The following is a 532,717-nucleotide window of genomic DNA, read 5'->3' as shown; positions in this document are numbered from 1 at the left end:
CTAGCACTGGGCAGAGCAGGGGGGATAGCACTGGGCAGAGCAGGGGGGGATAGCACTGGGCAGAGCAGGGGGGGGATAGCACTGGGCAGGGCGGTGGGGGGATAGCACTACACAGAGCAGGAAGGGGGGGGATAGCACTAGGTGGGGCTGGGGGAGACAGCCCTAGGGGGGGCGGGACGCGACAGCCCTAGGAGGGGCGGAGGGGGGCAACAGCCCTAGGCGGGGCCGGGGGGGGTGGCAGCCATAGGTGGGGCGGGGAGGCGGCAGCCCTAGGGGCGGGGAGGCGACAGCCCCATGCAGGATGGAGGAGTGACAGCACTAGGCGGAGTGGCGGAATAACACTAGACGGAGTGGGAGGATAACACTAGAAGGAGGGGGGGCGGTGACAGCCCTAGGCCGGGCGGGAGGCCGACAGCTCTAGGCGGGGCGAGGGGATTGCACTAGACAGAGCAGTGGGATAGCAGTGGACAGAGTGGGGGGATAGCAGTAGACGGAGCGGGGGGAGGGGGGCGACAGCCCTAGGCGGGGTGGGGGGCAACAGCCCAAGTTGGGGCGGGAGGATAGCAGTAGACAGAGCAGGGGGATAGCACTAGGCTGGGCAGGGGGATAGCACTAGGGATAGTGGAGGGGATAGCACTAGGAAGATCAGGGGGGCAACAGCCCTAGGCAGGGCGGGGGGCGACAGCACTAGGCGGAGCGGGGGGCGACAGCACTAGGCGGAGTGGGGGGTGACAGCACTAGGCGGAGCGGGGGGATAACACTACATGGAGTGGGGGGATAGCACTAGGTGGAGAGGAGGATAGCACTAGGCAGAGCAGGGGTGGGTAGCACTAGGCAGAGCGGGGGTGGATAGCACTAGGCAGAGCGGGGGATAGCACTAGACGAAGCAGGGGGGCGACAGCCCTAGGCGGGGGGGGGGCGACAGCACTAGGCGGAGCGGGGGGGAGACAGCAGTAGGCGGGGCAAGGGGTGCGACAGCACTAGGCGTTTTGGGGGGCCGACAGCACTAGGCCAGGCAGGGGGCCACAGCACGAGGCCAGGCGGGGGGGCGACAGCACTAGGCAGGCTGGGGGGGAAACAGCACTATGTGGGGGGCATAGCACTAGGCGGGGGGGGGCATATTCCTAGGTGGAGCCGGGGGGGAATAGCACTAGAGCGGGGAGATAGCACTAGGCAGAGCAGGGGGGTGGTAGCCCTAGGCGGGGTGGAGGTGCAGTGTTAGGTGGGGCGGGGGGTGGCAGCGTTAGGCGGGGCGGGGGGGGGGGGCAGAACCAGGCAGAGCAGGGGGATAGCACTAGGCAGAGCAGGGGAATAGCACTCGGCAGAGCGGAGGGGCGACAGCCCTAGGCGGAGATGGGGGATAGCACTAGGTGGAGCGGGGGAACAGCACTAGGCGGGGCAGGGGGCGGAAGCCTTGGGCGGGGCGGGGGGTGCAGCACCAGGCAGAGCGGGGAGATAACACTAGACGGAGTGGGGGGATAGCACTAGGTGGGGCAGCGGGTGACAGCACCAGGTGGGGCGGGGGGTGACAACACTAGGCAGAGAGGGGGGGGATAGCACTAGGCTGGGGGGGGGGGAATAGCACTAGCAGAGCAGGGGAGGGATAGCACTAGGCGGAGCCAGGGGATAGCGCGGGTGGGACAGCCCAAGGCGGTGCGTGGGGATAGCATTAGGCGGGACAGGGGGATAGCACTAGACGGGGGCGGGGGGGGGGGATAGCACTAGGCTGGGCTGGGGGATAGCACTAGACTGAGCTGGGGGATAGCACTAGGCGGAGCGGGGGATTATCACTAGGTGGGGCGGGGGGATAGCACTAGGTGGGGCGGGGTGGGGGGGAAATAGCACTAGGCAGAGAAGGGGGAAATAGCACTAGGAGAAGCCAGGGGATAGCATTAGACGGAGCAGGGGGATAGCACTAGATGGAGGGGGAGGGACAGCCCTAGGCGGGGCGGGGGGCAACAGCACTAGGCGGGGTGGAGGGCGACAGCCCTAGGCGGAGCAGGGGGATAACACTTGATCGAGCGGGGGCGGGGGGGGATAGCACTAGACGGAGCTGGGAGGTGACAGCCCTAGGCAGGGCCGTGGGGCGAAAGCATAGGGTGGGGCGGCGGGGAGGACAGCCCTAGCAGGGCGGGGGGTGTGTGACAGCCCTAGGCGGGGGGGGGAGGACAGCCCTAGGTGGGGCGAGGGGGCGACAGCCCAGGCGGGGCGGGGGGGCGACAGCCATAGGCGGGGTAGAGGGGGCGACAGCCCTAGGCGGGGCGGGGGGGGCGACAGCCCTAGGCGGGGTGGGGGGGGTGACAGCCCTAGGTGGGGCGGTTTGGGGGGCGACAGCCCTAGGCGGGCTGGGGGTAATACACTAGGTGGAGCAGGGAATAGCACTAGACAGAGTGGGGGGGGGGGACAGCACTAGGCGGGGGGCATAGCACCAGGCAGAGCAGGGAGGGATAGCCCTAGGCAGAGTGGGGAGGCGACAATCCTAGTCGGGGTGGGGGGCGACAGCCCTAGGAGGAGCAAGGGGATAGCACACGATGGGGCAGGGGGATAGCACTAGGTGGAGCAGGGGGATAGTATTAGGTGGAGGAGGGGGATAACACTAGGTGGAGCTGGGGGGATAGCACTAGGCAGAGCGGGGGAGATAGCACTAGGCGGAGCGGGGGTGCGACAGCCCTAGGCAGGGCGGGGGGCGACAGCACTAGGTGGGGTGGGGGGCGACAGCACTAGGCGGGGCGGGGGGCAACAGCACTAGGTGGGGTGGGGGCAACAGCACTAGGAGGGGTGGGGGGATAGCACTACGCAGAGCAGGGGGCAATAGCTTAGGTGGAGCGGGGGGAATAGCACTAGGAGGAGCGGGGGGGAATAGCACTAGGCGGAGCCGGGGGGATAGCACTAGGCGGAGCCGGGGGGATAGCACTAGGCGGAGCAGGGGCGGGGGATAGCACTAGGCAGGACGGGGGGGGGTCGACAGCCCTAGGTCTGGATGGGGGAGACAGCCCTAGGCGGGGCGGGGGGGAATAGCATTAGGCAGAGCGGGGGTGATAGCACTAGGCGGAGCAGGGGGATAGCACCAGGTGGGGCGTGGGGGCCACTGCCCTAGGCTGGGCGGGGGGGCCACAGCCCTAGGCGGGGGCTGGGGGATAGCACTAGAGGGAGCAGGGGGGATAGCACTAGGCGGAGCGGGGGCGATAGCACTAGGCAGGGCGGGGGCGATAGCACTAGGCAGGGCAGGGGCGATAGCACTAGGCAGGGCGGGGGGCGACAGCCCTAGGCGGGACAGAGGGATAGCACTAGACGGAGCGGGGGGGACAGCACTAGGCGGGGGTCAACAGCCCTAGGCTGGGTGGGGGGCGATAGCACTAGACAGGGCAGGGGGGCGACAGCCCCATGCAGGATGGGGGAGTGACAGCACTAGGCGGAGCGGGGGGGATAACACTAGATGGAGTGGGAGGATAACACTAGAAGGAGGTGGGGGTGACAGTCCTAGGCCGGGCGGGGGGCCGACAGCTCTAGGCAGGGCAAGGGGATTGCACTAGACAGAGCAGTGGGATAGCAGTGGACAGAGTGGGGGGATAGCAGTAGACGGAGCGGGGGGAGGGGGTGACAGCCCTAGGCGGGGCGGGGGGGCAACAGCCCAAGTTGGGGCAGGAGGATAGCAGTAGGCAGAGCGTGGGGATAGCACTAGGCTGGGCAGGGGGGATAGCACTAGGGATAGTGGAGGGGATAGCACTAGGAAGATCAGGGGGGCAACAGCCCTAGGCAGGGCGGGGGGCGACAGCACTAGGCGGAGCGGGGGGCGACAGCACTAGGCGGAGCGGGGGGTGACAGCACTAGGCGGAGCGGGGGGATAACATTAGATGGAGTGGGGGGATAGCACTAGGTGGAGAGGAGGATAGCACTAGGTGGAGCTGGGGGGCGACAGCCCTAGGCAGTGTCGGGGGGGACAGACCTAGGCGGGGGGGGGGCAATAGCACTAGGCGGAAAGGGGGGATAGCACTGGGCAGAGCGGGGGGTATAGCACTAGGCGAGGGGGGGTGGGGGGCGACAGCACTAGGAGAAGCGGGGGGCAACAGCCCTAGGCAGGGTGGAGGACAACAGGCCCAGACAGAGCGGGGGATAGCACTAGGCGGAGCGGGTGGATAGAACTAGGCGGAGCAGGGGGAAAGCACTAGGCAGAGCTGGGGGGCTAGCACTAGGCAAAGCCGGGGTGGTGACAGCACTAGGAGAAGCAGGGGGGGCAACAGCCCTAGGCGGGGTGGAGGACAACAGCCCCAAAGCAGAGCGGGGGGGATAACACTAGATGGAGCGGGGGGATAGCACTAGGAGGGCGGGGGGGATAGCACTAGGCCGAGCGGTGGGATAGCCCTATGTGGAGCGGGAGGATAGCCCTAGGCGGAGCGGGGGGGATAGCCCTAGGCGGAGTGGGGGGATAGCCCTAGGCGGAGCGGGGGGATAGCCCTAGGCGGAGCGGGGCGGGGGTGGGGGAGACAGACCTAGGCGGGGCGGGGGATGACAGCCCTAGGCGGGGCAGGGGGGATAGTACTAGGCGGAGCAGGGGGATAGCACTAGGCAGAGCAGGGGGATAGCACTAGGTGGGGCGGGGGGACGACAGCACTAGGCGGGGCGGGTGACGACAACCCTAGTCGGGGCGGAGGGCAACAGCCCTAGGTGGGGAGGGGGGATAGCATTAGACGGAGCAGGGGCATAGCACTAGACGGAGCGGAGGGATAGCACTAGGCAGAGCGGAGGGGGATAACACTAGTTTGGGCGGGGGGGTGAGAGCCCTAGGCAGGGCGGCGGGTGACAACGCTAGGCGGGGTGGTGGGCGATCGCCCTATGTGGGGCAGGGGGCATCATCCCTAGGCGGAGCGGGGGGGATAGCACTAGGCGGAGCAGGGGGATAGCACTAGGAAGAGCGGGGGGATAGCACTAGGCAGAGCCGGGGGTTAGCACTAGGCTGGGCAGGGGGGATAGCACTAGACCGAGCAGGGGGATAACACTAGACCAAGCCGGGGGATAATACTAGACCAAGCGGGGGGATAACACTAGACCAAGCCGGGGGATAACACTAGACCGAGCGGGGGGAATAACACTAGACCGAGCAGGGGGGACAACACTAGGCAGGGGGGATAGCACTAGGCAGAGCGGGGGGGAAAGCCCTAGGTGGAGCGGGGGGATAGCAATAGGCGGAGTGGGGGGATATCACTAGGCGGAGCGGGGGGATAGCACTAGATGGAGCAGGGGCGACAGCACTAGACAGAGGAGATAGCACTAGGCGGAGCCGGGGGGCGCGACAACCGTAGTCGGGGCGGAGCGTGACAGCCCTAGGCAGAGTGGGGGGATAGCACTAGACGGAGCGGGGGGGATAGCCCTAGGCGGGGCAGGGGGGTGACAACCCTAGGCGGGGCGGGGGGAGACAGCCCACGGTGGGGCAGGGGGTGATAGCCCTAGGCGGGGATGGGGACGACAGCCCTAGGCGGGGAGGGGGACGACAGCCCTAGGCGGGGAGGGGGGCGACAGCCCTAGGCGGGGAGGGGGGGCGACAGCCCTAGGCGGGGAGGGGGGCGACAGCACTAGGCAGAGCCAGGGGGGATAGCAATTGGTGGGGCAGTGGGAACAACTTGATCCCATTGTATCCCCCCAGCTCTTAGAACAGTGCTTTGCACATAGTAAGCGCTTAACAAATGCCATCATTATTATTCCTTTTAGACTGTGAGCCCACTGTTGGGTAGGGACTGTCTCTATATGTTGCCAACTTGTACTTCCCAAGCGCTTAGTACAGTGCTCTGCACACAGTAAGCGCTCAATAAATACAATTGATGATGATGATGATGATGACAGCCCTAGGCTGGGAGGGGGGCGACAGCCCTAGGCGGGGCGGGGGGGCGACAGCCCTAGGCGGGGCGGGGGGGCGACAGCCCTAGGCAGAGTGGGGGGATAACACTAGACGGAGTGGGGGGATAGCACTAGGCGGAGAAGAGGGACAACAGCCTTAGGTGGGGCGTCAGCACTAGGCAGAGATGAGGGGAATAGCACTAGGCGGAGCGGGGGGGATAGCACTAGGCGGGGGGATAGCACTAGGCAGAGTGGGGGGATAGCACTAGGCAGAGCGGGGGGATAGCACTAGGCGGAGCGGGGGGGATGGCACTAGGCGGAGCGGGGGGATAGCACTAGACGGAGCGGGGGGATAGCACTAGGCAGAGCGGGGGGATAGCACTAGGCGGAGCGGGGGGATGGCACTAGGCGGAGCGGGGGGATAGCACTAGGCGGAGCGGGGGGGATAGCACTAAGCGGAGCGGGGGATAGCACTAGGCGGAGCAGGGGGGGTTAGCACAAGGCGGAGCAGGGGGGATAGCATTAGGCGGGGGCGGGGGGGGATAGCACTAGGTGGGGCGGCGACAGCCCTAGGCGGGGCGGGGGGGGCGACAGCCCTAGGTGGAGCGGGGGATAGCACTAGACGGAGCAGGGGCGACAGCACTAGGCAGAGGAGATAGCACTAGGCGGAGCCGGGCGGTGACAACCGTAGTCGGGGCAGGGCGTGACAGCTCTAGTCAGAGTCGGGGGATAGCACTAGACAGAGCGGGGTGGATAGCACTAGGTGGAGAGGGGGGATAGCAACAGGTGGAGCGGGAGATAGCACTAGGCGGGGCAGGAGACAACAGCACACTAGGCGGGGCGGGGGGTGACAGCACTAGGCGGGGCGAGGGGCGACAGCCCTAGGCGGGGCGGGGGGGCGACAGCCCTAGGCGGGGCGGGGGGCGACAGCCCTAGGCGGGGGGGGGGATAGCAATAGGTGGAGCAGTGGGGACAGTCCTAGGCGGGGCGGGAGTCGACAGCCCTAGGCGGGGTGGGGGGCGACAGCTCTAGGTGGGGCGGGGGGCAACATCCCTAGGCAGGGAGGGGGGCGACAGCCCTAGGCGGAGCAGGGGGATAACACTAGATGGAGCGGGGCGATAGCACTAGGCGGAGAAGGGGGTGACAGCCCTAGGTGGGGCGGGGCGGACAACCCTAGCCGTGGGGGGGGCGCGACAACCCTAGGCTGGGCGGGGGGGGGGCGACAGCACTAGGCAGAGATGGGGGGAATAGCACTAGGCGGAGCGGGATGGCACTAGGCGAGGGGGATAGCACTAGGCAGAGCAGGGGGGGATAGCACTAGACGGAGAGGGGGCAACAACCCTAGTCGGGGCAGGGGGTGACAGCCCTAGGCGGAGCAGGGGGGATAGCACTAGACGGAGCAGGGGATAGCACTAGGCAGAGCGGGGGGGATAGCACTAGGCATGGCGGGGGGGATAGCACTAGGCAGGGCGGGGGGGATAGCACTAGACGGAGTGGGGGGATAGCACTAGACGGAGTGGGGGGATAGCACTAGACGGAGTGCGGGGATAGCACTAGGCGGAGTGGGGGGGGCAACAATATTAGTCGAGGCGGGGGGGGCGACAGCCCGAGGCGTAGCGGGGGGATAGCACTAGGCATAGCGGGGAATAGCACTAGGCGGAGAAGGTGGATAGCACTAGGCGGAGAAGGTGGATAGCATTAGGCGGAGAAGAGGGATAGCACTAGGCGGAGCAGGGGGATAGCACGAGGCGGAGCAGGGGGATAGCACGAGGCGGAGTAGGGGGGATAGCACTAGATGGAGAGGGGGGCAACAACCATAGTCGGGGCAGGGGGCGACAGCCCTAGGCGGGGCAGGGGGATAGCACTAGGTGGAGCGGGGGGATAGCACTAGGTGGAGAAGGGGGGCGACAGCCCTAGCCTGGACGGGAGGGGCGACAGCACTAGGCAGAGCTGGGGTCAATAGCACTACGCGGAGCGGGATGGCATTAGGCGGGGGGGATAGCACTAGGCAGAGCAGGGGGGGGATAGCACTAGACGGAGAGGGGGCAACAATCCTAGTCGGGGCAGGGGGGCGACGGCCCTAGGTGGAGCAGGGGGATAGCACTAGACGGAGCAAGGGGATAGCACTAGGCGGAGCGGGGGGGGATAGCACTAGAGGAAGCGAGGGGATAACACTAGGCAGAACTGGGGGGATAGCACTAGACGGAGTGGGGGGCGAAAATACTAGTCGAGGCGGGCGGGCGACAGCCCGAGGCATAGTGGGTGGATAGCACTAGGTGGAGCGGGGAATAGCACTAGGCGGAGAAGGGGGATAGCACTAGGCGAAGAAGGGGGATAGCATTAGGTGGAGAAGAGGGATAACACTAGGCGGAGCGGGGAGATAGCACTAGGCAGAGCGGGGGGATAGCACTAGGCGGAGCGGGGGGATAGCACTAGGTGGAGCAGGGGGAGATAAGGCGGAGCAGGGGGATAGCACTAGATGGAGAGGGGGGTGGGGATAGCACTAGGCGGAGCGGGGGGATAGCACTAGGCGGAGCAAGGGGGGATAGCAAAAGGCGGAGCAGGGGGATAGCACTAGACGGAGAGGGGGGCAACAACCCTAGTCGGGGCAGGGGGGCGACAGCCCTAGGCGGAGCGGGGGGATAGCCCTAGGCGGAGCGGGGGGATAGCAGTAGGCAGAGCGGGGGGATAGCAGTAGGCGGAGCGGGGGGATAGCAGTAGGCGGAGCAGGGGGGTAGCATTAAACGGAGTGAGGGGATAGCACTGGACCGAGCGGCGGGATAACACTAGATGGAGTTGGGGGGACAGTACTAGGCAGGGGGGATAGCACTAGGCAGAGCGGGGTGGGGGGGATAGCACTACACAGAGCAGGGGGATAGCACTAGACAGAGCCGGGGGGATAGCACTAGATGGAGCAGGGGGCAACAACTCAAGTCGGGGCTGGGGATGCCAGCCTTAGGCAGAGCGGGGGGATAGCACTAGGCAGAACGGGGGGATAGCACTAGGTGGAGCGGGGGGATAGCACTAGGCAGAACGGGGGGATAGCACTAGGTGGAGCGGGGGGATAGCACTAGACGGAGTGAGGGGTGACAATACTAGTCGAGGCGGGGGGGCGACAGCCCGAGGCGGAGCGGGGGGATAGCACTAGGAGGAGCGGGGAATAGCACTAGGCGGAGAAGGGGGATAGCACTAGGCGGAGAAGCGGGGCGACAGCCCTAGGCGGAGCGGGGGGATAACACCAGACAGAGCGGTGGGGCGACAGCCCTAGGAGGGCCCGGGGGGCGACAGCCCTAGGCGGGGCTGGGGGGCAACAGCCCTAGGCAGGGCTGGGGGGCAACAGCCTTAGGCGGGGTGGGGGGGGCTACAGCCCTAGGTGGGGCGGGGGGGGGCGACAGCCCTAGGTAGAGCTGGGGGGCATAGCACTAGGCGGAGCTGGGGGATGGCACTAGGTGGGGGGGATAGCACTAGGCAGAGCAGGGGGGGATAGCGCTAGGTGGAGCAGGGGCATAGCACTAGACGGAGAGGTGGGCAACAACCCTAGTCGGGGCAGGGGGCGACAGTCCTAGGCGGAGCAGGGGGATAGCACTAGACGAGGCGGGGGGATAGCACTAGGCGAGGCGGGGGGACAGCACTAGGTGGGGAAGATTGCACTAGGCGGAGTGGGGAGGATAGCACTAGGAGGAGCAGGGGGATAGCACTAGGCGGAGTGGGGAACAGCACTAGGTGGAGGAGGGGGATAGCACTAGGCGGAGAAGGGGGGCAACAGCCCTAGGCGGAGCGGGGTAATAAAACCAGATGGAGCGGTGGGATAGCACTAGGCGGAGCGGGGGGGACAGCCCTAGGCAGGGCGGTGGGGCAACAGCTGTTGGCGGGGTGGGGGGTGACAGCCGTAGGCGTGGCGGGGGGGCAATAGCACCAGGCACAGCTGGGGGGAATAGCACTAGGCCGAGCGGGGAGATAGCACTAGGCAGAGAGGGGGGTGGACAGCATTAGGCGAAGGGGGATAGCATTAGGCAGAGCGGGGGTGGGGGGATAGCACTAGGCAGAACGGGGGGGGCGACAACCCTAGTCGGGGCAGGGGGCTACAGCCCTAGGCGGAACGGGGGGATAGCACTAGACGGAGCAGGGGGATAGCGCTAGGTGGGGAGGGGGGATAGCACTAGGTGGAGCGGGGGAGATAACACTAGGCAGAGTGGGGGGATAGCACTAGGCAGAGCGGGGGGGATAGCACTAGGCAGGGCGGTGGGGGAAAGCCCTAGGCGGAGCTTCGGGGGAAAGCTCTAGGCGGGGCGGCAGGGGAAAGCCCTAGGCGGGGCGGCGGGGAAAAGCCCTAGGCGGGGCAGTTGGGGATAGCACTAGGCGGGGCATTTGGGGATAGCACTAGGCGGGGCAGTCAGGGATAGCACTAGGCGGAGTGAGGGGATAGCAATAGACGGAGTGGGGAGATAGCACCTGGCGGAGTCGGGGCGATTGCCATAGGCAGGGCTGGGGGTGACAGCCCTAGGCGGGGCGGGGGGGCGACAGCCCTAGGCGGGGCGGGGGGGCGACAGCCCTAGGCGGGGCAGGGGGACGACAGCACTAGGCAGGGCGGGGGGGCGACAGCCTGAGGCGGGGTGGGGGGCGACAGCACTAGGCGGGGCGGGGGGGAGACAGCACTAGGAAGAGTGGAGGGGGGATAGCATCAGGTGGGATGGGGGGACAGAACTAGGCGGGGCAGAGGGATATCACTAGACAGAACAGGGTGATAGTACTAAGCAGAACAGGGGGATAGCACTGGACAGAGGGGTGGGGGATAGCATTAGGTGGGGCGGTGGGGCAACAACACTAGGCAGGGCGGGGGGCGACGGCACTAGGCGGGGCGGAGGGGGGATAGCACTAGGTGGGGCGGGGGGACAGAACTAGAGGGGGCAGGGGGTTAGTACTAGACAGAACGGGGGATAGTACTAAGCAGAACAGGGGGATAGCACTGGGAAGAGGGGTGGGGGATAGCATTAGGTGGGGCAGGGGGGTGACAGCACTAGGCCGGGCGGGGGGCAACAGCACTAGGCAGAGCAGAGGGGGAATAGCACTAGGTGGGGCAGGGGGAGACAGCCCTAGGTGGGGGAGGGGGATAGCACTAGACGGAGAGCTGGGGGATAGCACTCGGCAGAGCAGGGGGCCAACAACCCTAGTAGAGGCAGGGGGTGACAGCCCTAGGCGGAGCGGGGGGATAGCACTAGACGTAGAAGGGGGATAGCACTAGACGGAGCGGGGGGATAGCGACAGACAGAGCATGGGGGACATCACTAGGCAGAGCGGGGGGGATAGCACTAGGCGGAATGGGGGGGCAACAACCATAGTCGGGGCGGGGGGTGACAGCCCTGGGCGGAGCGGGGAGATAGCACTAAGTGCAGCAGGGGGATAGCACTAGGCGCAGCGGGGGGATAGCACTAGGTGGAGCGGGGGGATAGCACTAGGCGGAGCGGGGGGATAGCACTAGGCGGAGTGGGGGGATAGCGCTAGGCGGGGCAGAGGGGCAACAGTCCTAGGTGGGGCAGGTGACGACAGCACTAGGCAGGGCGGGGGGTGACAACCCTAGGAGGGGCGGGGGGCAATAGCCCTAGGAGGAGCGGGGGGAGAGCACTGGACGGAGCCGGGGGATGGCACTAGATGGAGCAGGGGGTTAGCACTAGACGGAGCGGGGGGATAGCACTAGACGGAGCGGGGGGATAGCACTAGACGGAGCGGGGGGATAGCACTAGACGGAGCGGGGGGATAGCACTAGACGGAGCGGGGGGGGGAAAGCACTAGGCGGGAGGGATAGCATTAGGCAAAGCAGTGGGGGATAGCACTAGGCAGAGCAGGGGGATAGCACTAGATGGAGCATGGGGGCAACAACCCTAGTCGGGGAACGGGGGTGACAGCCCTAGGTGGAGTGGGGGTATAGCACTAGACGGAACGGGGGGATAGCACTAGACAGAGAGGGGGGATACCACTAGACGGAGCGGGGGGATACCACTAGACGGAGCGGGGGGTTACCACTAGACGGAGCGGGGGGATACCACTAGACGGAGCGGGGGGATACCACTAGACGGAGCGGGGGGATACCACTAGATGGAGCGTGGGGGACAGCACTAGGCGGGAGGGTTAGCACTAGGCAGAGCAGGGGGGGGATAGTACTAGGCGGAGTGGGGGGGAAGCACTAGGTGGGGGTATAGCACTAGGCAGAGCGGAGGGGATAGCACTAGGCGAGGCGGGGGGAGTGACAGCCCTAGGCGGGGTGTTGGGCGACAGCCCTAGGCGGAGTGGGGGGATAACACTAGATGGAGCGGGGGGATAGCACTAGGCAAAGCGGGGTGATAGCAGTAGGCGGAGCCGGGGGTGACAGCCCTAGGCGGGGCAGGTGGGGGTCGACAGCCCTAGGCGGGGGGCGACAGCCCTAGGCTGGGCGGGGGGCGACAGCCCTAGGCGGGGCGGGGGGGACGACAGCCCTAGGCGGGGCGGGGGGGACGACAGCCCTAGGCGGGGCGGGGGGACGACAGACCTAGGCGGGGCGGGGGGACGACAGCCCTAGGCGGGGCGGGGGGACGACAGTACTAGGCAGAGCTGGGGGGAATAGCACTAGGCGGAGTGGAGGGGAATAGCACTAGAAAGCCTGGGGGGACAGCACTAAGCGGGGGGGATAGTACTAGGCAGAACGGGGGGGATAGCACTAGGTGGAGCAGCGGAATAGCACTAGACGGAGAGCGGGGGCAACAATCCTAGTCGGGGCAGGAGGCGACAGGCCTAGGTGGAGCAAGGGAGAAGCACTAGACGGAACGGGAGGATAGCACTAGACAGACTGGGGAGGACAGCACTAAGAAGGGGGGATAGCACTAGGCAGAGCAGGGGGGGATAGCACTAGGTGGAGCAAGGGAATAGCACTAGACGGAGAGGGGGGAAACAACCCTAGTCGAAGTAGGGGGCGACAGCCCTAGGTGGAGCGGGGGGTAGCACTAGGCAGAGCAGGGGGATAGCACTAGATGGAGTTGGGGGGACAGCACTAGGCAGAGGAAGGGATGATAGCACTAGGAGGAGCGGGTGGTCGACAACCGTAGTCGGGGTGGGGGGGGGGTGACAGCCCTAGGCAGGGTGGGGGGATAGCACTAGGCGGAGCGGGGGGATAGCACTAGGTGGAGCGGGGGGATAGCACTTGGCAGAGCGGGGGGATAGCACTTGGCAGAGCGGGGGGATAGCACTTGGCAGAGCGGGGGGATAGCACTTGGCAGAGCGGTGGGATAGCACTTGGCAGAGCGGGGGGGATAGCACTAGATGGAGCAAGAGGATAGCAGTAGACGGAGTGGGGGGATAGAACTAGGCGGAGCTGCGGGGACAGCACTAGGCAGAGCGTGGGGATAGCACTAGACGGAGCGTGGGGGCAACAAACATAGCCGGGGCGGGGGGTGACAGCACTATGCAGAGTGGGGGGATAGCACTAGATGGAATGGGGGGAAAGCACTAGGCGGAGCGGGGGGATAGCACTAGGCGGAGCGTGGGGGCAACAAACACAGCCGGGGCGGGGGGTGACAGCACTATGCAGAGTGGGGGGATAGCACTAGATGGAATGGGGAGAAAGCACTAGGCGGAGCGGGGGGATAGCACTAGGCAGAGCCGGGGGGCTAGCCCTAGGCGCGGCAGGGGGGCGACAGCCCTAGGCAGGGCAGGGAGGCGACAGCCCTAGGCAGGGCAGAGGGGAGACAGCCCTAGGAGGGGCAGGGGGGCAACAGCCCTAGGAGGGGCAGGGAGAGACAGCACTAGGCGGGGCGGAAGGCAACAGCCCTAGGAGGAATGGGGGGTTAGCACTAGACGGAGCAGGGGGATAGCACTAGACAGAGCAGGGGGATAGCACTAGATGAAGCGGGGTGATAACACTAGACAGAGTGGGGTGATAGCACTAGACGGAGTGGGGCAATAGCACTAGACGGAGGTGGGGGACAGCACTAGGCGGGGGGGATAGCAGTAGGTGGAGCAGGGGGATAGCAGTAGACGGAGCATGGGGATAGCAGTAGACGGAGCAGGGGGATAGCAGTAGGCGGAGCGTGGGGGGCAACAACCCTAGTCGGGGCAGGGGGCGACAACCCTAGGCGGATCGGGGAGATAGCATTAGAAAGAGTGGGGGGATAGCACTAGAGGGAGCGGGGGGACAGCACTAGGAGGGGTGGATAGCACTAGGCAGAGCAGGGGGATAGTACTAGAAGAACAAGGGGGAAAGCACTAGGCGGGGGGGATAGCACTAGGCAGAGCAGGGGGATAGTACTAGACAGAACAAGGGGGAAAGCACTAGGCGGGGGGGATAGCACTAGGCGGAGCAGGGGGATAGTACTAGACGGAGCGGTGGGGCAACAACCCTCGTCGGGGCAGGGGGTGACAGCCCTAGGCGGAGCGGGGGAATATCACTAAACGGAACCGAGGGATAGCACTAGACGGAGCGGGGGGACAGCACTAGATCGGGGGGATAGAACTAGGCAGAGCGGGGGGGATAGCACTAGGTGGAGCGGGGGGTGAAAACCGTTGTCGGGGCAGGGGGTGACAGCCCTGGGCGGAGTGGAGGGATAGCACTAGGTAGAGCGGGGGATAGCACTAGGCAGAGCGGGGGATAGCACTAGGCAGAGGGGGGGGATAGCCCTAGGCGGGGCAGGGGAGCAACAGCCCTAGGCGGGGCAGGGGAGCAACAGCAGTAGGCAGGGCCGGGGACAACAGCACTAGGCAAGGGGGTGGGGGGCGACAGCCCTAGGAGGAGCGGGGGGATAGCACTAGACGGAGCAGGGGGATAGCACTAGACGGAGCAGGGGGGCAACAACCCTAGTCGGGGCAGGGGGCCACAGCCCCAGGCGGAGTGGGGGGATAGCACTAGACAGAGCCGAGGGATAGCACTAGCCGGAGCTGGGGGGACAGCACTAGGTGGTGGGGATAGCACTAGGCGGAGCGGGGGGGGATAGCACTAGGCGGAGCGGGGGGGTGACAACCGTTGTCGGGGCGGGTCTGACAGCCCTAGGCGGAATTGGGGGATAGCACTAGACAGAGCGGTGGGATAGCACTAGGCAGAGCGGGGGCTAGCACTAGGCAGAGCGGGTGGGATAGCCCTAGGCGGGGGAGGGGAGCAACAGCCCTAGGCGTGGCAGGGGATGACAGCAGTAGACAGGGCAGGGGGCGACAGCCCTAGGAGGAGCGGGAGGATAGCACTAGATGGAGCAGGGGAATAACACTAGATGGAGTGGGGGTGACAGCACTAGGAGGCGGGGATAGCACTAGCCAGAACGGTGGGGGGATAGCACTAGGAGGAGCAGGGGGATAGCACTAGGCGGATCGGGGGGCCAACAACCCTAGTCGGGGTAGGGGGGTGACAGCCCTAGGGGGAGTGGGGGGATAGCACGAAACGCAGCAGGGGGGATAGCACTAGACGCAGTAGGGGGATAGCACCAGGCAGAGTGGGGGGTTAGCACCAGGCGGGGGGTGGGGGATAGCACTAGGCAGAACTGGGGGGGATAGCACTAGGCAGAGCAAGGGGATAGCACTAGGCAGAGCGGGGGGATAGCAGTAGGCGGAGCAGGGGGATGGCACTAGACGGAACAGGGGATAGCACTAGACGGAGCGGAGAAATAGCACTAGACAGAGCGGGGGGTAACACTAGACGGAGCAGGGGGAACAGCACTAGGTGGAGAGCATAGCACTAGGCGGAGCAAGGGCATAGCACTAGATGGAGCAGGGGGGCAACAACCCTAGTCGGGGCACAGGGCTACAGCCCTAGGCGGAGCGGGGGGATAGCACTAGATGAAGTTGGGGGGACAGCACTAGGCAGAGCAGGTGGATAGCACTAGGTGGAACGGGGGGTGACAGCCCTAGGCGGGGCGGGCGGGGCAGCCCTATGCTGGCCAGGGGGGCAACTGCCCTATGCGTGGCGGTGGGGCGACAGCCCTATGCGGGGCAGGGGGCGACAGCACTAGGCAGAGCAGGGGGATAGCACTAGACAAAGCAGGGGGGACAGCGCTAAGCGGGGGGGGGGGACAGCACTAAGGAGAGCAGGGGGGACAGCACTAGGCAGAGCAGGGGAATAGCATTAGACGAAGGGGGAGGGCAACAACCCTAGTCGGGGCAGGGGGCGACAGCCCTAGGCAGAGCAGGGGGATAGCACTAGGCGGAACGGGGGGATAACACTAGACGGAGTCGGGGGATAGCACTAGATGGAACTGGGGGGGACAACACTAGGTGGGAGGAATAGCACAAGGCAGAGCAGGAGGGATAGCACTAGGCAGAGTGGGGGGATAGCACTAAGAGGAGCGGGGGGATAGCACTAGGCAGAGCGGGGGCGACAGCTCTAGGCGGAGTGGGGGAGCGACAGCCCTAGGCGGGGTGGGGGGTGACAGCCCTAGGCGGGGCGCGGGGCGACAACCCTAGGCGGGGCGGGGGGCGACAACCCTAGGCGCGGCACGGGGCGACAACCCTAGGCGCGGCACGGGGCGACAACCCTAGGCGGGGCGGGGGGAGCGACAGCCCTAGGCGGGGCGGGGGGAGCGACAGCCCTAGGCGGGGCGGGGGGGCAACATCCACTTGCAGGGGCGGGGGGTGACAGCACTAGGCGGAGCAGAGGAATAACACTAGACGGAGCGGGAGCATAACACTAGAAGGAGCGGGGGGCGACAGCCCTAGGCGGGGTGGGAGGCAACAGCCCTAGGCAGGGCGGGGGGAGCGACAGCCCTAGGCCGGGCAGGGGACGACATCCACTTGCAGGGTGGGGGGGTGACAGCACTAGGCGGAGCAGGGGAATAATACTAGACGGAGCGGGAGCATAACACTAGATGGAGCGGGAGCATAACACTAGAAGGAGGGGGGGGGCGACAGCCCTAGGTGGGGTGGGGGTCGACAGCCCTAGGCGGGGCGGGGGTCGACAGCCCTAGGCGGGGCGGGGGGAGCGACAGCCCTAGGCGGGGCGGGGGGAGCGACAGCCCTAGGCGGGGCGGGGGGAGCGACAGCCCTAGGCGGGGCGGGGGGGCGACATCCACTTGCAGGGTTGGGGGGTGACAGCACTGGGCGGAGCAGGGGAATAACACTAGATGGAGTGGGAGCATAACACTAGAAGGAGCGGGAGGCGACAGCCCTATGACAGGCAGGGGGTCGACAGCCCTAGGTTGGGCGAGGTGACAGCACTAGACAGAGCGGGGGGGGGGGGGTAGCAGTAGACGGAGCGGGCGGGGCGACAGCCCTAGGCGGGGCGGGGGGCGACAGGCCAAGGCGGGACGGGGGGATAGCTGTAGACGGAGCGGGGGGATAGCACCAGGCGGGGCGGGTGGGGATAGCACTAGGCAGGGTGGGGGGCCACAGCCCTAGGCGGGGCAGGGGGATAGCACTTGAGGGAGCAGGGACGATAGCGCTAGGTAGGGCGGGGGGGCGACAGCCCTAGGCAGGGCGGGGGATGACAGCCCTAGGTAGGGCCGGGGATGGCAGCCCTAGGCGGGTCAGAGTGACAGCACTAGATGGAGCGGGGGGACAGCACTAGGCCGGGGGGCGACAGCCCTAGGCCGGGCGGGGTGCAACAGCCCTAGGTGGGGAGGGGGGGACAGCACTAGATGGGGCGGGTGGCGACAGCATTAGACGGAGCGGGGGGCACAACACTAGACGGAGCGGGGGGCGACAGCACTAGACGGAATGGGGGTAGACAGCCCTAGGCTGGGCGGGGGGGCGACAGCACTAGGCGGGGGGGCGACAGCCCTAGGCGGGGCCATGGGGAACAGCCCTAGGCGGAGCGGGGGGGCGACAGCCCTAGGCTGGGCGTGGGGGCGACAGCACTAGGTGGAGCGGGGGGATAACACTAGATGGAGTGGGGGGATAGCACTAGGTGGAGAGGAGGATAGCACTAGGCGGAGCAGGGGGGCGACAGCCCTAGGCGGGGTGGGGGGGGAACAGCCCTAGGCGGGGTGGGGGGGGCAGACCTAGGCGGGGCGGGGGGATAGCACTAAGCGGAGCAGGGAGATAGCATTAGGCGGAGTGGGGGGATAGCACTAGGCAGAGTGGGAGGGATAGCACTAGGCGAGGCGGGGGGGGGGCGACAGCACTAAGAGAAGCGGGGGGCAACAGCCCTAGGCGGGGTGGAGGACAACAGGCCCAGGTAGAGTGGGGGGATAACACTAGATGGAGTGGGGGGATAGCACTAGGTGGAGCGGGTGGATAGCACTAGGTGAAGCGGGGGGATAGCACTAGGCAGAGCGGGGGGATAGCACTAGGCGAGGCCGGGGGGTGACAGCACTAGGAGAGGTGGGGAGCGACAGCCCTAGGCGGGGTGGAGGACAACAGGCCCAGGTAGAGTGGGGGGATAACACTAGATGGAGCGGGGGGATAGCACTAGGCAGAGCAGGTGGATAGCACTAGGCAGAGTAGGGGGATAGCACTAGGCGGAGCGGGGGGGATAGCCCTAGGCGGGGCGGGGGGTGACAGCCCTAGGCGGGGCGGGGGATAGCACTAGGCGGAGCAGGGGGATAGCACTAGGTGGAGCGGGGGCAATAGCACTAGGCGGGGTGGGGTGCAACAGCACTAGGGGCGGGGGGATAGCACTAGGTGGGGCGGGGGGATAGCACTAGGCAGAACGGGGGGATAGCACTAGGCGTGGCGGGGGGGTGACAGCACTAGGCGGGCGGGGGGGTAACAGCACTAGGCGGGGCGGGTGGCGACAACCCTAGTCGGGGCGGAGGGCAACAGCCCTAGGCGGGGCGGGGGGATAGCACTAGATGGAGCAGGGGGATAGCACTAGACGGAGTGTGGGGATAGCACTAGGCGGAGTGGGGGGGAAAGCCCTAGGCTGGGCGGGTGGGGATAGCCCTAGGCGGGGCGGGGGGGGGACAGCCCTAGGCGGGGTGGGGGGGACAGCCCTAGGCGGGGCAGGGGGATAGCACTAGGTGGAGCGGGGGCAATAGCACTAGGCGGGGTGGGGTGCAACAGCCCATGGCAGTGTGGGGGGATAGCACTAGGTGGGGCAGGGGGATAGCCCTAGGCAGAACGGGGGGATAGCACTAGGCGTGGCGGGGGAGTGACAGTACTAGGCGGGGCGGGGGGGTGACAGCCCTAGGCGGGGCGGGTGGCAACAACTATAGTCAGGGCGGGGGGCAACAGCCCTAGGCGGGGCAGGGGGATAGCACTAGAGGGAGCGGGGGGTAGCACTAGGTGGAGCAGGGGGATAGCGCTAGGCGGAGCGGGGGCGATAGCACTAGGCAGGGTGGGGGGCGACAGCCCTAGGCAGGGCGGGGGATGACAGCCGTAGGCAGGGCGGGGGATGACAGCCGTAGGCAGGGTGGGGGATGACAGCCCTAGGCAGGGCGGGGGATGACAGCCCTAGGCGGGTCAGAATGATAGCACTAGATGGAGCGGGGGGACAGCACGGGGCGGGGGGGGCGACAGCCCTAGGCCGGGCGAGGTGCAACAGCCCTAGGTGGGGCGGGGGTGATAGCACTAGACGGAGCGGGGGGCGACAGCCCTAGGCTGGGTGGAGTGCGACAGCACTAGGCAGGGGGCGACAGCCCTCGGCGGGGCCGTGGGGAACAGCCCTAGGCGGAGCGGGGGGCGACAGCCCTAGGCTGGGCGGGGGGACGACAGCACTAGGTGGAGTGGGGGGATAACACTAGATGGAGTGGGGGGGATAGCACTAGGTGGAGAGGGGGATAGCACTAGGTGGAGCGGGGGGGGGGCGACAGCCCTAGGCGGGGTGGGGGGGAACAGACCTAGGCGGGGCGGGGGGAAACAGACCTAGGCGGAGCGGGGGGATAGCATTAGGCGGAGCGTGGATATAGCATTAGGCGGAGTGGGGGGATAGCACTAGGCAGAGTGGGAGGGATAGCACTAGGCGAGGCGGGGGGGGGCGACAGCACTAAGAGAAGCGGGGGGCAACAGCCCTAGGCGGGGTGGAGGACAACAGGCCCAGGTAGAGTGGGGGGATAACACTAGATGGAGCGGGGGGATAGCACTAGGTGGAGCGGGTGGATAGCACTAGGTGAAGAGGGGGGATAGCACTAGGCGAGGCACGGGGGGGTGACAGCACTAGGAGAGGTGGGGGGCGACAGCCCAAGGCGGGGTGGAAGACAACAGCCCCAGAGTGGGGGGATAACACTAGATGGAGCGGAGGGATAGCACTAGGCGGAGCAGGTGGATAGCACTAGGCGGAGTGGGAGGATAGCACTAGGCAGAGTAGGGGGAGAGCACTAGGCGGAGCGGGGGGGATAGCCCTAGGCGGGGCGGATAGCCCTAGGCAGGGCGGGGGGGGACAGCCCTAGGCGGGGCGGGGGGGGACAGCCCTAGGCGGACCAGGGGGATAGCACTAGGCGGAGCAGCGGGAAAGCACTAGGTGGAGAGGGGGAAATAGCACTAGGCGGGGTGGGGTGCAACAGCCCTAGGCATTGCGGGGGGATAGCACTAGGTGGGGCGGGGGGATAGCACTAGGCAGAACAGGGGGATAGCACTAGGCGTGGCGGGGGAGTGACAGCACTAGGCGGGCGGGGGATGACAGCACTAGGAGGGGCGGGGGGTGGTGACAGCCTTAGGCGGGGCAGGTGGCGACAACCTTGTCGGGGAGGAGGGCAACAGCTCTAGGCAGGGCGGGGGGGATAGCACTAGACGGAGCGGGGGGATAGCACTAAGCGGAGCAGTGGGATAGCACTAGGCAGAACTCGGGGGGATAGCACTAGGCAGAGCAAGGGGATAGCACTAGGCAGAGCGGGGGGATAGCACTAGACGGAGCAGGGGGATAGCACTAGACGGAGCAGGGGGATAGCACTAGACGGAGTGGGGGGATATCACTAGACGGAGCGGGGGGGCGACAGCACTAGGAGGGGTGGGGGGCGACAGCCCTAGGCAGGGTGGGGGGATAGCACTAGGCAGGGCGAGGGGGCGACAGTACTGGGCGACATCACTAGGCAGACCGGGGGTGGGGGATAGCACTAGGTGGAGCAGGGGGGACAGCACTAGGCTGGGGGGGGGGGATAGCACTAGGTGGCGGGGGAATAGCACAAGGCAGAGCAGGGGTGGGAAAGCACTAGGTGGAGCAGGGCGATAGCACTAGGTGGAGCTGGGGGATAGCACAAGGAGCGGGGGGAGGAATAGCATTAGGCAGAACAGGGGGCATAGCGCTAGGCAGAGCAGGGGGATAGCACTAGTTGGAGTGGGGCGGGGCAACAACTCTAGGTGGGGCAGGGGGCGACAGCCCTAGACGGAGCTGGGGGATAACACTAGGCAAAGCGGGGGGATAGTACTAGGCGGAGTGGGAGGGATAGCAGTAGGCGGGGCGGGGGGGCAACAGCCCTAGGCAGGTCAAGTGGCGACAGCTCTAGCCAGAGCTGGGGGGATAGCACTAGAACTAGATAGCACTAGGGATAGCACTAGATAGCACTAGGAACGGGGGGTGGGGGCGACAACCCTAGGTGGGGCGAGGGGCAACAGCCCTAGGTGGAGCCGGGGGATAGCACTAGGTGAAGTTGGGGGATAGCACTAGGCGGGGCGGGGAGGGAGGCGACAGCCATAGGCTGGGGGGGGGGGGCACAGCCCTAGGCAGGGTGGGGGGATACCACTAGATGGAGCCGGGGGATAGCACTAGGCGGAGCTGGGAGATAGCACTAGGAGGAGCTGGGGTGATAGCACTAGGAGGAGCTGAGGGGATATCACTAGGCGGGGCGGGGGGGGTGACAGCCCTAGGCGGGGCAGAGGGGCGACAGCCCTATGGGGGGGGACGACAGCCCTATGCAGGGGGGGCACAGCCCTAGGCGGGGGGGGCGAGAGCCCTAGGCGGGGGGGGGGGGGGCGAGAGCCCTAGGCGGGGCTGAGGGCGACAACACTAGGTGGAGCCAGGGGGATAGCACTAGGCGGGGTGGTGGGGATAGCACTATGTGGGGGCATAGCACTAGACTGGGGGGCATAGCACTAGGTGGGGCGCAGGGGGAATAGCACTAGACAGAGCGGGGGCATAGCACAAGGCAGATCGGGGGGATAGCACTAGGCGGAGTAGGATGGTAGCACTAGGGGGAGCGGGAGTGATAACACTAGGCAGAGCGACAACACTAGGCAGAGCGACAGCACTAGGCGGAGCGGGGAGCGACAGCACTAGGCGGAGCTGGGGGGGGACAGCACCAGGCAGAGCTGGGGGTTATAGCACTAGGCGGAGCTGGGGGGGACAGCACTAGGCAGAGCTGGGGGTTATAGCACTAGGCGGAGCTGGGGGGGACAGCACTAGGCAGAGTTGGGGGTTATAGCACTAGGCAGAGCAGGGACTGATAGCACTCGTCAGAGCAGGGACTGATAGCACTAGGCAGAGCAGGGGCAGATAGCACTAGACAGAGCCGGGAGATGGAACTAGACGAAGCAAACCTAGGCATGGTGGGGGCCGACAGCTCTAGGCCTGGTGGGGGTCCACAGGACTAGGCGGGGCTCCGACAGCACTAGGTGGGGCGGGGGGCCGACAGCACTAGGCGGGGCAGGGGGCCTACAGCACTAGGCGGGGAGGGGGGCCGACAGCACAAGGCGGGGCGGGGGGGGGTCACAGCACGAGGCTGGGTGGGGGGGCGACAGCACTAGGCCGGGCGGGAGGCGACAGCACTAAGCGGGGCAGGGGGGCGACAGAACTAGGCAGGGCAGGGGGGCGACAGAACTAGGCGGGGCGGGGGGGGCCACAGTGCTGCACTTAGCTTACCCTCAGGAAGAATTACTGATGACAACACTAGACGGATTGGGGGGATAGCACTAGATGGAGCGGGGGCATAGCACTAGACGGAAGGGGTGATAGCACTAGACGGAGCGGGTGGATAGCACTAGGCGGAGCGGGGGGATAACACTAGATGGAGCGAGGGGGACAGCACTAGGAGTGGGGAATAGCACTAGGGAGAGCGGGGGGGGTTAGCACTAGGCGGAGGAGGGGGATAGCACTAGACGGAGCGGGGGGGGGCAACAACCCTAGTCGGGGTAGGGGGCGACAGCCCTAGGAGGAGCAGGGGGATAGCACTAGACAGAGCAGGGGGATAGCACTAGACCGAGTGGAGGGGGACAGCACTAGATGGAGCGGAGGGGGACAGCACTGGGCAGAGTGGAGGGAGACAGCACTAGGTGGGGGGGACAGCACTAGGCTGGGGGGGATAGCACTAGGCAGAGCAGGGGGGGATAGCACTAGGCGGAGCCGGGGGATAGCACTAGGGGGAGCGGGGGGGATAGCACTAGGAGGAGTGGGGGGATAGCACTAGGCACGGCAGGGGGAAAGCGCTAGGCAGGGTGGGGGGGATAGCAATCAATCAATCAATAGCACTAGGCGGGGCGGGGGGGGGGGCGACAGCCCTAGGCGGGGTGGGGGACAACAGCTCTAGGTGGGGCAGGGGGGAATAGCACTAGGCAGAGTGGGGAGGGGATAGCACTAGGCAGAGCAGGGGGATAGCACTAGGCGGAGCAGGGGGGATAGCAGTAGAAGGAGCAGGGGGGGACAGCACTAGGTGGGGGAATAGCACTAGGCAGAGCGGGGGGGATAGCACTAGCTGGAGCTGGGGGGAGACAACTGTAGTCGGGGCGGGGGGTGACAGCAATAGGCAGAGTGGGGGGATAGCACTAGACAGAGCTGGGAGATAGCACTAAGTAGAGCGGGGGGATAGCACTAGGCAGATTGGGGGGATAGCACTGGACGGAGCCGGGGGGTAGCTCTAGACGGAGCTGGGGGGGACAGCACTAGGTGGGGGGGATAGCACTAGGCAGAGCAGGAGGGGACAGCACTAGCTCGAGCAGGGGGATAGCACTAGACGGAGTGGGGGGGGGCGACAACACTAGTCGAGGCGGGGGGGGTGACAGACCTAGGCGGAGAGGGGGGATAGCACTAGATGGAGTGGGGGGTTAGCACTAGACGGAGTGGGGGTGACAGCACTAGGCGGAGGTGATAGCACTAGGCAGAGCAGGGGGGATAGCACTAGGCGGAGCGGGGGGGATAACACTAGATGGAGCGGGGGGATAGCACTAGGCGGAGAGGGGGGACTAGCACTAGGCGGAGCAGGGGAATAGCACCAGGCGGAGTGGGGGAATAGCACCAGGAGGAGCGGGGGAATAGCACTAGACGGAGCGGGGGGATAGCACTTGACGGAGCGGGGGGATAGCACTAGACGGAGCGGAGGGGTAGCACTAGACGGAGCGGAGGGATAGCACTAGACGGAGCGGGGGGATAGCACTTGACGGAGCGGGGGGATAGCACTAGACGGAGCGGGGGGATAACACTAGACGGAGCGGGGGGATAACACTAGACGGAGCGGGGGGATAACACTAGACGGAGCGGGGGGATAACACTAGACGGAGCGGGGGGATAACACTAGACGGAGCGGGGGGGATAACACTAGACGGAGCGGGGGGATAACACTAGACGGAGCGGGGGGGACAGCACTAGGAGTGGGGGATAGCACTAGGCAGAGCAAGGGGGGATAGCACTGGGCGGAGGAGGGGGATAGCACTAGACGGGGCGGGGGGGTGGGCACCAACCCAAGTCGGGGTAGGGGGCGACAGCCCTAGAAGGAGCAGGGGGATCGCAATAGACGGAGCAGGGGGATAGCACTAGACGGAGCAGGGGGATAGCACTAGACGGAGCAGGGGGATAGCACTAGACGGAGCGGAGGGGGACAGCACTAGATGGAGCAGAGGGGGACAGCACTAGACGGAGTGGAGGGGGACAGCACTAGGCAGGGGTGACAGCACTAGGCTGGGGGGATAGCACTACGCAGAGCAGGGGGGGATAGCACTAGGCGGAGCCGGGGGATAGCACTAAGATGAGTGGGGGGATAGCACTAGGAGGAGTGGGGGGATAGCACTAAGTAGGGCGGGGGGGGATAGCAATCAATCAATCAATAGCACTAGGCAGAGTGGGGGGGGGGTCGACAGCCCTAGGCGGGGTGGGGGACAACAGCTCTAGGTGGGGCAGGGGGAATAGCACTAGGCAGAGTGGGAGGGATAGCACTAGGAGGAGCGGGGGGATAGCAATAGACGGAGCAGGGGGGATAGCACTAGACGGAGCAGGGGGATAGCACTAGACGGAGCGGAGGGGGACAGCACTAGACGGAGCGGAGGGGGACAGCACTAGGCGGGGGGATAGCACTAGGAAGAGCAGGGAGGGATAGCACTAAGTGGAGCACGGGGGCGACAACCGTAGTCGGGGTGGGGGATGACAGTCCTAGTCAAAGTGGGGGGATAAAACTAGATAGAGCAGGGGGATTGCACTAGGCGGAGCGGGGGGATAGCACTAGGCGGAGCGGGAGAATAGCACTAGGCAGAGTGGGGGGATAGCACTAGACAGAGCAGGGGAGTATAGCACTAGGCAGAGCGGAGAGGGATAGTACTAGGCAGAGCAGGGAGGGATAGCACTAGGCAGAGTTGGGGGGATAGCACTAGGCAGAGCCGGGGGGATAGCACTAGGCAGAGCAGGGGGGATGGCACTAGGCAGAGCAGGGAGGGATAGCACTAGGCAGAGCAGGGGGGCATAGCACTACGCAGAGCAGGGGGATAGCACTAGGCAGAGTAGTGGGGGGATAGCACTAGGCAGAGTGGGGGGGATAGCACTAGGCAGAGCGGTGGGGGGGGAATAGTACTAGGCAGAGCCGGGGGGGATAGCACTAGGCAGAGCAGGGGGGGATAGCACTAGGCAGAGTTGGGAGGGATAGCACTAGGAAGAGCAGGGGGGGGAAAGCACTAGGCGGAGCGGGAGGGATAGCACTAGGCGGAGCTGGGGGGGGTAGCACTAGGCGGAGCAGGGGGGTAGCACTAGGCGGAGCGGGGGGGGATAGCACTAGGCGGAGCGGGGTGGATAGCACTAGACAGAGCGGGGAGATAGCACTAGACGGAGCGGGGGGATAGCACTAGACGGAGCGGGGGGATAGCACTAGACGGAGCGGGGGGATAACACTAGACAGCGGAGGGATAGCACTAGACGGAGCGGGGGATAACACTAGACGGAGCGGGGGATAACACTAGACGGAGCGGGGGGATAACACTAGACGGAGCGGGGGGATATCACTAGACGGAGCGGGGGGATATCACTAGACGGAGCGGGGGGATATCACTAGACGGAGCGGGGGGGACAGCACTAGAAGTGGGGGATAGCACTAGGCAGAGGAGGGGGATTGCACTAGACGGAGCGGGGGGGGGGGCAACAACCCAAGTCGGGGTAGGGGGCGACAGCCCTAGGAGGAGCAGGGGGATAGCACTAGACGGAGCAGGGGGATAGCACTAGACGGAGTGGAGGGGGACAGCACTAGATGGAGTGCAGGGGGACAGCACTAGATGGAGCGGAGGGGGACAGCACTAGATGGAGCGGAGGGGGACAGCACTAGGCTGGGGGGATAGCACTAGGCAGAGCAGTCGGGGAATAGCAGTAGGTGGAGCCGGGGGATAGCACTAAGATGAGTTGGGGGATAGCACTAGGAGGAGGGGGGGGGTAGCACTATGCAGGGCGGGGGGTTAGCAATCAATCAATCAATAGCACTAGGCAGAGCGGGGGGGGGGGGGCGACAGCCCTAGGCGGGGTGGGGGACAACAGCTCTAGGTGGGGCAGGGGGAATAGCACTAGGCAGAGTAGGAGGGATAGCACTAGGCGGAGCGGGGGGGATAGCAATAGACGGAGCAGGGGATAGCAGTAGAAGGAGCACGGGGGACAGCACTAGGCGAGGGATAGCACTAGGCAGAGCAGGGAGGGATAGCACTAAGCGGAGCAGGGGGGCGACAACCGTAGTCGGGGTGGGGGGTGACAGTCCTAGGCAGAATTGGGGGATAAAACTAGATGGAGCGGGGGATAGCACTAGGCGGAGCGGGGGGATAGCACTAGGCGGAGCGGGGGGATAGCAGTAGGCAGAGTGAGGGAATAGCACTAGGCGGAGCGGGGGAATAGCACTAGGCGGAGCAGGGGGGATAGCACTAGGCAGAGCGTGGGGGGGATAGCACTAGGCAGAGCCGGGGGGGGAAATAGCACTAGGCAGAGCCGGGCGGGGGGGAATAGCACTAGGCAGAGCCGGGCGGGGGGAAATAGCACTAGGCAGAGCCGGAGGGAGGGGGATAGCACTAAGCAGAGCAGGGAGGGATAGCACTATGCAGAGCCGGGGGGATAGCACTAGGCAGAGCGGGGGGGGGGGATAGCACTAGGCAGAGCGGGGGGATAGCACTAGGCAGAGCCGGGGGGATAGCACTAGGCAGAACCGGGGGGGAATAGCACTAGGCAGAGTGGGGGGGGGATAGCACTAGACAGAGCAGGGGGGTATAGCACTAGGCAGAGCGGGGAGGGATAGCACCTGGCAGAGCGGGGCGGGGGGACTAGCACTAGGCAGAGCGGGGGGATAGCACTAGGCAGAGCCGGGGGGATAGCACTAGGCAGAGCAGGGCCTGATAGCATTAGGCAGAGCAGGGAGGGATAGCACTAGGCAGAGCAGGGGGGCATAGCACTACGCAGAGCAGGGGGATAGCACTAGCCAGAGTGGGGGGGGGGGGGGATAGCACTAGGCAGAGCAGGGGGGATAGCACTAGGCAGAGCAGGGGGTGATAGCATTAGGCAGAGCAGGGAGGGATAGCACTAGGCAGAGCAGGGGGGGCATAGCACTACGCAGAGCAGGGGGGCATAGCACTACGCAGAGCAGGGGGGATAGCACTAGGCAGAGTGGGGGGATAGCACTAGGCAGAGTGGGGGGGATAGCACTAGGCAGAGCGTGGGGGGATAGCACTAGGCAGAGCGGGGGGGCGGATAGCACTAGGCAGAGCCGGGGGAGATAGCACTAGGCAGAGCAGGGGGGGATAGCACTAGGCAGAGTTGGGAGGGATAGCACCAGGCAGAGTGGGGGGGGGGGATAGCACTAGGCAGAGCGGGGGGGGATAGCACTAGGCAGAGCGGGGGGGGGATAGAACTAGGCGGAGCTGGAGGGGGATAGCACTAGGCGGAGAGGTAGGGGGATAGCACTAAGTGGAGCGGGGTGGATAGCACTGGGCAGAGCAGGGGGGATAGCACTGGGCAGAGCAGGGGGGGGATAGCACTAGTGGGAGCAGGGGGATAGCACTAGGCAGAGCGGGGAGATAGCACTGGGCAGAGCGGGGAGATAGCACTAGGCAGAGCGGGGAGATAGCACTAGGCAGAGCGGGGAGATAGCACTGGGCAGAGCGGGGAGATAGCACTAGGCAGAGCGGGGAGATAGCACTAGGCAGAGCGGGGAGATAGCACTAGGCAGAGCGGGGAGATAGCACTAGGCAGAGTGGGGAGATAGCACTAGGCAGAGCGGGGCGATGGCACTAGGCAGAGCGGGGCAATGGCACTAGGCAGAGCGGGGGGATAGCAGTAGACGGAGCGTGGGGGCAACAACCCTAATCGGGGCAGGGGGGACTGCCCGCTAGGCAGAGCGGGGGAGGATAGCGGCAGATCCGCCGACTGCCCTAGGCGGAGTGGGGGTATAGCAGTAGGCGGAGCGGGGGGATAGCAGTAGGCGGAGCGGGGGGATAGCAGTAAGCGGAGCGGGGGGATAGCAGTAAGCGGAGCGGGGGGATAGCAGTAGGCGGAGCGGGGAGACAGCACTAGACAGAGCGGGAGGATAGCCCTTGACGGAGCGGGGGAATAGCACTAGACGGAGCATGGGGGCAACAACCCTAATCAGGGCAGGGGGCAACAGCCCTAGGCGGAGTGGGGGGATAGCAGTAGGCGGAGCTGGGGGATAGCTGTAGGCGGAGCGGGGGGATAGCAGTAGGCGGAGCGGGGGGATAGCAGTAGGCGGAGCGGGGGGGACAGCACTAGGCAGCGGGGATAGCACTAGGCGGAGCTGGGGGGATAGCACTAGGCGGAGAGGGGGGAATAGCACCAGGCGGAGCAGGGGAATAGCACCAGGCGGAGTCGGGGAATAGCACCAGGAGGAGCGGGGGAATAGCACTAGACGAAGCGGGGGGATAGCACTAGACGGAGCGGGGGGATAACACGACGGAGCAGGGGGATAGCACTAGACAGAGCGGGGGGATAGCACTAGACAGAGCGGAGAGATAACACTAGACGGAGCGGGGGGATAACACTAGACAGAGCGGGGGGATAACATTAGATGGAGCGGGGGGACAGCACTAGGAGTGGGGGATAGCACTAGGCGGAGGAGGGGGATAGCACTAGACGGAGCGGGGGGGGCCAACAACCCAAGTCGGGGTAGGGGTCGACAGCCCTAGGAGGAGCAGGGGGATAGCAATAGACGGAGCAGGGGGATAGCACTAGACGGAGCGGAGGGGGACAGCACTAGATGGAGTGGAGGGGGACAGCACTAGATGGAGCGGAGGGGGACAGCACTAGGCAGGAGGGACAGCACTAGGCTGGGGGGACAGCACTAGGCTGGGGGGATAGCACTAGGCAGAGCAGGGGGCATAGCACTAGGCGGAACCGGGGGAAAGCACTAAGATGAGTGGGGGGATAGCACTAGGAGGAGTGGGGGGATAGCACTAGGAGGAGTGGGGGGATAGCACTAAGCAGGGCGGGGGGGATAGCAAGCAATCAATCAATGGCACTAGGCAGAGCGGGGGGGGGGCGACAGCCCTAGGCGGGGTGGGGGACAACAGCTCTAGTTGGGGCAGGGGGAATAGCACTAGGCAGAGTGGGAGGGATAGCACTAGGAGGAGCGGGGGGATAGAAATAGACGGAGCAGGGGGATAGCAGTAGAAGGAGCACGGGAGACAGCACTAGGCGGGGGGATAGCACTCGGCAGAGCAGGGAGGGATAGCACTAAGCGGAGCAGGGGGGCGACAACCGTAGTCGGGGCGGGGGGTGACAGTCCTAGGCAGAGTGGGGGGGATAAAACTAGATGGAGCGGGGGATAGCACTAGGCAGAGCGGGGGGATGGCACTAGGCGGAGTGGGGGAATAGCACTAGGCGGAGCGGGGGAATAGCACTAGGCGGGGTGGGGGAATAGCACTAGGCGGAGCGGGGGAATAGCACTAGGCGGAGCGGGGGAATAGCACTAGGCGGAGTGGGGGAATAGCACTAGGTGGAGCGGGGGGGGGATAGCACTAGGTGGATCGGGGGGATAGCACTAGGCAGAGCGAGGGGGGATAGCACTAGGTAGAGCTGGGGGGGGGTAGCACTAGGCAGAGCCGGGGGGGGTGGAATAGCACTAGGAAGAGCCGGGCGGGGGGGGGGGAATAGCACTAGGCAGAGCCGGGCGGGGGGGAATAGCACTAGGCAGAGCCGGGGGGGGGATAGCACTAAGCAGAGCAGGGAGGGATAGCACTATGCAGAGCAGGGAGGGATAGCACTATGCAGAGCCGGGGGGATAGCACTAGGCAGAGCGGGGGGGATAGCACTAGGCAGAGCGGGGTTGGGGGGGATAGCACTAGGCAGAGCGGCGGGGGATAGCACTAGGCAGAGCCGGGGTGCGGGGGGAATAGCACTAGGCAGAGCCGGCGGGGAATAGCACTAGGCAAAGTTGGGGGGGAGGGATATTACTAGACAGAGCAGGGGGGTATAGCACTAGGCAGAGCGGGGAGGGATAGCACTAGGCAGAGCGGGGAGGGATAGCACTAGGCAGAGCGGGGGGGGATAGCACTAGGCAGACCGGGGGGGGATAGCACTAGGCAGAGCGGGGGAGTTAGCACTAGGCAGAGCCACGGGGATAGCACTAAGCAGAGCAGGCGGGGATAGCACTAGGCAGAGCAGGGAGGGATAGCACTAGGCAGAGCAGGGGGGCATAGCACTACACAGAGCAGGGGGATAGCACTAGGCAGAGTAGGGGGGGATAGCACTAGGCAGAGAGTGGGGGGATAGCACTAGGCAGAGCGGGGGGGATAGCACTAGGCAGAGCGGGGGGGGGGATAGCACTAGGCGGAGCGGGGGGGGGATAGCACTAGGCGGAGCGGGGGGGGATAGCACTAGGTGGAGCGGGGGGGATAGCACTAGGCGGAGCGGGGGGGATAGCACTAGGCGGAGCGGGGGGGGATAGCACTGGGCAGAGCAGGGGGGATAGCACTGGGCAGAGCAGGGGGGGATAGCACTAGTGGGAGCAGGGGGATAGCACTAGGCAGCGTGGGGAGATAGCACTAGGCAGCGTGGGGAGATAGCACTAGGCAGAGCGGGGAGATAGCACTAGGCAGAGCGGGGAGATAGCACTAGGCAGAGCGGGGAGATAGCACTAGGCAGAGCGGGGAGATAGCACTAGGCAGAGCGGGGAGATAGCACTAGGCAGAGCGGGGAGATAGCACTAGGCAGAGCGGGGAGATAGCACTAGGCAGAGCGGGGGAGATAGCACTAGGCAGAGCGGGGAGATAGCACTAGGCAGAGCGGGGAGATAGCACTAGGCAGAGCGGGGAGATAGCACTAGACAGAGCGGGGAGATAACACTAGGCAGAGCGGGGAGATAGCACTAATCAATCAATCAATCAATCGTATTTATTGAGCGCTTACTATGTGCAGAGCACTGTACTAAGCGCTTGGGAAGTACAAATTGGCAACACATAGAGACAGTCCCTACCCAACAGTGGGCTCACAGTCTAAAAGGGGGAGACAGAGAACAGAACCAAACATACCAACAAAATAAAATAAATAGGATAGAAATGTACAAGTAAAATAAATAAATAAATAGAGTAATAAATATGTACAACCATATATACATATATACAGGTGCTGTGGGGAAGGGAAGGAGGTAAGATGGGGGGATGGAGAGGGGGACGAGGGGGGGAGAGGAAGGAAGGGGCTCAGTCTGGGAAGGCCTCCTGGAGGAGGTGAGCTCTCAGCAGGGCCTTGAAGGGAGGAAGAGAGCTAGCTTGGCGGAGGGGCAGAGGGAGGGCATTCCAGGCCCGGGGGATGACGTGGGCCGGGGGTCGACGGCGGGACAGGCAAGAACGAGGTACAGTGAGGAGATTAGCGGCAGAGGAGCGGAGGGTGTGGGCTGGGCAGTAGAAGGAGAGAAGGGAGGTGAGGTAGGAGGGGGCGAGGTGATGGAGAGCCTTGAAGCCCAGGGTGAGGAGTTTCTGCCTGATGCGCAGATTGATTGGTAGCCACTGGAGATTTTTGAGGAGGGGAGTGATATGCCCAGAGCGTTTCTGGACAAAGATAATCCGGGCAGCAGCATGAAGTATGGATTGAAGTGGAGAGAGACACGAGGATGGGAGATCAGAGAGAAGGCTGGTGCAGTAGTCCAGACGGGATAGGATGAGAGCTTGAATGAGCAGGGTAGCAGTTTGGATGGAGAGGAAAGGGAGGATCTTGGCAATGTTGCGGAGCTGAGACCGGCAGGTTTTGGTGACGGCTTGGATGTGAGGGGTGAATGAGAGAGCGGAGTCGAGGATGACTCCAAGGTTGCGGGCTTGTGAGACGGGAAGGATGGTAGTGCCGTCAACAGAGATGGGAAAGTCAGGGAGAGGACAAGGTTTGGGAGGGAAGACAAGGAGCTCAGTCTTCGACATGTTGAGCTTTAGGTGGCGGGCGGACATCCAGATGGAGATGTCCTGAAGGCAGGAGGAGATGCGAGCCTGGAGGGAGGGGGAGAGAGCAGGGTCAGAGATGTAGATCTGGCTGATATCAGCGTAGAGATGATAGTTGAAGCCGTGGGAGCGAATGAGGTCACCAAGGGAGTGAGTGTAGATTGAGAACAGAAGGGGACCAAGCACTGAACCTTGGGGAACCCCCACAGTAAGAGGATGGGAGGGGGAGGAGGAGCCTGCAAAAGAGACTGAGAAAGAACGACCGGAGAGATAAGAGGAGAACCAGGAGAGGACGGAGTCTGTGAAGCCAAGGTCAGATAGCGTGTTGAGGAGAAGGGGGTGGTCGACAGTGTCAAAGGCAGCTGAGAGGTCGAGGAGGATTAGGACAGAATATGAGCCGTTGGATTTGGCAAGTAGGAGGTCATTGGTGACCTTTGAGAGGGCAGTTTCCGTGGAATGAAGGGGACGGAAGCCAGACTGGAGGGGGTCGAGGAGAGAGTTGTTGTTGAGGAATTCTAGGCAGCGCATGTAGACAACTAGCACTAGGCAGAGCGGGGCGATGGCACTAGGCAGAGCGGGGCGATGGCACTAGGCAGAGCGGGGGGATAGCAGTAGACGGAGCATGGGGGCAACAACCCTAATCGGGGCAGGGGGCGACAGCCCTAGGCGGAGTGGGGGTATAGCAGTAGGTGGAGTGGGGGTATAGCAGTAGGCGGAGCGGGGGGATAGCCGTAGGCGGAGCGGGGAGATAGCACTAGACAGAGCAGGAGGATAGCCCTTGACGGAGCGGGGGGATAGCCCTAGACGGAGCGGGGTGGGGGACACAGCACTAGGCGGCGGGGATAGCACTAGGCAGAGCGGGAGGGGATAGCACTAGGTGGAGCGGGGGAATAGCACTAGACGGAGCGTGGGGGCAACAACCCTAATCAGGGCAGGGGGCAACAGCCCTAGGCGGAGTGGGGGGATAGCAGTAGGCGGCGCTGAGGGATAGCCCTAGACAGAGCGGGAGGATAGCCCTTGACGGAGCGGGGGAGGGGGGGGGGCAGCACTAGGCGGCGGGGATAGCACTAGGCAGAGCAGTGGGGGATAGCACTAGGTGGAGCAGGGGATAGCACTAGACGGAGCGTGGGGGCAACAACCCTAATCAGGGCAGGGGGCAACAGCCCTAGGCGGAGGGGGGGGATAGCAGTAGGCGGAGCGGGGGATAGCAGTAGGCGGAGCGGGGGGATAGCAGTAAGCGGAGCTGGGGGAACAGCACTAGGCGGCAGGGATAGCACTAGGCGGAGCTGGGGGATAGCACTAGGTGGAGCAGGGGGTAGCACTAGGCGGAGCAGGGGGGTATCACTAGGCGGAGCAGGGGGGTAGCACTAGGCGGAGCAGGGGGGTAGCACTAGATGGAGAAGGGGGGCAACAACCTTAGTCGGGGCAGGGAGCGACTGCCCTAGGCTGAGCGGGGGATGGCACTAGACTGTGCGAGGGGATAGCACTAGACGGAGCATAGGGATAGCACTAGATGGAGCTGGGGGGACAGCACTAGGTGGAGGGAATAGCACTAGGCAGAGCAGAGGGGATAGCACTAGGCGGAGCGGGGGGAGAGACAACTGTAGTCGGAGCGGGAGGTGACAGCACTAGGCGGAGTGGGGGGAATAGCACTAAATGGAGCGGGGAGATAGCACTAGACGGAGCGGGGGGATAGCATTAGGCGTAGCAGGGTGATAGCACTAGGCAGAGGCGGGAGATAGCACTAGAAGGAGCGTGGGGGATAGCCCTAGGCGGGGCAGGGGGGCAACAGCCCTAGGCGGGGCGGGGGACGACAGCCAAGGAGGAGTGGGGGGATAGCACTAGACGGAGCGGGGGGGATAGCACTAGATGGAGCTGGGGGATAGCACTAGACGGAGCGGGGGGATAGCACTAAGCGGAGCAGGGGGATAGCACTAGGGCAGAGTGGGGGGGGGGACAGCCCTAGGCGGGGCGGGGTGGGACAGCCCTAGGCGGGGCGGGGCGGGGCAGCCCTAGGCGGGGTGGGGCGGGACAGCCCTAGGCGGGGCGGGGAGGTGACAGCCCTAGGTGGGGCGGGGGGGCGATAGCCCAAGGCAGGGCGGGGTGCGACAGCACTAGGCAGGGGTGGGGCGCGACAGCATTAGGTGAGGCCGGGGGCGACAGCCCTAGGCGGGGTGGGGGGGCGACAGCCCTAGGCAGAGCGGGGGGATCACACTAGATGGAGTTGGGGGATAGGACTAGGTGGAGCGGGGGGGGGAGACAGGCCAAGGCAGGGCGGGAGGATACCCCTACATGGAGCTGGGGGGATAGCACTAGGCGGAGCGGGGGGGGATAGCACTAAGCCAGGCAGGGGGGATAGCACTAGGGCCTGGCAGAGTGGGGGGATAACACTAGTTGGAGCGGGGAGTGGGGGGATAGTACTAGGTGGAGCGGGGGAATAGCACTAGATGGAGCGGGGGGATAGCACTAGATGGAGCGGGGGAATAGTACTAGGTGGAGCAGGGGGATAGCAATAGTTGGAGGGGGGATAGCATTAGGTGGAGCGGGGGGATAGCACTAGGCAGAGCGGGGGGATAACACTAGGCGGAGCGGGGGGGGGGACAGCCCTAGGCGGAGCGAGGGGGGACAGCCCTAGGCGGAGCGGGGGGGCAACAGCATTAGGCGGGGCGGGGGGGTGACAGCAATAGGCAGAGCTGGGGGGAATAGCACTAGGCAGAGCGGGAGGATCGCACTAGGCAGAGCCGGGGGGACAGCACTAGGCGGGGGGGATAGCACTAGGCACAGCAGGGGAGGATAGCACTACACAGAGCAGGGGAGGATAGCACTAGACGGAGGAGTGGTGGCAACAACCCTAGTCGGGGCAGGTGGTGACAGCCCTAGGCAGAGCGGGGGGGATAGCACTGGCAGAGTGGGGGGATAGCACTAGGCAGAGCGGGGGGATAGCACTAGGCGGAGTCGGGGGCGGTGACAGCCCTATGCAGAACAGCGGGTGACAACCCTAGGCGAGGTGGTGGGCGATTGCCCTAGGCGGGGTGGGGGGCAACAGCCCTAGGCAGAGCGTGGGGGGAGGATAGCACTACGTAGAGCCTGGGGGGGGACAGCACTAGGAGGGGGGGGATAGCACTAGGCAGAGAAGGGGGAGATTAGCACTAGGCAGAGCCAGGGGATAGCATTAGACAGAGCAGGGGGCTGGCACTAGATGGAGCGCAAGGGTGATAATCCTAGGTGGGGGGGGGGGCGACATCCCTAGGCGGGGCGGGGGGGGGGGGGGGGCGATAGCCCTAGCCGGATCAGGGGGATAACACTAAATGGAGCGGGGGGATAGCACAAGGTGAAGTGGGGGGATAGCACTAGGCGGAGCTGGGAGGCAACAGCCGTGGGCTGGGCCGTGGGCAACAGCCCTAGGCGGGGCGGGGGGAGGACAGCCCTAGGCGGGGCGGGGGGGCGGGAGCCCTAGGCGGGGGGGGTGCGACAGCCCTAGGCGGGGGGGGGGGGGTGCGACAGCCCTAGGCGGGGGGGGGGGGGTGCGACAGCCCTAGGTGGGGCGGGGGGGCGGACAGCCCTAGGCGGGGGGCGGGGGGGCGACAGCCCTTGGCGGGGCGGGGAGCGTGACAGCCCTAGGTGGGGTGGGAAGGCGACAGCCCTTGGCGGGGCGGGGGGCGTGACAGCCCTAGGCAGCGCAGGGGGATAGCACTAGAGGGAGCAGGGGGATAGCACTAGGCGGACCGGGGGCAATAACGCTAGGTGGGGCGGAGGAGTGACAGCCCTTTGCGGGGCGTAAGGTGACAATCCTAGGCGGGGTGGTGGGCGATCGCCCTGGGCGGGGCGGGGGGCAACAGCCCTAGACAGAGGGGGTGGGGGGGGATAACACTACGTAGAGCGTGGGGGGGACAGCACTAGGCAGGGGGGATAGCACTCGGCGGGGGCGGGGGAATGGGAATAGCACTAGGCGGAGCCAGGGGACAGCATTAGGTGGAGCAAGGGGATAGCACTAGATGGAGCGTGAGGGTGAGAACCCTACGCGGGTGGGGGGAGGGCGACAGCCCTAGGCGGGGTGGAGGGCAACAGTCCTATGCGGAGCAGGGGGATAATACTAGATGGAGCGGGGGGATAGCACTAGGTGGAGCGGGGGGATAGCCTAGACGGAGCTGGGAGGCAAAAGCCCTGGGCGGGGCCATGGGTGACAGCCCTAGGCGGGGCGGGGGGGGCGACAGTCCTAGGTGGGGCGGGGAGCGACAGCAATAGGCAGAGCTGGGGGTGATAGCACTAGGCGGAGCGGGGGATAGCATTAGACAGAGCGAGGGGGACAGCACTAGGAGGGGGGGGACAGCACTAGGCAGAGCAGGAGGGGATAGCACTAGGCAGAGTGGGGGAGCGACAATCCAAGTCGGGGCGGGGGGCGACAGCCCTAGGCGGAGCGGGGGGATAACACTAGATGGAGCAGGGGGATAGTATTAGGTGGAGGAGGGGGATAACACTAGGTGGAGCCGGGGGGATAGCACTAGGCAGAGAGGGGGAGATAGCACTAGGCGCAGCGGGGGGGGGGGTGGCAGCCCTAGGCGGGGCGGGGGGCGACAGCACTAGGCGGGATGGGGGGCAACAGCACTAGGCGGAGTGGGGGATAGCACTAGGCGGAGTGGGAGGATAGCACTAGATGGAGCCGGGGGATAGCACTAGGCGGAGCAGGGGGATGGCACTAGGAGGAGACGGGGGATAGCACAAGGAGGAGCGGGGGGATAGCACTAGGATGAGTGGGGGGATAGCACTAGGCGGAGCAGGGGGATAGCACTAGGAGGAGCCGGGGGATAGCACAAGGAGGAGCGGGGGGATAGCACAAGGAGGAGCGGGGGGATAGCACAAGGAGGAGCGGGGGGATAGCACAAGGAGGAGCGGAGGGATAGCACTAAGAGGAGCGGGAGGATAGCACTAGGCGGAGCGGGGGGGGTAGCACTAGACGGAGCGGGGGGATAGCCCTAGGCAGAGCGGGGGGATAGCCCTAGGCAGAGCGGGGGGGCAACAGCCGTAGGCCGGGAGAGGGGCGACAGCTCTAGGCGGGGCGGGGTGGAATAGCACTAGGCGGAGCAGGGGGATAGCAGCAGGTGGGGCAGGGAGATTGGCACTAGGCGGGGCGGGGGGATAGCACTAGATGGGGCGGGGAGGCCACAGCCCTAGGCGGGGCAGGGGGATAGCACTAGAGGGAGCAGGGGGATAGCACTAGGTGGAGCGGGGGCGATAGCACTAGGCAGGGCGGGGGGGCGATAGCCCTAGGCAGGGCAGGGGGTGAAATCCCTAGGCAGGGTGGGGGGTGACAGCCCTAGGCAGGTCAGACTGATAGCACTAGACGGAGTGGGGGGAACAGCACTAGGCGGGGGGCGACAGCCCTAGGTGGGGCGGGGGGTGACAGCACTAGATGGGGCGGGGGGCGACAGCACTAGATGGAGCGGGGGGGACAGCACTAGAAGGAGCGGGGGGGACAGCCCTAGGCGGGGCGGGGGGGGCGACAGCCCTAGGCGGGGCGGGGGGTGACAGCACTAGGCGGGGGGCGACAGACCTAGGCGGAGCGGGGGGTGACAGCCCTAGGCTGGGCGGGGGGATAGCACTAGACAGAGCAGGGGGACAGCACTAGGCACTAGGCAGGCGACAACCCTAGGCCGGGTGGTCGGCAATCGCCCTAGGCGGGATCGGGGCCAACAGACCTAGGCGGGACGGAGGGCGACAGCCCTAGGCAGAGTGGGAGGGGGGGATAGCACTACGTAGAGCGTGGCTGGGACAGCACTAGGCAGGGGGGCTAGCACTAGGTGGAACCAGGGGATAGCATTAGATGGAGCAGGGGGATAGCACTAGATGGAGCGGGAGGGTGACAACCCTAGGCGGGGCGGGGAGGGTAACAGCACTAGGCGAGGCGGGGGCTGAAAGCCCTAGGAGGGGTGGAGGGCAACAGCCCTAGGCGGTGCAGGGGGATAACACTAGATGGAGCGGGGGGATAGCACTAGACAGAGCTGGGGGGCGACAGCCCTAGGCGGGGCAGGGGGGGCGACAGCCCTAGGTGGGGCAGGGGGGCGACAGCCCTAAGCGGGGCAGTGGGGCGACAGCCCTAGGTGGGGCGGGGGGCGACAGCACTAGGCAGAGCTGGGGGGAATAGCACTAGTTGGAATGGGGGGTTCGCACTAGGCAGAGCAGGGTGGACAGCACTAGGCGGGGGGATAGCACTAGGCAGAGCAGGGGGAGATAGCACTAGACGGAGAGGGGGCAACAACCGTAGTCGGGCCAGGGGGCGACAGCCCTAGGCGGAGCGGGGCGATAGCATTAGACGGAGCGGGGGGATAGCACTAGGCGGAGCCAGGGGATAGCACTAGATGGAGCGGGGGGGTAGCACTAGACGGAGCTGGGGGTTAGCACTAGATGGAGCAGGGGGGGTAGCACTAGACGGAGCGGCGGGGGTATCACTAGACGGAGCAGAGGGTAGCACTAGACAGAGCGGGGGGGACAGCACTAGACGGGGGGATAGCACTAGGTGGACCGGGGGGATAGCACTAGACGGAGTGGGGCGGGCGACAACACTAGTCGAGGCGGGGGGCGACAGTCCTGGGCGGGGGGGGGGGCAAGAGCCCTAGGCAGGGCGGGGGGCGACAACAGTAGGCAGAGCGGGGGAGCGGGGGAAGCATTAGGTGAGGGGGGGAATAGCACTAGGCAGAGCAGGGAGGGATACCACTAGGCGGAGCGGGGGGTCGACAACCCTAGTCGGAGCAGGGGGTGACAGCCCTGGACAGAGTGGGGGGATAGCCCTAGATGGAGCTGGGGGATAGCACTGGGCAGAGCATGGGGTTAGCATTAGGCAGAGCGGTGCGGATAGGACTAGGTGGGGAGGGGGGGCGACAGCCCTAGGCAGAGTGGAGGGCAACAGCCCTAGGCAGGGAGGGGGGGGCAACAGCACTAGTGTGTGGGGGGCAACAGCACTAGTGGGGGGGCGACAGCACTTGTGGGAGGGGGTGACAGCACTAGGCGGGGCAGCGGGGCAGCGGACACCAGGCGGGGCGGGGGGCGACAGCACTAGGCAGAGTGTGGGGGATAGCACTAGGCCGGGGGGGGATAGCACTAGGCTGGGGGGGAATATCACTAGGCCGAGCAGGGAGGGATAGCACTAGGCGGAGCCGGGGGATAGCACTAGATGGAGCACGGGGGCGACAGCCCTAGGCGGTGCGGGGGGATAGCACTAGGCAGGGCGGGAGGGGGGTGACAGTACTAGGCGGGGCGGGGGGATAGCACTAGATGGAGCAGGGGGATAGCACTTGGCGGAGCAGTGGGATAGCACTAGGCAGAGTGGGGCGGATAGCACTAGTCGGGGCGGGGGGTTGACAGCCCTAGGCAGAGCGGTGGGGGGGATAGCACTACGCAGATCGTGGGGGGACAGCACTGGACAGGGGGGATAGCACTAGGTGGGGGGGCGGAATATCACTAGGCAGAGAAGGGGGGATAGCACTAGGCGGAGCCAGGGGATAGCATTAGACGGAGCAGGAGGATAGCACTAGATGGAGCGGGAGGGTGACAACCCTAGGCTGGGTGGGGTGCGACAGCCCTAGGAGGGGCGGGGGGGGGCTACAGCACTAGGCGAGACGGGAGGTGACAGCCCTAGGCAGGGTGGAGGGTGACAGCCCTAGGCAGAGCAGGGGGATAACACTAGGTGGAGCGGGGGAATAGCACTAGGTGGAGCGGGGGGATAGCACTAGACGGAGCTGGGGGGCGACAGCCCTAGGCGGGGCTGTGGGCGACTGCCGTAGGCGGGGCGGGGGAAGGACAGCCCTAGGCAGGGCCGGGTGGTGGACAGCCCTAGGCGGGGCGGGCGGGCGACAGCCCTAGGTGGGGAGGACTGGCGACAGCACTAGGCGGCGCGGGGGGGGCGACAGCCCCAGGCAGGGCTGGGGGGAATAGCACTAGGCGGAGTGTGGGGATAGCACTAGACAAAGCGGGGGGGGACAGCACTAGACAGAGCGGGGGGACAGCACTAGGCGGGGGGGATAGCACTAGGCAGAGCGGAGGGGATAGCACTAGACGGGGGGGGGTAGCACTAGACAGAGAGGGGGGCAACAACCCTATTTGGGTCAGGGGGTGGCAGCCCTAGGAGAAGCGGGGCGATAGCACTAGACAGAGCGGGGGGGACAGCACTAGGCGAGGGGGATAGCACTAGGCAGAGCTGGGGGGGATAGCAGTAGGCGGAGTGGGGGGATAGCACTAGACGAAGTGGGGGGGCAACAACACTATTCGAGGCGTGGGGGCGACAGCCCTAGGCAGGGAGGGGGGCAAGAGCCCTAAGCGGGGCGGGGTGCGACAACACTAGGCAGAGCTGGGGGGAATAGCACTAGGCGAAGTGGGGGGATAGCACTAGGTGGAGCAGGGGGGGCGACAGCCCTAGGTGGGGCCATGGGCGACAGCCCTAAGCGGAGCGGGGGGATAACACCAGGTGGAGCAGGGGGATAGCACTAGACGGAGTGGGGGGATAGCACTAGGCGGAGCGGATGAGCAACAGCCCTAGGCGGGGGACAGCCCTAGGTGGGGCAGGGGGGTGGAACAGCCCTAGGCGGGGTGGGGGGGACAGCCCTAGGTGGGGCACAGGGTGATAGCACTTGGCACCGCCGGGGGAATAGCACTAGGCAGAGCGGGGGGGATCACACTAGGTGGAGAGGGGGGATAGCACTAGACATAGCAGGGAGATAGCACTAGACGGAGAGGGGGACAGCACTAGGCGGGGGGATAGTACTAGGCAGAGCAGGGGGGAATAGCACTAGGCAGAGCAGGGGGGATAGTACTAGCCTGAGCCGGGGGATGGCACTAGACGGAGCGGGAGGGACAGCACTAGGCGGGGGGGATAGCACTAGGCAGAGCAGGGGGGGATAGCACTTGGCGGAGCAGGGGGGGATAGCACTAGCGGAGCGGGCCGGGCAACAATCCTAGTCTGGGCAGGGGGCGACAGCCCTAGGTGGAGCAGGGGGATACCACAAGACGGAGTGGGGGGATAGCACTAGATGGAGCAGGGGGATAGCACTAGACGGATCGGGGGGATAGCAGTAGACGGATCGGGGGAATAGTAGACGGATCGGGGGGATAGCAGTAGACGGATCGGAGGGATAGCACTAGACAGAGAGAGGGGATAGCACTAGATGGAGCAGGGGAATAGCACTAGACGGAGCCGGGGGGACAGTACTAGGCTGGGGGATAGCACTAGGCGGAACAGTGGGATAGCAATAGACGGAGCGGGGGTGGGGGGCAACAACTCAAGTCGGGGCTGGGGGTGCCAGCCCTAGGCAGAGTGGGGGGATAGCACTAGGCAGAGAGGGGGGATAGCACTAGGCAGAGAGGGGGGTTAGCACTTGGCGGAGAGGGGGGATAGCACTAGGCGGAGAGGGGGGATAGCACTAGGCGGAGAGGGGGAATAGCACTAGGCGGAGAGGGGGGATAGCACTAGGCGGAGTAGGGGGATAGCACTAGGCGGAGCGGGGAGATAGCACTAGGCGGAGCGGGGAGATAGCACTAGACAGAGTGGAACGGAGCGGGGGGATAGCACTAGACGGAGCGGGGGTTAGCACTAGATGGAGCAGAGGGGTAGCCCTGGACCGAGCGGGGTGAACAGCACTAGGCAGGGGATAGCACTAGGCGGAGTGGGGGGATAGCAATAGATGGAGCAGGGGGGGCAACAACACTAATCGGGGCAGGGGGCGACAGCCCTAGGCGGAGCGGGGGGGGGGGGTTAGCACTAGATGGAGCAGGGGGATAGCACTAGGGGGAGTGGGGGGATAGCACTTGGCAGAGCAGGGTGGGCTAGCACTGGGTGGAGCAGGGGGCAACAACCCTAGTCGGGGCCAGGGGTGACAGCCCAAGGCTGAGAGGGGGGGGATAGCACTAGGCGGAGAGGGGGGATAGCACTAGGCGGAGAGGGGAGATAGCACTAGGCAAGGCGGGGGGGATAGCACTAGGCAGGGCGGGGGGGGGCAACAGCCATAGGCGGGGCGGGGGGGGCAACAGCCCTAGGCGGGGCGGAGGAGCAACAGCCCTAGGTGGGGCGGGGGGCAACAGCCCTAGGCGGGGCAGAAGGTGACTGCCCTAGGCGGGGTAGAAGGTGACTGCCCTAGGCGGGGTTGGGGGGCAACAGCACTATGCAGGTTGGGGGGTGACAGCACTAGGCGGGATGGGAGGGCAGGAGCACTAGGCAGGGTGGAATGTGACTGCCCTAGGTGGGGCAGGGGTGACAGCCCTAGGCCGGGTGGGGGGGCAACAGCACTATGCAGGGTCGGGGGTGACAGCACTAGGCAGGATGTGGGGGCAGCAGCACTAGGTGGGACGGGGGCAACAGCACTACGTGGGGCGGGGGCGACAGCACTAGGAGAGAGGAGGGGGGGATAGCACTAGTTGGGCAGGAGGGACAGTACTCGACGGGGCGGGCAGTGACAGCCCTAGGTGGGGCAGGGGGATAGCACTAGAGGGAGCGGGGGAATAGCACTAGGAGGAGCAGGGGGCTAGCACTAGGCAGAACGGGGAGGACAGCACTAGGCGGGACGAGGGGCGACAGCCCTAGGCAGGGCGGGGGCTGACAGCCCTAGGTGGGTCAGAAGGACAGCACTAGACGGAGCGGGGGGGACAGCACTAGGCAGGGGGCAACAGCCCTAGGTGGGGGGCAACAGCCCCAAGCGGGGTGGGGGGCGACAGCCCTAGGTGGGGTGGGGGGGGCGACAGCCCTAGGCTGGGCAGGGGGGCGACAGCCCTAGGCTGGGCAGGGGGGGCGACAGCCTAGGCTGGGCAGGGGGTGACAGCACTAGGCTGGGCGGGTGGTGACAGCACTAGGCTGGGCGGGTGGTGACAGCACTAGGTGGAGGCAGGGGGGCGACAGAATTGGCGAGGTGGGGGGGTGTGACAGCCCTAGGCGGAGCGAGGGGATAACACTAGATGGAGTGGGGGGATAGCACTAGGTGGAGAGGAGGATAGCACTAGGCGGAGCAGGGGGGCAACAGCCCTAGGCGGGGTGGGGTGGGGACAGCCCTAGGCGGGGCAGGGGATAGCACTAGGCGGAGTGGATGGATAGCACTAGGCAGAGCGGGGGCGGATAGCACTAGGCGGGGGGTTGGCGACAGCACTAGGAGAGGCGGGGGGCGACAGCCCTAGGTGGGGTGGGGGACGACGGCCCCAGGAGGAGCGGGGGGATAACACTAGATGGAGTGGGGGGATAGCACTAGGTGGAGAGGAGGATAGCACTAGGCGGAGCAGGGGGGCAACAGCCCTAGGCGGGGTGGGGTGGGGACAGCCCTAGGCGGGGCAGGGGATAGCACTAGGTGGAGTGGATGGATAGCACTAGGCAGAGCGGGGGCGGATAGCACTAGGCGGGGGGTTGGCGACAGCACTAGGAGAGGCGGGGGGCGACAGCCCTAGGTGGGGTGGGGGACGACAGCCCCAGGAGGAGCGGGGGGATAACACTAGATGGAGTGGGGGGCAACAGCCCTAGGCAGGGCAGCGGGGGACGACAGCCCTAGGCGGGATGGGGGGTGACAGCAGTAGGCAGAGCTGGGGGGAATAGCACTAGTTGGAATGGGAGGATAGCACTAGACAGAGCCGGGGGGACAGCACTAGGCTGGGGGGATAGCACTAGGCGGAGCAGGGGGATAGCACTAGATGGAGAGAAGGGGCAACAACCCTAGTCGGGGCAGGGGGAGGCAGCCCCATGCAGAGCGGGGGGATAGCAGTAGACGCAGCCAGGGAATAGCACTAGGTGGAGCGAGGGGATAGCATTAGACGGAGTTGGGGGGCGATAGCCCTAAGCGGAGCGGGGGGATAGCACTAGGCGGAGCTGGGTGATAACACTAGGTGGAGTTGGGGGGGGCGACAGCCCTAGGCGGGGCCGTGGGCAACAGCCCTAGGCGAAGGGGGGGATAACACCAGATGGTGCGGGGGGGATAGCACTAGGCAGAGTGGGGGGATAGCACTAGGCGGGGGGGGGACAGCCCTAGGCGGGGGGGGCGACAGCCCTAGGGGGAGCAGGTGGATAGCACTAGGCGGAACGGGGGCATAACACGAGAAGGAGCGGGGGGGGACAGCCCTAGGCGGGGCGGGGGGGGCCAGCCCGAGGTGGGGCGGGGGAGGCGACAGCCCTAGGCGGGGTTGGGGGGGCGACAGCCCTAGGTGGGGCATGGGGGGGCGACAGCAGTAGGAAAAGCTGGGGGAATAGCACTAGGTCGGGGGGGATAGCACTAGGCAGAGCAGGGTGGAGACCGCCCTAGGCGGGGGGCGGGGGTCAGCCCTAGGAGGGGCGAGGGTGATAGCACTTGGCACTGCTGGGGGGAATAGCACTAGGCAGAGCAGTGGGGGAATCGCACTAGACGGAGGGGGGGGACAGCACTAGGCGGGGGGGGGGACAGCACTAGGCGGGGAGGGGGGAATAACACTAGGCAGAGCGTGGGGGTGACAACCGTAGTCGGGGTAGGGGGTGTCAGCCCTAGGCGGAGTCGGGGAATAGCACTAGACAGGGCAGGGGGATAGCACTAGGTGGAGTGGTGGGGGGGGATAGCCCTAGGCAGAGCAGGGGGATAGCACGAGGCAGATGGGGGGATGGCCTTAGGAGGGGCAGGGGGACAACAGCCATAGGCAGGGCTGGGGGGATAGCACTAGGCGTGGGGGGAGGGGTCGACAGTACTAGGCGGGGCAGTGGTCGACAGCCCTAGGCGGGGCGGGGGGAATAGCACTAGACTGAGTGGGGGGGGGGATATCACTAGGCGGAGTGGGGGGATAGCACTAGAAATAGCCGGGGGGACAGCACTAGACGGGGGTATAGCACTAGGCAGAGCAGGGGCAGATAGCACTAGGTGGAGCAGGGGGATAGTACTAGACGGAGCGGGGGTGCAACAACCCTAGTCAGGGCAGGGGGCAACAGCCCGGGGCAGAGTGGGGGGATAGCACTAGATGAAGCTGGGGGATAGCACTAGATGGAGTGGGGGGACAGGACTAGGCAGGGGGGGATAGCACTAGGCAGAGCGGGGGGGACAGCGCTAGGCAGAGCAGGGGGTGACAGCACTAGACAGGGTGAGGGGGGTGAAAGCTCTAGACGGGGAGGGGGGCAACAGCCCTAAGTGGGGCAGGGGTCGACAGCACTAGGCAGGGCTGGGGGGCAACAGCACTAGGTGGGGCGGGGGGCGACAGCCCTAGGCAGAGCGGGAGGATAACACTAGATGGAGTGGGGGGATAGCACTAGGCGGAGCGGGGGAGTGACAACCCTAGCTGGGGGGGGGGGAGGGTGGCGACAGCCCTAGGCGGGCTGCCGGGGCAACAGCCCTAGGCGGGGTGGGGGGCAACAGCCCTAGGCGGGGCAGGGGGCAACAGCCCTAGGCGGGGCGGAGTGTGTGTGACAGCACTAGGTGGAACAGAGGGATAACACTAGACAGAGTGGGAGGATAACCCTAGAAGGAGTGGGGGGGAGGGGGGGCGACAGCCCTAGGCGGGTCAGGGGGATAGCACTAGATGGAGCCGGGGGATAGCACTAGGCGGGGCGGGGGTAGAGAGTCCTAGGCGGGGCAGGGGGTGACAGCCCCATGCAGGGTGGGTGGGTGACAGCACTAGGCGGAGCAGGGGGATAACACTAGACAGAGTGGAAGGATAACACTAGATGGAGCAGGGGGTGACAGCCCTAGGCGGGGCGGGGGGCGACAGCCCTAGGTGGAGTGAGGGAATAACACTAGACGGAGCGGGGGGATAGCAGTAGACAGAGAGGATGGGCGACAGTGCTAGGTGGGGAGGGGGGTGACAGCCCAAGGCGGGGCGGTAGGATAGCAGTAGACAGAATGGTGGGAAAGCACTAGGCAGTGCGGGGGGATAGCACTAAACGGAGCGGGTGGGATAGCACTAGGCGGGAGGGGGGAGACCCTAGGTGTGGTGGGGGGCCGACAGCCCAAGGCGGGATGGGGGGGGGACAGACCTCGGCGGGGTGGGGGGCAGCAATCCTAGGTGGGGCGGGGGGATAGCACTACACAGAGCCGATGGAAAACACTAGGTGGGGCGTGGGGGTGACAGCCCTATGCGGGACGGGGGGGCTTACAGTCCTAGGCAGGATGGGGGGGCGACAGCCCCAGGCGGGGCGGGGGTGGCGATAGCCCCAGGCGGGGCGGGTGGGGAGACAGCCCCAGGCGGGGCGGGTGGGGCGACAGCTCTAGGTAGGGAAGTGGTTGACAGCCCTAGGCGGGGTAGGGGGCAAAAGCCCTAGGCAGGGTGGGGGGCGACAACAATAGGCAGGATGGGGGGCAACAGCACTAGGCAGAGCATGGGGGGATAGCACTAGATGGAGCTGGGGAACAGCACTGGCAGAGGTGGGGGGACAGCACTAGGCAGAGCAGTGGGGGATAGCACTAGGCAGAGCATGCGGGGGTAGCACTAGGCATAGCAGGGGGATAGCACTAGATGGAGCGGGGGGATAGCACTAGGCGAAACAGGGGGACAGCACTAGGCAGAATGAGGGGTATAGCACTAGGTGGGGGGAGATAGCACTAGGCGGCGAGCATAGCACTCGGCAGAGCAGGAGGGATAGCACTAGGCGGAGTAGGGGGAATAGCACTAGGCAGAGCCGGGGGGATAGCACTAGGCAGAGCAGGGGGGATAGCACTAGGCAGAGCAGGGGGGATAGCACTAGGCAGAGCGGGGGGGGATAGCACTAGGCAGAGCGGGGGGGGATAGCACTAGGCAGAGCTGGGGGGGATAGCACTAGGCAGAGCTGGGGGGGATAGCACTAGGCAGAGCTGGGGGGGATAGCACTAGGCAGAGCTGGGGGGGATAGCATTAGGCAGAGCCGAGGGGGGATAACACTAGGCAGAGCCGGGGGGGGGGACAGCACTAGGCAGAGCCGGGGTGGGGGGGATAGCATTAGGCAGAGCCGGGGGGGGGGGAAATAGCACTAGGCAGAGCCGGGGGGGATAGCACTAGGCAGAGCCGGGGGTGGGGGATAGCACTAGGCAGAGCCGAGGGGGGATAGCACTAGGCAGAGCCGCGGGTGGGGGGAGGATAGCACTAGGAAGAGACGGGGGGATAGCACTAGGCAGAGCGGGGGGGATAGCACTGGGCAGAGCAGGGGGGCATAGCACTGGGCAGAGCAGGGGGGCATAGCACTGGGCAGATCAGGGGGGCATAGCTCTGGGCAGAGCAGGGGGGCATAGCACTGGGCAGAGCATGGGGGGGGGTAGCACTGGGCAGAACAGGGGGTATAGCACTAGACGGGGGAGATAGCACTAGGCGGGGAGCATAGCAGTAGACAGAGCAGGGGGCGGTTAGCACTAGGCACAGCAGGGGGGATAGCACTAGGCACAGCAGGGGTGATAGCACTAGGCAGAGCAGGGGGGATAGCACTAGGCAGAGCGGGGGGGGATAGCACTAGGCAGAGCGGGGGGGGGGGATAGCACTAGGCAGAGCTAGGGGGATAGCACTGGGCAGAGCGGGGGGGGAATAGCATTGGGCAGAACGGGGGGAATAGCACTAGGCAGAGCAGGGGGGATTAGCACTAGGCGGGTCTGGGGGAGACAGGCCTAGGCGGGGCAGGGCAAGACAGCCCTAGGCGGGGCGGGGGGATGGTGACAGCCCTAGGCGGGGCAGGGGGGCTTACAGTCCTAGGTGGGACGGGGGGGACAGCCCCAGGCGGGGCGGGGGGCGACAGCCCCAGGCGGGGCGGGGGGCGACAGCCCCAGGTAGGGAAGTGGGCTCGACAGCCCTAGGCGGGCTAGGGGGAGAAAGCCCTAGGGGGGCGGGGGGCAACAACAATATGCGGGATGGGGTGCAACCCTAGTCGGGGCAGGGGGCGACAGCCCCAGGTGGAGCAGGGGACAACAGCCCTAGGCGGGGCAGGGGGCGACAGCCCTAGGTGGAGCGAGGGAATATCACTAGATGGAGCAGGGGGGATAGCAGTAGACGGAGAGGAGGGGTGACAGCCCTAGACAAGGAGGGGGGCAACAGCCCAAGGTGGGGCGGAGGGATAGCAGACGGAGCAGTAGGAAAGCACTAGGAGGAGCGGGGGGATAGGACTAGGCGGAGTGGGTGGGATAGCACTAGGTAGGATGGGGGGGACAGCTCTACGCGGGGCGGGGGTCCGACAGCCGTAGGCGGGGTGGGGGGCTGACAGCTCTTGGTGGGGCGGGGGGCCGACAGCCATTGGCAGGGTGGGGGGTGACAGCCCTAGGCGGGGTGGGGGGATAGCACTACACAGAGCTGGAGGAAAACACTGGGCGGGGGGGCGACAGCCATTGGCGGAGCAGTGGGGGGGGGGCGACAGCCCCAGGCGTGGCAGCAGGGAGGGGGCGGGGGGTTGTGTGTGACAGTACTAGGCAGGGCAGTGGGCGACAGCCCTAGGCGTGACGGGGGGCAAAAGCCCTAGGTGGGGCGGGGGGGGGGGGGCGACAACACGAGGCGGGGCGGGGGGGCGACAACACTAGGCAGAGCAGGGGGGGATAGCACTAGGCAGAGCAGTGGGGATAGCACTAGGCAGAGCAGTGGGGATAGCACTAGGCAGAGCAGTGGGGATAGCACTAGGCAGAGCAGGGGGGATAGCACTAGGCAGAGCAGCGGGGATAGCACTAGGCAGAGCAGGGGGATAGCACTAGGCAGAGCAAGGGGATAGCACTAGGCGGAGCAGGGGGATAGCACTAGGCGGAGCAGCAGGATAACACTAGGCGGAATGGGGGGACAGCACGAGGCGGAGCGGGGGGACAGCACGAGGCGGAGCGGGGGGGACAGCACGAGGCGGAGCGGGGGGACAGCACGAGGCGGAGCGGGGGGACAGCACGAGGCGGAGCGGGGGGACAGCACAAGGCAGAGCGGGGGGACAGCACTAGGCAGAGCAGGGGGTATAGCATTGGTGGGGAGATAGAACTAGGCGGGGAGCAAAGCACTCGGCAGAGCAGGGAGGATTGTACTAGGTAGAGTGGGGGGGATAGCACTGGGCAGAGCAGGGGGTGATAGCACTGGGCAGAGCAGGGGGGATAGCACTGGGCAGAGCAGGGGGGATAGTACTGGGCAGAGCGGGGGGGATAGCACTGGGCCGAGCGGGGGGGGATAGCACTGGGCCGAGCAGGGGGGGATAGCACTGGGCAGAGCAGGGGGGGGGGGAGGACAGCACTATGCAGAGCAGGGGGGGATAGCACTATGCAGAGCAGTGGGGGGATAGCACTAGGCTGGACTGGAGGAGAGAGCTCTGGGGGAGCGAGGGGCGATAGCCCAGGGCGGGTGGGGCAACAGCCCTAGGTGGGGCAGGGGGGGGCGACAGCCCAAGTTGGGGCAGGAGGATAGCAGTAGACAGAGCAGGGGGATAGCACTAGGCGGAGAGGTGGGATAGCACTAGGCAGAGTGGGGAGGATAGCACTAGGCTGGGCAAGGGGGATAGTACTAGTGAGAGTGGAGGGGATAGCACTAGGAAGAGCGCGGGGTGGGGGATGACAGCCTTAGGCAGAGCGGGGGGAGACAGCACTAGGCGGAGCGGGGGGGCGACAGCACTAGACTGGGCGGAGGGGGAAAGCACTAGGCAGAGCTGAGGGGGACAGCACTAGGCAGAGCAGGGATGGGATAGCACTAGGCAGAGCAGGGGAGAATAGCACTAGGCAGAGCAGGGGAGGATAGCACTAGGCAGAGCAGGGGAGGATAGCACTAGGCAGAGCAGGGGAGGATAGCACTAGGCAGAGCAGGGGAGGATAGCACTAGGCAGAGCGGGGGGATTGCAATTGACTGAGCAGGGGGATAGCACTAGAGGAAGCAGCAGGGGCGACAGTCCCAGGCGGGGCGGGGGGCCGACAGCCCGAGGCCGGGCGGGGGGGCCGGCAGCCCGAGGCCGGGAGGGGGGCCGACAGCGCGAGGCCGGGCGCGGGGCCGGGCGCGGGGCCGACAGCGCGAGGCCGGGCGGGACAGCACTAAGCAGGTCATGGGGAGACAGCACTAGGCCGAGCGGGGGGCGACAGCACTAGGCGGGGCGGGGGGCCGACAGTACTAGGCGGGGCGGGGGGCCGACAGCACTAGGCAGAATAATAATAATAATAATAACAATAATTGGCATTTGTTAGGCGCTTACTATGTGCAAAGCACTGTTCTAAGCGCTGGGGAGGATACAGGGTGCTCAGGTGGTCCCACGTGGGGCTCACAGTCTTAATCCCCATTTTACAGATGAGGTAACTGAGGACCCGAGAAGTTGAGTGACTTATCCAAGATCACACAGCAGACATGTGGCGGAGTCGGGATTCGAACCCATGACCTCTGACTCCAAAGCCCGTGCTCTTTCCACTGAGCCACGCTACTTCTCTGAACTAGGGGGGTATAGCACTAAGCAGAGCTGGGACTGATAGCACTAGGAAGAGTGGGGGGATCGCAATAGACGGAGCCGGGGGATAGCACTAGATGAAGCAGGGGGGCGACAGCACTAGGCCGGGTGGGGGGCGACAGCACTAGGCCGGGCGGGGGGCAACAGCACTAGGCCGGGCGGGGGGTGACAGCACTAGGCCGGGCGGCAAGGGACAACACTAGGCAGAGCTTGGGGTGACAGCACTAGGCAGAGCTGGGGGGTATAGCAGTAGGCAGAGCTGGGACGGATAGCACTAGGAAGAGTGGGGGGATCGCAATAGACGGACCCGGGGGATAGCACTAGATGAAGCAGGGGGGCGACAGCACTAGGTGGGGCGGGGGGGGGTCACAGCACGAGGCCAGTCGGGGGGCGACAGCACTAGGCGGGGCGGGAGGCAAAAACACTAGGCAGAGCGGGGGCAAAAGCACTAGGCGGGGTCGGGGCATCGCACTAGGCGGGGTGGCATATTACTAGGTGGTGCGGGGGGGAATAGCACTAGGTGGAGAAGGATGGTAGCACTAGGGGGAGCAGGGGCCACAGCACGAGGCCGGGCGGGGGGCCACAGCACGAGGCCGGGCGGGGGGGCCACAGCACGAGGCCGGGCGGGGGGGCCACAGCACGAGGGCCGGGCGGGGGGCCACAGCACGAGGCCGGCCGGGGGGCCACAGCACGAGGCCGGCCGGGGGGCCACAGCACGAGGCCGGCCGGGGGGCCACAGCTCGAGGCCGGCCGGGGGGCCACAGCTCGAGGCCGGCCGGGGGGCCACAGCTCGAGGCCGGGTGGGGGATGACAGCTCTAGGCTGGGCAGCGGGGACAACACTAGGCCGGGCGGGGGTGGACAGCATTAGGCAGAGCTTGGGGGGACAGCACTAGGCAGAGCTGGTGGGGACAACACTAGGCAGAGCAGGGACTGATAGCACTAGGAAGAGCAAGGGGGGATAGCACTAGACGAAGCAGGGGGGTGACAGCCCTGGGCAGGGCGGGGGCCGACAGCACTAGGCGGGGCGGGGGGCGACAGCACTTGGCAGAGCTTGGGGGGACAGCACTAGGCAGAGCTGGTGGGCACGAGGCGGGAGCGGGGGGGGGGGCGACAGCACGAGGCGGAGCGGGGGGGGGCGACAGCACGGGAGACCTAGCAGGGGGGCGACAGCACGGGAGACCTAGCGGCGGGGGGGCGACAGCACGGGAGACCTAGCGGGGGTGGGGGGGGGCGACAGCACGGGAGACCTAGCGGGGGGGCGACAGCACGGGAGACCTGGTGGGGGGGGTGACAGCACGGGAGAGGGGAGGCGACAGAACGGGAGACCTAGCGGGGGGGGGGGGGGCGACAGCACGAGACCTGGTGGGGAGCGACAGCACGAGACCTGGTGGGGGGGGCAACAGCACGAGACCTGGTGGGGGGCGACAGCACGGGAGACCTAGCAGGGGGGCGACAGCACGGGAGACCGAGCGGGGGCGGGGGGGGGGCGACAGCACGGGAGACCTATCGGGGGGGCGACAGCACGGGAGACCTGGGGGGGGGGGGCGACAGCACGGGAGAGGGGGGGCGACAGAACGGGAGACCTAGCGGGGGGGGGGGGGCGACAGCACGAGACCTGGTGGGGAGCGACAGCACGAGACCTGGTGGGGGAGCGACAGCACGAGACCTGGTGGGGGGGCGACAGCACGGGAGACCTAGCGGGGGGGCGACAGCACAGGAGACCTGGGGGGGGGCGACAGCACGAGACCTGGGGGGGGCGACAGCACGAGACCTAACGGGGGGCGACAGCATGAGAGTGGGGTGGGGTGGGGGGCATAGGACCAGATGGATCGCATGGGGGGGGATAGGAACAGTTTGATAGTGAAAGTATTGATTATGCAGAGTAAATTATGAAGCACTGGAAGTTGCCTCCTCTAAATCTAGAACAGACGGTCATGGAAATAGGCATTGGAGTCAGTGAAAGAAGGGAATTATTGTTGCGGAGCAGATGGCAGACCAAGTTAAATTACTTCTCACCAGCTATGATATCGTTGAGGTGGTCCTATTTCCAAGATTTCCCCCAGCGCACTGCGTGGAGTGATTGGTCTGACGGTGCTCCTGCAAGTTGAGAAGGAAACTCAAAATAATGCCGGTTCTCCAACATAGAGACATTTCTCCAACATCCCGCAAATCAGCCTGGTTTTCAATAGGCATAAGAGAACGGCCACAGAAGCCTGGATTCTCCACTCTTCCCTACCCCTGCCATTGGATCTCCACACTCCCACATTGGGAGAGGCCTGGACTTGAACAGCAACAAGTCTCCAGTACAAAGGCAGACTAAACAAGAGGAGTGGTAAGACTTGCAGTACTCCATACCAAACCCTTCTATGCTCCCTACAAAGATACAAGTTGGAGGCTACAGAACTCCACAGGAGAATAGGATGGGTGGACACACACGCACACACACATTATTTTCCCTTCCAACTCACCCATGCATTTAGTCCCACCCGCCAAGCAATGAAGCATTCACCCCACAGAAATTAGGTACATATACTCAGATCTTTCTCTCACTTGTATTGTCAGCTGGGACTTTTCAGTAAAGTGATGCTGGACCTAGAATATTGAAAAGAAATTATGTTACAATATGTAAGACATCCCTAACAAAGTCTCAGGAAAGGAAACACCATAATGAGGACAAGTGTGCTGTGGTGGTGAGTCAGGGCTACAGAGAACACATCTGCTAATTCCCCTGCACTGTACTATCCCCAAGCACTTAGGTTAGTGCTCTGCATGTAGGACACATTCCAGTATCATTCATTCAATCGTATTTATTGAGCGCTTACTGTGTGCAGAACACTGTACTAAGCGCTTGGGAAGTACAAGTTGGCAACATATAGAGAAGGTCCCTACCCAACAGTGGACTCACATCAATTGACTGCAGGAGCGCAGTGTCTATTAGAACTAACGTAGCCACAGCAAGAAGCTGAAGAACTGAGAGGGGGCCAGGAAGCCTTCCGATATGGAGTGCTAGGCCCTTCACCCCTCTACCCACCCCTGACCAACAGAGGCATGAATGAGATCAGTATAGGTGAGGGATGATATCCCCCATAAACAGCCTCGGGGAAAATTGGGGAAATTTCCTGGCCTAGAAGAGCTCACAGCTAGCAAGCCAGAAAACACCTAGCCAGCTACATTCTTAAACACTAGACTCTCCCCTCCTCCCATCCATCCCCCCACCCCACACCCAACATCCCCCCAACTCCCTCAGAGGCATTCACTGTCATGCACAGAGGGGTTCCAACTCTGGAAGGACTGAGGATGTGGAAGGGTGACCCTGTGGACAGGGCTGTGGGTTCAGGTAGGATTGACTGATCCACCTAAAGAATTAAGGACACTGGGTCTCCTCAGGTCCACCATCACCTTCCCTTAGAGATGGAAGCTCAGCTCATTCTTCCTCACCATGGAAGTCAGCTCATCTGGATCCTCACTGAAGAGGGACACTTGGACCACATCCATCCACAATCCACAACTGCCCCCTGGAACTCCCACCCCCTACCCACACAGTGGACATATCAGCAGTCTCCCAAATCTTTACAAGCCCTACTGAAATTGTTTCTTCTCCAAGAAGCCTTCCTTGACTAAAGCTCTCATCTCTCCACACCCCAGACACACAAACATACACTTGATTTTCCCTTCCAGCTCACCCATGCACTTACACTCACCCACTAAACCCTGAAGCATAAACTCCCCCCCACCCCCATTAAGTACATATCCTTTTACTCAAATCCCTCCCTTACCTGTATTGTATCGTCTGGAAACACCCCCCTTCTTCCCCCAGTGGACCTATAAGATTGAAAGGGAACACTCTTAGAATTGCAGACAAGTGGGGACAGGTGTGCTGAGGTGGGTGAGGGAGGGTGGCAGGCAACAGGTGTGATTGTTCTGTTGCATTGTATTCCCCCAAACACTTAGTACAGTGCTCTGCATATACTTAGCACTCACACACCTTGATGGATTGCAGGAGCCAAGTGTCCTTTAGAAATTCCCCAGCCACAGCGAGAAGCTGGAGAACAAAGAAAGAGCAAGTTTTAGTGGACAGGAAGCTTTCTGAGGGGGAGCCTTAGACCCTTCAACCTACTACCCGTCCTCCATCCCCAGCAAGGGAATAAGCAAGGTCAACATCCTTGAGAATGAAACCCCCACATAATAGTCCTGCAGGGAGGGCCTTGGGGACGTTTTTGAGCCTGGAAGAGCTCACATCTAGCAAGCCAAAAAACACCTGGTCAGATTCACTGTTAACACTAGGCTTTCCCCCCACTCCCCCATTTTCCCCACACCCTCCTAACTCCCTCAGAGGCAGTCACTGTCAAGCACAAAGGGGTTCCACCTCTAGAGGAGCTGAGGATTTGCAGGGTGACCCTGTAGACAGGACTGTGGGTTCAGGGAGAAATGACCCTTCTATAGAATTAAGGACCCTGGGTTTTCTCAGTCCCACAGTCAAGTCACAGAACCAGTTCCCTATGCAGAGCCTTAGCCCCAGTGGGTAGAACCAGCCACAGTACTGAGAGTAACACACCCCTCTCTACACCTTGCCCTCCCCCTGCAGTAACCCCTAGTCATGCCCCCATTGCCTTCCCTTAGGGATGGAAGCTCAGCTCTTGATTCCTCATCTCCATGGGGATCAGCTGCTCTGGGTCCTCACTGAAGGGGCAACAGTCCTCATGACCAGGAAGCGTGGTGAGGAGCTTCTGGGAGGAGAAATAAGTTGGTCCTTCTCTTCTGCTCATCAGGACTCCTTCGACATCCACCTTTGAATGGCACTCACCTGGGATTAGGAAAAGCCTGAGAGCTCCAGCCTGCTCCTTATGCCTCTCTTGGACCACATCCACCCTCAACCTATCCCACACATCTCCCCCTCCCCCCCAGATCTCCCACATCTTTAAAAGCCCTACTGAAATTGTTCCTTCTCTAACAAGCCTTCCCCGATTTAAGCTCTCATCACCACCACCCCAACCCCCCGGCCCCCAATGCCCCCACCACTCCAAACACACACTTTAATTTCTCTTCCAACTCACCCATGCACTTAATCCCACCCTCTAAGCACTGAAGCCTTCGCCACACATCATGTACATATCTTTTTACTCATATCCTTCACTTACCTATGTTGTATCATCTGGGACTCCCCAACAAACAGATGCTGGACCTATAAGATTGAAAGGGAACTCTATTAGAATTGCAGTCAAGTGGGGACAGGTGTTCTGAGGTGATGAGTCAGGGTGGCAGGCAACAGGTGTGCTAGTTCTGTTGCTTTTTTCCCCCCTCTCCAACACTTAATACAGTGCTCTGTATATACTAAGCACTCACATACTACTGATGGATCGTAGGAGCCAAGTGTCCTTTGTAACTTCGACAGCCACAGTGGGAACCTGGAGTACAAAAAGGCAGTTTGAGTGGACAGGAAGCCTTCTGAGAGGGAGCCTTAAGCCCTTCAACCCAGTACCGACCCCTAACCTTGAACCCGGGCATTAATGAGGTCAACATCCCTGTGGATGATACCCCCACACAACAGCTCTGCAGGGAGGACCTTGGGGAAATTTCCCAGGCTACAAAGCCTTATGTCTACCAAGCCAGAGAACACTTAGCTTCAGTCCTAACACTAGGCTCTTCCCCCCCCTCCCCTCCCACCTTCCCAACTCCTTCAGAGGCAGTCACTGTCAAGCACAGAGGGATTCCACCTCTAAAGGAGCTGAAGATTTGCAGAGTGACCCTGTGGACAGGACTGAGTCCTCCTGCAGCAACCCCTAGTCATGCCCCCATCACCTTCCCTTATAGATGGAAGCTCCACTCGATTCCTCATCTCCATGGGGATCAGCTGCTCTGGGTCCTCACTGAAAGGGTAGTAGTCCTCATGGTCAGGAAGGTTGGTGAGAAGGTTCTGGGAAGGGAAATCCACTGGTCCATCTCTTCCGGTCGTCAGAACTCCAACATCCACCTTTGAACGGCACTCACCCGGGGTTAGGAAAAACCTGAAAGCTCCAACCTGTTTCTTATGCCTCACTCGGACCACATCCACCCACAACCTATCCCACACAACCTCCCACCCCCCACCCACCCATTGGATCTACCAGCCTTCTCCCACATCTTTAAAAGTCCTGCTGAAATGGTTTCTTCTCTAACAAGCCTTGCCTGACTTCAGTTCTCATCCCTCCCAGCCCCCAATGCCCCCACCCCTCCAAACAAACTTTATTTTCCCTTCCAACTCACCCATGCACTTACTCACCCACTAAACCCTGAAGCATTAACCCTCCCCCCCCCCCCCGCCCATTAAGTACATATCTTTTTACACAGATTCTTCCCTTACCTGTATCATATCATCTGGGTCCCCTTCATCATATTGATGCTGGACCTATACAATTGGAAGAGAATTCTATTAGAATTGCTGAAAAATGGGGACAGGTGTGCTGAGGTGGGTAGGCAACAGGTGTACTACATCTGTTGCATTCTACCTCCCCAAGCACTTAGTACAGTGCTTTGCATACACTAAGCCCTCACTTACCATTGACGAATTGCAGGAGCCAAGTGCCCTTTAGAACTTCCACAGCCACAGCAAGAAACTGGAGAACAAAGAGGCAGTTTGAGTGACCAGGAAGCCTGGCAGGAGTGGTAGGCCCTTCACCCCAGTACCCAACCCTGACCCCGAACCCAAGCATTAAGGAGGTCTATTACATCTGTGAGGTTGATACCCCCATAGAAGAACCCTGCATTGAGGGCCTTGGGCAAGTTTCCTAGCCCAGAAGAGCTCACATCTAGCAAGCCACAGAACACTTTAGTCAGCTTCACTCTTAACACTAGGCTCTTCTCCACTCCCCCTACACCCTCCCAGCCCCCTAGGAGGGAGTCACTGTCAAGTACAGAGGGGTTCCACCTCTAGAGGAGCTGAGGATTTGCAGGGTGACCCTGTAGACAGGACTGTGGGTTCAGGGAGAAATGACCCTTCTATAGAATTAAGGACCCTGGGTTTTCTCAGTCCCACAGTCAAGTCACAGAACCAGTTCCCCATGCAGAGCCTTAGCCCCAGTGGGTAGAACCAGCCACAGTACTGAGAGTAACACACCCCTCTGTACACCTTGCCCTCCTCCTGCAGTAACCCCTAGTCATGCCCCCATCACCTTCCCTTAGGGATGGAAGCTCAGCTCTTGATTCCTCATCTCCATGGGGATCAGCTGCTCTGGGTCCTCACTGAAGGGGCAACGGTCCTCATGACCAGGAAGGGTGGTGAGAAGCTTCTGGGAGGAGGAATAAATTGGTTCTTCTCCTCTGCTCATCAGGACTTCTTCGACATGTTATCGACAAGTAGGGTGCAAAATAGGCAACTTCCACAGCCACAGAGAGAAGTGGGAGAACAAAGAGGCAGTTTGAGTGATCAGGAAGCCTGCTAAGATGGAGTAATAACATCTTTAGCCCACTAACCACCCCTGCCCCCCAACGCAGGAATGAATGAGGTAAGGATAGAGTAAAAATACCCTCTCAGTCCAGCCCTACAGACAGGATCTTGGGGTAATTAAGTAACTTCGAAAAACTCCCAGCTACTAAGCCAGTAAGCAGATCAAAGCCTTCTTCCACAAACCCCCCTTATTCTCCCAAACCCAGCCACTACCATGATTCAAAGACGACCAGCCTTGAAGGATAGGGGGCCCTGCAGGCTTATATAGGGCAGGGAGAGTGCAGGGGCGGGGCGTGCGTGCCTTAGTCACTAATTCCCCTGATTGGAAGCAGCTGGGGTAGAGATCAGCTGTTCCTGAGGGAAGGCCCAGCTGCATCATTGGATAGGGTATGGCTGCCAAAAAGATAGAGTAGGATAGGTAGGCCTTTCCAGACTGAACCCCCCTTTTCCTCTGTTCCTCCTCTTCTCCCCATCGCCCCTACTCCCTCCTTCTGTGCTATCCACTTCCCTGCCCCACAGCTCTTGTGTATATCTGTACATAGTTATTATTCTATTTATTTTATTAATGATGTGTATATATCGATAATTCTATTTATCTATTCTGATGCTAGTGATGCCTGTCTACTTGTTTTGTTTTGTTGTCTGTCTCCCCTTCTAGACTGTGAGCCTGTTGTTGGGTAGGGATTGTCTCTATCTGTTGCCAAATTGTACTTTCCAAGTGCTTAGTACAGTGCTCTGCACATAGTAAGTGCTCCATAAATACAATTGAATGAATGATTAGGATAGGATGAAAGGGTCTGTTCAGAGAAACACTAATTCCAAACACCTCTCCAGCCAGTCTCATTTCCGGCCTGACCCCCACCCCCCTTTCCTGTCCCATCTCAGTTCCCTCCTCACAACCCCCATGTCCAGGCCGCTGACACTGGACCCGAGGAATGGCCAGAAAAGCCTGGCCCTTCAAATCAAACAGCCCACCGCTCTCCCCACCTTTGGAGCCCTCTTAAAATCACATCTACGCAGCACGGATTAGTGGAGAAAGCACTGGCTTGGGAGTCCGAGGATGTGGGTTCTAATCCCAGCTCCTCCACTTGTCTGCTGTGTGACCTTGGGGAAGCCACTTAACTTCTCTGTGCATCAGTTACCTCATCAATAAAGTGGGGATTGAGGTTAAGATTGTGAGCCCCATGTGGGACAACCCTAGTACCTTGTATCTACCTGTTGTCCACTAGCAGACTTGACATGACTGACTCCATTTTGTGTTTGCTGACAGTAACCCTCCATTTGTGCAGGCTGAGAGAACAACTCCTTTTTGTATTGTCTGCAACAGATGCCTTCAAGGCCATTAACAAGTAACACCTATCGGAAGATACATACAGAATTTACATACCTATCTATGCAAGGCCATAGGGCAGATAACAACATCCTGCACAAGGCAGTGAGAACAGAGAACAATGAGAATTTGTAACATCCTGTCGGTCCTAATTGAATTCCTGAAATTTCCAAATGCCCCACTCCCATGTTGCTGTAACTCAATAAAAGACACAGTGAGCATGGGATTGGGGCTGCTTGTCACTCCTACCTCTCCCGGGAGGTGAACGGAGAGGTAGCCTCTTTCCTTCTTTGCTGCTCTATCTGAACTCATGTCTCCATCTGCATCACCATCCTGGATACAAGAATCCTGCAGCCATTTACACCAATTAACCTATTTTTGCACCCTACTTGTCGATAACACTACCCCAGCACTTAGAACAGTGACTGACACATAGTAAGCACTTAACAAATGCCAGAATTATTATCATTATTATTATATCCTCCAAAAGGTCCTCCACAACTAAGTTCTCATTTCCCCTAATTGTTCTCTCTTCTACGTGGCCTGTGCACTTAGATGGTATCCCTCTAAGCACTTGCCAGTCCCACATGGTCGTTTCCTCTCTCTCTAATTTATTTCAGTGTCTGTCTTCTCCTGTGGACTGCAAGCTCCTTAAGGATCGGGATTATGTCCATCAACTCCATTGCAGTGTACTTTCCCAAGCACTCAGTACAGTGCTCTGCACAGAGTAAACGCTCAATAGATACAATCGACCGATAACCGATCGACGGTGGCTCGGGCTGCGGGAGGCCAGCGGGCAACCCCATTATTGCGACAGGCTCCGGTGGCTCGGTCTAGGGTGTGGCAGGGGGTTAGCAAAGGAAACCCAAGGCCTGTGGTGTAGACCCAGGCTTCCTGCTCCTGCCTGCCTCCCCTCCTTTCTGGCCTCGAATCGGGGGAGTGTCATCGTCACACTCCTGTGACAATGAAATGTTTTTCCATGAAAAAACAATGTTTTTCCATGAAAAATACAGACCTGGGTCTGGGAATCAGAAGGTCATGGGTTCTTATCGCAGCTCTGCCACTTGTCTTCTGTGTGACCTTGGGTAAGTCACTTCACTTCCCTGGGCCTCAGTTCCCTCATCCATAAAATGGGGATCAAGACTGTGGGCCCTAAGTGGGACAGGGACTATGTCCAATGTGATCAGCTAGTTTCTGCCCGGGTAATTAGTACAGGGCCTGGTGCATAATGAGGACAAAAAATTCCTACGAGTCACAGTGTCTGACCAGGTGCACCAGAATCCCGGCTAGGTGGGCCGAACACAGTTTGACACAGTTCTCATCTGCCCATCGACCGTCTCGGAGACTTTACGTGGCAAGGCCTAGTGGATAGAGCCCAGGCCTACGAGGCAGAAGGACCTGTGTTCTAATCCTAGTTCTGCTACTTGTCAGCTATGTGTCCTCGGGCAAGTCACTTCACTGCTCTGGGCCTCGGTGACCTCGTTTGTAAAATGGGGATTAAGACTGTGAGCCCCATGGGGGACAGGGATTCTGTCCGACCCAACTTTCTCGTATCAACCCCAGTACTTAGAACAGTGCTTCACACATAGTAAGTGCTTAACAAATACCATTCAAAAAACAAAGTCAAGAAAAAGTCTTTCACCAGTTCCTCTTCTCCCTCCATCCCTTAACTTGTGTGGATCGCTTGAGGTTCTCTTCTGAGTCCCTTTCTGTCTGACTTTACACTCACTCCCTCGGGGAGCTCATTCACTTCCATGGTTTGAACTATTGTTGTTCCAGGTGAGATTTTTGGAAAATACCCTGAGCGATAGAGAGACCGGAGGCAGAGGGACCAGCGAGGAGACCAATACAGTAGTCAAGATGGGACGGGACAATATTCACCGGACTCTGTGGGCCATCAGGAGATGACATTTGCAAAATGTTTTGAGCTTCTCGTCAGAGAGCCACAAAATACAGCCAGAGCTTGAATACCCATATTAATGGTGAGAAGCGAGTAGCCAAGAGGATAGAGCCCGGGCCTGAGAGTCAGAAGGACATGGGTTCTAATCCCAGCTAGCTCTGTCACCTATCTGCTGTGGGTCCTTGGGCAAGTCACTTCCTTCTCTGGGCTTAGGTTCCATCTTCTGGAAAATGGGGATTAAGGCCATTAGCCCCATGTGGGACATGGACTGCATCCAACTGGATTAGCTTCTATCTACCCCAGCACTTAGTACAGTGCCTGGCACAGAAGCGCTTAACAAACACCATAACAAAAACAAAAAAAAGACAAGGCTATCCAGAATTTTGTAAGCTCATTGTTGAGAGCGAATGTGTCTGTTTGTCATTGTTTTGTACTGTCCCTAGTGCTTAGTGCAGTGCTCTACACACAGTAAGCACTCAATAAATTCGATTGAATAAATGACTGAATAAATGAACATGAATCAATAATCCCATTAGGCTCCATTCCTTCTCCCTCTGCCTCCTAAAATATTTCTAACCAATGGAAACATGGACTAATTTGATTTTCCCCACCTCTACCTACCCCAGGGCACTTTATAAATCAATCAATCAATCAATCAATCGTATTTATTGAGCACTTACTGTGTGCAGAGCACTGTACTAAGTGCTTGGGAAGTACAAGTTGGCAACATATAGAGACAGTCCCTACCCAACAGTGGGTTCACGGTCTAAAAGGGGGGAGACAGAGAACAAAACCAAACATGCTAACAAAATAAAATAAATAGAATATATATGTACAAGTAAAATAAATAAATAGAATAATAAATATGTACAAACATATATACATATATACAGGTGCTGTGGGGAAGGGAAGGAGGTAAGATGGGTGGATGGAGGGGGGACGAGGGGGAGAGGAAGGAAGGGGCTCAGTCAGGGAAGGCCTCCTGGAGGAGGTGAGCTCTCAGTAGGGCCTTGAAGGGAGGAAGAGGGGGATGACGTGGGCCGGGGGTCGATGGCGGGACAGGCAAGAACGAGGCATGATGAGGAGATTAGCAGCAGAGGAGCGGAGGGTGCGGGCTGGGCTGTAGAAGGAGAGAAGGGAGGTGAGGTAGGAGGGGGCGAGGTAATGGAGAGCCTTGAAGCCCAGGGTGAGGAGTTTCTGCCTGATGCGCAGATTGGTTGGTAGCCACTGGAGATTTTTGAGGAGGGGAGTAACATGCCCAGAGCGTTTCTGGACAAAGACAATCCGGGCAGCGGCGTGAAGTATGGATTGAAGTGGGGAGAGACACAAGGATGGGAGATCAGAGAGAAGGCTGATGCAGTAGTCCAGACAGGATAGGATGAGAGCTTGAATGAGCAGGGTAGCGGTATGGATGGAGAGGAAGGGGCGGATCTTGGCAATGTTGCAGAGCTGAGACCGGCAGGTTTTGGTGACGGTTTGGATGTGAGGGGTAAATGAGAGAGCGGAGTCGAGGATGACACCAAGGTTGCGGGCTTGTGAGACGGGAAGGATGGTAGTGCCGTCAACAGAGATGGGAAAGTCAGGGAGAGGGCAGGGTTTGGGACGGAAGACAAGGAGTTCAGTCTTGGACATGTTGAGTTTTAGGTGGTGGGCAGACATCCAGATGGAGATGTCCTGAAGGCAGGAGGAGATACAAGCCTGGAGAGACGGGGAGAGAGCAGAGGCAGAGATGTAGATCTGGGTGTCGTCAGCGTAGAGATGATAGTTGAAGCCGTGGGAGCGAATGAGGTCACCAAGGGAGTGCGTGTAGATCGAGAACAGAAGGGGATCCTTCTAGAGATCCTGCATCGTTAGGCCATAAGCTCCTAAAAGACCAGAAGGTGTCAGGTCTTATCAGTTTTTAATGCTCCCAGCCATCTAGTAGAGTGCTCTTGCAAAAAGCAGGCATTTAATAAATGCTGCTGAGGATGATGATGGATAAGCCTCAGTTTTCTTCATCTCCCACTCTCTTCTGCATCGCCCTAACTTGCTCCCTTTGCTCTTCCCTGCCCGCCCCCTCGCCCACAGCAGTTATGTATATATCTGCAATTTTACCTATTTATATTGATGCCCATCTCCCCTCTACCCCACACCAGACTTTGAGCTCACTGTGGGCGGGGATTGTCACTGTTGACCGTTGTATTGTTCCTACCCAAGCACTTAGTACAAGTGTTCTGCACACAGTAAGCGCTTAATAAATACGATTGAATGAATGAATTGCTCAATCGAAGGCATTTAATGAGTGCTTACTGTGCGTGCTGGGCACTGGGACTAAAAACCTGGGAAAGTACAGTAAAGCAGAGTTGGCAGACATGTTCCCTGTCCACAAGGAGTGTACAGTCTACAGGTAAAAGAACAACAAACTCTGCAATATTTACTAGTGAGTACTTGGCACTATTTTCAGTATTTCAAGCAGGAGAAGCAGCATGTGGTATGTCTAGTGGGTATGGCAGGGGCCTGGGAGGCAGAAAGGCTTGAGTTCTAATCCTGTCTCTACAACTTGTCTGCTGTGTGACCTTGAGCAATTCACTTCACTTCTCTGGGCCTTAGTGACCTTATCTGTAAAACGGGGATTAAGACTGTGAGCCCCATGTGGGACAGGGACTGTGTCCAATCTGACTTGCATCTACCCCAGTGCTTAGTACAGTTTCTGGCACATAGTAGGTGCTTAACGAATTCCATTTAAAAAAAAAGGAAGAAAATGGTTTGAATGCAGGCAGCCAGGAGGAAACTGATGAGCTCCCAGGTGACAGGGATAAAAATGGAGGTAAAACAATCCTCTTTCCACAGTTCTTATCTTACAGCATAATTACTATGGTATACCATTTGATTCACAGTGTTGTGAACACCACAAGCATTGATAACAAATAGGCGCAGATAGGGTCATCAGTCTCATATTCTGGCTAAAAGGAAACAAATCAAGTTTTTTATTATTTTTTTTTAATGGGACAGAAACAGAACTTTGGCTCAAGACAAACACTTAAAACACATGAAAAATGAATACAAAATTCCCTCCCTGGTATCTCCAGGGAGCTGTAATTAAGGGAATACATCTATACTGAGGTGGGTATACCCCTACCCAAATTTGCCGTATGGTCCAATCAGAGGTCTGGAGGGAACTTTGAGAGTTGTCTAGAATATTCCCCTGCCTCCTGGCAAGGTTATTTTTAAACCATCCCGGACAAACAACATTGAACCTTTCTTTAAAAGCTCTCCAAAGGCTCCTCCACTGGGTTCTTTGCTGATGCTTCAATAATTGTTGTGGCATTTGTTAAGCCCTTACTATGTGCCAGGTGTTGTACTAAATGCTGGGGTAGATACAAGCTAATCTGGTCGGACAGAGTCCCTGTACCCACATGGGACACACAATCTTAATCCCCATTTTCAGTTGAGGTCACAGAGGTACAGGGAAGTGAAGTGACCTGCCCAAGGTCAGGGAATCAGAAATCATGGGTTCTAATCCTTGCTCCACCACTTGTCAGCTATGTGACTTTGGGCAAGTCACTTAACTTCTCTGGGCCTCAGTTACCTCATCTGGAAAATGGGGATTAAGACTGTGAGCACCATGTGGGAAAACCCGATTACCTTGTATCTACCCCAGTGCTTAGAACAGTGCTTGACACATAGTAAGCGCTTAACAAAAAACGAAAAAAAGGTCACACAGTGGACAAGCGGCCGAGCCGGGATCGGAACACAGGTACTCTGATTCCTAAGCCCGTATACTTTCTGCTATGTCATGCGCTTCACTGTATCTCTACCCAGCTCAGAATCTTCCTAATGGCTTCAATTTTGAACAGCTTTTGACACATAAGTGCTGAACAAATACCACAATTATTAATTTTTCACTTTCAATCAAATACTGACTATGAAATGCTCCCGATCATTGTTGCGGTTTTTTGGTTCATTTTTCTTTTTTTAAAAAAATAGCATTTGTTAAGCACTTATTATGTGTTCTAAGCATTGAGAGTTATCAGGTTGGACACAATCCTCATCCCACATGGGGCTCAAAGTCTAAGTTGGAGGGAGTAGGGTTCAATTCCCATTTTACAGCTGAGGAAACTGAGGCCCAAAGAAGTGAAGTGTGACTTGCACAAAGTCACACAGCAGGCAATGGACAGAGCAACTGACAGATGAAACCAGAGGAAGCGGTTATCAGTTGTCTAGAACAACGGCTTACCATCACTCATATGATATCCATTCATTCCATCATATTTATTGAGCACTTACTGTGTGCAGAGCACTGCACCAAGTGCTTGGGAAGTACAATTCAGCAACAGATAGAGACAGTCCCTACCCAACAACGGGCTCACAGTCTAGAAGATATCTAGAAGATATGCTATGCCTTCACACCCTTGGGTTCTGTGATTAGGGCCTCTCACGTTCTCCAAGCAGGGAAACCCGTTTTTAATCTTGCTTCTAATCTTTCTTTCATTTAACCTTACAGTGCTATTTTAAACATTTCTATCATTCTCTTTTGGTTCCTCCAAATAGTCCATATCGCACTTCAGCTTTGGGGTTCCTCAGAGAACTACATTCCCAGATAGAGGCGTGATCGATGCCGATTATAAAGGGGGAAGGAAGATTAGCAGGAGAAGCAATGTGGCTATTCAATAGAGTGCGGGTCTGGGAGTCTGAAGGACCTGGGTTCTAAACCGGGCTCCGCTGCTTGTCTGCTGGATGACCTTAGGCAAATCACTTCAAATCTCTGGGTCTCAGTGACCTCATCTGTAAACTGGGGATTAAAACTGTGAGCTGTGGAAGCACAGTGGTCAAGGTAATGCACAATGCATTAATGCACAGTCCACCCTTCTCTCTGACCTTTCCCTCTGCCTAGACCAGCTTCACCACGCCGGGTGTGGCTGATGGGTTGATTGACTTGAGGCTTGGTTAATTGACTCAAGCCAATCAAGCCCAGTAGTTTGATTAAGTCATACTACCTGGTGACTTGATTTACTCAAAGCCAAGCCCAATCATTTGATTGACTCAAATAACTTGGCCATTTGATTAACTCAAGTAACTTGGCTATTTGATTGACTCAAATACCTTGGTTTCATGATTTACTCAAATTGAGGAGCCAAGCTTGATCTGAGTCAAGCACATTACATTACTAGGTAAGGGAACTGAGGCAGGTTGGCCTAGTGGATAGACTAGCACAAGCCTGGGCATCAGAAGGGCCTGGGTTCCAATCCCAACTTTGCCACTTGTCTGCTGCGTGAGCTTGGGTGAGTCACTTCACTTCTCTGGGCTTCAGTTCCCTCATCTGGAAAGTGGGGATGAAGACTGAGTGCCCCATGTAGGATGAGGAACTGTGTCCAACCTAACAGTGCATCTACTCCAGCATAAGCTCTTAACAAATACTATTATTATTGTTATTATTATTATTACAGTTCCTGGCACATAAGTGCTTTAACAAATACCATTTAAAAAAAGGAAGTGACTTGCCCAATTTCCCCTAAGAGTTGGTATTATAATCCAGCTCTTTCCGACTCCCAGGCCCGGGCTCTAACTGCTAGGCCATGCTGACTCCTCCAACTCTCTCCAAGCACTCCTTGAATGGAAGTGAGAGGATCAGCTGCACCCAGTTCATTCCCACCTCTCCCCGACACCTCCTCCACACTCAGGAAAATGCCCTCTCCCCTCACTGCCACCAGGGAGCCAGGGACTGCCAGTGGCTTGAGGGCACATCCATTACTGCAGGCAGAGGAGGAGAGATATAATTTTGGTCACCCTAAGACTCCCACAGGCTTTCGATCTGGAGCAAGGAGCAAGGGAAGTGGCCACAGCCCTGGAATATTCTTTTTTTCTGGTATTTGTTAATCACTTAGTATGTGTTAAACATTATTCTAAGCACTGGGTTGGCACAGGTCAATTAGGTCGGACACAGTCCCTGTCCCTCATGGGTCTCAAGGTCTAAGTAAGAGGGAGACGAGTTATCAAATCCCTGTTTTGCTATTTAAGAAACTGAGGTCCAGAGAAGTCAAGCCAATACCCAAGGTCACACAGCAAGCGAGTGGTGGAACCGGAATGAGAACCCAGGCCCTCTGACTCCATGGCCCGTGTTCTTTCCACTGATTTTTTTGAGATCGCTGAAAATTTCACAGTGCTTGAAGAGCAGTCTGCCAATATTTGGGGAATCCGTGTGAGTTGACCTCAGTGTGGCCAGCCGAGGAAGGGTCTAACCACCTGGTCTTCCGTGGTCTGGCCTGAACTTATAGGTAGGACCCAACCCAGCCCAAATGTTCTCACTCTGGCCAGATTCCTCATCATCTAGGAAGATTTGTGGGCTCGGGTTTTGATGACGCTTGTCTCATTGTCTCCCCCTTTAGTTTCAGGCCCTTAATGTATGAGCCCTTCTCTGGGGATTGTCTCCCCTTTCAATTCAAGTGCTCAAGGTAGGACCCTGTCAAAGGGGAATCGTCTCCCCTTCAGTCTGAGGCACTCAGAAACAAGTTCAAAAGTGAAACTGAGCCACCACAATATGCAGCAGAACAGTGTATCCCACACTTGGCCTAATTAAAAGTGGGGTAGGTGCCTACAGACACTCACACATTCACAATTATGGCAAAAAAATAGCTACCAATCTGACTGGCTTTCCCAAGGTTTTTGAAGATAGTCCCATGTCAGAGGAGTTTCAAGGAAGCCGGAGGTAGGATGTGAGGGATACGTCGGCGGTGAGATAGATGCGATCGAGGTACAGTGAGAAGGTGAGCACCAGAGGAGCCAAGCGTGTGGACTGGGTTACAGTAGGAGAAAAGCGAGGTGAGGTAGGAGGGGGCAAGGCAGTTAAGTGGTTTAAAGCGAATGGCGAAGAGTTTTTGCTATAGTCACAGGGAAGCTTGACCTATCTATCTAATTAAGGGCCCTGGGGCTTCTCAGTCCCAATCAAATCAGCTTCCTGCACAGAGCCCCAGCCCCTGTTCTGCTATGAGTGGCAACCACCTCAACACTCTTCCTCCCCACTATTATTCACAAACACACACACACGCACGCGCGCGCACACACACACTCTTCCACTCAGTAATGGGGTAAATCTGGGAGTTGAATGTGCCCACAGTGTAAGAGGCCAAGGAGAAGTACTGAACAGTAGCTTTGGAGAAGATTCCTCTGGCCCCTGGAACCAGAACCAGCCTCTGTTCTGAAAGCAGCAGCCTGCCCCCTGGTGGCACCCAATCGTTATTCTGGGAGGCCGTGCCTCTCTATTAACCCTGGTGACACCAGGCTTGTTCAGAGAGGCTGTGCCTGGTGACAGTGTAGTATGGAATAGTACGATACAGCGGGAGGCTTGTTCTGGGAGGCTGCTTCTCTCTACCACCCTATGGTTGTTCTCTATCTACACTCCCTCGCTTGGTGAACTCACGGCTTCAACTATCCTTTCTACGCTGATGACACCCAAATCTACATCTCTGCGCCTGCTCTCTCTCCCTCCCTTCAGGCTCGGGTCTCCTCCTGCCTTCAGGACATCTCCATCTGGATGCCTGCACGCCATCTAAAACTCAATATGTCCAAGACTGAACTCCTTATCTTCCCTCCCAAACCCTGCCCTCTCCCTGACTTTCCCGTCATTGTAGACGGCACTATCAACCTTCCCGTCTCACAAGCCCACAACCTTGGCGTCATCCTCGACTCCACTCTCTCGTTCACCCCTCACATCCAGTCCGTCACCAAAACCTGTCAGTCTCAACCTCCGCAACATCGCCAAGATCTGCCCTTTCCTCTCCATCCAAACCGCTACCTTGCCAGTTCAATCTCTCATCCTATCGCGACTGGATTACAGCATTGGCCTCCTCTCTGATCTCCCATCCTCCTGTCTCTCCCAACTTCAATCTATACTTCACGCCGCTGCTCGGGTCGTCTTTGTGCAGAAACGCTCTGGGCATGTTACTCCCCTCCTCAAAAATCTCCAGTGGCTACCAGTCAACCTACACATCAGGCAAAAACTCCTCACTCTCAGTTTAAATGCTCTCCATCCCCTCGTCCCCTCCTACCTCACCTCCCTTCTCTCCCTCTCCAGCCCGACCCGCTCCCTCCACTCCTCTGCCACTAACCTCCTCCCTGTACCTCATTCTCACCTGTCCCACCATCGACCCCTGGTCCACATCCTCCCCCGTCCCGGGATGCCCTCCTTCCACACATCCACCAAGCTAGCTCTCTTCCTCCCTTCAAAGCCCTACTGAGAGCTCATCTCCTTCAGGAGGCCTTCCCAGACTGAGCCCCCTTTTTCCTCTCCTCCTCCCCATCCCCCACACCCTACCTCCTTCCCCTCCCCACAGCACCTGTATATATGTTTGTAAAGATTTATTACGCTATTTTTTTTACTTGTACATATTTACTATTCTATTTATTTTGTTAATGACATGCATCTAGCCTTATTTCTATTTATTCTGATGACTTGACACATGTCCACATGTTTTGTTTTGTTGTCTGTCTCCCCCTTCTAGACTGTGAGCCCGTTGTTGGGTAGGGACCGTCTCTTTATTTTGCCAACTTGTACTTCCCAAGAGCTTAGTACAGTGCTCTGGGAAGTGCTCAATAAATATGATTGAATGATTGAATGAATGAATGAATGGGAGGCTGCCCTCCTCTATCACCCCAAGGAGACAGTAGGGCATGGTTCGGTGAGGCAGTGACTTTCTATCACCCTCCAGTGGCATGATCTTTTTTTTCTCCTCTGTATTTGTCAAGCACTTACTATGTACCAGGTACTGAACTAAGTGCTGGGATAGAGATAATAATAATAATAATGATGGCATTTGTTAAGCGCTTACTATGTGCAAAGCACTGTTCTAAGCACTGGGGAGGTTACAAGGTTGTCCCATGGGGGGCTCACAATCTTCATCCCCATTTTACAGATGAGGTAACTGAGGCACAGAGAAGTTAAGTGACTTGCCCAAAGTCACACAGCTGACAGTTGGTGGAGCCGGGATTTGAACCCATGACCTCTGACTTCAAATCCCGGGCTCTTGCCACTGAGCCACTGCTGCTTCTCTAATTAGCTCATCAGGATGGACACAGTCCAGATCCCACAAGGGGCTCACAATCTTAATCTCCATTGTAAAATTAAAGGGGAGTTGTAGCATGGCCGAGTGGAAAGAGCAAGGACCTGGAAGTCAGAGGATGTGGGTTTCAATTCCAGCTCCGCCACATCACTTCACTTCCCTGCGTCTCAGTTACTTCATCTGTAAAATGAGGATTAAGACTGTGAGCCCCATGATGGACAGGGACTGTGTCTGACCTGATTACCAGGTTTCTACCCCAGTGATTAGAACAGTGACTGGCACATAGTAAGCACTTAACAAATACCTCAATTATCATCATCATCATCATCATCATCATTAGTATTCTGAATTTAAAGACCAGAACAGACTGAGTCTGCGGGACGTCACGGAAGAGGGAAGCCGCTGCCATGGTGATGGCCCCACACCGCCGAGAACCGCCACTGTTGCCAAGAACCGCCGCCGTCGCTGAGCCCGCCGGGTCCCTACCTGCACACCTGGAGGAGGCGCTCACCAAAGCAGCATGGCTTAGTGGAAAGAGCCCGGGCCTAGGAGTCAGAAGGTTCATGGGTTCTAATCTCAACTCCACCACTTGTCTGCTGTGTGACCTTGGGCAAGTCACTTCATTTCTCTGTGCTTCAGTTCCCTCATCTGTAAAATGGGGATTGAGACTCGGAGCCCCACGTGGCACAGTGCCTGGATCCAACCCAATTTGTTTGTACCCACCCCACATAGTAAGCACTTAACAAATGCCATCGTTATTATTATTATTATTACCACCGTAAACAGCGGCACACTTTATCCCATGCTTAGTCTAATTAAAACAGGGGTAGATGTGGACACACTCACACACCCACACACAGTTATGACCAAAGAGAGCTACCAATCCTACTGGCTTCCCCAAATTTCCTAAGGATAGTCTCACATCAGAGGAGTTTCAAGGAGTCTGGCCGTCTGCCACATACCATCCTGGTAAAGTCTTTGGTGCTTTGGCCTCGGCCCCAATAAGGTGTCTCAGCGCAGGTCTTAGATATTTGTTTTCTTTGTTCTGTGGCCCCAGAGGGGCCAGTTCTTTCCCCCTTTTATCGGCTGTGGGTTTTTTTTTGGGGGGAGGGTGGTCAGGAAGGGGGAGTTGTGGCAGAAGTTCCTTTTGCTGCTCCGATTCCCCGCTGCCTGCAGCTCAGGTGGTTTATTACCAGGAGAAGCCAGGGAGGACCACGACCCTCACTTCCCCATGCTTACTTACCCCTTGGGCTCAAACCCATCCTTCAGCCTTTATAGTAAGCACTTGACAAATACTATCATCGTTATTATTATCATTATTATCTTGTATCTACCTAAGCACTTAGTATAGTAGTATCAAGTAAGCACTTCACAAATATCAAAATTATTATTATTAGATAGAGCATGGGCCTGGGAGTCAGCAGGACCCGGGTTCTTATCCCAGCTCCAGTACTTGTCTGACGCTTGACTTCGGGTAAGTCACCTACCTTCTTCGTGCCACAGTCACCTCAAGTAAAATGGGTATTAAGACAGTGAGCCTCATGTGGGACAGGGACTGTGTCCATCCCAATTTGCTTTTATCTATCCCAATGCTTTTAGTACAGTGCCTGCCACACTGTACTGAGAAGTAGTGTGGCATAGTGGAAAGAACACGGGCTTGGGAGTCAGAGGTCGTGGGTTCTAATCCCGGCTCCGCCCCTTGTCGGCTGTCTGACTTTGGGCAAGTGGTGTAAATTCTCTGTGCCTCAGTTAGCTCACCTGTAAAATGGGGATGAAGACTGTGAGCGCTTAACAAGTACCATCATTATTGTTATCCTAGTATGCGCTTAACAAACACCACTAAGATGATGATGATGATGATGCTTACCCACAATGCTTTCTCACTCTGGTGCCCCCAGTAGCTCTGGGCTTTCAAAACAGGTACGTTTGAATCTCGGCCCTTCCGGATCCCGTGTTTGGCCTTACCCTGCCTGACCGGTCACCCCAGTTACTTCCCCGGGGAGTGGTTTCTGCCAATTTCACGATATTCCAAAAGCACCTTGCCCCTGCTGCTCGCTGTTAAACAATAGGTGAAACAGCAAGATGTAAATGTAGATTCTTTCCTTCCAGAAAGAAGGAGTTCCTTCTTCAACTAGTTGCTCCCACATGTGCACAAACACGGAACTCAGTCCTATATACAAGATGATGATTGTGGAATTTTAAGTTCGTACCGTGGGCTAAACACTGAACTAAGCAATGGGAATTAGACCTAGCTGAGCACCCTGACTGAGGCCCAGAGAAGCAAAGTGACTTGCCCAATTCATTTTATTCATGATGAGTATCTATCTATAATTCTATTTATTTATATTAATGCTATTGATGCCTGTCTACTTGTTTAGTTTTGTTGTCTCCACCCTTCTAGACTGTGAACCCATTGTTGGGTAGGGATTGGGATTGTCTCTGTTGACAAATTGTACTTTCCAAGTGCTTAGTACAGTGCTTTGCACACAGTAAGCCTGCAATAAATACGATTGAATGAATGAATGAACGGTCACAGAACTGACATGCGGTGGAGGTAGGATTAGAACCCAGGTCCTTCTGACTCCCAGGCTCGGGCTCTGTCCGCTAGGGCCATGCTGCTTCTACCCCTCCCTCCGCTCCTCAGAATGCCAGGTGCTGGCTACACAGATGGCCACATGCCACGCTATGTGACTTGCCACCCTCTGGTGGCATGGCCACCCCTGTTGGGATCAACCATTAATCGATGGTACTTATTGAGCAAGCGCTCAATAAGATGGTACTCTGAGCAGAACCCTCTAGTAAGTGTTTGGGAGAGGACAATAGAACAATAGAGCACAGGCCTGGGAGTCAGAAGCAACTGTATATATATATGTATGTTTGTACGTATTTATTACTCTATTTATTTATTTATTTTGTACATATTTATTCTATTTATTTTATTTTGTTAATATGTTTTGTTTTGTTCTCTGTCTCCCCCTTCTAGACTGTGAGCCCACTGTTGGGTAGGGACCGTCTCTATATGTTGCCAACTTGTACTTCCCAAGCGCTTAGTACAGTGCTCTGCACACAATAAGCGCTCAATACATACGATTGAATGAATGAATGAAGGGGCTCTAATTCTGGCTCTGGCACTTACCTGCTGTGTGATTTCCCTTCTCTGGGCCTCAGTTCCCTCATCTGTAAAATGGGGATTCAACACATGGACTTGTATCCAACCTGATCTACACTAGCGTTAAGAACAGTGCCTGATACAGTGCTTATAAATACTAGTTAAAAACTCATATTATCAAAAAGAGAGAAACTGCTGCCACCTCTAGACTTCTTTTCTCCTCAGAGTCTCCCTCATTTCACCCAAATGACAGAAATGGAGGAGGACAGGGTCTCTGACAACATGACTTCCCTCGGCATGGCATCCAAAAGCCCTCAGGGGCAGGTGGCTGGGAAGATCCCCACCGACCCCCAGATCTCACCATCCATGCAGGGGCATTTTGGGCAAGAGGAAGAGGAGGAGAGAGCAGAGACACACCTGAGCGTGGTGTGGCAGGCGGGACACCTGGGCATCGCCTACTACGACACGGGTGACCCCATCATCTACTTTATGCCAGATGCTCCAGACCATGAAAATCTCCGACTCCTCCAGCGAGTCGTGGGTGAGATCGGGCCTTGGTCCATTGTGACCAGCATGAAGGGGGATGAGAACATGACTCGGTTCCTGGAAGGATTGGCCTCCACAGGTTCTGGCAACAACGAAGTGATGGGAAGACCTGAAGTAGTCCTGTTTCCCAGCGTGGATTTCGGCCTGGAGATCAGCAAGCAGTGCCTGCTCTCTGGCTCCTTCTCCTTCATCACGGAGTCCATGAGCCCCACAGAGAAGATTCTCTTCCTCTCGTCCATCATGCCGTTCGACTGTCCCCTGACAGTCCGTGCTCTTGGGGGATCGTTAAAGTCCCTGGACCAGAAGAGAATAGGGCTGGAGCTGGAAGAAAGCAGTGGGGTCGTCCCCATCCTCGGCTTCAAGAAGCAGTTTGTCCTGACAAATCTAGTGAGCGTGGATCGGGACACCTACTGTGTGCTGCAGATATTCAAGAGTGAGGCCCATCCATCAGTATACAAGCTGGCCCCAGGCCTGAAGGAGGGACTCAGTCTGTTTGGACTCCTGAACAGGTGCCGCTGCTAGTGGGGAGAAAAGCAACTCAGGCTGTGGCCGATGCCCCCAACCCAGGACCTGAGTGAGCTGAATGCCCAGCTGGATGGCATCCAGTTCTTTCTGCAGCCCCAGAAACTGGAGGTGGCCCAGACGCTCCACGGCCTACTGGGAAACATCAAGAACGTGCCCCTGATCCTCAGATGGATGACACTGACTCACACCAAGGCCAGAGACTGGCAGGTCCTATACAACCCAGCCCGCACCCTCCACTTCTCTGCCACTAATCTCCTCACTGTGCCTCGTTCTCGCCCGTCCCGCCGTCGACCCCCGGCCCACATCCTCCCCCTGGCCTGGAATGCCCTCCCTCCGCACATCTGCCAAGCTAGCTCTCTTCCTCCCTTCAAAGCCCTACTGAGCACTCACCTCCTCCAGGAGGCCTTCCCAGACTGAACCCCCTCCTTCCTCTTCCCCCTACTCCCCCTCCCCAGCCCCCCTGCCTTACCTCCTTACCCTCCCCACAGCACCTGTATATATGTATATATGTTTGTACATATTTATTACTCTATTTATTTATTCATTTTACTTGTACGTATTTATTCTATTTATTTTATTTGGTTTATATGTTTTGTTTTGTTGTCTGTCTCCCCCTTCTAGACTGTGAGCCCGCCGTTGGGTAGGGAGCGTCTGTATATGTTGCTAACTTGTACTTCCCAAGCGCTTAGTACAGTGCTCTGCACACAGTAAGCGCTCAATAAATACGATTGAATGAATGAATGATGATGATGATGATGGAATGTGTTAAACGCTTACTACGTGCCAGGCACAGAACTAACTGCTGGGATGGATACAAGCAAACCCAGTTGGACACAGTCACCGTCCCATGTGGGGCTCCCAGTCTCAATCCCCATTTTACAGATGAGGTGAGGCACAGAAATGTGAAGTGACTTGCCCAGGGTCACATGGCAGATAAGCGGTAGAGCTGGGATAAAAACCCATGACCTTCCGACTCCTAGGCCCATTGCTCTATCCACTATGTCATGCTGCTTCCCCACCATGCTGGACCTCTAATCCCAGTCACTGGCCTGCTCTGTGTGACTTTGAACAACTCTTCTCATTGCCTTAGTTTCTTCCTCTGTAAAATGGTGATTAAATACCTTTTCTTCTTCCCTATTAATTAATGAATGTGGCTTTAATTATGGTGCTTGTTAAGCACTTACTATGTGCCAAGCACTATTCTAAGCGTTGTGGTAGGTATGAGGTCATAATAATAATAATAAGAATAGTATTTTTTAAGCACATACCATGTGCCAAGCACTGTTCTAAGCACTGGGGGTGGGGGGATACAAGGTAATCAGGTTGTCCCATATGGGGCTCACAGTCTTCATCCCCATTTTACAGATGAGGTAACAGGCCCAGATAAGTTAAGTGACTTGCCCAAAGTCACACAGCTGACAAGTGGCGGAGCCAGGATGAGAACTCATGACCTCTGACTCCCAAGCCCGTGCTCTTTCCATTCATTCATTCAACCGTATTTACTGAGCGCTTATTGTGTGCAGAGACTAAGAGCTTGGGAAGTACAAGTCGGCAACATACAGAGATGGTCCCAAACCAACAACGGGCTCACAGTCTAGAAGGGGGAGATGTATCAAGCTCTGTTCTAAGCCCTGGGGGAGAGACAAGTTAATCAGTGCAGCTACAGTCTCAGTCCCACACGGGGTTCACAGTCAAGTAGGAGGGAGAACAAGTATTGAATCCCCATTTTGCAGCATGGACTAGGGAATAGAGCACGGGCCTGGGACTCAGAAGGTCTGGATTCCAATCCTAGCTCCGCCACTTTCATTCATTCATTCAATCATATTTATTCAGCACTTGCTGTGTGCAGAGCCCCGTGCTAAGCACTTGGGAAGTACAAGTCGGCAACATATAGAGACGGTCCCTACCCAACAACGGGCTCACGGTCTAGAAGGGGGAGAAAGGCAACAAAACAAAACATGTAGACAGGTGTCAAAACCGTCAGAATAAATAGAATTACAGCTACATGCACATCATGAATTAGAGTAGTAAATATGTACAAGTAAAATAAATAGAGTAATAAATATGTACAAATATATAGAAATGCTGTGGGGAGGGGAAGGAGGTAGGGCAGAGGGAGGGGAGGAGAAGAGGAAAAAGGGGGCTCAGTCTGGGAAAGCCTCCCGGAAGAGGTGAGCTCTCAGTAGGGCTTTGAAGGGAGGAAGAGAGCTAGTTTGGCGGATGTGTGGAGGGTGGGCATTCCAGGCCAGGGGAAGGATGTGGGCCAAGGGTCGATGGCGGGACAGGCGAGAACGAGACACAGTGAGGAGGTTAGTGGCAGAAGAGTGGAGGGTGTGGGCTGGGCTGTAGAAAGAGGGTAGGAGGGGGCGAGGTGATGGAGAGCCTTGAAGCCGAGAATGAGGAGTTTTTGCTTGATGTCACCCAGCCCCTTGTCTGCTGGATGACCCCGGGCAAGTCACTTGACTTCTCTTGGCCTCAGTTCCCTCATCCGTAAAATGGGGATTAAGATCGTGAGCCCCACGAGAGGGACACGGACTGTGTCCAACACTATTTGCCTGAAGCAGATGCAGGGACATTTGCTCCAGCGCTTAGGTACAGGGCCTGGCACATAGTAGGCACTTCACAAATGCCACAATTATTGTGGTTATTATTATTATTATTTCGCAGTTGAGGAAACAAGGTCACACAGCAGGCTAATGGTGAAACTGGGATTAGAACCCAGGCCCGTGCTCTATCCACCGGGTCACATTGGGAAGCAGCATGGCCTAGGGGCTAGAGCCCAGGCCTGGGAATCAGAAGGACCTGGGTTCCACTTGCCTGCTGGGTGACCTTGGGCAAGTCACATCACGTATCTGGGCCTCAGTGACCTCATCTGTAAAATGGGAATTGAGACTGTGAGTCACATGTGGGACAGGGACTGTGTCCAGCCCCCAGTTAGTTTGCACCTACCCCAGTGCTTAGTACAGTGCCTGGCACATGGGAAGCACCGAACAAATATCACAGTCATCATTAGTATTATCACCAAGGCTTGGCACCCTCCAGACGACGCTGCCTGTCCTGCTGCCCTCCCCCAAGGGGACCTCATCTATTTCCACTGACCCCATCTCCCAGGAAAATCGAGAGGTCAGAAGTGCTCCGCCCCTGCCCAGTTAACACATAGTAAGCGCTAAATAAATGCCATCATTACTATTATTATCTCCTTCTCACCTTCGAAGGTTGGACATGGTCCCCATCCCACATGGGGCTCACAGTCTTGATCCCCATAACAATAATAATAATAATAACAATAATAATAATAATAGCATTTATTAAGCGCTTACTATGTGCAATGCACTGTTCTAAGCGCTGGGGAAGCGACAAGATCATCAGATTGTCCCACGGGGGGCTCACAGTCTTCATCCCCATTTTACAGATGAGGGAACTGAGGCACAGAGAAGTTAAGTGACTTGCCCAAAGTCACACAGCTGGCAATTGGGGGAGCCAGGATTCGAACCCATGACCTCCGACTCCAAAGCCCGGGTTCTTTCCACTGAGCCACGCTGCTTCTCAATAATAATGATGATGGTGCTATTTGCTAAGCACTTACAATGAGCCAGGCACCGCACTGAGCGCTGGGTGGATACAGGCAAATCAGGTTGGACATGGTCCCTGTCCCACGTGGGGCTCCCGATCTTAATTCCCATTTTACAGATGAGGGTATTGAGGCCCAGAGTAGTGAAGTGACTTGCCCAAGGTAAAACAGCCAACAAGTGGCCGAGCTGGGATTAGAACACAGGTTCTTCTGACTCCCAGGCGTGTGAGCTATCCGCTTTCCAGCTGTGTGACCTTGGGCAAGTCACTACATTTCTCTGCCTCGGTTCCCTCACCTATCAAATGGGGATGACCTGAGATGAGGAGGAGGCAGGAGGGGGCAGGATGAAGGGCGGGTGTGCCCATGATGGAGTGAGGGGCTGCATGGGTCACAGCAACATGGAGGTTTTTGTGAGGAGGGCATCGGACAGCTGGGAGACAGGTCAGCTTGGCAGGCAGCAATCGGAAAGTGGGTAACTGTATTTGGGCAGCGACTTGGGGAAGATAGGTTGGCCAAGAAGGAGGAGAGAGAACAACCCGCCTCTCTATGGGCAAAAAATGCCCCAAGGTCACATGAGATGAGATCTCTATAGTCTCACTCATGCGTACTGCTCTTTTTAGCTGGGCTCCTGAGCACCAGTAAAATCTCTCCATCAGTAGCAGCATGGCCTATGAGGAAGAGAAGCAGTGTAGTCTAGTGGATAGAGCACACACCTGGGAGTTGGAAGGACCTGGCACTGGGGTAGATTCAAACTACCAGGTTGGTCACGGTACATGTCCCACATGGGGTTCACAGTCCCCAAATTACAGGTGAGGTAACTGAGGCTCAGAGAAGGTAAGTGATTTCCCCAAGGTCCCGCAGCAGAGCAGTGGCAGAGCTGGGACTAGAACCCAGGTCCTTCTGACTCCCAGGCCCGTGTTCCATCCACTAGGCCAGGCAGCTGCTTAGAACAGTGCTTGGGCACATATTAAGAGCTTAACATATACCATCAGTATTATTACTAATTGAGCAGATAATATTAGTTACTATTAATGCCACCTCTGATTTTAGATTGTAAGCTCATACACTAGACTGTGAGCTCGTTATGGGCAGAGAATGCGTCTGCTGATTCTGTTGGGATTGTACTTTCCCAAGTGGTTAGTACAGTGCTCTGCCCATAGAAAGTGCTCAATACATTCCATTGACTGACTGATCGACAGTATGATTTAAACACCTCCCCCACGACCTCGGAGAGTAGGATTCTGCACAGAATAACCTTTTGCCAGGCAACCCCTGACTTGGGTAAGGCTTGGGTCGACCCCCGGCCCACGTCATCCCCCTGGCCTGGAATGCCCTCCCTCTGCCCATTCACCAAGCTAGCTCTCTTCCTCCCTTCAAGGCCCTACTGAGAGCTCACCTCCTCCAGGAGGCCTTCCCAGACTGAGCCCTCGCCTTCCTCTCCCCCTCCTTCCCCTCTCCATCCCCCCGTCTTACCTCCTTCCCTTCCCCACAGCACCTGTATATATGTATATATGTTTGTACATATTTATTATTCTATTTATTTATTTATTTATTTATTTATTTTACTTGTACATACCTATTCCATTTACTTTATTTTGTTAATGTGTTTGGTTTTGTTCTCTGTCTCCCCCTTCTAGACTGTGAGCCCACTGTTGGGTAGGGTCTGTCTCTATATGTTGCCAACTTGTACTTCCCAAGCGCTTAGTACAGTGCTCTGCACACAGTAAGCGCTCAATAAATACGATTGATTGATTGATTGATTGATTGTCCTCGGGCGCCGGCTGGAGATTCACGTGGTAGAACCAAGACCTACCGGCAGGTGGCGCCCGAGGCTCGGGAAAGGCCGGCAAGGCTCAATCTCAGCCAATTCCTCCAGAATCCAACAAGGATCGATCAACCGATCCATCCATCAATCGTATTCATTGAACGTTTCCAGTGTGCACAGCAGTGTGCTAAGCGCTTGGGAGAGTACACTACAACAGAGTTGGTCAATACGTTCCCTGCCCATAACCACCTTACAGTCAGCCCGTCAGTCAATGGTATTTACTGAGAACTTACTGAGTGCTGAGCACTGTCAATCAATCAATCAATCAATCAATCAATCGTATTTATTGATCGTTTACTGTGTGCAGAGCACTGGACTAAGCGCTTGGGAAGTACAAGTTGGCAACATATAGAGACAGTCCCTACCCAACAGTGGGCTCACAGTCTAAAAGGGGGAGACAGAGAACAAAACCAAATCAATCAATCAATCAATCAATCGTATTTATTGAGCGTTTACTGTGTGCAGAGCACTGTACTAAGCGCTTGGGAAGTACAAGTTGGCAACATATAGAGACAGTCCCTACCCTACAGTGATAAAAGGGGGAGACAGAGAACAAAACCAAACATACTAACAAAATAAAATAAATAGAATAGATATGTACAAGTAAAATAAATAAATAAATAAATAGAGTAATAAATATGTACAGACATATATACATATATACAGGTGCTGCGGGGAAGGGAAGGAGGTAAGATGGGGGGATGGAGAGAGGGACGAGGGGGAGAGGAAGGAAGGGGCTCAGTCTGGGAAGGCCTCCTGGAGGAGGTGAGCTCTCAGTAGGGCCTTGAAGGGAGGAAGAGAGCTAGCTTGGCAGATGAGCAGAGGGAGGGCATTCCAGGCCCAGGGGATGACGTGGGCCGGGGGTCGACGGCGGGACAGGCGAGAACGAGGCACGGTGAGGAGATTAGCGGCAGAGGAGCGGAGGGTGTGGGTTGGGCTGGAGAAGGAGAGAAGGGAGGTGAGGTAGGAGGGGGCGAGGGGATGGAAAGCCTTGAAGCCGGGGGTGAGGAGTTTCTGCCTGATGCGCAGATTGATTGTCTGTCCTAAGCGCTTGGGAGAGTACACGATAACAGAATTGGTAGACATGTTCCCTGCCCACAGTGAGCTTGCAGTCTAAAGAGGGAGTCAGTCAGTCAACTGTATTTATTGAGTGCTTACTGTGCAGAACATTGAACTAAGCTCTAGGGAGAGGACGAGTTAGTGGACACATTCCCTGCCCACAGGGAGCTTACAGTCTAGAGGGGGAGACAGACATTAAAGTAAATTACAGATATACACATAATCAATCCATCAATGGAATTCATTGAGTGCTAACCCTGTGCTGAGCACCATACTAAGCCCTCGGGAGCGGACCATACGACAGAATCAGTGGACACATTCCCCGCCCAAGGCACCTCCAGTCTAGAGGGGGAGATGGAAATCAATGTAAATAAATAATTACTAATATTCAATTTTTAGAAGTGCAGTGGGGCTGAGGGTGGGGGGAGCGCAAATAATGTCCTCTAGACTGTAAGCTGGATCTTGAATTTCTGAATCGTGGTTTTGCCCAAATTTCAACTTGCTACTCCAAATCGATGAGTCAAAGCTTGAGAAGCCAGAGACAGGGGGATGGCGAATGAGTCTCTCTCCTTCCTCCTCCCCGCTGGGGTTTTGGGAATCAAAAAGTCTGGCTTGTCAGGACGATGCTGGTTTAGAAATGACCAGATGCGGAGAGTGTCATTCCAAATGGAGTCGCCAAGGGCCTGAGAGTCAAAAGGACCTGGGTTCTAATCCTAGCACTGCCACTTGTCTGCTGCCGTTTGACATTGGGCAAGTCACTTCACTTCTCTGGCCCTCACTTCCCTCAACTGGAAAATGGGGATGAAGACTGTGAGCCCCATGGGGGACGGGGACTGTGTACAACCTGATTAGCTTGGATCTACCCCAGAGCTTAGTAGTAGTGCCTGGCACAGTAAGCGACCAGCTTTGGATCTACCTCAGTGTCTAGTACAGTGCCTGGGCTCAGAGCAAGTTGGTGCCATCCTCAACTCCGCTCTCTCGTTCACCCCTCACATCCAATCCGTCACCAAAAGCTGCCGGTCTCACCTCCGCAACATCGCCAAGATCCGCCCTTCCCTCTCCATCCAAACCGCTACCTTGCCGGTTCAATCTCTCATTTTATCCCGACTGGATTACTGCATCAGCCTCCTCTCTGATCTCCCATCCTCCTGTCTCTCCCCACTTCAGTCTGTAATTCATGCTGCTGCCCAGATCATCTCTGTAGTAAGCGCTTAACAGGTACCATCATGATGACTGCATGTAGGGCTCTGTACTAAGCATTTGGGAGGGGACAATAGAACAAAATTGGTAGAGATGTTCCCGGGCCCCAGATCGTATGGCTCCAGGGGTCCCTGTCCCCCAGGCCATCCCACCATTCCAAGAAACTGGGACTCTGAGCAGCCACTGCTGTGTGGGGAAAAGCTTCTGCCCTTGATGCTCTCTCTTCCCCACTCTTTGCTCCAGATCAAAAGTCCATGGGAGTCTCAGGGCGGACAGAATTGTGCCACCCCATTGTGCTGGGGAAGCAGCGTGGCTCAGTGGAAAGAGCCTGGGCTTTGGAGTCAGAGGTCATGGGTTTGAATCCCAACTCAGCCACATGTCTGCTGTGTGACCTTGGGCAAGTCACTTCACTTCTCTGAGCCTCAGTTACCTCATCTGTAAAATGGGGATTAAGATTGTGAGCCCCACGTGGGACAGCCTGATCAACTTTTATCCCCCCCAGCGCTTAGAACAGTGCTCTGCACATAGTAAGCGCTTAATAAATGCCATTATCATCATCATCATCACCCCTGCTCTGCCTGCAGGAATGGACGTGCCCTCAAGTCACTGGCACTCCCCGGCTCCAGCGTGTCCCCGGCCCCTGCCTCTCCATCAATCAATCAACCAATCGATCGTATTTATTGAGTGCTTACTGTGTGCAGAGCACTGTACTAAGCATTTGGGAAGTACAAGTTGGCAACATATACTGGTAGGGCTGAGAGAAGAGGGCGTTTTCCTTTGGGGGGAGGGGTTGGGGGGAACAGAGCGGGTGGAGCTGATCCACTCACTCTTGCTCAAGGAGGGCTTGGAGAGAGTTGGAGGAGGCAGCACAGCCTAGCAGATACAGCCTGGGCCTGGGAGTTGGAAAGAGCTGGATTCTAATGCCAACGTTGCCACTTAGGGGACCTTGGCCAAGTCACTTCCATTTTTTGGATGGTATTTGTTAAAGCGCTTATCATGTACCAGGCACTATACTAAGTGCTGGGGTAGATGCACCATTGTCAGGTTGGACACAGACCCCCGTCCCACATGGGGCTCCCAGTCTTCATCCTCATTTTCCAGATGAGGGAACTAAAGCCCTGAGAAGTAAACTGACCCACCCAAGCTCACGGAGCGGACAAGTGGCAAATTTAGGATTGGAATCCAGGTCCTTCTGACTCCCAGGCTCTTGCTCTATTCACTAAGCCAAACTACTTCACTTCCTTTGTCTAGAAAATGGGGATTAAGACTGTGAAACCCATGTGGGACAGGGACTGTGTCCAACCCGATTTGCTTGTACCCACCCGAATGCTTAGTACACTGCCTGGCACATAGGAAGGACTTAACAAATGCCATTATTATTATTATTTTTATTATTAATGGAGAACCCAAACAGCCCCAGACAGATACATCCTCATGAGGTACTGGAGCGTGAGAGCACGAGGGCCTGGAATCCCCTCCCTTTTGATAACTGAAAGACTATTACTCTCCCCACCTTCTCAGCCTTATTGATGGCACATCTCCATATCCAATAGGCCTTCCCTCACTAAGCCCTCATTTCCTCCTCTCCCACTCCCTGCTGGGGCACCTGATTTGTTCCCTTTATTCACCCCCCCCACCCCCAGTCCCACAGTGCTTATGTACATAGCTCTAATTTTATTTATTTCTATGAATGTCCGTCTCCTTCTCCAGACTGTCAGCGCACTGTGGGAAGGGAACGTGTCTGTTATATTGTTATATTGTACTCTCCCAAGCACTTAGTACCGTGCCCTGCACATAGTAAGGACTCAATAGATAGGATTGATCGATCGATTATCACAATGAAGAAATGTGACCACTAATGCATCTGAGGCTTAAGCCCAAAAGCCTTTCAATCACAAAATTTTGCTATTTTGCTATTAGTGTTATTTGGCCTTAGGTCCCAAAGCCTTCCGAATGCAAAATCTTGAAATTGCGTTATTAGGGTTAGTTAGTTCTTAGGTCCCAAAGCCTTCTCAACACAATATCTTGTTATTAGTCAAAGGAGGACGGGCCTGGGAGTCAGAGGACCTGGGTTCTGACCCCGGCTCCTCCACTTGTCTTCTGTGGGACCTTGGGCGAGCCACCTCACTTCTCGGGGCCTCAGTTCCCTCATCACCAAAATGGGGATTCAAAACCCGTTCTCCCTCAATCAATCGATCGGTCATATTTATTGAGCGCCGACTGCATGTAGAGCACTGTACTAAGTGCTTGGGAGAGTACATATACAAACACATTCACCGCCCACGACGCCTACATAGAAGGTGAGCTCCATGTGGATCCTGATGATCTTGGTTCTACCCCATTGCTTAGTACAGGTAGGCGCTAGGTGACCTTGGGCAAGTCACTTCACTTCTCTGGGCCTCAGTTCCCTCATCCGTGAAATGGCAATGAAGACAGTGGGCCCCAGATGGGACAGGGGCTGAGTCCAACGTGATTAGCTGGTTTCTACCCCAGCGATTAGTACAGTGCCTGGCACAGGGTAAGCACAAAAAATTCCTACAGGTAACAGTGCCTGACCGGGTGTGCTGAAATCCCGGACAGGTGGGCCGAACACATTCGACACAGTTCTCGGCTGCCTGTCAACGGTCTATACGTGGCGAGGCCTAGTAGATAGAGCCCGGGCTTCGGAGTCAGAAGGAAATTTATTCTCTTCAGAATAAGCTCCTTGTCTTCCCTCCCAAACCTTGTCCTCTCCCTGACTTTCCCATCTCGGTTGACGGCACTACCATCCTTCCCGTCTCACAAGCCCGCAACCTTGGTGTCATCCTCGACTCCGCTCTCTCATTCACCCCTCACATCCAAGCCGTCACCAAAACCTGCCAGTTTCAGCTCCGCAACATTGCCAAGATCCGCCCTTTCCTCTCCATCCAAACTGCTACCCTGCTCATTCAAGCTCTCATCCTATCCCGTCTGGACTACTGCACCAGCCTTCTCTCTGATCTCCCATCCTCGTGTCTCTCTCCACTTCAATCCATACTTCATGCTGCTGCCTGGATTATCTTTGTCCAGAAATGCTCTGAGCATATTACTCCCCTCCTCAAAAATCTCCAGTGGCTACCAATCAATCTGCGCATCAGGCAGAAACTCCTCACCCTGGGCTTCAAGGCTCTCCATCACCTCACCCCCTCCTACTTCACCTCCCTTCTCTCCTTCTACTGCCCAGCCCGCACCCTCCGCTCCTCTGCCGCTAATCTCCTCACTGTACCTCGCTCTCGCCTGTCCCGCCGTCAACCCCCGGCCCACGTCATCCCCCGGGCCTGGAATGCCCTCCCTCTGCCCCTCCGCCAAGCTAGCTCTCTTCCTCCCTTCAAGGCCCTGCTGAGAGCTCACCTCCTCCAGGAGGCCTTCCCAGACTGAGCCCCTTCCTTCCTCTCCCCCTCGCCCCTCTCCATCCCCCCATCTTACCTCCTTCCCTTCCCCACAGCACCTGTATATATGTATATATGGTTGTACATATTTATTACTCTATTTATTTATTTATTTATTTATTTTACTTGTACATTTCTATCTTATTTATTTTATTTTGTTGGTATGTTTGGTTCTGTTCTCTGTCTCCCCCTTTTAGACTGTGAGCCCACTGTTGGGTAGGGACTGTCTCTATGTGTTGCCAATTTGTACTTCCCAAGCGCCTAGTACAGTGCTCTGCACATAGTAAGCGCTCAATAAATACGATTGATTGATTGATTGATTGATTCAGAACCGGCTCGGTTCTGCCACTTGTCAGCTGTGTGTCCTTGGGCAAGTCGCTTCACTTCTCAGAGACCTCATCTGTAAAATGAGGATTAAGATTGTGAGCCCCATGTGGGAAAGGGACTGTGTCAAGCCTGATTATCCTGTATCGACCCCAGAGCGCAGAACACTACCTCGCACAAAGTAAGCACTTAACAAATACTATTTTTTTAAAAAGCCAATGAAAAAGTCTCTCAGCAGTTCCTCTTCTCCCTCCATCCCTTAACTTGTGTGGGTCCCTTGAGGTTCTCTTTTGAAACCCTTTCTATCTTACTGTACACACTCCCTCGGGGAGCTCATTCAATTCCATGGCTTTAATTATTGCTGTTCTGGGTGAGATTTTTGGAAAATACCCTGGGCGGTAGAGAGACCAGAGGCAGAGAGGCCAGTGAGGAGACAGATAGGGCAGTCAAGCTGGGAAGGGACAATATTCGCAGGACTAGGTGGGCTGTCAGGAGATGGATTTTGTAAAATGCCTCGGGCTTCTTGGTAGAGAGCCACAGAATGCAGCCAAACGTTGAATGCCCATATTGTTGGCCAGAAGCAGCATGGCTCGGTGGATAGAACCCGGGTCTGAGAGTCAGAAGGACCTGGATTCTAATCCCTGCTCTGCCACTTGCCTGCTGGGGAACCTTGGGCAAATCACTTCACTTCTCTAGGTTTTAATTCCATCTCCTGGAAAATGGGGCTTAAGGCTGTGTGGGACGTGGCCTGTGTCCAACCTGATTAGCTTGTATCTACCCCAGCGCTTAGTACAGTGCCTGGCACATGAGCACTTAACAAATGCCATAAAAAAAAGACAAGGGTATCCACAGTTTTGTAAGGTCACTGTTGATGGGAAATATATCCATTTGTTGTTGTTTTGTAGTGTCCCAAGTGTTTAGTGCAGTACTGTGCACCCAGTTAGTGCCCAATAAATACAATTGAATGAATGACTTAATGAACATCAATGGATAAGCCCATTTGGTCCTATTCCTTCTCCTGTGCCTCCTAAAATCTTTCTAGTCAATGGAAACATGGACTAATTTGAATATCCCCACCTCTCCCTGCCTGAGTGCATGTCCCGAGGTGACCCTGGGGTACCGGCCATCTCAAGGTCAAAAGCTATCTCGTGACCACCTGAGCCAGCAGGCGGAACTTGGAAGTGAGGGGGGGATACGGCCCCCAGGACCAAATCTGCTAGATTGACAGCCCAAGCCGGGAACACAGAAGGTGTCCCTCGCCCCCGTACCAATCAAATTAGGTATGGAGGAGGGGGGAGGGCAGAGATTGGATCGACTGAGGCTGCAAGCTGGAATGGCCCAGGGGCACAGGAAATAGATACCTGTCACCTCTGACCTTCGGGGTCAGAAAACCAGGACACGCAGGAGCAGCAGCCCACGTGTCTCTCCCTGCCCAGAAAGCCAGATGCCCGCTCTACAACCAGAACCAACACACTGAGGCTAGGGCCGCAAGACGGGTGAGTGTCTTGTGGGTGGGACCCAGGTATCCCACTGCTGATGGGAATCATGACTGGATTCCTCCCATGTAGGGAGAGCACATGGTGAGAGCGAGCCACCCGCCACGTGCGCGGAGAATGGAATGAATTCTTCCCATGTGGGAAAGCAAGTGGATTCTTCCCGAGTGGGAAGTGCACATGGGTGAGAGCCAGCCGCCTCACCCACGCGCGATTAACGTATGATTGTGTTCCTCCCGTGTAGGGAAGCTCTAATATTGCTAATTGATTATATTCAATCAGGCAGAAACTTCTCACCCTCAGCTTCAAGGCTGTCCATCCCCTCGCCTCCCTTCTCTCCTTCTCCAGCCCAGCCCGCACCCTCCGCTCCTCTGCCGCTAATCTCCTCACCGTGCCTCGTTCTCGCCTGTCCTGCGGTCGACCCCCGGCCCACGTCATCCCCCGGGCCTGGAATGCCCTCCCTCTGCCCATCCGCCAAGCTAGCTCTCTTCCTCCCTTCAAGGCCCAACTGAGAGCTCACCTCCTCCAGGAGGCCTTCCCAGACTGAGACCCTTCCTTCCTCTCCCCCTCGTCCCCCTCTACATCCCCGCCGTCTTACCTCCTTCCCTTCCCCACAGCACCTGTATATATGTATATATGTTTGTACGTATTTATTACTCTATTTATTTATTTTACTTGTACATATCTATTCTATTTACTTTATTTTGTTAATATGTTTGGTTCTGTTCTCTGTCTCCCCCTTCTAGACTGTGAGCCCACTGTTGGGTAGGGACTGTCTCTATGTATTGCCAACTTGTACTTCCCAAGCGCTTAGTACAGTGCTCTGCACACAGTAAGCGCTCAATAAATACGATTGATTGATTGATTATATTCCTCCCGAAAGGGAAGTTCAATCCATTGCGCCTAAACAATTACATAAATTCAATTCGCCTCGCGGAATAAATTTTATGTAAAACTCAGGCTTTCCGTCCCCTTCCTCTCTCTCTCTCTCTCGCTGATCACTGAACGAACCCGTTCCCGAACGACGGGTGACAGTGCACTTTATCATAATAATAATGGCATTTATTAAGCGCATACTATGTGTAAAGCACTGTTCTAAGCACTGGGGGGATACAAGGTGATCAGGTTGCCCCACGGGGGGCTCACAGTCAATCCCCATTTTACAGATGAGGTAACTGAGGCACAGAGATGTTAAGTGACTTGCCCAAGGTCACACAGCTGGCAATTGGTGGAGACAAGATATGAACCCATGACCACTGACTCCAAAGCCCGTGCTCTTTCCATTGAGTCACGCTGCTTCTCGTATCTTTCCAGAGATCCTGCCTCCTTAGTCCAAAAGCTCCTCAAAGACCAAGAGGTGTCTTTAAAAAAAGAGATCAGTTTTTTTATGTTCCCAGCCACCTAGTAGAATGCTCTCTCTGCATAAAGCAGGCATTCAATCAATGCTGCTGGGGATGATGATGGGATAAACCCCGATTTTCTTAATCTCTAGCTCCCTCCTGCATGGCTCTAACTTGCTTCCTTTACTCTTCCCTGCCCCCCACCCACTCCTACAGTAGTTATGCAGATATTTGAATTGTTGTCTGCCTCCCACCCTCTAGACTTTGTGCTCATTGTGGGCAGAAATTGCCACACTGCTTATTGCTGTATTGTTTCTTCCCAAGCACTTAGTACCAGTGCTCCTTACTTTCCCTCCCAAACCCTGGGGAGTCAGAGATCAAGGGTTCGAATCCCGCCTCTGCCACTTGCCAGCTGTGTGACTTTGGGCAAGTCACTTCACTTCTCCCTGCCTCAGTTACCTCATCTATAAAATGGGGAAAAAGGCTGTGAGCCCCACCTGGGACAGCCTGATAACCTTATCTCTCCCCCAGCTCTTAGAACAATCAATCAATCAATCAATTGTATTTATTGAGCGCTTACTGTGTGCAGAGCACTGTATTAAGCGCTTGGGAAGTACAAGCTGGCAACATATAGAGACAGTCCCTACCCAACAGTGGGCTCACAGTCTAGAAGGAACAGTGCTAGGCACATAGTAAGTGCTTAATAGAAACAATGATTAGTATTATAATTATTATAAGCTAATCAGGTTGGACACAGTTCAGTGTAGACAGCCAATCCTGATTATTCTGGATCAGGGGAAGATTTGGCCATTGCCAAATCCATGTGACTGATGTAATAATAATAATAATAATAATAATAATAATAATTATAATAATAATGGTACTTGTTAAGCGCTTAGTAGGTGCTAAGCTCTCTTCTAAGCACTGGGATAGATAGAAGCTAGTCAGGTTTTTTTAAAATGGCATTTATTAAGCGCTTATTATGTGCAAAGCACTGTTCTAAGCGCTGGTGGACACAGTCCACTGTAGACAGCCAATCCGGATTATTCTAGATCAAGGGAAGATTCGGCCGTTGCCAAATCCATGTCACCGATATAATAATAGTAATAATAATAATGGTACTTGTTAAGTGCTTAGTAGGTGCTAAGCTCTGTTCTAAGCGCTGGTGTAGATAGGAGCTAATCACGTTTTTTTAATGGCATTTATTTAGCGTTTATTATGTGCAAAGCACTGTTCTAAGCGCTGTTGGACACAGTCCACTGTAGACAGCCAATCCGGATTATTTTGAATCAAGGGAAGATTTGGCCATTGCCAAATCCATGTCACCGATGTAATAATAATAATAATACTTGTTAAGCGCTTAGTAGGTGCTAAGCTCTGTTCTAAACGCTGGGGTAGGTAGAAGCTAAACAGGTTTTTTGTTTTAATGGCATTTATTAAGCGCTAAACCTCCTCCCCCTCCCCCTCCTCCCCCTCTCCATCCCCCCACCTTACCTCCTTCCCTTTCCCGCAGCACCTGTATATATGTATATATGTTTGTATGTATTTATTACTCTATTTATTTATTTATTTTACTTGTACATATGTATTCTATTTATTTGATTTTGTTAATATGTTTTGTTTTGTTCTCTGTCTCCCCCTTCTAGACTGTGAGCCCACTGTTGGGTAGGGACCGTCTCTATATGTTGCCAACTTGTACTTCCCAAGCGCTTAGTACACTGCTCTGCACACAGTAAGCGCTCAATAAATACGATTGATTGATTGATTGATGTGCAAAGCACTGTTCTAATTGCTGGTGGACACAGTCCACTGTAGACAGCCAATGCGGATTATTCTGTATCAAGGGAAGATTTGGCCATGGCCAAATCCATCTCACCGATTTAATAATAATAATAATGGTACTTGTTAAGTGCTTACTAAGTGCTAAACTTTGTTCTAAGCGCTGGGGTAGACAGAAGCTTAATCAGGTTGGCCACAGTCCAGTGGAGACAGCCAATCCGGAGTATTCTGAGAGCAATGGGAGTTTCGAGGCCCCAAATGACCCGGTTTGGCTGTAGTAGACGCCCTAAATGAAGGAGACAAGTGTGGAATCCCTCCCGTCAGCTACACGCCCCCCCTCAGAACGCCTCTCTTAATAATAATAATAATAATAATACTAATGATGGCATTTGTTAAGCACTTACTGTGTGCCAAGCACTGTTCTAAGCACCGAGGTAGATACAAGGTAATCAGGTTGTCCCACGGGGGGCTCCCAGTCTTCATCCCCATTTTCCAGATGAGGTCACTGAGGCCCAGAGAAGTGAAGTGACTTGCCCAAGGTCACCCAGCTGACAAGTGGTGGAGGCGGAATTTGAACCCATGACCTCCGACTCCCAAGCCCGGGCTCTTTCCACTAGACTGTGAGCCCGCTGTTGGGTAAGGACCGTCTCTATATGTGGCCAACTTGTACTTCCCAAGCGCTTAGTCCAGTGCTCTGCACACAGTAAGTGCTCAATAAATACGATTGAATGAATGAATGAATGAATGAATGAATGAATGAATGAATGAGCCACGCTGCTGTTCCAGCCGCCCCATCCAGCCTGAGATGACGTCATCCCCGGTGGATGGGCGTGTCCGGGGCGGAATCGGAGCCTCTGATTGGCCCTCGAGCCGTGGTGGGCGGGTCCGGGGGCGGAGCCAGGGAGTGCCCTGATCCTGGGGGCGTGGCCTGGTCTTTCTGGGCGGGGCCGGATCGTAGCCGGAGCCTGTGATTGGTCCCGGGTCGCTGTGGAGGGGTCCGGGGGGGGCGGAGCCAGGGCTTGCCCTGATCTCGGGGGCGTGACCTGATCTTGGTGGGCGGAGCCGGAGTCTGTGATTGGTCCCGGGATCGGGGTGGGCGTGTCCTGGGCGGAATCGGAGCCTCTGATTGGTCCCGGAGCCGCGGTGGGCGTGCCAGGGGCGGACCCAGGGAGTGGCCATCCCGGGGTCGGGATGGGCGTGTCCGGGGTCGGAGCCGGAACCGTTCATTGGCCCCGGCCCTGGTGGGCGTGTTCGGGGCGGAGCCGGAGCCTGTGATTGGACAGGGGCCTGGTGGGCGCTGTACTTCCCAAGCGCTTAGTACAGTGCTCTGCACATAGTAAGCGCTCAATAAATACGATTGATTGATTGATTGATTGGGCGTGTCCAGGGCGGAGCGAATCCTGACCAAGGGGCGTGGCCGGGGGGCGGGAGGGATGGAGCCGGAGCACGAGATTGGTCGAAGCCATGGTGGGCGTGTCCGGGGCGAGCATGGGCTGGCCCTTCCCCGGGGGTCGTGGCCCCGCCCCAGATGGGCGGATACGGGGCCGGTGATTGGTCGCGGGGCCGTGGTGGGCGTGTCCGGGAGCGGAGCCGGAGCCTGCGATTGGTCGCGGCCTTGGTGGGCGTGCCCGAGGGTCCGAGCACGGGCGTATCCCGCTCCAGGGGGGCGTGTCCCGGCCCCCGATGGGCGGAACCGGGGCCGGTGATTGGTCGCGGGGCCGTGGTGGGCGTGTTCGGGGGCGGATCCGGGTCCTGTGATTGGTCCCGGCCCCGGTGGGCGTGTCCGGGGGCGAAACACGGGCGTGCCCCGCTCCAGGGAAGCTGTGGCCCGGCCCCCGTGGGCGTGCCCGGGGGTCCGAGCACGGGCGTGCCCCGTTCCAGGGGGGCGTGGCCGCCCCCCGTGGGCGCAACCGAGGCCGGTGATTGGTCGCGGGGCCGCGGTGGGCGTGTCCGGGGGCGGATCCGGGGCCTCTGATTGGTCTAGGTCTTGGTGGGCGTGTCCGAGGGTCCGAGTACGGGCGTGCCCCGCTGCTGGTGGGCGTGTCGCGGGTCGGATCCGGAGCCTGTGATTGGTCGCGGCCCCGGTGGGCGTGTCAGGGGATAAACACGGGCGTGCCCCGTTCCAGGGAGGGCGTGGCCCGGCCTCCGCGGGCGGAGCCGAGGCCGGCGATTGGTCTCGGGGCCGCGGTGGGCGAGTCCTTGGGCGGCTCCTGGGCCTGCGATTGGTCGCGGCCCCGGTGGGCGTGTCCGGGGGCGAAACACGGGCGCCCCCCGATCCACGGGGGGCGTGGCCCGGCCCCCGCGGGCGGAGCCGAGGCCGGCGATTGGTGGCGGGGCCTCGGTGGGCGTGTCCCGGGGTGGGATCCGGGGCCTGTGATTGGCGGCGGGGCGGGGCGGGGCGGGCCCGGTCCGTCCCGGTCCGTGTAACCTTGCCGAAGGACGCGTCCGTATTTATTGACGTATGCTAATGGTGGCGGGGGAGCCGCGGGGAGGCCGGCGCGCTCCGCCGGGCCCGCCATGCAGGATGAGCTCCTGATGGAGCGGGCCAACGCCGACGACGGGGCCCGGGGGACGCCCGACCCGCCAACGCCGCCAACGCCGCCAGCGCCCCCTCCCCCGCCGCCAGCGCCCGCTCCGCCGCCTCCGCCCCCGCCGGGCCTGGGCTCGGCGCCTTCCCCGGAGCCGGCCTTCGGCGGCGGCGGCGGCGGCGGCGGCGGCGCCGGGGCCCCGTGGTCCGGGCCCGGCGAGGACGGCTTCTTCCCCGGCGGGGCCCCCGTCAACGGCGCCCTGCTGTTCCAGAACTTCCCGCCGCACGGCCCGCTGGCCCCGGGCTTCGGGCCGGCCTTCGGCCCGGCGTCCCGGCGTCCCGGCCCCACGCCCTTCGCGCCCCGGCCCTTGGGCGGCCCGGCCCCCAAGCCAACGCCGCCGCCGCCGCCGCCGCCTCCGCCGCCTCCGCCGCCTCCGCCGCCCTGCTCCTCCTCCGCCGCCTGCTCCTCCTCCCCCTCCGGCTGGGTCTGGGGCGGCGGGGCCCGCGCGGTGGGCTCGGGCCCGCTGCCGGCGCTGAGCCCCCTGTCCCCGCCGAAGAAGGGCTTCTGCCCCGGCAGCGTCATCGGGCCGCCCAAGGGCCCCCGCCCGCAAGCCCCCAAGCCCTGGCCCGACGACGGCCCCCTCCGACACGACAACGCCAACGCCCCCAACGCCGGACTCCTCGCCTTCCAGGTACCCAGACCCGAACCGCCACCCACACTTGGGGACAGCCCCCCCCCCCCCATATTTATTACCATCAGCCCCCCCCCATACTTTATTAGCATTTGGGGACCCCCCCACAGAAAGCTGCATGCCCCCTTTCCCCCCTACTTATCATTACTATCATCCCCCCATACTTTAGTAGCATTTGGGGACACCCCCCCAGAAAGCGGCATGCCCCTTTTCCCCCCTACTTATCATTATTATCATCCCCCCATACTTTATTAGCATTGGGGACCCCCCCCCCGAAAGCTGCATGCCCCCTTTCCCCCCTACTTATTATTATCATCCCCCCAGACTTTATTAGCATTGGGGACCCCCCCCCACAGAAAGCTGCATGCCCCCTTTCCCCCCTACTTATCATTATTATCATCCCACCATACTTTATTAGCATTTGGGGACCCCACCCCCCCAGAAAGCTGCATGCCCCCTTTCTCCCCTACTTATCATTATTATCATCCCCTATACTTTATTAGCATTGGGGACCCCCCCCCACAGAAAGCTGCATGCCCCCTTTCTCCCCTACTTATTATTATCATCCCCCCAGACTTTATTAGCATTGGGGACCCCCCCCCAGAAAGCTGCATGCTCCCTTTCCCCCCTACTTATCATTATTATTATCTCCCCGTACTTTATTAGCATTTGGGGACCCCCCCCAGAAAGCTGCATGCCCCCTTTCTCCCCTACTTATCATTATTATCATCCCCCCGTACTTTATTAGCATTTGGGGACCCCTCCCCCACAGAAAGCTGCATGCATCCTTTCCCCCTACTTATCATTATTATCATCCCCCCCATACTTTATTAGCATTTGGGGTCCCCCCCCAGAAAGCTTCATGTCCCATTCCCCCCTACTTATCATTATTATCATCCCTCCCATGGTTTATTAGCATTTGGGGACCCCCCCCCAGAAAGCTGCATGCCCCCTTTCCCCCCTACTTATCATTATTATCATCCCCCATACTTTATTAGCATTGGGGTCCCACCCACAGAAAGCTGCATGCCCCCTTTCCCCCCTACTTATCATTATTATCATCCCCCCATACTTTATTAGCATTACTATTAGCATTTGGGGACCCCCCCCCCCCAAGAAAGCTGCATGCTCCTCTTCCCCCCCATACTTGTTATTATCATCCCCCCATACTTTATTATTGTTACTATTAGCATTTGGGGACCCCCCCCCCAGAAAGCTGCATGCCCCCTTTCCCCCCCATACGTATCATGATTATCATCCCCCCAGACTTTATTAGCATTACTATTAGCAAGAAAGCTGCCTGCCTCCCTTCCCCCATACTTATTATCATCCCCCCACACTTCATTAGCATTACTGTTAGCATTTGGGGACCCCCCCTCAAGATAGCTGCATGCCCCCTTTCCCCCCCCTACTTATCATTATTATCATCCCCCCATACTTTATTAGCATTACTATTAGCATTTGGGGAGCCCCCCCCAAGATAGCTGCATGCCCCCTTTCCCCCCCTACTTATCATTATTATCACCCCCCCATACCTTATTAGCATTACTATTAGCATTTGGGGACCCCCCCCCAAGAAAGCTACATGCCCCCCTTCCCCCCATGCTTATCATTATTATCTTCCCCCCAGACTTTATTAGCATTACTATTAGCATTTGGGGACCCCCCCCCCAAGAAAGCTACATGCCCCCCTTCCCCCCATACTTATCATTATCATCCCCCCAGACTTTATTAGGATTACTATTAGTATTCGGGGACCCCCTCCAAAGAAGGCTGCATGTCCCCTTTCCCCCCGTACTTATCACCCCCCATACATTATTAGCATTTGGGGACCCCCCCAGGAAAGCTGCATGCCCCCTTTCCCCCCATACTTATCATTATTATCATCCCCCCAGACTTTATTAGCATTACTGTTAGCATTCGGGGACCCCCCAAAAGAAAGCTGCATGTCCCCTTTCCCCCGCCCACTTATCATTATTATCATCCCCCCGTACATTATTAACATTACTATTAGCATTTGGGGACCCCCCCCCCAAAGAAAGCTGCATGTCCCCTTCCCCCCGCTACGTATCACTGTTATACGTTAACAGCATTACTATTAGCATTTGGGGGACCCCCCAAAAGAAAGCTGCATGTCCCCTTTCCCCCCCCCACTTATCATTATTATCATCCCCCCGTACGTTATTAACATTACTATTAGCATTTGGGGACCCCCCCCCCAAAGAAAGCTGCATGTCCCCTTCCCCCCCCCACGTATTACTGTTATACGTTAACAGCATTACTATTAGCATTTGGGGGACCCCCCCCCCCAAGATAGCTGCATGCCCCCTTTCCCCCCCATACTTATCATTATTATCATCCCCCCATACTTTATTAGCATTTGGGGACCCCCCTCCAAGAAAGCTGCATGCCCATGCCCCCTTTCCCCCCATACTTATCATTATTATCATCCCCCCAGACTTTATTAGCATTCTGGGACCCCCCCCCCCAAAGAAAGCTGCATGCCCCCCTTCCCCTCATACTTATCATTATTATCATCCCCCCATACTTTATTAGCATTTGGGGACCCCCCCCCCAAGATAGCTGCATGCCTCCTTCTCCCCCATACTTATCATTATCATCCCCCCCATACTTTATTAGCATTACTATTAGCATTTGGGGACCCCCTCCCCCAAGAAAGCTACATGTCCCCCTTCACCCCATACTTATCATTATTATTATCCCCCCCATACTTTATTAACATTTGGGGACCTCCCCCAAGATAGCTGCATGCCCCCTTTCCCCCCCTACTTATCATTATCATCCCCCCCGTACTTCATTAGCATTACCGTTAGCATTCGGGGACCCCCCCCCCCCCCAAGAAAGCTGCATGCCCCCCCTTCCCCCCCATACTTATTATTATCATACCCCCCAGACTTTATTAACATTACTATTAGCATTTGGGGACCCCCCCCCCCCAAGATAGCTGCATGCCCCCCTTCCCCCCCATACTTATTATCATTCCCCCATACTTTATTAGCATTACTGTTAGCATTCGGGGACCCCCCCAAGTAAAGCTGCATGCCTCCCTCCCCCCCATACTTTATTATCATTACCATCAACATTTGGGGACCCTCCCTTCCAAGAAAGCTGCATGCCTCCCTTTCCCCCCATACTTATTATTATCATCCCCCCATACTTTATTAGCATTACTATAAGCATTTCGGGACCCCCCAAGAAAGCTGCATGCCCCTCCTTCCCACCATACTTATCATTATTATCATCCCCCCTTATCGTCCCCCCTACTTTATTACTATTACTATTAACATTTGGGGACCCCCCCAAGATAGCTGCATGGCCCCCTTTCCCCCCGTACTTATCATTATTATCCCCCCATACTTTATTAGCTTTTGGGCCCCCCCCCCCCCAAGAAAGCTGCATGCTCCCTTTCCCCCCCATACTTATCATCCCCCCCACACTTTATTAGTGTTTGGGAACCCCCCCCCCCCCAAGAAAGCTGCATGCCCCCTTTCCCCCCCATACTTATTATTATCATCACCCCCATACTTTATCAGCATTTGGGGACCCCCCCCAAGAAAGCTACATGTCCCCCTTCCCCCCATACTTATTATTATTATTACCATCCCCCCATACTTTATTATTATTACTGTTAGCATTTGGGAACCCCCCCCCCAAGAAGGCTGCATGCCTCGTTTCTCCCCCATACTTATCATTATTATCACCCCCCCCATACTTTATTAGCACTTGGGGACCCCCCCCAAAGAAAGCTGCATGCCCCCTTTCCCCCCCATACTTATTATTATTATCATTCTCCCATACTTTATTATTACTATTAGCATTTGGGGACCCCCCCCCCCAAGAAAGCTGGATGGCCCCCTTTCCCCCCCATACTTATCATTATTATTATTATTATCACCCCCCCATATTTTAGTATTATTACTGTTAGCATTTGGGACCCCCCCCCACCAAGAAGGCTGCATGCCCTCTTCCCCCCCCCCCCCATACTTATTATTGTTATTATCATCCTGCCCCCATACTTTAGTATTATTACTACTTTAGTATTATTACTCTTAGCATTTGGGGACACCCCCAAGAAAGCTGCATGCCCCCTATCCCTCCCCCATACTTATTATTGGTATCATCCCCCCCATACTTATTATTAGCGTTTGGGGACCCCCCCCCCCCAGAAAGCTGCATGCCCCCCTTTCCCACCCATACTTATTACTATTATCATCATTTTCCTATTCTTTATTATTAAGTATTATTAGCATTTGAGGCCCCCCCCCAGAAAGCTGCAAGTCCCCCTTTCTCCCCCCCTTTTTATTATTATTATTATCATCCTCCCATGCTTTATTATTATTAGCATTTGGGGATCCCTCCCAAGAAAGCTGCATGCCCCCCTCCCCCCCCATACTTATTATTATTACACCCCCCCATACTTTATTAGCATTACTATTAGCATTTATAGACTCCTCCCCCCCAAGAAAGCTGCATGGCCCTCTTCCCCCCCATACTCGTTATTATATCATTCCCCCCATACTTTATTATTATTATTATTATTATTACTACTAGCACTTGGGGACACCCCCCCCCCCATACGTATCAATATCATTATCACCCCCCCCAAATACTTATCATAGTATTGATGGTATTATCATGGTGTAATAATGAGGGTATTTGTAAAGCGCTTACTCCGTGCCAGGCACTGCCGTAAGCACCGGAGGAGATACAAGGTCGTCAGGGGGTCCCAAGCGGGGCTCGCAGTCTTCATCCCCATTTGACAGCCGAGGGAACTGAGGCCCAGAGAGGCGGAGCGACCGGCTCAAGGTCACACAGCTGACAAGTGGCAGAGCCGGGATCATAATAATGATGGTGTGTGTTCAGCACTTACTGTGTGCCAAGCACTGCTTTAAGCGCCCCCGGGGGCGGGTTGGAGATACAAGGTCATCGGGGCGTCCCACGCGGGGCTCGCGGTCTTCCTCCCCGTTTTCCAGGTGAGGGGGACCGAGGCCCAGAGAAGGGAAGCCACTGGCCCAAGGTCACCCAGCTGAGGAGGGGAGGAGCCGGGATTCGAACCCACGACCTCTGACTCCCAAGCCCGGGCTCTGGCCACGGAGCCAGGCCCGTCCTCCGAAATCCCTCCAGAAGCAGTGACGAGTCCCTGCCTAGCAGAGTCCGGGCTTCTGGGATGTGATTTCCAACCTCCCACTCCCCACAGACCTGGATTATTTTCCTTGCCGCATGCTGAGAGAGAAAATGTCCTTTGGAAACCCGAGGTTAAAAAACCGTCCGGGTGGGCCTGATGGCCCACAGCCCGCTTCATACCCAGGAGGACGGAATTGCCACCCCCTTGCCCGATTCCCCCTGGGCGGTACTAGCCTGGGGGGGACCCCCACCCCTCCAAAATGTAGACCCCCGACATGCCGAACGCAAAACGGCAGGTAAGATGCTGAAGAAAGTGCAGGTTGCCGTTGGGGCAGAATTGGGCCTGCGTGGTTCTAAAAAAACTGGAGCCACGGGGTCGCGGGGGGAGAGATGGAGGGCAAATTCTGGTGGCGGGGGTGGCGGGGAGAGCCATCTGTTATTATCTAAAACAAAGCCCGTAAGCCGTCCGATAGATTTGCAGAGAAAAGAGACAATAGGACGCGACCTTCAGAGCCATATTGCAATGGAGTCTATCTGCTAGCGAGTGCTGAAATATTTAAAGCTGCAGTGTCCTTCACCGGTTTTGTTATTTAAGACGACGAGCCGGGGGGCAGATCGATTACAACATTCGAAACCGGAGGAAAATTCCAGCCCTCCAACTCTAATGGAAAATGAGGCGTCGGGCCTCGGTGTCCGGGTACGGCAAGGGGCCGATGGGACCCGAATTCGGTCGGCGGATGAACGAGAGCATCCTTGGCGGTTTTCTTGGCAACCCGATCGTTTCCACGGCTTCGTCCCGTGACTCAGAAGGGGGTGGGGAGAGGGCCCTTGGTGAGGGTGAATTTTTTTTTTTACCCGCAACCCGCAGCCGACGTAGGCCTGTGTTTCTAAACTCGTCTACAGAAAGGAGAGGGGAGAAAACAGAACCAAACCAAAAGCAAACCGTTTCAAGATGGTGAGCAAGAGCGGGGTTGCTCTGAGCAGGGAGGACCACCCTGGCTCGAGCTCTTTGAGGTTTCAGAGGCCCCGGAGGGCTCGCTCTACCGTTACCGAGGGACTTTGGACGTTTTGGAATCCGGATGGGCGTTGGGTGGGAGGATTTTGAGGTGACTGAGCCATCCAGGTCACGGTGTCTGTTCGAGAGGTGTGAGGGAAGGAGAGAACTTGATTATTGTCTTGGGCCCGTTTGGAGTTTCAGCCATCAGAGAAGGGTTCCTCTCCACAGGGGAGGTGGAGGAGGAAGAGGAGCAAGAGCTATCTGAAGCACTTGAATGGTTTCTCAACTATTCCTGCTCGGACTGTCACTTTTTTCCCTCCTCTCCGGCCCCCCAACCCAACTGTGGGACCTGATAGGAGGAGCTCACAGTGACTGAGAAAAAGCCTTGACCCCGGTGCCGTCCTTTCCGAATCATTTGGGCTTAGGGGGCTTCTGGCCCCGCTCTGGGCTCCCCTAGATCTTCTAGACTGTGAGCCCACTGTTGGGTAGGGACCGTCTCTATATGTTGCCAACTTGGACATCCCAAACGCTTAGTACAGTGCTCTGCACACAGTAAGCGCTCAATAAATACTATTGAATGAATGAATAGATCTTGCTGCTGTCCAGACGCCGTCCCGGTCTCACATCAACTGACCCTCCGGACCCTGGCACACGGAGGCTCCGGTCTCACGACGCCTTGTCAGGATGGTGGCGTGGAGCGCTGTGCTAAGCGCCGGGAGAGATACCAGATCAGCAGGTCCCACGGTGGGGCGGGGGACTCGCAGTCTGAGTAGGAGGGGCAAACAGGTCGTCTTCCAGGGGAGGGAATAATAATAATAATGGCATTTATTAAGCTCTTACTACGTGCAAAGCACTGTTCTAAGTGCCGGGGAGGTTACAAGGTGATCAGGTTGTCCCACGGGGGTGCTCACAGTCTTAGCCCCCATTTTACAGATGAGGGAACTGAGGCCCGGAGAAGTGAAGTGACTTGCCCAAAGTCACCCAGCTGACAATTGGCGGAGCCAGGATTTGAACCCATGACCTCTGATTCCAAAGCACGGGCTCTTTCCACTGAGCCACGCTGCTTCTCTGAGAGAACTGAGGCACAGAAAATAATAACAGTAATGAGGATGGTATTGGTGAAGCTCTCCCGGGGTGCCAAGCCCTGGGGTAGATGCAGTGTCATCAGGTGGTCTTCAGCCCCACTTTCCAGATGAGGGAACTGCGGCCCAGAGAAGTGAAATGGCTTGCCCAAAGTCACAGAGCTGGTAAGCGGAGGAGCCGGGATTAGAACCCACGACCTCCGACTGCCCAGTCCGGGCTCTTGCCACGAAGCGACTTGCCCGACGTCACACGGGTTATCCCCCTTCTAGACTGTGAGCCCACCGTTGGGTAGGGACCGTCTCTAGATGTTGCCTACTTAGACTTCCCAAACGCTTAGTACAGTGCTCTGCACACAGTAAGCGCTCAATGCATACGATTGAATGACGCCTGGGCCCGGGGTCTTTTCCCCCGCCCTAGGCCACGCTGCTTCCGGGGGCTTTTTGCACTGTTTTTTCAGGACCCGGGGCATCTGCTTCATCTCGGGACCTCCCTGGAAGCCCCCTTTGGGTCACCAGGAGCCAGGTTTACCTCTCCATTGTCTTCGAACCTAGGATTAATCCAAGAACGGGACCGTCGTTCTAGTCTCAGCCCCAAGCCAAGATGTCCAGGCCAAACGGGACCGTTCCTTAGGATAACGGAGTGGGGCGGGGGGCACGCTAGGCCCAAACGAAGCCACCCTTGTCCCAGGAAAATGTCAAATCTCCAACAGCCTCGAGGTCCATTCTAGCAAGGAGGTGGGTAACCACGACTCTGCTTCCATCAGACCTTTCCTCGGAGTTGTTAACCTCTAGCCACCCTAACTGGGTTCAGAGACCCAAATTTCCCTTCCCCTCCCCTTCTCCCCCTTCCTCAGGGGGCAGGTACCAGGAGGTAGTGAAGAAGTCAAAAGCTAGAAAGGGGAAAGGGCACAAGCCAGAGACCCGGACGACGCATCAGCTGGCTACCCAAGAGTTTGATTAGTACGGTGCTCCGCACACAGTAAGCGCTCAATAAATACGATTGAATGAATGAAAAGCCGAGCGGCGCCTTTTCTGACGGCTGGAAGACTCGAGTCTTTCGTCCGAGCTCATCACCTTTAGGGCCTTTTTTACGTGGAACGTGTTTGTTACTCGGTTTCCGTGATGAAAACCGGTCCGAGCTGGTGTGTGAGTTGGCAGTTAGTGCTGTTAATTGGATCCGGGAAAAGTACGTGAAGCCAAAGATGGGGAAGCTAGGTATTGCACTCGCCCAGGTGCAATTGCGAAGCTAGGTATTGTACTCTCCCAGGCGTTTAGTACAGTGCTCTCCACCCACAAAGTGCTCACTCAATAGCCCTGATGGTTTCCTCAGAAGAGATAATAATGGCATTTTTTAAGTGCTTACTATGTGCAAAGCACTGTTCTGAGCTCTGGGGAGGTTTCAAGGTGATCAGCTTGTCCCATGGGGGGGTTCATAGTCTTAATCCCCATTTTACAGATGAGGTAACTGAGGCCCAGAGAAGTGAAGTGACTTGCCCAAAGTCATACAACTGACAATTGGCGGAGTGGGATTTGAACCCACGACCTCCGACTCCAAAGCCCGGGCTCTTTCCACTGAGCCACGCTGCTTCTTGTATATAATATAAAGTGCAGTCATGCAGTCTCAAGATCCAAAAAATCGACCCCAACAATAGAAATAGAATTAAGTGTTTGACCAACAAGAAATTATGGCTTACCCTGTGGGGACCGGGAGCCAGGTCCTTGAAACTAGAAGCCCACAGATTTTAACATTAATTCGTCCACATCATTGTCATCCCTATTGGGCCCTCCTCCCCACCACCCCTGCCCCCATATCAAAGGCTTTATGGTTGTCTACTGCTTTCCTGAGTCCAGGGCACTGGAGCCAACCTAATTTCATGGTCAGATAATAATAATAATAATAATGATTGCATTTATTAAGCGCTTACTACGTGCAAAGCACTGTTCTAAGATGCAAGCTCTTAGGGTGATTCTTCTTTTCCCTGGCAGCAGTAGCTTTGACGATCTGCTTGGAGGTTAAATATATTTTGAGGTGTAACTTGGCTGCGAAATTACGGTGGCAGCGTGTATACACGCACATTGCCGTTGTGTGGTCAGGGCCTGTGTCTTCCAACTCTTTTGTACTCTCCCAAGCCCTGAGTACCATGCTCTGCCCACAGTAGATGCTCAATAAATATCATGGATTGATTGGAAGACTCACGTCTACTCGGCACCCAGCTGGGCAGAGCACACACGGACAAACCTGGAGAGTTGGGGGGAAGCGGAGAAATGCTGGAGTTAAAATTCACTCGCGCGATGACAAAAATGGCTCAAAGAGCAGCATTGGAGCAGGAGATTTCTATGTCTGTTTGAGAGTGATGCCTGGTTACGAGAATTGCCAAAATTCAGGTTGTTGCGTAGTCGTAGTAGTAATAGTTGTAGTAGTAGTAGTATCGAGGTAAAAGCATTCGTGAAAAATGGTGCCAAAGATAATATTTTAAAGAAAACATAGGTGGGCTGGACATCCCCACCGCTATTGGCTAGAACTAAAATTCAATTAGCTCAAGTCCCTTCTCTTGGCCCTGCCTCCCGCGGGGAGCTGAAGTATTTTAATACTTAAAAGAGATTGGGAAGTTTGAAGAATTCATCACCAAGTGCCTAAGGTTCAGATTGCACGCCAAACGTGCCACTCCGATTCTTCCGTCGTTCCAAAGGTTAGGAAGGGAGCGATGGTCTCTCCGAGCTTCCCCCATCCTCGTCTCTGGGACCGAACCCGCAGCATCCAAACTGAGGATCGTGCCCAAGGAGAGAGAGCCGTCAAGCCTTCTACGTGGAGAATTTCTGTCGTGCCTGCACTGGATACCTCCTTTGATCTGCTGTGCTTGGAGACCTTGGTGAAATAGCTGCGTGGATGATTTTATAACTTAGGTCCCCTGTCATAATGGTTGCTTGAGTCCACACTCTGCTATCGCTGAGTTATTCGTGCGTGGCTCTTTATCGCGCCTTTTCCGTTGAAATCGCCCTGTCATGTCCACCCTTGGCTTGTTCGTTCCTTCTTTGCCCGGTTCCTTTTTTACATTCAATCAATCAATCAATCAATCGTATTTATTGAGCACTTACTATGTGCAGAGCACTGTACTAAGCGCTTGGGAAGTACAAATTGGCAACACATAGAGACAGTCCCTACCCAACAGTGGGCTCACAGTCTAAAAGACTAAGGATGTTAAATAGCCTGTTTTAAATCTACAGGCACGCAAAATGCCCGCTTCAGTTTTGGCAACTGTAGAGAAGACCATGTCCCTTATGTTAATTTAGAAGGTCATAAAGCTTATTTTACACCCGGATCGGGAAGTCGATGTCGCCGTGGCCTTTTTTCGGTGGCCGGCGGTGGGGGGATCAAACACAGTATATAATAATAATGATTGTATTTGTTAAGCGCTTACTATGTGACAAACGCTGTTCTAAGCGCTGGGGAGGATACAAGGTGATCAGGTTGTCCCACTTGGGGCTCACAGTCTTACTCCCCATTTTACAGATGGGGTAACTGAGGCCCAGAGAAGTGAAGTGACTTGCCCAGAGTCCCACAGCTGACAAGTGGCGGAGCCGGGATTTGAACCCATGACCTTTGACTCCCAGCCCGTGCTCTTTCCACTGGGCCACGCTGCGTCTCTGATTTTCGTGGTGCAGAATTGGTGTATCGTCAGGAAAATCTCATTTTCCTCCTCCTCCGCCCTCATCCCCGTTCTCTACGCCACAACACTCCGTAAAAGCTACTTTTCCCTAAGGCCCGAGACCTGGCTTCTGCGCTTTGGGAAGTGTTCGGAACCCAAGGAGTTGAATCCTTTAGTGCGAGCAAGTGCCGGTGGATTCAGGCCCCAGCGAGGCGCCGGATTCATTTTGAATAAAAGTCGGTGCTTTCCACTGAGGATTAAATTCCGCCAACATCTAAGGATTAATCAACCCATCGATTGCATCTGAGTGTTTACTGTGTGTGGAGCGCTGGACTGAGTGCGATATCACAGAGTCGACAGACGCATTCCCCGCCCACGAGGAGCTTACGGTCTAAAGCGGGAGAGATGGACGTAAAAAATTATGGCTATGTTTGTAAGGGCTGGGGGATTGAGTGAATACAGGGTCCAAACCCAAATGCCAATTTAATAACACTTATCGTCACGGCTAAAGCGAAACACTGGCCAGCGCTTCTGAGCAGAAATCTTCCCCAGCCTTTGCTAATCATGGCCTAGAGTGAGTGGGCTTTGTTCCTTACCTATTGGATGGACTGCAAGGTCTCCACTAAGTGGTCTTTCCCCTCACCTCATCCCAGAGATGCATGAAACTAAATTCTTCTAGACCGGAGTGGCGACTGTAAAATGGTCTCATCTGGTGCAAGAGGGCTTAGAAATGGCGACGACGATTTAAAATACCCTAGGAGTAAAGAGACTTGATTCATTCTGCCACTGTTCTGAGGTCATTGGTTTTGTTTTGTATTTCAGGACAAATGTACCGGTTATTCAGCTGTCTAAACTCTGAATTTGTAGGGGAGGGGGGGAATAAAAGTTACATTGTTTACAGATTTATCTTAAAAGGTTCCCGGGGTAAAACATTACGTTGTTCTTCCTGGGCAAACTCGGCTCGCCCTGAGTCTGGGTTTGTGCTGGGAAGCTGGCTTTGTTAAACCACTACCCTGAAACAGCTTGCTAGAATCTTAATCAGCTCCATTCTAGGGAGAAATGACATTCCCTACAGATGCTTTTGTCTAGATTAGATTAGAGACCCCTGCTTGCGGATTTCAAATCTGAAATTTTACAAGCCAGCCCTCTGGCTTGTATGGGCCCTCTGAAGAAGCGGGACGGATGAAAGTAAATCTGCTGGTTTGTTTTATAGTTCGCTTCCTCTGAGGCCCATCTTAAACGGTGAAAGAGGTCTTGTGTTTTTTCGTGTGTAAATTTGTTTTTCACCCACTTGGGTTTGAGTTCCTGATGACACTGGCTGCAGATTTTGCGGCGGGGAAATTAGGAAAACAAGATTTGGCAAGTTACTAGTTATGAGTGTCTTACAAATGCTTAATAGCTAATTGTAATGGAGGGAATTAGCAGTCTCACTTTTCTCTCCTAATGGCTAGCGGTGTGAGTTTTGGTAGAGTAAGATCTTTTATTCGACAGGTACGGGTTCATAGGCAATGGGAAAAATACGTCTTTTAAAACTTTTCTGTTTCCTGTCTTCATTGATTAAACTGAGGTCTTGTTATAATTTGCCCACTCCCCCCAAAACCCGAAGCAGTGTGGCTAAGTGGAAAGAGCACAGGTTTGGGAGTCGGAGGTCGTGGGTTCTAATCCTGCCTCCGCTACTTGTCTGCTGTGTGACCTTGGGTAAGTCACTTACCTTCTCTGTGCCTCAGTTACCTCATCTGTAAAATGGGGATTAAAAGTGTGAGCCCCACGTGAGATAACCTGATTACCCTGTATCTACTCCAGCGCTTAGAACAGTGCTTAGCATATAGTAAGCGCTTAACAAATGCTATAATTAGCATTATTATTACTCTCTTACTGATACCATGGAAAGAAAAGCATGATTCCTTCCCCGTTTTTTATGGCTCTAAGCAGCGGAATTCATGGGTGTGGGAAGGGAAGACCACCTCTCCCAATTCCATTAGAAATTATAGTTTTGGAACAGTGTCATCGTTCTCCTTACTGATCATCTGCAGTTTAATAACTGTTTAACCTTTTTAAAAGCAAATCCAGGCGCACCATCAGAGAGTGAGGACTTGAAGGATGATTGAATAATAATGACTGTGGTATTTGTTAAATTCTGTACTAGACTGTAAGTTAATTGTGGACAGGGATCATTTCTACAAACTCTGAACCCTCTGTACCCTCCCAGCACTTGGTACAGTGCTGTGCACACAGAAAATACTCAGTATATACCATTGATTACTAAGTGCCAAATTAAGTACAAGATAATGAAGTCCAAAGCATTCCTTATCTAGAACACTCCTTCCTTAAGGAGGAAGCGTTTCTTATCCTATCTTATCTTGTCTCAGAAGGAGGGAGGCTAGGTATTAAACCTCCATTTTACAGTGAGGAAGCTGAGGCACAGAGTAGTGAAGTGACTTGCCCACGGTCACACAACGGGGAAATGGCGGAGCTGGGATTAGAACCCAGGTTCTCTGACTTCCAGGCCTGTGCTCTTTATAATAATAATAATAATAATAATAATAATAATAATGGCATTTATTAAGCGCTTACTATGTGCAAAGCCCTGTTCTGAGCACTGGGGGGATTACAGTGTGATCAGGTTGTCCCCTGGGGGGCTCACGGTCTTAATCCCTATTTTACAGGTGAGGTAACTGAGGCCCAGAGAAGTGAAGTGACTTGCCCAAAGTCACACAGCTGATAGTTTGCGGAGGCAGGATTTGAACCCATGACCTCTGACCCCAAAGCCCACGCTCTTTCCCCTGAGCCACACTGCTTCTCACACTGCTTCTTGAGTTTTTGTAGCAGAGCTTGCTTTGCTGACAGGGGTACTGATTTTTTCAGCTTTAATGTAGAATTTGTCCAATAACCTTCCCATCTTCATAAAACCTCTTGTAGCAGGCTGACTCCTTTTGAACATCTCCAAACGTTTGAAATCCTCCGCATTAGGGTCATCTTTTAGAGAGGGTCATCCTCTTCGAGAGAAGCAGCGTGGCTGCTTGGGAGTCAGAGGTCATGGGTTCAAATTCCGGCTCCGCCACTTGTCAGCTGGGTGACTTTGGGCAAGTCACTTCACTTCTCTGGGCCTCAGTTCCCTCATCTGTAAAATGGGGGTTAAGACTGTGAGCCCCACATGGGACAACTTGATCACCTTGTATCCCCCCCCCAGCGCTTAGAACAGTGTTTTGCACATAGTAAGTTCTTAACAAATACCATCCTCATCATTATTACTCAAGATGTCAAAAACTGAATTCCCCATCTTCCATCCCAAATTCTGTCCTCCACTTCTGGGTCACACTTGAGAATACCACCTGTTTCTGAAATCTGCCATTTTGCTACTATTAGTAATTGTGATACTTAAGCACTTACTATGTACCAAGCACTAAATGTTGGGGTAGGTGCAAGTACAGTCCGATGAAACACATTTTTTAAAATGGGATTTATTAAGCGCTTACTATGTGCTACGCACTGGGGAGGTTACAAAGTGATTAGGCTGTCCCACGGGGGGCTCACAGTCTTAATCCCCATTTTACAGATGAGGGAACTAAGGCCCAGAGAAGTGAAGTGACTTGCCCAAAGTCACACAGCTGACAATTGGCGGAGCTGGGATTTGAACCCGTGACCTCTGACGCCCAAGCCCGGGCTCTTTCCACTGAGCCACGCAGCATGCCCTGTGTCTTTACCTGGGGCTCACAAGGCCTTGATTCCTTGCTCTCTCAACGCTCAAATTCAGTCTGTTGCTAAGGTCCTGTCGGTTGGTACACAGCATGTGCAGGATTTACCCCTTTCTCTCCGTCCCAGTGGTCGTCACCCAGGTCCAAGTTCATTCATTCATTCATTGTTGTATTTATTGAACGCTTACTGTGTGCAGAGTATGGTACTAAGCGCTTGGGAACTACAAGCTGGCAACATATAGAGATGGTCCCTACCCAACAGTGGGCTCACAGTCTAGAAGGGGGAGACAGAGAACAAAACAAAACATTTTAACAAAATAAAATAAATAGAATAAATATGTACAAATAAAATAAATAAATAGAGTAATAAATACGTACAAACATATATACATATATACAAGTGCTGTGGGCTCAATATATAATAGTGATGGTATTTGTTAAGCACTTACTATGTGCAAAGCACTGTTCTAAGCGCCGGAGTATATCCCAGTCTGGCTGCCGACCTCTCTCCTACATCCTGCATTCGCCCGGCCTGGGACACCCTCCTTTTTCATATCTGCCAGACAATGACTCTCCCCATCTTCAAAGCCTTATTGAAGGCACCTCTCCTCCAAGAGGCCTTCCCTGACTTAGCCCTCTCTCCCCGCTCCTTTCTGGGTCGCCGTAACTTGCTCCCTTAATTCACCACCCTGACCCTAAAGCACTTATGTACATATCCGTAATTTCTTTGTTCACGTTAATGCCTGTCTCACCCTCTACACTGTAATAATAATGATGATGGTTTCTGTTAAGCGCTTACTATGTGCCAAGCACTGTTCTAAGCGCTGGGGGAGATACAAGGTAATCAGGTTGTCCCACATGGGGCTCACAGTCTCAATCCCCATTTTACAGATGAGGTGACTGAAGCACAGAGAAGTGAAGTGACTTGCCCGAGGTCACACAGCTGACAAGTGACGGAGCCAGGATTAGAACCCGCGACCTCTGGCTCCCAAGCCTGTGCTCTTTCCACTAAGCCATGCCGCTTCTCATGCTGCTTCTGTAAGCTCATTGTGGGCAGGGAATGAGTCTGCTGTTGTGTTATCCTCTCCCAAGTGCTTAGTACAGTGCTCGGCACACAGTAAGCGCTCAGCAAATACGATTGACTCCTGCACGAGCATTTTTGCTTGCCTTTCCGCCTCCAGCCTCTCGCCTTTCTTGTCCAGACTTTACTGTGTTGCTTTTTCTAAAATATCATTCTCCACATGCTGCCCCACTCCTCAAAAATGGTTGGCCATTAATACTACTACTGCTACTAATAATGGTATTTGTTAAGCGCTTACTATGTGCCAAACACTGTTCTAAGCACTGCGGTTGATACAAGATCACCAGGTTGTCATTCATTCATTCAATCGCATTTATTGAGCGTTTACTGTGTGCAGAGCACTGTACTAAGTGCTTGGGAAGTACAAGTTGGCAACATAGAGAGACGGTCCCTACCCAACAGCGGGCTTACAGTCTAGAAGGGGGAGACAGACAACAAAACATATTAACAAAATAAAATAAGTAGAATAGTAAATATGTACAAGTAAAATAGAGTAATAAATCTGTACAAACATGTACAGGTGCTATGGGGAGGGGAAGGATGTAGGGCGGGGGGGGATGGGGAGAGGAATGGGGGACGCAGTCTGGGGCCCCACGTGGGGCTCACAGTCTTGGTCCCCATTTTACAGATGAGGGAACTGAGGCACAGAGAAGTGAAGTGCCTGTGAAGTGAAGTCACACAGTTGACAAGTGGTGGAGCCGGGATTAGAACCTACGACCTCTGACTCCCAAGCCTGTGCATTCCTCTCCACATCAAGCAGAAAATCTTGCCATCAGCCTCGTGACACTCCCATCAGCTAGTGTTAGCATTTAGAATAGTGCTTGGCACATAGTAAGCGCCTAACAAATACCATTGTTATTATTACTATTATTATTACTCTCTCTAAACTCTCCACTCTTCTCCTACTGCACCCCAGCTTGCAATCTCCATTCCTTCCAAGGTCTCCTCACATTCCTCGTTTGTGATACTCCCATCCCTGGCTCTTGCCCTTCCTCCTGCTTCAAATCCAGCAGATCATAGCTCTTCCCATCTTCCAAGCCTTTCTCCAACCAGATCTCTCCTCCTATAGGAGAATTTGCCCTCAAATTATTATTTTTCCCCAGATCCTATCCTTCCTGCTGTCATCTCAGGGCAGCTGAGCCACCATAGCATTTTTGCACACACAATTACTTACCGTATTTTTGTTCATTTTGATCGGTATACTGTATTCGAGCACTTCTTCCCCTTATTTTGTAATTATTTTGCCTGTCTCTCCCATTTGATTGTTAGCCACTGTGGACAGGAATTGTCTTCTACCCCCTCTGTTGTACTCAAGTGCTTAGACAGTTAATCTGCTTACACTTGGCACTCAATAAAGCAGTATTGATTGAATAATAATAATAATGGCATTTATTAAGCGTGTACTATGTGCAAAGCACTGTTCTAAGTGCTGGCGAGATTACAAGGTGATCAGGTTGTCCCACAGGGGGCTCACAGTCAATTCCCATTTTACAGATGAGGGAACTGAGGCACAGAGAAGTGAAGTGACTTGCCCAAATTCACACAGCTGACAAGTGGCGGAGCCGGGATTTGAACCCATGACCTCTGACTCCCAAGCCTGGGCTCTTTCCACTGAGCCTTTTTATAAGTTCATCTGCTGCTTTGAAAATCAATTAGTTGGTGATGGAGAACCATAATTTCTCTTCCACCCATTGTGGTGTCAAGCAGTGATACAGTAGATGGTCACAATTCAACGACGACCTCAGTGGACGGTGATTCCTTGGTGCAAAATGCAGTTCAGTCAGCAATGTCCGACATTCATCTATTTCTCAGTTAAGTTGCCTCCCAAGTTTTGACAACAATTTAGTTATCCGCTCCAGAGTCTCTTCTGCTCCCTGAAAATCTGCCGCAAGAACGTCTGCCAGAATCCACTTCTTGTTAGTTGTTTACTCTCAGCCCACGTTTGGAGTGATTTGATCACCTCTCGTGCAGAGCAGGCCACGTCCACAGGCAGATGGTATTGTGAGGTGGCTCTGACCTGAGGTGTCAATCTATCAGCGGTATTTACTGAGCACTTACTTTGTGTAGAACCCTGTGTAGACACCTGAGAGAGTACAGCAGAATTGGTAGACACATTCGTTCCCTACCCGCAACGGGCTTGCAGTCAGGAGGAGGAGGTAAACATTAATATAAATAAATCATGGATGTGTTCCTCAGTGCTGTGGGGCTGAGGATGGGGTGAATATCAAGTACTTAAAGAGAACAGATCCAGGTGTGTAAAAAAAAAAAAAACAAAAAACCAAAAGGGAGAGAGAGTCAGGGAGAAGAGAACTTAAGCAGGGGAGGTCTCCTGGGGGAGATGGGATGTTGTTAAGACTTTGAAGGTGGGAAGAATGGTGGTCTGGTCATATCTGGATGGGGAGAGAGTTCCAGGCCAGAGGGAGGATGCGGGAAAGGGATCGGCAGCGAGATACATTCATTCAGTTGTATTTATTGAGCACTTACTGTGTGCAGAGCACCATACTAAGCGCTTGGAAAGTACAATTCGGCAATAGAGACAGTCCGAGCAAGCTGACACTAGAGAAACCAGGTGTGCGTGCTGGGTTGTAGTAAATCAGTGAGGTAAGGTAGGATGGGGTGAGGTGATTGATTGCTTTAAAGCCAATGGTAAAGAGTTTTTGTTGAATGCGGAGGTGGATGGGCAGCTACTGGAGGTTCTTGAGGAGTGGGGAGGTGTGGACTGATCTTTTTTTTTTTTTTAGAAAAATGATTTGGGCAGCATTATGAAGAATGGACTGAATTGGGAAGAGACAGAAGGCAAAGAGGTTAATAAGAAATCAGATGCAGTAGTCAAGGCTAGCTAGGATAAGAGCTTGGGTCATCGTCATAGCGGTTGGGATGGAGAGGAAGGGGCGGATTTTAGCGGTGTTGCGAAGATTAGAACTGACAGGATTTGGGGACAGATTTAAGAGGTGGGTTGAATGAGAGAATGAAGTCAAGGATAATGCCAAGGTTAGGGGTTTGTGAGATAGGGAGGACAGTGGCATTGTCTACAGTGATGGGAGAATCAATCAATCGTATTTATTGAGCGCTTACTGTGTGCAGAGCACTGTACTAAGCGCTTGGGAAGTACAAGTTGGCAACATATAGAGACAGTCCCTACCCAACAGTGGGCTCACAGTGTAGAAGACCAGGTTTGGATGGGATGATAAGGAGCTCTGTTTTAGTCGTGTTTATTTTGAGGTGTCGATGAGACATCCAGATAGAGATATCCTGAAAGCAGGAGGAAATGTGAGACTGCAGAGGTCAGGCCTGGAGATGTAGATTTGGAAGTCATCCACATAAAGATGGTAGTTGAAGTCTGGGGAGCGAATAAATTCTCCAAGGAAGTGGTTGTAAATAGAGAATAGAAGGGGACCTAGAAATGAGCCTTGAGAAACCCCCACTGTTGGAGCGTGGGAGACAGAGGAGCAGCCCACTAAAGAGCCCAAGAATGAGCGGTCAGAGAGATAGGAGGACAACAGTGTAAGTTGAAGCCAAAGCTTGTTAATGTTTTAAGAAGAGGTGGGTGATCTGTTGTTTCAAAGGCAGCTGAGAGGTCTGGGAGGTGTGCCCGTAATTGGCTAACAAAAGGGCACCTTGGGAGTTAAGGAGAATAGGCCTTAATGTTTCTGCTATTTAGAACATATGTCACCAACTTGTACTTCCCAAGCGCTTAGTACAGTGCTCTGCACACAGTAAGTGCTCAATAAATACGATTGAATGAATGAATGAATAAATAATATAACTGCTGCCTCCAAGACACTTTCCCAATAGGGGATCGTTTACTGGCAATAACAGGCCAACCAGAACAGGGAGCGTAGGCTTCTTGGGAGAGAGGAATCCAGTGGAGGCATGGATGTTTCTCCTCTAGATAAGGGAGCCCCGGCCTTGCAATGGAGAAAGTTCTGGGTTCTCCAGGTGGACGGATGGCGGAGTTCAGTATCCCTGACCTGCGTCCTTCACACTTAGGGTGAAGTTGGAAAAACAGAAAGAAGACACCCTCCAGCTTGCCCAAAGTTTCTAACGTGGCGGCACTGCTGCGCCGTCGTTATCCGTGTGCCCACAGAGTACAGGCCTGTCAGTCAGTCAGTGGTATTTACTGAGCACTTACTGGGAGCAGCACACTGTACGAAACCCTCAAGGCCAGAGAGTTAGTCTTTCAAGAATAGACCCAGTTTCTGTCTTCAAGAAGTTTTCAATCCATCTGGGCTTGGTTGAGAGAAGTGTGGCTTCTTGCCCTAGTTAAATTTCCTGGTGGGACTAGTGTTCTCTGAGCGTTTATTGTGTGCAAAGTACTGTTCTAAGCACTTGGGAGAGTACAATACAACAACAAACAGACACATTCTCTGTCCACAAGGAGCTCACGGTCTAGAGGAATCACTCATTCAAGATACCTGTGTCAACAAGTCCGTTGTATTTATTGACCATCAGTTGTATTTATTTGATCACCTAATGTGTGTGCTCAGCACTGTACTAAGCACTTGGGAGAGGACAGTTGGGTAAGAGACATGGGCCCTGCCCTTACAAGTGTACAGTCTATCGAGGGGGACTTGGTTCATCCAGGCGTATTTATTGAGCACTTACTGTGTGCAAAGCACTGTACTAAGTGCTTTTTTGGAAGAATGCACTATAACAATAAACAGACACATTCCTACCCACAGTGAGCTTACAGTTTAGAGGGGAAGACAGACATCATAAATAGATTACAGACATGGACATAAGTGCTGTGACAAAATGGGAACCAAGTCATTCTCAAATGCTACCACTGTCGATAGCTGAAATGTGAAAGGATAAATTTTTATGCCCAAGTGCAAAGGCGTATAAACCTCTGAGCTCAGGATAGCTGTTGGGATGGGTGAGATTTAGAGATTTAGAAGTTCAATCAGTGACTCCTTCTTGGAGGTGGTCGGTTTTCAGGAGGCCTTTGAAGACAGGGAGAGCTGTGGTCCGGCGGATTTGAAAGGCTGGAGGAAGGAGCGAGCCAGGGAGGAGAGTTGACAACAAGGCACAGTAAGTTAGTTTTAAGAGGAGTGAAGTATGCGGGCTGCTGTGTAGTGAGAGAAGAGAGCCGTTAAGAGGGAAAGTTGATCGAGTGCCTCATATCCAATGGTCAGGAATTTGTGCCTGTTGTGGAGAGGAATGGGGAACCATTGGAGACTTTTGAGGAGCGGGTGGGAAAAGCGATCTGGGATGCAGAGTGAAAGATCGGTACAGTCTGATCAGGATAGCTTGTTGGAGTTTGGCAAACGGCCTTATTTGCTGTTCGCTAATTTCTATTTTAAGAAGCAAACACATTCTCGTTCCCGAGCAACGTAGAAAAGCAGGTAGGCTGGGAGTAGGGCAATATTTCCGTTTTATTCAGAGGCAACAGGGAATGGATCGGGCAGGAGACTGGTAACTGGGAAGCCACTTCTTCCTCCCAGGGTCATGCTGGGTTATAAGTGGTAGGTCACGTGCAATGATGATAGCAGTGACTCCTGACCAGTGGGCTTGCTTCAGGACTCGTCAGACCCTGAGCTTCTTAGGTTGACGTTGTGCCGATTTGCTTGACACAGCGGGGCCCAGTGGAGTCCGATGACCTGCGTTCTAATCCTGGCTCTGCCGCTTGTCTGCCGTGTGACCTTGGGCAAGACACTTAACTTCTCTGCCTCAGTTGCCTCATCAGTAAAATGGGGATTCAGACTGTGAGCTCCGTGTGGGTATGAATCGTGTCAAGCGTTCTGCCCCCACACCAACTACTGTGTCTGGCACATAATAATCATAATAATGGCATTTATGAAATGCTTACTATGTGCGAAGCACTGTTCTAAGCGCTGGGGAGGTTACAAGGTGATCAGGTTGTCCCACGGGGGGCTCACAGTCTTAATCCCCATTTTCCAGAGGAGGTAACTCATTCACAGAGAGGTTAAGTGACTTGCCCAAAGTCACACAGCTGACAATTGGCAGAGCTGGGATTTGAACCCATGACCTCTGACTCCAAAGCCCAGGCTCTTTCCACTGAGCCATGCTGCTTCTCATAGAAGCACTTTCACATAGAAAGCGCTTAACAAATACCGTTGAAACTATGTCACTTCACTTCTCGGTGCCTCGATTTTTCTCCCCAGTGTAAAATGGGGATTCAAACGTGCTCTCTCTCATACTGTAAGCCCCGTGAAGGCAGGGACCTTGTCCTATCTGAATATCGTGTATCCCAGCGCTTAGAACAGTGCTTTGCACATAGTGAGCGCCTAACAAATGCCATCATTATTATTATTAGTATACCATCGCTTAAAACAGTGCTTATTGTATATTAAGTGCTTAACAAGTACCATATGATTTGAGAATACTAGTTTTCAAAATACATTCTGGCCATTGTACAAAAGATAGCATTATATTGAAAGGATCTTGGCTCAACAAATATACTCTGTTAGATAACATGTGAATAATCAAGGTGGACAAGTGGGTTGCCCCCTTAATCCTATGTATAATTAGCAAACAGCAGCAGGAGGCCGAGAGGAAATGAAAAGGGACATCAAACTAAAAAAAACAAACAGGTGAGCCAGACCTAGGCAGAGAGAGAGTTTCTGACAATGGCAATTTTGTTTGACTGATGAATGCAGCCTAAGTTTGAGTCCTGGGCACAATCAACAATGTGATTTAGCATTTTGGAGTCAACGCTGCCTTTCTGTTCCTATTATGTGACGATCAGAAAGGATGCCTCCTTGCGTGTCCTTAAAGGCCGTAATCGGACTTGTGTGCAGGGCACTTTTCTAAGTGCTTGGGAAGTACAAGTCGGCAACATATAGAGACGGTCCCTACCCAACAACGGGCTCACAGTCTAGAGGGGAGAGACAGACAACAAAACAAAGCATGTAGATAGGGGTCAAAATCGTCAGAACAAATAGAATTAAAGCTATATGCACATCATTAACAAAATAAATAGAATAGTAAGTATGTACAAGTAAAATAGAGTAATAAATCTGTACAAATAAATATACAAGAGCAGTGGGGAAGGGAAGGAGATAGGGTCGGGGGATGGGGAGGAGGAGAGAAAAAAGGGGGCTCAGTGCAGGTTTGTGGGTTGATACAAAGAAACCTAACCTGGCACTCTAGAAATACTGCAGATTTTGCCCGTGACAAACCTGATGTTGTTTGGAAACTGCTGGCTAGTGGAATATATAAATCGTGGCCAGTAAATGGGGATTTTTTTTAATGGTACTTGTTAAGTGCTTACCATGTGCTAGGCACTGTACTAAGCGCTGGGGTGGATGTGAGATAATCAGGTTGGACACAGACCCTGTCCCACATCGGGCTCACATCCCGGGTCAGAGGGAAGAGGATTTAACGCTATTTTTCAGGTGAGGTAACTGAGGTGAAGAGAAGTTAAGTGACTCACCCAAGGTCCCACAGCAGAAAAGTGGGTTTAGAAACATCCCAGGCCTGTGCTCTTTTCACTAGGCCACATTGCTTCCCAAGAGTGAAAGCGTATGAATATCCTGCGGCCCGAATGGAAGAAGTAAAAAGTTCTGGGCAAAGTTCATCCAGACCAAGTGTTTTTGGTCCTACGGTTCAGTGGAAAGAGCCCGGGCTTTGGAGTCAGAGGTCATGGGTTCAAATCCCAGCTCTGCCAATTGTCAGCTGTGAGACTTTGGGCAAGTCACTGTGCCTCAGTTACCTCATCTGTAAAATGGGGATTAAAACTATGAGCTCCCTTTGGGACAACCTGATCTCCTTGTAACTGTGCATTAGGTTAGTGACCTCCCTTTTCCGATTCAGGCCGGGACCGCTTCCGATGGAAATAGCGATTGGTTGGGGTGTGCCGTACCCGAATTTCCCTCCGTAGGCTGAGCCTGAGACCTTTCGGTTCAGGGGTCCTGCTAACTGGATTGTCCTCCTGACTGACAGCCTCAGTTGTCTCCTATCTCACAGGCGTTGCCCCCACCCATTCACCATCCCGCTTGGACTTTGGCATGGCCAGAGCCATCTCTGAGAGGCAGCAAAGTCGGGGGACACGGGGAGGTGGCATAACCGGGATTGCCGGCTTTAAATCAGGCAGTTGTGCCGATGGCACTGGTTGGGCTTAGGAGGAGACAAGACGGGTGATACGTGGCTCCAAAAATCAGACAGTGGCATTTATTAAAAGAAGCAGCGTGGCCTAAAGGAAGGAGCACAGGCTTGGGAGTCAGACGCCCTGGGTTCTAATCCTGACAATGCCACGTTCCTGCTGTGTGACCTTGGGCAGGTCACGTATCGTTTCTGTGCCTAGCTTCCCTCATCTGTAAACCAGGGATTCCACACCTGTTCTCCCTCCTGCTTAGACTACGAGCCCCAAGTGAGGCCTGATTATCTTGCAGCTACTCCAGCGCTTAGTACAATACTTGGCACATAGTAAGTGCTTAACAAATACCACAAGAATTATTATGACGCACAGCTGGGGAGCGAAGCGAGGAAGATGAGCCAGTAAATGAGACGGAAAAGGACCGGTCAGAGAGGTGTGAGGAGAATCAGGTGAGTCGTGGCATATCCATTCTCTCAATGAACCTGTTGGCCCTTCCTCCTCAACGTTTCCAGGATCCTCCCCTTCCTCTCCGTCCATACAACCACTACGTAGGCCCGGGCTCTCGTCCTGCCAACTCGACTATTGCATCAGCCTCCGCACTGGTCTCTGCCTCCAGTCAATACTTGTCTCCTCTGCCTGGATCGTTTTTCTAAAACATCATTCGCATGTTAAACCTCATTCCTCACTGCGTCACCTAGACCCTCCCGACCACTGATTTTAAGGCCCTCCATTAGCTCTCCCCCTCCTACTTATCCACTCTCTTCTCTCTCTATACCCCAGCTCTCCTCCTCAGTTCCTCACAAGCTAATTTCCGCACTCTGCTCACTCTTTCCAATTTATCCTAGTGTCTGTATCCCTTGCTAGTCGGTAAGCTCTCTGAGGGCAGGGATCACTACTGATTCTATTTGTATCCCTCCGAGTTCTTAGTAAAGTCCTCTGCGTACAGTAGACACTGTAAAAATACCATTGATTGTGTCCTAAAAGTAAGGTAAGAGATGGTTTCCTGGAATGAGGAGTGATTCACAGTGTCAAAGGTAGAGAGGTCAAGGAAGATGAGGCCGGGCAGAACCATTGGACATGGCTTTAAGGAAGTCATTGATTTCTTAAAGCCACGTCCAAGAAAGTCATTGATTTCTTGGAGACTGCTGTATCAGTGGAGTGAAAGGAATGAAAATCCCTTCGAGGCTGGTCAGGAATGAAGTCAGTGGAGGGGAATCGAAGGCAGTGAGAGGATTTTCATCCCTTTCACTCCACTGATACAAGCCCAGCTCTGCCACTTGCCTGCTGTGTAACTTGAAGCAAGTCATCTAACTTCTCTGAGCCTCAGCTTCTCCATCTGAAAAACAGAGATTCATTACCGTTCTCCCTCCTATTTAGTTAGCTCCATGCTGTGTCCAACCTGATGAGCTTATCTCTCTCTATCCCAGGGCTTAGTACACTGTTTGGCACATATAGTAAGTGCTTAAATACCACAGCTATTAATATTTTTATTATTATTCATTAATTCATTCAGTCATATTTATTTAGCGCTGACTGTGTGCAGACTCCATAGTAAGCACGTGAGAGAGTACAGTTTAAACAACAGACACATTCCCTGCACAAAATGAGCTTGCAGTCTACAGGAGGAGACAGACATTAATGTAAATAAATTAGAAATATTTATGTAATTGCTGTGGGGGTGAGGGTGAGGTGAAAGGGAGAAAATCGATGACGCAGAAGGGAGTGAGAGAAAAGGAAATGAGGGCCTAGTCAGGGAAGGCCTCTTGGAGGAGATGTGCCTTTAATAAGGCTTTGAAGGTGGGGAGAGTCATTGTCTGTTGCATATGCAGAGGAACCAGAGGCAGGATGTTGGTGAATGGTGGTGGTGGGGCCTATTTGGCAAAAAGTAGTTTGGAAGGTCATCTGGGTTTAGAGAGGGTACGATGGCAGCTTCAGGAGCCTTCAGGAGGAGTTAATCAGTGACATTTATTGAGCACTTACTGTGCAGAGCACTGTACTAAGTGCTTGGGAGAGTGTAGTGTAGCAGAGTTGCTAAGTTCCCCATCCACAAACAAGCTTACAGTCTAGTGGTTTGCTGTTGGGGATGGTGATTGGGGGAAAGATTTTCCTGGTCAGAAAATGACCAAGCTAGGTTTGAGTGACAGTAATAATAATAGTAATAATTTTGGTTTTAAGCGCTTACTATGCTCCAGGAGTTGTTCTAAGTGCTGGAGTACATACAAGATATTAAGGTTGGATACTGCCCCGCGTAGGGCTCACACTCTTAATCCCCATTTTCCAGATGAGGGAAGTGAGGCTCAGAGAAGTGAAGTGACTCACCCAAGGTCACACAGCAGGTGAGTGGCGGAGCCGGGATTAGAATCCATGGCCTTCTGACTCCCGGGCCTGGGCTCTAGCTACTAGGCCAAGCTGCCTCCCACATAGTTGGGCTAGATTTCGGATGTCGGCCGGCAGGCCCAAGTGCAGGAAGCAGAGGAAACGGACAGGAGGTTGATGGGGCGAGGCTAACGGAGGTGAGAAGCAGCGTGGCTCAGTGGAAAGAGCACGGGCTTTGGAGTCAGAGGTCATGGGATCAAATCCCGGCTCCGCCAATTGTCAGCTGTGTGACTTCGGGCAAGTCACTTCACTTCTCTGTGCCTCAGTTCCCTCATCTGTAAAATGGGGATTAAGATTGTGAGCCCCACGTGGGACAACCTGATCACCTTGTATCCCCCCAGCACTTAGAACAGTGCTTTGTAAGTAGTAAGCGCTTAACAAATACCATCAAAAAAAAAAAGGGAGTCTGGTAGAGAGCGGGGTGGTGGTGTTGTTGAAGACGTGGAATTTAGTGTCAGGGATAGACTATTAGGGAGTCTGGGTCTGCCATGATGGTGTGGGAGAGGTGGGGAGGGCCTAGGGTTTAGAGGTCTTTGTGAGGGGTGGGGTGAGTCAGGGGCCAGAGAACAGATGTGGAGAGTGAGGTGGCAAAGCCTGGTTGGGGGACAGTTGGCACTTAACGTTAGTTTCCCTGTGTTGCTTTGGGCCCAAAATGACATTTTCTCTAGGAGAACTCTCGGCAGACTATAACCCGACTCACGCAGACACAGCCATTTTGTGCTGTAGGATTTTCACTCGCAGACTTCAGAGGAACAGTAAAGCCTGGCAGCGACGTGCCCACAGTCTGCAGTGACTTTGGGCTCAAATTAGAAGGGCAAGGAGGGGAAGCTCTGTTCTCATCCTGGCTGTGCTCTGTCAAGGTTTTCCTTCGCTCGGTCACCAGTAACGTTATTTCAGAGGCGGCTAGAAGTCAGATGAGAGAAGAATCTCGCTCTTTCTTTGGAGAAACGTGATGGTTTGCCTTGCAGCCACCCTGCAGCGCTTATTACGTGTTCTCGTCGGTTGACATCAGCTCAGGGGCGGAGGCAGGGAGAAGGGGGTGTCTACCCATCTGAATCATCCAGGCCCATTATGAGGGGAGAACATCTCTGGCTATGAGGAAGTTATAGTGGTCCCAGTTATTACAGAGCCCGGAATAAGAGTTTTGGTAGCAGGGAGAGATAAGGGACACATCCCACTTGAGGTGCCGGAGGAAGGCGATGAGGAATTTGATGATTGATTGATCTGTTCCAGAGAGAAACTGGGAATAAGAATAATATTATAATTATGCCATTTATTAAGCACTTACCATGTGCCAGACACTTTTCTAACCGCTGGGGATAATCGGGTTGGACACAGTCTGTGTCCCACATAGGGCTCACAGTCTTAATCCCATTTTATGGATGAGAGAACTGAGGCCTGGAGAAGTAGTTATTATTCTTATAATAATAACATTATTATAGTATATATTAATAACTATATCAATTATAACAGCTATATTATTATAATATAATAATGATAATGATGGTATTTGTTAAACACTATGTGCCAAGCACTGTTCTAAGCACTGGAGTAGATGCAAGGTAATCAGGTTGCCCCATGTGGGGTGCTCAGTCTTAATCCCCATTTTACAGATGAGGTAACTGAGGGCCAGAGAAGTTAAGTGACCTACCCAAAGTCACACAGCTGACAAGTGGCGGAGCCGGAATTAGAACCCAGGACCTTCAGACTCGCAGGTGCGGGCTCTATCCGCCAGGCCATGCTTCTTCTCAGTGCCGTCACAGACTGAAGTGACCATTTGAGATCTTCAAGTAGCTTCCGCTCTCTCCGCTTGCCCCTACTGTTGCCCTGTCACTCTCTCCTTGTTGTCCAGAAAAAAGGTCATCTGATTGTATGGTGCACCAGTTAATTGCCTCTAAATTGTCTTCCCCAAAGTCGGACAGAGGGAAATTTTCTCATCCCTCTTGGGTCCCCTGACCTTCGCCTAGATGTGAAATACAAAGGTGGTGAGGGAGTCGAAGGAGATTCTGGATTGCGTTAGTGTGGAAAACCGGATATTTTCCCCGTCAGAAAGGGAGATTGGGCAGAGGAAAGGGTTTGTATATCTTATAATTGGTTCCAGAAAAGTGGCTATAATTCGGATAGCAGATTGTAGGAAGGCAATTCCTGAGAGAAATAACATCAGAATGGAGAGAATTGCTAATCAGCTGAGAACAGTGATTAAAAAGAGCTGAGGTGTTACACACACCTACCTGACGTATTCAGTTTTCATTAAAAGCAATGGGACAAACTTTGAAAATAACTCATGTTAAACAGTTGGAACACAAAGTAAGTTTTGACAGGCCTTAGTGTTTAGCAAACGGCCAATGTGTACAATATGCCATTTTTAATTCCAAGAAGGCAACCTAAACTTAGAGATACAGGTAAACCAGCTGGCCTGTTGTGGGCGAAAGAAACTCAGTAGTTAATGCTAATTAACTCTGTGCTTGGGCTTTGCTTGCTGAGGACCTGACAAGCATGTTTTTACCTGATTATAGGATATTTTGATCGTTGAGTCGAAGGGGATTCTGGATTGTGTTAGTGTGGTATTTTTCCCATTAGACAGGGAGATTGGCCAGAGGAAAGGGTTTGTAATTCCTATAATTGGTTCTTGGTGTACAAGTGTCCTCGTTTTGCAGAGAAGAGTGAATAGAATGAGGGCTACTTGTAGCGTTGCGAGGTGCTGAGAAGCAAACTTGGGGTGTTTGAATTAATTATGAAAATGTAGCATTCTGAGTTTTTTGCAAATATTAAACCTCATCTTGCTCTGACTCAGGCATCTGGGCAGTGAATCTGGTCCTGGTGCTACAATTAAGTTTTCCTGACTGCCAATCAACCTGATTATCTTGTATCCACCCCAAAGGTTAGTACAGTGCTTGGCATATAGTGAGTGCCTAATAAGTAACAGAAAAAAACCCCAAACCAACATTCCGGCTCTTTCCAATGATAATTGGGAAGCAGTGTGACCTAGTGGAAAGAGTATAAACCTAGAAGTCAGAGGACCTGGGTTTTAATCCTGGCTCTGGCACTTATCTGCTGTATGACCTTGGGCAAGTCACTTCACTTCTCTGGGTCTCAGTTACCGCATCTATAAAATGGGGATTAAGACTGTGAGCCACTTATAGGATGTGGACTGTGTCCAACCTGATGAGCTTGTATCTACCCCAGCACTTAGTACAGTGTCTGGCACATAGTAAGCACTTAACAAATGCTATTTTTTTTAAAGTCTTCAGAAAGGATGTTTGGGCAGGAGAAGGGCCCACATACAGGGAAGGAGAGAGGCCACGTAAGATTCTGCATTCCGACCAACAGCCAGCTTCAACAACCCATGTTCTTGAAACTCCGTTGATCCTAATTTAATCATAAAACCGTGAAACACTCTTCTTTTCCACAACACTGTCATGTAAATGCACTCATTTGTTCTCACCCCAGGACTGTGAGTTAGGGAGGTCAGAATGATTAATCTCGTTTCCCGGTTGGGGGAAGTCGGGGAGAAATGAAGATGTAGGGAGAGGTTAAGAGAACAGATGCCGGCCTACGAGTTGTAGTTGCAAAGCTGGGACTAGAAGCCAGGTCTTCTGATATCTAGCCCTCCACTCTTTCCGCAATTCCGGCTCCGACCACCTTGGCTGGCACCATGCGTGTGTAGATATGGTCCTGATCCCAAGCGGATATGGTGAAATCCAAGATGGCAGAACCTGGAAAATACCGAGACACCTTTGCGCCCCCAAAGATAGATGACTGCTTGGCTGTCATATGCATTGACCTACCTATCTTAAAAACGTTCTTTGCTATGGAAGCTCAAAACAAGTATAAATGCTACCTACAGCTAAAATCAAGCAGCATCTCCTTTGTAACATCTAAAAATCTTTCCCATAGTTAATTGTGCCATTTCTTTATCCAGGATTTGCATGATCTGATTCCCCTGGGTAGTCAATCTTGCAGTAAGGCAGTCTGCGGGAATCTAGCCAGAGGCCCGGACATAGTCTTCCCCTCCTTTCCTTTCTACTCTCTCTCCTTCTTCACATTTCCTCTCCTCCACTCCTCCCGCTTTAATGCTGAGTGTTCCCACTTACCGAAAACCCAAGGATGGCTAGAGGAGCGAAGGCATTTTGGCTTGAAAATAGAATGACAGGATCTGCAGTAGGTGGTGTGAATGATTGTCTCCATCTCTCAGTGGAAAATGTTTGGAATCATGTTCAAGAAAAAAAGATCTTGAATCCGTGCCTTTCTTAAGTCAAAATGTCAGGAGTTAATGTTTTTCCAATGGCTGTTAGGAGGTAGGAATCAGCTGCTGCTGTGTGCATGATGCTTGGTTCATTCATTCATTCAGTCGTATTTATTGAGCACTTACTGTGCGCGGAGCACTGTACTAAGTGCTTGGAAAGTACAGTTCGGCAACAGATAGAGACAATCCCTACCCAACAACGGGCTCACTGTCTTAGCGGCTCAGATCGGACCATGGCATTTAGTAAGCCCTTGGTATGTGCCTAGCATTGGGCAAAGCACTGAGGACTGTGAGCCCAACTTCTAGACTGTGAGCCCATTCTGGGCAGGGATTGTCTCTATTTGTTGCTGAATTGTACTTTCCAAGTGCTTAATACAGTGCTGTGCACACAGTAAGCGCTCAATAAATTTATTACTCTATTTTATTAATGATGTGTATGTAACTATAATTCTATTTATTCTAATGGTCTACTTGTTTTGTTTTGTTCTCTGTCTCCCCCTTCTAGACTGTGAGCCCATTGTCGGGTAGGGACTGTCTTTATATGTTGCGATTTGTACTTCCCAAGCGCTTAGTACAGTGCTCTGCACACAGTCAGCGCTCAATAAATACAATTGAATGAATGAATAAATACGATCGAATGAATATACGATAATCGGATTGGACACAGTCCCTGCCTCACCTGGGGCTCACAGTCGGAGGGAAGGAGAATAGGTATTTTAACCCCTTTTTGCAAAGAGGGAACTGAAGGCCAGAGATGTTAGGTGACTCACCTAAGGTCACTCGGCAGGCGAGCTGGGACTAGAATATGGATCTCCTCACTCCCAATCCCGTGCTCTTTCCACACATAGTCTCCTTGATGAAGTTAGAAGGGATTTTATCAAATCCATCATCAACACCAGTGCACATCGAACAGCCCTGGCTCAACATCAAAAATCAGTGAGTTGAAAATGACCCCTTTTCATCTTCTACAAAGTCTTATCCTCTTCCTCATCAGCTCCAACAGAGACACCACCCTCACCTATCTCCTATGTTGAAGCTACATCCCAGATCTAGGGGTCACTTGAAGGACTTCATCATAATCGATTGTATTCACTGAGCATCCATTTTGTGCCTAGCATAATGCTCTTTGCTTGAAAGAGTACAATAAAATTAAAGACAATCCCTGTCTTTTAAGGAACTTACCACCTAAAGCAGGAGACAGGCAGCTGCATTATTTCCAAATGGTGGGAGCAGGAGAAATCACAGTTACAGCTAGGAACAGTGGTAGCATAGTAAGATGAGTAGATAAAGAAGTGAAAAGACAAGTAGCAACATAAGTAAGCCGGTATTTTCATAAATGCTACATGTCGCTTTTTTAAAAAAAGTGGTATTTGTTAAGCACTATGTGCCAGGCACTATACTGAGCACTAGCGTAGATACAAGATGATCAGGTTGGACACAATCCATGTTCCCCATGGGGCTCAGGGTGTTAATCCCCATTTTACAGAGGAGGGAACTGAGGCACAGAGAAGTTAAATGACTTCCCCAAGGTAACACATCAGACAAGTGGTGGAGCTGTGATTAGAACCCAAGTCCTCTGACACCCGGGCCTGTGCTGTTTCCTCTAGGCCACACTGCTTTTTCAACTATTGGGATGCCATGATGTGGCAAGGTGGAAATTAATTGGGAAAAGTTCCCGAAGAAACTGGGTTTTCAGGAGGGTTTTGAAGATGGGGAGCATTGCGGTCTGGCGGACTAGATTTGGGAAGGAGTTCACTACCATTGCCATTATCATCATTATTATTATTATTAATAAAAGTTGAGGAACAGAGAGGGTTTTGGTAGGAAGATAAGGAATTCTGTTTTGGACATGTTGAAGCACCAGGGGGACCTCCATGCAGAGTTCATTTATTCAGTCGTATTTATTGTGTGCAGAGCACTGGACTAAGCGCCTGGGAAGTCCAGATCGGCAACATATAGAGACAGTCCCTACCCAAAAATGGATTTACAGTCTAGAAAGCTCGCAGAGTTGTCCTGGAGGTAGGGGGGAGATGCAGCGTGGCAGAGAAGGAGAGTGGTCGGGGCTGTTGAGGTAAATTTGGAAGATATTGGCAAAGAGATGGTATTTGAAGCCATGGGAATAAACGGATTTTCCAAGGGAGTGGATGTAAATGGAGATTAGTGGAAGACCCAGAACTGAGCGTTGAGGAGCCCCCACATTTAAGGGAAGCAGAAGAGCTGGCAGAAGACACCGAGAAGAAGCAGCCATGGTGGTAGGAGGAGAGTCAGGAGAGGACAGTGTTGGAGAAACTGCTTGGTTAGAAAGTGTTTCCAGGAGAAGTGTCAAAGACTGCTGAGTGATCGAGGAGAATTAGGATGGCAAAAATTTTATTGGATTTGGTAAGATGGGGAATCATTGGTGACCTTGAAGAGAACAGTTTGGAGGAGGGGGATGGAAGCCAGATTGCTCGGGGTTGAAGAAAAGGATATTTGAGGAAATTTGGAAAGGAGAGGGGAGGTAGGAGGGAGATGGGGTGATAACTGGTGTGTGGGTTCAAGGAAGGGTTATTTTGGGATTGGGGATACACGATCATGTTGGAAAGCAGAGGGGTAGGAGCCATTGGAAGTGAGCATTTGACGGTGGTGGTCAGGGAGGGAACCACGGTTAATAGAGCGTGAAGGGATGAGTTTGGAAGTGCAAGTGGAGGGCTAAATTTCAAAAGAAGGCAGGAGACTTGAAAGATGGCTGGGAAAGATGAGAGTGAGGTGGGGCAGGAGAGGGCTGGAATTGAGGAAGTGCAGGGGATATCTTAGGGGTTTCATTTTTGTCAAAGAAATAGATGGCAGGGTCGTCAGCCACAAGAGATAGGGGAGATGGGAGACTTTGGAGTTTAATAAAGGAGTTACGTTAGAGTCAGTGAGAGCCGATAAGGGAGGGGAAACATTGTTTCCCGGAAGAGTTATAGCAGGAGGAGATGAGTTTGAGATGGATGAGGTAGGCCTGATGTCTCGATTTCCACCAGCATCACTCCACAGCTCGGACACAAGAGCAGAGGAAGCGTCCCGGGCAAGGGAGTAGACTTCAGCTGAGAGGTCGAAGTTGAGGGTGTGGATTTATGGGTTGAGAGAGGAGGTAGGGTAGGGTGACCAAATGGGGTGTGATAGCTTGGGTTAACTGGAGGGGCTCAAGATGATCAGAGGTCTCTTGGGTGGGGCGGGTAAAGAGGTTGGGGTCTGTGAGTTGGATTTCAGAGTTGGTCGGGTCAGGACCAAGATCAAACGCGTGTCCGAGTTGATGAGAAGCAGCGTGGCTCAGTGGAAAGAGCCCGGGCTTTGGAGTCAGAGGTCATAGGTTCAAATCCCGGCTCTGCCGATTGTCAGCCGTGTGACTTTGGGCAAGTCACTTCACTTCTCTGGGCCTCAGTTCCCTCATCTGGAAAATGGGGATGAAGACTGTGAGCCCCCCGTGGGACAACCTGATCACCTTGTAACCTCCCCAGCACTTAGAACAATGCTTTGCACATAATAAGCGCTTAATAAATACCATCATCATGAGCGGGTTAGGTGTTCAGAGCTGTACTTTGAATCAGCTGAGTGGACTCTATCCCTTTCCCTATAGTGTTTCTACAGCTAAACTACACTGTAAGGAACTGTGTGGGGAACTCCAGGACCTTTGGATCATCAGCCCTACCCTGGATGACTCTGTGACTTATTATTAAAGCTTCAGTGGGATGTGCAGGGCCTTCCCATCTCTTAAGCCACCTGCTCCTGACCTCAGGGTTTGAGGAACCAACCTCAGTTTCACCTGGTTAGGGTCAGGTGCCAAGGACTCCGAATGCTGGACCGTAGAAATGAACCGGACTCCTAGGTTTTCAGAGCTACAGACGTGGCTTGTAAACTCATGCCCATCTCACGGCAGAGAGGGCAGGAGGGATACAGAAAACATTTGTAAACTCCCTCTGGACTGTAAACTCGCTGCGGACAGGGAGTGTGTCTATAATGTCATACTCTCCTAACCGCTTAGTACAGTGCTCTGCCGTAAGAGCTCAGTAAATACGATTGACTAATAGACTAAGCTGTTTTCAACAGTCTGTTTTTCCAAGCAGAGACCAAATGTTCAGGTGGTCTCAGGATCACCCCCTGGCCCCGTCTGTTCCTCATCACATCTGGTCAGGTCCCAGCCATGCTCTTCAACCCTCGGCCTGAATTTTTACCTCAGCTTAACCTTCCACACCCAGATAAATTACAGGTTTTACAGCCTCGCTCTCATTCTAAAATGAATTTTTGTGGCCTCGCCAACGTAGCGTCGGGGTTAGCCTTTTAATTCCCTCTCCTAATTATAGTAGTACCCGTGTTACTGTAATTTCCAAACATCCCTACAGCTCCCCCATTCTGTGGGATCCACAGGGAATTTTATTTTAAGGGAAGCTTTGCGTTCAGCAATAATTGAAGCTTCAGAGTAGAAGATGTCAATGAATAGAGCGTGGTCCTCTTCTGAAGGCGGCTTTCTACTTTCTGGCAGCCCCCAGGGTTACCCCTTCTGAACTACACACGTCTTGGTGACCCACCAAGTTGTGTGGCCAAGGTTATTTAACACTAAATAACCTCTTTATATCAAGCAGAACCCACAGTTACCCAAGGGAAATAGTTGGCCCTCTCTTAGAAAACACCAGTGGGGGTTTTTTGTTTGTTTTTCGCTTTTATGCTATTTAAGCACTTACTATGTGTCAAGCACTGTTCTAAGTACCGGGGTAGATACAAGTTAATCTGGATGAACGGAGTCCCCATTCCATATAATCAAAGTAAGAGGGAGAAGAGGCCTTGAGTACCCGTTTTTCGGTTGAGGAAACTGAGGCACAGAGAAGTTAAACTACTTGCCCAAGGTCACCCAGCAGGCAGTTGGTGGGGCTGATTTTAGAGCCCAGGCCCTCTGACATCTAGGCCCAGGCTCTTTCCGAGGGACTTGGGCCGAATTGTGTCATTCCATCAAAGGCCCTGTTTCAGTCATTCAGAAGTGTCCAAGTAGTAATAGTAGGATGACTTTAGTGCAGTGCTCTGCACGCAGTAAGCACTCAATAAATACGATTGAATGAATGAGTCTTGGAGTCACCACCGCACGTCCAGAGTTTAATCTTTTCTCCCCCACACTGCACATGTGGTTTATAAAAAAGTGAATTGGGCAAAGAGGAGCCAAAATTGCCTGTCCACTTGTTTTGTTTTGTCATCTGTCTCCCCCCTTCTAGACTGTGAGCCCATTGTTGGGTAGGGATTGTCTCTGTTGCTGAATTGTACTTTCCAAGTGCTCTGCACTCAGTAAGCTCTCAATAAATGTGATTGAATGAATGAATGAGGGAGAAGATTAGAGGCTTGGATAGCCTTTAGACCTGATAATCAATCAGTGATATTTATTGAGCACTTACTATGTTCAGAGCTATTTTACAGTACAACAGAATTAGCAGAATTAGCAGACACAGTCCCTGTTCATAATGAGTTTATGATCTAGAGAGGGAGACTGACATTAATATGAATAAATAATTTATACAATTTAATTTAAAGATATGTACATAAGTGCTGTGGAATTGGGGTTGGGAGGGGGGAATATGAAATATTGGGCAAGGGGTGAGTATAAATGATTTATACTATATAATTTAAAAATATGTACATAAGTGCTATGGAATTGTGACTGGGATGTCCAAACATCCACCCGCAAAGGAATGGAGAAATTATTGTATTTTTTTAATCCTCTGTCGTCTGCCTGTTTTTCTTTAAAATTTTACCTCACAAGTTTTGTTTTTTTTTGAAGACTCCTTAAATAATCATCTGTTGATTTGATTTGGAGGTTAAAGGTAGAATATCTGACAAGAATGAATTGGGATTCTTGTATCTGGTTTTCAGAGATAAGACATTTGAAGATGCTGTGAAGCTCCTCAGAGAGGAAAGAATAGCTTAAAAAAGAGCCAACCCAAAGACAGATTTCAGTGATCTAAGGCATTGGGGCTGGAAAAAGTTCCTTCCACTCTCCCTGCCCTTGCCTCTTCCCCACAGCTGAGAGCCAGAACAATCGATGGTATTTATTGAGCGCTTCCTGTGTGCTCAGCATTGTAGTAAGCACTTGGGAGAGCTCAGCAGAACAGAGTTGGTAGACACGTTCCTTGCCCACAGTGAGCTTACAGTCTAAAGGTATACGGGGAACTGATCAGGATGGGGAATAATAGCCTTCAAGGTGGGGCTACTATCAGATTTCTGTGAACCTACAAAACCCGCTGTACATTTAAAACCCATCAACTCAAATTCCCTGTATCGAAATGAATATTTTCAAATGAACAAACCAGTGGTGGGTTCAGCAGGGACTCTTCTTCAGGGTCGGAACTGGCAGACATTTCCACAAACACTGGAAGGCTTTACAGATGTGCTGCACCAACTAAATATTGTCGAAGGTTTAGTCTTCCAGAGGCAAAAAAAGATTAGAAGAGTAGCGTGGAGTGGAAAGAGTACGGGCCCAGAAATCAGAGGACCTGGGTTCTAATCAATCAATCAATCGTATTTATTGAGCGCTTACTATGTGCAGAGCACTGTACTAAGCGCTTGGGAAGTACAAATTGGCAACACATAGAGACAGTCCCTACCCAACAGTGGGCTCACAGTCTAAAAGGGGGAGACAGAGAACAGAACCAAACATACCAACAAAATAAAATAAATAGGATAGAAAGGTACAAGTAAAATAAATAAATAAATAAATAAATAGAGTAATAAATATGTACAACCATATATACATATATACAGGTGCTGTGGGGAAGGGAAGGAGGTAAGATGGGGGGATGGAGAGGGGGACGAGGGGGAGAGGAGGGAAGGGGCTCAGTCTGGGAAGGCCTCCTAATCCCAGCTCTGCCTGTTGCCTGCTGTATAAATCACTTTACTTCTCTGTGGTTCAGTTTCCTCATCTGGAAGATGAGGGCTAAATTCCTGTTTTCCCTCCTATTTAGGCTGTGAGCCCCATATGGAACAGAAACTATGCCTGACCTGATTAACACAGCCTGACACATAGTAAGCACTTAACAAGCGCCATAATAATTATAGATAATAATAATAATTGTGATAGTTGTCAAGCGCTCCATCCCATGCACCGAACTAAGTGCTGGGGTAGATACAAGGTGATTGGATCGGACACGGTTGCTGTCCCACATGGGGCTCACAGTCTTAATCCCCATTTTACAGATGAGGGAACGGAGGCACAGAGGAGTGAAGTGACTTACCCAAGGTCACCCAGCAGACGGGGGGCAGAGTCCGCATTAGAACCCAGCTCCTTCTGACTCCCAGTTCCTGGGCTCTGTCCACTAGGCCAAACTGCTTCCCCTAAAGAAATAAAGATAAAAAGGAGAGCAGGATTCTGAGGGTGGGATTAAACCTTCGAAAGGCAACATGAAATCAAAGCTTTCTGTCCATACACAGGAAAATGAATGTAAGCTTTAACCGATAACACGGCTAAATAATGATTCCAAACATCTGTGGGGTGACCCCCAACAGGGAAATAATTTGCATTTACAGGCTCAGACCACTTAGATTGTCAAAATACGTATTATATATGGCCCTTTGACTTTAAAAGCAGCAGTGATTGAGGTTGCTGCAAGAGTCATGAGTAGCAAATCTGTGGAGATGTGGATTGGTACCTCAAAATTACAGTCCTTAGTTCTTTAATTCCTCCTAGTAGAGAGGAAATATAATCCAGAATTTATCATTCTGGAAAGCAGTGGAGAAGATTGGGGGGAAGATGTGTTAGATACCACCATATATAGAACATGGACATATTGTAGTCAATATCTTGTTTTATGCCAGTGTTAAAAAACTGTGGATGCTTCACTTGTAAGAAATACCCCAGAGAGACTTCAAGATCCTGACAAACAGTCAAATAGTTCTCTAGACTGTAAGCTTCTATGCATTCATATTGATGCCTGTTTACTTGTTTTGATGTCTGTCTCCCCCCTTCTAGACTCTAAGTCCACCGTGGGCAGGGATTGTCTGTATTGCTGAATTGTACTTTCCAAGCGCTTAATACAGTGCTCTGCTCACAGTAAGTGCTCAACAAATAACGATTGAATGAATGCATAAGCTCCTTGTGGGCAGGGAATTGTGTTTACCAACTCTGTCATTTTGTACTGTCCCAAGGGCTCAGTACAGTGCTCTGCACACAGTAAGACCTCGATAAATATGATTGGTACTTTTTGAGCACTTACTCTTTGTGGAGCACTGTAGGAGAAGGAGCATGGCTCAGTGGAAAGAGCCCGGGCTTTGGAGTCAGAGGTCATGGGTTCGAATCCCGGCTCCTCCACGTTTGCTCTGTGACCTTGGGCAAGTCACTTCACTTCTCTGAGCCTCAGTTACCTCATCTGGAAAATGGGGATTAAACTGTGAGCCCCACATGGGACAACTTGATCACCTTGTATTTCCCCCAGCGCTTAGAACAGTGCTCTGCACATAGTAAGTGCTTAACAAATGCCATTATTATTATTATTATTATTATATGTTCAGTAGAGTACAGTTGCGAAGAGCGTGGGCCTGGGAATCGGGAGACCTGGTTTCTAGTCCCGATCCTGTCATTTGCCTGCCGTGACTATGCCTCAGTTTCCTCATCTGTTGACTTGCCCTCCCTCCCACTTATCCCTTAAAAGCTATTATTATTATGTCAACCCTTTCTGATGATGCCTTTTGTTGTCCTTCTCGGCTGCCAGTGTACCGTCGTAAAAGAACAAAGTAATGACCGCGTATTTTTATGAGCCAAGACTCATAGTTTAGAGCCCATCATTATGTCGCTGGAATTTGGAATTGTCTTTCATTAGGTGCATTACCACGCATTTGCTCATTCAGAAGTCCACCTGGCTTTTTTCGGGCCGAACCTTCCCCGATGGCTGCCTGTCACGCTGGTTTTTGTTCTTGTCGTCTCCCAGAATCCTCTGCTCTATTTTTTTGTGGTGGCTGTGCTTCACTGTCTCTTTAAAAATGCTTGTTCCGTCTTCCCTGTTGACATTCACCCAGTTCTGCCGTACTGGGATTTTTTTTCAATATGTGTTTTGACTAGATTGTGATTAGGGAATTAAGGAATGTTCTTCCAACAATGCGAGCCTGTTTGGCTCCAGCCTGATGCTTTATCAAAGAAACCGCTTATGCAAGCGATGTTGGAATGGGGAATAAGAGAGATATTTGTTAAGTGCCAAACACTGTACTAAGTGCTGGAATTGATACAAGATAATCAGGTTGAGTGCTTCCTCAGACATTTTCCTTAAGAGGATTGCATACCAGCAAAAACCTGTGTTGTCATGGGAGAACCTGGTGTGTGTCTCCATTTCAGTTCACTATACAGCAGGAGTTTAGGGTTTTTTTGCCACCATGCCTATCTTATTCACCCTTCCCAACCCATCGGATTACCAAGCTGGTGAACTGACTTTGGTCTCGCCCCTCATTATTTTTAATTATGTCATGTCTTTCGCTGTTCAATGTGGAACTTAGAGGTGTTGGTCTTAACTGCTGTAGGAGTTGCATGTGGCATGTGATAAATTTCGATCTCACAATTGCTCTTAAGACTGTCAGTTTGGTTGGAATTTTTGCCATTGGTTGCCACCCTGTCAGACCCCCAAAAGACACCCAAGCTTCTTTAGTTTGTTAATCTAATCCCTTTGTCTATCCGTACAGCTGTGGGAAGTATGCCGCCCAGCTTTAGTGTTAGTTGACGGTGTTAATGATGAAGATTATTGGATGTGTGATGTCTGATTCCACCGTGGTCACCCCTTTCCCACGCCCTCCAAATTCATTCAATCATATTTATTGAGTGCTTACTGTGTGCAGAGCACCATACTAAGCCCTTGGGAGAGTACAATAGACCACCCTAGCCTGAAACTCCCTCCCTCCTCCAAATGTTGCTCCTCTAGACTTTGAGCTTGTTTTGGACAGAGTATGTTCCTGTTTATTGTTGTAATGTACTCTCCCAAGTGCTTAGGTCTGTGCTCTGCACACAGTAAGCTCTCAGTGAATGAATATATGCCACCCTGCCACTCCTCCACCTTCAGAGCCTTATAGTTATCATCCCCTCCATACTTTATTATTATTATTACTATTAGCATTTGGGGACCCCCTCCCCAAGAAAGCTGCATGCCACCCTTTCCCCCCATACTTATTGGGTAGGGACCGTCTTTATATGTTGCCAACCTGTACTTCCCAAAGGCTTAGTACAGTGCTCTGCACACAGTAAGTGCTCAATAAATATGATTGAATGAATGAATGAATCTCCTCCAAGAGGGAGGAAAGCCCCCCCACTGGCTTTCCCTTCTGTGTTGTCTATGCACTTGGGTCTGTGACCTTTGGACACCTGATATTCGCCCCCACCCCAGCCCCACAGTACTTATATTCCTATTTTCTACATTATATATTATAAATTATTTATTTAGATTAAGGTATGTCTCCCCCTGTGAACTGGAAGCTCATTATGGTCAGGGAATGTGTCTGCTAAGGCTGTTGTACTTAGCAATCAGTCAATCAATCGTGTTTATTGAGCGCTTACTGTGTGCAGAGCACTGTACTAAGCGCTTGGGAAGTACAAGTTGGCAGCACATAGAGACAGTCCCTACCCAACAGTGGGCTCACAGTCTAGAGAAGGTTAGCAGTAAACCTTACTCCCTCCTAAGCTCTTAGGACAGTGTTCTGTCCATAGTAAGTGCTCAGTAAATACCATTCATTCATTAATTCAGTTGTATTTACTGATAGATTGATGTGTGAACATTTTCTGGGTTTAAGCTAATTGATCGGTGGTACTTTTTGAGTCCTTACCGTGTTCAGAGCACTGTCTCAGCATCATCATTATCAATGGTATTTGAGTGCTTACGGTGTGCAGAGCACTGAACTAAGTGCTTGGGACAGTAATAACAATAATAATGATGGTATTTGTTAAGCACTTACTATGTGCCAAGCACTGTTCTAAGCGCTGGGGGAGATACAAGGTAATCAAGTTGTCCCGGGTGGGGCTCACAGTCTTCATCCCCATTTTCCAGGTGAGAGAACTGAGGCACGGAGAAGTGAAGTGATTTGCTCCAAGTCACACAGCTGACAAGTGGTGGAGCCAGGATTAGAACCCATGACCTCTGACTCCCAAGCCTGGGGTCTTTCCCCTGAGCCAAGCTGCTTCTCAGTACAAGACGCTGCTAAATACAACAGACTTAGCAGTTGAATTCCCTGGCCATAATGAGCTTATAATCATCTGCAAGGCTTCCCTTATGCTTTGGAGTGTCTGTAACACCGTGTTCAGAATGTACGAGCTTCTGACTGACTGATTCAGGGACTTTTGATGCCACCCACAGTAGGGTAAATGGGAGGATTCAAATGAATGCTGGACAACAGCTATCAAACCCCTTGTGTTCTTGAACCTGGCTGTGTCATTTCCCTTTTGTCTGTAAATTATTTTGTTTGGTCCAACCCACCTAACTGTAAGCTCCCTGTAGGGCAGGGACTGTGTCTTCTAACTTTATTGGCGATGAAGGGGGGGGGGGGGAATCAGACAAGGCCCCCCACCTCATCCAATTCTGACCTGGATAATAATAATGACAATGATGGTATTTGCTAAGAGTTTACTATGTGCCAAGCACTGTTGTAAGCACTGGGGTAGATACAAGGTTATCAAGTTGTCCCATGTGGGGCTCACAGTCTTAACCCCGATTTTACAGATGACGTAACTGAGGCACAGAGAAGTGAAGTGCCAACTTGTACTTCCCACGTGCTTAGTACAGTGCTCTGCACACAGTAAGCACTCGATAAATACGATTGAATGAATGAATGAATGAAAGTGACCTGCCCAAAGTCACCCAGCAGACAAATGGCGGAGCTGGGATTCGAACCCATGACATCTGACTCCCAAGCCCGGGCTCTTTTGATTAAGCTTACACTGCTTCTCTGCAGTGTAAGGATAAGCATATTGTTGTAGGGTAATTTTTGGATCTTGTAAAATTTTTCTGGTCTGCCAAAGTTTTTTGAATGTTTACAAAAGCGTAGACCTGCTGATGGTGTCAAGTGTCTCTGTAAAGCATCATGTCAAGGGAATAATAATAAGGAAATAACTGTGGTGTTTGTTAAGCACTTACTAAGTGGTTTGGGTAGGTGCAAGATAATTAGGGCAGACACAGTCCCTGACCCACATGGGGTTCACAGTGTAAGCAGGAGGGAGAACAGGTATTTAATCCCCATTTGATAGATGAGGTAGCTGAGTCAGAGAAGTTAAGTGACTTGTCCAAGGTCACACTGCCAGCAAGTGTTGGAAATGGGAGTAGAACCTACTAGGCCACGCCGCTCCTTGTGACAGAGTGTTCCTTGTATTTTTCCTATATTTTACATGTGGCAAAGATCATATCCACTCTGTCCTAATAGGGCATGAAGCCTCATTGAGGTTCTGTGAGTGCAGGGTTGATGATTTCCTTCAGGCAAGGCTTAGAGTGACTCAGAAGTCTCTACTGAGATTGGAAGGGGAAGGGATTTGCCCCTCTTTTTCCATCTCCTACTCACAAGTTTGGAAATGGAGGGGCTGGAGTCTCTCACCTGCGTTGAGGAAGCAAATTGCCCCTCAGACGCGGATTCAGTCCAGAATGGCCCTGAGATGTTTCCTTGTGGGTGAACATGTATCCCCACTTTTGTTTTGAACTCTCCCAAGCGATCAGTGCAGCGCTGTGCCCACTTTAAGCACCTAATAAATACCACTGATGGATTGACTAATTCCAAGTGGCCCAATGACCACCCAGTCCTTCTTTATAAGCTAGTCCAAGAGGATTTTGGTGAAAAGCCTGCTACAGTAGAGAGGAATGATGTCCACTAGTTCTGTCTTAAAGATGGTAATAATAGCGGCACTCTTGAAAGCCGATGACATTTCTGCAGCGTTCCGTGTGTCGAAGAGCAATTGCTGGAAGCGTCTGAGCAGAATCCTGCCCTCCTCTCAATCAGTGATCAGTGGTATTTATTGAGCACATACTAAGTGCTTGGGACAGTAAAATTACCAGAGTTAGCAGACACATCCCCTGCCCACCTCGAGCATTCAATCTAGAGGAGGTGACAGACATTAATATAAATAATTTAGAATATATAATTCAAGGATATGTATATAAATGCTGTGAGGTGGGGCCCTCAAATGCCCAGAAGTCACTGTACTAAGCACTTAGTATAGTGCTTTGCACACAGTAAGCGCTCAATGAATACGATTGAGATGACACAGAAGGGAGAGGGAGGCGGGGAAAAGAGGGCATAATCAGGAAGGCCTCCTCTCTCCACCCTTACAGATTTCAATAGATGTATTTTCAGAATCGGGAGAAGCATCGTCTTCTCGGTGAATTCCGTAATGGTCGGTTTGGAGGCCAGGCAGTTTAGCTCTCCGGTTCCACATTGAGTAGGTAATATTCAGTACACAGGCCAGCGTTACATGGACAAAATATCGGTACCCAGAGTCATCCTTGCTGAGATGGTAGGATGGTGGTAAGAATTGTTCCACAAAGAAAGGCAACTTGAATGGAAAAAATGATTGAAGACATGAATGACTCACATAGAGGGAAGCAACAAGTGACCATTTGCAAACTGAACAGTAGCACAAAGAAAACGCAATGACATTACAGCGGCATGGCCACATCAGCACATCATCTTCCGCTCAACAGGAAAAGCTTGAATAAGCAATCTAAATTACTAATCCAACCGCAGATAGATTTTAGCCTTTCAAGGCCCTTTACACAATAGATGCACTTAACTCCAGAAAGAGAAACTGAAGAATGGTACAGCAGGTATTTGAAGCAAATCAGAAACCCTTTTTCAGTTGATTCCCCTTTCTAATAATTGTCAGCCAACTCTCAGAATCCCTGAGCTAGGGCTATGAAGCTGTGTAGGAATTTACAGTGAAACAAAGGGAGGACGTGTCTGAACCAAATAATTTTAAGCTAGTATGTCTCCTACCTATTCCGAGTTGAATTCTTGATTCCTTTTCTCCATCGAATAAGCCAGATTTGGACTAGGCAGATCAGCATGACCTAGGGGAAAGAACACGGGCCTGAGAGCACGAAGACCTGGGTTATATTCCCAGCTCTGCCGTTTGTCTGCTGTGTGGCCTTGGGCAATTCGCTTAACTTCCCTGTGCCTCAGTTTCCTCATCTGTAAAATGGTGGGAATAAATCGTACCACCCTACTGAGATTGTGAGTCCCACATGGGACACGGACTGAGTCCAACCTGATTATCTTGTAGCTATCCCAGAGCTTAATACAGAGTTTGGCACATAGTAAGCATTTAACAAGCACCATTTAACCCCACCCCCCCCGCCCCGCCACAAAAAAACAGCCTATAGAAGATAGAGTTGAGTGATGAGGAGAAATGCTATTTTACTGTGAATTAAATTTAGAGCGGTAGCGTATCCAAGTAGTAGTAAGAGTATTAAGTACCTCCTACGTGCAGAGCACTGAACTAAGTTCTTGGAGCCAATACAATGGTGGGAATTAGATGTGATTCTTTTCCCTTGGGGCCCTCACAATTTGAGTGTAAACCTAGTGGCTAGAACATAGGGCTGGGAGTCTGAGGTTCCGGGTTTTAATTCCAGCCTTGCAACTTCTCTGCCCTGCAACCTTGGGCAAATCCCAGAGTCTCATTTCTCTGTGCCCTCGTTTTCTCATCTGTAAATGGGGATTCAAATCCTGTTCTCCCTCCCATTTAGACCGAGTCAATTGCATATGGGTCAGGGACCGTGTCAGACCTGGTTATCTTGTATAATAATGATGGTATTTGTTAAGCTCTTACTATGTGCCAAGCACTGTTCTAAGCACTGGGGTAGGTACAAGGTAATCAGGTTGTCCCACGTGGGGCTCACAGTCTTAATGCCCATTTTACAGATGAGGTAACTGAGGCACCGATAAATCACAAAGTCACACAGCTGACAAGTGGCGGAGCTGGGATTCGAACTCACGATCTCTAACTCCCAAGCCCATGCTCTTTCCACCAAGCCACGCTGCTTCCCTTATCCTGTATCAGGGAAGCAGCATGGCGGAATGGATAGAGCATGGGCTTGGGAGTTGGAAGATCATGGGTTCTAATCCCAGCTCCACCGCTTGTCTCCTCTGTGACCTTGGGCAAGTCACTTCACTTCTCTGGGCCTCCGTTACCTCATCTAAAAAATAGGAATTAAGAACATGAACCCACTGTGGGACAGGGACTGTGTGCAACCTGATTTGCTTGTATCCCCCTCCACACTTAGTACAGTACCTGGCACGTAGTAAGCACTTAACAAACACCATAATTATTGTTCTTATTACCCCAGCGCTAAGTATGGTGCTAGACACCTAGTAAGCGCTTAACAAGTACCATAATTATTAATTACTGCTAGAATGCTCAGTCCGCCATCGAAACCTCCAGGAAGATCAACAGCTTCCATTTTAGGAGAGCTGATCTTATTTCTCCTGGAGATCGGGTGGTTTTAAAGAGCTGTAAAGAAAATGAATCACTCCTGGGAAAGGTGCCTCCGGCCTTCAGTGCCATCCGCGGCCCCCACCGGGCTGGAGCAAGCCATGGTGGGAGAAGCCGTTGGGTAGGACCGTCTTTATATGTTGCCAACTTGTACTTCCCAAGCGCTTCGTACAGTGTTCTGCACAGTGTAAATGCTCAATAAATGCGATTGAATGAATGAATGGCCCTGGCTGCTGCTCTGACGTGGGAACGCTGGTTCAAGCGACTAGGGAGAGGTGCTGGCTACCCTCATGCCATCCAGCGTTACTGGTCTTCTTGTACCAGTGCGACGGGGAGAAACCGGGGTAGCATCCTTTGACCCCGGGCACTTCTTTGACTTTGGAGTGCCAAGGTCGGCTGCCCCGGGGAGACAGCAAGCACCCCTCCCACAGTGGCATGCCATAGCAGGCCGCACGGTGAGAGATGCTGCCCATTCCCATGCCAACCGAGCTCACTGCGGGCAGGGAACATGTCTACCATCACTGTCATATTGTACTCTCCCAAGCGCTGCAGCGTGGCTCCACCACTTGTCAGCTGTATGACTTTGGGCAAGTCACTTAACTTCTCTGTGCCTCAGTTACCTCATCTGTAAAATGGGGATGAAGACTGAGAGCCCCCCGTGGGACAACCTGATCGCCTTGTTCTAAGCTCCCCAGCACTTAGAACAGTGCTTTGCACACAGTAAGAGCTTAATAAATGCTATCATAATTATTATTATTAGTAGTAGAAGCGTCATGGCCTAGTGGATAGAGCATGGGCTTGGAAGTCAGAAGGACCTCGGTTCCAATACCGGTTCTGCCGCGCTTGTCTGTTCTGTGACCTTGGGCAAGTCGCTGCACTTCTCTGTGCGTCAGTTACCGTATCTGCAAAATGAGGATTAGGCTTGTGAGTTCCATGCTGGGCAGGGACTGTCTGACCGGATTTGTTCGTATCCACCCTAGCGCTTAATACCCTGCGTGGCCCATAGTAAGCACTTAACAAATACCATTATTTGAGAAGCAGCATGGCTTAGTGGAAAGAGCCTGGGCTTGGGAGTCAGAGGATGTGGGTTCTAATCCTGCCTCCGCCACTTGTCTGCTGTGTGACCCTGGGCAAGTCACTTAACTTTTCTCGGTTACCTCATCTGTAATATGGGGATAAAACATGTGAGCCCCACGTGGGACAACCTAATTACCCTGTATCCACCCCAGTGTTTAGAACAGTGCTTGGCACATTGTAAGCGCTTAACAAATCCCATAATTATTATTATGTCTCAAGAAATATGATTCCTTGATGTGAGGCCCCTGTCCTGCCTTACTCCAGCTGGATAGGGAAATGAAGTTTTGACGGCAGGTGGCCTTTCCAGTTCTACACCCATTGGAATGTTGTGGATGTGATGGTGATGATTGCAAATATTGGGCTTGGTTGATGAAAAGTCTGAAACCCTTACCTTGAAGTATTCTACAGTTTTTACCCTGTGTATTGTAGTCCTTTCTGACTTTTTTATTATTTCCATTTTTCCTTAGGGTCTGTCACCAATATTACCTCCCTCCCCTCTAATTTTTTGATTTTTGAACTCCTTAGGGGCCAGGGACTGTGTCTTATTCACACCCTTGTATTTTTTTTTTCCAACGTGTATTTGGAAATACTATTGAATGAATGAAACGGATGATTTAGGAGCCAATTAAATGGCCTTCCGAAGGACCGTGCTTTTGCAACAACTGTCAATTTTCTAAGGCATATCAATTCAAAGTCCATCTGTAGACTTCTCCCTCTGATTCCTGTCTATTGCCATGGAGTGTGCTATCTATTCTTTCTGCCTCCGCTTGCTTACTTGGACATTTTTTTACAACATACAGTGTTATGGACATTTTTTTTACAACATACAGGGTTATGTACTAAGTGCTTACTAAGGGCTGGCCCGGCCAGATCGCAACTGATGCATAGACTGTTCTGTGAATGGGTAGCTGCAGAATAGATGCAATTCAAAGCTCGCTGCGCGGTCCTCCGGGCTTTTGGAGCTGACCCGATTCCCCCAATTTTTGGCTGGAGGGATAGGCCATTTGCATGCCCGTCCCTCCGAGAATTGCTCACCTGATGACATCGGCTGAATCTCAGCCAGTGAAAAGAGAGGAAATGGGGCAAGGGGGAATGAGAACAAGGGAGGTTTTAATAACCCACAGGGGATGATAAGCAAGCTCTCTCGCTCTCTGTATCAGTAAAACTGGGACTCCAGCTCCCAAAATTAAAGGCAAGGCGATCATGTGATCACCTGAAGCACACGGGAAGCAGCCAAGTGATTTTTTTGATGTATTCTGGGAGAACTGGGGCCCCCAGGTTCAATTCAGGAACCAGTGGCAATATGAAAAGCATTTGGACTGAGGGTTTGATTCTCAGTCCTGCTCCTGATGCAGTTTTGTACACCTCATCTAACTAATATGCTTCTAATTGGTGCTAAGCTTCCGGATGGATCATGTAACTACCTTTCTGTAGTCAAATTCTCTTTAATTATATGTAAAAAAAGAGGGAGTCCCTGGATTTTCGTGCTACAACGCATGCTCAGGTGATTGAAACTGTGCTATGCTAACTTAGGGAGCAGTCAGGATTTAGGAAACCCCTTCAAACTTCAGCTATTGCTCTCCAGAGGCCCTTGGAGCCTGGCTAGATATTGGAACCCTGAAAGATTCCCGCACCCATGGAAGGTTTAATCTTAAAGATGAGATAAGGTGACAACCTATCGGGGTGCTTTAGCTTGAAATGTTCCTGATGGAGTATAGAAAGCCTGTTTTGCCTTAAGGTTGTCTTTTGAAGTCAGGAAGCAGGCTACAGCTGCTGGAGTGTATAATAAGCCTGGCACACTGCAGGTTTGGCTTTGCTGGGGGCTGGGCGGGTGGGTGTCACTCAGTCAGTCTGCGGAGCACCTTTACTAAGCACTTGGGAGAGTACAATAAAACACATTCCCTACGCAGAAGGAGCTCACAGTCTAGAAGGGGAGACAGACATTAATATATACAAATAAATGATGGATATTTTAGACTGTGAGCCCACTGTTGAGTAGGGACTGTCTCTATATGTTGCCAATTTGTACTTCCCAAGTGCTTAGTACAGTGCTCTGCACATAGTAAGTGCTCAATAAATGAGTGATGATGATGATGATGTACAGAAGCAGAGGGGGATGAACATCAAGTGCTGAAAGGGAACAGATCTGAATGCATAGTGACACAGAAAGGAGAGGAAGTTGGGGAAAATAGGACTTTGTCAGGGAAGTTCTCTTGGAGGAAGTGTGATTTTAATAATGATGATGATGATGGTATTTGTTAAGTGCTTACTATGTGCCAAGCACTGTTCTTGGAGGAAGTAGTGGTCTGTCATATGGAGGAGGAGGGAGTTTTGAACCAGATGGAGAATGTGGCAAGGGATTAGACAGTAGGATGGATGAGATCGGGGTACAGAGAGCACATTGGTGTTAGAGCAGCAAAGTGCGAGGGCTGGATTGTTAGGAGGAAATTGGCAGGTAAGATACGAGGGACCGAGCTAATGAAATGTTTTGAAGCTAATGGTTAAGTGTTTCTGTTTGATGATGGGGTGGGCAACTATTGGAGGTTCTTGAGAAGTGGGGAGATGTGGACTGAATGTTTTCCGAGAAAAATGATCCGGGCAGAAGAGTGAAGTATGGACTAGGGTGGGGAGAGCCAGGAAGCAAGGAGGCCGGTAGGATAATCTGAGGTGGTTAAGGATAAGAGCTTGGTTCAGTTTTTCGAATGAGAGGAAAAGGTGGATTTTAGCAGTGTTGTGAAGGTAGAACCAACAGGATTTGGTGACACTTGTCCAAGGTCACCCAGCAGACAAGTGGCGGAGCAGAGATTAGAATCCAGCTCCTTCTGATTCCCAGGCCGTGCTCTGTCCACTAAGCCACACTGCTTCTGTTCCTTCACCGTCTTCAGGGGTCACCTGTTCCTTCACTGTCCTCAGAATATGCTACTTCCGTAGAACAATAATAATAATAATAATGGTATTTAAGTGCTTACTATGTACTGAGCACTGAAGCCCGCAACCTTGGTGTCATCCTCGACTCCGCTCTCTCATTCACCCCTCACATCCAAGCCGTCACCAAAACCTGCCGGTCTCAGCTCCGCAACATTGCCAAGATCCGCCCTTTCCTCTCCATCCAAACCGCTACCCTGCTAATTCAAGCGCTCATCCTATCCCGTCTGGACTACTGCACTAGCCTTCTCTCTGATCTCCCATCCTCGTGTCTCTCTCCACTTCAATCCATACTTCATGCTGCTGCCCGGATTATCTTTGTCCAGAAACACTCTGGACATATTACTCCCCTCCTCAAAAACCTCCAATGGCTACCGATCAATCTGCGCATCAGGCAGAAACTCCTCACCCTGGGCTTCAAGGCTCTCCATCACCTCGCCCCCTCCTACCTCACCTCCCTTCTCTCCTTCTACTGCCCAGCCCGCACCCTCCGCTCCTCCACCACTAATCTCCTCACTGTACCTCGCTCTCGCCTGTCCCGCCATCGACCCCCGGCCCGTTCTAAGTGCTGGGATAGATACAAGGTTATCAGGTTGCCCCACGTGGGGCTCAAATTCTTAATCCCCCTTTTACAGATTTAATCCCCCTTTTTAGAGAAGCAGCATGGCTCAGTGGAAAGAGCACGGGCTTTGGAGTCGGAGATCATGGGTTCAAATCCCAGCTCTGCCAACTGTCAGCTGTGTGACTTTGGACAAGTCACTTAACTTCTCTGGGCCTCAGTTCCCTCATCTGTAAAAATGGGGATTAAGACTGTGAGCCCCCCCGTGGGCCAACCTTGTAACCTCCCCAGCACTTAGAACAGTGCTTTGCACATAGTAAACGCTTAACAAATACTATCATTATTATTACAGATGAGGTGACTGAGGCCCAGAGAACTTAAGTGACTTGCCCAAAGTCGCACAGCTGACAAGTGGCAGAGCTGGGATTTGAACCCACGAGCTCTGACTCACAAGCCCGTGCTCTTTCCACTCAGCCACGCTGCTTCTATTGCCTGATGAGAATTCATTACCCACAAAATTTGGGGTCACTGGTACCATGTGCCCCAGTACACGGGGCAAGGCTGTACACAGCTCAGGGAGATGGGATCTGGATGTACAACTTTTGGAGTGGTCTTTCGTCACTGAGGCAGTAACTGACAGGTAGCAGCAGGGTGAGGGGACAGCCCAGGGGGGAGCGTGATCCTTTAGTCAGACAATTGCAGAGATCAGGCCTTCTAATCTGTCCTGAGGCCGAAGCCTGCTGACGCCACGCTGTCCTCTGAAACAACTGCTCTTGCTTGCCTGTACCCTATTGTGATTCTCCTGCTGTTTCCAGGCTCCACTCTGTCTAGCTGTGCAGAGGAGGACAACTGCTTTTCTTTTGTGGGTTTTTTTGTTTTTGTTTTTTTGCTTTTCCCTTGATTTTTTTCATGAGGACGTATCCTATCCTGCCTTGATTAGTGCCTCAACCTCCCTGCTGACCTTCCCAATTCCCGGCTTTCCCTACTCCAGTGCATATTTCACTCTGTTGTCTGGATCTTTTTCTTTTACAAAACCGTTCAGCCCGTGTTTCCCCACTCCTCAAGAGCCTCCAGTGGTTCTTCTTCCACAACAAACAGAAACTCCGTACCATTGGCTTTAAAATCACTGTCACCTTGCCCCCTCCTACCTTACCTCACTGATTTTCTACTATAACTCAGCATTCCTCTAACGCTCACCTACTCACTGAACCTTGACCTCATCTTTCTCACCACCGACCCCTCATCCACATCCTGCTTCTGGCTTGGAACTCCCTCCCTCTTTATGTCCAGCAGACCACTATCCTCCCCACCTTCAAAGCCTTATTAAAATCACATCTTCTAGACTGTGAGCCCACTGTTGGGTAGGGACCATCTCTATATGTTGCCAACTTGTACTTCTCAAGTGCTTAGTACAGTGCTCTGCACACAGTAATCGCTCAATATACAATTGAATGGAATGAATGAATGAATCTCCTCCCAGAGGCCTTCCCTGATTAAGCCTCATTTCCTTTCTTCCCCCTCCCTCCTTGGAGTTGTACCCTTAATAATAATAATGATGATGATGATGGTATTTTGTTAACTACTTACTATGTGCCGAGCACTGTTCTAAGAGTCGGGGTAGATACAAGGTTAACAGGTTGTCCCAGTTGGGGCTCACAGTCTTCATCCCCATTTTACAGATGAGGGAACTGAGGCCCAGAGAAGTGAAATGACTTGCCCAAAGTCACACAGCTGAAAGTGGTGGAGCTGGGATTCGAACCAAGATCTCTGACTCCCAAGCCAGTGCTCTTTCCACTGAGCCACGCTGCTTCTCTGTGCCAAAGAAGTGCTTCTTTATTCCCTCAGCACTTAAGTACATATCTGCAATTCATTTTAATGTCTGCCTTACCCTCTGTTATAGTATTTTATTATGGTATTTAACAGCTTACTTTGTGTCAAGCCACTGTTCTAAGCACTGAGGTAGGTAGAGGTAGGTCAGGCTGGCTGCAGTCCTTATCCCATATGGGGCTCACAATCAAATAGGAGGGAGAACAGGAACTGAATCCCATTTTGAGGTTGAGGAAACCGAGGTACGGAGAAGTAAAGCGACGTGTCCACACAGCAGGCAATCCTGGATGTCATAAGGCAGGAAATCCTGGCAGAGCTAGAATCTGAGCCCAGATCCTCTGGCTCTCAGGCCCTTCTTCATTCCTTAGGCCACTCTACTTCCCCTCTAGAACTGTAAGCTCTTTTGAGGACAGAGAACACGTCTACCCAGTCCGTTACAATTGGACTTCCACGAGCATTTGGTCCAGTGCTCTGCACGCAGTAAGCACTATAAACACGATTGTTTGAGGAATTGGAAACAAAGTCAACGATGGCTTACCCAGTGGATGAGGTCCAGCAGCCTATCACCATTGGAGTCTCAGAGAGACTCTGATCGCTGACTTCCAACTGCACCCATTCTCCCTACCAACAACTTGTACCCCTGGGAACAGGGAGATCGGGTGAGATCATTACGGGTGGCTCAGAGGAAGCCTTCGCCACTATTGGAAAAACAACTCAAGTGTGTGTCCCGCTGGCAGTAGCAAGTAGGGGGTTGAGTAAATGATTGTTCGGTCACCAAAGAGGTGGTGGGGGGTGCTTGGCAACATCCATGATGCCTCAGTGGTTGTTTTTAGGAATGTACTGTTTATCTGAAATAGGGTGGGGATCAGAAGCGTGCCCTGATATTTCCTACTAAACCAGGCCCATCCCCGGCAGAGGAGGAGACTTAGCATAAACCTTTATCTTGCAGCACCGTATCAAGGAGAAAATCAATGACTTCCCTTAATAACCCTAGACCTTAAGTTCGTTGTGGGCAGGGAACTTGTCTCCAAACTCTGTTGTACTGTACTCTGCTCATAGTAAGGTGCTCTGCACACAGTAAGGGCTAAATAAACGCCATTGATAATAATAATGATTGTGCTATTTGTTAAGCACTTACTTTGTGTCAAGCACCGGGGTATGTACAGTATAAAGAGATCAGAAAAAATTCTGTCCTGCATAGGGCTCACAGACTTAAGTGGGAGGGAGAACAGGTGTCTTATCTCCATTTTTACAGATAAGAAAACTGAGGCAGAGAGAAGGTCACCTAACAAGCAAGTGGCAGAGATGAGATTAGAACCCAGGTTTCCCACTCCCAGGCCCAAGATCTTTGCATTAGGGCAGAAAATGTGTTAGGGTGCATTGTTGGCCCCTTAGCCCTTTCAGCCACAGTGGCAGTCCTCCACAGAAAGTTGCTGTCAGGGCCGTCTTCAAAATCCATTCATTCATTCAATAGTATTTATTGAGTGCTTACTGTGTGCAGAGCACTGTACTAAGTGCTTGGTAAGTACAAGTTGGCAACATATATAGATGGTCCCTACCCAACAACGGGCTCACAATCTAGAAGGGGGAGAAACAGGGTTTCCACCCAAACCCTGTCCTCTCCTGGACTTTCCCATCACTGTAGACGACACTACCATCCTTCCCACAATAATTTTTGGGGGGATTTTTTTGCTTTTAGGAGAATGATCTAGACAACAGATTGAGGAACGGACTATAATGAGGAGAGACAGGAGGCAAAGAGAAGCAGCGTGGCCTAGTGGAAAGACCTCGGGTCTGAGAGTCAGAGGACCTGGGTTCTAATTCTGGCTCCTCTGCTTATTTGCTGGGTGACCTTGGGCAAGTCACTTCACTTCTGTGCCTCTAAGCAAAATTTGGGTTCAATAGCTGTTCTCCCCCCTCCTTCGACTGTGAGCCCCATGTGAGACCTGATTGCCTTGTATCTTCCCTAGTGTTTAGTACAGTGCTTGGCCTATAGTAAGCACTCTACTACTACAGTACTATTATTATTATTATTACTATTATTAGGTCAGCAAGTAGGATATACTTAGTTCTTGGATCAGCATAGTAGCAGGTTTGAATGTAGAGGAAAGAGTGGATTTTAGCAATGTTGTGAAGCTTAAAACTGACAGGATTTGGTAATATTGAATAAGTGGGTTGAATGAGAGGAATAAGTTGAGGATAACTCCAAGGTTACGGGATTGAGACAGTGAGGCTGGTGGTGTTCTCTACATGATAATTGCGGTATTTAAGCGGTGGAACGGGTACAAGAAAATTGGGTTTGACACAGTCCCTGTCCCATGTGGGGCTCAGAGCCTCAACCCCCATTTTACAGATGAGGTAACTGAGGCACAGAGGAGTGAAGTGACTTGACCCAGGTCACACAGCAGACGAGTGTCAGAGCTGGGATTAGAACCCATGACCTTCTGACTCTCAGGCTTGTGATAGGAAAGTTAGGGCAGCAGGATATGGGTGGGAAGACAAGGAGTTCTGTTTTGGACTTGTTAAATTGGAGGTGTGGGTGGAACATCCATAAAGAGCTGTCCTTAAGTCAGGAGGAAATATGAGACAGCAAAGGAGGCGAGAGATCAGGGCTGGAGAGGTGGATTTGGGAATCATCCATGTAGAGAAGCAGCATGGCTCAGTGCCAAGAGCCTGGGCTTGGGAGTCAGAGGTCATGGGCTCTAATCCCGGCTCCACCACTTGTCAGCTGTGTGACTTTGGGCAAGTCACTTAGCTTCTCTGTGCCTCTGTTCCCTCGTCTGTAAAATGGGGATTAAGACTGTGAGCCCCACATGGGACAACCTTGATTACCTTCTATCCCCCCCGCCCCAGCGCTTCAAACAGTGCTGGGCACGTAGTAAGCGCTTAACAAATACCAACATTAGAGATAGTTGAAGTCATGGGAGTGAATGTGTTCTGCAGTAGAGCGGGTGTGGATGGAGACTAGCAGGGGGCTCAGAACTTCTAGACTGTGAGCTCGCTGTTGGGTAGGGACCGTCTCTATATGTTGCCAACTTGTACTTCCCAAGCGCTTAGTACAGTGCTCTGCACACAGTAAGCGCTCAATAAATACGATTGAATGAATGAATAAACTGAGCTTTGAGGGAACGCCCAGTTAGAGGTGGACGGCGGGCGATTTCAGGAAGCAACAACTGTGCCCTGTGCATTTTTAGCTCTCTTCTTTCAGCGGCTATCACAGGTATATGAGGTACCATATCCAATTGCAGAGAAGCAGCGTGGCTCAGTGGAAAGAGCCCGGGCTTTGGAGTCAGTGGTCATGGGTTCAAATCCAGGCTCTGCCACTTGTCACCTGTGTGACTTTGGGCAAGTCACTTAATTTCTCTGTGCCTCAGTTACCTCATCTGTAAAGTGCGGATGAAGACTGTGAGCCCCCCATGGGACAACCTGATCACCTTGTATCCCCCCCAGTGCTTAAAACAGTGCTTTGCACATAGTAAGCATTTAATAAATTCCATTATTATTATTATTATTATTATTATTATTATTATTATTCGCTGACGTCGTTGACAGAGTTTGTCATTTTCCCCACCACGTCTTACCTTGGTAAAACCTTTGGTGTGACTATTTTAAAAATCACAGAACCATGGCCAGTATGAACCTCTAGTCTAATCTTCTAGGTCCTGACCCAAAGAGACCGGGGGCATGATCCAGGCCCACGCCGACCTGCGTTCAGCTACCTACTGGAGGAGCTGAGTCCAACTTTTTAGCATCTTCTGCCCTGGTGTGCTGAGCCTCTTTATTGGAGGAGGCTACTCTGATTGCCATGGTCTGTGGCCCTCCTCCAGCCCCCAAAATGGAAAAACGTAACGTGTGGTGTAGCTGGGATTAGAACCCAGATCCTTCTGGTTCCCAGGCTATTGATAGATATAAATGATATGTTACAAATTTATTGATAAGAAGTAATACCTCCCCCTCTAAACTGTAAGCTTGTTTTGGGCAGGGAATGTTTGTACCAACTCTGTTGCATTGTACTCTCCCAAGCACTTAGTTCAGGGCTCTGCACACGCTAGGCGGTCAAATACCACTGACTGATTGATTGAGCGTGCAGCGTGCTGTGGCATTTGCCTTGGGGCACTTCTCTGGGACCAATCAGTGGTTTTTTATTGAGCATTTAACATGTGCAGAGCCCTGAAATAAGTGCTGGGGAGAATATAATTCAGCAGAGTTGGCAGACAGGTTCCCTGTACACCAAGAGTTTTTAGTCTAAAGAGGGAGACAGATGAAAATAAATTAAGGATAGGTACATAGGGGTTTGGGGGCTGAGGGTGGCCTGAGTATCTAGTGCTTAAAGAGGACAGAGACAAGTGTGTAGGCAAAGTAGAGATTGTGAGCCCCACATGGGACAGGGACTGTGTCCAACTGGATCTGCTTGTATCCACCTCAGCGTTTAGTACAGTGCCTGGCACATGGATAGCTCTTAACAAATACCACAGTTATTATAAAGGGAGAGGCAGTAGGGAAAATGAGGACTTTAGTCAGGGAGGCAACTTGGAGGAGATGTGTAGGACTTTTGAAAACAGAGGCTGTCATTTTCCTTACTCACAATGGAAGCATAATAATACTGGGCTGGGGGGCGGGTGGGTTTGTTTAGCCAAAGCAGATTTCAGTGGTTGAGTACAAGTATGCAAATGCCTAATTACCTTTTTAATTGACTTCTTTGGTAGGTAATTAAAGTCAGCGTACTTAGTGAAAGCATTCGTAGTGAGATACTTTCCATTTCTCTGGGCCTGTTTGTGTCTTTCAAGTCATTCAATTGTGGCAGAAATATTACTACTTAGAAACCAAAGGAATCAACAGTGTGTGGCAAATTGAATTGAAGGGGGAATAAGTATAATGAATTTTAATGAAAATTTAACTGGGTTCAATTATATACCCAGCACAAATTCCACACTAAGCCTTTTGTTTTGCTTCAGTCCTGTTGGTTGGCTGTCTCTTGCGAGCTTCAGGAGATTCTTTTCTGTCATATTTGGGCTGAGTATGCTTCACAAAGGTTACATCCTCCTCGGTATGTTCTCAGAAACCTATCTGGTTTCTCCAACCCTTAGATGGTTTGGGGTCCATCGTAACTTCAATCTCCACCCCTCTCTACTTTGTTCCAAGGAGCATTCTGCGTCTTTTGTATTTGAAGAAAACACCACTGATGGTGAAATTCCACGTGGCTGGAAAGGCGAATTCAGGATCCACAGTCTGGCCACATTGAGCACTCAATGAGTGGTGTTTATTGAGTACTTTTAAAAAGAGTTGTCTCCTGTGGTGGTGTGCTTAATGTGGCCAGTATGAACCTTGTTTCTCTCTCCACGTGGAGCTCTGGCTCAGAAATGGCAACCCAGAAGGATCTGGGTTCTAATCCCAACTCCACTTGTCTGCCGTGTGATGTTGGGCAGGTCATTTAACTTCTCTGTGCCTCAAGTTACCTCATGTGTAAAATGGGGATTAAGATTGAGAGCCCTGTGTGGGATAGGGACTGTGTCAAACCCGATTTGCTTGTATCCACCCCAGCTCTTAGAATAGTGCCCGGCCTAGAGTAAGAATTTAGCAAGAACCACAATTATTATTATTATTGTTATTTCAGGGGGTCCTGCAGGTATGCACTCAGCAATTTGCAGTTTGCAGCAATGTCTGAGCTTTATTTGACAAGTGTCCTTAAAACGCTTTCTCTGTCGTCCTTGCTTTTTCCCCCCCCCAATTTAATTCATTCAGTCATATTTATTGAGCGCTTACTGTGTGCAGAGCACTGTACTAAGCACTTGGGAAGTACAAGCCGGCAACATATAGAGAAGGTTCCTACCCAACAACGGGCTCACAGTCTCCATTCAGTAGCTGTTTGGCTATCCTGCCGTCCCGCATTCTCCACCCGGCTTTTGTTTTGCCTAGTTCATCTCTCCACTCAGCAGCCGTTTGGATATCCTGCCTTGGCTCATTCTCCTCACCTGCTCCACTCAGTGTAGTAATAATAATAATAACAATAATAATAATAATAATAATAATAATGATGGCATTTATTAAGTGCTTACTATGTGCAAAGCACTGTTCTAAGCACTGGGGAAGTTACAAGATGATCAAGTTGTCCCACGGGGGCTCACAGTCTTAATCCCCATTTTAGAAATGAGACAACTGAGGCACAGAGTAAGTGCTCAATAAATCTGACCGATCGATCTCCTGGCTTAGAGAAACTGGGGCTTTTGTGGAGTCCGTCCGACAGACCAGCCCCTCCTCTTTCTCTCTCATGCTTCCTCACTGCCATTTGGCGATGTTCTCAGGAACATAAAGTACTCTAATTGGTGTCTTTATTAGCTTGTTAGAGGCTCCCAATTTTCTCTTGAATCAGATGAAAACTCCTGATCTGGAGTTTCAAAGCCCCAGCTCTTACCTAGTGGCCTTCATCTTCTCTTCTTGGGAAGCAGCGTGGCCTAGTGGAAAAAGTGTGGCCCTGGGATGCAGAGAAACTGGGTTAAAAATAATAATAATTATGGTATTTGTTAGCGTTTACTATGTGTAAAGCACTGTTGTGAACTCAGGTACATCACACAGCAAGTGCTCAATAAATACGATTGAATGAATAGAGATAATCAGTTCCTGTCCCACATAGGGCTTAGAGTCTCAGTCCGAAGGAGAGGGATTTAACCCCCATTTTGCAGTTGAGGGAACGGAGGCACAGAGAAGGGAAATTACTGGCCCGAGGTCACACAGCAGGCAAGTGAGAAGCAGCATGGCCTAGCAGATAGTACATGGTCCTGGAAGTCGGAAGGCCCTGGTTTCTCATCCTGGCTCCACCAATAGTCTGCCGGCCGTGTGACCTTGGGCAAGTTACTTCACTTCTCTGGGCCTCAGTTGCCTCATCTGTACAATGGAGATTGACAGTGAGCCCCAAGTGGGAAAGGGACTGTGTCCCACCTGATCAGCTTCTATCACAGTGTCCGGCATGTTGAAAGTGCTATACAGAGACGCAACATGGAATATGGACTGGGAGTCCGAGGTCATGGGTTCTAATTCCAGTTCCACCACTTTTCTACTATGTGACCTTGAGCGGGTCACTTTACTGCTCTGGGCCCCAGTTACCTCATCTGCAAAATGGGGATTGAGATTGTGAGCCCGATGTAGGATGGGGACTGTGTCCACACCGATTTGCTCGTATCCACCCCAGCATGTAGAACAGTGCCTGGCTCATAGTATGTGCTTAACAAATGCCATAATTATCATCATTATTATGTGTTTAACAAATAAGCGTGGCTCAGTGGCAAGAGCCCGGGCTTTGGAGTCAGAGGTCATGGGTTCAAATCCCGGCTCCGCCAATTGTCAGCTGTGTGACTTTGGGCAAGTCACTTAATTTCTCTGGGCCTCAGTTACCTCATCTGTAAAATGGGGATTAGGACTGTGAACACCCCGTGGGACAACCTGATCACCTTGTAACCTTCCCAGTGCTTAGAACAGTGCTTTGCACATAGTAAGTGCTTAATAAATGCCATTATTATTATTATTATTTAAAAAAACGTGGTGGAGCCAGGGTTAGAAACTAGGTCCTCTGACTCCCAAGACTCTGACTGGGCCTCACCGCTTCCCTGGGTCTAATTTTGGGTTCCATTCCCAGCTCCATTCATCACCTCCTGTAACACCTTGGGGAAGTCACTTAATCACTTTGTGCTTCGGTTTCCTCATCTTTAAATTAACATCACTAAATACCTTGTCTCCCTCCTACTTAGACTGGGAGCCTCAGTCTTGCACTCTCCCAAGCGCTTAGTACAGTGTTCTGCACAAAGTAAGCGCTCAGTAAATACAGTTGAATGAATGTGGAACAGGGACTGTGCCCAGCCTGATTAACTCCCAGGACAAAGAATTAAATTTGACACAGAATGAGGGCTTAACAAATACCGTAATTATGATGATTAATTATTATTCACATGGTTTCTTGCCACCAAGCAGGAAGGCAGGAGTCAGGGGCCCCAAGGGATACAGTCCTGGACCGGTTAGAAACTAGACGTGTCCTGGCAATTTATTTTGGGGCTCTGGGATAGAGTTTCACGAGCTCAGTGGTACCATGGGAGCTACGAGCCAGAATAGCTAGGGCTGTTGACCTTTTCTCCTAGCTCAGATCTGGAGGTGTTCAGTCAATATTTGAGCTGTTTACTCACCTGAGCCCTATACTGCCCTATCCACCAGCTAAACCCTGCAGCTGCGTGTTAGAGGTACGCACTCTAGACTGTAAGCTACTTGTGGGCAAGGAATATGTCTGCCAACTCTGTTACATTGTATTCTCCCAAGCGCTTAGAGAAGCAGCCTGGCCTAATGAATCATGCTCGGGCTTGGGAAGCCAGAGACCTATTCTCTGCCTTCAGAGAGCTGGCAGTTCAGTGGCTTGGATCTGACCAGTTTTCTCTTGAGGTCAAAGCATTGCCAGAAGCTTTATTTCACTCTGTCTTGGAAGTTTCTCTGTCCTCTGATTCATCTAAGCAGTGTAAGATCGTTTGCATCAGAAGCAGCCTGGCCTAGTGGATAAATAATAATAATAATAATGATGACATTTGTTAAGCACTTACTATTTGCAAAGCACTGTTCTAAGCGCTGAGGGGATATAAGGTGATCAGGTTGTCCCACGTGGGGCTCACAGACTTAATCCCCACTTTACAGATGAAGTAACTGAGGCCCAGATTAGTGAAGTGACTTGCCCAAAGTCACACAGCAAACAAGTGGCGGAGCTGGTTTTTGAACCCATGACCTCTGACTCCCAAGCCCTGGCTCTTTCCACTGAGCCACGTTGACTTTCCTGGAGTCATACAGCTGACAAGTGGCAGAGTCAGGATTAGAACCCACGTCCTCTGGCTCCCAAGTCCGGGCTCTTTCCACTGAGCACAGGCCTAATCCCAGGCTTGCTACTTTTCTGCCTGGTGACCTTGGGCAAGTCACTTAACTTCCCTGTGCCTGTTACCTCATCTGTAAAATGAGGATTAAGACTGAGACCCCCATGTGGGACCTGGACTGTGTCCAGCCTATTTCGTATCTACCTCAGCACTTAGTACAGTCCCTGGCACATAGTAGGCGCTTGACAAATACCATTTAAAAAGACAAATCACTTAGTACAGTGCTCTGAAAATAGTAAATGCTCAATTAATTTGATTGACCGATTGAGGTTTGCCGGTTTGTATTTTTCTTGCGAAGGACGCTTTTAGTTGCTTTATTGGCTTCTGTAGCAGTAAATCAGCATCATCACCTCCTCTAAGAAATCCTTGAAGCCAGGCTCCAATCCAAACCAAACACCAGGCTCTTGGTGTCCAGGAACGAGTGAACTCTCCATCTCTCTTCTGGGGTTCTCCTAGACCTCGGTGGTCTCCAGCATACCCTGGAATTAGTATTCACTTTGTTATGGCCTCTGTGGCCCAAAAAGACTCATAAAAGGCCTCTGGTGGGCCTGTTCTGCCTTTTTACTCCCCTTCCCACAAACCACGTCCCTGTCCCACCCTGAACTCCAGAAAAAAAGATCATTTTAGAGAAGAAGAAGGAGAAGCTTTGAGCCAAACAAATTTTTATGGAATTTTTGAAAGCCAAATAGTAAGGGAGAAATGGAATGGGCCTATACCCGTGAACCTAGAACCTGTACCCCTCCCAAACACAGATTCTGTTTTCTGGAAAGATTCCAGCTCGAGCTGGCTTTCTGTTGGGTGTTGGTCTCATTACCTTTACTGGCAGCTCACTCCCTATCTAGGGAAGAGCTGGAAGTTGGATTGTCATTTTGAATGTGTATGTCAGAAAATGATTTGGTCATTTGTGTGCATGAGAACAAGTGCAGTGGAGGAGAAGCAGTGTGGCCTACTGGAAAGAGCCTGGGCCTGGGAATCAGAGGATCTGGGCTCTAATCCTGGCTCTGCCACTTGTCCATTGTGTGAGCTTGTGCAAGTCATTTCACTTCTCGGCACCTCAGTTCCCCCCTTCCCTCCTTTTTTTTTCCGTAATGGTATTTGTTAAATGCTTAATCCCCATTTTACAGATGAGGTAACTGAGGCACAGAGAAGTTAAGTGATTTGCCCAACGCTACACAGCAGACAAGTGTCGGAGCCAGGATTAGAACCCATGACCTTCTGACTTCCGGGCCCGTGCTGTACCTGCTGCGTCTTGCTGGTTGTTATGTACTCTGCCCACAGGGAGCTTACAGGGAAGACAGACATAAAATAAATTACAGATAAGGGAAATAGTAGAGTATAAGGATATTTATACAAGTGCTGTGCGGCTGGGGTGCGTGTCAAGCTCAATATTCCAAAACTAAACTCCTCATGTTCCCTTCCAAATCTTTTTCTCCACCTAGCTTTACCATCACAGGAGCACCACCTCATCCTCCTTGTCCTTGGAATTATCCCTTCTTTTTCCTCCCTGATATTCAGTCTGTTACCATGTCCCGTCAGTTCTCCTTCACAGCATTTCCACCTCTTCCTCTCCGTTCAAACTGGTACTGAGGCTTGACAGGCTTCACTCAGCCGCTCAGACTGTCTTTCTAAAATGTTGTTCTGCCCAAATCTCACGCCTCAGAAACCTCCAGTGTTTATCCATTCCTCTCTGCATCACGCAGAAAGTCCTAACCGTTGGTGGTAAGGCTGACATTCCACTGTCATCTCCCCTACATATCTTCTCTCCATTCTACCCTGGCTCACATCCTTTGTTCCTCTCAAGCCAACCCACTCACACTCTGCCTCATTTTTTTTTTTATGGTATTAATCGCTTACTAAATTCCAGGCACTCTGCTAAGCAATGGGGTAAATAGAAGCTAATCAGGTTGGACACAATCTCTGTCACACATGGGGCTCTCAGTCTTAATCCCCAGTTTATAAATGAGGTAACTGAGGCACAGCGAAGTGAAGTGACTCACCCACGGTCACACAGCAGATAAGTGGTAGAGCTGGGATTAGAACCCAGATCCTTCTGACTCTCAGGCCCTCTGATCCTTCTCAATTGCTTCAGCTGGCTCTTTTTCAACTTCCTGGTCCCTAACTAGGCCACACTGCTTCTTCTTTTCCTCCCTTAAACTTCTGCCTGTGCTCTCCTTTTTGCCCAGGACTCCCTCTCCGTTCATAAGTGCTTAGTACAGTGGTCTGCACACAGTAAGCGCTCAATAAATACGATTGAATGAATGTCCGACTGACCACTACTCTCCCATCTTCAAATCCTTTCTGAAATCACATCTCCAAGTGACCTTCCTTGATTTATTTCTAACGTTCCCCCTCCTAGCTCTTGCTATTTCAGCTTTTAGGTGCCACCTAAGCACTTTATACATATCCTTACATTCTTTTACTTTCTCCTATCCGAAGCTTATTTTGGTGTTTGTCTCCTCCACTAGATTGGAACCTCCTTCAGGACAGTAACCGTGTCTATTAATCGTACTGTCCTCTTCCAAGCAACTAGTACAGTGCTTCGCACCCAGAACGTGCTGCATAAATTCTATTGATTGGTTGAGTGATGAGGAAAAACAAGGGAGGAGTGAGTTTGAAGGGCTTGTCTCTGGACGGCAGGCATATGAACACTAGAAATGTAGAAGCTGCCACAAATAGTAGTCTGGCTCAGTGGAAAGAGCCTGGGCTTTGGGGTCAGAGGTCCTGGGTTCAAATCCCAGCTCCGCCAACTGTCAGCTGTGTGACTTGGGGCAGGTCACTTAACTTCTCTGGGCCTCAGTTCCCTCATCTGTAAAATGGGGATTAAGACTGTGAACCCCTCCGTGGGACAACCTGATCACCTTGTAACCTCCCCAGTGCTTAGAACAGTGCTTTGCACATAGTAAGCTCTTAATAAATGCCATCATTATTATTAAATAGTAGTACATAGGATTTCACAATTTGTGTGCAAAAAATTCTACTTGTTCCCTACTTAAAGCTTGAAACTCTAGGACTGTAAGTATAAATCAAGTTCGTCTCTCTTAGTTTTCCTCAGTGAGACTCAAAAACTGTCTTTTAACTAGATTTTCCTATAGCTGTAATTTATCTTAATGTTTGTCTCCCCGCCTAGATGGTAAGCTCCTTGTGTGCAGGTAATCATATCTTAGAGGAGCAGCGTGGGTCAGTGGAAAGAGCCCGGGCTTGGGAGTCAGAGGTCATGGGTTCTAGCCCCGGCTCAGTCACTTATCAGCTGTGTGACTTCGGGCAAGTCACTTCACTTCTCTGAGCCTCAGTTACCTCATCTGTAAAATGGGGATTAAGACTGTGAGCCCCACGTGGGACAACCTTTATCACCTTGTATCCCCCCCCAGCACTTAGAACAGTGCTTTGCACATAGTAAGCGCTTAACAAATGCCATTATTATTATTATTCCCAAGTGCTTAGTACAGTGTCCTGCACACGAGCGCTCAAATACCACTGACCGATTTCTTCACAGCCTTCTGACAGGATAGTGCCCACCGGCCTTCCACATCACTGATGCCCCCACCCCTTCTCTCCTTTTTATCCATCAGGGCCCCTTTCTCACGAGGCGGGGGCACTTATGGGGGCTCTAGAACCAAAGCGAGTTCCATCAATCCCATCGCCTCAGCTGCTGCAGCCATTTTGGATCTGTCTTGCTGCCTTAGTTTCAGCTTTTCGAGACAGGCTTTTTTTTTAGCACTCAAAGCCAGGTGGCCCAGGCTTATTAGCCTGGCACCTTTATGGAACTGGCTTGGCTACTGGGTTTAAGTGGTAAAAACCATTCCTTTTTGCCAGTGTTTCCTTTGCTTTAATCTCTCTGATTCCTCAGCCCCACAACACTTACACTCTACTATATCCCCTATCAATAATTTATTTTAAGGACTGTCTCCCCCTGCAGACTGTAAGCTCCTTGCGGGCAGGGATCACATCGACAGACTCCGTTGTACTTTCCCAAGTGCTTAGCACACTGTTATGCACAGAGTAAGTGCTCAATAAATGCCATTGATTGACAGAATTTCCTGTTTGAAGAGTCAGGGGAAAATGGGTCCCCTGGTTTGGGGTTGAAAATGGGCTAAATAATAATTATGGATGGGAAAGAGTGCGGTCTAGTGGAAGTAGAAGAGCCTTGGTTCTAATACTGGCTCTGCCATTTGCCTGCTTTGTGACCTTGGGTAAGTCACTTACCTTCTCTTGACTATGGTTTCATCAGCTGTAAAATGGGGATGAAATACCTGTTCTCCCTGCTATTTAGACTGTGAGCCTCGCTTCGGACAGGGACAGCCACTGACCCGATTAACTTGTATCCGCCCCAGCACTTAGAGCAGTGCTTGACACATAGTCAGTGCTTAGCCGACACTGTAAAAATAATAATTGATATTATTATGTGCCAAGCACTCTTCTATTCATTCATTCATTCATTCATTCATTCAATCGTATTTATTGAGCACTTGCTGTGTGCAGAGCACTGTACTAAGCGCTTGGGAAGTACAAGTTAGCAACATGTCGAGATGGTCCCTACCCAACAACAGACTTCCCAAGCACTTAGTACGGTGCTCTGCACACAGTAAGCGCTCACTAAATACGATTGAATAAATGAATGAATGAACAGGCTCAGCCCTGGGGTAGATAGAAGATAATCGGACACAGTCTCTGGCCCCTGGTCTAAGCTGGGAGAGAGAGGGATATCAAATCCACATTTTACAGATAAGAAACCTGAGATGCAGAGAATTCAAGTGACTTTCCTGAGGCCACACAGCAGTCTCTGAGCAAAGCCATGATTAAAACCCAGCTCCTCTGACCACCAGGCCTGTGCTCTTTCTACTTAGACATGCAGCTTCTTAAAGTAGCTCTGCTCCGTTCTTGGAAACAATGACTGCCCAGGGGAGTGAGAGGACCTCTAAGGGGCAGGTGAAAACAGGGACCACTTGAGGGTTGAAAATGTGTCCTGTGCGCACCCAGAAGTCTGTGACCTTTCTAGCACAGCAGCTCCGAATCCTGATGGCTTCAGCTGGGTCTGCGATAAAAGGCTGGGTCTGGCATGTAGAAAGGGGGGTACTTTGTGGAGTGTGAGCAGAATGCAAGGAGCTCTGCGGATTCCGCCGTTCCTCCTTCGTTCCGTTTCCCTGCTGAGCCTCATGAGGTGGCAGGAAGCACCGTCCTTTCTGGGAGAAAGGTTAAAACAAGCCTAAATTAAGGTCGAAAAATCACGAAAATGAGATTTGGGTTTTGTCTGGGCTTTCATTTATCCACACGCCCTCTGATCCCTGGCCGAGGAAAATGAGAGTTGGCTGTCAGAACAAAAATAGAGCCGCTCTGTTCTCCCTGCACGGCGTCTCCATGTAGTCTGGAGTTGGTGCCCTTGCCCAGCATTTAGTGTTTCTTGGGCTGGGAAAATGGCCCTCTCGAAAGCTGAATGGCTGCTTAAGATTTAAGGGTTTTGCAGACAGTCGTCCCCTTCTGCGACAATGACAGCTTCAGGGACTCGAGGCGAAAACTTTCCAGGGATGACTGCAGCGTTCCTCTCTGTGGCTGTTTGCAAAACAGCACTTTCGCTTCCGTCATGGGCCGCGTTGCAAAGAGGAGGGGTGCTTTTACAGCTGTTTTGCACTCGGAAAATTAGTTCGGCATAGCACATATGAGTTTATGCATCATTGACAAGTACCTTTCAGTTAGATTTCTTGATTCTGGGGAAAGGGTTTGTTTATGTGATAACAGAAACACCTTCGCCCCCTCCAGCTTTACCCAGGTCTTATTAAAAAAAACCTCCAAGCTTAGTAAAAATGACCACTGGAGAAAAATCGAATTTATTCAGAAGGATGTATTTAGCTTCATTTGTTTTTTCATACCACTTATAATTTTACTTAGCTCTCCCAGCTCCTATTTCCATCTCATGTACTTGGAAATGCTTGAAAACATCCTGCCTAAACTGGAAAGAAGGCTGTGGGCAGGGGTAATATTTTCTTTTTTTTTTTTCTTTTCAGAAAATGAATTGTTACAAATATTTCTGGGAGTGAGAGGAAATTTTATTTCAGATAGCTTCGGCACATTTAGAATTTAAGTATAAGCATAACACAGTGATGAGTAATGCTTACTCTGGACAAGAAAACAAAGTGTACTGAATGTAAGTTAAATCACTCACTATATTCTGTTCCATTTTGTTTTTATTCTAGGACCGGAATAGGCCCTATGACACTTTTAACTTGCACTCTTTGGAGAATTCCTTAATGGATATGATCAGAACTGATCATGAGCCTCTGAAAGGTAAACACTACCCGCCCAGTGGCCCAGTGAGTTTCGCTGATATTATGTGGAGGAATCATTTTGCAGGTTCGGATTATTCCTTTGTCCATTCCTTGCTTGGTGTTGAAAATCCACTGTTTTATATTTGCTGTGCATTGGGCTGTCTGTAAATGAAATGTCATGAAACCTATTTAAAAGTTAACTTTTTTCCCTTAAAAGCTTGCATGAGCAATATCTGATGTCAGAAGGACCTTTAATTGTATATTGAGTGTTTATTGTGTGTACAGCACTGTACCAAGGTCTTGGGAGAGTTCAACGCAGTAGGATTGGCAGACACAAACCCTGCCCACAGGAGCTGACAATCCAGAAAGGAATGTAGGCCTTAAAATAAATTATAGGCGGGAGAAGTGGGAGAGCATAATGGCAACAGCACGTCACCCATTTCTGCGTAGCAGACAGCCAGAGATCAGAGGCCCAACGTCCCCGATTGGGGTCTTTGACCACCTGGTCAGGGCTGGGAAATCACTGAAAGTGAGTAGATGATCACTGCTAGTTACAGTGACAGTCATTCCTATACAAGATGGTGAAAATTAGTTCATTATTTAAAAACGGTCTAGGAAAGCCTTTGTTTTAACAGAAACGGTTACACTGAGGGCCAGCTATTAGACATTTTGAGAGGGCAAAGGTGGCAGGGGGAAAGGAACTGTTTGAGGAACTCAAAGGAACTCAATGCTGTTTCAGGGATTTGGGTTAACTAAAAGGAAGCATTTCTAGACTGAAGTCATCAGTCGTCTCCGGGAACATGTAAGCAGTATGGAATCTGACTCGTCAGGGTCGATAGCAGAGTTCTTTATGTTTGTCTGAAGTATGTCACCCATTCAGAAGTTTTAAATCTTTTTGTTCAAATTGTTTTTGTTGTATAAAAGATGACGCCTTAAAATTATGATCTCAGGTGGTTAAAGTTGAGGACAAGTGAAAGTGGTGTGAAAAAATCCTCCATTACCCCGTAGCCAGGTTTCTTTATCCTGTCAGGCCTTTACCCTTTTTCTTTCTCCCTGAGAAGTGTTTCCCAGCTTTGATTCTTCATCCTTCCAAATGCTCAGCACCCCCAGTCCCCTCCCTCCTCCTCCGCCCTCAGCCTTCTCTCTGGCAAGAGATTTTGGCCATGAGAAAGCCACACATGAACTCAATTAGGAAGCTTCTGTTCATTTGTTCTGCACTCTCTAAGCCCACAAAAGCAAAAACTGCAGCAGTTGTGCAAATAGGCATGTCAGCACAACAGGCGACAGCCTTTTTTGTGTGCACACAGTCTGGTCAGGGCTGTTAATCCTTTTCAGCCGTTCATCAGCGAGAAGATTCACGGGCAGGGGGTCATCTGTGCAAATGAAGGAGGAAAATCGAGGGGGAAAAGAGGAGAGGGAACACGGGCACCCGCCGTCGGGGGTAGCCGAGGAAAGGATTGAATACGGTGGAAATGTGCTCGTGACTCAATCGATAGTATTTATGGAGCGCTTACTATGTGCCGAGCCCTGTACTGAGCACTTGGGAGAGTACAGTACGACAATATAGCAGACACATTCCCTGCCCAGAGAGTCTGCCCTTTTGTTAAATATTATGGGTCGTCTTTCCTGAGACAGGCTCATTCTCTCTAGGGCACTGGTAAAGATTCATTCCCTTCTTTGGCTGATGAGATGCCTGCCTTGTAGGTCAAAAGCTATGCCCTAAGTGTCAAAAGCTGTGAAGTGTGAAGGTGGGCAGGGGATTTAGTCTTGGCTGCCTTGGCCAAGATGAAAAAAAAAATCATGAATCATCTCCGAGTCCTATGTGGACTGGATTTTTCTGGGCCAGTGAGTTCATGTGTTTACAGGAGCCGTCCCCACGGACTAGTGATCGCCCTCCGACAAATTCACTGCATCAGAGCCATAGCCACGAGGCATTTCATTCCTTCATTTCTTCAATCATATTTATTGAGCACTTACTGTGTGCAGAGTACTGTACTAAGCACTTGGAAAGTACAATTTGGCAACAGGCAGAGACAGTCCTTACCCAACAATGGGCTCATTCATTCAGTGGTATTTATTGAGCGCTTACTGTGTGCAGAGCACTGTACTAAGCGCTTGGAAAGTACAGTTCGGCAACAGGCAGAGACAGTCCTTACCCAACAATGGGCTCATTCATTCAGTGATATTTATTGAACGCTTACTGTGTGCAGAGCACTGTACTAAGCACTTGGAAAGTACAATTCGGCAACAGGTAGAGACGATCCTTACCCAACAATGGGCTCATTCATTCAGTGGTATTTATTGACCACTTACTGTGTGCAGAGCACTGTATAAGCGCTTGGAAAGTACAATTCGGCAACAGGCAGAGGCAGTCCTTACCCAACAATGGGCTCAGTCATTCAGTGGTATTTATTGAGCACTTACTGAGTGCAGAGCACTGTACTAAGCACATGGAAAGTACAATTTGGCAACAGGCAGGAGCGATCCTTACCCAACAACGGGCTCATTCATTCAGTGGTATTTATTGAGCACTTACTGAGTGCAGAGCACTGTACTAAGCACATGGAAAGTACAATTCGGCAACAGGCAGAGACGATCCTTACCCAACAACGGGCTCATTCATTCAGTGGTATTTATTGAGTGCTTACTGTGTGCAGAGCACTCTACTCAGTGCTTGGGAAAGTACAATACAACAATAAATAGCGACATTCCCTACCCACAATGACTTTACAGTCTAAAGGGGAGGAAGAGAGACAGCGATACAAATAAATGAAATGACAGGTATGCATAAGCGCTGTGGGGCTGGGAGTGGGGAAGAGCAGAGGGAGCAAGTCAGGATGACGCAGAGTCATTCTGAGTGAGGTGAACTAGACTGTGAGCCCACTGTTGAGTAGGGACCGTCTCTATATGTGGCCAACTTGTACTTCCCAAGCGCTTAGTACAGTGCTCTGCACACAGTAAGCACTCAGTAAATACGACTGAATGAATGAATTCTCCGTTCTGAAGTGGAGCTGGGGATAGGAGAGACTGTGCCCCTCTTCAGACCTGGTGGGATTTGGGAGGGGGCCCGGCCCAGTAGCAGGTTGGACTTTGTCCTGGCCCGGGGACTGAGCTCTACTTCCTTAGTCAATCCTCACTCTTGATGTTTTCTCATCTTCACACTCCAAATGGTCACAGTGTCTTTCAGAAACACGCAACCGTTGTCCATTTTTTTTCCCCTCAGAATGTCCACAGCTAATAGTATTTTTTGAATGCTTACTGTGTGCGGAACACTGTACTGAACACTTGGGAGAGTGTTCCCAATATAATAATAGAGTATAATATATATATATACTCAGTATAATAGAGTTGGTAAATACATAAATGATGGTATTTGTTAAGCACTTACTGTGTGCCAAGCACTGTTCTAAACGCTGGGGCAGATACAAGGTAATCAGGTTGTCCCCTGTAGGGCTCACGGTCTTCATCCCCGTGTTACAGATGAGGTCACTGAGGCACAGAGAAGTTAAGTGACTTGCCCAAAGTCACACAGATGACAAGTGGCAGAGCCGGGATTAGAACCCACGACCTCTGACTCCCAAGCCCGGGCTCTTTCCACTGAGCCAGACTGCTTCTCATAGACATGACCCTGCCCAAAAGGAGCGTATTTGAGGTAGTCTTCCCTGAGTGGGTTTTATTCTCCGGTGTATTAGGTGAGTCAAGGTTTTGGAGGAGGAACTTTAATGGCAAGAAAAAAATTTGGGTGCCATTCCTGATTTTTGTTTTTTTTAATGGAATTTTGAAGTGCCTAATACGTGCCAGGCACTGTACTAAGTGCTGGGGTAGATACAATCCAATCGGATTGGACACAGTTCATGTCCCACATGGGGCCCACAGTCTTAATGTCCATTTTATAGATGGGGTAACGGAGGCCCAGAGAAGAGAAGTGACTTGCTCAAGGTCACAGAGCAGATAAATGGCGGGGCAGGGATTAGAACCCAGGTCCTTTTGACTTTCAGGCCCGTGCTCTATCTCTTAAGGCCGTGGTGCTTCTTTCATTCATTCAGTCGTATTTATTGAGCGCTTACTGTGTGCAGAGCACTGTACTAAGCGCTTGGGAAGTACAAGTTGGCAACATATAGAGACGGTCCCTACCCAACAGCGGGCTCACAGTCTAGAAGAGCGGGCTTCTCTGGCCTGCCTTTATTTTAGTGTTATCTCCTCTCCACGTTCAGGCCTCCCACTCCTTTGAAGGCAGAGTCTGTTCCAGAGAGTTCTTGGGGCTCCAAACACATCATGGACCGGAAACGGTAACGTTGACCAGCTTGGAAAAGTGATTTGGAGACATCAGGAATTTTGCGTATCGTTGCCCTTCCTGTAATCCACCCAAATGGTCATCATTATCAATATTTTCCAAGCGCCTATTCTGGATCACCTCCACAGTCCACTTTCTCCGCTCCCGTGAACGAGCTGCACATGGCTGTTGGTGGAAATCCAGACTCCAGGCTGATCCTGTCCATCTCAAATTCATTCTCCCCAGCTTTAGCTCTGCCCTCTCCTCTGCCCGGCAACATTATTTCCCCATCATCATCGACTCCCATGGCCATTGTCGGTGCCAGCTGCTTCAGACTTTTACCTCTCTCCTCAAACTTCCCGTTTTCCCTACTCCTGCCCCTACCTCCATGTCTTGACTTTGTACTTTATCGGTTAAATTGAAGCCACTAGGTGTGGTCTCCCTAAAATCGCCACTGTTCCCTCCTCCTTCCCCTTCTTTGAACTCTCCTGTCTTTCCCAGCAGTATCTCAGAGATCTCCTGCCCCCCTCTCAAAATCTACCCCCTCCACCTGTGTACCTTATCAAAAAACCCCTCCCATCTTCCTCTTCTGACCACCATCTTCAGTGGTCACTTTCCATTGGCTTCTTCTCTACTACTTGCAAACATACTCAAGTTTCCCCTATCCTAAAAATACCCTCCCTTGACCCTGTGGTACCCTCCAGTTACCACCCCATCTCCATCCTACTATTCCTCTCCAGACTCTTTGAGCGAGTCGTCTACATCCACTCTCTCTCTCTCTCATACTGAAACCATCACCTAATCCTGTGGGTTCTACCTTCCCAACACTGATACTACTTGTATGATAGGTTCTCTCTATCTCTGCTTCCCCTGCCCATCTCTCCCCCATTCCCCCACCCCTAGATAACAGAGTAGGACACAGAGTTGTCAAGCAGGGGTCTTACCAAATTTCCCTACTCCCATCCCAACATCCTCTACTGGCCCTAAACACCGGGGAGTTTCGGAGAGCTGGCAGAGGCTCAAGAAGGAGTGGCATCTGGGGTGTGAAGAGCAGAGTGTGTCAGAGAGGAAAGCGGCAGGGGCTGTTTTTTTCCATGCTATAATAATAATAACTGTGGTATCTGTTACATGCTATGTGCCAAGCACTGTTCTAAGCTCTTGGGTAGATACAAGATACTGAGGTCCCACATGGGCCTCACAGTCTAAGTAATAATAATAATAATAGTAATTATAAATGTGGTATTCGTTAAGCGCTTACTATGTGCCAGGCAGTGTACTAAGTGTTGGGATGGATACGAGGCAATCCAGGGTGGACCCTATCCCACATAGGGCTCACAGTCTTAATTCCTGTTTTACAGATGAGTTAACTGAGGCATAGAGAAGTTAATTGACTTACCCACGGTCACACAGGAGACATGTGGTAGAGCTGGGATTAGAACCCAGGTCCTCCTGGCTCCTAGGCTCCACTAGGCCACAGGAGAACAGGTTTTTTGAAGGTTTTCCCCCATTTTGAAGATGAGGAAACAGGCCCAGAGAGATTAAATGACTTGCCTAAGGTTCCACAGCAGAGTAGTGGTGGAGCTGGGATCAGAACCCGGATCAGAACTTCTTTCCATTAGGCCATTGCTGCTTCCCAAATTCTAGATCCATCCTCTCAGACCATGGGATCACCTTGAGATATATACACACACACACACACACACACACACACACACACACACACACACACACACACACACACACACACACACACACATATATTTTTATATACACATATATAAACACAATCTATGCCCACAAGATGCTTTAAAATAATAATTATGGTCCTTTTCAGTGCTTATTATATGTCAAGCACTGTTCTAAGTGCTGGGGTAGATAGAAGTTAATCAGGTTGGCCACAGTCTATTACTCTATTTATTTTACTTGTACATATTTACTACTCTATTTACTTTGTTAATGATGTGTATCTAGCTTTATTTTTATTTATTTATTTTATTATTTATTTATTATTTATTTATTTATTTTTATTTATTCTGGTGACTTGACACCTGTCCACATGTTTTTATTTTGTTTGTCTCCCCCTTCTAGACTGTGAGCCCGTTGTTGGGTAGGGACCGTCTCTATATGTTGGCGACTTGTACTTCCCAAGCGCTTAGTACAGTGCTCTGCACATAGTAAGCGCTCAATAAATACGACTGAATGAATGAATGAACAGTCCCTGGCCCATATGGGGCTCACACTCAACCCCCATTTTACAGATGAGGTAACTGAGGCGCAGAGAAGCAAAGTGACTTGCCCAAGGTCACACAGCAGACAAGTGGCAGAGCCACGATAAGAACACGGGTCCTTCCGACTCTCAGGCCGGTGCTGTGTCCACTAAGCCACGCTGTTTACAATCTGACGGCGGAAACAGACGCACATGATCTAAAAATAGGGGGATCTGGAAGATGAAAAAGGACACACCTGGCAGAAACACGAGAAATTATCTTTGCATATACTGCCTTCGTGCTCTCTCAAACTGTTGTTGCAGTACATTGCCAACTTCTTCCTTCCCTTTTGCGGCGGGACTCTCCTGAGGAGTTTAATGTTAGATTTTTCTCCAATTAAACGCCTTTGTCTTTGGTAGACGTGGCGTAAAGATGTCCTCCCCAGCCACAAACTGACATAGAGACACTGGAGCAGGGCACAGCCAATCCCACCCAAAGACAAACAACTAGATTTTAAGTAAACCCATGGGCGTGTTCAATCAGACTAAACACAAACTGACACGAGGCACTGTGGAAAGAGCACGCACTTGGGATCTAGAGGGCCTGGGTTCTAATCTGGGCTCTGCCACTTGTCTGCTGCGTGACCTTGGGCTAGTCATTTCACTTCTCTGTGCCTCAGTTACCTCACCTGCAAAATGGGGGTGACGTCTGTGAGCCCCTGTGGTACATGGATATGTGTGTGCAACTTGCTAAACAAATACCTCAAAAAAGAGGCACGAATGGACATTACAGTTATGATTTTTATTAAATGATTCCTCTGTGCCCACCCCATGGCTACACCCTGTATCAGTCCATCCCCTCACCTGCCCAGTTTCCCCATTTGCCAATGCGTGCATCACACCCGTTTGGTCTCCCCCCGCAGCAGGGTGTTGAGAGAGAGAATAGATATTTCCTTAATGGAAGCAGATTGAACAGCAGGAAGGAAAGAGAATGGCCATATTGTTTAAATCTGGCTGACTTCATCTTTTTATCATTATGACACTAATCCCCATCTGGCTGAGTAAGTCCTTCTATCAGCATTTCTGGGTATTTTGTTTTATTTCACTTGTTCAATTTTGCTACCTTATATTCATTCATTCAATCATATTGAGCGCTTACTGTGTGCAGAGCACTGTACTAAGCGCTTGGGAAGTACAAGTTGGCAACATATAGAGACGGTCCCTACCCAACAGTGGGCTCACAGTCTAGAAGTGGGAGACAGACAACAAAACAAAACATATTAACAAAATAAAATAAATAGAATAAATATGTACAAATAAAGCTTATAGCTAATGGGTGGCTTTTTTGTTTGGCTTTTTTTTTGGTATTAAGCGCTTAACTCTGCAACAGGCACTGTACAAAGCACTGGGGTAGAAACAGGCTAATAAGGTTGGACACAGTCCCTGTCCCGCATGAAGCTGTGAGTCTTAGTCTCCATTTTAACAGATGAGGGAACTGCAGTGTAGTGAAGTGACTTGTCCAAGGTCACACAAGTGTCAGAGCCAGGATTAGAACCTTCTGACAAGCAGGACTGTGGTCTATCCAATAAGCCAAACTCTTATTTACTTCTTTTTGTTTCCATTAAATGAATAGGTTCTATGACTGCCTATCTTCCTTTTGTATTATAAGTACCTCTAATTTATAATAATAGTAATAATTATTATTATTATTATTGTGGTATTTGTTAAGTGCTTACTATGTGCCGAGCACTGTTCTAAGCGCTGGGGTAGATACAAGGTAATCAGGTTGTCCCACATGGGGCTCATAGTCTTAATCCCCATTTTACAGATGAAGTAGCTGAAACCCAGAGAAGTCAAGTGACTTCCCCAGAGTCACACAGCAGACAAGTAGCGGAGCTGGGATTAGAACCCATGTCTTCTGACTCCCAAGCCCAGGCTCTTTCCACTAAGACATGCTCCCAAGCATCTGGTACAGTGCGCTGCAAACAATCACTAGTATTTATTGAGTACTTACTGTATGCAGAGCACTGTACTAAGTGCGTGGGAGGAGGCATGATACAATAGAGTTGGTAGACCTATTCTCTGCCCACAAGGTACTTGTAGTCTAGAGGAGGAGACAGACATTAAAATAAAGTATGGCTATGTGCATAAGTTCACATAGATCATGTGCAGAGTACAGATTCAAGCACATAGGCAGTGGAGAAGGAGACATTCATCCATTCAATCATATTTATTAAGCACTTACTGTGGGAGAATCAAGAGTGAGGTACCTTTAAAGGAATGAGTTTGGGAGGAATGAAAGTGGTAAAAGTGTTGGGAGTGTTGGGTTGAGAGTACCATTCTGTAATATCGGGAGAGAGTTGGTGGAGAGCTCTGAAGCTCTGGGCAGTAGTGTATAGTTTTGATGATGATGATGATGATGATGGCATTTATTAAGCGTTTACTATATGCAAAGCACTGTTCTAAGCCCTAGGGAGGTTACAAGGTGATCAGGTTGTCCCACGGGAGGCTCACAGTCTTAATCCCCATTTTCCAGATGAGGTAACTGAGGCACAGAGAAGTTAAGTGACTTGCCCAAAGTCACACGGCTGACAATTGGCAGAGCCGGGATTTGAACCCCAGACCTCCGACTCCAAAGCCCGTGCTCTTTCCTCTGAGCCACGCTGCTTCTCAAAGCTGGAGTTGAGGAGGTTGGATCTGACAAGAGGTTGGACTGGGAAATGTGACGGAGGAGAAACCAACAGGATTTAACAGTTGATTAAATGTAAGAGTGGAAAGACAGAGAGCAGGTGAGGAGGACAACGAAATTACAGGACAGGAAGATTTTGCAGAAAAGGAAAAATGACAGTGATAACAACCACGATGGGGAAGTTAGGAGGGAATCAATCAGTGGTATTTGTTGAGCACTTACTGTGTGCAGAGGGCTTGGGAAACTATAGTACAATTGAGTAGTTTGACTCGATCCCTGGCCACAAGGAGCTTACAGAGTAGTTGGGGTGGGGGACAAATGTTAAATTATAGATGGGTATGCTTTGAGGGTGGGGTGATTATCAAAGTACTTAAGGGTTACAGAACTTATTGCATAATGCAGAAGGAAGGGCTAAGAGGGGAAGGGAGGCAGAAGGGAGAGGGAGTAGGAGAAATGAGCATCTAATCAGGGAAGACCTCTTGGAGGAGATGTGATTTTAATCAGGCTTTTAAGATGGGGAGCGTGGTGGTCTGTAAGGTGGGAATGGGGAAGGAGTTCCAAGCCATAAGGAGGATGTGGGCAAGAAATGAAGTCCAGCTACAGTGAGTAGGTGGAGGTTTGGTTATGGAAGATCAACAGGGACAGAGAGAGTCTATTAAGTGCTTTAAAGCCGTTAATAAGGAGTTTTTGTGTGTGTGTGGAGTTGGATGGGCAACCATTGAATGTTTTCGAGGAGAAGGGAGATATGAACCGAGCAATGTTTTCGATAAACGATTTAGGCAGCAGAGTGAAGTGTGGACTGGAGTTGGGAGAGACAGGAGACCAGCGAGGAGGCTGATGCAGTAGTCAAAGCAGGAAATTATTGCTTGGATCAGTGTGGTAGCAGAAAGGGACCGCTTCTAAAGATGTTTTGACAAAATATGGTAACAGCCTGACTATATGTCGAATGAGAGAAATAAGTTGAGGATAATGCCGAAGTTCTGGGCTTGTGAGACAGAGGGTGGTGGTGATTTCTACAGTGATGGGAAAGGCCCGGGGAGGACAGGGTTTGTGTGGGAAGATGAGAAGTTCTGTTTTGAACATGTTTTAGTTTGAGATGTAGGCAGGACATCTAGGTGGAGATGTCCTGAAGGCAAGAAAAACTGTCAGCTTGGAAAGGAGATTAGATGTCTGGGCTGGAGAGGTAGATTTGAGAATCATCTGCATAGAGATGGTAGTTGAGGCTGTGGGAACAGGTGAGTTCTCCAAGGCAGTGGGTTTAGATGGAGAATAGAAGGGGATGCAGAACTGAGCCTTAAAGGACTCCCACAGTCAGAGAATGGGAGGAAGAGGAAGAGCCCTTAAAAGAGACCGAGGAGGACAACCAGAGTGATGAGGAAAACCAAGAGAAGACAGTGTAAACGAAGCCCAGGTTGGATAGGGTTTCCAGAAGTAGGTCGTCGACAGTATCAAAGGTAGCTGAAAGTGTGAAGAGAATTAAGATGAAGTAGAGGCCATTAGATTTGGCAAGTAAGTAGTCATTGGTGACCTTGGAGAAGGCAATTTCTATGCAATGATTGGGGTGGAACTTAGACTGAAGAGGAGCAAGGAGAGAATTGGAAGAGAGGAAGTGGAAGCTAGAAATGTAAACAACTCGCTCTAGGAGTTTGACGAGGAATGGTAGGAGGGATGGAAGGTGATAATTGAAGAGTGCTGAGGTTTTATTTAGGCTAGGGGATGCGTGAGTAGGTTTGAAAGCAGTGAGGAAAGAGCCATTGGAAAATGAGGGCTTGGAAATAATGGTCAGGTAGGGAAGAACAGAGGGGGGAAAAGTGTTTTTAATGAAGTGTGAAGGGATGGGGTTGGAAGCACTGTTGAAGGGTAGATTTGGAGAGCAGGTGGGAGATATCCTCTTGTGTTACTGCTGGGAAAGATGGGCATGTCAAGGAGGGGTAGGAGAAGGGGGAGATGGAGAAGAAGGTGAATTGAAACTGGTGAGCTTTCTAAGTGTAGGTATCGTGGAGGCCAAATAATTAATAATTGTGGTATTCGTTAAGTGCTTACTATGTGCCAGGAACTGTACTAAGTGCTGGGGTAGATACAAGTTTGGACACAGCCTCAGGTTGGACACAGTCCCTGCCCCATGTGGGGCTCACAGTCTTAATCCTCATTTTACAAATGAGGTAACTGAGGCACAGAGAAGTGAAGTGACTTGTCCACGGTTGCACAGCAGACAAGTGATAGAGCTGGGATTTTGAACCCCAGGCCTGTGCTCTATCCACCAGGCCACACTGCTTTTCTGCAAAATGTGGGTTAACATATTGAACTTTCCAAAGCGCTTAGTACAACACTGTGCACAGTAAGCACTCAAAAGATGCCATTGATTGATAGTAGATTAGGTGGGAAGTTGGGTATATGTTGCCAACTTTTACTTCCCAAGCGCTTAGTACAGTGCTCTGAACACAGTAAGCGCTCAATAAATATTGCATGAATGATGAGAAAGGAAAATTTGGGGGATATCGTATAGAAATTGTAAAGGAGGGCATGCTGTTGAGCTCCTCAAGAGAATGAGCTAGAAAAAGCTGAGGTCAGAAAGCCTTTCAGGGAGGAAGAAATGGTGAAGGAAGGTTAGGATTCTGAGGTCATTTGATTTAGTTATAAGGAGATCCTTGCAGGCTCTGAAGAGTGCAGTATCATCATCATCAGTGGTATTTATTGAGTACTTACTCTGCAGAGCACTGTACTTAGCGCTTGGAAGAGAGTGCAATAAAACAGAATTCATAGACATATTCTCTGCCTGCAACCAGCTGACACTATAGAGGGGAAGACAGACATATAATGTATAGATTTGTACATAAGTGCTTCACTCTCAGTGGAGGGAAGGGGGCAGAAACCCGATTACAGTGGGTCAAGAAGAGAGTGAATGGAGAATAGCACGAATCTATATAATAAGTCAGAGTAATGGAGCATAATCAAACAAAATAACATTTCCCATGCGAGAAAGGGAGCAATTGAAAATGTGTCCACAGACTAGTAACATAGCCAGGGTTAAGTATGTGAAGATAAGAAAGGGATGATGTAAATGAAAAGGCAAAAATGGGGGAAAATTTACAATTAAGAAGAGTCACATTTTCAAGGCAACTGTCCCCATAGGTTTTTGAGGTAATCTCTTAGCTATGGGTCCTCCTTGGTCTCTCTCAAGGTCTGAGAGTTTCCGGTCAGCCCTGAAATGACTCAAAATGATCCTCCTGGCTGGTTAGCTCTTTGTAGCCCAACCCTCATTTCCCCACCTCCCCTCCTGTCCACCCCGCAAAAATGCTCCCAACTTGTCCACGCACTTAAAATAGGCTGAACTCTAGCAAAAAAATACTAGAAGGGAGCAAATGAACACTACCTAGGGAGAACTATTAGAAATGGGGAAAGTAAAGGGCAAAGAAAGAAGATGAGACCAGAAGACCTAGAGGTCAAAGTGAAAGAGTAGAAATTAAAGAAGAGGAAATAAAAAGAGGAAAATATCTCAAAAGAGAGGAAGTGATTTGAAGAGCTTGAAGTATGCGCAAATAGATTAAAAATGCTTGGTAAAAAGGATATTTCTCTGACTTAAGACCTACAAAGCAATAAGACACAGAAACACATTTAGGAAACTCCAGAAGAGAAATTGCTGGTCAGTAGGGTAGTGAGCAAGGTGTGATTAAATTGAATTGATTAAACTGAAAAAAGAAATCAAGAGGAGACCACCTAGGTATCTCAGTAATCGTGGATATGGTCTTGCAAACTCTCAGAGAAGAGTGATGTGGATAAAAGTAGAAAATGGAATAAGAGGATAAAAGGTATGATGCCATGGTATTACTATTAAATCCAAGGAAGAAATGATGGGAACAGTGACAGATTGTACTGCAAGTCTCCAAAAGATGGAAATAAATGTCCTTAGAAGCTGAATTACAGGAATATTGAAAAGGAAACAAATCAATGCATATATATATATATATGTATATATGGACAAGCCCCTTAATTTCTCTGTACCTCAGTTATATATATATATATATATATATATATATAGTGTATGTGTGTTTGTATATATATATATATATTCAGTCATATTTATTGAGTGCTTACTGTGCACAGAGCACTGTACTAAGCACTTATATGTATATATATATATACATATATACATATATATATATATATAAATGTGAGCCCGCTGTTGGGTAGGGACTGTCTCTATATGTTGCCAGCTTGTACCTCCCAAGCACTTAGTACAGTGCTCTGCACACAGTAAGCACTCAATAAATACGATTGAATGAATGAATGAATATGTATGGACCTCTATAAGAATATCGTGGAACAATTTTTGGTGGATTGAAAGATCTAGATTGCCATATAGTACAGAAAACAGAAAGCTGTGAAGTTGTACTAGCTGATAGACAGTTGTCGGTAAGAGAAACTGGGAAACAGAAATTGAAATGGAAAGCAACCATCCGTTCAACTTCAAATTATCGTAGCAAAGTGCAGCAGTAGCTTACAGGGGGAGGGAGTTCTAGCAGGGGAAGTAATTTTAGCAAGAGACCAGAGGTAGAAGGACAAGAAAAGGCTTAGGTAGAAATTCAGCGGGGGAGAGTTGAGAATTGCTGGGTTATGTTGAGGGGGAAGTGTGAACAAGTAGAATGGAAAGCTCTAGAACCAACTTGATGCTAACTTGTACTTCCCAAGTGCTTAGTACAGTGCTCTGCACACAGTAAGTGCTCAATAAATCCGATTGAATGAATGAACCAAATAAATGTCAGGAATTGTTTCTGCTTGATACAGAGGAGGAGTGGGGTCCAATCGCAGCTCTGCCATTTATCTGCTGTGTAACCTTGGACAAGCCCCTTAATTTCTCTGTACCTCAGTTACCTCATCAGTAAAATAGTCGAAGAGGGAGGGAGAATGGGTATTGAATCCCTTCAAGGCCCACGTGGGACAGGGACTGTGTCCAACCTGATTTTCTTGTATCTGTTCCAGCGCTTGGAATGGAATTTGGCACTTTGCTCTTTCCATTAGGCCATTCTGCTTCCTCAGAAGAAAGAAGAAAACAAGGAGAGAACTGAGTCAGAGAAATGTTTCCAGTGTCAAAAGCAGCCAAGAGGTCAAGGAAGATTAGAGTCCATTAGATTTGGCAAGGAGGAGGGCATTGGTGATCTTGGAGAAAGTGGTATCAGTTAGTGAAAACCCAATTGCAGATGATGAAGGCAGTTGGAGGAGAGGAAATGGAAACAGCAAGTATACACAATCCAGTAGAGGAATTTGGACAAGAATGGGTGATGGGGTGATAGCCAAAGAGAGCAGTGAGTTCAAGAGAGGACGGTGTTAGAATGAGGAAGCAGAGCATATTTTAAGGCTGAGAGAAGGAGCGTGGCTTAGTGGAAAGAGCCCGGGCTCTTAGTCACTCCACTAAGAGCTCCTTATAGCAAAGTTCTTCTCTACCATTCAGCCATCTTTGATACTGTAGACCGCTCCCAGTATTTTGAAACACTGTCTGTTTGTGAATTGCTGACACAAAGCAATAACTGGTTCTCCTCCAATCTCTCTGACTGTTCCTGTTTAATTCTCTCACACCTCCTCTGACTCTCATTCTGCTGCTGTGGGCGTTTCACCAAGCTTTATTCTGGGTGCCCCTCTCTTTTTGCCTATTCACAAATAGATTCAACTGCCGCCACCTCTTTCCTGGTGACCCCCTCTCTAGCTAATTTATCTTCCTAAATCTGCTCTCCTATCCAACCTGCAATCTATCTCCTCATGTCTCTAGGATGTATCTACTTGGATTTCCTCCTGGCACTTCAGGCGCAATATATTTAAAATTGTATCCCTCATCTTTCTCCCTAAACCCAGTCCTCCTCCAAACTTCCCCATTTCAGGTGCTAATACCCCAGCATTCTTGCCCCAAAAGCCTGAAACCTCAGTGTCATCCTTGACGATTTTCAACTCTCAACTCTCCAGTTCAATCCTGCCAAAATGGTCTTCCAGATCTACCCCTTCCTCTCCACACACACAACTACCATCTTACATGCTCTGGTCCAATTATGGTTAGACTATTATGTCAGCTTCCTGATTGTTCTCTCTATCATCAGCCTCCTCTCTCAAATCTCTAGCAGATGCTGATACCCGGATCATCTTCCTGTGTCCTTCCACATCAAACAAAAACTCCTCACAAAGCACTCCAAGAACTTGTGTGCCTTCTATTTTTGCTCTCTTTGTAGTTCCTAAGATAATCTTTCAACTGTACCTTCCTTTTGATTCTTCCTCTTCCCTCCCTTTGCTCACACTGTTTTTTAAAGGCTTTTTTAAATATTTCTTAAGCTCTTTCTATATGCCGGTCTCTGCACTAAGCACTGAGATAGATAAATCTAATAAGGTTGGACCCAGTCCATGACGCACTTGGGGCTCACAGTCTTAATCCCCAGTTTTCAGATGAGGTAACTGAGGCCCAGAGAACTTAAGTGATTTGCCCAAGATCACACAGCAGAGAAGCGGCGGAGCCAGAATTAGAACCCAGGTCCTTCAGGCTTACAGGCCGATGCTTTATCCACTTCATTATGCTATTTCGCACTGTGCTGTGCTATGCTCCTGGCTTGGAACTCCTTTAGCCATCTCTAGCATTTGCCCACTCATTTATGCCCATTCTCAACACTTTTGTATTCACTTGTACGCTCCATTATTTATTTTGCCTGATCTATTTGTAAATATTTTCATTTGTGTCTCTACCATTAGAATATAAGTTCCTTGTAGTCAGGCGAGGTCTCACTTTATCTTCTCCACTGCTTAGTACAGTTTATTGGCCCATGTGGGCTTCTAATACATGCTCCTCCTACTTCAAGTTTCCCTAGTGCTTCTTGACTTATCAATTTGCCCTACTACTTATAATAATAATAATAATAATAATAATAATGGCATTTATTAAGCGCCTACTATGTGCAAAGCCCTGTTCTAAGCGCTTCTCTTTCTCCATCCTATTTGTAAATGATCTGCCTGCCCCACTAGATTCTCAAAGGCCAGGGTCATATCTGTTAACTCTCCTGTTCTCTTCCAAGCATTTAGTAGTGTTCCGCGTAGAATGGCATTCATTAAATACTATTGATTGATTTTTGTGGGGAGAGCACAGATGTGAACAGTTTATAAGAGGAGTCCGAGGACCAGTAGTCCTCGAGAAGCAGCACTGTCTAGTGGGTAGAGCACAGATTTGAGAGTCAGAAGGGCCTGGGTTCTAATCATGGCTCCTCCACCTGTCTGCTGAGTGACCTTGGGCAAGATACTTAATGCCTCTGTCCCTCAGTTCCCTCGTCATTAAGATGGGGATTAAGACTATGGGACATGAACTATGTCCAATCTACTCCTGTGCTTAGTACAGTGCCTGGCATAGAGTAAGCGCTTAATAAATACCATTTAAAAAAAAGTTGTCAGATGTCATCTGACAGTGATGGCAGTACCCATCCTACCATTGCTGGAGTCTAGATTGGTGCCTGGACAAGGGGCAAGACTTGCTGCCTTTCCGTGAGCCCACTGTTGGGTAGGGACCATCTCTATATGTTTCCAACTTGTACTTCCCAAGCGCTTAGTACAGTGCTCGGCACACAGTAAGCGCTCAATAAATACTACTGAATGAATGAATGAATGTGAAGTCCAGCTCAGTCTCCGTTTGGCATTGGCCAGGATTTCCGCCTGCGGTCAACTTAAACGGGCGTGAAAACTGCTTATGAAGACCATCGAGTCCTCCCCGCCAGTGGAATCTTTGAGGACTGGTGTCGGCTCATGGATTAGCTGGTTGTCTGTCAGAGCGGGAGGCTTCAGGTGCTCCTTTTGATAGGTGGCCAAGAGTGGAGAGGGGAGGCAGCTAGGAGAGTGGAGGGAAAGAAGTCCAGCAGCAGCAGAAGTTCAGGGACCGCACAGCAGTAGTGGAATTTAGGGGGCTGGGGTGGATAACTGGCAGATTCAACTCCTACCCCCTCTCCACACTCTCCCCCTATTGATAATAATATTAATAGTAGGGTATTTGTCAAGTGCTTACTATGTGTTCATCACTCTTCCCACCTTCAAAGCCTTATTACAGTCACTTCTCCAAAAGGCCTCCCCCAACTAAACCCTCAGTTTCCCTACTCCCTCCCCTTTCTGTGTCATCCCTGTACTTGGATTTGTACCCTTCATTCACCGCCAGCACTTTTGTACATAACTGTAATGTATTTTCACGTTTATCTCCCCTTCTATTCATTCACTGTCGTATTGAGTGCTTACTGTGTGCAGAGCACTGTACTAAATGCTTGGAAAGTACATTTGGCAACAGATAGAGACAATCCCTACCCAACAACGGGCTCACAGTCTTGAAGGGGGAGACAGACAACAAAACAAGAACAAAACAAAAGTAGACAGGAGACTCCTTATGTGCAGGGATCATGTCTACCAAATCTGTTACATTGTGCTCTCCCAAGCATTTAGTACAGTAAGCATTCAATAAATGCAGTCGATTGATTGTCAAACACTGTTTTAAGCACTGGGGTAAATACTAGTTAACAGGTCAAATGCAATCACTGTCCCACGTGGGGCTTACGGTCCAAGTTGGAGGGAGAATTTCACTCTGCTGCTTCTCTCATCGTACTCAAATGTTGCTCTGCACACATCTCTCCTCTCCTTACGCGTTCCTCTCTGCATCAACAGAAACTCCTGGACCGTTTGCTCTAAGACGCTCCCTCTTAAATTCTTAAGCCCCTTAAGGAAGCTTCCTCCCTCTTAAGCTATCCACTCTCTTCCCCTACTATTCCCCAGCTTGTGCTCTTCGTTTCTTCCATCCTCACTTTTCCCTGTGCCTCATTCCTGACTCTTTTGTTCCTGATATCTGACTCAGGCTCTTCCTCCTGCCAGAACTCTTCCTCCTTTTTTAAATCTGCCAGAACTGAGTTCTCCCCATCTTCAGAGTCCCTCTGAAATTCCAGCAAATAACTGTGGTATGTGTGAAGTGCTTCTAATAAGTCAAGCAGTGTAGTAAGCCTTGGGGTAGAAACACGGTAAATCAGGTTGAATACAGCCCCTGTCCCACCCACCTAGAGTTTGCAGTCTAAATAGGAGGGAGAACAAGTGTTTCACCCTCATTTTGCAGATGAAGGAACCGAGGCACAGAGAAGCTACGTGACTTGCCCGAGGTTACCCAGCAGGCATGTGACAGAGCGAATGTTAGAACCCACATCCTCTGACTCCTAGGCCATTGCTCTTTCCACAAGGCCATGCTGCTTCTCTTCATGAAAATTTCCCCCTTTCATATTGTGTAGCACCTCAGCGCTTTTCCACTCACATTCTCCAGTTGCACTCTTGTCCATTTTTACTTATGTTACTGTTTTCCCTCCAATCGTGATGTGCCCATCTCTCCTGCTAGACTGGAAGCCCTTAGTGGGCTGGGATCTTGTCTTCCACGTCTACTGTATCCAGCATGGCCCAGTGGAAAGCGCCCAGGCTTTGGAGTCAGAGGTCATGTTTTCAAATCCCTGCTCCGCCAACTGTCAGCTGTGTGACTTCGGGCAAGTCGCTTAACTTCTCTGGGCCTCAGTGGCCTCATCTGTAAAATGGGGATTAAAACTGTGAGCCCTCTGTGGGACACCCTGATCACCTTGTAACCTCCCCAGTGTGTAGAACAGCGCTTAACAAATACCATCATTGTTATTATTATTATTATTACTTCGTAAAGTGCTGGGCACAAAGTAAGCACGGATAAAAACGGTTGATTAATTTGACCCCTACACTGTCACCAGATTGTTTAGGCTGGGGCTGGAGGTAAGGGATACAGGGTCCATTCAGGGTTGACCAGATCCACCTCTCAGTGGCCTGCCAATTCATTCATTCAGTTGTATTTATTGAGTGCTTACTGTGTGCAGGGCAGTATACTAAGCGCTTGCAAAGTACAATTCAGCCAAGACAGGTCCCTTTTCCAGGGCCTGAGGGTGTCGAGGTTGACCCTTCAGACAGGACTGTGCATGCAGGGAGGTTTAACCCAGCTAGAGAATTAAGGGCCCTGGGTCTTCTCAGTCCCACAGTCAAGTGAGACAGAACCAGTTCCCTGCACAGATTCCCAGGTCCTGTTTCCAGAACCAGCCTCCATACCTCGAGTGGCAGCTTTGTCTTAACTATCCTTCCCCAAAAGCTTAACCCCTTCACACTCCCGCACATACACACAGATCCTTCCCTTTGTGGTGGCAACATGGTCCACAGTTCAATCTCTCACTGCAGGGGCAAGTCTAGGGATTGACTTGACTGTGCCCACCCTACAGGGGGATGGTCCTCAAGGCGAGGGAGACGCATCCGACAGCATCACAAAGACCTCCTCCCCCGGCTCTGCCACTTGTCAGCTGTGTGACTTTAGGCAAGTCACTTCACTTCTCTGGGCCTCAATTACCTCATCTGTAAAATGGGGATGAAGACTGTGAGCCCCCCCGTAGGATGATCTGATAACCTTGTATCCACCTCCCAGCACTTAGAACAGTGCTTGGCACATAGTAAGCGCTTAACAAATATTATTATTAATATTCTGTTGTGAACTACTCTCCTAAGCGCTTAGTACAGTGCTCTGCACATAGTAAGCACTTGGTAAATGCCATTGATTGATTGATTGGAGCTGAATGCCCGCAAACATGCCATCATGACTGAGGAGTAGAGGTTTTCAGCTCTTTTTTCAGAAACTGACCAGTTTGCCTTTTATACTGTATCATGAACCTGCTCTGCACAAACCCTCTGTTTCCTTTAACGCTTTAGAAATTCAAAAACTGAGTCTAGTACTAGTAGTAGTAGCTTGGAAACAAGATTGATCTTGCTGGTTCCATCAGTTACGTGTGTGCAGAGCAGAATAATAATACTAATAACAACTGTGATATTTATTAAGCACTTACTCTAATGACAATGGCATTTAAGGGCTTCCTATGTATCAGGCACTGTTCTAAGTGCTGGGTTAGATATAAGGTAATCAGGTTGGACATAATCCCTGCCCCACATGGGGTTCACAGCCTTAATTAGGAGGTGGAAAAGGCACCAAGCACTGTACTAAATGCTGGGGAAGATAGATTCAAGGTAATCAGATCAGCAGTCCGTCCCAAATGGGGAAAGTGGAAGGGAGAAGGGGAACAGGTATTTTATTCCCGTTATACAGATGAAGAAACTGAGGCAGGATGGGCTTACAGTTTAGAGGGGGATGTAGTCATTAATATGAATAAATAATTTATTTATTTAGTCTGAATGAGGACATGTGACTGGGCTTGAGAAGCAGCTTGGCTCGGTGGAAAGAGCACAGGCTTTGGAGTCAGAGGTCAGGGGTTCAAATCCCAGCTGTGTGACTTTGGGCAAGTCACTTAACTTCTCTGTGCCTCAGTTCCCTCATCTGTAAAATGGGGATTAAGACTGTGAGCCCCACATGGGACAACCTGACCGTCTTGTATCCCCCCAGCGCTTAGAACAGTACTTTGCGCATAAGCACTTAACAAATACCATCATTATTATTATTATTATTATTGATGGTAGGAGGCCCAGTGGCCCATCAGAGCCAGTGTGATGGTGGAGAAGCCTGGGTTAGGTAGGAGTCACTGAAACTTTAGATGGTGAAGCCAGCTCTCTGTAACCAAGCTCTTATCCTATCCCACCTTGATTACTTCCTCAGTCTCCTTGCTGACCTTCCTGCCTCCTGTCTCTGCTCACTCCATTCCATAATTCATTCTATAGCCCAGAAAATTTTCCTGCAAAAACGTTCAGCCCATGTTTCCCCACTCCTTAAGAACCTCCGGTGGTTGCCCATCCACCTCCACATCAAGCAGAAACTGTTTACCATCGGCTTTAATGCATTCAAGCACCTTGCCCCCTCCAAATTTACCCACCAATCTCCTACTACAACCTAACCCACGTACTTACCTCCTCAGGTGCCAACCTCCGAATTGTTCCTTGACCTTGTCTATCTGGCAGCTGACCCCCCTCATCCACATCCTGCCTCTGTCCTGGAACTCCCTCCCCTTTCATAGCCAACAGACAATCACTCTTCCCGTCTTCGAAGCCTTATTGAAGGCACATCTCCTCCAGAAGGCCTTCCTTGATTGAGCTCTCATTTCCTCTTCTCCCACTCCCTTCTACGTCGTCACTCTTGCATGTGGATTTATGTACACCACAGCATGTATGGCCATATCCATAATTTATTTATATCAAAGTCTGCCTCCCCCTCTAGACTGTAAGCTTGCTGTGGGCAGGGAACGTGTCAGCCCACCCTGTTGTACCATACTCTCCCAAGGATTTAGAACAGTGCTCTGCACACAGTAAGCGCTCAATAGATATGATTGGTTGATGGGTAGGTATTCAGTGTAGCTGAATTTGCTTCAGCTCCTGCATTTGGAATTAAGCATGACTTTTCACACTGACCCAATGCTTTCTCTGCAGTCTTTTGAATGTGGAGTGGAAACTTTTTCTGCAAATTGTTGTCTCTTGGTATTCAAAGCACCATACTTGGAGGAAATCATTTTGCTGTTGCTGGCTTATTGCATGCTTCCCTGATTTCCACCCCATCAGTTTTTAACTTTCCAGCAAGCCACAGAAGTCACAAAGAAATGACAGATCTCTTCATTTATCTTCACCAATAATAATGATGACATTTGTTAAGCACTTACTGTGTGCAAAGCACTGTTCTAAGCGCTGAATGAAGGGGCCTAGGGCTTGGTTTTGGTATCTCCCCTCCTGGTGGCACATTTTCATTTTGGTAAGCTCATGAGTGATATTTCTCCCAATTACAGCACTGGGCCTTCCAACCAGAATTTACAGCTACTTGTTTTAATGTCCCAGGGGCCGTGTCCGTCAGAAGCCAGTTTGCAAAACAGTTTGCAGTCGACAGTATTTTCCAGGCATACATGTCAGGCGAAACTGTGCCTGGAGACTTTCAAAAAGTTTACAAAACACAAAATGATCTGGGTGCATTTCTTTTCAAAGCTACCCCTGCCCCCCTGTGTCCTTCCTCCCCTTTTCCCACCAATTTAAGGTGGATTTCTGTTAAACAGTTTGCCCATCCTTGGGTTCAATAAGGCACCTTTAATTTTTGTTTCTGAGGGGTTCTGAGCCGTTTCAATAGTGCCTTTCTCCCCTCACACCCTTTCCCAAATCTTAATGGTAGAAATACTGCTTTATTGAGGCAGTGGAGCATTCTTCTGACTTTTGGGTATTCATTCTATGAGTTTTTTATCCCTAAAACTTTGAAACATGTGGAAAAGCTTGTTTCCTGTAAAATAACGAAGTGTTAAGTTTACCTGTTTTGAGTCCTTGTGCTTCTCTGTTGGGGTTAAGGATGAGGGTGTAGATTTGAATGTTATATTTTCCTCTTTGCTTCTAAAAATACTCATTTTATTTTTCAGGGCGCATGGGAATAAATTTCCATCACCCAGGAACGGATAACATCATGGCACTTAACAGTAAGTTTGTACCTGTGATTACCTTCTAAAAATAGACTCCTTGTTTGTGCATCCAAATTTTCCAAACGTTCTGCTTCACCTCAACTCTTTCAGCTCATTGGGATTGCAAGGTTCTCTCAGTGCACACCTTAAGTGTGTGTGGTGTTCCTGAGCAAACCCTCCTGTTTGCTCTTTTGCATTGCATTTTGGCTGAATTGGGGTCATGTGATGTCCACTGGACGTGGCAACATTTAATTTTGAGCGTAGGGACTGAAGTAGGGAAGAGGTTTAGAAGGGGGCAGGTTTCGAGGACCTAACAGGACTGAAAGCCAATAGTTTGTGCCTTTTCACCCGTGATTGAAACTCTCAGGTCTTGCAGAGTCCTGGGATGAGCCCAGATGGTTGAGGGTGGGTGTGAAGTTCGTCTTTGCCCAACTATGACTTCCACCGTAAGTCGAGACTTTTTTTTTTTGAGAATAAGGGCGACGTGAACACATTTGAAAGCAGTGGGGAAGAACAGAATGAACAGTTGAAGATGGTGGTCAGGGAGAAAAGAAGGGATGAGACAATAATAATAATAATAATGATGGCATTTGTTAAGCGCTTACTATGTGCAAAGCACTGTTCTGAGCACTGGGGAGGATACAGGGGGATCGGGTTGTCCCACGTGGGGCTCACAATCCTAATCCCCATTTTACGGATGAGGTAACTGAGGCCCAGAGAAGTGAAGAGACTTGCCCAAAGTCACACAGCAGACAAGTGGCAGAACTGGGATTAGAACCCATGACCTCTGATTCCCAAGCCCGGGCTCTTCCCACTTAGTCATGCTGTATTTTGATAATTTGCCAAGGGATGGGGTTGAGGCACAGATTCTGGGAGAAGGCGGGAGATCTCCTCTTGAGATACTGCTGAGAAGTCAATCAATCAATCAGTGACATTTACTGAGCACTTAATTTGTGCAGAGCACTTTTCTAAGATCTTGGGAGAGTACAATACCAGAGAATTAGCAGACACCTTCCCTGCCCATAATGAGCTTACAGTTTAGAGGGGGAGATAGTCATTAATATGAAGGAATAATTTATAATAAATCATTTAAAGATATGCTGAAGGGGAAGAAAAACCCTAACTTTAACAGAAAGCCAGTCTTCTAAGATGTCCTGTCAGCTGCAGCTTCTTGAATGGAAAAAAACCTCCCCCAAGCTTCTCATTTGTTTCTTTCAAGTAAAACAAAATAAAAATACTTTCCCTTATGTCCACTTGTTGACCACAAATAGCTTCTACATGTTTAAAATAAAAGAAATCCTCTGTATAAACTTCCCACTGTGTTTTACCCCTACTGTCCTACTCCAGCAGTGCCAAAACCAGAATAGAGAGAGCAAGGAGTGCTGTTCAAAACTACTAGCGCTACAACCGATTGCGCTTCTCACAGGTCCTCAGTCCTGAATCAGTTCCGATGGGAAAGTTAGGGAGTTGGGTCTTGAGTTGGAAGAGTAAAGAGAAAATGTAGATAACAAATGGCCAAATGAAGAACATGTCCACTCAAAGCCATCTGGTTTGATGGCATGATTGCTGAGGCGATCACAAGGTCATTTAGGGGTTGGTCATTCACATCAGCACAGACCTGGGGTGTGGTCATCTTGTGTTAAAGAGATGTGTGCTAAATCTACACTGCTCCAGACCCATTAATTGGGCATTCTTTTTTCACACGCCTTTTTTTCCCCTTCTGATGCCCTGTTAGAAAATGGCAAAATAATAGCAGTAGAGGGAAGGAAAATCACTTTGGCTTTGGGCATTGTCATTCAATTCCTGAACCCTTCCTGACTTATAGAGTCCGATTCATTCATTCATTCAATCATATTTATTGAGCACTTACTATGTGCAAAGCACTGTACTGTTTGGGAGAGTACAACAGACACACTCCTGAGTTCACAGTCTAGTGGGGGACACAGGCATTGATATAAATAAATAGATAAATTACAGATCTATACATATGAGCTGTGGACTTACATTTTGTAAAATAGAGTAACATGGGGTTGAGCCAATCAGTTCCTCCTGAGCAACTTCACCTTGCTACTTAAATTATTATCAGTTCGAGTTGTCAGCATAACCTCTGAGATTGCTCTAGGAGCCAGTGGGAGCCAGTCAAGCCCCATGAACCCATCAGACATTTGAGGCAGTACCAACGCCTCAAAGAAATGCTTCTGCAATGTATCTGCTTGCCCTTAGCGTTCGTCACATTTATAAATCAAGATTTGTCATTTTCAGAAACTGAGCAGTTTCAGAGTACCTCAGCTCAGCAAGGCCTTGCTGAGAGTAGCAGCGGGGACATGTCCATTTGCAGTCTCTCTGGTTTCTGACTTTTTCACCTCTCTTCCTACTTTGCCGTCCCTCACTCTGGCCTCTGACATCCGAGCCCAGGGACAGAGTGGATATTCTCCAGTCTTCCCTCCTCCTCCTCCTCCTCCTCTTCTTCTTCCCTGTGGTCCATTGAGGCGGGTGGCCCAGATCTTCCTCAAAATAAGTGACATTCACTTGAGGGCCCACGTGGGACATGCCCCTGCATTAGCTATGAGCAGAGGAAAGCACTTAAAAACTATTAAGAAAATAGTTGGCCAATATTCTTTTGGCCACGTCAGTCGGTTTACTAAGATCCTTGCCAAAATATCAATGTGTCTCCCTTCTCTATTGTAAATCTGATCTTTTCAAACAAAGTACATACATCTTTTTAAATTTGCCTACATATGATAATAATTGTGGTATTTGTTAAGCGCTTACTATGTGCTAGGCAATGTACTACGTGCTGGGTAAATACAAGATAATTGGGCCTGTCCCCCTTGGGGCTCAGAGTCTTACAGTGAGGCACAGAGAAGTTAAGTGACTTGCCCAAGGTCTTACAGAAGGTAAGTGGCAGAGCTGGTATTAGAACCCAGGTCCTCTGACTCCCAAACCCGTGCTCTTTCCACCACGTCACACTACTTCCCTATTCCAAGAAACTTTCTGATTGACTGTAATAATTGTGGTATTTGTCAAGTGCTTAACCGTGTGCCAAGTGCTGTACTCAGTGCTGGGGTGGAAACAAGCAGATTGGATTGGCAGAGTTGAGTAGTTCTGTTTTGAAATGTTAACTTTTGGAGCTTTAGAAACATCAGCAACAATTGATTAACTGCTTGGAGTGGAATGTTGATTCTACTGATTGAGTGTTTTGTGTGTGCGATGCCATGCACCATGGGAGTGCTACCCAGTTGAGGAAAAGGAATGGTCCTTGTTCCCTGGCACTGTTGCTGAAAAGAAACCAAATTCAGGTAAAAGCTCAATCTACTGGGGACAAGCTGTTGCAAAAACCTCATGCTAGCTAAGAGGAGACAAAGGCACCTTCAGCCTGGCTGTGCCAAAGATGGAAACAAGCAGGGTTACTGCAAGAGCAGTCTCCACGACAACTGCACTTAGAAGGAGCTTGTAAAAGTAACTTTTGTGGTTTCCAATCTTCAATCCAATCCTCGGCCTTTCAGGCCCACAGATCTGGTTAGAGCATGGGCTTTGGATTCAGAAGGACCTGCGTTCTAATTCTGGCTCTGGCACTAATATGCTAGGTGACCTTGGGCAAGTTATTTCACTTTTCTGGGCCTCGGTGACGTCATCTACAAAATGGGGAATAAGACTGTGAGCCCCGTGTGGGACACGGACTTAATCCAACCTGTTTAATTTGTATCTACCCCAGCGCTTCATAAGGTGCTTGACACATAGTAAGCGCTTAACAAATGCCATCATTACTACTATCTGAGTTACCCTGGATTCTGTGTGCCTTGGTCTGGGAAGGAGAGGGAGGTTGTCCCTGCTTTCCTGCCAGGAGCCAGAGAAGTGTGGGTGAGTCCTGGCAGGGGGCTTATTGCCTCCTTGCCTCCTGTAAAATGCCGGGTGAGACGTTCAGTGGTAGCAGAAAGGTCACTCAGTCTGTAGCTTCGCTTCCGGGTTCAAATTGATACCGTCTCTAACAGAGGGGCTTTTGACCAGTCAATCAGTGGCATTAATTGAGCACCGACTGTGCAGAGCACTATACTAAACACTTGGACGAGTACAATAATAATGATGGTATTTGTTCAGCGCTTACTATGTGCAAAGCACTGTTCTAAGCACTGGGGAGGTTACAAGGAGATCAGGTTGTCTCACGGGGGGCCTCACAGTTTTAATCCGAATTTTACAGTTGAGGGAAGTGAGGCACAGAGAAGTTAAGTGACTTGCCTAAAGTCACACAACTGACAGTTGGCGGAGTCGGGATTTGATCCCATGACCTCTGACTCCAAAGCCCGGGCTCTTTCCACTGAGCCACGCTAGAATAAGTGGATATCTTCCCTGCCCATAACGCGCTCCTTCAACTCCCCCTTCTCCCACAGGCTGAGACTGAGTCCACTCTGGAACTCTTGTTCTGGACAATTGGCCCCAACTCCTGCCTCCCGAGAATTGGGGGTCTCAGGCCTCCGTACAGCAGGCAAGGCTGTTGGTTTTTCCTACCTTCCAGGAGGGGCAACTCTGATTTGAACCCATCACTTTCCAGTTGGCTGGAGGGGGCTTCCATCCCCTGAAGATCTTTTGGTCTTCCTCTACCTTTTCATCTTCGCTTCCCTGAGCCAAATACCCAAGTTGCTCAGCGGCCAGTAAGTCATATCTACTAGAGGAGCTGAGAGGTGATGACCAGGGAATGGGTGTGTAGCTTTGTGCTTTATTGCGCTTAAATTAGGGACAACATTTTCCACGTTTCTTTTATTACTTAAGACCCCGCTCCAACTTGTGAGTCTGGATTCGGTGAGCTGCGGGGACCGCTACCAGCTGTACCTTAACCTCCCTGAAGCGGGTGTCATGGAAGAAGCAGAATTTAAGAAGGCTTCTATTGTAGAAGCGGGGCAAGTTTGGAGGAAATAGAGAGCAAATGGTGAAAGGCTGACCACTGCATCTGTGGAACCCAGTGACTTGCCCCACCCTTCTGAGATTCCCTCTGATCCTTTTTATGTCAGCCAGGCCTGTGTGGATTTTCTGGTCCCCAATCAAAGTAGGTAATTAAGAGTCTAGTCCTCTTCTTCCCTCCCAAATCCTCTCCTCCATTGAGCTTTCCCACTATTGTTGACATCACTACCATCCTACCCATCTCTCAAGCCCACCTCCGTGGCATTATCCTCAATTTCTCTTTAAATATATTTTAATCTCCATATTCAGTCAGTCACCAAATCTTGCTGGTCCTTTCTTCACAGCATCTCCGGAATCCACCCCTTCTTCTCCACTGCAGCTACTACTATGCTGGCCAAAGAACCTGCCATGATTTGTCATATCCTTACTCAACGACTTCAACTCTTCACATAGTTCCCTGCCTCCGTTTTTTCCCCCTCTCTCCAGACAGTACATCAGTCTGCCACCTGGATCATTTTTCTAAGACGGAGTTTTACATACATCTCCCCGCTCCACAAAATCCTCCACTTGCTGCTCGTTCTTTTCTGTTTCGAACTGAAAACTTTGTGACCTTTGGCTTGCAGGTACTCGATCAGTTCTCTCCTTACTCTACTGATTCTCTCATTCTTCTCCCGTTATACCTCAGCTTGTACGCTTCACTCCTCTCACTGTACCTCATTCCGATTTTCCCGACAATATCCTTTCGCTCCAGTCCTCCCTCCTGCCTGGAACTCTGCGTCTTCACATTTGGCAGGACGTTGCTCTCCCTTTCTTCAAAGTCCTTTTGAAATCACATCTCCTCCTTGATTAATCTCTCATCTCACCACCATATTTTGCCCATTACTGATACTTTAGAACTTTCACATCACCTAGGTCCTCTTACCCCTTTCCTTTGTGGTTGCATTTGGGTAAAAATCTTTGCTTCCCACTACCTGTATTTTTAATGCCCATCTTCCCCCTACATAGTAAACTCCTTGAGGGTTGGAATTGTGTATTCCAATTCTTTTGTACTCTCCTAAGCACTTAGTACAGTGCTCTGCACACAGTAAGCACTCAGTAAGTACCATTGATGATACTGGTTAACATTTTTTTTGGTATCTGTTAAACTTATTATATGCCATACACAGTACTAAATGCTGTGTTATATACAAGATAATTAGATTAGACACAGTCCATGTCCCATGTGGGGCTCACAGCCTTAATCCCATCATACAGCTGAGGTAACTGAGGCAAAGAGAAGTTGTGACTTGCCCAAGGCCACCCAGCAGATAAGTGGCAGAGATGGGCTTAGAAGCCCGGGCCTGTGCTCTAGTTATTAAGGCAATCAAATTTATTAAATGCTTACTGTGTGCAGAGCACTGTACTAAGTACTTGGGAGAGTTCAGTACAACAGTAAACAGACACATTCCCTGCCCCACTGGGCCACACCATGTAATTGTAGTTTACCATTTCTTAGCATGCCCCTTCTAAAGTTCTGTTTCTGGTTTCTGCGCTACTTCTTGACAATCAACAAGAAGTTCCATTTTCCTCCCTGGGACATTCCAGATTTTCGTCAGTTGAAAGTCATATCTTTGGGGTCAGGTAGCTGGCATTTTGACCCTCAAGGATGTCTGGCGTTTCCCAGACTTTGGGCTGCTTTGCCAACTCATAACTGAGCATCTGTGACTGACCTTGGAAGAGAAACCTTTCTTAATGCAAATGCTGTTGAAAACCCTGAATTTTTCATAAGCTTCTGCTCTTTTCTCCACACTGGGTTGTGGCCATTCCCGTTATCTTACCCATAGGGGCCTGTCTTTTTCAGATATTCCCTCTTGCTATTTTTCTCTCTCTACTGCTGGTATTTATTGAGCACCCATTTTTGCAAAGACCATCAAAGACAGAAACATGAGGCACTTCCTTGCCTTCAGTGATCTTACACTGTGATGGAGGGAGAGAGAAAAATATTTACAAATTAAGTAGGTTTTTTTCCTGTTTTTTTCACATGGTATTTAAGTGCTTACTATGTGCCAGAGAGTGTACTAAGCATTGGGTAGGTACAAATTAATCAGGTTGGACGCAGTCCCAGTCCCACAGGGGTCTCACAGTCTTTATCCCCATTTCTCAGATGAGGTAACTGAGGCACAGAGAATGTAAGCGATTTGCCCCAGGTCACACAGCAGATAAATGGAGCTGGGATTAGAACCCAGGTCCCTCTGACTCTCAGGCCCATGCAGTATCCACTAGGCCCTGCTGCTTCCCTAAAGTTCCCAGAATAAATAATTGATGGTACCTATATACCCAAGTACCGAGTGAAGGACAAAAGAAATACTTAGGCCAAATGGCTGCTGTAACTTTGGAGTTGGGAGTTAGAGGGAGCCTTTTTAAGGAAAAATTGCATTCAAGAGCTTACTGTCTGCCAGGCACTGTACTAAACGCCGAGTTAGATACAAGCTAATCAGGTTGGACACAGTCTTTGTATTATATGGGCCTCACAGTCTAAATCGGAAGGAGGAGGATTTCATCCCATTTTACAGATGAAGAAACGGGCCCAGAGAAGTGATCTGTCCAAGGTCACATAGCAGACAGGTGACTGAGGTAGGATTAGAACCCAGGTTCTCCAACTAGGCCACCCTGCTTGCCGTGTTGGAGGATGAGGGCCTTGAACATGAGGACAGATTAGGGTCGGAGAGGGAGTACCTGGCTGAGGGAAGAACCTAGGTGAGGAGTCAGAGGCAAGAGAGTCAAGAGTGTGGTTTGGTTAGTGCCTCCAGGAGCAGTGGAGAGTTTGTTTATTGTGGTATTGTGCCCTCCCAAGTGGTTAGTACAGTGCTCTGCACAGAGTAAGTACTCAATCAGTGCGATTGAGATGGGTGGTAGTCTATGAAGAGAAGTTTTTGCTTGATTTTTTTTTTTTTTAAATGTTAATACAGACAGTGAATTAGGCTCCAGTCAAAATAAATGGGGACATTATTTTAGGGAAAGTCTCTACTGTCTAAAATGTCATATATTAGAGGTGCTAGGCATAGGAAGCAGTGTGGCTCAGTGGAAAGAGCCCGGGCTTTGGAGTCAGAGGTCATGAGTTCAAATCCCAGCTCCGCCAGTTGTCAGCTGTGTGACTTTGCAAGTCACTTCACTTCTCTGGGCCTCAGTGATCTCATCTGTAAAATGGGGATTAAGACTGTGAGCCCCCCCCGTACGACAACCTGATCACCTTGTAATAATAATAATAATAATAATAATAATGGCATTTATTAAGCGCTTACTATGTGCAAAGCACTGTTCTAAGCACTGGGAAGGTTACAAGGTGATCAGGTTGTCCCACAGGGGGCTCACAGTCTTCATCCCCGTTTTACAGATGAGGTAACTGAGGCACAGAGAAGTGAAGTGAATTGCCCAAAGTCACACAGCTGATAACATCCCCAGCGCTTAGAACAGTTCTCTGCACATAGTAAGCGCTTAATAAATGCCGTTAAAAAAAAATGTCGATATCATGGGACCCAGATGGAGTGCTTAGCTGTCAGGGCTGGCTCTGATCGAACGCAAGTTCTGCCCACACTAACTGTGGGCTTTTTATCCTGTAGCACTGCCTGCCCTCTTGGGCTCAGGGAATTGCAAATGTCCAGGCCAAAGTCCTGGGAGAATTAGATGGAAAATGCTGCATCGCCCCCTCACTGCTTTTCCCGGATCCAGGCAGGCCTGAAAATCTTTCAGGGGGTGACATTCCATCGTGGCCTAAAGCTGCGAGGATGCAGCCCAGCCGACAGAGCTCCGAAGGGGCCGCGGCTCTGGGGTATTGCGAGGGTCTGGGAAGCAGAGAGAGCAGCAGAGGGGTGAAGAGCAGGCCAGGTTGGTCAGGCAGTTGAGTTTATTGAGCACTTACTGCGTGCAGAGCACTGTACTAGTCGTTTGGGCCAGCGTGGGGAAGCAGCGTGACTTAGCGGGAAGAGCACGGGCTTGGGAGTCAGAGGACGTGGGTTCTAATTCCGGCTCCGCCACTTGTCTGCTGGGTGACCTTGGGCAAACCACTTAACTTCTCTGGGCCTGCAGTTACTGCAGTTAATAATAATGATGGCATTTATTAAGCACTTACTACGTGCCAAGCACTGTTCTAATTGCTGGGGAGGCTACAAGGTGAACTGTACTGTACTACCACTGTACTGTACTAAGTGCTTGGGAGAGCACAATACAACAATAAACCAACTGTGCCTCAGTTACTGCATCTGTGAAATGGGGGTTAAGACTGAGCACCATGTGGGACAGCCTCATTACCTTGTATTTACCCCAGTGCTTAGCACATAGTAAGCACTTAGCAAATACCATAGTTATTATTATAGGAGAAGCAGAATGGAGTAGTGGATAGAGCATGGGCCTGGGAATCAGAAGGTCATGGGTTCTAATCCCGGCTCCTCTACTTCTCTGTGCCTCAGTTACCTCATCTGTAAAATGGGGATTAAGACTGTGAGCCCCACGTTGGACAACCTGATCACCTTGTATCCCTCTCCAGCGCTTAGAACAGTGCTTTGCACATAGTAAGCGCTTAACAAATGCCATTATTATTATTATTATTATTACTTCTTGTCTGCTGTGTGACCTTGGGCAAGTCACTTTGCTTCTCTGGGCCTCAGTTCCCTCATCTGGAAAATGGGGATGAAGACTGTGAGCCCCACGTGGGACAACCTGACTACCTTGTATCTTCCCCAGCACTTAGAACAGTGCTTGGCACATAGTAAGTGCTTAATGAATGCCATGATTATTATTAGTATTAGCTGCCCATCATTGAGTTTACAACTCATTTTGAATGCTCACTCTCAAACACAAAGCTCTTTTGAATACTTCAGATAGACTGTGAGCCCGCTGTTGGGTAGGGACCATCTGTGAGCCCGCTGTTGGGTAGGGACATGTTGCCAACTTGTACTTCCCAAGCACTTAGTACAGTGCTGTGCACACAGTAAGTGCTCAATAATATGATTGAATGAATGAATAGTACCACAGCCCTCGGTTTAATTTAGATAATACAGATCCTCAGTGTAGTTTAACAAATGCTCATTCTTGGACTGAGGAAGGATCCTTCCAAGAAATATGTGCTTTGGGAAACCATCACGCCAGTTGTTCTGAAGGAAAAACTCACCCGCTAATGTATCGAGTTCATAAATACAGAAAAATATTTGTTTCGAAATGGCTGAGGGGTTAAAAACATTTGGCTCTGCTTAGGATTTTTGGATGATGCTTAATAGTGGCTGAGCAGTCAGATCTTAGAGCACCAGGAGGAGAGGGGTAGGAACAGTGGAGAGGCTTTGATATCATTTTAAATTGGCTAACGTGCCTCTTTCTCATCCAATTTGCATCATCCGAGTATTTGTCCAGCTAATGGAAGGATAAATTATGAATGTTTTTCAGTGTTGATTTTTAATATCAAAATTGAAAGGGGTCTTTCTCCCCATTAAATTTACAACTAATGGGGCCGTTAATACTCCTAAATAGGACTGGGGACATGAGTAGACCATGTCAACAGTAGTAGTTCTGGTGACATCCAGAAGTTTGAAACCTAGCACATAGAGACTCGGGGATTAGAAGGATCTGGGTTCTAACCCTGGCTCAGCCATTTGTCTGCTGTGTGACCTTGGACAAGTCACTTCTCATTGCCTCTGTTATCCCTTCTGTAAAATGGGGATTAAGACTGGGAGCCCATGTGGAACAGGGACTGTGTCCAACCTGATAAGCTTGTTTCTACCCTGCCCTTATTACAGTGTCTAGCACATAGTAAGCACTTAACAAATAATTTTTTTAAAAAAAAAGCCTTCTAAGAAGGGTAGGGAGTTACAGGCAGGGTGGTGGCCAGTGACCCAGAGAGAGAGCTCATTCAACCAGTTTTTTTAATCAGACATTTCAGATCTCAGCTGGGTAGTTTCCTTGTCCAGGTATGGATAGAGCCCTGGTTACCTTTGATGTCCATTATTTTTATTTCAGACACCCATTTGCCTCAGCTCCTGCCCCCCAGGGTGAGTCTTCTAGACTGTGAGCCCGTTGTTGGGTAGGGACCGTCTCTATATGGTGCCGATCTGTACTTCCCAATCGCTTAATACAGTGCTCTGCACACAGTAAGCACTCAATAAATACGAATGAATGAATGAATGGTTCAGAAGAGGTGCCCATTTTCACAGGGACCTGGGGGAGGTGGCACGATGACTTGGGACAAAATTTAGGGATCCTGCAGGGAGAAATGCGCTACGCTCAGACACGTTCCCACAGAGTGTTCTGTATCACAGACTACCACTCTCCGCACCTTCAAAGCCTTACTGAAATCACATCTGCTCCAGCAGGCTTTCCCCCAGTAAGTCCTTGTCTCCCTTTCTCCCTCTCCCTTCTGCTTTGTCCTTGCCCACATGGGCAGGGAATGTATTTCATTCATTCAGTTGTATTTATTGAGCGCTTACTGTGTGCAGAGCACTGTACTAAGCGCTTGGGAAGTACAAGTTGGAATGTATTTGTTCCATTGTACCCTCCCAAGCATTTAGTACAGTGTTCTGCACCCAGTAAGCACTCAATAAGTACAATTGGCTAACTGACTGACTTTGATTCCTAATGAATGATGGCATTTATTAAGCACTTACTATGTGCAAAGCACTGTTTTAAGCACTGGGGAGGTTACAAGGTGATCAGGTTGTCCCACGGGGGACTCACAGTCTTCATCCCCATTTTACAGATGAGGTAACTGAGACCCAGAGAAGTTGTGACTTGCCCAAAGTCACACAGCTGTCAGTTGGCAGAGCTGGGATTTGAACCCATGACCTTTGACTCCAAAGCCCGGGCTCTTTCCACTGAGCCACGCTGCTTCTAATTCCTACCCTTTAAGCACTTGGTATTCGATTCACCCCACTCTCATCCCCACAGCACTTACGTATGTATGCCTAATTTATTTTAATGTCTGTCTTCCCGTCTAAACTGTAAGCCCTTTGTGGGCAGAGAATGTGTCTTCCAACTCTGTTGCATTGTATTATCCTAAGCACTTAGTACAGTGCTCCGCCCGCAGTAAGTGCTTAACAAATATCACTGATTGATTGATTAGTAAGACCAGTCTTCTGTTGGAAGATTGGGCCAAGGCTCGGCCTTTTTCATACCTACCCTTCATTCGCTCTGATTCCTGTCTCTCCTTGGCCTCTCTCATTCATTCATTCATTCATTCATTCAATCGTATTTGTTGAGCGCTTACTGTGTGCAGAGCACTGTACTAAGTGCTTGGGAAGTACAAGTTGGCAACATATAGAGACGGTCCCTACCCAACAGTGGGCTCACAGTCTCTCCTTACTCAGTAAGTCGCAGTGATCCGCCTACTGTGTCGGAGCACTATATTAATTGCTGGGAAAAATAAAATAAACGTAGGCAACATAATCCTGGTTCCAAACGACCTTGCACTCTCCTCAGAGAGATTGCCAATAAGCATTCTTCCCCTCCTATTCGGCATTAGGAAAAAACAAGCCAAACTATATTTATTGTTTTTCCAAGCACTTTGTTGACCACTTGTGCAATGAAGTCTTTTCTTTTTCCTTTTTCCAGCAGGGACCTGTGTAGGACAGAGGTCACTGGAACAACTCTGAGTGTCCAGTTTTTCCAACTGTCCCCTCAGGAAAGCGGGGACTGATTTCCTGCCCTCCCACACTCATTTTGGTGTTGGCACTATTTTAAGCCCTTTGACTCTGACATGTCAAAGCCCTATGACATGTTGCCAACTTGTACTTCCCAAGCACTTAGTACGGTGCTCTGCACACAGTAAGCGCTCAGTAAATACGATTGATGATGATGATGACTCTGGATCAGTGAAGCTCTTTCCAGCCTCTCCAACCAATGGTCATGCCAGAAAATAATCCAACATCTAGTCCTCCTTCTAACCCATTGCTCTCCAAAGCAGAATGATGAACCTTCATTTCCTCTCTCCAGTTTTTCCATTAGATGCTTTTTCCCGGGCGACTTGGGAAGGGGTGTGGATTTCTGTATCATTTATCTCAAGGACTGTTTTTGTATCTTTTATCTATCAGTGGTATGTACTGAACACTTACCATGTGCAGAGCACTGTACTAAGCACTTATCTTCAGTTTCACAGTCCCTTTTCTTCTCTCTCTGAATTTTCATCCTGTTTCCTCCCTCCTCTTGCCCCCCTACCTCCAAGATATGTATTTCTCAAGGGTGCTTGTTTTCCTATGCATGTGTGTACATGTATATAGTCATTCATTCTCTCACTCTCTCTTTCCCTCCCTCTTTCTCTCTCTCTCTCTCTCTTTCTCTCTCTCTCCCTCTCTCTCCTGCCCTTGGTCTTTGTAGAGTACAGAACCAGGCATTTAGAGAGGAGTAGCCTAGGCCCTAATCCCTAAGGGAGCTGACTCTTGGAAGCAGTTAGGTTCTTGGACATGTCTGTCACTTGAATTTCTGGTGGAATTAGGTAACACAGGCAAGGTGGGTAGCATGGCTGATGCCCTCAGCCCCTTCCTATTCCCCAGGGCAATATTTCTGTACAGTCGCACCTCCTATCCTTTCATTATCCCCTCCCCTCCAACCCTGGAACACCCAGCCCTGAATCTCAAGACCCTACAGATACAGGGGAAATCCGCAGATGCACAGAATTGGACCCTTGGAAGGTGCTGGGAAATGATTTTGGCCCACAGGTTAGGAATAGCCTTCTCCCTGCCGATGGTAAGGTCTGTGGTACTGGATTTCTGTTGCTGTGGGTGTCAGAGAGACTCGATTATGAACGGAGATGAAACATTTCCATTGTTTTCTCCCTAAACCGTAAGCTCATCGTGGGCAAGGAACACGTTTTCCCACTGGTATCGCACTCTTCCAAGCGCTTAGTACAGTGCTGTGCCCAGTACTCTGCACCCAGCAAGCACTTCTTAAATATTCTTGATTGATTTTCTTGATAAGGAAGATTTGGGATATTATCTGAGAGAAAATATAAAGCGATTTCTTTAAAAAGGAAGCGATTACTCAGAGTCATATGGTGTAGTACATTTCTGGACAGAATGCTGCCAAGGTCTTTGGACTAAGCCAAAATGATGCATTTTTCCCTACTGTCAAGTAAATCAACTCACAATCAAGTGGTAGTATTGATTGAGTGCCTTCTGCATGCAGAACCGTGAACTAAGGATAATAAGTAAATAATGATGGCATTTACTAAGTGCTTACTATGTGCACAGCACTGTTCTAAGCGCTGGGATCACAGCCCACAGTGGAGGCTTACTGCACTGATTCTTGAATGGTCTTTTCAGAGGAAACCATTAGTGGAACATGTGCTGGATTATAGAAAATTGTGTGGAAAATATAGGCCATCTTGTAATTATTATTTTTTTTTTAGTACAAAGAACTCTGGAAACTAAAACGGTTTTAAACTTTCAAACATTTTTGTACTGTAAAATGGTTTAGTCTTACATATCATGTTCCCTTCTGCAGTGCTTTTTATAGAAACCACCTTTTCAATTAAACATATTGATGGGAATCTTAATTTTTCCTAAAACAATTTCCAATAATGGAAGGCTACTAACATTCCTGATTTTTTTAGATGAGGGAATCCTGTTATAGATTGCTCTATTTTTATCTAGGTTTTTTTTTATATATTGTCTTACTAATCTACTTGAAACGTTTGGGGTAGATGAGAGAGAAGAGTCTACATTTGTCATGGCATTGTATGCATTTGCCTTCTGAATTTGAAATGAAATCCTCGCTGGAAAGAGGAGAAGCCACAAGAAAAATTGGACCTTAAGAAAACGGGCACTGCTGCGTGGCTCCAAGAGAGTTCTCAGATCAATCAATCAATCAATCAATCGTATTTATTGAGCGCTTACTATGTGCAGAGCACTGTACTAAGCGCTTGGGAAGTACAAATTGGCATCACATAGAGACAGTCCCTACCCAACAGTGGGCTCACAGTCTAAAAGGGGGAGACAGAGAACAGAACCAAACATACCAACAAAATAAAATAAGTAGGATAGAAATGTACAAGTAAAATAAATAAATAAATAAATAAATAGAGTAATAAATATGTACAACCATATATACATATATACAGGTGCTGTGGGGAAGGGAAGGAGGTAAGACGGGGGGATGGAGAGGGGGACGAGGGGAGAGGAAAGAAGGGGCTCAGTCTGGGAAGGCCTCCTGGAGGAGGTGAGCTCTCAGCAGGGCCTTGAAGGGAGGAAGAGAGCTAGCTTGGCGGATGGGCAGAGGGAGGGCATTCCAGGCCCGGGGGAATGTGAGATGGCTGGGAGGGGAGGAGCAGGAACTAGGCGGAGGAGGAAAAGTCTTCCAACCCTGGCCTTTTTGTCTTCCCTCCTCTTCTCCTTCCCTCCTCTTTAGCACTGTGCTTGAATTCTGGATCCAACGTCAGTGCCTGGCATTCAGCCCGTCAGTTGTACTTATTGAGCGCTTACTGTGTGCAGAGCACTGTGTTAAGCCCTTGAGAGAGTATGCTATACCAGACACATTCCCTGCCCACAGCGAGCTTACGGTGTAGAAGTTGTCTGGACCTTAACCATCTGGGCCACTCTGGGCAAGGATTCAGCCCGAGTCGTTCAAAAGCAGACCGAAACAAGCTTTAGGGAAACTGCTACCAGATAGATTTCCAGTTTCTCGCTCCTTTGTTCCTCTTCCTCGTGAAGGCCTCAGTGACCTTCTGCGGTGGCTTAGCTCCAATGTTTCTGCCTCTCCCCATCCTGTCTCCTCTGCATCTCCCCACTCCTACAACTCCACCCAGATTGCCCGACCCCACAATGACTTGACCATCTGGGGGCTCAGATTCATTCATTCAATCGTATTTATTGAGTGCCTACTGTGTGCAGAGCACTGTACTAAGCGCTTGGGAAGTACAAGTTGGCAACATAAAGAGACGGTCCCTACCCAACAGTGGGCTCACAGTCTAGAAGAAATGGGCCCTTGTGGCCCTCCCTACAGATGTCAAAAATTGCCGGGTTCCTGAAATCTCATGTAGTAGTTTGTGTCTGCCTTTAAGGGCCCCTGGATCTTTTCACACTTAGATGTTTACCCTTTCTTCACCTCACTTTCAGCCCCTCAGTAGTTATGTACATATCCATAACTTTAAAGTTGGTTTTCCCCCTCTAGGATGTAAGCTCTCTGTGGACAGGGAATGTGCCTACCAACCCTGTTGTACTCTCCTAAGTGGTTAGTACAGTGCTCTGCACATAAGTGCTCAGTGCATACTGTTTGATTGACTATCTGGGAAACTTTAATTGGGAAGGCTCTTCTAGACTGTGAGCCTGCTGTTGGGTAGGGACCGTCTCTATATGTTGCCAACTTGTACTTCCCAAGCACTTAGTACAGTGCTCTGCACACAGTAAGCGCTCAATAAATACGATTGAATGAATGAATGAAAGGCTGAAAATGCTGTCTAGCCTTGAAAAACTCCCTCTAGTATGTTCTGATCCTTGCCGATTGGTTTATTTTTACTGAATAGGTTTATTCAGGAGAAGGTGTCCAAATGAGGAGGAATCATCCTAATGTCCAGGATTGTGATGAACAGTTTTGGACTGCTTCCCTTTCTAAGATTTATGGAACGCTGAATATATTATTCACTAAAAAAACATACTTTATGTTCTCGCTGTGCATTTTGGATTGTTCATTCATTCATTCAGTCACATTTATTGAGCGCTTACTGTGTGCAGAGCACTGTACTAAGCGCTTGCAAAGTACAAGTTGGCAACATATAGAGACGGTCCTTACCCAACAACAGGCTCACAAGTCTAGAAGGGGGAGACAGACAGCAAAACAAAACATGTGGACAGGTGTCAGGTCATCAGAATAAATAGGAATAAAGCTAGGTGCACATCATTAACAAAATAAATAGAATAGTAAATATGTACAAGTAAAATAGAGTAATAAATCTGTACAAACATATATACAGGTACTGTGGGGAGGGAAGGAGGTAGGGCGGGGGGATGGGGAGGAGGAGAGGAAAAAGGGGGCTCAGTCTGGGGGCTTGTTCACTGTTTGGAAATTGGGCAGGTGTTCTGATGTATCTTGGTAGTGCACAATGTGGCATTAGAAGAAATGGTTGTGTGCAGTTAAAATGCATCAGTTAATCAAGCAATCGTATTTGTTGAGAGCCTGCTATGTGCAGAGCAGTATACTAAGCACTTGGGAGAGTACTGTAGACTAGAATTAGCAGACCCGGTAGGAGTGAGTGCCATACGCCCGTTTTACTTAATGCTTGATTTGTTGAGAACGTAACCTCCGCCATGACGAGAGAGCTGAGTTTGCTGTGAGTGGCACTCCCTGCTTTCTCATCGTCGTGTGGGATTTTTGTAGCTCTGTGAGAGAGTCTCAAATGCCAAGAAAAGTACCCCAGAAACTGTTTGATCAAGTTGGATAATTCCAAAGTTAGGTTGCCCTTGGTAAAGACAACCCAGCTGTGTGATTGAACATCATCTTTACAGCATTTTATTCTGGGAAGACTTGAAAAATGTTTCTGTTTAGCTTTTTTATCATTTTTGGAGCTAAAGTTTTGTAAAAAGAAAAATACCCACGGTTTTTTTCTGTGTTTACATGCAGCCAGGAGCTATGGGCGGAGACGAGGTAAAGACTTTTTTTTTCTTTAAATTCAATCTTTTTGCTTGTCAGATGGGTGCAGATGAGAGAAGAATCACTATTTGCTATTCTCAAGAAGAGTTTGATGCTCATGTTTAATCAATCTGGGAACTGATTTATCTATCTCTAAATACTCAGTTGTTTTCCTGTGGAATCAACCTCTTTTTGGTTTTACTAATGACTTGTGGCAACTCATTGGGTTCAACCAGGTGCTTTTGGTGTGCTGCTTCTTATAAATGACATAGAAAGACGACCTTCCAAGTGTCATTTGTGGGTATTCTCCTCTACGTGATCTGCCCTACCTCTTCTATAAGTAATCAAAGCCCTCGGATAATACTCTTCCGTAGTTGAGGAGGGAAAGATTTGTCATCTTAGTATGTTGGGGGTCACAGGTCACAATCTGTGAGTTCATTTCGCTGTTGTGTCTGAGCCCTTGGGGCCTGCTGTTCTACACAAAAAGGACAAGCAGTACAGGCCGTTTGGTCCCTGCAGTTATTTTTAACAGTCTTGAAGTCGTCTTTCTTATTCAGAATATGAAACCAATTTTGTATAACGTGTCATTGTTTGAAAACTGTTTTTTTTAATGCTGCTTAAGTGTTAACTATGTGCCGGGCACTGTATTAAGCACTGGGGTAGATACAGACTAATCAGGGTGAACACAGTCTACCTCACATCTGGAGCTCACAGTCACAGTTGACAAATGGTGGAGCCAGGATTAGAACACAAGGCCTCTGACTCTTAGGCCTGGGCTCTTCCCATTAGGCCACACTGCTCCTCTGCAGCTGTTCTTGATAGTTTCTCCATTTTCAAGGCAGCAAACACTCAGTAAAACTTAGATTTCTCATGGAGCCAGGGGTCCATTTCATTACGAAGATGTATCAGTAGCTACAGTGATTTCCTTTAAAGACAATGTCTGCACGCGTGACATGATCAATATGAAGGGAATGGCAGAAATTTAATAATAATGATAATAATGATGGCATTTGTTAAGCACTTACTATGTGCAAAGCACGGTTCTAAGCACTGGGGAGGATACAAGGTGATCAGGTTGTCCCACGTGGGGCTCACAGTCTTAATCCCCATTTTTCAGATGAGGTAACTGAGGCCCAGAGAAGTTAAGTGACTTTCCCAAGGTCTCACAGCTAATTGGTGAAGCTGGGATTTGAACCCAGGACCTCTGACTCCCAAGCCCTTGCTCTTTCCATTGAGCCACGCTGCTTCTCTAAAAACAAAGGGGTGCCGAAACCCGGGATCGAACCGGGAACCTTTAGATCTTCAGTCTAGATGTAGAGGCAAGATGGCAGCCCTACTCTTTTTTTTTTGTGGTATTTAAGTGCTTACTATGTGCCAGGCACTATTCTAAGTGCTGCAGTAGATAAAAAGTAATAAGGTTGGACACAGTCCATTTCCCATAGAGCAGTTAAGTGACTTGTCCAAGGTCCCATAGCAGACAAGTGGCACGGCTGGGATTAGAACCCAGATCCTCCTGAGTTCCAGGCCCAGTCTCTATCTACTTAGGCCTTCTGCTGGCAGGTCACAGCCCCAGGCCATCCGGGTGACATTCCTCTCTTCCCGTAGTCCTCCCCGGGCTGCATGAAGAGCTGGTGCTGCTGTCATCCCCTGTCCCAGGGCCCATCGGGGGGGCCACCTCTCCCCAACCAGCCCGTGGCCACCAAAGCAGGGGCGAGGCCAGCTGGAGTCACCGTGGGAGGGTGGCACACCGGCAGGAAACGGGGCACCAGTGAAACGGCGGCTTCCAGTCTGCCCTAGCGAGGCAAAGCCACCCACGTGCAAGAGGAAATCCTCACTGCCGCCACTTTTTTGATTCTTGCCATGGTCGGTTGTGGCCTTTCACTTCAGTGCCACCCTCCCTGCCCATCACGAGGAGGGCCCTTCCACCTGTCTCTCCCACGCCCAGGCGGTCCAGCTGGTGGAACTTGTTTACAGTTGGTCATGGGAGGCAGGTGGGCTTTCTTGCTTTCACCTCTTCCCTCCCACCCCCACTCCCTTCCCACTGTGGTGGTGGAAAACTGGGGTTTGGCCTGTCTACGGCTTTAATGTTCTGGAAAGCCCCTGGCCCACTCCTACAGGTGTGGGCTGGGCAGGGGGAGGGGGTGGGGGATTGTGTGTTTGTGTGTGTGTTTGGTTTTTTGGGGGAGGGGGAACCTTACTTTGAAACCTCCCTGCCTCCAGAACAGAACACCTAAGAATCCCAGTTCCAGGGATCAGGAGTGGGCATGGAGAAGAGGAATGAGAGAAAAAGCACCTAATGTCCTCCCTCCTTCCTCTTCTGCTGGGCCTTGCTTTCCTCCCTGGCCTATTTTCGTCCTCCTCTCAGGTGTGCAGTCTTTCACTGGGCAGGCTCTCTCTGCCTCAGGGCTGCTCAGACTGATAGAGGGTGAGGGCAGAGGTCCTTTTTGGAGACACTTCTTGGATTTCTGCCTTCTCTTCTTCCTTTGAGTTCCTCTAGTGAGCAAATATCTCTTTGCACTGGTTTCTTTCTCTCCCTCCCTCCTTTTCTCGCTCTTGTTTTTTGGCCCAAGCCCATGCCTGTCTTCTGCTCCCCTTCCTGTTGTCATCAATCTAGCCCTCTGTCTCCTTGATAAACTCCCATGCCCCTTTCCCCCCATCTCCCATCCCCTTCCCCATCAGGCCCAAACCAACTCCGACAATACCACTAAGATCCTCCTTCCCAATCTCACTATTTTTTTTCAGTGGTATTTGTTAAGCAGTTACCCTGTGCCAGGCACTGCTCTAAGCGCTAGGGTAGATACTAGCTATTTTGATTAGACACAGACATGTCTCACAGGGCCTCACAGTCTTAATCCCCATTTTACAGATGAGGTAATGAGCCCCAGAGAAGTGAAGTGACTGGCCCAAGGCCACCCAGCGCAGAAGTGGCGGAGCCGGGATTAGAACCCAGGTCCTTCGGACTCCCAGTAGGCCACGTTGCTGCCCAGGCGCATGCTGTTTCCACAGAGTTTTTTGTCCCGTACACGCCAGCCAAGGGGCAGACAAAGTGGCATTTATTAAAACGACCAATGGATTGGGCTAGTTTCCGAAGTGGAAAATTGGCTGGCCTCATAGTGAAAGAGAAATTGCCACCGTCATTTCAGTGAAAGAATTGGTTTCTGAAAGCCAGAACTGCTATTTTGGGAAAACATAGTAAGAGTACAGAGGTTAGTTTGCAAGGCATTCGACTAACCTGCTTCAGAGGTCCCTCACGTTGACTTGTGTGGTTCTAATTTTGAAGTCCGTCTCCCATTAAGAAGTAAGCCCTGGCCCTTTAGCCGCCATCCAAGACTAATTGATATATTTTCCATTGACCTGGTTGTTACGGTGGAACAAGTGAAGGTTACAACCCGATGCTGGGTAACGCAGTTCTTGGTGGTGGGGGCTGTGAAGATTTTTGCTAGGCCTACGAACCAAAGTTACACGAAACGCTTGAGCTCTAAGCGTTTTTGTTCATTTGGACCATCGCTTTTTTATGGCATTTGTTGAGTGCTTACTATGTGCCAGGCACTGGACTAGCCTATCAGGTTGGACACAGTCCATGTCCCTCATGGGGTTCATAGTCTTAAACCCCATTTTACAGATGAGCTAACTGAGGCGCAGAGAAGTGAAATGGTCACGCGGCAGACAAGTGATGGAATTGGGATTAAAATCTAGGTCCTTTTGATTCCCGGGCCCATGCTCTAGCCATGACGCCACACTGCCCCTCACCATAGTTTGAATATATATTGAATTTTGTGCATCTTTTGACTATTCCTTTATCTTTGCACTTTGCTCGCTTCCAGTGGGTCAAGGCTGTCTTCTCCCGGCCTTCAGTCGTGCCCAGTGGGGATCCTCCAGAAGAGAGTGGGTGAGGGATTGTAGCTTGGGGTTTGCGTGCTTAACGCGTGGAGGTTCGAGCCGGTTAAAAATGAGCACCACCAGTCCTCTGTATCAGAGCTAAAAGAAATGTGAACATTAAAGGAACCTCATTTAGTCCAGATGTTCTTTGTTTTCCCGCCCCTGCCTCCTCTCTCTCCTTGTTCGCTTTCCTCCTGCTTCATCCCACTTCCTCATCCCAAATTGGCAACTCAAGGGTCCTGCCAGAGGACTTTCAGGTGGGATGGAATCCGCTTAAAAGGGAGCAGCTTTGCCACTCATTCACAGAATTATTTGGAGATACGATCAGGTCTCTCCTTCACCTTTATCGAGGGCTCGAAACCCTTGATAACCAGGCAGCAGTTTGGTCGCCTGTGGCAGGGGCCTTCTGGGGTGGGGCTAGAGCTCAGGCCGGAACGAGGGGCTGGCATCCCTTATCACAGCCAGGCCAAGCCTTCCAATGTTCCTTGGCTGCGGGGCGAAGATCATTCCGTTCGGGAGCTCTTTAGGTGAGTCAGATGGGCAGAACCTAGCCGGGAGCAGTGGAAACCTGGCATGCTTTGACGCCCAGCCTGTTTTCTTCCTATTCCCACCTCTCCCAGAAAAGAAGCCTTAGCACAGCTTAAATCCAGATTGGGCACGCTCACTGCCATGGCCCTGTCACCCTCCTAGCAACATCCTGGTATCCTGACTCCAAATTATTCATCATATAGATAACCCACACCCGGTATCTGTTGCTCAACTTCATTAGTAATTCCTAGTGCCGTGCTCTCTGAGTGCTCTCATCTTATCCCGTCTGGACTACTGCATCAGCCTTCTCTCTGATCTCCCATTCTCGTGTCTCTCTCCACTTCAATCCATACTTCATGCTTCATACTGCTGCCCGGATTATCTTTGTCCAGAAACGCTCTGGGCATATCACTCCCCTCCTCAAAAATCTCCAGTGGCTACCAATCAATCTGCGCATCAGGCAGAAACTCCTCACCCTGGGCTTCAAGGCTGTCCATCACCTCGCCCCCTCCTACCTCACCTCCCTTCTCTCCTTCTACAGCCCAGTCCGCACCCTCCGCTCCTCCACCGCTGATCTCCTCACCGTACCTCGCTCTCGCCTGTCCCGCCATCGACCCCCGGCCCACATCATCCCCCGGGGCTGGAATGCCCTCCCTCTGCCCATCCGCCAAGCTAGCTCTCTTCCTCCCTTCAAGGCCCTGCTGAGAGCTTACCTCCTCCAGGAGGCCTTCCCAGACTGAGCCCCTTCCTTCCTCTCCCCCTCGTCCCCCTCTCCATCCCCCCATCTTACCTCCTTCCCTTCCCCACAGCACCTGTATATATGTATATATGTTTGTACATATTTATTACTCTATTTATTTATTTATTTTATTTGTACATATCTATTCTATTTATTTTATTTTGTTAGTATGTTTGGTTTTGTTCTCTGTCTCCCCCTTTTAGACTGTGAGCCCACTGTTGGGTAGGGACTGTCTCTATATGTTGCCAATTTGTACTTCCCAAGCGCTTAGTACAGTGCTCTGCACATAGTAAGCGCTCAATAAATACGACTGATGATGATGATGAGTACCAGCCAGCCACCATCAAAAGGGAATCAGGGGACCTCTCCCATTTCACTTTGGGGAGTCCAGTAATAACAACAGTGGTATTTTAAGGGCTTACCTTGTGCCGAGCTCTGTACTGCGGTTGGTTTTTTTTTTAGTGGTATTTAAGTGCTTACTATGTGTCAAGCACTGCTCGGAGTGCTGGGGTGGATGCAGGTTAGGTTGGAGACAGTCCCAGTCCCACACGGGGCTCACAGTCTAAAGTAGAAGGGAGGGTTCTCCCTTCAGCGGCCGGCAAACCCCAGGTCAGTCTCCTGGATCATGTATTTCTGGGGTACGGTGGGAGCCATAGCCCCGGTTCTGTCTCTTAATTGCTGTATTGTACTTTCCAAGTGCCTAGTACAGTGCTCTGCACACAGTAAGCGCTCAATAAATACTATTGAATGAATGAATGAGTGATCCTGAGACATCTGCCCCCTCCATAAGGAGTTAATAAAACGCCCGTTGTTATGCGGAGTTCGTCTGAACTGTCCTGTCCCAGAAGGGAGTGAAACCATTTCCTGAAAATCGGTATTCGTTCCCCAAGAACTTATAAAGAGGCTTGGGGGGGCCTCAAACATGGGACTGTAGCATAATTTCCTCCCAGTCAAAAGTTTTAGAGAAAGTTGCATCACCAATTTGTTTTCCTCAGAGCTCATAAAATCACCATCCTCAGTGGTATTTATTGAGCATTTACTAAGTGCAGAGCACTGTATTACGTGCTTGGGGAATACAACGCGAGTTGGTAGACACGTTCCCTGCCCACAGTAAGCTTATGATATAGAGAGGGAGATAGCAGGGACACGTACAAAAAACCTAGGGTAAATATTTTCGTCTTCCCTTTTTAGATTAAAGATTTTTAGTGTCATAAAATACTAGAAGGCAGTTTTCTCATATTACATTTGGTAGCAAGCTGGAATATCACCATTAGATTGTGTATTCTACTACAGAAAAGTAGATGGTTGTAGAGGTGGAAAAACTTAATGCGATGTCAGTACTAAACTTTGCCGGAGTGTTGCATCAAAATGAGGCACTGAACTGGGTGGTATGAAATGCTTCAGAGGCAGTAGTTCCACGTAACTCAGAAATGTAGCTAGAATTCATCTAATTACATTTGCATAAACCTTTGTTAACATTAATATGTGCTGTCATTGTAATGCAAAAATGTCATGTTAAAGCAGATGTGGTTGGGAATAGTAGAGTCAAAATATCACCTAGCTATTTGGATGTTTTGTTTAGGATGCTGAATAACGTAGCCAGTCAGATATTTTTTTCTCCCCGTTTGGCCTTTGGAAAGGAGCCCATTGCTGTCCCATATAAATAATGTTTTTTGCTGCCAAAGACTTGGTGGTCTACGTTAATAAAGTCCTACCACTGTTGGCTCCAGTTGCACTGAAGAGATTAGACTCCAGAATCAACTTCTTATTGTTTAATAGTGTGGTTTGGGCCCCTAAGTAAGCATCCACTTTCCTGGAAAAAGTATTTTAACTGTAGAAACTCCAAAATTTGTTTCAGGTCGGTCTTCTCTCTTTCCCTTTGAAGATGGCTTCCTAGACGACAGTCATGGTGATCAGTCTTTATCGTCGGGTCTGAGCTCTCCAACTCGCTGTCAAAATGGTGAACGAGTGGAACGCTATTCTAGAAAGGTGTTTGTTGGAGGCCTGCCTCCTGACATTGATGAAGGTACTGTTTGTGTGTGTGCGTGTGTGTGATGTGTGTGTTGCGTGCTTGTGTTAGCACCCGGCAACTGACATTTAACTGGAAAGAATTTTGTCGGCTGACTCACTGAGGAAGCTGACCTGCCCTTTCCCCCTCTTAACAGTGGCTAATAATTATTTTGGGGTGGCAACTGGAGAGCGGGAATTTACCCAAAGCTTTGGTGTCGGGTGGCAGTGGTGAGTGAGGGAATGAAGGAGTGAGAGAAGAACGGATGGATGGACATGGGCCTCGAAGAAGCACCGAGTGGGCTAAGACCGAGTGTGGAACTTTGCTGCAAATTCTTGTTATTAAAGGGAACCGGGCAAGTCAGAGCCTTCACAAGCTCTGAGCTGGTTTCCCTTGTCAAAAAGGAAGTTCGAGGCCCAGCAACAAGCGCCCTATCCATCACTCCATCTTTGGGTTTCCATTATGGCCGTGCCCAAATCTTCCATCACAATCTAAGGTAATGGATGTTGGCGCTTTCTAGGTCTTTAAGTCCTTTAAGCATGAGGCCCTTAGAGTTTGAAATCACGTCACTAGCAGTTTACAGTGTCATTCAATTCGTTTGCAATGTTTAAAGACCAAACCATGACCCACATGGATACGGATTTCCACCCAAACCAAAAGGCCTCTCTGGGAGCAGACTCGAATCGGTTGTCCTGTGGGAAAGGGGAAATTTCTTCCTTTGAAACCATCACACTTCTTATAGGTCATGGACTAACGGCCCAGCAGTTTCCCTAACTTGGGAAGGTAGGTGGGAGGAGAGGGGAGGAAGAGACTTGATTTTTTTCAGGATTATCATTTTCAGTTAGGGATGCAGAGCAGGAAAAAACCTGGTGATGTCACACATAGGAGAGTAAGAGGAGAGGGAATGTGGGGAAGAGGAGAGATGCTTGGGGCCCATGTGTGGGGGCCAACTCACATTTCCCATGCCTGTGCTCTAGGGCTAGGGGTCTGTGGGTGGGTGTAACTGGGTTAGGGTCACTGGGAGTCTGAAGACACAGGACACTGCTTCACTTGTCCCTATGGTAATCCAGCCCCCTGAGGTGGGAAAATAGCTCAAAACAGGAAGATAGAGTTTGCTTACTTTAAATGAACCCCTAGAGATTTCGACTTTCTCACGAGGGGCTAATTTTGCGATGATTTTGAGTCGTGATCATGTTTCCAGCTGTTTCACAGAAGTGACTAGAAACCAGATTAAAATTTTCCACCACGGATTGCAAGCAGAAGGTAAAATTACACGGGGTGGTGGGGCTCACTTTAATTCTTGCTGGAGGGAGAGAGAGAGAATGAGAGAGAACGCACCCAACCCACTTTCGTAGGAGTTGTTGCGGGGGTAAGGAAAACTGAAGGACTCTCATAACTGGAAAACGGTCTCAGAGTCAGGCCTAAACCTTGGTGGGAAATCAAGAAAAATGACAAGTAAGTTTGATATTTTGAGCCACTTCTGTACTGTTCCAAGAATAGAAACCTTTCCTATTGTGGGGGGCTTATCTCTGTGACTCAGAAATCACTTTTCTTAGTAACCTGAATTTTTTCTAGTTAATCCAGTACAGCTTCTCCATTGAAGAGGGAAAATTAGTAGGTATCTTTAGCAGCCAAGTTTGCACAGTTACAAATGAATTAAATGTAAACTGGCTAGTGACATTTCTTATAACATCACTTTTTCCCATTAAAAATACATTTTTTTTTTTTCAAAACAGCACCTTCGGTTTTCTCGCGTAGGAATGTCTATTTTGCCACTTTTGATCAAAGGATTTTTTTCCTAAGCTTCCTCGTTTGTTTTTGTAGATGAAATCACTGCCAGCTTTCGGAGGTTTGGACCTCTGGTGGTGGATTGGCCTCACAAAGCTGAAAGCAAGTCATATTTTCCACCTAAAGGTAATTAGCTTAAAATATGTCTCCACAGTCTGTTCTAGAATAAGCATTCACTCTCCTGCATGAGTGCCACAGGGCAAAAAAAAGCCTGGGTTTTTTCACTCTGGAAGTGACCGCGATCCTTTTTTTTTTTTTCAGTTAATAAACTTCTGAAGCCAATTATGTTTCAGTTATTGTTACATAATAATAATAATAATCTTGGAATTTGTTGAGCGCTTACTATGTGCAAAGCACTGTTCTAAGCGCTGGGGAGGATACAAAGTGATCATGTTGTCCCATGTGGGGCTCACAATCTTAATCCCCATTTTATAGATGAGGGAACCGAGGCACAGAGAAGTTAAGTGACTTGCCCAAGGTCACACAGCTGACAAGCGGCGGAGGCGGGATTTTTCTTTTTCAGTTAATAAACTTCTGATGCCAATTATGTTTCAGTTATTGTTACATATTTTTTCAGCAGCCTTGCATCAGAACCTTAATGTGCCAAAAATGTCCTCCGAAGCTAGCAGTGTGAAAAGAGGGGCTCTTCATCAAGGTGGCACCATTTTGCTGAGGTAGCAGGAGGGAGACCCTGGACTTCTTTCCCCTTTGATCGGACTGGTCGTCCAGTTGGGTCAGCCCCTATCCAAGGGAAAGGGAGGCTCAATATGAGCACGGGCACGGTGAATAAGGAGAGAGTTGAGAGGGAAAGGTTTGCTTTGAACGGAAATGGACGTGCAGCTTCAACCCAGGATTTTAATCCCAACTGAAAACCATAGAACCAGGATGACTGACGACTTCCTTCCCTTGTCCCCTCAACACTCGCCCTCGCCGGAATGGGAATCTCTGGGACCAGCATGTTTTCCGACTGGCCCTCAAGTCACCAGGTCCTTGGCTTGTCGGAGCATAAACAGGGCTTAGGTACCAGCAAAAATTCTGCTCTCATCTGGCTTAGCCCTTCAAGAAACTCCAGTGGTTGCACATCCACTTCAAACAAAAAGTCCTCACCATGGGCTTTAAAGCAGTCAATCCCCTTGCCCCCTCCTACCTCACCTCACTACTCTCTTACTGCAACCTAGCCCGCACAATTTATTCCTCTAATGCTCACCTTCTCACTTTACCTTGATCTCATCTTTCTCACCACTGACCTCTCACCCACATTTTACCTCTTCCCTGGAACGTGCTCCCTCCTCATATCGGACAGATAATTGCTCTCCCCCACTTCAAAGCCTTATTGAAGGCACATCTCCTCCAAGAAGCCTTCCCTAAGACCTCCTCTCTTCTTCTCCCACTCCCTTCTGCGTCACCCCGACTTGCTCCTTCATTTATCTTTCCTCCCATCCCCACAGCATATATGTATATATCTGTAATGGATTTATTTATGTATATTAATGTCTGTCTCCCCCTCTAGGCAGGGAATGTGTTTGTTTGTTGGTATATTGTACTTTTCTAAGTGCTTAATACAGTGTCTTGCACACAATAAGTGCTCAGTAAATATGAATCAATGTTGGGGGAAAAAGGAGGTCTATCTCTTTACTCTGCCTAGACATTCATTCACTCAATCATATTTATTTTTTTTATGGCATTTATTAAGCGCTTGCTATGTGCAAAGCACTGTTCTAAGCGCTGGTTGTTTACTGTGCACAGAGTTCTGTACTAAGCACTTGATGGTTTCCCCAGGCAGCTCCAAGTACTTAGCACTTGTGAACATGTCTAAAAGTTATTCATATTAATGTCTGCTTCCCCCTCTAGACTGTAAGCTTGGTGTAGGTAGGAAATGTGCCTACCAACTGTGTTGTATTGTACGCTCCCTAGCACTTAGTGCTTTGCACACAGTAAGAACTCAGTAAGTACCAATAATGATGATGATTCATTCAGAGGGTGTGGGCCTTGGATATTTCTTTTGGGAGGGAAAGTTGTCTTGCGAGCCACACTGCAAATGCGATTTAAGAGGCTTTTCTTCTGTACTGTTCCCTGACACACAAAATGGAGGAAGTCGGTCTAAGTTCCGAATTGCATTGTGTCCTTTAGTGCCCTGCCTAGGAAATGTGTGCCTTCTGTTACGCCTTTAATCTAACTGAATCCTAAACCGTGAGAAGAAAGCAGCTTCATTTCGATCTGATGGTTCAATGTTGCCAACTTGTATTTCCCAAGCGCTTAGTACAGTGCTCTGCATACAGTAAGTGCTCCATAAATACGATTGAATGAATGAATGACAATCATTACTTATTATTATTCTTGTTATTGGTATTATTATTATTGTTGTATTTCTTTAGCACTTACCGTAAGTCAAGCAGTATTCAAAGCACTGGAGCAAATGCAAGTTATTGAGGTCAGAGACAATTCCTGTCCCATATGGGTCTCACAGTCTCGGGTAGAGGCGGAGAACAGGCGTGGAATCCCCATTAGAGATGAGGAAACCGAGGCACAACACCAGTGGTCCACCTAACAGTATCCAGAGTCTGCAGGGAAGGCTTCGTGCTGCCCAACAGAAATGTGGGTGGCTTAGGAAGGGAAACGGGCAAGGTGGTGGTCTGTCTCCATAGTCCCCTTGGCATTCCCTGCTCTCCCTCTTTCTTTGACCCAATCAAACATTGCTAGGGGGGTCGAGGACCTGCTGGGGACCTTCTAACTTGCCCCCAGATAGCTGGATCAGGCCACGTAAGTCCACATTTTGGTAAGTATTGCCTGTTTCACAGAACTTTTCCATAACTCTGCTTCCCCTGAATATTCCTCCACGGCCTTAATATGAGCATTTCGTTGAAAAATGTGAACTTTCTTGGGAACAATCCAGTTTGTGGCTTATTACGCTGTCAGGTTGTAAAAATGACTTTGAGGCTTATTTGCATTTGCGATTAGAAGTCAGGAAATGCCATCTAGGGCTCTTGTACCCAAAAGGTACAATCTGCTGTGTTTTTTTTGAGTGCCTGCTTCAGAACACGATATTGAGATGTGGATGTGGATTGAGATTTGGATTCTTGGGTGAATCCAAAGTGAGCGGGAGACATGGTCCCTGCCTTTGAGGAGCTTAGAGTTGATTGGGGACGATTAAGAAACACAAGCTATTCACCAGTAGTTGGTGGAGAGGTAGCAGTGTGGTTATTGATACCAGAAGCGTGAATAGATATGTCACGAATATCCGGAAGTGCTAAGAGTATGTATTTAAACATATGCCCTTAAATCAGGCCTTCCTTGACTAAGCCCTCTTCTCGTTTTCTCCCTCTCCCTTCTGTGTTGCTCTGATTTGCTCCCTTTATTCACCCTCCCTCATCCCCACAACACCTATGAACATATCCGTAATTTATTTATATTAATGTCTGTCTCCCCCTCTAGACCGTAAGCTCGTTGTGGGTAGGGAATGCATCTGCCAACTCTGTTACTGTACTAAGCGCTTGGGGTGTACAATATAAGTGCTTAATACATAATATAATATAATAATAATTATATAATAATATATATATAATAATAAATGATAAGGGCAGCCGTTGGGTGGATTTGACTTGAGAAGGTTGAGTTTTCAAAGACTGGGGCATTCCCCTCTCCATGTGTTGGAACCAATCAGCGGTATTTATTGAGCACTTGCTTTGTGCAGAGCAATGTACAGAGCACTGTGTTCACAGTGCTTGGGAGGCTATAAAAAATGGAGTCAGAAATCTCCTCTCAGGTGACAGGGTGACTGGGCAAGAGAAGGAAATAGAAATGCAACCGGTCTGGGTGGAATGATTTTGGGGAGTGGAGAACCACTGTTTTCTCGCTCTAATTCCATCCTGTGAGCTGTTGGATGCACATGGAAGAGAAGAATGCAAGAAAGATTTCAGGCCTTAACACCCTTCTATATGGGAAAAGACTGAAAGTCTCACAGCTGAGAACTTGTGGATATGAAACATTAAGGATAAATGCAGGACTTGACATGGTGAGGAGAATCATGGGAGATTAGATCCCTTTGGCCCCAACATCACGTTTCCTCAATTAGCATCTTTTCCCTCATTAATTTCATATGCGATGCTACGGAGAACAAAGGAAATGAACTCCCTGTACATGATGGACTTTCATGCTACTCTGGATTGAACTACCAATGAGGCTCAGGTCTGGTATGGAAACTCAATTTGTTGTCGAACTAGTGAAAGTGGGATACAGCTGGAGGCTATTTGTGTTGTTTTCCCTTGTGGTGGCGGTCTTTGGCTTCTTACATTGTGATCACAGGAAATCACTTATTTTCCTTGTTGGTTTATTTGAAAATGGGCGGGTTGGGGGGAAGCTCTCATTCATCTTTGGTAGTGAGTTAAACTAATGTTCTGTCCACATTGTGGGTTAATAGAAGCTAGGTGGGTCATACTGACAGGTAACAACTAATGCAGCCTTTTCTCTTTGTCCTTTCCATTGACGCAAGTTTACTTGAGGGAGAGGACTCTTTTCTTGGGCCTAATCGGCATCCTCCTTTCCTCTCCTCTCCCCAGGGATTGCTCCAGAACTTAGAGCAGGATTTTCAGGTTTAAAAGGAATGCTAATTACTTCTAGGATGGTTCTGAGTTATACTTATGTACTGCTGTATTGTTAATAATTATGGTGTTTAGTGCTTACTGTGTGCCAAGCACTGGGGTATATACAAGGTAGATTGGACACAGTCCCTGCCCAACACGGCCTCCCAGTCTCAGTCCCCATTTTACAGGTAAGGGAACTGAGGCCCAGAGAAGTGAAGTGACTTGCCCAAAGTCACACAGCTGACAAGTGGCGGAGCCGGAATTAGAACCCATGACCTCTGACTCCCAAGAGCCCAGGCTGTTTCCATTAAGCCATGCTGCTTCTCAGTACGAGACACTGCTAAATACAACAGACTTAGCCCGTGGAGATGCCAGTTCATGAGGACTTTGAAGTGAGGAGAGCGGCCATCTGCTAAGGAAGAGGGAATTCCAGACAGGAGTCAGTCAGTAAGTCCTATTTATTGAGAATTTACTGTGTGCAGAGCACTGTGTTAAGCACTTGGGAGAGCACAATATAACAGGAAGGAGAACATAAGCAAAGCATCAGTGATGGAGGAGAAGAGGGAAGGTACAGTGAGTAGGTTGGCTTGAGGGGAGGGAAGCGTGCAAACTGGTTGTGGTGGGAAAAGAGAGAGGATACGTAGGAGGGAGAAGTCTTTTTGAGTGCCTTAATGCAGTGTCACGAGTTTCTGCTCGAGATGGAGAGGAAGGGGGTGAGCACTGGAGCTTTTTCAGTAGTGGCATGCCCAGCATGCTGTTTTGGCAGGAAAGCGGAGCGTAGGCTGGAGAGGGGAGAGATTGGAAGCAGAAAAAAAGAGAGGGGATGTGGAGACTGTAGTCAAGTTGGGATCAATCAGTGGCATTTATGAAGTGCTTGCTGTGTGCAAAGCACTGTACTGGGCACTTGGGAGAGTAGAATACAACAGAGTTGATATGAACAGGATTTCAGCCACATACAAGGGAATGTTGCTGAGGTTTTTCACCAGATTTTCAGAGGAGGTGAAAATACCAGAGAGCCCCTAAAGAAATATAGTGACATCTTTTTTTTTTTTTTAAGAGAAGTAGCCTAGCCTAGTGGAAAGAGCACAGGCCCGGGAGTCAGAGGAACTGGGTTCTAATTCTGGCTCTGCTACTTGACTGCTGGGTGATCTCAAACAGGCCACTTCACTTCTCTGTGCCTCAGTTTCCTCGTCTGTAAAATGGGGATTCAGACTTAGAGCCCCCTGTGGGGCATGGACTGTGTCCAACTTGATTGTCTTGTATCTACCCTAGTGCATAGTACGGTCTCTGGCACATAGTAAGAGCTTGACAGACATTGTTTTTTTAAAAAATCTGGAGTGGAAAAGCGGAAATGTTTTTGCTGTGCTTGGGAGAGTACAATAGAACAGAATTGGCAGGCACGTTCCCTGCCCATAACATTCTTACCGTCTATTCTCCTTATTTACATTTTCTTAAGCTATGTTTTGGAAGATTTTTGCAGTGATAATTTTTGTTTCAGAACTGGAATAGAATTGTGGACCCCTTTCTTCTAAGAGTTTCCTTTTAGGTCACTGAAACAAACCAAGATACGCAGTGAAAATTGAACCATTTCTTTCTGCAGTTTCCTGCCCCTCTTGTCCCTTGTCTGCACAAAAACTTGGCATCGACTCTGCTGTTTTGTTTCCTATATACCGACTTCACAAATGGCATCCTGCTCAGACCCAGTTGGTAGTATTTTTTGAGTACATTTTCTGTGCAGAGAACTGTACTTAGGACCAAACCGAAAGAAGAATAAAATATGGAGTCAGTCCCTGGGAAGCTCACTGTCGAATGGGACAGGCAGGAAAAATCCACACAGAATAAGATGAAGAACAGGCTTCTGTGAAAAACTTGGGAATACAGATAATGGAAATGTGGATAGAGGATTGAATTCTGGGATTGCTTTAGGGGAAGTGGAATGGCTGGGTTTGGTTTGGGATGCTACATTTGGGAAGGCTTCTTTTGTTTTTGTTTTTATGGTATTCGTAGAGCGCTCATTATGTGCCAGTCACTGTATTAAGCCCTGGGGTAGAGACAAGCTAATCAGGTTGGACACAGTCTTTGTCCCACCAGGGGCTCACAGCCTTAATCCTTATTTTACAGATGAGGTAACTGAGCCCCAGAGAAGTGAAGTGATTTGCCCAAGGTCACACAGCAGACAAGTGGCGGAGCCAGGATTAGAACCCAGGCCTTTCTGACTCTCAGGCCCAGCCGGTATCCACTAGGCCATACTGCTTCTTGGGGGAGATGGGCTTAGAGTGGTGTTTTAGTGCACTTGAGAGATAATGGAGTGTTACTTCAGCACTTTGTTATTGGATTTAATTCCATCTGGAAGGGGACACGCTACAGCATAGAGCAAGATAAATACAGTGGGTTCCTTCCTTGGCTGCTACTGATGCCACGTGCAGAATATTTCTGAACTTCCAAGTCTGAGTTTTCTGGCAGTTTTTATTTTTTTTGAGATGAGACAATACTGAAAGAATTTAGTCTCCTCATGGGATGTATCTGACATATTAAAAAATTCAAGTTTTTGTTTGGCTAGCATTTTCTTAGAATGGGCGTTTTGTGCCTCTGATCCTTGTTAATTAAAGATTTCAGAGAGCTTTTTGGAGTTCGATTGCCTCTCAGGAACCTGAAGATGGAGTCAGGCACCTACCAGGTTGACCCTGTAATTCCAAGGTTTTGTGCTGATCATTTCCAGAAGACCCTATCAGGGGCAGTGGGCTGAATCCAGGTTATTGGCAACAGATTTCCGGGGTCAGAGTCAGCCTCATAACCCCAAGCCTGAAGAGTCCAGAGAGGCTAAGCAGCAGTGGTCACTCTTCTAAGCATCCGGGGATTCACTTCCAGGCCAGAAACACTGTCCCTCAATCCCCATTACTTGTCCACTCCGGGTATGAAAATTACTGCCTTTTACCTAACGTCTTCTGTCCAGGGTTGGTGTGAGGCAACTGCGGATAGATTGGCAGGGCATAGAAGCTTGCTGAAGTGGGCGGTTTGGGCATTTCACTGCCGAGCAAGGCCTGTGCCTGTGGGGATTGCTGATCCTGCCAGCCGTCTGATGCCAATCGACCTGCCAGGTCTGGACTGAAGAATCGCCTCCCAGAAGGGTTCTCTTGGGTTGGGAAATTCAGGCCTGGTGAGTCCTTAAACCTGTTTCAGGGACCAAGTCTTCTTTGTAGATGGAAGAGTTCCTCATGGGGAAGCCATCGTGTTTTGGGGGGTGCCCACGCTAGATGCAGTTGGCCAGTGCCCATGACTGGATTAATCTGACTGCCTGCAGGTGACGTAGCCTCCTCTCAGACTGTGTTTCCAACTCTTTTCAACAGTGATAATCAATGAGAGTCCTTTGGAGAGGAATAAATGATGCTCTATTTGGCGGGGGAGGGTTCTGAATTGGACTAATTTCGCTCCCTTTACTGTTTCTTTCCACAGTTTGGTGTGGGGGCAACATGGAGAAAGTAGATGGGGTGAAAGTTGACCCAGGATATCAGCCAAGAAGGAGGAAAGGTTGGGGGTTAAACAGCTATTTCATACCAGTGAGCCCAGTATGACATTGTTCCAGGTGTCCGTATGACTTTCCCATTTCCCGCTTCATCTCTGCATCTCACTGACTCATGGTCTTCACTGTTCTCCCTTTCTCCTCCCCTAGCTTCACATCCTCTCCCTTGTTCTTTGGCCTTCACTGGCTCTGGTAGGCCTGCAATCCTTGAGGCCATGCGTTTTCCATCTGGGCCTTCTCTGAGAGGGCTTCTTGGCAACGGGAAGAATGAATCAGATGTATAACAGGTGCATGGATAGAGCACAGGCCCGGAATTCAGAAGGACCGGGGTCCTAATCCCAGCTCTGCCACTTTCCTGCCGGGTGACCTCAGGCAAGTCTCTTCACTTCTCTGGGCCTCATTTACCTCACCTGAGAAACAGGGATTAAGACGGTGAGCCCCATAGGGACTGTGAGCCCACAGTTGGATAGGGACCGTCTCTATATGTTGCCAACTTGTAGTTCCCAAGCGCCTAGTACAGTGCTCTGCACACAGTAAGCGCTCAATAAATACAATTAAATGAATGAATGAACAGGGAAGCAGTGTGGCTTAGTGTCAAGAGCCCAGGCTTGGGAGTAAGAGGATGTGGGTTCTAATCCTGACTATGCCACTTGTCTGCTTTGTGACCTTGGGCGAGTCACTTAACTTATCTGGGCCTCAGTGACCTCATCTGTAAAATGGAGATGATAATAATAATAATAGTAATGGCATTTGTTAAGCGCTTCCTATGTGCCAAGCACTATTCTAAGTGCGGAGGGGTGGGGCGGAGATACAAGGTGATCAGGTTGTCCCACGTGGGGCTCACAGTCTTAATCCCCATTTTACAGATGAGGTAACAGGCCCAGAGAAGTTAAGTGATTTGCCCAAAGTCACAGCTGATAAGTGGCGGAGCCGGGATTAGAACCCATGACCTCTGGCTCCCAAGCCCGGGCTCTTTCCACAGAGCCACGTCTACCCCTGCTCCTAGAACAGTGATTAACACATAGTAAGCACTTAACAAATAACATCATCATTATTATTATTATTATTATTATTATTATTATTATTATTATTATGTGAGACATGGACTGTATCAACCTGATTAGCTTGCATCTACTCCAGCGCTTAGTTCAGTGCCTGGCACATAGTAAACGCTTAACAAATTCCATTAAAAAGTTTTATAATGATAAATGAAAGATTTGGCAAAGGAAAGGAAAAAATAAGGTTAATTATGTCGGTATAACTGCTGAGTAGTAAGAGTGTCTGCTGTCCTAACAACAGTGGCCCCCAAACTACTTGGTTGGTCAGATGTTCCCTCCCCACATTCCTGGGGAGAGCACCCCCTTTGCCACCTAGAGACTGAGATGATGTTTAGCAAGTGTGACCCATTACACAGGAACATGTGGGAAAATTCTTCCTAAGTATATGGTTCTGATCGTCATCATCAATGGTATTTACTGTGTGCAGAATATTATACTTGCCCAAGGTCACCCAGCAGGCAAGTGTCAGAGCTTTTGACATCCAGGCCTGTCCTCTATCCATGGACCTGATTCAATCTTCCTGTTTCAAAGAACTCCCTCAGAGAAGGCCCAGCTGGAAAATATGTGGCTTTAAGGATTGCAGGAGAGTACAATGCGACAGAGTTGGTAGACTCACTCCTTTCTTTAGGGTATTTGTTAAGTATTTACTATGTGCCAAGCACTGTATTAAGTGCTGGGGTAGATACAAGTCGGTTTGGACACAGTCCATGTCCAACGTGAGGCTCATGATCATCATCCCCATTTTACAGGTAAGGTAGTTGAGGCACAGTGAAGTAACTTGCCCAATTGTACACAGCAGACGAGGGGCAGAGCTGGAATTAGAACCCAGGGCCTTCTGACTGCCACTAGGCCAGGCTGCTTCTTTCAGGGCACTTCCCTGTCCACAACTAGCTTAACAGCCCAGTCTGTTTGGAGTACAAGTTGGCAACATATGCTGTGTTGCCAACTTGTACTTCCCAAGTGCTTAGTACAGTGCTCTGCACACAGTAAGCGCTCAATAAATATGAATGAATGAATGAGTGTCAGACCCACCTAAAACACAGAAATTCCCTCCCAGCCCTCTGACTGCTTGCTCCCTTTTTCAAGGAACTGGGAGGAGATTGGATGTAGGCCAGGAGAAACTGTAAGCTCTAGACTGTAAGATCTTTGTGGGCAGGGAATGTGTCTGCTCATTGTTGTATAGTACTCTCCCAAGCGCTTAGTACAGTGCTTTGCCCACAGTAAGTGCTTAATAAATATGATTGAAAGAATGAAACCCAGCATAAGCAGAGTAATGGCTTCTGATTTTTGTGGCAGTGAGATCATGCTGGGTTTCTGGGTGTGGAGGTCACGTCACAGTATATTCTTTCCATTCCATTCCAAGACCTTCCAAACTACTCCTTCACTTTCTGTCCCTTCTGTACCACCTATTCACTGGTTTTCAGCGGGCTCACCCCTATTAGGAAAATGGAGGCTGGGGCTGTGCTTCCCAGGCAGGGTAGCCTGTCTTCCCTTCGATCGGAGAATCATTTTCGGAGACTGAGGTGAATTAAAGATCATTACCAAGCCATGTGGGAAAGTAGGTGCAGCTGATTCTTGCCTCATGTTCTCCACATGACTGAGGTGACTAATTGTGCTAAATTGTAATGGTAAAAATAGGATTCTTCTCAGCTTGCTTAATAATAGGACATATCTGGCATTAAAAGTAGAATGGACACAGAGTATCAATCTAAAAAAAGATAAATCCGTATTCATTCTGCTGTTTTCAGCATAGCGGAAAATTTGTTCCCGTCTCTGTGTATGGTTTAAACCCCCCAGATCTCAGTTTCCTCATCAATGCAATGGGGATAATAAATCCTGAGCCCAGGAATATTGGGAGCAGAAAATGAGAATTCATTCATTCATTCAGTTGTACTTATTGAGTGCTTACTGTGTGCAGAGTACTGTACTAAGGGCTTGGAAAGTACAGTTCAGCAATAAAGAAAAACAATCCCTGCCCACAACGTTCTTTCAGTCTAGGCAGGGGGAGGAGACAGACATCAAAACAAGTAACCAGGCATCAATATAAATAAATAGAATTATAGATGTATACATGTATACATAAGTGCTGTGGGGTGGGGAGGAGAGGAAGAGCAATGGGAGTGAGTCGAGGTGACGTGGAAGGGAGGGGGAGCTGAGGAAAAGGGGACTTGGTCTGGGAAGGCCTCTTGGAGGAGCTGCACCTTCAGTAGGATTTTGAAGGAGTGGAGAGTGATTGTTTGGCAGATTTGGGGAGGGAGGGCGTTCCAGGCCAGAGGTAGGATGTGGGCCAGGGGTCGGCGGCGAGACAGGCGAGATCGAGGGACAGTGAGGAGGTTAGCGGCAGCCGAGGAGCGGAGTGTGCGGGCTGGGATGGAGAAGGGAGGTGAGGTAGGAAAGGGCAAGGTGATGGGGAGCTTTAAAGCCAATAGTGAGGAGTTTTTGTTTGATACAGAGGTTGATAGGCAACCATTGGAGACTTTTAAGGAAGGGGAGTCGAACATGTAAATGCTTTGCTCTCTTAAGAAAGGCACAGTTTAAGCCCTAAGGTGTTTATTATGTTTGCTGGGAGTTCTCTGTGGCCAAAATCTATTTAAACTCCCCTTTTTTCTGTCTTTGTTTACAGTTAAAGTGAAGCCTTGACCTTAGGACCGAACTGGCCATGTCTAGCAGGTCCATGTTTATTTGGGATGTGTGGGTATATGCGTGAATGTGTGTGGGGGGTATATTTTTGCACGTTCCCTGAGTGCTTAGTACAGTGCTTTGCACACAGTAAGCACTCAAAAAATACGACTGAATGAAGAGGTCTATAAGGTGCCCTGAGAAATGCTTCCCAGTGGGTAATCGTGGTCCGTGATACCAAACTCCCCTTTCCCGATTGAGTGTTTCCCAGAATAAAGAGGTCGGTATTCACCAGAGCGAAAGTAGGAATCCTCTTCTTACCGGAAAACTGTCGGTGCAATGGTGAGTAGACCTTCCGTGGTGGTTAGGGGCAACCCCCAGCTTGTGAAGGCCCACCTTGCTCCCAAGAGCCCAAGGGCAAAGGGCAGACGCTGCTGTGACCCCCTCCCTGCAGCCCAGAGAGAGAGCAGTTGGGCCCAAAGCTCTACAGGTAAGGCGAGGGGCCCTGTCTTGCCAGCTGAAAGGACTGGCGTGGCTGGCGGGCTTTCCCCCTCCCCATTCTCGAGCAATCCCACTCCTCCCGTCCCCCCAAGAGTTCTGCAGGTCTTGCTTTGGGAACAGACAATGCCATTGGTGGCATTTCATAACCTAAGCCTTGGATGGGGGGCCCGGCCCGTGTTGTGGCCGTCCCTTCAAGCACACAACTGAGAAAGCCCGCACTAGCGAGGGGTGGCCCAGCCCCCCGTCCTCCCCACAGAAACCTCGGTCTAGATTGCCCGTTCCTACAACTCCATCCACTCCTGAGCCGCGGCGGAGGGAGACTCGGCTCCCGAAGGGGAGCGGGAGGGTGAGGTCTGTGGGGGTTAAATCACTCCAGCTCTCATTGTTTTTACGGGTGAGGTGTTCCCCACCGCTCCCCTCTGCGGCCGGCCTGGACGGGCTCAGAATTCGGACCTCCGTATTGTTTTTCAATCCCGAGAGAGTCAGTAGCCGCTGCTGTTCCCAGCCCGGCAGGGCCTTCTCTGCCACCTCCATTGCTCTCAGACTTGCCCGCCGATTTGCCGGGCTATCAGAACCAGACTGGAGGTAGCGAGGGCAAGCACAGGGAGAGATGTTTATCCGGAGTTGATTCAGAATGGGAAGGGTTAGAGGATCCTTTTCTTGCATCCCCCACCCCCTAGCTCACATGTTGTCCGTACCTGTCAGGTGGCAGGCAAAAACGCCTCCTCTCATTCAGAAACATGGATGAGGCATTTGATGTCTGGCTGCTCAGTGGTACTGCTGTGTGCTTTCTAGCCAGTTTCGAGTCAATACCTTATTTGTCTGTTGTTAAGTTTCAGGCCTGAAGCTCCTGCTAATTTGCAGAACTGAATAAACATTCAGTCCCATGTAACGCAATACTGGGTCTCAAGGAGCCCAACCTACATTTCTGTACATGGTTCTCTGAAAGGGATGCCAGGGCTCCAGCCTTTAAGGTATTTTCCCAAATCCCAAAAGATTCCCAGAGAGGGAAATAAATCCGCTTCTCTGCTCCTTGATGTAAATGTCCTCACTGTGGGTAAGAGGCCTGGCCTTGATAAAGCTATGATAAAGCTCCCCTTCTTTGTCATTTATTTGTGTTAATGCCTGCCTTATAAATTTTTTACTTATGTTTATATTAATGTCTGCCTCCTTTTCTAGACCTATTGTGGGTAGGGAACGGGTCTACCATCTCTGTTGTATTTGTACTCTTCCAAGCACTTAGTACAGTGCTCTGCACACAGGAAGTGTTCAGTAAATACCATCAATTGATTGATTTGGACCTTTATTCTGCTACCATGTCCATAAGCTGGCAAGCACTTAGTACAGTGCTCTGCACACAGTAAGCACTCAATAAATACGATTGAATGAATAAATAGGCTGATGCAGAATAGAAGAGTGGGCTGACTTTGGAATACGCTGAACATAAATTTGTTTTTTTGGGTGTTTTTTTTTTCATGGTGACTCACTCATATGACTAACACCCTTTTACATGTGAGTGTGCCTTGCTCTGGAAGTGTTTTCTAATCCAGATAGAGAAATTCCCATGGCCAGCTCTATTCAATCAGTGGTATTTATTGAAGACTTACTGTATTCTGAGCGCTTGAGAGAATACCGAACAACAGACTTGGTAAACACATTTTCTGCCCACAAGGTGCTTACAAGCATCAATGGGGAGAAAGACATTAATATATATTATGGATCTGTACATATGTGCTGTGGGACTGAGGGTGAATATCACATACTTAAAGGATACAGATCTAAGTGAATAGATGGTACAGAAGAAAGAGGGAGTAGAGGAGTTGAGGGCTAAGTTCTTGAAGGAGGTGTGATTTTAACATGGTTTTAAAGGTGGAGAGAGTGGTGGTCTGTTACATGTGAAGGGGAAAGGAATTCCAGGCCGGAGGGAGGACGTGGGCAAGACGTTGGTGACTAGATAGATGCGATTAAGGTACAGTGAGTATTTTAGAGGCGTGAAGCATGCGGGCTGGGTTATAATACGAAATCAGGGACGTAAGGTAGGAGGGGGCAAGGCGATTGAGAGCTTTAAAGCCAATGGTAAGGACTTTCTATTTGCAGAGGTGGGTGGGCAACAACTGAAGGTTTTTGAGGAGTAGGGAGACTTGGATTGAATGATTTTTTTGGAAAAATGATCCTGGTAGTAGAGTAAATCAATCAATCAGTGGTATTTATTGAGCATTGCTTATGTGCAAAGCACTGTGCTAAGTGTTTGGGAGAGTAATAATAATAATGACAGCATTTATTAAGCGCTTACTATGTGCAAAGCACTGTTCTAAGCGATGGGGAGGCTACAAGGTGATCAGGAGTACAGTTCAATAGAGTTGGCAGACACGCTCCCTGTGCACAGCAAGCTTGTAGTCTAGAAGGGGAGACCGTTATTAAATAAATAATTTACAATATACAATTTAAAGCTACAGACATAAGTGCTGTGGGGTTGAGGGTGGGACAATATCAAATAATAATAATAATAATGGCATTTATTAAGTGCTCACTATGTGCAAAGCACTGTTCTAAGTACTGGGGAGGTTACAAGGTGATCAGGTTGTCCCACGGGGGGCTCACAGTCTTCATCCCCATTTTACAGATGAGATAACTGAGGCCCAGAGAAGTTAAGTGACTTGCCCACAGTCACACAGCTGACAGTTGGCAGAGCCGGGATTTGAACCCATGACCTCTGACTCCAAATACCCAAGGGTCACAGATCCGAGCGCATAGATGATCCAGACGGGATCGGGAGAGCAGGGGGAAAGGGGGCTCAATTGTGGAAGGCCTCTTGGAGACGATAATAATAATAATGATGGCATTTATTAAGCGCTTACTATGTGCAAAACACTGTTCTAAGCGCTGGCGAGGTTACAAAGTGATCAGGGTGTCCCACGGGGGGCTCCCAGTCTTCATCCCCATTTTCCAGATAAGGTCACTGAGGCCCAGAGAAGTGAAGTGACTTGCCCAAAGTCACCCAGCTGACAATTGGTAGAGCTGGAATTTGAACCCATGACCTCTGACTCCCAAGCCCGGGCTCTTTCCACTAAGCCACGCTGCTTCTCCACCTTAATAATGCTTTGAAGACAGGAAGAGTGGTGGTCTGGTGTGTGTGAAGGAGGAGGGAGCTCTAAGCTAGGGGGAGGACGTGGGAAAGGAGTCGGTGATGAGATAGATGAGATTGGGGCATGGTGAGCAAGCTGGCATTTGGAGGAACAAAGCGAGTGGGCTGGGCTATAGTAGATTGGTGAGGTAGGAGGGGGCGAGGTGATTGAGTATTTTAAAGCCACTGGTAAGGAGTTTCTGTTTTGGGGGGTGGATGGGCAACCCACTCTAGGTACTTGAGTGGGGAAACACAGACTGACCCTTTGTGTAGAAAAACGACCTGGGCAGCAGAGTGAAGTATGGACTAGAGTGGGGAAGAGACAGGAGGCAGGGAGGTCAGCGAGGAGGCTGAGGCAGCAGTCAAAATGCTTGGATCAGCGTGGTGGTAGTTTGGATGGAGAGGGAAGGGTGGATTTCAGGGATGTCGTGAAGGTAGAAACTCCAGGATTTGGTGACAGGTTGAATATGTGGGTTGAATGAGAGATAGGTTGAGGATAATTCCCAAGTTATGGGCTCGAGAGAAGCAGCGTGGCTCAGTGGAAAGAACCCGGGCTTTGGAGTCAGAGGCCATAGGTTCAAATCCCGGCTCCGCCACTTGTCAGCTGGGTGACTTCGGGCAAGTCACTTAACTTCTCTGGGCCTCAGTTCCCTCAACTGTAAAATGGGGATTAAGACTGTGAACGCCCCTTGGGACAACCTGATCACCTTGTAACCTCCCCAGCACTTAGAACAGTGCTTTGCACATGGTAAGTGCTTAATAAATGCCATCACTATTATTATTATTATTATTATTATTATTATTATTATTATTATTCCATCTGAGTTCTGCCGGTGGGTTTCCAGGGTTCTTGCTTTTAGTCCTCAAGTATTTCCCTTTTCTCCCTCTGGGAAAAGGAGGGGTCAGAAGTATCCAGCAGCATTCCATTTCCCCTTTCCTAAACAGAGGCAGTCTAAGGGAAGTTTGGCCTGTCTTCCCTCCCCCTCGCTTTCGTCGCACCAAGATTTAAGGCTTAAACTGTTCCCAGGATTTGCTTCTTCCCCAAGGCTGAAACAAGTGCAAATGAGTGGCTGAGTGGGAGTTCTAATTGTCCTCTAACTCATTCTGCCATGAGCAAAGCAGAAAAAACGATTGAATTATCTCCATTTTAGCCGATGAACCTGCGACCCAAACAAATGGAGATCTGCCCCATAGTACTAACAGACCAAGGATTCAGCGAAGTCTGCAACTCAGGTGCCCCACTTAGACGCCCCCTCTTTCAGGGCCCTTCTTTTTCTGCACAAATGGAATGAAACTTTCAGGCAAAGAATATGAATAATAATTACATGTAAGCGCTTACTATGAGTTTAGCACTGTACAAAGCACTGGGGTATATATAAGATAATCAAATCAGACGCGGCCTCTGGCCCATATGGGGTCCATAATCTAAGCGGGAGAACGGGTATGTAATGCACACTTTGCAGATGAGCGAATTGAGGCCCAGAGAAGTTAAGTGTCTTGGCCAAGATCACACAGCATGCAAGTGGCGGTGCTGGGATTAGAACCCAGGTCCCCTGGCCCCTTAGGCCTGAACTCTTTTCACTAGTCAGTCGTATTTACTGAGTGCTAACTGTACACTGAGCATTGCACTAAGCGCTTGGGAGGGTACAATACAGACACATTCCCTACCCACAACGAGCTTACAGTCTAGAGGATTCTACTAGGCCACACTGCTTCTGTGGTTAATCAAAAGATCCGATGAAACCTGAAGGAGGAGGAAAATATATATTGGCCTGGGGTGAAGGGGGGACCCTTGAAGGCTTTAGATAGTAGGAGAGAGGGAAGGAAAGGTGTGAACAGTGACTTTAAGCAGCCTGTGGAAAGCTGACCTGGTACGGAACGTGGCTTTTAGGGTCATAGTATGGTGATACTATGATGTACTAATATGATACTACATACTATACTATGGTACTATGATACGAATCAAGCAAAACCTCCTCACCCTCGGCTTCAAGGCTCTCCATCCCCTCGCCCCCTCCTACCTCACCTCCGTCCTCTCCTTCTCCAGCCCAGCCCGCACCCTCCGCTCCTCTATCGCTCAACTCCTCACTGGGCCTCATTCTTGCCTGTCCCGCCATCGACCCCCGGCCCACGTCATCCCCCGGGCCTGGAATGCCCTCCCTCCGCACATCCACCAAGCTAGCTCTCTTCCTCCCTTCAAAGCCCTACTGAGAGCTCACCTCTTCCAGGATGCCTTCCCAGATTGAGCCTCCTCCTTCTCCTCCTCCTTCCCATCGCCCACCCCCTCTGCCGTACCTCCTTCCCCCACGCCACAGCGCTTGTATATATTTGTACAGATTTATTACTCTATTTATTTTACTTGTATGTATTTACTACTCTATTTTCTTAATAACGTGCACAAGCTATAATTCTACTTATTCTGACGGTTTTGACACCTGTCTATGTGTTTTGTTTTGCTGCCTGTCTCCCCCTTCTAGACTGTGAGCCCGTTGTTGGGCAGGGACCGTCTCTATATGTTGTCGGCTTTACTTCCCAAGCGCTTAGTACAGTGCTCTGCACACAGTAAGCTCTCAATAAATATGATTGAATGAATGAATGATAGTAAGTGATAGTAACCTATCCTGCTGACCCCTGCCTAGGGACTTGTCTGTTGGATCAGAAGCTGTCTGAACTTGGCTGAAAACAGAGTGGACAGAAGGGTCCTAAAAATGGGTAGATAATCCACAGTGCGCTTAATAGACGTTCCCGTAAGCACCATTCTAAACAAACTCTCAACGCTCTGGTGATCCATAAGGGTTGGCCATCTGGTGGCTTGCATTTTTCCGTTTGTAAGTGGGGGTTGGAAGGCTCAAAGTTCACGGGCTTCTAAAACAGAGTGTGCCCCACAGGGCAGGTAGACTTCAGGTACCTGTCTGGATGGGAATGATTTGTTTCTGGCGGAGTCATTGATCAAATAATCATCCTGTCGCAGCGCTCCTAGGCTTTGGGTCCAGGAGAATAATGCAGTTTTCATTTGTCTGTGAAGTAATTACGGTAATTGTGGTACTCGTTAAATGCTTACCGTGTCCCGAGCACTGTACTAAATCAGAGGTAGGATGCTCCAATTGTTTGGAATCAATTCTTTGCCTAGCCGCTCTTGAACTTCAATAATACATTTACCAAAAAGTCGATTAAAAAGATAGTTTTTAGGCTTAACTGTTCTTGGGCCTTAATAAGAAAGTTGCCAATAAGTCAATTATAGCGACTATTTCCTTTGTGCTTGGTTCATAGAGTTTGATTTTCTTTTTTTCTTTTTTGCCTTTTTATTTTCCTGGATCCCTCCAAGGCTATGCCTTTCTGCTCTTCCAGGAAGAAAGCTCTGTCCAAGCTCTAATAGACGCCTGCCTAGAGGAAGATGGAAAACTTTACCTGTGTGTATCAAGTCCCACCATCAAGGACAAGCCGGTAAGCAGTAGCCACCCGTCTGATCCCTTATTGGATCTGGCAACCCTCTCCCCTCAGATAACCCTCGTCAGTGACCGAAATGGAGCATTGGTTGCTATCAAGCTAATTGCAATTCATTAATGACCCATGACCTTGCCTTTTTTTGAAGTAAAGATGTTGCTTTGGTAATCTAGGCAGTAGTCTTCAGTAATTGGTTCCCAAATGGCATTTAGCAAATTTGAAATCCCCTCAGTGTCACAGTCCTCAAATATTATGTAAGTGCTTGGCAGGATGTGGGGATCTCAAGCAAGTGAGACTTGGGTCTTGTGCTGTAGAAACTTGCCAGTGAAGATGTCCACATGGCCGGGTGGGTAGACTGTATCGCAGACTGACTGCAATAGCCAGTCGAGAAATAATACCAAAAATGTGTACTTAACTAATACATTGCTAAGTGTTCTTGGGTTTAATAATATTAATAATAATAATGATGGCATTTGTTAAGCGCTTACTATGTGCAAAGCACTGTTTTAAGCGCGGGGGGGATACAAGGTGATCAGGTTGTCCCGCATGGGGCTCACAGTTATCATCCCCATTTTACAGATGAGGTAACTGAGGCTCCGAGAAGTTAAGTGACTTGCCCAAGGTCACACAACAGACACGTGGTGGAGCCGGGGTTCGAACCCATGACCTCTGGCTCCAAAGCCTGTGCTCTTTCCACTGAGCCACGCTGCTTCTTCAGGGTTTGGTGTTGTTGGGAATCAGCGTCTCTTCTCTTTTTAAGGGACATCAAAGGGAGGGCAGCAGAGAGAGAGGAAAAAGAAATTAGTATCTCAGGGAAGTGAGGGAATGGCATTTCTGGAAGAAGAAGAGGTGAAGAAAGGCGTGGGGTCTGGATTCAAGGCAGACTCTTTCTAGAAATTGTGACACCGTAGTGAAAAGCTTTTTACGGTTATGGACTTGGGAAATTTTGGAGAAATAAAATGCTTTTATTTCGTAGCTTTAGCGGTCTAATGTGCAGTACGGAGAATCCAAGCATATAAAATTGCTATGTTCGGACTCTTGATGAAATATAAGAAGTATAAATGACTTAAATGACGATAATAGAAATATATTATTTTGATATATGTGAATACATAGGGCCAGTGGCTATAATTATCATTCTGAGATTATACCTCTGATTACACTCGAAAATGTAATAAGAGCAATTCCTTTCATTTTTTTCTAGTTTGAGACCTAAGAAAAAAATGAAACTTGAAAATAGAAACCATCTACATAGTATACAAAAGGAAGCTTTTATTTTCTGGACTTTTAAAACTTCCACTATCCGGCTAGCCGTCTGAGTCTAGAAAAATAGTGAGCACCAGGAAAATCCACACCATCTAGAGCTGGAGACCTATGGCCACAACCAGTGAGATCATATAAATTAAGTTGGGCCATTATTTCAGCTTCGGGACACTTCCTGGGTTGTCGAGGCTATTGTGTTGCCTACACGGACCTTTGTGAAGAACGTGCAGAAGTGGTTGTGTTGTGTTGTGGTTCCTTGCTGGTCCTGAGCCCAGCCGCAGAGCCAGTCAGGGCTGTTCTCTGAGTTGCAGCTTGCAGGGAAGTTTCTCCTTGCGTCTCTACCTGGCTCAGAGGCAGGTGGGTGGGGATGTCTATTCTGGCCCGTGGACCGCACACGTGCTGTAATAATAATAATAATAATAATAATAATAACAACAATTATGGTCTTTGTTAAGCGCTTACTATGAGCCAGGCACTATACTAAACGCTGGAGTGGATGCAAGCAAATTGGGCTGCACACTGGTCCATGTGGGGCTCACGTTCTCTACTCCCCATTTTACAGACGAGGGAACTGAGGCACAGAGGAGTTAAGTGACTTACCCAAGGTCATATAGCAGACAATTGACAGAGCTGAGATTAGAACCCATGACCTTCTGATTTCCAGACCCATGCTCTATCCACTGTGCCATGCTGCTCTTCTAAAACGTTTTACAGATGTGGTCACTGAGGTCCAGAGAAGTTAAGTGACTTGCCCAAGGTCACACAGCAGACAAGTGGCAGAGCCGAGATTAGAACCCATGACCTTCTGGATTCCAGGCTCATGCTGTATCCACCATGCCATGCTGCTCTTCTAAAACAGTCGGGTCATCCATCCCCCACTCTGTGTGCTCGGACTCAGTTTCCCACTCTGAGGTGGCAGAAATTTCTGTTTCTAGTGCTCTGGAGATGGTCTCGGTCAGTCGTATCTATTGAGTGCTATGTGCAGAGCACCGTACTGTGCGCTTGGGAGAGTACAATATAATAGATACATTCCCTGCGCACAACGAGCTCACAGGCTAGAAATCTGACATAGAAATAATTCTGAGGATGAAGTGAGCAACTCGAACCAAGTTGGTCGAATTGACTTGAAAGGCATTGCCTTCGTCGTTCCAGAAATATTTCAAAAGAGCTTATTTTAGATTTCTTTGGATAAAAAGATGTCATCGGGGTGGAGGGAAAATGTTTTCCAGGATGGATTTTTTTTTTGAGGGGGGAGGGCCAGGGGGCACCGCCCAACTCCTTAGCTGTGGGAGAACCGCAATGAGGTGAAATTAAGCAAAGCGTAGAAAATCGGCCAGAGGGAGGGCAGAAGGTAGCAGAGGTGGGGAAGATTCGAAGAGTTACTGAAGTAGAGAAATATGCATGAGGCAGCCGAGAATAGCGGGTAAGGGACCTGCAGATGACCACTCTGGTAGCTGCTTTGGATCCATGCTTGTAAAACCTGAGGGACTGCCTCCCTCCCTGGATAGCAGGCAGAGTCAGCTCCTCTCCCCTCCCGTCCGATTTCCCTCCTGCCTCCTTGCTGTGAAGACCTCAGGGGCTCTTCTCCAGTATTGATGGGATCAATAGAATTCCCAGTTCCTAAAAGTCAGCCTGAATCCAGCAGCCCCTTTCATTCAACCGCAGGCAGGGAGGACAGGTCCTACCCCAAAGCCCACCGTCCTCGGGACGTTGCCTAAATAAAGTCTGTTTAGGTCTGGCCGCGTTCACACCACTCCCTTACCCCACTGCTAAGCGTACAGTAGGGACGGGAGGAAAGAGAACCTGGATTCTAATCACAGCTCTGCCAATTGCTTGCTGTGTTACCTTGGACAAGTCACTTCACTTCTCTGTGCCTCAGTTTCCTCAATTATAAAATGGGGGCTAAATACCTGCTCTCCCTCCTACTTAGACTGTGAATCCCATGCGGGACAGGGCCTGAAACCGAATGAACTTGTATCTGCCCCAGCACTTGGGAAGCAGCATGGCTTAGTGGCAAGCGCACGGGCTTGGGAGTCGGAGGTCATGGGTTCGAATACCGACTCCACCTCTTTATCAGCTGTGTGACTTTAGGCAAGTCACTTAACTTCCCCGTGCCTCAGTTCCCTCATCTGTAAAATGGGGATAAAGACTGTGAGCCCCACGTGGGACAATCTGATTACCTTGTATCTACCCCAGTGCTTAGAACAGTGTTTGGCACATAGTAAGCGCTTAACAAATGCCAACAGTATTATTATTATTATTCAACAGGTAGTAAGCGCTTAACAAATGCCAACAGTATTATTATTATTATTCGACAGGTAGTAAGCGCTTAACAAATGCCATAAAAAATAGGAGGTAATGGAGTGTACACAAACATGTTTAGAAGTGCTGTGATTACCCAAGGGCTTAGGTGGTGTCGAAGTTTTGAAGTGGCAGTTGTGTGGTTGTAAGGTAGGGAGTTGAGAAATGAATTGGGAAAGGCCTCTGTGGTTTCAGAAGGGCTTTGGCGATGGGAGGAACAGCAGTCTGTGGGATGGGAAAAGGAAGGGAGGGTGTGGACGAGAGGCCAGAGGGAGCAGAGGCGAGACCTAACAAATAGGTTGGTGGTTACACCACCCGTGTGTCGCAAAGCGGCCTCGGAGCCAGCCCAACATCAAGCGTCGGTGAGGGGCTTCATGGCAGCTTAGAACTTCACTTTACTGGACACAGAAACCCCACCTGCTTCTCCAGTGCCATGAGAATGGGCGCGCCTGTGACCTTGAGACTCTGGACACTATTAGCAAGCAACAGCGAACGCCAAACTTCACAAGAACGACTTGGACGTCAGAGTTGCCTGCGGCAAATCAAGTCTCGCGTCATCGAAACCCGCAGGTCCTCACGAGCCAAAGGCCGAAGCCTGGTGGAGATGATCTGGTCCTCATTTCACCTTCTGCAAAAGAGGAATGCTCCAAAGATAGTGGTAAAATCTTCCCCCCATGTTGAAAATGATGCATTTTGAAGGTTCTCCGACTAGCTCAGCGATTGAGCCTCTACTGTTGGTGCCAGAGGTAACCAGTAAGGAAACAGGGACCAGTAAGAACTGGAGAAACACCGTGGTGTAGTGGATAGAGATTGGGTCCAGGAATCAGAAGGTCATGAGTTCTAATCCTGGCTCCACTGCTTGTCTGCTGTGTGACCTTGGGCAAGTCACTTCACTCCTCTGTACCCTAGTTACCTCATCTGTAAAATGGGGATGGAGACTGTGAGCCCCACCTGGGACAGGGACTGTGTCCAGCCCAATGGGCTTGTATCCACCCCAGTGCTTAGTACAGTGCCTGGCACATAGTAAGTGTTTAACAGATACCATAATCATCATTATTATTATCATTCATTCATTCCATCGTATTTATTGAGCTCTTCCTGTGTGCAGAGCACTGTACTAAGTGCTTGGGAAGTACAAGTTGGCAACATATAGAGATGTTCCCTACCCAACAACGGGCTCACAGTCTATCATCATCATCCGTTGTCCCCATGGATGCTAGCTTTGCCTCCACGGGTTTTTGGGTCGGTTGTCCCTCACGGTAAAGAGGGGGCCAGCTAGAAGGCAGAGCTGTGATGGAGGTCAGGGCCTTAGCCCTATTCCAGCCCAAGTCTCCAGCCTGGGGTAGAAACCTCTTTGCCAAGCATCAAGTAATAGTAGTAGAATTTTTTTAAGCACTTACTGTGTGTCAGGCAAACAGGCTGTCTGCCAAACCCCAGCAAACTACAGTGCCTGGCACATAGTAAGTGCTTAAAAAAACCCATTAAAAACTACTTTCCCTTTATGATTTCCAAGCCCTGAGGTAATCTCTGAATTCCTAGTCCTGTGGATGGGTTTGGGATGGGGGGTTTCCCCTCCCTCATCTCATATGTGTATTTCTATCTCAACTTTGCCAACTTCACTGCAAATTCACTCTTGCACTCAGTGAAAACAGGCAGCCATGCTTAGTGTGGTGTTACTTCAAGTCAGAGGATTACATAAAGAGGGCTCTAGGGATTTTACAGCCCTAATAAAGGTTTATGATACCATTAGCCTATCTTGGTTTTGAAAGGTACTCAGCGAGTTTAGCTACTGTGAAAAGTTTGTTAAGATCCATGGCTAGCTGTGTCAGTTAAAAGGGTTTTATCCATCTCTTTTCCCTTCACCAACAGAGTAAAGTAGCTCTGATGATCAGTTGGGCTTTGTTTCATTTTTTCTATGCAGCCAATCTTGGTGTCATGTCAAGGAATCTGAAATCTGTTGCAAGTTCAACTTTGCTCCTAATTGTCTAGAAAATTCAACTTAGTAGGTGGTGAGCCTCAAATGCCCTTGAGTAACTCAGTTTAGAATCTGTTCTATCCAAGGGTAACAAGAGTAATAGTGAAGCAAGAGATGGTCCTTATCAGATACATCACACTCCTAGAGGTAAAATCTCACCATCAGCATTGTCTTATCAGTAGTAATAATAGTATTTGTTAAGGACTTACTATGTGCCAGTCATTGTACTAAGTGCTGGGTAGATAGAAGATAATTGGGTTGGACACAGTCCCTGTCCCACATAGGGCTCGCAATTTAATCCTCATTTTGCTGACGAGGTAACTGAGGCCCAGAGAAGTGAAATGACTTGGCCAAGGTCACACAGCAGACTAGTGGCAGTGCTGGAGTTAAAATCCAGGGCCTTCTGATTCCCAGGCCTGTGCTGTATGCACAAGTCTAGGCTGCTGCGGTAGGTGACTATATTAATAATAATAATGATAATAACAATAATAATAATTGTGGTATTTGAGTGCTTACTACAAGCCAAGCACTGTACTAAGTGCCAGGGTAGATACAAGGTCATCAGGGGCTCACAGGAGGGAGACTAGGTATCGAATCCCCATTTTACAGATGAGGGAACAGAAGCCCAGAGAAGTGAAGTGACTTGCCCGAGGTCACCCATCTGGAAAGTGGCAGAGCCGGATTTAGAACCCAGGTCCTCCGACTCCTAGTCGTGTGTTCTTTCCTGTAGACCACACTAGTATGTATGTAGGTGGATTTATTGTAATCAAGCAACCCACTTACGTCAGAGGGTCACAGAGGAATCTACAGGTTAGACAGATCACAACTCTGGACAGATCCTAATCTCATACCCTCCGAGAGCCCACCGGCCTTGGAACCACTGTGTCAGAAGCCGGCCTACCAAGAAACAAAATACCTGGACGTTAAACTCCTGGAGACTGAAGACCCCTGCAAGCAACTCTCCAGAAACACGACAGCAGTAAAGACGAGCTAAACCTCAATTCCCAATTTACACAATGAATGGGCATTTCTTCATGCTGCTAAATTGCAGACTGCTGTTAGTATGCTGAATGCAGACCCAGAGGAAAGGTCCCAGAAGGCTGCTCTGTCAGAGTGGAGATTTTGAAAAGATTGTAACCTTAAGAGGTTAAGTAGAAAACAGCTCCTGGCAGCATAGGTAACTAATGCAACAGCACAACAAGCTGTGACTAAATGTATCTGGCTTTTCTTCTTGCTTCTACGGTATATAGCGACCTCATCTGCCAACTTCCCCTTTAGATTTTAAGCTCCTCAAGGGCCAGGAACTCATTGTACTCTTCCAATTCTACTGTGCTGTGAATGGGGCTCATTCAGTGACAGAGTGAGTGACAGACTTTGCATTCAAATCCTGTAAAAGGGGTGGGCGGCCACTCGATGATAATGATAATTATGGCATTTATTGCACTGTACCAAGCGCTGGGTTAGCTACAAGATCATCAAATCGATCACAGTCCCTGTCCCCATGAGGCCCACAGTTAAAGTAGGAGCGCTGAAGATTTCTTTTCCTCCAATCTCACACTCGTAATGAAAATATCCCCGTCATCTAGAAAAGACATATGACGTATTTCTGGATGTTTGAAGTAAAACACTGTCATTGCAGTCTTGGCAGGCGCAGGATAAAGTGAATCTCTGTCAACCGAGTCATTGAGAATTGGGGCATTAGGGGATCTCTACCTCAGATCTCTCAAAATTAAACAAATAATAATTGACGTTACATAAGAAGGGCTCACACTATAGCTCTGTGTCTGGTTCTGTGTGGATAATGGCACTTGTTTTTCTGCCTTTGTGTGTTTGGATATGCATCTGGGCCGCTTTCAGCAATACTTTTCTGGTATTTCGCCTTCTGTTCCTTTAAATGTGAATGAGAAACAGGAAGTATTTGTGCCACCCTTTCCCCTGCTGCCTCTGGTGTTCTGCTTGCATAGGTATTGTACGGTTAACAGAGTCTCTTATGCATCTCAATGTAAAGCTCCCTACATGGCTCAGTGGAAAGAGCCCAGGCTTGGGAGTCAGAGGTCATGTGTTCTAATCCTGGCTCCATCACTTGTCAGCTGTGTGACCTTGGGCAAGTCACTTAACTTCTCTGTGTCTCAGGTTCCTTATCTGTAAAATGGGGATTAAGACTGTGAGCCCCATGTGGGACATCCTTGATTATCTTGTATCCCTCCCAGCGCTTAGAACAGTGCTAGGCACATAGTAAGCGCTTAACAAATACCAACATCATTATTATTATTATTATTATTATTATTACTATTATAGCTCAAAACCTGAACCAGTGGCCACGTAGACACTGCATCTTGTTAAGGGTTTCTCCTACCACTCTCCTCAGGAAGCAGAGTGCAGGTGTCTGCTGAACTGTGTTAAAACAGGTGTAAATGCAGTGTATTCCATTTTATGATATTTAAGCCCCTACTATGTGCCAGGCCCTGTACTAAGTGCTGGGGTAGATACAAGCTATGTATCTACAAGTCCGTGTCCCACATGGGGCTCACAGTCTTCATGCGCGTTTTACAGATGAGGTAACTGAGGCACAGAGAACCGAAGTGACTTGCCCAAGGTCATGCAGCTGACAAGTGGCGGAGCCAGGGTCAGAACCCAGGTCTTTCAGACTTCTGGGCCGGTGCTCTCTCCACTGGGTCATGCTGCTTCGCCATTTGATTAAATCCCCAATTCCCGGACAGCCTGTTGAAAATCTGGGAAGAGCATTAATTCTTTTAGATCACTAAGGGATTGTTGCAACTTGTTCCAATTGTGGATCGATTAAGTTTGATTCTGTTCAGCCTATCCTAAAGCACCACGTTTGAGACCGTACTAAAGAATCTGACGGCCAATACTAGAAAAAAAATTCAGTAATCGGGCATATTTGAGTGCTTACTGCGTAGGGCACTGTAATAAGCATTGGGGAGAGTACAGTAGAATTAGCAGACCTGACCCTCGAAGCTTATTACCATTTTCCTCAGTCATATTTGAGGGCTTACTGTGTGTAGACCTGACCCTTAAGAATCTTAAAATCTAGATACTGAAATAATAAGTAGGAGGAAGCAATGAAGCAGGGGTGTAAACAAGTGCTACAGAAGGGTGGATGTGAAAAGTTGCTTGTGAGACAAAGTGCTCAAGTGGCGGTTAAGGGGAGATAGGGGAAATGAGTTAAGCAGGGGAGGCTTCCTGGAGGAGATGGGATTTCAGAAGGGTTTTGAAGATGGGAAGAACAGCAGTCTGTCAGAGGTGAAGGGGGAGAGAGTTCCAGGGAGAAGGGAGGCAAGAGATCTGAAGTGGGAGAGAGAAGAGCAAGGCACAATGAGTAATCCGTGGTTTCGTCATCAGTGGTATTTATATGGCACTTACTTTGGGCAGAGCATTGTTATAAGCACTGGAGAGCATACAGTGCAACAGCATGGGCAGCCTCGTCCCCTGCCCACAACAAGTTTAGAGTCTAGCGTCGAATAGAAGCGAAAGGATAAATAGGGTGGAGAGAGCTGATTGAGCGTCTTAAAGCTGGGGATCAGGAGTTTCCGTTTGGTGTGGAGAGGAATGGGGAGCCCTTGGAGGTTTTGAGGAGAGGGGAGACGTGTGCAGGCTGCTCCCCACATTGTCTTGTTCCAGCCCGGCATAAACTGTTCGTTTAAATACTCTACTGTGGTCCATTCTCCTCCCATCTCCCACCCAGAAAAGCTGTGATGTAGCGAATGTAGGCTCAGTGCTAGGGGATCGACGTCATTCTCGCACCTGGGGTGGTGATTCGGCCTTGCCACCTGATGTCAATTTGAGCTCAGAAGTGATGCTGTTGGAGCCAATCTGGGAGGAGTGTGTGGAATTTGGAGGGGAGACCTATGCTCTAGACTGTAAACCGATTCTGTTGTAGATTTTTCTAAATGGGATTTGTTGTTATAATGATGGGATCTGTTAAGTGCTTACTATGTGCCAAGCAATCAATCAGTCGTATTTATTGAGCGCTTACTCTGTGCAGAGCACTGTACTGTTTTAAGCACTGTTTTAAGTGCCGGGGTAGATGCATCATAATCAGGCTGTCCCACATAGGGCTCACAGTCTTAATCCCCGTTTTACAGATGAGGTAACTGAGGCACAGAGAAGTTAAGTGGCTTGCCCACGGTCACACAGCTGACAAGTGGCGGAGCCGGATTGGAACCTACGTCCTCTGACTCCCAAGCCCGGGCTCTTTCCAGTAAGCCACGTGTACTTACTTTGTGCCAGGCAGTGTACTAAGCGCTGGGGTAGATAGAAGCTGATCAAGTTGGACACAGTCCGTGTCCCACATGGGGCTTATGGTCTTAGTCCCCATTTTACAGATGAGGTCACTGAGGCACAGAGAAGTGCAGTGACTTGCCCGAGGTCTCACAGCAGACAAGTGGCGGAACCAGGATTAGAACCCAGGTCTTTCTGAATCCCAGGCTGCTTCTCTATCCACTAGGCCCTGCTGCTTCTCAGAGAGTATTGTAGTCTCCCAAGCGCTTAGTAGAGTTGTCTGAACACAGTAAGCGCTCAATAAGTACCATTGATGATGATAGGGGACCCAGGCCGCTCCCAGGAGAGAAGGTTGAATGCATTGCAAGTCTGGAGGCGTTGGTTTGGTCTGAAGCCTAAAACATCACTGCTGCCACCCTCTGACGCTACTTTTATAAAATAGAAATTGAGGAAACCGAACACTGATTTCAATTACTTAGTAATAGTTTCGACAACTCACAGTTTGGTATAATGGGTTCGAGTAATGAGAAGGGCAGGTTTCTGGGAGATCAAGAAATTCCCTGCCGGAATGAAATGGGTTCACTTGGGGTTCAATGGGTTATTTAAAAAAAACCACACCAGACCAAAAAACACACAACTCTTGGTGTGCTAAGTAGGGTTGCTTGGATTGAAGGCCAGGCCACTTAAGCGCTCAGTACAGTGCTCTGCACACAGTAAGCGCTCAATAAATACAATTGAATGAAAAGCAACTTTTTTGCAGGTGCAAATCCGACCCTGGAACCTGAGTGACAGCGACTTTGTCATGGACGGCTCTCAGCCTCTGGACCCCAGGAAAACCATCTTTGTTGGTGGGGTGCCACGACCCCTTCGCGCTGGTGAGTGATACGGAAAATATGTTCAACGTAAACTTGCTGGGCAGGCCGCCCCCTCCACCGGTTTCTTGGCAAGGATATTCGGTAAATCGTCTTTCGCGATGGGGAAGATGGCGGTTTCTTTCATCTAAAATGTGTGAAGTTCTGGGCCCGAGTTGATCGTTTCCGAGATGGTCACAGAGGGGATCAGGAGCATCAGTGGAATAGCAGAGGGTCTTAGAGTCCTGTCCAGAGAAACCGTAAACTTCGCAGCTCCCGGGATGGGTTTGTTAATAATAATAATAATAATAATAATAATAATAATAATAATGGTATTCGTTAAGCGCTTACTATGTGCAAAGCACTGTTCTAAGCACTGGGGGGATACAAGGTGATCAGGTTGTCCCATCTGGGGCTCACAATCTTGATCCCCATTTTACAGATAAGGTAACTGAGGCCCAGAGAAGTGAAGTGACTTGCCCAAAGTCACATAGCCGATAAGGGGCGGAGCCAGGATTAGAACCCATGACCCCCGACTCCCAAGCCCGGGCTCTTTCCACTGAGCCATGCTGCTTCTCTAATCCTGTTAAAACTGAAAGCTTCGCTCTGCCGCTCCCACAGCCTTCCCAAGTGGGATTGAATCCTGTTTATTTGCACAAAGATAGCTTTCCATTCTTGTTTCAAAAAAAAAATAAATGCCTTCCCTTCCCGCTGCCCTGCAGTTCATGCATTCTGACACAGCGATGCCATCACTGTGTCAGGTTGAAGCGCACAATTATTGTACATTGTTGGGTGAAGTGAGACCCAATGTTAAAATTCATAAAATTGACCGACTGTATAAGCAGCTGTTGAATCGCTGGCCCCACCTTTGTGAAAAATCATTCCCGTAATGAAAATGCTACCTTCTTAAGAGCTGTTTTGTGAGCCTTGAGAAGCCGAGCAAGTTAGCAGCTTGTCACTACGCAACAACAGACGTAAGATGCCGGACGAAGCTCGTCTCGAAGGGGCAGCTCATTGTGTGAGAAGGGCTCTCCTCTGCCTCACTTTTCAGTCAGGATCAATGAACCCGGTGTCAGAAATGAAGAGCCGCTCTTCCCTGGCTCGTCTTGTTCATTTGGCTCATTGGAGGAGGGGGCCGAGCCCGCCTCGCTCGGGAGCTTCCCCACCGCTCCAGGAGGGGACGGTTCATGAATGAATGAATTCATTCAATCATATTTACTGAGCGCTTACTGTGTGCAAAGCACTGTACTAAGCACTTGGGAGAGTACAATATAACAGCAAACGGACACATCCCTGCCCACAAAGAGCTCACAGTCTAGAGGGGGAGACAGACATTAATATAAACAGCTGACTAAATTAAAGGAATTACAGCCATATACATGTGTTCTGTGGGGATGGGAGGGAGGATGAATGAAGGAGCAAGAAAGAGCAGTGCAGAAGGGAGTGGGGGAAGAGGAGAGGAGGGGTCAGTCAGGGATGGCTTCTTGGAGGAACTGTGCTTTCGTGTGCATTCCACAGGGCCAGCAGGGCTGACCACCCAGAGCTGTTGGAGTTTGGTTCCCAGCCTCGCTCACCCCCGATCTCTCCATCACGGGGAAGAGATAGATAGGTGCCTGTAGCCCAGGGGCAGTGGAGGCGATCACCCTCGGAGCTGGGTGATTGTGGTTCACAGACTTGCTCCTCCTAGGCGCCTCCAGAATGTGGAAGAAATGCCCATTCCACAGGGGCAGTGAGGGACATCATCCCCAGAGCTATTTGAGCTTGGCTAATAATAATAATAAGGGCATTTATTAAGCACTTACTTGTGCAAAGCACCGTTCTAAGCACTGGGGAGGTTACAAGGTGATCAGGTTGTCCCACAGGGGGCTCCCAGTCTTCATCCCCATTTTCCAGATGAGGTCACTGAGGCCCAGAGAAGTGAAGTGACTTGCCCAAAGTCACACAGCTGACAATGAAGCAGCGTGGCTCAGTGGAAAGAGCACGGGCTTTGGAGTCAGAGGTCATGGTTTCGAATTCCGACTCCGCCACATGTCTGCTCTGTGACCTTGGGCAAGTCACTTAACTTCTCTGAGCCTCGGTTATCTCATCTGTAAAATGGGGATTGAGTGTGATAATAATAATAATACAATGATAATGATAATAATAGTATTGCCAAACATTGCACTTACTATGTGCGAGGCGCTGTATTAAGCGCCGGGATGGATAAGAGCAAATTGGGTTGGGCACAGTCCCTGTCCCACATGGGGCTCACAGTCTCGATCCCCTTTTTACAGATGAGGTAACTGAGGCTCAGAGAAGTGAAGTGACTTGCTGAAGGTCACACAGCAGACAAGTGGCGGAGCCGGGATTAGAACCCACGACCTTCTGAGTCCCAGGCCCTTGCTGTAGGTGCGAGGCACTTTATTAAGCGCTGGAATGGATAAGAGCAAATTGGGTTGGACACAGTCCCTGTCCCACACGGGGCTCACAGTCTCAATCCCCTTTTTGCAGATGAGGTAACTGAGGCTCAGAGAAGTGAAGTGACTTGCCGAAGGTCACACAGCAGACAAGTGGCGGAGCTGGGATTAGAACCCACGACCTTCTGAGTCCCAGGCCCTTGCTGTAGGTGCTTCTCCCCACCCCATTTTACCAATGATGCAGCAGGGCCTGTGCCCCTGTCTTTCTGCCCAGCAGGGCAAAGAGGCAATCAGGTGAGGGGAAAGGGGGATTTTTTATACTCCCTCCTCAATCCCTTCCTCCTTCCCCTCCTCTTGATCCTTCATTTTTCTTCTGCTCTTCCCCTTTCCTTTCCTCCTCCTCTCCTCCATAATACTCCTTCCTCTTGCTCCTGAATCTGTTGACCCAGTGGGGAAGAGGTCAGGGGCTTTCGTTTGTCTTCTCCTGCCATCGAACTCTCAAGAAAAGAGAAGTTATGTTTTCTAGACAATGTCTAGTCGCCCCCAACAAGCCCCATGCCTTGGTTCACATACTGCGATGTTTGCTGGGAGTTTAGCATCGCTGGGCTATAGACCAGATACGTGTCACAGCTGGTGCCCAGTTTACCATCTTACTTTCTGTAAAATGATGTCAGAGTTTGAAAGTGGGTTTTCTTTTCATATTGTGTGCAAAATATATTCTCAGTAAGCTTCTCGGGATGCTAGCTGGCTTCCCCATCTCTTGTCGGGTCATGGGGGTATTAATAATGATAATAATGGTGGCATTTGTTAAGCGTTTACTATGTGCAAAGCACTGTTCTAAGCGCTGGGGAGGTTACAAGGTGATCAGGTTGTCCCACGGGGGGGCTCGCAGTCTAAATCCCCATTTTACAGATGAGGTAACTGAGGCCTAGAGAAGTGAAGTGACTTGTCCAAAGTCACACAGCTGACAATTGGCGGAACCGGGGTTTGAACCCACAACCTCTGATTCCAAAGCCCGGGCTCTTTCCATTGAGCCGTGCTGCTTCTCTGGAATGTCAGAGTCGTTCTCTGGCCGTTCTGTCTCTCGGTTCTCCTGGCCTCCAGGTCGGCTGCGGATTACACCCCTTCTGTGCCCTCCAAATGGTCAGTCCGGAGAGATTCCCAGAGAAGAGTGACCTCTTTGATTGGCTTTTGTTAAGAGGTTACTGTGTGCCAGGCACTTTACTGAGCACTGGGGTAGATCCAAGCTAATCGGGTTGGACCCAGTCCATGTCCCACATGGAGCTCACAGTCGTAGTGCCCATTTTACGGATGAGAGAACTGAGGCACGGGGATGTTAAGTGACTTGCCCAAGGTCACGCAGCAGACACCTGATTGAGCTGGGATTAGAACCCAGGACCTCCTGACTCCCAAGCCCGGGCTCTAGCCACTAGACTCGCGCTGTTACTCTAAGGTCACATGGTAATAATAATGGCATTTATTAAGCGCTTACTATGTGCCAAGCACTGTTCTAAGCGCTGGGGAGGTTACAGGGTGATCAGGTTGTCCCATGTGGGGCTCCCAGTCTCCATCCCTATTTTAGAGTTGAGGGAACTGAGGCCCATAGAAGTGAAGTGACTTGCCCAAAGTCACACAGCTGACAATTGGTGGAGCCGGGATTTGAACCCTTGACCTGTGGCTCCAGTAGGCAAGGGGTAGGAGTAGAACCTCTTCTTCCCAGCTCCGTGCTTATTTCACTAGGCCATTCTGCTTCTTCAATCCCTCCGTCATTGGCCATTCAGGCCCCCGCTGAGCCCCCCAACACAAGAGGAGCAGGAAAGGAGAGATGGGCTGTTTCATTCTTTTACTCCTTCTCAAGACCCCCATTTCCCACCAATTTTAGAATCCCTTTGAAATCCCCATCTACTGTGAAGAGAGGAAAGGAAGCCCTGACTAAAGAATGTCCTCACTGGAGAGCTTTGGGTGTGTTGGGCTCTGTAGGGTGAACATTGTAGCTTTGAAATTATTTTCATTTTTCACTTGCAGTGGCTGATCTTGAATCACTCTCCACGGCACACCTTCCCTCACTACTTCCCGGTGGCTGCCGGCTTCTCTTTCCCTTCCCTGTAGCCATGGACTTGCTCAGGGGCTATCTGTTAAGCCTCACCCTGACTTTCAAATTGCCTTCTGAGTAATCTGGAGTAATTTCACACCAAACCCCCTTGGCTCAGGTTGCAGTGAGTTTTGCCTGACTCTCAAGTAGGAATGCATTCCCTTTGAATTTAAGATAGTTACTCTGCACACAGGTGCAAAATAAATAGTTTTCCTGACTGTTTTGGCAGTGGCCACTGAGATGCCGAGCTGGCCCTGATGACCTGATTCTATAATGATAATAATAATAATAATAATAATAATAATAATAATGGCATTTATTAAGCGCTTACTATGTGCAAAGCACTGTTCTAAGTGCTGGGCACTGTTCTACCCACACTGGCGTTCTCGTTTGGCAACTGCTTCCAGACTCATGGGGCATTCAGTGTCCTAAGTGTTTCTCTGTAGAGGTGTGAGCAGTTATTCCCACACGACAGAGCTTACCTGAGCTGGAGAAGTGGTCTCCCACCAGTAATGGCAACTGGGCCTCGTCCTGAGGCTTTGGGCCCCGTAACCATGCAAAGGTATTGAGTCTAGCGCTGGTGGTTTGTACAGTGTCATTCACAATCTCTCATCTCTGTCTTCACCTCACGTTTCTTCTGGGTTCCAGGGTGCACTGAGAAAGAAGCCAGGCAGGGATGCAGTACAAAGGCCACTGAACGGGTTTTGCCCATGTTAGCCCACAACAGGACTAGAACCAAGATGTTCCGATTCCCAGAACTGGGCTTTTTCCACTAAGACCAAAAACAGGGAAATCAGAGAGATAGCACACATAGTGACAAGAGCAAACCTCTCTGACCCAGGATGGGGAAAGTCTTGCCAGGCCCAGTTATATCAGAAAAAAGATCTGAGGGTCATAATCGACCCTCAGCTGGCTGAGTCAGCGATGAAGAGCAGGTAGTATAAAACAAAAAATCACATGGTCTTGGGCTAGATTAACGGAACACTGACATGCATGCAGGAATCATCACTAACGGCTGTGGGCAGAGACCTGCACTAGGGTACTATTGCCATTTCTGGACCATAGTAATAATAATAATAATAATAATAATAATAATAATAATAATAATGGCATTTATTAAGTGCTTACTATGTGCAAAGCACTGTTCTAAGCACTCAGGAGGTTACAAAGTGATCAGTTTGTCCCACGGGGGGCTCACAGTCTTAATCCCCATTTTCCAGATGAGGTAACTGAGGCCCAGAGAAGTGAAGTGACTTCCCCAAAGTCACACAGCTGACAATTGGCGGAGCTGGGATTTGAACCAGTGATCTCTGACTCCAAAGCCCAGGCTCTTTCCACCGAGCCACGCTGCTTCTCATGCTTTTCAGACAGGAAATGGAGAAAGTGGAAATGGTCTGAAGGAAAAGGGAACTAAATATTCGAAAGATGGAAGCTAGGTCCGCGAGGAAGCCCCTATCTGCCAGCTTGCTTGCTTTGACTTCAGACATCTCCAGGAAAGGAGTCCCAGCATAATCGCTCCTCCTTTATCTTTTTGATCGATCATCTGTGGACGGAGAGAAGAGTTGGTCATCCTTCTCGAATCCCGTTCCTCCGGCCTTCCCGGTGTCGGCCGCCCACCTGACAGAGAGGGAGATGGGTAGGCCTTGGCTCCTCCACCCACGTCATCAGGAAGGATTTTGAGTCACTAGGCATCCCCCATCCCCCTGCCGGCCCCCGAGCCACTGATGGTTGCCCTCGAGGCGGAGTCATCCCCGCGGGACAGTTATGGCACCCAGCAGCACCATACGCTCCGAGACCACCTTGGAGGACGGCAGCTCCAGCCTCGCAGCAGGTGTTGGCTGATTCCCTCTCCTCTCCCTGCTCTACATGGTCTGTCACTGTGAGCAGAGAGTAAATTGGTCTGGACCAATTGAGTCGTCGAAAGCCACGCTGGTGGCTTTCTGTTGCATTCTGGTCTCGATCGGTGACTTGTTCTGACATTTTTTTGCCAGGAGTGATGTGCTGTTTAACAGCACCATCCTTTCCCCCTCAGGAAGAGGGGGCCTAGCTTTGACCTTTCCCAGCCCTCAGCCGTGCCTGTAACTGCGGTTGCCCCAGAAACAGAACCGGTTCCTCCAGCAGCACAGTAGGAAGTGTGATCCCAGGCCCAGCTGATTAAGTCCTCCATTTTCTAAGATTTCCTTCCTCTGATTCTCCCCTATTCTGGTTCAACTTCCACCTCTTCCAGCCTACGTGAGACTCAACCCTGATCTCTGTTCACATTTACTCCTCTTCATGAAGACAGCAGTGAACAAAACCTTCAAAACTGGCAGAATCTTCATTTGTGTCTTTTCATACACAAGTGGGGGAGAGTGTCACTTCTTTCACCCATCCAAAAGAGGCCTGTGGGGAGAAAAGAAATATCCCAGGGTCATTATGCATATGGCTAAGCAGGCCATTAGTTTCTTGATCACTTGAACTTTTAAATGCTGATGATTAGAGGCCCAGTCCATTCCACCAGCCCGATGGGGATAATCACCCGGGAGGGTCAAGGAGGCCAAAGAGAAGGGTTGCTGATGGTCAGGAATGTGGTCTGAACTGGACTGGATTGAGGATGGGGAACTGGAGCCAGCTGGCTCCAACCCCCAACTTTCCCCCTAATCCTAGGGCCTGGCTCACTGCAAGTTCTAGTCTGATTCAGCCTCATCTCTTCCTCTCACTGGCCTTGGCCTCCTCACAAGGCCCCTTAGACCTAACGCTAACAGGGCCGCCGGAGCCTCATCTCCGCTGCTGAGACCAGCTCAGGACAGGCCTTGGGAAACCTGAGACCAGACCTAGATTTCCAAAGGAGTCCAATCCTGGGCTCTTAGCAGTACTGAAATCTAGGCAACAGGGGGTTACAGCAGAGGCTGCCCCTGTTTCCACCTCCCCCTGCTCTTTCGGTAATAGAAAAAAAAAAACTGAGGCAGAGGTCTTGTTCTAGTTCTGTTCCCACCACTCTTGTCTTATTTCCTTGGGGAGTTGGATAGGGTGAGGGTCCTGGCATCCGTTTGGAGCAGGAGGATGTCCGGGGCTGAAGAAGAGAACTGTAGGCCCCGGCGCGTAGTACGGGCAAGATCGGAATAGCGATTGCCACCAACAGAAATCGGCTTTTTTCTTTCTACCAGGGGCAAGGCAAAGTGGCCAGGAATGGGGGAGGCCTGCGTCTGAAATTGAAGCCATGCCTTCTGGATTTCACTCACACCGCCAGGGTCCTGGCATCTGGCTTAATTTCCTGGCCTCCTGGTGCGCCTGGATTCAGGCTCCCCACTTGACCCCTCCCCTAACAGTCCTTCCTTCCCAGCAGGGGTGAGAGCAGCCCCAAGTGGAACATAGGCAGCTAAGGCAGATTCTCAGACCCTTCAGGGCTGATGACCAGGTGGCCAGGCTACAGTGGAGAAAGAGGTCCCGGACACTAAAACGACACGCCAGTTTACTACCACAGAGACGCCCATAACCTGCATCCAACCCTCACCCACTTTTAGACACACACATAGTCACACTTATTTATTCGCGGGCACATTCACACTCCCCTCCCCCAAGCTTACTGCCAAAAACGAGAAGGAAAGGGAAGGTAAGAGCAGAGTTAAAATGATCTGGCTGAAGAGAAAAAATGTGGAGGCTGTTGATAACGGCTGGCGGGATGTTGATGTTTTATCTCTGACCCGAGCCCTTGATGCAGTAATAATAATAATGATGGCATTTACTAAGCGCTTACTTTGTGCAAGCCAGTGACAGTGGTAGGCGAGGGAGGAGGGTGGGCTGCAGAATTGTGGGAGCGTGCACTTGGGAGAACAAAGGAGTGAAAGCATCTCTAACTCTGCTCTGTTTGATTGACCAGCCAAATTTAGCCTAACCCAACTAGGTTAATCTGGGGGCAAAGATCAGAAGAGGGAAACAGAGAATTGGTTACAGGTGATAATGGAACAGTGAAATGTGGAGGAAACTGATTCCCATTTAAGAGGAACTAATCAGGTCACAGGACATTCTGACTGTTAATTTTCCCTTGGCATCAAGTACCTCTGGTCTGGCTTGTTGGGATCCCAGGAGGGAAACCAGTTTCTTGCTGGAAGAGGGAGAGGGAATCTGGGAATCACTCTCCTGCCCTGCCTGGAGTTTGGTCCTTCGGATTTTGAAGAAAACTCTGCACTCAGATCAACCCAGGAGTGGCTGACGAGGGGTAGGGCAGGAGGAGCAGGGGAATAGGGAAAGATGGCCCTGGGGTCGGCCAAAGGTTGAAGGAAATAAGACTGAGGTGGGGGAAGAAAAGGCAGTCAGATGCTCACAGACTCTTTGCTGTCAGGTAATGCTTCGTTACTGTATTTAAATCCTTGCTTCTAAGATATTTGAAATACATCTGTGGAAAAAAATGATCTTAAGAAGCTAACCCCTTTGACAAAGTAATTCGGAAGTTATTTCCTAAAGTTCTGCTTTCCAAGAATAGAATTACCGCTTTATGTGAGGCTTTACTATACAGTGAAACCCCTTGGGTTTAGACCCCCTAATTCAGAACTGCTGCTTTGGACTAGTATTTTACTTTGGCTTCTCTGCATCATGGCCTTATTGTCAAAGGGAGCAGTAAACAAAGGGAAGCGCTCAGAGCAGTGTTTGACACATTGTAAGTGGTTAATGCATCATAAAAAAAAATCTGTGCTATGTTAGAGGCAGGCGAATATATGTAACACTGCTTAAATGTCATCTAGATAAACACATTGGGGAAGGGGGCGGGGGAGACTATCCAGATTCCTTAGTTAGCTTTAACGAAACAGTTGGAAATGGTTAAAACACACCAAAAAGCAAATCCAGTCAAACGCCAGACTGTATTTTAGTCTGAATCAACAAGGTTTACTGTATTCACCTCACTATTGTGTTACTACGGTCACGTTCTCAAGTAATCTAAATCATTTGAAAATCCAGTTGGAAAGTGGGGACTGGTTGGCATGGCTATCCCTGAGGGTTAATTTGGTTTAATTGGTTAAATTCATTTGGGTAAATTGGTTTAGTTTGACGAAGCGACCGGCATCCCATTGGAGGAGGGTGGGGGTTTGCCCGAAAGAGAGGTTGACCGTTGCCCATTGACCCACAGCGGGCTTGGCCAGATGTTTGGAAGGGTTGCCCATTGCCAGGAGCTCCCTGAGGGCATCTGGATGAGAGCCATCCAAGCCAGGCTGCAGAATTCCCCATTTCTGGCCTCTGAAAATGGTCCTCCAGCCTTCCTAGTGCTTTATTCCTTCCCGGGGATTTTAAAATGAAGGAACAGCTTTCATCTCTCACGAGGCAGATCCACATTCTCTGTCTGCCAGGAGATTTGTCACGATTTTAACCGAACCATTCTGTTCTTCAGTAGTGTCTCGTGGTTGCTTTTTCCTTGGTAACTGGTAACTCCTCTCCCTCCTGGGCACTGTTTTTACACCACTGGGGGTTTTGTCTTACAGTCGAGTTGGCGATGATCATGGACCGTTTATACGGAGGAGTCTGCTATGCCGGCATCGATACTGACCCCGAGCTGAAGTATCCCAAAGGCGCTGGCAGAGTGGCTTTCTCCAATCAGCAGAGCTACATTGCTGCTATTAGTGCTCGCTTTGTGCAACTCCAACACAATGACATTGATAAACGGGTAAGTTCCAGCGGAGGGTAACACCGTCGTTGACCGAATGTTCTAGTCCCTGGCAGGGAGCGATGGGAGTGAGTCATGGCGATAAGCCAGCCAAACTATTTCTGGGTCCTCATTCGTTCGCTCGGGATGTCCTTTCCTCCTAGGCAGTGGCTTCGTGCTTACAAAATGGTTTCCGCTAAAATCCACGGGGACGACGGAGTGTGGGATCTGAAGTGGGCCGAAGCGGTGGGGGTGAGGAGGCCAACTCTTGGCTCTGGCAGCACTAGCTGGTTGGGGGATTGGGGAGGGAGAGAGAGGAGATGGCCATGGGGCGCGGCAGGGTTGTGGAGGGGTGGGTGGTCCTGTGGGAAATAGTCTCAAGAGCAGGATTGGTAGACAGAAAGGAGAGGCAGGAAGGAGCCATCCCTCTGTCTTGCAGCTGTTGTACTCTCCCAGGTGTTTAGTACAGCGCCTGGCCCTCGCTAGCCGCTCAGTTGATCCAGTTGGTTGATGGATTGGCCAAGATGGCTCCTCTGGGGTTTCTTCGTGCTAAACGAAAGAGAACCTGTTGGGGTGACAGTGGGAGCCAGGTGATACTTGCTCTCTTCTCCTGTCTTTCCTCTGCTGCACAGCCCTGGCTCTCTGCTTCTTTTCTTTTGCTGTCTCTCTCGCTCTTTCTCTCTTTCCTTCTCTTTCATGCACACTCTCAGATGATCCTTGCTGTCCTGTCCTTCCTCTGCTGCCCAACCCTGGCTCTCTGCTTCTTTTCCTTTGCGCTCTCTGTCTCTCTTTCGTTCTCTTTCTCCCATGTGCGCACGCTCTCTCTTTCTCTCTCGCTCTCTCACAGTTTCCCTGTGTAGGCATTGCCCAAATCTGTAGCTCCATGCTTGACCTATTACCTCTTCTCCCACCCCACATTTCTCACTGCTTTCAGGATCTCTTTGCCTCAACGCTTTGAACAGTGCTTTGCACATAGTAAGTGCTTACTATGTAAGTGCCTTATTATTATTAGAAGTTGTGCTCACTGTCTTACCCCTCAAGCCTTCCCTCTTCCCAGTCTCTCTGTCACCAAGAGCTCTCCCTCCCCCTGGGGAAGTGGCGGGGGGGGGTCTGACAACTGAGACCCCAACCCAGACCAAAAAGGGAACCACCCCCGACAAGCCTCCTTTCCGTAGCTGGTTTTGGGGTGCTTTTTAGGGTACTACTCCTCAGCTGGAGTCAGACGGGGATTGTGAAGGGGTGCTGTTGGCATTTTTTTCCTCTCTCCAACCCATCCCAGCATGCCATTTTCCAGCTGACATCAGTCTTCCGGAAACACACCAAAGCCAGAGACTTGAACCAACAGGAAGGTCCAAAACACCAGTGGGGGATCCTGTCTTCCATTCCTCTCTCCGTGCCCGCAAAGCTCCTCAGAGCAGTTTATGCTTCTGTGACCCCATCTTCTCCTGGTCCTTCTCACTCATATTCTTGTCACCCTCATTGACTCCCGTTCACCCCACATCCAGCCCCCCTGCAAGTCCTGGTGATTCTATCTCATGCTTCCTAATTCCTGGCTCTCCTTCCTTTCCAGCTCCCTCTCTTGTCTAAAGCATCTCACACATGTATCATTCTCCTTGCTGGCCTCTGGGTCTGTAGATAGTCCCTCATTATTATTAGTAGTATTATTATCAATCATATATATTAAGTGCTTGCTATGTGCAAAGCACCATGCTAAGCGCTTGGGAGAGCAAAATATAACATCAAGCACATTCCCTGCCCACAACGAGGTCACAGTCTAGAGGGGAAGATAGGCATTAATATAAATAAATAGATAATAAATTACAGATATATGCCCAAAGCAGGACTCCTGAGGGGGAGAGAGAGAGAGATAGAGAGAGAGAAAGATATTTAAGGGCTTAATATGTGTCAGGCACTGTTCTGAGTGCCGGGGTGAATACAAGCAAATCAGTTTGGACACAGTCCCTGTTCCCATTGAGGCTCACCGTCTTAATCCCCATTTGACAGATAAAGTAACTGAGGCACAGAAAAGTGGAGTGACTTGCCCAAGGTCACACAGCAGACACATGGTGGAGCCAGAATTAGAACCCAGATCCTTCCGACTTCCAGGCCTATGCTCTACCACTAGGCCACACTGCTTCTTGGTGAAACACGTTCAGGTTGTGGAAGAAGAATGCCTCCCCAGTTACCCTTGCGGTGCCCTTGCTGACGGTCTCCGCACCGGCTGAGGTTGGCACTCGGTCACAAATTGCTCCAGCCATCGCGTGACTGGCCTGATGGCATTTTGCCCTTTGGGAAAGAAAGCTGACGTGCCCATCAGCAATCAGAGCAGCCGAGCCCTGGCAGAGAGCCTCGTTAACAGCAGTTCAGTGTGTGGAAGGTGAATGCTCTTTGTGATGAATTTAAAATTCCTGGAGCAATTTCGCAGCACCTCAGTAACAGCCTCTTGAGCTGTTACTGACGTGGTTTTTGTAGATGGGGCATGGCTTTTCCCATTCCAAGCCTTTCTCATTCTGGAAAAATACTTTGGATCATCTGCCTTCTGCAATGAATTGAAAACTTTTAGCCTGACCAGAATGCTGTATGAAGTCTGTCTGACTGTTATCACTGCTTCCCGTAATGATTGAGTCATTGGAGTTTGAAAAGAGATACGACTGAAATAATCTGGGGAAAATATGCAATGGTGGGCAGTTGTACTGATGCTAATTTCAGCAGTAGTACAAGTCACCATTTGAGACCAGAGAGCTTTTTTCACGTTCTCAGAGCGAACTCAGTTTGATCTTCAAAATGCAGGACCAAAGAGAGGTTGAATCCTACGAGTTTGCAGCCCTGAAGATTTTTTTTTAAGGTATTTGTAGTGAGCGCTAGGCTAAATGCAACCTAAACAAGTTGGACACAGTCCATGTCCTACATGGAGCACACAGTCTTAATCCCCATTTTACAGACGAGGGAACTGAGGCCCAGAGAAGTGATGTGCCCAGGGTTATACATAAGAAAAGCTTTGGAGCCGGGATTAGAACCCAGGTCATCTTAGGTACAGCCAGAGGACTTGTTCTGAGAGTATTTGTATTAAGATGCCAAGTGTGGGTTAAAGAAAACCTCAAGCAGTTTTCTAATTCTTAACATCTACATCCCATTTTATCAGCTTTTCAGCGGGACAGTTGGGGTCACGCAGAGCTTTCAGGGCAGCACAGTAGATAGCGAATCTGATTTTCCTCCATCTCCCAGTGCTGGTGAATGGTGTTAGGAATGAGGCTGGAAATTAGTATTTCCCCCTAGATGGACAATCTTCTGGGATGGATACAAGCAAATCGGGTTGGACACGGAACGTGTCCCGCGTAGGGCTTGGAGTCCTTATCTCCATTTTACAGGTAAAGTAACTGAGGCACAGAGATGTGAAGTGACTTTGCCCAAGGCCACACAGCAGACAAATGGCGGAGCCAGGATTAGAACCCGCGATCTTCTGTCATGTTTTTATCCCCTGCTCCCAGACTTACTTTTGTCTCCTTCCTGGGTCTGTGAGAGAGGGAATGGATGTTAGGGTCAGCAGCATTTATGGGGGTCCAGCTGTGGGCAGACCACTCTGGGCACTTGGAAATTGCCAGGCTGTAATTTCCAGAGCACCCGCACATATGGGTTGCAACCTGCCTGCCAAATTGCCGAACTTGTTGCCAAATTGTACTTTCCAAGTGCGTAGTACAGTGCTCTGCACACAGTAAGCGCTCAATAAATACAACTGAATGAAATAAGGCCCCAAGACCCTTGAGGCCAAGCTTGGATCACCTCTCCAGTAACTAGTGTGAAGCCACCTCCTCCAGGAAGCTTTCCCCCATTTGTTTTTTTAATTGTACTTGTTCAGTGCTTACTATGTGCCAAACACTCTATGCTGGGGTAGATACAAGATCATCAGGTTCATTCATTCATTCATTCAGTCGTATTTATTGAGCGCTTACTGTGTGCAGAGCCATGTACTAAGCGCTTGGGAAGTACAAGTTTGGGCACCCTGTCACCCATAGGGCTCACAGTCTTAATTCTCATTTTACAGAGGAGGGAACTGTGGCACAGAAAAGTGAAGGGATTTGCCCAAGGCCACAGAGCAGACAAGTGGTGGAGCAGAGATTAGAACCCAGGTCCTTCTGACTCCCAGGCCATGCTGCTTCTTTAGTCTGACCATCCTCCAACTCACTAATAAAGTCATTGGCCCACTCCCTCTCCCTCAGATCATTCTTATCATTGCCATCTCCGGGCATTGGGATGTTTATTGCCCGTGGGCCTACCCTGAGCCCACCCTTGAACTGGTAGTTCTCTGAGGGCAGATTTTCTATTTGTATTCTGTCTTTGTGTGAATTTAGCCAGGGAAGCCCCACGTTTGAGGACTGATAAACTAAGTTCATTCCAGTGGGTCTTGGAATGGGGGCTGATCACTTTTCGCAGACCCCCAAATTGCTGGTGACGTAAGCTCCATTCTTCCTTTCTCCCTCCCTTCCATCTGGACTCTTTAAACTTCCATGGGACTCGATTTGGTGATGTGCAGAGTGGGGCGAGGAGATTAGGACTTCTTGGGAGACCGAGGATGACACTGAGGTGAAGAGATGACATTGAGACAGGGGCCTGCGGCTATTTTTGATCCCTTGACACTTTCCGGCCGGAAGCTATCTTTTTCCCCTGCGGCCTGGCGCTCGTTCACATCTTAGAGTGTGTCATGTGATGCCTCTGAGTTTTGCCCTTTGAAAGCTGCCATGGTCCTCCGGCACTGTAGCCAAACCGTGGCCTGAGCACTGACCTTGACAGCTGTGACATTCCTGGTTGACTTTCCTATTTTCTTTATCACCACCGTAGTTTATCCTTCACTAGCCGTTCCCAAAATGGAGTCTCCCATCTGGAGCAACGGGTGAGCTTCAGTCCCAGACCCACCCCTTCACAAACACACAAATTGTAGTTATGGTACTCTGCTTGGGCACAGGGTGTGACGAGTGAATAGACGGGCAGGACTGCTGCACATGGCAAAGGATACGCGAAGTTTTTTTGTTTTTACCAGCAGGGCCCACTTACGGGCGAAGCGACCACAACAGAGTCCTAGTGCCTGGACTTAGAGGGCAGTGCTTTGGTAGCCACTGAGGTCTTTCCCTTTGCCATCCACTGTCGCTGGGCCTGCTGGGCCCGTCCACCTCTCATAGCCCCCTATGGGGAGGAGTAGTAGTAGTTATAGTATTTATTAAGTGCTTACTGTGTGCAGAGCACTGTACTCAGTGCTGGGAAAAAATACACAGGTGATAACCGGACATGGTCCCTGTCCCTCAGGGATGGTATTTATTAAGCATTTCCTATACTAGTGGTATTTGTTAAGCACTTACTATGTGTCAAGCACTATTCTAAGTGCTGGGGTAGATACAACCACAATGATGGCATTTGTTAAGCGCTTACTCTGTGCGAAGCCTTGTTCTAAGCGCTGTGGGGACGATACAGGGTGATCAGGTTGTCCCACGTGGGGCTGACAGTCTTATATATGTATGTATATGTATATATGTTTGTACAGATTTATTACTTTATTTTACTTGTTCATATTTACTATTCTATTTATTTTGTTAATGATGTGCATCTAGCTTTGTTTGTTCTGACGATTTGACACCTGTCCCCATCTTTTGTTTTGTTGCCTGTCTCCCTTTTCTGGACTGTGAGCCCGTTGTCGGGCGGGGCCGTCTCTTTATGTTGCCGACTTGGACTTCCCAAGCGCTTAGTCCGGGGCTCTGCACACAGTAAGCGCTCAATAAATACGACTGCATGAACGAATGACGGAAGGCACTTAGCTTCTCAGTTTCCTTGTCTGTAAAGCGCTTAGTACAGTGCTAAACGCTTAGTACAGTGCTCCGCACACAGTAAGCGCTCAATAAATACGATTGATTGATTAAAGACCACTGTCCTCCCCACCCAATTTCCATCCCATTCGAAGCAGCTCGGTGTAGGGGGTTGAGCACGGGCCTGGGAGTCAGAAGGTCATGGGTTCCAATCCCGGCTCCGCCACTCGTCTGCAGTGTGACCTTCGGCTGGTCACTTCAATCAATCAATCAATCAATCAGTCGTATTTACTGAGCGCTTACTGTGTGCAGAGCACTGGACTAAGCGCTTGGGAAGTCCAAGTTGGGAACATATAGAGACAGTCCCTACCCAAGAGTGGGCTCACAGTCTAAAAGAAGCACTGCTCTAAGCGCTGGGGAATTTACAAGGTGATCAGGTTGTCCCACGTGGGGCTCACAGTCTTATATATGTATGTATATGTATATATGTTTGTACAGATTTATTACTTTATTTTACTTGTCCATATTTACTACTCTATTTATTTTGTTAATGATGTGCATCTAGCTTTGTTTGTTCTGATGATTTGACACCAGTCCACATCTTTTGTTTTGTTGCCTGTCTCCCTTTTCTGGACTGTGAGCCCGTTGTCGGGCAGGGGCCGTCTCTTTATGTTGCCAACTTGGACTTCCCAAGCGCTTAGTCCGGGGCTCTGCACACAATAAGCGCTCAATAAATACGATTGAACGAATGACGGAAGGCACTTAGCTTCTCAGTTTCCTCGTCTGTAAAGCGCCTAGTACAGTGCTAAGCGCTTAGTACAGTGCTCTGCACACAGTAAGCACTCAATAAATACGATTGATTGATTAAAGACCACTGTCCTCCCCACCCACCCACCCCATTCCCATCCCATGAGAAGCAGCTTGGTGTAGGGGGTTGAGCACGGGCCTGGGAGTCAGAAGGTCATGGGTTCCAGTCCCAGCTCCGCCACTCATCTGCAGTGTGACCTTCGGCTGGTCACTTCAATCAATCAATCGTATTTATTGAGCGCTTACTGTGTGCAGAGCACTGGACTAAGCGCTTGGGAAGTCCAAGTTGGCAACATATAGAGACGGTCCCTACCCAACAGTGGGCTCACAGCCTAAAAGAAGCACTGCTCTAAGCGCTGGGGAATTTACAAGGTGATCAGGTTGTCCCACGTGGGGCTCACAGTCTTATATATGTATGTATATGTATTTGTACAGATTTATTACTTTACTTGTCCATATTTACTATTCTATTTTGTTAATGTTGTGCAGTCTTTTAGACTGTGAGCCCACTGTTGGGTAGGGGCTGTCTCTATATGTTGCGAACTTGTACTTTCCAAGCGCTTAGTACAGTGCTCTGCACACAGTAAGTGCTCAGTAAATACGATTGATTGATTTATTGCTTTGTTTGAAGCTTTGTTTGTTCTGAAGATTTGACACCTGTCCACACGTTTTGTCTGGTTCCCTGTCTCCCTTTTCTAGACTGTGAGCCTGCTGTCGGGCAGGGGCCGTCTCTTTATATTGCCGACTTGTACTTCCTAAGCGCTTAGTACAGGGCTCTGCACACAGTAAGTGCTCAATAAATACGACTGAATGAACGAATGATGGAAGGCACTGAGCTTCTCAGTTTCCTCGTCTGTAAAGTGGGGCTTAAAGACCTCTGGCCTCCCCACCCACCCACCCAGTTCCTATCCCATGAGAAGCAGCTTGGTGTAGTGGGTTGAGCACGGGCCTGGGAGTCAGAAGATTATGGGTTCCAACCTCGGCTCCACCACTCGTCTGCAGTGTGACCTTCGGCTGGTCACTTCAATCGATCAATCGTATTTATTGAGCGCTTACTGTGTGCAGAGCACTGGACTAAGCACTTGGGAAGTACAAGTTGGCAACATATAGAGACAGTCCCTACCCAACAGTGGGCTCACAGTCTAAAAGAAGCACTGTTCTAAGTGCTGGGGAATTTACAAGGTGATCAGGTTGTCCCACGTGGGGCTCACAGTCATATATATGTATGTATATGTATATATGTTTGCACAGATTTATTACTTTATTTTACTTGTCCATGTTTACTATTCTATTTATTTTGTTAATGATGTGCATCTAGCTTTGTTTGTTCTGACACTTGTCCACACGTTTTGTTTTGTTGCCTGTCTCCCTATTCTAGCCTGTGAGCCCCTTGTCACGCAGGGGCCGTCTCTTTATGTTGCCAACTTGGACTTCCCAAGCGCTTAGTACAGGGCTCTGCACACAGTAAGTGCTCAATAAATACGACTGAATGAACGAATGAGGGAAGGCACTTAGCTTCTCAGTTTCCTTGTCTGTAAAGCGCTTAGTACAGTGCTCTGCACACAGTAAGCGCTCAATAAATACGATTGATCGATTAAAGACCACTGTCCTCCCCACCCACCCACCCAATTCCCATCCCATGAGAAGCAGCTTGGTGTAGGGGGTTGAGCACGGGCCTGGGAGTCAGAAGGTCATGGATTCCAGTCCCAGCTCCGCCACTCATCTGCAGTGTGACCTTCGGCTGGTCACTTCAATCAATCAATCAATCAATCGGATTTATTGAGCGCTTGCTGTGTGCAGAGCACTGTACTAAGCGCTTGGGAAGTCCAAGTTGGGAACATATAGAGATGGTCCCTACCCAACAGTGGGCTCACAGTCTAAAAGAAGCACTGTTCTAAGCTCTGGGGAATTTACAAGGTGATCAGGTTGTCCCACATGGGGCTCACAGTCTTATATATGTATGTATATGTATATTGGTTTGTACGGATTTATTACTTTATTTTACTTGTCCATATTTACTATTCTATTTATTTTGTTAATGATGTGCATCTAGCTTTGTTTTTCTGACGATTTGACACCTGTCCACACATTTGGTTGCCTGTCTGCCTTTTCTGGACTGTGAGCCCGTTGTCGGGCAGGGGCCGTCTCTTTATGTTGCCGACTTGTACTTCCCAAGCGCTTAGTCCGGGGCTCTGCACACAGTTGAGCACTCAATAAATACGACTGAATGAATGAATGATGGAAGGCACTTAGCTTCTTAGTTTCCTCGTCTGTGAAGCGCTTAGTACAGTGCTAAGCGCTTAGTACAGTGCTCTGCACACAGTAAGCGCTCAATAAATCCGATTGATTAAAGACCACTGTCCTCCCCACCCACCCACCCAATTCCCATCCCATGAGAAGCAGCTTGATGTAGGGGGTTGAGCACGGGCCTGGGAGTCAGAAGGTCATGGGTTCCAGTCCCAGCTCCGCCACTCGTCTGCAGTGTGACCTTCGGCTGGTCACTTCAATCAGTCAATCAATCAATCAATCAATCGGATTTATTGAGCGCTTGCTGTGTGCAGAGCACTGTGCTAAGCACTTGGGAAGTCCAAGTTGGGAACATATAGAGACAGTCCCTACCCAAGAGTGGGCTCACAGTCTAAAAGAAGCACTGTTCTAAGCGCTGGGGAATTTACAAGGTGATCAGGTTGTCCCACGTGGGGCTCACAGTCTTATATATGTATGTATATGTATATATGTTTGTACAGATTTATTACTTTATTTTACTTGTCCATATTTACTATTCTATTTATTTTGTTAATGATGTGCAGTCTTTTAGACTGTGAGCCCACTGTTGGGTAGGGACTGTCTCTATATGTTGCCAACTTGTACTTCCTAAGCGCTTAGTACAGTGCTCTGCACACAGTAAGTGCTCAGTAAATACGATTGATTGATTGTTTTGTTTGAAGCTTTGTTTGTTCTGACGATTTGACACCTGTCCACACATTTTGTTTGGTTGCCTGTCTCCCTTTTCTAGACTGTGAGCCCGTTGTCGGGCAGGGACCATCTCTTTATGTTGTCAACTTGGACTTCCCAAGCGCTTAGTACGGGGCTCTGCACACAGTAAGCGCTCAATAAATACAAATGAATGAATGAATGATGGAAGGCACTTAGCTTCTCAATTTCCTCGTCTGTAAAGCGCTTAGTACAGTGCTAAGCACTTAGTACAGTGCTCTGCACACAGTAAGCGCTCAATAAATACGATTGATTGATTAAAGACCACTGTCCTCCCCACCCACCCACCCAATTCCCATCCCATGAGAAGCAGCTTGGTGTAGTGGGTTGAGTACGGGCCTGGGAGTCAGAAGGTCATGGGTTCCAATCCTGCCTCAGCCACTTGTCTGCAGTGTGACCTTCGGCTGGTCACTTCAATCAATCAATCGTATTTATTGAGCGCTTACTGTGTGCAGAGCACTGTACTAAGCGCTTGGGAAGTCCAAGTTGGCAACATATAGAGACAGTCCCTACCCAACAGTGGGCTCACAGTCTAAAAGAAGCACTGTTCTAAGCGCTGGGGAATTTACAAGGTGATCAGGTTGTCCCACGTGGGGCTCACAGTCATATATATGTATGCATATGTATATAGTTTGTACAGATTTATTACTTTATTTTACTTGTCCATATTTACTATTCTATTTATTTTGTTAATAATGTGCATCTAGCTTTGTTTGTTCTGACACTTGTCCACACGTTTTGTTTTGTTGCCTGTCTCCCTTTTCTAGCCTGTGAGCCCCTTGTCACACAGGGGCCGTCTCTTTATGTTACCAACTTGGACTTCCCAAGTGCTTAGTACAGGACTCTACACACAGTAAGTGCTCAATAAATACGACTGAATGAACGAATGACGGAAGGCACTTAGCTTCTCAGTTTTGTTGTGTGAAAAGCGCTTAGTACAGTGCTAAGCGCTTAGTCCAGTGCTCTGCACACAATAAGCGCTCAATAAATATGATTGATTGATTAAAGACCACTGTCCTCCCCACCCACCCACCCAGTTCCCATCCCATGAGAAGCAGCTTGGTGTAGGGGGTTGAGCACGGGCCTGGGAGTCAGAAGGTCATCAATCAATCAAGCAATCAATCGTATTTATTGAGCGCTTACTGTGTGCAGAGCACTGTACTAAGCGCTTGGGAAGTCCAAGTTGGCAACATATAGAGACAGTCCCTACCCAACAGTGGGCTCACAGTCTAAAAGAAGCACTGTTCTAAGCGCTGGCGAATTTACAAGGTGATCAGGTTGTCCCACGTGGGGCTCACAGTCTTATATAGGTATGTATATGTATATATGTTTGTACAGATTTATTACTTTATTTTACTTGCCCATATTTACTGTTCTATTTATTTTGTTAATGATGTGCATCTAGCTTTGTTTGTTCTGACGATTTGACACCAGTCCACATCTTTTGTTTTGTTGCCTGTCTCCCTTTTCTGGTCTGTGAGCCTGTTGTCAGGCAGGGGCCGTCTCTTTATGTTGCCAACTTGTACTTCCCAAGCGCTTAGTCCGGGGCTCTGCACACAGTAAGCGCTCAGTAAATACGACTGAATGAACCAATGATGGAGGGCACTTAGCTTCTCAGTTTCCTTGTCTATAAAGCGCTTACTACAGTGCTAAGCACTTAGTACGGCGCTCTGCACACAGTAAGTGCTTAATAAATACAATTGATTGATTAAAGACCACTCTCCTCCCCACCCACCCACCCAATTCCCATCCCATGAGGAGCAGCTTGGTGTAGTGGGTTGAGCACGGGCCTGGGAGTCAGAAGGTCATCAATCAATCAATCGTATTTATTGAGCGCTTACTGTGTGCAGAGCACTGTACTAAGCGCTTGGGAAGTACAAGTTGGCAACATATAGAGACAGTCCCTACCCAACAGTGGGCTCACAGTCTAAAAGAAGCACTGTTCTAAGCGCTGGGGAATTTACAAGGTGATCAGGTTGTCCCACGTGGGGCTCACAGTCTTATATATGTATGTATATGTGTATATGTTTGTACAGATTTATTACTTTATTTTACTTGTCCATATTTACTATTCTATTTATTTTGTTAATGATGTGCATCTAGCTTTGTTTGTTCTGACGATTTGACACCAGTCCACATCTTTTGTTTTGTTGCCTGTCTCCCTTTTCTGGACTGTGAGCCTGTTGTCGGGCAGGGGCCGTCTCTTTATGTTGCCAACTTGTACTTCCCAAGCGCTTAGTCCGGGGCTGTGCACACAGTAAGCGCTTAATAAATACGACTGAATGAACCAATGATGGAGGGCACTGAGCTTCTCAGTTTCCTTGTCTGTAAAGCGCTTAGTACAGTGCTAAGCACTTAGTACGGCGCTCTGCACACAGTAAGCGCTCAATAAATACAATTGATTGATTAAAGACCACTCTCCTCCCCACCCACCCACCCACCCAATTCCTATCCCATGAGGAGCAGCTTGGTGTAGTGGGTTGAGCATGGGCCTGGGAGTCAGAAGGTCATCAATCAATCAATCAATCATATTTATTGAGCACTTACTGTGTGCAGAGCACTGTACTAAGCGCTTGGGAAGTACAAGTTGGCAACATATAGAGACGGTCGCTACCCAACAGTGGGCTCACAGTCTAAAAGAAGCACTGTTCTAAGTGCTGGGGAATTTACAAGGTGATCAGGTTGTCCCACGTGGGGCTCACAGTCTTATATAGGTATGTATATGTATATATGTTTGTACAGATTTATTACTTTATTTTACTTGTCCATATTTACTATTCTATTTATTTTGTTAATGATGTGCATCTAGCTTTGTTTGTTCTGATGATCTGACACCAGTCCACATCTTTTGTTTTGTTGCCTGTCTCCCTTTTCTGTACTGTGAGCCCGTTGTCGGACAGGAGCCGTCTCTTTATGTTGCCGACTTGGACTTCCCAAGCGCTTAGTCCGTGGCTCTGCACACAGTAAGCGCTCAATAAATACGACTGAATGAACGAATGACGGAAGGCACTGAGCTTCTCAGTTTCCTCGTCTGTAAAATAGGGCTTAAAGACCACTGTCCTCCCCACCCACCCACCCAATTCCGATCCCATGAGAAGCAGCTTGGTGTAGGTGGGTTGAGCACGGGTCTGGGAGTCAGAAGGTTATGGGTTCCAATCCCGGCTCAGCCACTTGTCTGCAGTGTGACCTTCGGCTGGTCACTTCAATCAATCAATCGTATTTATTGAGCGCTTACTGTGTGCAGAGCACTGGACTAAGCGCTTGGGAAGTCCAAGTTGGCAACATATAGAGACAGTCCCTACCCAACAGTGGGTTCACAGTCTAAAAGAAGCACTGCTCTAAGCGCTGGGGAATTTACAAGGTGATCAGGTTGTCCCACGTGGGGCTCACAGTCTTATATATGTATGTATATAGTTTGTACAGATTTATTACTTTATTTTACTTGTCCATATTTACTAGTCTATTTATTTTGTTAATGATGTGCATCTAGCTTTGTTTGTTCTGACACTTCTCCTCACGTTTTGTTTTGTTGCCTGTCTCCCTTTTCTAGCCTGTGAGCCCGTTGTCGGGCAGGGGCCGTCTCTTTATGTTGCCAACTTGGACTTCCCAAGCGCTTAGTACAGGGCTCTGCACACAGTAAGTGCTCAATAAATACGACTGAATGAACATATGACGGAAGGCACTTAGCTTCGCAGTTTCCTTGTCTGTAAAGCACTTAGTACAGTGCTAAGCGCTTAGTCCAGTGCTCTGCACACAGTAAGCGCTCAATAAATACGATTGATTGATTAAAGACCACTGTCCCCCCCCACCCACCCAACCCATTCCCGTCCCATGAGAAGCAGCTTGGTGTAGGGGGTTGAGCACGGGCCTGGGAGTCAGAAGGTCATCAATCAATCAAGCAATCAATCGTATTTATTGAGCGCTTACTGTGTGCAGAGCACTGGACTAAGCGCTTGGGAAGTCCAAGTTGGCAACATATAGAGACAGTCCCTACCCAACAGTGGGTTCACAGTCTAAAAGAAGCACTGTTCTAAGCGCTGGGGAATTTACAAGGTGATCAGGTTGTCCCACGTGGGGCTCACAGTCTTATATATGTATGTATATAGTTTGTACAGATTTATTACTTTATTTTACTTGTCCATATTTACTAGTCTATTTATTTTGTTAATGATGTGCATCTAGCTTTGTTTGTTCTGACACTTCTCCTCACGTTTTGTTTTGTTGCCTGTCTCCCTTTTCTAGCCTGTGAGCCCGTTGTCGGGCAGGGGCCGTCTCTTTATGTTGCCAACTTGGACTTCCCAAGCGCTTAGTACAGGGCTCTGCACACAGTAAGTGCTCAATAAATACGACTGAATGAACATATGACGGAAGGCACTTAGCTTCGCAGTTTCCTTGTCTGTAAAGCACTTAGTACAGTGCTAAGCGCTTAGTCCAGTGCTCTGCACACAGTAAGCGCTCAATAAATACGATTGATTGATTAAAGACCACTGTCCCCCCCCACCCACCCAACCCATTCCCGTCCCATGAGAAGCAGCTTGGTGTAGGGGGTTGAGCACGGGCCTGGGAGTCAGAAGGTCATCAATCAATCAAGCAATCAATCGTATTTATTGAGCGCTTACTGTGTGCAGAGCACTGGACTAAGCGCTTGGGAAGTCCAAGTTGGCAACATATAGAGACAGTCCCTACCCAACAGTGGGCTCACAGTCTAAAAGAAGCACTGTTCTAAGCGCTGGCGAATTTACAAGGTGATCAGGTTGTCCCACGTGAGGCTCACAGTCTTATATATGTATGTATATAGTTTGTACAGATTTATTACTTTATTTTACTTGTCCATATTTACTAGTCTATTTTGTTAATGATGTGCATCTAGCTTTGTTTGTTCTGACACTTGTCCTCACGTTTTGTTTTGTTGCCTGTCTCCCTTTTCTAGCCTGTAAGCCCCTTGTCACACAGGGGCCGTCTCTTTATGTTACCAACTTGGACTTCCCAAGCGCTTAGTACGGGGCTGTGCACACAGTAAGTGCTCAATAAATACGACTGAATGAACAAATGACGGAAGGCACTTAGCTTCGCAGTTTCCTTGTCTGTAAAGCACTTAGTACAGTGCTAAGCGCTTAGTCCAGTGCTCTGCACACAGTAAGCGCTCAATAAATACGATTGATTGATTAAAGACCACTGTCCCCCGCACCCACCCACCCAATTCCCGTCCCATGAGAAGCAGCTTGGTGTAGTGGGTTGAGCACGGGCCTGGGAGTCAGAAGGTCATCAATCAATCAATCAATCGTATTTATTGAGCGCTTACTGTGTGCAGAGCACTGTACTAGGCGCATGGGAAGTACAAGTTGGCAACATATAGAGACAGTCCCTACCCAAGAGTGGGCTCACAGTCTAAAAGAAGCACTGTTCTAAGTGCTGGGGAATTTACAAGGTGATCAGGTTGTCCCACGTGGGGCTCACAGTCTTATATAGGTATGTATATATGTTTGTACAGATTTATTAGTTTATTTTACTTGTCCATATTTACTGTTCTATTTATTTTGTTAATGATGTGCATCTAGCTTTGTTTGTTCTGATGATTTGACACCAGTTCACATCTTTTGTTTTGTTGCCTGTCTCCCTTTTCTGGACTGTGAGCCCGTTGTCGGGCAGGGGCCGTCTCTTTATGTTGCCAACTTGGACTTCCCAAGCGCTTAGTACAGGGCTGTGCACATAGTAAGCGCTCAATAAATACGATTGAATGAAGGAGTGACGGAAGGCACTTAGCTTCTCAGTTTCCTCGTCTGTAAAGCGCTTAGTACAGTGCTAAGTGCTTAGTACAGTGCTCTGCACACAGTATGCACTCAATAAATACGATTGATTGATTAAAGACCACTGTCCTCCCCACCCACCCACCCCATTCCCATCCCATGAGAAGCAGCTTGGTGTAGGGGGTTGAGCACGGGCCTGGGAGTCAGAAGGTCATGGGTTCCAGTCCCAGCTCCGCCACTCATCTGCAGTGTGACCTTCGGCTGGTCACTTCAATCAATCAATCGTATTTATTGAGCGCTTACTGTGTGCAGAGCACTGGACTAAGCGCTTGGGAAGTACAAGTTGGCAACATATAGAGACAGTCCCTACCCAACAGTGGGCTCACAGTCTAAAAGAAGCACTGTTCTAAGCGCTGGGGAATTTACAAGGTGATCAGGTTGTCCCACGTGGGGCTCACAATCATATATATGTACGTATATGTATATATGTTTGTACAGATTTATTACTTTATTTTACTTGTACATATTTACTATTCTATTTATTTTGTTAATGATGTGCATCTAGCTTTGTTTGTTCTGACGATTTGACACCTGTCCCCATCTTTTGTTTTGTTGCTTGTCTCCCTTTTCTGGACTGTGAGCCCGTTGTCGGGCGGGGCCGTCTCTTTATGTTGCCAACTTGGACTTCCCACGCGCTTAGTACAGTACTCTGCACACAGTAAGCGCTCAATAAATACGACAATGAACGAATGATGGAAGGCACTTAGCTTCTCAGTTTCCTCGTCTGTAAAGCGCTTAGTACAGTGCTAAGCACTTAGTCCAGTGCTCTGCACACAGTAAGTGCTCAAGAAATACGATTGATTGATTAAAGACCACTGTGCTCCCCACCCACCCACCCATTTTCCATCCCATGAGAAGCAGCTTGGTGTAGTGGGTTGAGCACGGGCCTGGGAGTCAGAAGGTCATGGGTTCCAATCCCGGCTCCGCCACTCGTCTGCAGTGTGACCTTCGGCTGGTCACTTAATCAATCAATCAATCATATTTATTGAGCGCTTACCGTGTGCAGAGCACTGGACTAAGCGCTTGGGAAGTCCAAGTTGGCAACATATAGAGACGGTCCCTACCCAGCAGTGGGCTCACAGTCTAGAAGGGGGAGACAGAGAACAAAACCAAACATACTAACAAAATAAAATAAATAGAATAGATATGTACAAGTAAAATAGAGTAATAAATATGTACAAACATATATACATATATACAGGTGCTGTGGGGAAGGGAAGGAGGTAAGACGGGGGGATGGAGAGGGAGGCGGGGGGAGAGGAAGGACGGGGCTCAGTCTGGGAAGGCCTCCTGGAGGAGGTGAGCTCTCAGTAGGGCCTTGAAGGGAGGGAGAGAGCTAGCTTGGCGGATGTGCGGAGGGAGGGCATTCCGGGCCAGGGGGTGGATGTGGGCCGGGGATCGACGGCGGGACAGGCCATGCGCTTAGTACAGTGCTCTGCACACAGTAAGCACTCAATAAATACGATTGATTGATTGACAGGCGAGGACGAGGCACGGTGAGGAGATTAGCAGCAGAGGAGCGGAGGGTGTGGGGTGGGCTGGAGAAGGAGAGAAGGGAGGTGAGGTAGGAGGGGGCGAGGGGATGGACAGCCTTGAAGCCCAGGGTGAGGAGTTTCTGCCTGATGCACAGATTGATTGGTAGCCACTAGAGATTTTGGGCACTTTCCTGGGCCTCAGTTACCTCATCTGTAAAATAGGGATTGAGACTGTGAGCCCCACATGGGACAGGAACAGCATCCCACCTGATCTTCTTGTATCCACCCCACCGCTTAGTACAGTGCCTGAATATAGTTAAGCTCTTTACAGAGAAGCGGCATGGCTCAGTGGGAAAAGCCCGGGCTTTGGAGTCAGAGGTCATGGGTTCAAATGCCGGCTCTGCCACATGTCTGCTGTGTGACCTTGGGCAAGTCACTTAACTTCTCTGAGCCTGTTACCTCATCTGTGAAATGGGGATTAAGACTGTGAGCCCTACATGGGACAACTTGATCATCTTGTATCCCCCCAGTGCTTAGAACAGTGCTTTGCACATAGTAAGCGCCTAACAAATGCCATTATTATTATTATTATTAACAAATACCATAATAATAATAATAAGGAGAACGGCCCGAGGTGAAGTCCCTTCCCTTGTCCCAACTTGTTTCACAAGTCTTCCTGTGTACCCCTTAATCTCTCTACCTCTCATCATCAGCAAATCAGCCGATGGGGATATATAACAACCCCAGTCTCATCTGGCATTTCCCAGTCATTCCTAGGTTGGCTGCAGTAGAGTCCTACCATGATCATTTTTTTCGGTTGTGTAAGCATAAAGAGATTCATTCATTCAATCGTATTTATCGAGGGCTTACCGTGTGCAAAGCACTGTACTGAGTGCTACCTCTGTCCCTCACATCTGTGCTCCCAGCCCATGCTGTCCCATTGGCTTTCTCCCTCCCTGAAGACTTAGAGATGCCAGGTATGAAAGGATCCCTCTCTGTCCCCCACGCATTCCGATTCACCTTAGTTTCTCACATCCGCGAAGGAGCCTCTGCGCATTTGACCGTTGCCTCTTGGCCCGTTTCCACGTGGGCCAGCTTCCCCGGGCGATGGGCACCCATTTTCATCGTTTCCCCCATTTGGCTGTTCCCCGGCCCGCTCCACTCCCCCCAGCACTCTCCCTGGGTTTGCCCATCTGGATCTTGTCCTTTCCGTGCTCACCGGACTTCCTCTTGTTCTTAATTTAAAAACTACTCTCCCTCACCTTTTCTCACCATTTCCCGATTCCTGGTCGAGAAGCAGCGCGGCTCAGTGGAAAGAGCCCGGGCTTGGGAGTCAGAGGTCATGGGTTCAAATCCTCGCCCTGCCAATTGTCAGCTGTGTGACTTTGGGCAAGTCACTCTCTTTGCCTCAGTTACCTCATCTGTAAAATGGGGATTAAGACCATGAGCCCCCCCGGGACAACCTGATCACTTTGTAACCTCCCCAGTGCTTAGAACAGTGCTTTGCACATAGTAAGCGCTTAATAAATGCCATTATTATTATTATTATTTTTATACCCCTCTTCCCTGCTCCTTTGGCTCACCCCCGCAATGAGACTGGGGGTCGGCGGAAGTCTGAGGATACTAAATTACAGGTCCTAAACGGAACCCCTTCCACCACCACCCGATGAGGAACATAATCTGGCCAGCGGGACTCCCCGCTGCCCTCCTCTGTGTCACAGGCACCAGAACGGGCCCTGGCGACCTGCTCTCGTTCCTTCCCAGGCTATGGTCCGTCTCCACACTTGAGGTCTCTCCCTCCGTGCCCCCCTGCCCCGGCCATATTTGCCTCCTGGCCCTCCCCCTGCTGCCGCCCAGTTTGAGGGGCTCCCTCCCTCGCTCCCCGCCCTCTCCGGCTGGACGCCGTCCACACTCGGGGCATCTCTGTGGGGCCTTGACCGCCTCCTTAATGACCCACGCGCTGCCTCCCTCAGCCCCCGAGTTCCTACCCTACAGCTGGGCCTCTACCTCCACTTTCTAGTTGATGGTTGAATTAGGGACCAATCTGTGATTAAGGCCTGTTTGAGCAGTGAATCAATCAAGTGACGGTATTTTTGGAGCGCTGTACTATGCACAGCGCACTAATCGCTCAAGAAATTATGGTACGATTGCTTTGAATGAATGAATGATGGTATCTGTTAAGCCCCGGCAGACGTTGTTCTAAGCGCTGGGGTAGATCGAAGCTAATCAGGAGGGAGACCCATGTGGGGCTTGCAGCCTTGATCCCCATTTTACTGAGTCCCAGAGAAGTGAAGTGACCAGCCCAGGGTCACGCAGCAGCTAAGCGGCGGAGTTAGGATTAGAATCCAGGTCCCAAGCCCGTGCTTTATCCACTAGGCCTCGTTGTTTTGCGGGGCTCCTGAACGGACCAGATTGCTCGCTAGCTTAATCGCCTCACCCTAAGTTTTGAGAGCTGCCCGGGAGCAAGCCCTGTTGGCTCATTCCCTGCCGGGGCTCTACTGAGTCACGGGGGTGACTTTCTCAGAGCTGCCCTGCCCCGGGAGCCCGCTGCCCCACAGATAATAATGATAATGATGGCATTAGTTAAGCACTTACTATGTGCGAAGCACCGTTCTAAGAGCCGGGGAGGATCCAAGGTGATCACATTGTCCCACGTGGAGCTCACGGTCTTAATCCCCGTTTTTCAGATGAGGTAACCGAGGCTCAGAGAAGTGAAGTGACTTGCCCAGGGTCACCCAACGGACATGGGGGAGCCGGGATTAGAACCCACGACGTCGGACTCCCAAGCCCGAGCTCTTGCCACTGAGCCACGCTACTTCAGCTCGCGCTCCTGCCGGGCAGTGAAGACCAGGGCCGTGCCCGCCGTTTGGGTCTGTGCCGCCACCTCCGAGCAGGCGACGAGGCACCTCGTCTCCAGCCGTGCTGGCCGCCTCGGGGTCCCGGTCTGCTCGTAGAGTCTCCGGTTCACCCATTTCGGGGAGCGGGGCCGCTCCCGGGCCAGCTGCCCGCCCAGGGCTGGGAGTCCCACGAGTCGTTTCTCTCTCTCTCTCTCCTCTCTGGCCCAGGTGGAAGTGAAGCCATACGTGCTGGATGACCAGTTGTGTGACGAATGCCAGGGCACGCGCTGTGGCGGGAAGTTTGCTCCGTTCTTCTGTGCCAACGTGACCTGTCTGCAGTATTACTGTGAATACTGCTGGGCTAGCATCCACTCGCGGGCCGGGCGGGAGTTCCACAAACCACTGGTGAAGGAGGGAGGCGACCGCCCACGCCACGTCCCCTTCCGCTGGAGCTGAGCGCGCGCGGCCCCGCTGGCTTGGACCGGAGCTGAGAACGGAGGAGGAAGAGGAGGAAGGAGGAAGAGGAGGAGGAGGAGGTGGTGGAGAAAGAGGGAAAGGGCGGGCACCGCTGCCCCCAGGGCTCCCGGGATTCCGGAAATCTGTGCATTCGCTCTCTCCGTCGAGGAAGAAAAGGGTCTTTGTTCTTACGTGATGTATTCTTTTCCAGTCTCATTTACCGAACCTAGCGTCCCGTAGAATGCCAACCTGCAGAGTCACCGTTCCGATTTGCACTTTGATTTCCACGTCGTCTGCTTTGGTACCTTAATTTCTCCCCCGAGACTCGGCGCTCGTGACAGGATGTAGAGACGGCCGTGCTCACCCGCTCCGTCGGCTCCATCTCTGTGTGATGATTCCTTTTTATTCCGATTCTTTTTAAACTGGAGCATGCACTTATTTTCAGAGAGTGGCCCCTAGAAGATGACTTACCAAAGGTAATTATTACTCCTGAGTAGGTGGCAGATGTAGCAAAAATATCCTAGACCTTCAGCAGCCATTAATTTGGCTCATTTAAGTGTAGGAATAACCCACAAGGAAAGACACCTTATTTAGTCGTTTTCCATTTGGACTCGTAAGGACGATACCTCATAAGCTGGATTGTTTTGGGTTTTTTGTTTTTTTTTTGGTTTTTGGGGTTTTTTTTTCCACCTCGTTTTTGTGTTGCTGAGGGTTTCTGTTGTGTGTTTTTATTTTTTTTGGGGGGGGGAGGGGTTAGAACTTTTTAGTGTTATGTAAATGTATGCTGCAATAGGTTTTGCTGCTATTAAAATGGTATCGTTAATACCATAATACTCTATTCAGGCTAGGGTATCAGCGGGAAAAAAAAAAATAGACGTGCGATTTGGACCCGATCACGGCTGCCGAGGGGAGAGAGGCGCCTGGGGGATGGGAAAGCTTCTGAGGAAGGGGTCAGGATTCTTGACTGCATGTTTACTTAACCAGACTGCTGCATGCAATAAATTTTCTATCTAACGTCTAAGTGTAACGTCCCCCAGCCCTCCCCCAAGATGCCCCGACAGAGAGTCGACGGAGACTACGGAAAACTCCTCCGATCCGTTTCGTTCTGGGGGAGCGGGGGTGTGGAAAAAAATAAAAAATCAGTTCCCCGCGGGAAGGAAGCCGAGCTTCTGGAATCCGAACCGGCCCCACCAATACTACAACCAACCGAAAAAACTAGACGTAGGATTTTCTTAAAACACCAATCTGTGTGAATGGTAGATGAAGTACTTTGCGGTGCTGTTCTATATCGTGCAATTTATTTTATGGAGTCAAGTGATTATGTCTTGTACTGTGATCAAAATGAACTGTCAACCCCCTCCGTGTCGCACAGTCCGAAATTTGACCGTTCATAAAGTGGTCTGTAAACGCCACCGAGAGAGCTCTCGGTTAAAAACAACGAAATCTCCACATCGCTTCCACCCTTTAACGTAGCACGTCCCACCTTGTTCCGAAAAGCCAAGAGCCGGCTTTAGCTTATCCACGCCACTCGTCTGTTACCACGGAGAGACAAAAACGGACAGGCCGAGGGACCCGGGCACATTTTAGGAGAGTCGCGGAAAGAAGATGGTAGCGAAACGTGTATACCCCGAGGAAGGTATCCGTGAAGAAGTCGTCTTTCTGGATCACAGAGTCACCCCTCGATGTCCTTGACCGTATCCTGCGAAGCTTGAATAGGAAGACCCGCTAACGCAGTGGACGCTCTTTCTCTTTCGGCTGCCTCGCGGGGCTGCAGGCAGAGGGTGTTTGCGACAGACCGGTGGGCTCGCGAAGGATGGAGAGGAGATGCCCACCGCGGGGGTCTCCCCTTCCACCCGTGGTTCGCAGTTCTGGGTACCGTCTGACTGGGTACGATACTACGGGAGCGATTTCGGTGGTCGTGTGCGTCGTGTGCGGTGATATCCTTGTGCGGTCTTAAGTTAGTCAGTTTTTTGTTTTTTTTTTTTTTTATCCTGTGTTGGGTGGCGATGATTGGCTCTAAAAGCGTGTGTTTTCTCCAAGGAAAAAGATGGCTTTTTTTTTGTTTTTAACTGGTCTCGAATGGTTCTTCGAGTTCCCCCTTTGGAGATTACCACGGGCCGAGGGCCGAGGAGGCTGCTTTCCTCGGCCCAGGGTTGAGGTTGGTTTCTCCATCCATGGGTTTGGTTTTCATCTGTCTGAGACATTTTGTTATGCACTATTACTACTACTACAACTACTACTACTATTATTACTACTACTACTACTTTTTGTATCTAGACGGTTTTCAATAGTGGCTGATGAAGTTTTTTTTTTTTAAGGGAAAAGGCATGCTTTCTGACTGACGTGATCTTTTGCAATACCTCAATTTTGAAATATAGGAAAGAAAATGATATTTTCTAAGTAAGTTTATTCAGAAAATATATATATTAATTTAATTCTGCCAGAAAATGATTTAACAGATGGGTAACTTTATTTTTTTCATGCTTATTTGCGTTTTTGAAGATGACGAAGCTAGAGCTTTGTAACTGTAATATTGAATCCTAGCAAACCTACAGAAATCTACCTAAGTGAAAGAAGCAAATCTTTTTAAAGAAACACCCCTCTTGCGGGTACCCCAGAAACCAAGAAGCCGGAAGATAAGGAGCAGAAAAGTCGAGTTACAGCGAAGCAACAGCCCCGTCGTGAAGAACGGTTTGTTAAAAACTCAACTCCATCAGGTGCTGAAAGCGGTGGACAGGCGGCGAAAACAGAGTTTTTTTCCCCCCTTAATTTGTATATTTATAATCAAGCGTTGATTCTGCACGACTGACCAGAATTATGAAAGAGTTCTTCTGTTTGTATTTTTTACGAATAACTTTTTTTAGTTGATGAAATGGTGAACACGTCCCCCTTCGGTTCGGTAACGGAGCCGCCCGGGCGCTCCGGGTTCTTTTTGGGAGAAGGTCCTCTGAGCCAGTGATTTTTTTTTCGTTTTGTTCTGTTTTATTTTTGGTTTTTGGTTTTTTTCCTTGTAACCTAAAAAGGTGGTAGGTACTAAAGCTTGGCTGGGGCCTTGGGGCCCAGGGGCCCCGACTGTGGCCTTGACACTTGAACTGGTCGATATTTTTTTTCCCCCCCCGAAGGCGATAACCTAACCTCGACTCTTTGTTGTTATGTGCAATACTGTTTGTACTGTTTGTATAAAACTAGAAAAAGCAAAGAAAAAAAGGCATAAATCTTTATTGCAGATTTATTTTCCTTGCAAACTTTAGACATTGTGATTCACTGAAAGCATTTTTCTACTGTCAAATATGCACCTTTCTTCATGCTGGTATTTTTCAATAGGGATGTAGCCTTTGTACTGAGACAAATTTTCATTGTTATTTTTAGAGAGATTTTTTGCTAAGAAAAAAATTAAACATATTTACATATTTTTCATTTCTTTTCGTATTTTCTTTAAAGAGCGCTTTCTCGATCATTACTCGAGTTGTGTCTGGGAGGGACTTTCATATCTGGTCAATGTCATTAATATTATTTTGTATTTTTACTTGGAATAAATTAATTTTATGATGCTAATTCTTTAAAAGTTTATTTTTTTTTTTCGTTTTCAGTTATTTTTGAAGCTACAAATCTTTGTAATATTGTTACTAAAGCGTCTAGTTTTTTGAAACGCAGAGCTTTGTGTATTAACTTGCTGATGTGGTTTACAATAGCGTGACAATAACGGCGACGGTTCTGTAAAGCGATGGAGAGTGTAACGGATAATCGGGCAATAAAAGGACAGAATGAAGCAGAAAACGGGATGTACGGACCAGCCTTTTCCTTTCTCAGAGGGGCTCAGGGTCAGGCTAGGATCGGCGCAGTCGAGCTCGGCGGCCGGGCCGGTCCGCGCTCTCCTGGCCGCTCGGCAACCCCAGGGCCCATCTCCCCCGGGCCCGTTAGGGCCGGGGGAGCGTGGCGGAGGGAGAAGGGAATCCGTTATCCCACTCCAGGGGCCCTCCCCCCGTCCATCCGCCTCTTCCCGCTGGCCCCATTCCTACCCGACGGGCAGCTGGGCCCAATGGGCGACTCTGCCCATCTCTTCTTCCTGCCCCGTCTCCCCGCCCTTCCCTCCTCTTCCTTCTCCACCGCCAGAGCCGGAGGCCCTTCGGTCTGGTCCCTAAAGATGGCCCTTCCAGGGGCCCGGCGACGGCGAGCAGCCGGAGGAATTGGGGTTGCCGGAGCCGGCCGCTTTCGCGCCCTCCAGGCCGCAGTTCGGTCTCACGTCCGAATCCCGGTTCCCCGTTCGGAGCTCCCCGGCGGTCACAAAGACGAGCCGGCGAGAGGCCGAACCGGAAAGCCGGCCTGGGGTCGAGCCCGAAATCCCATCTCCGTCGAGCGCTCCCTGAGCCCGGCGGTGGAGCAACCGACGCGACCGACTAGCCGCCGCCGCGTTTTGCGGATTTCGCTTTCCCTATTAGATTAGCCGCCGGACGGTTCCGACCCGGGAACCGTTCCCCCGTTGTCCCCCGAGCGTGGGGATCTCTCAGGTCGGAGGGAAAAAGATCAGTCACAGATGAGTACCGATGTTCTTTGGGGTTAGCCCGCTTTCTATGGGCAACTGCTGCTTTTGAGACTGATGCTTACGGCGCCTGCGTGCCCGCCTGACCTCCCTGTCTCCCAGGTTTGGCCCCTATTGTATTGTAGAACCACTGCCGGCGAAGACTCTACCCCGAAAGAGTCCCGGCCACTGTGCGTTTCTGGGTCGCCCACCCGGAGTTAGCTTATGGGATGTATTAAGTGCTTACGACGTGCCAAGCACTGTGCTGAGCTCTGGGGCAGGCGCCCGAGAATCCGATCGGGAGCACGTGGGGTTTCCCGGGCTGAGGGAGGGAGAGGAGGCATCTCCCTCCCCCCCCGCCGCCCCCCGTGCCAGATGAGGAAACTGAGGCGCAGCGAGGTTAAGCGACTCGCCCAGGGTCGGAAGGCGGGCCGGCGGCGGACGTCCCGTCTCGAGCTCTCCGCGCCAGGCCCCGCTGCCTTTACATTTAGATGAAGACGAAGTTTAGCAACGCGTAGAAAACTAGGGTGCTAAACCAGGCCGCTGATTTCTGCTATTTTTTCTGGATGTAGTTCTGTTGGGGTATGAAGTATTAGGTATTTGTAATTCTGCTGTCAAAATAATGGACGTGACTTTTAGAGTGTCACAGCTAAGACTCTGTATTTGTTTTTCAACTAACAGCTGGTTTTCAATGTGCCCTACCTTTGGTGACATGTTCTCCTCGCTTGTTTTTCCCTTCTCGGCGTGAACTGATGCTTGTCTGGAGCTGCAGTACTATGACTAGCCGTGGCACGCGATGCTGCTTTCGCTTACAACTGCTGAAACTTTGTTGTTTGGACTTTAGTTTTTCTGTAACAACAACGTATTAAACCCGGTTGTACAAAGCACTGATTCATTCATTCATTCATTCAACCGTATTTATTGAGCGCTTACTGTGTGCAGAGCACTGTACTAAGCGCTTGGGAAGTACAAGTCGGCCACCTATAGAGACAGTCCCTACCCGACAATGGGCTCACAGTCAAGAAGGGGGAGACAGGAGACAAAACAAAACATGTGGATGGGTGTCATCAGAATAAATAGAAATAAAGCTAGATGCACATCATTGAAATAAATAGAATAGTAAATATGTACAAGTAAACTAATGACCCCATGAACTCTCCGTGACCCCACTTGTGTCCTCGGACGACCCCACGAACCCCCCGTGACCCCATTTGTGTCCTCGGATGACCCCCCCCAACTTTCAATTTTGAAGTTGAGAAAATTTTCAAAAGGCAATTTGTCTCATTTCACCTCAAATGACCTGATGAACTCTCCGTGACCTCACTTGTGTCCTCAGACGACCCCACAAACCCTCTGTGACCCCCCCATTTGTGTCCTCGGATGACCCCCCCCCCCCCATTTCAATTTTGAGGTTGAGAAAATTTTCAAAACGCAATTTGTCTCATTTCACCTCAAATGACCCGATGAACTCTCTGTGACCTCATCTGTGTCCTCGGATGACCCCACGAACCCTCTGTGACCCCATTCGTGTCCTCAGATGACCCCCACCTCCAGTTTCAATTTTGAAATTGAGAAAATTTTCAAAAATCAGTTTGTGTCATTTCACCTCAAATGACTTGATGAATTCTCCGTGACCTCCCCCGTGTCCTCAGATGACCCCACGAACCCTCCGTGATCCCATTTGTGTCCTCAGATGACCCCCCCGTTTCAATTTTAAAATTGAGAAAATTTTCAAAAAGCAATTTGTCTCATTTCACCTCAAATGACCCGCTGAACTCTCTGTGACCTTCCCCATGTCCTCAGACGACCCTGCGAACCCTCCGTGACCCCATCTGTGTTCTCAGATGACCCCCCCCCCCCCAATTTCAATTTTGAGGTTGAGAAATTTTTCAAAAAGCAATTTGCCTCATTTCACCTCAAATGACCCGATGAACTCCCCGTGACCTCAGATGACCCCACAAACCCTCCATGACCCCTTCTGTGTCCTCGGATGACCCCCCCCCATTTCAATTTTGAAATTGAGAAAATTTTCAAAAAAAATCAGTTTGTCTCATTTCACCTCAAATGACCCCATGAACTCTCTGTGACCTCACCGGTGTCCTCAGATGACCCCACGAACCCTCCATGACCCCATTTGTGTCCTCGGATGACCCCCCCCCCCCCTTTCAATTTTGAGGTTGAGAAATTTTTCAAAAAGCAATTTGTCTCATTTCACCTCAAATGACCCGATGAACTCTCTGTGACCTCCCCGTGTCCTCAGACGACCCCCGCGAACCCTCCATGACCCCGTTTGTGTCCTCAGATGACCCCCAGTTTCAATTTTAAAATTGAGAAAATTTTCAAAAAGCAGTTTGCCTCATTTCACCTCAAATGACTCCATGAACTCCCCGTGTCCTCAGACGACCCCACGAACCCTCCGTGACCCCGTTTGTGTCCTCAGATGACCCCCCCCCCCCCCGTTTCAATTTTGAAGTTGAGAAAATTTTCAAAAAGGATTTTGTCCCATTTCACCTCAAATGACACCATGAACTCTCCGTGACCTCACCGGTGTCCTCGGACGACCCCGCGAACCCTCCGTGACCCCATTTGTGTCCTCAGATGACCCCCCCGTTTCAATTTTAAAATTGAGAAAATTTTCAAAAAGCAGTATGTCTCATTTCACCTCAAATGACCCCCTGAACTCTCCAAGACCTCACTCGTGTCCTCAAATGACCCCACAAACCCTCCGTAACCCCATTTGTGTCCTCGGATGACCCCACTGATGCCTGTCATCCTTTGCAGAGGTGAGGGGGAAGCTCGTAGGACCCGACCGACATGGGCAGCCACGGTCCCCCCCGGGCCCCTCCGTCCCAAGTCACCTCCATCCCACCCGGGCACACCTTCCGATCCCTCCCCAAAGTCCCGGGGTTTCGGGGAGCGAGCAAGGCTAGAGGCGGAAAGTGGGACGGCGAGGTGGGCCACCCCGGAGAGCTGGAGTCATTGGCCTAAGCGAGTTCCGCACTCGGGTCAAGCGGACCGAAAAATCCATTTCGGCCTCACTTCGCCCGCCTGCTTTAGGCCAGAGAAACCTTCCTTGTGGTCGGAGCTGAGGGTGGAGGGCCAAGTTCCCCCAGGGGATGGTTTTCTCGGGGACCGTCTGGCCGGGGGACCCGGAGGGGGGTCAGTTGGCTCCGGCCAACCTCTCCGAACTCGAACCCTCAGAAATAGCGGGAAGGGCTCTTGGAGAGCCCGGTGTTCGGCCCCCAGATCCATCCAGGCCCGGAAGAAACAGCAGTTCTATAGTTTAGGAGTCCAGCACAACCCAGCCAATACGTTTACGGGGACAAAATAACCCTTCAAGGTGCTGCCGTTTTGGGCTACTTCCTCCTCCTGCAACAGGCCACAGGCAGGAAGGGAGGGGCCGGAGATGCGCCCATTTGCCTCCAGTCTAAGTCTACGCAGACACACATATGCTGGCACCACTCTAGTCCCAATTGCATTTTATTATTCGTCACGGAATGCTAAATTTGTTACAGTATGGCCATCGTAACTACTAAAGATGTGACAAAACAGCCACCTCTAGATGTTGCAGAACCAGCTAGAGGTTTTTTTTTTTCCTTCCCACAAAACACCCGTTATTTTACATAAGAGGTCTGAGGGGTTTCCAACTGTTTAAGCGAAGAGTCAGCTAAAACCTTAAATAAATCTGAGCTCTACATATAGCCTATAGATGTATGTGTACAGACGTGGGTTAAGTTCCCCTACGGTATTTATAAAAAGTGTGTAACTATACATACATGCACATCTATAAACATCCCCCTACCCAGCCTGGCCTTCGACCCCACTTGAGTCTGCCTTGCCTCCGGCAGCTGCTCACTTGAAGCCCCTTTAAATGGGATTGTGACCCCGTGACTCCGGCATCCTGCTTAGAGCCATCTACGTCTGTACATCGACCTCGATTCCTGCTACCGGGTCACGCGTGACCCCAGAACCCAGCCTCTCGGCCTGGTAAACAGTGTAAAATCGACTCCTGGAAAACTTCGGGCGGTAGAGATTGTTTCGTAGTTACAAAAAATATATTATATACGAATGAAACCTGTCGGGTGCCTACGTTCTCTGGCCGGCTGTCTTCTAGCCTTTAGATAAATTAAAAAAGTACACCCTCTCAATCGGATGCAGGGGCCTGAAGTAGACCATTACCTGTATCGAGGTTTAGCCCGTATTTTTTTTTATTATTATTAAAAACCGGCTTCTAGCGAAACATCGAAAAGATTGAAAAAGCTGGCGGTATTTGCAGTAAATGTACAGGTGTCTGCCCCCAGGCTGCAAGTCCGGTCCCGTGCCGCCCGCTTCGTTTCCAAGTCTCCGGGGGCTGGGCCCCGGCGGGGGAAGACCCAACCCGCGAAGGCGGCGCCCTTGGGCGTCGGATGGGGCGAAAATTGACTTTTTTTCTTAAAAAAAAAATCATCACAACACTGCTTGCTTTGCTTCAAATGAAAGGGTCCCCCCCCCCACACCCCGCACCCTCCCCGCCCTGCCCTCCCAGCCCACCTGGAGCTACGGGCCGGGCCCCGTGAGGGACACCACTGCTCCCGGCACCTGGTTCCGCACGGAAAATTCAAAGCGCTTCATTCATTCACATTTCCACCGCCAGTTTAATCCAGTGCAAAGAGTGGAGAGCCGGGGCCTCGGCCGGTCCCCCGCAGCCGGGTCAACGGCGGCCAGCCGCCCGCCCGCCCGCCCGCTGAATGTCAGCGGCGGCGCCTGGCCGGAGCGGTCCCGCGTCGCGCCGCTACTTGAGCGAGTGCATGAAGTTGTCGAGGCTGTATTCCGAGTCGTACTGCTCTTGGTCCCAGAGATCCCCGAGGTTTTCGAGGACCGACTTCATGCTGGCTTTTCCCGAAGAGGCGGAGGTGTCGGCTTTTTCCGTTTTCCCGTCCTTTGGGGAGAGGGACACCAGAACCGTCAGTGATAACCAGGCTCCGGTTTCTTTCCCTTCTAGTTCCCACCCGCGGTTTCTCGCTCGGCGGCCGGCGGCTAAGGAGACCGCCAAGTAAAGGGCCGGGCTTCGAACGGACCCACGGCTCTGTTAAAATCGAAGCCATTAAGCATGAGAGCTATAGAAAGATCCCCTCTCATTCCTCAACATCCCCGTTCTCTTCCCAGCTCTTCTCTCTCTCTCTCTCTCTCACAAAGTCTTATGCCTGCTCAACAATACACGCCCCCCAACACATACGAACACACACACAATTCAAACTCAATTCCCGCACACTCATGTTTCTTTCCTCAAGGCACCACCTTCGACTTTCCCCTCTCCGTCCGTCCGTCTCTCTCTCCCTCTCCTTTTCCAGATATGCAAGCCACCTCCTGTATTAAAAGTGGCTTTTCTCAAGCCCGCCGCACCTTCCCCTTGGCCTTCCTGCTACCCTGTTGCCAATTTGTACGTCCCAAGCGCTTAGTACAGTGCTCTGCACACAGTAAGCGCTCAATATGATTGATTGATTACCCAAACTCTTCAGAGGGGTTGTCTATGTCTCCGTGACCCAATATAGTCTGGCTCTCCACCCCCTCTCTCCCCGTCATTCGGTGGCATTTACTGAGCACTGAAGTGCGGGGCCGAGCACTGTACAAGCTGTCGTGGGAGAATACCACACAACAGAGCTGGGAGACAAGTTCCCTGCCCACAGGGAGCTTACAGCCTCTGTGGCAACTTCTCTCTCCAACTCTCCAAGACCTCCTTGCCCCACTGAATGGTACTGGCGTGGCTTCGTGGAAAGAGCCCGGGCTTGGGAGTCAGAGGACGTGAGTTCTAATCCCGGCTCCGCCATTTGTCTGCTGTGTGGCCTCGGGCAAGCCACTTCACTTCTCTGTGCCTCGGTTACCTTATCTGTCAAGTGGGGATTAAGACTTTGAGCCCCATGTGGGGCAATTGGACTAGTTTATATCTACCTCAGCACTTGGAACAGTTCTTGGCACACAGTAAGTGCTTAAATACCATAATTATTATTATTATTATTTCTCTTAATCCTCCTTAAGCTTTGAGAAACTGCTGACCACTTCCTTCTTGAGAAAACACCATCCCACTTTGGTTTAATTGACTCAGTTGTCGACCTCCCTCCCTGGCTCCCTTTTCTCAGTCTTTTGCTGGCCTTTCTCCCATCTCATCCCCTAACTCTGGGGGTCCCCTCAAGGCTCTGTCTTGCGTCCCCTAATCTTCTCACTTTTCACTCACTCACTGAAGGAACTCCTCAGCTGCAACATCGATGCGGATGCCTCAAACCTATCGTGCTGGTCCCCCTCTCCATCTATGGATGGTATTTATTGAGTGTTTACTGTGTGTATAGAACTGTACTGAGCACTTGGGAAAGTCCAACAGAGTTGGTAGACGTAATCTCTTCCCGCAAAGGGTTTACAGTCTACGGAGGGAGACAGACGTCAAAACAGATTCCGGTCAGGAAGAGTAGAGTATAAGAATATGGACGCAAGTACTGTGGGTTTTGCGAGCCTACATATCTATTCTATTTATTTTACTTTGTTAGTATGTTTGGTTTTGTTCTCTGTCTCCCCCTTTTAGACTGTGAGCCCACTGTTGGGTAGGGACTGTCTCTATATGTTGCCAACTTGTACAACTTGTACTTCCCAAGCGCTTAGTACAGTGCTCTGCACACAGTATGCGCTCTATAAATACGATTGATTGATTGATTCCCCCTTGCCTCCGGGAGATCTCCACAAAGATTTCATGCCCGCTTCTCAAGTTCAACATTTAAAACTGAACAATGTGGAAAAATGTTTAAAACAATTTTTTGGAAGTGAACCTCCAACCGATTTCCACCGCAGCCGGCGACACCCTACCAGCCTCTCGGCACTTTCGGCTCTCATATTTCATCGATGGCTAAGTCCTGCTGGGGTTTTTTCTCAGCCCCGTTTCCTGGATCTGCCCTTTCCTCTCCACCCAAAACTGCCACCACCTTGGTTGCGCTCTTGCCATATCAGAACTGAAATGATTTTTAAGTAATGGGAGCGGTAGGGAAGACAGGGTATTACTGGCGGCAGCCTGAATGTCAAAGGGAAGGAGCTGAACAAATCACGAAATGCACAGGACATATCACGGCTACAACACGAAGTCTCCTCTTCAGGATACGTTCCCACCCTGATCATCTTCCTAAAGTGTCGGCCATGTCTCTGCGCCCTTCAAAAACCTCCCCACGGCTACCCAGTTTCCTCCTCATCAAACACCCGCTATTGGCTTCATGGCTCTCCATCTAACATATCTGCTCTTCACTCCTTACTCCTCAGCTCACCCTCTCCGACTCCCCTCAGTTCACCTAACGGCCCTTTAAACAAAAAAAAATGGTATTTGTTAAGCACTTGGGATAGATAATAATCATAATGACGGCATTTATTAAGCGCTTACTATGTGCAAAGCACCGTTCTAAGCACTGGGGAGGTTCCAAGGTGATCAGGTTGTCCCACGGGGGGCTCACAGTCTTCATCCCCATTTTACAGATGAGGTAACTGAGGCACGGAGAAGTCGTTTATCAGGTCGGACACTCCCTATCCCACACGGACGGGCTCACGGTCCAAGCTGTGAGCGTATCTCCCGCCAGCATCCCCTTGCTCTGTTTTCCCTGCTCCTTCAAATTTGGAGGACCACAGTTCTCCCCAGCTTCAAAGCCCTCCCTAAACGCACCACGTCCGCCTCCTCCCTCCAGAAGCCTCGCCCAAGATGCCAAATCGCCGTAGCCCAACCCTCAACCCGAGCAGCTAAGAATCGTGCCACCTGTCCTTGGTACTTGCCATATTTCGTGATTTACTCAGCTACCGCCAGTAATACCCCGTCCTCCCTCCCGCTCCCGTTATTTAAGTCATTAAATAATCTAGATCTAGCTCGCCCATGACACTGTAAGCTCCTCGATGACACAGGTTTTGTTGGTTCTCCCAAGCAGTGAGAACAGTTCTCTGCCCATGAGTGCCCAATAAATACCCGCAATCAACTGATCAAGGAATTAAGAGTATGCATGACTATTGAGGGGATGTATATTCATTCATTCAATCGTATTTATTGAGCGCTTACTGTGTGCAGAGCACTGTACTAAGCACTTGGGAAGTATATGAACAAGGGCAGCTATTGGGCTGGGAAAGCAAGCGCTTAGTACAGTGCTCTGCACACCGTAAGCGCTCAGTAAATACAACTGAATAAATGAATGAAAAGCAGAGCTTAATTGGAGACATCCTCCCGAAGGATGTGAGTTTCCAGTCATTCAGTTGATCCACGTGCAGAGAACTGTACTAAGCACTTGGAAAGTACATGAACAAGGGCAGCTATTGGGAAAGCAATTGGACTGGGAAAGCAAGCGCTTAGTACAGTGCTCTGCACACCGTAAGCACTCAGTAAATACGACTGAATAAATGAATGAAAAGCGGAGCTTAATTGGAGACATCCTCCTGAAGGATGTGGGTTTCCAGTCATTCAGTTGATCCACGTGGGGCTCATGGTCTTAACCCCCATTTTACAGATGAGGGAACTGAGGCGCAGAGGAGTTCGGCGCCCTGCCCGAAGTCACCCAGCTGCCAAATGGCGGAGCCGGGATTAGAACCCACGACCTCTGACCCCCAGCATTTTGATTTCATTCATTCAATCGTATTTATTGAGCGCTTCCTGTGTGCAGAGCACTGTACTAAGCGCTTGGGAAGTCCAAGTTGGCAACATATATAGGCGGCCCCTACCCAACAGTGGGCTCACAGTCTAGAAGCACTCTCCTAACAACGCTGAGAGGTAGGGAAAAAGGCAGGTATCACCCCCATTCGGCAGATGAGGAAACTGAGGGAGCGAGAGATTAAACAGTGACTTGCCCACAGTCCCACAGCAGGAAGGGTCTTGGACTCAAATCTGGGTCATCTATTGTACTGTTCTCATTTGTTCCTTCATTCAATCGTATTTATTGAGCGCTTACTGTGTGCAGAGCACTGTACTGAGCGCTTGGGAAGTACAAATTGGCAACATACTGTGTGCAGAGCACTGTACTGAGCGTTTGGGAAGTACAAATTGGCAACATAGAGAGACGGTCCCTACCCGACAACGGGCTCACAGTCTAGAAGACTGAAGTCTAGACTTCTAGAAGTCTCGGGGTGCCTTGGATTCTCATCCAATCCCTTCTCAGTATGGTGCTCTGCACAGACTAGGCACTCAGTAAGTACCCTTGATCGATTCATTACTCTCCCAAGGGCTTAGTACACTGCCCTCGGGAGTACTTGGTGCCCTGCCCACAGTAGGCATTCAAAAATTGGGCTGACTGGTGCGAGCGAGGGCCTCCGGCTGCATTGTGAACCAGAGAAGCCGTGTGGCCTAGTGGGAAGAGCACAGGCCCGGGAGCCGGGGGATCTGGATTCTAATCCCAGCTCTGCTTCCTTCTTACTGTTACCCTCCTTCTGTGTGACCTTGAGTCAGTCACTCCACTTCTGGGTGACTCAGTTTCCTCTGCTGCAACTTAAGACTGTGAGCCCCGTGTGGGACAGGGACTGTGTCTTACCAGATGATCTTATATCTTTCCTAATAATAATGATGATGATGGTATTTATTAAACGCTTACTATGTGCAAAGCACTGTTCTGTGCGCTGGGGAGGTTACAAGGTGATCAGGTGGTCCCACAGGGCGCTCTGAATGGTGCTAGTAACAAGTATCACAAGCATTACTATGGTGCTCCGCACACAAGAGGCGCTCAGTATATACCACTGATTGAGGAACGGGCAACGGTTCTTTCAGACACCCAGAAGTTGGGCCAGCCTGGGCTTTGCTTCAGTGGCAGTCCCTTTCGGGTGAGTTTGGGGGCTGAGGGGTGGGGAGGGTACCCAGGAAAGTCAAGTTGAGATCCAGAATCTCTAGTTTCTCATTTTTTTTCCCCCCGAGACCCTCTGCGGCTGCTAAAACAGAGCCGGGGAGCTGTGAGGGGACATCAGGAGGGGACAGTGAGAGCACAGGCCTGGGACTGAGAGGGTTGTGGGTTCTACTCCCGGCTCCGTCACTCGTCCGCTGTGTGACCTTGCGCAAGTCCCATCACTTTTCCGGGCCTCAGTTATAATGATAATAATAATAATGATGGCATTTATTAAGCGCTCACTATGTGCAAAGCACTGTTCTAAGCGCTGGGGAGGTTCCAAGGTGATCAGATTGTCCCACGGGGGGGCTCACAGTCTTCATCCCCATTTTCCAGATGAGGGAACTGAGGCACAGAGAAGTGACTTGCCCAAAGTCACACAGCTGAGAAGTGGCGGAGCCGGGATTATGTCGCAGTGGAAAGAGCACGGACTTTGGAGTCAGAGGTCAGGGGTTCACATCCCAACTCCGCCACTTGTCAGCTGTGTGACTTTAGGCAAGTCACTTCACTTCTCTGTGCCTCAGTTCTCTCATCTGGAAAATGGGGATTAAGACTGTGAGCCCCACTTGGGACAACCTGATCGCCTTGTAACCTCCCCAGCGCTTAGAACAGTGCTTTGCACATAGTAAGCGCTTAATAAATGTCATTATTATTATTATTTGAACCCTTGATCTCTGACTCCAAAGCCCGGGCTCGTTCCATTGAGCCATGCTGCTTCTCGATCTGTACAATGGTGATTGAGACTATGAGCCCCGCATGGGACATGGGCTGTATTCAACCCCATTTGCTTGGATCCACCCTATGCTTTGTACGCACTCAAGCGCTTAAATACCAGAATAACAACATTATTATTATTATTATCATCATTATTAGTGTGATTATTATAATGTACCCACAGCTTTACCCTGAAAGAGTTCTCACTCGGCTTGGCCGTGTTTACGGTCCCGTCCACCCTTCTCTCACTCCTCTTCTCCATTCCCCACCACCGGTGTCGGCAGCTCCTGCTGCCTCGGGGTGCCCAGCGGCCCGGGTGCCCCCGCCACGCTGAACGGCACGGGGAGCCCCCCGCCACGGCCCCGAGAGCGGGCAGGCCTGGAACGCTAAGCCTGCCCGGAGCAGCCTGAGTCCAGGGTAGGCTTGGGGTTGGGAGTCACCGCCGCCGAGGTCGGGAGGGAGGTCTCGCCCAGGCCCCGGGGACCCAACGTGCCCTCCGGGGTCCCCACGGCTCCGTACCTTGTCGAGGGTGAACAGATCCAGGAGCTGATCGGTGCCCATGCTCTGCAGGCTCGTGTTCTCTTGGCTGATCACCGTATTTGCAATGTTCATCTTGAATTTCTGCAGACCCATTATCTTCTCCTCCAGCGTCCCCCGCGTTATCAGGCGGTACACGTTTACAACCCGTTTCTAAAAGAGAAGCCCTCGTCAGTCCCACACGCCAGGCCGGCCGAACCCAACCTCAAATGGGGATGAAACTCAGTGGCCCGGGATGAAGGGGGGACCGGATCCCTCGAGGGCCGAGGATGGGGGCTGGAGTGGGCATGCTTTAATTTGGGAACCGAGCCCCCGTGGAGCCCTGGGCTGGGGGTGGAGGGGGGACAGCACGCCCAGGTATTCCCACAGAGGGCTCCATGGAAATGGGGAAGGAGTAGCCAGAGCTGCGCATTTGAGGCGGGGAGGGAGCAACGCCACATTTGCCCCACGGACTCTGAACGCCCGCCCTCGATTCTAACCTCCCCGAGTCCTCCTTTTCCACGCCTCAACGCCCTCGCTCGCGCTCCAAGCTCCTTCTGCAGGTCTGACCCGCTATTCCCAACCCCGCTTGCCCTTCTATGTCTCCAGGCCGAGGCCCTCTCCCTTGGCGGACAGAAGCGGGGCGGACCTCACCTGGCCGATGCGATGGGCGCGGTCCATCGCCTGCAGGTCTCTCATGGGATTCCAGTCGTGTTCCACGAACACGACCGTGTCGGCTCCTGTTAGGTTGAGGCCCAGCCCACCGACATGGGTGGTCAGCAGCAGGACGTCTATGGATGGGTCGTTGTTAAACCTGAGTGGACGGGTGAGAGACGGTTAGGCCCGGACTGTGGCGGGGATTTAGGCCATCGGTGAAAAACAGAAGCCACGGCAAGACTGTAGCAGAAGGGTGGCCAACACAACTCAGCAGGACCCTGGGGTCACCTTCCCTCCAGGCCCCATACCTTGAACGCCAGGGTCTGGGCCGCCTTCAGTTCATCCGGCCTGTCCCTCTACCCTCTAGACAGGGACAGCCTGATCGCCTTGTAACCTCCCCAGCGCTTAGAGCAGTGCTCTGCACATAGTAAGCGCTTAATAAATGCCATTATTGTTATTATTATTATTATTAAAGAGCCTAAGCTTGGGGCCTCCAGCCAGGGCCCAACTCGTGGGCCTGTCAAGTGCAGGGGAGAGGAGGGGGAAACACAGAGACAGAGAGCTCGCGCAAGAGCACAAGAGAGCGAGCATCCCTCCCAGAAGCACCACGGTCTGTCCAGAGAGCGGAATGCGGTGACTGCGTGCGCTCACCGGGAAACGATCGAATGTCTTTGTCCGGCGGGGATACTGCCATCTAAGCGCAGGTAGGTGACGGAGGGCAAGTGGGGCTTCAGCAGGTCATGTTCCACGATGTCCAGCATGCTCTTCAGCTGGCAGAAGATGAGGATCCGGTGCTGGGCCACGACGGATTCGGTGCCGCTCTCCGACGTCCCGCTGTTCCCCAAACCACAGTCTAGCAGCAGCTTCGGATACAGTTCAGAATTCAAAAGTCGGAGCTCATTACCCAGGCACACTGATGGCTCCCGAACGGCTTCATCTCAGAAGGAACGCCCCCAACGACGACGATAACTGTGGTATCTGTTTAGCGCTTACTACGAGTCAGGCGCTGAACTAAGCACTGGGGTAGATACAAGGTAACCGGGTTGGATACAGAGGGCTCACGGGCCATTTTATAGATGAGGAAAGTGAAGCCCAGAGAAGTTAAGGGACTTGCCCAAGGTCACACAGCAGACAAGTGGCAGATCCAGGATCGGAACCCAGGCCCGTGCTGTATCCTAGGCCACGCTGCTTCTCAATGCTCCGTGGGGAAAGAGTTTTCCCAACCCCCAGTGGACGGGTTAGGGGGAAAGTGACAGGAACGACCCCAGCCGTGATCCCGACCACAACTCCGTGGGCGACTCTGGCAGCGACCAACGAGCCAGAAAGAGATCTGCGTCCCTTCCGTGCCCGCTCCTCAGATCCTAAGTACGGTACACACGGCAGGCGCTCAAGACCACCGGTCGATTCTACCGGCACATTTTCCCCCTCAGAAGAAACGGGCCAGTGAGATGGATTTCCTTACTTGTTTCAGGGCTGACAGTTTCGGGGCGTGCTGGATATCCCGAAGGGACGACTTCTGGGCTGCGAGCTGCTCGGTGGTCTTCTTGAATTCGGGGTGCTGGGCCGTTAATACTAGCGCCGGGTGGTTGCAGAGTTTCCGTAAGTACTGCAGTGCCTTAAAAACACAAGTAAGCGAACGGCTCACCGGGGCTCTAGGCCCACAGTGAACGGCTAGCAGAACCGGCAGCCCGAAAACGCCACTCTCCGCGCTGCGGGAAGCTCTCAGCTGAGACCCCTTACGTTTAAATATCAAGGAAGTCAGGGCAGCAGCGGGGAAGGGGGACATTCTACTGCCTTTTCGGTGAAGATTTTCATTAGGGCTGGGAGAGGGGCCAGCGTATTGAGAGGTGGCAAGCCGGCCCTATTCCGCCAACTGGCTCAGTCTCTCCCGTGAGTTTAGTGCCTGAACAGGAGTACGAGCCTGCCACTGTCACCCCTCCTTCTTCACTCTGGTCTCCGGCCGCCGCTGGCATCCAAACCCGACTCAGGCGGCCCACTCTCTGCCGCCCGCCACGGTTCTTCCCCAGAGGAGCCAAGGCTCCGGAAGAGGCTGCCCTGAGTGTACGCCCCAGGCCACCCTACCAGCTGGCGACTTCAGGATCCCCGCCCCGCCCCGTGGACCGGAGCTATCCCGGGGCAGCCAGAGGAAACGCTGGGCTAAGAAACGTAGAAATCGCTCGCAATGGTCTCGGGCGGAAATGTTGGGGAGCCCACGGAGAAGGCGCTACCTGAAACACGTGGCCCGTAGCCTTAAGTTTGGGTTTCTCGGTCTCGTCCGACAGCGCGGCCGAAGAGACGGTTTCATCCACATCGCATTTGGCGCGAGACTTGGCGAAGTCTTCGTAGAGCTGTACCTGTAGAGTGCCCCAGACGGGAGTGAGTGAACCCCAGGGCCAAGCACGGCCAGCAGGGCCACATGGCAACGGGGTCAAGGGCCAGAAAACATCTTCCCTCCCCACAAGCAGCCTTGCAGAAACACCCTGACGCCTGATCGAGCTCAGGGGGGGTTTCTGGAGATGTTGCTTCTCGGAACCGGCCGGGCCAAACCTATCCTGCCCGTCTCACATCCGCTGCGTAGAGGTACCAGCTTAGCTGGCGGGCCGGGGGGAGGCCACTGCTGCTCGGAATCTGAATATCAACAGTATCAACGGGCATCCTTCCAACAGCTAATTTTTTTATTTTAGAGGTCGTGCGCTACAGTGATCTCACACTCTGCCCGGTACGTGGAAACACTTGAGGCTGAACGAGCCTGAGGCTCAGTAAGGCCGGGGCTTTCTGCCTGAAGATGGTCCAAAATCCACTCCCACCCACTCGCATTTTGTCTTGGCCACTCTTCCCGGTGAGTCTTTGGTTCGGAGACAAGGGATCACGGGCGCTAGCTGACCACCACACCCAGGCGAAACGCTTAGATGCCGTTGGGCTGTACAACGCAAAAGCGCGAACTGGGAAGCCCAAAGCTCCCGCCGGGCCCGGGCAGAATTTCACAGAGTATCTGAGCCCAAGTCGTGCGGTTTTCGTGGCGATCCAGCCCCAGGTTAGACCCCCAACTGGAGAGGAGGCCTACGCTCTCTGCTCAGACGCAGGGAGAGCCCCCAGGTCGACTGCAACCTCGAGTTCAACTGGCCCTAGGGAGAAGAGCCTAGCACGAGAACCATGGCTCGAGATTTATTCATTCAATGGTATTTATTGAGCGCTTACGGTGTGCAGAGCACTGTACTAAGCGCCTGAGATTGGCTGAGGCTTCGCCCTAGCGGACTGTGGGGAGCGAAGCATTTGGGTTCCATCGCTTTCCACCCCCCACCTACCTGTAGGGAGCTGAGCGTACAGTAGTAATCTTGAATAATTTTCGGGGGAAGATCCTGCAAAACATCCTCCTTCATCCTTCTGAGCAAGAACGGCAGGACTTGGCGGTGCAGAGCTTCCATTGCGAGGACTCCTGGGGCAGGTGAGGCAAAAGAGCAAGAGAAAAAAATAAAAAAAGTCTTCACAACGGAGGACAAGAGGCGGCCAAATCAGAGTCCTGTCCCCAGCTTGGGGAAAATGGGGTTGGGTGGGGACGAGGCAGAGGGGGGCGGGCAGACGTTGCCGTTTCTTACCTGCTTCCTGTTCCCGGCTGGAACTCCGAGCATCCCTACTTGCCAATATGGGTTTCCCATACCGAGCTGCAAACTGACGCTCAGTTCCCAAAAATCCTGGCATAAGGAAATCAAACAATGACCACAGCTCCAAGACGTTGTTCTGAACATAAAAAGGGACACCAGTTAACAAGCTTTACCCTTCGAGTAGATCCTTCGTAAAACCTCCCAAGAAACCCAACTATGCTCCTGTGGCCTGGAGAACCGCACTATACTGCGCGTGTTCGCCCTGCTAGACGGTTTGCGTGCCCACGAGGAACTTAAGAGTCTAGAGTGGGGGGAGGAAGAGAAAGGGAGACAGAGCGCAAAATAATCTATAGATAGGGGAAATGGCAGAGTACAAGGATATGGCTAAGTGCCGTGGGGATTGCCAACTTGTACTTCCCAGTACAGTGCTCTGCACACAGTAAGTGCTCAATAAATACGATTGAATGAATGAATGGGGTAAATACCAAATGCTGAGGGGTAAAGATTCAACTGCATACGTGACGCGGAAAGGAGAGTGAGGAGGGGGAGTGAGGACTTGGTTAGGAAAGACTGCTTAGAGATGGTTTTCAGGGGGCTTTGAAGTTGGAGAGATTAGTTGTCTGTCAGGAAGGAGAAGGGATTTCCGAGACAGATGGTCACAGACAGGCGGGATTGAAGCAGGCCGGTTTCAGAGGGGTAAAATGTGGAGGCAGTAGGAGAGCCGTGAGGAAAGGTGCAATGGATTCAGTGCTTTAGAGCGGGTGGCACGGAGTTTCCGTTCGATAGGGAGGCAGAAGGGCAATCGACAGAGATTCTCGAGGAGTGGGGAAGATGTAGACTGGGCATTTTCTTACAAAAACGATCCAGACTGCAGAGTAAAGAAAGTATGGATAGGATTGAGCCCACTGTTGGGTAGGGACCGTCTCTATATGTTGCCAACTTGTACTTCCCAAGCGCTTAGTACAGTGCTCTGCACACAGTAAGCACTCAATATGATTGATTGAGTGGGGAGAGACAGAGGTCAGTGTGGTGGCGGATACAGTAATCAAAGCGGACCACTTAAGGGCTTGGCTCAACATGATATCCGTTTGAATGGAGAGGAAGAAGCAGATTCTAGACACGCCGTGAAGATGGAACAGAGTTGCCTCAGTTACCTCATCTGTAAAATGGGGATTGACTGGGAGCCCTCCATGGGACAACCTGATCACCTTGTAACCTCCTCAGCGCTTACAGCAGTGCTCTGCACATAGTAAGCGCTTAAGAAACTGGTGACAGACTAAAGGTGTGGGTCCAGTGTGAGAGATGAGTCGAGGATTTGTCCTTCCCAGGCGCTTAGTACAGCGCTCTGCACTCAGTAAGCGCTCCATAAATACGATTGGATGAATAAATGAACGGATTCACATTCCCTGCCCACAAGGAGCGGGCCGCCTTTAGTGCTGGGACTCCCTCCTTTAGGAAACTCCCGGCTCCGCCAACTGTCAGCTGTGTGACTTTGGGCAAGTCACTTAACTTCTCTGTGCCTCAGTTCCCTCACCTGGAAAATGGGGATGAAGACTGTGAGCCCCCCCCGTGGGACAACCTGATCACCTTGTATCCTCCCCGGCGCTCAGAACAGTGCTTTGCACATAGCAAGCGCTTAATAAATGCCATTATTATTAATTAAACTCCCTCAAACACGAGTCATGCTAGTCCGCTGGACACCTTGGAGCTGCTAGCTGCCAAGCTCCTCAGACCAGCTCTTTCAGCCACCGGATTCTCCCCTCCAGGTCGGCTTCTTCCCAAATCCTCTTCCCTTCCTGCCAGTTCCACCTGCAGCAGTAGCTAGAGGGAGAGAGACGTGGCCCGGAATCCGGCCGCTTCCTCTCCGTCCAAACGGCCATACTGGTCCTGGCCCTGGCCCCTCTGGCGCATGTGCCTCAGTTACCTCAGCTGTAAAATGGGGATTAAAACTGTGAGCCCCCCGTGGGCCAACCTGATCACTTTGTAATCTCCCCAGCGTTTAAGAACAGTGCTTGGCACATAGTAAGCGCTTAACACATACCATCATTATTATTATCCTGGCTGTGTCGGCCTCCTGAGCCTTCCCTCCACGTCTGTCCGTCGCCTACGACAATCAACGCTATCGCTCTTCTGGTCTCCCCAACCTGAGTTTTTGACATCACTTGACTTGGCGCTCTTTCAACAAACGCATTCAGCCTATCACCACATCCTGCCCGTTCTCCCACAATATTTCCAGAACCTGCCCCTTCCACTCCTACCACGGTGAACCAGGCATTTGTCAAGTCCCGGATTCACTCATTCATTCAATCGTATTTACTGAGCACTTACTGTGTGCAGCGCACTGTACTAAGAGCTTGGGAAGTACAATTAATGTACTGGAATGAATTACAGTTAATGTAACGGAAGTAATGCCATCATCATTACTATTATTATTATTACAAGTTGGTGGCTCATCATCCATTCATTCAATCGTATTTATTGAGTGCTTACTGTGTGCAGAGCACTGTACTAAGCGCTTAGGAAGTACAAGTTGGCAACATATAGAGACGGTCCCTACCCAACAGTGGGCTCACAGTCTAAGTGGGAAGGAGGAGGAGTGAATCCCCTGAGGCACAGAGAAGTTAAGTGACTTGCCCAGGGTCACCTGGTAAGCAATTGGTAGAGCCAGGTCCTCTTTCCATTAATAATGTTGGTATTTGTTAAGCGCTTACTAGGTGCCAAGCACTGTTCTAAGCGCTGGGGGGGATACAAGGTGATCAGGTTGTCCCACGGGGGGCTCCCAGTCTTCGTCCCCATTTTCCAGATGAGGGAACCGAGGCCCAGAGAAGTGACTTGGAGAAGCAGCATGGCTCAGTGGAAAGAGCCCGGGCTTTGGAGTCAGAGGTCACGGGTTCAAATCCCGGCTCCGCCACCCGTCACCTGTGTGACCTTGGGCAAGTCACTTCACCCCTCTGGGCCTCAGTGACCTCATCCGGATCTGTTACTAGATCTGCCGTGGCTTATTGGAAAGAGCCCAGGCTTGGGAGTCGGAGGACGTGGGTTCTAATCCCAGCTCCGTCACTTATCAGCTCTGTGACTTTGGGCGCGTCGCTTCAGGTCTCTGTGCCTGTTACCTCAGCTGTTAAGTGGGGATTAAGACTGTGGGTCCCACGTGGGACAACCCGATTACCTTGTATCTACCCCAGCACTTAGAATAGTGCTTGGTACATAGTAAGCGCTTAAGTACCATAATTATGATTATTATCTCCCTACTCACTGATCTCTCTTCCTCCAATCTCTCCCCTCGCCACTTCACCCTGCTGCCTGGTTCATGTTCCTAAGACATCCTTCTGCACAAGTCTCCCTTCTCCTCAAAAACCTCCAACACTTGCCCGCTCCTCTTCGCCTCTAGGACTTCGCCTCTTCAACCACCACCTTTAAACACCTCGATTTCAGCTCCCTCCCTCCTATTTATCCTCATTCGTCTCCCGCTATGCTCACGGTCTCATTCTCATCTCTCCTTGCCCCCAGAACCCCCCGGAGCTCCCTCCCCATTCAACGACTCTTCAAGCAACGTGACCTGGTGACCAGGGACTTGGAAGACCTGGGTTCTCATTCCGGCTCCACCATTTGTCTGCTGCGTGCCCTTGGGCAGATCACTTTCCTGGGCCTCAGTTCCCTCATCGGCAAAATGGGGATCCAATGCCTGGTCTCCCTCCTAGTTAGTCTGTGACCTGAATTAGCACGTCTCCACCCCAGCGCTTAGTGCCCAGTAAGGGCTTAAATAACTACAATTATTATTCAAAGTCCTCCTGAGGTCACATCTCCTCCGGGAGGCCCTCCCCAAGAATTGCTCACCTTCCCATCTTGTAATAATTATAATAATGATGGCATTTGTTAAGTGCTATGTGCAGAACACTGTTCTAAGCGCTGGGGGGGATATAAGGTGATCAAGTTGTCCCAAGGGGGGCTCACAGTCTTAATCCCCATTTTACAGATGAGGTAACAGGCTCAGAGAAGTTGACTTGACCAAGGTCACACAGCAGACATGTGGCGGAGCCAGGACTTGAACACATGACCTCTGACTCCAAAGCCTTTCCACTGAGCCACACTGCTTCTCCATGATGCTTCCCCTTGTACCCAACTGCCATCTCAGTCGTTCCGTGCCACTGAACATACACTCACATCTGGTATACCCTCTTACCCCGTCCCATCAACCACACTGTACTCTCAATTAAGGGCAACGCTCGGTTCTTCTCTCCCCCTGATACTGTCCCACGCGCTCAGTGATGAAGTAGATGCTCAATAAATGTGATGGACAAGACTTGGCAACGGGCGGAATCTGTGGGCCGAATGAGACCAACGAGTCGAAGAGGATGCCGAGGTTTCCAAGCTCGAGGCAGGGAGGATGTTGGTGCTGTCTACGGTGACGGAAAAGTCAGGGCTTAGGTGGGAAGGTGTGGAGTTCTGTCTTGGAGACGTTTAGTTTGGTGGGTTGGCGGGACAACAAAGAAGAGATGTCAGAAAGGCCGGGGGGAGCGTGGGATTGCAAACGAGGGAGCAGTCCAAGCTGGACGATGCTCTGCACCGCGTAAGTGCTCGTAAATACGTCGAGGATGATTACGAAGTAGATCTGGGGACTCAACCATGTCGGGATGGGAGCTGACACCAAGGGAACAAATGAGTTCTCCGAAGGAGTGGGTGTACATGGAGAAAAGATGGGAACCCAGAACTGAGCCTTTAGGGACGCCCCCATGAGAGGCAGAGAAGGAGCCGGGGAAAGAGTGAAGAGGAGCGTGCAGGGAGACGGGAGGAGAACCAGGAGAGGAGAGTGGTACTGAAGCCAAGGATGCACTGAAGCCCCTTGGAAGACTCCGTAATATGTCTGGTTCACCCTAGGGGTCCGCTCAATGGCAGCCAAATCTTTGATTACCAAGATCAATTGCTGCAGTTGTCAATTAAAAAACGAACAATCTGATGGGCATTCAGCCAGGCTTCCAAGTCTACATGGAGCAGGCAGTAACCGTTAACCGTTGGCTTTTCATTTTAAAATGGTGGCAGCCCCACCGTCTACTCAGACAACACAGATTCAATACTTACCTGGATGGGTGTGCCTGAAAGAATAATCCTATAATTGGCGGTCAGCTGTTTCACAGCTTTGGACAATTTGGTCTTTCCATTTTTGATGACGTGGCCTTCATCGAGAATACAGTAGTTAAACTTAATGTTCCTAGGGGAAAAAAAGGAAACGGGGCATTTTAGCTCCGCCGGCCACTTGATCGTCATCGTCCCGGCTTCCGAGGGGGAAACATCCAATGCTTACTTGAAGAAGTCGATGTCATTTCGCACGACGTCGTAAGAGGCCACGATGAGGTTGTGTCTCTTCACTTGGTGCTGTAATCTTGATGGAAACAAGGGCGAAGGGTTACTTATAGACTGTGTTGGGTAGGGGCCGTCTCTATATCTTGCCAACTTGTACTTCCCAAGCGCTCAGTACAGTGCTCTGCACACAGTAAGCGCTCAATAAATACGACTGACTGATTGACTGATTGGATCCTTCTCCGTGATCCAATTTACTGTTCATTTCAAAGGCGGGGAAGCCGTTCGACAGGGAACGGGAGCCCAGATTTTCCTGGCGCGAAGGCTCGAGGAGTTGAAGAGCCCGCCCCGGCCCCGGGCTCTTACCTGGTTCTCTCTGTAGGGGGGCCAGTGTAGTGCAGAGGGTTGAGATATTCTTTGGAGCAAAATTTGCCCACTTCGTCCACCCAGTGGCCCGTCAGCGTGGGCGGGCAGACCACCAGCGAGGGAAGGGGCACGCTCTCCGACAGCTTCGTCCGGGCATATTCCTGGGCCCTTCGACATCGAAACAGCGGAGGGTTACCCGTATGCCGTAGCGCGTCCTAAGCTCTATGTCTCAGAGAACGGATGCTCGCGGTACCTCAGACAGTGGTCCCCGGCCAGGATGCAGATGGACTGCAGCGTTTTCCCCAGGCCCATGTCATCGCACAGAATCCCGTGCAGTTTGTACTTGTTCAGGAAGGCCAGCCAGTTTACACCGTCCTGGAAAAGGGAATGACACCACGAGGAGCGGGTCAGGAATTCCTCCACTCCCCCGGGCAACACGCCTCATTTATTCCTTCGATCCGTCGTATTTACGGAGCGCTTACTGTGTGCAGAGCGCCGCACGAAGCGCTTGGGAGAGGATAATATAACGATAAACTGATATTCCCTGCCCACAACGAGCTTACAGTCCAGAGGGGAAGACAGACACTAATAGGGAAGCAGCATGGCTTAGTGGTATAAGAGCATGGGCTTAGGAGTCAGAGGTCATGAGTTCAAATCCCGGCTCCGCCGCTCATCAGCTGTGTGACTTTAGGCAAGTCACTTAACTTCCCTGGGCCTCAGTGACCTCATCTGTAAAATGGGGAGAAGGCTGTGAGCCCCACGTGGGACAATCTGATTACCTTGTATCTACCCCAGCGCTTAGAACAGTGCTTTGCACGTAGTAAACGCTTAACAAATACCAACATTATTATTATTATCAGAAATATATTTTATTATATATTATAGACACATAATATTATATATTACTATAGTATTATATATTATATACATTACATTTATATTATATGTGTTATATGTTATATATTATATTTATATTATATATTATTTATATTTATATTATAATTGTATATTATATTACATTGTTATGTTGCCTATTACATTTATATTATATATATTTATATTATATATTATTTTTAAATTGCATGTTTATATTGTAATTATACATTATATTATTTTATATTATATATTATTTTTATATTGCACATATTTATATTGTAATGATACATTGCATTATTTTATATTATATATTATTTTTATATTGTATATATTTATATTGTGATTATACATTATATTATTTTATATTATTATGTATTATAGGTACATAGATGTACCTATCTGTGTACAATAAGTGCTGAGCAAGCACACAGCAGCACCATCGCAACTCAACAAATGGCCTTGAGCCCAAGGCACGCGTCCCTCACTCTTGAAACGAGAAACAAAGAGATACCTGCTGGTATTTTCGGAGCTCGGCTTTGATCGGGACTGGGATCTTGTAGTTTTCCAATTTTTTCCCATCCAACAGCTGCTCCAGGAAATGGCGCTCTTTGGTTTTCAACTGGATCAGCTCTTCCGGCATATTGGGAGGGTCTGCGATGCCTGACTGAAATGAAGTTTTTTCAAGTTTACCAAAGTACCGCCAAGGCCGCGGAGTAGGAAATCCACCGTTACGCCGCCGGAAACGGCTCGACGCCCCCCCAGGGCATCTCCTCACGAGGAGGGACTTCAACTGGTAGAAGTGAGAGCCACCAGTAGTAGCCTCTGGCAAAAAAAACTCCTGCGACAGAGATCCTAGGGGCCCGTCCAGGCTCCTGGCCGGTGTCCAGACAACGGCCATGCCCACCCAAACATCGCTGCCTTCTTGATGGCAGCCTCTACCCAAGCCTCTAATATTTCGGGTGACGGACTCCATTTCTCCGCGGGGCCCTACTGGGTGTGATGGGGAGAGAGCCGCCTAAGAGGATGGTCTGGAATAATAATAATAATAATAATAATAGCATTTATTAAGCGCTTACTATGTGCAAAGCACTGTTCAAAGCGCTCAAGAGGTGTTGGCTGTGGGGAGGTGTAAGGGGGTGGCAGCGTCCAATCACGGAGTCATCCCTAACCAACGTAAATGGGAAAACCTGTGCCCATGAGAAAAGGCAAATGAGAGCCTGGAGGATACAGTCCTCCCACCCTCCACATGCCAAACAACGCCCTCGCCAAGCTGGGCGTGAAAGGAACTCTACGACACATCAAGTGTATATATATAAGTCAAGAACCAGGTATATATATATACACATATATATACACACACATATATATACACACACACACGCACACACTCATATATATACACTCATATATATACATATATACACTCATATCTATATATAGATATAGATATGAGTGTATATGTATACACTCATATATAGATATGAGTATATATATATATATACATATACATATGTATATATATGTGTGTGTGTGAGTATAGATAGATAGATGGATATATAGTCAAGAACCAGGCAGACTCATACATATATACACATATATATAGATATGAGTGTATATATATACATATATATGAGTCTGCCTGGTTCTTGACTTTTTTATATATTAAATATATTGTGTTATATATATATATATATATATATTTTAAAAAGTAAAGAACCAGGCAGACTCATTTTTCGTACGTACCTCGAGTGGCATTAGCCTGATTAATGTCGCAAAGCACTGCGTGGCCATGAAACGCACGCTGTTCGTCTGATCGCTCATCCTTCCCAATACAGGCACCACCAGGAGGACGATATATGGAACGATGCCAACGTCTAGCTGTTCCATCACGCCTGGGTAAGTGGTTAAGGACTGTCTCTTCGGGCAGGTTTTTAGCTTAGTCACTTAGATCTTTAACGGCTGAAGTCCAGACACACCAGAAATCGCACTAATCGACAGACTGAACAAAATGTCCCAACACTTTACATTTTAAAGTGTGTTTCTGAACTTTTTTTTTTTGAATCTGAGAGATATTCTTTTATCAATCGCTGGTATTTGGGTTGGGACCGTCTCTATATTTTGCCAACTTGTACTTCCCAAGTGCTCTGCACACAGTAGGGGCTCAAAAAATACGATTGAATGGATGAACGAATTGAGCACTCACTACGTGAGGAGCACTGTAAAAAGCGCTTGGGAGAGTACAACAGAGTTGGTAGACACATTCCCTGCCCACGACAAGCTTAGAGTTTATAGGGGGAGACGGACATTGCCGAAGATAAATTACAGATATGCACGTAAGTCTGCGGGGTTGAAAACTATGAAACTACATGCTTCACAACCGGCCTGTATGCCAAAGTTTTGGCATAAAAATTCAAAACTCTCAACGGTCAGGCACACGGCAGACAAACTGTCGCTGGGTGCCATCCCCCCGACCGAAAAGGATACACGCGAGGGCTTCGATTGCCCCTTCTTGCTTGGTGTTATCGTCTATTGCCCCCAGCCAGGGGAGAACCTTCTCTAAAAAAATGTTCATCGTCTCCATGGTGGCGATTTTGCTCATGACGCCCATGCAGCGAGCTGCCATGTGTCTCACCGCGGTGTTGGGATGTTGAAGGCACATATAGAGATGAGGAAGATGCTGAACCAGCTGCAAACACAAGCCCACAACAGGATTTAGAGATGCCCACGACTCTCTCCTGGGCCAGTAATGACCGAATACCCGCTAAGAAACATCATTTCTCCGACTGCCTGACGTTTCGGCTTTCTGCGCGTCCCCCGGGAGAAGCAGAAACCTCTTTGGGGGGGACAAAAATCATACATAAGAGATAAACAAATCAAAGCACAGCCACCCTTCGCAAGTCGGGAGGAAACTTCTCGCTTGTCATTCTCGTCATTTCCTCCCCTGCCCCGAACAAGGGATTGCGGGGCACACCCGCGCCCGTCCTGAGCCTGGTCGTATCTGTTCTCCGTGCCCACCTACTCTAGCGGGGCACGAAGAGCGCCAACGAACCACTTGGCTACCCAGGCATTCACTCCACGTTAGCCATTTTTCCTCCAGCCCGTCGCGGATCCCATGCTCCTTTCGCTTCTTATCCTGCCTTTGAATATCAGCGACAAAGAACTCGGGGCACCACGACCGAACCTTGGAAAGGCACCGAGGGCCGCGGTTTTCAAACCCTCCCCAAACCCCCACGGAGAAATGCAAACCCGGCCCCGTGCGACCCCCAGAAAAACCGCGATTGTAGCTCCGTTGCTTACCAGAGGATGAAGTTCAACGTTCATCGAGGCCGCTGCCGTTTCGAAAACTTGCAGAGAGTTCACCAACTCCTGGGCAGGGCCATCTCCCTTTTCCAACAGGGACTTCCCATCTGGTGAAATATTCGGTTTGCGCTTAACCGTCTCGCAAAGCACTTCCTTCCCACGAGTCTACTCTGCCTCTGCTGCCCAGCAGACCCAAAAGAGGGGATTAAAGCATCCCTTGGCTGACGTATCACTGAACCGATCCACTCAGCGTTACGTAGCACCAATTTAAGACGGCGGGTTTTTTGCCTCCCCCCAAATAAATCCACCCCAACCCTGGACCGTGATGCAGCCACAGCCCTGGGGTATCTGAAGTCTGCCGGCCAGCTCATCGCCTGGCAGCTGGAGGAAAGTGCTGGCGTACCAAAGCTGTGGATGTTAATGTTGTTCCTCAAGGGGCCCACCATGGCATCCCAGAGGTGGGGCAGGCTGCTGGTCATGGCCGCGCCGAAGTGTCTCGCTATGGTCGACAGGGCAAACTCGGCTCCTCGTCGCTGCACCAGGTAGGGCTTCTGCGCCTGAAACCAAACCGAAATCGGGGGAGGAGAGTGCTACTTGATAAACACCTAGAGAACGTTTCCGCCGCCGGTTTTCCGAAAGCGGGATCTCTGAGTGGTCAGCTGAAGAGTTGAAAAGCTGGAAGGGTTGAGAAGCGAGCTCTCTCCCTCCCCTCAAAGCCCTCCTGAGAGCTCACCTCCTCCAAGAGGCCTTCCCAGACTGAGCCCCATTTTTCCTCTCCTCCTCCCCATCCCTCCTTCCCCTTCCCAAAACACCTGTATATGTTTGTACAGATCTATTACTCTATTTTACTTGTACGTATTTACTATTCTATTTATTTTGGTGATGATGTGCATCTACCTTTATTTCTATTTATTCTGAAGACCTGACACCCGTCCCCAAGTTTTGTTTTGTCGTCTGTCTCCCCCTTCTAGACTGTGAGCCCGTTGTCGGGTAAGGACCGTCTCTAGATGTTGCCGACTTGTACTTCCCACGCGCTTAGTGTACAGTGCTCTGCACACGGTAAGCGCTCAATAAATACGATTGAATGAATGACCAGTTATTTTGATTGTGTGGTTAGAAAACTGGTTACCGAACCGCTAAGAATTAAGAGACGTGGACGGGAATTTACTAATCCCCACAGCATTTACCTGTAATTTTATTTATATCGGTCTGTTTATTTGTATTGATGTCTGTCTCCCCCCTCTAGACTGTAAGCTCGTTGTGGGCAGAGAGTGTAACTCTTTACTGTTGTCTTGTACTTTCCCAAGTGCTTAGTACAGTGCTCCGCACACAGTAAGCACTGATAAATATGACTGACTGAATGAACAAATAATCCAACATGTGGGCTGGGGGAGGAATGGGAGATAGCCATGCCCCACGGCTGGCTAGTTCAGTCACTGACTTAATGGCCGAATGAGCTCTGAAATATTATTTTGAATGGGCGCCAAAAAATGGTTTCGCTTCAAAAGATAGACAGAAGCATGTTTGGCCACTCTTTCCCACCTTTAAGGGATCCGAGAATAGCTACGGTCTCCGGGTTTTGCTCTTTTTTTCCCATCCAAATGTGGAAAATGACTAAAAACGCCAGTGTATTTTGTTTGCATTTTGAGAGGAAGCGTGGCTTAGTGGCAAGAACACAGACTTGAGTCAGCGGATGTGGGTTCCAATCCCGGCTCCGCCACATGTCTGCTGGGTGACCTTGGGCAAGTCACTTCGCTCCTCTGGGCCTCAGTTCCCTCATCTGGAAAATGGGGATTAAGCTTGTGAGTCCCAGGTGGGACGACCTGATGTCCTTATATCTACCCCCAGCGCTTAGAACAGTGCTTGGCACATAGTAAGTGCTTGACAAACACCATAATTATTACTATTATTATAGCTATAGGCTTAAATTCACTTCCCCATCTCTGAATTCCCATACAGGCTATTTTTATTCTTTTCATTCAATTGTATTTATTGAGCGCTTTCTGTGTGCAGAGCACTGTACTAAGCGCTTGGGAAGTACAAGTTGGCAACATATAGAGACGGTCCCTACCCGACAGCGGGCTCACAGTCTAGTCTTTTGATTTAGCTTTTAAATCAGCAATAATACACAACTCCGATTAACCCCAGCTCCTCAGGATCAGTTTTAGAACTCCAGTTCCTCCATTTGTCTGCCCTGTGACCTTGGGGCAAGTCATTTAGTCCAGCGCTCAGTACAGTGGCTGACACATAGTAAGCGCTTAAATACCATAATAATAATAATAATGGCATTTGTTAAGTGCTATGTGCAAAGCACTGTTCTAAGCGCTGGGGGGATACAAGGTGATCAGGTTGTCCCACACAGTAAGTGCTTAAATACCATAATAATAATAATGGCATTTGTTAAGTGCTTACTATGTGCAAAGCACTGTTCTAAGCACTGGGGGAGATACAAGGTGATCAGGTTGTCCCACGTGGGGCTTACAGTCTTACTCCCCATTTTACAGATGAGGGAACTGAGGCTAGGAGAATTTAAGTGACTTGCCCAAGGCCACACAGCAGACAGGTGGTGGAGCTGGGATTAGAGCTCATGACCTATGACTCCCAAGCCTGGGCTCTTCCCACTGAGCCACGCTGCTTCTTGTGGGCTATTTTTCCCACTGCTTCTTTTTGTCATTCCATTCCCTCCTCTTTACGACCGCCCCATTCCTGCTTTCTGGCCTCCCCTCGCGGGGTGGTCACATCTGAACCCCTTCACTCCCCTGGAGTTTGGCCTCCCAAACTCCCGGCTCCAGCCCAAGCTAAAAAAAAAAAAAAAATAATAATAATAATAATAATAATAAATAATAATAATGGCATTTGTTAAGCGCTTATTATGTGCAAAGCACTGTTCTAAGCGCTGGGAGGATACAAGGTGATCAGGTTGTCCCACATGGGGCTCAGTCTTAATCCTCATTTTACAGATGAGGTAACTGAGGCTCAGGGAAGTTAAAAGTGACTTGCCCAAGGTCACACAGCAGACATGTGGCGGCCCATGACCCCCGACTCCAAAGCCCACTGAGCCATGCTGCTTCTCAAGCCAACTCCGCTCTCCCCTGTGGCAGGGCTGAAAATGAGATACCTCATCCAGTTCGGGAGTGACGCTTGCGCTGCTGCCCGTCGGGAGGTCTGTGATGTGGGTTTTGGTGGCCTTGGGGGTGGGCCCCCGCCTGCTCGTGATGGCAAAGGCCGCCTTCTGATGCCGATAGAGGGTGATGATGCCTCTGTGTTTGGTGACCATGTGCTGCATTCCGTCTTTCTCGGAGTTTGGGCCTAGCGGGAAAGAAGAGCACAGGCCATCGTTAGAAAAATCACCCAACATGGATGACACGCCTCGTGGCTTCAAGTGCAACGCAACCAACTCTGCAGAGACGGCGGGGAGAAAGTGGATGATGTAAGCGGTCTCCCCAGCCACCCGGGCGATGGGTGCCTCGCGGCGCTGCGGGCCGTGAATCGGACCTTCGGAAACCGAAGGTATCCATCGGGCCTCCCTCCCGCTCGGGGGCAACGGAAGTGTTTCTTTAGAGCTTTCCCTTGCTCCTTCTCTTTTTTCCAAAAGAGAATAACTGTGCAAACCAGAAAAGCTCAGGTTTAGAAACACAGGTTCACCAGGGCATTCCAGAAAATGCCAAAGTTTGAAATGTTTTCAATAAAAATCCTCATGCGTCCCCTGCATAATCTCTCGAGATTCTTTTATATGGCCAGCACCTCTTCTGATTTCCTTTCTAGAAATCCTAGGAATACCAGCTATCCCACTCAGTGCATTACCACAGATGTGTCCAATCGTGTTTTGGCAGGGGGAGCGGTGCCACAGACTAAAAAAGACCCTCATAATTGCCACCTAATAACAATTATTATTATTACTATCACTATTAGTAATTATTATTATGATTATTATGGTATTTGGTAAGTGCTTACTACGTGCCAGGAACTGTACTACAGCAACCTGGGTTGGGCACAGTCTTTGTGCACTGTGGGGCTCTCGCAGTCTCTGTTCCCATTTTATGGATGAGGGAACTGAGGCACAGAGAAGTGAAGTGACTTAACCAAGGTCACACAGCAGACAGGTGACGGAGTCGGAATTAGAACCCATGACCTCCCGACTGTGAGGCCCATGCTCTAAGGGCGAGGCCAGACGAGCTCCCGCCTGCGGGATGACTGGGAGAGCGGGCCTATGAGAAGCAGCGTGGCTCAGTGGAAAGAGCCCGGGCTTTGGAGTCAGAGGTCACGAGTTCAAACCCCGGCTGTGTGACTTCGGGCAAGTCACTTCACTTCTCTGTGCCGCAGTGACCTCATCTGGAAAATGGGGATGAAGACTGTGAGCCCCCGTGGGACAACCTGATCACCTGGTAACCTCCCCAGCGCTTAGAACAGTGCTTTGCACATAGTAAGCGCTCAATAAACACCATCGTTATTATTATTACTTGCCAGGACGGCGGTTCCGTCCTTGAAACACTCCATTTGGCGTCGTCCCCGTCGGACGAGGGCTGCGTTTCGCCCGAACCGGGGGGGGGGGGGGGGGTCTCACCCCGTCCCGTACCTTTCGAGTTGTCGTGGCCGCTCTGCGGCGGGGCCGGACACGCCGCGCAGGGCGTGAGGTGAGAGTCCACGCAGAGCGAGCTGCAGAGGTTTTTGACGATCTTCGAGTTGGGACAAGGCACTCTGGCCGTGCACTGCTGAAGCAGTTTGGCCAGGCACAGGGCGGCGTAATTCTGCACCAGGGGGTTCTCTTCTTTCTTAATGGCCTCCATCAGAGGCTTGATGAGCGGGTTGAGCTTCTCCGGAAGCTGCTGCAAGCCCACGACCGCACAGGCGGCGAAGGCGTGCACTCTCAGCTGCAGCACTTGCCACTCCTGGTTGGTTTCGTTAACGGCCAGCTGGACCTGCTGCCGTTTGCCGTCTAGCTGCTGCCACACTGGAGACTGGGGGCCGAAGGTCGCCGTGACTTCACTGAAGACGGTGGTGACCTGGTGAGACGAACAGCGCGGCCCTTTCAAACAACCGGTCGGATGGGTCCTAGCCCTCGTTTCCGGGTAACTCCAGTTTAGAGTAGTTTTCCTCTCAAACCCCACTTTACACCATCATGGTGCTACACAAACCCGCCCTTATCCTAGGCGGTGGGATTCCCTGGATGTTTAATATTAATAATAATTGTGGCATTTATTAAGCGCTTACTATGTGCAAAGCGCTGGGGAGCTTACAGGGTGATCAGGTCGTCCCACGGGGGGCTCACAGTCTTCACCCCCATTTTCCAGATGAGGTCACTGAGGCCCAGAGAAGCGAAGTGACTTGCCCAAAGTCACACAGCTGACAAGTGGCGGGGCCGGGATTTGAACCCATGACCTCTGATTCCAAAGCCCGGGCTCTTCCCACTGAGCCACCCTGCTTCTCTAATACTCATTCACATCCAATCCGTCACCAAAACCTGCCGGTTTCACCTCCGCGACATCGCCAAGATCCGCCCTTTCCTCTTGGGGGAGATAATAATAATAATAATGGTATTTATTAAGCGCTTACTATGTGCCAAGCACTGTTCTAAGTACTGGGGAGGTTACAAGGTGATCAAGTTGTCTCTTGGGCTCACAGTCTTTATCCCCTGAGGTAACTGAGGCCCAGAGAAGTGAAGTGACTTGCCCAGAGTCACACAGCCAGTAAGTGGCCGAGCCGGGATTTGAACCCATGACCTCTGACTCCAAAGCCCGGGCTCTTTCCACTGAGCCACGCTGCTTCTACTGCTTAGAAAAAGCTATGTCAGGCAGCAGCTTAGAGGCGAATATAGGGCTCCCAAGAGTTCGCAGGATCATTCCTGATGCGGGGCAGATCTTATAGCCTGTATCTCTTAGACACATTATCACAGAGACAAATAACATACTGGCCCCAGAAGAATCCACTCCTCACTTGTCAAAACCCTGGCCTGCCCCGAAAACGGACGTTACGAACGGGTTCAACCGACCGGTAGGCGAAGCTTTAAGAGTTTCTCCTCTTATCTCACGGCCGGCCGAACGTGAGGGGCGGCGTTTTCTCTTTCACTCACCAGTTCGGTGGCTTGATCTATCGTAAACACACTGTGGTTGACTCTGTCCCCGACGTCGACGCGAGCGTCGGCCAACGAGGAAACGAGCTGTTTGCATTCGTTCTGCATCCGGGTGAACGGAACCGCGATCTCGTCGTAATAGAGGTGCTCCGAAAGGATGCCGAGTAAGCGGGGCTGCACGGCGAGGGCGACGGCTTTGCATTCCTGGAATATAACACGTCGCGTTACGCGGACCGCCGGACACCCACGGGTTTTGTTGTCTGTCTCCCACTTCTAAACTGTGAGCCCGCTGTTGGGTAGGGACGTCTCTATGTTGCCAGCTTGTACTTCCCAAGCGCTTAGTACAGTGCTCTGCACACAGTAAGCGCTCAATAAATACGACTGAATGAATGAGTAGTGTTACTAAGCGACCTTCTTTTTAAAAAATCCAACAAAGGATGGTGTTCTTGTCTTTTTCCGTGGTACCTGTTAAGTGCTCACTCTGGGCCAAGTGCTGTACTAAGCACTGTGGAGACACGAGCTAATCAGGTTGGACCCAATCCCTGTCCCACATGGGGCTCTGTCTTCATCCCCGTTTTAGAGATGAGGGAGCTGAGGCACAGAGAAGTGAAGTAACTTGCCCACCGTCACCGAGCAGACAGGTGGCGGGGGCCAGGATTAGAACCCAGGCCCTTCCGACTCCACTAGGCCATGCTACGTCTCTTCCTCAGACCACAATCCTCACCTCAACCTTGGGGCTGAGGTCGCAAGCGAGTGACCCCATCACAGGATGCCAAGTTGGCCCTTCCTTTGACTGACCGTGATAATAATAATAATGATGGCATTTATTAAGCGCTTACGATGTGCAAAGCACACACGCACTTGATGTCTGAACAAATCTGATTTGGACGATTACTCATTTAGAGGATGTATTTTTAGAGTAGCCTATTTCCACAGTGCCTTCAAGAGAGGCCACTATGGTACGTGGAGCCCCCTCCACGCATTTAATAATAATAACAGTGATGGCCTTTGTTAAGCGCTTGCTATGTACAGAGCACTGTTCTAAACGCATTTGTACTTTTACCAGTCGCTCTCTTTCGAGAGGATCCTCCAGCAGTACGGAATGGCCTCATCCCTTGCCATTTGGCTGCCTAATAAATCAGCTGGAACACTTTACAAAGCTCTTTCTAACCGAGAGCGCCAAGTAAATGCAAATAAACCCAGCAGGAACCCAAAACAGGATGATTTTATTAACCAAAGGGATTTTTTCTTTGGAGGAAACCCTTACCTTTTGCAAAGCGGCCCACTCGCAGATGACGAGTGCCACGCTGGCCCTCTGTAAGGCCGATTTGGAATTCAAGTGGAAGAGCAATAACTGGCTGAGGGATTCCGCCGGTTTTATTTCTTGACTGTTCATATTGACGGAGGGGTCACATATACTGCAGCAGAGCGCTCCTAACAACCTGGAGGAAGAAGGAAAGAAAGCGTTACTGCCGTATTGCCGCTTGTACTTCCCAAGCGCTTCTTGTACTTCCCAAGCGCTTAGTACAGTGCTCTGCACACAGCGCTCAATAAATACGATTGAATGAATGAATGAATGAAGCGCTGCTGTTCCTGGTGCAATTAGTTTTTAAGAAGAGAGAAATCCTGCTATTTTGAATCAAAGCAAGGGATTCAATACTGACTTGGCTGCCATCACCCTGGCTCGCATGACCACGTAATCCCTGGTGGCCGGGTCTTCGGTAACGCTGTCCGCCCCGCCAATATATTCCTGCATCACTTCTTTGGCCTGGCTCTGTCCCTGCCGCACCTTCCCACCCGTTTTCTCCTGGGGAAATAAGAACAAAAGAGTTGGAGCGAAAGCCTGAAGCTGCCGGGCCCGATGTCAAGTTTCGTTCAATTCACCGGACGCAATACCCAAAAAGAGTGGGCGTTTGGGGGAAAAAAAAGTTTCTTTGCACGAAACGAAACGGTCCCGGTCGACTCAAGTCGGTCGCAGGTGAATGTGGAAATTTTGTAGATGGGGCTGCTTACCTTAGACCGAGCTTTTACTTCCAGCAACATATTCAGATCGATGGGTAAATGAGACGGCTGCATCATCAGGCAGATCCAGGCCCCCATCCAAGGGCAGGCAGCCGCCACCACATATTGCACCGAGGCTTTGGCCAGGAGTTCCAGCCACACCTAAGGAACGAAGCAGAAAGACGGTCTCAACTGGAATTAGAGATCTCCAAACCTGGCCGATGCCCCGGAGGCGTCGCCGGCTGACCGCTCTTCCGATTGTCCGGCTGCCTCCTTAAAGCTGTCTCATCCCGGGGGGCCTGCCCGGAATGCAAGGTGTGGTTTTCCGCGGAGTCTAGACCTGCTCTTCTTGTTGAAATGTTCCTCTGCGGGTTAATTCCGGATGCTTCCCTCGGCCTCTCAATTATTGAGCGCCTACTGTGCACAGTATTAAGCACTTGGGGGAGCACAATACGACAGAATTGGTAGGTACAGTCCCGGCCCGCCGGGAGCTTACAGTCTATACTTGGAATCAGACTTTAAAAAATAAATTACAAATTTACACGTAAGTATTGTGGATGGGGTGAATATCAAGTGTTTAAGGGGCACGGAACCAAGTGCATAGACGATGCAGAAGGGGGAGAGGGGAAAGGAAATAAGGGCTTAAACAGGGAAGTTCTCTTGGAAATGTGATTTTAGTCGAGTGAGGGTCTGTGTAATAATAATAATAATGATAGCATTTATTAAGCACTTACTGTGTGCAAAGCACTGTTCTAAGTGTACATGAAGTGGGAAGATGCTCCGGGGCAGAGGAAGACGTGGGCAAGAAGTTGGCAGAGAGAAAGCCAAGATGCGGTATGCTGAGGAGGTTGGAAAGCAGCGTGGCTCAGTGGAAAGAGCCCGGGCTTTCGAGTCAGAGGTCATGGGTTCAAATCCCAGCTCCGCCAATTGTCAGCTGTGTGACTTTGGGCAAGTCAGTTAACTTCTCTGTGCCTCAGTTCCCTCATCTGGAAAATGGGGATTAAGACTGTGAGCCCCCCGTGGGACAACCTAATCAACTTGTAACCTCCCTAGCGCTTAGAACAGTGCTTTGCACATAGGAAGCGCTTAATAAATGCCATTATTATTATTATTATTATTATTATTAGAGGAGCAGAGTGAGTGGGCTGGCTTGTAGGAATTCACCAAGGTAAGATAGGAGGAAGCGAATGGTAAGGAGTTTCCGTTGGATGCAGAGTTGGCTGGGCAGACACCAGAGGGTTTTGAGGTGTGGGGAGAAGTGAACGGAACTTTTTTTGGTTGTTTTTTTTTTAAGAAAAATGACCTGGGCGGCAGAGTGAAGAACTGACCGGAGTAGAGACGGGCGGCAAGGTGGTCAGCGAGGACCCAGTCGGTAGAGTGGCAGTTTGGATGGAAAGGAAAGGGTGGATCTTTAGTGATGTCGGGGAGGTGGAACTGACAGGACTCGGGGGACGGATTGAATATGTGGGTTGAATGGGAGAGATGAGTCAAGGCTTCTGCCGAGTGCCGCCAACACTTCAAACTTAACGCGTCCAAAATGGAACTCCTCATCTTCCCACCCAAACCCTGCGTTTGCGAGATGGGAGGACGGTAACTGCTGTAATACAAGGGACCCAAAAATTCCTGATCCATCACGTCAGCTACTAAAAGGGAGGCGGGGGGAGGGGGGTAAAAAGTGAATTAGAGGTTGGAGAGAGTGACATGCTGAAGAGGTGAGGAAAGCTGGATAGAGGGATGAATTCTTGTCCTGGTCGGTCTTCTGCTTTCAGGGGTGTCCCTTTGATTTCAGAATCCAAAGAGTCAGTGTTAGTTTTTTACGTGACACTTGGCTTCACCCTAAATTTCGGCGAGGAGGCACCGCTGTGCCAGATATGTACTTTTTAGAATTGGGGGTTGAGGAAGGGTTGAGTATATAACATTCATTCATTCAGTCGTATTTATTGAGCGCTTACTGTGTGCTGTACTAAGCGCTTGGGAAGTACAAGTTGGCAACATATAGAGATGGTCCCTACCCAACAGCGGGCTCGCAGTCTAACATGGAAATGAAAAGGTGGGAGAAAACAAACCGATGAAGAACCAGAGATTGGTCCTTTACGTACCTTGTGAATAAGGTCCAGGATTTCTTGGCTGCTTTCCAAAATACAAAACTGAAAAATGTGCCGCAGCATATCTTGGAGAATAGGCGTTAGCCAGGACGAAGAATTCTGAAGGCAACGACAAAATGAATGAGTCGGGAAACTGTGAGTAATAATAATCATAATAATCATGATGGCATTTGTTAAGCGCTATGTGCACAGCACTGTCCTAAGCACTGTCCTAAGCCCTGGAACCTCATGTCTTGGTGGGGTAGTTTTCTTCTAAGGGAAGGCCACCTGAGGTTCGTTTCTCTTTTTCGGCAGGAATACAATCTGACGGTTGGGAATTTTACTGCAGCAGTGGCTAACTGAACCAAGGTTCCACAGGGATTTTCAGAGGGGCTTCAGCAAGCAAAGCCTCTATTCTGAGACAAAAAAAGTGGGGTACCCTCCCAAGTAGTTTACAGATTCAGTCATCGGAAGCAGCGTGGCTCAGTGGAAAGAGCCCGGGCTTTGGAGTGCCGTGCCGTGCCAGGTCATGGGTTCAAATCCCAGCTCCGCCAAATGTCAGCTGTGTGACTTTGGGCAAGTCACTTCACTTCTCTGGGCCTCAGTTCCCTCATCTGTAAAATGGGGATTGACTGTGAGCCCCCCGTGGGACAACCTGATCACCTTGTAGCCTCCCCCAGAGCTAAGAACATAGTAAGCCCTTAACAAATGCCATTATTATTATTATTATTATTAAAACTGTGAGCCCCCCGCGGGACAATCTGATCACCTTGTAACCTCCCCAGCTCTTAGTACAGTGCTTTGCACGTAATAAGCATTTAACAAATACCATCATCATCATTATTATTATCTGGACTGCACCCACAGGCATAGTTAATTTCTACTCATCTAGGCTTTTCTGGAATATTTACTGTTCCACCCGTAAACAAGAAGCTGGCATACAAAAATTGGACAACCGGACAACACTTTAGTTGCAGTGGATAACTATGTGTATTGTAATCACCTTCCTCTATGCCGTGTCATGTCTTATTTACGTAACAGTATCATTTATCACTTAGAGTTATCTTTTTTTTTTTTGTCTGTTTCCAGACAGAGTTTGAAAGAGCCCAGATCCATCAGAAAGGCTCAGATATCCTGGGACCTAGGTGAAAGAGCACAGGCCTGGGAATCATCAACTCCCCCAACTGCCAGCCATGGGACCGTGGGCAAGTCACTTAACTGTTCTGTACCTCAGTTTCCTCATCTGTACAACGGGGTTAAAATACCTCCCCTCCCCACTCCCCTCTTAGCTCGTGTGCCCGTGGGTGGAACTATCTCTGCCCTGATCATTCTCGGCAGAGAGTGGGCACTTAAAGATAGCTCATCGCCACTGTTATTACCACGAAGCCCAGTAAGGGGATTCTGGCAAAGATTCAGGGTAGCACAGTGAAATTCAGTTTCTTAGCTGTCAAAGGCAAAGAGATTGAGCACTGAAACGGCGACTGTGGGAAGAAAAAAAAAGTCCGCCCCATAGAAAAAACTGGGTGAGAGAAAGGACTGCAGCTAATAAGTGTTTCGACTGATTCAATACCGTGCCATGGAGATCAGCACAAAACATACGCCCCTCAGCACTGCTATCCTGGGCTACATTAAGGGTCTATCTGACCCAGTGTTCTCCCTTCTCCTCTGATATCTCGCAGAGGGAGGGTCCCGTTTAAGGGCTCCCCACGGAGCCGGAGAGCTTTCTTCTCCCCTCAGAAACAGGAGGGCAGCTTTATGAAGGCCCTGAAAGCCACCTCGATGATTCCCTCCACCTCAGCCGCCCTGGCCCGCAGAGTACATGCTTGCTCTGGGGGTCACCAGTTCCCAACCCTGGACGGACGGACGGAATCTGGGTGAGGGACAGGGATTCGGATGCATTCGGAAGTCCGTAAACTGGACTCCTCCCCGCCCTCCCCCACTCACTGACCCTGCTGTTGAGTTTCTACCTCCATCCTCTAGTGTGTGGTCAAGGTACAGTGTCTGTGGTTTTGTTCCGCACGGCTTCTAAACATCTTCCCAGGCCCACTTCTAAAGGATCACCTCTATCAGCTCTCCCTGGCGTCTGACCTATCTGGGCCGCTGAGTTCGTGAATGCGGAGGTATTTTGCTGCGACCTACCTAGGAGGTGCCCTGGGCTGCAGATCGATGCTGTTTATTCCAACGTGTGGAAAAACGCACGCTGCAAGGACCTGGCGTGGCCTAACTGACGGGGTACCACAAATATTGTTCTCTTTGAAGCTCCGCACCGAGTGTTAAAAAAATGATAGTTCTAAAGAAAAGCAGCAATCTCCGGAAAATCATCCAGGAGAGAATCATTCCCTAATGCTGGTTTCTGAGAAGTGAGGAGAACAGCTCCTCTATACTGTCAGCTCCTTGTGGGCAGGAAACATGTCTACTAACTCTGGTATTCTACTCTCCCATCTGCTTAATACAGTGCTCCGCACACCAAGCATTCGATAAATACCACTGACCGATTGATTAATAAGCCATCCGTACAGACCGTCACGATTCAGCAGGAGACGGAGGAGAGTTCTAGGACTCTCCCATCCAGCAGTCTTGAAGTGTGACTCCACAGCGGCATTGTAACCTCTTCTGGGAGGGAGCATGCTCTGCAAATGGCCCCCAGCTTCTGCTCTCCCCTCCTAAGTCCCCCTGGCAGAGGGGATGACTGCCTGAAGTTAGGGAACTTCTCCTGGCCCTAAGGGACGGCAGGAAGCAAGCCTGCCACTTTTTCGAATTCAAAGTTCGACAGCAGCCAGGCCCTAGCTCTTACCTGGTCCTGGGTGGATAACAGTGTAAACAGCGTTTCCAACGCGGCCCTTCGAACGGAGGATATCGTGTGATGCAGAAACGGCCACACTCGCGGGACCAAAACGGTAAGCGACTGCTGGATACTGATTAAAGAGAGTAAGCGTTAATTTCACCATCTTAGGAAAGAATCCGCTTCCAGGCACCGCTCCTGAGCAGCGCAGCAAAAACTCTCAACGATCCGTGTCTGACTAGATGCAGGTTGAATCTGTGATTTCTTCTAAAGCATGGTTTTACGGCAGAACTACCGGATGTGTGCCAGAGTTGTATCAAGCTTGCTCAGCTTCCCGCTGCCCTCTCCCTAATAACTTGTACTTCCCAAGCACTTAGTACAGTGCTCTGCACACAGTAAGCGCTCAATAAATATGACAATGAATGAATGAATGAGCCAACAGACTCAGCAGCGATAACAGCAGCTGCATCAATGTATCCTGGTCCTTCTTGTCCTCGTCCCTCCCCTCTCAAACACCCTGACCCTCCCAGACAGAGCTCCCTGTCTGGGAACCGCTCGGGAAACGGTGATGGGATCGCTCCAGATACGCAACAGCAAAATATACCCGCCATTGAGAAATTACTTCATGAGTCTGACCTTGATGTTGGCTTCATTTTAAAAAATTTTCCACTTTCTAGGTCAATCACCCCCACACACCTTCATCCCTCCCACTAAAGTCGTCGCTCCTCTCTGCGGTTTGCATCGTGGAGGAGTGGAGGGAGAGGTGTGAAATTATTTGGCCAAGAGAGGGAACCATTTATGTCATCTGGGGGGACTCAGGAGAGGAGCTCACACAACCATCAAGGGGAGAGTTAAGGATAGGCGGGTTTTAAATCCAGAAAATGCACCGCCGAAGCTCAGCGCCAAGTACAAGTTACCTCAGGCAGAAAGAGCGGCAATTCCCTGGAGAGGTCATCAGCCTGGACCCGTCCCGTAGGCCATGACTTGAGACGATCCCCTGGACTAAAGACTACAGGACTCACCGGGGATCATTTTAAAATCAAAGGGACACCCGCAAACAGTGGCATGGATTTTCCCCCGCCCCAAATCTGGACCCACCTAAATGGTGTCCTAATGTATCCAGCTTGGTTGCTGGGAAAATCCCGATGCTATTTTAGGTCCTCAAGATACACATAGAGTCAGGAAAATTGGAACAAATAATTCAGCCCAGTTTAAAGATTATGTTTTGGGGTGCATTTTTTCATTTTTAATCTCAGGGGTGACAACTGTATTACTTTTCCACAGAAAATAAGGAGGGAAAACTGGCCTGATTTCAGAACAATGAGGTATAATTGCGGACAATCACAATGTTCACATATACCTTGGGACTGCTTCATTTTATTACAAAACTATATACCTACGATATGGGTTTTTATGGAACCATATTTCAGGGGAAACTAATCCTGGGGTTTGGATTCTGGACCAAAAAAACAAAAACCAAACACACATCCTTAAATTTATGTATTTTTTTAAATTGGGTTCCATTTTAGATGTATTTTCTATCTCCTTGGTCCAGGGGATTGCTGGAAAGAGCTCCTCATGGGTTAGAGAGCACGGGAAGCAGCGTGGCTCAGTGGAAAGAGCCCAGGCTTGGGAGTCAGAGGTCGTGGGTTCTAATCCCGGCTCCACCACTTGTCAGCTGTGTGACTGGGCAAGTCACTTAACTTCTCTGCGCCTCAGTTCCCTCATCTGCAAAATGGGGATGAAGACGGTGAGCCCCACGTGGGACAGGCTGATCTCCTTGTATCCCCCCCCCACAGTTATTAGAACAGTGCTTGGCACATAGTAAGCGCTTAACAAATACCATCATCATCATCACCAAGCCGCCTCATAGCCAAGGAGGAGTGAGGCCTTTGAAGGAGATGCTAGAAGGGCCAGGGGCTCTCAACTAGACAGAGCCCAAGGTGGTGAAGGGATTGGGAACAAGTAACTTCCTCCCCTCCACATTAGTATCTCTCTTCCTTCAGTTCCTCAGCTCTCCTTCCCGTGACTGCTGCTCCTAGTCTGCCCTCTGAGGAGGGTGGGAGGAGAATATGTCAGGGGGCAAAGTTTCCCAGAGTGGAGGGAGAGGGTGAGAGGAGGAGAAGCAACATAGGCGGCAGAACTATACGGGCTCAGTGGGCAGGGAAACAATTCATCTTACTTTCGAGTTCTACTCAAATTTATACAAAGTGAATCAGGGTGTAGAAACTGGGGTCACATCAAGTTAAAAAAAAACAAACCAAAAACCAACCCCAAACTCTACGGGTGATACCAAAGGAAAACAAACATTTTCTACTTGCAGACCTGCCACTGTAATAGATGCAATCCCTCTCCCTCCAATACCTCCCCAGTACCTAAAATGCAATATCCTCTCACATCCTCCCCAACAGACTGTCCCATTCTGATCCTACTCATCTACTGCTACTCTCACCACCCTGCATAAGGCCTTGGACATAAAACCTTAGTATGTGTCAATCGGGGAAAAAAAAAATACCTGCATTGTCGGACTTGAGGATAAGTTAGAAGGGATGAAAGAAGGGTCATGATACTGTTTGTGGATGCTGTCAGATCATCTAACTCCAGGAGGGCATCCCATAACGTATTAAGAATAAAAGGCACCTAGAAGGTTACAGGAAGGGAGAAGAGTTACCATGCATGTTGCATTTCTGCACATTCCAGACAGATGCTACAATTTTTCGCATAAGCCAAGCCTTTTCCATGGATCTGATCAGCCCTAGTCAAATCCTGTCCTTCCTCCTTCACTACTCAGCTCTGATTCACTCCCCAGCCCCCTCTCCCAGGATCCCAGCTTGCTTTAAGCACACTCTTATTTTGGCCTCTACTATACTGTACTCTCCCAAATGCTTAGTACAGTGTTCTGCCCCCAGTAAGCACTCAAATACCACTGACTCCTTTCCTGGGGCTTCATCTCTAGAATGGCTCTCCCTGTCATTTCACTACACTACACAAGTCCATCTGCTTCCTCTTTCTGGCTTTTCTCTTCTGCCTCCTCTCCCCCCAGTTCCCAAGCGTCCTCCTGACTTTCTGGTCTTCCCAAAATGACTGAGCCTAACTAGTTCCCAAAATATCACATTGGGAGGGAGAGGGGAAGAGGGAAAAGAGTGGGAATGACAGTCAGGAGGAAAGGGGAGAATAGAGGAAGGAGTTTAAGAGATCTGAGGATCCTAAATGTGCAGAGGACTGTGAGAGATCACCCATCGTCATGGCCAAACCTTCGAAGATAGATTTCATTAATTCCCCTCGGTCACCGGCTTCACTGTTTAGGCCAGTGACAAAAAGTTCTTCTTGGTGTCTAACCAAACTCTCACTTGTACTTACGACTGTTTTAGGAGAGATGGTTTAGAGCAAGTTGGAAGAATATCAAGGAGCTGGAAGGAAAGAGAAATTAGGGGGAAGGACAAGGACGAGGTAAAGCTGAGAGTGGAGCAGTAGCAGTTGGGACTTTTTGAAGACACAGGGTGACTCGAAGAGCCGAAAGCTATCATTCCCTGGCTTTCAGGTGCCCGTGATGGGCGAGGGAAGGCAGAGGTGGGAGGAAGGAAGGAATGGAGAAGGGAGGGCAGAAAGCTATCGTTCCCTGGCTTTCAGGTGCCCGTGATGGGCGAGGGAAGGCAGAGGTGGGAGGAAGGAAGGAAGGGAGAAGCGAGGGAGAGGTGCGGAACCCATTCAACCTACGCATCAGGCAAAAATTCCTCACCCTCGGCTTCAAGGCTGTCCATCACCTCGCCCCCTCCTACCTCACCTCCCTTCTCTCCTTCTCCAGCCCGGCCCGCATCCTCCGCTCCTCTGCCGTCGCTAACCTCCTCACTGGGCCTCGTTCTCTCCTGCCCCGCCGTCGACCCCTGGCCCACGCCATCCCCCTGGCCCGGAATGCCCTTCCTCCACACATCCGCCAAGCTAGCTCTCTTCCTCCCTTCAAAGCCCTACTGAGAGCTCACCTCCTTCAGGGGGCCTTCCCACACTGAGCCCCCTTTTTCCTCTCCTCCTCCCCATCCCTACCTCCTTCCCCTCCCCACAGCACCTGTATATATGTTTGTACAGATTTTACTACTCTATTTATTTTACTTGTACATATTTACTATTCTGTTTATTTTATTCTGTTAATATGTTTTGTTGTCTGTCTTCCCCTTCTAGACTGTGAGCCCGCTGTTGGGTAGGGACCGTCTCTATATGTTGCCAACTTGGACTTCCCAAGCGCTTAGTACAGTGCACTGCACACAGTAAGCGCTCAATAAATACGATTGAATGAGTGAATGAAATTACGTGGAGGGGCAAGAAGTAAGCCTAGAGACCAGCAAGGAAAGGAAGGACGAGAAAAACAGAAGGAAAGGGAGAGAGAGGGCAAAAATCAAAGTAAGCAAGAGGAGGAGGGATAACATCTAAAAACGACTCGGCCGCTTCCAAACTAGCACAATAAACGTGATCAGTACCAGATCTGGACAAGCGTACGAGGCGACAGAGGAAGAGAAACGGGGCGTCTTGATGGGAGAAACAAAATCGGAGACGCAAGAGAATGCACGGTCACGGTGCTTGATCAGAGAGGAGAGGTGTGGATGGGGTAGGAGTCGTCTTTAAAAAGCACACCATTAAAATGAGAAGCATGGCGGGACAGTAGCAGGGAGGTGGTTTTAAGTGGGGAGGAGGAGAGATGAGGGTGTTAAATGTATAATGTATCGCAGACCTGAAGAGAGAGATAAGTACTCTTTTTTTAAGCGATATCCCCTTTTTTATGGACAAAATGGAGAGTCAAACTGGGTGCTGATTTTAATTTTGTAGCTGACAGCCAAGACTGTGTACTGCCAAGAAGGCCTGGAGGTAATTTTGCCAGAAGGTGGGAAATAGTGGCGGGCAAGAAGTAACCCACACTTTTAAAAAGGACATGTGGACCAGCAGAATAAACAAAACGTTCATCCAGGAAAGAGTGGCGGTCCTCAAGATGGATCAGATGCGAGAGACTGGCTTCCCCAACCATTCGGCGGGGAGAAGCAGCGTGGCTCCGTGGAAAGAGCCCGGGCTTGGGAGTCAGAGGTCATGGGTTCAAATCCCAGCTCCGCCAACTGTCAGCTGTGTGACTCTGGGCAAGTCACTTCACTTCTCTGGGCCTCAGTGACCTCATCTGGAAGATGGGGATTAAAGCTGTGAGCCCCCCGTGGGACAACCTGATCACCTAGTAACCTCCCCAGCACTTAGAACAGTGCTTTGCACATAGTAAGCACTTAAATACCATCATCATCATTATTATTATTATTACTGGGGGCAGAATCCCATACTAACTGCCTGGGAAAGAGTCAGTACACAGAATCGCTGCCCATGAGGCGCTTACAGTCTACAGGTTACGAAAAGAGGGATAAAAGGGAAGCAGATTTCGTTTCAAATGGCGAGCTACACCTCTAAATGGATGACTCCCAAATCTACCCCTTTACCCCTAACTTCTTTCCTACTGAACTACCCCACATCTAACCCCTTGTGCCTTCAGGGCAACTCAAAACACAAGATAATCCAAACCGTACTCTTCATCTTCCCTCCTAAGTCGTCCCCTCTTCCCAACGTCCTCTCTAACTGATGCCCACATCCGCGACTCCTTGTTTTTCCGCTCCCACATCCAATCGACAGTTAAATCTTGCCGATTCTTCCTCAAAAACATCCGCCCCATCTCCCCTCAAACAGCCACCGCTCTGCCTCAAGTACTGGCCATAATATGGCTTTCTCCCTGTCCCACCACCTCCGTCTATATTTCTTGCCGCTGTTTGGCTCATCCTCCTTGAATTTCACCCAGGGCACACCTCCACTCGCCTCAAAACCCTCTTAATGGCTGCCCATCTCCCTCCAGATCAAACAAAAACGCAGCCACTGGCTTTGAGGCCCTCCACCCCTTATTTACCAGCTTCTCTCCCCTACATACCCACTTCGCTCCTCCCAATTTCACCTAACTACCCTGCTTTCTGAGCCCAAACCCTTCCCTGCCACATCTCAATCCAACCCTCTTCAGAGCCCTCCTAAAATCCCTCAGGCTCTGACGCCTTCTCCGATACAATCGCTACTTCTACTACTATGAAATCAAAGGGCGGCGCTGGGACGGGAGTTTTTAGAGAGGGACATCAGGACGGTCACCTGATAGAGGAAGACAGCCAAGCTGTTTTAGGGAAAAAGTCGACGCAACACATGAAGTCATTAAGAATCAGCATTAAGTGACCGAGAAACAACTAAAGAGGGCGAGAGAGGAGAAAGGAAAGTGCCTAAAAGAGGGAAGGGGAGGTGCCTATGTGCCTGGAGGAGGAAGAATGGGCTGAAGGACAAAGAAGGGAGTGACGGAAAGGAGGTCCAGGGCATACGCTCGGACTTTTAAACTGCAGGGCTCTCTGAGTCCGGTTTTTCCCGCCCCGTCCAATTTAGCCACAGCAGAGGCGGAAGCCCTCCGAGAGGAACAGCACGTGGCTCACCTTCTGGAACTGGATGTGAACAAGACTCTCCACTACTGGCACCAAGGACGCCGCGGCGACAGCTCTGACATCATCATCGAGGTCCTGGAGTCCTTCGATTATGGTAGTTAAAACTTTAGGCAATAAAGTCTTAATCACATCCTACGAAAGAGTGCAGAGACAGGATCTCGGTCAAGCAAAGGAAGGCTTTTAAAGAAACACCACCTCACAAAAATCACGCCCTCCCGCTGGGCATCGATTTAACTTTAGGGTCGGTTTTGCCATTTACTATTCGAACCTTAACGAGAATCCAAGAGTACCATTTAAGAACACTGAAGAGATTAATTCATTCATTCAAATGTATTTATTGAGTGCTTACTGTATGCAGAGCACTGTACTAAGCGCTTGAGAAGTACAAGCTGGCGACATATAGAGACAGTCCCTACCCAACAACAGGCTCATTAATGGAAAAAGCAGAGATGGACCGCAACTCGAAAAACGGGAACATACACAGTTGCTTACATTCGAGACAGATTTAGTCAAGAACTGCGAATTTCCCATGCCAAAAATACTGTTCCCCAGCTACGCCCTGAGTTTTAGAAAGCACCCTGCCGCTTTGAGTCCTTAATAGATGAAAAGGAAGGTTCAGAGAAACTGAACGGCAGCATTTTGAATCAAAGCTTAGTCACTGTGTTCTGCTTCCGGGATAATTACTCGGTCCAACCGTTCGGGAGTGAAGTGGTTTCCATCACGCTAGTCCCGCGGCTGAACCAACGACCTCCCCTCACCCCAGGAGGTAGATTTAAAGTGTCCAAAGGGTCGAAGTGCGTTGACGGCACAGAGTACAGATCCTTCCCGAACGATTCAACTTTACCTGTCGGACGGCCAAAGCATACTTTATTCCTAGCAGGCCGCCGTGTCTCACTTCCCACTGTTCCTGCGTAAGCAGCTTAAGGAGCACATCTACAGTCTTGTGAACGCCTGTCTCGTTCATATGCTTTAATACCACTCCCAAAGTCTGAGCACAGGTTTCCCGTACGGGTGCCACCACCTAGAATAAGGCGGAAGAGGAAAGGAGGTGAATTCAGGACTCATTTACCTCGGAAAAACCAGGATGGGACCGCTGGGGTTGATACTTACTTCGTCCGATACAAAGTCTCCAAATCTGTCTAGCGCAAAAATGCACAGTAGCCGGATAACTAAGTCTTCCAGCCATTCCTGATGCTGCTGGGCCATCTGTCAACACAGAACCGTCACTGAAAATTTCAGACGACCCGTCCGGGATATTTCTGGTATTGTCACAAAATCCTCAATTTAAATCAGCAAGGAAGCCCAGCTCTGGAACCACCCAAATAATTTTCATTCACTCGTTTTAATTGAATGTGTGCAGAGCACTGTTCTGAGCGTCTGGGAGAGTACAATGTAACAGTATTGTAACAAACAACTTGTCGCTATGCTCTACTTTAGTTGCAAGAAACTATACCCTTCGCTACAAAGACGACCTACGAATCTCCTCAGGCTCTAATAGTACCTGCCCTAAATCCAGTTGGCCTCTGGCAAGAGAAGTAGTGTCAGAAAGACAGGTCTGCTGGCATGACCTTGGGTAAGTCACTTAACTCTTCTGGGCCTCGGTCACCTCGTCTGAAAATGGGGATAAGAGGGCGAGCCCCATGTGGGACAGGGAACGTGTTCGACCTGATTAAGGTCTATCTACCCCAGCGCTTAGAACCATGCTTGGCATATAGTAAGCACTTTACAGAGAAGTAGCACGGTGGAGTGGATAGACCGCGGGCCCGGGGAGGTGTCAGAAGGTCACGAGTTCTAATCCCGGCTCTGCCACTTGTCTGCCGTGTGACCTCGGGCAAGCCGCTTCACTTCTCTGGGCCTCGGAAAATGGGGATCGAGGCTGTGGGCCCCTCATGGGATAACCCGATTTGCTTGTATCCACCCCAGCGCTTCGTACGGTGCCTAGAAAATAGTAAGCGCTTAACACCAACATTATTATTATAATTATTATCACACAAGATCCAGGACAGCACATTTGGGTGTATTGTCCCCCCTCTCCGGACTGTAAGTTCTCTGTGGGCCGGGATGGTGTCTACCAACTCTACTGTACTGTTTTCTCCCAAGTGCTTGGTACAGTGCTCCGCACACACTAAGTGCTCAATGACTGACGGAAGGGATGCCGGCCAAATCCGAGAAGAAAAGCGAGGCCAGCCACTAACTTATCTGGATCGGACGATAGCTCGGGAGTGGTAGCACAGAGAAGCGGGCGAGTCAGCACTATTTCCATACAACACACACGGGGTTTGGCTTTTTCAGGGGCGGGGGGCATTTTTTCCCCCAGATGTACGCTTACTTCTAACCCAACTTTGTTTCTTTTTTTTAACTGCATATCAACTAGAAGGGAATTGTGCACAGAGTTGAGCAGAACTCCCTTGAAGTCTGCCACTTCTGATGCTTCCTCCCCATCCCCGGGGCCGGTCTCGCCCTCTTCCTCTTTGGAGGCTGAGCCGACACGGGCAGGCTGCCGCGGTCCTCAGGTCCCACTCTTTCCCCACCTCACCGCAGAAAGGGACGGGGCAGCTCAACCGCAAACATCCTCTACGACTTCCGAGTCCACTTTCCCCCGACCCCCTTCCCTCCATAAAGATCTCCCGGATAAAGGTTTCAAATCGCTGGGATAAACCCCCAATTACAAGTGTCTGACTTGTCTTGTATTTCACTTAAACCGGATTTTATCCTGAATTTTGAAAATAAAAGTGGATCCAAAATTCCGGAAGCAATTTCAACTCCAAAGATTTCGAAATCCACAAAATCCCTATGATCTGAGGTGTTGGGATCCTAATTTCGACACAAAGTTTTAGCTGAGTTTCCATTAGCTCGGGCGGGAGTATTCCTAGGGGAAAGAGAATGTGGGCCCGGGGCAGACGGCGGGGATGGTTCAAGTCCCAGCTCTGCCACTGTGACCTTGGGAAAGGCTCTTCACCTCTCTGGGTCTCAGTGACGCAATTTCTAAAATAAAGATAAAATAGATCCCGAGCCCCGTCGCGGAGAAGAACTGTGTCCCATCTCCTAAATTATCTCCCCCAGCACTTAGTAGCATGGTGAAGTGGATAGAGAATGGGCTTGGGAGCCAGAAGGTCATGGGTTCTAATCCCAGCCCTTCCGCTTGTCTACTGTGTGACCTTGGACAAGTCACTTCACTTCTCTGGGCCTCAGCGACCTCACCTGTAAAATGGGGATTGAGACTGTGAGCCCACACAGGACAGGGACCGTGTCCAATCCGGTTTGCTTGTATCCACCCCAGCGCTTAGAACAGTGCCTGGCACACAGTAAGCACTTAAATACCACAATTATTATTATTATTGGTAAACGCTTTAATAATGACTAGGTCTGATATCCTGCTCAGTAAACTGCCATATGGATTGGTAAACCAAATATGATTATCTCGTATCTAACTCAAGACTGAGCACAGTGTTTGGCATGCAGAACGCACTTCACACCATTATATAACTCACTGCCTCTGTGGAATTACCGTGCATTTCATACTTCTGAATAATTTTACAGCAGCCAAACAAAAACCAGGTCCAAGCAGAAGTGTAAAATAAAGCTCCGTTTCCCATCAAAATGCTATTTATGAAGTGTGCTCTTGATAATTATAATGGTTGTGGCATGTTTTTATGTACTTACTAGGGGCCAGGCACTGTATTAAGCACGAAAATCAGGTCTGACAGCCTAAAGAGGCTCACAGTCTACAGAGGAGAGAGAATACCCACTTTACAGATGAGGAAACTGAGGCCCAGAGAAGTTCAATGACTTGTCCCAGGTCACGCACTCCAGACAAGAGGCAGACCCGGGATGCGAACCCAGGCTCTCTGCACTCCGGCAAGCCCGTGTTCTTTCCCCTAGGCCTCGCTACTCCTCGCGTCTCTCACGAACTTCCTGGAAAGAATTTCGGAGCCAAGACTGGCACTCGGAATTTTAACCTTCCAATCCGAACCAAGATAAAAACTACAACCGGAACCGAGCGAATACCGGAGGCCCCAGGTCATTTCCAGGGCAGTGGTGGTCCTAGTCTTTTAATGCACACAACACGCGGGCCCAGGTGGGAGAAGCCGCCAATCCGTTTAGCTTCGAAAGTCGCCGAGCTTGTCTGCTTACCTCTTCCAAAGTGCTGTCCCCAATTTTGCCGCCACTTTTCCCATGGGCTTTAAGGATTTCCCTCAGGCCCGTGCCTGCACCGTGCCGAACCTGAAAATGCAAACCCACCAATGAGGTGCTTTAAAAATTGATTGCCCCTTTTCTCCGGGACGAAAATGCAAACCCACAAATAAGGTGCTTTAAGAATTGATTGCCCCTTTTCTCCGGGACGAAAAACGGGAACGTTTGGTCTCCTAGATAACAGAACCCACTGCTCGGTGGGGGAGTGCTTAGTACAGTGCTCTGCACACAGTAAGCGCTCAATAAATTCGGTTGAATGAATGAATGAATGAGCGGCAGGGGGAGGATAGGCGGATCCACCCTGGGCTCCGGGAAGTCCCGACAGAGAAATTTCTACAAGATCTACTAGCCCAAGGGCTCTCTGGGCTCACCTCAACCCGTGCAAGAGTCCCGTCCTATTGACCCAAGGAAGAATTAGAGCAGAGGCTAGGAAAAGCAGCAAAATACAACTTAACCAAAAACTGTTCACCTTTTCTTTAAAAGAGACCATTGCCGCAGGATCGCCTTGTATTTTTCCCCCCTATTTATGTTCTAAAGTCATAAATGCAGTGCTTATGTTGGAGAAAATGCTTAATATAGAATTACCTCCCAGGAAGAATTAAAAAGATCATTACAAAGTTCTTCGCAGAAGCTTTCCAGAGGCCATTCATTTGTCTAAAAAGTAATAAAAAAGAAGGATTATAACCACTGATTTCTAAGAAAGAACCTATTTTAATGCCAAAAATATAATTGCCCATTAGTTTTTTTCAAAACCAACAACGTTTTTCCTAGCTACTCGCCCCAGCACATGATCTATGAAAACGTTTTTATATTCTATTATTTCCCCTATCTGTAATTTTCATGTTTGCCTCTCCTTATAGCCCATTAGCTCTTTGCGGGCAAGGGTCTGTATCTACCAATTCTGTTGTATTGTACTTTCCCAAGCACTTAGTACAGTGCTCTTCTAGACTGTGAGCCCACTGTCGGGTAGGGACCGTCTCTATATAGTTGCCAACTTGGACTTCCCAAGCGTTTAGTACAGTGCTCTGCACACAGTAAGCGCTCAATATGATTGAATGAATGCCCTGCACATAGAAAGCGCTCAAGAAATACGACCGATCGATCGGCTTTAGACCACACTGTACAACTGGATGACTCCCTCAGGGAGAGGAGGAAAACTAGACTAAGGAGTAGAATCAGTGGCCTTTTTTGAGCGCTTACTATGGGCAGAGCACTGTACTCAGAAACGGCAGCAAGAACGGGACCCAACGCTCATATTATAATAGTGCTGTGCAACGTGGCTTCACAATCAATCCATCAGTCGTATTTCTTGAGTGCTTACTGTGTGCAGAGCACTGTACTAAGTGCCTGGGAGGGTACAACAACGGAGCCGGCAGACACGTTCCCTGCCCACAACAGTCTTACAGTCTGGAGGGCAAGCTTGCAATCTAAATCACCTCACCGATTTGCCAGAAACAACACCCCAAAGCAGCAAAATGGGGGCTCGGCCAGCCAGTTCTCTCCAAGTGCCATTTTGCTCAATTCTCTTTACGCTTTACATTGCCGACTCCACCTTCGCTGGGAACCCCAAGATTTCAAAAGCAGAATGGACCCTAAGGGAAGGGGTGGTCTTTAGACACCGCGGTCTAAGTGGGGGCAATGCCCACATCCGCCACCCTCGAAAATTTTGCCATGACTGTGACAACTGAAAGACCAATAAATTCATTCATTCAATCGTATTTATCGAGCGCTTACTGTGTGCACAGCACTGTACTAAGCGCTTGGGAAGTACAAGTTGGCAACATATAGAGATGGTCCCTACCCAACAGCAGGTTCACAGTCTAGAAGGACACCACAGCTGTCACAATCATGGCAATAATTTATTTATTATGGGTAATAAGTCCGTCAAAGGAACTTGAGCGCTTACGGGATGCAGACCATGGCACTAAATGCTTGGGAACGTACAATCGAGAAGCAGCACGGCTCGGTTGCAAGAGCCCGGGCTTGGGCACCAGAGGGCATGGGTTCAAATCCCAGCTCCACCACTTGTCAGCTGGGTGACTTTGTGCAAGTCACTTCACTTCTCTGGGCCTCAGTGACCTCATCTGTCAAATGGGGGTTAAAACTGTGAGCCCCCCCGTGGGACAACCTGATCACCTTGTAACCGCCCCAGCGCTTGGAACGGTGCTTTGCACATAGTAAGCACTTGATAAATGCCATTATTATTATTATTATACAATACGACAGAGTTGCCAGGCACAATCTCTACCCTAGGGGAGATTACAACCTCCGGGGGAAGCAGGCATTAAAATGAGTAGGACACAAACTGAAGTTAAGAGTCACTGACTCGCTTTTCCTGAAAAAACGCTTTGGGATGAGGCTGGGAAGATGCCAGGGCAGGCCTAAGGGCCCTAAGGGGCTGTGTACTAAGCAGATGCCACCTGCCATTCTACAAGTGGAGGACTACAAGAGTTGGCGGGGGCAGTTAGGCCCCCATTAGTGAGAACTAGAAAGGCACGTTCCTTCTGCTTCTTTAGACACTGGAAGATTAATACCTATATTCACTGAAGCATCTACGCATCCAAACTGGATTAAAAACACACTCAAGGCACTGCCTTCACTTGGGAGGCAGTGTGGCCTAGTGGGAAGAGGACCTGGGTTCTAATCCCCGCTCTGTCTTGCATCTGCCAGGTGACCTAGGACAAGGCGCTTCACTTAATAATAATAATAATAATAATGCCATTTCTTAAGCGCTTACTATGTGCAAAGCACTGTTCTAAGCGCTGGGGAGGTTACAAGGTGAGCAGGTGGTCCCACAGGAGGGCTCACAGTTTTAACCCCCATTTGACAGATGAGGTCACTGAGGCCCAGAGGAGTGAAGTGACTTGCCCAAAGTCACCCAGCTGACAGGTGGCAGAGCCAGGATTTGAATAATAATAATAATAATAATGGCATTTATTAAGTGCTTACTATGTGCAAAGCACTGTTCTAAGCGCTGGGAGGTTACAAAATGAGCAGGTTGTCCCACAGGGGACTCACAGTCTTAATCCCCATTTTACAGATGAGGGAACTGAGGCTCAGAGAAGTGAAGTGACTTGCCCAAAGTCACACAGCTGACAGTTGGCAGAGCCGGGATTTGAACCCATGACCCGACTCCAAAGCCCGGGCTCTTTCCACTGAGCCATGCTGCTTCATTCATTCATTCATTCAATCGTATTTATTGAGCGCTTACTGTGTGCAGAGCACTGTACTAAGCGCTTGGGAAGTACAAGTTGGCAACATCTAGAGACGGTCCCTACCCAGCAGTGGGCTCACAGTCTAGAAGGGGGAGACAGAGAACAAAACAAAATATATTAACAAAATAAAATAAGGAGAATATGTACAAGTAAAATAGAGTAATAAATACGTACAAATAAATACATATGTACATACATAAATAAATACGTGCTTCAGTTCTCTGTGCTTCAGTTATCCCATCTGGAAAATGGGGATTAAATCCTAATCCCGCCTATTTAAGACTGAGCCCCATGTGGGACAGGGACCGTGTCCAGCCTGATTAGCTTGTATCTACCCCAGCGCTTCGAACAGTGCTTGGCACATTCTTAGTGCTTAATAAGTACCGCTGCTATTATTACTATAACTGTACCTCCTCCAATAAAGACGAGTTGTCTGGCACGTTATCAATCAAGACTTTGGAATCGGTGGCAGGCTGGTTAATGACGACGTTTGTTATCTTCCGTCTCTTTTCTTCTGGCTCTCCATCAGCGCTATCGTTGCTGAAAGAAAACACGGACAGGTTGGCACACGGAAACGGAACGTGCCGGCGAAGCGTGCCCTACCTCTGGCTGAAAATCCCACATGGGTTCGAAGGAACCGGGATGGCTGACGTTTGCTGAACCGTGAGTGCCACGAAGGCTCTGGATTTTGTGCCGGTAAGGGATGGCTGGCTGGGTGGCCAAGACAACCCTCACTCTCCCCTAAAGTGCTGACCGGTCAACAAAAACTGCTATCGCGACAGAGAGAACTTGAAGAAAGTTGGGGTGATTTGGACCACTTGTCTGGGATGGCCGAGAGCCGGAGGATGACTCCTTTCCACTGTTCCTGTGGCAGTTTGTTTCTTTCCCCTCATTCCATTCGCCCTCCCCGTGCGTCTGTCCCTCCGCCCTGTTTATTCATTCATACGATTGATTGATTGATTGATTGAGCGCTTACTGTGTGCAGAGCACTGGACTAAGCGCTTGGAAATAACAAATCGGCAACCGACAGAGACAATCCCTACCCAACCACGGGCTCACGGTCTAGAAAATTTGTTTAGATTATGAGCCTCCTTTGGGCCAAAGGACCATTCTGAATCAATTTCCGTGTACTTCCCTTTCAGCCCTTGAAAGTAATTGGTGCGTCGTAAGCCATTACTAAATATTAGGTCTCGATTGGCATCGCCGAATATCCCTGCGTAAATGTCAAGACGGATTAGAAGTGACTTGCTTGGCCCCTCTAGAGATCAAGGATGCAGTCAGCCAGGTCCTTGCCAATCTGGGTCACAGATTCCAAGACCAGGTGGGATGGAAATACTCCATGACCCCTGGAGCCTTCCCGAGAACAGGATCAGACCGTGGCCGAATGGGAAATGCAGCATCTCACTCGGTGTGCCCGGCCCGGTGGGGAAGAAGCAGCGTGTCGATCCTTTGCTGTGTGACCCTGGGCAAGTCCCTTACTTCTCTAGCCCTCGGTCTCCTCGTCTGTAAAATGGGGATTCAATACCCGTTCTCCCTCCTCCTCAGACTGCGAGCCGGGACGGGGACTGTGTCCGAACTGATGAACTAGTATCCCCTCCGGCGCTTAGAACAGTTCTGGACACAGGGAAAGCACCTGACGAGTACCGCAAATAGCACTAGGGGACAAGGGAAAGTTTGCCTCCCTGTTTTATCGGAACAACCTCCTCTAATCCACGTGGGGAACGCTGGTCTTAATCAGAACCATCAGGAGGAAAGAGGACTCTCCCATCTGCCTGGCTTCTTCTGCTCTGACAGGATCTTCCTTCAGTCAGCTGATCGTATTTTTTAAGCACTTACTGTGGGCAGAGCACTGTACTAAGCACTTAAGAGAGTACAATATAACAACAGACGGACACATTCCCTGCCCACAACAGCCGAGAGGCTTCATCTTTCACCCTGAAGCAGCCTCTAATTGCTTAGCCTCTGAGAGAAGTCCCCTAGGTGTTAGTAGGGGAAGCTTTAGCGCTACTTGCATTTTCTTCTAGGATAATAATAATAATAATAATGGTATTTGTTAAGCGCTTACTAAGTTCCAGGCACTGTTCTAAGGATATGCTATTGGTCTGTTCCGTGAAATGACCGGCGACAGCATCGCGTTCATTTGGTGCGGCCACGCAGCGATTTGAGGATTTGTGATTTTACATCACAGAGCAAGGAATCGAGAGTTTTAAGAGCGGCACCATGCGATGCCAGAGGGCGGGTGGGGAAGGGAAGGGAGGGAATGGGGGCGAGAAGAGAGTAGAGAAACAAGTCTAACTAAACTTCCGATTGTAAGAGCGGCCTTACTGCGAAGATTAACTTCCAATTTTAATGAAACCTGAGGCATTCAATCGTATTTATTGAGCGCTTACTGTGTGCAGAGCACTGTACTAAGCGCTTGGGAAGTACAACTGGAGGCAGAGTTCAGTTAGTAGACAGGTTAGACCGAGAATGTTCCTCTCCCCGTTTATCCTGCTTTTCCTCCGGTGAGCTCTCCTTTTCCTGGGCCGTTTCTCTGCTAGGTTTTCTGTCATTTCCGTCAAGTGCTCAGCACAGTGCTTTGCACACAGTGAGTGCTCAACAAATGAATGAATTTGTCCATTTCCCTCCAGCTACAATTTCTGCCTGGCTCTCACTCTCCCACAAGGCAGCCTGCATTCGAAAGTTACCAACAGTTTTTTTTGCTTTGAAGCAGCGTGGCTCAGTGGAAAGAGCCCGGGCTTTGGAGTCAGAGGTCATGGGTTCTAATCCCGGCTCCGCCACATGTCTGCTGTGTGACCTTGGGCACACTTCACTTCTCTGAGCCTCAATGACCTCATCTGTAAAATGGAGATTAAGACTGTGAGCCCCACGTGGGACAACCTGATCACCTTGAATTCCCCCCAGCGCTTAGAACAGTGCTTGGCACATAGTAAGCGCTTAACAAATGCCATCATCATTATTATTATTAAACACAAAATTACCCGATCTGTGGCTGAGTGAGCTAACGGATCATTTTTTCCTCCATCTCTCCTTAGTTCTTCTCCCCTTCTTCACTTTCTATCTCTGTCGGTGCACAGGTCGAGATCGGCCTTGATCTTTTTGTTTCCCCCGATTTTCAGGTGGCTAGTTTCATTTTCCACATTCCCCGCCCCTCGTCTTCTGCTTTCCTCCCTCTCTGTCCGTCAAGTTCTCTTCCAATGGAAGCGAGCAAGTCTGGCCACAGCTCAGCCAGTGACCAGACTGGTTCGTTGAATAATAATAATTATAATAATAATAATAATAATAATAATAATAATAATAATGGTATTTGTTAGCGCTTACTATGTGCCAAGCACTGTTCTAAGCACCCAGCGGGAGTCCCAAAACACAACACTGGGATGCCGAAACACTTTAGCACAAAAGCCCAGGACGTGTTTGAGGGCTGGAGGAATTTTTGGCCAATGGCTCTTTCAGGTGGCACAATTTCTGGCTGGGATGTCACTCTCCCGCCGCCTCGTTCCCTCCAGTTACCGACGGAGCAGAGAGGGCTGAAAAGCCAAAACGTGGTACGAGTGGTCTCTGTATGTTGCCAACGTGTACTTCCCAAGTGCTTAGTACAGTGCTCTGCACACAGTAAGCGCTCAACAGATGCGATTGAATGAATGAACGGTCAAAATCAAGCCCCAGAAAGAGACTGGATTTCAAATGCACACACGGGGAATCATTTTAATCATCTTTATCAACTCTAATCCCCACTGACCCCCAGAAGGAAATCTTCACTGCGACCATTACCCAAGAGAGCTGTTTTTCAGCCATCGTGCTTTTCAGCAGACCTAGCTCCTGGCACGCAAGGAGGGACCAGAATTCGATGAAGGCAACAGCATTCATTCAGTCATTCAATCGTATTTATTGAGCGCTTACTGTGTGCAGAGCACTGTACTAAGCGCTTGGGAAGTCCAAGTTGGCAACATATAGAGACAGTCCCTACCCAACAGTGGGCTCACAGTCTAGAAGGGGGAAGGCACGAAAGGCACCTCTATTCACTGGGCAGATACGCCAGGAAAGCCTCAATCCTGAACTCCCAAAGTCCAATTTCCGAGAGACGACACTGCTGAGAAGGATTCTGGCACCGCTCCTTTACTCCGGAGCTGTAAGAGGAGGGAGAATCTCCCTTTCCGCGTGGTAGAAAACAGGCATTCCTATCAATCCGTTCAGATTATTCATTCACTTTTGGTGTGTGGGCCGATTTATTAATTCACATTTTAAAGAACTGAGGATTTAACCATTTCTCAGACTGGCTAATTGAAATGGACGGTTGCCACCGATGGTGGGTTTTTTGTTGGCACTCCTGATTATTCTATTAGGTTCACCTTCTAATGGGCAACGGCTGTTAAGAAGTTCAACAAAATGCTGGGAATCATGAACGAGGGGCGAGAGAAGTCAAAGGCAATGTTTTCCTACTCTAGGAAACCACGGAATCAACCGACCGATGGTATTTACTGTTGCCAATTTTTACTTCCCAAGTGCTTAGTACAGTGCTCTGCACATAGTAAGCGCTCAATAAATACAACTGATGATGATGATGATGATTTACTGAACGCCACTCTCGTGGCTCAGTGGAAAGAGCCCGGGCTTTGGAGTCAGAGGCCAGGGGTTCAAATCCCGGCTCCACCAGTTGCCAGCTGTGTGACTCTGGGCAAGTCACTTCACTTCTCTGGGCCTCAGTTACCTCATCTGTAAAATGGGGACTAAGACCGTGAGCCCCCCGTGGGACAACCCGATCACCCCAGCGCTTAGAACAGTGCTTGGCACATAGTAAGCGCTTAACAAATGCCATCATTATTATTTATTTAGTACTAGGAGCTTGGGATCCAAAGGAACCGTTTCACAAGATATAGCTAATTCTCTGGAAATGGGGGAAATTACGTTCTTGCCAAACCTCCCGTTATGGAAAATTTGAGTTGGACCGCACACACGTACTACCGACCATTTCTTCCATCACTACGCGCTGGTCTATACCCACTGTTGGGTAGGGACCGTCTCTACATGTTGCCAACTTGTACTTCCCAAGCGCTTAGTACAGTGCTCTGCATACAGTAAGCGCTCAATAAATACGATTGACTGATTGACAGAGAGATTCCCACTATCGCCATAGCTTTCCCAGACTCCCCAGTAGCCTGTGGTGGACGCATTCTTTAAGGAAGAATCCCCCTGGACTAAATAACCGGCATCGAGTTCTGATACGAGTTGGACTTCAAGCGGCACCATCCGACAACTGCGAACACCGAGGCAATCAGGGAACAAGAAAAAGCTTGCACCTCTTCTCGTTAGTTTCCACAGCATCCCTGGATCTCTGCTTCGCAAACAACTTGGCCATCCTTTTAGCTTTATTCTTCTGCCTGCTGCTCATCCCGGTCCGAAATTCCGAGTCGATCAGTTCAGCTGCCTGAAGCGTCTGCAAGAAGAGCACTGGGTATCACTCGTTCCGCGCGGAAAAGAAACGGTCTCCTCGGCTACCTGAAAATCACGGGCGGCACCTCGCCGTCGGTTAAGGACGGTGGCTGAAGCGCTCGGAAGCGTGATAACCAAATCGGGAATTAAGGACAGCATTAGAGAGCGATTAGACTTGGCCAGGCGGAAGGCTCGAGGAAGCAGGCCCCACTTTGTTCGTCCCGGTCATCACAACGGCCCAGAGTGATACCTACGGGCTGTCGGTTCACCACAGAAGCTGAGGTGGGTGTGTAATCCAAGTCTTCGTCATTGAAGAGCTCTTCGGTGTTCATTCCAATTGCTGCTCCCATATCGAAGCCCAGCTTCTTCTGTAGTAACTTGCGCTGGCGAGCGATCCGCTCTTTGGGATCCACTTCGCCTTAAAGGATGAAATACAGAATGATTCGCGTTGGCAAGTCACTGCAAAGCCTTCCCGGGAAAGGCCGCGGGAAATATTCAGATTTGCTGTAAGGGCCACAAACACAGTCCCAACCCCTGAGAGACGTGGCATTACGTTGACTCTTTATATTTACCAACAAAACACCTTATGGTTTGCCCTCATGAATACGCTGCTGTAACTTCAGGACGGCAGACTATGCCCCTATGCTAGTTATTCGGGTGTGCATAGGGTGGCTGATAATACCAAAGAGCAGCTGACCCTAAAAGTGCATCCAAAAGTAACACAAGTAGTGAAGAAAACCGGGGCCAGAGGATTATTTAATTTATTTATGTATATCCGTGTCTGTCTCCCCTTTAGACGGTGAGCTCGTTGTGGGCAGGGAATGTGTCCGTTTCCTGTTGTACTCTCCCAAGTGCTTAGTTCAGTGCTTTGTACACAGTAAGCGCTCAATAAATATGAATGAATGAATTATGCAGTAGAGGCAATTACAATAATAATAATAATAATAATAATAATGATGGCATTTATTAAGCGCTTACTATGTGCAAAGCACTGTTTTAAGCGCTGGGAGGGATACAGGGTAATCAGGTTGTCCTACATGGGGCTCACAGTCTTAATCCCCGTTTTACAGATGAGGTAACTGAGGTCCAGAGAAGTCAAGTGACTTGCCCAAAGTCACACAGCTGACAAGTGGTGGAGCCGGGATTTGAACCCATGACCTCTGACTCCAGAGCCTGGGCTCTTTCCACTGAGCCACGCTGCTTCTCTATGGCAATTATGAGAGTAAAGAATGAAGAAGTAGATAATTACGAGAGTAAATAATAATGATGGCACTTGTTAAGCACTTACTCTGTGCCAAGCACTGTTCTAAGAGCTGAGGTAGATACAAGGCAATCAGGTTGTCCCACGGGGGGCTCACAGTCGTCATCCCCATTTTGAGGTAACGGGCACAGAGAAGCCCCACGTCACATGGCTGACGAGCGGTAGAGGCCGGATTAGAACCCGCGACCTCTGACTCCCAAGGCCGGGCTCTTTCCCGTAAGCCACACTGCTTCTCCGTGCGAATCAAGTGTATGCGCAGAATTTGAGGATAGGCATCAAGTAAACATCATCATCATCCTCAATCGTATTTATTGAGCGCTTACTGTGTGCAGAGCGCTGTACTAAGCGCTTGGGAAGTACAAGTTGGCAACATATAGAGACGGTCCCTACCCAACAGTGGGCTCACAGTCTAAAATAAATCTAAAGGGTTGGTCGGATGGACGCTGCCGATGATTAGGCTTGGGTGATCCAGAGCCAAAACTCCAGTGGCTGCCCATCCGCCTGCACGTGGAACAAAAACGCCCCACCATTGGCTTTAAAGCACTCCGTCACCTTTCGAGTCATGGGCCATGGGCTCAGCGACCTCATTGGGAAAATGGGGATTAAGGCCGTGAGCCCCCCGTGGGACAGCCTGATCACCTTGTAACCTCCCCAGCGCTTAGAACGGTGCTTTGCACGTAGTAAGCGCTTAATAAATACCATTAATAATAATAAATAATTCATGCGTTCACTCAAACATGAAGCAGCGTGGCTCAGTGGAAAGAGCCCGGGCTTTGGAGTCAGAGGTCATGCTCCACCACCTGTCAGCTGGGTGACTTTGAGCAAGTCACTTCACTTCTCTGGGCCTCAGTGACCTCATCTGGAAAACAGGGATTAAGACTGTGAGCCTCCCGTGGGACAGCCTGATCATCCTGTAACCTCCCCAGCGCTTAGAACACTGCTTTGCACATAGTAAGCGCTTAATAAATACCATTAATAATAATAAATAATTCATGCGTTCACTCAAACATGAAGCAGCGTGGCTCAGGGGAAAGAGCCCGGGCTTTGGAGTCAGTGGTCATGGGTTCAAATCCCAGCTGCGCCAACTGTCAGCTGGGTGACTTTGGGCAAGTCACTTCACTTCTCTGGGCCTCAGTGCCCTCATCTGTAAAACGGGGATTAAGACTGTGAGCCCCCTGTGGGACAGCCTGATCATCTTGTAACCTCCCCAGTGCTTAGAACAGTGCTTTGCACATAGTGAGCGCTTAATAAATGCTATTTTTATTATTATTATGATTATCATGAAGACGGCTCTACTCCTCCAACACCAGCCTCAGCCAACATACGCTTAAGGGAAATGCTCGACACTGATGTATTACCAACTGGACTCACTCTGCTGGGGAGGCCTGCATACCTGATTTGTCATCTTGGACTTCGAATTCGGCCCCTGCAGACCCAAGGAGAGATGCGCCATGCTGCAGCAATCTTCCGATATCAAATCTGTCAAAACTCAACCGATCTGGGGCAGATGCATCTTCCATAGAACTTTCTGAAGCACATTCTGCAAAAGGTTTAAAATCAAATTATTTAAAATACGGAAGCCAGAACAAAGGGAGAGAAAAAAAAAAAGAGACACACCACTACAGGAGGAGGCAGCAAGAGAGAGCTGCAACGCGCTGGAAAGCTAGATTTTCTTTTTCCACGCCTTTATTGTTTCACACTCGTGAGAAGGTGTGACGGCGTGGTGACATGGTAAACCTGAAGGCTCTCACCAAGAAGATTAAAAATACAGATGGGTACCACCATCAAACAGCTTAGAACGGTGCTCTGCTTAAACTCGGGCACGCAAAAAATATCGGGACGGGTTCCTTCCCTCATTAGGTACGGCCCAAGAATGAGGCTGACATTTTGAGAGCCATTTAGACCCGCTGCAAACCACATTAACACTCAAGTAGGGAACTCTTCCGGTTCCCAGGCAGGACGTGTAAATCTTTAGCTCGTGTCTGTCATTTAGTCAAAAGAGGAATTACTGGTGACATATCAGTCTGCCTCATCTTTAAATATTGGTGTTAGGGCTTTAACCCGAGGAAAACCCGTAATATAATCGGGAGCCCCGATTTCTAATTGCTTCTAACAACACAAGGAGGGGGGACATAACACAAGAAAAGGATCAAATCACTCCAGGTCGAGCTACATTCCCAAGAGAATCTGTCGCACGGACCTATCTGCAAATTCTTGCCTCATCTTTTATAGAGCGGGAATTCATTCAGAAAAAGAACCGCCTTCAAGAGACCTTTAAACATTTGGTGAGTCAGAGATACGCCAGGTCGCAGAGTGAAAATTAAGATAAAATTAAGATATCTCCACGAGAAGCAGCGTGGCTCAGTGGAAAGAGCCCGGGCTTTGGAGTCAGAGGTCATGGGTTCAAATTCCGGCTCCGCCACTTGTCAGCTGTGTGACTGTGTGACTTTGGGCAAGTCACTTAACTTCTCTGTGCCTCAGTTACCTCATCTGGAAAATGGGGGTGAAGACTGTGAGCCCCCCGTGGGACAACCCGATCACCTTGTGACCTCCCCAGTGCTTAGAACAGTGCTTTGCACACAGTAAGCACTTAATAAATGCCATCATTATTATTATTATCATCTCACTACGGTGAAAATTTTAAAATTTCATACCCGTCACCAGTCACAGTTACAATAAATCATGGCTGAGATTTACTTAACTCACTAAAAAAAAAAAAAATCACCTTGTTTTGGTCTTGGAGTTGGATTCCACTCAGGAACGTTTTTCACTATGGCTTCCACGGCCTGGCCGGCTGCGATGCGGGTATCCCAATTTGTACTCCTTAAGTATATCAGCACCTTCCAAGGAAGTTGGAAAAATCAAACGTTTTACTTTGGTATTTTTTTTTTAAATAACCAGATCCCGAAAGGATAGGGCTAGAGAATAAACATTTTCACTGGTGTGAAAGGTAATATCAGTGACGTGCCAAGATTACTGCCTAAATAGAGTCTTCTACAAAATTAGCCCTGTCGCGCTCAAAGATGTCACTGCCAACCCGTCCGGAAAACAAAAATGCGATGATCAAAGATGCCAAGCTATTTTCCTCTACTTTCGGTGATATGACCCAGCTTACAACCCTGCTCCGTTGCAATGCCAACGAAGATGGTAACAAGGGTCACGTGGAATCTGAGTAACTTCAGATACCAGGGTTAAAGCTCTAGGAGAACAGATAACGGCAGCAAGCCGCACTAAGGGCAGAAGAGGCCACACATTCACCTCTCCCTTACAGCCCATTCTCCCTTCGTCTCCTCCCTAAAGAGGATATGAGCCGTGGCTTCCCCCAACCTATCGGTACTGGTACTCCTACTGTCGGGTGTATTTGTCGAGCACTTAGCGTGTACTAGGAGGTGGGAGGGGGTGATAAAACAAGAGTCGGTAGACCTGTTCTCTGCCCACAACGAGGTCACAGTTTGGGGGGTACTACTAGAGGACTAAGATGTGAGTGCCCCTTTCTGCCAACATCCCGTGACGAGTCGGGGAGAGCTCTCCAACAACCTGGCAATTTCCTGACCAGCAACTTGGTGCTCTAGACGCTAAGCTCGTTAGGGGAAGGGACTGTGTCTGCTTATTCTGTTGCACTGTACTCTCCCAAGCACTTAGTAGAGTGCTCTGCACACAGTAAGCGCTCAAAAAAATACGACTGAATGAATGAATGAATAGTAAGTGCTCAACAAACACCACTGATTGATTGCTTGCTCTGTATTAGGCATTAAAAGAATAATGGAGGGACACAGTCCCTGCCCACAGAGAGCTTAAAGACCAATGCCGGGGGGACATCTATAAGAATATTCCCAAAGAGAGAAGACAAATGACATACAGGCTGTAAGCTCCTTGTGGGCAGGGAACATGAATAATGGAGGGACACAATCCCTGCCCACAGAGAGCTTAAAGACCAATGCAGGGGGGACATCTATAAGAATATTCCCAAATAGAGAAGTCAAATAGAAACTGACATACAGGCTGTAAGCTCCTTGTGGGCAGGGAACATGAATAATGGAGGGACACAGTCCCTGCCCACAGAGAGCTTAAAGACCAATGCGGGGGGGGGGGGGGACATCTATAAGAATATTCCCAAATAGAGAAGTCAAATAGAAACCGACATACAGGCTGCAAGCTCCTTGTGGGCAGGGAACGTGAATAATGGAGGGACACAGTCCCTGCCCACAGAGAGCTTAAAGACCAATGCGGGGGGGACATCTATAAGAATATTCCCAAATAGAGAAGTCAAATAGAAACCGACATACAGGCTGTAAGCTCCTTGTGGGCAGGGAATATGTCTACCAACTCTTCATTAACAATAATAATAATAATAATGGCATTTATTAAGCGCTTACTAAGTGCAAAGCACTGTTCTAAGAGCTGGGGAGGTTACAAGGTGACCAGGTTGTCCCACTTGGGAGAGTACAAGTTCATTCGGTCATATTTACTGAGCGCTTTCTGTGTGCAGAGCACTGTACTAAGCGCTTGGGAAAGTATAAGAAAGCACTAGGGAGACATTCCCCGCCCACCACGAGCTCACGGTCTAGAGGGTACAACTCTTATGTTGAACCCTCCCAAGCGCTTAGTACAGTGCGCTGCACACAGTAAGCACTCGAGTCCACTCGATACGTTAGTGCTAATGAGAGTATACATATATTTAAAAGTGCTAGCGTTGGCTGATGGAATGAAATAGCTCGAGGTATGAGGGGAGATAAAAATGAAATCCCTTCTGGCCCCTCCCCAGCTAAAGTTTTAGGATTAAAAAAATCTTCAATCAGTTTTTGAGAAGGTGGATGAAAACCAATAAAGAAGGAGATGCCAATAGAGGAGTTCAAAGATGAACTCCCTGAACTCCTTAATGAAGGGGTAGGGAGTTGGTCTGCGTCAGGGTGCTTTATGAAGGGTACTGTCCATGCTAAACTGGACATCTATTAAAGTTGAAAAACCACAACCAGTCAGCAAAGACTTCCATTTCTGCAGTCTCCTGAAGAACTTGAAATCAAAAGCGCTTTATTCACGAAATGACGACGCGTCCGGCTCTGAACTGAATAAAGATTACGCGACGGTTAGTGACGGTTACCATTACAGTAGCTAGCGCGTAAAGGAATTTCATATTAATCAATCGGATTTATTGAGCGCTTACTGTGTGCAGAGCACTGTACTAAGCGCTTGGGAAGTACAAGTTGGCAACGTATAGAGACAGTCCCCACCCAACAGTGGGCTTACTTTTCCAGAGGCAGTAGGGCGGATCCTAATTTGTATCATGAGAGTCTGTGGGGGGAAGAAAAACCCCAAAACACACCCCACCGCGCAACCGGTCACGCTGTAATGCCATTTTCAAGGAATATAACCCAGTTGCGTTATGGGGTGGGTCTGTACATCAATGCTACCACACGCTCAATAAAGCGTGGTCCGTTTGGCCCCTCCGTGACCTCACTGAGATCCTTTCTTCTTGGGCATCCCAACTTCAGAAAACAAGAGCTGGCAAGCCTCTCCCAAATATTATTCCCTTAAACACTTAAAACCCTACGCCAGCCAAGACCTCCAACCCCACTGGTCACAGACGGCTCCAAAGCGCTGCCTTCATCGGCGAAGGCAGGGCGGGGATCCCAACCAGTCGGGCCTTGGCCACGTTTCCCCCAAGCCTCCCCCTCTTCTCCACCGCCCTGCCGAGGCCCTGGCTCGCCTGGGGGCTCTGCCCGTGCCGTTCATCCCTCTGAACGGAGATTATCGACTGTGAGTTTACTCCGATTCCCGGGAAACCAGCTGGACTTCTGGAAAGCCGCAGAAGCCCAGCAAGTCGTCACCGGATTGGGTCGGACTCCAACTGGAAAGCCAAAGGTGAAAGGGTTCTTCCACCCTGTACGAGTCGCCCTGGCCAACGCAGAGCCTTGGTCGACTCGGTGTAACACTCTCCCACTGTAGGGTAGGGACTGTCTCTATATGTTGCCAATTCGTACTTCCCAAGCGCTTAGTACAGTGCTCTGCACATAGTAAGCGCTCAATAAATACGATTGATGATGCTGATGATAACCTCACGATGAAACTGAAAAGCACGATGGCCACTAGTGAACAGAAAGCCAGAGGGTGTTAAAAAAGGCGGAAACCCACATTAAACCCGTTAACGAATCAGGCGATGGGTTTCTACGCACGGTATTTTCGAGATCGAGCAAGTCTGTACCGCAGTAGCCCACGACACAAACTTAACCAATTTATCTATTTATATTAATGTCTTCCTCCCCCTCTAGACTGTGAGCTCATTGTGGGCAGGAATGTGTCTGTTTGTTGTTGTACTAAGCAGTGCTCTGCACACAGTGAAGCGCTCAATGACTGCCTGAAAGTGGCAGAGCGGGGATTAAAACCCATGCGTGACCCTTTTTTTTTTAAACGGCATTTACTAAGCGCTTACTATGTGCAAGGCACTGTTCTAAGCGCTGGGATAATGATGGCATTTATTAAGTGCTTACTATGTGCAAAGCACTGTTCTAATAATAATAATAATGGCATTTATTAAGCGCTTACTATGTGCAAAGCACTGTTCTAAGCGCTGGGATAATGATGGCATTTATTAAGCACTTACTATGTGCAAGGCACTGTTCTAAGCGCTGGAATAATGATGGCATTTATGAAGCACTTACTATGTGGAAAGCACTGTTCTAAGCACTGGAAAAATGATGGCACTTATTAAGTGCTTACTATGTGCAAGGCACTGTTCTAATAATAATAATAATAGTGGCATTTATTAAGTGCTTACTATGTGCAAAGCACTGTTCTAAGTGCTGGAATAATGATGGCATTATTAAGCGCTTACTATGTGGAAAGCACTGTTCTAAGCGCTGGAATAATGATGGCATTTATTAAGCACTTACTATGTGCAAAGCACTGTTCTAAGCACTGGAATAATGATGGCATTTATTAAGCGCTTACTATGTGGAAAGCACTGTTCTAAGCACTGGAATAATGATGGCATTTATTAAGCGCTTACTATGTGGAAAGCACTGTTCTAAGCGCTGGAATAATGATGGCATTTATTAAGCGCTTACTATGTGCAAAGTACTGTTCTAAGCGCTGGAATGATGGCATTTATTAAGCGCTTACTATGTGCAAAGCACTGTTCTAAGCGCTGGAATAATGATGGCCTTTATTAGGCGCTTACTATGTGCAAAGCACTGTTCTAATAATAATAATAATGGTATTTATTAAGCGCTATGTGCAAAGCACTGTTCTAAGCACTGGAATAATGATGGCATTTATTAAGCACTTACTATGTGGAAAGCACTGTTCTAAGCGCTGGAAAAATGATGGCATTTATTAAGCGCTTACTATGTGGAAAGCACTGTTCTAAGCGCTGGAATAATGATGGCATTTATTAAGCACTTACTATGTGCAAAGCACTGTTCTAAGCACTGGAATAATGATGGCATTTATTAAGCGCTTACTATGTGGAAAGCACTGTTCTAAGCACTGGAATAATGATGGCATTTATTAAGCGCTTACTATGTGGAAAGCACTGTTCTAAGCGCTGGAATAATGATGGCATTTATTAAGCGCTTACTATGTGCAAAGTACTGTTCTAAGCGCTGGAATGATGGCATTTATTAAGCGCTTACTATGTGCAAAGCACTGTTCTAAGCGCTGGAATAATGATGGCCTTTATTAGGCACTTACTATGTGCAAAGCACTGTTCTAATAATAATAATAATGGTATTTATTAAGCGCTATGTGCAAAGCACTGTTCTAAGCACTGGAATAATGATGGCATTTATTAAGCACTTACTATGTGGAAAGCACTGTTCTAAGCGCTGGAAAAATGATGGCATTTATTAAGCGCTTACTATGTGGAAAGCACTGTTCTAAGCGCTAGAAAAATGATGGCATTTATTAAGCGCTTGCTATGTGCAAAGCACTGTTCTAATAATAATAATAATAATGGCATTTATTAAGTGCTTACTATGTGCAAAGCACTGTTCTAAGCGCTGGGGAGGTTACACGGTGATTGGGTTGTCCCTCGGGGGGCTCACAGTCTAAATCCCCATTTTGCAGGTGAGGTAACTGAGGCCCAGAGAAGTGAAGTGACTTGCCCAAAGTCACACAGCTGACAAGTGGTGGGCATTTGAACCCATAACCTCCGACTCCAAACCCCGGGCTCTTTCCACTGAGCCACACTGCTTCACGTTTGAGTGAATGCATGAATTATTTATTATTATTAATGGTATTTATTAAGCGCTTACTATGTGCAAAGCACTGTTCTAAGCGCTGGCGAGGTTACAAGGTGATCAGGTGGTCCAACAGGGGGCTCACAGTCTTAATCCCCATTTTACAGATGAGGGAACTGAGGCCCAGAGAAGTGAAGTGACTTGCCCAAAGTCACACAGCTGACAAGTGGTGGGGCCGGGATTCGAACCCATGACCTCTGGCCCCCAGGCTACCGCCCTACCCACTGTGCCAGGGATATTACATTAAAAGGAAGACAGGGAAGGAAGGAAGGAAGGAGTAGGGAGACGAGGAGGGGAACACAGTCTAGAATGAGGTCCCGAAACCAGACAAAAACCAACCAACTTACTTTGGATAAGAGATTGTTCAGTTCGTGGGGGTGGAGTTTCACCACCTCCCCAAGTTGCTGCGCGGCTGCTTTCCTTGTGACGGGCGTCGTGCCCGTGTCCAGTAAGATGAAGAGGCGATCGAGCCTAAAAGGACAAAAGGGGAATGATTACTCCGCCGCGGGCTTTCTCCAAACAAACCGGCCGGCTCCGGGCCGCCGCGTCGGGACCGCAGCCATCTTTTCTGGCGGCGGGTGGTGCGTAGCCCATCTCATCGGGGTTGCACAGTTTAGACTAGCGACTGGCCGGGCCACGAGCTGCAGTTCGGGTGGGATACGTCGTGCGGGGATGAGGACACGGCTCCCGGCTGGCCGGACCCGCTCCGAACGAGCGGGAAAAGCCACCGACTCCATCACGCGGACACCCGGGCCTGAAGTCACGGCGTCCCAGCCGCCCTGAGCCACTGAACCCCTCTCCTCTGCTTCCTCCCCAGCTCTTAAGAATAATAATAATAATAATAATAATAGTGGCATTTATTAAGCACTATGTGCAAAGCACTGTTCTAAGCGCTGGGGAGGTTACAAGGTGATCAAGTTGTCCCACAGGCGGCTCACGGTCTCAATCTCCATTTTCCAGATGAGGGAACTGAGGCCCAGAGAAGTGAAGTGACTTGCCCCAAGTCACCCAGCTGACAACTGGCGGAGCCAGGATTCGAACCCACGACCTCTGGCTCCAAAGCCCAGGCTCTTTCCGCTGAGCCACGCTGCTTCTCTTCACAGCTCCTCTCTCCCCATCCTGCTCCATTTGGCTCCAGGCCTGCCCTCCCGCCACTCGGCCGTTCTGCCGCCGCACGGGCAGTCTCCAACCCCCAAGACCGTCCCCCAGAGGGTTTCAGCGAGCGGGATCGGTTTGGTATTTCTTTATATATGCTGCCAACTTGCACTTCCCAAGCGCTTGGTACGGTGCTCTGCACACAGTAAGCGCTCAATAAATACGATTGATTGATCGATTGGTGGGTTTGGCCCTGCCTGGCCACTGCGTACCGAACAGCTCTCTAGCCGAGATCGAAGCGTGACCACTGCTTATTTTAAACAAAAGGCAAATCGAGACACCAACCAAATAATTTTTCCTCCAGCCTGCTGGCAAGCGAAAGGAAGACACCTCACCGAGGGCGGGCCCGGCCCTCCGCCGTAATCGGATTCCAGGAAAGGTTGATTTAGCGGCAGGGCAAATATCACAGAGTTGGCGGCGGCCTTTTTAGAAAACCCCTTTGGCGGGTTCCCGTGAAACGTCTTTTCCCTTCCCGAAACCCTGCGGCCATTTTTAAAGCCTGCTCGAAAGGTCAGGAAGTAAGTCTGAATTTGGTTCCATCATCACAGCACAGGCCTGAGGACCTGTGTTCTAATCCCGACCCCGCCCCCCCCACTTGCCTGTTGCGTGAACCGGGATAAGTCACTTGGCTTCTCTGTGCCTCACTTTCCTCATTCATTCATTCAATTGTATTTACTGAGCGCTTACTGTGTGCAGAGCACTGGACTAAGCGCTTGGGAAGTACAAGTTGGCAACATACAGAGACGGTCCCTACCCAACAGCGGGCTCACCAACTGCAAAACTAGGAAGCCGTACCCATTCTCCCTCTACTGAGCCCCGCGGGGGACGGGGATTGTACGCGGCCGGATTAATTGCATCTACCCCAGTTTGATAAGGTCAGTGGTTAACAAATACTTGGAAAAAAAAAAATCCACACACCGCATGAAAGGTCAACCGTCAAAACCAGGAACACACCTAGGGTAGGGAAATCTGTGCCCGGGCCAACGAATATGGGTTGTTTCTGCAGGGGTTGGGTAGGGACCGTCTCTCTATGTTGCCAACTTGTACTTCCCAAGCGCTTAGTACAGTGCTCCGCCCACAGTAAGCGCTCAATAAATACGACTGAATGAATGAATACAGCTGTGACCAGGAGACGCCGACCGCAATGCCGTGGCACTTGGGTGCTTCTGTGGAGCATGCAATCAGGCGGAGTGGGGCAGGGACGCACCCCTATAATAATAATAATAATAATAATAATAATAATAATAATAATAATAATGATGGTATCTGTTAAACGCTTACTATGTGCAAAGCCCTGTTGTAAGCACTGGGGAGGTTACAAGGGGATCAGGTCGTCCCACGGTGGGGCTCACAGTCTTAATCCCCATTTTACAGATGAGGGAACTGAGGCCCAGAGAAGTGAAAGTGACTTGCCCAAAGTCACGCAGCTGACAAACGGCGGAGCCGGGACTGGAACCCGTGACCTCGGATACCAAAGCGCGGGCTCTTTCCACGGAGCCACGCTGCTTCCATGTAGAAGGAAGTACTGGATTGCCAAAATATACACATTTGTGCAGAGGGAGTGGGAGATGTGGAGGGGCAGCCAAGACCCAAGCGCTTAGGGGAAGTCTTGGAATGTCAATGTTATTATTAATTAAGACCTCCCACTAACACAGTACTGCTACCTTGCCCCTCTCCTCCCCCGGTGCAGCAGCTAGCAGGTGAAGCAACATCAAATACCTTAAGATGTTGAGATCTTCGTTATTTCTGAACTGGAGACCAGGGAGAAGTCAGGGTTTACCTTTCCCGACCAAGCCCTCATTTCCTCTTCTTCCACTCCTTTCTGTGTCCTCTTGCATTTGGATCTGCACCCTTTATTCCCCCCTCCCTCAGCCCTGCAGCACTTATTTACACAGCCATTAATTTATTTAGATTACCGCCTGCCCCTCATTGTGGGCAGGGAATACGTCGGCCAATGCTGTTATAATAATAATAATAATAATAATAATAATAATAATGACATTTATTAAGCTCTTCCTATGTGCAAAGCACTGTTCTAAGCGCTGGGGAGGTTACAAGGTGATCAGGTTGTCGCACCCGAGGGCTCATGGTTTTACTCCTCATTTTACTGATGAGGTAACTGAGGCCCCGAGAAGTGAAGTGACTTGCCCGAAGTCACACAGCTGACAGTGGGCGGAGCCGGGATTTGAACCCATGACCTCTGACTCCAAAGCCCGGGCTCTTTCCACTGAGCCACACTGCTGTTATATTGTGCTGTCCTAAGTTCTTCCACACAGCAAGCACTAAAAACCACTGAGAGATTAGTTCTGATTTTTTTTAAAGTTATTTTTCTGAGGTTATCGTTCTCCCTGCTGAACTGTAATTTCCTTGGGGACTGGAGCTGTCTTCATTGCGCGCTTTGATTTTTGGTATATTCACTAGCACCTAGTCCACGCAGCATGGACTAGTAGAGAGAGCACGGCCCTGGGAGTCCGAGGACCTGGGTTCTAATCCCCGCTCTGCGATCTGCCTGCTGCAAATCACAACTTCTCTGTACCTCGCTTTCCTCGTCTGTAAAATGGGACTGAGTGCCTGTTCTCCCACTGAGACTGGGAGCCCCATGTGGGGCAAGGACTGTGTCTGACCTGATGATCTTGTAACAGCCCCAGAACAATGCTTGGTTTTGTTACCGAGCTTGAATGGCAGCGGCTATGGAGGGAGGGGAGAGAGGGGGAAGGAAGTGGGGGATGAGGAGGGTTTGGATGGGAATGAGTTGACGAGGTCCTGAGTGAGGAGATGGGGATGACGGGGCGGCGGTGAGAAAGGAGAAGAGGGTAATGCTTGGTATCGCATTACTGGTACGCAGTAAATAAGACCGCCGAGAGTCACTCCTGCAGGAGCACCCCGCGGATCGGAGCACCGGGGGACGAGAGCAGTCCTTCCCAAGAAAGGGTGGCGTCACCGGTAAGCACACGGCCTGGCTGGTAGCCCAGGGTTAGAGTGGACGGCCTGATGCGACGCACCTTGTCGGGAGGCACTACCATCCTTCCCGTCTCACAAGCCCGCAACCTTGGTGTCTCCTCGACTCCGCTCTCTCCTTCACCCCTCACATCCAAGCCGTCACCAAAACCTGCCGGTCTCAGCTCCGCAACATTGCCAAGATCCGCCCTTTCCTCTCCATCCCAACCGCTACCCTGCTCATTCAAGCTCTCATCCTATCCCATCTGGACTACTGCATCAGCCTTCTCTCTGATCTCCCATCCTCGTGTCTCTCTCCACTTCAATCCATACTTCATGCTGCTGCCCGGATTATCTTTGTCCAGAAACGCTCTGGGCATGTTACTCCCCTCCTCAAAAATCTCCAGTGGCTACCAATCAATCTGCACATCAAGCAGAAACTCCTCACCCTGGGCTTCAAGGCTGTCCATGCCCTCGCCCCCTCCTACCTCACCTCCCTTCTCTCCTTCTACAGCCCAGCCCGCACCCTCCGCTCCTCTGCCGCTAATCTCCTCACCGTACCTCATTCTCATCTGTCCCGCCAACGACCCCAAGCCCACGTCATCCCCCGGGCCTGGAATGCCCTCCCTCTGCCCATCCGCCAAGCTAGCTCTCTTCCTCCCTTCAAGGCCCTGCTGAGAGCTCACCTCCTCCAGGAGGCCTTCCCAGACTGGGCCCCTTCCTTCCTCTCCCCCCTCGTCCCCCTCTCCATCCCCCCAATCTTACCTCCTTCCCTTCCCCACAGCACCTGTATATATGTATATATGTTTGTACATATTTATTACTCTATTTATTTATTTATTTTACTTGTACATATCTATTCAATTATTTTATTTTGTTAGCATGTTTGGTTTTGTTCTCTGTCTCCCCCTTTTAGACTGTGAGCCCACTGTTGGGTAGGGACTGTCTCTATATGTTGCCAATTTGTACTTCCCAAGCGCTTAGTACAGTGCTCTGCACATAGTAAGCGCTCAATAAATACGACTGATGATTGATGATGATGATGAGGTAGTTCTGCAGTCGGATAACGGCTGGCCTTCCAAACCTGGCCAGCGCTGAGAACAGTACAATAGCCCCAGGGAGCCACCCTGGAACTCCAGCACCAAACATCGTATATCTGCTGTTCTGCGTTTCTTTTTCCGGCAAAGGAACCAAAGAGATCCCCACCCTATCCACCTCTTCAACAATGGCTTATGAAATGAGTGAGGGCAGAGGGGCCCTGCTGCTGAGGTTTCCGCAATATTCTGCTGCCTGACCACAGGCTGCCTCAGTTTTCTCTCTCGGCAGTTTCACAGCTCAGGCACAGAAGAAGGGCCGAGGCAGCGCGGGGAGCTCAGGGCAAACCATCACCACTACGGTCCCTCGCGGTCCTCGCTAAGCGAGGCTCTCCTGAAATGACGAGGGGCCGGGACAGGCCGAAACCTGGAGTTTCACGGAGCGTCGCTATTCTCTCTCAGTCACACGTCTGAATAGGATGGCACCAGAGCCATCTTCGAACTGAAGGACAACTCCGCCCGACAAACCGGTATCGCCGTCGGCAACAAGCAGCCTTTCGAACGGCACAGAATAGGTCAAAGACCACCGGACCTATCGACTGGGTTGCTTTACTCCTTTGGCAAAGGCAGATGAAGAAGAGTAAAACTCTTAGGTTGGACTCCGTGAAAAAACACACACAATTTACAAGGTAGGTCGATACCACCGTTTCACTCACCTTAATACACGTGCCCCAGGCCGGGAACAAGCATGAGGGCAAAATTGCCGCAGCCACACGGAAGACAAGGCCCTGGATAGCAGATTCTGTCTTATTCAAGCCAGGATGGGAACGGGAGCAAGGACGAGGGCAAAATTGCCGCAGCCACGTGGAAGACAAGGCCCTGGGTAGCAGATTCTGTCTTATTCAAGCCAGGATGGGAACGTGAATTCCGGCGGCGGTGAGGGCACAAATATTTTCTATCTGGCGGCAGCTGTGCAGGGTGACACGAGGGCAGGCGGGAGGGTGACTAGGGAGACGGACGAGGGCCTGAGACGACCAACCCCATAGGTTCCTGTGCCAATCAATTGTATTTACTGAACGCTTACTGTGTGCAGAGCACTGTACTAAGCACTTGGGAAGTACAAGTTGGCAGCATATAGAGACGGTCCGGGGTTGGAGTAAAGAAAGGTGACGAAGGGCTGTGGCTGCTTGGGGTAGCCCCTTCTCATCCAGGCAGGGGCGTCGCCCCCCCAACCCCTCACCGAGAGGGCTACTGCTAAGGCGGAGACGATTTTCAGCCCACGGGAGCCGTTCCGGGCCTTTTTTATTTTAGCGGAACCTAGTTCTGGCCTGTTCCGGTTCAATCAATCAATCAATCGTATTTATTGAGGGCTTACTGTGTGCAGAGCACTGGACTAAGCACTTGGGAAGTACAAGATGGCAACATATTGAGCCGGCAACAACAGAGCCGGTTCGCTTCCGGCTCTGTTTTTGGCAAGGTGGACCTCAGCAGCTGGGCGAACAGACTTTTCCGATGCAACCTAGGGAAAGAGAGCAGAGAGGCGGGGGCCCAAGAGGGAGCCAAAAACTCAACAGAGGGCACGGCAACTGCAAGCGAGGAGAAGGACCGTGCCCATGGAGGTTTTCCAAATAGACGGGGGCTACACCGGGGCAAGGGTGATACTTCAGAGCAGCAAAAGAGACCAGATGGTCAGTGAATGCAGAAATAGAAATATCGCACCGATCGCTGAAAGTGTCAGCAAGCACAAGGCCATATTTAGCTTGCAATAAAGAGTTTAACTGAAATTGGCAAATAATTGCTTGAAAAGGCCCAATGGTTCTCTCTCGCCCCCTCCCCCGTTCCCCCATGTGCATAAACACTGACCATTTTCTCCAATAGCACAACAGACAGTATCCAAACAAGCTCATCTTGTGGGATGATGGCTCTTGAATTCCCCAAATAACGATCGAGCCAAATCTCCGGAGAAGACGTTACGGCAGGAGCGAGGGAACTTGACAGTCCCCCGAAATTCCGACAGGCTAGGAATCTGAATTTCCGCTTTTCAAATGAAATGAAGGATTTGCCTTTACATGAAATCGAGCCTTCTTGGAGATGGAGATATACAGATATACTGCATTCGGTACGGGCAGAGGCTGCACTACATTTTAGGGCAGAACAGTCGGACACTATCTGGAAATGTACTGATGAACACGCAAAGCCTTTATTGAGCGCTTACTGTGGGCAGAGCTCTGGTACTAAGTCGACAGCATACAATACGACAGTACTGATGGTTCCCCTGCCCGTGAGCTTACAGTTTAGAGGGGGAGGCAGAGTTAAATATAGAACAATCATTTACAGATATGCACACGCAAGTTCTGTGGGCAGGGCGAACGCCAAATGCCCGAAGGGTACAGATTTAAGAGCACAGATGCCCAAGAGAGAGGACGTGGGGGAAACAGACGACATAATCGGGGAAAGCCCCTTGGAGATGTGATTTTAAGATCGGTAAGGTAGGAGGGGGCAAGGTGGTTGAGTGCTTTAACGCCAATAATTTGATGCAGATGTGAATGGGAGTGGGGAAGATGTGGATTTTTTTTTTAACCGAAAAAAGGATCCAGGCAGTAGACCAGAATACGGACCGGAGTGGGGAGAGACAGGAGGCCGGAAGGTCAGCGAGGAGGTTGATGGGCAGTAATCCAAGGCCAGATAGGGTGCTTGGATTAACGTGGTAGCAATTCGAATGGAGAGGAAAGGATGGGCTTTAGCGAAGCTGTGAAGGTAGGACTGACAGGATACGGTGACAGATCAAACACGTGGGCCGCGTGAGAGCGAGGAGTCGAGGACAACGCCGAAGTTACAGCTTGTGAGACAGGGAGGAGAGTAGTGTGGTCTACAAGGCGGGGAGGACGGGACTGGGGTGGGAAGATGAGGAGTTCTGTTTCAGGCATCTTTATCTCGAGGTGTCGGCGGGACAACCAGACAGAAGATGTCCTGAAGGCAAGAGGAAATGGGAGACTGTAGGAAAGGAGAGCCACCAGGGCTGGATAAGGAGGTTTGGGAGTCATGGACGTAGGGGAGGTAGCTGAAGCCAGGGAAGCAAATGAGTTCTCCACGGGAGTGGGTGTAGATGGGGACCCGGAACTGAGCCTCGAGGGGCCCCCACCACGGTCAAAGGGTGGGAAGCAGAGGAGGAGCGGTCAGAGAGCGGCTTCGCTCCTAAAAACCTCTCTCGCGTGGCCGTTCGAAACGCCCCGAAGCTGCAGGCTGGCCTCCCCGAGGGCTCCAGGCCCCTCTTGACCGTGGCCGAACACACCGCCTTCCTTCCCCATCCATCACGCTCAGTACGCCAGCCATGCTGCACCCCAGGAACCCTGCCCACACCAGAGGCGACCCTTCACAACCGCTAAAATCCGCTCTTTCCTCTCCATCCCGGTACCTTAATCCAATCACTCATCCTATCCCGCCCGGACGACCGCATCAGCCTCCTGTCTCTCCCCGAGTGCTTAGCTACAGTGCTCTGCACACATTAAGTGCTCAATAACTATGACTCCATGAACGAATGAACCATCCTGCTTTCCTCCATCCTGCGTTTGCCTCACTTCCCGTCATTCGCACAAGTGGGGATGGAAGCCTCCTCCCTCCGACTTGGACTGCGAACCTCGGGTGGGACAAGGAAGCGTCCAACCTGATTATCTTGTATCTACCCCGATATTTAGTTCAGTGCTTTGCATACAGTAAACACTTAATGTGTACCTTTCCAAAAAAAGAAAAGAAAAACTGGCAACACTCTCCGTTCCAAATGATGCTATTCAAACCAGAGGCTTATCAAGTCATGCACAAAGTTGGAAAGGCCTAATAGACTCTAAATTTAACTCTCAATACGTCTCACGTGCGAAGCAGCGTGGCTCAGTGGAAAGAGCCCGGGCTTGGGAGTCAGAGGCCGTGGGTTCTAATCACGCCTCCGCCACCTGTCAACTCGGGGCAAGTCGCCGTGCCTCAATTACCTCATCTGTAAAATGGGGATTAAAACCGTGGGACCACCCGCTCACCCTGCCTCTACCCTGGCGCACTGAACAGTGCTTGTCACATAGTAAGCGCTTAACAAATACCATAATAATAATAATACGATCCTAGGTAAGAATGAGGTCCAAGCAGTCAAGGATGTTCAGATGAAATTATTTCTCTGGGGCGGCGGGGGGATATAGCGAGGTAGCAGTCATCCTAAAGACCACAAATATGACAGGGAAGTTCAATGGCCATGCGTTGTGGAGAAAAACTAACCATTCACTCATTCATTCAATCGTATTTATTGAGCGCTTACTGTGTGCAGAGCACTGTACTAAGCGCTTGGGAAGTACAAGTTGGCAACATATAGAGACGGTCCCTACCCAACAGTGGGCTCACAGTCTAGAAGGGGGAGACAGAGAACAAAACATATTAACAAAATAAAATAAAATAAAATAAACCATCTAATCCTCCTTCCAGACAGGGCGAACGACACGGCAGATGCGACTGGAGGGTCAGAAGAGGCGACTCTACTTTCTGCTAGGTTGCAGTTTCAAGAGTTTTAAGTTTTAAGAGTTCCACAAAAGATGGGCTCCCACGCTTTAAACCCTCCTCGGGGTATTTTTTTTTTTCTCCAAAAAAGCAGCTTAGAGAAGAATGGTTTGGGGGGGGGGATGTTTTCAATTAAGGCCCAAGAAGTTCAATTTTAACTGATGATGATACGCCCCAACTCTTGGGATTCTGGTTTCGAGACACGCTGCGAGGCTGGGGGGGGGGGGGGGGCCAAGATGGTCTCGTGGTTACAGGTGAAACCCTAGTTATTATTTGCCAGTTTCTGAAGTTTCTAGCCTGTGAGTCCGCTGTTGGGTAGGGACCATCTCTATATGTTGCCAACTTGGACTTCCCAAGCGCTTAGTACAGTGCTCTGTACACAGTAAGCGCTCAATAAATACGATTGATTGATTGAGAATTTGCCAACAAGTGAACCAGGCGTATCCCGGGCCCAAACGGCGGCTTCTGAGGCAGCGGGGCCTAAAGGGAAGACTGTGGGTCCCACAGTCGGGCGACCTGGGTTCGAATCCTGGCTCTGACAATCGCCTGCTGTGTGACCTTGGGCAGGTCACTTCGCCGCTCCATGCCTCTGTTTCCTCAACTGCAAAAATGGGGATTAAATACCTGTTTACCCCTCCTACGAGGACTGTGATCTCCACTGGGGATGGGGACTGTGTCCTACCCCATTTGCATGTACCCCGCTGTTTAGAACGGTGCTCGATATATAGTAAGACCTTAATAAATGCCATTATCATTTTTGCAATAAACATTATCAAAACATTAGCTGCAGCCAACAGATTTTGGAGGTAAAATGAAGCACTTCATGCCAAAACCATTGCTATGCTTGAGAGTGACCCGAAGTTTGCACGTAGGCGGCCTAAGACTGCAAGCGGGAAATGTGTCTACCAACTCGGTCGTATCTTGGTCTCCCAAGCACTTTGTACGGTGCTCTGCACATAGTAAGTGCTCACTAAACACCACTGATGATAAAATATAAAAGCAGGGAAGGCTAAATAAGGGCAGAGAGAAGAATGCGTAATAAATGTCAGTGACATCAGAATGGATCGGTGAGATTTCAAACACTTTCCCAGATAATAATAACAATTACTGTATTTGTTAAGCACTTACTATGTGCCAAGCACTGTTCTAAGCGCTGGATAATGATAAAGGTTTTTATCAAGCGCTTATTATGTGCCAGGCACTGATCTAAGCACTGGTGTAGATACAAGGTAATCAGGTTGTCCCCAGAGAATCAGGAGTTTCTAGAAATCTTTTTGACCAAACAAAGACTGGTGGAAAACCTGGTAGAAGTTCAAACCTCTGCTAAGAAACACTGCTCAAAAATAGGGCAAAATAAATATGAAATAACACAGCATGACAGAGGAAAGTGCACAGCCCTGGGAGTCTGAGGACCTGGGTTCTAATCATTTTAACGTATTTACTGAGCGCTTACTGTGTGCCGAGCACCGTACTAAGCCCCGGGGAAAGTACAACACAACAATAAACGTGACATTCCCTGCCCTCAACGAGCTTACTGTCCAGAGGGGGGGAGACCGACGTCAATACAGATAAATAAAATTACCTAATCCCAGCTCTGCCGTTTGTCTGTTGTGTGACCTTGGACAAGTTACTTAACTGCTCTGTGCCTCAGTTATCTCATCTGTAAAACGGGGCTTAGGACTGAGTCCAACTCGATTATCTTGCATCTCTTCCTCAGTTCAGTGCCTGGCATGCACATAGTAAGCACTTAAATACCATTACAAAGAACAAGTAGACAAAGGAACCCAAAACACTGCAAAAGGAAGTGTTTTAAGGATCCAGAAATGCAATTCCCTTTATGCCGGGTACTACTTTACCACATGAGAACATTACAGATATCACAGCAGTGAATCTGAAATGATTCAGCTGGCTTGGAAACAGGTCGGCCTCGGGTTTCGGGTGCACGAGTAATATTCCAACTTGTCCTTCCCAAGCGCTTAGTCCAGTGCTCCGCGCACAGTAAGCGCCCAATAAACACGATCGAATGAATGAGTGAATTCCAGGTAGAGGAATATCAAAATCAAGCTGAGCAACTAATAAATCCCGAGTCTGATGCGGAAACTGTAGTTGATTAAACCAACAAGAGTGGTGGATGACTAAAAGGCAACGGAGCAAGAAGCTTTAAGGAAACCGCCGGTTTACATTTCCAATTCGAGAATGCAGATTTCGATTAAGAGAGAGAACATCATGTCTGTCGTGTGCTGCTACGACGTGCAAATATCCCAGAGTGAATTAAGCAGTTCTGGGAGGGCTTCCTCTTAATTCATTACACGGCACCGTCGACAAAAGCTGGTCCGGGAGCCCTGAATGCACTCACTTTGGAAGGGGCATCGACTCTGAGAAGCAACGGAAAGAGTGTGGGCACAGTGCTCTGCACACAGTAAGCGCTTAATAAATGCCATCGGATTTCAATTAAGAAAGAGAACATTATGTCTGTCGTGTGCTCCGCCGTCCATTGGCTCGGGCAAGTAGCTTCACCTCTCTGTGCCTCCGTTGCCTCAACTGTAAAACGGGGATTAAATACCCCTTCTCCCTCCTCCTTTAGACCGTGAGCCCCAGGTGGGGCAGGGACTGTGTCCAAACTCATAATTTTGTATCTATTTCGGCCTCCAAACGGCGTTTGACACATAGTAAGTACTTAAATGCTTAAAGGGAAGTAGCGTGGTTCAGTGGAAAGAGCCCGGGCTTTGGAGTCGGAGGTCATTGGTTCAAATCCCGGCTCCGCCACTTGTCAGCTGGGTGACTTTGGGCAAGTCCTATATATATGTTTTTACGTATTTATTACTCTATTTATTTTATTTTGTTAATGTTTGTTCTCTGTCTCCCCTTCTAGACTGTGAGCCCACTGTTGGGTAGCGACCGTCTCTATAGGTCGCCAACTTGTACTTCCCAAGCGCTTAGTACAGTGCTCTGCACACAGTAAGCGCTCCATAAATAAATACGATTGAAGTCACTTCACTTCCCTGGGCCTCAGTTCCCTCGTCTGTCAAATGGAGATTAAAACTGTGAGCCCCCCGTGGGACAACCCGCTCACCTTGTCAACTCCCCAGCGCTTACAAAAGTGCTTTGCACCTAGTAAGCGCTTAAGTGCCATCATTATTATTCATTCATTCATTCAATCGTATTTATTGAGCGCTTGCTGTGTGCAGAGCACTGGACTGAGCGCTTGGGAAGTCCAAGTTGGCAACATACAGAGACGGTCCCTGCCCAGCAGCGGGCTCACGGTCTATTAACTGCCACGAGAGACAAAAAGGGAGAGCGCGAGAGGAGACGGCCCCTCTCCGCCCCTTCCCACTCTGAGAGTTACTGCCCAGCACGAAAATTCAAAAGGTTCCTGAACATTGCTACCCAAGCAGAGGAAGACCCCCCCACCCCGTCCCACCGACACCATGGGGAGTAGCCACCCTGCCCCGCTCCTCCACTCTACAAGCTCTTCCCTACCCCGACCGCCCTGTTCTGAACTGTTTCTCTAAACACCGCCGTCCTTCGAGTCGAGAGAGGATGCTACTGAAGGTCAGACTGGATTTTTTTTTAGCCGCGGTTTCAGGTGGGGCTGGAGACGTCATCACACGATCCCCCCGCCGCCACCACCCCCCAGAAGACACAGAAATAAAGCAGCTGGCTCCGTCCGCAGTCCTGCCCCCTTTGTCCTCCTGTTTTTCCGAAGTTAGCTGCGAGGAGTTAATCCAACGGCGGGGAAGGTTCACCTCTCCTGCCAAACCTCCCCCCGCCGGCATCAGAGGAGCCGGCTCCGTCCCACCGTCCCCCGGGATGGACCAAAAGCCCCGGCAAACTTTCCAGGTGCTCGGAATTCTCTTTCCAAAGGATGGGACCCTCGTCAGCCATCCTGAATTTATCATCGTGTCCTCGTTTCCATCTTTCCGCCTGCGTCCACTGCCAAATCCCTTCAGCCTTATTCTGGATTGTGAGTCTCCTCTTGGCTCCGGTCCAGGTCTGATTCATCATCCCTGTACTTTTCCCCTTAGTGTTAGTTGAGAGCTTTGCGCAGGGTTTCCCACCACTGAGTGAACGAACGGAACGGTCCTCAGTTCGGAGAGCAGATAAGGTGATTTGGAGCAGCCGCGGAAACCCCTGTGGCCTCCTCACGGTGAACCCGAGTGCCCTTCGCAGGAGGGCACTGCTACCCATCATTATTATTATATTTGCTCAGCACTGCCTACGTACCAGACGCTGTTTTAAGGCCGGGGTGATGAGTCTGGACCCAATCCCTGTCCCGCATGGGGCTCACAGTCTAGGAAGGAGGGAGTAGGATTTAAACCCCATTTTACAGATGAGAAAACGGAGGCACAAAGAAGAAGTGGCCTGCCCGAGGTCCCACAGCGAACGAATGGCAGAGCCGGGATTAGAACTCGGGTCCTCTGACCCTCGGGTCCGTGCTCTTTCCACCAAGACGGACTGCTGCCAGAGCTCAGTTGGTTCTATGCCTCGTTGTGAATTTTAAATTGCCCTAAAGAAGATTTACATTTACACCCCTGCTTCACGAGGCGACACAGATCACTTCGAAGCCCCGACCCCCTGAAAAGCCTTGCCTTATCCCCATGGACCAACCTGCTATGGGAGGTCAGCAGCACCTGCCAAAACCCACCTTAAATATCGGGATCACGCTAAATCCATCTCAGAAGATGGCCAAGAGCGAGGTTACAGATCACTTCGAAGCCCCGACGCCCTGAAAAGCCTTGTCTCATCCCCACGGACCAACCTGTTACGGGAGGTCAGCAGCACCCGCCAAAAGCCACCTTAAATATTGGGATCACGCTAAATCGACCTCAGAAGATGGCCAAGAGGGAGGTTACAGATGACTTCAAAGCCCCAACTCCCTGAAAAGCCTTGTCTTATCCCCACAGACCAACCTGTTAATGGGAAGTCAGCAGCACCCGCCAAAAGCCACCTTAAATATCGGGATCACGCTAAATCCAACTCAGAAGATGACCAAGAGGGAGGTTACAGATCACTTCGAAGGCCCGACCCCCTGAAAAGCCTTGTCTCATCCCTACGGACCAATGTGTAACGGGAGGTCAGCAGCACCCGCCAAAAGCCACCTTAAATATTGGGATCACGCTAAATCCACCTCAGAAGATGGCCAAGAGGGAGGTTCCAGATCACTTCGAAGCCCCGACCCCCTGAAAAGCCTTGTCTCATCCCTACGGACCAATGGGTAACGGGAGGTCAGCAGCACCCGCCAAAAGCCACCTTAAATATCGGGATCCCGCTAAATCCACCTCAGAAGATGGCCAAGAGGGAGGTTCCAGATTTGAGGAAGTGAAACAGAGAGCACTGTCAGAACTTGGGGCGGTGGGGGAGTGAGTCCAATCTAATTCTCAACGCTGAAAATTAATTATTTCATTTCATTTCATCGTGGATTGTCTTTCGAAGAAGCATCCTTCGCCTGCTTTTAAGGTTGAAATGGAGAATTGACGAAATTTTAAAACAGTTTTCTATCCGTATTACCCCACCGACTCGCTGAGGCCTTTCTCTACAACCATGGGCCCTCCTCATCCCCATTTCTCACTCATCAGCTCCTCCTCATCCCCAATTCTCTCCCACTTCCTACTCATCGGCTCCCTGAGAAGCGGCAAGGCGGAGGGAAGAGACTCTAATCTCTGCTCTGCCACTTACCTGTGGCATCTCCTGTGGCAAGGCCCATTTCCCTTCTAGACTGTGAGCCCACTGTGGGGTAGGGACCGTCTCTCTATGTTGCCAACTTGGACTTCCCAAGCGCTTAGTACAGTGCTCTGCACACAGTAAGCGCTCAATACGATTGATTGATTGATCTGCCTCTTCGGCCGAATGGGGATGAGATATCTCTCCTCCCACCCGTTCACGCTGGAAACCCCACGTGGGACGGGGACAGCGTCTGACCCAATTACCTTGACTTTTCCCAGCGCTCGGAACAGTGCTCAGCATAAAGGAAGCCCTCCGAGCGCTTAGTACACTGCTCTGCACGCAGTAAGCGCTCACGAAATGCGGCTGAAGGAACGAATCCCGCAACCGATATTGCTGTCTGAGGGATTTCCACTGAGCAGCTCCTACGGGAATAAGACTTTTCACTTCCCTGCACAATAGCCCTGTCTTCCTTTCCTTCCTTCCAGAAGGCAACTATCCTAGAGCCTTTCCCAACCCATTTCATTCTGTGTGAAAGGGAGTTTCAACCCCGGAGAAGCGGAAAAAGCCCGGGCTTTGGAGTCAGAGGTCATGGGTTCAAATCCCAGCTCCGCCAACTGTCAGCTGTGTCGCTTTGGGCAAGGCACTTCACTTTTCTGGGCCTCAGTTACCTCATCTGGAAAATGGGGATGAAGACTGGGAGCCCCCAGTGGGACAACTTGATCCCCTTGTAACTTCCCCAGTGCTTAGAACAGTGCTTTGCACATAGTAAGTGCTTACTAAATGCTATTATTATTATTATTATAAGTCACTTCGCTTCTCTGGGCCTCAATTACCTCATCTGGAAAATGGGGATGAAGACTGGGAGCCCCCAGTGGGACAACTTGATGCCCTTGTAACTTCCCCAGCGCTTAGAACAGTGCTTTGCACACGGTAAGCACTTAATAAATGTTATTATTATTATTATTATTATTATTATTATTATTATTATTATTATTATCATAAGTCACTTCACTTCTCTGGGCCTCAGTTACCTCATCTGGAAAATGGGGATGAAGACTGGGAGCCCCCAGTGGGACAACTTGATCCCCTTGTAACTTCCCTAGCGCTTAGAACAGTGCTTTGCACACAGTAAGCACTTAATAAACGTTATTATTATTATTATTATAAGTCACTTCACTTCTCTGGGCCTCAGTTACCTCATCTGGAAAATTGGGGATGAAGACTGTGAGCCCCCCGTGGGACAACTTGATCACCTTGTAGCTTCCCCAGCGCTTAGAGCACTGCTTTGCACATAGTAAGCACTTAATAAATGCTATTATTATTAAGTCACTTCACTTCTCTGGGCCTCAGTTACCTCATCTGTAAAACGGGGATGAAGACTGTGAGCCCCCAGTGGGACAACTTGATCACCTTGTAACTTCCCCAGCGCTTAGAACAGTGCTTTGCACATAGTAAGCACTTAATAAATGCTATTATTATTATTATTATTATTATAAGTCACTTCACTTCTCTGGGCCTCAGTTCCCTCATCTGGAAAATGGGGGTGAAGACTGGAAGCCCCCCGTGGGACAACCTGATCACCCTGTAACCTCCCCAGCGCTTCCAACAGTGCTTTGCACACAGTAAGCGCTTAATAAATGCTATCATTAACTATTCTATTTATTTTATTTTGTTAATATGTTTTGTCGTCTGTCTCCCCCTTCTAGACTGGGAGCCCGCCGTTGGGTAGGGACCGTCTCTCGATGTTGCCGGCTTGGACTTCCCAAGTGCTTAGTCCACAGGAAGCGCTCAATAAATACGACTGAATGAATGAATAACGCTCTGTTGGACTCCGCCAATGAGTCACCCCGAAACTCACAGACTTCTTAACCCTACTGATACCCGCCCCCCGCCATGGCACCGCCACTAAGACCACCCCCCGCCTGCACTTGTGGTTGTTGTGATCAAGCGCTTACTACAGTACTCAGCACACAGTAAGCGCTCAATAAATACGATTGATTGATTGATTGTTGGGTAAAAAGGGAGAAGGAAGGATGACTTTTTAAATCCCACAGCAATCTGTTTCTCCTCAGCTCAGTCCATGGGCTGGCAGGGTGCGGTGCGGTGGACAGAGCCCGGGCCCGGACATCGAAAGGTCACGGGTTCTAGTGGGTTTTGCTTCCCTGGGCCTCGGTTTACCCGCTCTGTAAAATGGGGATGAAGACGGCGAGCCCCCCGTGGGACAATCTGATCACCTTGTATCCCCCCCGCCCAGCTTAGAACAGGGCCTCACACATAATCAGCGCTTAACAAATACCATCATCGAGTCACTTGGCTTCTCTGAGCCTCGGTTCCCTCATCTGTAAAATGGGGATGCAGCCTGTGAGCCCCACGTGGGACAACTGATCACCTTGTATCCCCCCCCCCCCCCCCCCCCAGGGATTAGAACAGTGTCTCGCACATAGTAAGCACTTAACAAATACCATCATCGAGTCACTTGGCTTCTCTGAGCCTTGGTTCCCTCATCTGTGAAATGGGGATGCAGCCTGTGAGCCCCACGTGGGACAACTGATCACCTTGTATCCCCCCCGCCAGGGCTTAGAACAGTGTCTCGCACATAGTAAGCGCTTAACAAATACCATCATCGAGTCACCTGCCTTCTCTGAGCCTCGGTTCCCTCATCCGGAAAATGGGGATGCAGCCTGTGAGCCCCACGTGGGGCAACTGATCACCTTGTATCCCCCTCAGTGTTTAGAACAGTGCCTTCGCACATAGTAAGCGCTTAACAAATACCATCAGAGTCACTTTGCTTCTCTGAGCCTCAGTTGCCTCATCTGTAAAATGGGGATGCAGCCTGTGAGCCTCAAGTGGGACAACTGATCACCTTGTATCTCCCTCAGGGCTTAGAACAGTGTCTCGCACATAGTAAGCGCTTAACAAATACCATCATCGAGTCACCTGGCTTCTCTGAGCCTCGGTTCCCTCATCTGTAAAATGGGGGTGCAGCCTGTGAGCCCCAAGTGGGACAACCCGCTGACCTTGCATCTCCCCTACCACTTGGCACATGATGATGATGATGGCATTTATTAAGCGCTTACTACGTGCAAAGCACTGTTCTAAGCGCTGGGGAGGTTACAAGGAGATCGGGTTGTCCCACGGGGGCCTCCCAGTCTTAATCCCCATTTTCCAGATGAGGGAACTGAGGCCCAGAGAAGTGAAGCGACCTGCCCAGAGTCACACAGCGGACAATTGGCAGAGCCGGGATTCGAACCCATGACCCCTGACTCCAAAGCCTGGGCTCTTTCCACCGAGCCACGCTGCTTCTCTAATAGTCGCTGCTTCCCATAGTAAGCGCTTAACAGATACCATCATTAATATTATCTCGGCCCCTCCACGTGTGAGCAGGGGCGCCTCGGGATTGTTCATTCATTCAATCGTGTTGATTGATGCGTGCAGAGCGCTATACTGAGCGCTCCGTACGGTGCTCTGCACACCGTAAGCGCTCAATAAACTCGACTGAATGAAAGTAAATTCGGCAACAGGGACCGTCCCCACCCAACCACAGCCTCACAGCCTAGAAAGGGGGAGATGACAACAAAACCAAACAAAATCAGAGGGGTGGTCGGGAAGGGGTCTCCCCTCCACTTGCTGGGCCTCAGTCCCCCCATCTGGAAAATGGGGGTGAAGACTGTGGGGCAACCTGACGAGCTTGGCTCTCCCCCAGCGCTCAGCTCAGAGTAAGCGCCTCACAGATCCCATGGTTACGTGAGCCCCACGTGGGACAACCTTGATTACCTTGTATGCCCCCAGCGCTTAGAACAGTGCTTGGCACATAGTAAGCGCTTAACAAATGCTGTCATTATGATGATCAATCAATCGATCGTATTTATTGAGCGCTTACTGTGTGCAGAGCACTGTACTAAGCGCTTATGATGATGATGATGATTATTAGGGAGGCAGAGCCTGTGGGCAAGAGGGGGGCTCCTCGTCCTCCTGACAATAGGGAAGCAGCGTGGCTCGGTGGAAAAAAGATGGGCTTGGGAGTCAGAGGTGCTGGGTTCTAATCCCAACACCGTCCCTTGTCAGCTGGGGGACTCGGGGCACGTCACTAGGCCTCAGTCCCCTCATCTGGAAAATGGGGAGGGAGACTGTGAGCCCCACGTGGGACCACCTGATTACCTTGTATCTCCCCCAGCGCTTAGTAGAGAGTAAGGGCTTGACAAATGTTATTATTAAGATGACTATTATGGGGGAGAAGGGGAGGCACAGGAGGGGGCTCCTCCACCCTCTGACAACGGGGAAGCCGTGGAAGGGACTCAGAGGTGCTGGGTTCTAATCCTGAAACCGCCCCTTGTCAGATGCGGGACTCGGGGCAAGTCGGTGGGCCTCAGTCCTCTCATCTGGAAAATGGGGAGGGAGACTATGAGCCCCACGTGGGACCACCTGATTACCTTGTATCTCCCCCCCAGCGCTTAGCAGAGAGTAAGGGGTTGACAAAAGCTATTATTAGGGTGATAATTAGGAAGGGGAAGGGGCTAGGGAAGAGCAGGAGGGGGCAGAGACTAAAGACTTAACAAATGTTGTTATTAAGGTGATTATTAGGAAGGGGAAGGGGCTGGTGAGGAGCAGGAGGGGTATCCTCCACCCTCTGACAATAGAGAAGCCGCGGAAGGGAGTCAGAGGTGCTGGGTTCTAATCCTGAAACCGCCCCTTGTCAAATGCGGGACTTGAGGCAAGTCGGTGGGCCTCAATCGCCCCATCTGGAAAATGGGGAGGCTGTGAGCCCCACGTGGGACCACCTGATTACCTTGTACCTCCCCCAGCGCTTAGCGGAGAGTAAGAGCTTGGAAAATCAATCAATCATGTTTATTGAGCGCTTACTGTGTGTAGAGCACTGTACTAAGCGCTTGGGAAGTACAAGTCGGCAACATGCTATCACTATGGTGATTATCAGCGAGGGAAAGGGGCTGGGGAGGAGCAGGAGGGGGCTCCTCCACCCTCTGACAGTAGGGAAGCCGTGGAAGGGACTCAGAGGTGCTGGGTTCTAATCCCGTCACCGCTCCTTGTCATCTGGGGGACTCGGGGCGAGTCGGTGGGCCTCAGTCGCCCCATCTGGAAAATGGGGAGGCTGTGAACCCCACGTGGGACCGCCTGATTACCTTGTACCTCCCCCAGCGCTTAGCAGAGAGTAAGGGCTTGACAAAGGTTATTATTAAGGTGATTATTACGGAGGGGAAGGGGCTGGAAAGGCGCAAGAGGGGGCTCCTCCACCCTCTGACAATGGGGAAGCCGCGGAAGGGAGTCAGAGGTGCTGGGTTCTAATCCCACCACCACTCCTTGTCAGCTGGGGGACTCGAGGCGAGTCGGTGGGCCTCAGTCGCCCCATCTGGAAAATGGGGAGGCTGTGGGCCCCACGTGGGACCAGCTGATTGTCTTGTACCTCCCCCAGCGCTTAGCAGAGAGTAAGGGCTTGACAAAGGTTATTATTCAGGTGACGATTAGGGAGGGGAAGGGGCTGAGGAGGCCGGGCCTGAGGGGGGCGGGGGGGGGGGAGCGGCTGCTCCTCGTCGTCGTCGTCGCCGCCGCCGCCGAGGCGGTGGGGAAACGCACCTGGAGACGGCCATGGCGGGTGACGGGAGTCTGTGGCGGGGGGCTGTGGCGATGGCGGCTGTGGCGACGTCGTCGCGGTGTCGGTGGGGCGGGCCCCGCTCGGTGGGCCCTGCCCGGAGCCGGGCCCGAGGCCTGCCAGGGGTTTTATAGCCGCGGCCATCTTCGATTTACTCCCTTCCTCCCCGAGAGCCGCCCTGCCATTGGCTGCGGCCCCGGCGGGCGCCCAATCGGAGCGCGCCTTCTAGGGAGGCGCCCGGCGGCGGCGGCGGAGGCGGCGGGAGGAGGAGGAGGGGGGGGGCGCTGAGGGGGCGCTGAGGGGGCGCGGGGCGGGGCGGGCCGGGGCGACATGGCGGGCGCGGGGAGGGGCGGGGCGGGGCGGTGGGCACCGGGCGGCGGGGGACGGGACCGCACGGCACCGGACCGGACGGGACGGGAGGGGGGCGGGGGGAGCGGGGACGGGAGCGCGCCTGCGCGGTGGAGGGGCAGGGGGCGCATGCGCGGAGGAGGGGCGGGGGGGGACTGCACGGAGGAGGGGCAGGAGCGCGTGCGCGGAGGTGGGGCGGGGGGGGACTGCACGGAAGAGGGGCAGGAGCGCGTGCGCGGAGGTGGGGCGGGGGGGGACTGCGCGGAGGAGGGGTAAGAGCGCGTGCGCGGAGGTGGGGCGGGGGTGACGGCACGGAGGAGGGGCAAGAGCGCATGCGCGGAGGTGGGGCGGGGGGGACTGCACGGAGTAGGGGCAAGAGTGCATGCGCGGAGGTGGGGCGGGGGCTGACTGCACGGAGATGGGGCAAGGGCGCATGCGCAAAGGTGGGGCGGGGGTGACTGCCCGGAGGAGGGGCAGGGGCGCATGCGCAGGAGGAGGGGAGGGAGGCGCTGCGCGGAGGAGGGGAAGGGGCGCATGCGCAGGGGGGTGGAGGGGGCAGGGTGATGTCTGCTCAGAGGAGGAGAGGCGGTGGTGCGAGGGGGAGGGCGCCTGCCAGGAGGAGGGGCGGGAGGTACTGCGCGGAGGGGCAAGAGCGCATGCGCGGAGGTGGGCGGGGGGCCGCCTGCTCAGAGGAGGGGCAGGAGCGACCATGCGCGGAGTGGGGGCGGGGGGGGCGCCTGCCGGGATTTGGGGCAGGAGCGCATGCGCGGAGAGGGGGTTGGGGGCGTCTGCACGGGGGAGGGGCAGGAGCGCACGCGCGGAGGGGGTGCCGGGGGGGCGCATGCGCGGGAGCGGCGCATCGGCTTCAAAGCTCTCCGTCCCCTCGCCCCCTCCTCCCTCAGCTCCCTTCTGTCCTTCTCCAGCGCAGCCCGCACCCTCCGCTCCTCTGCCGCCGCTAATCTCCTCACCGTACCTCGCTCTCGCCCGTCCCGCCGTCGACCCCCGGCCCACGTCCTCCCCCGGGCCTGGAATGCCCTCCCTCTGCCCATCCGCCAAGCTAGCTCTCTTCCTCCCTTCAAGGCCCTGCTGAGAGCTCACCTCCTCCGGGAGGCCTTCCCAGACTGAGCCCCTTCCTTCCTCTCCTCCTCGTCCCCCTCTCCATCCCCCCCATCTTACCTCCTTCCCTTCCCCACAGCACCTGTATATATATATGCTTGTACATATTTATTACTCTATTGTTTACTTGTACATATCTATTCTATTTATTTTATTTTGTTAACATGTTTGGTTTTGTTCTCTGTCTCCGCCATCTAGACTGTGAGCCCACTGGCCAGCAGGTTGGAGGATGAAGTTTGGCCCAGGGGCCGGGGCGGCCGCGGCGCGTCCGTGCAACTATGTACCCTGTGCCGCCAGGTGTGCTGGAAATGTTTAAATGCCAACTTCTGAAGACGATATCTAGATGTTCTCCCGGATTAAGCGCCTAATTAGGATGGTCCTTGAACGAGGTGGATTAATCATGGACTCAGTACCTTGGTCAGGAAAGTCATATGGCTCATCACGAAGTATTGAAAGGAAAATCGGTACTAATTTATCTCCTATCCAGTGTCCAAGGGTTCACTTCCAGAAGCGCTCTGGGCATGTCACGCCCCTCCTCAAAAATCTCCGGTGGCTACCAATCAATCTGCGCATCAGGCAGAAACTCCTCACCCTGGGCTTCAAGGCTGTCCATCCATCCCCTCGCCCCCTCCTCCCTCACCTCCCTACTCTCCTTCTCCAGCCCAGCCCGCACCCTCCGCTCCTCCGCCGCTAATCTCCTCACCGTGCCTCGTTCTCGCCTGTCCCGCCATCGACCCCCTGCCCACGTCATCCTCTATTTATTTATTTATTTTACTTGTACATATCTATTGTACTCATTTATTTTGCTAGTATGTTTGGTTTTGTTCTCTGTCTCCCCCTTCTAGACTATGAGCCCACTGTTGGGTAGGGACTGTCTCTATATGTTGCCAGCTTGTACTTCCCAAGCACTTAGTACAGTGCTCTGCACACAGTAAGCGCTCAATAAATACGATTGATTGATTGACTGATGATTCCCCCCTTCAAGGCCCTACTGAGAGCTCACCTCCTCCAGGAGGCCTTCCCACACTCAGCCCACTCCTCCCCCTCTCCATCCCCCCGGCCTTACCTCCTTCCCTTCCCCACGGCACCTGCATATATGTTTGTACATATTTATTACTCCATTTATTTATTTTTTACTTGTACATATCTATTCTATTTATTTTATTTTGTTAATATGTTTTGTTTTGTTCTTTGTCTCCCCCATCTAGACTGCGAGCCCACTGTTGGGTAGGGACCGTCTCTATATGTTGCCGACTTGTACTTCCCAAGCGCTTAATCAATCAATCAATCAATCAATCAATCGTATTTATTGAGCGCTTACTATGTGCAGAGCACTGTATTAAGCGCTTGGGAAGTACAAATTGGCATCACATAGAGACAGTCCCTACCCAACCGTGGGCTCACAGTCTAAAAGGGGGAGACAGAGAACAGAACCAAACATACCAACAAAATAAAATAAGTAGGATAGAAATGTACAAGTAAAATAAATAAATAAATAAATAGAGTAATAAATATGTACAACCATATATACATATATACAGGTGCTGTGGGGAAGGGAAGGTGGTAAGACGGGGGGATGGAGAGGGGGACGAGGGGGAGAGGAAAGAAGGGGCTCAGTCTGGGAAGGCCTCCTGGAGGAGGTGAGCTCTCAGCAGTGCCTTGAAGGGAGGTAGAGAGCTAGCTTGGCGGATGGGCAGAGGGAGGGCATTCCAGGCCCGGGGAATGACGTGGGCCGGGGGTCGATGGCGGGACAGGCGAGAATGAGGTACGGCGAGGAGATTAGCAGCAGAGGAGCGGAGGGTGCAGGGTGGGCTGTAGGAGAGAAGGGAGGTGAGGTAGGAGGGGGCGAGGTGATGGACAGCCTTGAAGCCCAGGGTGAGGAGTTTCTGCCTGAGTCGCAGGAGGTTTTTGAGGAGGGGAGTAATATGTCCAGAGCGTTTCTGGACAAAGATAATCCGGGCAGCAGCATGAAGTATGGATTGAAGTGGAGAGAGACACGAGGATGGGAGATCAGAGAGAAGGCTAGTGCAGTAGTCCAGACGGGATAGGATGAGAGCTTGAATGAGCAGGGTAGCGGTTTGGATGGAGAGGAAAGGGCGGATCTGCTCTGCGCACAGTAAGCGCTCAATAAATAATACGATTAATTGATTGATTGATTGAGGGGCAGGAGCGCCCATGGGCGGAGGTTGGACGGGGAGGGGGGGGTGCCTGCACTGAGGAGGGGCAGGAGCGCATGCGCGGAGGTGGTGCGGAAGGGGGGCCTGCCAGGAGGAGGGGCAGGAGCGCATGCGCGGAGGTGGTGCTGAAGGAGGGGCCTGCCAGGAGGAGGGGCAGGAGCGCATGCGCGGAGGGGGGGTGCCTGCCAGGAGGAGGGGAGTGAACGCATGCGCGGAGGCAGTGCGGGTGGGGCGCCTGCCAGGAGGAGGGGCAGGAGCGCATGCGCGGAGGTGGCGCGGGAGGCGGCGCCTGTCAGGAGGAGGGGGCAGGAGCGCATGAGCGGAGGCGGCGCGGGAGGGGGCCTGCCAGGAAGAGGGGCAGGAGCGCATGCGCGGAGGAGGGCTAGGCGATGACGTAAGCAGGTGTCGAGTGGGCTTCGTTGTGGTGGCATCGTAAGGAACTCGGTCGGCTGGATAATAATTATAATAATAATTTGTTAAGCGCTTCAAGCACTATTCTAAGCGCAGGGGAGGTTACAAGGTGATCAGGTTGTCCCATATGGGCCTCACAGTCTTTATCCCCATTTGACAGATGAGGGAACTGAGGCACAGAGAATAATAATAATAATGACGATGATGGCATTTGTTAAGCGCTTACTATGTGCCAAGCACTGTTCTAAGCGCTAGGGAGGTTACAAGGTGATCAGGTTGTCCCATATGGGGCTCACAGTCTTCATCGCCATTTGACAGATGAGGGAACTGAGGCACAGAGAATAATAATAATGATGGCATTTGTTAAGCACTTACTACATGCCAAGCATTGTTCTAAGCGCTGGGGAGGTTACAAGATGATCAGGTTGTCCCATATGGGGCTCACAGTCTTCATTCCCATTTGACAGATGAGGGAACTGAAGCACAGAGAATAATAATAATAATAAGAAGAATAATGATGATGGCATTTGTTAAGCGCTTACTATGTGCCAAGAATTGTTCTAAGCGCTGGGGAGGTTACAAGGTGATCAGGTTGTACCATATGGGGCTCACAGTCTTCATCCCCATTTGACAGATGAGGGAACTGAGGCACAGAGAATAATAATAATAATGACGATGATGGCATTTGTTAAGCGCTTACTATGTGCCAAGCACTGTTCTAAGCGCTAGGGAGGTTACAAGGTGATCAGGTTGTCCCATATGGGGCTCACAGTCTTCATCGCCATTTGACAGATGAGGGAACTGAGGCACAGAGAATAATAATAATAATGACGATGATGGCATTTGTTAAGCACTTACTACATGCCAAGCATTGTTCTAAGCGCTGGGGAGGTTACAAGATGATTAGATTGTCCCATATGGGGCTCACAGTCTTCATTCCCATTTGACAGATGAGGGAACTGAAGCACAGAGAATAATAATAATAATAATAATAATAATAATAATAATAATAATAATGATGATGGCATTTGTTAAGCTCTTACTATGTGCCAAGAATTGTTCTAAGCGCTGGGGAGGTTACAAGGTGATCAGGTTGTACCATATGGGGCTCACAGTCTTCATCCCCATTTGACAGATGAGGGGAACTGAGGCACAGAGAATAACAATAATGATGATGGCATTTGTTAAGCACTTACTGTGTGCCAAGCACTGGGGAGGTTACAAGGTGATCAGGTTGTCCCATATGGGGCTCACAGTCTTAATCCCCATTTGACAGATGAGGCAACTGAGGCCCAGAGAAGTGAAGTGACTGGCCCCAAGTCACCCAGCTGACAAGTGGCGGAGCAGGATTTGAACCCATGACCCCTGACTCCCAAGCCCGGGCTCTTTCCACTGAGCCACGACGTTCATTCATTCGCAGGTATTTATTGAGCGCTTACCGGGCGCAGAGCACTGTACTAAGCGCTTGGAAAGTACAATTCGGCAACAGTCGGGACAAGTCCACGTCCCACGTGGAGCTCCCGGTCTTCATCCCCATTTTACAGATGAGGGAACTGAAACATGGACGAGTGAAGTGACTCATCCAAGGTCACACCACAGACAGGCAGCAAAGCTGGGATTGGAATCCGGGTCCTCTGACTCTCAGGCCCGAGCTCTTTCCACTAGGCAACGCCGCTTCTCATCGGTAGCAGTGTTGAAGCGGCGTGGCTCAGCGGAAAGAGCCCGGGCTTGGGAGTCAGAGGGCATGGGTTCGAATCCCAGCTCCACCACTTAATAATAATAATAATGATGGCATTTATTAAGCGCTTACTATGTGCAAATAATAATAATGGCATTTATTAAGCGCTTACTATGTGCAAAGCACTGTTCTAAGTGCTGGGGAAGTTACAAGGTGATCAGGTTGTCCCACTGGGGGCTCACAGTCTTCATCCCCATTTGACAGATGAGGTAACTGAGGCCCAGAGGAGTGAAGTGACTTGCCCAAAGTCACACAGCTGACAAGTGTCGATCGTATTTTAATGCTCACTGTGTGCAGAGCACCGTACCTGCTTGAGAAGCAGCATGGCTCAGTGGAAAGAGCACGGGCTTTGGAGTCAGAGGTCATGGGTTTGAATCCCGGCTCCGCCACACGTCTGCCGTCTGACCTTGGGCAAGTCACTTAACTTCTCTGAGCCTCAGTTACCTCTTCTGTAAAATGGGGATTAAGACTGTGAGCCCCAAGTGGGACAACTTGATCACCTTGTATCCCCCCCCAGCGCTTAGAACAGTGCTCTGCACATAGTAAGCGCTTAACAAATGCCATTATTATTATTATTATTATTATTAAGTGGCGGAGCCAGGATTAGAACCCACAACCTTCGACTCTCAGGCCCGGGCTCTTTCCATGAGGTTCCCCAGGGCCCGTCTCTCCTCCCCACCCCCCATGTGGTCCCCCGTCTCAGTCTTAATCCCCATTTTCCAGATGAGGGAACTGAGGCACAGAGACTTTAAGTGACTTGCCCAAAGTCACAAGCTGGCAGGTGGCAGAGCCAGAATTCGAACCCGTGACCTCTGACTCCAAAGCCCGTGCTCTTTTCCACTGAGCCGTGCTGCTTCTCAAGCAGGTACGGTGCTCTGCACACAGTGAGCACTAAAATACGATCGACCCGCCGACCGCCGGACGGTGCCCGAGCCCGCTGTCGGGTAGGGACCGTCTCTATATGTCGCCGACTTGGACTTCCCAAGCGCTTAGTCCAGTGCTCTGCACACAGTAAGCGCTCAATAAATACGACTGAATGAATGAATGGACCCTCCGGACGCGGCCCGGGCGGCACAGATGGGAAAGGGGAGGCGCGGAATCAGGTGGGGAGGGGCTCCGGGCAGCCCCCGAGGCACGGCTCCCGGCCCAAGCGCGGCAAAAGTGATTCGTGGGGCGACACCACGGGTCAAGACAGAGACCGGCTTCAGTTGAAGATCGTCAACGCCGCCGTCCCACGCTTACACCGAAACGGGCAATTCGTCTCCCCCGGAGACCGTTCCAGGCGCTCCCTCGTCCTCGGAGTGACCGGGCCTCCCGGAAAACGGCTGAGAAATCGTTTTATTGACGTTAGCGTGGAAACGGCATGGGACACAAGGGGAGGAGAAAGTAGCACTAGTTGCACTAGAGGTTAAAACGTCACCTCGAAAGAGTCGCGGACGAACACGTCTAGGCTCCACCATCAGAAAGCAAGGTGTGTCATGCAAAAACTAAACCCCACGGGGGCCGGGCGCGGAATCAGGGCGAGCCCACCGGACCGGGGCGACAGGGCGGACGCCATCCGCTCTCGGGGGGGGTCGGGGAGAGGAGGCCGGGGCCCCGGCTGACCCCCCGAAGTCTCTCCGGGATCCTCTCGATCCAATCCCGTTGACCGACGGCTGCCGGCTCGGGGGGGGGCCGGGCCCGTCGGAGAGGCCTGAGAGGGACGGTGCAGAGTACGGCACGATTCTGTGGGTTCAAAGGGACGGCCACGACGGGCATCCGACCTCACCGAGGCGCCGAGTCCCGCCCCTCGGATGGCCACGATCTTCCCCGCCGGGTCGCCGGTGATCCCGGCACTTTCCGTCCACGCGGAGGGCGCGGCTCCGGCCCGGGAAGCAGGCGGTCCAGGGCGGCGGGCTCGGCTCGAGGAGACCGCCCTCAGCCAGGAGCGGGGCCCGAACAGCGGCGGTGAGACGGGGAGCGACGACGCGTCAGGAAAACAGCCCCGGGAGCTGGCGGCGACTCCCTCCGCGGACCGGGAGACGTGCAGAGAGGATTGCGGTCATCCGGAAAGAGATCCCCCGAGGCCAGACGCCCCGCTGCCTCCAGAACAGGGATCTAGAGCCGATCTCGGGAAGTAACAAACATCCGCCTACTATTTCACACAGAGACGCTGCCACGGGGAAACCCCAGGGTTTTGCCGGGGGGACAGAGACCCACGATTTGTCAGTACACGAAACGGAAGGGGGAAGGCCTGCTTCGGGGACGGGGCGCTCCCAGGTACGTGGCCCAGTCCACCTCCCGCTGAGAAATGACCGTGCGGGGCCTCGCAAGGCAACCCACGGGCCGTCCGGCGTCGAACACCCCGGGCGCCGGGCCGTATTCCGTTCCGTCCCGGGCCGCGGGTCCCGACACGCTCGGTCCGTATTACAAAGCGCTGGAAATAAATACCGGGCTAGTACAAAAAGCTCTTATTTACAGTTTTACAAACGGAGTCGCATGCGGCGCAAATGCCGCAGTTTCCGAAACCCAGCGTGAGCGGGACAACTTCCCATCACGGGCACTACGGTTCTGCGAGACTCCGCGGAGGAATGTAGAAAAGGGTTCAAGTTAACGGGCTTATAATTTAGTACAGACAGACCCAGTTGAGTCGGGAATGGCATCTGTTAAAGTGCTGAAAACCAGGAAACGTTTAGAAAACTCGGTCCGCTACTGAAGCTCCGTCCGGGCGGCACGTTACGCTCCGGTCTCGGTTGGGGCCGCGGTCTTTCGGCGAGGCTGAGCGGTTTTCCGGCTGCTCGGACGTATTAACGGTCGGGCCCGGCCCCTTACCCTTCAGGGGTGGTTTCGGGCTTCATAATCTGGTAAGAGATCACGTACTCCGGGTAGGCCTGAAAGACAGAGACGCGGGGTCGGCCACGGGTTTGATCAATCAATCGACCGTATTTATTGAGCGCTTACTGTGGGCAGAGCGCTGTACTAAGCGCTTGATCCGCGGGGGCGGGAGGAGGGGACCCCTGGTGCTTCCTGGGACAGATCATCATCATCAATCGTATTTATTGAGTGCTTGACGGATGTGCGCGGATTTATTGACGGATGTGGGCGGCCCGCACTGTTGGCTCCTAGGGGAACGCCGAGGTATTCAATCGATCGTATTTACTGAGCGCTTACTGTGTGCAGAGCACTGTACTGAGCGCTTGGGAAGTCCAAGTTGGCAACACAGAGAGACGGTCCCTGCCCGACAGCGGGCTCACAGTCTACAGGAATTCGATCAATACCATCGATCGGCGTCGTAAAAAGACGCCCCACGGACCTTTCCACGCCAGATCGGGAGCCTCGGGAAAGACAGCCTGCGCTGTCCACTCTGATCTGACCCCGGGGAAAGACCCCAGAATTGTACTTTCCAAGCGTTTAGTACAGTGCTCTGCACACAGTAAGTGCTCAATACGACTGAATGAATGAATCCCAGACGTGAGCTACGTCTGGCGGCCGAGTTTGGGGGATCCGAGGGGCTCCGCGGCTCTCCCGGGGGGACGGTCGGGGGGGTCACGCTAAGTGCCGCGGGACGCAAACCACCACCGAACCCGAGCGGTCCCGACCTGCTCTCCTCGGTAAATGACGTACTCGGCCAGCGCGAGGCCGTTGACGCTGGGTCTGCCGGTGACCGAATGGTGGCCCGGGGGAGAGTGGGCCATTTTCATGGCGCTGAACTGCAGGAAAGACTTGCCCAGGGTCACCCGGCAGAACAGCAACTGCCTGCAACGGAGAACGGGGAAGGCGTCGCCGAGTCCGTGCGGCCCGGCGGAGGAGCCGGGACCCCTTCTTCACGAGAGACCGACATTCCCCTCTCACCCTGTCACCTCCCCAGCGCTTAGAACAGTGCTTTGCACATAGTAAGCGCTTAATAAATGCCATCATTATTATTATTATTATGGCATTTGTTAAGCGCTTACTATGAGCCAAGCACTGTTCTAAGCTACAAGGTGATCAGGTTGTCTCCCGGAGGGCTCCCAGTCCCTCCAGATGAGGGAATGGAGAGAAGTGAAGCGTCTCGCCCCAAGTCACCCAGCTGACAAGTGGCAGAACCGGCATTTGAACCCAGGACCTCTGACACCCAAGCCCGGGCTCTTTCCACTAAGGCACGCTCCTCCTCCTCCTCCTCAGTGCGGTGCCTGGCACACGGAAGCGCTACACAAATACCGGGTTTTTTAAAAAATCATGAATAACCCAGACGTGCACGCCGCGTCTGCTCAGCGGCCGGGCCGGCGGACATAATAATAATAATAATAATGGCATTTATTAAGCGCTTACTATGTGCAAAGCACTGTTCTAAGCGCTGGGGAGGTTACAAGGTGATCAGGTTGTCCCACAGGGGGCTCACAGTCTTAATCCCCGTTTTACAGATGAGGTAACTGAGGCCCAGAGAAGTGAAGTGACTTGCCCAAAGTCACACAGCTGACATTTGGTGGAGTCGGGACGTGCGCCGTGAACACCGGGAAGGGAGTGGGATTAAAGGCGCTTGGAAGCTGGGGGGGTTTTCCACACTTCCCTCCTCGGGGGGAGGACGCAGGGGGTCGCAACGGGCCTCTGAGCCGTAACTCCCGGCCCGTCGGCGACTTCTTACCGGTGGCAGATGTAACAAGATCGATCCTTGTGGACGGGACACCCGGTGCCGCCGCCAATTCCGTACACGTACTGATTGCTTTTGGACGAGTTCTCGGCGAAGTAGATCCCAGCTCCGAACATCCCACCGATGTAGGCGTGTCTTTCGTCGAACCCTCGGTGAATAATGGCGTTCACGAACGGGGAGCCTGAAAGTCCAAAGGCTCAGGGTCGGGGGGCGGCACCCGGGAAATCCGTCGCCCCAACTCGCCCCAGCCAGGCTTGGCTGCCGCGGTCACCGCCGAGGGCTACCTCGCGAAAAGTTAACGAGGATGGAGACCGTGAGCGCCACGTGGGGCGGGGACTGTCCCTATTCCTTCATTCAATCGCATTTATTGAGCGCTTACTGTGTGCAGAGCACTGCGCTAAGCGCTTGGGCAGTCAAGTTGGCTTGTATCCACCCCGGCGCTTACTGCAGCGCCCGGTACAGAGTAAAAATAAACAAATACCACAATTTATTATTAGGAAGTTGGAGATTTTCCTTGTGAGAAAAAGCCCATACTCGCCGCTGTCTTCAGGATGCTTTCCGGACGCACTCTCCCAGGCGCTCTGCACACGGTAAGCGCTCACTAAATAGCGCTGGTCGATGCGGAAAAGTGGCAGGCGTCTGTGCATCCGGATAGCTCGAAGCCTGCCTGAAAATCCAGTCCTAAAAAGTGTTTCTGGCCAATGTATACGGCGCTAGATTTGGGGGCGTATGGGGCGAGAGCGTTCCTCTCATTATGCCAAGAATAATAATAATGATGATGATGATGATGATGGCATTTGTGAAGCGCTTACTCTGTGCCGAGCACCGTTCTAAGCGCTGGGGCAGACACGAGGTAATCAGGTTGTCCCACGGGGGGCTCACGGTCTTCGTCCCCATTTTACAGATGGGGTCACTGAGGCCCAGAGAAGTGAAGGGACCGGCCCAAAGTCAGCCGGCTGACGGGTGGCAGGGGCGGGATTCGAACCCACGATCTCGGCAGGGCTGGCTCTGCGGAGACGGCCCTCATGGGTTTGAACCCCAGCCCTGCAAACTTCCTTTATTCTTCTAGACCGTGAGCCCACTGTTGGGTAGGGACCGTCTCTGTATGTTGTCAACGTGTCCTTCCCAAGCGCTTAGGACAGTGCTCTGCACACAGTATGGGCTCAATAAATACGACTGAATGAATGAATGATACGCAGTCTCTTCTGCCCAGGTAGACACAGAGAGACCCTGGCTGAGCCCTACTTGTTGCCCTGGACCGGGGGAGACGTCTTTTCATCTAATACTAATAATAATAATGGCATTTATTAAGTGCTTACTATTTGCAAAGCACTGTTCTAAGCACTGGGGAGGTTACAAGGTGATCAGGTTGTCCCACGCGGGGCTCACAGTCTTCATCCCCCTTTTCCAGATGAGGTAACCGAGGCATAGAGAAGTGACTTGCCCAGAGTCACCCAGCTGACAACTGGCAGAGCCGGAATTTGAACCCATGACCGCTGACTCCAGAGCCCGGGCTCTTCCCACTGAGCCACGCTGCTTCTCATCTGCATCCCCGAGGCTCTTTCGCACCCCCGGAACGCTGAATGTACCCCCGGTGTTGTCGGTGCGATGCCGGGAGTCTCACAACGACATCCGGAGCTCAGCTGCGCTTTTTCCCGGCCGGAGGGGATAAATTCCTTAAAATCGGGGGGCGGGAAAGGGAGACGGGGGATGTCCTACCATGAAACAGCATCCTCTCGTTCGCATGGTTGTGGTTTTCTTCCGACACCTCTTCCCTCCGATGGGTGTATCTCTCCCACAGTTTTTTGTTACACACCTTCTGAATCTGTAAAACCAACCACAATTCAAGTCTTCAGACTCTCGCTCCAGTGAGTGCAGCGGGTTGTCAATGTTCGAGGCGCCCAAGGCTCCTCGGGGCTCCTCTGACTGTAAGCCCCTTGTAGACAGGGATCGGGTCTACCCACTGGTATACTGAACTGTAGAATACATTCTACATTAGTATAGAATACATTATAGAATATAGAATATATATACTATAGAATATATTATACTGTAGAAGCAGCGTGGCTCAGTGGAAAGAGGCCGAGGTCGTGGGTTCAAACTCTGGCTCCGCCGATTGCCAGCTGTGTGACTTTGGGCGAGTCACTTCACTTCTCTGGGCCTCGGTTCCCTCATCTGGAAAATGGGGATTAAGACTGGGAGCCTCCCGTGGGACAACCGGATCACCCTGTAACCTCCCCAGCGCTTAGAACAGTGCTTTGCACAGAGTAAGTGCTTAATAAATGCCATTATTATTATTACTGTAGAATATATTCAACATTAGTATAGTATATTGTACTATAGAATATACTATACTGTAGAAGCAGCGAGGCTCAGTGGAAAGAACCCGGGCTTTGGAGTCCGAGGTCGTGGGTTCAAACCCTGGCTCCCCCGATTGCCAGCTGTGTGACTTTGGGCGAGTCACTTCACTTCTCTGGGCCTCAGTTACCTCATCTGGAAAATGGGGATTAAGACTGTGAGCCTCCCGTGGGACAACCGGATCACCCTGTAACCTCCCCAGCGCTTAGAACAGTGCTTTGCACAGAGTAAGCGCTTAATAAATGCTATTATTATTATTACTATTACTGTAGAATATATTCTACATTAGTATAGTATATTGTACTATAGAATATATTATACTGTAGAAGCAGCGTGGCTCAGTGGAAAGAGCCTGGGCTTTGGAGTCAGAGGTTGTGGGTTCAAATCCCAGCTCCGCCACTTGTCAGCTGGGTGACTTTGGGCGAGTTGGGCGAGTCACTTCCCTTCTCTGGGCCTCAGTTCCCTCATCTGTAAAATGGGGATGAAGACTGTGAGCCCCACGTGGGACAACCTGATCACCATGTATCCCCCCGGTGCTTAGAACAGTGCTTTGCACTTCGTAAGCACTTAACAAATACCATTGTTATTATTATTATTATTGTTATTCTTATTACTCTTCCAAGCGCTTTATAACGGTGCCCTGCACAAAGCACTCAATAAAACCCACTCCTCGACTGACTGCTCCATTCCTTCCACCAGGCAAGCACATTTTCATTCATTCAATCATATTTATTGAGCGCTTACTGGGTGCAGAGCACTGTACTAAGCGCTTGAAGTTTCAACTTAATATAATAATGATGGCACTTGTTAAGCGCTTGCTGTGTACAGAGCACTGTTCTAAGCACTGGGGGGGAATACAAGGTGATCAAGTTGTCCCACGTGGGGCTCACAGTCTTAATCCCCATTTTCCAGATGAGGTAACTGAGGCTCAGAGAAGTGAAGTGGTTTGCCCAAGGTCACACAGCAGACAGGTGGCGGAGCCGGGATTCAAACCCATGATCTCTGACTCCAAAGCCCGGGCTCTTTCCACGGAGCCACGTTCGGAAGGACAGCGGGATCACCCGTTAAATGCCCCAGGGCTTCGTGCAGAGAAGCAGCATGGCTTTACTGGACAGAGCCCGGGCCTGGGAGTTGGAAGGACACGGGTTCTAATCCCAGCTCCGCCACTTGTCTGCCGTGTGACCTTGGGGGAGTCACTTCACTTCCCTGGGCCTCAGTTCCCTCATCTGGAAAATGGGGATTGAGACCGTGAGCCCCACAGGGGCCGTGTCCAGCCCGATCTGCTTGTATCCACCCCAGCGCTTAGTACGGTGCCCGGCGCATAGGAAGCACGTAACAAATACCATAATAATAATAATTATTATTATTCTCCGACCTCTCTCTGTCAGGCTGCCGGTTTTCACTACAAATTGGGCTGGGGCAAGACGACAGAATTACGGAATACTGTCCGGCGGCTTCAAGTTACGTGGTGTCGGGACGGACGGTTGTGTGTGCGAGTGTTGGGCACCGCAAGGCGAGCTTGCTTGAAAGCAGGGTTCCAGAAGAGTCGCCCTCCCACCCCGGCCCCCGCCCACGTAATGGGAAAACTGGGTGTCCCTCGTTTCTGGAAACCTCAAGGAGGGTGAGCCGCTAATCTCGAGGCCTATCTCGGGAGGAAGCTATTTTCTGACGCCAGCTGTAGCACAGCTAATTTGGGGAAAGAGATGGGAGGTGGAAAAAGTAAAAAAGCAAAAAAAAACCCCCAAACAAACCAGAAACAAAAAAGATTCAACAACCCAGAGACAAGAAGGGCCGGCTTTTTCTTTAGGAGACTGCGGGCCGGCTGGGTGGAGCGTCATTTGCTCGTAACCGCCCCATCGCTTAGTACAGTGCCTGGGCACATAGAGTGAGCGCTTAACAAATACCACAATTCTTATTCTAGGGTAGTACTTCGGGGATAGGAACCCCAAGATAAAGCTGAGAGTGAGTGCAAGGAGAGAGTGTGTGCGAGTTTACAATCTAGAGGACAAGAAACGAGTGTTTAGAATAGTGTTTGATATGTAGTAAGCACTTAACCTAATCTAGAGGACAAGAAACGAGTGTTTAGAATAGTGTCTGATATGTAGTAAGCACTTAACCTACAACAAGCTTACAATCTAGAGGGCAGAAAAACAGTGTTTAGAATAGTGTTCGATGTGTAGTAAGCACTTAACCTACAACGAGCTTACAATCTAGAGGACAAGAAACCAATGTTTAGAATAGCGTTCAATGTGTAATAAGCACTTAACCTACAACCCGAGCTTACAATCTAGAGGACAAGAACCCAGTGTTTAGAATAGTGTTTGATATGTAGTAAGCACCTAACCTACAACCCGAGCTTACAATCTAGAGGACAAGAAATCAGTGTTTAGAATAGTGTTTGATATGTAGTAAACACTTAACCTACAACCCGAGCTTACAATCTAGAGGACAAGAAACCAGTGTTTAGAATAGTGTTCGATGTGTAGTAAGCACTTAACCTACAACCCGAGCTTACAATCTAGAGGACAAGAAACCAGTGTTCAGAATAGTGTTTGATATGTAGTAAGCACTTAATCTACAACCCAAGTTTACAATCTAGAGGACAAGAAATCAGTGTTTAGAATAGTGTTCGATGTGTAGTAAGCACTTAGCCGACAACCCGATCTTACAATCTAGAGGACATTCATTCATTCATTCAATCTAGAGGACAAAAAACCAGTGTTTAGAATAGTGTTTGATATGTAGTAAGCACTTAACCTACAACCCGAGCTTACAATCTAGAGGGCAAGAAACCAGTGTTTAGAATAGTGTCTGATATGTAGTAAGCACTTAACCTACAACCCGAGCTTACAATCTAGAGGACAAGAAACCAGTGTTTAGAATAGTGTTTGATATGTAGTAAGCACTTAACCCACAACGAGCTTACAATCTAGAGGACTAGAAATCAGTGTTTAGAATAGTGTTTGATATGTAGTAAGCACTTAACCTACAACCCGAGCTTACAATCTAGAGGACAAGAAACCAGTGTTTAGAATAGTGTTTGACATGTAGTAAGCACTTAACCTACAACCCGAGCTTACAATCTAGAGGACAAGAAACCAGTGTTTAGAATAGTGTTTGATATGTAGTAAGCACTTAACCGGCAACGAGATTACAATCTAGAGGACAAGAAATCAGTGTTTAGAATAGTGTTTGATATGTAGTAAGCACTCAACCTACAACCCGAGCTTAAAATCTAGAGGGCAAGAAATCAGCGTTTAGAATAGTGTTTGATATGTAATAAGCACTTAACCTACAACCCGAGCTTACAATCTAGAGGACAAGAAACGAGTGTTGAGAATAGTGTCTGATATGTAGTAAGCACTTAAATGCCATTAAAAAAAAAAGGAAAGGATCCATCTGATAGCTTAAATACCTACTGACATCACCTTGGGGCACCTGGAAATTTCCAAGGCATCAGGGCAACTAGAACTACCTGGAAAGTCTGTGCCGTCACACCCGTAGGATGAAATGATTAGGTCGAGACCCACAAATACCAGTTACATTTGTTGCAGTTCAATTTGGAGTTGGCAATCACGGTCAATTTTCCGACCTGGGGCTGGGCTTTACTTTAACTGCAGGACGTCTTCCTGTTTGGGAAGAACAGGTCCCAGCGAGGAAGTGGCTCCTGGTGGGGAGGTATACACGTTGTTGTCTCCTAAATGCTGTGCACGCGACAGGTATATGTTGCCAACTTGTACTTCCCAAGCACTTAGTACAGTGCTCTGAACACAGTAAGCGCTCAATAAATACGACTGAATGAATGAATTCGCTACATTTTGCTGATTTGTCGATGGTGCCCCATGAAAGAAAAAGAAAAAAGGAGCGTACCTTCAGAATATTGTATCTGTTGAAGACCCCCCCCGGCGTGGCCACCGTCTCTGTGCTCCCGGACGGTGCTCTGCATCTGCAGAAATAGAGAATTTTCGGGTTGCAGGTTGTGGGGCTGACTGGGCGGTACTTCACTGCCGAGGCTTTAAATCCAGAAACGGAGAACGCGCAGCCCCCCGGGAACTTCAAATGACCCCAGAGAAATGAGAAACTCTGAGAGCAACAAGTGTTTCCTACAACTAGTCTCAACGGTTGTCTCGGGCGGTGCGACGGTGACACCCCCGGAGCATTAAACCCGGGGCAAGGGGACGCTACTGTGGTCAAACTGACGTAAAGGGGTGGTTTACTGACGTTGTCGTCACTGTCCTTTACTGAGTGTCTTCTCTAGACTGTTAAGTTCACTGTGGGCGGGGAATGTGTCTTGTACAGTTGTACAGCAGTCTCCCAACTGCTCAGCACACAGTAAGCACACAATAAATACAATGGACTGACTGCAGAGTCCTGAGCCAGACTGCAGAGTCTGGGAGCGTACAACAGAATTAAAGACGCAATCTTTGCCTTCGATCCCATCAACCTGGATTGGTGCAAACCAACTCTGTCAGACCCGGAGGTCCTGAGAGAAGGGAAGCAGCGCGGCTTGGTGGAAAGAGCCCGGCGCTGGGTGACTTGGGTAAGTCACTTAACTTCTCTGGGCCTCGGTTCCCTCATCCGGAAAATGGGGGTTAAGACTGTGAGCCTCACGTGGGACGCGGATTGGGTTCAACCTGATAAGCTCGTATCGACCATAGTGCTTAGTACAGTGCCTGGCACCTAGTAAGCGCTTAATCAATCAGTTGTATTTATTGAGCGCTTACTGTGTGCAGAGCACTGTACTAAGCGCTTGGGAAGTACAAGTTGGCAACATACAGAGACGGTCCCTACCCAACAGTGGGCTCACAGTCTAGAATACCATTAATGAATACCATTTAAAAGAACAAAACAAAAACCAAACCCAAACAAATCCACGGCTGTAGACTGAGTTTAAAAGTCTGGTTTTCAATCTCAGGGGACCAAGTAGGGCAACCTGCTTGCCTCCCCTTTCCACAGCATTCAGGGAGCCCAATGACATACCTCTTCTTCCACGGACTGAAATTCTTTATCTTCAGGGGACAGATCGATGAGAATTGTCCCGCTCCCAGAGGTATTCAGAGTCAAGTAGGGATTGAGACCTTCAATACACACGCAACCGCAGTTACAAAACGTTGCAAAAATGCAATCAACCTTAGAATAACGCACTAAAACGGGGAAAGGTGCAAATCACCCCGAGGATGTCAGCGTTGACTCCTACGGGGGTCTTATTCAGCTAAGTGGTGGCTGAGAAATGAGCAGTGCCCAAACTGCAGTGGGTTGCGGACACTAGATACGGACGTCCCCCATAGAGAGAGAACAACATTTTTGGCTTGCAAATTTTAGCTCGGCATTTCCCTAGAGAATTTATTAGTGAGAGTACATTAACAGGCTCTGAGGACACCATTTGCTTTCCATGTTGCTTCCCGGATCTGAGGTGCTGCCGAGAAACGTCTCGCACACGCGTGTCGAGAAGTGTCTCACACGCACTGTCGAAAAATGTCGCACGCACCCGTGCAGGGTGTGGAGAAATGTCTCTCACACAACACGTGCAGTCGAGAAGTCTCACACACTTGCATGCATAGCTGAGGAATGTCTCTCACACACACACTGCCGAAAAATGTCGCACGCACCCGTGCAGGGTGTGGAGAAATGTCTCTCACACAACACGTGCAGTCGAGAAGTCTCACACACTTGCATGCATAGCTGAGGAATGTCTCTCACACACACACTGCCGAGAAACGTCTGCCACACATGAATTGTCAAAGAAATGTCTCTTTCACACGTGTGCTGTAACGAAATGTCTCACCGCACTGTTGAGAAATGTCGCACGCTAACAAGAAATGTCACACACACACACTGTCAAAAGACATCTCACAGAGTCAGGAAACATCTCTCACACACTGCCCACTCGAGAAAAATCTCACACTCACTGTTAGTAATGATAATAATAATAATGATGGCATTTATTAAGCGCTTACTATGTGCAAAGTACTGCTCTAAGCGCTGGGGAGGTTACAAGGTGATCAGGTTGTCCCACGGGGGGTTCACAATGTTAATCTCCCCCTTTTAGACTGTGAGCCCACTGTTGGGTAGGGACTGTCTCTATATGTTGCCAACTTGTACTCCCCAAGCACTTAGTACAGTGCTCTGCACACAGTAAGTGCTCAATAAATACGATTGATTGATTGATTGAATAATCCCCATTTTACAGATGAGGGAACTGAGGCCCAGAGAAGTGAAGCGACTTGCCCAAAGCCACCCAGCTGACAACTGGCGGAGCCGGGATTTGAACCCACCACCTCTGACGCCAAAGCAGGGGCTCTCTCCACTGAGCCACGCCGCTTCACTGTTGAGAAAAATCTCTCACTGGAGAGGAAAACGTGTCACGCATGGTGGAGAAAAAGGTCTCTCAGGCGAGAAATGTCACGCAGTTGAAAAATGTCTCACACTCAGTGTCAAGACACTAATAGAGTAATTTTTATTACTGCATTATTACTGAGTAATATTTATTACTCTGTTTATTACTCTATTTATTTTACTTGTACATATCTATTCTATTTATTTTATTTTGTTAGCATGTTTGGTTTTGTTCTCTGTCTCCCCCTTTTAGACTGTGAGCCCACTGTTGGGTAGGGACTGTCTCTATATGTTGCCAAATTGTACTTCCCAAGTGCTTAGTACAGTGCTCTGCACATAGTAAGCGCTCAATAAATATGATTGATGATGATGATGATGATCTATTTATTTTACTTGTACATATCTACTCTATTTATTTTATTTTGTTAGTATGTTTGGTTTTGTTCTCTGTCTCCCCCTTCTAGACTGTGAGCCCACTGCTGGGTAGGGACTGTCTCTATATGTTGCCACACTGTACTTCCCAAGCGCTTAGTACAGTGCTCTGCACATAGTAAGCGCTCAATAAATATGATTGATGATGATGATCTATTTATTTTACTTGTATATATCTATTCTATTTATTTTATTAGTATGTTTGGTTTTGTTCTCTGTCTCCCCCTTTTAGACTGTGAGCCCACTGTTGGGTAGGGACTGTCTCTATATGTTGCCAAACTGTACTCCCCAAGCGCTTAGTACAGTGCTCTGCGCACAGTAAGCGCTCAATAAATACGACTGGTGATGAGAAATGGCTCTCTCAAATGTACACACACAACCACCCAGTCAAGAAATGTCTCCCTCACATACGCACACTTTCAAGAGAAGTCTCTGCTCGCCACGTACACGTTCACCGACAAGAAACGTCTCCCTCACACGGCCCCCCCCTCAATCTCCACACCCCGCCGCGAGGGACACCCGGGGTGATTAGAAAATCGCCGAGCCTCCAGCCCCGCAGACTGCTCAACCAGCCAGGCTTGAGAAATAACCGCCCCCGGCAAAATAATTTTGTTGCGGAACAAAAAAAGATACCTTGTTGGCCAGAGATGAGCCTTTCAACTCCTTTAATGATTCTGTGTCTGTGGCCGTAGGCGTTGACCCCAATCTCCTTCAGTTCCCTGTGCCCCATTTCCACCAACACATCCAGGGTGATCTGGAAAGCACAGACCGAAACTTAAGACTTTATTACACGGGGCAGAAATCGCCATTATTCACAATAATATAATAATATATTATATTATATTAATTAATAATATAATATAATTAATATAATATTAATAATATATAATATATAATTATATAATAATAATAACAATAGCATTTACTAAGCGCTTACTATGTGCAAAGCACTATTCATCTATCAGAGTTCATCATCAATCGTATTCATTGAGCGCTTACTGTGTGCAGAGCACTGTACTAAGTGCTTGCGAAGTACAAGTTGAGTTCAAAAGAGCACTTCATGGCAGAGCTGAGGACCAGGAATTCCAACTAAATTTGATGACGCTCAAAAGAAACGTATTTTCACCTGACCCCTGAATTCATTCATTCAATCGTATTTATTGAGCGCTTACTGTGTGCAGAGCACTGGGGCAGCCAAGTATTTTCTCATCACACTAACATGGAAGAAACTACCAGGGAAGTCGAATTTGAGAGCCCGTTGTTGGGTAGGGACCCGCTTGTCCTTCCCAAGTGCTTAGTACAGTGCTCTGCACGCAGTAAGCGCTCAATAAATACGACTGACTGAATGAATGAATGAATACGATTGAACGAATGAGAGCTGGATTATCAAATATTCCTTAAGATCAAGAGAAGCAGCGTGGCTCAGTGGAAAGAGCCCGGGCTTTGGAGTCAGCGGTCATGAGTTCGAATCCCGACTGCGCCACATGTCTGCTGTGTGACCTTGGGCAAGTCACTTAACTTCTCTGAGCCTCAGTTACCTCATCTGAAAAATGGGGATTAAGACTGTGAGCCCCATGTGTGTCAACTTGATCCCACTGTATCCCCCCAGTGCTTAGAACAGTGCTTTGCACATAGTAAGCGCTTAACAAATGCCATTATTATTATTATTAGGATCAACTGTTAGTTGTGTGACTTTGGGCAAGTCACATAACTTCTCTGTTCCTCAGTGACCTCATCTGTAAAATGAGGATGAAAACTGTGAGCCCCCCGTGGGACAACCTGATCACCCTGTAACCTCCCCAGCGCTTGGAACAGTGCTCTGCACATAGTAAGTGCTTAACCAATACCATCATTATCAAGCTGTGAGCCCAAAGCAGGCAGCTGAAATGGCTTCCGGCCTGTAGATTTTATGCCACGCTTTGGAAACGTCACGGTCGGACCACGTGGAAGTCAGTCGAACTGGCTGAAGTCCTTTATCGCGGTTAAAAAGCTACCTTTCTCCCCACCGCGTTCGTCTGTCAAACGGCTCGAAGATCTCCCCGAAGGCACCCCTGTCATTTGCCCCCTGGAAGACGCCAACCCACCACGGCCAACTCACCTGCTCCCGCTCAAACACGTCAATTAGGTGCTCCAGTCCAAGATTCCTCACAAAATGGTCGATGTTAAAGTCTATACCTGGGGCTGGACGGAAACGAGGCTGCTGTTAGAGCTCGGCAAGTCAGAATTCCCTTGGGCAATTTCCTACCTCACGGCAGCTCTTTACAGTTGTTGCCGTGCAAGGGCCGACTGTGAGCCCGCCGTTGGGTAGGGACCGTCTCTATATGTTGCCACCTTGGACTTCCCAAGCGCTCAGTACGGTGCTCTGCACACCGTAAGCGCTCAATAAATACGATTGAATGAATGAATGAAAGGACAAAATGAAGCTTTACACTTCATTCGCGAGGAAGATCGCTGTTACTGAATCGGGAACAGATACCGCTGAGTGGTATTTACTTCATTTGTACATATTTGAGGAGCATGAGAAGCAGCGTGGCTCAGTGGAAAGAGCCCGGGCTTTGGAGTCAGAGGTCAGGGGTTCGAATCCCTGCTCCGCCACATGACTGCTGTGTGACCTTGGGCAAGTCACTTAACTTCTCTGAGCTTCAGTTACCTCATCTGTAAAATGGGGATTGATTGTGAGCCCCACGTGGGGCAACTTGATCACCTTGTATCCCCCCAGCACTTAGAACAGTGCTCTGCACCTAGTAAGCGCTTAACAAATGCCATTATTATTACTACTATTATATTTATTCTATTTAGTTAATATGTTTTGTTTTGTTCTGTCTCCCCCTTCTAGACTGTGAGCCCGCTGTTGGGTAGGGACTGTATATGTTGCCAACTTGTACTTCCCAAGCGCTTAGTACACTGCTCTGCACCCAGTAAGCGCTCAATAAATACAACTGAATAAATGAATGAAAGAATGGTAGTGCGCTTTTAAAATTAAAGAGAGGGAGAGTTAGCCCTTTGATCTGGAAACTTTTCAAAGGGATGCTTATTGTACAAGGGACATTTCTTCGCTCGGTCCTCTTTTCACTCAGAATGTTACAAAAATTTTTTTTTACCATTCTTACGGATTTTGCCTTAAGGGGTTCTCTCCTCCCAAGAGTCTCAAGTTAATGTCTTTCATTCATTCATTCAATCGTATTTACTGAGCGCTTACTGTGTGCAGAGTACTGTACTAAGCGCGTGTGGGAAGTACAAGTCGGCATCATATAGAGACGGTCCCTACCCAACAGTGGGCTCACAGTCTAGAAGGGGGAGACAGAGAACAAAACAAAACGTATTAACAAAATAAAATAGAATAAACATGTACAAATAAAATAAATAAATAAATAGTCCACCAGTTCTACTATTTTTCTCCGACCCATTCAGAGCTTCCTCCCGTTGGCTCTGAGATGTTTCTCCGGAGCGTCCGTGGACCGATCGGTCGATCAGTGGTATTTGCTGAACATTTACTGAACACGGGGCTTGGAAAAGCACAGTACAGCAGAGTATCAATCAATCAATCGTATTTATTGAGCGCTTCCTGTGTGCAGAGCACTGTACTAAGCGCTTGGGAAGTACAAGATGGCAACATATAGAGACGGTCCCTACCCAACAGTGGGCTCACGGTCTAAAAGACTATTATTATTCTGCATCACCGTGACTTGCTCCCTTTGTTCTCCCCCCCCTCAGCAGAGTATCGACAGAGTGCAGATACAGCAGTCTCGGTAGACCCAATTTCTGCCCACCAGGAGCTTGCAATCTACGGGGGGAGGCAGGAATTAAAATGAAATATGGGTAGGGGAAATAGAGTACAAAGCTATGTGGGGGGAGAACCAAAGCGCTTAAGGGGTTCACAGCCGAGGGCGTAGTCGACGCAGACGGGAGGGTGTAGGGTGGAGAAACCGGGATGAACAGAAAAGAGCAGAAGCGTCCCCCTTTGAGGTTGACTAAATATTTCGGAGCGCCTAAAACTGGAAAAACCTAGGCCTAAAGGAGGTCTCGACTGAGCCCTACGAGATAATGATGATTACGCACCGAAGGCATGGGGAACAGTCATCAAATCCACACCCCGGGGACCAAAGTGCACCTGTTGAAACTCAAAGGTGAAAAGAAACCCTCCACCGAGTGCGGGGGAAGCAGACGGAATTGGAGAGGAGCGGTGTGGCCTGGCGGAAAGAGTGAAGGCCCGCGAGTCGGAGGACCCGGGTTCTAATTCCGGCTCGCTCTCTCGCCTGCTGCATGACTTGGGCAAGTCTCCTGCCCGGGCTTCGGTTTCCTCATCCGTAGACTGGGGATTTAATATCTGCTCTCCCTCCTGCTTCTACTGTGGGGCAGGGGCTGTGTTCAACCTGATTGTCTCCTCTCGCCTCCGGCGCTTAGTACGCTGCTTGGCATGGAGTAGGCGTTCAACAGACCGCTACGACTACCATCCTTCCTCTTCGCTGTTCCCACGGGACGGGGTTTGGTCAAAACCAGCAGATGCAGGAAGGGTTTGGATACGTTTTGGGTTACAATTCCTCTAGACTAGAGTCTAGCCCCGTATTCAATTCTAGTCCCCTAGACTAGACAATTCCTCTAGAGAAGCAGGTTGTCAATTTTCAAGGTGCTCAAGGTTCCTCGGGGCTCCTCTGACTGTAAGCCCCTTGTAGACAGGGATCGGGTCTACCCACTGGTATACTGAACCGTAGAATATATTCTACATATATTGTACTATAGAATATATTATACTGTAGAAGCAGCGTGACTCAGTGGAAAAGAGCCTGGGCTTTGGAGTCAGAGGTCATGGGGTTCAAATCCCGGCTCTGCCAACTGTCAGCTGTGTGACTTTGGGCAAGTCACTTCTCTGGGCCTCAGTTCCCTCACCTGGAAAATGGGGATTAAGACTGTGAGCCCCCCGAGGGACAACCCGATCACCTTGTAACCTCCCCTGCGCTTAGAACCGTGCGTTGCACATAGTAAGCGCTTAATAAATGCCATTATTATTATTACTATTACTATCAGACTGTGAGCTCGCTGTGAGCAGGGAACGTGTCTACCGGCAATATTCTCCCAAGCTCTTCGCACAGTGAGCGACTGATCGATTTTTGGACGAGTTGTCCGTGCGGGTCACTGTAGGGAAGGGAAGGTGGGGGGTGTCGGATAGCCATCCCTGTGAGCCCCCCGTGGGACAACCTGATCCCCTTGTATCCCCCCGGCGCTTAGAACAGTGCTTGGCATATCGTAAGCGCTTAACAAATACCGTTATTATTATTACTAAAAAAATGGGTGGAGGAGAGAGCTCAACGGTCCGCTACCGTTCCCCCGAGCGATCCGTCCAGCAGGAGCGGCTCCCTGTTGGAAGCAGGGCACAGACGCCCCCCTCACCTTCCTTTTTATCCAGGCCGGCGGCTCCTTCCGCGCCGCCGGGAGGCACCATCGAAGGGAGTTCCGAAAAGCTGCCCGCCAGGTTGTCCAGGCTGCTGGCCGCCGAGAGGCTGGACGGGCTGGGCGGGCCCGAAGCAGGCCCGGGGGCCTGGGGGACGCTGATCACCTGAGGCTTGTAGCACGACGGCAAGGCCGAGGGGGGCATAGCCGCTGCCAGCAGGGCGCTCACGTCATCCGCCTGCGGGAAGAGAACGGCGCGACGGCAGCTGCAGCGATGCAGTCGCCGCCCGCCCACCTGCTTGCCTGTCTCTCCGCAGCCGGCCGGGCCTCCCCCTTCTAGAGAAGCGGCGTGGCTCAGCGGCTTTGGAGCCGGAGGTCAGGGGTTCAAATCCCGGCTCCGCCACTTGTCAGCTTTGGTCACTTCTCCGTGACCTCATCTGGAAAATGGGGGTGAAGCCTGCGAGCCCCCCCGTGGGACAACCTGATCACCTTGTGACCTCCCCAGGGCTCTGCGCATAGTAAGCGCGTAATAAACGCCTTTATTATTCTAGGCTGTGAGCCCGTTGTTGGGTAGGGACTGTCTCTATATGTTCCCAAGCGCTTAGTCCAGTGCTCTGCCCACAGTAAGCGCTCAATAAATACGACTGAATGAATCTTCCTCCCTTCAAGGCCCTGCTGAGAGCTCACCTCCTCCAGGAGGCCTTCCCAGACTGAGCCCCCTCCTTCCTCTCCCCCTCGTCCCCCTCTCCATCCCCCTCATCTTACCTCCTTCCCTTCCCCACAGCACCTGTATATATGTATATATGTTTGTACATATTTATTACTCTATTTTACTTGTACATATCTATTCTATTTATTTTATTTTGTTAGTATGTTTGGTTTTGTTCTCTGTCTCCCCCTTTTAGACTGTGAGCCCACTGTTGGGCAGGGACTGTATATGTTGCCAATTTGTACTTCCCAAGCACTTAGTACAGTGCTCTGCACATAGTAAGCGCTCAATAAATACGATTGATGATGATGAATGAATGAACAGGTGGGCGTCCCAGGGCAAGTCTTTACTCAGGTACAAGCAGCAGAAGCAGTGTGGCCCAGCGGATAGACCCCAGGCCTGGGAGCCGGAAGGACCTGGGGCCTAATCCTGGCTCGGCCACCAGTCTGCTGTGTGACCTTGGGCGAGCCGCTTCACTTCTCTGGGCCTCGGTCGCCTCGCCTGTAAAACGGGGATTAAGATTGCGAGCCCCACGTGGGCCGGGGACCGTGTCCACCCCGATTAGCTTGAATCTATGCCAGCGCTTAGAACAGTGCGCGACACATAGCAGGCACTTAAGAAACACCATCGTCACTACCGTCATGATACAAGGAAGTCATTCTGATCAGCCATTTTTCTCTCTCAAATGTAGCCCAGAACCCTCCACCCTTTCGGAGGGTGGAAATCATGAATGTGACGGAAACCGGATTCTGTTTGTCCCAGGAGTCCAGGGACCGGGAAAGGTCGGCTGCTTCCCGGCTGGCCCGGTTTGCCCCGCGTCCCGGCGGGGGCCGACGAGACGAGCGGACTGCTGGGGAAGCCAAAGCACCATTCGTTCATTCAGTCGTATTTATTGAGCGCTTACTGTGTGCAGAGCACTGTACTAAGCGCTTGGGAAGGCCAGCACGGTTCTTCAAACCCCAGTGGAGCACCGGAAACCCCTCCACGGCACGGCAAACCCTAAACTTAAGGGGCTGTAATGCCAGGTGTCAATCACTTCTTCAAGTAGTTGTAATATGGAAAGAGGTCAAAAATCTGCGGCTCCAGAATATGCTGCCAACTTGTACTTCCCAAGTGCTTAGTACAGTGCTCTGCACACAGTAAGCGCTCAATAAATACAACTGATTGATTGATTGATTGACAGATTATAGATACACATAAAAGTGCTGTGGGGCTGGGAGGGAGGGAGAACGAAAGGGACAAGGCAGGGCAATGAAGAAGGGAGTGGGAAAAGAAGAAAGGGGGGTGGCTGAGTATGGGGAAGGCCTCTTGGAAGAGATGCCTTCCCCCGCGCTGAGGTTTGCGTTTATTTGCTTGACTGACAACGGAGGGCCAGATCTGCTGGGGCTTTGGGATTATCTGTGGCAACTGTATTCTGAATTGACTCTCTTTCTTCGAATGGGATTTCCCCGGCACGGACATCAGCACTACAGAAAGACTTACCCCACTTCACCCCGAGCCCCCTCCACATTTCCCATAATCAGTCAAGCGACCAATGACACTTAGTGAGGGCTTACTGTGTGCGGAGCACTGCACTAAGCGCTTGGGAGAGGACAATACCGCAGAGTTGGTAGCAAATAGATACATAACCCGATGTATTTCTGAACGCACTCCATGCACTGTCGAGACAAAATGATTTTCACCCTAACGTATCTGCTGGGCTGGGGAAATATACTCCTTTATCGGAAAGGGATGAACTTCCATTTTTACATCTCCCCAGCCCGGGGGGCGTTTCATTCATTCAGTCGTATTTCTCGACCGTGAGCCCGCTGTAGGGTAGGGACCGTCTCTATATGTTGCCAACTTGGACTTCCCAACCGCTTAGTACAGCGCTCTGCCCACAGTAAGCGCTCAATAAATACGACTGAATGAACGAATTTATTGAGTGCTTCCTGTGTGCGGAGCATTTACACCCTGAGCTGCTGACCTTCGGTACGAAAAACCGAGCAGTACGTATTTTCGGTGCTATCCCGTTCCTATTAAAATACTGGTCCGTTCTTAACGCTCCCAACGAGGAAGAAGCCTGGGAATTAGGGCCGGGCAGAAACGCTCAGTTTGGCACTTTCCGTACTACGTCACCCTCCCCCCGCCCGCTCTGCCCACTCTTAATTAAGTACCTCCACCTCCCGTTCTCCGGTAGCCAAGGCAAACGGGAGGCGAGTGTTTTAGGTCCTTCGTTACTTACAGTAACGAGGTCTAATGGCGTTTGTCCTTCCTGGTTCTTCAGGGCGGGGTCGGCGCCGTGGGCCAACAGCAAGGCGCAGAGCTGTGTCCTTCCCTTCTGGGCCGCCTCGTGCAGCGGGGTGAAGGCCCATTTGTCCGTGGCATTGACACACGCCTGATACTTGATGAGTAACGCGGCCACGTCGACGTGCTGGGAGAGGAAACACCCCGGTTACATCTATTCTCAAATTCCCTCCGGAGATCCAGGGAGGACAGAAGCACGGCCCTGGGGGAGACAGACCCACCCGCCCGCCCCTCAAATTCAGGGCTTAGTTCGGGGGGACTTGGCTGGCATTTTCGGGGTAAAGTGTTTCCGTGAGAAAAAAACGGATGAGAACAACGGTGCCCCACGCATTAGGGTCAAAGCAATTTATGGGGGGAGGAATGTGCAGTTTTCACTTCCAAAGAAAGACCGCGAGAGTGGGGAACGTTAGCCTTTTGAAAGATTAGGGGAAGACGGGTCAGGACAATACCTCCGCATGATGCCAACACGTTTTACAATTTCAGGGAGGGGATTTAATTCTCCGCCCGATTCTAGCTAGTGAGGAGGGCAACACGGCATTCGAAAGCTGCGGAGACCCTACGGCTTGGCCTCCTGGGCTCGGCGAGAACCCTCCCCGGAAGCTGAAGAGGAGTTTCCGCTGGGCTGCTCCGGGGCAAGGCTCACCCCTCAAAAGTCGAAGGGTGACGGAAGGACCCAGTCGCCCGGAGAGCGACGCGGCCGTCCCAACGGCCGGCTGACCACCGGAGAGGGGAATCGGGCCACTCACCCCATAGGACGCCGCGTTGTGCAAGGGGATCAGGCCCCCTTTGTCCTGGGCATTCACGTCGGCGCCGTGCTGCAACAGGTACTCGGCCACCTCCAAGTTGTTGTAGCCAGCTGACCGCGGGAAAGGAAGGAAGGAGAACGATCCCCTTCAAAATGACTTCGACTGCTTAAAGTTCGCGGGGGAAAAAAACCCCACCTCACTGAGCTGAAATTCACCGAGACACCTAACTTCCTTGAGGGAATCCTGAAAACGTACTGGGATCGTTTAACCGCACCTACCCGGGCTCCGGGAAAACGGGGACAACCCACCGACAGCGGGAGCCGGAGGAAACAGAAAGATGGGCAAGACCCGGCAGGAGGGGAGTCACTGGGGGGCCCGGGAGCTGGCCCGCCAGGCTGGGGCCGGGGTGAGGTGGCTACCCCGACTGGCCGATGCCCTTGAGAGGCTGAGAGAGGCGTGGGCCACGGCACGGCCCCGAACGGGAGCCGAGGTGAGTTGTCAGATCTGAGCCGAACCAGGCCGGGTTAAGCCTCGACGCTTATCCCGGCCTAAGAGCCAGCCCCTCACCGACCTGCTAAATGCAATGGGGTCGAGTGTCTGCCCTGGGTGTCCCGGCAGTTGACGTTATCCGGAGAAGACAGCTTCTTTACTCTAGCCAAGCAGCCCTTCTTGGCGGCGTCCAGCAGAGCGGCATCTCCCCGCAGTAGGTCCTGGATATCTGTGTCTCCGTCCTTCACCAGGTCTAAGGGAGTATTCCCATCTCTGTTTTTCTTGGTAGGGTCTGCACCGTGCTGAGGACAGAAAAACCGGGATGGGAGACAACTGAACGGCGGCTACCGCCGCGACAGAGAGAGCAGAGACGCAAAGGACGAGTTGGCGATCCAAACAGCCGTACGGAGGAGGGCCCCAGTGACTGACGGGATGACTGAACTGGCAAAGTGCGACTCCCCAGGGAAGGCCTCTTGGAGGGGTGGCTTTTTAGCTGGGCACTGAAGAAGGGGGTGAATAGGGTTTGGCAGAGAATAATAATGGTTAATAACAGCATTTATTAAGCATTTACTACGTGCCAACCACCGGACTGAGCGCCGAGTTAAGTGGAAAGATAATAATAATAATGATGATGTTGGCATTTGTTAAGCGCTTACTATGTGCAAAGCACCGTTCTAAGCGCTGGGGAGGTTACAAGGTGATCAGGTTGTCCCACGGAGGGCTCACAGTCGTAATCCCCATATTACTTATTAAAAGATAATCGGGTCGGACGCAGTCCCTGCCCCGCTTGGGTCTCGCGGCCTGCTCCTGCTCCTCCTGCAAGTCCAGCTTGTACTTCCCGAGCGCTTAGTACAGTGCTCTGCACACAGTAAGCGCTCAATAAATACGACTGAATGAATGAGCGAGGGAGGAGTTAATCCCCAGTTTACAGATGAGGTAACCGAGGCCCAGAGAAGTGATCTGCGACACGGCAGAAGAGCGGCAGAGCGAGGATTTGAACTCGTGTCCTCGGAGTCCCAGGCCCGTGCTTCTTCCACTAGGTCACCCTGCTTTCCTTGCAGTTCTGAAGAGGGGAGGGACTTCCTTGCAGGGGGAAAGGGGAGAGCGATGGGATAAACACGGGAGAGTCAGGAGCAAGATACCATAATGTCAGTTTAGGAGGGACGAAGGGCGCGGTATAGCAGGAGGAGGGAGAAAACAGCTCCAGAGACAGCTGGTGCATGGCCTTAAAAGCAACTATCAGAGGAGTTTTGGTTTAATGCCAAGAGAAAGGAGAAGTTACCAGAGGTTTCTGAAGAGGGGACTGATGTGGTCTTGGTGACACTTAAAGACGGTCATGTGAAATGGCCTGAATGAGGGAGAGGCTGGATTCAAGGACCGGGACTCAAGCTACGGGGCAGTGGCTCAGTGGGCTGGGAGAGGGAAAATACTGGCAGGATTTAGAGAAAGACTAGATTTGGGAAGACGGGAGAGAAGCCAAAGAAAACACCGCGCTTCCAAGCCTCCTGGGACGGAGAAGATGAAGACACCGTTGATTACCACGTAAAGTGCAAAGGGGAAGGCTTAGGAAGGAAACTGAGGAGTTCGGGTAGTGTGGCTCAGCGGAAAGAGCCCAGGCTCGGGAGTCAGAGCTCATGGGTTCAAATCCCAGCTCCGCTGGGTGACTTTGGGCAAGTCGCTTCACTTCTCTGGGCCTCAGTTCCCTCATCTGTCGAACAGGGATTAAGACTGAGAGCCCCACGTGGGACAACCTGATCATCTTGGATCCTCCCCAGCGCTCAGAACACGGTCTGCACATAGTAAGCGCTTAGCAAATACCAAAATTATTATTATTATTAATACAGATTCTACCAGGTCCAGGGGAGATGCAGGTCTGCAGGTTACACGAGAAGTTTGGAGCAAGTAGAGCGGTCACCGAGAGCCCGGGGTGCAGCCACAATTAAGGTAAAGAAAGGCTAAAGAGCAGGGAAGGGGAAAGAAGGAATGTGCACGAGGGATGGGAATGCTGTAGAGCCCAGAGCAGCCCTTCAAGAAGTTCAAAAATGACTGCCTCTATCATGACAAAACACACCATATTTACTTGCGTAATGGCTCTGCTTTGTTTTGCATAAATATAAGAATTAGCTCTTGGAATAAGGGGCAGCGAGGGGCATAGAAAGAGGAGAAAAAGAAGGAGGAAATGGAGCGGAGAAGGAAGAGAAAGGTAAAATAGCACTGGTGACTTACTGCACTCTCCATGCAAGAACCGCACACAACAACTTGTACTTCCCAAGAGCTTAGTCCAGTGCTCTGCACACAGTAAGCGCTCAATAAATACGATTGAATAAATGAATGAATAACCACTCAACGACTTAACCCAATTCCCTTCTCCCCTTCTTCTCCTGAACTCACATATTCTCTCAAGAAAACTCCATCCCCAGCAGTAGCCTGAATCTGGGGCATTAAGACCCCCTTGCCGCCTCCTGCTTGGCTTACGAAGCTCAGCTTTTAAATCCTCCTCTACGTGACAAAATACGATAGTTGTTGAGGTTTCTGAGTTAGAGAGGGAAGGCGCGACAGAGGTTTCATGAAGCGGTTAACGCTCTGGGCTAGGCGATGGTATTACTCTATTTTATTTGTACATATTTATTCTATTTATTTTATTTTGTTAATATGTTTTGTTTCGTTGTCTGTCTCCCCCTTCTAGACCGCGAGCCTGTTTTTGGGTAGGGACTGTCTCTAGATGTTGCCAACTTGGACTTCCCAAGCACTTAGTACAGTGCTCTGTACACAGTAAGCCCTCAATAAATACGATTGAATGGATGAATAAACAGTGTTTGGCCCATAGGTGGTGTTTAAGAGATACTGTAATTCCTATTAATTAGCATCTTTTGTGGATCAATCAATCAATCAATCGTATTTATTGAGCGCTTACTGTGTGCAGAGCACTGTACCTCTTCCACTGCTGACATTCCAAGACGTCCCCTAAGCGCTTGGGTCTTCGCTGCCCCTCCACATCTCCCACTCCCTCTGCACAAATGTGTATAGTTTGGCATTCTAGTACGTCCTTCTACATGGAAGCAGCGTGGCTCAGTGGAAAGAGCCCGCGCTTTGGTGTCAGAGGTCACGGGTTCCAATCCTGCTCCGCCACTTGTCAGCTACGTGACTTTGGGCAAGTCACTTTCACTTCTCTGGGCCTCAGTTCCCTCACCTGTAAAATGGGGGTTAAGACTGTGAGCCCCACCACGGGACAACCTGATCACCTTGTAACCTCCCCAGCGCTTAGAACGGTGCTTTGCACAGAGTAAGCGCTTAACCAATGCCATCATTATTATTCCACTCTAGACTGTGAGCCCGTTGTTGGGTACGGATTGTCTCTATATGTTGCCAACTTGCTTAGTCCAGTGCTCTGCACACAGTAAGCGCTCAATAAATACGATTGAATGAAAGAATGAATGTAATTTATTTTAGTGCCCGCCTCCCGCTATGAGATCCTCGAGAGCAGGGATCACGTCTCCTAATTCTAGCGCGTTCTCCGAAGGACCCAGTACGGTGTTATGCACAGAGTGAGCACTCCATAAATACCATTGACTGATGGATGGATTCTGGATTGCTAAGAAAGTCCCCCCTCTTTTCCAGTTTAGGACTGGGGCTCTTGTCTCAGGACCCCTGCCATTCGGCATTCTCCGTAAACTCCAACGCCTCCCGCCGGCTCCGCTAGCGGGACGTACCTGGAGCAGAAGTTTGCAGATCTCGTATTTCCCTTTGGCTGCGGCCTCGTGTAAGGGGGTGAACTTCCATAAGTCGGCGACGTTGACGATGGCCCCGTGTTTAACGAGCAGTTCGGCTACTTCGTAGTGTCCGTAGGAACAGGCGTTGTGCAGAGGAACGAGGCCGCTGAGGGAAAGGGAAGATCCACCGTTATCTCTGGCTTTCTTCTCAAGTTCAGGACTGTGCTGCCACGTGGAAGACAGACTCCCTGAGGGACCGCTGCAGAGTCTCAGAGGCGGTTTTCTTTGATAATGAGGATTTTTTTTGGGGGGGAGGGAAAGATTCATGGATTCACCTCTCCAACCTCATAACCTCTAGTGGGATGAGACCACTGCGGGGAAGCAGGGACATCAGGGAGGACACCCTCACCCTTTATCTTTGGCATGGACGTCGGCTCCGTGCTGCAGCAGGTATTCCACCACGGACACCCGGTTGTATCCGGCCGCAAAATGGAGAGGGGTGGACTGCCGCCCTTCGACGTCTCGGCAGTTGACGCTGTGAGCGGTACACAGTCTCTGTGGGGACACACGGCCGTTACTGTCACGACCCGAAGGAATACGAGAAAAGCAAACGCGCTTTGGTGTCGATTAACTGGAAGGTTGGACTCTGCCTCTCCTCTCCTGCTTAGGTTCGGTTTACCGTTCGTTCTTCTCGACATCTTCCTCGCTAGATTCCACTTCCTCAAGACTGCCCATCTCCTCGGCTCCCACCTCTGCCGCCCAAATTCACCCACCGCGTCGGTATCGGACCGTTTGTCTTCCCCTTTAGGGGGGGAGTTCTGTCCAGGCCCCAGGCAAGCCACCCTTCCCTGTCAGTAAAAGAAGCGGCGTGGCTCAGCGGAAAGAGCCCGGGCTTTGGAGTCAAATCCCGGCTCCGCCAACTGTCAGCTGGGTGACGTTGGGTAAGTCACTTCGCTTCTCTGGGCCTCAGTTCCCTCATCTGTAAAATGGGGATTAAGACTGTGAGCCCCACGTGGGACAACCTCATCTCCTTGTATTCCCCCCAGCGCTTAGAACATTGCTTTGCACATAGTAAGCGCTTAACCCATGCCATCATTATTATTATTAAAAAGTCAAATGTGGGTCGGGTATTCTAGCATCACCTACTGACATTTCCTTGACTGAGATCAGTGACTACGTGACCTTGGGCAAGTCACTTCACTTCTCTGGGCCTCAGTTCCCTCATCTGTGAAATGGGGATTAAGACTGTGAGCCCCACGTGGGACAACCTCATCTCCTTGTATTCCCCCCAGCGCTTAGAACAGTGCTTTGGAAATAGTAAGCGCTTAACAAATACCAACATTATTATTATTAGAATAAATCCCTTATCTTTTCAACCAAGGAAAGAACAAATTTGCCTTTTGTGGGGAGAAGAGAAAACCCTTAAAAATAGGCAAAATTCATCTCTCTCTCTCTCTCTCTCACACACACACACACACACACACACACACACAAAAATAATTCTGTCTTACTTTGACGGTTTCTACATCTCCAGCTTTGGCAGCTTCCAGCAGCTGACGATCTGCATCTGAATTACCTAAGGGGATACCCTCTGAAATAAAGAGAAAAAACTTTACCTGGAATTGAAGCAGAACAGAGACACGGATGCTACACAGTGCATGAACACCCACCCCAAACGGAGGCACATGCTGCGCAATTTTTCCCAATATTCCACTGTCCTTCAAGCCCAAAGTCACTCAAAGTCCTTGTCCCCCCGCTTGCCCCCAAACTTGTTCGATAAAACTGACACCACGAGGCACGCTCTTCCTATATTCTCCCCCGCTCTACTCCGAGCATTCCCTTCTCCCGCCCTTAAACTCTCCCACCTTTCCCAGCGGTAGCGCAGGACATCTCTCGTCTCCTCTCAAAACCCACCTCCTCCATCCGCGCGCCTCCGGGCCCATCCCATCCCATCGCACCGAAACACTCGCCCCCTTCCTTCTTCCCTCCCAGATCGCCGTGTTCAACCATTCCCTTTCAAACGGCTCCTTCCCCAGTGACTTCAAACACACTTCTGTCTCTCCATTCTCAAAAAACCCCTCCCTCGACCCCACAGCTCCCTCCAGTTGATAACTCATCTCTCCGAACCCCTTGAGCGAGTTACTTACAGTTCTACCTAACAATTTTTTACTAGTTCTCTCCTTGCCCCCTTCCAATTTGGCTTGCATCCCCCTCACTGCACGAAAACCGCCTTCTCTGAGGTCACCGCTGACATTTTTCTTGCCAAATCTGACAGCCTCCACTCCATCCAAATCTCCCACCCTCAAACCGCGAGAGTTCCTCAGACCTCAGTTCTGGATCCCCTTCTCTTCTCCGTCTTCGCACATTCCCTTGTAGCGCTCATCTGCTCCCGTGGCTTCTACTCCCACCTCTACGGATGATGCGCTTAGTCCAGTGCTCTGCACGCAGTAAGCGCTCAATAAATACGACTGAATGAATGAATGAATTCCAAATCGACCTCTCCGGCCCCGACCTCTTTCCGCTGAAGTTTCGTGTCACCTCCTGCCTTCGGGGCATCTCTACTTGGATGCTTGGCCAACATCCCAAACTTAAAGAGAAGCAGCGGGGCTCAGTGGAAAGAGCCCGGGCTTTGGAGTTGGGGGTCATAGGTTCGAATCCGGGCTCTGCCAATTATCAGCTGTATGACTTTGGGCAAGTCATTTCACTTCTCTGGGCCTCAGTTCCCTCATCTGTAAAATGGGGATGACGACTGTGAGCCCTCCGTGGGACAACCTGATCTCCTCGTAACAGCGCTTAGAACAGCACATAGTAAGCGCTTAATAAATGCCATTATCATCATCATCATCATTATTATTATTATTATTAACGGGCCTGTTACAGAGCTCATCGTCCCACCCAAACCCTGCCCCCCTGCTGTCCTTCTCATCACTGTAGACAACACCACTAGCCCCCCTTTCACAAGGCCAGGGTTTTACAACAGTCTGCCTCAACTGTCACATTCAACCCACACATTCAATCAATGATAATAAATCCCTTATCTCTTCAAGCAAGGAATGAACAAATTTGCCTTTTGTGGCGGGAGGAGAAAACCCTTAAAAATAAGCAAAATTCATCTATCAATAAGCATTCAATCTATCGTCAAATTCGGTCGGTTCTGTTTTCGCAACATCTCCAGGATCCTCTCCCTCCAAACTGCTACGCCGCTATCTACGCACTTACCTTCTCCTGCCTTTACTATCGCACCAGTCTCCTCGCTGACCTCCCTGCCTCCTACCTCTCTCCACTCCAGTCCTTCCTCGACTCAGCTGCTCGGAATGGTTTTCTAAAAAAAACCACGCAATCCACATCTCCCCGCTCCTCGATGATCTCCGTCGGTTGCCCATCCACCTCTGCAATAAAAACTCCTTACCAAAGACTTAAAGACACTCAACTAGCGTCCGCCGTTCCACCTTCCCTCGCAGATTTCCTGCTACAAGCCAGCCCGCCCACCTCGCTCTTCTACTGCCAACCTCCTCAATGAACCCCGGATTTATCCATCTCACCGATGATCACTTGCCCCCATCCTCCCTCTGACCCGGAACTCTCTCCCACTTCATATTTGGCAGATCTAACTCTCCCCACCTTCAAAGCTTTACTAAAAAAAAAAAAAAATCACATCTCCCCAACGGGCCTTCCCCGATAATCCCTCCTTCCTCTCTGGTCTCCCTTCTGCATCACCTACGCACTTGGATCTGAACCACAAAGCCCCTGATATTCATTCACTCATTCAATCGTATTTATTGAGCGCTTACTGTGTGCAGAGCACTGTACTAAGCGCTTGGGAAGTACAAGCTGGCAACAAATCGAGACGGTCCCGACCCAACAACGGGCTCACAGTCTAGATCACCCCACTCTCCGCCCGACAGCACTTGGGAACATAACTGTAATTTTTTGTTTTTAAATGTCTGTGTCCCCCCAGACTGTACGCGCCTTGTGGACAAGGAACGGGTCTACCGACGCCGCTGTACTGCACTCCCCCAAGCCCTTAGTACTGTGTTCTGCACAGTAAGCACGCAATACAACTGGTGGACTGAGAACATCAGGATGGCTGACTGGTTAAGGCGCTGAACTTGTAAGCGCTCAATAAATACGACTGAATGAATAAATGGATTTTACTTGTACATATTTATTCTATTTATTTTATTTTGTTAATATGTTTTGTTCTCTGTCTCCCCCTTCTAGACTGTGAGCCCACTGTTGGGTAGGGACCGTCTCTATATGTTGCCAACTTGGACTTCCCAAGCGCTTAGTACAGTGCTCTGCACACAGTAAGCGCTCCATAAAAACGATTGAATGAATGAATGAACTTAAAAATCTACTGTGCGTATTTCCTTGTAGATTTGAACCCCACCCCTGCAAACTTCCTTTATTCCTCTAGACTGTGAGCCCACTGTTGGGTAGGGACCGTCTCTATATGTTGCCAACTTGAACTTCCCAAGCGCTTAGTACAGTGCTCTGCACACGGTAAGCGCTCAATAAATACGACTGAATGAATGAATGAATGAACTTAAAAATCTACTGTGTGTGTTTCCTTGTAGGTTTGAACCCCACCCTGCAAACTTCCTTTATTCTTCTAGACTGTGAGCCCGCTGTTGGGTAGGGACCGTCTCTATATGTTGCCAACTTGGACTTCCCAAGCGCTTAGTACAGTGCTCTGCACACAGTAAGCGCTCAATAAATACAATTGAATGAATGAATAAATGAACTTAAAAATCTACTGTGCGTGTTTTCTTGTCGGTTTGAACCCCACCCCTGCACACTTCCTTTATTCTTCTAGACTGTGAGCCCGCTGTCGGGTAGGGACCGTCTCTATATGTTGCCAACTTGGACTTCCCAAGCGCTTAGTACAGTGCTCTGCACACGGTAAGCGCTCAATAAACAAGACTGAATGAACGAATGAATTTGGCTACCCCCTCTGTGGGAATGCCTCCCCATTAAACCGAAATTTCTCACCCTTACCTTTCCAGCTTTCCAACCGCACTCTCTCCCCCTTGGACGTCAGCTCGCTCTACTTCCTACAACTCGGTCAACGGCGGTGACCGGCACGCTCTCGACTCTTCTGCCTGGGGACAGCTCTTGCTCAGACCCGCCTGTAACTTCCTCCCTGTTCCAAAACTCCCAGGCCGCCGGTCCGACTTCTGGACTGGAAATTCGCTACGGGCAGGGAATGTGTGTGCTACTTCTGCTGCGCTGTGCGGCGCTCCGGACACCGTAAGCACTCAATGAGTACGACCGATTGACTCACTGATTCAAAAGCCTCCTGAAAACCCACCTCCTCTGAGAGCCATTCCCCAATTAATTCCCCCTTTCCCGCCCATATCAACCCAATAATCACCAGGAGTTCCTGCTTTTTACTCCTATCCTTAGTAATTACGTATTAGCCTTCATCCTTGCTCTCAACAGACACTCTCCTCTGTTAGCCCTTGGAATGTTGTTCTTTCTCCCGCCCTCCACTCCACCTCAGTAGCTTGCGTCTGTCTCCCCGACTAGACTGTAAATTCATCCGAGGCACCGTCCTCAGCGCGTGGATTTATTACCGAGCCAACCCACGGTTAGCGGGTGGCGATTTCTGGGCACCCGACATGACTCTCCTTGGCTGGCAACTGACCAGGATTTAAACCACATTTCCCAGCCCCCGTCACGCGGTGAGTTCGGCTTCGCGTTCGCGTCCTCCTCTAGACCGTGAGCTCGTCACGACGGGCAGGGACGGCTCCCAGCTCTGTTCTACCGGCCTGTCCCACGCGGTAGGCACTCGGTCTGACTGGCAGATGGATGTGGGGCAGTGGCCCAGACGGCCGGGCGACCGCCGGTTCTCGGGAGGGGTCTCACGCCGTCATACCCTGGAGCAGCTGCTGCACGCTTTCGCTCCCCATCTGTAAGGCCGTAAGGCCCTGCAGCGACACGACGGAGGGGTCGCAGCCACAGCTCAACAGCAGGCGGCAGGTGGGCAGGTGTCCGCAGTGGGCAGCTCGGTGCAGGGGAGTTTGGCCGAGGTTATCCAAAGCGTTCACCTGAACCGGCGGGAACACCCGCGGCGCAGAGAAGACGAATGAAAGTGGCCGGTACCAAAGAAATAAAAAAACAAACAAGATACATGAATTTTACTGCTGGTCAGGGGTCCAGGCTGGCGCTGGGCATCCAGTGGCTGATTCCCTGACACCCCCGCCCCCGAATCTGGAAGAGGAGGGAGAGCCTTAGAGTGGTTTTACGGGGGGCTGGAAGCTAGAGGGGGAGTGAGGAATATTCATTCATTCATTCAACCGTATTTATTGAGCGCTTACTGTACTAAGCGCTTGGGAAGTACAAGTTGGCAACATCTAGAGCCGGACATGGAGGTGGTCTGAAGGAGAAGATGCCGATGTAAGTGGGGAACATTTCTGGCATTCGCTGGGCCTCTGACTCCTCATCACTAAAATGGACATTCAATATCTGTTCTTCCTTCCCCTTAGACAGTCAGCCCCGCGTGGGACAGGGATTGGGTCTGACCTGCTTGCCTTTTATCCAAACCCAGCGCTTAGCACCTTGTAAGCGAAAAAAATGCCACAATTATTATTATTAGGAAATCAGGCCCTCCCACCCACTTCCCGTTATAACAAAATGTCCTGCTGGATCTGCAGCCTAAATGATTCTAGGGCTACGGGAAAACAGGCTTACCTTGGCTTCGTGCTTCACTACCACTTCGATAACATCATTATGAGCTTTCTCGGATGCCACGTGGAGAGGGGTTAAAAATCTTTAACAAAAGAAAAGGCTCCGGTAAATATACTCGCCGGGAGATACGGCTCTGGTACGATTTACGGTTCCAAAACGTTCTTACTCTTTTGTCTTCTCATTGACGTTGGCTCCTTTTCTTAGCAACAGCTCACATACTTGCTTTCTCTTAGGGTAAGGCGATGCGGCGGCACAGTGCTAAAAATTGATTTTTGCAACATTAACCAATGCTCTGCAGGAACGGATCATGAAGTAAACGGCTTTGATTTTTCCCAAACCTGACCTGCCAACGACCAGAATCCACCAGCCTGGGTGACAGCCCGGGTCTGACAGAGCAGCGCCAAGCCACTCAGCACCCAGCCACTCCAGAGGGGAGGTGGGGGCAGGGGAGAGAAAGAAGGGGGAGAGAGAAAAGGGGCGAGGGAGAAAAGGGGAGGAGAAAGGGGGAGAGAGAGAGGTGGGGAGAGAGAGAAAGGTGGGGAGAGAGAGAAGGGAGAGAAAGAAAGGGGGAGAGAGAAAGGGGGAGAGAGAAACAGGAAGCGAGAAAGGGGGGAGAGAGAAAAGCGGGGAGAGAGAAAAGTGGGGAGAGAGAAAAGCGGGGAGGGAGGAAAGCGGGGACAGAGAAAAGCGGGGAGAGAGAAAAGCGGGGAGAGAGAAAAGCAGGGAAAGAAAAAAGCCAGGAGAGAGAAAAGCCGGGAGAGAGAAAAGCGGGGAGAGAGAAAAGTGGGGAGAGAGAAAAGCCAGGAGAAAAGCGGGGAGAGAAAAGCGGGGAGAGAGAAAATCTGGCAGAGAGAAAAGCAGGGAGAAAGGGGGAGAGAGAAAGGAGAGAAAAGCAGGGGGAGAAAAGCAGGGAGAGAGAAAAGTGGGGAGAGAAAAGCAGGCAAAAAGGGGGAGAGAGAAAAGCGGGGAGAAAGGGGGAGAGAGAAAGGAGGAGAGAAAAGTGGGGAGAAAAAAGCAGGGAGAGAGAAAAGTGGGGAGAGAAAAGTGGGGAGAGAGAAAAGCGGGGAGAAAGGGGGAGAGATAAAGGAGGAGAGAAAAGCGGGAAGAGAGAAAAGCAGGGAGAGAGAAAAGTGGGGAGAGAAAAGCAGGGAGAGAGAAAAGCGGGGAGAGAGAAAAATGGGGAGAGAGAAAAGTGGGGAGAGAAAAGCAGCGAGAGAAAAATGGGGAGAGAGAAAAATGGGGAGAGAAAAGCGGGGAGAAAGGGCGAGAGAGAAAGGAGAGAAAAGCGGGGAGAGAAAAGCAGAAAGAGAAAAAAGCAGGGAGAAAAGTGGGGAGAGAGAAAAGTGGGGGGAAAGGAGGAGAGATAAAGGAGGAGAGAAAAGTGGGAAGAGAGAAAAGCAGGGAGAGAGAAAAGCGGAGTGAGAAAAGTGGGGAGAGAGAAAGGGGGGAGAGAGAAAGGGGGGAGAGAGAAAGGGGGGAGAGATAAAGGGGGGAGAGATAAAGGGGGGAGAGAGAGAGAAGCGAGACATGTGTATGTTTTCTCTGAACCTAGTCCAACCCACCTGCCTTTGTCTTTGGGCATGGTACCTGTAGCTGAACCGGCCCCATGCCGGGCCCTAGCCTAATCTTCCAATTCGCCTGGCCACTCTCCCTCCCAGCTGGCTCCCGGCCTCGACCCGGATCTCTGGAACCCTTTCCCCTGGAGGCGGTCGAGCCGCAACTGATCGCTGCCCGTGCTGCCTTCTATTCCAACATCTGAGTGTGTCTGGCAACCCTTCTACACTCAGTCCAGGCTCCCAGCCCAGAACTCAATTCCGTGCAGCGGATTAAATACATTCACTCGGCGATATTACACAGGCACGTAAAAAGAACTACACTTGTGATTTTCGGGAGGTTCAATCCCACCGGATTCCAGAAACACTAGACATTTCGGGCTAATTGCCGACAGGCCCGGAGGAATGGAGGAGACTAAAGAAATCCGATGAACGGAGTCAAGTTGCAGAAGCTGCCCTTCCCCCTAGGCTCAGCTTCTAAAACCGTTCAGCTGAAGGAGACGCGAACGCGAGACGTTACCAGTGCTGTTTCATGCGTTTGGGGATGCTTGAAATTCACCATCTCCAGAGTGAGATGCTTCTTGAGGCGAGCGACGTCGGCCTCTCGGGCAGCCTGCAGCAGGGTGTGCCCTTTGTATTCATCTAGAAGTCAAAGAAACTTCGCTTACGACCTGTATATATGTATATATGTTTGTACATATTTATTACTCTATTTATTTATTTATTTTACTTGTACATAGCTATTGTATTTATTTTATTTTGTTAGTATGTTTGGTTTTGTTCTCTGTCTCCCCCTTTTAGAATGCGAGCCCACTGTTGGGTAGGGACTGTCTCTATATGTTGCCAATTTGTACTTCCCAAGCGCTTAGTACAGTGCTCTGCACATAGTAAGCGCTCAATAAATACGATTGATGATGATGATGATGACCGGACGGGAGTCGGGAGTCTGGGGGACGCGGGCGGGGATCGTGGGCGAGAAGCACAGTGGCTCAGCGGAAAGAGTCCGGGCTTTGGAGCCAGAGGTCAGGGGTTCAAATCCCGGCTCCGCCTCTTGTCAGCTGGGTGACTCTGGGCGAGTCACTTCACTTCTCTGGGCCTCAGTTCCCTAATCTGTCAAATGGGGATGAAGCCTGGGAGCCCCCCGTGGGACGACCTGATCACTTTGGGACCTCCCCGGCGCTTAGAACAGTGCTTTGCACATAGTAAGCACTTAATAAATGCCATCTTTATTATTACCATCATGCCTACCGACTCTGCCGCGCTGTACCTTTCCGAGTGCTTGGAAAACACCACCGTTTAACTCCACAGGATAAAGGAAGTCCCGCTCCAAGGCTAGCGTCGATCCCCAAATCCCAAAATTGCCCCCGTCCGGAGCCGCATTCAGAGACCCGCTTGGGCTGGGCCGTGCAGCGGTGGGGGCCGGAATCGGGGCGACCCAGTGTCCCCGCTTTACGCTGCTCCGGACGAGAAGGCAGGGAAGCGTGGACTCCCGGTGTACAGGAGAGTCAGCCACTGGAGCGCTTAGTACAGTGCTCTGCACACAGTAAGTGCTCAGTAAATACGATTGATTGATTGGAGCTGCTAGATGGGCCAGCTGAGCGGGGTGGTCCCGCCACCCTGCCCTGCCCTGCCCCACAGTGAAGCCAGTCCCCAGAATCCCAACCTGCGCATTTCCACGGCTGGGCTGCGACTGCGCAACGGGAAAGAGTTCTTGACTTGGGACGATCCATGAGCAAGGAGATTCCTTAAGGCTCAAAGCCTCAACTTCGCTTCCGGATGTCACTCTGTTGCTTCCAGGAGCTGAGCGCTCTGAGGGGAGGCATTTCCCAGTTTCACTTCCCGAAAGCGCGGGATGGGGGTTGGCTTTTCGCCCTGCCCACGTACTAGACTCCTGCTCCCTTGACGTCTCAGGGACTAGAGTGTTTCTCTCCTGCGGGGCCACGACTAAAACTTTACAGGAAAAGAACCATGGCTATCTTGTGAAAGGCAGGTCAAAACTGTTGTTCGGATCGATGGCGAATTATCTCCCAACTAGGCTCTTGTTCATTCGATCGTATTTATTGAGCGCTGTGTGCAGAGCGCTTGGGAAGTCCAAGTTGGCAACATATAGAGACGGTCCCTTCCCAACAGCAGGCTCTTTCATTCATTCAATCGCATTTATTGAGCGCTTACCGTGTGCGGAGCACTGTACTAATCGCTTGGGAAGTCCAAGTTGGCAACATATAGAGACGGTCCCTACCCGACAACGGGCTCACAGTCCAGAAGGCTTCAACCAAGAGAAAGAATCGGAAGGGCGGTCACAGACGGGAAAAACAATTGGGTCTGCCAGGCCGAATTCCCCGTCTAGACTGTTGGGTAGGGACCGTCTCTATATGTTGCCAACTTGTACTTCCCAAGCGCTCTGCACACAGTAAGAGCTCAATAAATACGACAATGAATGAATGAAAGTTCGCTGTGGACAAGGAATGGGGACGATGTCGTTGCACCTGCCCACGGTAAGCGCTCCACAAATACGACCGACTGACGGGCTGACGGACGTTGCTTCCCCAGCCCCGGCATCGCCAAACTGGAAGACGGACGCCGGGAAATCCCAATGGCGTTCTGCAAGCGTTCTTCGCTCCGCGCGGCCCAGGCCCCGCGCCCCCCTCTCCCACCGCGGACTCACACGTCAGGCGCTCCTTGAGCTGGGGAGCAGGCGCGAGGTCGACGGCGCTCTTGCTGTGGCAGTTCAACAACGTCGGGTCCGCCCCGAAGCTCAACAGGAGGGAACACACTTCGACCCTGTTTTTGGACGCGGCCTCGTGGAGGGGCGTGAACTGCCACATGTCCACCGCGTTCACCCCCGCGCCGTGCTGGGGGCACAGAGGGACGGGGCGGTTAGACGTGCCGCGGCGCGTACTTTACGGCGCCTGGAGATTAGCGTGCAGACCCCAGGAGGAGGCCGAGGCATTGCCGGGAGTAAAACTGTGGGCCCTATTGGGGTGCACGGACCGTGCCCAACCCGATTAGCTTGCATCTACCCCAGCGCTAAGTTTGATGCCTAGCAGATAGTAGTGCTTCACAATAAAAAAAAAAAGAGGAGGAAGAATGAACAGGACAGAGAGAAGACTCCACTGCATGCTCCTCTGTGTCTTTGTGATTGGATTTTGATTTGGGAAAAGAACTGGAGAAGCAGCGTGGCTTAGTGGAAAGAGCCCCGGTTTGGGAGTCAAAGGACATGGGTTCTAATCCTGGCTCCGCCACTGCCCTGCTGTGTGACCTTTGGCAAGTCACTTCTCTGTGCCTCAGTTACCTCATCCGTACAAGGGGGATTAAAGCATGAGCCCCACATCGGACAACCTGATTACCCCGTATCTATCCCAGCGCTTGGCACATGGTAAGCGCTTAAATACCATAATTATTATTATTATTAACTGGGATTTCTACAGGAAATTGGCAAGTTCCAATAGAGCATCCAATAAAATGAACACATTCCCCCGCCCCGCCCGTCCTAAAATTATTAATCGCCTTATTCATACGAGCAATTCTCCCTTATGGCACGAAACGAGTTTTAGGAAGGAAAAGTAACTAACCTTCACCAGAAGCTCCGTTACTTCATAATGACCGTAGGAACAGGCATTGTGTAAAGGAACCAGATCCCTGAGGGTTGACCAAAAACAGCCTCGTTAGTCTTACGCAGGTTGAGCGCACGCTATATTCGAGGATTTTAACAATTCCCGCAGTAATACCGTCACGATAAACCTGTACTACCCAAGTGCTCAGTATAGTGCGATATTAAGCGCTCAATAAATGCGATTGAATGAATGAGTGAATGATAAACCACCTCAATGAGACAACATACTTCTTGAAATGGTAAATGAGCGCATGCTATATTCGAGGATTTTAACAATTCCCGCAGTAACCATCACGATAAACTTTGTACTTCCCAAGCGCTCAGTATAGTGCGATATTGAGTAAGCGTTCAATATATACCATTGAGTGAATGAGTGAATGATAAACCACCTCAATGAGACAAAATGAGGCGCACGCTATATTCGAGGATTTTAACAATTCCCGCAGTAATACCGTAATGATAAACCTGTACTTCCCAAGTGCTCAGTATAGTGCTCTCCACACACTAAGCACTCAATAAATACGATTGAATGAATGAGTGAATGATAAACCACCCCAATGAGACAACATACTTCTTGAAATAGTAAATGAGTGCATGCTATATTCAAGGATTTTAACAATTCCCGCAGTAATACCATCACAAACCTGTACTTTCCAAGCACTCAGTATAGTGCGATACTGAGTAAGCGCTCAATAAATGCGATTGAATGAATGAGTGAATGATAAACCACCTCAATGAGACAACATACTTCTTGAAATGGTAAATGAGCGCATGCTATATTCGAGGATTTTAACAATTCCCGCAGTAATACCCTCACGATAAACTTGTACTTCCCAAGCCCTCAGTATAGTGCGATATTGAGTAAGCACTCAATACATGCTACTGAATGAATGAGTGAATGATAAACCACCTCAATGAGACAACATACTTCTTGAAATGGTAAATGAGTGCATGCTATATTCGAGGTTTTAACAATTCCCGCAGTAATACCATCACGATAAACCCGTACTTCCCAAGCACTCAGTATAGTGCGATACTGAGTAAGCGCTCAGTAAATGCGATTGAATGAATGAGTGAATGATAAACCACCTCAATGAGCCAACATACTTCTTGAAATGGTAAACGAGGAAGGCGAGGACTCTTCCACCACTGCTAGGTCAGTTCTCTCCCTACGTAACTGCCGGAATCCCGCCCTTTGGGACTACCAAGTAGAAAACCCACGGCGACAAGACAGCCGGACTTTGGAGGTGCCGCCGCTGGACCTACGTCTCTTTCAGGGTTTCTGGGCCAACCACTCTGCCCTCGACACTTCCTTTCAGGCTCGGTGGCAGTTTAGTTTAGGTGTGCCCAGCCTGCCGATGCTCAGTACCCTACTTCCCATCTTCCTCCCTCGCCAGCTTCCCATCTTCCTCCCTCGCCAGCCCCAAAACTGCCGGGCAAATGTACCCGGGAACGGGGCCGTGAGAAAGGGAGGAGACCCGGCTGCCCGGAGACCGGACGGACTCGCCCCTGCGGCACAGCCCTGACCCGCCGTCTCACCACAGGGCGGGGGGCAGAGCGGCCAGTGGCGGGTGGGGCGCGGTGCCCGCTGGGGCTAGCCCATCGGGAGCGATAGTTCTTGCCCGAAGAAACAGGGCATCTTGCTTAAATGGACGACGTCAGCAGCAATTCTGAAAATGTTTCATTCAGTCATAGCTACTGAGCGCTTCCTGTGCGCCGAGCACCGTACGCTTCGGCTTCAAGGCTATCCATCCCCTCGCCCCCTCCTCCCTCACCTCCCTTCTCTCCTTCTCCAGCTCAGCCCGCACCCTCTGCTCCTCTGCCACCGCTCACCTCCTCACTGTGCCTTGTTCTCACCCGTCCCGCCGTCGACCCCAGGCCCACGTCCTCCCCCTGGCCCGGAATGCTCTCCTTCCACACATCCGCCAAGCTAGCTCTCTTCCTCCCTTCAAGGCCCTACTGAGAGCTCACCTCCTCCAGGAGGCCTTCCCACACTGAGCCCCCTCCTCCCCCTCTCCATCCCCCCCGCCTTACCTCCTTCCCTTCCCCACAGCACCTGTATATATGTCTATATGTTTCTATGGATTTATTACTCTATTTATTGATTTATTTTACTTGTACATATTAATTCTATTTATTTTATTCTGTTAATATGTTTTATTTCATTCTGTCTCCCCCTTCTAGACTGTGAGCCCGCTGTTGGGTAGGGACCGTCTCTCCCTGTTGCCAACTTGGACTTCCCAAGCACTTAGTACAGTGCTCTGCACACAGTAAGCGCTCAATAAGTACAATTAAATCGATGAATGAATGACAGGAGTGGGCCAGATTTCTGGTCCGTCTCGGTTAAAACAGAGACAAGACACTAACTTGCCCAGAAGGCAGACGCCTGGGTACGATATTTATTTCTACCTATTAAGGAGGCGGACAGACGACAGGAAAGAGACCGGGCCTGGGAGCCGGATGGCCTGAATTCTCATCCCAGCTCCGCCTGCTGTGCGGCCTCGGGCAAGTCACTTCACTGGGCCTCAGTTTCCTCACCTGTAAAACGGAAGCTCGATCGCGGTTCTCCCTCCTACTTAGATTACGAGCCCCACGTGGGCCAGGACTGGCTAACTCATATCTTGTACTTCCCAAGCGCTTAATACAGTGCTCTGCACACAGTAGCGCTCAATAAAATGGGTGCGCCATGTCTGCCCAGAGAATTATTTTACTTGTACATATTTATTCTATTTATTTTATTTGGTTTATATGTTTTGTTTTGTTGTCTGTCTCCCCCTTCTAGACTGTGAGTCCGCTGTTGGGTAGAGACCGTCTCTGGATGTTGCCAACTTGGACTTCCCAAGCGCTTAGTACAGTGCTCTGCACACAGTAGCGCTCAATAAAATGGGTACACCTTCTCTGCCCAGAGAATTATTTTACTTCTACATATTTATTCTATTTATTTTATTTGGTTTATATGTTTTGTTTCGTTGTCTGTCTCCCCCTTCTAGACTGCGAGCTCGCTGTTGGGTAAGGACCGTCTCTGGACGTTGCCAACTTGGACTTCCCAAGCGCTTAGTACAGTGCTCTGCACACAGTAAGCGCTCAATAAATACGATTGAATGAATGAATGAATAAATAAATAAATAAATAAATAAATACGACTGAATGAATATCTCCCCCAGCGCTCAGTACAACGCTTGGCACGTAAAAAGTGCTAAACCTATATCACAGCCGCTATTCTTATTAGATGCGGCGCCCGCCTGCGTCAATATGTCTTCTAATTCGGCAAACCACATTATAGTCATCTTACCCCTTGTCTTTAGCGTGTACATCGGCCCCGTGCTGCAGCAACAGTTGCACTATTTTCACTCGGTTGTAACCCGCCGCTAAATGTAAAGGCGTTGACTGAAATGGAAATTAAAAAAACGATGAGCCAAAACGACCGATATTAACCGTCCTTAATAAACACAATCACAGACTGTAAGTCTGACAGAGCTTTAATTCTATTTGTTCTGACGACTTGACACCTGTCCATATGTTTTGTTTTATTGTCTGTCTCTCCCTTCTAGACTGTGAGCCCATTGTTGGGTAGGGACCATTTCTAGATGTTGCCAGCTTGTACTCTCCCAAGCTCTTAGTACAATGCTCTGCACACAGTAAGCGCTCAATAAATACAATTGAATGAATGAATGAATGAATGAATGACAGGCACTTACAGCTGAGGCTTGGGTCCTATTAAATCAATCAATCATATTTATTGAGCGCTTACTGTGTGCAGAGCACTGTACTAAGCACTTGGGAAGTACAAGTTGGCAGCATATAGAGACAGTCCCTACCCAACAGTGGGCTCACAGTCTAAAACATAAAAAAACATTAAAAAAGCATATTCGGAAAATAGGGGGCATCTCCACCAGTAGCTGTCATTTTCCCAAGCCCAAGAGGCTCAATAAAAAGCTGGCAGATTCACTTAGAAGCCTTACTACCATTTGTTCATCACGCTCTGAAAATAACTTTACGCAAAACCTTAAGACCGCCATACCCAGGTTTCGAATGCACTCGGAGGTGGTTAGAGAGAGACAGGCTTCCCTTAAAAACGTCCATTTTTAGATTAATCATCGGAGCTGGTCGCCCCCAAACAGCGCTCAGAACAGTGCTTGGCACATACTAAGCGCTCAGTAAATACCCTCATTGTCGGCTGTGTGACTTTGGGCAAGTCACTTCGCTTCTCTGGGCCTCAGTTCCCCCATCCGGAAAATGGGGATGAAGACTGTGAGCCCCCCCATGGGACATCCGGATCACCCTGTAACCTCCCCAGCACTTAGAACAGTGCTTTCCACATAGTAAGCGCTGAACAAATACCCTCATTGTCAGCTGTGTGACTTTGGGCAAGTCACTTCACTTCCCTGGGCCTCAGTTCCCCCATCTGGAAAATGGGGATGAAGACTGTGAGCCCCCCATGGGACAACCGGATCACCCTGTAACCTCCCCAGCGCTTAGAACAATGCTTTGCACATAGTAAGCGCTTAACAAATACCATCACCATTATTATTATTATTATCATTATTATTAAAAACGGGCCAATTCAATTCGCTGCTTGACACGAAATACCTTTCGGCCATCGCTTGCGTGACAGTTGACGTTGAGGGGTGTGAGTAGGGCCATCATTTTGTCCTCATTGCCACTCCTAGAACACAAATTTCTTCAGAGGTTCGTATAAACGCGGGCAAAATTTGCCCCCAGGGCAGCCCGGGCACGCGAGGAAAGGACAAACATCTCGCCTTGGGTTTAAATTGCTTCCAAGTTGTCTTCCAAGACAACTCTAAAAATGCTCCCCAATACATTTTCCGTGGACGTACTACGGTGGTGACCTACCTTGCGCTTTCCAAGAGTTCATCTTTCTTATATTCACCTGGAAATGAACAGAAATGGTGATTTGAGACAAAGCTTATCTCTGAAAAGGACAAAAATTGTTAAACACTCACCAACCAACTGCCTTGTAATAGCCCAGAGAGACCTCTCGTTAACATCCTGACTTTCTTGTTTTCCCCCTCTAAACGAACGTTCTTCCAGAGCTTCGAACAGTGCTTTGCACATAGTAAGCGCTTAACAAATACCATCATTATTCTAGACTGTGAGCCCGCCGTTGGGTAGGGACCGTCTCGCTATGTTGCCAACTTGGACTTCCCAAGCGCTTAGTCCAGTGCTCTGCACACAGTAAGCGCTCAATAAATACGACTGAATGAATGAATGAACGAAACGTATTTTCAAAAGGCCTTTTACAAATTCCGTATTTATTATTATCATTATATTATCATATTTATTATTATTATTATTATTATTATTATTATTATTATTATTATTATTATTATTATTATTATGTTAAGTGTCTATTGGGAGCATTGACCAAAAGTCCAAAGGGAAACAGGAAACCTTTATTTATGTGTTAAATAGAGCGTGGGCCTGGGGATCAGAAGGCTCTGATCCCGGCTCCGCCACTTGTCTGCCGCGTGACCTCGGGCAAGTCACTTCACTTCTCAGTGCCTCAGTTGCCTCATCTGTAAAATGGGGCTTAAGTCTGCGAGGTCCATGTGGGACAGGGACTGTGCCCAACCCGATTTGCTTGTATCCCTCCCAGCGCTTAGTACAGTGCCTGACGCTCAGTAAGCACTTAGCAAATTCCAGAATTATTATATTACGTGGACATATATCTCCCAAACACTCAGTACGGTGCTCTGTGTCCAGTAAGCGCTCAGTAAATATGACTGAATGACACTCGTTTGGGGATTACATTTCCCAGGATCGTCAAGGAATGGGAGCCAATGAGCTCTTTCTGGCTTCTCATTCATTCATTCGTTCATTCAATCGTAGTTACTGAGCGCTTACTGTGTGCAGAGCACTGTACTAAGCGCTCGGGAAGTCCAAGTTGGCAACATATAGAGACGGTCCCTGCCCGACGACGGGCTCACAGTCTAGAAGGATGCCCCGGAATCCCCTCAGGACTTACCCGTCAGCACCGCTTTGGCAGAGGGATCTGCCAGATCCAGAGCTGTCTTCCCGTCGGTATTGCGGATGGTGGGTTCCGCTCCGTGTTGCAAGAGCACTACGAGACAAAACGGGGATTTGCTTTTAATGGTATCTGATAAGCGCTTACCCTGGGCCAAGCACTGTTCTCGGCTCTGGGCTAGCTATAATAATAAAAATAATAATAATAATAATAACGGCATTTATTAAGCGCTTACTATGTGCAAAGCACTGTCTTAAGAGCTGGGGAGGTTACAAGGTGATCAGGTTGTCCCATGGAGGGGTCACAGTCTTCACCCCCATTTTACAAATGAGGTCACAGAGAAGTGGCTTGCCCCAAGTCACCCAGCTGACAGGTGGCAGAGCCAGAATCCGAAACCACGACCTCTGACTCTAAAGCCCGGGCTCTTTTCCACTGAGCCCCGCTGCTTCTCTAGTCATTCAGGCCGGATACCATCCCGCATGGGGCTCGCAGTCCAAGTAGGCGGACTGGTATTAAAGCCCCTCGTTGCAACTGGGAAAACCGAAGCACAGAGAAGTTAAGCGACGAGCTCGAGGACACACAGCAGGCAAGCGGCGGAGTTGGGATTAGATCCGTCACCGAGGAGACCTAGCCTTTCGACCTTCGGGAGGTCATCGTTACATTTCACCAAAAAACACTGCCCTAATGGAGTCCCTGGGCGTCTGGGACTCAAACACGAAGGCCGTCACGGGGCTACTCCCTGCGGATTCCCCAGACCTGAAGGCAGCTTGTTATTCCCCCAGCTGGCGCTTGAATAATAATAATAATAATAATAATAATAATAATAATAATAATAATAATAATAATGGTGGCATTTATTAAGCACTTACTATGTGCACAGCACCGTTCTAAGCACTGGGAAGGTTACAAGGTGATCGGGTTGTCCCATGGGGGGCTTAATCCCCATTTTACAGATGAGGTAACTGAGGCTCAGAGAAATGAAGTGACTTGCCCGAGGTCACACAGCAGACATGTGGCAGAGCCAGGATTCGAACCCATGACGTCCAACTCCAAAGCCCGGGCTCTTTCCACTGAGCCACGCTGCTTCCCTACTTGAAATACGAAGGCCGGAGAACCGGGGAGGCGCGGGGCGAGAACGACAGTGGGAATCTGGCCAGAATCTCAGTTTTTCCCCCCCCTCCAGAAAACTCGATAACGTCCCTCCCTCTTGTCGGGCTAGGACACTGGTAACGTATTCCTTCCGGGAAGCCTCGCTCCAGAAGGATGGCTTCTGGCAGTCCGTCCGAATTCGCGAGGCCGCAGGAAGGTCAACGACTTGCGTTGACGCTTAAGCCGCCCGCGGGTCGTAGAAGAGGGCAGGGTTGATGATGATGATGGTACTTGCTAAGCGCTTACTATGTGCAGAGCGCTGTTCTAGGGAGGTTACAAGGTGATCAGGTTGTCCCATGTGGGGCTCACAGTCTTAATCCCCATTTTCCAGATGAGGGCACTGAGGCACAGAGAAGTGAAGTGACTTGCCCAAAGTCACACAGCTGACAGTCGGCGGAGCCGGGATGTGTATCAACTGCCTCGGGCAGATCTCCGGGGCAGAGCGGGACGCCTGTAGAGGAGGATGGTTCGCTGCCAGGGGCCCGGCGATAAAGGAGACGGGCAAGCGTGCGCACCGAGTTCTCCCACGGCTTTGTTTCGCTCATCAAAAGATGCCCGCCTGGGAAGCGTCAACTTGTACTTCCCAAGCGCTTAGTCCAGTGTTCTGCACACACGAAGCGCTCAGCCCACTGTTGGGTAGGGACCGTCTCTATGTGCTGCCAACTAGTACGTCCCAAGCGCTTAGTCCAGTGCTCTGCACACGGTAAGTGCTCAAGCCCACTGTTGGGTAGGGACCGTCTCTATGTGTTGCCAACTTGTACTTCCCAAGCGCATAGTCCAGTGCTCTGCACACAGTAAGCGCTCAATAAATATGAATGAATGAATGAGTATGATTGAATAAATGAACGAATGAAAAGCGTCTAAAGAGTACAGGTGAAGAGGAGTTACAGACAGCTACCCCAACACCGGGCAAAGAGGCAGGGGTCTCCCCCTGCTCTGCCCTGGGATCCTCGCCTCTTCTAGACTGTGAGCCCGCCGTTGGGTAGGGACCGTCTCTCTATGTTGCCAACTTGTACTTCCCAAGCGCTTATTACAGTGCTCTGCACACAGTAAGTGCTCAATAAATATGATTGAATTGAATAAGCTAGGAGGCCTTCCCAGACTGAGCCCCCTTTTCCCTCTCCTCTTCCCCATCCCCCCGCCCTACCTCCTTCCCCTCCCCACAGCACCCGTATATATGTTTGTACAGATTTATTACTCTATTTATTTGACTTGTACATATTTACTATTCTATTTATTTTCTTAATGATGTGCATCTAGCTTTATGTCTTTTTATTCTGACGACGTGACACCTGTCCACATTTTATTTTGTTGTCTGTCTCCCCCTTTTAGACTGTGAGCCCATTGTTGGGTAATAATAATAATAATGGCGGCATTTATTAAGCACGCTTACTATGTGCAAAGCACTGTTCTAAGCACTGGGGAGGCTACAAGGTGATCAGGTGGTCCCACGGCGGCTCACAGTCTTAATCCCCATTTTCCAGATGAGGTCACTGAGGCCCAGAGAAGTGACTTGCTCGAAGTCACACAGCTGACAGCTAGCGGAGCCAGAATTTGAACCCATGACCTCTGACTCCAAAGCCCGGGCTCTTTCCACTGAGCCACGCTGCTTCTAGACTGCAAGCCCGTCGTCGGGCAGGGACCGTCTATATGTTGCCGACTTGGACTTCCCCAGCGCTTCGTACAGTGCTCTGCACACAGTAAGCGCTCAACAAATACGATTGATTGAATGAATGAATAAGCTCCTTTAAGGCCCTGATTTTGGATTCCCACGATCTAGCGCTCTCCCTGCCATTTAAGTCCCCTGAGCTACCTTTCCCGAGTCCTTTAAGGAGGACCGGATTGTGCGCTGAGTTGGAACGGGAACCCGACTTCGGGGGCGAATCCCGAGCCTCCCATCTCCAAGCGATTATCGGCGGATGAGCTCGGGACTTAATGATTAATCAGGAGCCGTTCGCGGAAAACTCCGGAGAGACGATTACCTATGCAAACGTCGATTTTCCCCTTAATGGCCGCTTCGTGGAGAGGAGTGTAATTCCAGTTGTCCCGGGCGTTGGGATCCGCTCCGTGGTGCAGGAGGAGATTGACGACTTCGGCATGACCGAAAGAGCAGGCGTTGTGCAGGGGGATGAGACCGCCGTCGTCCCGGGCGTGGACGCTGGCACCGTTCTGGAGCAAGTACTCCACGACGTCTTTCCGACCAAAACCTAGAAAAAGGAAGAAACGATATATATCTAAACACGTCGCACGGGAAACCGATCTAAAACTTGAACGCACGGACTTCCCGGAGTTTTAGGGCCTGGGATTACCCGTTTCCATCAATCGTCTTGATTTCCCGCTGTCCCTCTTTCTCTTCCCTCATCTGTCCTTTTTCAGCGGCCTCCGATTTCGACTGTGAGCCCCGTGTGGATTGGAACTGGGTACAACCTGATTAACTTCCGTCTAGCCCAGTGCTTAGGACGCGCAGCAAGCGCTTAATAAACACAACGGAAATAATAACGGGAACCACCATCTGTCTCATTTCCAATCCCTTTTATTAATTGTGGTATTTGTTTCCCTTCCCCACAGCACCTGTATATATGTATATATGTTTGTACGTATTTATTACTCTATTTATTTTACTTGTACATATCTATTCTATTTTATTTTGTTAATATGTTTTGTTTTGTTGTCTGTCTCCCCCTCCTAGACTGTGAGCCCGCTATTGGGTAGGGACTGTCTCTATATGTTGCCAACTCGGACTTCCCAAGCACTTAGTACAGTGCTCTGCACACAGTAAGCGCTCAATAAATTCGATTGATTAAGCGTTTACTCTGTGCCAAGCGCTAAGCGCTGGGGTGGGGGAGATGCATGATAAATAGTTCCTGTACCACGCGGGGCTTGCGGTCTGAGGGGAAAGAAGTTTCCATGCCAACCGGTGCGGCGGCGGAGAGAGCTATCTTACAGAAAATAGACTCCGGGAACCAAACGTCTGCTTAACTTGGAGGGCTTTTCTGGGGTCACTTGCAGTCAAGTCACATAGTTCTGCAAGAACACACTTCCTTTCGCGACGCCAAAAGCAGCGCTTTTTATTGTCACGATCGATGGCAGAGACCAAATTCAATTTCATAGATTCAGAGGTCCCTTCTAGACTGTGAGCCCACTGTTGGGTAGGGACCGTCTCTCTATGTTGCCAACTTGGACTTCCCAAGCGCTTAGTACAGTGCTCTGCACACAGTAAGCGCTCAATAAATACGATTGATTGATGGATAGATTGATTTCGGAGCTTCCTGAGAGCAGCAGGTTGGCCTAGTGAAAAGAGCATGGGCCTGGGAATCAGAGGAGCTGGGTTCTAATCCCAGCTCCTCTTGTCTGCTGTGTGATCCTGGGCAGGTCACTTCACTTATCCCTGCCTCAGTTTCCCCATCTACGAAATGGGGACTCGATGCCTGTTCTCTCTCCTACCCAGCCTGTGAGCCCCACGTGGGACCTGAATATCTTCTATCGACCGCAGCACTTAATACAGTGCCTGGCCCACTCATTCATTCATTCAATCGTATTTATTGAGCGCTTACTGTGTGCACAGCACTGTACTAAGCGCTTGGGAAATACAAGTTGGCAACATATAGAGACCTAACAGTGTGCTCACAGCCTTGAAGACTACTATTATTCATATATTTATTCTATTTATTTTTTTCTGTTAAGTTTTATTTTGTTCTCTGTCTCCCCCTTCTAGACTGCGAGCCCACTGTTGGGCAGGGACCGTCTCTATATGTTGCCAAACTGTACTTCCCAAGCGCTTAGTACAGTGCTCTGCACACAGTAAGCGCTCAATAAATACGATTGAATGAATGAATATTATTCTTCTAGCTCAGTCTGCCTTACTCCGAAACCAAATCACCATTTAACTCAAGTCAAAGGGCTCCGGCAGTGCCACCAACTTCCGGACTGCGGGTCAAAGGCAGTCCAAACTGGATTTCGGAACGCAGCTCGGCACGTTCGCTTTCCACATCGTGCAGTCCCATGTTCCCTGGCTTTTCGACACGAAAACAGGATGTGGTCAAACCAAACCCGACCCTTGTATTTCTCAAGTCGGCGAGGGGCTCCAAGTTGGATTAAAAATAGAAATCAATTCAATAGGAAGCGGGCAGACGCTATTCCTTAAATCTGCCCAACCCTTCTAGACTGTGAGCCCGCTGTTGGGTAGGGACCGTTCTCTATATGTTGCCGACTTGGACTTCCCAAGCGCTTAGTACAGTGCTCTGCACACAGTAATCACACAATAAATACGATTGAATGAATGAATGAATGAATGAATAGGAAGTGGGCAGATTATTATTCCTTCCCTAGAGAGAACCTCCAAGTATTAAATATTGCCGAGGGGAAACATACAGTGTCCTCAACATACAAATATTCATTCTTTCTCTCTCTCTCTCTCTCTCTCTCTCTCTCTCTCTCTCACACACACACAATCCAGATAGTATTAACCCAACAGCGGGCTCACAGTCTACAGGGATTAACTCAAACTCCCTCCTACTTGTGAGGCCCTTGTGGGACGGGGACTGTGTCTGACCGGATTATCTTGCCTCTACCCCAACACGGTGTAAGCACTTAAACACCACTATTATTATCATTATAATAATAATTATTATTATTATTATCAATCAATCATATTTGTTGGCAACATATAGATGGTCCCTACCCAACAGTGGGCTCACAGTCTAGAAGGGGGAGACAGAGAACAAAACATATTAACAAAATAAAATAAATAGAATAGATATGTACAAGTAAAATAGAGTAATAAATACGTACAAACATATATTATTATTATTATTATTTCCACCAGAGGAGGGAATAAGGCATTTGGGAGGTCACTCCACAGTTATCAGTTATCTTCTAGACTGTCGGGTAGGGACCGTCTCTATATGCTGCCAACTTGTACTTCCCAAGCGCTTAGTACGGTGCTCTGCGCCCAGTAAGCGCTCAATAAATACAATTGAATGAGTGAATGAATGAATGAATGATCAAAAAGCCAGGGTTTGGAGATGACTGGAGGCGAGGGGACTGTGGTGAACATAGATCTAAGGTCTAGGGGTAAGCGAGGTTCTAAATCCATCTCTCTAGTCACACGGAGTGGGCCACTACAGCAGCAGGGTGGCCTCCACGGAAACAGCACGGGCCCGGCCGTCAGGAGACCTGGGTTCTAATCCCGGCTCTGCCACTTGTCTGCTGTGTGACCTCGGGCAAGACACTTAACTGCTCTGTGCCTCACCTCATCTGAAAGCCAGGGGATTCATTCATTCATTCAATCGTATTTATTCAGCGCTTACTGTGTGCAGAGCACTGTACTAAGCGCTTGGGAAGTCCAAGCTGGCAACATATAGAGAGGATCCCTACCCAACAGCGGGCTCACAGTCTAGAGGGATTAACTCTTACTCCCTCCTGCTTAGATTGTGAGGCCCTCGTGGGACGGGGACTGTGTCCGACCGGATTATCCTGCCTCTACCCCAACACAGTGTAAGCACTTAAACACCACTATTATTATTATCATTATTATTTCCACCAGAGGTGGGAATAAGGCATTTGGGAGGTCACTCCACAATTATCAGTTATCTTCTAGACTGTGAGCCCGCTGTTGGGTAGGGACCGTCTCTTCATGTTGCCAACTTGTGCCTCCCAAGCGCTTAGTACGGTGCTCTGCACACAAAGCACTGTTCTAAGCGCTGGGGAACTTACAAGGTGATCAGGTTGTCCCACGTGGGGCTCACGGTCTTCATCCCCATTTTCCAGAGGAGGTCACTGAGGCCCAGAGAAGTGAAGTGACTTGCCCAGAGTCACACAGCTGACAAGTGCGTCCACCAAGTACCCACATCAGAGCAGAAGGGCCTGCTTTCTGGGGCCCCCGGGAGTGCCCAGAGATGGCTTCACAGGCCAGCCACTCAATCGGATCCCGGAGGAGTTGGGCTGCCAACTCTCTCCCAAGCACGTAATAGTCCTCTGCTTCTAGGCTGTGAGCCCGTTGTCGGGTAGCGACCGTCTCTATATGTTGCCGATTTGTACTACCCAAGCGCTTAGTACAGTGCTCTGCACACAGTAAACGCTCAATAAATACCACTGAATGAATGAATGAATGAATGAATAAAATGGGGATGAAGACTGTGAGCCCCCTGTGGGGCAACCTCATATCTACCCCAGCGCTTAGGACAGTGTTTGGCACATGGTAAGCGCTTAAATACCAACATCATCATTATTATTATTGGACACGGTCCCTGTCCCACATGGGGCTCGCAGTTTTGTATCCCCGTTTTGCAAATGAGGTCACTGAGGCCCAGAGAAGTGAAGTGACTTGCTCAAGGTCACACGGTAGACAGGTGGCCAAGCCGGGATGAGGACCCATGACCCTCTGCCTCTCAAGCTCGTGCTCGCTCTCCTCTACGCCAGGCTGCTTCTCACTCCGCCGTGCTAATCGTCAGCCTTCATTCAATCGTATTTATTGAGCGCTTACTGTGTGCAGAGCACTGTACTAAGCGCTTGGGAAGTACAAGTTGGCAATATATAGAGACGGTCCCTGCCCAACAGTGGGCTCACAGTCTAGAAGGGGGAGACAGAGAACAAAACATATTAACAAAATAAAGTAAATAGAATAAATATGTACAAATAAAATAAATATGTACATATTCACTGAGCGCTTACTGTGTGCAGAGATTTTGACACCTGTCCACATGTTTTGTTTTGTTGTCTGTCTCCCCCTTCTAGACTACCCAGACTGGACCCACTGAGGCCTAATCTGAAAAGCTGCAGAGCAAACACACCTGGCCAGACGCTCCAGTGGTCCCCCAATTTATTGATAAAAATCTGAGGGAACCGGGATGCAGCCAGGATTAAATTCCAGCCAGGATGAGTCCTCACCCCCAAGGTGAGGCCGCCGGGCAACTGGGCCTCACTAAAACGAAATGCTTACAGCCTGCTCCCTTCTGCTTCCCCCACCGCCGATCTGGCTGGACTACATCCCCCTGCCCGATGGGGGTTGGATTCAGAATCCGAGGGAATAATCCCAGCCGTCCTGGCGGAAGGGAGGAACGCCAGACCGACGCGGGGGAAACAACTCTGGAGAAAAGAATGGATCGTCTTCTGGGTGCATCCCTGGAGGAATCCACGATTTGCCAGGCTTTTGAGCCACACATGGCCCGCTGGAGAGAGCGCGGGCCTGACAGTCAAATGGAGAGCCGGGGCCCTAATCCCGGCCCCGCCACTTGCCTGCTGCGTGACCCTGTGCAAGTCACTTCCCTTTCTGTCGGTTACCTCAGCTGGCAACGGGAATTAAATCCTACTCAGCCCGTGAGGCCCCATGTGGGACAAGGGACTGTGCCCAACCTGACTATACTGTACCTACCTCTGTGTTTAGTATAGCGGCGTCATTAAAGCACCATTAAAAAAAAAAGACAAAAAAAAGACATTGCCGGGGCCAGCAGGGAAGAGGGAACCGGGAGCCCAGGGAGAGGAACCCCACGGATGGCTGATCAGGGCAAGCGGGGAGGTAGGAGAAATGAGGGCGTGAGAGGATCAAAGGGAGAGGGAGATGATGAAAGAGAAGGCTCACGAGGCTTATAATAATATTTTGTTGGTACTCATAAATAGGCAGCACCGAGGGAAGGTGTGGAGGAGGGTTGGAGGGGTGTGTTTATTCACCGTACATCTTTATTTGAAGTAGGAGAATTAGATAATTGGGCCATTTTCCTTATGTAATGGGTCCCGCCCCGTGCCCCGAATATCCATGAGGGAACCAAGCTCTATTCCCCGGGTGGCCCCTGGCAAACATCAGTTTCAACAGCCCATTTTCCTTATGTAATGGGTCCCCCCTCTGCGCCCCGAATATCCACGAGGGAACCAAGCCCGATTCCCCGGGTGGCCCCTGGCAAACATCAGTCTCAACAGCTGGGAAACCAAGGAAGCAATTCCAACCTGCGGGATGCCCGCTACGGGACGTAGGCTCCTTATCCGCTCGGCCGGCCCCAGTCGAAGCTCGCTTCTGAGCCTGGTGTGCTTCCCAGGGCAAAACTCTCCTAGAAAACCTTCCCTGCCCTTCTTCCTCGCCCCGCCTTCGGCTGCAGGGACCCTGGGACAGAGCAGCGGCATCAACCAGAGCTCCGACCGGCCCCCTTCTCCTCAGAGCAGGGTGTCAGGAAGTCCTTCTGCCTCCCGTATTATCGGGCACGGAGAGAAAGGTACCTATGGGGCACCCCAGGTCTCTGCGGCCTGAGTCTGTGGTGGTGGGGTCATTCATTCATTCATTCATTCAATTGTATTTATTGAGCGCTTACTGTGTGCACTGTACGAAGCACTTGGGAAGTCCAAGTCGGCAACGTATAGAGACGGTCCCTACCCGACAATGGGCACAGTCTAGAAGGGGGAGACCTACGACAAAACATGTAGATGGGCATCAAAACCGTCAGAATAAATAGAATTAAAGCTATACGCACATCATTAACAAAATAAATAGAACAGTAAATATGTGCAAGTAAAATAAATAGTAATAAATCTGTACAAATATATACAAGTGCTGCGGGGAGGGGAAGGAGGTAGGGCGGGGGGGGATGCGGAGGAGGAGAGGAAAGAAGGGGGCTCAGTCTGGGAAGGCCTACTGGAGGAGGTGAGCTCTCAGTAGGGCTTTGAAGTTTGTATATATTTATTACTCTATTTTACTTGTACATATTTACTATTCTATTTATTAATATGTTTTGTCTGTTTCCCCCTTCTAGACTGTGAGCCCGCTGTTGGGTAGGGACCGTCTCTACATGTTGCCAACTTGTACCTTCCAAGCGCTTAGTACAGTGCTCTGCACACAGTAAGCGCTCAATAAATACGATTGAATGAATGTATGAATGAAAAGGGAGGAAGAGAGCTAGTTTGGTGGAGGTGCGGAGGGAGGGCATTCCAGGCCAGGGGGAGGACGTGGGCCGGGGGTCGATGGGGGGACGGGCGAGAATGAGGCCCAGTGAGGACGTTAGTGGCGGCAGAGGAGCGGAGGGTGCGGGCTGGGCTGGAAAGGGAGAGAAGGGACGTGAGGTAGGAGGGGATGAGGCGATGGACAGCCTTGAAGCCGAGAGTGAGGAGTTTTTGCTTGATATGGAGGTTGACAGGCAGCCACTGGAGACTTTTGAGGAGGGGAGTGACATGCCCAGAGTGTTTCTGTAGAAAGATAATCCGGGCAGTACAGTGAAGTACAGACTGAAGCTGGGGAGACAGGAGGATGGGAGACCAGAGAGGAGGCCGATGCAGTCATCCAGTCGGGACAGGATGAGAGATTGAACAGGCAAGGGAGCGGTTTGGATGGAGAGGAAAGGGCAGATCTTGGCGATGTCGCGGAAGTGAGACCGAAAGGTTCTGGTGACGGACTGGATGTGTGGGGTGAACGAGAGAGCGGAGTCGAGGATGACGCCGAGGTTGCGGGCTTGTGATGGGAAGGATGGTAGTGCCATCTACAGTGACGGGGCGACAGAGAGAAAGGTTCTCCGTGCTCGAAAGTGGCGAGGCATCTTGGTATTTTTTCAATCCAACGCCCAGCTTCGTCAGAAAGCCAAATCCCGATTAGACTCTTTCACTGACCCGAGCACTGTGAAACGACACAGGCCGCCGGGGGACGGACACGGCTGACGTTTACAAAAACAACAAGGAGCGTAGCAGGACCGACAGCACAACCGGCCGCTAAATCCCACCGCGGCGGGCCGGGGAAGGGCATCTGCCGAAGGTGGTGGATTCAAAACAAGCCAAAGGAAAAGGTAATTCGCCCGGCAGGTGATGAGCGTACGGAATCCATCGCCGGAGGCCGTAAACATTTTGGACTTCCAAAGAGATACGACGTTTCCGGATGAGCAGTCAATGAATTACTCGGAGGGAAAGTCCCAGAAAGCCTTCTAAAAGTAATGTGGCCTAGGGGGGAGAGCCCAGGCTTGGAAGTCGGAAGGATGTGGGTTCTAATCCCTGCTCTGTCACCTGTCCGCTCCGTGACCACGGGCAAGACAGTTTGCTGGGTCTCAGTTACCTCATCTGTAAAATGGGGTTTAAGACTGCAAGTCCCATTTGGGATATGAACCGTGCCCAAGATGACAACCCCAGCACTCAGTACTGTGCTTCGCACTTAGTAAGCACTTCAACACCTTTTAAAAAAATGTAAAAGCCTGGGATTCCACATGGCCCCATTCCTAATCAACCAGGTTCCGTGTTCAGGAGAGCAACTATTTCAGACTTCCTCCGAGGATCCTGTCGTATTGGTGGAAATGGGATCCCGGCCTGAATCAAGCAACCTCTACATGTTTTGTTTTGTCGTCCGTCTCCCCCTTCTAGACTGTGAGCCCGTTGCTGTCTCTATATGTTGCCAACTTGTATTTCCCAAGCGCTTAGTCCAGTGCTCTGCACACAGTAAGCGCTCAATAAATACGACTGGATGAATGAATGATGGAGTCCTTACAATGTGCAGAGCACTATACTAAATGCTTGGGAAAGCACAATACGACAGAATTAGCGGACACATTCCCTGCCCCTAATGAGCTTACGGTCTAGAGGGGATGATGAATATCTACTGCGCCGTTACTGGATGCAGAGCACTGACTTTGGGCAAGTCACTTAACTTCTCTGTGCCTCAGTTCCCTCATCTGTAAGATGGGGATTAAGACTGGGAGTCCCCCGTGGGACAACCTGATCGCCCTGTACCTCCCCAGGGCTTAGAACAGTGCTTCACACATAGTAAGCGCATAATAAATGCCATCATTATTATTATTACTAAGCGCTGGCGTGAATCCCTGGCCCATAACGAGCTTACAGTCTAGAGGGGGAGATGGACGTTCATATAAATAACAGCTAGATAACGATGGATGAATGAATGAATGAATGAATACCGGATCCGACCCAGGAATGGAATTGCGAGAAATTGGTCCTCGGGAAGTCATTCGGGAGAGACAATTTAGCGTCCCAGGATGGGCCAGACTGTGGAGCCAAACCCAGTCTGGGAACTCCCTGGCCCGAGTCCAACGTGCGAAGCAAGGCTTGGTGTCCAACCCCCGAGGATTTTGGGGTTTTTTTGAAGTTCTGCCAGCGCGGCACATTAAAAGGAACGGCGGAAACAAAAGAGCACATTTCCATTTCATTTTACTCCCTTTCTCCCCGTCTCCCCTGCTCCTCTGAGGCCTGGAGCTCGCCGAAGGACCCGGGCAGCGGCGGGGAGGAGAGAGAAGGCCCAGACCGCTGAGGGCGACGATCCAGCCGGATTGAGCGTTGTGGTCGCCCAATCCAAACTACACGTTAGCCAGTGCGGGCTACCACGTGAAATGGCTTTGGCCGTACTGTCTTAACAGCATCAATGGCCACCGAAAACCAGACATCTAAATGGGAAACCTGGGACATTTTGAATCGTTTTCTTCAACAATAGGCAAATTAAATAATTGATTCCTCTTAAGAGCAGGGAATGCTCATTCTCTACCAGCATCCTACTGAAGCAGAATCCCGAATTAATCAAACAATGATACTGATTGAGCGCCTCCTGTGCGCAGAGCACTCTACTAAGCGCTTGGGAGAGTGCAATACAACAGAGTTGGTAGACAACAGTCCCCGTCCACAACGAGCTCTCACAGACTACAGGGGAATAAAATGCTCCCGAAAAGATCGATTTCTCCTTCGTTTCCTTTGACCTGCGTAGCCTAATTTTTTCTCCCCCATCTCAACTTGACTCCCCTCCCGGGATCTATTCAGGTCAAAAGGAATCTATTTTATTGCCTTCCGAGTCGACAATCAGGCATTTTTTTATTCTCCCTGGGCTCTCCACTCTGGGAATTTATTTAAAAAAAAAACGTGTAATAGTAAACAGCTGGAGTCCTTTTACCTTAACGATTATGTGTGCTTTTGTGAACAGGACGTAAACTGTAGGGTAAGATAAAGACAAATGTCAGCATTTCAAGAATCGGCCTTCATTCGGACGGTGGGAGTAGCTTACCAAATTCTAGATGAACTTTAAAAAAAACTCATGAAGAGCAGGGGAAAAAAAGCACCCGATTGGGGTTTTGAGTCCTCTCCAGACATCTCGAATCCACTGTGAGTTTTGGACCGCACAACTTCCTAGGGGAAATGAATTCCGTGTGTTTCCCGTACACTACCCGCGGGGGGGGCTTCCTTTAGTTCGTGTGGAACCTAGCGTCTTCGAGCTCCGGCAGAATCCCTTCATCCCGCTATTGTGGGATCTGCACGTAGTAAGCGCTTAACAAATGCCATCATTATTATTATTATTATCTGCTGAACAACAGTTTCGTGTAAAGGGCAGGAATCTGCACGCCTGGAGACCCAGGGCAATTTACTCAACATCTGTGTGCCTCAGTTTTCTTTTTGGTAAAATGGAGGTTGGACGCCTGCTTCCCCTACGTTCTAGACTGTGCACCCCAACTGAGATGGGACCTGGGCCCGATCAGATTAACCGTTTTCTACCCCAGCCCATAGTAACCTCTTAATACCATCAAAAAAGAGAAACCAACAGAATCCTGTCAAGTTGTCCTCTGAGCTTGGCAGATAGGGAATTCTTTTATTTTCTTCCTGTAACTGTTTATTGTGTTTCTTTGTTTTTATAATCAACGGTGTTTACTGAGTACTTACTGTGTGTAGACCACTGTATTAAGTGATCCTAAATGATGGTGGTCAGATAGAATAGATGAAAAGAACCATCTCTCACACTGCCCTTTTTGTATTTAGGGTATTTGTTAAGCACTTACAAATTGAACCAAGCCCTGGCGTAGATTCAAGATAATCAGGTTGGGCACAGTCCCTGGCCCTCATGGGGCTCACCGTCTATGTCGGAGGATTTAATTACAGATGAGGAAACTGAGGCCCAGAGAAGCGAAGTGCCTTGCCCAGAGTCACACGGGAGACAAGTGGCGGAGCCGAGAGATTAGAACCCAGGTCCTCTGACCCCCCCAGGTCTGGGCGCTTTCCAGTACGCCCCACTGCTTTTCGGCTGCGCCTTCCCATCACAGCTCATTTCCTGCTCTTTGTGGCTCACAGCCTCTCTCTCAGTGCAGCCTGAGAAAAGAATAAATGACTCAACATTTCTCTTTCAAGAGTCCAAGGAGGAAAAATCAGCTTTCAAGACGTTTCTATTAAACATTTGTTTTGACCTCTGACAACATCTATAGCTTCCTTTGGTTTTCTCTTTTACTCTCACCAAGCGCTTAGTACAGTGCTCTGCACACAGTAAGCGCTCAGTACATACGATTGACTGAATCTAGAGTAAAAGCATGAAGTGAAACAGTCCAAAGAGCTGAAACGTGCCTTGAGTATTTCAAAACTACAAATGAGTGTATATACCTCTGGTCTTGGTCCCCCAAAATAATAACAACGATTATCGTATTTAAGCGCCATGTGCCGGGCACTGTACTAAGCGCTGGGGTGGATACAAGCAATTCGAGTTGGACATAGTCCCTGTTCCACGTGGGGCTCACGGTCTCAACCCCCATTTCACAGATGAGGCACCTGAGGCCAGAGAAGTGAAGCGACTTGCCCAAGGCCACACAGCAGAGGTGTGGCGGAGCTGGGATAAAAACCCATTCTTGGGGAAGTGGGGGGATGTTACAGGACTGCAATACATTAAAATGAATTTTCAAGGAGTTTCCCTTTCTGCAAAACGGAGGTGACAGCGCTTAGCCTCCCCCAGATGACGGAAAGCTCAATAAGTGCAAAATTATTCCACAATTTAAAATGCATAGAATGAATTACTCGTGAATCCAGTCACGGACTGGAGTCTGAGTCGAACGACACAAAACGCAAGTGCGTTAACAGTTCGGCTCCATACAGTCGCTTCCCCAGAGACCTTCAGCTTTTGATCGAGTTTTATGGGCTCGCTCCTCTTTCTTCACACTTTCCCCCTCCTCCAGGGAACCAAGAGGTCAGAGTCAGGAAATATCAGCCTTCCCAGACTGAGCCCCTCTTTTCCTCTGCTCCTCCTCCCTCCACGCCCCACAGCACTTGTGTATATATGTACATATTTATTATTCTGTTCATTTTATTAACGATGTGTGCATATCTATAATTCTATTTATTTATATTGACGCTACTGATCCCTGTCTACCTGTTTTGTTTTGCTGTCTGTCTCCCCTCTTCTAGACTGTGAGCCCCTTGCTGGGTAGGGATCGCCTCTGTTGCCGAACTGTACTTCCCAAGCGCTTAGTACAGTGCTCTGTCCACAATAAGCGCTCAATAAATACGACTGAATGAATGAACGAGATGGAGCTGGGGGACGGGACGGGCTCAGACCCAATCCATACATCCTTAACTGGCGAGGGCAGTCCAGACTGGCTCGAACCCAGACAGTTTCCCTGACTCTCCTCCTCCCCGGATTTTAGGCCGGATCACCGTGACAGGGGCACTGCTTGAGCCCCATTTCGCAGGTGAGGCGGCTGAGGCACAGAGAAGTGAAGTGACTTGTCCCAAGTTACCCAGAGGGCGAGTGGCAGAGCCGGGACGAAGACTCAAAATCCAAGTTGTCCCACTGGGTTGCTACAGGGGCTACAAGTCAGAGCAGCTCGCTGAGACTAAGCGCCCTGCACAACAGCAAAAACACCGTGAGCCCCAACTGAGACAGGAACTGTGTCCAACCTGATAATAATAATAATAATAATAATAATAATGGCATTTGTTCAGCTTACTATGTGCGATGCACTGTTCTAGGGGCTTGGGGGATACAAGGTGATCAGGTTGTCCCATGTGGGGCTCACAGTCTTAATCCCCATTTTACAGATGAGGGAACTGAGGCTCAGAGAAGTGAAGTGACTTGCCCAAGGTCACACAGCAGACACGTGGCGGAGTCGGGATGATCTTGGATCTATGCCAGCGCTTAGTACAGTGCGGGGTACACCGTGAGTGTTTAACCAGTACCGCAAACATCACCATCGATTGTTATTATTATTATTATTAGGGCCACCCAGAAGGGAGCAGGGTCCCAGTTTGGCCTAGTGGATCGATCCCACTAGGTCATGAGTTCTAATCCTGCTCTATGTCTTTGGGCAAGTCGCTTCACTTCTCTAGGCCTCAGCTGCCTTACCTGTAAAATGGGGACTGAGACCATGAGCCCTACATGGGACAGGGACTGTGTCCAACCCAACTTGCTTCTGTCCATCCCGGCGCTTAATAGAGTGTCTGGCACATCATAAGCACTAAATAAATACTACAATTATTATCAGTAATAGGCTCAGAGGCCGTCATTTGCAGCTGGAGCCAGGCTCCCTTCCAGGTTCCAGCTGCCTGGCCCCGAGGGGGCCTTCGCTCTTCCGAATCTCCGCGGAAGCCACAGAAGGATAACACATTGTGAAATACCGACTCCGCTTCTGAAAAGTTTTACACACCTTTTCCCCTTCATCCCGACTCCGCAAGAAGCCCTCTGCTACTTACTCATTAGGAAGGACTATTTCATGTGGGCTAATTTCTCACGGGACCTAGCCCAAGAAAGGCATCCTTTCTTTTCCCCTCAACTTGTTACGCGCCGCCAAAGAGGACTGATTTTAGAAAACCAAACATACTGGTCTAGTGAGTAGTCTTTGACACACAAGACATTAGGAGCTCTTACAAAGATGAGGCATTTTAAGTCGGTTTTGAAAATGACGTAAACCACAATAAATAATGATGGCCAAAGAGAAAGCTTCCCAATTTGGCCATGGCTCAGTGGAAAGAGCACGGGCTTTGGAGTCAGAGGTTATGGGTTCAAATCCCGGCTCTGCCACTTGTCAGCTGTGTGACTTTGGGCGAGTCACTTCACTTCTCCGGGCCTCAGCTCCCTTATCTGTAAAATGGGGATTAAGACTGTGAGCCCTACGTGGGACAACCTGATCACCTTGTAGCCTCCCCAGCACTTAGAACAGTGCTTTGCACCTAGTAAGTGCTTAACAAGTACCAAAATTATTATTATTATTATTATTATTATTATTATTATTATTATTATTATTATTATATCCAGACTCCCAGAGATTTTCCATTTTTATGACTTTGGGGCTCCTTCTTCCCACTCTAAGTTCCCATGCTCCTATTACAGTGTTCCTGCACCCCAACAGATGTGGTTTGCTTTATCAGAGCACTTCAAAGGGCCCAACTGTTCACTTATCAGTCTTCACAGCATTCCTGGGAGGTGGCAAGGATCTTTCTCCTCCACATCCAGATAGGCCACCCAATCTCCCTCACACCCATTAACCCTCCCTTTCCCCTGGGATCGGGAATGCGGATGGGAACGCCCTCCACTCAGTTCTCCTATAGAGTGGGTGGTTAACAGTTCTGATGAAAGCAACAGTAAGGCAGACTCACCTTAGAGTAAGGGCGCCTTAGCTTTGCCCGCATTTCTACCAATCAATCAAGCAACGGTATTTATTGGGCGCTTACTACGTGCAGAGCACTGTACTAAACGCTTCCCACTTCCAACACTTCCCACTCCCTTCTGCGACATCCTGACTTGCTCCCTTTATTCACCTCCTCCAGGAGGCCTTCCCCAGGCTGAGCCCCCTTTTTCCTCTATCCTCCCCATCCCCCCAGCCCTACTTCCTTCCCCTCCCCACAGCACCTGTATATATATTTGTACAGATTTATTACCCTATTTATTTTACTTGTACACATTTACTGTTTATTTTGTTAATGACGTGCATATACCTTTAATTCTATTTGTTCTGACGATTTTGACACCCGTCTCCATGTTTTGTTTTGTCATCTGTCTCCCCCTTCTAGACTGTGAGCCCGTTGTAGGGTAGGGACCGTCTCTATACGTTGCCGACTTGGACTTCCCACGTGCTTAGTACAGTGCTCTGAACACAGTAAGTGCTCAATAAATACGACTGAATGAGTGAATTCACCACCACCCCCAGCCCCACAGCACTTTGATGTATATAGTTGAAACTTATTTATGTATATTAATATCTGTCTCCCCCTCGAGACTGTAAGCTTGTTGTGGGCTGGAAATGTGTCGGTCATACGGTTGTATTGTACTCTCCCGAGTGCTCTGAACATTGCTCTGCGCACAGTAAGCGCTCGATAAATTCATTCATTCGTTCATTCATTCGCATTTATTGAGCGCTTACTGTGTGCAGAGCACGGTACTAAGCGCTTGGGAAGTACAAGTTGGCAACATAGAGAGACGGTCCCTACCCAAAGCGGGCTCACAGTCTAGAAGGGGGAGACGGACAACAAAACAAAACGTATTAACAAAATAAAATAAACAGAAATATACGGAACGCTTCACGAATTTGCGTGTCATCCTTACAAGCCACTGTGTCCCAACCGGAGAGATGTGCGCTGTTGGAAGAACCTTCCTTATTAGCATTCTATATAAAATGCAGCGTTGAAAAAAAGCACTTGTTCTGGAAGAAACGAGTGCATTTTGAGCACAGGAACAGTTACTGCCGCATATAACAACTGATTCTGTTCCTGGGATTTTAAGGTAAAGCTATTACTAATATTCTCCTCCTTTCGCTGTGAAGGTCTGGCCATTCTGGGCCTCCTGCTTGGCTCTCCTATACTCACTCTATCGGCCCCCGTGGGCTTCTGCTAGCCCACTTATGCCCAAATTTCCTCCCTACCCCTTGAGTCAACGAGCAATGGGATTTACTGAGTGATCAGAGTGTACGGCATGTGCGCTCTGGGAAAGCGCTTGGGAGAGTCGGCAGGCGTGATCCCTGCCCGCAAGGAGCTGACAATCTACCAGGGGTGGGAGACCTAAAAATAAATTACAGATCAGGGAAACAGCAGAGCCTAAGGATGTGTAGGTAAGTGCGGCAGGGCTGGGGTGAGGAACCGAGCGCTTAAGGGGATACGGGGTCTGAATCGGGGAAGGCCTCAGAGGAGGTAGGATTTTAGAAGGGTTTTAAAGGTGGGGAGAGTTGTGGGGGGGGGGGTCTGTCAGATATGAAGGGGGAGATGAGGCAAGAGGAAGAGAGTCAACCTTAAAGCTACGGGGAGAGCAAGAATCTGTAGACTGAAAGCTCCTCGTGGGCAGGGAATACATCTACCAACTCTGTTGTATTGTACTTTCCCAAGCACAGCGCTCTGCACACAGTAAGCAAAACGTGCCGTTTATTTGGCTTTGTGAAAAACACGAGCAGCCTCGTAACCTTGAACCCTGGGCCCGGCCCCCCGTTTTGGAGCAAAGAGACTCCCCCGGGGGTCTTTACTTCTTACTTACACTACTTACTTCTAGCACTTGTTTTATTTACACCCATTCTCAGCACATATATGCATACGTGTGTGTGTATATACACACACACATACATACATAGACACACACTCAGAATAAGTATATGTATTAAAAAAGCAGACCTATGCTTATTCTGATTGTGAGGGTCAAACCCTTCAAGATTTTAAGCTCCTTGTGGGCACGGAACATTGTCACTTCTATTGTACTTTTCCAAGCTCTTAGTACAGTGCCTTGCACCCAGAGGGCACTCGGACACCGTGACTACTGTTCCTCTGTGTAAGCTGCCCTATATCTGTTGCACCCGTGCTTAGACCGCAAAGTCCTTGTGGGTGGGGATCCTGTCTTCTGTAACTACAGGATTAAGGAGGCGATCGATAAATACTAGTGACTGACTGAACTTGTGCGACTTCCTGTGATAAGGAATTCAATCACTGGCATTTACTGGGCAAGGGATTAAAGCAGAAATACTCTACGAACTACGTGGGAGACAACGAGAGGTGGAAGACGCAATTTCTACCCTCACTTTACAAACTTTACAACCTAATCGGTGAGACAAGCGCAAATTAATAACAGATAGAGGAGTAGTAGGAGACTATCAAGAGTGATCTTTGAGTGTTTTCTCTGTGCAGGGCATTCTACCAAACACGTGGGAAAACACTTCTATTTATTTGATGACTTAACACCTGTCCACATGCTTTGTCGTCTGTCTCTCCCTTCTAGACTGTGAGCCCGTCGTCGGGTAGGGACCGTCTCTATAGGTTGCCGACTTGGACTTCCCAAGCGCTTAGTCCAGTGCTCTGCACACAGTAAGCGCTCAATAAATACGACTGAATGATAACGCAAGAGTTGTTTGGCATGATTCCTACTCTCGAGGATTTTCTTGGAGACATGTCCGTAAATACGCCAGGGGCGGTGGGAACTTGAGCGCTTAGGTGGTCTCGGGATAGGTCACTTTTGCCACCCAGTACTCTGTGGGAAAAAATGTTTCCTTTTGTTTTGAGAAGCAGCGTGGTGCAGCGGTCAGAGCACAGGCCTGAGAGTCCTGCGGTCTGTGGTGTGACCCTGGGCAAGTCGTTTCACTGTACCTCAGTTTCCTCATCTGGAAAATGGGGATGAAGACTGTGAGCCCCACGTGGGACACCCTGTTCACCCTGTATCTATCCCAGCGCTGTGAGCCCACTGTTGGGTAGGGACCGTCTCTATATGTTGCCAACTTGTACTTCCCAAGCACTTAGTACAGGGCTCTGCACACAGTAAGTGCTCAATAAATACAACTGAATGAATGAATGAATGAACAGTGCTTGGCACGTAGTAAGCGCTTAGAGAAGCAGCGTGGCTCAGTAGATAGAGCCTGGGCTTTGGAGTCAGACGTCATGGGTTCAAATCCTGGCTCTGCCAACTGTCAGCTGTGTGACTTTGGGCAAGTCACTTCACTTCTCTGTGCCTCAGTTCCCTCATCTGTAAATTGGGGATTAAGACTGTGAGCCCCATGTGGGACAACCTGATCACCTTGTATCCCCCCAGTGCTTAGAACAGTGCTTTGCACACAGTAAGTTGCCAATTTGCCCTTCCCAAGCGCTTAGTACAGTGCTCTGCACATAGTAAGCGCTCAATAAATACGATTGATGATGAGTAAGTGCTTAACAAATACCATCATCATCATTATTATTGTTAATAATATCAAATATCATCCTTCCCGGACTAAGCCCCGCTTTTCCTCTTCTCCCAGTCCCTTCCGCGTCAATCCGACTCGCTCCCTTTGCTCTTTCACCCCCCTCCCCACCCCACGGCACTTACGTATCTATCTGTCATTTTATTTATTTATACCAATGCCTGTTTACTTGTATTGATGTCCATCTCCCCACCTCTAGACTGACAGCTCGTTGGGGGCAGAGACCGTCTCTCTTGACTGCCGTACTGTGCTTTCCCGAGCGCTCAGTACAGTGCTCTGCCCACTGTAAGCGGTCGATAAGTACGACTGAATGAATGATGATGATGATGATGGTATTTGTTAAGCGCTTACTATGTGCCAAGCACTGCTCTACGCGCTGAAGGACTACCCCGGCTCTTAGAACAGTGTCTGAGGCCCTCCAGCACTTAGAACAGTGCTTTGCACATAGTAAGCGCTCAATAAATGCCATTATTATTATTATTACTAGTAGTAAGCGGTGAAAGAACACATAAAGATAAAAAGGCATCACGCAAGGAAAACCGGGTGGGTTAAAGGCAACGCTTGGGCCCACACGCGCTGGAGCCGGGAGCCAAATGCCAAACGACCCTCCCACCCCCGCCACCAAAACATCCCCCAAACACAAACCGACACACAAACATCCCCCCCTCAACACCCCACAACCCAGCGTGGCTCGGTGGAAAGAGCCCGGGCTTTGGAGTCAGAGGTCGTGGGTTCAAATCCCAGCTCCACCAGCTGTCGGCTGTGTGACTCTGGGCAAGTCGCTTCACTTCTCTGGGCCTCAGTTCCCTCATCTGGAAAGTGGGGATTAAAAAACCGTGAGCCCCCCGTGGGGCAACCTGATCACCTTGTAACCTCTTCTAGACTGTGAGCCCGCTGTTGGGTAGGGACCGTCTCCATACGTTGCCAACTTGGACTTCCCAAGCGCTTAGTACGGTGCTCTGCACACAGTAAGCGCTCAATAAATACGACTGAATGAATGAATCTCCCCAGTGCTTAGCACATAGTAAGCGCTTAATAAATGCCATTATTATATTATATCGTATGTGTAAAATGGGGATGAAGACTGTGAGTCCCCGTGGGACAACCTGATCACCTTGTAACCTCCCCAGCGCTTAGAACAGTACTTCGCACATAGTAAGCGCTTAACAAATGCCATCATTATTACTAACACAGAGACACCCCGCCCACAACACACACTCCCACACACACGCCCCCCCACACCCCACCCCTCACACACACGCCCCCCCACCCCTCACACACCACAGACACACACAGACACCCCGCACACAACGCCCGCACACACAGACACACGCCCCCGCACACCCCTCACACACGCCCCCAGACACAAGCTCCCACAGACACATGCCCCCCCACCCCTCCCACACCACACAGACACCCGTCCCCCCACAGCCCCACACACAGACGCACGCCTCCCCACTCACCCCCCTACACCCCACCCCTCACACACGCCCCCACAAAGACACACGCACTCACACACCACACACACACACCCAGACACCCCGCCCACAACACCCGCAGAGACACACGCCCCCCTATTTCCACACTCCTCACACACACCCCACACCCCTGAAACACGCCCCCACACAGACACACGCTCCCCCACTCCTCACACACCACACACCCCCACACACAGACACCCTGCACCCAACACCCGCACACACGGACACACGCCCCCCCACACCTCTACACCCCTCACACCCCACACCCCTGAAACACGCCCCCACACAGACACACGCTCCCCCCACTCCTCACACAGCACCCACACACACCCCCACAGACACCCTGCACACAGACACACGCCCCCCACCTCCACACCCCTCACACACACCCCACACCCCTGAAACACGCCCCCCCACACACGTTCCCACAGAGATACACGCTCGCCCCACTCCTCACACCCCCCCCAGACACCCTGCACCCAACACCCGCACACACAGACACACGGCCCCCCCTCCACACCCCTCACACACACACGCTCCCCCCACTCCTCACACACCACACACACCCCCTGCACACAACACCCCCACACTCCCCCACACAGACACAAGCCCCCCCACCCCTCACACACCACACACAGACGCCCCGCACACAACACCCCCCCCACATACACACGCCCCCTCACACCCCCCCCCCACACACACAGACACAACACCCCCACACATCTCTCACCCCTCACACACACACACCCTCTCACACACGCCCCCCCTCCCTCCGTGGGCGAGGGACCTGCGGCGAAGTGCAGCGGCGTGGACTTCCTTCCGGCGGTGTCGCGGCTGTTGACCCCGTCGGGGCTGACGAGCCGCTTGACCCGCTCCACGTCCCCGTTGCGGCAGGCCTCGAACAGCTCCCGCGCCGACGGCTCCCCCGCCTCCGACGGGCCCGACCCGCGCCGCCCCGACATCACCGCCGGGACCACCGCCGGGACCACCGGGACCGCCGGGACCACCGGGCCGGGGGGGGGGGGGGGCGGCGGGAGGGGAGGAGGAGGACGACGACGACGACGAGGAGGAAGAGGGGCGACCCGCTCCTCCGCGGCCTGAGGCGGCCTGAGGCGGAGCCTCACGGCGGCAGGGACACGTGACCCGCGGCGCAGGCGCGGTGGCGGCCGGGGCGCGCGGGGCGCGTGACCCGCGGCCGGGACGCGCAGGCGCGGTGGCGGCCAGGGCGCGCGGGCGGGGCCCAAAGGGGGAGGGACGCGTGACCGTCGGCCGGGACGCGCAGGCGCGGTGGGGGGATGGGGCGGGGCCGAAAGGGGAGGGACACGTGACCCTCGGCCCGGACGCAGGCGCGGTGTCGACGATAGCGCGCGGGCGGGGCCGAAAGGGGCGGGACACGTGAGCCTCGGCCACGACGCAGGCGCAGTAGCGGAGAGGGCGCGCGGGCGGGGCGCACAAGGGGAGGGACACGTGACCTTCGGCCGCGACGCAGGCGCGTCTCCCTTTTCTAGACTGTGAGGCCACTGTTGGGTAGGGACTGTCTCTGTATGTTGCCAACTTGTGCTTCCCAAGCGCTTAGTACGGTGCTCTGCACACAGTAAGCGCTCAATAAATACGATTGATTGATTGATTGACGATAGCGCGCGGGCGGGGCCGAAAGGGGAGGGACACGTGACCCTTGGCCGCGACGCAGGCGCGTCTCCCCCTTCTAATAATAATAATGATGGTATTTGTTAAGCGCTTACTATGTGCAAAGCACTGTTCTAAACGCTGGGGAGGTTACAAGGTGATCAGGTTGTCCCACGGGGGGCTCACAGTCTTCATCCCCATTTTACAGATGAGGTCACTGAGGCCCAGAGAAGTGAAGTGACTTGCCCAAAGTCACACAGCTGGTAATTGGCAGAGTCGGGATTTGAACCCATGACCTTTGACTCCAAAGCCCGTGCTCTTTCCACTGAGCCACACTGCTTCTCTAGAAGACTGCTGCTTCTCTTCTAGACTGTGAGCCCACTGTTGGGTAGGGGCCGTCTCTATATGTTGCCAACTTGTGCTTCCCAAGCGCTTAGTACGGTGCTCTGCACACAGTAAGCGCTCAATAAATACGATTCATTGATTGATTGACGATAGCGCGCGGGCGGGGCCGAAAGGGGAGGGGCACGTGACCCTCGGCCGCGACGCAGGCGCGGTGCCGGCGAGGGCGCGCGGGCGGGGCCCACAGGGGAGGGGCACGTGACCTCGTCAGCGACGCAGGCGCAGTGGCGGCGAGGGCGCGCGGGCGGGGCTCAAAGGGGAGGGACACGTGACCCTCGGCCGCTACGCAGGCGCAGTGGCGGCGAGGGCGCGGGGGCGGGGCCCACAGGGGAGGGACACGTGACCTTCGGCCGCCGCGCAGGCGCAGTGGCGGCGACGGAGAGGGCGGGGCTGAGAGAAATGGGGCGGGGCCGGAAGTGAAGGCAGGCTCTGAGGCGGGCCTGCTATTACTACTACTAATAATAATGATGGCATTTATTAAGCACTTACTATGTGCAAACTACTGTTCTAAAAGCTAGGGAGGTTACAAGATGATCGGGTTGTCCCACGGGGGACTCACAGTCTTCATCCCCATTTTCCAGATGTGGGAACTGAGGCCCAGGGAAGTGAAGTGACTTAACCAAAGTCACACAGCTGACAGTTGGCAGGGTTGGGATCTGAACCCACGACCTCTGACTCCAAAGCCCGGGCTCTTTGCACTGAGCCACTATGCTTCAATAATAATAGTACTATCCATTCATTCAATCGTATTTATTGAGCGCTTACTGTGTGCAGGGCACTGTACTAAGCGCTTGGGAGTACAAGGTGGCAACGTACAGGGACGGTCCCTACCCAACGACGGGCTCACAGTCTAGAAGGGGGTGACGGGCAACAAAACAAAACATGTGGACGGGTATCAAGATCGTCAGAACAAATAGAATTAAAGCTAGATGCACATCGTTAACAAAATTAATAGAATAGACAACTAGTCACCATTGTTTTTAGACTGTGAGCCCACTGTTGGGTAGGGACCGTCTCTATATGTTGCCAACTTGGACTTCCCAAGCGCTTAGTACAGTGCTCTGCACACAGTAAGCCCTCAATAAATACGATTGATTGATTGTTAATAGAAATTATGGTATTTGTTTAGCACTTCCTATATGGAAGACACCATACTAAATGCTGTGCCCTGTATATATGTACATATGTTTGTACGTAATTATTACTCTTTGTTTCATTTGTACATGTTTATTCTATTTATTTTATTTTGTTAATATGTTTTGTTTTGTTCTCTGTCTCCCCCTTCTAGACTGTGAGCCCACTGTTGGGTAGGGACTGTCACTATCTGTTGCCAACTTGGACTTCCCAAGCGCTTAGTACAGTGCTCCGCACACAGTAAGCGCTCAATGAATACGATTGAATGAATGAATGAAATGCTGGGGAAGCAGCGTGGCTCAGTGGAAAGAGCCCGGGCTTGGGACCGTCGCTATCTGTTGCCAACTTGTACTTCCCAAGCGCTTAGTGCAGTGCTCTGCACACAGTAAGCGCTCAATAAATACGATTGAATGATTGAATGAAATGCTGGGGAAGCAGTGTGGCTCAGTGGAAAGAGCCCGGGTTTAGGAGTCAGAGGTTGTGGATTCTAATCCCGGCTCTGCCCCTTGTCACCTGTGTGACTTTGGGCGTGTCACTTCACTTCTCTGGGCCTCCGTTCCCTCATCTGGAAAATGGGGATGAAGACTGCAGGCCTCATATGGGACAGGGATGGTCTCCAACCCGACAACCTTGGATCTACCCCCGCACTTTTAGTACAGTACATGGAATATAGTAGGTGCTTAACAAATATCATAAAAAGGCACTTCTCTGTGGCTGAATTACCTCATCTGTAAAATGGGGATTGAGACCGCGAGCACTTTGTGGGACAGGATCTGTGCCCAACCTGACAACCTCACATCCATCCCAGCGTAAGTACTTAACAAATATCCTAAAAAAATAACCAAAAAGACAAAGATTAGTTGGGTACTGTGGGTGGAAGATCAGAAGTTCAAGCGCCTCGTGGCTCTGAATCAAAAATCACAACGTCCCAACACACAAAGTCAAGGCTGCCACTACAGCCTCCCGAAGGCCTTCCTGAGGTTTGGACGGGGAGAGGTCAGACTCTGTCGTGGTGACGGGAGGCAGGCTGGGCCCGGTGCTTAGGACAGTGCTTTGCACATAGTAAGCGCTTAATAAATGCCATCAGTATTATTATGGAGGCTCCACGGTGACGTGAAGGAGAGCCAGGGTGGCATCCGGGACATGCAGCGTGGCGGCTGATTCCTTTATTCATCCCCTCTCCCAGCCCCACAGCACTTAATGTACACATCAGTGCTCTGCACACAGTAAGCGCTCAATAAATACGATTGAATGAATGAATGATTTTTTTTGTTTTACTTGTACATATTTATTCTATTTATTTTATTTCATTAATATGTTTTGTTTTGTTGTCTGTCTCCCCCTTCTAGACTGTGAGCCCGCTGTTGGGTAGGGACCGTCTCTCTATGTGGCCGACTTGTACTTCCCAAGCGCCCTGCACACAGTAAGCGCTCAATAAATACGATTGAATGAATGAATGAATGAATGAATTTATTTTACTTGTACATATTTATTCTATTTATTTTATTTCATTAATATGTTTTGTTTTGTTGTCTGTCTCCTCCTTCTAGACTGTGAGCCCGCTGTTGGGTAGAGATCGTCTCTCTATGTGGCCGACTTGTACTTCCCAAGCGCCCTGCACACAGTAAGCGCTCAATAAGTACGATTGAATGAATGAATGAATTTATTTATTTTACTTGTACATATTTATTCTATTTATTTTATTTCATTAATATGTTTTGTTTTGTTGTCTGTCTCCCCCTTCTAGACTGTGAGCCCGCTGTTGGGTAGGGACCGTCTCTCTATGTGGCCAACTTGTACTTCCCAAGCGCTTAGGACAGTGCTCTGCACACAGTAAGCGCTCAATAAATATGATTGAATGAATGAATGAATGTAAACCTTACCAGATTTAGGGGGAATGAATGAATTTATTTATTTTACTTGTACAGATTTATTCTATTTATTTTATTTTGTTAATATGTTCTGTTTTGTTGTCCGTCTCCCCCTTCTAGGCTGTGAGCCCGCTGTTGGGTCTCTATATGTTGCCAACTTGGACTTCCCAAGCGCTTAGCCCAGTGCCCCGCACACAGTAAGTGCTCAATAAATACGATTGAATGAACCCAGGTCCTCCAACTCCCAGGCCCGTTCTCTTTCCACTAGGCCCCGCAGGCTTTCCCAACTCTGATCCATTGTCCCTGCCCTTCTTCCTGCCTGGGATGGAGCGATCGTATTTATCGAGCGCTCACTGTGTGCGGGGCCCTGGGCCGAAGCCTTTGGGAGAATACAACAAAGCCCTGTCATTCATTCATTCATTCAATCATATTTATTGAGCGCTTACTGTGTGCAGAGCACTGGACTAAGCGCTTGGGAAGTCCAAGTTGGCAACATAGAGAGACGGTCCCTACCCAACAGCGGGCTCGCTGTCCCCTCAAAAGCACCAACCCTCGGCCCTCCCGTGTTTCCGTACGGACTGTGAAAACTGCAGAGGCCTCGGGAGTTCTCCCTACAGTTTTCCTGGATTTACCTCTTTCCAGAGGCATTTTCCAGCTCATTCCCAACACCCCTCCTCAGGCTGTGCGGAAATCCTGCTCCTTTAGCCACAGCACCCAACTGGTCTTTGTTTTGTCTCTCTCTTCTCTTTATTCCAAAATGTCTGTTGCCAATCTCCATATGTCCACCTCTAACCCCTACTATTTAGGCACTAGAGAAGCAGCGTGGCTCAGTGGAAAGAGCCCGGGCTTCGGAGTCCGAGGTCATGGGTTCGAATCCCGCCTCCGCCACTTGTCGGCTGGCTGACTTTGGGCCAGTCACTACGCTTCTCTGGGCCTCAGTTCCCTCATCTGGAAAATGGGGATTAAGCCTGTGAGCCCCACGTGGGACAACTTGATTACCTTGTATCTACCCCAGCGCTTAGAACAGTGCTTTGCACATATTAAACGCTTAATAAATGCCCTCATCATTCTTATTATTTATTCCAAAGTGTCTGTTGCCAATCTCTATATGCCCTCTAACCCCTACTATTTAGGCACTAGAGAAGCAGCGTGGCTCAGTGGAAAGAGCCCGGGCTTTGGAGTCCGAGGTCAAGGGTTTGAATCCCGGCTCTGCCAATTCATTCATTCAATCGCATTTACTGAGCGCTTACTGTGTGCAGAGCACTGTACTAAGCGCTTGGGAAGTACAAGTTGGCAACATATAGAGACGGCCCCTACCCAGCAGTGGGCTCACAGTCTAGAAGCTGTGTGACTTTGGGCGAGTCACCTTGCTTCTCTGGGCCTCAGTGACCTCATCTGGAAAATGGGGATGAAGACTGTGAGCCCCCCCGTGGGACAACCCGATCACCTTGTAACCTCCCTGGCGCTTAGAACAGTGCTTTGCACATAGTAAGCGCTTAATAAATGCCATCATTATTATTATTATAGATACCCTCTATTAAACCTGAGGAGATGGTTGAGTTATCCTTAAAGTGTGAAGAGGCCAGTGTTTAGGAGAGAACAGGGGCTGGGTGGGTGTCAACACAGGAGGAAACAGGGTTGGTGTGAAGCTGGGCAGAATAGTAAAAATGTGAAAATGTGGCATTTTATCACCTTGGGGATTGGGCAGCCACACCCCCATCTGTGTTGTTCTCCACTGAGGAATTAGGCCCCACTGCAGGGAAAGGGGGAAGATGAAGAAATGGCCATTCCTTGGCCTTGGCACATTCATTCATTCATTCAGTCCTATTTATTGAGCGCTTACTGTGTGCAGAGCACTATACTAAGCGCTTGGGAAGTCCAAGTTGGCAACATATAGAGACGGTCCCTACCCAACAGCGGGCTCACAGTCTAGAAGGGGGAGACAGAGAACAAAACCAAACATATTAACAAAATAAATAAATATGTACAAATAAAATAGAGAGTAATAAATCCGTACAAACATATATACATATATACAGGTGCTGTGGGGAGGGGAAGGAGGTAAGGCGGGGGAGAGGAAGGAGGGGGAAGTCTGGGAAGGCCTCCTGATGGGGAATGAAATTTGTTCAAGCATATTTATTGAATACTTACTTTGTGCAGAGCACTGTACTGAAACGCCTGGGAGAGTACACTATAACAATACAGCAGAAACATTTTGTTATATAAAACAATATAATATAATAATGTAATATCATAACATATTACCTGGAATGCCCTCCCTTTTCAAATCTGACAATTACTCTCCCGCCACATCAAAGCCTTACTGAAGGCCCATCTCCTCCAAGGGGCCTTCCCAGACTAAACTCCACTTTTCTTCATCTTCCACTCCCTTCCACTTCCCCCTGGTTTGTTCTCTTTGCTCTTCCCCCCTAAGTTAGCTGCACAGCACTTATGTATATATCTGTGACAGCGCTTAGAACAGTGCCCAGCGCTTAGAACAGTGCTTTGCACATAGTAAGCGCTTAATAAATGCCATTATTCTTATTTCCCCCTCTCCCCCTCTCCATCCCCCCCGCCTTACCTCCTTCCCTTCCCCACAGCACCTGTATATATGTTTGTATGGATTTATTACTCCATTTATGTATTTTACTTGTACATATTTATTCTACTTAGTTTATTTTGTTAATATGTTTTGTTTTGTTCTCTATCTCCCCCTTCTAGACTGTGAGCCCACTGTTGGATAGGGACCGTCTCTATATGTTGCCAACTTGGACTTCCCAAGCGCTTAGTACAGTGCTCTGCACACAGTAAGCGCTCAATACATACGATTGAATGAATGAATGAATGAATAAATGCTATCATTATTATTATTATTATTCTCTGGCCCTCAGTTCCCTCAACTGTAAAATGGGGATGGAGACTGTGAGCCCCCCGTGAGACGACCCGATCACCTTGTGGCCTCTCCAGCGATTAGAACAGTGCTTGGCACATAGTAAGCGCTTCATAAATACCATCATTATTGTTAGTCTCTGGGCCTCAGTTCCCTCATATGTAAAATAGGGATGGAGACTGTGAGCCCCCCGTGGGACGACCCGATCACCTTGTGACCTCCCCAGCACTTAGAACAGTGCTTGGCACATAGAAAGCGCTTCATAAATGCCATTATTATTATTATTATTATTATTATTAGTCCCTGGGCCTCAGTTCCCTCATCTGTAAAATGGGGATGGAGACCGTGAGCCCCACGTGAGACGATCTGATCACCTTGCATCCTCCCCAGCGCTTAGAACAGTGCTTTGCACATAGTAAGCGCTTCATAAATGCCATCATTATTATTATTCTCCGGGCCTCAGTTCCCTCATCTGTAAAATGGGGATGGAGACTGTGAGCCCTCCGTGGGACCACCCGATCACCCTGTGACCTCCCCAGCGCTTAGAACAGTGATTTGCACATAGTAAGCGCTTCAGAAATACCATTATTATTATTATTCTCTGGGCCTCAGTTCCCTCATCTGTAAAGTGGGGATGGAGACTGGGAGCCCCCCGTGGGACGACCCGATCACCTTGTGACCTCCCCAGCGCTTAGAACAGTGCTTGGCACATAGTAAGCGCTTCATAAATGCCATCATCATTATTATTATTCTTCTCCGGGCCTCAGTTCCCTCATCTGTAAAATGGGGATGGAGACTGTGAGCCCCCCGTGGGACCACCCGATCACCGTGTGACCTCTCCAGTGCTTAGAACAGTGCTTGGCACATAGTAAGCGCTTCAAAATATTTACTATTGTATTTATTTTATTTTCATCATCATTATTATATAATATAAATTATGATGATGATAATAATCACGTAACCTCCCCAGCGCTTAGAACAGTGCTTGGCACATAGTAAGCGCTTCATAAATATTTACTATTCTATTTATTTTATTTTCATCATTCTCATTATATAATATTATAAATCATGATGCTGATAAGAATCACGTAACCTCCCCAGCGCTTAGAACAGTGCTTGGCACATAGTAAGCGCTTCATAAATATGTACTATTCTATTTATTTTCATCATTATCATTATATAATATTATAAATCTTGATGATGAGAATAATCACGTAACCTCCCCAGCGCTTAGAACAGTGCTTGGCACATAGTAAGCGCTTCATAAATATTTACTATTTAATTTTATTTTCACCATTATGATTATATATTATAAATCTTGATGATGATAATAATCATGTAACCTCCCCAGCACTTAGAACAGTGCTTGGCACATAGTAAGCGCTTCATAAATATTTACTATCCTATTTATTTTCATCATTATCATTATATAATATTATAAATCTTGATGATGATGATAATCACGTAACCTCCCCAGCGTTTAGAACAGTGCTTGGCACATAGTAAGCGCTTCATAAACATTTCTATTCTATTTATTTTATTTTCATCATTCTCATTATATAATATTATAAATCATGATGCTGATAATAATCACGTAACCTCCCCAGCGCTTAGAACAGTGCTTGGCACACAGTAAGCGCCTCATAAATATTTACTATCCTATTTATTTTCATCATTATCATTATATAATACTATAAATCTTGATGATAATAATCACATAACCTCCCCAGCGCTTAGAACAGTGCTTGGGACATAGTAAGTGCTTCATAAATATTTACTATTCTATTTATTTTATTTTCATCATTATCATTATATAATACTATAAATCTTGATGATAATAATCACGTAACCTCCCCAGCGCTTAGAACAGTGCTTGGCACATAGTAAGCGCTTCATAAATATTGACTATTCTCTTTATTCTATTTTCATCATTATCATTATATAATATTATAAATCTTGATGATAATAATCACGTAACTTCCCCAGCGCTTAGAACAGTGCTTGGCACATAGTAAGCGCTTCATAAATATTTACTAATCATTTTATTTTCATTATTATTATTATTATATATTATAAATCATGATGCTGGTAATAATCACGTAACCCCCCCAGCGCTTAGAACAGTGCTTGGCACATAGTAAGCGCTTCATAAATATTTACTATTCTATTTATTTTATTTTCATCATCATTATTATATAATATTATAAATCCTGATGATGATAATATTCACGTAACCTCCCCAGCAATTAGAACAGTGCTTGGCACATAGTCAGCAATTCATAAATATTCACTATTCTCTTTATTTTATTTTCATCATCCTCATTATATAATATTATAAATCATGATGATGATGATAATCACGTATCCTCCCCAGCGCTTAGAACAGCGCTTGGCACATAGTAGGCGCTTCATAAATATTTACTATTCTCTTTATTTTATTTTCATCATCATGATTATATAATATTGTAAATCATGATGCTGATAATAATCACGTATCCTCCCCAGCGCTTAGAGCAGTGCTTGGCACGTAGTAAGCGCTCCATAAATGCCATCTTTATTATTATTATAACGGTGTTAAAGGGTGGTGGTGGTGGTGGGCGAGGCCGCCCTGAGGTAACTGGGCCCCGCCCAACTACTTCCGGGTCAGGGCGCCCGGGGGGCGGGCCCGCCCAACTACTTCCGGGTCGGGGCGCGAGCGGACCGGAAGTGGCGCTCGCCGGGGCCCGCGGCTGGCTGAGGGGACGCCGCTGAGGCGAGGGAAGCGGGACGACGAGGAGGAGGAGGAAGAAGAAGAAGGAGACGACGACGAGGAGGAGGAAGAAGAAGAAGAAGACGAAGAGGAGGACGACGACGACGAGGCGGGCGGCTTCACCATGTCGCGCGGGTCGATCGAGATTCCCCTCCGGGACACTGACGAGGTGAGGCGCGCCGCACCTGCCCGGCAGGGGGCGCCCCGCGGGTGGACCGGGACGGGCCCCCTCAGTCATTCATTCATTCATTCAGTCATTCATTCATTCATTCAGTCGTATTGATGGAGCGCCTACTGTGTGCCGAGCACTGGACTGAGCGCTCGGGAAGGACAAGATTGTGGCCCCGTGGAACGAGCCCGGGCTTGGGAGTCGGAGGTGCTGGGTTCAAATCCCGCCTCCGCCACTTTTCTTTCATTCATTCATTCATTCATTCAGTTGTATTTATTGAGCGCCTACTGTGTGCAGGGCACTGGACTAAGCGCTTGGGAATCAATCAATCGTATTTATTGAGCGCTTACTGTGTGCAGAGCACTGTACTAAGCGCTTAGTAGTATAGGGATAGTATAATAGGAACAGGAATAATAGGGAAGGACAAGATGGCAGCGTGGCCCGGTGGAAAGAGCCCGGGCTTGGGAGTCGGAGGTGGTGGGTTCAAATCCCGCCTCCGCCACTTTTCTTTCATTCACTCATTCAGTCGTATTTATTGAGCGCCTACTGTGTGCAGAGCACCGGACTAAGCGCTTGGGAATCAATCAATCAGTCGTATTTATTGAGCGCTTACTGTGTGCAGAGCACTGTACTGAGCGCTTAGTATAACAGAGATAGTATAGGGGTAGTATAGGGATATAGGGATAGTAGTATGAGGATAGTATAATAGGAATAGGAATAATAGGGAAGGACGAGATTGGCAGCGTGGCCCAGTGGAAAGAGCCCGGGCTTGGGAGTCGGAGGTGGTGGGTTCAAATCCCGGCTCCGCCATTTTTCTTTCATTCATTCATTCATTCATTCAGTCGTATTTATTGAGCGCCTACTGTGTGCAGAGCACTGGACTACGCGCTTGGGAATCAATCAATCGTATTTATTGAGCGCTTACTGTGTGCAGAGCACTGTACTAAGCGCTTAGTATAGGGATAGTATAATAGGAACAGGAATAATAGGGAAGGACAAGATGGCAGCGTGGCCCAGTGGAAAGAGCCCGGGCTTGGGAGTCGGAGGTGGTGGGTTCAAATCCCGGCTCCGCCACTTTTCTTTCATTCATTCATTAATTCATTCAGTCGTATTTATTGAGCGCCTACTGTGTGCAGAGCACTGGACTAAGCGCTTGGGAATCAATCAATCAGTCGTATTTATTGAGCGCTTACTGTGTGCAGAGCACTGTACTGAGCGCTTAGTATAATAGGGATAGTACAGGTTTATAGGGATAGTAGTATAGGGATAGTATAATAGGAACAGGAATAATAGGGAAGGACAAGATGGCATTGTGGCCCGGTGGAAAGAGCCCGGGCTTGGGAGTCGGAGGTGGTGGGTTCAAATCCCGGCTCCGCCACTTTTCTTTCATGCACTCATTCAGCCGTATTTACTGAGCGCCTACTGTGTGCAGAGCACTGGACTAAGCGCTTGGGAATCAATCAATCGTATTGAGCGCTTACTGTGTGCAGATCACTGTACTAAGCGTTTAGTATAATAGGGATAGTATAGGGATATAGGGATAGTATAATAGGAATAGGAATAATAGGGAAGGACAAGATGGCATTGTGGCCCAGTGGAAAGAGCCCGGGCTTGGGAGTCGGAGGTGGTGGGTTCAAATCCCGGCTCCGCCACTTTTCTTTCATTCATTCATTCAGTCGTATTTATTGAGCGCCTACTGTGTGCAGAGCACTGGACTAAGCGCTTGGGAATCAATCGTATTTATTGAGCGCTTACTGTGTGCAGAGCACTGTACTAAGCGCTTAGTATAATAGGGACAGTACAGGTTTATAGGGATAGTAGTATAGGGATAGTATAATAGGAACAGGAATAATAGGGAAGGACAAGATGGCAGCGTGGCCCAGTGGAAAGAGCCCGGGCTTGGGAGTCGGAGGTGGTGGGTTCAAATCCTGGCTCCGCCACTTCTCTTTCATTCATTCATTCATTCATTCATTCAATCGTATTGATTGAGCGCCTACTGTGTGCAGAGCATTGGACTAAGCGCTTGGGAATCAATCAGTCAATCGTATTTATTGAGCGCTTACTGTGTGCAGATCACTGTACTAAGCGCTTAGTATAACAGGGATAGTATAGGGATATAGGGTTAGTATAATAGGAATAATAGGGAAGGACAAGATGGCAGCGTGGCCCAGTGGAAAGAGCCCGGGCTTGGGAGTCGGAGGTGGTGGGTTCAAATCCCGGCTCTGCCACTTTTCTTTCATTCATTCATTCATTCAATCGTATTTATTGAGTGCCTACTGTGTGCAGAGCACTGGACTAAGCGCTTGGGAAGGAGAAGATGGAATTGTGGCCCAGTGGAAAGAGCCCGGGCTTGGGAGTCGGAGGTGGTGGGTTCAAATTCCGGCTCCGCCACTTTTCATTCATTCATTCATTCAATCAATCGTATTGATTGAGCGCTTACTGAGTGCAGAGCACTGTACTAAGCGCTTGGGAAGTACAGGTTGGCAACATAGAGACGGTCCCTACCCGGCAGTGGGCTCACAGTCTAGAAGGGGGAGACAAACAACAAGAGAAAACATATTAACAAAATAAAAGAAATAGAATAAATATGTACAAGTAAAACAAATAGAGTAGTAAGTACGTACAAACATATATACAGGTGCTGTGGGGAGGGGAAGGAGGTCATAGGTTCAATTCCTGGCTCCGCCACTTGTCGGCTGTGTGACTTTGGGCAAGTCACTTCACCTCTCTGGGCCTCAGTTCCCTCATCTGGAAAATGGGGATGAAGACTGTGAGCGCCCCCCCCCCCCCCCCCCATGGGGCAACCTGATCACCTTCCCAGCGCTTAGAACAGTGCTTTGCACATAGTAAGCGCTTAATAAATGCTATTATTATTATTATGAACCTCCTTTCTGCTCTCCCGCTCCCCTTTTTCCGAGGACTATCAGCCAAGGGCCCCCACCTCCCGTCTGCTCCCCCCCGGCGACCCCTCTGCCTCCTCGGACCCCATCGGGCAGGGAAAGTGTCTGCCAACTCTCCCAAGCGCTTAATACAGAGCTCTGCACACAGTAAGCGCTCAATAAATACTACCGATACAGCGACTAAGGGGCCGTGGGGGCTGCAAGTAGCCTCTTTTGGGGGACACCTTGGCCGTCCCCCCTTAACCTGCCATTGACATCTCCTTTTAATAATAATGGCATTTATTAAGCGCTTACTATGTGCAAAGCAGGGGACGAAACTGTTCATTCATTTAATCGTACTTATTGTCGTATTTTCGCAAACTTCTCCTCGTAACCTTAGACTGTTTAACAGCCCCCCCCCCCCGCCCCCGCGCTTCCTTTTAATGAATGACCTTTCTCCAAAATATTCTAGGCCAAAGAGGTTTTTAAATCTTATTACATACCCCAGATTCCTGCTGCTAGGGGAATGAAACATTTAGGGGGACCTTCCGTGTGTTCAGAACTGGAATGCAGTTGATCGCTACATTGGTATCCGCTGCCTTTTGTTTTCCTTCTGGGTCGTTTCTGTTCTGGAAGTTATCCAGTGTAGATGTTGCGCCTGGCTAGCTTATTTCTCCTCGACCGAGGTCTCTGACTAGTTTTGACTCGGACGTCAAACAAGAGCCCCTCCCAAGGATCCATCAGCTAGAAATTGACTCGTCTTGTGTGCTCACCTGCTCTAAAAATCATGTTTCCGATCAGCTCCTATCCAGCTAGGGCATTCGTTGAATTTAAGGTATATGTCAGTTGTAATGACGCGCATTGTCACTACGCATTTGGGATAGGCAGAATTAGGAAACTTTTTCCGACAACGAGCGCCTGTCCAGATGTAGTAGAAGTCTGGAAGTGACGGTTCATTCATTCATTCAATCAATCAAGCGTATTTATTGAGCACCTACTGTGTTCAGAGCACTGTACTCAGCGCTTGGAAAGTTCAGTGTGGCCACAAATAGAGACAATCCCTATCCAACAAGGGGCTCCCAGTCGAGAAAAGGGCAGAAAGGCATCAAAACAAGTAAACAGGCATCAGTAGCATCATTATTTATTACTCTATTTATTTTATTTGTCCATATTCTATTTATTTTATTTTGTTAATATGTTTTGTTCTCTGCCTCCCCCTTCTAGACTGTGAGCCCGCTGTTGGGTAGGGACCGTCTCTCTATGTTGCCAACTTGTACTTCCCAAGCGCTTAGTACAGTGCTCTGCACACAGTAAGCGTTCAATAAATACGATTGAATGAATGAATGACGACGGTTCATTCATTCCTTCAATCAATCAAGCGTATTTATTGAGCGCTTACTGTGTTCAGAGCACTGGGAAAGTTCAATTTGACCACAAATAGAGACAATCCCTATCCAACAACGGGCTTCCAGTCTAGAAGGGGGCAGAAAGGCATCAAAACAAGTAAACAGGCATCAGTAGCGTCATTATTTATTACTCTATTTATTTATTTTTATTTGTACATATTTATTCTATTTATTTTATTTTGTTAATATGTTTTGTTTTGTTGTCTGTCTCCCCCTTCTAGACTGTGAGCCCGCTGTTGGGTAGGGCCCGTCTCTATATGTTGCCAACTTGGACTTCCCAAGCGCTCAGTACAGTGCTCTGCACACAGTAAGCGCTCAATAAAGACGATTGAATGAATGAATGAATTATAAATAAATGCAATTATATATGCACGCCATTAATAAAAATAAATAGAATTATAATTATAAATACGTATGTACACAGGTGCAGTGGAGGAGGGAGAGAGTTGGGGAGATGGGGAGGGCAAACGGGGGCAGAGAAAAGAGGGGGCTTAGTCTCGGAAGGCCTCTTGGAGGAGGTGAGCTCTCAGTAGGGCTTTGAAGGGGGGAAGTGTGCTAGTTTGGAGGATTTGAGGAGGGAGGGCATTCTGGGCCAGGGGAAGGACGTGGGCCGGGGGTCGACGGCGGGACAAGCGAGAATGAGGCCCGGCGAGGAGGTGAGCGGCGGCGGAGGGTGCGGGCTGGGCTGGAGAAGGAGAGAAGGGAGGTGAGGTAGGAAGGGGCGAGGGGATGGACAGCCTTGAAGCCGAGAATGAGGAGTTTTTGCTTGATTCGTAGGTTGACAGGCAACTACTGGAGAGTTTTGAGGAGGGGAGTGACATGCTCAGAGCGTTTCTGTACAAAGATAATCCGGGCAGCAGACTGAAGCGGGACCCAAAGTCCTGTCGCCACATTCAAATGAAAAATGGACACCCGTTTGAAATAATGCTTCAGAGCAAGCAGGGACTTGAAAACACTGCCTTTGTGTGTTTATAATTTGCAGTTAAACGTATGGACTGTTCATTCCCCTAGAATGCAGCAGTTAAGAAACTTGCACCCACTCCCTCAGAGAGCTCATTCACTTCCGACTCCAACCGCCACCTCTAGGCTGATTCATTCGTTCATTCAGTCATATTTATTGAGCACTGACTGTGTGCAGAGCACTGTACTAAGCGCTTGGGAAGTACAAGTCGGCAACAGAGAGAGACAGTCCCTACCCAGTAACAGGCTCACAGTCTAGAAGATGATTCCCAAATCTGCTTCTCCAGCCCTGACCTCTCTCCTTTTCTGCAGACTCGCATTTCCTCCTCCCTCCAGGGCATCTCTACTTGGATGTCCCACGTCCCGTTGACCCTTCCAACTTCACACATCACAAACAGAACTCCGCATCTCTCCACCCATACACCGTCCTTCCCCGACAGCTCCACGGTCCTTCACCTTAACCTTGGGGCTGGTTCTAGAGATGATCTGGTGGTAGAACCCATAAGATCCGGTAACAGACTAAATGTGTGGACGTTAACAGAGAGAGACGAGTCAAAGATAATCCCAAGATTACAGGCTTGTAAGACAGGATGGCGGTGGTATCCATTGAGCACTTACTAGGTGCTGAGCACTGTATTAAGCATTGGGGAGCACGCACAATGCTCTCCCTCAAGGAGCAAATGAATTCGATGTGCGTAAGTAAATGCAACTTGTACTTCAAGCAGAATAGCGGTGAAAAATGAAACGTGGCTTGTGAAAATGTCTAACGTGGGCTTTTGTCTTTTAGGTCATCGAACTTGACTTCGATCAGTTACCGGAGGGAGATGAAGTTATAAGTATTCTTAAGCAGGAACACACTCAGCTGCACATTTGGATTGCTTTAGCGGTTAGTATTCATTTTCTTAAATGCCCTTCTTTTTCTGGCCAAAGACGTCGAGAGACATCCTGTGCGTTTGTTCTCCCCTACCTACAATCTTTCAGTATAAGAAGAGTGGCTGGTTTTTTTTTTTTATATCAAAGGTCAATCCTTAAACTATCCTAATTGCTGATAGGGGAAAAGTTACAAACAGGTAAGAAATTGATGTATAAAGTAGTTTTAATCCTCATCATAATCAGTAAGTAATTCTTTCAGCACCCAAAGGAGCCGAGCACTGTGTCAATGTTGATTTTGAAGTTGTTAAAGGCTGTTTTGTGGTCTCTGTAGAGAAACAGGCGTTATATTTATGTTTGAGGCTATTGAAAACAAGTAATACTGCCTCAGTCTTTGTATTTTCCCCGCTCATCTTCTTGTTACCGTTCCTGTCGGACCTTCTTGCCTGTGATTTTCCTGTCGCCAGACTCTTCTCTGTTCTTCCCCGCTGCTCTTCTCGTGTTTTCAAGCTCCCTTCTCTACCTCCTCCTGTCATCTCCTGTCAACCCACCTCTCCAGTCATCCTGGGGGCCCATCTCTTTGCCAGTCCATTTTTACATGTTTTACATGTTATCATCAGTATTCTGGATGCATTTATTAAGCACTTACTATGTTCGATCCCAGAACGAGACTACTTTTACGTATTATTGTCAGTATTCTGGTTGTATTTATCAAGCACTGCTCTAAGTCCCCGTCCCACATGGGGCTCACGTTCTAAAGGGGAGGGAAAACAGGTATTTAATTCCCATTTTACACCTCTTTTATAAAAAATGGTATTCGTTAGGCACTTACTATGTGTCAAACACTCTTCTAAGTGCTGGGATGGATACAAGTGAAACAGGTTGGGCTCAGTCCCTATCCCTCATGGAGCTCACAGTGCAAGTAAGAGGGAGAACCAGAGAACTGAGGAACTGAGAAGTTAAATGACTCGCCCAAGGTCACACAGCAAGCGCTTGGTCCTCCGACTCCCTTTCCTCTAGGCCACTCCGCTCTCCAGTTACGTTCACGTGTCCAAAAATCAAATGTGGTCACCCAGTGCGTACTTGTACTGGGTTACCGATAATAAAAATGAAATCTCAAAATTGGCCACGATTAATAAATAGAGCGGACATACGTCTCGATTTAGTTCGGTAACTGTACGGTGCAACGTATCTCCCCCTGACTTGAGTTTGGAAGCTTCCTTTCTTCCTCTGCCCTTATCTGAATATCGCAGAAACTTTTTTTCACTTGGACATCTTTTTCACGCTGCCGGTTTAGAAGTAGAGACCTCAGAGTTCGGTGCTTGTCGTGCTGGAACAGCTCGGATTCTAGGACGCTTATTTCGGGGCCCGAGTTATTTTCAATTGAAATTTTGCTCTGCTCCAAGACTCGGACGTGAATGCACTGCGGTGAGAATATAAAAAGAGTCTCATTTAGGAAAAGCATTCATTTCAGTTCTTTTTCAATTGAAATTTTGCTCTGCCCCAAGACTCGGACGTGAATTCACTGCGATGAGAATATAAAAAGAGTCTCATTTAAGAAAAGCATTCATTTCAGTTCTTTTTCAATTGAAATTTTGCTTTGCTCCAAGACTCGGACGTGAATGCACTGCAATGAGAACATAAAAAGAGTCTCATTTTAAGAAAAGCATTAATTTCAGTTCTTTTTCAATTGAAATTTTGCTTTGCTCCAAGACTCGGACGTGAATGCGCTGCGGTGAGAATATAAAAAGAGTCTCATTTAAGAAAAGCGTTAATTTCAGTTCTTATTTGTTGATTACCTGGCTGAAATTCATTCATTCGTTCAATCGTATTTATTGAGCACTTACTGTGTGCAGAGCACTGTACTAAGCGTTTGGGAAGTACAAGTCGGCAACATATAGAGGCGGTCCCTACACCCGACAGCGGGCTCACAGTCTAGAAGGGGGAGACAGACAACAAAACAAACATGGAGACAGGTGTCAAAACTGTCTGAATAAATAGAATTAAATAGAATATGAAATGTGAGCTTTTAGTGCTTTTTAAAACAGTTAACAGGTTTTCCTGGTACCATCCATCTTCGCCATCCTCTGTTAGTTCCTCCACAGTGCCTTTCCTGAACATTTTGTGCATTTTAGATGAAGCGCAAAAGAGTCCAAGACCTTTACACAAGTCCCAAAGACCTTAGAAAAGCCTCCAACTCCATCAACAGACTTGGGCTGTGGTAGTTAGTAAACACATTTTGCTGTGCCTCACTTACCTCATCTGCAGGCTGGGAATCAAGACTGTGAGCCCCACGTGGGACAGGGACTGTGTCCAACCTGATTAGTTTGTATCCACTTCAGCGCTTAGTACAATGCCGGCGCGCTTAAGAAATACTAGAAAAAAAACCAGGCTTCATTTCAGGACCCTGAATTCAGAAATTGCTTCAAGCTTCCTTGGCTCCAGGCTTTGGTTTGCATCTCACTGTCCCCCCCCCCGGTACACGCCAGTCTTTGACCCCTGCTGTATCTGGAGATGAAAAGTCCCACGAAAAGTCCTGTCATCCGGCCGGAGTCCGCGGGGAGGGCATTTTTGGGCAAGAAGTGGCTCTCTGACGACTCTTAGCTCTCTGGCAGGCAGAACTCCTCCCCCCATTCTGGACTCTTAGGTGAGGTTTTTTTTCACTTCCAGTTTGGGCATCTTCGTGAAGTCCACCTTCCCCTTTCCTGACAGGAACGGGGACAGTACGTATGTACGTGAACTGACCCCAGCGGCGTGTGGAGATAGCAGAGGCAGACCCCCTGTCTTAGGGAGATCCCAGTGAGATGCGCGTTTGATTCTGGAAAGCATCTCAAGGATGACGTTTTGAGTTTGAGAGTAGTGTAACCTCATCCCGCCGGCAAAATGATATCGAAGGTCAGCGTAGCCCTTCTGACCTGACTTTTTGTTGTCCAGCTGGAATATTACAAACAAGGGAAGACGGAAGATTTTGTGAAGCTGTTAGAAGCCGCGCGTATAGATGGCAACCTGGATTACAGAGACCACGAGAAAGACCAGATGACGTGCCTAGACACATTAGCGGCCTACTATGTGCAACAGGCCCGGAAGGAGAAGAATAAAGACAACAAGAAGGAGCTCATCACGCAAGCCACCCTGCTGTACACTATGGCTGACAAAATCATCATGTACGATCAGGTAAAAAAAGAATAACCACCTCTTACCGACTGCTGTTTTCTCACGTCTGTCGAGAGGTTACGTGGCATGGGTGTTTTCCCGAGAGCTTAGGACTTTCAGTGCCTCTGAAGTAGTGCTCGGAAATCCCCAAAGGGGAGAGGCGTCCAGAGGGTTTGTTGATTCCGACAGGAGCGTATTACCCCAGACTGGTCCGTATCAGCGGTTGTGTATTGACAACTCAAGCGGCTATCAATTCTTCAGTCTAACTCTCGTCTCCCAGCATATTGCTAACAAAGTGGCGATTGCTGTTGTGAATTAAGCAGCCTGCTGTTTAGTGTCATTAGGTGTGCTGCCAGTGCCAATTCAAAACTTGAATTTTGTGGCGCTCATTCTCAGGCGGAACCTTAACTAGGTGACAGCTACCTGCCGGATAAAATGGAGGATGATTGTAGGGCGTTCCTTTGTATGGCTTTCTGTCTGATGTTTCATTGCTTCACCAAAATATCCCTTGTCCGTATCGGTCTCTGAGGAGAAGACTTCCTCTTTTTCAGAACCATTTGCTGGGAAGAGCATGCTTCTGTCTGTTGGAAGGGGATAAGATGGACCAAGCCGATGCGCAGTTTCACTTCGTACTCAACCAGTCTCCAAATAATATTCCAGCCCTTCTTGGTAAGGAATCACGGTTTAAGGACCGTGACCGTCCTTAGTGGAAAGGAGCTGGGTCTGACAGTAGAGGAGAGAGAGTTTGTCTTTGGGCTTTGGAAAGCATAGGCCGAAAAGTCCTCGGTGGATGTCTCGTAAGTTATCAACAATTGTAGAGTTGTTTTGCCTAGAAATATTTTCTGCTTTTGAAATTAGTGGTCATTAGGCACGTAATAAGTCATGGGCGGTAAATTCCCCAGTCTGTCAGTCCCGGTGAACAAACAGTGACCCTTCGGACAGTCCTCCAGATGGAGTCACATTTTAATTTTAAAGATAAATCCAGAAGTCTGCTTTGCTTACAGTTCTAGTCAGAGCTCAATCAGGGAAAATTCAGAAGCAAATGCATCGTGACCGTGTTCCTGTGATAAAGTCTCCATCTGTGCCCGCGTGATGCATTTTAATCAAGTGACAAGCCACCGACAGTTTTGACAGGAGCTGTTGTAAGGGAGCGTGCACTTGCGTACGTCACCAGGCAGTGCCTAACAACTTCACAACCCTTTTTATATCGTGACAGGGAAAGCTTGTATTTCCTTCAACAAGAAAGATTACAGAGGAGCCCTTGCGTACTACAAAAAAGCCCTGCGCACGAACCCAGGTTGTCCAGGTAAGGTGGAAGAAGAAATTTGAGTGGGTGGTTGTTCCAAGCCTAAGGAGCCACCTGCCACAAAATGTCTGGGCTCTCCCTTAACTTGGGGGTTCTAGAGGAAGACTTCATCAATCGTCTTTATTGAGCACTCACTGTACTGAGCGCTTGGGAGAGAACAGTGCAACAGAGTTGGTAGACATATTCCCTGCGTACAGGTTTACAGTCTTAGAGGGCAAAGGTCACCGAAATGGTACTCCAGTTGAGCATTTCATTAAATGCTGTGACTTTTACCGTGTGTCTCTGAAAAGGATAGCTTGAGATTCTGGACCCTTCTTTGTATTTCCTGCTTTCTCTTTGAGCCCAGTTTTCACTTTGGAACCAAGTTCAGAAACCTCCAGTGGCTGCCCATCCACTAGCCCTACCTCAGGGAGAAGTTTTACGACTCTGTCTCTCCCCTGCCTATCCTCACAGCTCTCCCACTACAACTCGGCCTTCCCATTTCCCTCCTCTGACACCAGCCCAACACCGGCTTAGGTGCCGTGCTTCGTTCTCCCTGCCCTCGCCATCCATCCCCTTGCTCATCTGTCCTTCCTGTCTGAAACTCCTATCCTGTTTATTATCCGTCAGACCTTCACTCGCCCCATCTTCAAAGCCCTTGTGAAATCCTATCTCCTCCAAGAAGCCCCCCCAACAAAGTCATCATCTCCTCGGTTAATTTTTCCTCCTTTGTGTGGGATCTATTAGGCACTTAAGTCCATACCCCCGAAACACAGGCCCCCTCTCCCATCCTCCCAAAGCAGCTGTGTCCACATTCTTATACTCTGTTGCTTCCCCTGTCTGTAATTTATTTTAATATCCGTCTCCCCCTGCTACATTGTAAGCTCCTTAAGGGCAGGGATCGTATCTATTGTTGTATTCTGTCAGCGGTTAGTCCAGCGCTCAGCACACGGGAGGGCTCCAGCAATGCCATGGATCGACCGATTGCGTTTTGCATCTGTTTCAGGCATTCGGCAGCTCTGCCGCATCATTTTAGATTGTGTTTCGGGGTGTCCCTCTCATGTTCCTAAAAACCCAAAAGGCATTTCGGTATCCGGCGGGGAAAAGTCACGCGCTGTCAAACTCTTAGAAGTTTAAATCGAGGCCGGTGCGTGATTTCCCGGCCCGCAATTTGCTCTTCTGTTAACGTGTAGCTATTCTAAAGGAGCGACATTTGGGGTCATGGTGTGGTGAAGTGTTAACTTTCGGTTTCCAGCCTCAAAAATGAAATGAGTCGGAAATTTTTCTTTCTAGCCGAAGTCCGGTTAGGCATGGGCCATTGCTTTGTGAAACTGAACAAGCTGGAGAAAGCTCGCCTGGCATTCAGCAGGGCTCTGGAGCTCAATTCTAAGTGTGTGGGGGCCTTGGTGGGGCTGGCTGTCCTGGAACTCAATAACAAAGAGGTACGTAATGATGGGAAGAAGAGTATTAAGCGCTTACTGTACGCTGAGCACTGTATCAAGTGCTTGGGAAAGGGTCCGCAGGTGGGAATTAGGTCTGTGAGCAAGGAAAGTATTTCAGGTGTTTTTAAATGGAGAAATGGGAGAAGTACTGAAGCATAGTGGGTAGAGTTTAGGCATGGGTGTCAGGAAGATGTGGATTTTCTAATCCCAGCCTCCCCACTTGTCTGCTGTGTGACCCTGGGCAAGTCACTTCACTTCTGGGCCTCTATAAAATGGGGATTAAGACGGACAGCCCCATGTGGGGTGTGAACTGTGTCCAACCGAATTAGCATGTATCATCCCCAGTGCCCGGACATAGTGAGCGCTTAACAAATGCCATTAAAAACATTGTAAAGTCGCGTAAACTGTGATTCGTGTTTTGAAAGTGCTTTCTGAACTGTAGGACTTTTTTAATATTCTTGCTTTTGAAAACACCACGCTAATATCATAGAGAAGCTAATATAATAGCATATACATATATATATATATATATATACATATATATAATAGAAGCTAATATAATAGAGAAGCAGCGTGGCTCAGTGGAAAGAGCCCGGGCTTTGGAGTCAGAGGTCATGGGTTCTAATCCCAGCTCTGCCACATGTCTGCTTGGGCACATCACTTAACTTCTCTGAGCCTCAGTTCCCTCATCTGTAAAATGGGGATTAAGACTGTGAGCCCCACGTGGGACAATCTGATCACCTTGTATCCTCCCCAGCGCTTAGAATAGTGCTTTGCACATAGTAAGCGCTTAACAAATGCCATCATCATTAGTATTATTATTATTAATATTGGTATGCCATAAGGAAAATTGAAAGTGTTAGGGGTAAAAAGTCAGTTAAATGCATTAAAATGGAAAACTCTTTTACTGTTTACTTCATTGGGCTTTATTAATCGTGTTCATTAGATTACAGTATTAGATTAGATTACAGTAATCTAAATACGATTGAGATTAATACTTTCTGGAATTTTGGGTGAATATTTTGTATGCCCCTAAACTAGCAAGAGGGGTTTTAGTTGGATGCCGGTTCCCAAAAGGTATATTTAGGGAAACAAAACTTTTATTTGCAAAAGGTATTTTCTGTTGAATTTCTTTCAAAATTTGGTAAGCAATGGCTAGTCTACAACACCTGGGGTAGACGAGGTAAAACTTCATATCCAGGTACTCCAAAAAGACTTCCTTTTAGAAGCAAGCATTATTGACTGTTACCTTCCTGCTCATCAACCAGTGAACTGTTTCGTTTAGGCGGATTCCATCAAAAACGGCGTTCAGCTTCTCTCCCGAGCGTACACGATTGACCCTAGCAACCCCATGGTGTTGAATCACTTGGCAAATCACTTCTTCTTCAAAAAGGTATAAGAATCCTTCTACCCTTAGTCTTGATTTTTATAGTTTCAGAGCAGAAATCGTTTCCACTTCTGGGGAGGTTTTTAAGACCGGTCTATTTATTTTGTTACTGATGTGCATCTAGCTTTACTTCTATTTATTCTGATGACTTGAAACCTGTCCACATGTTTTGTTTCGTCGGCCATCTCCTCTTTCTAGACTGTGAGCCCATTGTTGGGTAGGGACCGTCTCTATATGTTGCCGACTTGTACTTCCCTAGCGCTTAGTACAGTGCTCTGCACACAGTAAGTGCTCAATAAATATAGTTGAATGAATGAATGAATTTAAGGAAGTTTCAAACTCCTCCCAAGCAAGTATAATGCATAAAATTTCAAATTTCAAACACCCAGAGCGGAGAAAGCCGGAAGTGTGAGGGTGTGGTTTTCCTTAACTCCAACCAAAAATAGGTCTTTTTTTTTAAAAAAAAGTAAGTGCTCAATAAATATGATTGAATGAATGAATTTAAGGAAGTTTCAAACTCCTCCCAAGCAAGTATAATGCATAAAATTTCAAATTTCAAACACCCAGAGCCGAGAAAGCCGAAAGTGTGAGGGTGTGGTTTTCCTTAACTCCAACCAAAAATAGGTCTTTTTTTTTTTTTTAAAAAAAAAGGAAGATTCCCTTTAGTATATCAGCTCCTTGTGGTCAGGGAATACGTCCTTTCTTTATTCTGTACTAGTACATTGCACTGCATTCACTCAGCAGATGCTGCTACTGTTAGTGAAAGCAATGAGTAATAACTTAAAGTTGGCTGAAGGCCAGCAGTATTTGATAAGCTAGCTGATGAAAGAATCTGCCAGTTTCAAGGAAGCATAAGGCCGAGTCTCCATGAGCTCAGCTAAATGGATCGTGGCCCCGCTTTGGCCAAAGGGTCCCCGTCCTTGTCTCACTCTCGATTTAGCGCCACGGTTGGAGCGAGGCTTTAGTTTGTGACACTAGATGTGTGCGTTCTTTCTAAAATGAGTTTACGTTCTTCGTGACGTAGGATTATAGTAAAGTCCAGCATCTGGCCCTCCATGCTTTCCACAACACAGAAGTCGAAGCCATGCAGGCGGAGAGCTGCTATCAGCTCGCCAGATCTTTCCACGTACAGGTAAGCGAACCTTCGCGAGTCTTTTTGCCGGTCGCTTACGACTGTCCTGAGTGTGTCGGCCCAGCAAGTTGAGAGAAATCGTCGTCTCCTGCATTTCTGCGGCTTTCAGGAGGACTACGACCAAGCTTTCCAGTACTACTATCAGGCCACGCAGTTTGCTTCTTCGTCGTTTGTGCTCCCGTTCTTTGGTCTGGGCCAAATGTACATTTACCGAGGCGACAAGGAGAACGCGTCCCAGTGCTTCGAGAAAGTTCTCAAAGCCTATCCGAACAATTATGAGACCATGAAGATTCTCGGTTCCCTCTACGCCGCTTCGGAAGATCAAGACAAACGGGACATCGCCAAGGTACGTTCCCGTGCTGCTATAACTGCTCTGACCCCCGCCGCGGTCTTCACCGCGATTACTGGTGTCGACGGCTAGAATTCCCGCTCTTGATCGGAGGCTGGTCAGGAGGCTTGGGGACGTTCAGGAGTGCTTTAGGAAGCTTGGGATGACACATCTCCCAGTGCCGTGTGCCTTTGTACTTTATAGATCAAAACCGCTCTGACAAGTGGTATCTTATCTCTTCTAGGGCCACTTGAAGAAAGTCACCGAGCAGTACCCCGACGACGTCGAGGCCTGGATTGAACTGGCGCAGATCTTGGAGCAGACGGACATCCAGGTAGGTACTTAGTACCGGCCGAACAGCTCTTTGGAAGCAGCGCGAGGGGTTGCTCATCTCTCCGTCCCCCCGATTTATCCCCACCCCGCCCAGGGTGCCCTCTCGGCCTACGGAACGGCAACCCGCATCCTCCAAGAGAAAGTCCAGGCCGACGTCCCGCCGGAGATCCTGAACAACGTGGGCGCCCTCCACTTCCGGCTCGGGAACCTCGGGGAGGCCAAGGTAAGAGAGAAGGGGGTCCCCTCCGCCCGCCCGCTCCCCGAAATGCTCGGTTTGGGTCCCCGGGTCATTTCTAGACTGTGAGCCCACTGTTGGGTAGGGACCGTCTCTCTGTGTTGCCAACCTGTACTTCCCAAGCGCTTAGTACAGTGCTTCGCACACAGTAAGCGCTCAATAAATACGATTGAATGAATGAATTTTAGTCCCTGTGACTGAAATCTTCTGGAAACGTCACCTCTTTGCCTTCTCCTTTTGTTGACAGAAATATTTTTTGGCATCACTGGATCGAGCGAAAGCAGAAGCTGAACATGACGAGCATTACTATAATGCCATCTCTGTGACCACGTCGTACAACTTGGCCCGTCTCTACGAGGCTATGTGTGAATTCCACGAAGCGGAAAAGCTGTATAAGAATATTTTACGAGAACACCCTAATTACGTCGACTGTAAGCATCTTAAGCTATCGTTTGATTGGTGGGGGGAAGCACCTCGGTAGACTTAAAAAAGTGTCGCTTGTACTCCTCAAGCGAGGTGGTGTGGGTCTTAGTTGTAGAATGTGACTTGAAGAATCGTTATATAAATATACACTCGATTTGGTCAGAACACGCGTTTTCATCCCCCGCTTTGGCTAGAATGCCAGTAGGGAGTTAGGGAAGATGTCGTTTCCTGGAAAAAAATGTAAGAACTGTCCATTTGATAATTATTTTATGGAGGAACTCTGGGATAGGTGAGTTGATAGTCTGTATATGCTGACATGTGACCTTCTTAGACTTGCGCGCCCTGGGAGAGGGCTTAAAAAGGTTTCAAGTGTGACTCCGTGAATTCCAACATGTGCTTTCAGGTTATCTGCGCCTCGGAGCTATGGCTAGAGATAAAGGAAACTTTTACGAGGCTTCAGATTGGTTTAAAGAAGCTCTTCAGATCAATCAGGTGGGTCATCTCGGGTCTTTTGGCTTGGAAAATTAAAGCTTTCGAGCTACAATTGGGGAGGTCATTGAGAAACTGATTATGTGGACCTGTTTTCTGTTTCTGTTTTCTCTCTTCATCCCCTTAGCTTGCGGGGCTCTTTTCAGTGAGGGATGTCAATTTCTTTCAGGATCACCCCGATGCCTGGTCTTTAATTGGTAACCTTCACCTGGCTAAACAAGAGTGGGGTCCGGGGCAGAAGAAATTTGAGAGAATATTGAAGCAACCATCCACTCAGAATGACACCTATTCCATGCTGGCCCTCGGAAATGTGTGGCTTCAAACTCTGCATCAGCCCACCAGGGATCGAGAGAAGGTAATTTGTCAATCAGCAGTTATTTATCGAGTGCTTACTTTGAGCAGAGCACTGTACTGAACTCTTGGGAGAGCCCAGAGCAGTGTACTAAACACTTGGGAGAGCCCAGAGCAGCGTATAAGCACTTGTACTTCCCAAGCGCTTAGTACAGTGCTCTGCACACAGTAAGCGCTCAATAAATACGATTGATTGATTGATTTGGGAGAGTTATAGTGCAACAGAGTTGATACAGTCCCTTCCCACAAGGAGCTTGCAGTCTAGAGGGGGAGACAGATATTAAAATGTGACAAATATCATCACCGTCAGTGGTCTTACTATGTGGAGAGCACTGTACTAAGCGCACGGGAGAGTACACAGTACAGCAGAGTTGGCAGAAACATCCCCTGTCAACAAGGAGCTTAGTCTAGAGGGATAGCGTGGCTCAGTGGAAAGAGCCCGGTCTTGGGAGTCAGAGGTCGTGGGTTCTAATCCTGCCTCCGCCACTTGTTGGCTGTCTGACTTTGGGCAAGTCACTTCACTTCTCTGGGCCTCAGTTACCTCATCTGTAAAATGGGGAGTAAGACTGTGAGCCCCACGTGGGACGTGGGACAACCTGATCACCTTGTATCTACCCCAGAGCTTAGAACAGTGCTTGGCACATACTAAGCACTTAACAACAATCTTCTAGACTGTGAGCCCGCTGTTGGGTAGGGACCGTCTCTATATGTTGCCAACTTGTACTTCCCAAGCGCTTAGTACAGTGCTCTGCACACAGTAAGCACTTAGTAAATACGATTGAATGAGTGAATGAACAAATACCAACATATTATAAGTGGGACCGAGGATGGGGTGGATGGCAAGCGCGGAAAGGTGACCGATGTCTTTACTAAGGTGGCAGCCGCCGCCTTTTTCCCTGTATTACATCATTCGCTATCGATCCGGTGTCGATTCCCGCTGCAGGAAAAGCGCCATCAGGATCGGGCCCTCGCCATCTACAAGCAAGTGCTCAGAAACGATCCAAAGAATCTGTACGCGGCTAACGGCATCGGTAGGCATCAGGGTTGTCTCTGCTGGGGTTCATGGAATCGGGGCCCTTCTTTGCGTGCCCTTTGATTTGCCACTCTGGGCTCTAATCCCGGCTCCGCCACTCGTCAGCTGTGTGACTTTGGGCAGGTCACTTCACTCCTCTGTGCCTCAGTTACCTCATCTGGAAAATGGGGAGTGGGACTGCGAGCCCCACGTGGGACAACCTGATCACCCTCGTATCTACGTCAGTGCTTAGAACAGTGCCTTGCACATAGTAAGCGCTTAACAAATACCATCGTCATCATTATTATTTAGCAGAAGGCCATCGATCCTTTCCCCCCGTTTCAGAATACAGTCCGGGTTCGCTGCTGGGAATTGGTCGTAGGACCCCCCCCCCAAACGTGGAAGCTCACGCTGTACGTTTCACCTCCCCTTCAGGTGCCGTGCTGGCTCACAAAGGATATTTTCGGGAGGCCCGGGATGTGTTTGCCCAGGTCAGAGAGGCCACGGCGGACATCAGCGACGTCTGGCTGAACCTGGCGCATATCTACGTGGAGCAGAAGCAGTACATCAGTGCGGTCCAGATGGTAACGTCGGCGCTGTTCGGTCGTTGTAGCGGCCCAGGCGTTTCTCCCACGACACAGTCGTCGCCAACCCCTCTCACCTAAAAATCGCGTTGGGTCGAAGACGGTTAAAGTGGGAAATGAGGGGCTGGGGGGGGATGTAGGCCCTGATTTTCATCACACCGGGTAAAATTCAAAAAGGCGGGGGAAGATGGAAAAAGAAAGCCAACTGTGGTACACTCATTCTTCCAGAAGATCAATCAATCAATCAATCGTATTTAATGAGCGCTTACTGTGTGCAGAGCACTGTAGTAAGCGCTTGGGAAGTACAGGCTGGCAACATATAGAGACAGTCCCTACCCAACAGTGGGCTTACAGTTTAGAAGATGAAGGCAGAATTAGAACTACTTTGCACATAGTAAGCATTTAATGCCATTATTAAGAACATCCTTTTGACGACATGCATCTATCTGGACGTAGCATTACACAGAATTGGTTGTGTGCACATACAGTGCATCACAGGGCTTTTTTATACTACTTGTTAAGCGCTTACTAGGTGTCGAACGCCGTTCTAAGCACTGGGGTAGACACAACTGAATTAGGTTGGAGACAGTCCCTGGCTCGCATGGGGTCTAAATAGGAGGGAGAACTGAGGCACAGAGAAATTAAGCAACTTGTCCAGGGTCACACAACAAGCAGTGTAGAGGGGGAGACAGACATTAAAATAAATTACAGATATCGTCGTCGGTGGTATTTGAGGACTTACTATGTGCAGAGCGCTGTACTAAGCGCGTGGAAGAGTATACGATACAAGACAACAGGGTTGGCGGACATATTCCCTGCCCACAAGGAGCTTACACGAGAAAAGGATATATACATAAGTGCTGTGGGGGGCTTATTGCCAGGCCCGTGCTCTTTCCGCAAAGCTAAACTGCTTCTACTGGGTACTAAAATGGCAGTTTTCCTTAATCAGTTATACTGAAAACGAATCCTCTCCCCTTCCCCTCCCCGCCGGTGGGATAAGAGGTGTACTTGTTCCTCTGTCACACATCGGCGGCTATTAGTATCTCACGGAGCTCTAATTTGTTGTTGAGTGATTTTTTTTTTCTTTCCTTTTTCAGTATGAGAACTGCCTTCGCAAGTTCTATAAACATCAGAACACCGAGGTGGTCTTGTATCTGGCCCGGGCGCTTTTCAAATGCGGCAGGTTACAGGAGTGCAAGCAGACCTTGCTAAAGGTAAAAAGAGAAAACGGTTGATTATTACGATGATTTCATTTTCGCGGCCCGTTCCGGGAGAGCGCTCAAGCCCTCCTTTTGTTCGTTTCTTTTTTTAATGTTTTCGTTTTTTTAACCGGGCAGGTCCGCGCCTCCCCAGCTGGGCAGTTTGGCCTGGAGGAATCGTCTTGACCGATAACGTTTCCCTTGCGCGATGCGGTCAGGATAACGAATGCGCCCCTTCTGTTAACAGGCGAGGCACGTGGCCCCCAGCGACACTGTTCTCATGTTTAACGTGGCTCTGGTACTGCAGAGGCTAGCCACGTCGGTTCTGAAAGACGAGAAGAGCAATCTGAAGGAGGTGCTTAATGCCGTGAAAGAGCTGGAGCTGGCCCACAGGTATGGACGGGACGGTTGTTGGGGAGACAGACGGCTGTTGAGATGGTGCTTCTTCCCCGGGGGCGGCTCGGGGGGTGGCCGAGGACCCTCTCCCCTCGCTCGATCCGTCGGTAGTGGCCGTTGAGCACCGATGACGGCCAGACCACCGTCCTGAGCAGGCGGGAGGGTACAATATAAGAATAAGCTATAAGACAGGAGAAGAGGTGCTTGAAGGTGGGAATCAAGTTCATAGCGATGCTGGTCATAAGACTAAGACGGCTTCCAGAAAGCACGGAGAAGAGGTGCTGGAAGACGGGAATAAAATTCATAGCGATTTTGATTTGGAGTCGGAGGTCATGGGTTCGAATCCAGCTCCGCCACTTGTCAGCTGTGTGACTGGGCGAGTCACTTGACTGCTCTGTGCCTCAGTTACCTCATCTGTCAAATGGGATTAAGACTGGGAGCCCCACATGGGACAACCTGATCACCTTATATCCCCCCCAGCGCTTAGAACAGTGCTTTGCACATAGTAAGCGCTTAATAAATGCCATTAAAATAGAAAAGAGCACATAGTAAGCGCTTAATAAATGCCATTAAAATAGAAAAGAGCCTGGGCTTTGGAGTCAGAGGTCATGAGTTTGAATCCTGGCTCCACCACTTGTCAGCTGAGAGACCTTGGGCAAGCCACTTCTCTGTGCCTCGGTTACCTCATCTGTAAAATGGGATGAAGACTGTGAGCCCCACGTGGGACAGCCTGATCACCTTGTATCCCCCCAGCGCTTAGAACAGTGCTTTGCATATAGTAAGTGCTTTACAAATACCATAATTATCAATATGATTGAAATCAACTGGGGAAATGCTCCTGTAGGAAACAGGATGAAATTCAGCTGGGGCAAGTGGACAGAAGTGCCCTTTTAAGACAAAAAACTATCCATCGGTGGTATTTATTGAGTACTTATTGTGTGCAGAGCACTGTACTGAGTGCTTGGGAGAGTACAGTAGAGGTGGAAACCTCATCCCTGCCCGCAAGGAGCTCACCGGTTGAGCGGGCAGGTGCCGGCTAGGCGTAAGTGTGGCAGAACAGAACCCAAAGTTGGATGCAGAGCTCATAGTAAGGAAAAAAGCTATCAGGATGCTGGGATGGATCCGCATCCTGAATCCTGGGGCCACTTCAGACAAGGTGGGAAGAGGGTACAGAAAGAAGCCATAAGTGGGTAGGCCTTACGATAATAATAATAATAATTGTGGAGTTTGTTAAGCGCTTACTATGTGCTGTTCTGAGCACTGAAGTAGATACAGGATAATGGGGTTGGACACAGTCCCCGTCCCACGTAAGGTAATTACGACGGAAGCCTAAAGGAATTGAGGGTGGGGAACCCGGAGGCAAGAAGGCAGAGCAGAGGCCGGAAACCAGCCTACGAGGCGGGTAATGCTCACCGGGTGGTCTTGGAGTCTACCGAGGGCTGAACGAGAGAAAAGGGGATTGAGTTAAAACGGGGGAGGTTTCAGTGGGACATAAGGAAGGCCTTCCTGATTGTCGGGGACATGAACACTGATGAGCAAGAGAGGTTACGGGGTCTCCCTCCCCGAAGATTAAGGAGCCAGTAAACGCCACACACAGAGCTGAGAGCTGGATCAGAGGGCCTCCAAAAGGCCCTTCTGGCCCTGAGGTTTGTTTTCTGAAGCTTTTTAATCAATCAATCAATCGTATTGAGCGCTTACTGTGTGCAGAGCACTGTACTGAGCGCTTGGGAAGTACAAGTTGGCAACATATAGAGAGAGTCCCTACCCAATAGTGGGCTCACAGTCTAAAAGGGGGAGACAGAGAACAAAACCAAACATGCTAACAAAATAAAATAAATAGACTAGATATGTACAAGCAAAATAAATAAATAGAGTAATAAATATGTACAAACATATATACATATATACAGGTATTTTAAACTTACGACAAGTGGCTTTTTAAAAATAGAATTTTAGCACCGTTGTCCTTTTTGTTCCTCCTCTCTAGGCGGTGAAAACTAAAAAGAAAAATCAGGCCTAATATCTCTGAGGCTGTCAAAGGCGTAGAATTGGATTAGCGTTTGTTTTTCTTTCTTCCCACCTACTAGCAAGCAAGTACTTCTTGAATTAGGGCAGTATGAATTTTTCCTTTGCCTCTGAGTCTTTTGGATTTTTGTAGGCAGTGTGACTGAAAGAGGACTGCTCTTTTCTTGGGTTTTATCCACATTTTGGATTTTAGGGACACAAAACAGATACTAAAATGTCATAAATGGCTGAAAGTAATTAGATTTTAGTCCCGCTGTGCCCCCCAGACTTGCCAAAATGGACAGAATTCCTGAAAATGACAGGCCCTGTGGCTTCCGCCTGGCTTCTTCCAGCCCTAAGCACAGGTTTCCAACTCAGGCCTAGTTGTCCCGGCAGCCCCAAGAGAGGGCATTCGGAGACATTCTGTTGGCTGGGTTTCTCACGGCTGGGCACTCTCCATTCCCACCAAACCCGGAACCCTACACGACTCTAGGAAAACTTAATTGGATCTGTCAGATCATCTCTGAGTGGATGATTGCAAGTGGGCCTCTTTGTGTGTATGCTTGATTCGTGTGTCTGTATTTGCGCGAGTGGATGCGTACACTTTGTGTTTTACTGGATTTTTTTATTTCCTGATTTTTCAAAGTCTGGTTTCAGGGAATCAAACATGGAGGAAGGCCTGATGGTGCCTTTTTCCCTTTCTAACAATAAAGACTTACAATTTTTGACAAGCAGGGCAGCTGCTGTTCAGTGCTCCAATTCTGGGCAGAGGATGTGGTGGATGAAGTCTGTGGACCCCTTTCCTCCATCTTTTAGAGGGCAGCGGGAGAGAGGAATCCCCAGTCAGTCCGTTGTACTGCCATTATAAACTCTGAGGAAACTGTCCATAAAAATAATCAGCATTCCCCGGGCGAACTTTTTCTCACCGCTCCAGTCCATCAGTAGTATTTATTGGGCATTCGGGAGCACACGACAGAAGCGGAAGGCACGGAGGGAAGCGGTCCTTGATTACAAAGTTGGAAAGGCTGTTCCAGACTTCATTCCCACCGGAGCCGGGCGGGAGGCATCCCGTCGCCTGTGTCACAGGCCCCTCACATCTGTACTAATTAAGCCCTCTTGCTGCTCACCTCACCTCCGTGGCCTTTATTCTCTGCTGATTCCCTGATCCGTCATATTTGAGTGCTCCCCTGTGCAGAGCGCTGGCACGTAGCGCTTGGGAAAGTACAGTACAACAGTCGGGAGACACGTTCCCTGCCCACACCGAGCATACAGTCTACCCGTAATTTATTCTAGCGTCCGTCTTTCCCGCTAGATCGGAAGCTTCTTCTAGGCAGGGATCACGTCTCCCGGCTTAGTACTGTGCTCCGCACGCAGTAGATGCTCAATAAACAGCATCGATGGATTGAGGCTGCCCATCTCGGGTGGATCTTGGGAAGAGCAGGCCAGAAACCCGGAGTGCCTTCTGTAGGCATTAAGTAAACCTTCCATTATTCGACTTCAAGATTCTTCAGGAGTCGGAGAACTCGATGTTTCAGTCTTCTGCTTTTTCTCCACCCAACCAGATACTTCAGCTACTTAAGTAAAGTGGGAGACAAAATGAGATTTGATTTGGCCCTCGCCGCCACAGAAGCCAGGTAAGCCGTTTCTTTGCTTTGCCCGAACACGACGTTGTTTCTGGAACTAAATTTTCCTGTCAGGCTGCTGGATTTCTGACTTTGTGACTTTCTGACTCGGTGTCAGAAGTCAAATGCTCTCCAGCTGTACTCCGGGTACCAACAAAGAAATGAACGGCCCCCGTCCCGCCTGGGGCTCCCAGCCCGAGCAGGGAAGTGACATATTTAATTCTCACTGAACGGATGAGGGCCGGAGAAGATAAACGACTTGCCCAAGGTCACCCAAGTCCCCTTCCCTCTGCACTAGGCACACTGCTTCTCTCGAGGGCGTTAAATTAGCCCGTGGTTGCGGTTCGATCCGATCCAGTGCGATGGACGCCGTTCTCGGAAACCCTTTTGACGTGTTTTAGGCAGTGCTCCGACTTGCTGAGCCAAGCTCAGTACCACGTGGCTCGGGCCCGCAAGCAGGATGAAGAAGAGAGGGAGTTGCGGGCGAAACAGGAACAAGAAAAGGAGTTGCTCCGGCAGAAACTACTCAAAGAGCAGGTGTGTATTCGTTTTTCAGAGCGGTGAACACCCACATCCGTCGTTACGCTCATGTCTGAATGGTCACGTCATCGTTGACAGGAGTGGGTAGCCCCGTGGGCTCTCAGCAAAGTTTAAGCAAGCTAAGACGACCTGCCCGAGCGACGACTGGTAAATCTGAGTGCGGTAACGCCGGGTGCGCTTTTATTTCAAATCTTAGGAAGAGAAGCGCCTGCGAGAAAAGGAAGAGCAGAAGAAACTTCTGGAACAGCGAGCCCAGTATGTGGAGAAGACCAAGAACATTCTGATGTTCACCGGAGAAACCGAAGGGTCGAAGGAGAAAAAGAGAGGTGGCGGTGGTGGACGGGTACGGACCTCGCGGCGTCCTAGGGCGACCCCTTATAATACTAATAATGATGATGGCATTTATTAAGCGTTTACTATGTGCAAAGCACTGGGGAGGTTACATGGTGACCAGGTTGTCCCACGGGGGGCTCCCAGTCTTAATCCCCATTTTCCAGATGAGGGAACTGAGGCCCAGAGAAGTGAAGGGACTTGCCCAAAGTCACACAGCTGACAGTTGGAGGAGCCGGGATTCGAACCCCTGACCTCTGACTCCAAAGCCCGGGCTCTTTCCACCGAGCCACGCCCTTCCGCCTGGAAGACGCTCTCACCCCGGGATAACTTGTACTTCCCAAGCGCTTAGTCCAGTGCTCTGCACACAGTAAGCGCTCAATAAATACGATGGAATGAGTGAAAGGGGACGAATGAAAACGCACATTTGATCTTCGGCTTCATCCCCTGCCAGAAGTAGTTCTCCCCAGAGTAGAAGTCGGTTCAGTGATGATAATGGCACGTATTAAGCGCTGACAATGTACAAAGCACTTTTCTAAGCACGCACGCTAGAGCCCGGCTCAGTGAGACAAACGATCCTTGCCAGGCGCAGACTCTGTGGGACACCCTCTGCTCTGGCCACTTGTGAGCAGAGGGTGGTTGTTAGTACAGTGTTCAGGGAAAGCTCATCCTTTAACTCCCTTTGAGTCTGCTTGTTTGTTCCCCCCGCAGCCCCCAGTAAATGAACGCAGTCCTCTCCCTCCACCCTCCCCTCCCGCGATCCAGCGTTTTCAGCCCCGTTCCGGGTCTCTGTGCTTGCGGCGTGATGATGTCTAAAAGAGAAATAGGGCTTCTTTGGATCCGTGTTTGCCATTGGCATTTCCCCAGGCCAGTAACAACTCACCGCCTTTTCCCCCTTTCAGCGCTCCAAGAAGGGCGGGGAGTTCGACGAGTTCGTCAACGACGACACCGACGACGACGTGCCTGTGTCCAAAAAGAAGAGGAGGAGGAAGGGCAGCGGCAGCGAACAGGAGGGGGATGAGGAAGAGGGCGAGCGGAAGAAGAAAAAGAGGAGGAGGTGATGTTGAGTTCTGTGCCCTTCTGGTCCGAGAGGGCCTAGGGAGGTGGGGAGCGGCGGCTCCGGGGCGGGAGAGCAGACGGCGCTGCCCGGCCGGCGGCTCCTCCTCCGTGCCGACGCCGCGCTTGCCGTTCCAGGCCCCCGAAGGGCGACGAGGGGTCCGACGACGACGAGAACGAGAACGGGCCCAGACCGAAGAAGCGCCGCCCGCCTCGGGCCGAAAAGAAAAGGGCCGTAAGTAACCATCGTGGAGCTCGCTAAGCGCGGTCTGCGGGTCAGGCCCCGTACTGATTCCTGGGGAAGATACAAGTCAATCAGGGCAGGCAGCCGTCCCTGTCCCACGTGGGCCGCCCGCTCTAAGGCGGAGTAGAACGATTATTTCATCCCCGCTTTACATCCGGAGACGTGAAGTGATTTGCCCAGTATCCCACAGCAGATGCGTTGGAGCCGGGATTAGAACCCAGGTCCCCCAACTCCCGGGCCTCTACTCTTCCCACTAGGCCACACTACTTCTCCCTCCCGTTAGAGAGAGGTTTTACAGCCCCGCAGAAGGATTCCGCTCCGGGATGCCTCTGCCAGGCTTCAGTCGCCTGTGGCTGAGCTCTCGCATCGGTCTGTTTCCCGTTCTCCTGCTTAGCCCAAGCCGGAACGCCTCCCTCCTTCCATGAAAGGGAAAATCAAGTCCAAAGCCATCATTTCATCGAGCGATGATTCTTCGGATGAGGATAAGCTCAAGATCGCTGATGAAGGGCAAGTATTTCTCGTTCGCAAAACCGCCCCGCTTAAGAGCCGGGCGGCAGGGGGATGGGCCGGGGCCCCTCCGGGCAACGTAGCGCCTCTCGTCAGCGGTGCGGGCCTCTTCCTCCCTCCACCCCGTCCTCTCCATTTCCCCCGTCCTCGCCCCCTCAGGGAATGCCGGCAGGAGAGAGTTTGCAGGCATCTCCTTGCCCAGGCCATCGGGTCCTTTCCCAGCTCTGGCTCAGGGCTGTAGAGGAAGCCTCCCGGATCGAAAGGAAGCAGGTGCCGTCCTCTTGGGGGGCGGCGGCGGGGGGTGGTCTCACTTCTTAGCGAGACTTGTTCGGCGTCACCGGAGCCGTCCGGGTGTCTGCTGGGTGCCAAGCACCGGGGCAGGTGGCCCCGGAGGACGCCTTGCCCGCGAGGATCGGATCTCGGCCCTCCAGCTGATCCCGCACCCGGAAATCCAGCCGGGGGACTGCAGAATTTCCAAGAGGCTCCTGGGCTGCCCCGGCCTCTCTGTCGGTGGTCATCCTTCCCCCGCCAGGCCAACGTGATAACCCCCTTTTCGGATTGAGCCCGGGGTGTTGAGATCCGGGGCCGGCCGATCGGTGGAGAGACTGGAGCCCCCCCGGAAAGCTTGACCTCCGCCCGCTTCCCCTCTCCAGGAACGCCCGGAACAGCAACAGCGACTCGGATGAAGGCGAACGGCAGCACAACAAGAGCGTCATGTCGGAGAGCGACTCGGACGAGAACCGGAACAGGTCCGGCAGCGAGGCGGGCAGCCCCCCGGGGGCCGGCGCCCGGCCGTCGGACGAGGACTCCGACAGCGACGGCTCGGCCGGGAAGACGGACGACGAGTCCGTGCGGTCGGGGAGAAGCCGCCCCGGGGGCTCGGAGGACGGATCCCGCCCGGCGTCCCGCAGCGCCGAGTCGGACCGGGAGTCCGACAACGAGGCCTCGGGCAACGACTCCGAGCCGGAGGGGTCCCGCGACGAGGCCTCGGACCGAGGGTCGGAGCGCGGGTCGGACGAGAGCGATTAGATCGCCGCCGGGGCCCGCCCGGTTTTCGAAGCTTTGTACATAAGCTCCGTCTCTGAAGGGAAACCTTTGTCCTTCTTCAAACACGTGAAGGCGGGGCTGAAACCGCCGTGGAACCGTGGGGAGGTTTTTCCTAAAATGTGGTTTTTCTACCAAGTTGTGCGATACTGAGCCCCGGGAGAGGCGTGCCGTGCCGAAACGTCCAGCCCCAGCTAGGCGGTCCGCTCGTACGGCTTCCAGAGAGGCTGAAGCCGACGCTCGCCCCCGCCGCCGAAATGGGAGCCCGGGGCCTCCTTCTCTTCCACGGGAAAGCCACGGCTAGCAGCTTTCCCGTCCGACCGAGCCGAGGGAGGAGGAACCCCGTCTCTTGTTGTCCCGAAAACGGGCGGCCGCGGTCGCCGTCGTCTCCGCCAGAAGAAATGTTTCCTGTGTTTTGCTGCTGCTACCCGGAAAACATCCCTCTTCTGGTGACACCAATAAAGATATCGGTGGAGGGAAGCTTTTTAAGACGTCATCCTGCCGCCAGGTTTGATAGGAGGCAGGCGCAGGATTTACGAACTCGAAAGAAGGGAAATGTTCTCTTGGTAGTGGAAGGTAAAGATTTGCCGACATCAGGTAATAAAATTTCTGTCGTTACCAACTTCGGTGGGTAACTTCTTTCGGGGCGTCCCGGGTTGCCGAGTGATTGGGCACCCCGGGGACCGAATCGGGTCCTCACCCCACCGTATAATTTGAACCGCTGCCCCCCTCCCAACCCATCCCCTTGCTAGAGACCCTCCGTGGTGGAATCCCAGCCCGTCTACGGACCGCGGCCGCGGAATAACGGACCCAGAAATCTCTGGAGAAGGGAAGGAGGGCGGAGTTTCCCTCCCATCGTCCCCCGGTGACCTGGGCAGGGCAGGAGGCCCCACCGGAGGAAGCGGAGGCCCGCCCGAATCCAGGAACTGCTGTCCCGCGAGGCCGGCCGTTATTCCAACCCGAAGACCGATGGGGCATCGGTGTTCCTGGCGGAAGGGTGGGCGGTCGTGCCGGCGTACGGAGCAGCTTCCGTCTGCCCTCGGGTGGGCACCCGCTCCGTCCGATCGCTCGGAAGCCGGGCTGCGCCTGGCTGCCTTCCGCCGTATAAAAGGGCGAGGAGCCGAATGCAATGATCGTAGTGATGGGATCTGTTAAGCGCTTACCATGTGTCGAGCACTGTTCGAAGCGCTGGGGGAGATACAAGGTGATGAGGTTGTCCCATGTGGGGCTCACGGTCTTAATCCCCATTTTACAGATGAGGTGACACAGAGAAGTGAAGCGACTAGCCCAAAGTCACACAGCTGATGAGCAGCAGAGCTGGGATTTGAACCCACGACCTTAGGCTCCCGAGCCCGGGCTCTTTCCACTAAACAACGCTGCGAGTGGCTCCTGGGAGGCTGGTAGTTCCCAGCCCAGATAGAGACTGTGACACATAAGTGCATAATAAATGCTGCCATTCTAATAATAATGATGGCATTTATTAAACGCTTACTATGTGCAAAGCACTGTTCTAATAATAATGACATTTCTTAAGCACTTACTATGTGCAAAGCACTGTTCTAAGCGCTGGGGAGGTTACAAGGTGATCAGGTTGTCCCACGGGGGGCTCAGAGTCTTCATCCCCATTTTCCAGATGAGGGAACTGAGGCCCAGAGAAGTGAAGTGACTGGCCCAAAGTCACACAGCTGACAATTGGCAGAGGCGGAATTTGAACCCATGACCTCTGACTCCGAAGTCTGGGCTCTTTCCACTGAGCCACGCTGCTTCTTATGTATGTGTATATATATATATAAGAAATGTATATATATATATACCCTATATATATACACACACACACACACATATATATACCCTATATATATATATATATCATTTATTAAGCACTTACTATGTGCAAAGCACTGTTCTAAGCGCTGGGGAAATTACAAGGTGATCAGGTTGTCCCACGGGGGGCTCACAGTCTTCATCCCCATTTTCCAGATGAGGGAACTGAGGCCCAGAGAAGTGAAGTGACTCGCCCAAAGCCACACAGCTGACAATTGGCAGGGGTGGGATTTGAACCCGTGACCTCTGACTCTGAAGCCCGGGCTCTTTCCACTGAGCCACGCTGCTTCTTAGGGAGTCAGTCTGCAGCCACCAGAGACCGGCCCGGGACCGGGTCTACAATTGGCAACCTCTCCGAATCCCCAGTAATAATAATATTATTATTAATATTAGCATTAGTAATAGTAATATTAGTAATAGTAATAATAATAATGGCATTTATTAAGCGCTTACTATGTGCAAAGCACTGTTCTAAGCGCTGGAGCGGGATACAAGGTTGTCCCACGGGGGGCTCACAGTCTTAATCCCCATTTTCCAGATGAGGGAACTGAGGCCCAGAGAAGTGAAGTGACTCGCCCAAAGTCACACAGCAGACAATTGGCAGGGGTGGGATTTGAACCCATGACCTCTGACTCCGAAGCCCGGGCTCTTTCCACTGAGCCACACTGCTTCTTATATTTGTGCATATATATAAGAAATGTATATATATAAAAATGCTATTATTATATATATATTAATAAATGCTATAAATATATAGCATTTATTAAGCGCTTACTATGTGCAAACCACTGTTCTAAGTGCTGGGGAGGTTACTAGGTGATCAGGTTGTCCCACAGGGGGCTCACAGTCTTCACCCCCATTTTCCAGATGAGGGAACTGAGGCCCAGAGAATTGAAGTGACTCGCCCAAAGTCACAGAGCTGACAATTGGCGGAGGTGGGATTTGAACCCATGACCTCCGACTCCAAAGCCCAGGCTCTTTCCACTGAGCCACGCTGCTTCTTATGTATGTGTATATACATAAGAAATGTGTATATATATATATATATATATATATATAATAAAAGCATTTGTTAAGCACTTACTATGTGCAAAGCACTGTTCTAAACGCTGGGGAAATTACAAGGTGATCAGGTTGTCCCACGCGGGGGCTCAGAGTCTTCATCCCCATTTTCCAGATGAGGGAACTGAGGCCCAGAGAAGTGAAGTGACTCGCCCAAAGTCAAACAGCTGACAATTGGCGGAGGCAGGATTTGAACCCATGACCTCTGACTCAGAAGCCCGGGCTCTTTCCACTGAGCCACGCTGCTTCTTAGGGAGTCAGTCTGCAGCCACCAGGGACCGGCCCCAGGACCGGGTCTACAATTGGCAACCTCTCTGAATCCCCAGTAATAATAATATTATTATTATTATTAGCATTAGTAATAGTAATATTAGTAATAGTAATAATAATAATGGCATTTATTAAGCGCTTACTATGTGCAAAGCACTGTTCTAAGCGCTGGAGGGGGATACAAGGTTTTCCCACGGGGGGCTCACAGTCTTAATCCCCATTTCCCAGATGAGGGAACTGAGGCCCAGAGAAGTGAAGTGACTCGCCCAAAGTCACACAGCAGACAATTGGCGGAGGTGGGATTTGAACCCATGACCTCTGACTCCGAAGCCCAGGCTCTTTCCACTGAACCACGCTGCTTCTTAGGGAGTCAGTCTGCAGCCGCCAGAGACTGGCCCCAGGACCGGGTCTACAATGGGCAACCTCTCCGAATCCCCAGTAATAATAATATGATTATTAATATTAGTATTAGTAATATTAATATTAGTAATAATAATAACAATGGCATTTATTAAGCGCTTACTATGTGCAAAGCACTGTTCTAAGCGCTGGAGGGGGATACAAGGTTGTCCCACGGGGGCCTCGCACTCAATCCCCATTTTCCAGATGGGGTAACTGAGGCCCAGAGAAGTGAAGTGACTCACCCAAAGTCACCCAGCTGACAGTTGGCGGAGGCAGGATTTGAACCCACGACCTCTGACTCCAAAGCCCGGGCTCCCCCCACTGAGCCACGCTGCTTCCACAAGCAGGCCCTGCGCTCAGAGCAGGGCCTCCCAGCCGGGACGGGTTGCCAACCTGTCCTTTCCCAAGCGCTTAGTACAGTGCTCTGCACACGGTGAGCGCTCAATAAATACGATTGAATGAATGAATGACGGGGATCGCGATGCCAGCCCTTAGGGGTGGGGCGGAGGCTCCCCTAAAATCCGATGCCATCCTCATTGCCGAGGGGCGTCTACACAGAAGCCTCCCAGCTACAATGATTGGCAGCCAAAGTCGACAATAAATAAAAATAACAATCACGGTATCGAAACTGGGGTAATAATAACAATAATGATAATGATAATGATGGCATTTATTAAGCGCTTACCATGTGCACAGCACTGTTCTAAGCACTGGGGAGGTTACAAGGTGATCAGGTTGTCCCACGGGGGGCTCCCAGTCTTCACCCCCATTTTCCAGATGAGGTCACTGAGGCCCAGAGAAGTGAAGGGACTTGCCCAAAGTCACCCAGCTGACAAGGGGCAGAGCCGGGATAATTATGTTGGTATTTGTTAAGCGCTTACTATGTGCTAAGCACTGGGGAGGTTACAAGGTGATGAGGTTGTCCCACGGGGGGCTCCCAGTCTTCATCCCCATTTTCCAGACGAGGGAACTGAGGCCCAGAGAAGTGAAGGGACTTGCCCAAAGTCACCCAGCTGACAAGGGGCAGAGCCGGGATAATAATGTTGGTATTTGTTAAGCGCTTACTATGTGCTAAGCACTGGGGAGGTTACAAGGTGATGAGGTTGTCCCACGGGGGGCTCACAGTCTTCATCCCCATTTTCCAGACGAGGGAACTGAGGCCCAGAGAAGTGAAGGGACTTGCCCAAAGTCACCCAGCTGACAAGGGGCAGAGCCGGGATAATAATGTTGGTATTTGTTAAGCGCTTACTATGTGCAAAGCACTGTTCTAAGCGCTGGGGAGGTTACAAGGTGATCAGGTGGTCCCACGGCTGGGGGGGGTGTCACAGTTTTAAATGCAAAATAATCAGATCAGATGTATTCATTCATTCAATCGTATTTATTGAGCACTTACCGTGTGCAGAGCACTGTACTAAGCGCTCGGGAAGTACAAGTCGGCAACGTATAGAGACGGTCCCTACCCAACAGCGGGCTCACAGCTGATTTGAAGCATTGAAGCAGCGGGGCTCAGTGGAAAGAGCCCGGGCTTTGGAGTCGGAGGTCGTGGGTTCTAGTTCCGCCACCACCACCTATCAGCTGAGGGACCTTGGGCAAGTCACTTGACTTCTCTGGGCCTCAGTTACCTCATCTGTCAAATGGGATTAAGACTGTGAGCCCCCCGTGGGTTGACCTGATCACCTTGTAACCTCCCCAGCGCTTAGAACAGTGCTTTGCACAGAGTAAGCGCTTAATAAATGCCATTAAAAAAAAATCCCGGGCTTTGGAGTCAGAGGTCACGGGTTCTAATCCTGCCACCATCACTTGTCAGATGAGGGACCTTGGGCAAGTCACTTGACTTAACTCTGTGCCTCAGTTAACTCATCTGTCAAATGGGATTAAGGCTGTGAGCCCCACGTGGGACAGACAACCTGATCACCTTGTAACCCCCCCCCCCCACTCCCGGAGCCCTTAGAACAGTGCTTTGCACATACTAAGTGCTTAATAAATGTCATTAAAAAAAAAACGAACCCGGGCTTTGGAGTCAGAGGTCGTGGGTTCTAATCCTACCACCACCAGTCAGCTGAGGGACCTTGGGCAAGTCACTTGACAACTCTGTGCCTCAATTAACTCATCTGTCAAATGGGATTAAGGCTGTGAGCACCACGTGGGACAGACAACCTGATTACCTTGTACCCCTCCCCCCCCCCCCCCCGCCCCGGGAGCGCTTAGAACAGTGCTTTGCACATAGTAAGTGCTTAATAAATGCCATTTAAAAAAAAAAGAACCCGGGCTTTGGAGTCAGAGGTCGTGGGTTCTAATCCTGCCACCACCACTTGTCAGCTGAGGGACCTTGGGCAAGTCACTTGACAACTCTGTGCCTCAGTTACCTCATCTGCAAATTGGGATTAAGGCTGTGAACCCCACGTGGGACAACCTGATCACCTTGTATCCCCCCGCCACCCAGGGTTTAGAACAGTGCTTTGCACACAGTAAGCGCTTAATAAATACCATTAAAAAAGAAAGAGCCCGGGCTTTGGAGTCGGAGGTCGTGGGTTCTAATCCCACCACCACCACTTGTCAGCTGAGGGACCTTGGGCAAGTCACTTGACTTCTCTGTGCCTCAGTTACCTCATCTGCAAAATGGGATTAAGACTGTGAACCCCACATGGGACAACCTGATCACCATGTATCTCCGCCCCCCCCCCCCCCCCCCCGGCCCCGGAGCGCTTAGAACAGTGCTTTGCACATAGTAAAAAAGAGCCCGGGCTTTGGAGTTGGAGGTCGTGGGTTCTAATCCTGCCACCACCACTTGTCACCTGAGGGACCTTGGGCAAGTCACTTAACTTCTCTGTGCCTCAGTTACCTCATCTGTCAACTGGGATGAAGACTGTGAGCCCTACGTGGGACAACCTGATCACCTTGTATTCCCCCCCCCCCCCACCAGCAATTAGAACAGTGCTTTGCACATAGTAAGCGCTTAATAAATGCCATTAAAAAAAATGAGCCCGGGCTTTGGACTCAGAGGTCATGTGTTCGAATCCTGCCACCACTTGTCAGCTGAGACACCTTGGGCAAGCCACTTCTCTGTGCCTCAGTTACCTCATCTGCAAAATGGGATTAAGACCGTGAGCCCCACATGGGACAGCCTGATCACCTTGTATCCCCCCAGCGCTTAGAACAGTGCTTTGCACATAGTAAGCACTTAACAAATGCCATAATCCTCATCATCACATATTCCCTAAGAGGGAAAGGTTCTCTGTGCCTCAGTTACCTCACCTGTCAAATGGGATTAAGACTGTGAGCCCCCCCGGGACAGCCTGATCACCTTGTATCCCCCCCAGCGCTTAGAACAGTGCTTTGCACATAGTAAGCGCTTAACAAACGCCATAATCATCATCATCACGTATTCCCTGCCTAAGAGGGAAAGGAGAACAGGTGCCTAGTTGTCATTTTAAACAGGGGCAACTGAGGCATAGAGAAGTGAAGTGACTGGTCCAAGGTCACACAGTAAGCAAGTAGTAGAGGCGGGATTAGAAGCGGGTCCTATGACTCAGTCCTGTATTCTGTCCACCAAACTACGCTGCTTCGTTTTGGGGAGGTACAAATTAATCACATCGGGTATAGCTCATTCCACTTGGGGGTCACAGTCTAACGGGGTGGGAGAGCAGGTGCTTGATCCCCATTTTCAGCAGAGGAAACCGAGGCACAGAAAAGTGCACAGCGGGCAAGTGGGAGCAGGATTAGAACCCAGGTCTCCCGACTGCAGAGGCCCCTGCTTTTCCCACGAGGTCACGTTGCTTCCCAAGGAGAAATAGAACAATGCATTGTATAAATGCATAAAGTTAATCTACATAAAAGTGTAGCGATTTAGATTTTCGGGTGCTTATGAATTACGATAGAGGAATGCGGAGTTCGATTGGGAAACGCATTCTGAAGGCGGTGAGTTTTCAGGGCACAACCTTTTAGAAAAATGATCTGACCGGCGGATCGAACTGCGGGCAAGGTGCACATACTAAGTACTTAATAATTATTATTATCTGGGCTCTGGGGAGGCCCCGAATCAGATGTCACTGCCCCGTTAGCTCCTCAACACTCCCCTTCCCTGCCCTGACAGCCCCAGCCCATTCATTCATCGAATCAATCGTATTTATCGAGCGCTTACTGTGTGCAGAGCACTGTACTAAGCGCTTGGGAAGCCCAAGTTGACAACATATAGAGATGGTCCCTACCCAACAGTGGGCTCACAGTCTAGTCTAGCCCCCTGACATGCCCAATAGCCCTGCCTCGCTTTCTAAAAGATCATTTATGGGCTTGTGAAGCAGGGAAGATGGTGGAGCTCCCACGCTCTCTTCCCCTCATCCCAGCTCCCCCTTTCTGCTTTCTTCAGTTCCGTTATCATCATCAATCGTATTTATTGAGCGCTTACTGTGTGCAGAGCACTGTACTAAGCGTTATTCCTTGCTCCACTTTGCCCACCTCTAACCCCTGGCTTGGAACTCCTTCAGAGGGATTTATCCTCCTCCTGCCCCCATCAAGATGTGAGTCTCAAGTCACGGTGAGATGCAGCTTTGGCATCTTGATAAATAAGGGATAATAACTATATAAATGGAGGGATAAATAAGGGATAATAACTATAACATTCTCATAATATAATCATAACACATGAAACAGTATCATAATTATGACTAGCATTATAATCAATAATAAAATAATAATTATATGATAATAAGGGATAAATATATAAATAAGCGGAGGGAAGTGAGGCTGAGATAAGGCCTAGGGGAAGACAAAAACCACTTCGCTTTTCCCGAGTGGAGAGAAGTGAGTGGCTAACAGATGACCCACTCCCTGCTTTTTATGCTTCTTGTTCATTTGCCAGATGCACCCAGCAGTCAAGTATCACAATGTTTATTGATAGATACAAGTATATAAAATCAGGGCATGAACATGACTTGATAAATTAAGTAGACTTAATTTCAATACTATAATAAGGGACCAATTCAATTTCTCACCATTTTGTTTCACACCCACAAAAGAAACCACTTCCAAGGGCATCGACGATCTCTTCCAAACTGCTGAGTTTTGTGCAAGTAAACCATGTTTCTTTTTCTTTTGAAAGACTTGTGCACTCGCCCAGGTTCAAGGATATTAAAATCTAGCACATATAAAGCCCATTACTAGAGGTAGAAATACAGGCAACATACTATTACGGCAACAACCATCGATTACAGTTTGAAGGATTCTCTGTAACAACCAAATGGATAATCAGATATTGCAACGACTCAAGTATTACACTGAGCAAAGTGCATTCCTACAGTATTCAGTGTTGCATCTCAGTTTTCTAACCCCAAAACAGCCTCGGATGACGGGCGGCAAAAGGAGGTCTTCGCGGTCGGCCGCCTCTGCCGGAGAACTTAGGATGAAGTTATTGCATGCTGCTACTACGCTATCTAAACATTAACGATACTCTAAAATATTTGATGGTCGACTATGATTAAGACGTTACGCTACAAAAAAACCTTATGCAGAAGAAGATCCTACTCGACGCGCTTCTGCGTTAAATATTGTGAAAACGTTACAGCGGAATGGATTTTCGCAGTGGTTAGGTCAAATGCAGTTACATCGTAGCAACAGTATGTTTGCACAATTTAAGGCTTTGGCTGGTTTAGTCAGCTTCTTCCTCGGATTCTTCTTCTTCAGCGGTTTCGAGCCAGGTGAGCCACTGGTTCACCTGGAAAGACAGAGGGGAGCGCGGTCAGCAAGCGGGCGGGCGCTGCGGAAGGGCGGGCCGGCCCCCCGCCCCGGCGGCCACCTGTCTAGGGGAGGGTCTAACCTGGAATAAAGCCTTGCCCTTCCCTGGAAACTCTTGGGTTATATCTTCTTTCCACGCCAAGAAAGCTTCTTCTTCAATGATTTCCATGTCATAGAAGTGAACGAAAAAGCGCAACAACATGCCTGCGGGAAGCAGAGGTGACCGGGAGTTATTCCTGGCGACGGGGTGGCCTGGACTTCCCCCCGCCCCGGCCCTCCCCGAGAGCAGACCGCCAAGGCCAACGCTCAGAAGCGCATCGTGGCAACCCACCTTTTGGGAAGTTGTTATTGTTGCAGTGCACCTGCAGAGCGTACAGGGCACTGACCTGAAGTTCGACGTGATCATGGAGGAACTTTTGCATTACCGGCTTGAAAGAGAGAAGCAGTTGCTTCTCCTGCTCCAGCTGCTCTTTCGAAGGAGCCGAGGAAGTATCGGTTTCTTCACTGGGTGGGTTCACTTCACTAGAAATATACTGCAAGAAGCTGGAAGGGACAGGAACGGCACGTGAGGCCGGGCTAAAACTCCTCCGGCCACCCCTAAACCGAAGGCGTGACCCATCCCAAGTCTTTACCTGGTCATTAAGATGTTCACGAATCCCTTATCTACATGAAGTTTGGGCGAAATGTTATCTTTAATCCACTTGTAAATGGTTTGAGGGGATGGATCCAATTTTATTTGCTTCAACAGTTCCTTCTCTAGTTTGAGAAGGGGGAAAAGGAAACTAAGTCCCTTTCCTTCCAAGATCTCCAACATTCGATCCTTATTCTGATCAATTTCTAAAAAAAAAAATAAATAAAATAAAAAATAAAATAAAATAAAATAAAATCACACCACACATTTTTCATACAGAATTGGGTCTCGTTGTATAATCTTTGCACATCGGCAGCAACTAAGTGCCTTTATCTGCACGGCCCATCCCGCTGCTTACCGGCTAAAGGCATTACCATATGTTGCAAACTTGTACTTCCCAAGCGCTTTAAGTCCAGTGCTCTGCACGCAGTAAATAAATACAATTCATTCAATAAATTCACAAATAAATCTATTGAATGACTAAATTCACAAATAGATCTGTTGAATGACTAAATTCACAAATAAAGCTGTTGAATGACTAAATTCACAAATAAATCTGTTGAATGACTAAATTCACAAATAAATCTGAATGACTAAATTCACAAATAAATCTGTTGAATGACTAAATTCACAAATAAATTTACTGAATGAATTCACAAATAAATTTACTGAATAAATAAATTCACAAATAAATTTACTGAATAAATAAATTCACAAATAAACTTATTGAATGAATTCATTCGATAAATACAATTGAATGAATTACCAGGCTCCAATTGATTTTATATTACCAGAGCATGAAGCCACACTGCTCTGCCCACCTAATTTAAAAAAGCCCCACCTGGTAACACTGGAGCTCCCACAACATTGCAAGGCAGTACTTTTGGAATCAGGGGGGGGGAAAAAAATACATTTTCCCACACGCAAATTCTGAACTCGAGTTCAGAAAAGGCATTACACTACAGATCGAAACTCCTCTTCGACGGGAGTGGTGGGAGGGAGGATACGTTTTCTCACCTGGGAGCATTTTCTGCATGTTGACTTTGCTTTGTTGGAAAAGCTCGGTTAACCACTCGCGATCTTGTAACTTCGCCAACTGCTGAAGGCAGAGCAGGAAGAGGGGAAAATGGGTGCCGCTTTCCAACGGTTGAGCTAGCTCGGAAACGCTCACCAGCTCTGAAATGATGGCGCGGGCGGCGAACTGGGCCAGATAGGATTTCACCAAAGGGATGTCCACCTCCAGTTTGGGGCACTGATCCAACACGTTCAGGAAAGCCTGTGGAAAGAAGCAGGCCCGCGAGTTCGGTTCAGTTCCGCTTGGGGTGGCCCAAAAGCCCTTGTAACCTCCCCAGCGCTTAGAACAGTGCTTTGCACATAGCGCTTAATACCATCATTACTGTTACCGTTAAAACAGGCCTTAGGAGCGCACCCACACCGGGGTGGGGGAGAAGAAAAGGGCTCCGGTACCTGCATGAAGTTGTCACTGGTGGCTAGCCCTTCCTGCTTCAGTAGACTGATCAGAGAACTTGCTTTTTCCTTGTCTTCGTCAGTCCGATCAAGCGACTGGATGATGACTTTACTTATCATCTCTGGAAGGAAGTGTTTCGGTGCCCTCATTTCCCGCACGCCGTTGACCGCCTCGTTGGCGTTCCCGCTGTTCAGGTACTCAGTCACAACAGCTTCCTGTAAAGGCCGTAAGAGAAAAACGGGCGCTGGCCTCAAAACGCTCACCCGCTTCACGGAAAGCGGCTTTTTAAGCATTTTTTAACGTCGACTCACAGTTAGTTTAAGTAGTTCTTCCTTAGACGGAGGAGGCTTTTTGCTGACCTTGGCGGGCTTCTCCTGGATCAGCGGTGGATTAGTTTTGAGACCAAGCTGAGGAGTCTGTAAATAGACAACGAGGCACAAAGGATTAGCACTTTCGAGAGGGAAGGCCGTGAGCCGCGAGTCAAATTCGGGCGACTGTTTCTCTTTAGCGGCTTTCTCCGAATCAGAGCGGTTGCCCCCTGAAAATTCAGAGGGGCTTCCAGGGATGCAGCAGCTCCTCAGACCAGTCTTTACCTGTCCCAAGGGTGGTGTTTGAGTGCGTGGTGGTTGTGCGCTGGGAGGGATCATGGTTATCTGGGGCTGAAGCTTTGGCACTTGATTTTTATTCATTAGGAAAGACTGAGCAGGCCTCAGGCTAATCTGCAACGGAATGAGACAGGCTGTCACTAGAACGGACGAAAACCAGACAGAGAGAGAGAGTGCGTACGTTTTAAAGCCTTAAAAATAGGAAGTCGTTCGGCACTTCCAAGGGCCAAGAGTATAACGTATATTCCTTCAAACCACAGAGCGGTTCTTATCAATTGTACTTGAGCGCTTACTGTGTGCAGGGCACTGTACGAAGCGCTCGGGAGAGTAAAAACGCAATGTAACAGACATTCCCTGCCTGCACACGGGGGGGAAAACTCGACTAATCACGATTCAATATACGGCTAAGAGATAAGGTTCCAACAGAGACCTACGAATGGGGGAGAAGGAAAAAATAAAAATAAAAGCCACGTACTCGCAACAAGGCACTAAGCCTGGACATTTTCCTCGCTCTATTCTAAGATCACAAAGTTGCCCTCATATCTCAATCTTGCTCATAGGACGCTGGACACCCAAGGGGAGGAGAGAAGAATGAAGGGAAGTGGAGTAGAGGGTGGGGAGGAGAGGAAGAAAGAAAGGTTAGAAAGCAGAGTTCCAGCATGAGTCCTCATAATAACGCGTCTTTCTATAATCATTGGGCAGTTAAGACTTCGAACCAACAAACTGGCATTAAACAATATAGGAATGTACCTCATCTGCATTAAGCTGTCCTTTCTTAGAAAACCGGGGTGGCATATCCTTGGACTGTCCTTGTAGCTGGGATAAGAGTCCCTGACTCTGGTTATGGTAGAGCTGGCTTAGCCCCTATTTCAGAGAGAGAGAAAGATAAGGGCGTCCACGATATGGTATTCGAGTACCAGAGGGCTCAGACAGGTCGCGAGGAAAGCCTACTTGAATATGCCAGGAAAGAAAGACCAAGTAGGGGGAGGATTACAAAAAGAAAAAAAATCAAATCAAATTAATTTAAAAGGGCACCGTCCTAGCCTGTCTGATGCCTCGCAGTTATAAAAGGGTCCCCCGACGACCAGCCAAGCACGTTCCGGGCCCGCTAGGTGAAAACGTCTATTAGGACAGTTCTAGGATTTAGCGCTTTGGCGGTCTGCTCCCCAGAAAGCTTAATAAAGCGGACGGCTAATCGACTGGGACGCTGCAGCCTCAACTTTGAAACCTGGAAGGTTCTGTCGGCTGGGTGTCAGCGCACAGTTACCCTTGGAGCTTTTATGGCTTCCCAGTTTTAGTCCTCACCTGGCTTTTCATAAACTTGCCTCCCAACTCGCCAAACTGGGACTGGGGGGGCAGGATGTGTCCCCCGTGGCCATTGAAGAGTTGATTTGAACGATGACGCCCCATGGTGGGTGAAAATCTATCCTGGATAACTCCTGGGCCAGTACCGATTCCGCTTCCTAAACAGAGACGGGAGGATTTAAGACCTGCCCGGTGAGGAATGGAATCCAACCGTGCGGTCGTTTTAGAGAGTCACCTGGCATTTGTCCAAACATATCAGCAAGTCCTCCAAGGGGATCCCTATCAAGTTTGATCCTGGGTGGCATGAACGGTCCCTCCAGAAAGAAGTCACTTCTCATCCCTTGAGCCATAGGAGCGGGAATGAAAACTCCCAGATCCTTCAAAGGAACCACACAAAAAGCCATCCGAGTCAGCCTGTCCACCGCTATTACATGCGACCGACGGTATTCGGGCGCTCACCGCGTGCGGAGCTGGGGAGAGTACACCACAATGGAGTCGGTAGATTTGTTTCCCCCCTACAACGAGTTTACAGTTTCTGAGCGTCCTTCTACCCTCGGCAGCATGCAAGTTGAACTACATGAAGGACGGGCAACGAGGCGGGGTGGGGGAAGACACGCAGCTTTCTCAGGGACTCGGCCAATCCAGCGCTCATATGGACTCCGCCAGGATAAAGCGCACACCATCACAGAGCCTCAATGCCAAAGACCCTCTCGATACTTGCCAACGGGCAACTGCGCCATTAAGGGCGCTTAGCAAACGGACGCTGAGATCCTCCTGACTCCTTGTTGACTATTAAACACGCCTACCGATTCTGTTACACCGTACTCTCCTTTGCGATATTTTTTTACTATGCGGGTCAAGCACTGGGGTAGATTACAAGTTAATCGGGTTGGACACAGTCTCTGCCCCACATGGGCCCTACAGTTTAAAGCAGAGGATTTACCCCCATTTTACAGACAAAGTAAGCGAGGCAGAGAAGTGGCTTGCCCAGGGTCACAGCAGATGAGGGGCGGGCCAGAATTAGAACTCAGGTCTTTTGACTCCCACTTTCTTTCCACTAGGCCCCATTGCTTCTCAATAAATGCGGCCGATTGATCGGATCAGAGCAGAAGGAAGAACCCTGAGAGTTAATATCACTGAGGGACTAGACTTACTTTTACTGCATCTTGACGGATTTGATTGATCGTCTTTGGTCCATTGTCAAGAAAAGCTTTGCGAGGAACCCAATTGTGTTCTCGCAACTCCACAGTATCCTTTAAGGAAGGACGGGAAAAGAAAGAAATAGTAAACTTTTACCTCCCGTCCCAGGAGTCATTAAGACAATCAAACCACGTTCAACACACCGGTCTTACCTGCAGCAGGAAACGAATCCTTGCTGGCAATTCCTTACTTAACATCAAGGAGCACATACGGGCAAAGTACTGATCCATTAAGGACTGAGGAAGAGGGGGGAAAAAGAAAAAATAAAATTGAAGTTCAGTCTACGAAGACAAATGTTAAGGGGCGAAAGAACGCAACTGAGGCTTCAGTGAACCCAACACCGGCATTTATTTTTAGACAGGGTTGCAGAGAGTAATGTCAAAATGACCAAATGCTTTGACTGAATTCAGAGCACTATGATGTGACCACATACCTTGGCTCTTTCATGGTCTAATCTAGGCCCAACCGTCCTCATTATCTGACAGAGGCACTCCAAATCCTCTCCCATATCCTTGAGTTGGACTCTCTTCTTCTTTTCCAAAAGCTTTAAGTGTTTTGGAAACAAGAGTTTGAAATGAGGTCATTTCTCCCATTTATCCAGGGACAGAAAGCTCCCTACACGCACACCTACACACCCACCCCTTTCTAACCCACGTGACAAGGACGACGGGATTTTTTCAAGTGGGTGCAGCAGTGTTACATCAGATGATCCCGTGCCACTTGGTGTAGACTGCAACTTCATTAAGTAGGATTGCTTCAACAATAAGGGTGGCACCCATCGACTATTCTCCCTACCCTCAAAATGGGGGTCTCCTACGTTCACAGGACTTTGGAATTTCGGGTTGGGAGAAGGCTAAGGGATATCTTTTCCAACATCAGAGGGAAATCTGGGTTCGGCTCATCCTCGGGGGATTAGTTTACCCCTCTTCATATTGTTCACCGCTAGTTTTTGGAAAGTATCTCCACAAAACAGCTTTTGTTTCAAAGAGGTGTTTAGGGAATTCACCAAAATCAGCCATCTGACTCCCAGGAAACCACATTAGTTTGTCTAGCAACACAACCCCAATACGTAACTGTTTTGATGCACTTATGAAGGATAGATTCATGAATAAGATCAAGCTTGCCAAGCTCTCCAATGAATTTGATGTTCCCCAACATCTTGATCTTAGCAATGGCTCTTTGTTCCTCCTCCTCAGGGAGGAGGGGGTTGTCGCGCTTGTCATAGACTGCAAAGAGAAAACACCAAGTCAATAACGGTTCAGTGGAACGGAAGAGGAAAAACCCCCGCAGGTGAATCCCACCCGGTTCGGACGTCTTACTATCAACATTTCTGGTTCGGTTTTCAAATTCATCTTGTAGTTTGGAAATTAGGAGGCGTCTGAATGTCTACGATAAGAGAGACAGAGAGAACCCGATTTAGTGTTTTAAAAGCGTACGCTGAGCAAGTGTTAACTGCTAGAGGATTACAGATAAAAGCTAAAACTCACTGTGCTCTGCTTCTGTCCTGGCTGACCCTCTGCTGCTGGGCCATCAAAGTTTGGTGCATCTTCTGCCAATCGCAGACAGAGTTGAGCGTACAGTGAGCTATACTTTGGCTCTTCAAGGGCTTTGTCCACAATCTGCGAGAGATTAAAACAGCACCACGCATTTCACATCTGGAGGTATTCCAAACGATTCGGTCCTTATAACAAGTCAGTAAAATTTGAAAAGAGCGCACGTGCATTCTTAAAAGCTGTTTATTCCAGCCCATTTCCTAGTTGTGTACTTCCGAGCAAACTTTGCCGCATCAGTTTAGTGGACTTTGGGGGATGGGGGGACGACACATTATTTAAATGGATGGAGGAGTCTTTATACTTAGAGTAGTTGCTTTCAAAAAACCCACGAGCAAGTTAACTTCCAACATGGTTGGATTCCTCTGATGGCATAGCAGCTCAAGTTATTACAGCTACGCTCACTAAAATAATAACAATAATATTTGTTAAGTGCTTATGTGCCAAGCACTGTTCTCCGTGCTAGAGGGGGATATAAGGTGATCACGTTGTCCCACGTGGGGCTCACAGTCTTAATCCCCATTTTACAGATGAGGTATCTGAGGCCCAGAAGTGAAGTGACCTGTCCAAAGTCACACAGCTGACAAGTGGCGGAGCCGGAATTAGAACTCAAAACCTCTAACTCCCAAGCCCGGGCTCTTTCCACTGAGTCACGCTGCTTCTCATGTCAACGTGTGTCAGAGATAAAGCCAGCACTGCCACTTGCTTTACTCACTGATTATCTCCTGAGCACTCACTGGGTACAGAGCACTGTACTAAGTGTTTGGGAGAGTATAATACAGAGTCGGTAGACAAGTTCCCTATCTACAAAGAGCTTTCGGACTAGAAGGAACACGACACAAGTTGAATTAGAGCAGCAACTTTCCTTTCACAGTACATATTTATTCTATTTTATTTTGTTAATATGTTTTGTTTTGTTGTCCGTCTCCCCGTTCTAGACTGTGAGCCCACTGTTGGGTAGGGACCGTATCTATATCTTGCCAACTTGGACTTTCCAAGCGCTTAGTACAGTGCTCTGCACACAGTAAGCGCTCAATAAATACGATTGAATGAATGAAATCAATGTTGCCTCAACCTCTTATTCTCCCCGGATTCACTTGACAACTTTCAATGTATGCAACGGCTACCTGTGACTTGGGTGACTGCTATGATTTTGGTACTGGTTAAGCGCTTACTGCGCGCAAAGCGCCGTTCCAAGCACTGGGGCGGATACAAGTTCATCAGGAGGGACACAGTCCCTATCCCACAGTCTTAAGCAGGAGGGAGGAGGATGGAATCCCCGTTTTGCAGATAAGGAACTGGGGCAGAAGTAGCCCCAAGGTCACACAGGAGACACCGGGAGGAGTCAGGATTAGAATCCAAGTCCTCTCACTCCCAGGACCGTGCTCTTTCCGGTAGGCCACGTTGCATCTCCATAACACCCTAGGCACCCTGGGCTTAGTTGAGCGCTTGTGGACGGCTACGGACTAAAGGTAGGAGAAGTCGACCTGCGCACAGGAGAGCGGTTAAGTCCGATTTAACTTACCAGCAGTATGACCCCTTTGAGGATGAGCTTCGACTCTACACCCACATTGAGGAGCTCAAGGCATAGCTTGTCAAACTTCTCAGGAGTAAGCTTATTTAGTATGCTAAGAAAGACAAAAAACAAACAAAAAACAACCCAAACCACACTGTAGCCAAAGTATAGTTACGGGGAACAAAGACTGGGACATTTCATTAGAACTCCTAATGGCAACTTTACCAAGTTTCAAAAGTTGAAGGTAGAGAACGCGAACAAGCCTGGAAGTGCATAGATTAACCTCATCCCCCGGGGTATCAAGGTGGGCACCGATGGGTTGCTTCTATGGATCTCACGTGCCCCAACTGGCTCACCCGTTCAATACGTACCCTCTTACTTTCCTGAAGATCGCGTCATGTCGTTCTTTTTCATTTGCGGAGTTGTTTGCTGCGGAGTTGTCATCTCGTCTAGTGCTTCGTGCAGGAATCCATTTCTGAGCGTTTTGCCCTGGGGTTTTCCCCAGGAACTCGCTGAATGGGAGAGGCCACAGAGTCAGGGACAGAAAAACTCCGAAAAATCAGGCCCAGAAGCCTGCTGATGAAAACTGCAGTCTGGCTACTCGGAAGAAACCACTGTATTCTTGCCAAGCCATCAGGAGCGGGGAATAAGTTACCGCGGTATCTGTTGAGCGCTTGCTAGGCGTCAAACACTATACTAAGCACTAGGACAGCTAGAAGGCCATCAGGTCGGCCACAGTCCTTGTCCCACGTGGGATTCGCCTTTTAAGGAGAGGGGACAGGGATCGAGTGCCCATTTCACAGACGAGGAAGCTGAGGTACCGGACTTAACAAGCCTTGCTCAAGGCGGCAAGCAGGCAAGTATCAGGTACTGAGGGTACGTCGGACGCGGTTAAGTGAGGGTTGAGTTAGGGCACGTTTTGGGGACCGAAACCCCCCACGGATCAGCCGACTCGCTCTCATTTTGCGCTTTCCCATCCCCTCACCAGAGAAAACAATACCTGTTGCCAGCAGTCTTGGGATAGTGCTGAGGTGCACCCCTACTTCCTCCTCCGCCCGAAGAAGCACTGTTTTCAGAAATAACCTTCCATTAGTTTGGTCGGCAAGGTTCGCAAGTCAACCACACCATGGGAAGACTGAGGAAACAGCCGCTATGGGGGACTTATGCTCAGATGCATTTTTTTTCCCAGGTTGTTCTGGTACCTGGAGCCCAGACTCGTATACCATAAGCAGGCAGACGCCGAACTAGGGCTTAGGAGACTCAATTAATAGTAATTATTGGGCGTTGGAAAACTACACACGGACACCCCCATTTGTCCTAAAGGAAAGCGGAAAGGCAGGGTCGGTGAAACCGCAGTCAAAACCCACTCGATTTAGGTGGGTGAGGTTTTGCGGCTGAGCGGGGAGGACCTGCCTCGACTCACCGAAGGCCCGGTGGGTCTCCCAAACCCCGGGACACCTTTACCTGAAACGAGAAGCACCCCCTTCTGCGATCGCACTCTCCACTTTGGCGGCTGGATAATGAAGAATCTTCAAAAGAATAATATTTAACGGGAGGGGAGGGGGAGGGGGGGAGAACCTAGAAGAGAAACAGAAGAACACACACCAATGTCGGCCGTCTTAGCACCGTGGAGCATCACTGTGGGGGCGCGATCCGACCCCTACCCACGACTCTGCTCTAGACTGTGAGCCCGTCTCTATATGTTGCCACCTTGTACTTCCCAAGCGCTGTGTGCTCTGCACACAGTAAGCGCTCAATAAATACGACTGAATGAATGAATTACTGCAGGGGCGCGATTTGACCCCTACCTGCGATTCTGCTCTAGACTGGGTAGGGATCGTCTCTATGTCGCCACCTTGTATTTCCCAAGCGCTTAGTACAGTGCTCTGCACACAGTAAGCGTTCAATAAATACGATGGAATGAATGAATGACTGCGGGGGCACGATCCGACCCCTACCCGCGATTCTGCTCTAGACCGGGGGCCCGTTGTTGGGTAAGGCCCGTCTACATGTTCCCACCTTGTACTTCCCAAGCGCTTAGTACAGTGCTCTGCACACAGTAAGCGCTCACTAAATACGACTGATTGAATGAACGCTGCCAAATTGTACTTCCCAAGCGGTTAGTACAGTGTTCCACGCATAGTAAGCGGTCGATAAATCGATTGAATTGTTGCCCCAAGGTGGGGGGGCAAGATGTTGGCCTCCCTCCGGCCCACGATAAGTCTTCTAGGCTGTGAGCCCACTGTTGCGTAGGGACCGTCCCTATATGTTGCCAACTTGTACTTCCCAAGCGCTTAGTACAGTGCTCTGCACACAGTAAGCGCTCAATAAATACGACAATGAATACGCCGAAAAAAAGACGTTGGCCTCGCTCGGGCCCACGCTAAGTCGAGAAATGGGGCAGGAGGTGAGCGGGGGGAGCGAACAAAGGACGGCCTCGTGGAGGAGGCCCAGCCTACCCCAACCTCCCGTCCTTTCATCCAACCGTAGTTATTGAGCGCTTACCGTGCGCAGAGCACTGGCCTGGCCCGTCCTGCTCCCTCCCAGACGCCTTCGCGCCGGCGGCCTTGGCCGTCCTTTGTCCCCTGAGGAGCTTGGGCCTCGCGGCCCCCTTCCCAGACGCCTTTGCGCCGGCCGCCTTGGCCGTTCTTTGTGGCCTGAGGAGCTTGGGCCTCGCGGCTCCCTTCCCAGACGCCTTTGCGCCGGCAGCCTTGTCCTCGCGGCCCCCTTCCCAGACGCCTTTGCGCCGGCCGCCTTGGCCGTTCTTTGTCTCCTGAGGGGCGCGGGCCTCGCGGCCCCCTTCCCAGACGCCATTGCGCCGTCGGCCTTGGCCGTTCTTTGTCCCCTGAGGGGCGCGGGCCCGGCCGCTCCTCGCGACCCCCTTCCCAGACGCCCTTGCGCCGGCCGCTTTGGCCGTTCTTTGTCCCCTGAGGAGCGCGGTCCTCTTGGCCCCCTTCCCAGACGCCCTTGCGCCGTCGGCCTTGGCCGTTCTTTGTCCCCTAAGAAGCTTGGTCCTCAATGCCCCCTTCCCAGACGCCTTTGCGCCGTGGGCCTTGGCCATTCTTTGTCCCCTGAGGAGCGCGGGCCTCGCGACCCCCTTCCCAGACGCCTTTGCGCCGGCCGCCTTGGCCATTCTTTGTCCCCCGAGGGGCCCGGTCCTCGCGACCCCCTACCCAGACGCCTTTGCGCCGGCCGCCTTGGCCCTCAGGCCAGGCCCGGCCGGTCCTCGTGGCGGTGCCCCTCCCAGACGCCTCTGCGCCGGCCCCCTTGGCCATTCTTCGTCCCCCGAAGAGCTTGGCGCCGGCCACCCTTCTCCGTCCCCCGAGGAGCGCGGCCCTCAGGCCCGCCCGGTCCCCTAGCCCCCCTTCCCTTCCCTTCCCTCAGGCCGGCCCTCGCCGCCCGCTCCGTCGGGAGGGCGGCCGCCATTTTGTGGCGCCCGACAAGCAAGGGCGGCGGCCATCTTAGGCGGCGCGGCTCACCTTCACCGAGGCCCGGGCAGCCGCCGCCGCAGCTGCGTCCTCCGGATCCGGTCGGCGGGGACGGGGACGGGGGAGAGGGGAAGGGGGGGGAATTAAAAAAAAAAGGGGGGGGAGGGAGGGGAGGGGGAGGAAAGGAAAGGAGCCGGGGGGGACGCGGCGGAGCGGTGTCGGCTCAGGGAAGGGGCCGCCGGAGCCAGCAGCCGGTCCCCGCTGCCGCCACTGCCGCCGCCGCCGCCGCCACCTCCATAGAGCGCCGGCCCGCTGCTGGCGCCACGGCTACACTGAAGCCGAACTTATCGCGCCGCCGCGGCCCCCGCGGCCGAACGGCCGGCGCCTCCTCCAATCAGAGGCCGGCCTGCCGGCCCGCGGCCAATCGGCGCCCGCCGCGGGGGGCGGGGCCCGGCCGCCAAGCTCGGTTGAGGCGCGGCCCCCGCCGCACTGCGCAAAGCCGTATTCGCGAAGGGGCTTAGGCCCGGGCGGCGGCGGCGGCGGCGGGAGGGGGGGCGGTTGGCGTCGTGCCACAGAATAATGATAATAATAATAATAATAAAGGACAGCATTTGTTAAGCAATCACTATGTGCGAAGCACCGTTCTAAGCGCTGGGGAGGTCACAAGGTGATCGGGTGGTCCCACGGGGGGCTCCCGGTCTTCATCCCCATTTTACAGATGAGGGAACTGAGGCACGACGTTAATAATAACGATGGTATTTGTTCTAAGCGCTGGGGAGGTTACAAGGTGATCAGGTGGGCCCACGGGGGGCTCACGGTCTTCACCCCCATTTTACAGATGAGTGACCTGAGGCACGAAATTAATAATAATAATAATAATAATAATAATAATAATAATAGTATTTGTTAAGCGCTTACCATGTGCGAAGCACTGCTCTAAGCAGTGGGGAGGTTACAAGGCGATCAGGTTGTCCCACGGGGGGCTCACAGTCTTCACCCCCATTTTACAGATGAGGGAACTGAGGCACGAAATTAATAATAATAATAATGATAGTATTTGTTAAGTGCTTACTATGTGCGAAGCACTGCTCTAAGCACTGGGGAGGTCACAAGGTGATCAGCTTATCCCACGGGGGCCTCACAGTCTTCATCCCCATTTTACAGATGAGGGAACTGAGGCACGAAATTAATAATAATAATAATAGTATTTGTTAAGCGCTTACTATGTGCGAAGCACCGTTCTAAGCACTGGGGAGGTCACAAGGTGATCAGGTTGTCCCACGGGGGGCTCACAGTCTTCATCCCCATTTTACAGATGAGAGACCTGAGGCACGAAGTTAATAATAGCGATGGTATTTGTCAAGCGCTTACTGTGTGCAAAGCACTGCTCTAAACGCTGGGGAGGTTACAAGGTGATATAGATGAGGGAACTGAGGCACGAAGTTAATAATACTGATGGTATTTGTTAAACAATTACTACGTGCGAAGCACTGTTCTAGGCGCTGGGGAGGTCACAAGGTGATCAGGTGGTCCCACGGGGGGCTCACGGTCTTCATCCCCATTTTACGGATGAGGGAACTGAGGCACGAAGTTAATAATAGCGGTGGTATTTGTTAAGCGCTTACTGTGCGCAAAACACTGCTCTAAGCGCTGGGGAGGTTACAGTGTGATACAGGTGAGGGAACTGAGGCACGAAGTTAATAATAATGATGGTATTTGTTAAGCAATTACTACGTGCGAAGCACTTTTCTAAGCGCTGGGGAGGTTACAAGGTGATACAGATGAGGGAACTGAGGCACGATGTTAATAATAATGATGGTATTTGTTAAGCAATTACTATGTGCAAAGCACTGTTCTAAGCACTGGGGAGGTTACAAGGTGATCAGGTTGGCCCACGGGGGGGCTCACAGTCTTCATCCCCATTTTACAGATGAGGGACCTGAGGCACGAAGCTAATAATAATAATAATAATAATATTTGTTAAGCGCTTACTATGTGCAAACCACTGTTCTAAGCGCTGGGGAGGTTCCAAGGTGATCAGGTTGTCCCACGGGGGGGGCTCCCAGTCTTCATCCCCATTTTACAGATGAGGTAACTGAGGCACGGAGAAGTGACTTGCCCAAAGTCACACAGCTGACAATTGGCGGAGCGGGATCTGAACCCATAACCTCCGACTCCAAAACCCGTGCACAGACCCCCATGCACAGAACCCCATGGCGGCGGCCGGCCTGTCCCTGCCACCTTTGTATTGTTCCTTCGGCCCCTTCCGCACCATTCCCGGCCTCAGTGGGGCCTTTTTTCCTCACCAAGCGAACGCCCACCCTCTGCCCCTCCTCACCGTGAAGCCCCGTCCATTCATTCATTCAATCGTATTTATTGAGCGCCTACTTTGTGCAGAGCACTGGACTAAGCGCTTGGGAAGTCCAAGTTGGCAACATCTAGAGACGGTCCCTACCCAACAGCGGGCTCACAGTCTAGAAAGGGGAGGCAGACGACAAAACAAAACGTATTAACAAGATAAAATAAATAGAATAAATATGTACAAGTAAAATAGAGTAATGAACATGTACAAACACATATTCATTCATTCATTCAATCGTATTTATTGAGCGCTTACCGCGTGCAGAGCACTGCACTAAGCGCTTGGGAAGCCCAAGTTGGCAACATAGAGAGACCAACAGCGGGCTCACAGTCTAGAAGGGGGAGACAGACACCAAAAGAAAACATATTAAACAAATAAAATAAATAGAATAAATATGTACAAATAAAATCAATCAATCAATCAATCGTATTTATTGAGCGCTTACTTTGTGCAGAGCACTGGACTAAGCGCTTGGGAAGTCCAAGTTGGCAACATATAGAGACGGTCCCTACCCAACAGTGGGCTCACAGTCTAGAAGGGGGAAGACAGAGAACAAAACCAAACATACTAACAAAATAAAATAAATAGAATAGATACGTACAAGTAAAATAAATAAATAAATAAATAGGGTAATAAATATGTACAAACATATATACGTGGCTCAATGGAAAGAGCCCGGGCTTTGGAGTCAGAGGCCAGGGGTTCAAATCCCGGCTCCACCAATTGACAGCTGTGTGACTCTGGGCAAGTCACTTCACTTCTCTGTGCCTCAGTTCCCTCATCTGTAAAATGGGGATTAAGACTGTGAACCCCCCATGGGAAAACCTGATCACCCTGTAACCTCCCCAGCGCTTAGAACAGTGCTTTGCACATAGTAAGTGCTTAATAAATGCCATTATTATTATATACATATGTACAGGTGCTGTGGGGAAGGGAAGGAGGTAAGATGGGGGGGATGGAGAGGGGGACGACGGGGAGAGGAAGGAATAGAGCAATAAATGCGTACAAACATATATACAGGTGCTGTGGGGAGGGGAGAAGGGGGATGAAGACTGTGAGCCCCATGTGGGACAACCCGATGGCCTTGCATCTCCCCCAGCGCTCAGAACAGTGCCTGGCACCTAGCAAGCGCCCAACAAATACCAACATGATCACCATTACTATTATCAGGAGGAAGGGAAGTCGGGGCGTGGGGAGGGCGCAGGGCAGGCTCCTCAGGGGACGTTGGCGGCCTAGGCCCGAAACCCGAGGGGACCAGGCCAGACCAGCCCCCTCGGCCCTCCCTGTCACCTGCTGTTATTTTCCATCATCATCATCAATCGTATTTATTGAGCGCTTACTGTGTGCAGAGCACTGTACTAAGCGCCAAAGGGTCCGTTTTCAAGCAGGAAACGTCCACCAAGGGGACAGCGGGCTGACGGGGAGGCGGGTCGTCCGGCCGCGGGGCCCGCACGAGGAGAAACATCCCTTCCGGCCCACGGGCCTGGTCCGGGGTGACGCCGAGATGGGCACCTCCAAGACCCCTCCCGAAAGGGCAGAAAACCCACCTGTCCCAGACCGACGGTGGCGGACTCGTTTTAGGGCGAAGGGCAAGCGCCGTGAAGGCCGTAATTTCCAAAGACACTAGACCTAAATGGTCACCGTTTTCCGGAACCCCACAGAGCCATTTTCTGGGGACTTTTCAAGTCCGGGATAGGTGAAGCCCGCAGGCAGGGCCGTGACCCCGCCCTAAAGGTTGACCAACTAATTCCCGGCCCTCCAAATCTCGGTCTCACGGTAGCTAGCAGATTCTTTTCACCGGGGACTTGGCTTTGATGGCCACCGAAATCCCCTCTGCAACCCCCTTCTCCGTCCCCGTAAAGAAAACGGTCCCTGAGGCCTAGTTAAATGTGGGACGCCAAAGAAGAAACGGTTTTCTCCCAGGAAGAACCGTATGCCTGGAAATAAATTGAAGTCGCAAATAAGGGGGATGCCTACTTATCTCCGGTTTTAGACAGGATGACCTAATACACTTAGTCAAACAGACAAAAAGAAGTTATTTCAGTCATTCTGGCAAACAAATGTTTCTAAATTTAAATTCCTTAAATGGGAAAATTGACCCAGCCTGGATTCAGATACCGTATGGAGATTGCCAATACTTTGTCCGTTTACCAAATACCACAATTATTATTATTATTGAAGGCTTCGAAGCTCAAGATTTTTCAGGCATTTTAGGATGAAGAATTATAATTATGGTATTTGTCAAGGGCTTACTACGCATCATTATATTGAGTGGTGGGGTAGATATAAGGTGATCGGGTTGGACACGGTCCCCGTCCCACTCGGGGTTTACCAAGTCGGAGGGAGGACAGGTACCGAACCCCCATTTTACAGATCAGGAAACTGAGGTACAGAGAAATTCTGTAACAGGGACATAGCAGGCAAGTGGCCGGGAGGAGAGTTCGGGCCTTCTGATTCCCGAGCCCGTGTTCTCTCCGCTAGGCCACGATGCTTCAGAATCAGTCGATAAATAGCATTTATTTAGTGCTTGGAGGAGATGTGATTTTAATAAAGCTTTGAAGGTGGGGGGAGTGGTGGTCAGTCATATATGAAAGGGTAAGGAGTTCCGGGCCGGAAGGAGGGCACGGGCGAGGGGGCAGCGGCGAAATAGTGTATTTCCCAATCTCTCATAGACTTGTATGAAAATTGCAGCCTATTTCACTGCTGCCGATCCCCATTCCGAATTCTGCTCCGGTCTCCGATTTTCACCGTCCAGAAGCGACCCTACCACTCTAAGTGCTCACTCCCCAAACCCAAGTTGAAATCTTCATTCACTGTTATCCAGGGAGTAATTGAATAATTCTGGGAATTTTGTATGGACTCATAGATACATTTTGCTTATCCCTCAGAAGGCCATTTCCTCATTTGTAAGAATAGGGAAGCTTGTCTCCCAAAGGTGTTTTGAGAAACAGCTGAAGAATTCAAGGTACTTCGGTGTGTAGATGTGTCAAGTACCTAACTATTACAGAGCTAGGCTTTAAAAATAATGGATCCACTATGGAGCCTTTCTTGTCGGTTGGTGGCCTCGATTGGTTTCTCTGCCTGTAAAGGAAGAAAACCCCCAAACCAAGAGTAACGGTGAGAACGAAGGGCCCAACTTCTTATTTCTAATTCAGGGGCCGGCTTTGGGCAGACCCTTGAGCTGGCGGGCCTTCAGAGAGTGGGACAAAAGAGGAAGAAAGGGAGGAAAAGAAGAGAATAAAGGGAATGAGCGGATAGAGTAGTAACAGCAGTAGTGTTAGCATTTATTGAGCACCTGCTTGGTGCAGTACACTTGGGCACTTGGGAAATACAATATGAAGGCGCTTATGCCCTAATGGGGGAGATAAATGTAAACATTTACAGTTAGATGGGGTAAAATAAATAACCGAGTACACACAAATATACACCAGTGATGGAGGGGGAGAAAAGGAAAGGGAATGGGGGAGGGAGTGGAAGATAAAAGCACTCAACATTCCTACCCTATTATTTCCTCTTCCTTCCTCCCTCCTCCATCCTCCCTGACCCCTCATCCCCCACTCCTTCCCCTTCTTTTCTCTTCCCCTACCCCTCTTTCCCTTCTTCTCCCTCCCCTGTTCCTTCCTCTTTCCCTCCCTCTTCCTCCTCCTCTTCCTCCTTGTTTCCCTCTTAATCCTCTTATTCTTCTTCCTCCTCCTCTTTTCCCTCATAATCCTCTTATTCTTCATCCTCCTCTACTTTCTCCTCCTCCTCTTCCTCCTTCTCTTCCCTCCTCTTCCTTTTTCCTCTCCTCTTCCTCCTCCTCCTCCTTATCCTCCTCTTCCTCCTCTTCTCCCTCCTCTGCATCTCCAGGGGTTTGGCTCAGGTCTGAGCTGGAGGCTCCTCTAGCCCCTGGCCCTGAGGATGTGGCGTTCACTCATCATACCTCATGTCACTCATCATCATCATCAATCATATTTATTGAGCGCTTACTATGTGCAGAGCACTGTACTAAGCGCTTGGGAAGTACAAATTGGCAACATATAGAGACAGTCCCTACCCAACAGTGGGCTCACAGTCTAAAAGGGGGAGACAGAGAACAAAACCAAACATACTAACAAAATAAAATAAATAGAATAGATATGTCCGCCCAGGTGGCCTGGAGGAGTTTTTGAAGCTGTTCTGCACACAATAACTGCCCAATAAATGCAATTGATTGACTGATTGAAGAGAACCCCTGTAGGTTCTGGCAAGTCTATTCTCCCCATTTTATACCCCCCCCCCAAATCTCACTAAGCACTTAATCCTCACAACACACTGAAGCCCTTCTAGTCATATCTTGTATAATCTATCATTTCTTCCTACTGCTAATTTATTTTAATGTCTGTCTTCCCAGCTAGACTGTAAAGAGGCTGAAGTAATGTATCCTTCAAATATAGACAACTATATAGGGCTACTACTATTAGTATATAGTCTATAGTAGTAGCCCTGTGTAGTTGAGAAGCGGCGTGGCTCAGTGGAAAGAGCCCGGCCTTGGGAGTCAGAGGTCGTGGGTTCTCATTCCAGCTGTGTGACTTTGGGTAAGTCACTTCACTTCTCTGGGCCTCAGTTCCCTCATTTGGGAAATGGGGATTAAGACTGTGAGCCCCACGTGGGACAACCTGATTACCTTGGATCTAACCAACGCTTGGCACATAGTAAGTGCTTAACAAATACCATCATTATTATTATTATTGTCTCTATTCAAAGGGGATTCTACTTCTACTTCTTTACAGTCTAGCTGGGAGGACAGAAACTAAAATAAATTAGCTGTAGGAAGAAATAATAGCGTACCTCATTAATAGTACTATTAGTACTATAGTCATATAGTACTATTAATGCTACTAGTATTAATAGATGTATTAGTAGTACTACTAATAGTAGTAGCCATTTTTTATTGAGCTCCCACAGTGCTCTGCACACAGTAAGTGCTCAATAAATATGATTGAATGAGTACCATGGACTATACTAACCACTTGGGAAGTACAAAATAAGCAATGACCCTTTTCTGCCCACAAGGAGCTTACAGAATAAGAGAGACAGTCATTAAAGCATTTATAAACAGAGTAAGAGTAAATAAATAAATGCATAATTGAGTAAATGTTTATGTATAAAGGCTGAGGATGTACAGTAAACTCCATGAGGGCAGGGATCAAGCTTATTGATTCTATTGCGCTTAGTGCGGTGCTCTGCGTATAGTAAATAATCAATCCATTGATGGACTGATTGTCAAGCCCCTTTCCAGTTCCAAAGCTTAAGGCAGAGTTGGCCTTTCTTACCACTTGGTCCTGGTGTCCCTGAATAGTAAACCGTGTGCTATCAAACTTGTTGGAAAATTGTAAGTCTTGTTTATACTGTAGATAAAAATGCCCCTTTCTGCTGGGTGTGTCCCCTATTACTCAATTCTTGGTTACAGTTTTGCTTTCTGTTTCTGCTACAGTGGTGCTTTGAAAGAAAATTCTCTGAAGGTAGGGAACATGTCTTTCCTTTCATTAACCTCCGGATTCAAAGCCCTGTACCTCCAGGGATGCTTCATAAAGCCAGGCTGTTTGTGAATGTTTGCTGAGGATGGCGATGCTGGGATGAGGTTGCCAATGACATCAATGCCTCTTCATCACAGCTCTCAGGCCACAAGGTAGTAAGTGAGATGCTACTCCAAATCAAGCGGTTGGAGAAGAGAAGGCATGCTCCCAAAGGTCAAGTTGTGTCCCATATCGTCACTCAGGCAGAAGAATCAACAGACCGAAGCAGAATCCGTTTTAGGAACTCAATCGATTCATTTTACTGAGCGCTCACCGTGTTTCCGAGCACCTGCTCTCTCCGCTCCGCGTCTAGTTCTGCACGGGCCCGGCCCGGGAGATGGGAGCCCGGGACGATTTGTCAGTGGGTCCGTCGTGGGCGGGATCATGGTCACGGTGTCCGACCGGTGTCCTCCCAGGACTGGGGGCTTGGGAGAGAACCAAACGGTGGAGTTGGGAGAGACGTTCCCGGCCCAGAAGGCGCTCACAGTCTAGAGGGGAGACAGACATTAAAACGGCCTACTGGTAGGCTAACGGGAGACTAGAAGGACGTGTACGTAAAGACTAGGGCTTGGGTGATCACCAAGTGCTTAGGGGGTACGGATTCAAGCACGTAGGTGATGTAGAAGGGTGGACGAACAGGATAAATGTGGATTTGCTCTACGAAGGCCTGTTGTGGGAGCTGTGATTTCAGTAGGGCTTTGAAAGTGGGGAGACCTGTGGTCTGACGTGGTAGAATCCAGCTAAAATTTCTGCCCCCACCCCACCCTGATTCTGTGTTGCTTTTGAATAGAGCAGAGAAACCCCCGCCCCAGTGGTAGAGGGGGAGTTCGTATTGGCTTCCACTCAGGGGAGAATTTGAGCTCTCCTACCGGCTAGGATTTCTGGTTTAAAAAGCCACACTTCAATTTTCCAGAGGGCAGAGGAGCTTTTACAAATGATGGGAGAAGACCTTGTTAGAGACAGAGATGGGCAGAGATTTTTCAGAAGGACTCTGCCTGCTCCAGGGCAGTGCTCTTCGAAGAGAAGAGGACCGTGCCGTTCAACGTAAATTGGACAAATTTTCCGCCGTAGTTGGAAAACCGCTCCCACATTCAGGGGAACTAGTTTCTACTTCTGCAGACCCTTGTGAAGGCTACTTCTCATTTAATTAACGTCATGATGTTTTTCTTGGAATTACTTTAATTCAGAATAAGCAGTAGTTTTGTGATGTTCAGTGTTTCTGAATATTGCATGTAAAGAGAGTTCGTATAATTTTTCCAGAGATCCTGGAATGAGTTCCGATTTATAAACACTTGAGTCTATGAGAAAACATTCCCCGTGGCACATCCACGGTTTCGAGGAATATATTATGGCAGTATCACGGTGTACGGCAGCATTTTTATTGGTTTAGTCATCTGTAAATTCGATTATTCATTCAGCTATTTCATCTTGATACATTTGTACTCTTCACTTTATAGCCTTGTTCTTCCTCCTACTCCGATTATTTGTAGATGATTTTTGTCTGTCTGCGTATGTATAGAGGCACTGCACGGGCTCCAAATGACCACAATATATACAGTTCAGAGATTTCTCATGCACTAATTGCTGAAGTTGCCCAGGATCGCTAAGTCGGGCCCCAGATTCAGTTCTATTGTGACATGATAGAATCTAAAAGCCCCTTAAAGGTAAGGAACAAATACACCTTGTCTTTCATTGTACTCTCCCAAGTACAGTGCTTAACACTAAGTAGGCTCTTAATATATCCCATCGATGGACTGTGGAAGGTAATGGAGGTAGAAAAAGAAATATAAAGGAGGGCAATGCCTAGAATCATGGGAGGGCAACAACTTTCAGTCATTGCTTGGGCGGTCTAGCATCTTAAAGGGTTTCTAACCACAGGACCCCAACAAATGGCCGGTGATGGAAGAGGTGGGATAGCAGTGGCAGCAATAGCCTGGTGGTTTGAGAGGCGAAAGAAAGAGAGGGAGAGATAGAGCGAGAGAGAGAGAAAGGGAAGGGGGAGAGCCAATTCGGTGGAGGTTTAGGCAGCTGGGACCCCCAGCTTTGACCCAATTCACAGTTCCTCCCCCTTTTCTTCATTCATTCACTCATTAAATCGTATCTATTGAGCGCTTACTGTGTGCAGAGCACTGTACTAAGCGCTTGGGAAGTACAAGTTGGCAACATATAGAGGCGGTCCCAACCCAACAGCGGGCTTACAGTCTAGAAGCACTCATAAGCCAGGTCCCTCTTGAGTCCGTCTATCACCCCGGGAAGTGGCAAGACAAATTTCCATCGGTCAGAAACTCCCACCACGTGCCCGGGAGTTTGTGGTAATTTGCCGCGCAAGGCGAGCAAATCAACTCTCTCTCAAACTGCCCAGCTCCGTGGATAATAATAACTGTGGTATTTGTTAAAGCGTTTATTACGTGCTAAACTCTGCGCCATAAACACAGGTTGGACACAGTCCCTGTCGCTCGTAATAATAATAATAGAAATTACGGTATTTGTCAAGCGCTTACTATGTGCCAGCCACTGTACAAAGCGCTAGGGCAGATACAAGCAAATCGGGTTGGACGTAGTCCCTGTCCCACGTGGGGCTCACAGTCTCAATCCCCATTTTCCAGATGAGGGAACTGAGGCCCAGAGAAGTCAAGTGACTTTCCCAAGGTCACACAGCAGACAGATGACGGAGCCGGGATTAGAACCCATGACCTTCTGATTCCCAGGCCCGTGCTGCATCCGTTATGCCCTGCTGCTTCCCAATAATACTCACAGTCTACGGGGTCGGAGAACAGGCACTGAGGCACCGGAAAATTATGTGACATGTCCATGGTCCCAGAGCCAGGATTAGAACCCAGATCCTCTGATTTCCAGGCCCGTGCTGTTTCCACTAGGCCACCCTGCTGCCCACCAGCTGTTTCACCGGTTTAAATAATCCTTCTCGACCGTGAGCCTGTTGTTGGGTAGGGACCGTCTCTGTATGTTGCCGAATTGTACTTTCCAAGCGCTCTGCACCCAGTAAGCGCTCAATAAATACGATCGAATGAATGAATGAAATAAGGGTGGCAGCGTTAGTTCAAGTGTTCATCGGGGAAGACATCTCCTGTCCCCTCCTCTCTGGCAGGCATCCACCCTACTCTGCAGGAAAGTTCAAAGTGTCCATAATTGCTTTTTGCAGCAGGCAGGTGTTTCATCTCTCTCCACGCTGAATGTTCACTTGGGCCCTGGATGACGAACCCTTAATTGAGGATGAATGCCTCTGAGTCATTTCTCCGTGTTGTGTAATGCTTCGGGGCCACGCAAGACTTGCAAACCTCCTTCCCCCTTTCCCTCCCCTTCCCCCTTTCCCTCAGCAGGTCTGCATTCCCTTCCTCAAGAGGCCAGTTTTGAACTGCTCAATTGCTCAAAACTTTCCCCTTCCCTTTGAATGCGGGCCAGGGTAAAAATCAGAACATAAAAGCCTCTCAAACCACAGAAGGACCGTATTACAAAATACTTGGGCCGAGCCTGCTGGGGTCAGAGGTTTGAGGCTCGCAGACAAGTGAATCTTCCTCTTTCCCTGACTCCTGAAGCCTTGAGCCAGGTATTCTGTGTGAGTTTTGGGATAATACTTCAATCAATCGATCAATCGGTTGCATTTATTGAACACTAACCGCGTGCAGAGCACCATACTAAGTGCTCGGGAGGGTACGATAGAGTTGGTAGACTCTGCCCACAGTGAATTTGCAGGCTAGAAGGGGGAAACAGATATTTACATAAATATTTATATTACAGATATAAGAGCTGAGGCGGGGGAGATAAATAAAGGGTGCAAATCCAAAGGCGTAAAGGGCGTAAAGCCGAAGGGAGTGGGAGAAGAGGAAATGAGGGCTTAACCTGAGGATGTGATTTAAATAAGGTCTTGAAGGTGGGGAGAACGATGGTCAGATATGAAGAGGGAGGGCATTCCAGGCCAGAGGTGGGACGTGGGTGACTGGTCAGAGGAGAGATAGGTGAAATCGAGGTACAGTGAGTAGGTTAGCATTGGAAGTGCAAAGCGAGTGGGCTGGGTCACAGCAGGATCGCAGTGAGGTAAGGTAGGAGAGGACAAGGTGATTGAGCGCGCTAAAGCTGAAGGAAAGGAGTTTCTGTTTGATGAGGAGGTGGGTGGGCAACCACTGGGGGTTCTTGAGGAGTGAGGAAATGTGGACTGAATAGTTTTGTGGAAAAACGATCCAGGCAGCAGATCGTACGGACCGGAGTGGGGAGAGATGGGAGGCAGGGAGGTCAGCAAGGAGGCCGATGGAGTAATCGAGGCGGGAGAGGATTAAGTGCTCGGATTAACGGAGTGGCAGTTTGGATGGAGAGGAAAGGACAGATTTTCGTGATGTTTCAAAGGTTGAACCAACAGGGTTTTCGTGACAGGTTGAATATGTGGGTTGAATGAGAGAGGCGAGTTGAGGATAATGCCAAAGCTATGAGCTTGTGAGGCAGGAAGGATGGTGGTACTGTCTACAGCGATGCGGGAGGAGGACAGGTGGGAAGATAAATCGTTCCGTTTCGGACGCGTTGAGTTTGAGGTGTTGGTGGGATATCCAAGTAGAGAAGTCTTGAAGGCAGGGGCAAATACGAGACTGCGGAGAAGATCTAATCCCCTTTTAGACTGTGAGCCCACTGTTGGGTAGGGACTGTCTTTATATGTTGCCAACTTGTACTTCCCAAGCGCTTAGTACAGTGCTCTGCACACAGTAAGCGCTCAATAAATACGATTGATGATTGATGATGATGAGAGAGGTTGGGCCTGGAGTGGGAGATTTGGAAATCATCCACATAGAGATGGTAGTTGAAGCCTCGAGGGAGAATGAGTTCTCCAAGGGAGTGGGAGAAGATGGAGAATAGAAGGGAACGCCGAACTGAGCCTCGAGGCTCATCTAGTGGGTGAGAGGCCCAGGAAAGAGACTGAGAAAGAGCCGCCAGAGAGACAGGACGAGAACTGGGAGAGGACAGTGTGAGGGAAGCCAAGGTTGGCTAATGTTTCCAGGAGAAAGGGATGGTGGGCAGAGAAGTTAAGTGATCTGCCTAAGGTCACACAGCAGGCAAGTGGCAGAGCCAGGATTAGAACCCAGATCCAGATCCCGGAACCCAGGCTTTTTCCACGAGGCCACGCTGCTTCCCTATCAGGATCATCGTGATCATCATCATCAAGCAGCGTGGCTCAGTGGAAAGAGCCCGGGCTTGGGAGTCTAGAGGTCATGGGTTCTAATCCCGGCTCCGCCGCTTGTCAGCTGTGTGACTGTGGGCGAGTCACTTCACTTCTCTGGGCCTCAGTTCCCTCATCTGTAAAGTGGGGATTAAGAGTGTGAGCCCCACATGGGACAACCTGATCGCCTTGTATCCTCCCCTGCGCTTAGAAGAGTGCTTTGCACATAGTAAGCGCTTAACAGATACCCAAATTATTAATTATTAAATTATTATCTTCTTGATCAAAGATCAACCCTGCCCTCCCCATGATTTTCCCAGCACTGTAGACAGCCCCACCGTCCTCCTTAATTATAATAATATTTGTGGTATTTCTTAAGTACTTGTTATTTGCCTGGCACCGTATTAAGCGCTGGGATAGATACAAAGTAATTGGGATGGCCACAGTCCCTGTCCCACACGGGGTTCGCGGTCATAATCCCCGTTTTACAGATGAGGTAACTGAGGCCCAGAGAAGTGAAGGGACTTGCTCAGAGTCACACGGCAGAGAAGCGGCAGAGCCGGGATTAGACGCCCAGGCCGCTGCACTATCATTCATTCATTCAATCGTATTGATTGAGCGCTTACTGTGTGCAGAGCACTGTACTAAGCGCTTAGGCTATGCTGCTCTTTCAGTGAGTCAGGAATAATGCTAGAGCTAGGAAACAGAAGAAGACACTCCTTACCATTGGCTTTAAAGCACTTGATCCGCTCGCCCCTTTCATTCATTCATTCAGTCGTATTTATTGAGCGCTTACTGTGCGCAGAGCACTGGACTAAGCACTTGGGAAGTCCAAGTTGGCAACATATAGAGACGGTCCCTACCCAACAGCGGGCTTACAGTCTGGAAGTCCCACCTCACCTCTCTGATTTCCTTCTTCAACCCAGTCCACGGGCTTCTCTCCTCTGTGCCAACCTAATCACCGTACCGCCGTCTCATCTGTCTCACCGCCAACCTCTGGCCCGCATCCCGCCACTAGCCCGCAGTGCCCTCCCTCTTCATAGCTAACCATCGTTGCCCCTGCAAAACCTTATTAAAAGTGTATTTCCTTCATTTCTCAGTCCTCATTTCTTCTCCCACTCTCTTCTACGTGACTTTTGAACCTGGAATCGTGCCCTTCATTCGCCCCGCCTTCATGCCCACAGAATATATGTATATATCCGGAATTTATCGCCAGTGGCTGCCTGTCGGCCTCCGCATCAAGCAAAACTTCCTCACCCTGGGCTTCAAGGCTGTCCATCCTCTTGCCCCCTCCTCCCTCACCTCCCTTCTCTCCTTCTCCAGCCCGGCCCGCGCCCTCCGCTCCTCTGCCGCCGCTAACCTCCTCGCCATGCCTCGTTCTCGCCCATCCCGCCGTCGACCCCCGGCCCACGTCTTCCCGCTGGCCCGGAATTCCCTCCCTCCGCACATCCGCCAAGCTTCCTCCCTTCAAATCCCTACTGAGAGCTCACCTCCTCCAAGAGGCCTTCCCAGACTGAGCCCCCTTTTTCCTCTCCTCCTCCCCATCCCCACCCACCCTACCTCCTTCCCCTCCCCACAGCACCTTCATAAATGTCTGTACAGATTTATTAATCTATTTATTTTACTTGTACACAGTTACTATTCTAATTATTTTGTTAATGAGGTGCACCTAGCTTTAATTCTGTTTGTTCTGACGACTTGACGCCCGTCCACGTGTTTTGTTTCGTCGTCTGTCTCCCCCTTCTAGACCGTGAGCCCGTTGTCGGGTAGGGGCCGTCTCTATACGTTGCCGACTTGTACTTCCCAAGCGCTTAGTCCAGTGCTCTGCACACAGTAAGCGCTCAATAAATACGATTGAATGAATGAATATTAATGTCTGTCTCTCCCTCCTGGTGGGCAGGGAACGTGTCTACTATAACTGTCATATTGTACTCTACCTAAGCGCTTAATACAGTGCTCTGCACACAGTAAGCCCTCAATAAATACCTTTGATTGACTGATTACTGGGTGCCGAGCACTGTGCTAAGTGCTGGGAGGGAATCAATCAATCAATCAATCAATCAGTCGTATTTATTGAGCGCTTACTGTGTGCAGAGCACTGGACTAAGCGCTTGGGAAGTACAAGTTGATGGGTGGGAATCGGACACAGTCTCTATAGGAAGAAGTAAGAGAAGCACTAAGTGGTCTAGTGGAAAGAACACAGGCCTTGGAGTCTAGGAGGTGGGTTCTAATCCCGTTTCCGCCACTTGTCTGCTGGGTGACCTTGGGAAAGTCACTTCAGTTCAGTTCTCTGTGCCTCAGTTCCCTCATCAGCAACCTGTGCTCTCTTCTACTTAGACTGTGAGCCCACGTGGGACCTGATCATTTTCCATCTACCCCAGTGCTTAGTTACACATAGATAATCCAATTGGACACAGTCCCTCCTGGGGCTCACAGTCTTCATCCCCACTTTACAGATGAGGAAACTGAAGTCTAGAGAAGTTAAATCACTTGCCCAAGGTCACAGAGCAGACGAGCGGCGGATCTGCAGGGTGGCTCAGTGGAAAGAGCCCGGGCTTTGGAGTCAGAGGTCATGGGTTTGTATCCTGGCTCCAGCACATGTCTGCTGTGTGACCTTGGGTAAGTCACTTAACTTCTCAGACCCTCATCTGTAAAATGGGGATGAAGACTGTGAACCCCCCCCGGGACAACCTGATCACCTTGTAACCTCCCCTGTGCTTAGAACAGTGCTTTGCACATAGTAAGCGCTTAATAAATGCCATTATTATTATTATTATTATTATTATTCTCAGAGCCTCAGTTATATCACCTGTAAAATGGGGATTAAGACTGTGAACCCCATGTGGGACAACCTGATCACCTTGTAACCTCCCCTGCGCTTAGAACAGTGCTTTGCACATAGTAAGCGCTTAACAAATGCCATTATTATTATTATTATTACTATTATCTGGGATTGGAACCCATGTCCTTTTGACGCCCAGGCCATGCTGCTTCCCTCCTTGAGTCCTCCTGGAGGAGATGTGATTTATTTATTTATTTATTTATTTTACTTGTACATATCTATTCTATTTATTTTATTTTGTATGTTTGGTTTTGTTCTCTGTCTCCCCCTTTTAGACTGTGAGCCCACTGTTGGGCAGGGACTGTCTCTATATGTTGCCAACTTGTACTTCCCAAGCGCTTAGCACAGTGCTCTGCACACAGTAAGCGCTCAATAAATACGATTGATTGATTGATCCATTCATTCGTTCGATCGTATTTATTGAGGACTTACTGTGTGCAGAGCACTCTACTAAGCACTTGGAAAGTACAATGCTCAGAAGGGCTTTAAAGATGAGGGGAGCCAGATGTGAGTTGACTGGAAATCTGAAGCGGGAGTGAGAAAGAGTTTTTTTTTTTTTAATGGCATTTATTAAGTGCTTACTGTGTGCAAAGCACTGTTCTAAGCGCTGGAGGTTGGCATGATTGACATAGACAGGGGACTATAAGACATTCTCATTGGCATGAGAATGTTAAAAACCAGCATTTGGGGGTCTCGCACAGCTGGCTGGTATCCGTGAAACTCGGACACAGCGGGGGAAGAAACCAAATAGCTTCAACTCCCTCCCCAGTGTAATAGTGTGATTTCCTTTTTTTTATTATTTAAATTTTTTTAAATTATTTAAGTTTTTTTTTTTTATTTAAACAGTATTTGTTAAGCATTTACCGGGCACGGTACTAAGTTCTGGGGTAGAAACAAGTTTATCGTATCCCACATGGGGCTCATGGGCTTAATCCCCAATTTATAGATGAGGTAACTGAAGCTCAGAGAAGTCAAGTGACTTGTCTAAGGTCACATGACGGATAAGCGGAGGAGCTGGGATTAGAACTCAGGTCCTTCTGACTCCCAGGACTGTGCTCTCTCCGCTAGGCCACGTGGCTTCTCAGCGTTAGGGAGTTTGCCGCAGACAACCATCTTTAGAGAAAAAAGATACGGTGGTATTTACTACATATTCAAAGTATCCAAGTCAGACTCTTAGTTCTCCCTTAGCTGGAAGAATGTGACATTTAAGCATTCATTCATTCATTCAATCGTATTTATTGAGCGCTTACTGTGTGCAGAGCACTGTACTAAGCAGAGTAATAGTGTGGCACAATGGGATGGTCTTCTGGGGGTCAGAAGATCTGGGTTCCAATCCCGGCTCCTGCTTGTCTGCTGCATGACTTTGGGCAAGTCACTTAACTTCTCAGTGCCTCAGTTCCCCAGTCTGCAAAATGGTATTCGATAGCTGTTCTCCTTCCTACTTAGATGGTAAGCCCCATCTGATGATCTCATATCTACCCAGCATGGCTCAGTGGAAAGAGCCCGGGCTTTGGAGTCAGAGGTCATGGGTTTGAATCCCGGCTCTGCCACATGTCTGCTGTGGGACCTTGGACAAGTTTCTCTGAGCCTCAGTTCCCTCATCTGTAAAATGGGGATGAAGACTGTGAGCCCCACGTGGGACAACCTGATCACCTTGTATCCCCCCCCAGCGCTTAGAACAGCACATAGTAAGCGCTCAATAAATACAATCAATCAATCAATCAATCAATCGTATTTATTGAGCGCTTACTATGTGCAGAGCACTGTACTAAGCGCTTGGGAAGTACAAATTGGCATCACATAGAGACAGTCCCTGCCCAACGGTGGGCTCACAGTCTAAAAGGGGGAGACAGAGAACAGAACCAAACATACCAACAAAATAAAATAAGTAGGATAGAAATGTACAAGTAAAATAAATAAATAAATAAATAAATAGAGTAATAAATATGTACAACCATATATACATATATACAGGTGCTGTGGGGAAGGGAAGGAGGTAAGATGGGGGGATGGAGAGGGGGACGAGGGGGAGAGGAAAGAAGGGGCTCAGTCTGGGAAGGCCTCCTGGAGGAGGTGAGCTCTCAGCAGGGCCTTGAAGGGAGGAAGAGAGCTAGCTTGGCGGATGGGCAGAGGGAGGGCATTCCAGGCCCGGGGGATGAAATCAAATACAATTGATTGATTGATTGATAGTAAGCGCTTAACAAATGCCATTATTATTATTATTACCCGAGTGCTTAGTACGGGGCTTGACACATATAGTAGATGCTTAAAAAAATACTACAACTATTATTAATCAATTATATTTATTGAGCATTTACTGTGTGCAGAGCACTGTACTAAGCAGTTGGGAGAGTACAATATAACAATATAACAGACGCATCTCCTGCCCACACGAGTTGACAGTCTAGAGGGGGAGACGGACATTAATATAAATAAATAAATTATAGATACGTACCGAAGTGAGACGGGGCTGGGGAGGAGGATGAATAAAGGGAGCAAGTCAGACTGATGCAGAAGGGAGTGGGAGGAAAGAAAAGGTTTAGTCAAGGACGGCCTATCGAAGGAGATGTGCTTTTAATAAGGTTTTGGACGGGGGGAGAGTAATTGGCTGTCGGATGTGAATAAGGAGGGCATTCCAGGCGAGAGGCAGGATGTGGGCAAGAAGTTGGTGATGAAACAGGCGAGATGGAGGTGCAGTGATTAGTTTGGCATCAGGAGAGTGAAGTTTGTGGGCTGGATTGTAGTAGGAGAGCAGCAGCGAGATGAGGTAAGAGGGGGCAAGGTGATGGAGTGCTTTAAAGCTGAGGGGAAGGAGTTTCTGCTTGCTGCAGAGGTGGACGGGAAACCCAGGGAAGTTCCCGAGGAGAGGGGAAACAGGGACTGAATGTTTCTGTAGGAAAATGACTGGGCAGCAGAATGCAGTATGGACCGGGGTGGGGAAAGACAGGAAGCTGGGAGATTAGCAAGGAGGCCGATACAGTAATCGAGACAGGATCGAAAGGGTGATTGGATTAATGTGGCAGCAGTTTGTGTGGAGGGGAAAGGACAGAATTTAGCAGTGCTGTGAAGTTGAACGGACAGGATTTTGTGATAGATTGAACACCTGGGTTGAATGAGAGAGAGGAGTCAAGGATTATGCCAAGGCTATGGGCTTGCTCTTTGATTCATTCAGTCGAATATATTGCACGCCTACTGTGTGCTTGGAAGGGTATGATACGTCAATAAACAGACACATTCCCTGCCCACAACCAGCTCACGGTCTAGAGGGGGAGACAAACATTAATATATTTAAATAAATTAGACATGCACACATACGTGTTGAGGGGCCGGGAGACTTGCGAGACAGGAAGCATAATGGTGCCGTCTACAGTGATGGGAAATTAAGGGGACGGACAGGGCTGAGTGGGAAGATTAGGAGTTCTGTTTTTTTACATGGTAAGTTGGAAGTGACAGCAGGACATCCAAATAGAGATTTCTGGAAGACAGGAGGAAACGCGAGCCTGCAGAGAGGAAGAGACATCCGGGCTGGAGATGTAGATTTGGGAATCATCCATCTAGGGGTGGTAGTCGAAGCCACGGGAGTTCTCCAAGGGAGTGGGTGCAAAAAAGATTGAAAATGCGCGGCCGGGGAGATGAGAGGGGAACCAGGAGAGGACAGCGTCAGTGAAGCCGAGGCTGGATAATGTTTCCAGGAGAAGCTGAGAGGTCAAGAAGGATTAAGATGGAGTAGAAGCCACTGGATTGGGCAAGGAGGAGATCATTTGTGACCTTTGAAAGGGCAGTTTCTGTGGAGTGAAGGCATAGAAGTCAGATTAGAGGGGGTTATGGAGAGAATGGGAGGAGAATAACTTGAGACAGTGGGTGTAGACAGATTGCTCAAAGGGTTTGGAGAGGACTGGTAGGAGGAAGATGAGGTGATAACCGGAGGGAACTGAGGGGTCAAGGAAGGGATTTTTTAGGAAGGGGAGACATGGACATGTTTGAAAGCGGTGGGGAACGAACAGCTGAAGATGACAGTTAAGGAACCACAAAGGGAGGTGGCAAATGTTTTGGTAAGGTGCGAAGGGATGGGTTCAGATGAGCAGGTGGAGGGGGTGGATTTTGAGAGAAGCCAGGAGATTTCCTCCTGAGATACTGCTGGGAGAGACGGGAAAGGGGAAGGAGGAGCAGGAGGAGGGAGGGACTGGGGAGGGGCAAGGGAGATTTTAGGGAGATCGTACCTGGTAGTTTCCATCTTTTCAATAGAACAGGTGGCCTCATCGTTAGGGGCAAGAGACTGGGGGGAGGCAGGGGGACGGGGGTTTGAGGAGAGAATTAAACCTCTGGAACAACTGCCGAGGGCCATGGGCATGGGTGCCAGTAAGGATGGAGAAATAATTCCGCTGGGTAGAGGAGAGGTAAACCTCTGGAGCAACTGGCGAGGCCCATGGGCATGGGTGCCAGTAAGGATGGAGAAGGAATTCCGCTGGGTAGAGGAGAGGGCAGAGTTAAAGCACGTAAGGATAAACTTCAAGTGGACGAGGTTGGTCTGATAAGGTTGTTGTTAACGATGCTAATAATGACAAAAATAATAATTACAGTAAAGGTCAGTCAATAGAGACTTGAAAAACGGAATTCCGGATTAACCGCCGAACTAATCCTTTAGTTCTTGATTTATTTTGGGTTCCCTCTGAATGCTCTCCAACCTGCAGGGAGTACTGTGTGTGTCTGGGCATTTCAACCCCTTCCTCAAACCTCTTTCTCGTCCCTCTATACACCCTCCCCATAACAGCTCCATCTCTTACACCTAATGACCTGGTCACCGGCTTTATCAATGAAATCGAAACCGTCAGGCGTGATCTCCTAAAATCTCTCCTGCTTCTCTCCAGGCCCTGCCTCTTCCTTCCCCTTTTTTCAACTCGCCTGCTTTTCCCAGCAGTATCCCAAGGGGAGATCCCCTGCCCCCTCCCAAAATCCACGCCGACCACCTGCATCTCCAACCCCAACACTTCGCACCGTATCAAATCGCTTACCCCCGTCTTCGTCCCTCCCCGACCAACCCTCTTCAGCTCTCCATGGCTTCTTCCCCCCTGGTTTCAAATACGTTCACGTCTCCCCTATCCTTAAAAATACCCTCCCTTGACCCCCACGGCTCCCTCCAGTTATCGCCCCATCTCCCTCTAATCGTTCCTCTCCAAACCCCTCGACTGTGTTGCTTAAACCCACTTGCCTCCCCTTTCTCTCCTTCGATTCTCTCCTTGACCCCCTCCAATCTGACTTCCGCTATCTTCACTCCATGGAAACCTCCCTCTCTAAGGTCACCAAAGGCCTCCTTCTTGCCTCCACTCCTCGACGTCTCAGCTGCCTTTGACACTGTGGACCATTCCCTCCTCCTAGAAACATTATCTACCTTTAGTTCCACTGACACTGTCCTCTCCTGGTTTCCCTGTTATCTTTCTGGCTGCACATTCTCAGTCTCTTTCACGAGCTCCTCCTCCGCTTCCCACCCCCTAACTGTGGGAGACACTCAAGACTTAATTCTGGGTCCCCCTGCTCTCTCTCCTTCTAGGCAGTCTCACATTTCCTCCTGCCTTCAGGGACCTAATTATCTTGTTTTCTCTTCTGTCCCCCTGGTAGCTCAAATTGATCACATCCAAGCAGAACGCCTCATCTTCCCACGCAAACTCTGTCCTCCGCTATCTTTTCCATCAGTGTACCGCATGCCAGTATGTTCCCTACCTCACAAACCCTGTAACCTTGGCCTTGTCCTCTATTCCTTTCTCTGAGGAAACTCACGTATTCTTATCTGTCGCCAAATCCCGTCAGTTCTACCTTCACAGCGTTGCCTCTCTATTCAAACGGCTACTATGCTTATAATAATAGTAATGATGGCGTTTGCTAAGCGCTTACTATGTTGCCAAGCACCGTTCTAAGCGCTGGGGAGGTTACAAGGTGATCGGGTTGTCCCACGGGGGGCTCACAGTTTTAATCCCCATTTTCCAGATGAGGGAACTGAGGCACAGAGAAGTGAATTGACTTGCCCAAAGTCACACAGCTGACAGTTGGCAGAGCGGGGATTTGAACCCATGGCTTCTGACTCCAAAGCCCGGGCTCTTTCCACCGAGCCACGCTGATTATCCTATCCCACCTTGACTTCTGCCTCACCCAGCTTGCTGACCCGTCCTCCCTCATTCCAGTCCTTACTTGCACTCGCCTGTTGGATTATTTTTCTACAAAATGTTCAGTTCACATCTCGCCACTCCTCTGAACCCTCCAAGGGTTGTCCATCCACCTCTGCAGCCGACAGAAACGCCTTACCACCGACTCGAAGGACTCTGTAGACTGTAAGGTAGTCACAGAAACTGTAAGCTCACTGTGGGTGGGGTCTACCAACACCGTTGTAGTCTCCTGAGTGTTTAGCACAGTGCTCCGCATACAGTCAACGCTCAATAAACACCAATGATCGATTAAAAGCTCTCTGTCGCCTCGCCCCCTCGTTACCTCACGCGCCTGGGTGTCAGAAGGCCGTGGGTTCTGATCCCAGCTCCGTCACTTGTCTGCTGTGTGGCCTTGGACAGCATGGCTCAGCGGAAAGAGCCCGGGCTTTGGAGTCAGAGGTCATGGGTTCAAATCCCGGCTCTGCCACTTGTCAGCTGCGTGACTTTTGGGCAAGTCACTTCACTTCTCTGGGCCTCGGTTCCCTCATCGGTAAAATGGGGATGAAGACTGTGAGCCCCACTTGGGACAACCTGATCCCCTCGTATCCTCCCCAGTGCTTAGAACAGTGCTCTGCACATAGTAAGCGCTTAACAAATGCCATCATTATTATCATCATTATTATTCTGTGGGCCTCAGTTACCTCGTCTTGTGAGCCCCAGTAAGACAGGGACTGTGTCTAACCCGATTTGCTTGTATCCACCCCAGGGTTTAGTACAGTGCCGGGCACACGGTAAGCGCTTAACAAATACCAAAATTATTATTAATTCTTCTCACCTCGCAGATTTCCCATTTCAACCCAGTCCCGATGCTCACCTCCTCCGACACCAGCCTGTTCACTGTACCCCGATCACGTCTAATATCGTCGCCAACCCCTGGCACGCGGCCCTCTCTCCGGTCTGAAACTTCCTCCCCCTTCATATCTGACAGGCGAGCACAACCTCTCCACCTTCAAAGTCTCATTAAAGTTATGTCTCTTCCAAGAGGCTTTCTCCAATTTTAGCCCTCTTTTCCCCTACTCCCTCTCCCTTCCGCATCACCGGTGCACCTGAATTAATACCCTTTAAGCGGTAATTATTCGCCTCAGCCCCTTGGCACTTATGTAGACATCTGCAATTTAATTTAACGTCCGTCTCCCCTTCTAGACGCCAAGGTCCTGGTGGATGGGGGATACACCTCCCGACTCTGTTGTATTGCACTGTCCCGAGCGCAGTGCTCTGCACACAGGCAGCGCTCAGTAAATGTCACTGATTGACCGAGTGATGCCATTTGGCACGCCGACAGCCCATGATGTGATGTTATTTTCTTAGTACATCTTTTTTCTGTTGTTTTGTTTTCGCACCCGAGGGGACAGTTCCCTAGGCGTCATCTCCCGGTAGGGCGAGATGGGTCGTTTTTCAGGACACCTTTTCTCACCCTTTTCCCCATTTGGGGTAAGCGGAGCACTCCTAAATCGGGCCGACGAGTCATCCAGGGGGCTGCTTCTTCTTCAGTAGCCAAGAGACCCATAAAATAATAATAATAATAATGTTGGTATTTGTTAAGCGCTTACTCCGTGCCAAGCACTGTTCTAAGCGCTGGGGAGGATACAAGGTGATCAGGTTGTCCCACATGGGGCTCACAGTCTTAATCCCCATTTTACAGATGAGGGAACTGAGGCACAGAGAAGTTAAGTGGCTTGCCCAAGGTCACACAGCTGACAAGGGGCTGAGCGGGGATTCGAACCCATGACCTCTGATTCCCAAGCCCGCGCTCTTTACACTGAGCCACGCTGTCTCGAGCCGCCTACAAACGGAGGACTTTTTTGAGCGGAAAGTATGAGGTAGCCCGTGGTCGGTAAAACTTGTGCATGAGTTACTTTGGACTAGAATCCCATCCACGCTCTTTCCACTAGCCCGGGGTACGTAAATCCTTATGATTCATTTGTTCATTCATTCAATCGTATTTATTGAGCACTTCCTGTGTGCAGAGCACTGTACTAAACGCTTGGAAAGTACAACTTGACAACAGATAGAGACAATCCCCAGCTTTAAGCATCTAGCTTTAATTCTATTTGTTCTGACGACTTGACCTGTCCACATGTTTTGTTTTGTTGTCTGTCTCCCCCGTCTAATAATAATAATGATGGCATTTATTAAGCGCTTACTATGTGCAAAACACTGTTCTAAGCGCTAGGGTGGTTACAAGGAGATCAGGTTGTCCCACGGGGGGCTCACAGTCTTAATCCCCATTTGACTGATGAGGTCACTGAGGCCCAGAGAAGTGAAGTGACTTGCCCAAAGTCACCCAGCTGACAAGTGGCAGAGCCGGGATTTGAACCCATGACCTCCGACTCCAAAGCCCAGGCTCTTTCCACTGAGCCACACTGAGGATTGATTAGAAATGGTTGATGGAATGCAAGTTAAGTGACTTGTTCAAGGTCACACATTTGACAAGTGGCGCAGCTGGTATTAGAGCCTACCGCCTTCCCCTCCCCACGGCACTTGTATATATTTGTACAGATTTATTACCCTATTTATTTTACTTGGACATATTTACTATTCTATTGATTTTGTTAATGATGTGCACATAGCTGTAATTCTATTTATTCTGACAGTTTGACACCTGTCCACGTGCTTTGTTTCGTTGTCTGTCTCCCCCTTCTAGACTGTGAGCCCACTGTTGGGTAGGGACCGTCTCTAGATGTTGCCAACTTGGACTTCCCAAGTGCTTAGTACAGTGCTCTGCACACAGTAAGCGCTCAATAAATATGATTGAATGAATGAATGAATATGTCTTGAAGGCAGGCGGAAATGTGAGATTGCAGGGAAGGAGAGAGGTCACAGCTGGGGATGTAGATTTGGGAATCAGCACTCAATAAATACTATTAATTGACTGATAGACAGCTTTCCCACTGAGGACCTTGCAACTGGTTTTAGGAGGCCGAAGATTTCCTGAGGGGAAGATTCGGAGCAGAAGATGTCAGCTGGAGAGGAGAGGGATAAGGAGAAGGGCTCAGCGTGGACATTGGGAAGGATTGAATTGCTTTGGACACAGGGCGGCCACTGCTGTTATCCCATTCCCGGGGTTTTTGTGGGATAGCCGGCCGGGTGGGCTTCCGCTTCCTCAAGTTTCCCAGAGCAGCAAGGGAGAGTGACATTCGTTTCACCCTGTAGAAATGCTTTGAGCAGGGAGTTAAATGGAAGGCAGATAGTGAAGAGGGTCGGGAGCTGTGGATAACTGGCGTCAGTCATTCAACTGTATTCACTGAGTGTTTACTACGTGCCGAGGACTGTATTAAGCGCTCGGGAGAGCACAATACAACAGAAATAGCAGACACATTCCCTGCCCATAATGAGCAACTTGGATGGGTAAGCTCAGGCTGGGGGCCAAACTTGACCAGTGCTTGGGGAAAGCGGATACGCAGGGGTCTTTACGGAGGTGGAGAAGCAGCGTGGATCAGCGGAAAGAGCCCGGGCTTGGGAGTTAGAGGTCACGGGTTCAAATCCCGCTCCTCCACTTGTCAGCAAGGCACTTCACTTCCCTGGGCCTCAGTGACCTCATCTGTAAAATGGGGATGAAGACTGTGAGCCCCATGTGGGACAACCTGATCACCTTGTATCCCTCCCCGCGCTTAGAACAGTGCTTTGCACATAGTAAGCGCTTAATAAATGCTATTATTATTATTTATTCGGGAAGGTCAGACGGCTCACAACCACCTTTCCCGGAGTGGCGGGTCCTCGCCGGAATCTGGTGGTCACTGGCCTCCGTCGCAGATGCAGACAGAGCCACGGCAGAAGGCGGTGACTTCAGAGCCTGGCCCATCTTCGCTCCAGCTCCAGCTGAACGGGAATCAGGCTTTCCCTCTCGGCCCAAGCCAGCCAGAAGCCCGGGGGTTGCCTCGGCCCTGAGCTCCATTCCAAGAGAGAATCCGGGAAACCAAAGTCGAAGCGGCAAGGAGAGCAGGAATGGGAGTGGGGGAGAGAAAGGGGGAAGAGAGGGAGGGAGAGAGAACCACCGCACAAAGGAAAGCACAGAGCGATTCCCGTCAGACCCAAATACACGGAGACCGTCTTCGCTTGACCCCCTCCTCAGCTTCCAGAGAGCAGCAGGACTAGTCACGTCATGGTGTCACCCTGCTCTCCTTCTCACCCGCATTCGAACTGGTGATGCCCATTAATTGGGCAGAGCAATTTGTTTATAATTAACTTGCAAAATTGATGGCTTAGAAAAGCAATCACGATGGCCCATATAAACATATTAGGTAACGATAACAGTGCCAGGTTTAATTGCTTTTGAGAAGAATTACCGATATCAGCGCCACAGCGATCACCATTCATCTCTGACAGCATTATGGAAATCCCGCTATTAGCCCGGTGCTCCAACTTTGAAGGCAACTTCGAGTATTAAATTACTCAGAGAAGCGTAGGGAGCCATTCCCAAACTTCTGGGCCAGAGATTCAAAGGGTAAAATAGAGGAGCCCAGAAGTCTAGGAAGGAAAATCTCCCTCATGGCTTGGGTGGAGAGGTTTTGAGGTCAGAGATGGAGAGTGGGAGTTTTCTGCACGGCGATTCCTGTCGCTCCAATGTAGAAATCTGTGCTCAGACTGAGCCTGGTCAGCGAAGCCCCACAGTGGTTTAGGGAGAGCCAGTAGACAGGGAACTCATCTCTTGTTATTCAGTTTCAACGGATGACAAATCGAATAAAGCAGCGTGGCTCAGTGGAAAGAGCCCGGGCTTTGGAGTCAGAGGTCATGGGTTCAGATCCTGACTCCACCAATTGTCAGCTGTGTGACTTTGGGCCTCAGTGACCTCATCTATAAAATGGGGATGAAGACTGTGAGCCCCCGTGGGACAACCTGCTCACCTTGTAACCTCCCCCACGATTAGAACAGTGCTTTGCACATAGTAAGCGCTTAATAAATGCCATTATTATTATAAAGTTTATTGCCAAATCAACATTTCCACCTTCGATCGGAGTCATCAACACCTATGGTGGGCCTGGAGGGGCAGAGCACTGTCCTGGGTGCTGGGGGAATACAGAAAATGTCAGGAGGAGGAGGAAGAGATGGAAAGGAGGCAGGAGAGGACCATTGGTAGCAAAAGACCGTTGCCCATCACAGTAATTGGACTCTGGCCCGAGTCCTCCCCATTCCACAGCTACTGTCTCTCCCCTCCCCACCGCCTCGCCTCTCCCCACTGACTCTCCTCATCTTTCCCTTCCCCATTGCCTTTCCCTTCCCCACGATCTCCCCGATCCCCAAGGCCTCTCCCCTTCCCACCACTTCTCCTCCCAACCCCAGCCCCTCTACCCATCCCCGGGTTCTGCTCCGTCCCCATTCCTCCTCCTTCTCCTCTCTTTTCCCTCAGGGCCGAGGATCCCCTCCTTCCTCCTGCTACCACACTGACTTGTCCTCTCCACCTCCTCCTCCTCCTCCTCCTTCTTGTTCCACTCGCTGCTGCAGTTCACTCCTCCTCTTCCGCATCCTTCCTCTTCACCACATCTCTTTCCTCTTCTTCTCCCTATGCAGGAGCTGCCTCAGCCAGGACTCCGGGTTCCAGGATCACCCAGGCTCTACTCCCATTCCTGTGGTGTGGTGTACACGGCCTCCACATGGAACCCAGTCTCCCTTCCTCCCTCTCTTCCTCCTTCTCACCCTTCCTCCCTCCCTCTCTCTTTCCTTTCTTCCCTCCCCAGGCTCTACTCCCATTCCTGTGGTGTGGTGTACAAGGCCTCCATGTGGAACCCAGTCTCTCTCCCTCCCTTCCTCTTCCTCCTCCTCCCTTCATCCCCCTCTTCCTCCTTCTCTCCCTTCCCTGTTTCCTTTCTTCCCTCCCTTCCTCTTCCTCCTCCTCCCTTCCTCCCTCTCTTCCTCCTTCTCTCCCTTCCCTCTTTCCTTTCTTCCCTCCCTTCCTCTTCCTCCTCCTCCCTTCCTCCCTCTCTCCCCAGGAAGACAGAGCACCCTCTCTCAGAGCACCTAGTGAATAACTTAACAGAGAATAACTTCTCTGTCTCCCCCTTCTAGACTGTGAGCCCACTGTTGGGTAGGGACTGTCCCTATACGTTGCCAACTTGGACTTCCCAAGCGCTTAGTACAGTGCTCTGCACACAGTAAGCGCTCAATAAGTACGATTGAATGAATGAATGAACTTAATCAACTCTTTGCCACTTTTCACAAGTGAAAGCAAGAATGGGGCATCAAAATTCAGATTGGCGCATGCGCTTAGTACAGGGCTCTGCACACAGTAAGCGCTCAATAAATACGATTGAATGAATGCCAGCAGAGCCATGAATAGGTAGGCTGCCCGAGTTTGTGGCATGTGGTCAGATGAGGTGCTAGAATCCGGGGAAGCGGTTCCTCTTGCCTCTCTGGATTGAATCTGGGACCTCACCACTGTAAATCCATAAACCAGGACCACCATCAATCATTTTGCATTTCCCAAGCGCTTAGTCCAGTGCTCTGCACACAGTAAGCGCTCAATAAATACAATTGATTGATTGATTTTGCCTTTACATTTGCAGTTTCCCCCTCTGGACTGTAAATTCGTTTATGGGCGGGGAACGCGCCGTAGATTTTGTTGTATTGTAGTCTCCCAAATGCTTTGTACAGGGTTCTGCGCATAAAAAGCACTCAATAAACACCACTGATTGATTGATTGATTGCAAGTATCAAAGAAAAGACTGGATCTGGATCTACACATTCCCACCAGGATTCCATTAATAAGGCTGCAGAGGCCCCGGTGACCACGATGACAGTCCGCCTACAAACGGGAGGGGAAAAAAAATCAGGATTTAATTAGTAATACAAATAGATTGCAGCACGGAATGTCGAAGGAGCATTTGGCAAGGTAATTATGTATGACTTCCGAAGGTTCTCACAATTGATTAACATTCTCTGTGCCTCAGTGACCTCATCTGGAAAATGGGGATTCTAGACTGTGAGCCCACTTTTGGGTAGGGACCGTCTCTATATGTTGCCAACTTGGACTTCCCAAGCGCTTAGTACAGTGCTCTGCACACAGTAAGCACTCAATAAATACGATTGATTGATTGATTGATTGATTGATTAAGACTATGAGCCCCCCGGGGGCCAACCTGATTACCTTGTAACCTCCCGAGTGCTTAGAACAATGCTTTGCACCTAGTAAGCGCTCAATAAATGCCATTATTATTATTATTATCCTGACTTGCTCCCTTTATTCTTCCCCCTCCCAGCCCCACATTTCTTATTTACATATCTATAATTTATTTATATATATTAATGTCTGTCCCTCTAGACTGTAAGCCCACTGTGCACAGGGAATGTGTCCGTTTATCATTACAGTGTTAGAGAAGCAGAGTGGCTCAGTGGAAAGAGCCCGGGCTTTGGAGTCAGAGGTTGTGGGTTCAAATCCTGGCTCCACCAATTGTCAGCTGTGTGACTTTGGGCAAGTCACTTCACTTCTCTGGGCCTCAGTGACCTCATCGGGAAAATGGGGATTAAGACTGTGAGCCCCCCGTGGGACACCCTGATTACCTTGTAACCTCCCCAGCGCTTAGAACAGTGCTTTGCACATAGTAAGCGCTTAATAAATGCCATTATTAGTATTAGAGGTGGTCCCTAATAATAATAATGATGATGGCATTTATTAAGCACTTACTATGTGCAAAGCACTGTTCTAAGCGCTGGGGAGGATGCAAGGTGATCAGGTTGTCTCACGTGGGGCTCACAGTCTTCATCCCCATTTTACAGATGAGGTAACTGAGGCACAGAGAAGTTAAGTGACTTAAGTTGAACTTGAATGATTGATACAGACAAGGTAATAAAATTGATAATGATGGTGGTGGCATTTGTTAAGCGCCTACTATGTGCAAAGCACTGTTCTAAGCACTGTGGAGGATGCAAGGTGATCAGGTTGTCCCACGCGGGGCTCACAGTCTTCATCCCCATTTTACAGATGAGGTAACTGAGGCACAGAGAAGTTGTGATAAGTTGAACTTGAATGATTGATATAGACAAGGTAATATAATTCATAATGATGGTGGTGGCATTTGTTAAGTGCTTACTATGTGCAAAGCACTGTTCTAAGCACTGGGGAGGATGCAAGATGATCAGGTTGTCTCATATGGGGCTCACCGTCTTCATCCCCATTTTACAGATGAGGCAACCGAGGCACAGAGAAGTTAAGTGACTTAAGTTGAACTTTTCATTCATTCAATCGTATTTATTGAGCACTTATTTATTGAGTGCTTGGGAAGTACAGGTCGGCAACGTATAGAGACGGTCCCTACCCAACAACGGGCTCACAGTCTAGAAGGGGGAGACGGACAACAAAACCAAACCAGTAGACAGATGCCAACTTAGACTCACAGTCCAAGCAGGAGGGAGAACAGATGATGAATCCTCATTTTAAAGATGAGGAAACTGAGGCAGCGGGACTCAAGTGATTGCCCAAAGCCACACAAGAGCCAGGTGGCAGAGCTGGGGTCCTCCGAGGTTCTTCTCGCTAGGCCATGCCGTTTCCTGCCAGAACGTGAAACAAGCACATCGGTTTTTTGGGACGGCGATGACCCGGCTTGAGGATTTTCCCAGCCCTCGCAGTGCCTCAACTGCAACCAAGGCATTAATAGGATCGAGCAGCCTACCCACCCTCAGCTCCCTACAACAGATAATGAGAATTCCTAGAGGAAAACTCAAACAGCAGCAGAAAAAGAAAAATCCCCCCTCTTCCCCCAACCCCTGCTGTGTCATCATCAAGGGAATCAGTTCCAGGCACCAGAGATGCAATTATCTGAGCCTGCTTCTCTCCTTGGAGATCATTTTTATCTTCGTCCATAATGTGATGTTATCCAAGAGCCCTTGTAAGTGGAACGTCCGCCATCAAATAAAAAATGAACAAGGAAGGGCTGTGATTAACTTGGTTGTTCGTATCTAAAATACAATCCAGCTGTAGAAGAGGCCTTCCCAGGTGCAAAGATAATAATAATAATGATGATGGCATTTATGAAGCGCTTACTATGTGCAAAGCACTGTTCTAAGCGCTGGGGAGGTCACACGGTGATCAGGTTGTCCCACGGGGGGCTCACAGTCTTAATCCCCATTTTACAGATGAGGTAACTGAGGCATAGAGAAGTTAAGTCTTTTAGACTGTGAGCCCACTGTTGGGTAGGGACGGTCTCTATATGTTGCCAACTTGTACTTCCCAAGCACTTAGTACACAGTAAGCACTCAATAAATATGATTGATTGATTGATTGATTAAGTGAGTTGCCCAAAGTCACACAGCTGACAGCTGTGAGCCCACTGTTGAATAGGGACCGTCTCTATATGTTGCCAACTTGTACTTCCCAAGCTCTTAGTACAGTGCTCTGCACACAGTAAGCGCTCAATAAACACGATTGAATGAATGAATGACAAGTGGCGGAGCCGGGATTTGAACCCACGTCCTCTGACTCCAAAGCCGGGGCTCTTTCCACTGAGCCACGCTGCTTCCCGTCCTGGGAGAAATTTCACCTGGGGCCGTTCCCGTCCCCTCCGCTGCAATGGGATCGAAGGTGGGGGTGAATCGGAAAGATTTTCCAAACAAATCAGATGTTACAAAGCATCTGAGCCTGAGTTTTCATTCATTCAATCGTATTCATTGAGCGCTTACTGTGTGCAGAGCACTGTACTAAGCGCTTGGGAAGTACAAGTTGAATAGAAGTTGAATAGTTTTCCTTCCGGTGGGCTTCGACCGCATCTGGCCCAGAAGGATAAAGAAACCCAGGCTTGGTGTCCTGTACACAGTCAGAGCCTAGATGCTGGGGAAAGGCAAACCGTCTTCTGGAGACACATTTCCCGTCCTAAATGGGGAGAGAGAAAGCTGGTAGTGGAGAGGTTAAGTGGGAAACTTAGCTACCAAGTGCTCTCTTTGATCAATCAATCAATCGTATTTATCGAGCGCTTACTGCGTGCAGAGCTGTACTAAGCGCTTGGGAAGTACAAGTTGGCAACATCTAGAGACGGTCCCTACCCAACAGTGGGCTCACAGTCTAGAAGGGGGAGACAGAGAACAAAACCAAACATATTAACAAAATAAAATAAATAGAATAGATATGTGCAAGTAAAATAAATAAATTTGATAACACCATAATCAATCAATCAATTGTATTTATTGAGCACTTACTGTGTGCAGAGCACTGTACTAAGCGCTCGGGAAGTCCAAGTTGGGAACATCTAGAGACGGTCCCTACCCAACAGTGGGCTCCCAGTCTAGAAGGGGGAGACAGACAACAAAACCAAACATATTAACAAAATAAAATAAATAGAATAGATATGTATGGTAAAATAAATAAATTTGATAACACCATAATCAATCAATCAATCAATCATATTTATTGAGCGCTTACTGTGTGCAGAGCACTGTACTAAGCACTTGGGAAGTCCAAGTTGGAAACATATAGAGATGGTCCCTACCCAACAGTGGGCTCACAGTCTAGAAGCAGGAGACAGAGAACAAAACAAAATGTATTAACAAAATAAAATAAATAGAATAGATATGTACAAGTAAAATAAATAAATTTGATAACACCATAATCAATCAATCAATCAATCATATTTATTGAGCGCTTACTGTGTGCAGAGCACTGTACTAAGCGCTTGGGAAGTCCAAGTTGGGAACACATAGAGACGGTCCCTACCCAACAGTGGGTTCACAGTCTAGAAGGGGGAGATGGACAACAAAACAAAATGTATTAACAAAATAAAATAAATAGAATAAATATGTACAAATAAAATAAATAGAGTAATAAATACATACAAACATATATACAGGTGATCAGGTGGTCCCACGGGGGGCTCCCAGTCTTCACCCCCATTTGACAGGTGAGGGAACTGAGGCCCAGAGAAGTGAAGTGACTTGCCCAAAGTCACACAGCTGGCAATGGGCGGAGGTGGGATTTGAACCCATGACCTCTGACTCCCAAGCGAGGGCTCTTTCCATTGAGTTACGCTGCGCTGCTTATCTCACCCTGCTGCTGTGCAGGGCCACTGGGTAGGGGGTGTTTGAGGTGAAGTGTAGCAATAGTAGCAGTTGCAGCGGAAACAATAGTACCCCAGCGCTTAGAACAGTGCTTGGCACATAGTAAGCGCTTAACAAATACCATCATTATTATTATCATTAGTGGAAAGAGCACGGACTTGGGTGTCAGAAGTCGTGGGTTTTAATCCTGGCTCCGCCACTAATCAGCTGTGTGACTTTGGGCAAGTCGCTTCACTTCTCTGCGCCTCGGTTGCCTCGTCTGTAAAATGGGGATTAAGACCGTGAGCCCCCCGTGGGACAACCTGATTACCTTGTCTCTATCCCAGTGCTTAAAACAGTGCTCGGCACATAGTAAGCGCTTAACAAATACCAACATTATTATTGGGACCCGGTGAGACAGCTGGTGCTAAAGGAGAAAAAGAGTGTGGGCTGGGCTGTAGGAGGAGTAAGAGTAATAATATTATTATTATTTACTGGATGACGGGACCTGTAAGCGATTTAAAATAAAATGATTTGCAAGAAACAATATGTACAACGTAGCGGTGGAAAGGGATATCCTGGTAGGGACTGTATATGTTGCCAACTTGTACTTCCCAAGCGCTTAGTACAGTGCTCTGCACACAGTAAGCGTTCAATAAATACGATTGATTGATTGGTTGATTGGTGGAAGAGAGACGGGCAGAGAGAGACAGGGAGAGAGAAAGAGATAGACATCGTGCGTGTGTGTATTCTGCACCCAATACCCACCAGATATCAGCACAGAATAAAGTTGACTATAAAGGTGAGTTGATGAACAACAACCACAACCACAATAATGGTAACAATATTCATTAGGCCACGTTTCCTGATTCCCAGACTCATCCTCTTTCCCCTAGGCCATCTGGGGCTCAGGAAGGGGAGCCTCGGCAGCTCCGCATGGCTCTTCTAGGAATTAAATATTCATTCATTCATTCATTCATTCATTCAATCGCATTTATTGAGTGCTTACTGTGTGCCGAGCACTGTACTAAGCGCTTGGGATCTGTGCTAAGCTATGCAGGGATCTGGGAAGGAAATAGCTAAGCCACCTTGCTCTTTTGACCCAGGAAGGGGCTAAGGGGGAAGCAAGATGGTGGCTCCATGCATTGAAGAATGGCAAGGAGAGCTCAAACTGCTCTCGTTAATAATAATAATGGCATTTATTAAGCACTTACTATGTGCAGAGCACCGTTCTAAGCGCTGGGGAGGTTACAAGGTGATCAGGTTGTCACAGTCTTAATCCCCATTTTACAGATGAGGGAACAGAGGCCCAGAGAAGTGAAGTGACTTGCCCACCGTCACTCAGCTGACAATTGGCAGAGCCAGGATTTGAACCCATGACCTCTGACTCCAAAGCCCGGGCTCGTTCCACTGAGCCCCGCTGCTTCTCATTCTGTTCTCTTCCCTCCCTTCCTCGTGTCACCCGGCCACCAGAGACTGCTGCAGCACCGTGAGCCCATTGTTGGGTGGGGACTGTCTCTATATGTTGCCAACTTGGACTTCCCAAGCGCTTAGTACAGTGCTCTGCACGCAGTAAGCTCTCAATAAATACAATTGATTGATTGATTGAGAGGGTCCAGCCCCGCTAGACGGGGATGGAGGAGACTCCCCCAGTTGCGAGGAAGGGCTGAGAGCAGGTCATTCATTCATTCATTCATTCAGTCCTGGCTATATCCTGGGCGCCTTGCCCCTGGATAATAGGCGGGGGTAGGCTATTATTTCCCATGCAGGAAAGGCCAGAGACCGCTAGCCACTTGCACTGTTTTGGTAGCCCCCACGTGCCGGCTCTGGGAGCAGCTGATTTGTTGACGGTATTGGGGGCTACAGCAGAGGGGAGAACCCAACTAGAGAGAAGCAGCGTGCCTCAGTGGAAAGAGCCCGGGCTTTGGAGTCAGAGGTCACCGGTTCAAATCCTGGCTCCACCAATTGTCAATCAATCAATCAATCATCAATCAATCGTATTTATTGAGCACTTCCTGTGTGCAGAGCACTGGACTAAGCGCTTGGGAAGTCCAAGTCGGCAACATATAGGGACAGTCCCTACCCAACAGTGGGCTCACAGTCTAAAAGGGGGAGATGGAGAACAAAACCAAACATACTAACAAAATAAAATCAATAGAATAGATATGGACAAGTAAAATAAATAAATAGAGTAATAAATCATCATCATCAATCGTATTTATTGAGCGCTTACTGTGTGCAGAGCACTGGACTAAGCGCTTGGAAAGTCCAAGTCGGCAACATAGAGAGACGGTCCCTACCCAGCAGTGGGCTCATAGTCTAGAAGGGGGAGACAGAGAACAAAACCAAACATACTAACAAAATAAAATGAATGGAATATGTATGTACAAGTAAAATAAATAAATAAATAGAGTAATAAATCATCACCATCAATCGTATTTATTGAGCGCTTACTGTGTGCAGAGCACTGGACTAAGCACTTGGGAAGTACAAGTCGGCAACATAGAGAGACGGTCCCTACCCAGCAGTGGGCTCACAGTCTAGAAGGGGGAGACAGAGAACAAAACCAAACATACTAACAAAATAAAATGAATAGAATAGATATGTACAAGTAAAATAAATAGAGTAATGAATCATCATCATCAATCATATTTATTGAGCGCTTACTGTGTGCAGAGCACTGGACTAAGCGCTTGGGAAGTACAAGTCGCCAACATATAGAGACGGTCCCTACCCAGCAGTGGGCTCACAGTCTAGAAGGGGGAGACAGAGAACAAAACCAAACATACTAACAAAATAAAATGAATGGAATAGGTATGTACAAGTAAAATAAATAAATAAATAGAGTAATAAATCATCATCATCAATCGTATTTATTGAGCGCTTACTGTGTGCAGAGCACTGGACTAAGCGCTTGGGAAGTACAAGTTGGCAACACAGAGAGACGGTCCCTACCCAACAGTGGGCTCACAGTCTAGAAGGGGGAGACAGAGAACAAAACCAAACATACTAACAAAATAAAATGAGTAGAATGGATATGTACAAGTAAAATAAATAAATAGAGTAATAAATATGTACAAACTATATATATACATATACATATATATATACATATATATGTATATATATGTATATTGTCAGCTGGGTGACTTTGGGCATTTCACTTCACTTCTCTGGGCCTCAGTTCCCTCATCTGGAAAATGGGGATGAAGACTGTGAGCCCCACGTGGGACGACGTGATCACCTTGTATCTCAACAGTGTTTTGCACATAGTAAACACTTAATAAATACCATCCTTATTATTATACAAGTTTAGTTCTCTCTCACTTTTTCTACTTCTTTCTCTCTCCCTCCATCCCTCTCCTTCTCTTCATCTTTCACTTCTCTTTCCACCGCTTCTTCTCCACTCCCTCCCTTTTCCGCCCCGCTTTCCCCTTCCCAAATCTTCCCAAATCTTCTCGCCCCGACCTTTCCTAGAGTCTTCCAGTCAGCCCTGTGGGCCCGACAGGGACAGAGGTTAGGGCAGGGATGAGAGTAGGGTTTGGAGCAGGCGTTGGGGCGGGGAAAGCAGACAATCGCTGCCGACCACTTCCTTTAATAATAATAATAATAATAATAATAATAATAATAATGGCATTTGTTAATAATAATAATAATGGCATTTGTTACTTACTATGTGCAAAGCACTATTCTAAGTGCTGAGCACTGTTCTAAGTGCTGTAAGCGCTTACTATGGGCAAAGCAGTGTTCTAAGCGATCGTTATTTATTGAGCGCTTACTGCGTGCAGAGCACTGTACTAAGCCCTTTACGCACTCGAGATGGACGACGCATATCGCCGCAGGCCAGGATTCCGAGGGATTACGAAAATATTGAGGAACCAAGCTTCCTATTAGCATTACTAATTAAATTAATTAAAAGTAATTAAAATTAAAAGTATAACTTTTCCTGAGAACCTGAGAGCGGTCGGATAGGGGCGAGAGGGATTTCCATGGAACTGATGATTATGTAAGCAATTGATTTTGGAGGGACTTGAAGGGTGTCCCTTTCAATCAAAAAATTGATGGTATTTATTGAGCACCTACTGTGTACAGAGTACTGTGCGCAGAGTGCAGAGCCACGCTGTGAGAAGCAGCCTGGCTCAGTGGAAAGAGCCTGGGCTTTGGAGTCAGAGGTCATGGGTTCAAATCTCGGTTCCACCTGTTGTCAGCTGTGTGACTTTGGGCAAGTCACTTCATTTCTCTGGGCCTCAGTGACCTCATCTGTAAAATGGGGATTAAGACTGTGAGCCCCCCGTGGGACGACCTGATCACCTTGTAACCTCCCCAGCACTTAGAACAGTGCTTTGCACATAGTAAGCACTTAATAAATGGTATCATTATTTATTATTAATTTACTAAGACCACAATAAAACAGAGTTCCCTGCCCACAATGAGCTTACAGTCTAGAAGGGAAGCAGAGAAGCAGCGTGATTCAGTGGAAAGAGCCCGGGCTTGGGAGTCAGAGGACGTGGGTTCTAATCCCGACTCCTCCACTTGTCTGCTGTGTGACCTCGGGTAAGTCACTTAACTTCTCTGGGCCTCAGTTACCTCATCTGTAAAATGGGGATTAAGACCGTGAGCCCCACGTGGGACAACCTGATCACCTTGTATCTACCCCAGCGCTTAGAACAGTGCTTGACACATAGTAAGCGCCTAACAAATACCCTAATAATAATTATTATTATTAAGGGAAACTTTGGGTCAGTCAAACAGGAAAGCAACGTGGCCTAGTAGAAGCAGCAGAGGCCTGGGAGAAAGAGGACCTGGGTTCTAGTCCCAGCTCCATCCCGTTTCATTCATTCATTGAATCGTATTTATTGAGCGCTTACTGTGTGCAGAGCAGTGTACTAAGCGCTTGGGAGAGGACGATAAAATAATAAATGGGTGGCTGCCTTACCTCAGTGACCTGTCAGTGGGACGGGAGTTGAATTTTAGAGCCCAGTTGCCTGAGACACTCTGGGGAAGGGCAGCGTAGGGCCGGAGAGATGGAAGCAGAGAAATGGTGTGTAGAACTTCATTTAGACTCTAAGCCCACTGTGGGCAGGGATTGCCTCTTTATTGCTGACTTGTACTTTCCAAGCGCTTAGTACAGCGCTCTGCGCACGGTAAGCGCTCAATAAATACGAACGAATGAATCATCATGCCACGTGGCGTGCGGACGTCACAGCATAAGCACATCCTTTGAAACAGGTTGGGTGGGTAAGTTTTCTCAGCCTCAGGTAGGCTGAGTGTCTGATGCCAACCCTGAGGGGGTCTGGGTAGATTGTGTGGGGACAATAAAATAATAATAATAATAATAATAATAATAGC

At 50.3% G+C, this 532,717-nt stretch overlaps 5 protein-coding genes, 1 non-coding gene and 1 pseudogene across 7 annotated transcripts; 3 read left to right on the top strand and 4 right to left on the bottom strand.

Moving 5' to 3' along the window:
• The first annotated feature begins 73,604 nt into the window (after positions 1–73,604).
• Positions 73,605–78,632, top strand: LOC119943457 (annotated as a pseudogene).
• Positions 78,633–93,419: 14,787 nt separating this feature from the next.
• Positions 93,420–273,471, top strand: CPEB3 (cytoplasmic polyadenylation element binding protein 3). Of its 2 annotated transcripts, XM_038764075.1 has the most exons (10): positions 93,420–93,646; positions 160,884–161,040; positions 183,491–183,547; positions 200,996–201,019; positions 208,009–208,176; positions 209,983–210,072; positions 228,674–228,792; positions 239,334–239,448; positions 249,366–249,547; positions 269,467–273,471. In XM_038764075.1, the coding sequence occupies exons 2-10, from the start codon at positions 160,938–160,940 to the stop codon at positions 269,692–269,694; spliced, it is 1,086 nt and encodes a 361-aa protein (XP_038620003.1). In that variant the 5' UTR covers positions 93,420–93,646; positions 160,884–160,937; the 3' UTR covers positions 269,695–273,471. The 2 variants fall into 2 exon arrangements, with proteins under 2 accessions (XP_038620003.1, XP_038620002.1); XM_038764074.1 differs by lacking the exon at positions 200,996–201,019 and having other exon boundaries at positions 93,582–93,646.
• Positions 273,472–278,749: 5,278 nt separating this feature from the next.
• Positions 278,750–362,285, bottom strand: BTAF1 (B-TFIID TATA-box binding protein associated factor 1). The gene is made up of 38 exons (XM_038764619.1): positions 362,077–362,285; positions 341,509–341,632; positions 335,650–335,764; positions 334,318–334,464; positions 331,918–332,081; positions 331,531–331,667; positions 326,644–326,773; positions 323,604–323,672; positions 322,959–323,048; positions 319,935–320,030; positions 319,669–319,845; positions 318,816–318,956; positions 314,849–314,973; positions 312,346–312,466; positions 309,567–309,671; positions 307,480–307,629; positions 307,131–307,273; positions 306,734–306,908; positions 305,467–305,670; positions 303,973–304,399; positions 302,515–302,705; positions 299,800–299,953; positions 299,394–299,503; positions 298,581–298,782; positions 297,840–297,988; positions 296,608–296,760; positions 295,474–295,595; positions 295,221–295,388; positions 294,859–294,936; positions 294,636–294,765; positions 289,551–289,692; positions 289,260–289,390; positions 288,183–288,308; positions 287,417–287,569; positions 286,606–286,817; positions 285,952–286,111; positions 285,301–285,471; positions 278,750–279,131 (listed from the first exon to the last, which is right to left on the bottom strand). Exons 1-38 carry the CDS (start codon positions 362,088–362,090, stop codon positions 278,985–278,987), a joined length of 5,553 nt encoding a protein of 1,850 aa, XP_038620547.1. The 5' UTR covers positions 362,091–362,285; the 3' UTR covers positions 278,750–278,984.
• Positions 362,286–369,202: 6,917 nt separating this feature from the next.
• On the bottom strand, positions 369,203–436,247 carry TNKS2 (tankyrase 2). The gene is given in 28 exon segments (XM_038764138.1): positions 369,203–370,752; positions 371,461–371,617; positions 372,486–372,672; positions 374,211–374,316; positions 378,720–378,752; positions 378,754–378,795; positions 379,830–379,927; positions 382,251–382,371; positions 383,716–383,798; positions 387,006–387,243; positions 389,939–390,127; positions 390,747–390,856; positions 391,318–391,537; positions 394,946–395,111; positions 395,355–395,500; positions 396,457–396,536; positions 400,824–400,995; positions 401,639–401,717; positions 401,802–401,893; positions 403,709–403,830; positions 405,854–406,040; positions 406,761–406,827; positions 410,094–410,188; positions 411,392–411,467; positions 411,656–411,692; positions 412,788–412,883; positions 415,919–416,143; positions 436,058–436,247. Coding segments are annotated over 28 exon segments (3,462 nt in total). The 5' UTR covers positions 436,233–436,247; the 3' UTR covers positions 369,203–370,689.
• Positions 436,248–446,016: 9,769 nt separating this feature from the next.
• On the top strand, positions 446,017–473,940 carry CTR9 (CTR9 homolog, Paf1/RNA polymerase II complex component). The gene is made up of 25 exons (XM_038764679.1): positions 446,017–446,111; positions 452,144–452,242; positions 455,161–455,400; positions 455,931–456,048; positions 456,596–456,685; positions 457,958–458,106; positions 459,392–459,499; positions 460,518–460,625; positions 460,735–460,971; positions 461,198–461,287; positions 461,381–461,509; positions 461,769–461,952; positions 462,348–462,436; positions 462,603–462,788; positions 463,728–463,815; positions 464,232–464,380; positions 465,478–465,594; positions 465,827–465,972; positions 469,542–469,613; positions 470,003–470,138; positions 470,338–470,484; positions 471,374–471,528; positions 471,666–471,762; positions 472,166–472,278; positions 472,932–473,940. The coding sequence occupies exons 1-25, from the start codon at positions 446,067–446,069 to the stop codon at positions 473,305–473,307; spliced, it is 3,468 nt and encodes a 1,155-aa protein (XP_038620607.1). The 5' UTR covers positions 446,017–446,066; the 3' UTR covers positions 473,308–473,940.
• A 7,811-nt stretch (positions 473,941–481,751) lies between these two features.
• EIF4G2 (eukaryotic translation initiation factor 4 gamma 2) lies at positions 481,752–494,160 on the bottom strand. Its single transcript, XM_038764446.1, has 23 exons — positions 493,921–494,160; positions 493,391–493,812; positions 492,350–492,463; positions 491,886–491,951; positions 491,257–491,397; positions 490,895–490,997; positions 489,307–489,438; positions 489,139–489,205; positions 488,894–489,045; positions 488,253–488,363; positions 487,972–488,055; positions 487,774–487,872; positions 486,855–486,996; positions 486,620–486,777; positions 486,065–486,178; positions 485,303–485,428; positions 485,021–485,125; positions 484,709–484,924; positions 484,259–484,517; positions 483,243–483,447; positions 482,942–483,153; positions 482,693–482,814; positions 481,752–482,590 (listed from the first exon to the last, which is right to left on the bottom strand). The coding sequence occupies exons 1-23, from the start codon at positions 494,158–494,160 to the stop codon at positions 482,525–482,527; spliced, it is 3,456 nt and encodes a 1,151-aa protein (XP_038620374.1). The 3' UTR covers positions 481,752–482,524.
• LOC119944417 lies at positions 485,846–486,016 on the bottom strand. The gene has a single exon (XR_005455896.1). It is a non-coding gene; the product is annotated as a small nucleolar RNA SNORD97 (small nucleolar RNA).
• Positions 494,161–532,717: the final 38,557 nt, after the last annotated feature.

The sequence above is a fragment of the Tachyglossus aculeatus genome, chromosome 22 (assembly GCF_015852505.1).
Source record: "Tachyglossus aculeatus isolate mTacAcu1 chromosome 22, mTacAcu1.pri, whole genome shotgun sequence".
NCBI lineage: Eukaryota > Metazoa > Chordata > Mammalia > Monotremata > Tachyglossidae > Tachyglossus > Tachyglossus aculeatus.
This window is presented reverse-complemented; position numbering and strand designations above follow the sequence as displayed.

What these genes read in the sequence shown, in the direction of transcription:
- CPEB3 (XM_038764075.1), top strand. Translation starts at nt 160,938, where the DNA reads ATGGATATGATCAGAACTGATCATGAGCCTCTGAAAGGTAAACACTAC. An exon ending in GCCTCCTGACATTGATGAAG is followed by an intron (nt 208,177 to 209,982) that starts GTACTGTTTGTG and finishes TTGTTTTTGTAG; the next exon opens with ATGAAATCACTGCCAGCTTT. An exon ending in GTCATATTTTCCACCTAAAG is followed by an intron (nt 210,073 to 228,673) that starts GTAATTAGCTTA and finishes GATCCCTCCAAG; the next exon opens with GCTATGCCTTTCTGCTCTTC.
- BTAF1 (XM_038764619.1), bottom strand. An exon ending in AAGTAAAAGCTCGGTCTAAG is followed by an intron (nt 307,274 to 307,479) that starts GTAAGCAGCCCC and finishes TTATTTCCCCAG; the next exon opens with GAGAAAACGGGTGGGAAGGT. An exon ending in CATTAACATCCACAGCTTTG is followed by an intron (nt 299,504 to 299,799) that starts GTACGCCAGCAC and finishes ATATTTCACCAG; the next exon opens with ATGGGAAGTCCCTGTTGGAA.
- CTR9 (XM_038764679.1), top strand. Translation starts at nt 446,067, where the DNA reads ATGTCGCGCGGGTCGATCGAGATTCCCCTCCGGGACACTGACGAG. An exon ending in TAATATTCCAGCCCTTCTTG is followed by an intron (nt 456,049 to 456,595) that starts GTAAGGAATCAC and finishes ATATCGTGACAG; the next exon opens with GGAAAGCTTGTATTTCCTTC. An exon ending in GAGGTGGCGGTGGTGGACGG is followed by an intron (nt 470,485 to 471,373) that starts GTACGGACCTCG and finishes TCCCCCTTTCAG; the next exon opens with CGCTCCAAGAAGGGCGGGGA.
- EIF4G2 (XM_038764446.1), bottom strand. Translation starts at nt 494,160, where the DNA reads ATGGCCAAGGGGGCCGGCGCAGAGGCGTCTGGGAGGGGCACCGCCACG. An exon ending in GGATTCGTTTCCTGCTGCAG is followed by an intron (nt 487,873 to 487,971) that starts GTAAGACCGGTG and finishes CCTTCCTTAAAG; the next exon opens with GATACTGTGGAGTTGCGAGA. An exon ending in TATGTTTGGACAAATGCCAG is followed by an intron (nt 486,778 to 486,854) that starts GTGACTCTCTAA and finishes GTCTCTGTTTAG; the next exon opens with GAAGCGGAATCGGTACTGGC.